This window comes from Mastigoproctus giganteus, chromosome 1, assembly GCF_048544385.1.
Source record: "Mastigoproctus giganteus isolate SK-2022 chromosome 1, ASM4854438v1, whole genome shotgun sequence".
Classification (NCBI taxonomy): domain Eukaryota; kingdom Metazoa; phylum Arthropoda; class Arachnida; order Uropygi; family Thelyphonidae; genus Mastigoproctus; species Mastigoproctus giganteus.
In genome coordinates, this window is record NC_143575.1 from 30,950,567 (window position 1) to 31,504,365 (window position 553,799).

At 37.1% G+C, this 553,799-nt stretch overlaps 3 protein-coding genes across 6 annotated transcripts; 1 reads left to right on the forward strand and 2 right to left on the reverse strand.

Annotated features, from left to right (window-relative positions):
* Positions 1–7,500: 7,500 nt before the first annotated feature.
* O-fut2 (O-fucosyltransferase 2) lies at positions 7,501–56,674 on the reverse strand. The gene is made up of 7 exons (XM_090379414.1): positions 56,570–56,674; positions 53,435–53,688; positions 51,165–51,417; positions 48,512–48,578; positions 45,959–46,268; positions 34,298–34,421; positions 7,501–8,008 (listed from the first exon to the last, which is right to left on the reverse strand). Exons 2-7 carry the CDS (start codon positions 53,628–53,630, stop codon positions 7,852–7,854), a joined length of 1,107 nt encoding a protein of 368 aa, XP_090235540.1. The 5' UTR covers positions 53,631–53,688; positions 56,570–56,674; the 3' UTR covers positions 7,501–7,851.
* A 44,886-nt stretch (positions 56,675–101,560) lies between these two features.
* Bap60 (Brahma-associated protein 60) lies at positions 101,561–267,030 on the reverse strand. Of its 4 annotated transcripts, none has more exons than XM_090372224.1 (14): positions 266,813–267,030; positions 266,562–266,674; positions 239,454–239,760; positions 214,090–214,346; positions 209,866–210,106; positions 199,789–199,914; positions 192,067–192,183; positions 191,830–191,931; positions 175,650–175,811; positions 151,303–151,400; positions 136,189–136,243; positions 131,430–131,519; positions 110,766–110,888; positions 101,561–101,881 (listed from the first exon to the last, which is right to left on the reverse strand). In XM_090372224.1, the coding sequence occupies exons 3-14, from the start codon at positions 239,751–239,753 to the stop codon at positions 101,726–101,728; spliced, it is 1,827 nt and encodes a 608-aa protein (XP_090228350.1). In that variant the 5' UTR covers positions 239,754–239,760; positions 266,562–266,674; positions 266,813–267,030; the 3' UTR covers positions 101,561–101,725. The 4 variants fall into 4 exon arrangements, with proteins under 4 accessions (XP_090228350.1, XP_090228357.1, XP_090228364.1 ...); XM_090372231.1 differs by having other exon boundaries at positions 266,556–266,674; XM_090372238.1 differs by lacking the exon at positions 266,562–266,674 and having other exon boundaries at positions 131,439–131,519.
* A 71-nt stretch (positions 267,031–267,101) lies between these two features.
* Cdk5 (Cyclin-dependent kinase 5) lies at positions 267,102–433,701 on the forward strand. The gene is made up of 11 exons (XM_090379424.1): positions 267,102–267,253; positions 294,060–294,148; positions 305,247–305,314; positions 307,865–307,982; positions 310,730–310,825; positions 329,604–329,678; positions 377,777–377,873; positions 392,125–392,194; positions 416,646–416,706; positions 433,234–433,314; positions 433,423–433,701. The coding sequence occupies exons 1-11, from the start codon at positions 267,217–267,219 to the stop codon at positions 433,519–433,521; spliced, it is 891 nt and encodes a 296-aa protein (XP_090235550.1). The 5' UTR covers positions 267,102–267,216; the 3' UTR covers positions 433,522–433,701.
* The last annotated feature ends 120,098 nt before the right edge of the window (positions 433,702–553,799 follow it).

A 553,799-nucleotide genomic window follows, 5' to 3' on the forward strand; every position in this document is an offset into this window, starting at 1 on the left:
CACATGGTATCGTCACCGTCCTTCCCCCACCAGGTGGAAAAGGCCCGGGTTCGAATCCCGTCGATGACGCGAGAAACTTTAGTGGGCCTTTTTCACTCCGTGGCTGAGTTAGTCTGTCTCAGGCGTAGATATCAAGGTTTCTCCCCCCCCCCAGAAACTGGGTTTTTTTTCGTCCAGCAAACAGGCAAATCGACCAGAGAACACACGCAATTTACGGACAATATAAATATGGATTGATGTAATCATTTACAGGGCATCATAATTTGTTTTAATTATGATGCCCTGTAAAACATCTATTACTCACCTGCATTGTGAGTAATAGATGTTTTTTTGGTTTTCCTCTTGAGTTGTTTGTAAGTACCAAACTTAGGATAATGTATTATTTGTTTGTGTTAATCGTTGATTTGTTGGGCGGTATGGTGAAACTGGACGATTTAAGCATGGAAGGATGCATGCTATATGTTTGTGTTCTCTTTTAGGTGTATGTATGTTGGTTAACCTACTTGAGAGGGTTAATTAAAGTGTATTCTCTAAAAATGACGGAGTTTACATCCTAAAACTGATTTCGTCATTATTGCTTTGCTGTAGAATCAGCATTAGTAGAGGCATATGATGCAAGAAAGCAAGCTTATGCAGCATCAGCCAAAAAAAAAAAAAAAAAAAAAACCCTTCCCCTTCACCCCTCCGTTCGTTCGAAATACCTGTCCAGCTGAGCCTTAAATTTATTTAGGGCTCAGCTGTAAATTTATTTATTTATTTATTTATCAGTAAATTTATTTATTTACTTATTATTTATAAAACTTCCACAACAAGGGATGGAAGTCTGTTCCACCAACCAACTACCCGCTGGCTAAAGGCAAATTTCCGCACATCTATCCTACATCTGTCTTTCCTCAATTTGAATTTATGCCCTCTCAGGTGATTATTCTGAGCAAGAGGCAGTATCCCACCAACATTGAGCATGCTCAAACCATTCAAGGCTTTGTACACCTCTATCAGATCACCTCGCCGGTGCCTAGTCTCCAGACACTGTAATTTGCAAAACTTAAGCCTTTCTTCGTAAGAGCAACCCTTCGTTCCGTTCACTAACCTTGTTGCCCTTCTCTGTACTCGTTCCAGCAGCTCTACATCCTTCTTGAAATGAGGCCTCCAGACCTGTATACAGTACTCAAGGTGCGACCTGACCATTGCCTTATACAAGGGAATAATCACCTCCCTATCCTTGCTAGAAAAATTCCTGTATATCATTGATAAGACACCATGAGCTACTCTTGCAGCCTGCCTGCACTGCTCAGAGAACTTCACATCTGCCTGCACAATTACCCCCAGGTCCTTTTCATTCTCTACCACTGTCAGTGTGTCAGAATGTTGGACTTTTTTTTACTGTCTTATTAAGAGTGTTCTAATTGATGGCTTGTGTCATATGATTATTTCTTCGCATAAGTACAGGAGTGAAAGCACTCTTCCTGCAAGGGTTAAATTAAATTAATCTCCAAAAATGATTGTAGTTTTGATAACCAAATTTTGTATTTACTTTATTATGTGAATAGTGATTTGTCTATACATCTCTAGTTGAGAGAAATGTTAAATTGTTGGCTTTGTAAATAATGTGTATATTAGTTTTACTTTTGATCGGGTTGTATGGCCTTACCGAACTGCATAAGCTTTGTCCACTAGTGTATTATATTCTTTACTCTTTAAATTTTTGCTTGCATCCCCTTGCTTTTCTTCTCTTTCCGATCCATTCCCTTACCCCTATTTCTCATGCTATGTTCCTTACTTTTCATTTTTCCTTATTAACAAGTTTTCTTATTATCCCACTAAGAGTCTTTACCTGTCGGTGGTCCCTGGACCTACTCCACGTGGCATGGGATGGGAGTCAAGGGGCAGCAGACCAGGTTTTCATTGCCCTCTGGCTGCAAAGTTGCCAGGTGCAGGCATTCAACTCAACACACACATAACCTTAAACATACCAACACTTATTCATACTTACTGGCTTTGGCATGTTTGCTTTTCAGATGCTGCTGTGGCACATAGGGGAAACCCTGGAGACCGCCTCAAAAAACAAGAATACTTTCAGTCCAATTAACCTCAAACCACTGTAGAGCTCGTCCAAAGTGGTGCCATGAAGGTATGACTTCGAGCCTTGATAAATGGGGGTACAGCTCTATACTCTGAGCCAAGTTTTAGTCTACAAACAGATCTAGATGTTATTTCATCTGGAGACAATGAGAAATGTGGTACCCTCCCTCCAACATCAGAGAAAGGGTCACTTACGGTGTTGTTCTCGTGTGAGGTGGAACAATGATCAATGGCCACACCCCCCTCTTGAGATCCTCGACCCCGATGTGCAACTTTTTAAAGGTGCGGTTGGCCAAGATTTTCTTTTCATGCACAACCAGAGGTGCCTGGGTCAAAAATTCTTACCGGGGGAAATTTGTAGTGGCCTCATACTTAGTGTTTATGGCCAAAACCGGGATCTATTTATTTCCGGCCCACTGGGGTTTCCCCCAGTAAGGCTTATGGTCAGTCCGCCTCTGACAACAATGCACTGTACGTAGAGCTCAAGTGGTGGAGGAATATATTGAAACTGAGGATATCAAACGACTGCCGTGGCCAACAGGGTTATCAGACTTAAATTCGATCGAACATGTGTGGGATGCTCTTGGGCGTAGCATTGCCCACTTTCCAAAAGCATAACAGCTGCAGTGCGATGGGATGTGGCATTATCATCCATAAACACGAACTCGGGGACAATGGGACCTCGGAACAGGCACACATGGGAAAGAATTACCTCAGTACAGTAGCGTGCACCGGTTACATTACTGCCTTCCAGTATCTGGAGTTGTGTATGTCCATCCAAGATAACGCCTCCGCAGACGAGAATACCTCAACCACTATATCGATCCCTTTCAGTGATGTTTGCGGGGATGATACCGTGTGCCAACTTATCGCCAGATTAGCTGAAGTCCAGAATCGCTGCTGAGACTGAATCTACTCTCATCAGTAGTAAAGATTTTGTGGTTGTAGCCTTTAGAAATAGTGTTGGTCCTTAAGTTTTGCACACCAGTGTAGCTCTCTGCTGCTGAGAAAATAAAATTAACTTAGATTTATGCAAATTTTCTGCTCTCTTAGATGTCTTATTTTTTTAGTTTGGAATTAAAACTTTAGTGCAATTCAGTTTTTGTTTTTTTGCAGAGTACAAATAAAAATTTGTAATTTCATTAAGGTTTGTCTTATTTATTTGTTGGTACTTTGTCATGTATTTCCTCTTGCAGTGCCATGTTATCCTCTGCCAGCAGATTTTGGAACTAATTTTTTTTTCATGGAATCCTTCTCCCCATGCCTTGAATAGTTTACTTACTAATTTTTGTCGCATTTATGGCCAACCTGTATATACAGCTGTCCCATTTTCCTACATTTCCTTTACTTTTTACTTTCCTATTTTATTTCTTTTGAACGGTTGTTATAGTAGGGTTTTAAGAGCATCAGCAACTAAGGCCGTAGTATATTTTCAGTAAATTGCATGTGTTCTGAGGTCGATTTTGTTTCGCTGGAGGAAAAACTTGCTACCAGGAGAAAAAACCATTCTATCCCCCCCCCCCGAAACCCACTAACTCAACCACGCTTTTGCTGTTTGAACAAGCAGCAAAACAATAGGTCTCTATTGTATTTCTGTTTTCGTGCTCCAGTTATCTCCTTTGTATTTTTTGTTTCATGTAACAGTGACTTCTTTTATTACTTTTTTTTTGTTCCTGTTGAGTCAACCATAATCACACACTTGCTGATTGTATTCTCCTATATTTTCCTTTTGGCCTTAACCTCATTTTATAAACATTTAATTCTTTGTTTTATCATTATTTCCTGGCATGAGTTTTGTGTCAGAAACAGACCTTAATATCGTTGCCTTTTCATGGAATTTTGGTAGTTGACCCTTGATAACGTCACTGATTGTGCATTATATGACAACTGCTTATCTATTTTATAGTTTATTGAGTCTATAAATTTAAAACTGTGTCTCAGGTATGCGACAGTACATAACTGTCGCATACCTGAAAATAGTGCAGTGTTATTATCATTCGTGCATATTTCTTAATTTGACCTGGTACTTTAATATATATTTCAGCTAAAATCATGCCTCACACATATTAGCTTCAGTATCTATTAGAGCCTGGATGAAACATTTTAAGGAGCTTCTGACAGAGGACAGGAAGAAATACAAAGAGGGAGACACAGGCGATGATCTGTGGCAGAAGAAGCTAGTAGATCCTATATTAGAAGATAAGGTCACAGAATGGAAAGGTAGCTGCCCATGGAATGATGGAAGTATGAAGGTGTCGAACTGATAAGGCTAAAAACAAGGATATTAAATCAGGTTTTAGAAGATGCATATTCTGATGATTGGTCCATATCATATGTAACTCCTGTTGCTACTTACAGTTAAATTTGTTAGTTTGAGTGAACGGAATGTTCACTAAAGCATTTTAGGAAAAATTTTGTTAGGAAATATTAGTACCTAATCAATTCAAAAAAATTTTAAAAAATGAACCACATTATTTAATTGTTCAAAAATGATTTCTCTTAATTTTTCATGCAAACTCTGCATGTTTCAGGAATTAGGTAAAAAAACAAGTGACCAACAGTTCCTATTGTGAATTTTAAACCTTCATAAGATCGTCCTGTGCTAAAAATCTTAAAATGGTTATCACACATTCGTTTGGGTTAATAGCTTCACGTATATTAGTGCATCAATGACAAACTGGTTAATGAGTGGTTTCAATTCAAAGAGTATTTAAGATTTGTCACTGCACAAGAAATCTTGAAGTGCCCTGAAATTTTACAGCTCATGAATGAAAGAAACTGGATAGGGGTTTCTCAAATTTGACAACAATCCTAAAAATTTACATTACTAATGAGTTGTGAAGTTACTTTTCTTTTATATTAAAAGGGTAATGCAACCAAAAAATGAAGGAAAGTATTATAGAGGTGTGTCAGGCAGTTAATTAATTAAAATATGCTATTTTTCTGGATTTTGTGGTATTTGTCAGCTTGATTAAATTTGTAATTTTTTGTGATTTATTTTCTCATTCTAAATATAAATATTCATGTTTGTACCTATTTTTTTTATTTGTAATTTTGTATTATTTTTCTTAAAAAGGGTCCCTAAAATTATATAAGCTTCAGGCCCTATAGAACCTGGATGTACATAACTGTAGCCTTCACACCACTGATGAAATGTATGTGAAGCCTTTCAGCAAAACCCAGACAGGTTCCTTCCACAAGTAGCTGTGAGTATGAACATGCCTCAAAAACAGTGATGGCTTTTAATGCAAAGTGGAAATGGTAAGTGTGGTAATGGTAATATGTCTTGTTGAAAGTGACAGCACCACTTTTCATTTGATCAAGGAAGTCATCAACCATAACATTTCACTGTGTGGCACTGAGTCCTCACTAAGTCATAAAAATGTTTATTTTGGGACACCTGTAGTATACACATTTAGCTGACTGTGGTTAGAGCCCATGTAATCGTTAAATATGGCAATGATTATGTTCTTGTCAAGATGATTAGTTGTAAGTTCCATGTCATGCCAGAGTATAAAGAGAACTTTTATTATATTTTTTTTTAATAGTGACACAGAATTTAACTGATGGTTTTAAACAATATCATATACAGGATGATTCAAAAAGAAGTAAACACTTTTAGAAGTTAATGAAATGCAAATCATGTACATGGCAGCGAATTCTCAAATCTTAAAAAAAAATCCCTGCTGGAAATTTATTGCTTTCATCTGATCTACCAGAAATAACAAGTTGTTAGAATAGTTTCTCTACTGCAAAAAAGCATTTTGTGCCATCCACTCGGGCAAAGATAAATTCAGTGACTAATGTACAATATGACTTTCATACATGGTACAAAAATGATCCATCACAATATAAATCAATTTACAATTGATGTAAGTAGTTTGAAAACAAAAACTGCCTCTGCAACAGTAAGAATCTGTAGCCTCCACACCACTGATGAAGTGTACGTGAAGCCTTTCAGCAAAACCCACGCAAGTAACTGTGAGATTGCTAACGTGCCTCAAAAACAGCAATGGCTTTCAATACAAAGTGGAAATGGTAAGTGTGGTAATGGTAATATGTCTTGTTTTCAGTGACAGCACCACTTTTCATTTGAGCAAAGCAGTCATCAACCATAACATTTTGCTGTGTGGCACTAAGTCCTCACTAAGTCATCAAAATGTTTATTTTGGTACCCCAAATTAAATGTTTTGTGCATGTCTTTTTGCTGGAAAAGGCAATCAATAATGGGCTTATTTATCTGGTCATATAGAATAATGATGATTTCATCTTCCAGCAGGATTGTACTTCACACACACGTGGATGTGCGAGAATTTAATAGCATACATCAGCAATGATGGAACAAAATACTGAAAAAGATATAGAGCTCTCCCCCCTCCTCCCAACGTCACCACATCTAACAGCATATGGCTTCTATTTGTTGGGCTATGTAAGAGATGCCATGCCTGTGCCATCATTGCTAACAGACATTCCTGATATGAAATACAAGACCACTGAAGCAGTAGCATCAATTACCACATACCTACTGCTTAAGGTCTGAAAAAAAATGGACTATTGAATCAACACCTGCTGTGACTCATACTAAGTGACTGTTGGATCCATGGGAAACTTTTATGATTTTCTATCTGTGAATGACCCAACAAAAATATATTGCCAATTTTGATTGCTGATTTTTTAGCCATGTTAGCATATATGCTTAGCTTGCCTATTGTCTGCACAATATCTGTCAATCCATATTATTAATAGTAGTAGCCATATGAGCAAGGAAGCCGAGGCTTTTGCTGCACTAGCCAAAAAAAAAAAAAAAGAAATTCTGAATTACCCTGTATGTGTGTGTGTGTGTGTGAGAGAGAGAGAGAGAGAACAAGTCAGAAACAGAAGGGAATCACCAAGAAAGAGAAAGAAAAATGTTGATATCCAGCTCAGGACCCTGGGTGTGCCAAGCCCATACTCATTGGATGTGAGCCCCTTGGGTTATATGTATGTATGTGATAACTTGACTGCTAGTGAATGAATTTTCATAAAATTTTATATTTGACTCTTATAGAAAGGTTATTGAGTCATCCTAAAATAAAATTGAACCAACAGAAATGCAAAAATTATTATTTCTTGTCTGTCCAACCATAATAACTCAACTCCCAGGAGGTGAATTTTGTTGAAATTTTATATTTGGCACTTTTAGAATGATTTGTCACGCTCCACCAAAAAAAAAATAATATTCAGCAATTATTTATATATATATTTTTTACATATATCACATAGACTATCCATATTCAGTATATGTCTATTGCCATGCATTTGGAGGAATGAATGGGCAATACAGCAGACATGCAAAAATATCCTTGGTTCAGGAATAAAAGTTATTACTATTTGCTAATGTGCCTGAAATGTACTGCACTGCATACATTAGCTAACTTATTTGAAATCGTGTACTCCTTTTTGAATTACTTGCATGTTAATTTGTTGTAAGCAAACTACCCAGGTCATACTGTACAAAAAAATGACAGGAATGAGAAAGGGCATTTTCAAGCAAAACATTGCTTCACTACGTATTGGCTGACATGTTGAGTTGATCCTTAAATTATCATATCAGGAAAATGTCATTAACAGACATTTTTAGCAGGGTTACTTTTTATGCATGTGGCTTCCTCTTAGTTAGACTTAACACCAACAGATTTCTGGTTATAGGAATACCTAAACTTTGGAATTTATACAAGGGTTCCCACAATATCAGCAGAACTGAAAGCAAGTTTAATTGAAACATATCCTTCAGTCATATACAATAGTCCAACGAGCTGGTTGCTTGCAAGAAGTTTGATTTTCTCCACATAATCTATTAAATGTTGTTGATGGGTCAAAGCCAAGGATCTCTCTTTCCTCATGAATCCGAAAAGAAAAGGTTGATTCAAAGGTTCCAATAAAGTACCTAAAAAAATTACATAAATATTAGTTTCATATTTTTGTTCTGCTTATAACAAATATTAATATTTTAAGTATTTGAAATACCGTTTTGAAACTAAACTTAAGGAAACTATATAAGAATATACAAGCAACTGTTTTATTTTTTTTTTATTTTCCACAAATATAACAAAATCGTGCTTTTACTGAAATCATTGGAACATGCAAATGCTGATAATGCATATCTAATGTAAGTGTTATTAAACCCATACTTGATATGGTAGATGAATCCACCTTTGTTGTGGGGAATCAGACTTGCCTAACTGATTTAACTCTTTCATGAGCACATAGGTAGATCTATATGTCACAAAGGAGGTTAGGCATGCAAAGGCAGATTATGAAAAATCTTTGGCAAAGGATGCAAAAAACAGCAAAGAGTTCTTTACTTAAGTAAACTCTAGAAGGAAGGGAATGAATCAGATTGGTCCATTTAATATCAATGGTACGACTGTTGATGATTCTCCTCAGGTAGCTGACAAACTGAATTAGTATTTTGCATCTACATTCACACGAAAGGTAGAGTTTGATAAACTTCTGGCATTCCCCTACCTGAATGCCAGAAGTTTGATAAACTTCTGGCATTCAGGTAGGGGAATGCCAGAAGTTTATCAAACTCTGGCAGGGAGCTAAATGATTTTGTAATAACTGAGAGCAAAGTGGAGGAGAAATTGTTGAAGTTAAATGTAAGAAAGGCACCTGGGGTGGATGGGATCTATCCAGTTATATTAAAGGAGGTGGCAAAGGAAGTTAGCAAACCCTTAGCCATAATTATGAGAGCTTCCTTGGACTCTGGTTTGTTTGTTTGGGGATTTATTGGGCGCATTGGCAACTATGACCATAGTGCGCCATACATATGGTAACTATGCATGCCATTTCTTCTCAAATAGAAAAAATGGAAAAAAGGAACCAGAAAGTAAATTTTTTTAGCTAACTAAAGGAGGTGATATACTTTAATCATCTTGAGAAAGTTATAAATGCTTGAGACATTTGTTTCATTGTTTAAAAGTGAGGTAAGTGTAGGATTTTTTGTTGTGGCTGAAGTGCAAAGATTCTGGCGTTCTCTTGTATATTTTGTGCATTCAACCAGAATGTGTTTCACTGAGAGCATTGTATTACAGTGATGACATTGAGGGGGTATCTCTCCTCTTAAAAGATAACTATGAGTGATATTTGTGCGACCTATTCGCAAACAAGCCAATATTACCTCCTGAGGTCCGATTGAACTAAAGCTGGAAGGCCATCGCTCAAGGTTTGGCTTGATACTTCGAAGTTTATTATTAGGTTGATTTTCCCATGATAACTGCCATTGGCACATGCATTTTTCCTGGATTATTGGTCGATAGTCTTGATGAGGCACTTTCCACTTGTTCTCAGGTGGTAGGTGAGCTAATTTGGCAGCATTGTCCGCTAGTTCATTTCCAGGAATTGCCATATTTCCTGGGACCCAGGAAATATGGCAATTCCTGCAGAAGTGTATGTTTTTCCCAAGTTCTGATAAGGTATGTAAAGAGCTGACTATTCTTTTCACGACTGGGTGGGTGATGTTCATGGTGTTTTTTAGTGCTTGAAGTGCACTTAAAGAATCTGTGAAAATTATGCTGTTGTTAAATATCAGAAGACTCAATATGATTCAGTGCAACCTGAATTGCTATTAGTTCGGCGGAAAATATACTGAATTCACGTGATAACTGATAAGCTAATGTGATGTTTGGAAAAACTGTGGCGATTCCAACGTGGACATCATTCTTTGATCCATCAGTATGTACTAAGTGTAAAGTGTAAAGTGTGTTTAGGGTTTAACGGCACCAGGGGTTACCCCCATCTCCGTGTAGTCTACATTGTCACGTGTTACAGAACACTGTAAAGGCCAGAGATTTAAAAGTGTATGGATATTGTTGGATGTAGTGTCGTGTACCGTTGTTCATCTGGCTATTTAGCCGCTGGACCCCTACTGAGGCCCAACGTTGCCCACACTTAGCCCCGTGGAGGCAAGCCAGGTACACCAGTATTTTTAAATAAGTACTCTGGCAGGTCCTGCCACCTAATTTCCTGGGATTTCAGTGGCTAGGACAAAAAAAAAAAAAAAAAAAGGTGGGGGGTGCGCTAGAGGTTGGGTCAGGCCAAGGAGTTTTAAGTTATACAGTGTGGAATTTAGAATTTTGGGTGTAGGGCTAGGTTAATTTTGACATGGGATGAACGCTAGTTGGAAAGCTAGAGGGGGAGGGGAGACTAAAGGCTGGGGGGTGAGAGACAGAAGTATAGGGTCGATAGAGTAGATGACCCCAAAATCAGTGAGGCAGGCCCATGCCACACCAGAAGGAAAGAGGGGGTGGCGGGGAGGAGACAAGGGGACCTTCACCTCCTCCCGGCCAGGACAGGGGAGAAACAGGGCCGTGCAAGGGAGCACGGGTTCAGGATCGCCACGTGGCATTGGCAGCAATGCTGCGTGAAGTCATAGTTGGCAGAGTCCAGTCCGAGAAGGTAAGATTCGAGTAGTGCAGTCCTGGGACAGACAGGTCCCGTCCAGGTGGTGAAGTCATTTCAGTAGTGAGCTGCATGAAGATATATTTGGTAGAGTCAATCAAAGAGGATCAAATCCGAGTAGTGTCAATCCTGGGACAAAGAAGTCCCGTCCAGATAGTGGAGTCATTTCAGTGGTGAGTCAACTTGGTGGGAGGAGAAGCCGGAGCGGCAGTCATGGTAGATGAAGGTGATGTTGAGACTGCATTGTAAAGGCACAATTATTGTGCAGGTTGAAAGGCTTCACGGGGATTGCAGTATGCTGAAGCAAGTAGTGGTCTTTACACATGGTTGATTAGGCCGTTTCATTGTCTGGTTGGGTCTGATTCTGTGGTTGTGGTAGGGTTTTCCGGCTCGTGAAGAGGCTCTGAGCAAAGTTCGAAAAGGCTGTGTAGGTATGGTGGTCTTCCAGGAGATGTTGCTCCTGATCTCTAGGGATGAAATGAATTTGTGTGATGAGAGAAGATCTGAGGTCATCATATAGTAGGCAGTCATGCATCAAGTGATCCCAGGTTTCCTGGGCACCACAGGTGCAAAGGGGGCTGTCGGAAAGTCCAAGAAGGTTCAGTTTACTGCGAAAGGCACCATGCCCTGTTAGGAGGTACGTGGTTAGAAGGCCTGGGGAGAACCAGGATGGTGATTTGGGATATACTTTGCATATGTCTGGTATAAATTTGCGGGTGATGGCCCCTTTGGTGGATTCAGACCATCTGGCTTGCCAGGTCTGTTGTAAGTAGGTTAGGAGTCTGCTTTTTTCGCTGGAATAGGTGTTAGCAGGATCCGTGGTAAAATCAATAAAGGTGGTAGACTTTCCTCTGCTGAGCTGATACAGCATCCCCACATGGGCCACCTCAAGGTCTAGGGGCAGTACACCGGCGAGGACCTGTAGGGCGTGCATGCTGGAGGTGCAACATGCTCTGGTTATTGTAAGGAGAATTGGCCGTTGAATGATGTTCAGCTTTCTTCGTCCTACCACAGTGAGGCTTTGTTGAACCATATGCCAGAACCGTAGGTGATAGCTGGTATGAATATGGCTTTATACAGTAAAGCTAGAGTGCGTTTTTTGAGCCCCCAATCTCGGCGGGTCACCCTGGCAATCAGTGCAATGTAATTTCTAATTTTCTTCTGTAGATAGTTGAGATGTGGGAGAAATGTTAGTTTGCTGTCGATGATAATTCCAAGGAGTTTCAGCTGAGTAACAAGCTTGATGGTTGTGCCATGTATCTTGATTTGAGGCGGCCTCCGCGGATCAAGATAGCCCTTCAGGAGAATGGATTGGGTTTTTGTGGATGAGATGGTCAGATGGTTTTTCCGGACCCACGATTGCAGGGTGGTAAGGGCTCTGTTCGCAGATATTTCAAGTTGAGCCCTGGAGTCCCCTGCCAGGATCAGGGAGAGATCATCAGCATATGCCAAGGTCTGGACATCGTCTAAGTCAGTACTGAGAAGCTCGTCGAGTACAGAGTTCCAGAAAAGGGGGCCCAGGACAGAGCCCTGAGGGCAACCTCGGTGGACACGACGATTCACACTGGAGAAGGGAGCCTGAACCACAATGCTCCTGTCACTGAGATAGCTGGCAATGCAGTTGTAGAGATTTCCTGGGAGCTCAGCGCGTCTCAGCCGTCTGAGGATGCTAGGCCACCATAAGGTGTCGAATGCCCCAGCAAAGTCGATCGAGATGACAAGGAGGTACTTCTGGGTGCAGTTCCTGGCAGCATTTGTAATGGTCTCCAGCGCATCGACCGTAGACATGCCCGGTTTGAATCCAAATTGATTTCGTGCTGGTAGCTGTGCAGTACTGTAGTGGTTTTCCAGTCTCCGTCTAAGGAGCTGCTCAAAAACCTTACTCAGCACAGAAAGGAGAGCAATAGGCCTGTACGAGTCAGGGCGATCATGCGGTTTAGTTGGATTTTTGAGTATGAGCCGAATGGACGCAGTTTTCCAATCAGTTGGGAACCATCCCTTTAGCAGGCAATGGTTGAAGAGGTTCAGCAGGGTTTCTGGAGCGAATTCAGCAACTTTTTTAATTATTTCGGGCTCAAGCATGTCCAGGCCTGGTGACTTGTTATTTCTAAGTCTCCCAACGGCCATAGAGAGATCCTCGACGTTGAAAGGCTCTTCCACGAGTGTTGAGTTATAGTTGTTATTGTCGAGGCAAAGCTGCTGTTGTTCTGGTGAATCAGTATGTACTATGGAAAAGCTGGGAAACTGGTCCACTACTGCATGGTATAGTTGCAAGAAGTTTTCTCCATGCAATGTAGATTTATTCCATTCATGCAGATGTAAGTCACATGAGGGTGGAATGATATTCCAAGGAGCAAGAGAAGATGGGAGGCTATGTGCCACATTGTCTAAGGTTAAATTTAGTTCTTCTAAGAGCTGCTTTATTCTCATACCCAAAGGACGATTAGCATTAGGGCGGTTTTGGTATAACCTGCTGTGCTGTGATGTGAAAAGTATCTGCCAGTTTGGGTGTTCTGGCATAGATCTAATTTTATAAGCATAACGTAGTATCAGTTGTTGTCGCCTGATCGAGAGAGGAGGTTCGTGTGCTTCAGCATATAAGCTATGTATTGGAGACGTGCGATATGCTCCTAAAGCAACACGTATTCCACTATGATGGATAGGGTCAAGCCAGCGAAGGGCACTAGGTCTTGCTGAACTATAGACTGGTGCTCCGTAGTCAAGTTTCGATCTTATTAATGCTCTATTTAACCGTAATAAAGTAAGGCGATCAGCTCCACAATTAGTTGCAGAGAGAACCCGGATGATATTTAGTTTTTGTTGACATGATGTTCTTAGTCTTTTGATATGCTCAACGAAAGTGAGTTTATGGTCTAAAGTGATTCCTAAGAACCGTATGCTGGGATGAACTGCTATTGGTTGGCGATTCAGTTGTAGCTCCGGATTGGGATGGAGTTTGCGTTGGCGGAAAAAATGAATGCAAAATGTTTTTTCCGAACAAAGTTGAAATCCATTAGTCTGAGCCCATGAACAGATCTTAGTTATTGCCCCTTGCAACTGTCTCTCAATAGTATTCATGTTTTTTGCATGACACCAAATACTAAGGTCGTCTACAAACAGTGCTTTATCAATAGTGTTTGGAATTTGTCCGGCAATGGTGTTTATTGCAATTATAAAAAGTGAAGCACTGAGTACAGAGCCTTGAGGAACTCCTTCTTCTTGTGAAAATACTTGGGACAGCGAGGTTTTAAATCGAACCTGAAATGTACGCTTGCATAGGAAATTCTGTATGAAAATCGGGAGGTGACCCCGAAGTCCATGGCGATGTAATTCATGGAGTATTCCATACTTCCACGTGGAATCATAGAACTTACTGATATCAAAGCAGGCTAACACATGATGTTCCGATCCGAGGAATGCATTCCAAATGGAATTCTCTAGTCTGACTAGTATATCTAGTGTAGATCTGTTTGTCGAACACCGAATTGTGCAGAATGTAGCAGATTGAAATTTTCAAGGTATCGGATCAGTCGGCGGTTCACCATCTTTTCGAGAATTTTGCAAATGCAACTGGTCAAGGCGATTGGTCTATGAGTGGGATTTGTAGGGTCTTTACCTGGTTTAGGGAAGGCAAGGACCGTAGCATGATGCCATTGATTAAGGAATTTATCTTCCAGGAAGAGTCTATTGAATAGATGAAGAAGTGACTGTAATGATTCAGTACTTAGTTTCTGTATCATGGAATAATGAATATTATCTGGTCCTACAGCACTGGTCTAGATGTTGACAAGGCTCTATGTAATTCGTGGATGGTAAAAGGTAAGTTGTATTGTTCATCTCCTTTTGAAGAGAAGTTTAACTTTTGTTTTTCTAAACTTGTTTTTAATCTTCTGAAGGTCAGTGTATAACTTTCTATTGCTGATGTTTTTGCAAAGGTTTCACCTAGCATACTGGCAATTCCAGCAGGATCATTTACATTCTGCCCTCTCCATTCCATGATGGGTAGAGGTATCATTTTATATTTGCCACTCAATTTTCTGATCGCTTTCCAAATTTTATGTGTAGGAGTTGCTTGATTGATAGTTGAAGTGAAGCGGATCCAAGCAGCCTTTTTATTGCAGCATCTAACATATCTTGCTCTCGCTCTAGCGCGCTTATATTGAATGAGATTGGTTGTAGTTGGACTCCGGAAATCAGTGGCCACAGGCATGCCTATGCCTGCGGCCACTGTTAAGCTGTAAGCTTTTATTCTGTGTATCTCCCCAAGCTAGCAGTTTTCTGACCCACATAACACTGCCTCAATAGCATCAGCAAATATTCTTGCACCCTTTCTATTTAAGTGTATCCCATCCCTGTAGAAACAGTCTCTCCTGTCAACAAGCACAGACCAGGCTGAAAAAACTTTACTCCTTGAGTCTTGCACAATCTCTCCAGGGCCGAATTGATCGACAAGGCTCTCATCAAATACTCCCTCCTATCATGTCTGGGTAGAATTGCAGACACTTTCACATTCAACCCTAACTTGTGACTTTTTTTCAACATTGACCTGTATTTGTTGAGTAAATCTGCAGATCTCTTACTCAATGTTCATTAGTTTCAAAAATATCGCCTTTTGTGCCCCTAAAAGATAATATCTTTTAAGGGTATATCTGCTCTACAATGTCATCAACTTATGCCCCTGGCAGATATACCCTGATCCTGTTCCACCTATCCTTCTTGCATAGTATATTCCCCAATAATTATATAGGCGCCTCTGTAGCCAGGTGGGCAGGAGCAGCAGGACCAGGTGCGTAACACACGCTTCTTGATTTAGACCGGGTTTCGAGCCCATGACCACCAAATACGGAGGATGCGGAAAGGTCAGGGAATGACCACCACATATCCCCGGCACAATATGGCCTTAGCTGCTAATGCTCCTAAAAACCAAATAACAAACAAACAAACAATAATTATATAGTAATATAATTATATTACTATTATATTAAAATATTATTAGTGTTAAATTATATTAGTATTGGTGCTAGTTAGTATTAGTACCAATAGTACCATGCACTGGTTGAAGAAGATGGGGGTGGGAGAAGGGATACCAGAAACTTTGCTCTGGAGACTAAACATGGGTTTTACCACTTCAAGCCTCCAATAAGTTTCAATTTGTTGTACTGCACTGGTTGATTAGAGTCATCTAGCACTGGCAGTCTCAGGATTTCTTGGGATAGGTGTAGGGGATAAAAATGTTCCAAGCAAGGAATCATTAAGCTCTAATTATCATGCAGCAGTAAAAAAAATCCACATTATTTTGATCATAAGGGGAAATAGGAGCTAAAGAGGCTATATCCCATTAGCTCCTATCTGGAAGTGCCACTGTATTCAAGTACATTTCAAATAATGTGTTTGTTTATACACAAATAATGTCTGCTTACTTGAAAATTTTCCACACATGCTACCAACTGTTATCAGTGTTTTGAACTAATACAATTAATAGACAATTTTAATAGATGGCAGCACAAAAATAATTTTGAAAATCAGAGGAGGAAAAAGAAAATATCTCATCTGTCAACTCTTTCTCTTTTTTTTGTTTTTTATGATTTTGGCTTAAAAAAAGTCAAAATTGAAGAAATTCAGCAAAATTCCAATCTAGAAGTTCATGAAATTGAATTGAATGCTGTAAAAACAAAACAGATGTAAAGCATATTATTGCTTCAAATAAAAATGACACGTTTATGTTTTTAGGATTTTTATTTATTATTATTTTTTTAATTTTAATTTGAGTAACAGTATCAGTATCAGAATAAAAATAGTATTACTATTTTTATTCTAACACTGGTCAATCCTGTCAAAATCAAGTTAATTAACAACTTGGAACCATGGTAGTAAGTGGACATATCACGGTGCCTGGCTATTCTTTCACTGATGCCTGATAGGTCAGGGATTCTGGTAGGAAGAGTTGGTTGAGGATTAGTTGCTTTGAGGGTTATTAAACTTCTGGAGAGTGTTGGTTTTGATAGTGACACTAGAGGGTTAGCCATCCTTGGCAGCTGTTTTTCTGATATTATTCAGTTCCTGCTGTTTGTTGTTTGTTTATTTGGTTTTTAGGAGCATTAGCAACTAAGGCCATATTGCTCCGGGATATGCGGTGGTCATTCCCTGACCTTTCCGCATCCTCCGTATTTGGTGGTGACGGGCTCGAACACCGGTCTAATCAAGAAGCGTGTGCTACGCACTGCTGCTCCTTCCCACCTGGCTACGGAGGCGCCTAGTTCCTGCTGTAGTTAGTATCCTTGACATATCCTAAGAGCTGAAAGGCTGCATAATTTCAAGAGTGATTTTGCATGAATGGGGAAGTCAGAATATGCAATTCAAAATGATATCCATTTCTGTGGAACTTATCAAGACAGCTCTATGAAAATAGTTCGATGATTTTCTGAGCTCATTAATGAGCTCAGAAAATCATCGAAAGATAGAATACATATTGGTAACTTACTTTTCAGGATCTGAAAAAGTCAGTTAGCATTAGTAGATGCATACAATGCAAGAAAGCAAGCTTATACAGCATCAGACAAAAAGAAAAAAAACTTCCCATTTCACCCATCCATTTGCTCCTCAAGTTTGTCCACTTCTTCCTTGAATTTATTTAAGCTATCAACTTCCACAATGATGGAAGTTTGTTCCAGCAATCAACTACCCACTGGCTAAAGGTAAATTTCCGCATATCTATTCAACAATTGTCTTTCCTCAATTTCAGTTTATGCCCCCTCAGATTTTGTAATCTGAGCAAGAGGAAGAATCCCATCAGCATTGAGCCTGGGCAATCTATTCAAGGCCTATATACCTCAATCAGATGTCTAGTCTCCAGATATAACAAATAGCAAATATAATAGCAAAGAGTTCTTTACATATGTAAACTCTAGAAGGAAGGGGATGAATCAGATTGGTCCACTTATTATTGATGGTTTGACTGTTGATGATCCTGCTCATGTAGCTGACAAATTGAATGAGTATTTTACATCTATATTCACACATGAAGAAATCTGTAGGGAAGTAGAGGCCAGACATTTATCAAACTCTGGCAAGGAGCTAAATGATTTTGTAATAACTGAGAGCAAAGTGGAAGAGAAATTGTTGAAGTTAAACATAAGAAAGGCACCCGGGGTGGAAGGAATCTATCTAGTTATATTAAAAGAGGTGGAAAAGGAAGCAAACCAACCCTTAGCCATCATTATGAGCGCATCCTTGGACTCAGGGGAGATCCCCCACAGACTGGAGATATGCCAATGCATCTCCAATTCACAAAGGGGATCAAAGGGTGACAAGAATAATTACAGACCTGTTAAATTAACTTCTGTTCCGGTGAAATTAATGGAGACACTGGTTAAAGAAGCATTGCAGGATCATCTATACAAGACTGTAGTTATTCATCAGACACAGTATGTGTATGTTAAGGGGAAGTCTTTTCTGACCAATTTAATTGAATACTATGATGTGATGATCACAAAGGAACTGGATGCAAAAAATAGTTTTCATATCATATACTTGGATTTTAGGAAAGCTTTTGGTATTGTTGCTCATGGAAGATTGCTGTATAAATTGGAGCAGTATGGCATTAAGGACAAATTTCTGCTATGGATAAAGGGATGGTTGAGTGGGAGAAGACAGAGAGTGGTAATCAATGGACACTGCTCTTTGTGGACTAATGTTATTAGTGGAGTCCCCCAGGGTTCAGTGTTGGGCCTATTGTTGTTTTCTGTATTTATTAATGATATTGATGAAGGTATATCAGGCATAACATCCAAGTTTGCAGACGATACAAAGGTTGGCAGGGTTGTTACAGACACTAATGACAGTACGTTACTTCAATAGGATCATAAAAAAGTTGAGCAGATGGGCTGAGAGGTGGCAACTAAAGTTTGTCAATATGCAGTACTTTACATTTACAAATGTAAAGTACTGCATATTGGTAGCAGTAACCTCAGAGTAACGTATCAACTGTGTGGTTCTACACTCAGGATAGTGGAAAATGAAAAAGACCTGGGGGTAACTGTGCAGTTGGATATGAAGTTCTCTGAGCACTGCAGACAGGCGGCCAAGACAGCACATGGGGTTTTATCAATGATATATAGGAATTTTGCTAGCAGGGATAAGGAGGTGATTATCCCTTTGTATAAGGCAATGGTCAAGCCACACCTTGAATACTCTATACAAGTCTGGAAGCCTCATTTTAGGAAGATGTAGAGCTGCTGGAATGAGTACAGAGAAGGGTAAAGATTGGTGAATGGAACAAAGGAACTCTTACAAGAAAGGCTTAAGTCCTGCAAATTGCAGTGTCTGGAGACTAGACACCTGTGAGGTGATCTGACTGAAGTGTATAAGGCCTTGAATTGTTTGAGCAAACTCAATACTGATGAGATTCTTTCTCTTGTTCCAGATCAATCGCGTGAAGGGAAATTTCAAACTGATTCAAACTGAGGAAAGACAGTGACAGTTGTAGAACAGATGTGCGGAAATTTGCCTTTAGCCAGCGGATGGTTGATTGCTGGAACAAACTTCCATCCATAGTTGTGGAGGCTGACAGCTTAAATAAATTCAAGGCAGAACTAGACAAGCATTTGGAGTAAATGGATGGGTGAAATGGGAAGGTTTTTTTTTTTTTTTTTTTTGGCTAATGCAGTATAAGCTTCCTTTCTTGTATGGATAAAGGCTTGTATCACATGCCTCTACTAATGCTAATGTCATATAATGGAGGATTTTAACTTCCCAGATATTGACTGAAATTTGTGGGCTGGTCATTCACACATTAGATTACTGGATGACTTTTCTAAAGCAAAGCATCATGCCAGAGAGACAAAAGAGAAAGCAATCCTCTTTTCCATAATAATATATCTGCAGGTAAAAGACCCACTGGTAGGCAGTGATCAGAGTGTACAATTATGGAATTTAATTAAAGACAACTACAATCAAGGGTAAAGAGAAGGATTTTTGCTTTTGTAAAGGTGACTACAGTGGTCACTCTCAGACAGTTTTTAAATTCTATAGAGGGACCATTTTTAAATTTAAATTTAAATTGAAAATTTAAATTCTTAATTCTGGGACCAACTGACCAGCAAATTCTAAATGGGAAGTGTTCAAGGAAATATTCAGAGAAACTACTAGGCTTTTCATACCAACTAAGAAATACCATTCAAAGCTTAGAACTAAATGGATGTCAGATGAACTAATGAGACTCATTGTGGAGAAGAAAAATTTCATGGAATGCATATCAGGTGGTTCTGTATCAGGTGATACAGAAGCCTATGGCAGATGTAAAACTAGTCTGCAATCAAGTCACAAAAGCTCAGACATATTATTAGAAATATTATTATATATTTCTAATAATAATTTCTAATATTTCTAATAAATATATTATTAGGCAAGCTCAGACATATTATTAGAAATATTTGGCAAGAAATGAAAAGCAAAATAGCAAAGAGTTTTTTTCTTATGTAAACAGCTAGAAGGGGATGAATGACGTTGGTCCACCTGATATCGATGGTTCCATTGTTGATGATCCTGCTCAGGTCACTGACAAATTAAATAAGTATTTTGCATTTATATTCACAAAAGAGGAATTCTTTATGGAAGTGGATGCTAGAAGTTTATCAAACTCTAAGAGGGATGTAAATGATTTTTTAATAACTGAGAGAAAAGAGAAACCAGTGAAGTTAAACATAAAAGGGCACTTGGGATGGACAGGATCTAGCTAATTATATTAAGAGAGGCAGCAAGGGACATTAGCAAATCCTTAGCCATAATTATGAGAGCATCTTTGGATTCAGTGAGAGTCACTGCAGACTGAGGATGTGTGAATGTATCCTTCACAAAGGGGAATCAAAGAATGACAAGTAATTACAGAGCTGTTAGCTTAACTTCCGTTCCAGGGAAAATAATGGAGTCGCTGGTGTAAAAAGTAATGCAGAATCATCTAGACAGGATTGTAGTTATGGTTCTGACACAGCATGGGTTTGTTAAGGGGAAATCTTGTTTGACCAGTTACTATGATGTAGCCACAAAGGAACTGGATGAAAAAAATAATTTTCATATCGTATATAGTGGAGCCCCAAAATTCGATGATAATTTGTTCCACAAAACACATTGTATGTTGATGAAAATAAGTTGAAAGTAATAATAAGTTGAAACTAATAATACATTTATTTCCTGTAAATTGTTCCCCAACAACACATAAAATAGGTACTTCTTACATGTTATACTTCATTTTACATTAAAAATTAGTGTTTATAAAGACTTTGGATCTTCTTTTATCTAAAGTTTATTGTTGGTGTTACTTTTCTAGATCTGTGCCCATTTATCATAGCACGCTTTGCATAGGGCAGACTTATAGTCAGTATAAGGAACCTGAGGATGTTGTGAGAGAGCAGGTTGAGAACGTTTAGTGGCAAAGTCAGCACTTTCATTTCCTGGAATTCCAGAATAGCCAGGGATCCAACAAAAACTGACTGACTGATTGGACACACTGCAGCACAATAGCTGAGAATGAATGTGCTTCAATGTAGGATGAGAAGAGGAGAAATTCTTCATTATGGCAGAGACAGCACTGAGGGAGTCTGCGTAAATTATGGCAGATGAGATGAAAAGCTCAATAATCTTACTAAGTACTTACTTAATGGCATATAATTCAGCTGTGAAGATGCTGCAAGCTAGCAGTAGTGTGGCTGAAATTGTACAAAAAGGAAAAACTGCTGCAGCATCTACCATACTGTCAGTTTTGGAACCACCTGTATAAATTTTACAGGCATGGTTGTTCGTTTAACCACAGGGGCTCACATCTGGTGAGTATGGGCTTGGCACACCCAGGGTCCTGAGCTGGATACCATCATTCTTCTCTTTCTTGGTGATTCCTTTCTACTTCTGATTCTCTCTCTCTCTCTCTCTCAGGAATTTTTTTTTTTGCTGGTGCAGCATAAGCTTGTTTGTTATTTGGTTTTTAGGAGCATTAGTAACTAAGGCCATATTGCTCTGGGATATGCAGTGGTCATTCCCTAACCTTTCCGCATCCTCTGTATTTGGTGGTGACGGGATTGAACCCCGGTCTAATCAAGGAGTGTGTTCTACACACTGCTGCTCCTTCCCATCTGGCTATGGAGGCACCTGCAGAATAAGCCTCAGGCTTCCTTGCACCATATAGCTAATAATAATAGTAGCATGAGCTGAATGTAACTGTCTGATATTGCAGGGAGGTATAATATTTTTTCACCCACTGGAGAAAGTGTATATCTTGAGAGACAGACACATATGTCCAAGGTGGAACAGGTGCAGTTGTGTTTTGAAAAATTTCATTTAAATTGCATTCCAACTCTGAATAAGCTCTTTGATCCTGAACGAGCAGGTCTATTTTCATATGGCTTGTTCTCATAGAAGGATTCCCACAAGTATTATAAAGATACTCCCAATTTGGGTGAGATAGTACTCCCCCTTCAGGTAAATACTTCTTGTGAATCATACTCTGTGTGTCGAAAAACATGATCAGCATTATCTTGATCCTGAACTTCTGTAAACAAAACTTTTTGAGCCTTGGTAATGATTTCAAAATCCATTGTATGCCCTGAAGCTTCACCTCTGGGTCATATTGAAACACCCAACACTCATCTCAAGTGACAATACAGTTAAGGAATTCTTGACAAGTCTGGATGATGTCTTTGCAGTTGACATTCTTCATTGCTTCTGCTCATCCATGACTCTGTGCAGCACAAATTTTGCACAGACTTTCCTTTTCCCTAGATCTTCATGCAGAATTTGACGAATCATCTTCTTATTACTATCCAACTCATCAACCATCATTCTGAGGGTTAAATGACAATCTCTTCCCTCAATTTCCGGAACTTTTTTAGCACAGATATTAAACATCTTTGAACTACTTACCATTCAAACAATGCTAGTACAACTTAACATGGCACCTCCATAGCCAGGTGGGCAGGAGCAGCAGTGCATAGCACGCACTTCTTGATTAGACTGGGGTTCGAGCCCGTGACCACCAAATATGGAGGATGCAGAAAGTTTAGGGAATGACCACCGCATATCCTAGGAGCAATATGGCCTTAGTTGCTAATGCTCCTAAAAAAAAAACATTTCATCACCAGAAACAGTTTTTAACATTTCATATGCTTCTGTTGCAGATTTTACCAGTTTAAAGTGAAATTTGATATTCATTTATTGCTTCATTGAAAAATCATGACATGGAAATTTAACACTACAAACTAAACTGGTTGTTACTTTCAACCTATCAGCCTACTGGACAATCCTATTCCATGATCCGTTGGAGACATTTGAACTACAACATACCACTTCCATTTATTTTCAAACTCATCAAACATGACCGCAACAGCACCAGTCAGGGAACTTTATTGCTACACCTTGTATATGTGCTTATATTCCGCAGAGCTCACAAGCGATGTCCTTTAGCTCCAATGAAGGTATCTTCACTTTCTATTCTCTTCTGATTGATGGATGATAGTGCCACAGTCTGTATACATTTATTAGTATCATGAATGATATTCCAAAAGCTATTTACCACTCTGTGAATAAACAGCACAGATATTAAACTACAATTTTCTACTAAGCAGTTATTAGCCTGAAATCAGTGGTGGCTCGTGACTTTGATGTATGGGGGTGCTGCTTCTTAAAGTTACATTAAATTGCCTTGGTTATAAGACATGTAGACATAGATAGTAATAATAATAAGCAAGTTAAAAATACTACAATACATTAACTGGACACTTACCATTAACAGACTTGGGTAATCTTGAAATTTTATTTAAAAATAAAATCCATTCTTTCGTTTTTATTTGTTGAAAATAGATCAATAACTTTTTCATTCAAGTTTGGTTCACTTTTCTCTATTGAAAGCATTGCTTGAGTATTTAGCCTTTCCTGATTCATAGTGCTCCTTAAAAAACACTTTTATTCTTTTTTAATGCAGAATGGCAGAATTTGGGCTCTGAAATAGTCATCGGAATGGTCAAAAAGTTTGGTCAAAATGGTAAAATTTTTATGAGTTTTGTAAGTTCACCAAGAATTTGGCTAGATTATTTTCTGAGATAAATTTCAGCAATTCAATTAATTTGCAATAATTGTGTAGATCATGTTTGCTATAGAAAATTTGCAATCCCATCAGAAGTTTTTCTCTTTCAATCATGGGATATGCCTCAGTAGCCTCCCTTACCTCTGCCATGGGCATTTTTGTATACAAAAAATAACAAAGTTCTCCTTGTTAAGCAATTTATCAGCAATTAATTGCTTTGTAAAAGAATATCTCTCACCTATGTGAACACTTACATAGTTGCATACTTCCTTCGTTTCAATCATGAGTGTTTTTGAAGGATTTTCACAGTACTTTGAATTCCTGATTTTTAGAATGGCGTTCTTAAAGTTTTCTATATATTCATGTATTTTAAATGCATAAATTTCTTGAGATTACATTTGATTATAAATAACTTTCACATGAGGCATTATCTGATGGAAAAGTTCTAACCAGAACCTGAATTTTTCATTACTCAAGGTGTGCAAAATTCCAGTTGCTTCTGAAATCTCTTACCTGCATTTGCTGTCGCTTGTATTTCTTCCATGCACTTTTTTTAAGGATTCAAAAATTTTCATAAATGCTGTTCATGGCACGTATATTGAAGTTACATCTTGTAGAGGAAAGATGGGGAACACGGCTGTCCATATACTTGCTGAGAACAGAAAGACCACTGTGGTGATCTCGAGAAAAATGTTGGTATCAACATGAGGTTCGAAAAGGATATTCTTGAATCTTGGGTAGTACTTGCTGCATTTCTCATCATCAGATTCAGCTGGTGTGCATAGCAGTGAATAAAATGTGCATTATTGCACACTTCTTTTATTTTAGCCCGAACTCCCCCTTTCTTGCCTTTTATCACACTTGCACCATCAAATATCTGAGCAACCAGTTTTTGAGTATTTCCTTCGAGGATTATGTCAAACTGATCTAGAATGCACTTCAATATTCCATCTGCCGTTTGGTTTTCCAGAGTGAGAAAACCCCAAAAACACTCGAAAATGTCTCCATTCAGTTCATATCTCAAAACAATTACCATTTGTGTATGTTCTGAAACATCTGTTATGTCATCAGTCATGACAGCTACGAATGAAGCTTCTTTAATTTCTCTTTTTATTTCATCCCGGCATATTTACAGCAAACAGTCAAGAATATCAGTGGCTCACATCTGGTGAGTATGGGCTTGGCACACTGAGGGTCCTGAGCTGGATATCATCATTCTTCTCTTTCTTGGTGATTTCCTTCTACTTCTCTCTCTCTCTCTCGGGGTAATTCAAAAATATTTTTTTTTTTGGCTGGTGCAGCATAAGCTTCAGGCTTCCTTGCACTATGGCTAATAATAATAATGATAATATCATTCTAAATAGTTTTTGAAATGCCTTTAAATGCTGCATTACTTTCTAAATGGTTCTTTAAATTGGAATCAAATTTAGAGGCAAAATTTATTAATCCTCTGAATACTCCTGGATTTTCAGAATCATTTTTTTCGTCATGACCACATAAAGGAATTTCAAACTGTCCACAAAATTTAATGCAGTCTATTATTTTAGATAATACCTCATAATTCTTGGTAACTTTTCAGTTATGCTTGCAGATCGAAAGTCTGTAGGCCCCACTGTTCTTTAATATTTACACTTCCTAAAAGCGATAGTGAAATCACATTATGAATATGTTTCTTTGAACTCTTGTTTTCCAGTTTTTTCTTTCATTTTGTTTGTAAAGCCACTTTTTGTCCACGTTAAGTCACCTCCGAACAGTAAACATGGAAAACAAAACAATGCATTTCTAACTTCTTCACAACCATAAAGCCAACTTTTCCTTTGGTACCATTCAGTATTAAAACTGCGAATATATTTCTTATTATTACTTATTCCCAGCTGACATATTTGAATCTCTGGAGTGGGGTGGCCTTCTTTTTTAATTTCACTTTTCTCTTGGAGAGATAATTGTGAAAAACTAAGTTGCTGAAGTTTATTCATTGTCATGCAACTTACTTCATGGGAAGCATGGAGGCCATGATCGAATCAAATTTCACAAAACCATCTGTGGTAGAAATAATGTGTTACTTACACATCTCCTCATATAACATAACTTCAACTTAGCAAGTTCAAGCTCAATTCGCAATTAAGCTGTAATCACATAATTACACTGTTGAATGTTCAGTATTGACTTAACACTGACATAATTTACTTAATGGGAATTTGGGTGAATCCTGTGAATAACAAAAAGACACCGACATTGTGGTGACACACCCTTCACAGTCAACGATCAAATCGGCACTGCTTGCTCTGCAGTTCCTTTGATTCATTTTGTCACCTGTTTAATACTTGTATTAAATAAAGCAATTCTTTTTTATTTTTATTTTTTATTTTTTTTTGATTATTGGAAATAGAGGATGAGTATACTATATGCAGGACCTGTTAATAAAAATATTCATTGCATTGTTCTTCACAAAATTTCATATAACCCCATTGACTGTATATTTAGATTTAAAAAGCTGGGGTGCTGCATTCCACAGTACCTACCAACAAGCCACCCCTGCCTGAAATGTTAAGAGAATCTATTCAAGTTAAAACTTGATCCTAATTATGAAACTGAACTTGTGATTTGTAAATATTATCACATTCTCATACAGTGTACACATGGTTTGTGCAAATTTCATAGTTATATAAACCAATCTCATACACAAAAGCTTCAAATAACATAATAATATAAAATTACAATTTTTTAAAATATCTATTATTTGCATCTACTGTACTATTACCATCTACAGTAAAAGAGCTAGTATCTGGCAAGTACGGGTGTGGGAATACCAAATGCATGAAATATTCTTGACACAAGTCTGACATTCACAATGCACTGTAGAAATCTTTGAATCAAACTTTTTAAATAAAACTATTATATATTTCATTTGTGAAATGTTTCACTACTTTGACTAAACTGGTTGCTTGCCAGTTCAGAGTTGTAAAATCATTTAGTGTGTCCAGTGAATGTTTAATGTCAGCCTAATTATTTACGTAAAAATGAGATTAAAGAATTGAGTTCTCCATTGCTAATTATTAATGAGCTGATAATCTTTTCCTCAAAGAGCACCAGATAGTAACCCACGACTTTATTCTACCATACAATAAATTAATTATTGTCACTTAAAAGTACAGCACAGAAAGAAAGAAAACTTCTTTGCTAAAATGAAATTGCCAAGTTTCACATCATCATTTGTGGAAACTAAAAAACTGCATAGGTTCTACATGCCTTTATGTTAGAAACTTTTTAACCATACCATTTTAACCCCAAACATCATAGCAGCCAAGAAATAAGCAGTAAGTTTTCATTATGAAAGAATATTACAAAAATGAAAATTATGTGGTTAAGGTACAGAGAAAGTTCTGTATGGAGTTTGGTTTTTGTAATACACCAAGAAAAAATGCTGTATGAAATTTAGTTACAAACAGTTTAAAGAAATAGGTTGCCTTCTGATTAACAGAAAGAACATGCTGTATGCCCATCCACACTTGGCATCCTGGATAAAGCCAAATAAATATAAGTGAGAAGACTTAAGAAATGCTTGTTCTGTTCTGTCTCTCACACAACATGAACAGAAACCACAGCATAATAAGAAAAACTTATCATTATGACTTACCAGCATAACCTTATAAGACAGAGTTATTTTATAAGGTGTTAACTGTGCTGTTAACTGAAATTGGGAAAATTAGAAGGTCAGTGTTTGGTATTAGTAGTTGCTAATGATGCAAGAAAGCAAGCTGATAAAGCATCAGCCAAAACAAAAACCTCTTATTTCACCTATCCATCTCGTCCAATAGTTTGTCTACTTCTTCCTTAAATTTATTCAAGCTATCCACTTCCACAACAACGGAATCAAGCTTGTTCTAGCAATCAACCATCTGTTGGCTGAAGACAAACTTATGCATATCTATTCTACAACCATCCTTCCTCAATTTGAATTTATGTTCCCTCATGTGCATAGTCTGAGCAAGAGGAAGAATCCCATCAGCACTGAGTCTGCTCAAGCCATTCAAAGCCTTAAACACCTCAATCAGATTGCCTCACAGGTACCTAGTCTCCAGATATGGCAATTTGCAGAACTTAAGTCTTTCTTGGTAAGCACACCCCTTTGTTCTTCTCATTAATCTTGTTGCCCTTCTCTGTATTTACTCTAGCAACTCTACATCCTAAAATGAGGCATCCAGACTTCTATGTAGTACTCAAGATGTGGCTTAGCCATTGCCTTATACAATGGAATAATCACCTCTTAACCCCACTAGCAAAATTTCTGTATATCATTGACAAATCCCATGAGCTATCCTGGCAGACTCTCTGAACTGCTCAGAGAACATAAAATCTGGCTACATGATTACCCCAGGTGCTTTTCATTTTCATTTTCCACCTGAGTGGAAACTCAACTTTAATAACAAGCTTTCTAACATTCTTGGGAATAGGTACATATTTTAAATGCATTGTGGTTCTCTGATAAAGTTCATTTTCATTTAGATAGTTATGTGGAACAAACAAAATGCTCATTACTGGGATTCAGAAAATCTTCCTATCATTATCAAAATATCATTATCCCTTGCTCAATGAGTGACAGTGTGGTGTGACCTTTCTAGTATTGGCATTTTTGTACCTGTGTTCATGAAGATATAAGTGACTTCTGACATTTTCTTCAATGTTATGCAGAACAGCTTTATTTTTTTTCCTCATGAGGCATGAAGTATATGCCACAGAAATATAGTTCAAACAAGATGGCACAATACAACCTCATACGGTGGACGATGTTAGAATTTTTGAAGAAAACATTTGAGTCACTCTGTTGTCCAATTTAAACAACATGAATTATTTTCTAAGTGGACATCTCAAAAGTAAGGTGAAGTATTCAGAACTAATTCCTGCAGAGTTGGTGATTTGTAAAAGGCAGTAGATTTAGAAGTATTTTCAATCGCCACAGAAACTTTGAAAGCTGATGGCAAAATTCCATTATTCAGCTGCCACACATTATTTCACACAGAAAATATTATAATGAACACATTTTCTTTTGAAAATTGTGATCATTAAAAAAATAATTAATTGTCCAGCAGGTTTCCCACATTATCCTACAATTGAAAAATTAAAATATCTATTAAAAGTATGTGAGCGTGAATTTTATTACTCCTCCAGTATATTATGTTTTGGATAACAAGACTGCTGTTACTATAGACATTATCTGCCGTGTGTGTGTGTGTGTGTGTGTGTGTGTGTGTGTGTGTGTGTGTGTGTGTGTGTGTGTGTGTGTGTGTGTGTGTTTTCTGATGCATCTGCTAAAGGGTTAGCAAGGTATTGTCATTGTTTTTATTTATGCCTGGAATAACTCATATGGGAAAATCTTACTCCCTCCACTTAACAGCTTTTTTTTTTTTTTTCCAGGCTGTGCAAGTAAAAGCCTGTGGCTTCCTTGCACTATATGGCTATTACTATTACCATTCAGGTCTGGAGATTGGCTAACCATAACCCAAAATGCAAAGGGCTATAAGAATTCGTTCATTCTTTGATGGGATTTAAACCCAAACATCTCCAAATGAGTGACAATTGGTGAAACCAGTATCCTATCATGGAGAACAAACAAGATATGTGATGATTTTTAGACACCTGAGCATAAGTGCTAAATTGGACCAACAGAAATCTGGTGGATTATTAATCCTTTTTTTTTTTTTTTCATCCTCACATAACTCAATTCCCAGTGGAATGGATTTTTATGAAATGTTATATTTGGTGACTAGTGGAATAGCAGTACAGATCTTTCCTTTTAGAAAGATTTGTAGAGCCACCTCACATTTCATTGGACCAACAGAAATCTGACAATTTATTTATTTATTTTCTGTCCATCTGCACCTAATAACTGCATCAACTAGACTCCCAGATGATGGATTTTTGTAAAATTTTATATTTTGCTCTGTTAGAGCAATTTGTCGTGCCCTCTCAAATTTCAATAAAATTGAACCAATACAAATTTGTCAATTATTATTATTATTTTTTTTTTTTTCATACATATCACATAGGCTAGACATACATATATTGTAGCTGTAGCTAAAGCACTAAATATTGTTTGTTACCATGTGCTGGTTAGAAGAATGAATGGGTGATGTAAAGAAACAAAATTTTCTCAGTTTGTACATAAAAAGCATTACTTTTTGTTCTGTTTTTTTTTTTTTTTGTTGTAACTCATGAATTGTTACTATTTCCTAATGTGCTGAAATGTAATGCACTCCATACATTAAAAACATGTTTTTCATTAGCAATTGAAATGTTTGGATAAATAAAAAAAAAACATCACCTATACATATATACTTTATGTTTTGTTTTCTCATGATCAAAATAAAAATTGCATCTGATAAAGGTTGCAAACTGACAAAAAAAAAAAAAACCATCAAAAAGATAGAATTTTTATTGATTATTTATGAATATTCGTGTGACCCTTAATCTAGTCGTAGCGCATTCTAGAAGTTTCCTCTTAGATATGAATGAAGAATGAAGTATTTTATCTTACACTCTTGCAGTATACTGTAAATTTTCAACACATTATTGAACTAAATGCAGGGAATTTTGCATTAAGTTAAATTTCGATGATAATAAGCAAAACAGTTAAAAAATATAAAAAAATTGTCATTTGATCATAAAAAATTTACCATATGGGTAAGCCCAGCATGGATGAATCAATACTCACTGCTCGCATCATCAAATCCTGGATAAACCAGAATGAAGTATTCCAAATATTTGCTGACGCTATCAGCAAATATTTGGAATAATTTGGAATATATACAAGTATTTGCTGATGCTATCGAGGCAGTGCTAGGTGGGTCAGAAAACTCTTAGCTTAGGGGTATACACGGACTAATCACTTTCAGCTCTGCCCCTGGCAGAGCTGAAAGTGATTCTTGCACTACTTCTATTGGAATGAGCAGCAGCCCGGAAAACAAGATGCAGGGGATTTCAAATACTGTTGGGAATCATTGCGGTACAAGTAAACACATGGGTTGTGTTAGGGTAGTTAAGATGAGGAACAGGCATATGTATACTTGCACGTACACCAATGCTAGGAGTTTGGTAAATAAATTTGATGAATTTGAGGTGTTGGTCAACACACCAAAGGCAGATATTGTTGGGATATCAGAGCCGTGGTGCCACACAGATATAAGGAATGCAGAAATGGAATTTGGGGAGTACAACGTGTACAGGAAGGATAGACAGGATAGGAAAGGAGGAGAGGTTATGCTATTAGTTAAGAAACACATAAAATCCAAGGAAGTGAAGCCAGTCGACATCGGTGGATAGTGCAGTGTCGAGTCAGTTTGGTGTGACATAAGCATTGGGAGATCAAAATTGAGAGTAGGAGTGTGTTATAGGCCTAATGACTCTGATGAATATAGTAAACAACTGTACAAAGAAATAGAGTGGGACAGTAAATCAGAGTGAATTTTAATCGGGGATTTTAATTTCCCAGATATTGACCGGAATTTGTGGGTTGGTTACTTACACACTAGCAAGGCTTTTGTGGATTTATTGGATGATTGTTTTCTACAGCAGCGTGTTCGGGAGGCAGAGTAATACTCTTTATCTGATTATCAGTAGTAATTCTTCATGCATTAAGAATCTGCAGATAAAGGAATTTCTAGGTGGCAGTGATCACAGTGTGCTGAAGTGGGATTTATTCAAAGAGCTAACTAACATCAGGGGTAAAGGGAAGGGTTTTTGCTTTCATAAAGGTGACTACAGTGGTCTCAGAGATTTTTTAAGTTCTGTACAGTGGGACCAACTGATGATGTTACCAACAGCAAATTCAAAATGGGAAGCATTCAAAGACTTGTTTTGGAAGTTCCTAGGCTTTTTCATACCAACTAAAAAATATTGTTCAAGGTTTAGGCCTAAATGCAGGTCAGATGAACTAATCAGACATGTGGCGGAGAAGAAAAATGCACAGGATACAAAAAAATTAATGGGTGACACGAAAGCCTAAGACAGATGTAAGCTAGTCAAGTCCCAAAGACAGTTAGGCAGGCAAAGGCAGATTACGAGAAATCTTTGGCAAAGGATGCAAAGAAAAACAGCAAAGAGTTCTTTACTTATGTAAACTCTAGAAGGAAAAGGGATGAATCAGATTGGTAAAATGGATATCGATGATTCAACTGTTGATGATCCTGCTCAGGTAGCTAACAAAGTAAATGAGTATTTGGCATCTACATTCACACATAAGGAGTTATTCGGGGTGGGAATGCCAGAGGTGAATTAAACCATTGCCACGAGCTAGATGATTTTGTAATAACTGAGAGCAAAGTGGATGAGAAATTGTTGAAAATAAACATAAGAAAGGCTCCTGGGGTGGATGGGATCTATCCAGTTATATTAAAGGAGGCAGCAAAGGAAGTAAGCAAACCCATAGTCATAATTATGAGAGCTTCCTTGGACTCAGGGGAGGTACCCATGGACTGGAGAAGCGCAAATGTGACCCCAATTCACAAAGGAGGATCAAAGGGCGACACAAGTAATTACAGACCTGTTAGTTTAACTTCTGTTCCAGGGGAAATTAAATGAGGCACTGGTTAAAGAAGCACTGCAGGATCATCTAAACAAGACTTCAGTTATAGCTCGGACACAGCATGGTTTTGTTAAGGGGAAGTCTTGCCTGACCAATTTGATTGAATACTATGATGTGGTCACAAAAGGAGGTGGATGCAGGGAATAACTTTGATATCATATATTTGGATGTTAGAAAGGCTTTTGATACTGCTGCACATGGAAGACTGCTGCACAAATTTGAGCAGTGGGCATTGGAGGCAAATTGCTGCTATGGATAAAGGGATGGTTGAGTGGAGAAGACAGAGAGTGGTAATGAATGGACACTGCTCTTCATGGACTAATGTTATTAGTGGGGTCCCTCAGGGATCAGTGTTGGGTCCATTGTTGTTTTCTGTATTTATTAATGATATTGATGATGGTATATCATCAAAAGGCTTAATGTCCAAGTTTGCAAAAGATACAAAGGTTGGCAGGGTTGTTAATGACAGTACACTGCCGCAACAGGATCTAGAAAAGTTCAGCAAATGGGCTGAGAGGTGGCAACTGAAGTTTAACATTGACTAATGTAAACTACTGCATATGGAAAGCAGTAACCCCAGAGTAACGTATTGACTGTGTGGTACTACACTGACGGTGGTAGAGAATGAAAAGGACCTGGGGGGGGGAGAATTGTGCAGGCAGATATGAAGTTTTCTGAGCAGTGCAGAAGAGTAGCTCATGGTGTCTTGTCAATGATATACAGGAATTTTTCTAGCAGGGAAAAGGAGATGATTATCCCCTTGTATAAGGCAATGGTCAGGCCACACCTTGAGTACTGTATACAGGTCTGGAGGCCTCATTTTAGGAAGAATGTAGAGCTGCTGGAGCGAGGGCAGAGAAGGGCAACAAGATTAGTGAATGGAACAAAGGGTTGCTCTTACTAAGAAAAGCTTAAGTTTTGCAAATTACAGTGTCTGGAGACTAGGCACCCTGTGAGCTGATCTGATTGAGGTGTATAAAGTCTTGAATTGTTTGTGCATGCTCAATGCTGATGGGATCCTTCCTGTTGCTCAGAATAATCGCCTGAGAGGGCATAAATTCAAATTGAGGAAAGACAGTTGTAGGATAGATTGTGTGGAAATTTGCCTTTAGCCAGTGTGTGGTTGATTGCTGGAACAAACTTCTATCTGTCATTGTAGAAGATGATAGCTTAAATAGATTCAAGGCAGAACTAGACAAACATCTGGAGCAAGTGGATGGGTGAAATTGGAAGATTTTTTTTTTTTTTTTTTTTGGCTGATGCTTAAGTTTTGCTGATGTATATAAATAGAATAAATATTCAGTTTCTCAAAAATTCAACTACATGTTTTACTCAACATTTTATGATGGGTTATACACTAGTTATTTGGAATTTTATCAGTTGCACAAGATTTCTGGGTTGTGGTAGACCAGATAAATGGGCTCTTACTGTATTTAATTATTGGATTATCTATACTACATCTAAAATTTCAATGAAATTTAATAATGCATTTTCAGTATCAATGCGGACCTATCAACTCTTAGAAAATGAAAACAAAATCAATTTTAACACAATCCAGCTTTCAGTAAGAAGAAACCGATTATTTATTAGTTATTTAATGAGATGTGTCAGACACACTTGGAGAAAATGATACTCCCAAAAAAGAAACCAATTCTCAGGCAAGCTTCACATATTTCAAAATTTTTCCAAAAGCAAATAATTTTGAGAAATAACAATTTACAATTTCCTTCATGATAAACATGAGTAGAGCCACATTGTGACTAACAGTGGATTTTGAAGTTCACATCAATAAATAAAATATAACGTAAACATGTATATGAAAAATGTAAAAGAAAGAAAAAAACAATAACACAGACCTTACTAAAATCAAGATGAAAAGAAAACTTTCCACAAAAGACATGTAAATATTAGAAATATTCCAGCAAAACAAGACAGGGTCTGCCAAAGTATTTAATAAAATAAAAATATTACATAAAATATCAATCTTTGAGGGCTTGTTTAAAAATGGAATTTGCTAGGATGACTGTTAAAAATAATTAACAAATAAATAAATTTTACCTCTAATCTATTTATTTTACAGGAATAGGAGGAAACAGAAAAAAAAAAAAAAAAACTCTTACTACCTTGCATGTGCACAAATCCATTGATCTATGATAGCAATGCTGCCATCTTTGTACTCAAGCTTAGCATTTGATGGTAGTACAAATCTTACAGCTTGTGGAAGATAGTTCTTTAGATCTTGAAATTCTAAAAAAAAAAATTTTTAATTTATTTATTGTAATTTTCCATTGAAACGTTTTATAACAATAGTTTTTTAAATATTTTAATAAATTATTCCTCAACAATCAGCATCAAGATATACAGTAGACCCTCGCTAATCAGAATTAACTGTGGGGGAGAAGTCATCCGAATTAAGCAATAATCTGGATTAGGGAAGCAAAAGATTGCCCTAAAAGACAAAAAAACTTAGAACACAAATAAATAGAAAATTTATTGATATAAGGTAGTGCTGATGAAAATAAATTAAAAAAAAAATATCACTGTAGTTCCTTTATTTAAAAACTATAAAAAGATAATATATTTATCCATCAATAGAAGACTCAGAAGTTGTACAGCAGACTCTCGATTAACTGGGACACATCAAGACTCCCAAAGTTAAAAAAATATATATATCCACTGGAAATCATAAAATTCAAGTAATAAATAGAAAGGTATAAACAGATGTTTTGCAAGTCATAAATAAGCAACAAGAAGTGGCATTATAAGTCATGATTGCAGATTAATGTATTATCCTGCAATCCCTGCTGTCTTCACACTAGCTGCTCAAAAAAACAATGGAAAGAGAACAAATGTTAAGTTTGTTTTAGTACGTCATGTGGATCATGCTCCATCGCACCGCAAAAAACAAAAAAAAGATTGTTTTGTTATTTATGTCAGGAGTGTTGAATTTTTTTTTTTTTTTATAGTAAATATATTAGAAATTGTGAAAATGATGGGTAAACACAAAAGAGTTGTGCTTCAACTGAACAAAAATTTGAAATTATTCAAAAGTTTAAAAATGATGCATCTGTTAAATCTTTAATGAACTATTATAATGTTGGTAACTAAACCATAAGTGACATTGTAAAAAATAAAAGGAAGCTATTAGATTTTGCGGGCACAACTGATAGCATTGAAGGCATGACTATCAGGAAAATTATGAAACCGTCTGCATGGGAGGACCTCAACAAGCCAATGGTGTTGTGGTTTAGCCAAAAATTACATAAAACCATAATATATAAAATATGTTAACTTATTTACACATATACATATAAAGAAGTATGCAAATGAAGCAATATAATTACACCCACCCAAATCAGAGTCAACAACAGTACTGAACAACATGCAAGACAATGATGTATGTTCCGTCTCTCTGTGCAGAGTGACTCATCTGTCTTCCTAAATCCCATGTGTCTTTTAAAGTACAGTACTCAACTGTGAAAGACTTTTTCGTATTTTGATCTAGAAATTATCCAACATCCAGATTAATTGTAATTGGATTAGTGAGGGTTTACTTATTCTGATTCTTCCCAACTTTTATTGAATTTTTAACCAGCACAGATAAATCAGCCCCCACCCCTCTCTCTCTCTCTCTCTCTCTACTGAAATGGAGGATATAAACACTAAACTTTTATGCTATTAATCTTTTCGTCACAAAAAAAATGAATAGCTTCTATGATAGGATTTAAACTCTAAAATTTCCAAATGGGAGCAAAGTGACTAAAACAATATACTGACATGGAAAGAGCTATTCATAACATTGATAAAATTGAGAATTAATGTATTTCTGATCTGCAGAAAAAAAGAAAAAACTTGTAAAATTGACATGATGAAAACATCATATCAATCATGCTCTGTTCTGTTTTGCTATAAGCACAGCAAAAATGCTTGTGTAACTGCAACAATTTTTGAGGAATGGTTTCACAAAGAACTTGTTCCTGCAGTTAAAAAAATATATAATGTCAAAAAAAGCTTGAACCATAAGCCATTCTTCTGCTTGATAATTACCCTGTACATTCTTCTTCAGATTCATTCATTAGCAAAGTGAAGAAGGTCTACATCCTTTATTTACCACAGAATACTACACTAAAAATCCAGCCAATGGGGCAGGGTATCATTTCAATCTTCAAAATGAATTAGAGGAAAGTTTTAGTTCAAAAATATTGCTAATGATGCTATGCCACTGATTGAAAGCTTAAGGAACAAAGCTTGAAAGATACGTTTCTTGTTGCAACAACGTGGGAAGCTGTCACACCAGCATTCACATTCACTGAAAAGTGCTGGTTAAAGGACTTGCTGAAGTGTTCTCTAGTTCCAAACTGAATCCATGAAGACACTGGTGATACATGTAGTGATGATGACAAGGAATAGGAATTTCAAGGATTTATGCAGAAGCAGAAAAGGCTGAAAAGCTTTTTGAAGAAAGGCTTCCCACACAAGGTGATTTTATTGACTTGGCAAATACTGATTATGTATGTTCAACCACGTGAGTGTAGCAAATATAACTGCTGGACAGTTAGGATGCAGTCCAAGAAGAAGATGCCAACGGCGATGAAGAACTCATCCCACCACCACCAATCATATTGGAAGCCATAGCTGACCTGGAAAGTGTATTATGCTGGCACAAAATAACAGACATCAAACCTGTCTGTTTGATGCAGCTACAAAGATTGATAAGTTTTACTCAAGCCAAAAGGAATTGCAGTATGAAGCAAATAATACTGCAAAAGCTTTTTTTTTTTTCTATAAAATTAGACAGTGCAGAGTAAATTTTTGCCATAAATTTCAACAATAGCAAAAATAATTCAGATAAACCAGTTATTTTCATGTTCTAGCATGTGGCTTTTCACTTCCAGTGTTTTGTAAATAGTGGAATGGTCTATAGCATACGTTCTTGGCTGATAATTGTAATACATGTAACGAAGTGTATATGGGCCTATGGCCCTGGTGGCACATTGAACTGGCGCCTCCGTAGCCAGGTGGGAAGGAGCAGCAGCAGCAGTGCGTAGCACACGCTTCTTGATTAGACCGGGGTTCGAACCCGTCACCACCAAATACGGAAAGGTCAGGGAATGACTACCGCATATCCCGGAGCAATATGGCCTTAGTTGCTAATGCTCCTAAAAACCAAATAACAAACAAACAAGCACATTGAACTCAGTTTATATGGCGCCTCTGTAGCCAGGTGGGCAGGAGCAGTAGTGCGTGACACACGCTTCTTGATTAGACCGGGGTTCGAGCCCGTGACCACCAAATACGGAGGATGCAGAATAACCACTGCATATCCCCGAAGCAATATGGCCTTAGTTGCTAATGCTCCTAAAAACCAAATAATAACAATAACAACTCAGTTTATAACATGTACTTGTATGGCAGCAGAGTTAAACTGACGTTCCAGGTGTTGCCCTACATAAGACACTATACATGTCTACATGTACTTGCATGGCAACAATAAAATTTTAAAAACATATGGCTTCTGTAAAATCCATTATAACATCAATCCAGATATATTGCAGTCTGATGTAATGGACTCCAAACACTAGGTAGTACTGAAATAAACACTAAATTTCTTGTCTTTTATATCAATACTGTTCATTGGTAGCTATGCTATATTAGCATTAGCATTAGTAGAGGCATTTGATGCAAGAAAGCAAGCTTATGCAGCATCAGTCAAAAAAAAAAAAAAAAAAAAAAACACTTCCACTTACCCCTCTGTTCGTTCGAAATACCTGTCCAGCTGAGCCTTAAACTTATTTAGGCTATCAACTTCCACGACAGGGGATGGAAGTCTGTTCCACCAACCAACCACCCACTGGCTAAAGGCAAATTTCCGCACGTCTATCCTACATCTGTCTTTCCTCAATTTGAATTTATGCCCTCTCAGGTGATTATTCTGAGCAAGAGGAAGAATCCCATCAGCATTGAGCATGCTCAAACCATTCAAGGCTTTATACACCTCTATCAGATCACCTCGCTGGTGCCTAGTCTCCAGACACTGTAATTTGCTAAACTTAAGCCTTTCTTCGTATGAGCACCCCTTTGTTCCATTCACTAATCTTGTTGCCCTTCTCTGTACTCGTTCCAGCAGCTCTACATCCTTCTTGAAATGAGGCCTCCAGACCTGTATACAGTCTCTAGGTGTGGCCTGACCATTGCCTTATACAAGGGAATAATCACTTCCTTATCCCTGCTAGAAAAATTCCTATATATCATTGACAATACACCATGAGCTACTCTTGCAGCCCATCTGCACTGCTCAGAGAACTTCATATCTGCCTGCACAACAAACCCCAGGTTCCTTTCATTCTCTACCACTGTCAGTGTAGTACCACAGAGTTGATATGTTGCTCTGAAGTTGCTGTTTCCCATATGTTGTTGTTGTTGATATGGGGGTTTGATGGCGCATAAGCTACTTTGGCTATAATAAGCCTATTCATTTATAATAATAAAAAATGAAAAAGTTTCATAAATTCAGAATTGATTAAAAAGTCCAGTTTGCTTTAAGAAGTTGAAAAATTCGGAAATATCTGCGTCATCTCCAATGAGATTCTCTAAAGTTACTGGTCTACGAAGATTAACCAGTGATAGCAGGGTTGAAGTTCTGTCTTGTTCATAGTAAGGGCAGTCAATGAGAATGTGTTTAATACTCAGATTTATATTACAAAGTGGACACTGTGGCGGGTCATTCCCTGTGAGTAAATAAAGGTGGGTCAGGTAAGTATGTCCTATTCTTACACTTGAAAGGACTACCTCTTCTCGTCTTGATGTGCGGACACTGGAGCGCCAAATTTTTGGATCATGTTTAAATTGAAATAGTTTATTATTAATTTGAGAGTGCCATATTGCTGTCCATTTTGACAGGCATGCAGCCTGAATGGTTAATGCATAGTCTGATGACGGAACAGGGATATCAGTTAAGTCGAAGCTAGTTGGATTTTTTGCAGCTTTATCAGCCAGTTCATTGGCCAAAATGCCAGAATGAGCTGGAATCCAGCAGAGGGTGACCAGTTGATGGTGTTCTTCAATTTTTAGTAATATGCTTTTTATTTCGTCTAGAACAGGGTGTACTTTATCTAAGGGGTTACATAAAGCCAAGATTGAGCTGAGGGAATCAGTATAAATAACAGATTTTAAAGCGCAGTCAGAAGAGAGATTCTGTAAAGCTAGTTTGATTGCATATAATTCAGCTGAGAAGATACTGAATTCAGATGGCAAGGATGCTGAAATAACGGTATTTGGAAACACTGCAGCTGCTCCAATGTTTGAATTAGATTTAGAGCCGTCTGTATAAATTGGAGAAAAGTCAAGATATCTTTGAGTGTGAGCTTCATGAAGTTGTTTGATATTTGATGTTTGTAAAATGTTCTTTCCCCATTGAGACAGGTAAGTGTCACAGGTCGGTATAGGAGGTGGAACCCATGGTGGTTGAGTACAAGTTGTTACCTGTTGTACGGAAAGGATGGAAACATTCCAAATTTGCATCAGTTCAAGAAGGCGAAGACCAGCTGGCTTTACTATGCTTGGTTTATTTCTGAAAAGGTTTTCTAATGGTGGATTGAACAGGTATGACTGAGTCGGATGCATGGCACAGCTTTGTATCTTGGCAGCATACTTCAATAACAGTGTTTTCCTACGTAAAGTTAGTGGGGGGGTTCATGGGCATCAATGTAGAGACTATGTGCTGGTGATGTTCTGAAAGCACCGAGTGAAAGTCTCAAGGCACTGTGTTGAATTGGATCAAGCCAGCGCAATGCACTCAATCTGGCTGAATCATAATGGGAGCTCCATAATCAAGATGGGATCTGATTAGTGCCCGATATAGCCGAAGCAGAGATGTATGATCTGCGCCCCATGTTTGGGAGGATAAAGCTCTGAGCATTATTAACTTTTTTAGACGAAGTACGTACATTTTTTATGTGGTCTATAAAATTTAACTTATTATCAAGTGTTAATCCTAGAAATCTGATGCTATTAGTGACCGGGATGGAGACATTATAAATTTGAAGTTCAGGATCCGGATGAAGTTTGCGCTGTCTACAAAAATGGATGGCAACTGTTTTCTGCTGCGAGAGTTGATAGCCTTGAGGCTGGCCCACTGTTGTATTTTATTAAGTGATATCTGGAGCTGCCGTTCAATAGACCTCATGTTTTGGGAATGGCAGGAGATGGAAAGATCATCTGCATAAAGGTAGGTCTCAACTGTATTTGGAAGCTGATTGGTGATGGAATATATTCTAAGAGCAAACAAAGTGGCACTCAGTACTGATCCCTGTGGTACTCCTTCTTCCTGTATAAACGTTTTGGAGAGGGCATGTTGGTACTGAACTTGAAACGATCTAGTACGTAGGAAGTTCTGAACAAATATAGGAAGGTTGCCTCGCAGACCAAGAGAGTAAAGATCACTTAGTATGCCATGCCGCCAGGTAGTGTCAAAAGCCTTCTTGATATCTATTGAAACCATTACAAGATGTTCACGTTTAACAAAGGCATTTCGAATGGCGAATTCAGCCTTGACCATAAGATCTAAGCACGACCTATTTTTACGAAAGCCATATTGGCTATGGCTCATTAGATGTTGTGACTCAATGATCCATACGAGTCTTCTGTGGACAATTTTTTCAAGGATTTTGCTCAGGCAGCTTGAGAGAGAGAGAGAGAGATCGGTCTATAGCTATAGGGGTTAGTTGGATCTTTCCCAGGTTTTAGGAATGCCAAAACAGTAGAGTGATGCCAAGAAGTTGGAAAAACGTTTTCTAAAAATATACAATTGTAAAAAACCAGAAGCAAGCTTAAAGTTTTGTCATTGAGATGTTGAAGCATGACATAATAAATGCCATCTGGCCCGGCAGCACCATTGTGGGCTGTTCTAATGGCATGCAGAAGTTCAGAGTGTTGCAGAGGTTTGTTATATGGCAGAGTACGTGTGGTTTGAAATTTTATGGCATGCTTTCCTCTAGTGTTTTTAATTCGTTGGAATGATGTAGAATATGCTGATGCCGCTGATATTTCAGCAAAAGTATTGCCCAAAGCATTAGCAATATCTAAGGAACTGGATAGATCTTGCCCTTTCCAGGAGAGGATTGGAGAAGGTATAGTAGGAAACTTACCAGATAACTGTCTAATTTTTTTCCATATAGTTTTCGGATCAGTGTTTCTGTAAAGGTCGATGCAAAATGGGTCCAGGATTCTTTCTTGGCTTGCCTTTGTACAAATCGTGCTTTTGCTCTTAGCTTCTTATAATTAATGAGATTGTTTGTGGTTGGACATTGCCAAAATAAATTCCAGGCTTTGATTTTTGTTTCTTTGCTTTTGTGCATTCGTCATTCCACCAGTAATTATAATGCTTGCGACCAGGGGGATTTGATAATGGTATTGTGTCCTTGGCCACTTTTAGGAGATGTGATGTGATGTAATCTGTTACATTGTCAATATTCTGGAGCTGGATTTTTTCCTTGTCAAGAGAGATTGATGATCGATTTGCCCAGTTTGCACGAACAAATTTCCATTTCCTGCAGAGTTTGTTTGAAGGAGACTGTAATATTAAAAAATTACATATGATTGGAAGGTGGTCACTGCCCATAGGATCATTTAAAACATACCACTCTATGGTTGGGAGGAGTATTGGAGAACAAATTGAGAGATCTATTGCTGAGGTGTGTCCAGTTGGGAGTTGTGTGTGACTGTGCACACCAGTATTGAGTAAGGTGAGGTTTTGTGACTCTAGAAAGCTTTCAATGAGTCGACCACGTGTGTCTAGTTTAGGACCGCCCCATAAGGGGTGGTGTCCATTAAAATCCCCTAATATACAGAGAGGTGGAGGTATCTGTATGAGGAGATCTTCAAGATCTTTTAAACAGTAAGTATGGTTTGGTGGTAGGTATAGTGAGACAAGTGTTATTGAAATATGGAGAGTTATATGAACAGCAACAGCTTCTATTTCAGTTTGAAGTGGAATATGTTTAGTTGGGATCTTTGAATTTATTAGGATTGCTACACCACCATGGGCAGCACTTGCTGTATTACGATCTCTTCGATAAAGACAATAGTTCTTTATTGAAGGAGAAATTTGCGAGATTAGGTAAGTTTCCTGAAGACAAAGGGCAACTGGAGAATATCGGTTAATTAGATCACAGATATCATCTGTGTTGCAACGAAAGCCTCTGCAATTCCATTGTAAAATACAAGGCATTATTTGTGTTTAATTGATGGAGATGTATCTGACTGCTTTTTGAAGGTTACTGGCTTATGACGTTCTAATTTAGATTTATCTTTTTTGGAGAAAACTGGCCGACCTGTGTCCATTTCTTCTTCTGCATGGATTTCTAGAAGGGGATCTTCCTGTATGGATGTGCCATCTGTGTCCATGGTTGTATCTTGAAAATTTTTCACTACATTTGTGTTTAAACTATGAGATATGGTATCTATGACTGGAGCAGGAGTTGCCACTGGTATTGTCAGGGGAGTATTATTTGCCTGGTCAGAGAACTTCGATTGTTGCTTAGAAAGAACATTTCTAGCCCAGTCAGAAATTGATTTGTTAGTGGGAACTGTTACATCAGTTTGAGTGGAGACTGTCTGAAATTTTTTTACAGCATTGGCATAGGTCATATTTTTGGTTATAGTAGGAGCGACTAATTTTCTCGCTTCTGGGTAACTTACTTTGTTCTCAACCTTGTATTTTACTATTTTTTTCTCGGTTTTCCACTTTTCACATGTCTTCGAATATGCAGGATGGTCACCTTTGCAATTTGGGCAGGTCATTTTTGTAGCTGTACAGTTACTTTGTATGTGATCTGAGGATCCACAATTAGGGCAGACAGGAACTCCTCTGCATACAGTTTGTGAGTGGCCATACTTTTGGCATTTGTAACACCTTAAAGGGTTTGGAATGTAAGGTCGGATGCGGAAAAGTAAATAACCTGCTTTTACAGAGGAGGGTAAGTTGGGTGTATTGAAGGTGAAAATAATATTTCTTGTAGGTGTCAGTTGATTATCTTTTTTAGTCATTATTCTTTTTGCTTCAATTACATTCTGTCCCTGTAGTTCTTGGGTTATTTCTTCATCGGTGACATTCAGTAAGTCCCAACTGGATATCACGCCCTTAGATGAATTTAGGGTTGTGTGTGGAGATATTTTAACTGGAATGCCAGCAAAGCTTGTAAGTTGTAACAGCTTCTCGGAATGTCTGTGGTTGGTGGTTTCTACTAGTAAGTCTCCTGATTGCAGTCTCTTCACCATCTTGGGAGATCCTGCAATACCCTCCAGATGTTTTTGTATGACGAACAGAGACAATTTATTCATGGGCTGACTAGTAAGGGAGTGGATGATTAAGAACGATGGGCAAGGTTGCGCCATCCGATCAGTCTTTTGTCTCTTTGAATTATCGTTCTCAATATCCTTATGGTCTGTGTTATCCATGATTGCTCCTTTTAGCCCTTGGCAAGTGGACTTACTTGCCAAGATTTCCGGCCCCGCCACGGGGAGGCAGGAGCAGTGCCGCTAGGAGGCCAAGCGGTTAAAGTGTTAGTTGATTAGTGACCTAGAAAAATGAATAAAAAGAAAGGTGGCTTTTCTTTCTCTGTTCTAACTTGTGGCTTTTCAAGTGTAGAACGGTTTTAAAAAAATAAGGCTTTAGATAAATGTATAAACTTAAAAATAACTTTAATCGCCTTTGAAGAGCACTTTATAATCTCACAAATATCGCTTGGCCTCGAAATACGCTTGGCATCTGAGGCCTTCCCATATGTAGTACTTTACATTTGTCAATGTTAAACTTCATTTGCCACCTCTCAGCACATCTGCAAAACCTTTCCAGATCCTGGTGCAGCAGCATAGTGTCAGTAGTATCCTTGACAACCCTGCCAACCTTCGTATTGTCTGCAAACTTGGACATTAAGCTTGATATACCATCATCAATATCATTTATAAATACAGAAAACAATAATGGACCCAACACTGAACCCTGAGGGACTCCACTGATAACATTAGCCACGATGAGCAGTGTCCATTGATTACCACTCTCTGTCTTCTTCCTCTCAACCACCCCTTTATCCATAGCAGCAATTTGCCTCCAATGCCACACTGCTCCAATCTGTGCAGCAGTCTTCCATGTGCAACAGTATCAAAAGCCTTTCTAAGATCCAAGTATATAATATCAAAGTTATTCCCTGCATCCAGTTCTTTTGTGACTGCATCATAGTATCCAATCAAATTGGTCAGGCAAGACTTCCCCTTAACAAAACCATGCTGTGTCCGAGATATAACTGAAATCATGTCTAGTTGATCCTGCAGTGCTTCTTTAACCAGTGCCTCCATTAATTTTCCTGGAACAGAAGTTAAACTCACAGGTCTATAATTACTTGTGTCAGCCTTTGATTCTCCTTTGTGAATTGGGGTCACATTTGCACATCTCCAGTCTGTGGGTACCTCCCCTGAGTCCAAGGAAGCTCTCATAATTATGGCTAAGGATTTGCTTACTTCCTTTGCTGCCTCCTTTAATATAACTGGATAGATCCCATACACCCCTAGAGATATACAGTAAGATATACATATCTTACTGTATATGTCTTGTATTTTCTAAGGTTTTTTTCCCCACCACCTTCTTTAATCATTCAAATTCCAACCTATCTTATCTTCTACTTTCTTTATTGCTTCACTTCTTGTAGGCATCCTATATAATGTACACCTCAACCTCTCATTTTCACATTTACTGTAATTTCTACTTCTCAACTTATATATGTACATACTCAAATGAATGCAATATCTATCGGAATAAATTCATTCAATGCCTACTTCATTCAGCCTACTCTTTCATATTTAATTAAGTCAAGAAGCTGCTATGTCACCTTATTTGATGGTTTTCTATAAAAATACAATATGCTTTTTTGGAAGCATGTAACAATAGAGATTTACTAAAGTGATAACTTCAGAGGACTTATATAGTAAAAAGTTCTTAGTTTTTAATTTCAAAGCTTAAACTAGCATTTTGGTTTGACAAACAGCATAGAACATAAGTTGTTAGGTATTTATGTATAACAGCTGACCTGTTTCATTCTTCTACTTTCTAGGCCTGTGAAAAATGTTCTGCAACTTAGTTCCACAAAATATCTCAATGTCATTTTAAATAAAACTTAAATCACCAGTCACACAGTCAGATAATTCAAACAATTATCAAGAGGGTCTAGAGATATGATAATCTATTGTTGCACTGCTGAAGCACAGGGTTACAGAGGAAGGGATCCAGTTTGTTTAGAAAAGAAAAGGATATTAAAAAGAAATTTCATAAACTATTTTAATATATTCCAGTTGTCAGATTTTATTATTAGTGTTTTTGTAATAATAAAATTAACAATGAATTCAGTTAAAACTAGCTCAATGAGCTTAGTTAAAGCTTGCCATGCTTGTTAACAATTAATTAACAAATTAATTAAGTAAATGAATAGGCAAACTTGCAATAAATTATTTAAGTAAGAAAATAACAGGATAGATTTTTACAAAATAGACTGTTAACATATTAAAGGGTGAAAAACAAAATGGAATATATCCTACTAGTGCTGCAGAGATAATTTACATTACTGCTGCAATAATGAGAACAGAACTGTCGTAATTTACATAGCAATTAATAAAATAGAACCAATAAAAGAATGAAAGTAAGGTAAATTATAAATACAATGAATGGGCTGTATTTGCAGTTCTTAAAGTCTATGGGATTTCAAAATGCCAACCACAGATATACTTCAACTTACCATGACTGGGAGCATCTGTTGCCACAAATATTTTATTAACTCCAATCAGAGGTTTCATTTTTTCTAATATTTGAGATGCAGCATGCTTTAGACTTGGTACATCTTTTGATCTAGCCCGAAGAAAATCTTTCCTTCTAAGATGAACTGCCATGTACGGGCCACCTTTTGCAAATCTTAGTTTTGGCTGCATTTTTCTCCAGTCTTCTGAAATCTCTGTATTATCAAACTCATCAGTTGAATTCAACTCTTTATGGCGGAAATCATCACCAAGTTCACGAAGGTGAAAAGCAAACCTCATGCTCCTACGTACCTAAATAACAATGCACATATTACTTGTTCAGTGATTTAAATATTTAAAAAAAAATTTAATATGTGAAAAAAGCTTTTAAAATTAATTTCCTCCTATTAAAAAAAAAAACAACTGAATAAAAAAATTCTTTGAACTGCTTGAAAAATGTGAGCTTTTTATGATCCAAATTTAATATTTATTATTTTCAATGAAGAGACACAGGCACCTGACTTTCTTTTTAACACAACCTGTGCACATAATATAGCAAAAGTGAATGGTCTTATAAGTATACTGTATCAATCTACTATACCTTTCAATGCCAGGATAACCAGGCATATCAAGAAAGAGACAAATGTAACTATATGTTGTGTATGTTCATGTCTGATTTTCCTGTTGTGTGGGCTGAAAAATCTAGTATAACTCAGAGGAAAACCCCTATTTGCTTTACCTGAGACCAGCTAACTACAGCCCCAATTAAAAAGGCTTTTAATGTCTCCAATGGGATTTCAACTAAGTTAAATAAGTGAGTGACAAGTGATGCAACTGCTATATTGTTATATAAAAAAAAGGTAAAGTGCAGCCATTATCAACCCACTGCAGGATGGAAGCCTCCTCAACAATTCATGCTGAGGGAAATGGACCATAATCTGCCACGCTGGTCCAGTGCGGGTTGGCAGATCGACCGTATTCAGCAGTCAGGGGCTTGAACCCCGGTCTACTCAAAGAGCGTGTGCTACTGCACTCCCGCTCCTGACCCTGAGGCTACGGAGGCTGTTATATTGTTATAGAGGACAATAACTACACAGCTGCATAGTTTTATTAGTAAAATTAAATAAAATTAAATTAAACCAAACATGGAATTTTTCATCTACAAACCTCGAATATATATTCATGATGTTCTTCAACTTAAGTGTTTGAGCCATCAACACTTAAGCATTAATACACAACAGACATAAATGGTTCACAGAGCTGCAACTGTAGGGCAGTACGGAGAACATGACAAGAACTAGTTCATTTGGTAAATTCAAGATTCCAGACCCTTACATTGATACAAAGTTCAGCTTTTTACTGTTAATTTTCTTTGATATTAAAATGTATCAGCAAAAGTACTGATTCCTAGCAAAGTATCAATATCAAAGTATATCTTACTATTGCTTCCATTCTAACTACCAATCCTCAAAACGGCACAATAGCAAGCCTTTCATTACTATTTTATTGCTATTAGTAAAGTTGATATCTTGGACCTTTATTTTCATACGGAATTTGACTTTTGTTATTTTTACTTGATATTAAAATGTATCATTCTGGCAGGAGTTTGAAAAATATTCTAAAAGCACAACAGTGAACTTTCCCCTACCTCTTACAATTCAAGGCTAGAGTCTGAGAATTGTTGTGAGTTGTAAATGAAATTTATAAATGCCACTCAATAAATTTTTTTCCCTTATAATTCTCAGAAAAAGTACTAACTTCATGTTAGCTAAAAACAGGAGGCACCCAGTTAACAGTTACATCACACAACTAAATCAATGGCAAAGTTTTCTGTTAGGTGAAAGGGCCACTATTGATACTCTTGCTACTATTATAGAATGGAAGATTCTCAGCTATTAATCATGATTACTGAAAGCCAATAAAAACTAACATTAACTATGTCACATGACTAATCACATTAGAGCTATGAAAAAGTTTTGCCATAGTGATAACGGGTGGCCTATGATATTCTTGCTCTCATTTCTTACTTTCCCTAACCATATATATCTTAACGAAATTGTTACACCTAGTTAGAAAATGGGTATAAGTTAATAAAATAAAATTTTTATATCTAATTTGCAGTTAAAACAAGAAAATATCTACAGAAGACAGTTTGTCAGTTTAGTCTTGAGACATTTTTTATGACTGTGTAAGAGCAGGATTACAAGTAGTTTACTTCAAACTCTAGTATTAGCTCTATTAACTGTCTTGTGCATACATTCACATAATGAACATTTGACATTATATACGAAATATATAATGTGAAATGTTCAAATGAATAACCAAGTGTCAGTGACCATAGTTTGATGTGCCTGCAGTTGCACTACTGGTGGAGCTGGCCATACGAAAATGCTGGCAGGCATATAATGTGCTATGCATTGTATCTCAGCAGAGTCCTCTAAAATTTCTCTACATGATATAACATTCTAGTTTATTTTCTAAATATTACTAAACACAGTGTAATTTTTAAAAAAGTCAGTTATAAATCTGATTAATAATTGAGGAATTTTACTTACTCTCCAATAATCTGATCCACCAAACATATCATGAAGAATTACTTCAGCTCTGTCTATTAAGAAAGACCTATCCATATAAATAATCTCATGAATTAGGATCAAATAATATTTTTTCATACTATTCCTATTAAAAATTTTACTAAAGTATATCAATTTTCAAATTAATATGAAATTTCAAATGTATATTGTATTTCTAGATACCTGAAAATTTAAATGATAATTAGAATTTAGTATAAATAAATAAATTTTCTGTTTATACTCCGGCACGACAACCAAGTCAGTAGAGTTTACAATAAATCGTCAATACAAATATTTATCCGTATTTAGTAGTCACAGGCTTGAACCCTGTTCCACTCAAGGAACGCGTGCTATGCACTCTCGCTCCTGACCACTAGGCTACGTCAGGCCTATATATGTAAACTAATTACTGAAATCTTTTAAGAATCATTATGAAATATTTTAATTCATTTTCAACATGAAATATGAATTTTACTGAACAGCAGAATTACTATTTCTGAAGAATTCAATATTTCAGTTAAACATAACAGTATGGCTGGTATTTTAAAATACAAGGAGGAGAAAAAATTATCAGAAGCATCTAGCTTTTACATAGCACTGATTACATGTGGTAATAATGTGGTAATCATTGCTTACATGTAAAAATTTAGTAGACTTTATATACTTAGTTCAACAGGGACAAAGAGGTGATTACCCAATTGTATAAGGCAATGGTTGGGCCATATCTAGAATACTGTATATATATTTGGAAATTTAAGGAAGGATATAGATCTGTTGGAGAGGATGCAGAGAAGAACAACAAGATTAGTTAGGGGCACAAAAGAATATTCTTACCAAAAAAGACTGCGGTTTTAAAAATTGCAGTTTCTGGAAACTAGGCATATGTGGAATGACATAATTAAAGTGTATAAGGCTTTAAAAGGTTTAAGTAAATTAAATGTTGATGAAATCTTTCCTCTTTCTTAGAGGGTACACAAGGGAACATAAATTTAAACTGAAAAGGATGGTTGCAAAATAGATGTCCGGAAATTTGCATTCATCCAAAGAGTAATTAATTGTTGGAACGAACTTCCATCTAGTGTTGTGGAAGTGGGTGGTTTGAATAAATTTAAAGAAAGTCTTGTCAAATTATTGGCAGATATGGACAAATTAAGTCGGTATTTTTTTTTTTTTTTTTTTGGCTGGTCCTATATACTGTATGCTTTGCTTCCTTGTAGCTGTGGTCAATACTAATACTAATAACTGATTCTACATCATTAACAATAAATGCTCTGTATGTGTTCTACAGAAACTGACAGATAAAAAAAAATTATTACTTTATCACTAATTTCCAATTTTTTAAATATCTATTTTTATTTTGTATTCAATAATTTGATTAGTATTTTGACAAATTCAGCTTGCTTGGATTATAAACATATTTATAGAAGATATGTAAGAAACAGTTTGTCAGTTTGGTCTTTTGGCATTTTTTGTGATCATGTAACAACATGATTACAAGTGGTTTACTTGTAATCATGTATCACCTCTATTAACTGTTTTGAACATATACTCATATAACAGACATTTTACATGTGTGTGGTCTGTAGAGTATGCACATACATATACAATTTTCATGTGTGGGGTCCTTGAAGTATGAACATATATGAAGTGTGATCAAAAATTTGGGGCTTGATTTTGTATCTTAAAGTATGGTAATACTAGTCAATGAGTGGAAGCATTGAAATTTGTCTGCAAACAATTAGAAAGGAGTTCAATGAAACAACAAATCATGTCTTACCTTCTTTCAAATTAAGGAAAAATTTAAATGTGGAAAATACATAGTAAATAGTTTCTATAGGAGTGCATTGCCTATAACTGAATTTGTTGGTAGAAAAGTTATTATGCAGCCCTTTCTAATTTTATCACTTGGTTGTTGTACTTATCAACATCCACTGCAGCTGATCAGCTGTGACAAGTTGAAAATTCTAATTTATGTGATGCACAATTTTTATGAAAGAGGGGTTTTCTGTTCCAATGGAACAATTCACCAAGTCACATCCTAAGCTAGTCAAGTATTGTTAACCTGAATTGGGTTGTTGAATCAGATTATATCATATGAAATCTACAAACAGTAATTAGTTATGATCCCAGAAGGTAGTGTGGTGGTCATGAATCACTCTAAAAGCTACATATAGAAAAGTGGTGGAGGATATATTCTGCTTCCCTCACTGAGGAAGCAAGACCTGTTATTAAAATTATAATGAATGTACTTTTTTTCAATGAGCCACAGCATCCAAATAATATTTTTAGGAAAGATTATTTATAAAAAGTAAAATGGGAATTATTATTTTATTCAATATATCTCATAGATATAATGTCACAAAAGAGTATATAAAAATAACTTAATTTCTAATTAATGGATAAGAACAATTAGATCAGTAAGAAGCTGCCAGAAGAGGGAACATGGACTAAGTGAAGCAAAACTATCACAAGTAAAATATTATACATAATTATAAGCAAAACAAAAAATTTTCAGAAAAACAGATAAATAAAATAACAATTACGTAAGTCAATTGAATGAATGTAAATCTATCTAAATTACAGACTTCTTCAGCTACATGCTAAAGTTAGAAAATTTTATAAATGTGCCTCATACCTTGACTTTGTTCTTGTCATAAAAAAAGATTTTAATGTGCTGGAGTAACCTTGAATGGATAAACACTGAAATAACAATGCATAAATGCCAGTGTATCCCCAGAACCATCCAACATAATTTCCTTTTTTATCCATTCTGTAATATGGATTTTCAACACACTCTTGAATATCCATTTTTTCCTCCCATTTGCCTTGTTTCCATCCATCAGCATAGTGTTGCAAATAATAAATCTCTTCTATTTCAGGTCCATTCTCTATAAAATTGTTTCAATAAAAAAATAACAAAATTAAACAAAAATCAATTTATGAAATCTACTAAACAATTTATTATATCCATTGAAAAAAATAAAACATATACAGGATATATCACAAAAGACAATGTTTGAAATTAAAAATCTGCTGAAATTTCTCTTTCTGTCACATGTAAATATTTTGAAAAGTATATAACTGTGATCTTTTTAAAATAAATAGCATTCTTCCTGAATGAAGAATGCAAGTAAATATTTTTCACTATAGGTGCCAATCTACATCAATAATATTTATTTTAATACACTAGAAGTGTAAGGTATATATGTTCTAAAAAAAGGATGGACGCTACATTAAAAATTTTGATGTTTAAGAATCAACAGTGAATGCACATAGAAAAAAAAAAAAAAAAAAAGTGAGTTAACTGAGCACAAAACCACACCTTGTATTGAATTGCACAAGGTGCAATTCAATGCAAGGTCACCGAAACCAGGCAGTCAATTCTCATTCAACTGTAAAACAAAGTGCCAAATTAACAGAATACGGAAATGTGGTTTGACAAGTAGCCTACAACTTGTCACTGTTTATTTTGAGAGAAATTCAGCAATGTTCATATTCTCCTCCTTTTTCAAAGAGAATTAATTTTTAATGGAAAAATGGTAGGTATAAATAAGAGAAAAAATTATCCATATCAAATCTTGAGCAAGTTATTTGTTTTCAGGAATGGATCCAACATTATTCCTTATTCAGTTAGTGAAATGGACTAACCACAACCTTCCCACACTACTCTTCACCCATTTAACCAACTCAAAAATGCCAATTCAATTAATTAAATAGAAAGGGTGAAAGAATATTTGCTGATGTTATCGAGGCAGTGTTAGGTGGGTCGGAAAACTGCTACCTTGGGGGGATACAAGCAAGGACTAATAGATTAACAGTAGCCACTGGCAGAGGTGAAAGTGATTCTTGCACTGCTTCTATTGGAATGAGCAGCAGCCTGGAAAACAAGATGCAGAGTATTTCAGAGACTGTTGGGAGTCATTGCGGTACAAGTAAACACATGGGTTGTGTTAGGGTAGCTAAGAATAGGAACAGGTGCATGTATACTTGCAGGCGTCTCCATAGCCAGGTGGGAAGAAGCAGCAGTGCGTAGCACACGCTTCTTAATTAGACTGGGGTTCGAGCCCGTCACCACCAAATACAGAGGATGCAGAAAGGTCAGGGAATGACCACTGCATATCCCCGGAGCAATATGGCCTTAGTTGCTAATGCTCCTAAAACCAAAAATAACAACATGTATACTTGCATGTACACCAATGCTAGGAGTTTGGTAAATAAATTTGATGAATTTCAGGTATTGCTCAGAACATCAGAATGCAGAACTGGAATTTGGGGAGTACAATGTGTACAGGAAAGATAGACAAGATAGGAATGGAGGAGGGGTTATACTATTAGTAAAGAAACACATAAAATCCAAGGAGGTGAAGCCAGTCGACATTGCTGGACAGTGCAGTGTCGAATCAGTTTGGTGTGACATAAGCATTGAGAGATCAAAATTGAGAGTAGGAGTGTGTTATAGGCTTAATGACTCTGATGAGTATAATAAGGAACTGTACAGGGAAATAGAGTGGGCAGTAAATCAGAGAGTCCTATAATGGGGGATTTTAATTTCCAGATTTTAAAATATTACCTTCTTGATAAATCTTGGTAAAGTCTTAACAATGCAGAAACATAAATCATATCTTTCTGCATATTGTTACCCTGAAGCCAATAACTCAGGACTACTAACAGGTTGATAATTTTTTTACTTTTGTAATAAATGCGATTTCAAATTTACCAGATTTCAGACTTTACACATCAAGAAGAAAAAAATTTATTATTCTTATAATGAATAATAACTAACTCATATCTTGAAGCATAAAAGAATTAATACACAGAAATCCATAAATCGAAGACACATATATACATGACAGATATCGGTTATGTACTAATAACAAAAAAGAAGTAAATAAAACATCTTCCTACCTTGTAAATATTCTGAAAATTCCATAACAGGCACAAATTTTTTCATGCTGTTAAGATCAAAGAAAGCACCCCAAGGAATCTTCAACTGTTCCTGGTTTTGCCAATGATACAATGGCCCCCAAGGTGGCAAAACAAGTATCCAATCTTCTTGTGGCCTTTCCTGACGGAGTTTCATTACTGTGATGGCTATTCTCATATAAACATCCCTCCTCAAATTAAACCCTTCTCCAGGATTTATGTTATACAGTAAGTATCTATTCAAATTAAAAATAAGCAAATCCACTTGAAAAAAATTTTGGCTAAATAAATGATAATTTTAATATTAGGAAACTTTACAATGCTCTTCTTGAAGGCTGATATATAGGTTTTGAATACAATACAAATGCAAAATTATAGATTCCAAAAACATTTAGTTAGTAAAATAACAAATATCCCAACTATTATTAAATTAATTAATAGACATGTTCCTTCCTTTTAATATCACTTTTATATATTCATTTACAGTCTTTACTTAAAAAAATAGAGGAACAAATTAATATTGCAATTATTGTATTAATTATTTCTGTTAAGAAAGCATATAACTTAATACTGTCAATATTAACCTATTGCTCCTTAAACTTTAAAACTTATAGGAAAATAACAAATATTCAGAATTATGTAATTAAAAAGTATTAATGATGGATCAGTATTTAAAAAATGGCAGAACGATGTGAAAAGTATATGTGGAATCTAGTGTAAAAAAAGAAAAGCCTCTCTAATTTCACATTATATGAACTCCTACTGTACAAAACATACTTATTTAGGGTGGTACTACTATACTTATCAAATAATTCCCAAAAAAAATTCATATATTTCAATATTCTAATCAAGTGCAGTATACCGTAATATTCTGTAAATTTAATTTTTCTATTGTAACTATGGTTCGAACTGGAGACATCAAAGATACCATGACTTAATGGCTTGACTGCATGGAATTCTTTTGTAAGTTAGGGTCTCATTGCCAGTAATGACTGTGGAGCACAAACATCTTTGGCAATTAATACTTCCACAGGAGATTGATTCCCTTGTGTGTGTGTTAGATGCAGAGAGGGTAAGGAAATTAACTGCAGATTTGGCATTTTGATATGGATGAGATTGAAAGTCTGAGAAAAAAGTGTTGATGTCCTGGTAGGAATTAAATCAAGGAACCCTTCAGGCACCTGGAGATGTGCCACAATACTAAAGCCTACTCTCATGTATCAGGCTGCAAAAAGGGATCAAGGGGACACGAGGCACTAATCCCGCAGGAGATAGTAATTCGGGAAAATTTAATTGTTAGAGAAACAGGGAACGTATTCTGTAACAAGGATAATCTGCCACAGGTAAAATTTAATGGTTTTATAGAAGAATTATACTCCTTTTGAGCAAAAGGATGATAACTGTTCTATACTGATATTGTTTCAGACACAAAGGGCAATGATGTAGTTGTTTTATAGTTTGAGGCACACTGGCACCTTAGACCATATTGTGCTGTACTGTATATATCATTCTGTAAACTGTGTTCTGTGGTGGATTTGCCTGTTTGCTGGACAAAAATCCCAAGTTTCCAGGAGAAAAAAAACCATGCAACTCTCATCTATGACCAAATAACTAAGCCATACTGTGAAAAAAATACATAAAAATTCCTTACATCATTAACATGATTCAAACCTGGAGCTGTTCTACCTGAACAGCTCCAGGTGAGGAGAGTATGGTGATTATATGCACTCTGCTATCTGGTAGCAGAAAGCTGATAGTACACCTATCCAGTTAACTGAAAGCAGCAGATAAGGAGGTCAATTTTATCAAAAGATTATTTGATAAAACTAATGATAATAAATATAAGCTATCCGAGTTTTATTGATGCTAATGCACCAATAAAACCCAACAACAACAACCAATATTGATGTGCGATGTTAAAAAAAAGTCAAAATTTTAGGACTCAATGCGAAGTCTCTGGACTATTTCCCAGGCACAAGAGAAGAGAATTTACAAAGTTGTGCCTTGGGAATTGGATTCTAGCCTGGAAGGATGATACAAGTTCATTGGGTAGAATTTTCCTTGGAATGGCCTGAGAATTTTTCTAAGGCCAGGCCCAAGTTCTGGGGAAGATTTTATCAGGTAAAATTTAATAGTTTTATAGAACAATTATACTCCTTTTGAGCAAAAGGATGATAACTATTCTATACTGATATAAGTGAAGAAACTATAAGCTGATAGTACACCTATCCAGTTAACTGAAAGCAGCAGATAAGGAGGTCAATTTTATCAAAAGATTATTTGATAAAACTGAATTTATTTATCAATACATATTGTTTGTTTATAACAAATTACATTTATTTTGTGTAGCCGCACAGTTTCACCATCTACTTTGGCAATGGTGTAACTGAAATCGGTCACACTGTAGGTAGTACCTGAAATTATTAATTAAAGAATTTAATTAATATTGTTTGTTTATAACAAATTACATTTATTTTGTGTAGCCGCACAGTTTCACCATCTACTTTGGCAATGGTGTAACTGAAATCGGTCACACTGTAGGTAGTACCTGAAATTATTAATTAAAGAATTTAATTAATATTGTTTGTTTATAACAAATTACATTACGTTTGTTTTCATATTGTTTGTTTATAACAAATTACATTTATTTTTTGTAGCCGCAGTTTCACCGTCTACTTTGGCAACAGTGTAACTGAAATTGGTCACACTGTAGATAGTGCCTGAAATTATTAATTAAAGAATTCTTTAACTCTTAAGCCTTCCAATCCCAATTAAACGAAATTATTTGATATGAAGAAATGATAAACAGTGGTGTACAACACATGAAAAATCATTCTTGATAAGACAAAGTTGCTCAGAGAGTCAATCGGGTTTCTACTTCATGAATATTCGTAAACAAAAAAAAATAATAATAAATAAATAAATAATAAAAAAAATAAAGCTTTGGGTGCTCATTTTATTCTGTAGGGGTACTGAATAACAATAATTAAAAGTGATTCGTGAAAATTAAATTAAATTAAATATAATTTAACTAATACATAATCTCAAGTAATGTTACGCAATCGATATCTTCTAAAGGTAATACCAGATATAATAAATGGGAAAATATTTCCGTACTTCCGACTGCTGACATGATCAGGGGGATTATTTCCTATATATGGGGTTGCTGAGCAATCTTTTGAATTAAAATTGTGAAGATTGTCATAAATATCACACGTTGATTCAGACTGTAACCCAAAGGTAGGCAGGTCAGTTATTATAAACAATAATACACATGATACTTTTCTACATATAAACAGTCGTAAAATTTTTATAACATTAATTAAAAAGAGCATCTCATTTCCAACTAAAGCTGCCACGAATTTTAATACAGTATATTATCGTAAGCATTTCAGTAAATATGGCCCACTCTAAGTTCACTGACGTAATAGTGGAGGTGTTTAAAAAAATGTAAGAAAATTATTTAAAAAAATAAAAAAAACAATTCCGAATTACATCGATTATGAAACTATCGCAAAATAAAGCGAGTCACAACGGACTACACATCTCATTACTCTGTGTTCACAGACGTTGTGGTACAGTACTTTTCAATAAAAAAAAAAAAAAAAATTCAAACTATAATATTAGGGCCAACCATTATTTCTAATATATACACTTATATGTATTTTGTCTGTAAATTGCGTGTGTTCTCTGGTCTATTTCCAGTTTTGCTGGGGTAAAACCCCCAGTTTCTGGGAGAAAAAAAAACCTTGCTATCTACACTTAGTCCGACTAAGATACTTCACCTTCGTCGCAAATGCACGTTAGTAGCCAATGAAAATCGAGAATTATTCAATCGAGAATTATTCAAATTATTCAATCGAGAATTATTCAAATTATTCAATCGAGAATTATTCAAATTATTCAATTGGTGGTGGTATCCGCCGAGACTAAGTAACATTAGTCTTCTCCACTGGTGAAGTGTTACTTGTTCAAAGCAGTGCAATACCTCGGCCACTCATTGTGAAGGTATTCTCAATATGAGATATAATTAAACGATGCGTTATTATTATTTATTATTATTATTATTATTATTAGCCATATAGTGCAAGGAAGCCTGAGGCTTATGCTGCACCAGCCAAAAAAAAAATTTCTGAATTACCCTGAGAGAGAGAGAGAGAGAGAATAAGAGTCAGAAATAGAAAGGAAGGGAATCACCAAGAAAGAGAAGAATGATGATATCCAGCTCAGGACCCTGGGTGTGCCAAGCCCATACTCAACAGATGTGAGCCCCTGGGGATCATACTATCTGGGTAGTAGAAAAGATGTAAGTACAGTAGCCATGCATAAACCAACACTTTCATACTCTTAGACATTTAGTCAAGAAATATTTCTAGATTATTGAAATGTTACTTTTGAATAAGTTGTGTACTTTTGAATTCCAAAATGTTTTTTTTTTTTTTTTTTAAAGATATTAAAACCATTTTGTTTGGAATTCAAAAGTAGATCACCAAGGGTCTCAAGACTACCACTCAGGATTTCCAAGAGGTATAAACTAAAGGTTATAATGATATATATGCACCAACGTCTAGCCGTGATGATGAAGAGTTTGAAAAAATGTTCACCAAAATTAAGAGACTTCTATATAAATAAAAAAACTCACTACACCATCACTATGGGGTGCTTCAATGCTAGGGTGGGAAAGAGACAGAACAGCACAAAAATGGAAACTATAGCAAATTTTAGAATTGGTGAAAGAGGTTAAAGACTTGTGGAATTTGCAGAATCTCGAGCAATGTTGGTAATTAACACTTTTTTCAAGAAAAGACGGACAGAAGGTGGACATGGAAAAGCAAGACAAAATGGATTAACAACTAATGAGATTGACTTCATCCTCACTAATAGAAGATGCATTGTGAATGAAGTTACCGTCCTAAACACAGTAAATGTTGGAAGTCATCACAGAATGATAAGATGCACACTTGATATAAATTTAAGGAAAGAAAGGAAAAAACTGACACGAGTAAATAATAGGAAGTTCTTTCAGATAACAGAAGAAGAGAAAAAGCAGAATGTACTGGAACTAAGGAACAAGTTTGAGCTTCTGCAGACCTTTCAAGACGAAACAATTTTTTTTCTGAAAGTGATAAAGCCCAAGAACCCTATAAATAAAAAGAAATTCAAAGAAGAAAAAATTAGTCAAGAAACACTTGTATTGATGAACCGAAGACGACAAATGAAGAGCAAGATAAATACCGACAAGGACAAAATTGAGTACACTGAGTTGTGTAAAGCCATTAGAAAGAGACTCAGAGAGGACATAAGAAGATTTAACACAAAGAAAGCGAACAAGCATTAAGGGAAAACAGAGTACTTATTGCTGATGATTGCAGTAATCAGCAATAATACAGAAAGATAAATGATACCGTAACTGAAGAATTAGTAGAGGCATTTGATGCAAGAAAGCAAGCTTATGCAGCATCAGCAAAGAAAAAAACAATCCCACTTCACCCCTCCGTTCGTTCCAAGTACCTGTCCAGCTCATCCTTAAATTTATTTAGACTATTAACTTCCACAACAAAGGATGGAAGTCTGTTCCACCAACTAACCACCCGCTGGCTAAAAGCAAATTTCCGCACATTTATCCTATATTTGTCTTTTCTCAAATTAAATTTATGCCCTCTCAAATGATTATTCTGAGCAAGAGGAAGAATTCCATCAGCATTTAGCATGCTCAAACCATTCAACGCTCTATACACCTCAATCAGATCACCTCACAGGTGCCTAGTCTCCAGACACTTTAATTTGCAAATTTAAGCCTTTCTTCGTAAGAGCAACTCTTTGTTCCATTCACTAATCTTGTTGCCCTTCTCTGTACTCGTTCCAACAGCTCTACATCCTTCTTAAAATGTGGCCTCCAAACCTGTATACAGTACTCAAGGTGTGGCCTCACCATTGCCTTATAAGGGGATAATCACCTTCTTATCCCTGCTAGAAAAATTCCTGTATATCATTGACAAGATACTATGAGCTACTCTTGCAGACCATCTGCACTGCACAGAAAACTTCATATCTGCCTGCACAATTACCCCCAAGTCCTTTTCGTTCTCTACCACTGTCAGTGTAGTACCACAGAGTTGATACGTCACTCTAGGGTTGCTGCTTCCCATATGTAGTACTTTACATTTGTCAATGTTAAACTTCATTTGCCACCTCTTAGCCCATCTGCTCAACTTTTCTAGATCCTGTTGCAGCAGCGTACTGTCATTAGTGCCCTTAACAACCCTGCCAAAGATCGTATCGTCTGCAAACTTGGACATTAAGCTTGATATACCATCATCAATATCATTTATAAATACAGAAAACAATAATAGACCCAATACTGAACCTTGAGGGACTCCACTAATAACATTAGTCCACGATAAGCAGTATCCATTGATTACCACCCTCTGTCTTCTCCCACTCAAACATCGCTTTATCCATAGCAGCAATTTGCTTCCAATGCCACACTGCTCCAATTTGTGCAGCAGTCTTCCATGGGCAACAGTATCAAAAACCTTTCTAAGATCCAAATACATGATAACAAAGTTATTCCCTGCCTCCAGTTCCTTTGTGACCACATCATAGTATCCAATCAAATTGGTCAGGCAAGACTTTCCCTTAACAAAACCATGCTCTGTGCGAGCTATAACTGAAGTTTTGTATAGATGATCCTGCAGTGCTTCTTTAACCAGGGCCTACATTAATTTTCCTGGAACAGAAGTTAAACTAACAGGTCTATAATTACTTGTGTTGCCCTTTGATCCTCCTTTGTGAATTGGAGTCCCATTTGCACATCTCCAGTCCATGGGTACCTCCAGTCCAAAGAAGCTCTGATAATTATGTCTAAGGGTTTGCTTACTTCCTTTTCTGCCTCCTTTAATATAACTGGATAGATCCCGTCCACCCCGGGTGCCCTTTTTACGTTTATCTTCAACAATTTCTCCTCCACTTTCCTCCCAATTATTAAAAAATGATCCAGCTCATTGCCAGAGTTTAACTCACCTCTGGCATTCCCCTCCCTTAATAACTCCTCATGGGTGAATGTAGATGCAAAATATTATTTAGTTTGTTAGCCAACTGAGCAGGATCACAACGGTTGAACCATCAATATCGAGTGTACAGAGAATAGTGGTTGCGTACTTATAAACAGCAGAAAAGGCATATTTCAAATACCAGACGAATACTATAAAGAATGGTTGATTGGGAGAAGACAGTGGGTGGTAATCAATCGGTGCTGCTCTTTGTGGATTAAGGTTATTAGTGGAGACCCACAAAGTTTTCGGTGTTGGGTCGACTGCTGTTTTGTATATTTATCATTGATATTGATGAAGGTATATCAAGCTTAGTGTCGAAGTTTGCAGATGGTACAAAGGTTGGCAGGGTTGTTAATGGCAATAATGGCAGTGTGCTACTGCAGTAGGATCTAGAAAATTTGGGCAGATGGGCTGAGAAGTGGCAACTGAAGTTTAACATTGACAAATGCAAAGTACTGCATATGGGTAGAAGTAACTCCAGAGAAACGTACCAACTGTGTGGTATTACTTTAAAGTGTTAGAAAAAGAAAAAGACCTGGGAGTAATTGTGCAGTCAGATATGAAGATTTTTGAGCAATGCAGATAAGATGCCAGGGCAGGTCATGGGGTTTTATAAATGATATACAGGAATTTTGCTAACAGGGAAAAGGAGGTGATTGTCCCTCTGTATAAGGCAATGGTCAGGCCACGCCTTGAGTACTGCATACAGGTCTGGATGCCTGATTTTAGGAAGGATGTAGATTTGCTTGAGAGTGTACAGAGAAGGGCAATAAGATTGGCAAGGGGAATGAAGGGATCCTCTTACCAAGAGAGGCTTAAGTTCTGCAAATTGTACCGGCTGGAGACTAGACATCTGCTAGGTGATCTGAATGAGGTGTATAACCAGTGGTGAGCTCTAGTGGGCTCGCGGGAACCTATTGTTATTTTATTTTTTTTAAGTTTGCAAGCCCATTGTTGAGACGATCATTTATTTTAGAAATGAAATCCTGGATGCAATTATTGAGTATCCAGAGCCGATACTACGGTGGGACGAGCGGGGCCCATTCCCAGCATTTTAATGGCGCAATCGATCGGTTATGTATTTTAAAATTGCTTCGTTTTTGATTTAATTACAGTCGGATCTCTGTTTAACAACTTCTTTATAACGAACTTTTTTAAAATTCCCCTTGATGATTACATTTAAAATACAGTAGTTTCCGTAGAACGAAAATAATTTCAATGTAACGAACAGATTAGGAGAGACAACTTTGTATGTATTGTTCTCACCTCTTTCCATTAGGTAATTAGAAAGCGCGAATTAAGGGTGAAAGGATTACCGTTCCACAACGTTAGTGGTGTTTGTAAAACTTATGCAGCCACATTCCGAGAAGTCGCGCTCGTCAATCTGCTTTCCATAGCCAGTCAGAGAATTAAGAAGATTCCAGACACGGATAATAGCCTCTGGTCAACCTGTGTTGTGGTTCCCCTTTACACCAATAAACGGGCGTTTCAGTAAATGTCTCCCTCTGTGTTTACATGGTCACAGTAGCTGAATATCTGAGTGATTCCGATATTTAGCCCAGTATTCAAAGAACTAATGACAGTAGCAACGTAGGGGGGGGGGGATTTAGGCAACTAAGATATTATATAAACTTTACGAAAATGAAATGTTGGCAGATTTTGAAATTTCGTCGAAGCTTTCACTATGTAGAAAATGTTCTAAAGTATAATGGCATAGGGGAAATAATTAAAAAAAAAATATATATATATCCATTATATCACCAATCTCAAAAATCCAGCGCGAATTAAAGATGATTGCTAAAGCACTTGATGTGGAAACTACAAAGATCGGTCGTGTGTTCGAGCTACGAGGAACAACTTGTAGCTTGCGGATGGTACTTGAGGGTTAAGGGAATTATCCCGCTTTGTGCAAACATTTTGAATCAGAAATTAAATATTCGTGATTTTTAAATCAACTTTTAAATCTGGAATTTCAAAAAATCACTAATGATCGACATCCTGCAGGAGCTCTATTACATTTCAGAAGCTTTACAAAATCACTATGGTAAAAGCAGATAAATTAATTATTCGAGCTATCAATGCTATCGCTAATTTGAAAAATTCTGAAGGAAATTATAAAACTATAATTGAGAGCATTAGCATTAGCATTAGTTAGCATTAGTAGAGGCATTTGATGCAAGAAAGCAAGCTTATGCACCATCAGCCAAAAAAAAAAAAAAAAAAAAAAAAAACCCACTTCCACTTCACCCCTCTGTTCGTTCAAAATACCTGTCCAGCTGAGCCTTAAACTTATTTAGGCTATCAACCTCCACCACAAGGGATGGCAGTCTGTTCCACCAACCAACCACCCGCTGGCTAATGGCAAATTTCCGCACGTCTATCCTACATCTGTCTTGTCTCTATTTGAATTTATGCCCTCTCAGGTGATTATTCTGAGCTAGAGGAAGTATCCCATCAGCATTGAGCATGCTCAAACCATTCAAGGCTTTATACACCTCTATCAGATCACCTCGCCGGTGCCTAGTCTCCAGATACTGTAATTTGCAAAATTTAAGCCTTTCTTCGTAAGAGCACCCCTTTGTTCCATTCACTAATCTTGTTGCCCTTCTCTGTACTCGTTCCATCAGCTCTACATCCTTCTTGAAATGAGGCCTCCAGACCTGTATACAGTACTCTAGGTGTGGCCTAACCATTGCCTTATATAAGGGGATAATCACCTCCTTATCCCTGCTGGAAAAATTCCTGTATATCATTGACAATACTCCATGAGCTACTCTTGCAGCCCGTCTGCACTGCTCAGAGAACTTCATATCTACCTGCACAACCACCCCCAAGTCCCTTTCATTCTCTACCACTCTCAGTGTAGTACCACAGAGTTGATACGTTGCTCTGGGGTTGCTGTTTCCCATGTGTAGTACTTTACATTTGTCAATGTTAACTTCATTTGCCACCTCTAGCCCATCTGCTCAACCTTTCCAGAACCTGTTGCAGCAGCATAGTGTCAGTAGTGTCCTTGACAACTCTGCCAACCTTTGTATCGTCTGCAAACTTGGACATTAAGCTTGATATACCATCATCAATATCATTTATAAATACAGAAAACAATAATGGACCCAACACTGAGCCCTGAGGGACTCCACTAATAACATTAGTCCACGATGAGCAGTGTCCATTGATTACCACTCTCTGTCTTCTCCCCCTCAACCACCCCTTTATCCATAGCAGCAACTTGCCTCCAATGTCACACTGCTCCAATTTGTGTAGCAGTCTTCCATGTGCAACAGTACCAAAAGCCTTTCTAAGATCCAAGTATATAATATCAAAGTTATTCCCTGCATTCAGTTCTTTTGTGACTGCATCGTAGTACCCAATCAAATTGGTCAGGCAAGACTTCCCCTTAACAAAACCATGCTGTGTCCGAGCTATAACTGAAGTCTTGTCTAAATGATCCTGCAGTGCTTCTTTAACCAGTGCCTCCATTAATTTTCCTGGAACAGAAGTTAAGCTCACAGGTCTATAATTACTTGTGTCAGCCTTTGATCCTCCTTTGTGAATTGGGGTCACATTTGCACATTTCCAGTCTATGGGTACCTCCCCTGAGTCCAAGGAAGCTCTCATAATTATGGCTAAGGGTTTGCTTACTTCCTTTGCTGCCTCCTTTAATATAACTGGAAAGATCCCATCCACCCCGGGTGCCTTTCTTGTGTTTATCTTCAACAGTTTCTCCTCCACTTTACTCCCAGTTATTTCAAGATTCTGTAGCTTACTGCTAGAGTTGAATACACCTCTGGCATTCCTCTCGCTGAATAACTCCTCATGTGTGAATGTCGATGCAAAATATTCATTTAGTTTGTTAGCTACCTGAGCAGGATCATCAACAGTTGACCCATCAATATCAAGTGGACCAATCTGATTCATCCCCTTCCTTCTAGAGTTTACATAAGTAAAGAACTCTTTGCTGTTTTTCTTTGCATTCCTTGCCAAGGATTTCTCGTAATCTGCCTTCGCCTGCCTAACCTCCTTTGTAACTTGGTTGCATATCAACTTGTATCTATCATAGGCTTCTGTGTCATGTGTTAATTTGTAAGTATCCCATGCATTTTTCTTCTCTGCCATATGCCTCATTAGTTCATCTGACATCCATTTTGGCCTAAATCTTGAACAGTATTTCTTAGTTGGTATGTAAAGCCTAGTAGCTTCCAAGATAAGTTCTTTGAATGCTTCCCATTTGAATTTGCTGTTGGTAACATCATCAGTTGGTCCCACTGTATAGAAATTAAATACTGTCTCAGTCCATTGTAGTCGCCTTTTCGGAAGCAATAACCCTTCCCTTTACCCCTAATGGTAGTTACCTCTTTGAGTAAATCCCACTTCAGCACACTGTGATCACTGCCACCTAGTGGTTCATTTATCTGCAGATTCTTAATGCATGAAGAATCACTGCTGATAATCAAATCAAGAGTATTACTCCCTCTAGTTGCCTCCCGAACATGCTGATATAGAAAACAATCATCCAATAAATCCACAAAAGCCCTGCTACTGTGTGAGTGACCAGCCCCCAAATTCCAGTCAATATCTGGGAAATTAAAATCTCCCATTATAAGACTCTCTGATTTACTGGCCCACTCTATTTCCCTGTACAGTTTCTTATTATACTCATCAGAGTCATTAGGCCTATAACACACTCCTACTCTCAATTTTGATCTCCCAATGCTTATGTCACACCAAATTGCATAACCACTCCTCCCTTCCTATCCTGTCTATCCTTTCTGTAGACGTTGTACTCCCCAAATTGCAGTTCTGCATCCCTTATATCTGTGTGACACCACGTCTCTGATATCCCAACAATATCTGCCTTTGATGTTTTAAGCAATACCTCAAATTCATCAAATTTATTTACTAAACTCCTAGCATTGGTGTACACGCAAGTATACCTGCACCTGTTTCTATTCTTAGCTACCCTAACATAACCCATGTGTTTACTTGTACCGCAATGGCTCCCAGCAGTCTCTGAAATATCATGCATCTTGTTTTTCAGGCTTCTGCTCATTCTAATAGAAGCAGTGCAAGAATCTCTTTCACCTCTGCCAGTGGCTACTGTCAATCTATTGGTCTTTGTCTACCCCCAAGCTAGCAGTTTTCCGACCCACCTAACACTGCCTCGATAGCATCAGCAAATATTCTTGCACCCTTTCTATTTAAGTGTATCCCATCCCTGTAGAAGCAATCTCTCCTGTTAACAAGTACAGTCCAGGCTGAAAAAAATTCTACCCCTTGAGCCTTGCACAATCTTTCCAGGGCCGAAAGAATTTGAAGGAATCAAAATCGAAAGTAAGAGCAGTAAAATTACCTTGTGACAGGTTATTAAATGCATCGTTTTATCCGTAAAGGATAAGTTATTAATGCAACAGGGTAATTTTAAATTAAATAAAGAAAATAATGATACCATTATTTTCGTTGAATAATGATTCAACGAAATTTTAAACATATTCTACTGGAAATCGTGGTATTTGAAAGAACTTTCGTCTGGTGGCAAGACTGAAACCCGAATAAGAAATTTGTTTTCTGATAAAATATGAAATAACAATTAATGATTTTAGAGATTTTGCCGAAGACAGTTTATCTTTAAAATCGAGTGAAATTCCCTTTACAATTAAGAAAGCCATAAATATCTTTGAAAACATTGCGATTAGCAGTGCGGTGTGAAAAATGTTTTCACTTTTCAGCCCTTTCACTTACTTTCAAGAAGTAATTTCGCCTAATAGTGCCTGATATTTTTTTTTCACGGTCTGTACAATGAACATAGCGTCCCTTGGCTAAGCTTTTACTTTCGAATTCAAACACCCCAGGAGTACGGTCGCCGTAATGCTACACTCGTGACGTCACCTGTTCTTCGGTGTAACTCCGTGCATGGTACAGTATCTATTTAATTCTTCCCCCCCATAGTTGACTCGTGAGAATAACACATTCTTAGGGAGCGCAGTTGAGGGGAAGTGGAAAGGATATATTTGAAAGGGGACACAGACACACAGACAGTTATCTTTGAGCAAGACATGACTGAGGAAAGAGTAATGATAGTTTTGGCCGATTTTTGTCATTGTGTAAAGAAGAGCTAAATTAATGATTACGAGGGAAAAGATGAGAAAAGAGCTATATTGATGTCTGGAACAGATTTCCCCCTTACCGACGCGGTCCAGAATATTTTCGGGTAAGTCAACCCCTAATGTAAATAACAAACGGTATTAAATCACTCAAAGCCGAACTTACTACCTGCATACGTTTTAATGCATTGATAAGACATCTTTTCTCACATAAATATATATAAATATACCCTGACAATTGTATTATTTCCTTAGAACTCAGTTTAATTGATAATGCAACTTACTAATTTAATTGTCGAATATTAATTACACTATTAAGTTAATATAATTCCCTGTCCTAGTATTTGAGCAAGGTTATGTTATGACAAACGCAAAGAATTTTGTATTTGATAGAGAATTAGTGTAAAAGTCACATGAAGAACATTACAAAATTATAATATTGCTAAAACAAGATACTGCTTGTATCCAGTTAGTTTGCTTAACAATTACATACCAATTAATCTATCTTATGTACCAATTATATTGTACTTATTTGTATACATATATGTTAAATAAACCTTTTTGTTTGTTATAATTATGTCGTGATCATTCTTCTTAAATACATGCAAATCACTAACAATCATTTTTAAGAATCATTAATTGCGGCATTTCGGGTCAGCCCTTAGTTAAGAGGTGTCCCGGGATGAAAAACACAACGCGTCTAGATGTTGCCATTTGCTCTTTACTTCTCAGAGTAAATGTAGAACACTAGATATATTTGTCCTAACTTAAACTGCTAGATAGATCATTTAAAACTCAGGGTTTCTGGATTCACATGCTATTGTGGTCTTGCTGTAGCGAGGATTCACGAGTACATTGATTGGCAAGAGCATAATATAACGGAAAAGCCTGTGGAACACTGGTTGCTAATCGTGACCAGGATAAAATGTGCTTTTGCGGGATGAAAAACCTCTTTTTTTTTATATGAAAGCTTGTGACTTATGAGGATTACTGTAAACTGAAGAGCAAAGCACAACAAGAGTAACTAGTGAATAGAAGACAAATAAAGGGATTAATGTGGTAATAGAATAAAAGGGAAACGTCTAACACTAGTGATTTTGTGTGTATACAGAGAATGGTTAGAGGCATTTTCATTAATTTTCTTTTTCTTTTACAGCAATACAAATAACACAGTCCTCAGGTACATACATAGTAGTAACACATAGCAACTAGAAGCATCTAGAAGTAGTTAATTGATTAGTCAAAACAAATAATGATTATAAATTAAATAAAAAAAAAACTCTAGTTGCTATATGTGTTAGAAACTCATTTTGTTTTTTTAGCATTGCTCTGTACTAACAGTTCTATTTCAGCTATGTAAAGGTAAGTACACTGTTTTGGAGGGACCTTTCCACTCCAAATTTTACTCAAATATTAATAGTCATCTAATTTAACTTAAATACTTATAAATCCAATATGGAAGAACAAATTCCACAAACTTCAACCGACCTTTCTGCTGCATTGTTTGATACGCAACAAAACACAATCCCCTCCTGATTCAGGCAGGCCGCATGTGGCTAATATTGCAGGTTACCTAAGTTTGGTGCCTACCTTTTTTGGTACGGATGAAGGCCCATCTGTCCAATATTTTTTTGAAACTTTAGAAAGCGTAGGGAAATTAGCGGCTTGGCAGAGCTCAGAAATGATCGCCATTTCAAGATCTAAATTTCGTTCTTTAGCAGCTGAATTTCTAGCACAATCCACTGAATTGCGTAAGGAAGAAAATTATAACGCGTTCAAAAATGCTTTCTTAGCTCACTTTGAAAAAACGGAACCCATAGTCACTTGCTTAAGTGAATTCGCTAACACTGTGCAAAAACCTGACGAAAATGTCGCCAGCTTTGGAGCCCGAATTCAAAACCTGGCAAGAAAGGCGTTTAAGATACAAAATGAAACCCCCGAAGCAAATTCGATTTTAGATCAGGCAATGTTAGCCCAGTTTCTTAGGGGTGTTTCAAATAAAATTAAAAGGATAGTCTTGTCACCAAACCCCCTCACTTTCCATCAAGCAATTGTTATTTCGAAACGAGAGGAGACAAATGAACTTCTTACAGAAACAAAACACAGACCAATTAATACCATGTATTGTCAATCTAATAATGAAGCAGTCGGTAGCCAGCAGGAAAATTATTTCGAAAAACTTATTAAACCTTTACAATATGAAATACTGGAATTAAAACAATCACTTAAAGCATTAGTTGTAAGTAACGCGACTTGTAATAATTTACAAACGCCAGTTAACGAAATGAAACGTCAAAATTATGATACTGCAGCTTATCCATTTTTTCCTTCCTACAATAACAGAGCGCCCAGTTTTACGTATTCGCAGTCTGAAGAGCGAAGAGACGCTATGCCCTCAGGCGTCAGTAGCAATGAACTCGCCCGAAGTGAGAGACGCGATTTTATTCCGTGCTATGCTGGGAAGCATGTATACTGTAACCCTACGTACGAAGCAAGACAGTCGGGAGGACGCTATGAGCTTGGCGGTCGCTATGCACAAGTCGCGGAGCGCGCGAGTACACTGCGTTACCAAAATATCGGACGCCTTATGTTAATACACAAAGTGGTAATTTTAATGGAAATGGAGTTAGAAATGCAAACAAAATGTATTATAATAATCGAAATAGGGCAGATATGAACTCTTACACAGGGGCAACAAAAGATATACCTAGAAATGAGTTTAATCAGGGACAAACTCACCCTAAAGCGATTTTTGGTAGGCAAATTAACCAGGTAGATAATGTAAGTTACAGACAAGGTAGAGATAGGTATTTCTGACGTAAACGGATGTCTGAAGGAAATAGAAGGGACTATCAGCGTCATAGAAATGTGTTACCAGGTCAAAAATATGATAGAGGAGCTAAATCGTATGCCAACCACAAAAATGTGCAACATGGAGTTTATATTTTAGATAACGATTCTCAATTGCCGTTGATCATGGGATCAGTTCAAAATGTTCCAGCTAAATTTTTAGTTGATACAGGAGCAAGTGTCTCCCTTTTAAGTACTGATCTATATAATAAAATCAAACATGATAAATCTCTAAATCCAAGAACTCCAAACTTGACGGTAACGGGTGTTTCAGGTTATGTAGTACCCATCCATACTGAAATTACAGTAAACATTAAACTGGATAATGCATGTTTTCAAGATAATGTTTTGGTAGCTAATGGAAATTTCACCGGACAATATAACGTTATATTAGGATTGAATGTTTTGAGACGTTTTTCGTTCATAATTGACTTAGGTAAAAAAATGGTTCGCTCAATCCCATTGAATCTTTGTTTAAGAGAAGTAGGTGTTAGGGAACGAATTATGAGTTCTAAACCCGTGGTAGCTAAGCTCACATGCAAACATGTGCTACCAGGATATTCCGAAAGGGTAGTGACAGCATATTGTAACCAGCTTGCTGTCTCCACAGAACAACTTGTGTTAACAGAGCCTAATTATAACCTTGGTCATGAAGACTTAGCTGTCCGTTGTTCAGTGGACAAAGTACAGGCCGATGGATTAATGTCAGTCCTGGTGGCAAATTTGTCAACTGAGCCTTTATATCTTCCAAAGGGGATGGGTATTGCTAGTTTGGAAAGGGTTGAAATTAATCCAGTTACTTTTGCAGGTAAGGAAGTAGAAGAAAATAAGACATCTCCTGTGACTTTAAAAGATTTTAATCTTGATCATTTGACTGGTGATCAGAAACGTAAACTATCAGACTTGTTGTATGAATATAGAGACATTTTTGCCAAGTCTCCAGCTCAGCTAGGAAATTCAAAGGTATATAAACATAGAATTAAATTGACGGACAGTATACCGGTGAAGCAGTCAGCTTATAGAGTTCCTTTCTTGTTGAAAGATGAAGTTCGGAGGCAGGTGAATGAACTTTTGGAATCCAACATCATACAACCAAGCCATTCCCCATATGCAGCACCAATTGTTTTGGTGCGCAAAAAGGACCAATCATATAGGCTTTGTATTAATTTTCGGAGATTGAATGCGAAAACGGTTTCAGATGCATATCCTGTCCCAGATTTAAATGAAATTCTTCAACTTTTAGGGAAAGCGCGCTACTTCTCTTCGCTCGATTTACAAAGTGGTTTCCACCAAATTGAGGTGCACCCAGCCGATCGTCACAAAACCGCCTTCACCACTGGGGAATCTTTGTACGAATTTTTGCGCATGCCGTTTGGGCTCCGTAACGGAGTCGCATTGTTTGTGAGAACTATGTCATTGGTGCTTTCTGGCCTGGAAAATCAATCGATATTCGCTTACCTCGATGGCGTAATCATAGTTTCAGAAACCTGGGATTCACAGATTGCCAAGTTGCGGATGGTCTTCCAACGTCTGAGAGACTATGACCTAAAATTGAAGCCTAAAAAGTGTGAATTTGGTAAACAACAAATTTGTTACCTTGGCCACCTGGTGAGCAGCGAGGGCATTCGTCCCGATCCCGAAAACTTGGCCGCAGTTCGAGACTGTAAACCGCCCAGAACGATCAAACAAGTCCGATCGTTTCTTGGAATGGCAGGATTCTACAGAAAATTCATTCCAAATTTTGCTGAGATAGCGAGGCCCCTTACTTCGCTAACAAAAAAGGAAACACCTTTTGTTTGGGACTGTTCCACGCAGCAAGCTTTCGATCAATTGAAAACTGCCTTGACAACTGAACCTCTGTTGGTTTTTCCTGACTTCACAAGATCATTTGTCTTATCAACCGATTCCTCAGCATACTGTGTAGGGGCCTGTCTGGAGCTTCAGATGGATGAAGATACAAGACAGCCAGTTGCATATGCTTCTAGGCTATTAAAGAAGTCAGAATTGAATTACAGTACGACAGAGAAAGAAGCTTTGGCTATTGTTTTCGCGGTAACAAAGTTCAGACCTTTTTTAGTGTCCAATCATTTCACCCTGATAACAGATCACCAACCCTTGAGTTATTTGCTCAATTTGAAGAATCCTTCCCCCGGCTTAGCAAGATGGAGCATGCTTTTACAAGAATACGACTTCCAAATTCAGTACCGTCCTGGTAAAGTACATTCAAATGCAGATTTTCTTTCAAGGCCAGTGTTAGAAGAGGATGAAAAGAAAAAAAGGCCAAGGAAGCCTAAAACAACTGAGTTAGTAGCTCCCATATCAGCTGATTTTACCATGGAGTCATTGGTGATGCCCCAGCAACAAACCAGAATTTTAATCAAAACCCTGCAACGAGAAGATCCGGTTTTGCAAAACTTAATAGAACAATTGGAAGGAATACCCCAGGCATCAGCAAAAATCCCAGATTCCTTCTATTTATCTAAAGAGGGAATACTATATCACTACACTTTATCTGACCCTGGAGCGACAAGAGAAGAGCCAACAGAACAATTAGTGGTCCCCATTGGCCTAAAGACAGAGGTATTGAAAGCATCCCACGAGAACGCTCTTTCTGGCGGCCATCTTGGGCTACAGAAGACGTTGGAGAAACTCAAAAAGAATTTTTTTTGGATTGGGATGTTTTCAGAAGTAAAGCATTATATTGAGTCATGTCCATCATGTTTGGAACGTAGAGGTTACAATCCTAAAGCTAAAGCAGCTCTGATGAGAGGTCCCAGTGAAAATTCACCTTGGGTGCGAGTATCATTAGATATCCTAGGACCTCTTCCTATGTCCTTGAGAGGACACAAATATTTATTGTTAGCAGTGGATAATTTCACGCGTTATGTCGAAGCAGTTCCACTCCAAACTCAGAAGGCAGATGAAGTAGCCACAGCATTTATAAACAATGTGATTGCGAGACATGGAATTCCTAAATACATACTCACCGATCAAGGTACAAATTTCATGTCCTCATTGTTGCGACAAGTGTGTGAGAAGTTGAACATTCATAAACTTCATACATCTAGCTTTCACGCTCAAGCTAACGCAAAAGTTGAATGCTTAAATCGCACTTTAGCTAACATTTTATCACATGTCGTAAATCAGACCCAGTCAGATTGGGATGAGATGGTTCCATTGGCTGTGGTTGTATATCATGCTGCAACTCACAGTTCTACTCAAGAAACACCCAACTTTTTAATCTATGGCAGAGATTTAGTGTTACCTTCAGATTTATGGCATGCAAAATTAAGGCCAAGTTACGCATCCTTAGAGAACTATTCAGAAGAAATGTGTGCACGACTCCGTAGAGCTTATGAAATGGTCTCTGAACATTTGGAGGAAGCAGTGCAGAAGCAAGAACAACGTAGAGCAGCAGTGGCTGTGGATAAGAATATTCGAGTAGGAAGTCTTGTTTACCTTTTCACTCCTAAGGTGAAAGTGGGTCGAACCAAGAAACTGGCTCGATTGAGTACAGGACCTTACCGTGTGATCAATCAGACCTCTCCAGTCAATTTTGAAATACAGAATTTATACGTCCCAAAGGACAGACAGTTAGTGCATGTTGACAGATTGACAAAGGTAGTAAATAGAAAAGTGTTTCCTGAACTTAGAGTAGAAGAGTCAGAAGAATCAGAGGATGGTGAAATACAAGAGCAATCTGGTACAGAGACAGTGCCAAAAGAAACATGGATCTTTGATGACCCCATAATAGAAGAATGTGATTTAATCCCACCCATAGACCCCCAACCTGTGTATTTGCAGCCAACCAGAACTGCACCTATTCCAGAACCTTTGACGACATCTTAAAATGAGAACCAAAATAGGCCATCAGTGATAAAACAGTCTGAAGAGGCAGTTGAATCTACCCATAGGCCAGCACAGACACATGACTATAATTTGCGCAGTCGTAGTCGTGTAACTCACACACCATATGTGGTAACCCTTAATCCACCTTCACAAAACGAAGTGAGAATTCCAGAATCAGCTTCTGACAGTAGAGCAGGAACAGAACATGGAAGCTCCTCTCATGAAACAGAGATGCAGAGAGGCGAACCTTCTGATCAAAATACAGAAGAACATGGAAGTGCAGATCAAGCTGATCAACCCAGTGGATTAGATAGGACTATTCAGTGGATGTTGGGAAGTCCACTTACCGCGAGGTTAAATACACCAAATAATGACAAAGGCTTTGATTTGGCAGGTCTTATCAGAGATGCATGGAGAGATTAAAAGTAAAAAGAAGCAAAATTGAAATTAGTGAGAAAGAGAAAACAGTATGAGGAAAAGTTATTATTATGTTTCCTCCGTCTTTAAAGAAAAGAGTCAGTTCTTGGAAAGGGAAAGTTATACAAGAATGATGATTCCAGTATCATGCTAAATTGATGCATAGTGTCATGAGATGAATATTGCATTCGGTTGAAGATGATTTGATTATAAGCTAAGAAATACATTGAATGAAGCTTCTGATTAATTAGAGTATCAGACCCATGAAATTTTTTACTTATAAAGGGAACAGAAAGGTTAGTTCTCATCAGACACAAGCATTGTGTTTATCAGCAGTTTTGTTATGGATGATGCAGGAGCACAGAGGATTAAGGATACAGGAAGGGAATGTGGAAAGAGAATCAGGATTTCAAATAAAAACAAGAGTTAATTTCAGGTGTTGTTTAAATAAAAAAAAAGGGGAAGATAAGTACTAGAAATCTTATTCAAATTTGACCATTGAGGAAAGTATTTTCTTATGGAACCTATATTATCACCCTCTTCCCACAAAATATGTTGCAATTACATAGGCCAATGTAGAGAGGAAGGTTACAGTGGATACTAGGGCCTTATGGGCATGCCCTCTAGTTTCCTTTTGTTTTCTCTCTCTCTCTCATTGCCTGACTGAAATTTCACTACAAGAAAAAAGATTCTGAAAAAAAAAAATATGAATATGTCTATATATACATTTAGGCTTTTTCTTTTGAAGATCGGATGAAATAAGTGACCTGAGGACGGCTGGTTCCGCCCAGTCACTGCTTGTTTTGTCGTTCCTCCGAAGAGAAGGGTAGAGTGAAATAAATAGTAACACCTGTGTTACTAGATGAAGATAAGAGAATCTTTCCTTGTACCATTTAGGAAAAGAATACTCAGCCTCATCCTGAGTTAAAGTTTTGAACCAATATAAATCAGAGTAGCAGTTCCATAAATGATTATTTTTCTGAAAGGGAGTATATCCACTAATTACAGTTATCACGTATGACATTAGAAAGGTTAATGATATCGTATTAATGTAAAGAGAGTTTGGATGGTATGCATATTTAGACAATATTTACTTCACAATAAAAAGGGAACAGAAAGCAAACTGTTGAAATATCGCTCTTGTGCTCTTGCCTTTGATAATCCAAATAGCTGATAATTAAAATAGTGCACTGATTGAGAAGGTCAGAGCTCATTTTCAAGTTTAGAGATTGGTTACCAATTCCTTTTATGGGAATCTTGTTAATCTGTCATGAGTGACTTGTGTGTTTCTGTTTTGAAAATAAAGAGAAAAATCCATTTTTTGAAAAGAAATGAAAGGAAATAAGGAGGTGACAGTTTTGGAATGTGATCAAGTACAAGAAAAGTGAGTGGAAAGTGTATAGATGAAGGGTAAACGGCATGAGACCTCACCCCTCTCGATGAATAAAGATTGTGAACATGACATTTGAACGTGTTGAACAAAAAAAAAAGGGGAAGAAAGAAAGAGAAATGAGATCCACTTAACATTTTACCCTCTTCTTGCTCAGTTGCTTCGAGGAGATTTTTCAGGATGTCTTAGTTCTTTATGTGCACAACAAATGACTTTCCTCTGAAGGCATGCAAAAAGTTCTATTATTCAGAACTGTAGTGAACATTTAGTCTTTCTCATGCTCTGACATGGTGTTCCAGTTAATAGTGAAGGACTATCTCTATGAAATCACTCAAGGAATATTAGGCTGTCTTCACAGCCGACAAGTGTACTTAGTGGCCTTAAACTTTAAGGATTTGTGGACCCAAGAACACTCTCTATGTCTGGAGAGTTAGTGAGATATTCCCCACAGATGATGGTTGCACCATCAGAAGGTGCTGAACAGTTAAACTATGTAATTGGTCAGTTGATAACTGCCTAAATTTTTACAGTTCAATTTGTAGTCTTATAACATTGCAAGTATAAGTTGGTACTTGCAGCCATATTTATTCAATGTATTCTTTGATTTTTTGTTCTTTTTGCAAATAGTATATAGAATTTGCAATTATATTTGAGAACTTATATTATTATGTAGTCATTAATGTTTAATGCTTACTATGTTTTCCTTTTTAAAAAAAAAAAATAATAAATAAGATAGAATAAGAAAAAAATGTTCACCTGTTAGAAGAATATTTTTTTTTGCTGTTTGCTTGATATATTTTTTAAATACATTTTTTATAAAAGGATGTCATATGTATTGAATATTTGTGTTGTCTCAGTTGTTAATTGTCATAATGAATAGTATATCTAGTGTCATATTATACTAATTATGTTAAAAGGAATAGATACTGATTCTTTGATCTTTTTTTTGTTGCATGTAATACTATTGTGTTGAGCAATGGTGATATAAAGGAAATGTGACCAAAGAATTCTTTGAGAAGAAGTTCCAGTATTTTTCCCTGACCAACAATGAACAATCCTATCAGTATTCCAGTGCTTCAATTGTCCTGCATAGAGAACATCCAGTGCAATGATATTTAAACAATATGTTAAAAGCAAAAAAAAGAGAAATAATTGAATAAAATAAACATTGCTATAATATAAACATTGCATATATGATAAACACCTCTTGTGAAAATTTACTTGCTAATGTGTGATTTTGTTTAAGGTCTGTGGAGACCAAGTTGTTGGCCCAACTAAGGTAGGATTGTTGGATGTGAAAATTTACATAAAATTATCGTTGTTTGTTATTAGAGGACTCAGAAGATTTTGAAAAATTGTATGTAGACACATTATTTCTTTTGTTTGGGGTACCATTTATCATAGTGGAGAACAATCCGAATTCTGTAAGAGGAAAGATGTCTGCCACTTCATTTTTTTTTCACACCGGTAGAATTCATGTTACACGTTTTTTTTTTTTTTAAAAAAAAAAAAGGAAACTTGAGAAATTTTGAGCTTGTGAAATTCTCGGCGCTCAGAATTTCTTGCCCGTAGGGGGAAGGTGTGTGAAAAATGTTTTCACTTTTCAGCCCTTTCGCTTACTTTCAAGAAGTAATTTCGCCTAATAGTGCCTGATATTTTTTTTTCACGGTCTGTACAACGAACATAGCATCCCTTGACAGAGCTAAGCTTTTACTTTCGAATTCAAACACCCCAGGAGTACGGTCGCCGTAATGCTACACTCGTGACGTCACCTGTTCTTCGGTGTAACTCCGTGCATGGTACAGTATCCATTTAATTCTTCCCCCCCCATAGTTGACTCGTGAGAATAACACATTCTTAGGGAGCGCAGTTGAGGGGAAGTGGAAAGGATATATTTGAAAGGGGACACAGACACACAGACAGTTATCTTTGAGCAAGACATGACTGAGGAAAGAGTAATGATAGTTTTGGCCGATTTTTGTCATTGTGTAAAGAAGAGCTAAATTAATGATTACGAGGGAAAAGATGAGAAAAGAGCTATATTGATGTCTGGAACAGATTTCCCCCTTACCGACGTGGTCCAGAATATTTTCGGGTAAGTCAACCCCTAATGTAAATAACAAACGGTATTAAATCACTCAAAGCCGAACTTACTACCTGCATACGTTTTAATGCATTGATAAGACATCTTTTCTCACATAAATATATATAAATATACCCCGACAATTGTATTATTTCCTTAGAACTCAGTTTAATTGATAATGCAACTTACTAATTTAATTGTCGAATATTAATTACACTATTAAGTTAATATAATTCCCTGTCCTAGTATTTGAGCAAGGTTATGTTATGACAAACGCAAAGAATTTTGTATTTGATAGAGAATTAGTGTAAAAGTCACATGAAGAACATTACAAAATTATAATATTGCTAAAACAAGATACTGCTTGTATCCAGTTAGTTTGCTTAACAATTACATACCAATTAATCTATCTTATGTACCAATTATATTGTACTTATTTGTATACATATATGTTAAATAAACCTTTTTGTTTGTTATAATTATGTCGTGATCATTCTTCTTAAATACATGCAAATCACTAACAATCATTTTTAAGAATCATTAATTGCGGCATTTCGGGTCAGCCCTTAGTTAAGAGGTGTCCCGGGATGAAAAACACAACGCGTCTAGATGTTGCCATTTGCTCTTTACTTCTCAGAGTAAATGTAGAACACTAGATATATTTGTCCTAACTTAAACTGCTAGATAGATCATTTAAAACTCAGGGTTTCTGGATTCACATGCTATTGTGGTCTTGCTGTAGCGAGGATTCACGAGTACATTGATTGGCAAGAGCATAATATAACGGAAAGGCCTGTGGAACAGCTGAAGCTGAGCGAGCTTTCAGGGTAATGAATAATATCATGTGAATGAATGAATGAATAATGTTGACACGTTGCAGATTATGATGATCATACATCTAAATGGAAAACCATTGGTTCAATTTGATAGAATCGTTATGTCAAATCATTCCTCCGTAATAATAGGTCAGCTATTGAGCAAAGAAGAAGATCGAAAACAAATTAAAGCAGTAAATTGCATATGGCAATTTTTAGAATAAAATTTTCTTGAATATTTGTGCAATATTTTTTTAATGTAATCTGTGATTTTTGTGTACCTTTTCTAGAACAGTTTGTTTTTTTATGTAATATTTGTTTTTATATTCTGGAATGTTTTGTGATAATTGGTTATTTGTAAAATGGGAAATATTTTTGTTATTTTTTATTCTCAATATTAAAATTTTTTCATGAAAGAAAATGTATCCATTATATTTCCCTAGTTGTAAAAAAAAGAATAAAAAAGTCGCGCGTCTGCCGGGCACGCCCAGTAGATGGTTTTATGTGAAACATCATTTGTGGATGTGACGTCAAAATTGTGACCTCATACTATTCAAAAATTCCAAAAAGTTAGAACTTGAGATATCGTACTGGTCAAGAGAAATTCGTCACGCACTCTAATCTAATCATTCTACTAGTGAGTGTTCCACACAGACTAGTGATCTCAGTGTGGGAGGCACCTCTGGCAAATGCCGTCGGTGACGTCACTTCCATGACCGATCAGATTTACTAGGTAGGTACCCTCCCCAAAGGATATTTCAAAAATCGGCAGAAGTGCGAGTCCATTATTAAAATATTCAGACCTCACCACTGTGTATAACGCCTTGAATGGGTTGAGCACGCTGAATTCTGATGGGATTCTTCCACTTCTTCAGATTACAAAGCTAAGGGGGCATAAATTCAAATTGAGGAAAGACAGGTGTAGAATAGATGTGCCGAAATTTGCCTTTAGCCAACAGGTGGTTAATTGCTGGAACAAACTTCCATCAGTCTATGTGGAAGTTGATAGGTTTAATAAATTTAATGAGGAACTGGACAAATATTCAGAGGGAATTGTTTTATAATTTTTTTTTTTTAGCTGATGCTGCATAAGCTCATACACTTGATTTCTTGCATCACACGCCACTACTAGAAGAAACAAGGTAATGATGCTAGCACTAAGCAAGGTGGATGACAAATTAGCAACACACACGACATTCCCGACATCCTACCTAATGAGGTAGAACATGCATTGAAGAAAATAAAGAATCAAAAAGCCCCAGGTGAAGATGAAGTTAAACCAAACTATTATTTTTAGGCCATCCGAATAATTAAATTCAGCTTCCGTGCTCTGTGTCTTATGTCTGTTAATTGCGTGTGTTCTAAGGTCGATTTGTCTGTTTTGATGGATGAAGAACCCCAGTTTATGGAAAGAAAACCTTGCTATCTACGCCTGAGACCGACTAACTCAGCCACATAGTGAAAAAAAAGCTGAAAAAAGCCCATTAAAGTTCCTCGCGTCATCGACGGGATTCAAACACGGACCTTTTCCACCCGGTGTGGGGAGGACGGTAATGCTACTGTGCTACCCATGTAGGCTGAAGATGAAGAAGTTACTCTGAAGGAGTTGTTAAAATTAAGAGGAAGGAGCTGTAAGGAGTTGTTAAAACTCCTCCAAGAAAGAGAAGAATGAAAATATCCCACCTGGCCAGATTGTAAAGATCACCATGACGTCCTATTATTTCTCTTAGGTATCATCATTCTTCTCTTTCTTGGTGATTCCCTTTTCACTCTCTCTCTCTCTCTCTCTTAGGGTAACTTGGCAGAACTTTTTTTTTTTTTTTGGCTGGTGCAGCATAAGCCTCATGCTTCCTTGTACCATATAGCTAATAATAATAATAATTAGCTGTCAAGTCATCAGCTGTTATAATGATAAATGGCTGGAAGTCAAGAGAAGAATAAATTTTGGATGACTAGCATTCAGGAAATTTAGTCACATAATGAGGAGCAACATTCCAATTTATCTGAAATGTAAAATAATGAACCAATGTATACTCCCCACCATGACTTATGGAAGCGAAACTTGGGCACTCAGCAAAAGAATGGAAAAGATGCGGAAAACAACCCAGTGAAGAATGGAACAATTTATATATCATATTTGGACTGTTGGATAAAAAGAGAAACACTTGGATTAGGCAGCAAACACAAGAAAAGGACATTCTTATCAATATGAAAGAACTGAAATGGACTTCGGAAGGTCACATAGCTCGAAGACATGATGACAGATAGACTAAGAAAATAACAGAATGGTACCCAAACAGAGCTAAAAGAAAATGTTCCACAGGCTTTTCCGTTATATTATGCGCTTGCCTATCAATGTACTCGTGAACCACTCGCTACAGCAAGACCGCACAATATTATGTGATTCCAGAAGTCCTGGTTTTAAGTGATCTCTCTAGCAGTTTAAGTTAGGACAAATATATCTAGTGTTCTACATTTACTCTGAGAAGTAAAGAGCAAATGGCAACATCTAGACGCGTTGTGTTTTTCATCCCGGGACACCTCTTAGCAAAGGGCTGACCCGAAATGCCGCAATTAATGATTCTTAACAAAATGATAGTTAGTGATTTGCATGTATTTAAAAAGAATGATCACGACATAAATATTAACCAACAAAAAGGGTTTATTTAACATATATGTATACAAATGAGTACAATATAATTGGTACATAAGTTAGATTAATTGGTATGTAATTGTTAAGTAAACTAACTGGATACAAGCAGTATCTTGTTTTAGCAATATTATAATTTTGTAATGTTCTTCATATGACTTTTACACTAATTCTCTGTCAAGTACAAAATTCTTTGTGTTTGTCATAACATAACCTTGCTCAAATACTAGGACAGGGAATTATATTAACTTAATAGTGTAATTAATATTTGACAATTAAATTAATAAGTGGCACTATCAATTAAACTGAGTTCTAAGAAAATAATACAATTGTCGGGGTATATTTATATATATTTATGTGAGGAAAGGTGTCTTATAAATGCATCAAAACGTATGCAGGTAATAGGTTCGGCTTTGGGGTGATTTAATACAGTTTGTTATTAAACAATAAGGGTTGTCTTACCCGAAAATATTCTGCAACGCCTCGGGGGGGGGGGAAATCTGTTCCAGACATCAATATAGTTCTTTTCTCATCTTTTCCCTCGTAATCATTAATTTACCTCTTCTTTACACATAATGACAAAAAATCGGCCAAAACTATCACTACTTTTTCCTTCAGTCCGTCTCGCGCAAAGTTAACTCTGTGTGTTCCCTCTCAAATATATCCTCCGCTTCCCCTCAACTGCGCTCCCCAAGAATTGTCTTATTCTCACGAGTCAACTATGTGGGGGGGAAGAATTAAATGGATACTGTACCATGCACGGAGTTACACCGGAGAACAGGTGACGTCACGAGTGTAGCATTACGGCGAGCGCACCCCTGGGGTGTTTGAAATCGAAAGTAAAAGCTTAGCTCTGTCTAGTGACGCTATGTTCGTTGTACAGACCGTGAAAAAAAAAATATCAGGCACTATTAGGCAAAATTACTTCTAGAAAGTAAGCGAAAGGGCTGAAAAGTGAAAATATTTTTCACAAAAACCTGTAAGACAACAACGGAGATTGACAGATGAAATTCAAGGGTTTGTGGCTAGTAAATGGATCGCCATTGCACAAAACAGAAGGAACTGAAAGTTGTTGGAGAGGCCTTCATCCTGCAGTGGATTGAAAACGGCTGCTTTCTGACTGCAATAGCCGGAAGAACAAGGTTGTTTTCAATCTGGCTAGGGCCAGCTTTTCCATTATTCGAAGTTTTTAGTGCCTAATGAAAATCAGAAATCCGAAAACTTATAATAAAGATAGAATTCAACGATTTTATTCCAATTATAAATATCCACCACAAACAATTTCTTAATTACAAATTTCTAAGATAAATCCATTCTTTGGCTTTTTCTGTTAACAAAATAATTAACAACTTCCACAAAGTGTTGCCAGATAAGTTAGTGCTGGAATAAGTGTTGTATAAATAACTTAAAAGACAAATTTACAGAAAGGCTTTTGCATTTCTTAAAAAAAAATAATAAAAAAAAAAAAAAAAATATATATATAAAATGCAAGAGCATTTCAATATGTTTGATATTTCACAATGAGGGTTCGGAATTAAGAGTACTTGGGGCATAAAGGTTAATAAGGTAAGCAGCATCCATTATTAATCCATTGCAGGATGGAAGCCTCCTCAAACAATTCACATTGAGGGAAATGGACTATAATCTGCCATGCTGGTCCAGTGCGGGTTCGCAGATCGACCATATTTAGCAATCAGGGGCTTGAACCCCACGTCTACTCAAAGAGAGTGTACTACTGCACTCCAGCTCCTGACAATTCAGCTGTCTGCGTGGTAGCACAGTGGTACTGTCTGTAGGCAGGTTCGGGGGTTTCAGGATGCTTATTTATTTATTTTCGTCTCATTAATCATTACGCTGAGGTGGCATGATTAAAAGAGGGAAAATGAACCTGTCACAGGGGAGCAGTGGTTGTTAACTCGCAAAGAAGTTTAGGACAGATTCGCTTCCTATCGGAATAGGGTGTGCCTGTTCTTTGCAGAGTCGACCTATAGTGTGCATTGTGTATTTTTACCTTATTATGTCCGTCAGCAGTTTGTTCTAACGTTCATTAAAATAAGGCCCATATTAACCCAGGTAATTCCAAGGTCTAGGAACATAGACAATGAACCATAGTTATGGTTCAAAAACTATGAACCATAACTTGGGAAGAGAAACTTACCAAACAGACGAAATGGCAATCTGAAGTCGTTATACTCTCTTCTTGTAGTAGTAGTAGTAGTGGCACGTGATGCAAGAAAGCAAGTGTAGGAGCTTATGCAGCATCAGCCAAAAAAAAAAAAAAATCACACCATTCCCTCCAAATGCCTGTCCAGTTCCTCCTTAAATTTATTCAACCTATCAACCTCTACAACGACAGATGGAAGTCTGTTCCAGCAATTAACCACCCGCTGGCTAAAGGCAAATTTCCGCACATCTATTCTACATCTGTCCTTTCTTAATTTGAACTTATGTCCCTGTAGGTTGGTAATCTGAACAAGTGGAAGGATCACATCAGAATTCAGCGTGCTCAACCCATTCAAGGCCTTATAGACCTCAATCAGATCACCGCGCAGGTGCCTAGTCTCCAGCCACTGCAATTTGCAGAACTTAAGCCTCTCTTGGTAAGAGAATCCCTTCATTCCCCTCACCAATCGTGTTGCTCTTCTCTGTACACGCTCAAGCAAATCTACATCCTTCCTAAAATGAGGCCTCCAGACCTGTACGCAGTACTCAAGGCGTGGCCTGACCATTGTCTTATACAGAGGGACAATCACCTCCTTTTCCCTGCTAGCAAAATTCCTATATATCATTGACAAAACCCCATGACCCGCCCTAGCAGCCTGTCTGCACTGCTCAGAAAACTTCATATCTGACTGCACAATTACTCCCAGGTCTTTTTCATTTTCTACCACCTTAAGTGTAGTACCACACAGTTGCTACGTTTCTCTGGGGTTACTTCTACCCATATGCAGTACTTTGCATTTGTCAAGGTTGAACTTCAGTTGCCACTTCTTAGCCCATCTGCCCAAATTATCTAGATCCTGTTGCAGTAGCACACTGCCATTACTGTCATTAACAACCCTGCCAACCTTTGTGTCATCTGCAAATTTCGACATTAAGCCTGATATACCTTCATCAATATCATTGATAAATACACAAAACAACAGTGGACCCAACACCGAACCCTGTGGGACTCCACTAATAACATTAGTCCACGAAGAGCAGCACCCATTGATTACCACCCTCTGTCTTCTCCCACTTAACCATCCTTTTATCCATTGTAGCAACTTACCCTTAATACCATTCTGCTCCAATTTGTACAGTAGTCTTCCATGCGCAACAGCGTCAAAAGCTTTCCTGAAATCCAAGTATATGATATCAAAATTATTTTTTGCATCCAGTTCCTTTGTGACCACATCATAATAACCAATCAAATTTGTCAGACAAGAGTTTCCCCTAACAAACCCATGCTGTGTTTGAATTATTGCTGCAGTCTTGTCTAGATGATCCTGCAATGCATCTTTAACCAGCGACTCCATTATTTTACCCGGAACAGAGGTTAAACTAACTGGTCTGTAATTACTCGTGTCGCCCTTCGATCCACCTTTGTGAATTGGGGACACATTTGCACATCTCCAGTCCGTGGGAACCTCCCCTGAGTCCAAGGATGCTCTCATAATTATGGCTAAGGGTTTGCTTAGTTGCTTTGCCGCCTCCTTTAAAATAACTGGATAGATCCCATCCACCCCAGGTGCCTTTCTTATGTTTAACTTCAACAATTTCTCCTCCACTTTGCTCTCAGTTATTACAAAATCATTAAGCACACTGCTACAATTTGATAACCTTCTTCCATTTTCAAATTGTAATAATTCCTCACGTGTGAATGTAGATGCAAAATACTCATTCAGTTTGTTTTCTATCTGAGCAGGATCATCAACAGTCGAACCATCGATGTCAAGTGGACCAATCAGATTCATCCCCTTCCTTTTAGAGTTTATATAAATATAGAAATCCTTGCTGTTTTTCTTAGCATCTTTTGCCAAAGATTTCTCGTAATCCGCCTTCTTCTGCCGAACCTCCTTTGTGACCTGATTACAGACTAGCTTATATCTGCCACAGGCTTCTGCGTCACCTGATAATTTATATGCATCCCATGCATTTTTCTTCTCTGTCACGAGTCTCATTAGTTCATTTGATAACCATTTAGGCCTAAACCTATTCAAGGTTCAGTGATAACTTAGAAGGCTTTAAGCGCAAACTAGACGCCTTTTTAATATTCTATGTGATAGAGTGATATAACAATTTATTTGAGTGATCTTCAATCTTATCTTTCAATCTTAAGGTTTAAATTAACAATTCAAGTTGTGTTTTGCTCTAAATAAGAAGACAGAAACAATAGCTGTAACTATAAACGTAACATGTTTAATAGATAAAGAAAGTAGATACATATGTCTGATAAGGCAATGCTTCGTAACTGATACAAAACTATCATTAAAAAACAACATTACAGCAAAAGATTTTATCAGTGTGGACCTCTAGACAACTAGTATAGAATTAATTCTATTTACTTCCATTTGTTTGACTTTGTTCCACTTTGAATCAATGAGGGTCGCTAATTACCCTTTTGATCAAAAGAAGAAGAGATAGTTGATTCCTTATTATTACTCTTATAAATTCAAATACTAAATCGCTTTTAAAAAACGGTAATGTAGCCCAAAATGTTTGGAGAACTCAAGAATAGAGTCAGTGAACAAGTAAATGCAGCTTTGTCTTTAAGTTTCATTCGTTAAAATTTTTGATATACTGTTAGTTTCATCTTTTAAGTTTCGTTTGTTGAGCTCTATAATATACTTTTAGATATAGAGTTTCATCCTATAAGTTTCGTTTGTTAAGATTGTTAAGATGTTTAATATCCTTTTAGGCAGGCCGAAAGAAAGGGGTATCGGTATATAAGCTCAGAGCAGTGATGAACCATAACTAAACACTTGGGATGAGAAACTTACCAAACAGACGAAATGTCGATCTGAAGTCGTTATACTCTCTTCTTGTATTCAAGGTTCGGTGATAACTTAGAAGGCTTTAAGCGCAAACTAGACACATATTTAAAGATTCATATTACGGGTAACCCTTATATAATAATTTGATTTTTTTTTTTTGACCATTTGGCGACAGAGGCTGTTTTTAGGACATACGAACGCCTAACAGTGGATGATTGTTTTCTGCAGCAGCATGTTCGAGAGGCAACCAGAGAAAGTAACACTCTTGATCTGGTTATCAGCAGCGATCATTCGTGTATTAAGAATTTGCAGATAAAGGAACCACTAGGTGGCAGTGATCACAGTGTGCTGAAGTGGGATTTACTCAAAGAGGTAACTACCGTCAGGGGTAAAGGAAAGGGTTTTTGCTTCCGTAAAGGGGAGTACAGTGGTCTCAGACAGTTTTTAAATTCTGTACAGTGGGATCAACTGACGATGTTACCAACAGTAAATTCTAAGTGGGAAGCATTCAAGGAATTAATCGTGGAAGCTACTAGACTTTATATACCGATTAAGAAATATCGTTCAAGGTTTAGGCCTAAATGGTTATCAAATGAACTAATGAGACTCGTGACAGAGAAGAAAAATGCATGGGATGCATATAAATTATCAGGTGACGCAGAAGCCTGTGGCAGATATAAGCTAGTCTGTAATCAGGTCACAAAGGAGGTTCGGCAGGCGAAGGCGGATTACGAGAAATCTTTGGCAAAGGATGCTAAGAAAAACAGCAAGGATTTCTTTACTTATATAAACTCTAAAAGGAAGGGCATGAATATGATTGGTCCACTTGACATCGATGGTTCGACTGTTGATGATCCTGCTCAGATAGCAAACAAATTGAATGAGTATTTTGCATCTACATTCACACGTGAGGAATTATTACAGTTTGAAAATGGAAGAAGGTTATCAAATTGTAGCAGTGTGCTTAATGATTTTGTAATAACTGAGAGCAAAGTGGAGGAGAAATTGTTGAAGTTAAACATAAGAAAGGCACCTGGGGTGGATGGGATCTATCCAGTTATTTTAAAGGAGGCGGCAAAGCAACTAAGCAAACCCTTAGCCATAATTATGAGAGCATCCTTGGACTCAGGGGAGGTTCCCACGGACTGGAGATGTGCAAATGTGTCCCCAATTCACAAAGGTGGATCGAAGGGTGACACGAGTAATTACAGACCAGTTAGTTTAACTTCTGTTCCGGGTAAAATAATGGAGTCACTGGTTAAAGATGCATTGCAGGATCATCTAGACAAGACTGCAGCAATAATTCAAACACAGCATGGGTTTGTTAAGGGAAAGTCTTGTCTGACAAATTTGATTGGTTATTATGATGTGGTCACAAAGGAACTGGATGCGAAAAATAATTTTGATATCATATACTTGGATTTCAGGAAAGCTTTTGACACTGTTGCGCATGGAAGACTACTGTACAAATTGGAGCAGAATGGTATTAAGGGTAAGTTGCTACAATGGATAAAAGGATGGTTAAGTGGGAGAAGACAGAGGGTGGTAATCAATGGGTGCTGCTCTTCATGGACTAATGTTATTAGTGGAGTCCCACAGGGTTCGGTGTTGGGTCCACTGTTGTTTTGTGTATTTATCAATGATATTGATGAAGGTATATCAGGCTTAATGTCGAAGTTTGCAGATGACACAAAGGTTGGCAGGGTTGTTAATGACAGTAATGGCAGTGTGCTACTGCAACAGGATCTAGATAATTTGGGCAGATGGGCTAAGAAGTGGCAACTGAAGTTCAACCTTGACAAATGCAAAGTACTGCATATGGGTAGAAGTAACCCCAGAGAAACGTACCAACTGTGTGGTACTACACTTAAGGTGGTAGAAAATGAAAAAGACCTGGGAGTAATTGTGCAGTCAGATATGAAGTTTTCTGAGCAATGCAGACAGGCTGCTAGGGCAGGTCATGGGGTTTTGTCAATGATATATAGGAATTTTGCTAGCAGGGAAAAGGAGGTGATTGTCCCTCTGTATAAGGCAATGGTCAGGCCACGCCTTGAGTACTGCGTACAGGTCTGGAGGCCTCATTTTAGGAAGGATGTAGATTTGCTTGAGCGTGTACAGAGAAGAGCAACACGATTGGTGAGGGGAATGAAGGGATTCTCTTACCAAGAGAGGCTTAAGTTCTGCAAATTGCAGTGGCTGGAGACTAGGCACCTGCGCGGTGATCTGATTGAGGTCTATAAGGCCTTGAATGGGTTGAGCACGCTGAATTCTGATGGGATCCTTCCACTTGTTCACATTACGAACCTACGGGGACATAAGTTCAAATTAAGAAAGGACAGATGTAGAATAGATGTGCGGAAATTTGCCTTTAGCCAGCGGGTGGTTAATTGCTGGAACAAACTTCCATCTGTCGTTGTGGAAGTTGATAGGTTAAATAAATTTAAGGAGGAACTGGACAGGCATTTGGAGGGAATGGCGTGATGATTTTTTTTTTTTTTTTTTTTTTTTTTTTTGGCTGATGCTGCATAAGCTGCTACACTTGCTTTCTTGCATCATGTGCCACTACTACTACTACTACTACTACTACTACTACGTCCCTGCACCTGACTATTTGTACATACTGTTAAATGAGCTAAAATTGCATTTAGGAAGTGTTTTTTTTGTTTTTTTTTTAATTTCTTTCCTTTTTTTATTTTGCTACCTCCAAATTTATTGTGACATAATTATATTTCTTCCTGGAAATTTTAGGAAAGAAACTATTATTCTTATGAAAGATGAAATTACGAACAGTCAAATATACTACTGCCACAAACATTTGTGTGTGTGTGCGTGTGTGTATAATTATTAATACTATTTATTTACTGTATTATATACTGAGTGATCACTAAATTATGACTACCTAGCTAACACGGTGTTGGACCACCCTTCGCACAGATTGCAGAAGAAGACATTCATGCAGCCATGTTTCTTGCAAGGCTTTCCACCATGTCCTAATAGGTGGCGTTTGCGTGTCCCTACAACTCACTTCCCATTTAAAAACAACCCATATTCAGTTGGTTGAGGTCAGACGAATTTGGAGGCCAATCAAGACTTCTTGGTTGGCTTCCAATATCTTCACTGTGTTCCATGAACCACTGTTCACAGTGCGGGCCCGATGACACAGCAAATCTTGGAAAATGCCGTTTCTGTCTGGGGGGAAAAATGCATCATGGCAAGGTACACAAAGCTCCTACAAGCTGCCAGTCGTATTGTCATATTAGGCCACCCGAAGATTAATTCATTTGCAGTGCTGCATGTATTATGTTGTGTGTCCGGTTCATTTGCCTCTTTTGTTGGACGAAAAACCGGAGTTTCTGGAAGGGGAACTTGCTATCTACACCTGAGACCGATTAGCATAGCAACTGAGAAAAAAAAAGCCCATAAAAATTCCTCGAGCCATTGACGGGATTCAAACATGGATCTTTACGACCTGGTATGGGAAGGATGGTGACGATACCACTGTGCTACCCGTACACCTCACCAGTGAAACATTGGTCCATACATACCACTGGTACTAGTTCTTGCCAGCAAAACATGTCCCATATTAAGCAACCTCCAGACTTTCGTGGATAGTAGGCACCTTGCACGATGGTTCCATGGACTTGTGTTGCTCGCACCACAAAACGAAAATGTCTGTCTGCGTGTTGCACCAGTTATTTGGATTTATCTGACCGTGACACTCTCATTTCCGGTCATCCAGCATCCAACCAGTTTGTTGATGACACTACTGTATTTCCGTTGATGATGATCAGCGGTGAGAAAGAGGGTGTCTCTTGAGTTGCCTGCTGCGAAATTCCCTAGGTCTGAGTGTGTAGTGTATCATCCTTTGGGAAATTGTTCTTACATTCCCCATATTTTATTACGATATCAACTGTTGCACAGTGATATCGTCACCGTCTGTTGACGTCTTCCATTGTTGTTGTCTAGAAGGTGATAGCTTAATTAGATTCAAGGCAGAACTAGAGAAACATTTGGAGCAAGTGGATGGGGTGAAATTAGAAGATTTGTTGGTTTTTTTTCTGGCTGATGATATATAAGCCTCCTTTCTTGCATCATTTGCCTTTACTAATGCTAGGTCCCAACGTCGCTAGTTGAACACACTCCAGACCATTACGGACCATCCACTTGCCTGAACAGTTCCTTGTTGAGAGACACGTGCATAGCTTTGTGAGGTTTCCACCAGATACGCACCCTCCCGTCCGCTCGAAATAACTGGATACTGGTCTCATCGGATCAGGAGACCCATCTCAAATCATCCAAGGTCCAGTGCCGGTGTTCTTTTGCCCAGTTGAGGCATAGTCCTGTGTCGTGGTGTTAGCAATGGGACTATGGTGGGCAGCTGCCATAACCTATTGTGGCTAATGATTGCTTGATGATCTTGATCAACGGTGGGCAAATGCGGCTCTCAGAGCCGCATGCGGCTCTTCATTGAGTTAAGTGCGGCTCCCATTGAAAATTTAAATCCGTTTTTTTTATTTATTATTATTTCAGAACTTTTCTCAATGAATCTTGTTAAATTAACTAAGTAACTAATATTTTGTTATACGGATTTTATGTTATGTTTATTTTTTTTTATGTCTAGATATTTTGCTATTTTTATTTTGATTATAAATAAATCTGCACTCATTTACACTGCTGGCACCATCAGCGGACTTGTGCAACACTACACCAGGAGTGGGTAGAAAATGTGACCAAACCTCCCATAAGAGTTTCAATTTCAAACTTTGGAATTCAATTTATTTAAATTTTTTGATAACATGACCTCAGAAAATATCAAAAAACGAAAATACGAACAAGAAAATAGAAACTTTCAAGCAGAATGGGTAGAAAATTTTGCTTTTATTGACAATAATGGAAAGTCATTGTGTCTTATTTGTAAAGTTACAATTGCAAACTACAAAGTAAGTAATTTACGTCGACATTACGAAGGAAGTCATCCCCACTTTTCAACTCAATATCCACTCAATTCAAAATTGCGAACAGAGAAACTTACGTCCTTGCAATCTGGTCTTCATAAGCAACAAGGACTCTTGTCTTCTTTTAGTCGCGAAGATGACAGAGCAAACGAAGCTAGTTTTTTGATAGCTTGGAATATTGCTCGTGCCAAACGTCTATATGGAGAAGGAGAATTTATTGAAAGAAACTTGGAAGAAGTGGTTAAAGTTTTGGATCCAGATAATACAAAACTGCATAAATTGATCGCACAGGTTCCTATGTCACGCCGTACAACTGAGCGTTGTATTGGTGCAATTAATAAAAATGTTGAAAATAGTTTGATGTGTGATTTGAAAAATTGTACAGCATTTAGTTTAGCTCTCGACGAGTCTACAGACATTCAGGACGTTCCACAATTGGCCGTTTTTGTCTGCTATGTATCTGCAGACGTAAATGTCAGACCTAGTAGCTCTTATCGAAACAAATCGTGGTATAGATGTTAGAAATGCGCTTGATGAAGTGATGAACAGGTTTGAATTGCCTCGTGATAAACTTGTAAGCGTTGCGACTGACGGAGCGCCTGCAATGATAGGGTAAAACCAAGGTCTCATTGGTCTTTTAAACAACGATCCTAAAATTCCACGTTTCTTACCTCTTCACTGCATAATTCACCGCGAGCATCTCATAGCAAAGTACTTCAAATACGGAATTGTGTTGAACATTGTTTTGCAAATTGTGAATTTAGTTAGAAAAAATGCCAAAACACATTGTCAATTTAAGAACTTTTTAGAAGAGTTGCAAGTGAATGACGAAACAGATGAATTGCCCAATGATTTATCCCTATGGTGTGTTGTAAGATGGCTGTCAACTTACAATGTTTTGGGCCGTTTTGTGGAACTCCTAAATCCCATCATAACATTTACAAAAAAAAAAAAAAAATACTCAGAATTAGAAAATGAAACTTGGCTTTCTGACTTAATGTTCCTTACTGACATTATAGAATATTTGCAAACACTTAATTTGGCTTTACAAGGAAAGGAAAAAATTATTATTGATTTGTCACAAACTGTATTTAGTTTTGAAGCTAAACTTCGCTTTTTGTGTACGATCTTAAGAACAAAATATTTAATCATTTTCCACAAGTAAAAGCAAATATAATTAATATCAAAGAAGAAAAGTTAGACGAATACAAAGAAAAATTGGAAGAATTGCAAGCAGATTTCAAACATAGGTTTGAAGATTTGAAATCACATTTGCATATTTTGTGAACCCATTTATTTGTGATATTATTGAAGATGGATTTCCAATTTCTGAAATAATACTTGTTGAAAAAGTGGCTGGGGAATTGGAGTTATTAGAGATGAAAGAGGATCAGGCATTGCAAATGCAGCACAAATCTACTTCTGTAATTGAATTTTGGAAACTCTTGCCAGAATCAAAATATCCACATTTAAAGAAAACTGCAGCGGTCTAATTTCAATTTTTGGTACAACATATTGCTGTGAATCTTTGTATTCCACAATGAAGTTCGTGAAGTCGAAATATCGTTCACAGTTGACCAATCATCATCTCACTGAATTGTTGCGAACAGCTTTAACAAATTTTATGCCAAATGTCGGCGCCTCCGTAGCCAGGTGGGCAGGAGCAGCAGTGCGTAGTACACGCTTCTTGATTAGACTGGGGTTCGAGCCCATCACCACCAAATACTGAGGATGCGGAAAGGTCAGGGAATAACCACCGCAAATCTCCGGAGCAATATGGCCTTAGTTGCTAATGCTCCTAAATAATAACAACAACAACGCCAAATTTCAAAAATTTGACCAAAGGTCTTTGTTAAATGTTATACTTTTAATTAATGCATTTTTATTATTAAAATTTTGAAATAATTATTTTGTATTTTATTTCTCTTAATTATATTTTCTTATATATGTATACACTTAAGACGTGTATAATATGTAATCATATTAATTAAATTAAATTAAATTTGTGTATTTAATACTATGTAACTATGGTGTGGCTCTTTATAATATATGAAAAACCGGAATGCGGCTCTCATTGACCTCATGCGTGCCCACCCCTGATCTTGATGGACACGTTGCTGGCACCTTCCTCATTGAAGTAGGCAGTGATTTGTGCCAGTTGGCAGAAAAATGCAAGACAGACATTAACGGCCACATTTATCCAACACCTTTCTCTGCCCACAGCACTGTCCACGATGGGATGTTATTCCAGAAGTGGCGTAATCTCGATACACTCTTGATAGTCGAATGGGGATAGTGTAATTTCTGTACTACCTCCACGATACTGATCCATGTGTAATGCATCCACTATCATCTCTTTTAGTCGGTTAACTCACTTATATCCATACTGACTTTGAATTAGTCTACACGAATGCAGTGCACCTATATACCTGTCAAGTGGTAGGTTTGTCCACTAGCGAGAGGGGTGACAGCGTTGCGTTGTCCAGGAACCCCACGAATTGTTCATTCAGTGCATTCTGTTTGCATTTCACAGTTTCAGCTTGTTCTTTTGTAAAAAAAAAAAAAAAAAAGGGTCAATCTGTGTGCCAGTGAAGTTGCGGGGAAGGCAACTCAACGATTCTCGTTTTGATCTAAAGTTCACTGATATGAATAGGTTTTGATTTTTTTTTTTTTTTTGATTTGGTAGTTGTTGGCGCATCGGCTTCTGTGGCCATATTGCACCTCCCAAGGTTTTTGCAGTACTTTGATCCAAGCCCGAGGCGGGAATCGAACCCGCGACCTTTGGGTTGCCGGGCAGGTACTTTACCCACTCGGCTAGCCCGGTCGGCATGAATAGGTACAGGATGGGTAAATTCCATGGCGTGGAATGAGCTTTTCAAAAGTTGGTCCTGCCGGAGGTTCAAAATTTTCAACAAAGGTTATGCAATTGAAATTAATGGTGTATGTGAAATGAGAGCATGCAATTGGCGGTATGTTAACGATTTTGCAGAGGCTCAGAATTAGGAGTGTGCTTGCGAATACGAAACAAATGGTGTTCACAAACCCCTGGATATAATTGTTTAGATTTTGTATGTCCTCGGTAGGCTTCATTTGTGTTAGCATTAGCATTAGTAGTGGCATACGATGCAAGAAAGCAAGCTTATGCAGCACGACAAGCCCCCTCCTCCCATTTCACCCCACCATTCGTTCCAAATGCTTATCCATCTCAGCCTTAAATTTATTTAGGCTATCAACTTCCACAACAAAAGATGGGTCTGTTCCACCAATCAACCACCCGCTGGCTAAAAGCAAATTTCCACATATCTATTCTACAACTGTCTTTTCTCGATTTGAATCTATGCCCCCTCAAGTTCTTAATCTGAGCAAGAGGAAGAATCCCGTCAGCATTCAGCTTGCTCAACCAATCCAAGGCCTTATACACCTCAATCAGATTCCCTTGCAGATGACTACTCTCCAGGCATTGAAAGTTGCAGAATTTAAGCCTTCCTTGGCCAGATGCATCTTTTTGTTCCTCTCACCAATCTGGTTGCCATTCTTTGTACTCGATCTAGCAACCCTATATCTTTCCTAAAATAAGAGCTCCAGACCTGTACACAGTCTTCTTCCACTGAACAATCTCTTCATCCACAGCAGTAACTTCTCCCTAATTCTACACTACTCTAATTTGCACTGAAGTCTTATGTGCTTCAGTTTCAGAAGTTTTACCAATATCTAAATATATGTCAAAATTATTCTTTGCATCTAGTTCCTTTGTTACTGCATCATAGCAGCTAATCAGATTGGTCAGACAGGACCCCACCTCCAATAAAGCTATGACATGGTTCCCACTCCTGTCCTTCTTCCACCACTGTAAAAGTAGTACACTATATTTTCTTGGAACAGAAGTCTAGCCTCTCTATGTATCTGTAATTTCTCATGTCACTCTTTGTTCCCCTACTGTGAATAGGACACATTTTCACACCTCCAATCTTTAGGAAATTCCCCTGAATCGAAGGATGCTCTCATAATCATGGCCAAAGATTTGCTTGTTTTTGCTATATCTTTTAACAGAAATGGATAGAACCCTTAAGCACCTTATTTCACTTTTAGCTTCAACAATCTCTTCCACTTTCCTTTCAGTTATAACAAAATCATTTAACTCCTAGTTATAACTTGGCATACTTCTAGAGTTCCCATTCCTAAATTTTACATGTGAAATGTAAATGCAAAATATTTAGTTTTTCACAAAAACTAAATATTATAAAATATTTTGTGTTTGTGTGTATAAACACACACAAAATGCATGCATGCAAGCAAACATGCAATGAAAATTAATCTTTTTAATCCTTTGTGCTTAGCGTTTAGTGAATTAGGCATCTGGACAGTGGTGTAGCTACCGTATAGCAAAAGTGGGTAAAGCCTAGGGCCCTACTTCACCAGGGTCCATAAACAGATGCAAGTAGGGGCCACCCCTACTACGCTAGGGCCTATAGACAGACACACCATGTAATGAAAATAGAAAATATTTTTCTCACTGAGCTCTTCAACAATGTGACACATCTAGAATAAGGAAGGAATTCTTATATCTTATCGCCAAAACATAACCCAGGCGTTGGCAGTCTTTATTTTGCTTTTACAAATGCAACTTTGTATAGCGATCAGACACCTGTTTGGTTACTGTATGTGTATGCATCATGTCATATGGTGTTTGGGATTCCCCAACTTGACAGGACAGGGGGGATAGCCCCATATATACAAACATTTAGCCATATATGGTGGTTAAAAGTTGTTAATTGATTAATTTCAATTCGTTTGTTCAAGTTCAAGTCATTATCAAAACAGCAATTGACATACAAAAATGTATTTGTTTATTATTGCTATTTGTATTTAAATAAATTAATAAAATTTTTACTTAAAAATGAATGAAAAAAAGGGAGAGTGGAGCCCAAGAAGAAAGCAAAAGAACAAGCAGTCAATAAATTACCTAAATTAGATCATTTCTTTACAAAACACAGTAATGAATTATGTCTGGAAGGTAAAGAAAAGACCAGCATTGAATCAGAAAATGTTGAAATGAATGATCCTGTGGTAAATATATCTGTGGATAATTTAAATAAAGCAAGGTCATCAAACAAAAACAATTCAACAATCACAGATATGCCTTCGTTGGAAATTAGTGTTGAACACATTGCACCATTTATTCCTTCAAGCAATCTTGGAGAATACGTAGACATTAACATTTCCGATGAAATAAAAAGAAACATGAGTTTGTCACTTCAAAGACCTAAAGGACCATTTCCAAGGGATCCTGAACAAAGTAGAAGTTTCAGTAACACATACTACTATTCTACTTTAATGTATGGTCCAGTTCTTCGTTTGTGGCTATGCTATGCACAAATTTTAGATGCTGTATATTGCCAACCATGCTGGCTATTTTCAATTAAAAGTCAGTGGCATTCCAGACTACAAGACTGGAAAAATCTATCTTTTCGGTTAAAAACTCAGTGTTTCTAAACATCATATCGAGGCATGTGCCATACATGAAATGTGGCAAAAGAACGCAATGATTGCTAAAGATCTTTAGGAACAAGTAAGATACAGATAATCATTTTGGAAAATGGTACTAGAACAGTTATTTTGGATAACGTTGTTGGCTAAAAATTCTTTAGCATTTCACGGTCATCGGGAAGGATTTTCGGAAGATTACAATGTCAATTTTTTTATCACAAGTCCATTTACTTTCCTACTATGATGATGTAATGAAACAAATTATTAATAATCCATCTGGTTCAGTAATTTATTTAAGCCCCACTATCCAAAATGAGTTAACAGGCCATTTAGGTACCAAATTAACAAAAGAATTAACACTCAAAATTAATTCAGCACCATTCTATTCAATAATTTTAGATACTATTCAAGATCTCACAAAAAAAGATCAATTAAGTGTTATTGTATGACACGTTCATGTAATTCACAACGAAAATGAAAAATCCAAAGATTTTGAAATTTGTGAAACGTTTTTAGGATTCTATGACATGAATGATCATTCGGCAGAAATGATGACCTATAATATAATGAAAATATTACAAAAATTAATATTCCCATTGAAAAATGTGAGGCTAATGCCATGAGTGGGATTTATAATGGTGTGCAGTCATGCATTAAAAGGATCCAATGAAATGCAGAGTACATTCATTGTGCAAGTCACAATTTAAATTTAGTTATCAATGATAGCTTAAATTGTTGTGTTGTAATAATGTTTCATCATTTTTCAACATTCTTCAAAATTTGTATAATATTTTTGGAAATAGTACAAAAAGATGGAATCTTTTTTCTAAATTTATTGGGGAATCTGAAGTTACATTAAAAAAACTAAACCTTACTCGCTGGTCTGGTAGATTACAGTCAATAACAGCTGTGAAAGTTCGTTTTGCAGATATTATAAAAACTGAAAGAAATTAATCTAAAATCAACTAAAATAGCAGACTGAGACGAAGCGCTTAGAATAATGAAGCAAATGATGACATTTGAATTTATATTCATTTGTATATATTTGAATAACATGGTGTGAAATTAATTATGCTTCAAAAACTCCACAGAAGCATGATACAGACCTTGATGAATGTACTTCTGTATTGGATAGGGTCAGTAAAAATTTACAAAACATTTGAAATTCATATAAACAAATTAAATACAAATCTCAGCAAACTGCCAAGGAAATTTGAAGACAAACGACAATGTAGAACTAAAAAGACAGTACAGATGAATTAGCTTCAGATTTTTTGTTTGATAATAGAGGTCAGTTTTTTTTTAAATCAGTGTTTTTTACTATGCTTTAGACAAAATTATAATACAAATTAAAAATCGTTTCGAAAGTATGAAGTTAGTAAAAAATTATTTTGCAACACAAGAACTGAAAAAAATAATTGAGTGTGAAAATCTCATAAAAAAGTATTCATCTGTATTCTCTCTGCAACTGCCGATTCAATATTGTAATTTGATCACACTTATTAAACAAGATTTATCAGCAGACATGTCTATCAGACAATTTTTTTTATTTGTTAATTTGAAAATAGTGCCCTAGAAAGTGACTTTTCAGAAATTTTTACTTCATGTTATTTTTTACCCTGCCCGTGTCAGCTGCTTCTGCCGAAAAATCATTTAGTAAATTATGAATAATAAAAGAATATAAAAGAAATGCTACTGGTCAGAGTACACTGAGCAACTTTCAGTGTTGGTTACTGAGCATAAATATGCCAGTAAAATGGATTTAAAAGATATTATTAATGATTTCGCAAATGTAAGAGCACAAAAAGTAACATTTTAGCTTTTTTTTTTTTTTGTAAATTTATTAGTTACAGTATAATTTTTTGTTTGTCAAATTGTATTTAATAAGTATCATATTGTAATGTTAATTTTCATGTTTTTGATGTTTGTAAAATTATAAAGAAATCGTAAATAAAATACATATTTATGTTATTAAAATGATTTAACATTTTTTTTATATTATACCTAATCAAAATTTATTTTAATAAAAATAAGGGGCCCAAAAAACTTAGCTACGCCACTGCCCCTGGATTAATATTACTTGTATCCAATATGGTTTTAAATAGGTTTTTTTTTTAAAAATGGCCTTACTAAGCTTTTCACATCATTTATTCTACTAAAGCTGCATTCCCTACTCGAAACCTTCTGTCTTGCCTTATTTTTTTTTCAAAAATAAAAAACTCTGTTTTCATAACTTTTAACCTTTCTTGGCATAAGCATATCATTACTTGTCTTTCGAGCTGCTACTGACTGTAAAAATCTCAAATTGCTTTGCTATGGAATATTATGTCCACATTTGGAGTAGCACTTCTAAAGTTTCCTTTAATCTACAAAGCTCTACCCAAAAGAGAACAGCCAGATTAAGTAATGACATGTCTTTTGAACCATCTTCACTCTGTATCAGACAAACATTCAGATTCTGCTATGTCTTTTCCAATATTCCACATGACTCCACAGGTACCATTTTTTTGAATTGGTATCTGTAATTACCTCCAAATAAATCTGCACACATGCCTCAATTAGTCAACACCCATTTACCTTTTCAATTCTAAACTCTTGAACTAATTTTTCCTTTACCTTCCTTCATATGTACATCTGGAAAATTACAATTTACAGAAATTCAAGTCCAACATAACAAGCATCTTATCTTTTAAACTTTTAACCATCATCAGGCATTTTCAATCCACTGCAGGATGAAGGCCTTTCCAGCAACTATCAAATTCCTCCTGTTTTTATTATACATAGTACTAAGTACCACAAGAGGTTCATTATAAAATGCAACCTGCACTTTACCAACCTTTAAAATTTTATCTGCCAGATAAAACTGCTTAACTGATAGTCTTCCCTCACTCAATGGAATGTTCATAGCCTGAATTCTGATGGACCTTGAGAAGAAAACCTTTATCAGATACCCACTGATTTTGATGAAAGGTTAATTCCTTGTTTCAAATGTAGCAGCATGGTTCTTTCAGTCAAGCAATGTGTTTGTAATTAAGCATTATTTATCAAACAAATCATTCACTGCATGTCAAGAAGCTTTCCAAGTAGCATCTCTTCTGGATGCTACTTGGAAAGCTGTGAGACTATCACTGTCATTGGTTTAAAAATTTTGTGCATGGAAACCTTGGAGTGCTAGGTACCTTAATCTCGGTGAACCTCAGTTCCCTTTCAGTGACTATGTGAACAGTTAGAATAAATGAAACTCCAGTATTGACAACCTACATTCTATTCATGAAAGTCCAATGCACTTACCAAAAATTGTGGTGCAGGTGTGTGATACCATGTCAAAGAATTGCCTGTCCATTACTATTGAAAGCTACAATTAATGTGGAATTTTATCAGAATGTCATAATGCAATTTACTGCTTTAGTGGAGAAGGATGAATGAGAATCAATGTTTCAGCAAGATGCAGTCCCCCTCCCATCATATTGGCTGCACAGATGTGACATTTTTGCATTTTTTGGAGAATGAATAAATTCAGCAGAATGCTTTCCTCAAAGATTTTCAAATCTTATTTTCTGAAGTTTTTATTTGTGGGTATATTTAACATAAACATAACATTATACTAACATATAGGTTAATGCAAAAGCATCATTTTAACACAGCCATCTACCAAAGTAGTTAAATTAATTAATTAAATTGGCATAGTTTTGGTTATATCTCACATTGTGAATGCTTTCACAAGCTGCCATGGTATTGTACTACCTCCAATAAGTAACACTTCACCAGTGGAGAAGACTACTGTTACTTATTCTCATCGGATACCACCACCCAGACGGCAATGTTTCAAAGCTTGTTGAATTCTCCTCGGTGGGTGGGCAGGTACTCTGGTGTTGCAATAGTGAGAACCCAATTATGAAGTATAACTTCACAATATGAGAAATGCCTGATGGTGTGCAGTGATATAGACTATAAAATATTTAAGGGCAAAGGCCTTATGCTATGAGGTAGAATGACTAACATATAGGTTAGTACAAAAGCCTCTGGTAGACGGCTACGTTAAAATGATGGTTTTGCACTTTTGATCCATCCAAGATAACGCCTCCCTCCCCAGATGAGAACATCTCGACCTCCATATTGATCCTTTTGAGTGATGTTTGTGGGGTGATACCATGTGCCAACCTCTCGCCAGATTAGCTGACATCCAGAATTGCTGCTGAGACTGAATCTACTCTCATCAGTAAAGAGTACCTTAAGTAGATTTTGTGGTTGTAGCCATTAGAAATAGTTTTGGTTGGTCCTTAAGTTTTGCACACCAGTATATTTCGTAGTCCATAACATTATACATATTTCTGGTCATTTTACAGAATTCTGTATCATCACAGTTTACCAAGGTAGAGTTGAACTAATGTTCTAGAGCTGCTCTACATAAGATATTATACATGTCCACATGTGGGGATATCTGAAAGGACAAGTGAATAAAAATAACCCTGTCATTTTATAGGAATTAAGAATAACCACAAAAAAATGCATTTCTTTTGCTGGTCAAATTAAACTGATTCTTGTATAAAAAAGTGGCGGATGTTTTCAAAATTTAGTAAAAACATTTCTGTAAGTACATACGTGTCTTTTACAACTTTTTTATGTCTAAAATAAATTTCTTGTAAAAAAAGGGTAGATTTTATTATCAACACCTTGTAATATCTTTCATGTTTGGAGTCATCATATAAAAAAAAAATCTTATATACTGCATCAATTGCTATTTAACTAAGTACACTAATATTGTTTTTGCTGCACTCAAGTGTTGTTGCAAATTGTTTTTGTCATATATTTGTTAACAAAATGAAGCAGCCAAATTACATACATTGAATCATGTTGTCCTTCTATGTCTCAAAGAAATTCAATTGATTCTCTCCATTTTTTACTTTCCATAGTTTAAGAATGGCAAGAAAGTTTTAATTCTTTAAATAAGAAGGAATTTGACATTTGTATAAACATAGTGAACGTCGCACATTCCAATAAACAGGATGCCTCCACTCTCCTTCAAGTCCAGGTAAATCTCCAGCAAATTGGATATATCCCCCATGTTGCTGCATCTGAAACAATCAAAGGTGCCGTCAGAGCTCTCCATTTCATTTAGGAAAAATATATGGCCAATCATAAGAAGTCTCATGGCACAGCAAATATAAAGCTGAGGTTTATCATCCAATTTTTTTGTTTGCAGAGCTTCAGTTTGGATACCACGTTACAGTAACAATACCAAGTATATGTGCTACGTGTTTCACTTGGAATGCATTTTTAATCCACTTAATTTTTTGTTAGTGCTACTTTCTCCATTTAATTTAAAGCATGGCATCTGAACTGTCCTCTAATAAATTTTTTCTTAGTCTAAGAACACAGTGTTTTTCTATTCAGATCATTGTTACACATTAGCACTATGTCCTTTAACAATCATATCAGCATTGTGGAATAATTTTACACACATTATTTGAGGAATAATATAATATTAAAACAGTTTTATTGTTCTTTAATAATTCATGTGGAAATGATTCTTTTTATGTGAATGAACAAGCTTACAACACTGACAATGATGCTGACCAGAGGTTTCACAAGTGAAAAACAATCAGTACAAAACATTTATTTTACACACATTTTCTGGGCATGATTCAAGTGTTACGTATTCCTAGTGCTTGTTCTAGTTCTGCTCTCCTCTGCTGGACTTTACCATAGAAATAGCGACACACAGCTTCTTGAGCCCAAGGCTGGTAATAAAAATCGGAACGTCTTTCTTCTTCAGGATTGCCAACAACATCTGTCATGGTCTAAAAAAAAGGGACAATATGAAATATATTGATTCTGAACATTATAATGTTTTAAGACCAGACTCAAGCAAAACTTTTATATATACACATATATAATATATATTGTTCTGTCAATGAAAAAAAAAACAGTATTTGATATCAGAACAAATATCAGCAAAATGACATAAGGAAATTTTTTTTATTTTTTTTAATAAAAATAATAAGAGTAAAAGAAATGGCAATTGGCCATTATCCTCCCACTAGTGTAAGCTGCAAGTAAATCTAACCTAACCAGTGAATATTTATGCATGCTTATATTTATATTTAAACATAAATATACACTGGTGGGAGTATAATATACAAGCACCTGCCAATATAATTGTTATCTATACATCCCCTATGTCTAGCCATTTTTTAAAATTTACATCAGCTCTCCTGTTCTATTACATTGTCACAATTTGTTCAAATAGTTAATTACTGTATAGTTAAAGATAAATTAAATACAAGTCATGAAAGCACGTCTAAGGTCCTACATGCTACAAAATACTTGGATTATGGTTGGAACATATGCAGTGATTGTGAAGGGGGGGGTTTCACAAAATACTGTTCTGTTTTGTGTTTGTGGGACAGCCATGCGACAGATAAACATTATGTTGTGCAACATTGAATAGGACAAGCAAGATGAGTTCATACCAGGACAATGTAATGTAAAATGTATTCCTTTAGTGCAATCAAACAAGGTTCTTCTTTCACCCCTGCTCATCAAACTTGGATTGATGAAAAATTTTGTGAAAGGACTAGATAGAGAAGGTAATGGATTTGCAAACCTGAGAAGTGAGTTTCCTGATTTAATTTATGCCAAAATTAAGGAATTTTCGTAGGACCCCAAATTTAGGAAACTCCTGAAAGACTAAGTTTGAAACCCAGTTAAAGGACGTTGAATTGGCAGCTTGGTGATAATTTAAGGCAGTAGTACATGGTTTTTGGGTAATAGGAACGAAGAAAACTATGAAATGTTGGTGTCTAATTTACTTGAATGCTAAATAAACATGGACTGTCGTATGTCATTGAAAATTAATTTTCTTCATTCCCATCTCGAATTTTTACATGCTGGGAGATTTGAGTGATGAATAAGGGAAGCAGTTTCATTAAGATATTTCCACGATAGAAAAGTGGTACCAAGGTCACTGAGATCCTGTAATTAGCATTAGTTGTAGCATATGTTGCAAGAAAGCAAGCTTATATATACACAGCATCAGCCACAAAAAAAAATAAATAAATAAATAAACTTCCCATTTCACTCATCCAGTCACTCCAAATGTTTGTCTAGTTCAGAGTTAAATTTATTTAAGCTATCAACTTCCACAACAACAGATGAAAGTATGTTCCAGCAATCAACTACCCGCTAGCTAAAGGCAAACTTCCACACATCTATTCTACAACTGTCTTTCCTCAATTTGAATCTATGCCCCCTCAGCTGCAATTTCTGAGGAAGAATCCCATCAGCATTGAGCTTGCTCAAACCATTGAAGGCCTTATACATCCTAATCAGATCACGTTGCAGGTGCCTAGTCTCCAGATGCTGCAACTTGCAGGACTTAAGCCTTTCTTGATAAGAGCACTCCTTTGTTCTTCTCACCAATCTTGTTGCCCTTCTCTGTACTTGTTCTAGAAACTCTACATCCTTCCTAAAATGAGGCCTCCACACCTGTATACACTACTCAAGGTGTGACCTGACCATTGCCTTATATTGTACAAATGGATAATCACCTCCTTGTCTCTGCTGGCAAAATTCCTATATATCATTGACAAAACTCCATGACTTGCTCTGGCAGCCCATCTGCATTGCTTAGAGAACTTCATACCTGCCTGCATAATTACCCCTAGGTCTACTTCATTCACAACTGTGTGGTACCTCCCTGAGTGTGGTACCACACAGTTGGCACATTTCTCTTGGGTTACTACTACTATCACCCATATGGATTACTATGCATTTATCAATATTAAACTTCAGTTGCCAGTTCTCAGCCCATCTGCCCAAATTTCCTAGATCCTGTTGCAGTAGCATACTGTCTTTACTGTCATTACCAACCCTGCCAACTTTTGTATCATCTGCAAACTTGGACATAAAGCCTGGTACCTTCATCGATATCATTGATAATTACACAAAACAACAATGGGCCCAGCAACGAACCCTGGGGCACTCCACTAATTACATTAGTCCACGCAGAGCAGTGTCCATTTATTACCACTCTCTGCCATCTCCCACTCAACTATCCATTTATCTATTGCAGCAACTTGCCCTTAATGCCATACCGCTCTAATCTGTAAAGCAGTCTTCATGTGCAACAGTATCAAAAGCTTTCCTGAAATTCAAGTATATGATATCAAAATTATTTTTTACATCCAGTTCCTTTGTATCCACATCGTAGAATCCAATCAAATTGGTCAGACAAGACTTCCCCTTAACAAACCGATGTTGTGTCTGAACTATTATTGCAGTCTTGTCTAAGTGATCCTGTATCACTTCTTTAAAAAAAAAAACTCCATTATTTTCCCCGGAACAGAAGTTAAACTAATAGGTCTATAATTATTTGTGTCACCCTTTGAATCCTCTTTGTGAACTGGGGATACATTTGCACATCCCCAGTCCATGGGGACCTCCCCTGAATCAAAGGATGCTCTCATAACTATGGTTAAGGGTTTGCTTACTTCCCTCGCTGCCTCCTTCAATATAACTGGATAGATTCCATCCACCCCAGGTGGCTTTTTTTATGTTTAAATTCTACCATTTCTCCTCCACTTTGCTCTCAGTTATTACAAAATAATTTAGGTCCCTGTTAAAGTTTGATAAACTTCTGGCCTCCTCTTCACTACAGATTTCTTCATGTGTGAATGCAGATGCAAAATACTCATTCAGTTTGTCAGTTACCTCAGTGGGATGATCAACAGTCGAACCATCAATATCAAGTGAACCAATCTGATTCATTCCCTTCCTTCTAGAGTTTACATAAGAAGTCTGTTGTTTTTCAATGAATCCTTTGCCAAAGATTTCTCGTAATCAGCTTTCGCTTGCCTAACTTGATAATTTATATGCACCCCATGCATTTTTCTTCTCTGCCGCGAGCCTCATTAGTTTATCTCACATCCATTTAGGTCTAAATCTTGAACAGTATTTCTTAGTTGGTATGAAAAGCTTAATAGCTTCCAAGATTAATTTTTTGAAGGCTTCCAATTTAGAATTCTCCGTTTTTAACATCATCACTTGATCCCACTGTACAGAATTTAAAAACTGTCTGAGACCCGCTGTAGTCACCTTTACGAAAACAAAACCCTTCCCTTTATCCTTGATGGTAGTTACATCTTTAAGTAAATCCCACTTTAAGTAAATCAGCAGACTGTGATCACTGTCACCTAGTGGGTCCTTTATCTGCAAATTCCTAATGCATGAATCATCACTGCTGATAATCAGATCAAGAGTATTACTCCCTCTGGTTGTCCCTTGAACATGTTGCTGTAGAAAATAATTCTCCAATAAATTCAGAAAAGTCTTGCTAGAATGCGAGTGACCAACCACAAGTTCCAGTCAATATCTGAAAAGTTAAAATCTCCCATTACAAAATACATTCTGATTTAGTAATGATGAGGGATTACTGCTGGTTCCTTGTGAGGGAGAGTAAGCAGGAATACAAGAGAAAATTCCTTAGCAGCACACATTTTTAAGGATAATTACAGGTAAGCTGATTATATATTACTAATCTGATGATATATTGAGAAAAATTATCATAAATCATAGTGAAATTTTTTGCTATGATTTATGATAATTTTTCTGAAGTTGAATGAGTTATAGAGAACATAAAATATTTTTTTACACTTGTATTACAAACTTGAATTATATATATATATATATCCCTTTATTTTAACATTAAGTGTTGGTATATCTTTTGATTTAGATGTGATAGACTTTTTATGGTAATTTTTGGAATCAGTGCATTTATTTCTTCCAGAATCGCATTTTCATTGTGGAGATATGACAAAAAAATTTTTTTTGTTGGATAGTGTTATAGATTCAATTTTCTCAGCTACAGAAGTCAAATATATAGGTCTGTACTTATATATATTTCATCCATAAGGGTAACTTGTAAGTTGGAGAGAAATTTGCTATTGCTCTCGGAACTTTGCTTGAATCAAGGGATGCTTTAATTTTTACAGATAGAGGTTTGTCAACGTGTTCTTCTAATTTTTTGCAATATAACTTGATAAATGTCATTGACAGCTCATGCCTTGTTTGGTTTTATATATGATAATTCTTTTTTTTTTCTAGTCCCACTTAAGTGATCACAAAATTCTGTTCCAAATAGCTGTTGGCTGGATCAATATCCTCTTAAATGCATGTGCTAATGCTTTCCTAATTAGCATTAGCATTATTACTAGCATTAGTAGAGGCATTTGATGCAAGAAAGCAAACTTATGCAGCATCAGCCAAAAAAAAAAAAAAAAAAACCCCACTTCCACGTCACCCCTCTGTTCGTTCAAAATACCTGTCCAGCTGAGCCTTAAACTTATTTAGGCTATCAACCTCCACGACAAGGGATAGAAGTCTGTTCCACCAACCAACCACCCGCTGGCTAAAGGCAAATTTCCGCACGTCTATCCTACATCTGTCTTTCCTCAATTTGAATTTATGCCCTCTCAGGTGATTATTCTGAGCAAGAGGAAGAATCCCATCAGCATTGAGCATGCTCAAACCATTCAAGGCTTTATACACCTCTATCAGATCACCTCGCTGGTGCCTAGTCTCCAGACACTGTAATTTGCAAAACTTTAGCCTTTCTTCGTAAGAGCACCCCTTTGTTCCATTCACTAATCTTGTTGCCCTTCTCTGTACTCGTTCCAGCAGCTCTACATCCTTCTTGAAATGAGGCCTCCAGACCTGTATACAGTACTCTAGGTGTGGCCTGACCATTGCCTTATACAAGGGAATAATTACCTCCTTATCCCTGCTGGAAAAATTCCTGTATATCATTGACAATACTCCATGAGCTACTCTTGCAGCCCATCTGCACTGCTCAGAGAACTTCATATCTGCCTGCACAACCATCCCCAAGTCCCTTTCATTCTCTACCACTGTCAGCGTAGTACCACAGAGTTGATACGTTGCTCTGGGGTTACTGTTTCCCATGTGTAGTAATTAATGCCTGCTAAACAAGACCAAAAGTATTAGGACACCCATCCACAATGTTGTGTATTATGCACACATGCAAATCAACTCAGATATACCAATATAAATCCTGTGGGTCTTTCTGTGTATTAGCAGCATGTTAGAAGTCAGTATATGTCGGAGATTAGAACCTACACATTTTCAATATGGGATGGTGTTTTGATGTTAATCAGCAACCTGTGTACATAACTGTGACTTGTCTGGACCCCCGAAAATCCACTGTGTCCGATGTTATTCAAAAATGAAAAAATGCAGATGACACCTCAATGAATAAAAGGTCTGGATTGCCTCACATTCTCATATAATGTTTCCAATGAACCATAAAGAGAGCAGTTTGTGCGGCATGCATGTTGTCTGTTGAAAACATCATATAACAGGTTGAAGAGGACATTCCTAAGTATATCTGCTAATCAAAGGGAGCTGCACAGCCTTAAGTTCAATGGTAGGGCAGTCGTGCATAAGCCCAACATCACAGTTAATAATGCAAAATGGAATTTGGAACTGAATCATTCCTAATGTTTCTGGTCTCTAGAACAGTGGTATTAGGTGCACTAAGGAAGGACAAATCTCACTGCACAATGTTGTTCTGATGGACATACCTAGGTGTAAAGATCACCTGGATTGTGGATTTCTGTTGGATTGTGTTGTCTTGACCATTAATTTTGGTGGCGGCAATCTGATGGGTATGGGGCTGTTTCAGCTGATTCTGTCCATTGGTGGCAGTGCCATTGGACAGAATCAGCTGAAAACCACAAAAGTCTGTGAACTTTCTGGACAATTAAATGCTGTCTACACTGTGGCATTGCTAGAAACAGACCCTGCAGTATATTGATATGACTACACTCCACATCACGTGAACAAAGTTTGTGAATGATGTTGAAAACTTAAAACTGGCTGGGTCAGACCTCAGCCCCACTTGTAAGTAAAACTACAGAACCAGATCAGGCTGAGGCCAAAACAGCCTTCCAAACTGGTTGTGGCAGCTACTTAGGAGGAACTGGAAGTAAATTCCAGCCAATACCTATTGGAAGCTGGTAGAAAAGATGCTCAGGAGAGCTGAGACAGACTGTTGTACATGTCAAAGGTGGGCATACTATGTAATTTGGTTTTGAATTAATGCAATTACTTGTGCATGCCAAAATACTTTGTGTTATATTATGATGCAAGGAAGCAAGCTTATACAGCATCAGCCAAAAAAAAAAAAAAAAAAAAGTGTGTACCATGTATACATGAAAGATTTTTTATCCTTGGCTTGGACAAGGTTCAAGGAGTTTAGTATGAAAAGAATCCGAACACGTTTAACATTTTAAACCATTTTTTTTTTTTTTTTTTTTTTCCCAACAGTTTCATGAATTTGAGGTTGCAATACATGTTCAATTGGTAGTTTACTTACAATGGATTTGTGATAGCTAAAATATGATATATATACTTGAGATTGTAAATGTCTTTGAATCACAGAATCAATTATAGTTCCATGACTGGTCAATAGAGATCTAGAAGTATTTAACATTAGTCCAAATTTATTTGCTAAGAAATTAGTCAAAAGTTTGGATTGAGTGTCTGCAAAATTAATGTTGAAATCTCCACTAAGTATCATTGGTATTTGGTCACATTTTTTGTGAGAAAATTGTTGTAGCAGTGCAGCTCCTTCAATCATGTAAGGAAATAAAATGAAATGGATGATGTGTTAGATCTTTTGGTTAGGTGAAATATAAATGACTACCAACATATCATTTGACCATCAGGAAGAAGGTATTCAGCTGCACAAATGTCCCGAACAGGTCTAACACTCATGGATTTGCCAACAGTTTGTCAATAAATCATTTCCATATGAGAAGTAATAACACGAGTACAATTTTCTCTCTTATGATAAACTGCTACACTGCCAGCTTGTTGATCTTCTCGTTTGAATTGAACAACACAATCAAAGTTAGGTATGCTTACTACTTCTTTGTTATTTAGCCACATTTCAGAAAGTATAAGTAAATTTAATTGTTGTGTGACTGCATCAGTGAGATCGTCACTGTAAGCACATAAACTTTGACAATTTAAGGTTAGAATGGAAAGATCTTGTCATTTACTGATGAACTCATATAAAGTATCTTGCATGGTAAATAGAGGATTACTCGACAACCTGGTCATTTCAGCTTGAAGTGCAAAAGTGGATGTAGCATTTCTCAGTCCATGATAAAATTTCTTTTCTCCATTTGCAGCAATAATGTAAAGATCACTGATATCGGTAACACGAGATAATGCAACATAATCTAGTTGTTGTTCATGATATTTCTCGTATTCATAATCTACAGAATCGAAATTACCTCCGTGAGATTTAAGGATGGTAATAGCACAAGCTGATATTAGTGGAAAATTATTTTGTTTAGCCAAGATCATTCTGTTGTTATTCAACAAAACACTCGTACTTCTCCTTGTGATCGGTACGGCTTCTAAATCAATTTCTCTAGCCATAGCAAACCAATGAGCCTTCGTTCTAGCAAGTTGACCCACAGCAGGTGATCCTGGAAATTTCAAACAAAAACGTTTAATACAATTAGTCTCTTCGTCATATTCAATGCATGACAATTTTCCTAAAGTTCTGTTAGCAAGACCATCAGACACGTCAATATTAGTGGTTATCAAGTATGGTTTGCCAATAAGTAAAGGAAGTTCATATGGTAATCCACCGGTGTCTGATACTGCTATTTTATGAAGTTTTTGTCGCACGAGCTTCACATTCTGCATCTCTTTACCCGACAAATGTCTTGAACAATCAACATAACAGTATCCAGAGACGTATTTAACACAGAATTATTATAATTGTTCACAGATTTATTTTTCAAATATAAACAAACACCATCAGAACACAAATTGTCTGCTTCTTCTTTGCTCTTAAACCTAGAGTCGATAAGTTCCTGTTCATTATCAGTTAACTGAACACATTTCCGATTTTAGTCAACACTCTTGAGAATTATGAATTTGACTGTCTCATCACTTAATTTGAACCTATGCCCCATCATGTTCTTAATCACAGCAAGTGGAAGCATCCCATCAGCATTGAGCCTGCTCAAACCATTCAAAGCCTTGTACACCTCAATCAGATCACCTCGCAGGTTCCAATATCACTTCACTGAGTTTGTAATATTGTAACTCACGCCAAAGATTGCGGCCTGCAAGGTGTTGCTTAATGTTGGTTACTTTTGATTGTACTTTTATTCTTTTGGCATAACATTAGTTGTGAACAATTGTGAAACAAAGCCAGTCACACTTTTTTATATTTTCCCATTTGTAACTTTTTTTAATATTTTTCCTCTTTGTAAGCCTTCACTTGTCAGATGTGCTTGGTGCACGTGTAGAATAACACAATGATAGGCAGTAAGATTAATGTATATCTACAATTTCAGTTTATGCAGGGCAAGTATTCTTTGAATCATCCTTAAAATTCACCCACAAATATATTTGTAAGTCAATTATATGTCACATGGATTTGTCACATTATATGTCACGTGGTTGACATAATAACACAATGTGGTTTGTATTCATAATTTTAATCCACCACTATATATAAGGTGCTTTTCAGCAATAAAAGCTGAATGCTTACACTTAAATATTAATTGGTTTTCATTAATACACATTATGGCAATTATTTATCAAATGTATCATCAATAATTTAAACAGTATATAACCTACCTTCAGATCTCTCATTTGTGATATCAACCACTTGTTAATAAACTGCTGAGGATCTTTGGCAAAACTAAGAAAGAATTCTCTGTTTGTTTTGAGCTGATTTATAGTTTCTACTGTTTCATGTATCTGAAATGGAACAACTTCTATAAGTATAACTTAAAACTATTTATAATTTGTAAGTTATAATATTATTAAGAAATCATAACACCATTTATTAATAGTTCAGGAGAATAATATTTTAGGAAATATTCAAATTTTGAAGAATATTTACAGAATAATATTATTATTACAGTTGTTGTTATATTACTTCTCCCTGATACAGGGTTCCACTTCATGACAGGTACTGGTACCAAGTGCAGTGGTTATTATTGCTGGTCGAAGAACTCTCTGACTATCCTACACGTGTTCAGGGTTGAGACTTTCTAGAGTTCCTTGTACGTATTCTCTGGAAGACCTATTGCTGCTAGGCTGTTCAGTAGGGTTTTTGACACCATGCTGGTGGTTGACACAATGATTGGGATGGCTTTTACTTGTTGCATATGCCACATCTTTTTGATCTCCTGTCGTAGGTCTGAGTGCTTCCCGATCTTTTTCTAGAGGATGCCAGTGTTGGGCACTACTATGTCAATTAACAGGTAGCCTTTTCCTTCAACAAGGGTTATGTCCGGTTTGTTGTGTGGGATCGTCTTGTCTGTTATTACAGCACAGTCCCACTACAGCTTGTGGTTTGAGCTTCTAGTATGGCCTGTGGTTTGTATTTGTAATGCAGTACACTTTCTTTGATCAACTGGTATTTCCTTGATGTATTATCGCGGTGTATTACTTCTGTTGTATTATCCTGGCTACCTGGTCTGTGCCTACAAATGTACTCTGCTTGAGTGATCACCTTACATCCTGCGGTGATGTGTTGGATCGTTTCTGAGGACAGATGGCATATGACATCAAGAATACTGTGGGTGACCGCTCAGGTGTGAACCAATGTAAGCAGGAGTCAAGGTGTAGTGCCCACACCACATGGAGGATTGCCGCCCCTCTGTGTTACCAGGCAATACTAGGTGGTAGATGACTCTCATCAACTGGTGCAATACCACCACTTTGCTTATTGGAGGCTTGAAATGGTGGAACCCATGTTTAGTCTCCAGAGCTAAGTTCTGGTCAACCCTTCCCCATCTCTTCCATCATGCAGTATGACTGATGACTTTCGAGGTTATGATAGACATCATGGAGTGATACAATCTTCCTTACATTTTGAGGGTACAGCTCTAAAACGGTGTTTGCAGGCCGGCTGCTAGTTAGTACACTGGACCGAACCTATTGGTAACTCATTAGGAGGCTTCTGGATCAGCTAGTGTATAATCTTGCTACTGTCTTGCTACCTCTACTCTGCCAGATAGTGACTGGAGGGAGTCTGAGCAGTGTGCATACGAGGGGGGGGGGAATTGACGAGGCCTCGTTATGTCAAGGGTCTGGGTATATTCTTACCATGTGTATGCCATACCCAAAAATTTCATTACTTCATATAGCATGTCCCCCCACTTTTTCTTACTATCGAATACACCATGAATTGTCAAACTAATCGAGTAGGCTTATCTGCGAAAAGATCTAAACCTCCCAGACATTTCCTAGTTCATTTCACAAATATACATGGTCTCAATTATGTCCATTTCCACTTGCAGTCTGCCAAACCCCATCTACTTTTTCGGACAGAATCTCAGTTATTCGTTGATTCAACTTATGATGATGATTTCTTACGCCTGATTGTATGATTCCTTTCGCCTCAAAGGTGGTACTTGTGCATACGTCCATTCCAATATTCCCTATCAGACACTTGGTAATTTGGAATCTCCTCTTTTCGATCTTCTCTGGCTTAAAATTTCCCTACCTCATTCTGACAAATTCATCTGCTGTCTCTACCGTTCTCCTAACTCCACTAATCACTTGGACTCTTTGACTTCCTCTCTTTGCAACTTGACTTTTTCCAGTCCAACTTTCCTAACAGTGAGGTAATTTTCCTTGGTGATTTTAATGTTCACAACTTCAGCTGGCTTCCGTTTTCTAGTCACACTGACCCCGTCGGTCGAAATGCTAAGGCTTTTGCAATTACTAATGGCCTTGCACAGATTGTTCATTTACCTACAAGAATACTGGACGATCCTAACCATACACACTTGATCTTTTTCTCACAAAAAACCCTTCTAAGTACACGGTTCAAGTGAGTAGTCCTCTAGGCACCTCAGATCACAACTTGGTGACTCTCTTCTCTAATGGAGCCTTTATCTCATGGCAATTCCCAACCTCATGTTGTTTGGAATTACAAGAATGCAAAATGGGATGACCAGCGATATTTCTTTTCCTTGGTCGGATTACTGTTTCAAAATTTCTGATGTCAACGTTTGCTCAGATTTTGTCAGTGAAATTATTCTTGTAGGAATGGAATCCTTTATCCCACACTCCACTTTAAAATCTCGTCCTTTATCTAAACCTTGTTTTTTAAATAAATGTGATAAGGCGGTTCAAGAAAAGAATGTTGCTGTTATTTGGTTTTTAGGAGCATTAGCAACTAAGGCCATATTGCTCCAGGATATGCGGTGGTCATTCCCTGACCTTTCCGCATCCTCCGTATTTAGTGGTCACAGGCTTGAACCCCGGTCTAATCAAGAAGCGTGTGCTACGGACTGCTGCTACTGCCCATCTGGCTACGGAGGTGCCAAGAATGTTGCATATCGTAATTGGCTTGTTTCCAATTCTTCAGTTTCTGCCTACACCAAAGTTCGCAACAATTGTAAAGCAGTTATCAATCAGTATAAACTAGATTTTGAACAGGCTAAGAGTAGTAAACTTGCTTCTTGTCCTAATGGTAGTCGAGCATTCCGGTCTCTTGCCAAAGCTATCAGCCGCAAATTTTGTCCATCTCTGCTCCCACTTCTGTCAAAACCAGATGGTTCTGTTGTCACTTCAGAGAAGGATAAAGCTGACATGCTAGCATCCCATTTTTCTTCCAACTCATGTATTAATGATCTTGGTAAAACACCTCCCAGCATTCCCAAATCCATTCAATGCCTCCTGTGATCTTCCGTCAAAAGGATGTCAGAAGGATTTTGATGAATCTTGCTGCTAAGAAAGCTCCAAGTCCTGATGGTATTTCTCCACTTGTTCTCAAAACCTGTGCTCCTGAACTTACTCCTATTCTTTGCCGCCTTTTTTCACTTTCTTATTCCAAAGATGTTTTTCCTTTCCCCCACTCTTTTCCTCTTGTATATTAATGACCTTCTTCAACTGACTGGAAATACTATCCATAGTTTTGCCGATGATTGCACATTGCATTCCACTTTCCATTTTGAGAAACGTTGCCCTGCTCAATCAGCTTTAACTTCTCGAATATCCACTAGCAATTCCTTAAATGCCGATCTCCAGGTAATTCTCCAGTGGGGCAAAGACAACTTAGTTGATTTCAATCCTTGTAAAACTCAGTTTTGTCTTATATCTCGCAAAAATGATTCTTCTGCTCCTATGCTTATCTTTGGTGGCACTCCGATTTCTAGGCAAGTTGATATATCTCTTTTGGGGATTACCCTGACTTCCAATCTCTCTTGGTACAAGCACATTACAAATATTGTTTCCTCTGCATCTAAAAAACTTGGTTTTCTCTTTCGCTCGCGGCGTTACTTTTCTTCCAAACAGCTGTTCACTCTGTACAAATTGCAAATCACCCTACTATGGAATATTGTTCCCACATCAGGGGCAGTGCTCCCAAAATCTCTCTCACTTCTAGATTCCATTCAGAAGAGGACAGTCAGGTTAATTAATGACTTATCTCTAACAGTCTCTCTCCACTCGTTGTCTCATAGACGTACTGTTTCTGCTGCATGCCTTTTCTAAAGATATTTCCATAGGCACTGTTCTTCTGAACTGGCTTCTATAATTCCTGCTCTCTCTTTCAAAACAGTCCGAACACATGCCGCCACCAGCTAACATCCATTTACTGTCCAACTTCAAACTCATAGAACCAACTGTTCGTCTTCCTCGTTTATTCATTCAACTGCTGTTTCCTGGAACAACCTTTCTTCATACGTATTTCCTGAAAATTAGTCTATAGAAGTTCAAGTCTAATGCCAACAAATATCTTCTCTCATCTTCTCAACCTCCAATTCAAGTACGGTACTAAGTACTATAGGTTCTAATACCTCTCATGTTTGGGGTTTTCATAAAAAAAAAATTGACACTGAGCGCCTTGGTGATGTATTTTCTGAATGAAGCCAGAAAGATGGGCAAGGAGCTTGGAGTGTCATATTTTTTTTCCAGCTTGTGAGCCATGACCTCCATCAAGACCACCACACAGATAAAATAGCTTCCAAAGCATTGCTCACAAGCGGGATGCTCTTCCCCGATACTGAAGAATTCATGCTTGCCATCCAAGACCACATAGTAATGAATGGTGAACATGAATCCTTCAGTATCAGGGAAAAGTGTTTCGCTTGTGAGCCATGCTTTGGAAGCCATTTTTATTTATGTTGTCTTGATGGAGGTCATTGTAGTGTGTACTGTGGAGTGACTTCACTCATCTTTTAGCTTTGTTTGTTCCATCTGGGCGGGAGGGCACTCCTTGCTTAGGCTGAATGGGCTATACCGCTTGTCTGTCTTCCATGTGGACTGGTAGAGTACTGGTCTGTTTATCTGGAAGTAATCCTTCAGGTTAGTTATTGTCACTGTCTTCTGTTGCTCAATGAGGTCTATCCCTTCACCTTTCCAAGCTATTGTCAGTCTCTCCAGGGCTGACTTTGGGTGGTGTTGGCAGCTCTTGATCATCAATGTCCTTGTCTTTTTCATGATGTCCTCCAGCTTGGTATTAGTCCAATCTATGATCCCGAAGGAGTATGTAAGCACTGGGGGTGCATATGTATTTATGGCCTTAATTGTGTTTCTCCATTCAGCATTGCTTTGAACCGGCCTCCAAGTCTGATGATATTTTTTTGGCAGGCAAGTCTTGATCTCCTTCTGCTCTAACTGCTGAGTCTGCATCATCTCCAGGTATCTGTAGGTTTCTCCCCCTGAATCTTTCGATCTCTTGACTAGTCTGCAGCTGGTAGTGCACCCCTTGACGCAATCTGTGGGTCTTGCATTTGTCTGGACCAAACTCCATCCTGCTATCACTGCTGAATTCTTCAGTGATTCAGAGTATTTGCTGGAGTTGCTTCTCCGTTGCCACATAGAGCTTGACGTCATCCATGTATATCTGGTGGGAGAGGGTATACAGGTTTTTCCTTCCTTCTTTGAGGTTACATCCATATTTGCTGTTGTTGAGCATGGTGGATAGTGGGTTGAGTGCTAGAGGAATCTTTCAGGGAGTGCTAGGGCATCTCCCTGAAAGATTCCTCTCCTGATGGGGATTGGTCTGGTTGTGATGTTCTCAATTTTGATGGTGGTACTCCATTTCATCTTGGCTGCTTCTAGGAATTTTGTCACTGTCAGATTGACTTTGTAGATTTTCAGTGTCACCATTAGCCATCTATGAGGTACGGATTCGAAGGCCTTGTGGTAATTGATGTCAGCTGTGTACAGGTTGCAGCGTGTTTTTTGTAGGCTTGCTCTATAACTGTGGCATCAATGGTTAATTGCTCCTTACATCCTTTGCTTATCCATTTGCATCCTTTCTACTGTTAAGCCATGATGTTCTGGCTCTCCAAGTGGTCTGATATCTTCTTGGTTATCGCAGCTGGTCAGGATCTTGTATATCATTGGGAAAGAGGTGATCAGTCTGTATTTCACTGCATTTCTTGTATCTTGCTCTTTATCCTTCAGATATGTGATTCCTCGACAAAAAGACTCTGGGTGAACTCTCTGTTAGGTGCTTGTGTGTGCAAGTGAGCTGCTCTGCCAGTAGCTGTGGACATTATCTATTCCTTGGGTTTGTCAGTTGTGGAACTTCCTGATTGACTGTTGTACTTCTCGCTCCCAAATCTCCCATTCTTTCATCTCTTGTATGTCTTTGGTTTCCTTCCATTCTAATTCTATTCAAGGGGCTTGGCTGTTATGTCTTACTTCACTGCTCCATATGTTGCCCCAGAGCTCCTCGATTGTCTTCTGCTCAGGTAGTCCATTTCAACATTTCCCATCTTGTCCAATACTCCTGTAGAAGGCTCTTTGGTTTTCAGTAAAGATTCAGTTGTTTAATTTCCTCTGGGACTCTCTTTGTATCAGCATAGTCTCTTGCTGAGTAGCGAGGAAATTCTGCTTCAGTGTGTCTAAGTATTCTCCTATTGTCTGATTTTTGATGTCATGTTTGAAGAAGAAGAAGAACTCTTTATTGCATACAAAATGCACATGCTGTACACAATACCCTTCACGGCTACAAGCCAGGGGTTAAAAATAAATTTTCTGTTTCTACTCCGGGATGACCAAACGGTCAGAGGAGTTCACAAGATAGACAGAATACAAGAAACATGTTTGCTATGGATGTTGTCTCTCTTGAGGATGCTCTTCACTTTTCCAATAAATTTCTTACTCCTATTACCCTGTTGGTACTGGGTCAATTGACCTATCGTAACTCTTGATTCTTCTATCATCTGCTGAAGTCTTCTTTTCCAAGCTGGCAGTTCCTTGTTTTTTTGTTTCTTCTGCTGCTGGCCTCTTGTTTCTCTTCCATTAATTCTAGTAGCTGCTGTGGCAGCACAGTATAAGGCTGTGTGGATGGCCTCAAGTGATCTAAGGAGCACTATAGCCCCGGCATCCCTAAACCCCCATAGTGCGTGCGTGCACGCACACACACACTCAAGTGATCCACTGTTGTTGAGGTAATGTTATATTATTTGCTGATTGAGGTTGTCTTTGATTCTCCACAGGATTCTACTGGGTCTCTGCTTCATTATCAAGTGGATATTTGTGGTGTCCATTCCCTCTAATTCGGTTAGTGCCTTCTTCCACTCATCTTCTATTCTGGATATCATGACCTCGTCTCTTTCCATTTCAGCTGCTCTGGGTGGTATTTCTTCTTGCTCTTCTTCCTCTGGTTCCATGTAGTCCATATTCTTCATTAATAGTGACATGAGTAATTACAGTCCTGTTAGCTTAATGGCTGTTCCTGGGAAAATAATGGAGTCACTGGTTAAAGAAGTAATTCAAAAAAATCTAGACAGACATGCAAGTATACTGCAGTCACAGCATGGATTTTTAAAGGGGGAGAATCCTGACTCACCAATCTGAAGGGATACTATGATGCAGCGACCAAGCAACTGGATACAAAAAATAATTTTGTATTTTCGGGTACGCCTTTGATACTGCTGCACATAAGAGACTGCTGTACAAACTGTAGCAATGTGGCACCAAGGCCAAATTGCTGCTATGGATAAAGAGATGGTTGAGTGGGAGAAGACAGAGTGGTAATCAATGGACGCTGCTCTTTGCAGACTAATGTTATTAGTGGAGTTCCCTAGGGTTCAGTGCTGGGCCCATTGTTGTTTTCAATATTTTTTTAATGATACTGATAAAGGGATATATCAGGATTAATGTCTAAGTTTGCAGACAATATAAAGGTTATCAGGGTGGTTAATGAGAGTAATCAGGTGAGTTACTGCAACAAGATTAGGAAAATTAGGTTGATGCGCTGAGAAATGGCAGTTGAAGTTTAATATTGACAAATACAAGGTAGTGCAAATGGGTAACAGTAATCCCAGATTAACATAAAACTGTATGATATTACACTCAGGGTAGCAGAACGTAAAAGAGATCCAGGGGTAATTGTCCAGTCAGATATGAAGTTCTCTGAGCAGTGCAGACAGTCTGCCAGGACAGCTCATTGGGTCTTGGCAATGATATAAAGAAACATTGCTAGCAGAGATAAGGAGAGGATTACCCCCTTTGTACAAGGCCATGGTTAAGCCATATCTTGAGTACTGTATGCAACATCATGGCAACTCGTGAAGGTATTCACAATATGAGATATACATAATGATGCCAATTTTATAACTATTTAGTAGTTAGCTGAGAAAAGAGCTGATGCTTTTGCACTAACTTGTAAGTGTGTTTAAGTCCTTGTGAATGGACTGAGTAAGCTTAATGTTGATGGCATTCTTCCTCTTGCTGAGACTACACACGAGGGTTTTTTGTTGTTTGGTTTTTAGGAGCATTAGCAACTAAGGCCATATTGCTCTGAGGATATGCAGTGATCATTCCCTGACCTTTCCGCATCCTCCGTATTTGGTCGTCACAGGCTCGAACCCCAGTCTAATCAAGAAGCGTGTGCTACGCACTAACGCTCCTGCCCACCTGGCTACAGAGACACCACACATGAGGGAGTATATTTTCAAGATGAGGAAGGATGATTTCAGAATAGCTATGCGGAAGTTTGCCTTCAGTCAGTGGGTGATTGATTGTTGGAACAAATGTCCATTTGCTGTTATGAAAGTCGATGGCTTGAATTCAAGGAAGAAGTAGACAAATTCTTGGAGAGCATGGATGGGTTAGTAGTGTTTTTTTTTTTTTTAGTACTAATATGAATATGGCTGAAGCAGAATTATAAAAATTAGGCAGATCAGTCGAGAAGTGGCAGTTGAGGCTTAACATTGATAAATGCAAGCTACTGCATATGGCTAGCAGTAATTCCAGAATACCATACTATTTAGGTGTACCACACTACAGGTGATGAATGAAAGAGACTTACAGCCTAACATGAATTTCTCAGGGCAGTGCAGAGAAGCTGCTAGGATAGCTCATGAGAGTCTATCAGTGATACAGGAATTTTGCCAGCAGGAAAAAGAAGGTTATTATCCTACTATATAAGGCAACAGTTAGGCCACATCTTGACTTTAGATGCTTTAGAGTTTTAATGAACAATGGATTTGCTTCTTTTGATGTTATTAGATTGGCAAAAAAAAAAAAAAATAAAAAGAAATTAGTAATTTTAGGTCAACATGTGGATAAAAATGTCATTTCTAAAATAAATGTAAGTCAAGCCTGTTGCTGTCTACACAGCAACCTACAGATAGCAATACCAACATATAACACAGGAAAAATAGCATTAATTGTCAAATTATTTCAACTCTTGTGTTGAATTTAAAAAAAAAACTCTGCTTTTTTACTAAATTTCTACTTTTTGCCAACATAGCCCAATACTAGGAGATATATTGACATGTAACTTTTGATACACATTCAATCAAAAGTTTTTCTTCCACACACCATTTGACTAATGGCTTAGACTCAACTTATTTATTTACCACACACAAGGAAGCATAATTATCATAAATTATGATAAATTCGTGTGCAAAGAAGTTGCTAACTGAGGTCATTCACTATCTGATGAGGTTCAAACCCAAGCCTATTGCTGTCTCAGGAACAATACATTCATTAATTAGAAAAAATGAATAGATTGGTTTTACAGGGCAAAAGATCTAAAAAATGACTGGAGTTATAATGGGTATTTTATGCACTTACTTAACAATTAATAATAATGATAATAAATAAAGGAAAGCAAGTGCAGGCTTTATAAGGAATCCGATGAAATGGTTGAATATATATATGTGGCTGAAAAAAAGATCGCACAGTTGAATTATTTAGAAGCACAACAGAGTGTCACCCTGATACATTGAAACAATTGTAAAAACTGGTGGGATCACAATCCAGAAATATCTGTGGAGGCCAAAGTGCTATGGGATTTTCAAATACAAACATCTTCCCCGTAATACACCAAACTCGAAAGTGGTTGAAAAGAAGTGGCATAGATAATTGATATTGCAATACCCAGAGACAGCAGAGCCAAAGAGAAACAGCTGGAAAAGATAACAAAATATAAAGACCTGCAGATCAAAATGGAACAACCCTGGGAAAGAAAAATAACAGTAGTGCCCACAGTTATTGACATCCTTGAGGCTATTCCAAAAGACCTATACCTAGACACAGATAAAATTTCAATCCACCAATGGAAAAAAGGAACAGCACATATTTTAAGACAATACTTGGAATAGGACATATTTTAAGACAATACTTTTGATTATCTTAGACCAGGAGTGGGCAACTTAGACTCTGGTCTACGCCGAGTGGGCAGGAGCGGGAGTGCAGTAGCACACGCTCTTTGAGTAGACCGGGGTTCAAGCCCCTGACTGCTGAATACGGTCGATCTGCCAACCCGCACTGGACCCGCGTGGCAGATTATGGTCCATTTCCCTCAGCATGAATTGTTGAGGAGGCTTCCACCCTGCAGTGGGTTGATAATGGCTGCACTTTACTTTACTTTACTACAGCCCAACTCTGGCCCATGAATATGCGTAATCCAGCCTGCAGTCATTTTCAAAAAAAAAAATATATATATTTTTGATTTAATGGAATTTCTGACATAAAATTTCAAAAAAACTCTTTGCATTGCTATGACAAATATTGATTTACTGATAAAAATAAACAGCATCAACCCTCTCATTAATTATAAAAATAAATTATTGCAATTTTTGTTACTGGACTTTTATTTTTGTAATTTTATCTTGAATTTGTATTTTGTTTTTCTTATTAATAAAATTTATATGTATGTGTATGTATAAATATTACAATAAATAACATAAAACTGTTTATGACAATTTTTTCATTATACATAATTTTAATAATCTTAAAATGATGTATCCTAAAATGAGATATCGATTCACTGATAAAAATAAACAGTATCAAATCTCTCATTAAATATTATAAATTATGGAAAGGACAGAATTCATGGGATATCTGGTTCCTGGGCAATGCAATGCTGTCACCCCTCTTGCAAGTGGACAAACCCACCACTTGGCAGGTATATAGGTACACTGCATTCACGTAGACAGTAATTCAATGTCAGTATGGATAAATGTCATGAGTTAACTGACTTTGAAAGAGGGATGATAGTTGATGCCCAATGTATGGGTCACTCTATTGAAGAAGTGGTACAGAAATTGCACCATCCCCATTCAACAGTATCAAGAGTGTATCAGAAATATGCCATTTCTGGAATAACGTCTCATTGTGGACAGCACTGTGGGCAGAGAAAGCTGATGGATGAACGTGGTTGTTCTCACACTTCTCACATTTTTCAGCTAACTGGAGAGCGATAGTGGCACAAATCACTGCCTACTTCAACAAGGGAGGTGCCAAAAATGTCTCCACCAAAACCATCAAGCGATCATTAGCCACAATAGATTACGGGAGCAGCCGACCCACCAAAGTCCCATTGTAACACCACAACACAGGACTCTGCACCTCAACTGAGCGAAAGAACATTGGCACTGGACTTTGGATGATTGGAGACAGGTCTCCTGGTCCGATGAGTCCCGTTTCCAGTCATGATTTCTGTCCACTCAGTGTATTTGAGGACGGGGGTGTGTATCTGGCAGAAACCACATGAAGCTATGCACCAGTCATGTCAACAAGAATGGTAATGGTCTGGGGCGTGTTCAACTGGCACATGTTGGGACCTCTGGTACGTCTAGATGTATCTCTGAACGGTCCAAGTTATGTGTCCCTCCTTGCAGACCATTTGCATCCCATCATGCACCCACAGGGCAATGGATTCTTCCAGCAGGACAATGTGCCTCCCTACAGAGCCGTGATGACTAGAACATGGTTCGAAGAGCATTCCACAGATTTTACCACCATGGAATGGCTTCCCCGTTCACTGGACATGAACCCAGTGGAGCACCTTCTGGAACAGACTTCCATCTGGTGTTGTGGAAGTTGATAGCTTAAATAAATTTAAGGCTGAACTAGACAAACATTTGGAGTGACCAGATGGGTGAAATGGGAAGGGTTTTTTTTTTTTTTTTTTGTTGATGCTGTATAAGCATCAGCCAAATCTGAATATTGTTGAAAGTGAATATAGGAGCAGTAATCTTTTTTTGCAAAAAATAAGACAGGATTGAGTTTTGGAAGCACTGAAGTTTACTAAATTTCTTATGATCATACATCTAAGATTTTAATAATATACTTTTTTAATATTTTCAACTTTAATTTGAAGTAACCAAAAGAGGTATATTTATTAATAATTGATGAGTGATTCATTTTGGCAATTGGTTAAAATGTTGCTCTTAATCACTGAAATACACCTGTGCTTTCACGTGCATATTATAAGCAGTACAAGTTAAGTCGCATTTTGTCACTAGAACAGCAGTCTCATCAAATTTCAGTTAAAAGAGAAAGTAAAACCAGATGAAATTCTCTGCAAGTTTAGCATACAATATGGGTAAAAGATCTTGTTGCATGCAAGTGTACATGATTGGTGAAATAAGTTTACCAAGGGTAGAGAAGATGTTTCTAATCTACAGCATGCTCATGTGCAGCCGTCACAGATGTAAATATTTATTTCATTGAGGATATAATTTTAGAAAGGCAAAAACAGTGAGGTCAATATTCATGGATACATCGTCCAAGAAAGTGTCACATAGTGGGTCACAGAGATATGTTTGACTGGAAGGTGCAGTTTCTGTCAAAAAGCTGAAGCAGTCTGAACTTGAGGGAACTGCATTTCTTCAGTGAATAATGATTTGTGATGAGACACAAACATATTGCTTCATTCCAGAATCAAAAGAGATCCAGTATGGAATATGGTGCCACAACGGGTTCATCATCAACATTCAAGATACAGCCCTCAGAAGGGAAGATTCTTGTCAATAACTTGCTTTTCAGTAATGTGAATGCAGCAGTTTTCAAGAAATGGCATGGGATTAAAGAGAATAAATTTGCTGTGTGTCCACAATCAGAAAATTTGAACAACGATGACTGACATCAGCAAATTTGGACTGGGAAATAAAGAACTAGTCTCCTTACAAGATTTAGCCCCCAGCAATTATCATTTGTTTGAGCCAATGAAGGGTACCTGGGAGAGCAGAAATTCAAGACAGATAATGAACCTAGGCATGTTGTCCTGAATTAACCATGTAGTCAATGTACTTGTTGAAATGCTGCTGGCAAAAATGTGTCAGCATAGAAAGATAATGAAGTAGAAGGCTACATAACACAGTTTTGTTAAGGAAAAATGATATTTAAGTAACCTTGTTAGTTTTTTTGACACTTTATCTGGATTTTAGCAGAGCATTTGGTTCAGTCCCTCAAGAGAGTCTATGTATAAGTTGGAACATGTTAGAATCATGGTAAAATTCTAAGATCCAGGGTGGATTGCAGTGTGGCTGCAGGGCAAGAAGCAGAGGGTTGTAATTAAAAGTCATGCTTTAGATTAATCTAACATTAAAAGTGAGCCCCCAACGATGGATTTCTGAGACAGCTGTTATTTCTGATTTTCATAAATGATACTGACAAAGGGATAGGGAGCATGATATGATATCAAAATTTGCATATGTTAGGACAATTGGAAGAATGGCTAATGATCAGTGCCAAGCAGTGATCCTTCAGGATGACTTAGATAAGCTTCATAGATGGTCAGAAAAGGGCACTATGTTTTAATGCAGAAAACAGACAGGTCTTACATCTGGGCAATAAGCAACTCCAAAATAACTTATACACTTGGTGGGGCTGAATTAAAAATGCTAGGGGAAGAAAGAAATTTGAGAATTATGACATGAAAATGACTCATCTCTAACAGTCTCTCCACCCTCTGTCTCACAGACGTACTGTTTCTGCTGCATGCCTTTTCTACAGATACTTCCATGGGCACTGTTCTTCTGAATTGGCTTCTATAATTCCCGCTCTCTCTTTCAAAACAGTCCAAACGCGTGCAGCACCAGCCAACATCCATTTACTGTCCAACTTCAAACTCGCAGAACCAACTTTTCATCTTCCTCGTTTATTCATTCAACTGCCGTTTTCTGGAACAACTTTCCTTCATACATATTTCCTGAAAATTACAGTGTACAGAAGTTCAAGTCTAATGTAAACAAATATCTTCTTTTGTCTTAACCTCCAACCCAAGCACGGTATTAAGTACTATAGGTTCTAATACCTCTCGTGTTTGGGGTTTTCATAAAAAAAAAAAAAAAAAAAAAGAGGTTTCCTAAGCAGTGTACACATTGTAGCAAAGAAGGTCCATGGTGTCCTATTGATGATTATCAAACATTTACTTGTAGGGATAGGGAAGTCATAATCCCACCACATGAGGCAATTGTAAGACTGAACTTGGAATCTTGTCCAAATATGGAGACTGCACAAAAAAAAAAAAAAAAGTGTCCAAAGACAGGCAACTCACTTAGCAAGATCTTCAAAAGGGCACCAGTATATTATAGGAAATTATGAGGTATACACAGGTACTGGTATATATAAAAACTGAATATGCAAGGCTACTCAATTTGTCAACCAGGCAGTTTACAAGGTACCTGACTGAGACGTCTCTCAGACAGGATAGTAAAATGGATGGGGGCGAAATTTTCACTGTTATAAATGATTCCAGAATGAGGGGAAACAAATTTACATTACAGGGAAAGAGATTTAGAGTGGATTCTAAGAAGTTAGTTAGTTAGTTAGTTAGTTGAGTTTTATTGGCGCATCAGCAACTTAGGCTATAATGCGCCAAAACTTTGTCAACAAAAGTAGTAAAACATTCAGTGACCTAATGAATTAGGTCACTAAGTCAGAGTATAAAAACAATTGTAAACTGTAAAAGACAAATATCTGTAAACGAGTAACAATAGGAAACCTTAAAATAATAAGATTTTTTTTTTTTTTTTTTTTAAATACGAGTAAAAAGGTTTACTGTTTTTAGGAAACTAAAAATAGCAGACACATGGTCATTGTCGGATAAAATCTGACTGAGTGTATATGGCTCAGTCAGATGGTTAAAAGCGGTATAACGAGCATTTCTAAAATTGGTACAGTCACATAAAATATGTTTGATGGATAAAATGGTGTCACACTGCTCGCACATAGGAGGGTCATCAGCCCTCAGCAAAAAGGAGTGTGTTAGATGACAGTGTCCTATGCGGAGCCGAGCAAGAACAACTTCCTCTTTGCGATCCCTGCGTAAGCTGGACCGCCATGGATGGATCATAGGCTTAATTCGACATAGTTTGTTTGTAGTAATCAGTCGATGCCACGAATCTTGCCACTGAGATTGTAGGTTACTACGGATCACTTGCCTGTAGTCTGTATAGGGGACTAACAGGTCAAGATTATCCGTCAGGGCTGCCGATTTGGCTGCAGTGTCAGCCAAATCATTTCCTCTAATCCCGATGTGACTGGGAATCCAGCAGAATCGGATATCGAATCCACTTACAAAGAGGCTGTATATTATCTGCTGGATTCGGGACAGGGTTGGATGATTAGTGTGTGACATCGCTGATAAAGCCTGTAGTGCACTCATTGAGTCGGCATATATAATACTCCGTTGGTAACGGTGTTTTCTTATGTGATCTAGAGCTAACTCTATGGCATGCAGCTCTGCAGTGTAAATGCTGCAGTCAACGGGTATCTGCTCTGATATGGTGTTATTTGGAAAGACAGCAGCAGATCCCACATACGATTCTGACTTCGAGCCGTCTGTGTAAACTGGCAAGAAGTCAGAATGTTCTGCACGGTGTTGTGAATAGAGCTGAAGGTAGACAGAGGCTGGAGTATTAGACTTCGTCGCAAGTTTGAGCGAGAAGTCACATGCTGGTGTTTGTGCATGCCAGGGTGGAAGGGGCTCCTTTGGTGATCGAGCGACCTTGTCTACCGAGATGTTAAGCTCATTGAGTAGCTCTTGAACACGAATGCCGAATGGGCGATTGGCGGTCCGCCGTGTGTTATAAAGATTTTCCCATCGTGGCTCGAAAACGGATGTCCACGTGGGATGGTCCGGCAGGGACTTCAGCTTGAAGGCATATTGTAGAGACAACTGCATTCGTCGAAGCGACAACGATGGTTCATTTGCTTCGACATACAGACTTTGGACAGGTGATGTTCGGAATGCACCAGTAGCGATTCGAATGGCTTGGTGATGGATGGGGTCAAGCCAACGAACGGCGCTATTTCTGGCAGATGCATACACCTGAGACCCATAATCTAATTTTGAGCGTACAAGTGCACGGTACAGACGTAGTAGAGTGCATCGGTCTGCACCCCAGGAGGTAGAAGAGAGAGAGCGGAGGATGTTAAGCCCTCTCGTACACTTCGTACGTAGCTGACGAATGTGTTGAACAAATGTCAACTTTTTGTCAAAAATGAGTCCCAGGAATTTTGCCTCTGATACGACTGGGATGGTGCTTTGTCCAAGTCGTAATTCAGGCTCAGGGTGGAGGTTACGTTTGCGACAAAAATGGACGCAAACGGTCTTCTCCGGTGAGAACCTGAAACCACTGGCCGTGGCCCAGATGTTAACACGGTCAATAGCTTGTTGCAGTTGTCTCTCAATAACCCTCATATTGCATGATTGAGAGAATATGCTGAAGTCATCGACATAGAGTGCACTGTTTACAGTTGGAGGAAGTTGTTCTGAAATAGAATTTATTTTAATGGCAAAAAGCGTAACACTTAAGACAGATCCTTGTGGTACCCCCTCCTCTTGGCAAAAAGGCCGCGAAAGGGAGGATCCTACACGAACTTGGAAATAACGGTAGGATAAAAAATTTTTAATAAAAATGGGAAGGTGGCCTCTCAGACCGAGATTGTATAGGTCTCTTAAAATACCAAATCTCCAAGTTGTGTCGTACGCTTTTTCCATGTCAAAGAACACCGACACCAAATGTTCTCTTTTTAGGAAAGCATCTCGGATAGATGTTTCCAGTCTAACTAAGTGGTCCAATGTGGACCTATTTCTTCGGAAGCCGCACTGAAAGCGGGAGAGAAGGTCATTCGACTCTAAGTACCATAAGAGCCGAGCATTGACCATTCTCTCCAATATTTTGCACAGACAGCTGGTCAGAGCAATAGGACGATAGTTTTTTGGATATTTAGGATCCTTTCCTGGCTTAGCAAAAGCAAGAATAGTTGCCTTGCGCCAGGTTTCCGGAAAGTGCTCCTCGAGGAAGATTCTGTTGTACAGGAGGAGCAGACGGTCCATGGATTCTGGTGAAAGATGTTTGATCATTTCATAATGGATGTTGTCTGGTCCAACAGCGGTAGCCTTTGTACGGGCGAGTGCTGTTTTCAGCTCATGGATATTAAATGGCCCATTGTATGGGTGGGATCCCTTCGATGTGAATTTAAGGGCCTGTTTTTCAGCATTGCGCTTTAGGACCAGAAACTCTGGGGAGTAAGATGATGTTGCGGAGATTTTAGAAAAAGTTTCCCCAAGAGCATTCGCTATTGCAGTAAAGTCTGCAATAGTACATCCATTATATTCAAGGACCGATGAGGGGTGCGCTGTGTATTTTCCCTTCATTTTCCGGATTTTATCCCAGACTACCTTAGAGTTGGTAGACTGGTTAATAGATGATGTAAAACGGATCCACGATTCCTTTTGACTCTGACGACGGATGTAGCGTGCTTTGGCTCGTGCACGTTTAAAGGCTATAAGGTTGGTCGTGGTAGGATATCGGCGGAATATCCCCCACGCTTTGTTTTGAGCCTTTTTGGCTGCTGTGCATTGTGAATTCCACCAGGGTTTGGGAAATGGTGGAAACCGGGCAGATGTTTTTGGAACAGTATTCGCAGCTGCTTGGACAATATTTTCTGTGATGTACTTAACTGCATCATTGATAGGCTCTTGACCGACTGTACGAAGATTAAAATTTGCCTGATGTTGGAAGGCAGTCCAGTCAGCCTGATCAAACTTCCACCGTGGTAACCTGAAGGGAAGACATGGTCTCCCACCGTGTAACAAGGTTATCACAGGGAAGTGATCACTTCCGTATGGATTCTCCTCCACTTCCCAAGTGAGTGAAGGGAGCAGAGAAGGGGAGCAGATAGAGAGATCAATGGCAGAAAAGGTACGGGTAGGCATGTGGAAAAAGGTGTTTGTTCCAGTATTTAGAAGGGAAAGGTCATTGTCATTGAGCATACGCTCTATGAATCGTCCCCTTCCATTGATGTTAGCACTACCCCACAGGGTGTTATGTCCATTAAAATCCCCAAGAAGTAAGAAAGGGGGAGGCAGCTGCGTTAGAAGATCATCAAGGTCTGCCTGGGAGATGTCAGTCCCAGGTGGCAAATAAATAGAGCATACAGTTAATAAGAATCCCACTGAAAGGCGAATTGCAACAGCCTCTATGCTGGTTGTAATTAGCAAGGGCTGCACTGGGGTATGGTTACCCACAAGGATAGCCACTCCCCCATGCACAGAGCCATCCGCAATTCTGTCCTTACGATAAATTGTGGTGTTATGCATCGTGGGATCATCATTTGCCTTTAGATATGTCTCCTGCAAGCAAAAGCAAACTGGCTCGTGCTTTTGCAGGAGGGCCTTGATGTCATCAATATTTCGCCGGAATCCACGACAATTCCATTGTAGGAATTTAGCCATTATTTTGGCTTGGTGGGTCCATCAGGCGGCTTCCGAGGTGCTGAGGGCTTACTTTTATCAGTCTTGGATTTATCTTTTTTGGGGAAGAATGGACGCTGTCCCGTGTCCATTTCCTCCTCCGCAAAGAGTTCCAAGACTGAATCTTCGGGTACCTCCTTCTGCTCGACATCCATCTTTTCTTGGATACTAGGAGGGACTTCCCCTTTCGTATTCTTTTCTTTCATAATTACCTTTGGAACTTGTGGAGCATTAGGAGGTACCGATATAGGAGTGGCAGCTGATTGGTCCTTTTGTGCAGGTTTTTGAGAGCTTAAGAGATACCGCGCGATGGGAGTGAAAGACTCCTTTGGAGGAATGGTCATGTCCGTCTGAGTTCCGACGGAACATCTCCCTGCTACCTTCTGGGCGTAGGTAGGTTTGTTGATATTCAGGGGTTTGACCGATTTCCTTGCCTCCTGGTATGATATGTTAAGCTCTGCCTTCAGCCGTTGAATCTCTTTTTCTTCTTTCCACCTCTGGCATGCTCGTGAGTAGGCCGGGTGTTCGCCCTCACAATTAATACAGGTGGGTTTTGCGGCTGAACATGCTGATGTTTCGTGGTCCTTTGCACCGCATCGAGCGCATGCAAGGACTCCACGGCAGGCCATTTGGGAATGTCCATACTTTTGGCATTTAAAACACCGTAAAGGATTTGGTATGTATGGACGCACTGAACAGTTGATATATCCAGCTTTAATCTCATCAGGAGGTTTAGGAGTGTTAAAAGTCAGGATAACGCTCCTGGTTTTAACAATTTTTCCATCCCTTCGCGCAGTGATTCTCTTGACGGCAATGACTCCCTGTGGTTTTAATTCGGAGCAGATTTCCTCCTCGTATACGTCGAGAAGGTCCCACTCCGAAATGACACCTCTAGATGAATTGAGTGTTCTGTGTGGTGTCACTGTTATAGGGATTCCTCCGATTGATGTTGTTCGGAGTAGGTGTTCTGATTGCCTGTCATTTTTAGTTTCAATTAAGAGGTCTCCAGAACGGAGCCTCTTAACTGACTTAGGTGAACCTGCTAACCCATCCAACCCTTTTTGGATAAAGAAGGGTGACATTTTTCCAATCGGTTTTTCACTTGTTGAGTGCATGATTAAGAACCGAGGGATTGGCCCTGATGTTACTTCGGTTCGCTGCCTCTTTTTAGCAATACTGCTCTCTGTATCTGTGTCAATGTTTTCTGATAGGGACCGGGTTGGGGCCCCTGAAGGAGTATGTTTATCAGGATTCATAGAGATTTATAAATTTTTCAGTGCCCGGGCTCCCCACCCACCACGGAGCCCAAAGGGACGCCCACTACCCGGCATGCAATAAATGCGCTCGGGAGTGGGACGCCAGGGCTACCCAGACACTATACCCGCACCGCCGCCAGCCTGAATCCTGTCCCTCGGACCATGAGGGTAGGGGCGTGGCATTGACACGGTTGACCCTCGCAGGCGAACCTACTAGCCGATTGATCCTAGCCGGGCCTTCCAGGACCACCCGTCTTGTCGAAGCAGGGGCCAAAGTGGTTTATTGAAGCTGGGCCCCTCAACCACCAGGATCCCCCTTTCCGAGTTTCCACGGGTCGCAGCGCACGGCAAACACGCCGGATTCCATTGATGTAAGCCCGGAACCTAGGCTGTGGGCGTTGGATCCCAGTGACGCTAGTCTGGAAGTCCAGCAGCGTCACTGGGAGGTCCCCTCACCACGTACAGGTGCCCACGTCGAGGGGGGATTCTAAGAACTTTTCTTTTAGCAAGTGAGATGTTCATTACTGGAATAAGTTAGCTCCATAGGCATTGAGACTGACAGGTTGGGAATGTTCCAAGGTCAGCTGAACAGATATTACCTGTGTGAGGAGGGAAACACACAGATTGCTTATTTTCTTTTCTTTATATATTTATTTTTTTAATATTTATTTCATATACTTTTAGGTAGTGTATCAAAAGCCTGTGACATTCCTGCACTACATGGAAAAGACCATGTTGAAAAAACAACATTTGGCAATTTTGGTATGTGTTTTTTGTATATATAAAAAAAAAAAAAAAAAAAAATTCAAGTCAAATTTCAACCACTCTTGTATGTAAATGGATGTTATTTGGCATAAAAAAATAAATAAGATTAATCAATACTCTGCTATAAATCAACATGCTTGCAAAGGTATCCTTAAATTGTAATTATGAATTTCAACATAAACTAAGCTACAGATATCCTTTTCTTTGAAAGAACTGAGTAACAATATTCTTACTCTGATAAATATTTTTTATATTTCAGTTAAATAAACTTAATTAGGTAAAAATCAATAACAGACATACGCGATATACCTTATTGTCCAATGCCTGAATTTCCTGTTGACTTGCAGTTGAAAGGAGGAAATTATTCATTTGGCTTTTAAGAGGATCATCCTTAAAAATAAGAATTAGTTATGGTTATGTCATTGATGATTCTATGTTACAGCTTGAATGGAAATAAAAAATTGACCATATACATAAAATCTGACATTTACAAAAGTTTTTTCTTTTTTTACTTCATCTGGTGATTAGAAACACTGTCATCATTTTAACTTCATAACAGGTAGTAGAAGAATATTAGATCTAGTTACTTTATCAATGGTTGGACTGGATAAAACAGAGATATAGTTTTATGTAACAAAAATATATAACATAATTAGCCAAAAGCCTCTTGAAAAAATTGATCATCAAATAAAAAAAGCCACACTTCAAAAATTAGTCTGTTAGAACTGTTAGATGCTAATAGGTGAATTAGCATTCAAAGATTAAATTAAAAGAGAAAAAGAAAATCATTAGCATCAGCACCTAAGACCATATTTCTCCATGTATATTGTCCATAAATTGCGTGTGTTCTGTGGTCGATTTTCTGTTTGCTGGATGAAAAAACCCAAGCTTCCAGGAGGAAAAAAACCACGCTAACCTCACATAACTCAGCCACATTGTGAAAAGGGCCCATAAAAATTCCTTGTGTCATGGACGGGACTTGAACTCAGGTCTTTTCACACCTGGTGTGGAGAGGACAGCGACCCTACCAACTGTGCTACCCACAATGGCATAAGAGGGAGGAAGACAATGTCCATAACAAGGCAAGTACACTTGCTTGCTTACCTATTCAAGTTACTTAAACAGAAAAATGCCATATTCTTCAGAATCATGTATCATATCCCCTTTATCACAAGGCACTCTATATCACAGTCAACGCTCACCTGAATTTGATGTGACACAAGGAAAAACTGGTCATTCAAGCAGTTTTGGTAAGAATCATTATCCTCCCTCTTTGACCTTCCCTATCTCTTCTGTAAAGAACATATTCAATATAAAGAAATTTTTCAATCCATATTCCTATGTCTCAGTTAGCCCTGTTGCATCATCATTTGTTGACCTGATCAAAAGTTAAAATTTTTAAAATTTATTTAAAATACTGAAAATGAAATTGAGTTCTCCTCTTCATCAGAAATGGGGAAATTTTCCCAATTAGTTGGTTGTTGTTGTTGTTTGGTTTTTAGGAGCATTAGCAACTAAGGCCATATTGCTCCGAGGATATGCGGTGGTCATTCCCTGACCTTTTCGCATCCTCCGTATTTGGTGGTCACGGGCTCGAACCCCGGTCTAATCAAGAAGCGTGTGCTATGCACTGCTGCTCCTGCCCACCTGGCTACGGAGGTGCCCCAATTAGTTGGTGGTACCTTTCTTATGCATAGCTGAATGTCCAATCACTGCAACATTTGGACATTCTATTTTTGCTGCTCCTTGAAAAACATAAAATTTGTGTAATTCTTGTTAGTTGGTTCACACTCTAGCATGCTGTCCTTTCCTCTCATTCATTTAATGAAGTTTATATAGCTCTATATATAACATAATATGCAGTGTTCAAATTTTGTCTTGATCTTCTAAGTGGCATCTAAAATAGAGTTAATATGCATGTTTAATTATTTTAATTATAGACCAATGTTGTGATTTTGATGTATCCATCCAAATATGACAAAAATGTGGTTAATTCACACAGAAATGGTGAAGTTTCTTCATGTGGATTGCCAGAAAGTCACTTTATACAAAGAAAACAAGATAATGTAATGGACAACTGGGTACAATTGTACACATATAACAATAGATGACTAACACGAGTGAACCTGTCATAAAATATTCTCATATATGATTCATGATTTTGAGTCATTCCCTCTACTCCTCTGTTTCATCTGCTTTCAAGTATGCAATGCTTATTTTCTAATATTGTTATTGAAAATCAGTAATGCCTTTATTATAGTTTTTTTTCTTTTTTTTAACTGTAACGTTTCACGTCCAGATTTGGAATTAACCTAACAGAATTAATTTAAGAAGTCAGTATCCTTTTATATTACTGAAACTACATCAATGATTGTTTATTTACCATTATTTTTAATTTGTTCAATTCAAAATGATAGCTACTTCCATTCTCAAAATCCTCTATTAGTATTAGTAGAGGTATACAATGCAAAAAAACAAGCTTATGCAACATCGGCCAAATCCCCCCCATTTCACCCCTCCATTCGTTCCAAATGCCTGTCCAGCTCAGTCTTAAATTTATTTAGGCTACCAACTTCCACAACAGATGGAAGTCCGTTCCACCAATCAACTACCAGCTGGCTAAAGGCAAATTTCCACACATCTATTCTACAACTGTCTTTCCTCAATTTGAAACTGTGCCCCCTCAGGTTCTTAATCTGAGCAAGAGGAAGAATTCCATCAGCATTCAGCTTGCTCAACCCATTCAAGGCCTTATACACCTCAATCAGATCACCTCGCAAGTGTCTACTCTCCAGGTGTTGCAATTTGCAGAACTTAAGCCTTTCTTGGTAAGAGCACCCATTTGTTCCCCTCACCAATCTTGTTGCCCTTCTTTGTACTCGTTCTAGCAACTCTACATCCTTCCTAAAATGAGGCCTCCAGACCTGTACACAGTACTGTTTGGCCTGACCATTGCCTTGTATAACGGGATAATCACCTCCCTGTCCCTGCTAGCAAAATTCCTATATATCATTGACAAGACTCCATGCCCTGCCCTGGCAGCCCATCTTGCACTGCTCAGTGAGCTTCATATTTGACTGCACAATTACCCCCCAATCTTTTTCACCTTCCACTTCCCTGAGCGTAGTACCACACAGTTGGTATGTTTCCCTTTGGTTATTGCTACCCATATGCAGTACTTTGCATTTGTCAATGTTAAACTCCAGTTGCCACTTCTCAGCCCATTTGCCCAACTTATCTAGATCCAGTTGGAGTAGCATACTGTCTTTACTATATACTGTTGTATCTTCAACTACCTGTTTAAGTTCCTTTTTTTAAATAATATTAAAGTCAGTTATATATATATATATATATATATAATCTTTATTGTATACAAACGTGGTATATACAATAGACCTGCTTTGCTTGTTTCTATTATGCCCCCTCTATAAAGTTGTGACTACTGTTATGCTTCAATATACTATGTGTTTGTAATGTGCATGGCTCGCACAAAATTCTAGCAGACTTTATCTATCTCATTGTCATGTTTACCTTTCTCCACAAATCTTCTCAAAATATCCGATCTTGCTATATCATTGAATATCACTAATCAATGATATTCTTTTTTTGTCATTGGTTTCTACTGCTCTTTCTAAGATATTAAAGAATTTATTTTATCCTTTTTTTTGGGCCTTCTATTTCATCTTCCTTTTGAGCTTTTAATCTCTTCTATTTCATTCGTTTTTTGAGTCTTCAAGTTATGTGATAAAATTAGTCTGTTTATACAGATAAACTCCATCACATAAAATAACACCATAAATTTTGCCTATCTGAAAAAACTTCCCAGCCAATTAAACTTTCTTGCAAACTAATTCTAAAAGCAATTGTGATATCCTCCATGCACAGTATCTTACTTCCAAAATAAATTAATTTATAATTATCATTTAGCTGCAGCTCACCTATATTCATCCTCTTCGTTTCTGTGATAACTATTATTCTGACATCATACTAATCTAGTGCTTCTGCTACTTCCACTCCTTTGCTGTTTAAGCTTCTAATATTGATCGTACATATTTTGAAGGTTATTTCAGAAGCATATTTAGTACTGTATATATATATGTGAAGCATATATATATACAAGGTCCAGTGTGGGACCTTGTTGAGCCAGATGACACCCCTGGCAGTAAGTCACGATTGATTTGTCCTAGCAGAGTCATAAGCTTTCAGCTTATAAATGATTCGGTTTTGTTCTCTTTAGTCCCATACTGACAGCCCATCTGTCTGTCTGTTTGTTTAGTAGTCATATAGCTAGCCCCCCTAATAACATGTTACATCGACAGAAGGTCAACCCTCAGTGAGAAAGTTGAACTTATTGTTAATGACAGTAAAAGTAAATTTCACATCCATATAACATATAAAATAGTCAAAGAAATTCTTTTAGTAATATAAACTATGAAATAATGTTATATTTATTACAAAAGCTTGACTATCTATAATTGACCATCTAACAAACACTAGATGAAAAAAATTTAGAAAAATTTATGAACTTATTACATATACCGTCACAGTAAGTTTTACATATTACTATAATAAGAGTATTTTTTGGCACTGTCAATGTTAGGTAAGTTATTACCACTCACTATTTATATTTTCTCACCACACTGTTTTTATTAACCAGTAACACTGCTCTATATTTTGAATAACTTGTTATCAGAGGAATGCCATTAAACTTTCATCAAAATTTACCCATTAGTACCAAGTACCACAGTTGCAAATGAGGAAGAATATTTGCTTACTAAAATCACTATATCAATCCTTTCACAACTATTTGTTGTTGTTGTTGTTTAATGGCACAAGGGCTGCTAAGGCCATATTGTGCCTGATTCTATTTAATACTACAGTTGAACAACTATTTGTTATATGTTAGATAGTTGTGAAGCATCATATCAAATATTATTTCAAAATCCACTGTATTCTGATTACTGAAGTCCTAAATAAATAAAGAATGAGATATACTTTTTTCAAATTTTTATCTTAAATATAAAGTATAAGCATTAAAATTTAACATCATGAACCTTACCACCTCCACATCAATATCATAACATGCAGTCTTCTTGGTATCGGGGCCCTCAACACTAAAAAAAATAACAATAATAAATAAAACAGGAATAACAAAGTAAGAATAAAAATAAAGTGAAAACCATATGGTATATAAAAAGCATAAAGTAAATAGAAGTTCAATATTGAAAAGGTACTGATATCATCCCACGTACTAGAACAGGGGTCGGCAAGCTGTGGCTCATGAGCTGCATGCAGCTCTTTAACTTTTAGCCCACGTGGTGCACAATTTGAAATGGAGTTAGAGGACTTAAACATCAAGAACATGTGGAGTGCAAGACTAAATTGCCTTAAGACTAAAATTGAAGATATGGAAAGGCAAAAGGCTGCCCTTGCAATTCTACACAAATGGACAGTGATAGACGAGTTGAAAAAGCAAGACCAAATTGTGTTCAATGCATGGAGTAGCTTACGGAACACATATATAAATTTGAAAATATTTGCATTTGGATTCTCAGTTTTTGGTTCAATGTATTTCTACAGAAGCATGCAAAAGTTTGATGAAATTTACCGGTAAAAGTACTTTGCTGCAACGGCATTTGTATTGTTGCTCGCTCGGTAACCAGATGGTGGGTGTTATCAGTCTGGAGTAGAAGTTGAATCCCATGGGAGATTGAAACCCTCCCGAAGCGCGCGCGTGTGTGGAAGGGGGTAACCTGCCCTTTTTCTTTAGAACTGCTAATTGAATCACGAAGAGTCATATTGGAAGTTCTCGCGAAAAAAATGTTTGTAACATAGTTTCACCGGTAAACGTTTTCTAAGTTTGTCGTGCTTCTCGTGTGGGCTTCCTTTTCCTTTGCCTTTTTTTCTTAATAAACAATTTATCCACTAGTCCACCAGTGATTCTAAAGAAAAAAGATCAAGTTACCCGCTCCACTTCGGGAGGGTTTCAATCTCCCATGGGATTCAATTTATATTTCTGACCGATAACACCCACTGTATGTTTACTGAGTGAGCATTTGTATTGTTGCTCGCTCTGTATGTTTACTGAGTGAGCAACAAAACAAATGCTGTTACAGCAAAGTACTTTTACCGGTAAACTTTTGCGTGCTTCTCGTGCAGGCTTTCCTTACCTTCGCCCATGAACTATATTAAAAATAAATCAAGGAACCATCTGAACAATGTTAGTCTCTCAGCATGTTTAAAGAGGATTGTTGTTGTTGGTTTAGGGATTTATTAGGCGCATTGTCAACTATGGCCATAGTGCGCCAATTTAAAGAGGGAAAATTATGGCATACTCGCCTGATGTTGAGACTCACTCAAGAAGTTCAGCAGCAAAAGTCACATTAATACATATCTAATTGTATGTTTGTTACATTTTTTCAGTATTAATAAATATTTCAAAATGAATTTTTTTTGTAATAGAACACCTCCCCACTCTATTCCATTTCTTAACCCCCCCCCACACCATGAGCTGAGGTGTAGCACTTCGGATTCTCTTTTTCCCCCCCAATTAGATCAAAAATGGATCTTCACTCAAAAAAGGTTGCCAACCCCGGTACTAAAGGAACACAGTTTAACTGTACTCACTAATTTTTAAGGTAGCACTAGATGTGCATTGATTCCTTTTTTGAATCCCTGTTGTTTACTAGCACCTGTTGTTTTAAATGTTTTATATTTATATGCAGCTGAAATGCAGTCTTTGGTATTTTATGGATTGATACATACTTTATGTCAAAAAAGTACCTTCTTTTCTTAAGTTTATATGGCCTGATGAATAAAAAGATACCATTGGAAATGTGTTTACTGGGATTAGAATTAATATTTAATGTGTATGGACCTTGTGCAATTAAAATGCTTTCCAATACGACGCACTGATAGTGATAACATCTTTTTAATACTGAAAATCATATATTTACGTTCAGCACATTATTCTGACTTTTCTTTTGAGGAAGAGAATGGAATTACAGTAATTATACTTATAGCATTAGTAGAGGCACATGATGCAAGAAAGCAAGCTTATACAGCACCAGCCAAAAAAGAAAAAAAAAAACCCTTCCCATTTCACTGATCCATTCATTCCAAATGTTTGTCTAGTTCTGCCTTGAATTTATTTAAGCAATCAACTTCCACAACAACAGATGGAAGTTTGTTCCAGCAATCAACTACCCGCTGGCTAAAGGCAAACTTCAGCACTTCTATTCTACAACTGTCTTTCCTCAATTTGAATCTATGCTATATCAGGTTTGTAATCTGAGCAAGAGAAAGAATTCCCTTTCTCTTGCTCAGTTCTGCAATTTGCAGAACTTAAGCCTTTCTTCACAAGAGCACCCCTTTGTTCACCTCACCAATCTTGTTGCCCTTCTCTGTACACGCTCAAGCAACTCTAAAACCTTCCTAAAATGAGGCCTCCAGATGTGTACACAGTACTCAAGGCATGGCCTGACCATTGCCTTATACAAAGGGATAATCATCTCGTTTTCCCTACTAGCAAAATTCCTGTATATCAGTGACAATAGCACTGATGATGGTGCATCCAGGCACCATCACTTCCCAGGTAAACAATGCACATGTACCCGGCCATCCACATGGTGCAACAGGAAACGTGATTCATCGGACCAAACGACCTCCTTCCAATCACTCAAGGTCCAGTTTTGATGCTTGCATGCCCATTGTAGGTGCTGTTGCTGGTGAACCGTGGTTAGCATGGGCACTTGGAGCGACCTGTGGCTATGCAGCCCCAATTTCAGCAGGGTTCGATGTACTGTGTGTTGTGATACATTACTCCCACCACCAGCATTCCAATTACCGGCTAGTTGCGCCACAGTTGCCGTTCTGTTGCCACGTACCATCTGGGAGAGCCTTCGCTCACCTCGAGCACTGATGAGCCGTGGTCATCCAACACCTCGCTGGCGATTTGTGGGTTTCCCTCCTAGGACCACTTTCAGTAGGTACTAACCACAGCTGACTGTGAGCATCTCACCAGCTGTGCCATTTCGGATATGCTCTGACCCAGTCATCTGGCCATTACAATTTGGCCTTTGTCAACTCATTTCAGTCCGCTGCCTTTCCCATCTGAAGAACAAGAGTAACACTGATTAGAGGAGCTCAGTTTCAGGTGTTTTTTTATATTGTGTCCCGACTCATGCATGCATCGTAGTTCACCTGCAGTTGCTTCGATTTGCATAACAACTCGCTGGTCATAATGTTTTGACTCATTGATGTATAATCCCTCCTATCATGTCTGGACAGAAATGCAGACACATAGACATTGTGACCTGACTCGTGGCATTTCTTTAGCATGGTCCTATATTTGTGTAACAAATCGTCAGATCGTGTATGCTAATTACGATTATATATGATCGCAATTGTAGTTAGCAAAGCATAATTATTAAGGAACTGGAATAAACAAGCTGTAAACGCATCTGATGAAAATGCAAACACATGATGAGAAAATGTTTAGTAAACTTTCTTTGTGGTAGATAGTACAACATGCAGTCAAAAATATCATTAGTCCACAAATGAATAATAATACTCTCTTTACCTCCCACCCACCTTAAATTTCTGACTGTTGGTGACATCATTAATGGTTGCTCCCGGCAGACTTACCCTGATTCTAGTCTATTGTTATTACAAAAAATATTCCCCATTTCCCTGACAATGGAGTCTCCCAGTAGAACAAAGTCTTTCTGAACCAGAGCAGTTTACATCTGGTTATTCTGCTCTGGTGCCCCAAATCAGGAGTGCATCACTTGGTAGGTTACTAGAATCTTGAATCCCTGACAAGCTCTTAGTTACATTATTCTCTATTTTGAAGAAATACTACAATATTATCAACTATGAAGTGAGATCAAAAAGTTCAGGGACTACTTTGTATCTTGAAACTGTGGCGTTGTAGTGAATTGCAGCCTGTCACAACACATTCAATGACTCATCTAGACATAGTAATGCATGAATTACTGGTTTATCTGCAGTCTGTCTGAATTAGTGCACAATGAACAGGTGTTTTGTTGCATTTTATGATGAGTGATTCTACTATCAAATTTTGTTTAAAATTAGGGAACAGTGCAACAGAAGCCCATAAACTGTTAAAAACAGCTTTCAGAGAAGATTCCATATGTTGTTTGAAGACTAAGGGGAAAGGCAAAGTTTAAAGAGGACTGCTTGTCTGTTGAAGATGCTCCTCACTCTGAACATCCATCAACTTCAAAAACCAATGATTCAGTTGTCTGTGTTCATGATCTAATCAGGAGTCATTGATTGAACAAATCAATCAATTTTAACACAAGATTTGGAGAGTGTGACAGTCAAGTTTGTGCCTTGCATCCTCACTGAAGATCACAGAGAGCAGCAAATCTTCACATGTCTGGATCTTTGTCAATGTTCTGCTGCTGCAGACCTATGCTGAGTTTCTTCCATCAAACCTGGCAACAAAGACTCAGTTCTCTCAATGGCAAAATAATCTTGATCAAATGTGAAGATCAATGCATACCTCACTTTTTGACTTGCAGGGTATTGTTAAATTATGAGTTGTCCAGCATGAAGAAATACTACAAAACAGTTCTATACTGACTGATTCTGTTTGGAGAAAATGGTCAGAAAAATGAGTTTCAGGGAATTGTACTTGCATCGTGATGATGCCCCTGAACACTCTGCACTTTCCATTTATGGGTTTCTTATTAAGCACTCCATCACTGTGGTAGCCCATCAGCAGAGCCGGCCCGAACAAAAGCGGTGCACAGTGCAAAGTTGACTTGCCGGGCCTTGATACAAATTTAGTACAACAAAATAATTTATTGCATTTTGATATTTATTACATTGCACAAATTGGTTTAGTAAGGATTACATGAAAATGATAAATAATTAAATTATTTTAATAAAATTAACATTTCAATCACAAAAAAATCTTTAATAAATCAAATAAGGTCACAATATGTGATTTTTGTTTCATTTTCTTACATGTTTTATAGTTGATAATAGCATCAACGCAAATTCGTTGATAATAGCATCATAATTTAGTTTTTTGGCTATTTCGGATTCGATAGATAAAATGGCTAAGGAGGTAAATCGTTCTTGACTAATGCTAGATCTCAAGTAATTTTTTATTATTTTCAATCTTGAGAAAAATCTTTCTGCAGATGCGACGGTAATTGGTAAGGTTAATATAATTTTCAGAACAGTAACAAAATTTGGATACAATTCAAATATATTATTTTTCAGTAAATATTGTAATATTTGTAATACAGTGGATTCCGGTTATTTGGGCCACCGGTTAATCAGGGCAGCCATTTATTTGGGGCAAATCTTAAAAAACAGAAACCAATCAAGAAAATAGCCAAGGTTTACTTTGCTTAATTGGGACAGCATGCCGTTTAATCGGGGCAGGAAACCGCAACACTGGAGATTACCCTACGATTGTCTCCGATGGTACTACGTGGTTCGGTTGAAATTCTGGAGGTCACAACCATAAAACAATAGAAACAATTAGCAGTCACCTGTTTATTGGGCTTTTCCGTTAGTGAAATCTAACATAAACAGACAGTAAACTCGATCTTACTGAATTTGCGATAATACCGACAGCTGGAATTCCGTGGGTTATTATGGTGAAATGCGTTTACACTTCCATGAAATCTTCAATCATATAAAAAAATTAATTTTCAGATCTCTTCATTCATATTTTTAAAACTTTGTAAATCGTTACTCCGTTCTCGGTGCTTCCGTAGCCAAGTAGTCAGGAGCGGGAGTGCAGTAGCACACGCTCTTTGAGTAGACAGGGGTTCAAGCCCCTGACTGCTGAATACGGTTGATCTGCCAACCTGCACTGGATCAGCGTGGCAGATTATGGTCCATTTCCCTCAGCATGAATTGTTGAGGAGGCATCCATCCTGCAGTGGGTTGATAATGGCTGCACTTTACCTTTTTTTACTCCGTTCTCTCTTGCGCATACGTGTTACTTGCAATTTTTGTGTGCCGTGTTCTTTGTTATTGACTGCTTATCTATTTACTGTTTTAAATTTTAACCCCCACCCACAAATGTCAGTGAACAGAAATGTGAACTAGTTCGTATGTACTTATTACAGTACGTATTAATTATTCCGATTTTCACGTATCATTTAAATTTTTAATTGGTAAGGTAATAAAGGGTAAATTTGTGCTTAATATATCTTTGCTTTTATAGCCTGTGGATAATATTCTTCCTAAGGTAGCTAATTAGAATTTTCGCTAATTAGAATCGTTGTTTAATAGAATTAAAATTCAATTCACAAATGTGATCACAATGACTGTCGCTTACTGCACATCATATAGTGAACAGTACTTTAGTATGCTACCTATGAAATCACGTTACGATGGTGATTCCATCGTAACATGATCTGATTGCACAGTGAACCAATTGTAAAGGGGGGGGGGGTACGTTGTATTTTTAACTATTCATGTGAAACTTCGGATAATTGGGGCAGCCGTTTAATCGGGCCAAAATACACTAGTCCAATGTGTCCCAAATAACCGGAATGGACTGTATTGTATTCCTGGAAGGCAAAACTCGACGACAAACTTTGATTTCATTAAATAAATCAATGCAATCAATATCGTCTTGCAAGGTCGCATTTAAGTCTTTGCAACATTTTGCAACATTTAAGAAGATCGTTTTCAGTCAGTTTTTGAATATTATCTGAATTATATAAAAAACCATATGATGTCTCATGTTCGTGATAAATTTCGAATCTTTTCCTAAAAGAAATAATTGCACTATCGATTATGACTAGAAAATATTGAATTCTGAAATATTCTTTGCCTGATGAAATAGGCTGATCGGTTCCTTCATAAAGGAATTTCTTTGTTTTTCGTCCAGTTCTTTGATTCTTAAATTCAGATGTTACTTATAATTCTTCAGCTATTTCCTTTGCAGTTATTAAAGAAGATTTGAATTCCGATTCACGATACTGTTCAAAAAAATTTAAAAGGCCTTTTAAATGTGAATTTGCAGTACCGATATCCATATTTGAATTTTGAAATATCTTGCTCACAATATTTACATCATTCAGTATGTCATACCAAATGACCAAACTTAATAAAAATTCAAATGAAGTAAGTTTATTTTCGACATTAAAATCATTGATAAATACCAAAAACAACAATGGGCCCAACACTGAACTCTGGGGAACTCCACTAATAATACCCTTTGATCCCCCCCCCCCTTTGTGTATTGGGGACACATTTGCACATCTCCAGTCCATGGGGACCTCCCCTGAGTCCAAGGAAGCTTTCATAATTATGGCTAAGGGTTTACTAACTCCCTTTGCTGCCTCCTTTAATACAACTGGATAGATCCCATCCACCCCAGGTGCTTTCCTTATGTTTAACTTCAAAAATTTCTCCTTCACTTTGCTCTCAGTTATTACAAAATCACTTAGCTTCCTGTTAGAGTTTAATAAAAATCTGGCCGTCTCCCCCTTGAATAACTATTCATGTGTGAATGTAGGTGCAAAATACTCATTTAGCAGCTATCTGAGAATGATCACCTACAGTCAAACCATTGATATAACATAACATAATTAATTATAATTAATTAATAAATTAATAGAATCATGACTCAGACCAGAGCAGCAAAGCAAAAGGCTCAAGCTAATGGAAGTGCTGTGGCTCAGAGCAGAACTGAGGGGGGCAGTTGTCCTCTGACTCACAGCCTTATAAAATGCACTGTTTGCTTGATGTTTGCAGAGCAATCGGGTACGGGACATGATACTGCCAGGATGTCTTTGTGTGTGTGCGCGATGCAAGGAGTGTATCGATATCAGGCAACAACTCGGCGTTCTTGTGGGCCTATATGAGAGCTTGAAGGACAGGGTGGATGCCCTCGAAGAAACTAAATTGAGGGGCCCATCAAGCTCTCAGCTGCCCACATCAACGCCAGAGCTTGCACTTGGGCATCGCGTGACACAGAGACAACCCCCAATGCAGAATGCGCGGGTCCCGAAGGAACTAGTAGTTGTTGGTGACTTTATTGTCAGGGAAACAGGGAACATGCTTTGTAAAAAAGATAGGTGGAACAGGACCAGGGTATGTCTGCCAGGGGCAAAGGTTGATGACGTTGTAGAGCGAATATCATCTTTTAAGGGCACAAAAGGTGATATAGTTGTACACGTTGGCACTAATAATATTAAGAGTAGGAGACCGGCAGAATTACTTAACAAGTACAGGTCACTGTTGAACAAAAGCCGAGAATTAGGGTTGAATTTGAAATTGTCTGCAATTCTGCCCAGACACGATAGGAGGGAGTATATGATGAGAGCCTTGTCGATCAATTCGGCCCTGGAAAGATTGTGCAAGGCTCAAGGGGTAGAATTTTTTTCAGCCTGGACTGTACTTGTTAACAGGAGAGATTGCTTCTACAGGGATGGGATACACTTAAATAGAAAGGGTGCAAGAATATTTGCTGATGCTATCAAGGCAGTGTTAGGTGGGTCGGAAAACTGCTAGCTTGGGGGGAGACAAAGACCAATAGATTGACAGTAGCCACTGGCAGAGGTGAAAGAGATTCTTGCACTGCTTCTATTAGAATGAGCAGAAGCCTGAAAAACAAGATGCATGGTATTTCAGAGACTGCTGGGAGCCATTGCGGTACAAGTAAACACATGGGTTGTGTTAGGGTAGCTAAGAATAGAAACAGGTGCAGGTATACTTGCATGTATACCAATGCTAGGAGTTTAGTAAATAAATTTGATGAATTTGAGGTATTGCTCAAAACATCAAAGGCAGATATTGTTGGGATATCAGAGACGTGGTGTCACACAGATATAAGGGATGCAGAACTGCAATTTGGGGAGTACAACGTCTACAGAAAGGATAGACAGGATAGGAAGGGGGGAGGGGTTATGCAATTAGTTAAGAAACACATAAAAACCAAGGAAGTGAAGCCAGTCGAAATCGCCGGACAGTGCAGTGTTGAGTCAGTTTGGTGTGACATAAGCATTGGGAGATCAAAATTGAGAGTAGGAGTGTGCTATAGGCCTAATGACTCTGATGAGTATAATAAGGAACTGTACACGGAAATAGAGTGGGCCAGTAAATCAGAGAGTCTTATAATGGGAGATTTTAATTTCCCAGATATTGACTGGAATTTGGGGGCTGGTTAATCACACACTAGCAGGGCTTTTGTGGATTTATTGGATGATTGTTTTCTACATCAGCATGTTCGGGAGGCAACTAGAGGGAGTAATTCTCTTGATTTGATTATCAGCAGTTATTCTTCATGCATTAAGAATCTGCAGATAAATGAACCACTAGGTGGCAGTGATCACAGGGTGCTGAAGTGGGATTTACTCAAAGAGGTAACTACCATTAGGGGTAAAGGGAAGGGTTATTGCTTCCGTAAAGGCGACTACGATGGACTGAGACAGTATTTAAATTCTATACAGTGGGACCAACTGATGATGTTACCAACAGCAAATTCAAAATGGGAAGCATTCAAAGAACTTATCTTGGAAGCTACTAGGCTTTACATACCAACTAAGAAATATTGTTCAAGGTTTAGGACAAAATGGATGTCAGATGAACTAATGAGGCATATGGCAGAGAAGAAAAATGCATGGGATACTTACAAATTAACACATGACACAGAAGCCTATGATAGATACAAGTTGATATGCAACCAAGTTACAAAGGATGTTAGGCAGGCGAAGGCAGATTACGAGAAATCCTTGGCAAGGGATGCAAAGAAAAACAGCAAAGAGTTCTTTACTTATGTAAATTCTAGAAGGAAGGGGATGAATCAGATTGGTCCACTTGATATTGATGGGTCAACTGTTGATGATCCTGCTCAGGTAGCTAACAAACTAAATGAATATTTTGCATCGACATTCACACATGAGGAGTTATTCAGCAAGGGGAATGCCAGAGGTGTATTCAACTCTAGCAATAAGCTACAGAATCTTGAAATAACTGGGAGTAAAGTGGAGAAGAAACTGTTGAAGATAAACACAAGAAAGGCACCCGGGGTGGATGGGATCTATCCATTTATATTAAAGGAGGCAGCAAAGGAAGTAAGCAAACCCTTAGCCATAATTATGAGAGCTTCCTTTGACTCAGGGGAGGTACCCATAGACTGGAAATGTGCAAATGTGACCCCAATTCACAAAGGAGGATCAAAGGCTGACACAGAAGCCTGTGTCAGCTAATTATAGTAATTATAGACCTGTGAGCTTAACTTCTGTTCCAGGAAAATTAATGGAGGCACTGGTTAAAGAAGCACTGCAGGATCATTTAGACAAGACTTCAGTTATAGCTCAGACACAGCATGGTTTTGTTAAGGGGAAGTCTTGCCTGACCAACTTGATTGGATACTATGATGCAGTCACAAAAGAACTGGATGCAGGGAATAACTTTGATATTATATACTTGGATCTTAGAAAGGCTTTTGATACGGTTGCACATGGAAGACTGCTACACAAATTGGAGCAGTGTGACAATGGAGGCAAATTGCTGCTATGGATAAAGGGGTGGTTGAGGGGGAGAAGACAGAGAGTGGTAATCAATGGACACTGCTCATCGTGGACTAATGTTATTAGTGGAGTCCCTCAGGGCTCAGTGTTGGGTCCATTATTGTTTTCTGTATTTATAAATGATATTGATGATGGTATATCAAGCTTAATGTCCAAGTTTGCAGATGATACAAAGGTTGGCAGGGTTGTCAAGGACACTACTGACACTATGCTGCTGCAACAGGATCTGGAAAGGTTGAGCAGATGGGCTGAGAGGTGGCAAATGAAGTTTAACATTGAAAAATTTAAAATACTACACATGGGAAACAGCAACCCCAAAGCAACGTATCAACTCTGTGGTACTACACTGACAGTGGTAGAGAATGAAAGGGACTTGGGGGTGGTTGTGCAGGCAGATATGAAGTTCTCTGAGCAGTGCAGACAAGCTGCAAGAATAGCTCATGGAGTATTGTCAATGATATACAGGAATTTTTCCAGCAGGGATAAGGAGTTGATTATTCCCTTGTATAAGGCAATGGTCAGGCCACACCTAGAGTACTGTATACAGGTCTGGAGGCCTCATTTCAAGAAGGATGTAGAGCTGCTGGAACGAGTACAGAGAAGGGCAACAAGATTAGTGAATGGAACAAAGGGGTGCTCTTACGAAGAAAGGCTTAAGTTTTGCAAATTACAGTGTCTGGAGACTAGGCACCAGTGAGGTGATCTGACAGAGGTGTATAAAGCCTTGAATGGTTTAAGCATGCTCAATGCTGATGGGATTCTTCCTCTAGCTCAGAAAAATCACCTGAGAGGGCATAAATTCAAATTGAGGAAAGACAGATGTAGGATAGACGTGCGGAAATTTGCCTTTAGCCAGCGGGTGGTTGGTTGGTGGAACAGACTTCCATCCCTTGTGGTGGAGGTTGTTAGCCTAAATAAGTTTGAGGCTCAGCTGGACAGGTATTTTGAACGAACAGAGGGGTGAAGTGGAAGTGGGGTTTTTTTTTTTTTTTTTTTTTTGGCTGATGCTGCATAAGCTTGCTTTCTTGCATCAAATGCCTCTACTAATGCTAATGCTAATGCTAATATCAAGTGGACCAACCTGATTCATTCACTTCCTTTTAGAGTTTATATAAATAAAGAAGTCTTTGCTGTTTTTCTTTGCATTCTTTGCCAAAGACTTCTCGTAATCTGCCTTCGCTACTTAACCTCCTTTGTGACTTGATTACAGATTAGCTTATATCTGCCATAGGCATCTGTGTCACCTGATAATTTATATGTATCCCATGCATTTTTATTCTCTGCCACGAGCCACATTAATTCATCTGATAGCCGTTTAGGTCTAAACCTTGAACAGTATTTCTTAGGTGGTATGAAAAGCCTAGTATCCTCCACGATTAAGTCTCTGAAGGCTTCCCATTTAGAATTCACCACTGGTAACATCATCAGTTGATCCCACTGTATAGAATTTAAAAAATCTCTGAGACCACTGTAGTCACCTTTACGAAAGCAAAAACCCTTCCCCTTACCCCTGATGGTAGTTACATCTTTAAATAAATCTCACATCAGTAAACTGTGATCACTGCCACCTAGTGGCTCCTATATCTGCAGATTCTTAATGCATTTAGAATCACTGCTGATAATCAGATCAGGAGTATCACTCACTCTGGTTGCCTCACGAACATGTTGCTGTAGAAAACAGTCATCCAATAAATCCACAAAAGTCTTGCTAGTGTGCGAGTGACCAACCCACAACTGCCAGTCAATATCTGGAAAGTTCAATTCCCTCATTATAAGATATTCTGATTTACTGGGGCACTATTTCTCTGCACAATTGTTCATTATACTCATCAGATTTATTAGACCTATAACACACATCTACTCTCATTTTTCCTTTCCCAGTGCTTATGTCACACCACCTGACTCAACATTGCTGGTTGGCTGGTTGGTTGGTTGGTTATTTGGTTTTTAGGAGCATTAGCAACTAAGGCCATATTGCTCCGGGATATGCAGTGGTCATTCCCTGACCTGTCCGCATCCTCCGTATTTGGTGGTGATGAGCTTGAACCCCGGTCTAATCAAGAAGCGTGTGCTACGCACTGCTGCTCCTTCCCACCTGGCTACGGAGGCGCCTCTCAACATTGCATTGTCCATCAATGTCAACTGGATGCTCTTCCTTAGATTTTATGTGTTTCTTGACTAACAGCATAACCCATCCTCCTTTCCTGTCCTGTCTATCATTTCTGTATACATTGTACGCCCCAAATTCCAATTCTGCACTACTTATACTGTGTGGCACATCTCTGATATCCCAACAAAATGATGATGATGAAAGATAAGAAGAAAATTATATTAGCCAAAAGGTCAAGTCCAAATTTCTTTCATTCTAAAGGTTGGATTTATAAGTAAAAGTCTAAATAAAGTTTCAGAGCTAGCATCCTGTAAATTAAGTTGGAGAAAAACTGGTAAGCAATGAAAATACAAAAGTGCCAATGGCAGAGGGCCTTTTCAATAAGTTTAACATAATAAATAGAATTTCTTTTACAAGCTCAATATTATCACTGAAACAGTGTGGCACCTCAAAAATGAGAAGGAAGCATGTGATAATTACCTTTTATTTCCAAGTACGTACTGAGATATTTAATCAACACCAGAAATGTTACACAAAATACTAAGCAAAAGAAAATAAATATAATAAAATAGAATCACATGCCCATAGCACTAGTAAATGACCAGTGAAGAACAATGGACAAGGCTGCACTTCTGCATGCAGGCCACCTATAGTCAAGGTATGACAGCCCACTGATGCAGTCAGTAAGCGATGACAGAAAAATAGTATATCAAGTTTATTACCATTTGGTATAAACTTTTGTAGAGATTTAGAAAGGAAGAGAAAAAGAATTTTTTCCTCTATGAAAGTGCAATTTTGCTAACTGCAATTATTGCAGTTGCAATAATTGTAGTTAGCAAGGCACAATTATTAAGGAACTGGAATTAACAAGCTGTAAATGCATCTGATGAATATGCAAACCCATGATGAGAGAATGTTTAGTAAACTTTCTTCATGGTAGATAGTACAACGTGCAGTATATCAACTTTATATATAGGCACCTCCATAGTCAGGTGGGAAGGAGCAGCAGTGCATAGCACACGTTTCTTGATTAGACCGGGGTTCGAGCCCGTCACCACCAAATACTGAGGATGCGGAAAGGTCAGGGAATGACCACCACATATCCCGGAGCAATATGGCCTTAGTTGCTAATGTTCCTAAAAACCAAATAACAAACAAACAAACAAACATATCAAGTATAAAATTTCAGAGTTGGCATGCCAGCCTTAACTGTGCTTTTGGATTAAGAGGATGCAGCACAATGGAGGTGTATGTATGGGTCATTTTCCATTCACATTTATATATCATCACATTTTCCAGAACTAGAAGCTTGATTACCAATGAATCTCCAATATCTCCCATGCACAATCACAGATAACTTTTATTTTCACAGCAAACCACAATATGTTTTGTAAAAATAAGTTACAATTTAATATACTTTCATCATTTTTATTGGAAAAAACTGAAAAATCAAAAAGAATATTAAATAATTACTGAAAAGGGAGAATTAATATTAATCAATTACTGTAAAGGCGGAATTTATTTCTCGATTGTGTTATGTAGAGCTGGCTGGATAACAGGATAAATGGATCATTATTCATATGAAGGAAGTTATTTATTTATTTATTTATTTTATTTTATTTTTTTGGTTTTTAGGAGCATTAGCAACTAAGGCCATATTGCTCCGGGAATATGCGGCGGTCATTCTCTGACCTTTCCGCATCCTTTGTATTTGGTGGGTACGGGCTCGAACCCCGGTCTAATCAAGAAGCGTGTGCTACGCACTGCTGCTCCTGCCCACCTGGCTACAGAGGCGCCATATGAAGGAAGTAATTAACTTCCTTCATATGGCGTGATTAACTGCTGCATGTAAATTATGGAATTCAGAGATAATTTCTGACAAAACATGGAATACCTGTACTTTCATAGCCTCTTTCTGACTTCCATTCTGCAATTTATATTTTCCTCTTCTCTAAAATGAAATTATCTTGATGGGAGAATTTTAAAATTTACAGGCATTCTGTAAGACTTTTAATTATAGTTAGTACAATGAAGCCCAAAGCTGAGTTAGTTTTTTGATTGTACTATGTGTTTAACCACTTCCCATGAAAAGGTTTTGCTTATGAGCTTCAGTTCTGAAGAGTTGCCTGCAGCATATGTTCTCACTACAACTGCAGGAAAAATAAAATAACTAGTGCAATTATCCAGAATTAACTTGGAATATTTATTTCTAAATATTGTATACATAAAAAACAGTTTGAGTAAAGAAATGATGAACTAGATTTCAACATATCTTTTTTATATATATTTAGTATATATTTATTGATAATTATATTTGCCTACTTTTAAAGCAAGACAGAATATGGAAAACAGAAATTTATGTCAAATATGACAAAAGTCAATGCAGTGAACAGAAACCACAAAAAAAAAAAAAAAAAAAAACCAAGACAAAACAAAAACACACTCAAGAAAATAATTGTGATAAATACTTTCAAGCTATTAATAAGAGAAATATACAATGACAATTAATCTATATATATATACTCACCTAATAACATGATTAATAACAATAGGATCAGCTGGGTGTAATAGTTGATGTAACCTTTGAGGTATTTCAGCAAATTTCATTCGTGCACACTGGAATATCTAAATAAATACACAAAACACAAATGCACACATATCATAAGAGAAAGAATGGTGTTGTACAAGTTTTGAAAAATTATATTTACAGTTAATTTACTACGCAGTTCTCTTATAGCTTATCTTAAGTTGTCAAGCACACAATGTATTTTCTTGCATTAGGAAAAAGAAATAATTATAGTGATGATTAAAATTAGAGCATTACTAAAATTTCTTGATTTGATATTTTGCTTAATTAAACAGGCAACACTCAGTGTATTAAACTAGTGTGTCACCTTACTTAATGCCTCTACTCTGCAAGCTGTGACTGGAAGGAGTCTGAGTAGTGTGTATGCACAGGGTATTTACAAGGTCAAATTCCTGTCAAGGAACACAGTATATTCTTGCTGTACAGCCACTCCCCAGCTCATGCAATACTCGACTTACAGAAATTTAACTTCATATAAGTTTTTGCCGGAGAGTGCAAATTTAAAAAAATCACGGAAATGTATTTTTCAAGCTGTAGGAATAAATGGAGGTATCGTGAAAATATCGTAATGTGAAAAAAAGCCGTGAATTAGGGTTGAATTTGAAAGTGTCTGCAATTCTGCCCAGACATGATAGGAGGGAGTATATGATGAGAGCCTTGTCGATCAATTTGGCCCTGGAAAGATTGTGCAAGGCTCAAGGGGTAGAATTTTTTTCAGCCTGGACTGTACTTGTTAACAGGAGAGACTGCTTCTACAGGGATGGGATACACTTAAATAGAAAGGGTGTAAGAATATTTGCTGATGCTATCGAGGCAGTGTTAGGTGGGTTGGAAAACTGCTGGCTTGGGGGAGGAGACAAAGACTAATAGATTAACAGTAGCCACTGGCAGATGTGAAAGAGATTCTTGCACTGCTTCTATTGGAATGAGCAGAAGCCTGAAAAACAAGTTGCAGGATATTTCAGAGACTGCTGGGAGTCATTGCGGTACAAGTAAACACATGGGTTGTGTTAGGGTAGCTAAGAATAGAAACAGGTGCATGTATACTTGCATGTACACCAATGCTAGGAGTTTAGTAAATAAATTTGATGAATTTGAGGTATTGCTCAAAACATCAAAGGCAGATATTGTTGGGATATCAGAGACGTGGTGTCACACAGATATAAGGAATGCAGAACTGGAATTTGGGGAGTACAGCGTCTACAGAAAGGATAGACAGGATAGGAAGGGAGGAGGGTTATGCTATTAGTTAAGAAACACATAAAATCCAAGGAAGTGAAGCCAGTCGACATCGCTGGACAGTGCAGTGTCGAGTCAGTTTGTGGTGACATAAGCATTGGGAGATCAAAATTGAGAGTAGGAGTGTGCTATAGGCCTAATGACGCTGATGAGTATAATAAGAAACTGCACAGGGAAATAGTGGGCCAGTAAATCAGAGAGTCTTATAATGGGGGATTTTAATTTCCCAGATATTGACTGGAATTTGGGGGCTGGTCACTCACACACTAGCAAGGCTTTTGTGGATTTATTGGATGATTGTTTTCTACATCAGCATGTTCGGGATGCAACTAGAGGGAGTAATACTCTTGATTTGATTATCAGCAGTGATTCTTCATGCATTAAGAATCTGCAGATAAATGAACCACTAGGGGGCAGTGATCACAGTGTGCTGAAGTGGGATTTACTCAAAGAGGTAACTACCATTAGGGGTAAAGGGAAGGGTTATTGCTTTCGTAAAGGCAACTACGATGGACTGAGACAGTATTTAAATTCTATAGAGTGGGACCAACTGATGATGTTACCAACAGCAAATTCAAAATGTGAAGCATTCAAAGAACTTATCTTGGAAGCTACTAGGCTTTACATACCAACTAAGAAATATTGTTCAAGGTTTAGGCCTAAATGGATGTCAGATGAACTAATGAGACATATGGCAGAGAAGAAAAATGCATGGGATACATACAAATTAACACGTGACACAGAAGCCTATGATAGATACAAGTTGATCTGTAACCAAGTTACAAAGGAGGTTAGGCAGGCGAAGGCAGATTACGAGAGATCCTTGGCAAGGGATGCGAAGAAAAACAGCAAAGAGTTCTTTACTTATGTAAACTCTAGAAGGAAGGGGATGAATCAGATTGGTCCACTTGATATCGATGGGTCAACTGTTGATGATCCTGCTCAGGTAGCTAACAAACTAAATGAATATTTATTTTGCATTGACATTCACACATGAGGAGTTATTCAGCGAGGGGAACGCCAGAGGTGTATTCAATTCTGGCAGTAAGCAAGAGAATCTTGTAATAACTAAGTGTAAAGGGGAGGAGAAATTGTTGAAGATAAACATAAGAAAGGCACCTGGGGTGGATGGGATCTATCCAGTTATATAAAAGGAGGCAGCAAAGGAAGTAAGCAAACCCTTAGCTATAATTATGAGAGCTTCCTTGGACTCAGGGGAGGTACCCACAGACTGGAGATGTGCAAATGTGACACCAATTCACAAAGGAGGATCAAAGGCTGACACAAGTAATTATAGACATGTGAGTTTAACTTCTGTTCCAGGAAAATTAATGGAGGCATTAGTTAAAGAAGCACTGCAGGATCATGTAGACAAGACTTCAGTTATAGCTCGGACACTGCATGGTTTTGTTAAGGGGAAGTCTTGCCTGACCAATTTGATTGGATAGTATGATGCAGTCACAAAAGAACAGGATGCTGGAAATAACTTGATATTATATACTTGGATCTTAGAAAGGCTTTTGATACTGTTGCACATGGAAGACTGCTGCACAAATTGGAGCAGTGTGGCATTGGAGGCAAATTGCTGCTATGGATAAAGGGGTGGTTGAGGGGGAGAAGACAGAGAGTGGTAATCAATGGACACTGTTCATCGTGGACTAATGTTATTAGTGGAGTCCCCCCAGGGTTCAGTGTTGGGTCCATTCTTGTTTTCTGTATTTATAAATGATATTGATGAGGGTATATCAAGCTTAATGTCCAAGTTTGCAGACGATACGAAGGTTGGCACGGTCGTCAAAGACACTACTGACACTATGCTGCTGCAACAGGATCTGGAAAGGTTGAGCACAGATGGGCTGAGAGGTGGCAAATGAAGTTTAACATTGACAAATGTAAAGTTCTACATATGGGAAACAGCAACCCCAGAGCAACGTATCAACTCTGTGGTACTACACTGACAGTGGTAGAGAATGAAAGGAATCTGAGGGTGATTGTGCAGGCAGATATGAAGTTCTCTGAGCAGTGCAGATGGGCTGCAAGAGTAGCTCATGGTGTATTGTCAATGATATACAGGAATTTTTCTAGCAGGGATAAGGAGGTGATTATTCCCTTATATGAGGCAATGGTCAGGCCACACCTAGAGTACTGTATACAGGTCTGGAGGCCTCATTTCAAGAAGGATGTAGAGCTGCTGGAACGAGTACAGAGAAGGGCAACAAGATTAGTGAATGGAACAAAGGGGTGCTCTTACGAAGAAAAGCTTAAGTTTTGCAAATTACAGTATCTGGAGACTAGGCACCAGCGAGGTGATCTGATAGAGGTGTATAAAGCCTTGAATAGTTTGAGCATGCTCAACGCTGATGGGATTCTTCCTCTTGCTCAGAATAATCACCTGAGAGGGCATAAATTCAAATTGAGGAAAAACAGATGTAGGATAGGCGTGCGGAAATTTGCCTTTAGCCAGCGGGTGGTTGGTTGGTGAAACAGACTTCCATCACTTGTCGTGGAAGTTGATAGCCTAAATAAGTTTAAGGCTCAGCTGGACAGGTATTTCGAACAGAGGGGTGAAGTGGAAGTGGTTTTTTTTTTTGGCTGATGCTGCATAAGCTTGCTTTCTTGCATCAAATGCCTCTACTAATGCTAATACATTAGTAGAGGTTGATATTTTCGCTATATAACTAAGTATTTCTCTGTCTAAAAGGTCATTTTTATAATGAAAATTGAACTACACTTTCATCGTTATCATACGTTTGTTTATGTTTATAAGAATCAATTTTGAACACCTTTGTGATATTTTTCTAAACCACATTTCTGGAGGTTACTACGAAAAACAATAAAAACAATTTGCACTTTTCAGTTTATTGGGCTTTTCTGTTAGTGCAATCTATTAGTTTTAGAAGGGTAGTAAATGCAATCTTATTGCATTTGCAATAATACCGATAACTGGAATTCTGTGGGTTTTTACGTTACGGTATTATGGTGAAATGAGTTCCCCTTCACTGAAATCTTCAATCATATAAAAAAACAAATTTTCAGAATCTTCTCTTCATTCCTATTTACTTATTACAATGGTGAAGGAAAAGTGACCAATGGAAAGTGCAAGTGCTGGGAAACAAAACAAAATTGATTTAGAAATGAAGATGAAAATGATTAAGAAGTACGAAGTAGGACAAAGTTTGTCATCTATTGCATGGAATTAGGTCTCGCTGCTTCAACAGTGAATGCTATTTTAAGAGACAGTGTGCGTATATAAGAATATGTTAAAGGACCAATGCATTTAAGATTAACATGATCACAAAACAGTGTTCAGGTGCTATATTAAAGATGGAAAGCTATTAATAATATGGATGGAAAATGAGATTCAGAAGTGAGTGCCCCTGAGTCCAATGGCCATTCAAGCAAAAGCAAGAAGTATTTATGAAGATATTAAGGATAAGTCAAGTTCGTGGCAAGCAACGGGTGGTTTAATAGGTTCAAGTATTGCGCTGGTTTCCAAAACATTAAAGTATGTGGTGAAGTCACCAGTGCAGATTCTGCACCTGTAGAGAAATTTTGGGATGTGTTGGAAAAAACCCTTCTAAATCTTCACACAGCCCTCAACTTCGGCAGCACCATGCTTATCTGCTGGAGAGTTAATTCTGGCAACGATTCTTGAAAGATAAAACTTGCTGAATTAGGCCTGTCTCCTCTCTCTTTTTGTAATTTTATAATTTTGAAATTTCTGTAAGTTTGTACACTTTTGTAATTTTCCTGTGCATGAGATAAAAAAATTGAATACATAATTCTATTTACATGTTCATCGAACATTTTTTGCTTCAATCAAATTTGCAAGTGCTGCATAAGCATTTAGGGAAATCCCGACTTAGTTTAGTAGAGTAGAGTAGAGTTTCGCGGATTGCAACCTTTACATAAGTTAGGGAGTGGCTGTATATATGCCATATTTAAAAATTTCATTAATCCATATAACATTATATAGATTAGCATTAGCATTAGTAGAGGCATTTGATGCAAGAAATGCAAGCTTATGCAGCATCAGCCAAAAAAAAAATAAATAAATAAAAAAAAAAATAAATAAATAAAAAAAAATAACCACTTCCACTTCACCCCTCTGTTCGTTCGAAATACCTGTCCAGCTGAGCCTTAAACTTATTTAGGCTATCAACTTCCACGACAAGGGATGGAAGTCTATTCCACCAACCAACCACTCGCTGGCTAAAGGCAAATTTCCTCACGTCTATCCTTCATCTGTCTTTTCTCAATTTGAATTTATGCCCTCTCAGGTGATTATTCTGAGCAAGAGGAAGAATCCCATCAGCATTGAGCATACTCAAACCATTCAGGGCTTTATACACCTGTATCCTATCACCTCGCCGGTGCCTAGTCTCCAGATACTGTAATTTGCAAAACTTAAGCCTTTCTTCGTAAGAGCACCCCTTTGTTCCATTCACTAATCTTGTTGCCCTTCTCTGTACTCGTTCCAGCATCTCTACATCCTTCTTGAAATGAGGCCTCCAGACCTGTATACAGTACTCTAGGTGTGGTCTGACCATTGCCTTATACAAGGGAATAATCACCTCCTTATCCCTGCTAGAAAAATTCCTATATATCATCGACAATACACCATGAGCGCTACTCTTGCAGCCCGTCTGCACTGTCAGAAAACTTCATATCTGCCTGCACAACCACCCCCAGATCCCTTTCATTCTCTACCACTGTCAGTGTAGTACCACTGAGTTGATACGTTGCTTTGGGGTTGCTGTTTCCCATATATAGTACTTTACATTTGTCAATGTTAAACTTCATTTGCCACCTCTCGGCCCATCTGCTCAACCTTTCCAGATCCTGTTGCAGCAGCGTAGTGTCAGTAGTGTCTTTGACGACCCTGCCAACCTTCGTATCGTCTGCAAACTTGGACATTAAGCTTGATATACCATCATCAATATCATTTATAAATACAGAAAACAATAATGGACCCAATACTGAACCCTGAGGGACTCCACTAATAACATTAGTCCACGATTAGCAGTGTCCATTGATTACCACTCTCTGTCTTCTCTCCCTCAACCACCCCTTTATCCATAGCAGCAGTCTTCCATGTGCAACAGTATCAAAAGCCTTTCTAAGATCCAAGTATATAATATCAAAGTTATTCCCTGCATCCAGTTCTTTTGTGACTGCATCATAGTATCCAATGAAATTGGTCAGGCAAGACTTCCCCTTAACAAAACCATGCGGTGTCCGAGCTATGACTGAAGTCTTGTCTAGATGATCCTGCAGTGCTTCTTTAACTAGTGCCTCCATTAATTTTCCAGGAACAGAAGTTAAACTGACAGGTCTATAATTACTTGTGTCGCCCTTTGATCCTCCTTTGTGAATTGGGGTCACATTTGCACATATCTAGTCCATGGGTACTTCCCCTGAGTCCAAGGAAGCTCTCATAATTATGGCTAAGGGTTTGCTTACTTCCTTTGCTGCCTCCTTTAATATAACTGGATAGATCCCATCCACCCCAGGTGCCTTTCTTGTATTTATCTTCAACAATTTCTCCTCCACTTTACTCTCAGTTATTACAAGATTCTCTAGCTTACTGCCAGAGTTGAATACACCTCTGGCATTCCCCTCGCTGAATAACTCCTCATGTGTGAATGTCGATGCAAAATATTCATTCAGTTTGTTAGCTACCTGGGCAGGATCATCAACAGTTGACCCATCGATATCAAGTGGACCAATCTGATTCATCCCCTTCCTTCTAGAGTTTACATAAGTAAAGAACTCTTTGCTGTTTTTTTTTTGCATCCCTTGCCAAAGATTTCTCGTAGTCTGCCTTTGCCTGCCTAACCTCCTTTGTAACTTGGTTACAGATCAACTTGTATCTATCATAGGCTTCTGTGTCACATGTTAATTTGTATGTATCCCATGCATTTTTCTCCTCTGCCATATGTCTCATTAGTTCATCTGACATCCACTTAGGCCTAAACCTTGAACAATATTTCTTAGTTGGTATGTAAAGCCTAGTAGCTTCTAAGATAAGTTCTTTGAATGCTTCCCATTTTGAATTTGCTGTTGGTAACATCATCAGTTGGTCCCACTGTATAGAATTTAAATAATGTCTCAGTCCATCGTAGTTGCCTTTACAAAAGCAATAACTCTTCCCTTTACCCCTAATGGTAGTTACCTCTTTGAGTAAATCCCACTTCAGCACACTGTGATCACTGCCACCTAGCGGTTCATTTACCTGCAGATTCTTAATGCATGAAGAATCACTGCTGATAATCAAATCAAGAGTATTATCCCTCTAGTTGTCTCCTGAACATGCTGATGTAGAAAACAATCATCCAATAAATCCACAAAAGCATTGCTAGTGTGTGAGTGACCAGCCCCCAAATTCCAGTCAATATCTGGGAAATTAAAATCCCCCCATTATAAGACTCTCCGATTTACTGGCCCAGTCTATTTCCCCCGTACAGTTTCTTATTATACTCATCAGAGTCATTAGGTCTATAGCACACTCCTACTCTCAATTTTGATCTCCCAATGCTTATGTCACACCAAACTGACTCGACACTGCACTGTCCAGCAATGTCGACTGGCTTCACTTCCTTGGATTTTATGTATTTCTTAACTAATGGCATAACCCCTCCTCCCTTCCTATCCTGTCTATCCTTTCTGTAGACGTTGTACTCCCCAAATTCCAGTTCTGCATTCCTTATATCTGTGTGACACCACGTCTCTGATATCCCAACAATATCTGCCTTTGATGTTTTGAGCAATACCTCAAATTCATCAAATTTATTTACTAAACTCCTAGCATTGGTGTACACGCAAGTATACATGCACCTGTTCTTTTTCTTAGCTACCCTAACACAACCTGTGTGTTTATTTGTACCCCAATGATTCCCAGCAGTCTCTGAAATATCCTGCATCTTATTTTCCAGGCTGCGGCTCATTCCAATAGAAGCAGTGCAAGAATCACTTTCACCTCTGCCAGTGGTGGAGTCTATTAATCCTTGTATCCCCCCGATCTAGCAGTTTTCTGACCCACCTAACACTGCCTCGATAGCATCAGCAAACATTCTTGCACCCTTTCTATTTAAGTGTATCCAATCCCTGTAGAAGCAGTCTCTCCTGTTAACAAGTACAGACTAGTCTGAAAAAAATTCTACCCCTTGAGCCTTGCACAATCCTTCCAGGGCCGAATTGATCGACAGGGCTCTCATCATATACTCCCTCCTATCGTGTCTGGGCAGAATTGCAGACACTTTGAAATTCAACCCTAATTCACGGCTTTTTTTCAACAGTGACCTGTACTTCTTAAGTAATTCTGCCGGTCTCCTTCTCTTAATATCATTAGTGCCAACGTGTACAACTATATCACCTTTTGTGCCCTTAAAAGATGATATCCGCTCTACAACATCATCAACCTTTGCCCCTAGCAGACATACCCTGGTCCTGCTCCACCTATCCTTTTTACAAAGCATGTTTCCCGTTTCCCTGACAATAGACAACAACTACTAGTTCCTTTGGGACCAGCGCATTCTGCCTTGGGGGCTGCCGCTGTGTTGCGTGATGACCAAGTGCAAGCTCTGACATTGGTGTGGGCAGCTGAGAGCTTGATGGGCCCTCACTTTTAATCCTTCGAGGGCATCCACCCTGTCCTTCAAGCTCTCATATAGGCCCATAACAATGCTGAGTTGTTGCCTGATTTCCTTACACTCCTTGTATCGCGTACACACAAAGACATCCCCCATGGCAGTATCATGTCCCGTACCTGACTTCTCCACAAACATCAAGCAAGTAGTGCATTTTAATAGGCTGTGATTCAGAGGGCAACTGCCTCCCTCAGTTCTCCCCTGAGCCACAGCACTCCCATTAGCTTGAGCCTTTTCTTTGCTGCTCTGGTCAGAGTCATGATTTCAATTTAATTTCAATAAAATTTCAATTTCAGTACAAAATTAAAACCCTAAACTTATATCTCAATACAGTTATAACGCTATATTTATGTTTCAGTATTGAGTGTTATCTACGAAATCCCTTTATATAACTTCCGTATCAAGTTAAGTATTAATTATTTATTTTTTACTAATTATTTATGTTACGTAACCCAAGTCGTTATATGTATAGTTCAAAGTACAATTTAATTGACAATGAAGTTCAACAAGATTAATTATCTGATTAATTGACAATATTATGTACTATACTATACTATATTAAGCTTATGCTATCTATTTCGAGATATTTTGTATCGCGTAACAATGGCGGCTATTTACGAATGGTAAACACGTGGATTTGATACACTTTCCGATACTAAGTAAAAATGAAATGAAATTCCCCCCATCCCCAACTTTTGCCTCTTATTTCATCTATATCACTTTATCATGAATAGTCAAAATAATGGAGTAAATTTATCTGTGAAAAAGATCAAAATCTCACAAAAACTTTCTAAGCCATTTCACAAATATGCAATGTCTCAGTTGTATCAATGACATCAATCTATGATTTGCCAAATTCCACATACTTTTTCTGACAAAACTTTGAGTACTAGTTTCTTCAGCTACCACTGATCTCACCCATCTCAATTATTCTCTCTATGATTCCTTATGCTTTAAATGTGGGACTTGTGCATATGTTCACACTGATATTTGATGTCAGAGAACTTCCTATTCTCCTTTTTTTGATATCTCTGGCATAAAATCTCTTTATCCCATTCTGTCAAATTAATTTGTTGCTTCTATCCCAGATGGAGTTGTTTAACGAAAGTCAAAAATTCCGGTGAACTTTTTGACTGACTTTCTTTAATTCACCTCTCTTAAATTTACCTCTCACAATTTGTTCACTTATCTACTAGAATAACATACAATCCTAACTATCTGCCTAACTCTGTTGATCTTATCCTCACCAACAATCCTTCAAAATACCCAAAATAACCGTTAGTTGTCCTCTGAATACCTCAGAACCCAACTCAGTGATGGTCTCTTCTAAAATGGAGCCACGGTTATTCTCAGCCTTATTTTGTCTGGTATTATAAGAGTGAGAAATGCGATGATCCATAAAATTTTTATTCCTCATTTCTTTGGTTGAGGCTACTGTTTTACATCTTCTGATCATAATATTTGCTCAGACTGTTTCACTGAAATTATTCTTGTAGGGATAAAATCCTTCATCTCTCATTCCATCCTAAACAAAACTCATTCTTTGTCTAATCTAATGGGTCCCTAACTTTTGTCACTTAAGTCGCATTTGGAATTAAAAGACAATACATTCATGGAACATTTAAAGAGTGGTTGTCAATCCTCCTTTTCAATTACTTTCCCATTACACTTAGCTCAACTCTTTCCAAAGTAATGGAGTAATCTATTAACTATCAACTCACAAATCCTTGAAACTTTTTGTCCAATAAACAGTACATCAGTACCAATCCACCAGTGATATTTTTGGGTTTTTCTTACTCATGTCTGAATGAATTTGATGGAAAAGTTCAGAGAAATTTAAGCAGTTGCTCTCAACGTTTCTAAAGCCTTTGATTATGCATAGCAAAAAGGTCTTTAAAACAAGCTTCTATCTAATGGTCTATTTTATATTTTTTTGTAAATGGGCAGCCAGTTTTCTTCTTTATTCTTTCTGTGGATGGCAGTTAATAGAGGTCATCTAAATTTTAAATTAATGCTGGTATTCTAAAGTTGTTCTTTCACCCACTCTTTTCCATCTGTATATTAATGATCATCTTCCACTGACTGAAAATCCTACCCATATTTTGATGATAGTACATACACTACATTCCACCTAACACTGGGAGAAACCCTGCTCTGCACAAACCACTACAACTTCTCAAATACCTACCACTAGTTTCTTAAATGCTAAATTCAGGTAATAATATAATGGGTCCATTAGATTATTACCTGGATATACTCAGTGGAGAGAAATTTGGTTAATTCCAATTCTTCAGAAACTCAGTCCTGTCTTATTCTTGCAAAAAAATTCGGCTGCTCTCACAACGTTATCTTTGACAACTCAAATTTCTAGACACTATCATTTAACTTTACTGGAAATAGCCCCTACATCTATCCTTTCTTAGTGTAAGCACCATTACAAATATTGCATCCTCTGCATTGAAAAAAAATTAGGCTCTCACTTTTTCTCTAAGTGTTACCATTTTTTTTTATAAGCAGCTACTGACTATATTAATCATAACCATAAATCTTCTCTAGCATGAAATACTATTCCCACATTTAGGGTGGAATCCTCAAGAAAGTTTCTTTAAACTCCTAAATTCTAATCTAAAGAGGGCAATCATGTTAATTAATGACTGATTACTTACAATATCTCTCCCCTATACACCGATGAGCCAAAACATTATGATCAGAGAGTTGTTATGCAAATTCAAGCAACTGCAGGCGAACTATGGTGCATTTGCAGGTCGGGACACAGTATAAAAACCACCTGATACTGAGCTACATTAATCAGTGTTACTCTTATTTTTCAGAGAGGAAAGGCAGCAGACTTGAGCGAGTTTGACAAAGGCCAAATTGTAATGGCCAGATGACTGGGTCAGAGCATATCTGAAACGGTACGGCTGGTGGGGTGCTCATGGTCAGCCGTGGTTAGTACCACCTACTGAAATTGGCCCTAGGAGGGAAAACCCACGAATTGCCAGCGAGGTGTTGGATGACCACGGCTCATCAATGCTCGAGGTGAGCGAAGGATCTCCCAGATGATATGTGGCAACAGAACGGCAGCTGTGGCGCAACTAGCCGGTAATTGGAATGCTGGTGACGGGAGTAATGTATCACAATACACAGTACATAGAACCCTGCTGAAATTGGGGCTGCATATCCACAGGTCGCACTGAGTGCCCAAGCTAACCATGGTTCACTGGCAACAGCGCTACAATGGAGAAGCGAGCATCGAAACTGGACCTTGAGTGATTGGAAGGAGGTCGTCTGGTCCAATGAATCACATTTCCTGTTGCACCATGTGGATGGCTGGGTACGCATGCATCATTTACCTGGGGAAGTGATGGCACCCGAATGCACCGTGCGATGAAAACAAGCCGGTGGCAGCGGTGTCATGCGTTGGGTGATGTTCTGCTGGAATACCCTGGGTCCAGTCATCCATGTGCCAGGCACTCTGATGTCTACCTCCTACCTAAACATCATTGCTGACCAGGTACACCCTTTCGTGGCAAGTCTTCTCCTCTGGCGGTGCCATCTTTCAGCAGGATAATGTGCCATGCCACACCTCCCGGATTGTTTGCGGAACATGAGGAGAAATTCCAGGTATGGCCCTGGCCTCCAAATTCCCCAGACATCAATCCAATCAAGCATACGTAGTTTGTGTTGGATAGCAACTCTGATCTGCAGCATCTCAACCATGGACCTTATAGGATTTAAAGGATCTACTGGTTATGTGTATTTTTTTTATGTAAACCCCAAAAACGAGAGGTATTAGAACCTATAGTACTTAGTACCGTGCTTGGGTTGGAGGTTGAGAAGGCGAAAGAAGACATTTGTTAACACTGCACTTGAACTTCTGTAGCCTGTAATTTTCAGGAAATATGTATGAAGGAAGGTTGCTCCAGAAAACAGCAGTTGAATGAATAAACGAGGAAGATGAAAAGTTGATTCTGCGAGTTTGAAGTTGGACAGTATATGGATGTTGGCAGCACGTGTTAGGACTGTTTTGAAAGAGAGAGATTGGGAATTATAGAAGCCAATTCAGAAGAACAGTGCCCATTGAAATATCTGTAGAAGAGGCATGCAGCAGAAACAATACGTCTATGGAACAGTGAGTGGAGAGACTCTGTTAGAGGTGAATCATTAATTATAACCTAACTACCCTCTTCTGAACGGAATCAAGAAGCCTGAGAAAGGTTTTGGGGGCATCACCCCAGTTGTGGGAACAATATTCCATGATAGGGTGGATTTGCGATTTGTACAGAGTGAACAGCTGTTCAGCTGTTTGGAAGAAAAGTAATGCTGAGAGCAAAAGAGAAAACCAAGTTTTTTAGATGCAGAGGAAGCAATATTTGTAATGTGCTTGTGTCGAGAAGGATTAGAAGTCAGAGTAATCCCCAAAAGAGAGGTATCATTTTGCCTAGAAATCGGAGTGCCACCAAAGATAAGCATAGGAGCAGAAGAATCCTTTTTGTAAGATTAAAAGACTGAGTTTTAGAAGGATTGAAATCAACTCAGTTGTCTTTGCCCCACTGGAGAATTACCTGGAGATCGGCATAACCTCAGGAATTGGTAGCAGATGTTCGAGAAGTTGATTTAGCAGGGCAAGGTTTTTCAAAATGGAAAGTCGAATGCAATGTGCTATCATCAGCAAAACTATGGATAGGATTTCCGGTCAATAGAAGAAGGTCATTAATATACAAGAGGAAAAGAGTGGGGGAAAGAACTGAACCTTGGCGGACACCAGCATTAGTGGAGTAGTTAGAAGACAGCGAGCAGTCTACCATCACCCTCAGTGAGCGATCAGAGAGAAAACTGGATAAACAATTACAAAAAACAGTTGGCAAACCATAAGATAGAAGCTTGTTTAGAAGACCTTTATGCCAAACACGATCGAAAGCCTTTGAGATGTCAAGAGCAACTACTTGTGTTTCACCGAACCTTTCCATTGAATTAGTCCATAAATGGGTAACATAAGCCAGAATATCACCAGTGGATCGACACTGACGGAATCCATACTGGCGATCATTGATCAGACAGAAGGTTTCTAGGTAGTTTAAGAGTTGGCAGTTAATTGATTTCTCCATTACTTTAGAAAGAGCAGAAATAATTGCAATGGGACGATAATTGGGTGGGAGGGATTTGTCACCCTTTTTAGAAACTGGCTGGATATGAGCATATTTATACGCAGAAGGAAAAACACCTTTGGAATAAGAAAGTGAAAAAAGGCGGCAAAGAATAGGAGTAAGTTCAGGAGCACAGGTTTTGAGAACAAGTGGAGATATACCATCGGGACATGGAGCTTTCTTAGCATCATGATTCGTCAAAATCCATCTGACATCCTTTTGATGGAAGACCACAGGAGGCATTGAATGGAGCGTGTTGGGAATAGTGGGAGGGGTTTTACCAAGATCATTAATACATGAGTTGGAAGAAAAATGGGATGCTAGCAGGTCAACTTTATCCTTGGCTGAAGTGACAACAGAACCATCTGGTTTGGACAGAGCTAGGAGCAGAGGTGGGCAAAAGTTGCAGCCAATAGTTTTGGCAAGAGACCAAAATTCTCGGCTACCATTAGGGCAAGAAGCAAGTTTTCTACTCTTAGCATGTTTAAACTGTAGTTTGGACTGATTAATAACTGCTTCACAATTGTTGCGAGCTTTGGTGTAGGCATAAAATGAAACTGAAGGATTAGAAACAAGCCAATTACGATATGCAACGTTCTTTTCTTGAACAGCCTTAGCACATTTATTGAAAACCAAGGTTTAGATAAAGGACGAGATTTTAAAGTGGAGTGTGGGATAAAGGATTCCATTCCTGCCAGAATAATTTCACTGACGTGATCTGAGCAAACGTTGACATCAGAAGTTTTGAAACAGTAATCCAACCAAGGAATAGAAGAAAAGAAATCTTGCGGGTCATCCCATTTTGCATTCTTGTAATGCCAAACAATACGAGGTTGGGAATAGCCATGAGATAAAGGCTACATTGGAGAAGAGACATTAACCAAGTTGTGATCTGAGGTGCCTAAAGGATCTCTCACTTCGACCGTGTACTTAGAAGGGTTGTGAGAAAAAAAAAAGATCAAGCATGATAGCTGTATGGTTAGGATTGTCCGGCATTCTTGTAGGTAAATGAACAATCTGCGCAAGGGCATTAATGATTGCAAAACCTCAGCATCTCAACCAGCTGGATCGGTGTGACTAGAAAATGGAAGCCAGCTGGAGTTGTGAACATTAAAATCACCAAGGAAATTTACTTCACTGTTAGGAAAGATGGACTGGAGAAAGTCAAGTTGCAAAGAGAGGAAGTAAAACAGCTCCAAGTGATTAGTGGAGTTGGGAGAATGGTAGAGACAACAGATGAATTTGACACAATGAGGTAGAGAGACTTTAAGCCAGAAAAGATCGAAAAAAGGTTATTCCAAATTACCAAAGTCTCTGACAGGGAATATCGGAACGGACATATGCACAAGTACCCCTTTGAGGCGAAAGGAATCATACAGCAAATAATTGACTGAGATGAGCAGTAGTTGAATCAACCGATAACTGAGATTCTGTCAGAAAAAGTACATGGGGTTTGACAGACTGCAAGTGGAAATGGACATCGTTGAGATTAGAATTGAGACCATATATTTGTGAAATGAATTAGGGAGTGTTTGGGAGGTTTAGATCTTTTCACAGATAAGCTTACTCTATTAGTTTGACAATTCATAGTGTATTCAAAAGTAAGAAAAAGTGGGTGGGACATGCTGTATGAAGTAATGAAATTTTTGGATATGGCATACGCATGGTAAGAATATATCTAGATCCTTGACATAATGTGGCTTCGACAATGCCCCCCCACATACACACTACTCGGACTCCCTTCAGTCACTATCTGGCAGAGTAGTGGTATGGGAAAATTAGCTGATATGGGAGCCCTCTAGAGAGTTACCAATAGGTTCGGTCCGGTGTACTAACTAGTGGCCGGCCTGCGAAAACCGTTTTAGAGCTGTACCCTCAAAATGTAAGGGAGATTGGATCTCGTCACGATGTTCATCATAACCTCAAAAGGCATCAATTGTACTGCATGATGGAAGAGATGGGGAAGGGTTGACCTGAACTTAGCTCTGGAGACTAAACATGGGTTTCACCACTTCAAGCCTCCAATAAGCAGAGTGGTGGTATTGCACCGGTTGATGAGAGTCATCTATCATCTAGTACTGCCTGGTAACCCAGCGGGGCAGCATTCTGCCATGTGGTGTGGGCACCACACCTCGACCCCTGGTTACATTGGTTCACACCTGGGTGGTCACCCACCGTGTGCTTAAGCATGGAGGTTATACCTAGGATTACTAACTGTCCCACCATCGTGAAGGCGCAAGCAGAGAATTTGGCTATCACAGACCGTCCGGACTTCGCCGAAATTGGGTCCACTTGACTCGAGTGTCATCCGAATATCAGTTCCATCAGCGTTTTAGACTCCCAGGTAGCAAGTACAGCTTGTCTGGTCTATCTGAGAGAAAATGTCTGTGACAACCTCAAGGACCTAACGCTACGTGTTGGTAACAGATACCACAAGACACATTTAGATATCGTGTAGTTTTCATACCTCGCCGGGTATGAGCTGTTTTGGCTGCACATGGAGGACCAACATCATATTAGGTGGGTGGTCATAATGTTTTGGCTCATTGGTCTATATAGAAATATAGTCTCAACTATATGTAGAAATATATAGTGGAGTTTTCCCTACAGAAAAAGCACTTCCATGGGCACTGTTCTTATGAATTTTCATGCATCTGCAATTGCATCTCTCTCTCTCTTCAACAAAAAATCTTAACACATGCCTCAACTAGTCAACATCCAATCACGATTTAACTACAAACTGTCCATACTACTTGAACCATCGTAAAAAAAAAAAAAAAAAAAAATATATATATATATATATATAATAATAAAAAATAAGCTCTTTAGTGCATGGCTCTATATTGCATAAGGTAGTCAAAATCATTACGTCTCAGTCATGTACCCAAATAGTAATAATTTATGGTTTACACGCACGCAAGCACACGTGTTCAAAGAAAGTGTATCACCTAGGAATTTCTCATTTCTAACCCCTTTTCGTGATGGTATGTTACATTAATAACCTAGCATCACAAATAGAAATATAAACAAAAGATATTTATTAATAGTTAAGGCAAAGCTATGTAATATTTGACAAGTGTTCTCAAAATATTCCAAAATGAGAATTTGTAACTGTTATACAACAGTTTTGGTGAGCACGACAATTATGGCTGAAATATTATCCAAAGCCCTTAACTTGCTTCGTTTTATCATTTTAAATGGAAAACAAAATGAAAAGTTCAACAGGTGCAAACTAATATTTAGTTGAACCGCCTCTGGCCCTGATGACAGCAGCACACCATTGAGGCATTGACAAGATCAATTTCTGAAGATAATTAACTGATAGTTCATAGTTCAACACATGAATTGTGGCTTCCTGAAGCACACGAAGGGTCTTTGGTTGCTTTGGTAACTGCAGATTCCACACGATGCCAACAGTTCTCTATAGGATTCAGGTCTGGGCTCTTTCCTGGCCAGCTAAGAGTTGTAATGGACTGTTCTTCAAACCATTTTTTCATCTGTAACAAATGTAAACACATTACTGTCGAACCTCTAATGCAGAAATGAAGCTAAAGTAACTACTCAAGTGCCTACTTACACTTTTCGCCCAATGACAAGGAGCAGAGTCGTCCTGAAAGATGCAGTTACTTGGCAGGTGAAATGGAGTGTAATGGTTGGCAGCAAATTGCTTTCCAATATAGCCAGGTATCCATTGGCATTTACGGAATCTTTTTTGAACTGCAGGTGACCTACTCCGCAATACGAAATGCACCCCCATATCGTTTGGCTGGTAGACAATTTTAGTGTAGATTCCATACAGTCTGGATAGTATTCTTCACCATGTCTACAGCGAATTGTTTGTCTTCCATCAGAGCCATGCAGGTTGAATTTCTTCTCATCCAAGAAAATAACTGACTTCCACTGCTCGGGGGTTCATTTTACATGCTCCTTACACCAAATTAATTGGGCCTCTTTCATTTTTTGTGTGAGGAGGGGCTTCTTCTTAGGACAATGGGTTACAAGTCCATTTTTGAAGAGGCATCTTCTGACTGTTACTACACTTGCTACCAATCCTGTATGTTCTTCCCATTCTGTTTTCAGCTCAGATGAAGAAGCGTTACAGTTTTTAAGGCATAAGCATTTCAAAATGCAGTCCTGTTTTGGCGTAGAGACTTGTTTGCATCCTGTTCCTTTTTTTCTATCAACAGAACCAGTATTCTTGAGTTTGGAAAGAAATCTACTCAGTAGACTGATTACAAGACACTCTATAAGCAATACGATGGGAAGAACATCCTTCCTCACGTAAAGTAACAATAGCATTCTTTCTTTGTAGCGTCAACTGCACATAACTCGCCATCTTGACACAAGCAAGGAATGACTGCAACTCTTGCAGAGTGTGCTTATATAGCTGAAAGTAACAGCTGATATAATATTACGTCATCACCTATGCGATATTATGTCAATCTTATCTGATGCAATCTATAAGAAATATTGCCATATACTTATGTTATTAGGACGACAATTACAATTTTAAGGGGTGATGTACTTTATTCGAACACCAGTGTATATATATATATAAAAACATGAGCACCCACACACTGGCAAAAAACTATGCACTGAGGACATTTAATTTTTGTGCATCCACCACATTCGTCCCTACAACCAGCACACAGCCAAAAAACATAATATCCAGTGGTTCAGCTACGATACACAGAAATGATAGCCATGGATAGCCTATGCGATACGTATGAAAAAAATAATAATTGCCAGATCTATTGGTTCAATTTTTAATGGAATTTGGGAAGGTTCTAAAAGGGCAAAATATAAAATTTCATGATTCTCATGAAATTGAATTATTACATGTGAGTGGATAAAGAAATAATAATAATTAACAGATTTTTATTGGTCTCATTTATAATGAAATTTGGGATGGCTCAACAAATCTTTTTAAAAGGGGCAAAAAAAATTTCACAAAAATCTATCCATTAGGAGCCTAGTTATTACATGTGGACAGATGTACGTGGCAAAGACAGCAGATGTATTTTTTCCAAATATTGTGGGGATAAAAAAAAAAAAGAAAAGAAAAGTAAACTGCATCCATTATCAACCCATTGCAGGATGGAAGCCTCCTCAACGACCATGTTGAGGGAAATGGACCATAATCTGCCACGCTGGTCCAGTGTGGGTTGGCAGATCAACTGTTTAGCAGTCAGAGGCTTGAACCTCGGTCTACTTAAAGAGCATGTGCTACTGCACTCCCACTCCTAACCACTTGTCTAAGGAGGCCTTTTTTGTGGGGATATTCTAGCTAAAAAAAATGGGCCTTGGGTGCTAGAGAAGCATACCATAAAAAGGTTTTTGTGACAACTAAAGAAGTACTGGACAAATAATAACTTTAATATACAAATAAAAATAAAATATGTTAAGTTGAAGCACCATAAAAATTATAGGATTTAAATAATAAAAAAAAAAAAAAGTAAAACTTCTAAAATATAAATAATAAAAGCACTAAATAACTATTCAGTCTATTCATATTATATTACTAATCTAAGGCTACTTATAATTAGGATTGTAGAAAACAAAAAGATAAATAAGATACCATTGTAATTATTATAATTTTTTTTGTAAGACAGAATTCCCACAAAAAAAATGAACTCAGGCTATCTTAAATTCAGAGCTCTCATAGACACATGCTTAATGATCAGCCAGAAAAGACATAAAACAAAAAAAGTGCATTTAGGATTTCTTGATCTTGAAAAAGAATGTGACAAAACATACAGTGGAGCTTGGATAATTAAAAGTTGCTTAATTCAAAATATTAGTTATTTCTAATTATTCTTCTGCCCCTTGAACCTCCTATTTCACATAACGAAAGAAATTTATCATTAATTTGAAGTTTGTGCTTACCCTGTTGAAGTCGGTCATGTGGTTTTTACATGAGAAATTTGCTTTGCTGTTCTTCTTAATTGCCTAATTATGAATTTTTCTTTAGAACAAACATGAGTCAACTTGGGAGAATACTGTTATCTTGGGAGAATACTGTTACTATGATTGCCAATGTCCTCTATGCTTTAGTGATCGTCATAACAGTATTCTCGGGAGTTGAATGCGCTACTGGTAAACATGTTTAAATGTGGTACATATACAAGCCTAAAAAAAAAAAGTAGAAGTGAATAAGAAGAAAAGAAATGAACACAAAGTCTGACATCGCTAAAGAATATGGAATTCTGCAGAACACACTGTCCACTTATCTGAAAAACCAAGAGAAGATAGTAATGGAATTGTGGAATTCACAGAATGGAAAAGACTCAGAGGGCCAATTTTCCACAATTAAAGTGGGTGAAGAAGGCTGGTATCTATTTAATATTGGTCGTCTATCACCCAAGAAATGTCAGCAATTAGCAGCCAAATGTTTATTTTTTATCAGCACCATAAACAATAGTTTGGAAGCCACTTTACAATATAAACAGCTATTTTTAGATTAATTACCATTCTATACTCAAGAAGGTGAAGAAACAAAGACAGGTCAAATGTTCACTTGTACAAGGTGAACAGTTACAATAAAATGGCTTTTTTTTTTTTTTTTTTTTTTTTTTGTGCTTTTCTGAAGTTTTTTAAGATTACATTCATGAAATTCTTATTATGCAAGGTTTAAGCTAAGATAAATTGACATGCTTAGTAAAATGGAAGGAGGAGCACTGGAAAATTCGAAGTGATTTTTATGCCCATTCAACTTCCAGGTACGGCGGAGCTTGGATAATTCCAAGCTCAACTGTACCTAGAAACCTACTTGTTCAAATTTTAGTAAAACATATCAACATGAGAAATCTTTTAAGAAGAATGAAAAGTTTATTAAAAAATGTTCATTTAAATTTTAAAAAAAAATGGCAAATGTGCAGTGAGGACTAAAGGAAGAAAATGTTTTTGTAGGTCTAGGAAGAGCATTTAATAAAGGTAGAAGATTAGATATAAATATCAAATCTACCAGTTTTTTAACTACACTTTTTGCTTTACAGACTACAGTACAAGTAAAGCAGGAACTATAGGAAGCCACTTAAAAAAATTTATTTGGAGCAAAGGAAAAATTAGCCAAAGCCAAAATTAGCCGTGCAGCTCAGAGCTAGATAAGAAATAAAGTTCATCTTCTTTGTTCCATTTTGTAAAAGTATTTTTATGTAATTAATCTTTGATAGCAATCTACTATGAGAAACTTGACAGCCTTTCCCAACAACTACTTTTTGGGACACTTAACCATAACATTTTTTTGTGTTTAGAATTCTATATTTTTTTGTGCTTCTTTAGAGTGGCATCTTTTTTCTTTAGTTTCTATTTCCGCACTATAAATATATGAAGGCTGTTCAATAAAGGATGATAATTTTTTTTTCACAACATACCGTCATTAATCATCTATATTTCGATGGTCCTTTTCAAAGTAGTCCTTATTTGATAAAATACGTTTCTGCCATTCTTCAAAAAGACTGGAAGCCATTTTTTGATATGGGTTTGAGAATTGCCTCTTATGTCTTTATAACTTCTTCTGACAACTGGACACATTTTTCTCGCAACTTCCTTTTTTAATTTTGTAAATTAAAAAACCACAGGGTGCAAGGTCAGTGCTATAGGGCAGATGAGGAACATATTTAGACATTAATGCTGGCTCAGCTGATGACAGTATGAGTAATGTGCAGCATCCACCCTCCTGTGTACAGTTGTGGTCATTTGTGACAAATGTGGTTCTGCAAAGTGTGCAGCACTGTTCTGTAGTAAGTCCCATAATAGTTGTATGAGTGGCACAACATGCTGGTAAACCATTCCTTGAATGCTAAAAAAAAGAGATCACCATAATCTTTCCTGCAGAAGCTCACAAGTTTTTTTTTTTTTTTTTTTTATGTTAGTAATGACATAGACTTTCAAACTGAGCTTTGCTGCTTACTCACTGGGTCGAAATGCCAAAGCATGTGGGAGGGGGGTAATGAAGTGGGTGGAAGAAAGTCGAGGATAGCCAAAAAAACGAATAAGAAACAGACATCAAAGAGTTCTAACAGTCAGCTTCAACTATCAGTGAATTATGAGGGCTGTTCAATAAAGAATGATCATAATTTTTCAAGAACAACCATACTGCTTGCTATTCCTAGCTGACTGCAGAATTTAAGACCAAACCAAGTTGCATCACATAGCAGCTGCACAGCTGATTCGTGTGCACAGTGTGACCCTGGCGGTCAGTCAAGTTTATGCCTATTCAGTTTTGCCTATAAAACAACGGATATGACACGCAAGGAACCATATGCTGCTCTCAAATTTTAGTTCCGTCTAAAAAAAATATCAGCTGAAGAGCACGAAATGTTACAAGAGGCTTATGGTGAATCTACGTTTCCATATAGAATAGCTTGGAATGTTTAAAGCTTAGAATGTTTAAAGATGGAAGTGATTGAATCACAAAAATCAGCAATCCTGGAGCTCCTACCACTGCTGGTCACCACAGAAACCATAAACTCTGACCTTGCAATCATGAGAGAAGATCATTGTATAACAGAAAGGCAACTGGCAGAGATGCTGGACACTGAGAACATCAGTATGAAGCATAGACAGTATTCTCCATGACCATTTGCACATGGCATGTGTTGCGCATGCTGGGTTCCAAGACAACTCACACCTGAGCAACAGCGAGTTCACATGGAGGTTAGCCAGGAGCTGCAACAGATGGTTGCTGAAGATGGTGAGGTTCTGCACAAGGCGATAACGGCAGATGAGACACAGTTTCATCATTTCAACCTGGAGAATAAGAAACAAAGCTCTGTTTGAAAGTCTATGTCATCACAAAAACCGAAAAAAGCAAAAGTTGTGGCTTCGGTAGGAAAGGTTATGGTCTCTCTTTTTTTACATTCAATAAATGGTTTACCAGCACATTGTGCGATGTCAGTTGTGGCCAAACGACCACAACTGCACGCAGGTGGGTGGATGCTGCATCACAACAATGTGAGATCCTACATTGCTCATACTGTCGTTGAGTATTTAGTCAGTATTAATGTCAAATGTGTTCTACATCTGCCTTGCAGCCCTGACTTTGCACCCAGCGATTTTTTTATTTTAAAAGTTAAAGAAGGAGCTGCAAGGAAAATGTTTCCAGTTGTAAAGATGTCAGAGGCAATTCTCAAGAGCATGTCAAAAAATGGCAGAAGCGTTGGAGTAACTGCATTTCATCAAATAGGGACTACTCTGAAAGGGACCATCAAAATATAGATGATTAAAAAAGGTATGTCATGAAAAAAAAAAATATATCATTCTTTAAGGGCTGTTCAAACAGACCTCATAGTTTTAAACTGTGGAATTGTACAGCAGCAAGGCTATGAGCACGTATTCTTGGTTTAACATAAAAGCAAACCACTGAACAAAGCAACAGATTTATAGCCTTGTTCTGATGCAAGTTCTATATTTTAAATGAAATTCATTAAAACTGAAGTTGCCAAACTAACAGCTACAACTCTTGTATCTGTTTCTTACTGAGTTATTTTTGTCTCTATTCAATGAAGATGGGAAAAATCATATGAAAAATAAATTTTGGAAACATTTATCTAACATGCTTTATGGATTTTATACATACATAACACTACCTTTCTTCCTTCACAGATTTTCTGTAGTCTATTTGCCAGCAATTCTTTCAGCTTTCTGATAAATTGAAAGAATTGCATTCAGCTTCTTTGCTATAATCACTCTTCAAAACTGCTCTCATCATGTGATGTGTGAATCATTTTTCTCTTACTTCTTTAAATGTTATATATTTATTTTTATCATCATAAAAGTATGTAGGGAATAGTTTAATTGTCATATATGCAGGGTATATGCCATATACCCTCTGGATTTTTTAGGTGAATAGGGTACACCTTCTGGTTTTTGAAAGACTTGAAAAAAACAAATATTAAAATATTTACTGAAAATTAAAAAATAAATTTATTAGCATTTGATTCTTAGGCAATACTTACAGTTTTATTATTTTTAATATATATACAAAAGTAAGTAAATATACTGTGTGTGCACACACACGCACGCACGCATGCACGTGCAGGGGTATACTCTGGAATTTGATCAATATGTATACTCTCTTTGCTTTTCGTAACATTCATACAGTATACCTTCTGCTAATTCTATGACTACAGCACTGCATATATGGATTTAATTTAAAAAAAAATTGTTTTTGATTTTACTGTTATTTTAAGTTTATACTTATTGAAGTAACAAGTTAATGCAGTTTAATAATACAATATATACAACTTACCTGTTCCAGATATTTATCACAATTAATGTACTCTCTTTCATGAGCATCCTGTAGCTTATGAGTCTTGATATACTGCCAAAGTGCACCGATAATCATTGGGCGAGTCTGTGTATGAATACCAAGTAAACGAGCTAATCTAGGATCAAGTTTGAACTGTAAAGGCTGAAAAACAAATCAATAGAAATTTTGGTATGAATATTTATAAAATTAAAATTATCATTTGCCAATTAAGAATAATTAACTAAGCCTGTTAATTATCCTTATATAATTACGTTATAAATTATTACATATGATTTTTTAAATAAAATGTTAGTTGCAACAAGTAAAAAAAAAAAAATTTTAAATAGAGTTAATTTACCATCCGGAGTGAAAAGCACACCAGATAATCCCAAAATAAGATTATTTTTAACCCCAACTTTCGGAAACTTCTAATATACTATGTGTGAATCTATATATTAATGTCTATATTGATGTATATATACAAAGGGTACTAGGAAAGTTTTGCAATATGACGCAACAATGAATCACAGGAAGCTACTTGTTGCTGCATGTTGAGACATGTTCATACGTGCATAGTAGCCGCAGCGCCAAGTCGATGGGCTCAGTTATTCATTAGTAGTGAGAGTGTAAAGTGCTTGCGATGGCATCGTGGTCACGAAATGAGATAAGGACAGTTTTGCGGTATAATTTCGTGCGTGGTTTAACCATAGACCAGTGCTTAGAAGAAATGACTCTTGCACTAGATGATGATTGTCAACATCGTACAACGATATTCAGGTGGTATAGAGAATTCCAAAGGGGAAATTTCACTCTGGAGGATTCCGAGAGGCCGGGAAGGCCACGAACTTCAGTTACGGAGGAAAACGTTACTGCTGTGAGGAAAATGCTTGATGAAAACAGGCGAGTGACCTACCAACAGATAGAGGATACTTTGGGCCTAAATGCACCAGCAATTCGTTCGATTCTGCAAGATCATTTGCACGTGAAGAAACTTTGTTCTCTCTGGGTGCCGCATCAACTGACTGAAGAGCAGATGACACGACGTGTGACTTGGTGCCGGGAGATGTTAAAAAAGTTTGATAAGGGACAATCTCGGTATGTGAACAACATCGTGACAGGTGACGAGACTTGACTGTACTATTACGATCTGCCGACCAAGGCTCAAAACAAAGTTTGGGTCTTTGATGATGACGACACACCCGTAATTGTCAGAAAATCCCGATCTGTAAAGAAGAAAATGATAGCTGTATTTTTCAAATCGAGTGGAATTGTGGAATGTGTCGTTTTGGACACGCAGAAGACAGTCACAGCTAAGTGGTATACTGAACAATGCCTGCCTAAAGTCATTGGATCTATGAAGAACCTGCGGCCAAAGTCAAGAATGGACACCTGGTACCTCCATCACGATAATGCTGCAGCTCACCGCACCAAAGCTTGCACCGAATATTTGACCACGACAGGACTGAAACTTCTCGAGCACCCTCCCTACAGTCCAGACCTTGCTCCCTGCGACTTTGCACTGTTCCTGCATGTGAAAATGAAGCTAAAAGGGAGGCGGTTTTCCAGTGATGAGGACCTTCTACGGGCTTGGGACAATGAGTGTGCTTTACTCCCTAGTGAAACTTGGCAAAACTGGTTTAAAGATTGGTTTCGGAGGATGGAGAGGTGTATTGAATGTAGAGGAAATTACTTTGAAAAAATTAAATAAACAAAGCTGTATTGCAAAACTTTCCTAGTACCCTTTGTATATATATTAATGAATATATATATTAGTGTCTTGTAACTCTCATTGGTAGTTTGGTATAACCAATTTTGTTGAAGAAGGTCCTATATTAAAGCATTCATCTTATAAGATGACCTACTAAGGTATAGAAATGTTTAACAGGAGTTGAGTAATATATATATATATACATGAGCAATAGAGAGTAATAACCAGTCTAGAATGATTTCTGGAGTGCCTAAGTAGCCAATGTGGTGTATGTTATTTTTTTCAATATATTTCCAACTGCAAATGTTGAATATTTTAAAATATTTTTTGAGAAAACAAATATTGAAAGTGACCATAATTAATGTTAAAATTTAACCATTTTTAAATACAGTGGACCTCTGCTTTATGATATTAATCCATTTCAGAGACACCATCGTAACGTGAAAATATCGTAATGTGAACCCAATAACACATTGTTTTTTGTTAGTTCATTCCAAGACCTCTGAATTTGAAATTTTTGCTATATAAAAGAGAGAAATTTTTGCCATATCAAATTTATCTCTCTAAAAGAGAGATAAATAGCTTCCATTATTTAAATAATAGAAATTGTACGTACTGATTGAAAAATTGATTAAAGCAAAACATGTGGCAAACACTTTTACAAATGCTGCTATTGGCTAAGAGGAAGGACCATGTGGTCCAGTCAGAGATAATCATAAGTCCATCATAAAGTGAAATGAATAGGTGGTTAACATGACCACTGGTTAGTAGAATCAGCTGCTTTATACAATCAAATTTCAATAAACCAATTCAAATCATTAAAATGCACTGCACTTTCATTGTTATATGTTTGATTATAAGAATCAATTTTAAAACAGTGGCATTTATGGAGGTCATTACCATAAAACAATAAAAACAATTTGCAGTTTCCAGAATATTGCACTTTTCTGTTAGTGCAATCAATTATGAATGGGTAGTAAACTCGATCTTATAGCATTTGTGATAATACTGATAGCTGGAATTCTGTGGGTTTTTACAGTATTATGGTGAATTGTTTCCCCTTCCATGAAATCTTTAATCATATAAAAAACATAAATTTTCAGAATCTTCTCTCATTCCTATTTTTTAAACTTCATAAACTTGTTGCTCAGTATTTCACTTGCACCTATCATGTTGCAATTTATGCATGCCATGTTTTGTTATTGATTGCTTATCTTTTTTATCGTTTTATATTTTACAGACCCCCCCCCCCCAAATGTCAGTGAACAGAAATATCAATTAGTCAGTACATACATATTACAGTATTAAGCTATGCATGTAAGTGTAAATTTATTTTTATTTTACTAACCTGTGGAAAATATCCTTCCAATTTTCACGTATCATTTAATTTTGTTAATTGGTAAGGTAATAATGAGTAAATTTGTGCTTCATATCTTTACTTTTATAGCCTGTGGATAATATTTCTCCTATTTTTGTTTATTGGAAGCACCATTTAATAGAATTAAAATTTAATTTACAAACGTGATAATAATGACTGGTGCTTACTACATGTATTGTGAATGGTATTTTATTTTATTTATTTTTTTGTCAGTTGTTGGCGCATCTGCTTCTGTGGTCATAATGCACCTCCCAAAGTTTTTGCATTTTACTCTGATCCAAGCCCGAGGGAGGATTCGAACCCCCGACCTTTGGGTTGCCAGGCAGGCACTTTACCCACCTGGTTAGCCCTGTCAGCAGTATTTTATTACGGAGAGTCCATCATAAAGTGATTTCATCGTACAGTGAACCAAACGTAAAGTGAGGGTCCACTGTATATCTTTAATAGAAGCTGAATAATAATGCTATGGCAATACGTGTGGGATGGTTTAAATTAAACTTTTCTTTCGAAGGTCTAATATTAAAAATGGCTAATCACACAAACTGAAATTTAGAATGGACAATAGTCAACGAATGTAGAAAGGAATGGTGGTAGTTTACAGAACTAACTGTTTTTCATGAAAAAACAATTAGTTCTGTAAACTGCCACCAAGGAGTTATACATTTTATTCATATTGCAAACAGCATCCACATCAGACTTTTTACATTCATAAAACTGTTCAATTATATATGATTTGGATTAATATCAACAATAAGCTGAACCATACACCCACATTGCTAAATGTTTCTCATATCAATTACTTCAGAACATATCTAACATGACTTGTTATACTGTCCTTAATGTTTACCAGGGTTTCTTTGTTGTCCTGTCCTTATATACTTTGTTCTTCCAATAATCCGACATTCAAAAATTCTACTGACTGAGGTCAGGTGAGCAAGGTGACTAAGTACTTGGAAACATGGGAAATTAGGCAGTGTTTGGGAACTATGTCACTAGGGGAACAATATGAAGTAATGCTCCATTCTGCACGAAAACCTCTTGCTTGAAGGTCAGGACAAAACACTAGATGAGTTTGTGATACCATGCACCAATAACAATATGTTACTGAATCGTATGGTTGAACCTCTTCAAGAATTTTATAATCTACTTGTGCCATTGTAAAATAACAAAACAATATCTGTCTTTCAGTTGGAACAGCATTCCAGAGCATTTCTCCACATTAATAATAATAATCAAAAATATATCAGAAGGAGCCAATGCTTCTAATATTTAAACAAAACTGATCTTCAATTGAATGAAATGGCCTTCTAAAAAAATCACAGTACCTACCTAAAAGTGCACCTTCAGGGGTGAATGGGTTCAACTTGGCATATTTCATTTTTTTTATCTCCCACTTCATCTTATTTAATGCATTAAATCAATTGGAATTGGAAGTGAGTTTTTCTAAATATTAGTGGCTGTTTAAGATATATTAATAAAGTCACAAAATTTAAGGCAATTATCCAGAAAATCCCACACACTTAATAATGAATAATTAATGCATGTCACAATAGAAATAGAATAAGAAAATTATACATGTAATTATGAAATGAAAGAAATTGTATATTAAAATTATTTGCATTATTACATTTTAATGCTAATCTCATGTTCTAAAATTACTTAATGTTTTCATTTTGTTCAATTACAAGATATTACTCATAAAAATGTTTGCATTCTAGGACCTTTTTCATTTGGTGGGGGAAGAGGGTGAAAATATATATAGCATTAATTCAAGTAAAATGGTTAATGATTAATTAATGCCATTTACAAAAACAAACACTGAGGGATATAACTATTGACAAGAGTAATGGGAAAGGATTTTGCTTTTATAAAGGCAACTATGTGGTGTTAGACAGTTTTTAAATTCCTTTCAGTGGGATCAACTTAACTGATGATGTTACCAATCGAGGATATATAATACTAAACTTAAGTCAGTAGAGAACAAAAAATATCTGAGTAATTGTGCAAGCAGTCATGAAGTTCTCTGAGCAGTGCAGATGGGCTGCTAGGACACCTCATGGAGTTTTGTCAACGATAAATAGGAATTTTGTTAGCAAGTTAAGGAGGCAATTATTTGGCTCTATAAGGCACAATAGTTAAGCCACATTCCTTGAGTACTGCATACAGGTCTGGAAGCTTCATTTTAGGAAGAATGTGGATTGCTTGGAAGAGGTGCAGAGAAGAGAAATCACATTAGACAAGAACACAAAGGGTACTCTTACCACAAGACACTGGTTCTACAAATTGCAGCTCTTGGATACCACACATTTGTGAGGAGACTTGATTGAGATGTTTAAGACTTTAAATAGATTGAGTAAACTTAATGATGATGGTATTCTAACTCTTTCTCAGGCAATGTAAATGTAAATTGAAAAAGGATGGCTACAGAACAGATGGGCAAACATTTGCTTTCAGCCAGAGAGTAAATGATTGGTGGAACAAACTGATATCAGGTGTTGTGGAAGTGAAGAGCTTGAATAAATTTATAGAAGAATTAGACACATTATTAGATGGGGTGGACAAATCAGGTGGGTAGTTTGCTTTTTGGCTGATGAGTATAAGCTTGCTTCCTTGTATCATATGCTAGTATTACTACTAACAATAAAATAATAATAAATCCTGTATTCAGAAAAGATTTTAACTGACAGCAGCATTAGAACTGGTAACAGATAATGAGACGGCCTCAGCATTCAGTGGAATTGACAATTAAATAACTAATCAGATAGTGGTGATAATTAACGATGCAACATCACGCAAAGATATTAGTATTAGTAACGGCCGCATGGTACAAGAAAGCCTATGGCTTATGCTGCACCAGCCAAAAAAAAAAAAAAAAAATCCGAACAAAATGATAAAAACAAAAAAAAAATAAATAAATAAAATAAATAACTAAATAAATATAATAAATAACTAAATAATAATAATTAATAAATAAAAAAAAAAATAAAATAAAATAAAAAAATAAATAAAAAGGAAATTAAACCTATCATCCTATGCGCTTTCCTTACCCAAAAGTACTATCCAGATGACCTTTGAATTTCCCCAAACTGTCAGCCTCTACCACCCATGAAGGCAACTTATTCCAGTAATTTTTAACTCGCTGGCTAAAATAGAACTTGCTGCAGTCCAATCTAAACATTTCCCCCCGTAACTTGAATTTATGTCCCCTTGTTCTAGCATCATTTATAATCTTGAAAATTTTGTCCTCATTCATTTTACTGATGCCTCTCAAAGCCTTAAACACCTCAATCAAATCTCCTCTAAAGTGTCTAGTTTCCAAACTCTGCAACCCACATATTCGAAGTCTTTCTTCATAAGGATGCCCTTTTGCCGATCTCACCAGGCGAGTTACCCTTCTTTGCACCCTTTCAAGAAGCTCGATGTCTTTCTTTAGGTGTGGTCTCCATACTTGAACACAGTATTCCAAGTGTGGTCTAACATAAGCCTTATATAATGGGATTATCACGTCCCTATCTCTACTTGCAAAAGTTCGATAGATCATCGATAGGACACCATGGGCCTTCCTTGCAACCTGTTTACAATGCTCAGAGAATTTCATGTCTGACTGTATCGTAACACCCAAGTCCCTTTCCTCCAGTACTGGGTTTAGTTGAACTCCACCAAGTGAATAAGTTTTTTTGGGATTACTGTTTCCCAGGTGTAATACCTTACACTTTGTGGATTAAAGCATAGCTGCCATTTTTCTGACCATTCCTGAAGTCTATCTAGGTCTCTCTGAAGAAGCTCAGCTTGACAGTGATCATTAACTACTCTACCAATTTTAACATCATCTGCAAATTTAGACATCACGCCCTCTATCCCTTCATCAATGTCGTTTATGAAAATTAAAAACAACAGTGGTCCTAATACTGATCCTTGTGGAACCCCACTTCTTACATCAACCCAATCTGAGGAACAGCCATTTATCACAACTCTCTGCCTCCTGCCCTGAAGCCATCCTTCTATCCATCTAAGGATTTTCCTAGTGATTCCAACCTGTTCCAGCTTATAAAGCAACCGCTCATGTGGGACTGAGTCAAAAGCTTTGCTGAAATCTAAATAAACAATGTCGAAATTATTCCCTAAATCCAGCTCGTGAGTGACCCTTTCGAAATAGCGAACCAGATTTGTTAAACATGATTTTCCCTTTACAAAACCATGCTGAGTATCCTTGAGAATTTCAATTCGATCCAAATGATCCTGAATTCCACCCTTGATCATTGCCTCCATGATTTTCCCTACTACTGAAGTCAGACTGACAGGTCGATAATTTCCAACTTCACTTTTAGAGCCACCCTTATGTATGGGAGATACATTTGCACTTTTCCAATCCAAGGGAATCTCCCCAGAGTCTAGTGATGCTCGCATAATTAGCCTCAATGGTTCAATGCACTCGCTTGCCGCCTCCCTTAAGATTATGGGGTATATTCCATCAACTCCAGGAGCCTTACTGGTCTGTAGGCTCGAAAGTTTTTTCATTAAATAATCTTGCGAAATTTCAATATCATTAATTACATATTTTTTAACTTCGCTCCCACAGTTTCCCTTTCCCACAAAAGGCTTTTCATTTGTAAATATCGATGCAAAATAACTGTTGAGTTCATCTGCAACGGCAGCTGGTGTATTTATTACTATCCCCTTTCCCTTACGTAAAGGTCCGATCTGGTTTGTCCTGCTCTTCTTGGCATTTATATATGTGAAGAATTCTTTATCTCCCCTCTTTGCTCTGTTTGCTAGTGATTTCTCATAAACTGCCTTTGCCTGTCGAACCTTTTCTGTGGCTCTATTACACATCACCTTGTAGCTGTTATAGGCTTCAGTACTTTTTATTGCTCTGTAACCTTTCCATGCCACCTTTTTCTGCTCAAGTAATGCGGCAACTTCACTATTCATCCAACTTGGAACCCTTCTCTTGGAGTATTTTTTTAATGGTATATACGCATTCAAGGCATCTGTGATTAATGTTTTAAAAGCGTACCACAGTTCAATTGTATTCATTCTCTGCGCAATATCTACCCAGTTAATAGAGGCCATGTAGTACCTTAAGGCATCGTAATTTCCTTTTCTGAAATTAAAACCCATTCCTTTGCCTTTTACTGCTGCTACCTCTCTCGTCATCATCCACCATAGAACTCCGTGATCACTTCCTGCTACTGGTTCCTCTACTGTCAGCCCTGTTATGTCATCTGATTCATGTGTGATGATGAGGTCTAGGATATTCTTTTCTCTAGTACTTTCCCTGACATGTTGATACAAATAACAGTCATCTAGTTGATTTAAAAATTTTGTTCCCCATGTCGAGTTTCCTTCCCATTTACTCCAATCAATTAGAGGCAAATTGAAATCACCCATAATAAGACATTGACGCTTACTTGCCCATTCCATTTGCATGTAAGGCTTTTGTCATAATCTTCACAATCACCTGGTCTGTAGATTACTCCTACTCGCATTATGCCTTTGTTTCCAACTATCTCACACCATACAGACGCTATACTAGCATGTGAAATGTCTGAATCCGGGAAAGCTATCGTCGCACTCAGGCTGCTTCTGATAAGAAGCATTACCCCACCACCCCTTCTATCTAACCTATCCTTCCTAAATACATTATAAAGCCGTACTGAAACTCATCATCCCCAATTTCCGGGTGGCACCACGTCTCTGTAAGCCCTATTATGTCCGCGTTACTTGTTTTAACCAGCAATTCGAATTCACTCATTTTATTGACGACACTTCTAACGTTACTGTATAAACAATTAAGATTTACTGTTCTTGTATATTTAACAACCCTAACACAACCCTTGAAGTTTTTTAGGCTCTCTTCCCTGATATTAGCTACCCGCTCACGTGAAACGTCTTTGCCCCCAGAACATCTAGATAATACGTCCAGTTGGGGTAACAGATAAGAACTCTTAAGGTATGTGCAAGAGTTACATTGACCAATATTATCAGATAAATGCGTGTCAGTATTATCCACATCCCCCCTAACTAGCAGTTTCCCTGAACCTTTAAGGTATCCTCAATAATACTGGCAAAAACTTTTGCACCACCTTTGTTTAAGTGTATCCCGTCTCTACAAAACAAATTCCTTCTACCTACAAGTGTGGGCCATGCTGATAGAAATTTACCCCCTAAAGCCTTGCAGATTCCTTCAAGTCTTGAGTTAATCCACAAGGCTCTTAACATATAATCCCTCCTATCGTGTCTGGGCAGAATTGCAGACACATAGACATTATGGCCTAGCTGGCGACATTTCCTCAGCATGGTCCTGTATTTTTCCAAGAAATCGTCAGATCGTGTACATTTAATATCATTTGTCCCCACATGAATAATAATATTTTCTTTACCCCCTTTAAAATCTGACAATCTGTTGGTGACATCATCAATAGTTGCTCCCGGCAGACATACCCTGGTTCTGCTCCACCTATCTTTATTACAAAAAATATTCCCCGTTTCCCTGACAATGGAGTCTCCTAATAAAACAATGTCCTTTTTAACCAGAGTAGTTTGCACTTGGTTTTTCTGTTTTGAGGCTCGAATCGGGTGTGCATCACTTGGTAGATTGCTGGAGTTTTGAGTCCCTGACGAGCTCCCAGATGCATTATTTTCGAGGGCAAGCATTCGTTTTTTCAGGGACTCAAATTGTTCCATCAGTGCACCAAATTGTAATTTAAGATCGGTGCACTCCTTACGTCGATCACAAAGAAAAGAATCCCCAGGTGAGGTAGGATTAGTCACCAGGTCGACCTTGGAAAACATTCCACAGGTTCCACAACGGATTAAATCATGACTCACCCGTAAATCGCCATCTGCTATTTCCGTGTGAGTCACGATACCCTGTGACGTGTTTAAGGCAGATCTCATAACTACCATTATAAAATTAAATAATCAACAGAATTAAATATTATCAATTAAATATTATCAACAGAACTGCACAGAGGATGCTCCATTCGTAGTATAGAATGAACAATTGCTAAGAACTTCAGATATTTTATTGTAATACAAAGTTCTTTTGACCTTGTATCAAACAGAACTTTGTATCAGCAATATCTTCTATTGGAATAATAGCTGTAATATCATCCATATGAAGAGTTGTAAACTGCTTCTAAATTTTCTCCATATCTGGCACAGAAGAATTTTTTATTTCAGGGAATTAGGACACCAGATGCATTTGAAGAAACTAATAGTCACATAAAATAAATCAATTCTCAGATAAACTGCATGTTCCTAATATCTTTCCAAAGAATAAATAACTGGAAGAATTAACCTAAAATCTATTTAAAAATATTTTTCAATCATTTTAAAAAGAAACCCACAAGTTGGAAATAAATGGTTATTTTTCTATATTTTAATCATTTACCTAAATATATATATACAGTAAAATTATGCCTATATTTGAAAAACAGCATAAATGACTGAAATTTAGAAAAAAGTTAGCAGGTATATAACGCTAAGGAAAGAAGTGGAAGGAAGGGTGAGGAGGCAGCTATTAACAGACAAGGGCAAAGAGGATTTTCAGACACTTGGAGACATCTGCTCCATTCTGGAGTGCACAGAACACTGATCTCTCCCTTTCCTTCCCCCACCTCTTGGAACTTTGACACCCTAAATGTTGAATTAAAAATGCATGAAACGTTAGCACTACCTTAATTATTTTTTTGTAATTTGGGGGAGGACAAAAAAAAAAAAAAAAACTGTGTACCCTGTATGCATGAAAGATGTTTACATCTTTGATGACACCTACTAAATTTCGAACAGCTAGAACTGAAATCATGAACGATATAATTTATGCTCATTCCCGCTACCTACTCTAGCGAATCAATATTAGTGATAAATAGGATACACACGCTTACTGCTTACTCTACTGAATCAATGTTTGGAAGAGCTTAGGCCAATAGCCTAATTACTCATTTGATTGTAGCCATTTGTTGAATAGTATGATTGCAACAATACAAGTATTTGTATTGTTACAATCATATATCAAGTTGGATCACGTTACTCAGTCATGCTTTGTCACAAATTAAACATGCAGCGTTATGAGATGTGCAAGAAACAACAGTATCCATGCATAATACGCTATGAAAACTATGACTAGAATCAGGATCTCAATGAGTACAAGCACAGGATGGTAATGTTGCACATTCCATTTTGCAATGAGGAAACAGAGATACTGTCAGAGATGAAATATGTCAAGATCTATGACGACAATGAAGAGCTCATACTAGATCGTAAATTGCATGAATTGGACATTCGCAAAACAATTGAAATATGTACGACGATGTGTCAAGACAACGATGACCCTGACGAAGCATGCGGTAATGACCTGCATAGCCTTGTAACACGACTGTGAGAAGAAGACCCTTTTACACTCATCCAAACAGTGAGATGAATGAGAATCTAAAGCTTGCCATGCTCAACCGACTCAGCACAACTGCAAAGAAATATGAAACCTTGATGACAAACAAGAACTTCTGCAACTTAATGAGAATGCCCAATGACAAGCAAAAGATTCTACTCATACATGTAATTTGGAGTCTGCTATCTCCCAATCCCGAACCAATTCAAATATTCTTGACCGGCCCAGTTGGTTGCGGAAAAACATTTATGATTTGCCTCTTGATGGAAATATACAATCGCTTCAGTAATACAGACGGGTACTGAAATGCCTATATTAGATGCATTTCAACTGGTATGGCTGAAGTGCATGTAATGTAATGCTTGGATGTTCTCAGAGGTGGTTCATGCCAGGTATGAGCACATCCAAGATCACTGCTCTGAAGATATCCATTTCTCTGGTTAGCCCAAAGCCACCTAAGTGGTATGCCCTGAATCATAAACATTTTTCTGTAACCAGCTGGTTTATGCCAGCTCTGAGCACATCCAAGATCACCTCACACAATCCTTTGCACGATATCCTCTCCCAACTCAGTTCATTTTGCCTTTCCCACGTTTTTTCTGCAACCAGTTGGTTCATGCCAGCTCTGAGCACATCCACGATCACTTCCCATGACCCTTTGCTTTAAATACTTTACTTTACTTTAAATTTTGCAAGATATCCATTTCTCCGGTTACCAAAAGGTTTCTGCCATGGGTGGCAATGGTTAGCCTAAAGCCACCGTTTATGATTCTTTAAACGTTTATGATTCTTTGCGCAATCTTTCAGACTCCGTTTTTGTTTATGAAACAGAAATAACAAGTGACGTTATTTCTGTGTGGCAAAATTGTGATAAATTGATTTTACTACTGTCCAAAAATTTAGTAGGTTCCACCAAAGATGTTTACACATAAGAAAAAAAAAGCATTTTCCACTCAGAATAAACTGTCAATCAGACATGCTACTTTCTTGTTCTAAGACTGAGCAAAAGGTGTCGTAGAAAAGGCACAAAAAATTGTGGCCAGACAAGTGGGCACTGCATCATAAAGTGCTGGATTGCAATTGGTAAGGCAGTTTCAGATTGAAAAATAGATCCTTCAGATTGAACATCCTCACTATAGTCAGTTCTGCTATAATGTACATTTTCCCAACGCGAATTTGCTCTAAAGCGATTGATATATTAGGGCACAATGCAACTATAATGCGATTTTTGCATTGGCTCATGCGTGATTTCATCTGCGAGTAACACCAAGTGAACGTAAAACCCAGCACCAAGCTGAAAGTAGCGACCTGCGCAGCAATACTTACAAGTTTCGCAGCTTAAAAAATGTCAAACGTCAAATGTGTGAGAGCTATATTTACCATTTAATGAAATTGTATTCGTTGGAGACACTGTTATCAAACTTATCATTCGCCGTATTCACAAGATTTTCTGTTAGAACAGAAATTTCGTGAGGGAAGGATAGTGCAAGCAGAGAAGCACATTACTGGAGGTTGCTACCATAAAACAATAAATACAATTTGCAGTTCCCAGTTGATTAGACTTTTCTGTTAGCACAGTCTAATTATAAACATGTGACAAACTTGGTCTTATTGCATTTGCAATAATACTGATAGCTGGAATTCTGTGGGTTTTACATAATGGTGAGATATGTTTCCCCTTCCTCTTCAATCAAATACAAAACATAAATTTTCAGAATCTTCTCTTTTGTGCGTGCCGTTTTCACCGTTATTGATTGCTCAACTTTTTCACTGTTTTTAAAACAGTAAAATTTAATTTTATAATCAGGAAAAAAACAAAAAAAAAAAAAAAAAAAGAAGAAAATGTCAGTGAACAGAAATATCAATCAAATAAAATTCATCTTCTCAATCTCCATCTTCTCACGGTAAAGTGCTATATTTACTGTAATATTTATTTATTTATTTACTGTTTTTTTTTTTTACTGTTTTACTTACCAGCCTGAACAATTTTTTTTTTTTTTTGATTGCTCTGCTCCTATCCCTATTTTTCCCATAAGTCCTGTTGTTTTTAATGCACGAAATACCATAATGTGGAAATTTTTAGGAACACATGTATCACATTATAGCAGAAGTGACTGTACTTCCTTGAATTCATTTCACCTGACTCTTATCTATTCCAAGTATCAAAATACTGCTGAATGGGCTACATTTTGGGTGTCTGGAAGAAGTCCAGCAGCATATGTTGATGACACTGAAGTCAATATCTGTAAAAAATTTGCAGAAATGTTTCCAAGAATGATAAGAGAATGGCTTCATCTCATGTAGAGCCATTGTCTTCTTTTTAATTTGTTATTTTCTGCTTTCTTTTAAAGTTTATAATGTGACATTTTATTACTGCACAGTAATCTGACCACCAAATACGGAGTATGGGGAAGGTCAGGGAATGACCACTGCATATCTCCGGAGCAATATGGCCTTAGTTGCTAATGCTCCTAAAAAAACCAAATAACTCACAGTAATCTGCTAAGAAAGCAGTAAGTACATATAGTAGTTCCTTATGTAGAAGGTCATGAAACCAAACCTAGAGGGGGAAGATGTGACACTGCTCACATTGATGCTATGAGGATGCTGAAAAGCAATTACAGTGGGGCAACAACATCTGATGGTAATTTGTTCCACAAAGCCCATTGTAAGTTGAATTACAGGAAATACATTTATTTCCTTTAATTCATTCCCCAACAACACATGAAATAGGTATTTCTTACATGTTATACTTCATTTTTACATTAAAAATTTTGTTTTATAAAGATTATTTATTAAATAGTCATAAAACATCTTAAAATAAAAAACACAAATGATAAATTAGCATTTACCTTAGACTTGAAGTGCAGAGCTGATGAAATAAATGGTGGAGTAGTGGTGGTGGGACTATATCAAGCATCAGGTATCTTTCCAGTCTTTTGTTGCTACTGACAAAGAAACTGTCCAAAGTGGACTGTTTTTTTTATGACTTTTTTGTAGCTTCCTGAAGGAAAAAATGACTGTGTTCCATTTTGCACATCATGAGTTCAGTGTTTTCTATGTCGTGGTGTTCTTTTTACCACTTCCCTTAAATGCTCCCAACAATAAATGACAGTCTTCAACTCTTCAGCTGACACTTTTTGGGTGTATTTTTCTTCCTCTTCCTCTCCAGTGTCAATCTCCGTAATTTTCTACAACTTGTAGCTCCTCTGTTGTTAGCTCACGCCCATGAGCATCAATAAGGTCCTCCACATCCTCTTCGCTAACCTCCAGACCCATTAATTTACCAAGAGTGACAATATCATTTGTCAAAGCACCATCATCTTCAAATCTGTCAATGTTATGGATAATTAAAGGCCAGATGTTTTTCAAGGCTGAATTTAAGCACCTGGTAGAAACATCATTCCAAGAACTTAGAATCAGCTTCACACAATCCAGCAGGTTGAACTTCAAACTCCAAAAATCTTTGAGGGTGATAGCATTTTCACCAGCGGTTGCTGCAAAGCAACCTGAGAACATTTTTGTGGTGTAGATTTTCTTGAAGTTTGCAATCACTTGCTGGTCATTAGTTGAAGAGGAGTGGTGTTGGGTGGCAAAAATTTGACTTGAACAAAGTCAAATTGTGCCTCAAGGGATTGAAGAAGGTTGGGATATATGACCTGGCACATTATCCAGCAGGAGCAGTGCCTTCACAGGAAGCTTATTTTTCTCAAGATAACTCTTCACTGAAGGACAGAAAACTTCAAGCTCCTATTCATTGAAGACATATCCTGTAACCCAGGCCTTCTTGTTACTGCACCAAAACACTCCCAATGTGCCTTTGTCAAATACTCTGGGGGTGTTAGAGTGATACACAATCAAAGGCTTCAGCTTAAAATCTCAAGAAGCATTGGCATCCAACAGGAGAGTGAGCCTATCTTTCATAGGCTTATGCCCAGGTAAACTAGCCTCATCCTTAGCGATGTACATTCTTGCTTCCAGAAGAAGCCGGTTTCGTCAATGTAAAAAACCTGATGGGGAAGATAAACCTTCTGATCAACAAACTCTTGGAATTCAATTTTAAAGGTCTCAGCTGCTTTTTTATCAGCACTGGATGCCTCCCCATGCCTTTCAACATGTTTGATATTCTCCCTTTTTTTGAAGCACTCGAACCAGCCTCTGCTGGCTTTAAAGTCTTAAAAGCACACAGTACTGTCGCTGGTTGATGAAGCTTCAAGTTTCAGATCATCATAGATTTGAAACAATCACAAGTGATGTTCCATGCATCTGAAAATTTCCACCCAGTGAGGCTCACTGTATCTGGCCAGCTCAATTTTAAGGTACTTAAAAGTTACTGCTGGACCTTTTCAGCCATACCTCACATTGTGCCCAGAAGGTAATCATGGTTCCAGCAGGGTCAACCAGATAATTTTTGTGTGGAAAAAGTACACAATACTGAAGCAGATTACTATCACACATATATGGAAAAGATAATAATTAATCATAAACAGAATCAACATGGATTACACAAAAAAATCAAAAAATTACATATAAGAATGACAGAATTAGTTATTTCTCTTGCACATTTCAATCTTGCTGCAAGGCTGTTCATGGAGCTGTCTACCTATGTCTTACTGTTTTGAGATAAATGATCTGTTCTATTACCATTATTAGGATTATAAAATTTATTAAAAAAAAAAAAAAATACATTGCAATTTCATACCTGATAATCCAACAGCAACAAAATAGTGCATCGCACATTTTTATCACCCGGTCTTTTAACTTGAAATCCATCAGTTTCTGTAGTTGTTGGTGTACGATGCCACTGTAAGACACATTAGTGACAAATTGATAATAACTAATTAATATAACTGTGGAAAGATTGTTTATTTTATATGAAAATAGTGCAAAAGAGGTTATTAAGATATAAACATCAGAAATACTTTCAAGCAGTCAATACCTCAACAAGATGATTATCTGGGCCATACAGATCCTTATCTAATTCAATAACAAGACTCTTGAAGAATGACGAAAATTTCCTCTTCACTTTATTTTGGTCTGATTTTGGAGCATTAGGCTAGTAAATTGCATAATAATAATACAAAAATCACTAGGAAAAAATATTACAATTTTAACTATTTTGAATATAAATAAATCAAAGCTAAAATAAATATTATAATGACTATCTCAGATTTTAATTATTTATTTAGTGAATTACAATTCAGCAATAATTACTTATTATAAAATCATAGCAAGTGATTAGAATTTCTTGTCAGAGAAGAACAAATTAGAATACAGTAACATTGAAACTAAGCAACAATTATATGACAGTGATTTAAATGAAAATAAGATTGATTATATCTAAATTTAAATTAATCACTGCTGTGGATGCAAATTTAAGGATTGGTATTAAGCTTCTACCAAAAACAGAGCATATCAGCTATCCTATACATGCATGTGCATTTGTGTGTGTGTGGGGGGGGGGTGTCAACATGTAACAACATAATAGCATTCACAGTGACAGGTGGATGTAAGCTAATACAATGCAGTGTTACTGTATATTTCAGTGTATAAGTTCACATTTATTTTTTGCCTCAAAAATTTGTGCTTAATTATATATTTTTCATATAAGTCAATGCATTTTTTGGCAGTCATCTTTCATATTTCACATAGTGGGGTTTACAGTAAAATCTGCATTAAGAGCCACTGTCTACTTTTTAATTCAATCATTTCTACTTTTAAAAGTTTATATTGTGAAATTTATCACACTGCACAGTAAACTGTTAGAAAGCAGTAAGCGTATATAGTGCTTCCTTAAACAGAAGGTCATTCAAGCAAAACCTACAGCTATAGGGCAGGACATGACATTGCCTTTATGGATAATATACATTCAGTGATGACTGAATTGTGACCACCTAACTAATACCATGTAGGAGCCACTGTTTTCATGGATAACAGCTGCTGTTTGCCTAGGCAATGACTCCACTAGATGTCTGAGGATGATCTGCAGCCATGCTGCCTGCAAGGCTTCCCACAGTGTCAGAACAGTGACGGATGCGTGTCCATACACCTCACTTCTGTTCCAAAACATCTCACAGGTATTCAACTGGATTCAGATCAGGAAAATTTAGAGGCCAATCAAGGTGGGTGATATTTTCATTGTGTTCTTCGAATCATTCATGCACAGTGCAGTCTCAATGACACGGAGCATTATTGTTTTAGAAGATCCTGTTTCTGTCTGGGAAAAAATGCAACATGGAAGAATGCACATGGTCTCCTAAGAGCTGCCAGTGTACTTCTCCCTATTGTGGCCTATGATTCTGTTTGTATGCCTGAACTAGACTGTGGGCCACAGTCTAGTTCAGGCATACAAACAGAATCACTGTTATCAAGAAATTGAATCAGATCCAGTGTCTTTTCCTACTTTGACCAGAGCATGTTATACAACCTCACCCTCAGCACTGCAGGTGGCATCCCACTTGATTTATATCTTCCAGAGCCTTTTTCATTATGTCAAGAAAAACAAACAATTCCTACGAATTGCTACAAGAGACTAGGACATCAAGTTGGAGAGGTAGAGGTTCTGTGAGGAACTACAAGCTTTGGCAAACCAGATGGGTCAAGGAATCCAAAGGAATGATTACCAAGAAATATTTTCCAGATGTCAGACATCTTTCTAAAGGCACCCTGACCTCGTTCACACCCAACCACGAAACTACATACCTTATCACTAGCCTTGGATCTATCAATGCCAAACTCAAGGAACTAGGCCTGACTAACGACAACAAATGCCCACATGGGGAAACTGAGGACTAGACTTATCTCATATACAACTGTTCAATATATCTAAACCTACGTCAACAGCTGTTCATATCCAGCAATCTCCCATCAACAGAACCCACTTGTCTCTTGGTAAGCAGTAAAGAATCCTTTACTGCCCTTCTGAATAAACTGCCAGTTTATTCCAGCGATGCAGACATCTTGCAGTTGCAGCTCCATCTCCTCCTCAAACCTGGATGGATCACTCATAAATGAAATCTAGGAACCACTTATGCATTAATAACACCACGACCTCCTGCTGATGCTGTACTTACAGCATGGTATTCCAGTTTGACTGATTTTCATTCTTCTGCTAACCCCTCATTTAGGGTTTGGGTAGTACAGGAGAGGGTCATTTTGGCAACTCCCATTTCTTCCTTGCTGTCTGCTTTACTTGGCTATATATCCTTACCCCTTCTCTTCTCTGCTATATATCCGTTCTCTAGGGAGCCTCACTAGTGGCTTCCTTGCAACTGCTCACCTAGCAGATTTTCTTGTCTAAAGTCCACCCCTGTCTTCCTCTATTACCCCAACTCTCCTACTTACCATTACTACACTTATTGGGCCCCCATCCTTGCTCCGCAGGAGTTGGGAGCCCCAACAGGCATCTCTCTACTGTCCTGGTCTGGCTCCTTGTGTTGTGGATGGATGCGAAGGCTCTATCTATGGTGAGAGGGTCTTCCAGTAACTAAGTGGCCAGATGAACAACACCCCAAAACTTAACATAGTGGTTTTCAATTGCGGTGCCGCAACAATATTCCAGGGGTGCCATTATTAAAAAAAAAAAGTTCGAAAACCACTGACTTAACCTCACAAAACCCAACACAGCTCTCACTTGCTTTGAAGAGTCTTGCATCTTCACAGTGCCACTAAGAGCAGTTTTGTGAGGAACTACTGGCACTGCTTAACAAACACACTTATGTCCAGACCTCACCAGTGACATGGTCTATATACAACAGAAGTCTTAGTTCTTGCCAGAAAAACATGCCCCATATTAAGCAACCACTGTACCCTGCTTGAACAGTGGATGATGGGTCCATGGACTTGTGTTGCTTGCACCACAAAAGAGTCATCTGTCTGTGTGTTTTACCAGGTATTTTGATTCATCCAACTAGCACACCTGTTTCCAGTCTTCCACTATCCAACCAGCATGTTGTTGACACCACAGCATTAGTAGAGGCTCATGATACAAGAAAGCAAGCTTATACAGCATCAGCCAAAAAAAAAAAAACTTTCCCATTTCACTGTTCCATTCATTCCAAATGTTTGTCTAGTTCTGCCTTGAATTTATTTCAGCTATCAACTTCCATAACAACAGATGGAAGTTGGTTCCAACAATCAACTACTCACTGGCTAAAGGCAAACTTCCGCACATCTATTCTACAACTGTCTTTCCTCAGTTTGAATCTATGCCCCATCAGGTTTGTAATCTGAGCAAGAGGAATAATCCCCTCAGCATTAAGCCTGCTCAATTCATTCAAGCCTCCTACACCTCAATCAGATCACCTCGCAGGTGCCTAGTCTCCAGAAGCTACAATTTGCAGAACTTAAGCCTTTCTTCATAGGAGCACCCCTTTGTTCCCTTCATCAGTCTTGTTGCCCTTCTCTGTACTCGTTCTATCAACTCTACATCCTTCCTAAAATGAGACTTCCAGACCTGTACGCAGTACTCAAGGTGTGGCCTGACCATTGCCTTATACAAGGGGATAATCACCTCCTTATCCCTGCTTGCAAAATTGCTGTATATCATTGACAAAACCCCATGAAACCACCAATGATGATTGGCAGTGTACATCAACCAAAATCACATAACATCTCTATCTAAATAATGGTAGAGATTTTTCTGAAATATAAAATATCAGTTACTGGTAAAAAGAATAATTTTCATTTTCATTTGACTCATGTTTGCATTACCAAGGTATCATATATAATCATCTGGAAAGGTCCATGCAGAATCAAATTTCTTATCCTAAGCATTAGAATAAATTTTGAAATTAACACTAATGTTTAGGGCTATCCAACGTGTAATTCTAATTCTTAAATTTATCCACTGAATAACTTTGTTTTCTTTAGATTTTGTGGTAAAGTATACTCTTTATCACCTTCAATGTTTATTTGATTCTAATCAAAACTTGAATGTTATGAACTCTCAAGGACAATAACATAAACTTATATCATTATTTTGTAAAATTTGTTGTGTTGAACACTTGTTCTTGTCTTGGACTGATTAGACATTAATTGTTGGACTGGACATTATTAACTTTAATGTTTTTTTTAATATGAAATTTCTTTTGTATAATTCTTTCTTTTGCATAATTCTGTATATTTCTGTATGTTTTGTATCTGTAGAATTTCTTTTATTTACAAACAGCTGAGTGGTGCTCTTGCTTAATTATTTCAAGTTATCTACCTCTAAATAGGTTCCATGTTTTTAAATAATAAAAAAAAAATCTAACTGTAATCAAAATTTCCTTTAAATTGAAATCCTAATTTAACCTGAAATCATTTCTTTCATGTTTTCTTTTTTTTTTCTACCTACAGGCATGTCCTGTATCACTACAGAGAAACACAGTGGAGATTGAACTCATGTTCCAGGTGACGCCATTCATCAGACACATATACTATACTATGCTATCCAATGAATAATGGTGTTGAGGGGTTGCAAAGTTTCTACTTCAATACTGCATATGACATCTCTGATACAGTCTGTAGACAGAAGCATGTGGTTTGTGGCTTTGCTATTCGGCAGGCGCCTCCGTAGCCAAGGTCGGAAGGAGCAGCAGCAGTGCGTAGCACACGCTTCTTGAGTTGCTAATGTTATTAAAAAACAAACAACAACAACAACAACATTGCTATTCGACAATATAATTATCTGAAATTAAGTTTCCAAGACCCTGTTTTCTGGATTGCAAGTACTCATAATTTATTTTTTGATAATACTTCACCCATCATGGGTCAGGAAATCAATTATTCACTGAATAAAATAAAATAAATTTTCTGTTTATATCTCAAGTCCAGAGGATACTGAATTATGTTCAAGAATGATTTTATAGACTTCTTTTCTTAAACTTCCTTCAATTCTGACAATGTCCAGAAAAACAGAAGCAATCCCATATCATGACAGAACCATTGAGGCACTAAACAATGTGGCACCATCTTTTCTTCACTTGATCATCTCTCACAAACTCTCCACCTGGATCCAAAAATTTCATATTTGGATTGATCTGCCCACAGTACGCTTTTCCACTCTTCAATTGTCCAATGTTGAGTGCTTATCCCAAGCCACTGTTTCTTTCAATTTTCCGATTTTAATAAGGGTTTTCAGAATGCTGCATTATCACAAAGTCCTGTTGTTTAAGATGAAGTTTTACAGTGGATGTAGATATCGGAGCTTCCCTGTTCCTATTGAACTCAGCTCAGATTTCAATTCAGTAATCCGTCGACTGCATTTAGAAGTCAGTGTTATGGTCTTATCTTATGCTTCCATTGTTATTCAATGGAAGCATAAGCCACGCTCCATTCAATGCCTCCTGTGATCTTCCGTCAAAAGGATGTCAGAAGGATTTTGACGAATTTTGATGCTAAGAAAGCTCCAGGTCCTGATGGTATTTCTCCACTTGTTCTCGAAACCTGTACTCCTGAATCTACTCCTGTTCTTTGCTGCCTTTTTTCACTTTCTTATTCCAAAGGTGTTTTTCCTTCTGCTTGGAAATTTGCTCATATACAGTCAGTTCCTAAAAAGGGGGACAAGTCCCTCCCATCCAATTATCGTCCCATTGCAATTACTTCTACTCTTTCTAAAGTAATGGAGACATCAATTAACCGCCAACTCTTAAACTACCTAGAAACCTCCCGTCTGATTAACGATCACCAGTATGGATTCCGTCAGTGTCGATCCACTGGTGATATTCTGGCTTATGTTACCCATTTATGGACTAATTCAATGGAAAAGTTTGGTGAAACCCAAGCAGTTGCTCTTGACATCTCAAAGGCTTTCGATCGTGTTTGGCATAAAGGTCTTCTAAACAAGCTTCTATCTTATGGTTTGCCAACTGTTTTTTGTAATTGTTTATCCAGTTTTCTCTCTGATCGCTCACTGAGGGTGATGGTAGACTGCTCGCTGTCTTCTAACTACTCCACTAATGCTGGTGTCCGCCAAGGTTCAGTTCTTTCCCCCACTCTTTTCCTCTTGTATATTAATGACCTTCTTCTATTGACCGGAAATCCTATCCATAGTTTTGCTGATGATAGCACATTGCATTCGACTTTCCATTTTGAAAAACCTTGCCCTGCTAAATCAACTTCTCGAACATCTGCTACCAATTCCTGAAATGCCGATCTCCAGGTAATTCTCCAGTGAGGCAAAGACAACTTAGTTGATTTCGATCCTTCTAAAATCCAGTCTTGTCTTATATCTCGCAAAGAGGATTCTTCTGCTCCTATGCTTATCTTTGGTGACACTCCGATTTCTAGGCAAAATGATATCTCTCTTTTGGGGATTACCCTGACTTCTAATCTCTCTTGGCACAAGCACATTACAAATATTGCTTCCTCTGCATCTAAAAAAACTTGGTTTTTTCTTTCGCTCTCGGTGTTACTTTTCTTCCAAACAGCTGTTCATTCTGTACAAATTGCAAATCACCCTACCATGGAATATTGTTCCACATCTGGGGCAGTGCCCCCAAAACCTTTCTCAGGCTTCTAAATTCTATTCAGAAGAGGGCAATTAGAAATTAATGACTGATTTCTAACTAAGTCTCTCCACTCGTTGTCTCATAGACGTACTGTTTTTGCTGCATGCCTTTTCTACAGATACTTCCATGGGCACTGTTCTTCTGAATTGGCTTCTATAATTCCCACTCTCTCTCTTTCAAAACAGTCAGAACACGTGCTACCACCAGCCAACATCCATTTACTGTCCAACTTCAAACTCACAGAACCAACTTCTCATCTTCTTTGTTTATTCATTCTACTGCCATTTTCTGGAACAACCTTCCTTCATAAGTATTTCCTGAGAATTACAGTCTACAGAAGTTCAAGTCTAGTGTCAACAAATATCTTCTTTCGTCTTCTCAACCTCCAACCCAAGCACAATACTAAGTATTATAGGTTCTAATACCTCTCGTGTTTGGGGTTTTCATAAAAAAAAAAAAAAAAATGGTAGTTTGTACTCCTTTAAATGAAACACCTAGTTTTTTGGCAATACTTCTTATGGAATAACTTTCTTTAATCAGAGTTATAACGGCACTTCTTTTTTCAAGACTCAGTTCTGTATTTCTTGCTATGTTTATCACGAACCACAAAACTTACACCAAACACTCTGAATGATGGGCGTTTGATTTTATAAGTTTCTGCTCTTACTCCTCAATTTATATTATTGCAAAAAAACTCTAGAATCATCTACAATTTCTATAATATTCTAGAATCATCTACAACATTCCCCCACATTCAGGAATCTTCTACAATGTTCTACCACATTCAGGGTCTTCTGCACCTTTCTGGAGTATTCTCAAATTTCTAGAAATTTCTTAAATATTATTTAGGTTTTTTGATTTTTATATATAATAGAAAATATTTTAATAAAATTTGGTAAACGAGTTTGTCCTATTTTAATAAAAACTTTGAATATTAGAAAAAAAAAGAAATGTGATTCCAAACTTTTAGGTGGGAATGTAAATGATAAACAGGTCAGAAATATAATATATTTTTATTTTTAATTTGTGTTGATCATATTGATCTAGATTACTTAAATATAATTTAGTTATCATCCTGATTCAGTGGAAGCATGATATTTTATTCAATTTAATTAAAATGAAAGATAAAATTTATGAAAAAATTATATAAAAAAAAAAGTCAGGCTTACATCATCCAGAAGTCTACCTTCCACTCGAAGTTCCCAAGATGGTACTGTAGGTTCATCTGTTCCATCACCTTCAGGTTTTCCAGGATAAAACGTGTTTGAAATAAATATCCGAAGTTTTCTTTTTTGCTGAATGATAGATAAAAAGGCAAGACAATAAAAAAAAAATTACGAAAATACAAACTGCTTAAGAAAATGAAATCAAAAAGTACTTCTAGAGTCACTAATTAATCATTATATAACCATTATAATATGTTATCATGTTACCAGACTTCTAAGACCATTAATTTCCTTATATACCTGCCAATCGATCAAATATAAAGGTATATTTGATGAGTTCAGACAAAAGTCTGGGCACACAGCATGAGTCCAGCCTATAAGTTCTGGCCAATGAGTCTGGACTCATAGGCTGATCTCCATATTTTTTCTGTTCCAAATGAATGATAGGAACTTGCACATACATATGAATTATGGTATATAATTCTTGGGTGCATCCATAATTTTGACAGAATCATTCTATATTCACAATACTTGCGGTTGCAAGTAAGACACCACGGATTTGAGAAAACCCAAAGAAAAGAATCCAATGACACCTTTTTATGCAAGTAGAAACATAAGAATGGTTGAAAATTATCCAACAGTCAGTAGGAACACTGAAACACACACATTACCAGCAACTGTATCATACATGAAAGATTCCAAAATATTCTGGAATTTGATGGTGCAGCATTACTTTGTAATGGATGGTTTCATTGTATGTCACCTTTGAGTAATTCCCATTTAATGATGCATAATTTTGCAAGTAAAACCACTGCTATTGGAAGCTATGCATGCCCTTTTCCTGTAACCCTCCCTCAGAGAATGCTCCACATGCTCTGCAGAAACAACTGCATCCCTCCAGGTAATGCTTCATTCTGAGGAATGAAGTACAGTGAAACTTCTCCTAACGGACACCTCTTGTTAACGGACATCTCTCTACAACGGACATTTTCAAATTCCCCAACAATAAAATTTCTTGGAAAACCGTAAGTGGTGAAGGTGGATCTGTTGATACTGGGGTTGTAACAGAGTGGACCGTCAAATTGGAAGATTTATGTCATGATTTTGAAGCTAAGGATATTTACAACTGTGACGAAACAGGGTTGTTTTTTAAAGCTCTTCCTGAAAAAACAATGAGTCTAAAAAACGAAAAGTGCCAGGGCGGAAAAATTTCTAAGGAACGCTTTACTGTACTATTGTGTACAAATATATGCTGGGAGACTTTGAACAACCTCTTGTTATAGGAAACCCACAAAATCCTCGTTGTTTCAAGGGCATAAAGTTGAATCTTTTGGATGTTGACTGGAAGTCTAATAAAAAAGCGTGGATGACACGAGATATCATGAGCGAATGGATAAGTCACTTCAACCAAAACATGATTCGTCAAAAGAGAAAAATTATTCTTTTCATGGATAATGCTGCATCTCACCCGCACATTGAATTGTCCGACATTCAAATCGTTTTTCTGCCACCAAACACATCTGCAGAGTGTCAGCCCTTGGATCAAGGGATAATAAAAAAAATTAAACTTCACTACAGAAAACGTGTTTTAAGACATCTCATTGCAAACATGAACGATGTAACATGTGCGAGTGACCTTGCAAAGAAACTCAGATCAGCATCCTAGATGCGATTCAATGGATTTCCTCTTCAGTAAACGCAATTAGAAAACAAACTGTCGTGAATTGTTTTGTAAAGTCTGGCTTCTCAAACGCAAAAATTGAAGCTGTGAACAGCAATGTGGAGCACCAAGAAGAACAAGAACTTGAACATCTATTGATAATGTACGATACTTCCGCTACAAGTGACCCTGGCTACAAAGATATAGACTCAAACCTCACTACAGAAGATGGTGCTCTAGATATCAACGACATTATCATCGATATTTTTCAAGAAGTTCCTCATGAGGATGAAGAAATGGAAGGAGGTCATTCTGTCGAAGAACATATTAACGACGAACCACCGATGAAAATAGAAGAAGCGCTCATACAAATCAATCGTTTAAAAATGTTTTTTGCCGCTGAAGAAGATACTGAAGGACTTTCGATGGTTTCTTCACTCCAAACAAATGTTGAAAACAAAATTATCAGCCGGAAGAAGGTGCAGAAGAAAATAAATAAGTGATTACTGTATGCATTTTTCTTAAGATAAAGTCATAATATGCATAGCACAATTGTATGTATATTATTTACAAAAATATTGTGCAAAATCTGTATATAATTTAATTTAATTTTACATTAAACGTTTAACGATTTTTCTTTCTTTTTTTTTTTTTTTCTCCCTCAGACTTCTTGTTAGCGGACACTTCTCTCTAACGGACACATTTTCGTTCCCCATGGCTGTCCGTTAAAGGGAAGTTTCACTGTAATTGGTCAAGAATGGAGCTGACAAGTAAAGGTGGCATAGAAAAATGAGGATGTGATGTTATGTCAGAAACTCACTGACCATAAGGACTGATGCACTAGGGATCCAACAAACCTTGCACACCTACCTTAACACACAAATTGTGCACATGCCAAAACCATTTTCATTGATCATGTATATCTGCACATGTTCCTGTATATGCATACAGTGAAAGCATGCAGAGGCACTGCATTTTCTGACATAATGCATCATGATTTCTTTGAAATAATGAAGGTTGGCTACATCACAGTATTTCAAAATAAAGTGTATATTTTATAACAGAAGAGGAGAAAAAGCAGTATGTAGAAACTTAAGAACAAGTTTGATCTTCTGCAGACTGCTCAGGACCAAGATATCAACGACGAATATTACAACTTTCTGAAAGTAATAAAGCCCAAGAAACCTATAGATAAAAAGAAATCCAAAGAAGAAAAAATTAGTCAAGAAACACTTGTCATGATGAACCGAAGGCAACAAATGAAGAGCAAGATAAACACTGACAAGGAGAAAATTGAGTATACTGAGTTATGCAAAGCCATTAGAAAGAGATTCAGAGAGGACATAAGAAGATTTAACACAAGAAAAGTAGAACAAGCATTAGTGGAAAATAAAGGACTTAAATCAGCAGCCATGAGCAGTAATGCAGAAAGACAAATGATACTAAAACTGAAGAATGGCAATGGTGTACTTATAAATAGCAGAGAAGTCATAATTCAAATAGCAGAATACTACTATAGACAATTATACAAGGAGCGAGGGAATGATGCCAGCAGTGGGGAAGATGGATCGCAAATTAGTGACACATATGACATAACGATATTCCTCCTGATGAGGTAGAACATGCGTTGAAGAAAATGAAGAATCAGAAAGAACCAAGGAAAGATGAAGTTACTGTAGAGTTGTTAAAATTGGGAGGAAGAGACATGACACAAAAACTACAAAGGCTCTTCACAAAAAGCATTAGAAAAGGTGTGACACCTAAGTAGTGGAATAATGCAATCATAGTTTTGCTGCAAAAGAAAGGAAATAAATCAGAAATTGGAAATTATAGACCAATCCCAAAAGTTGTTCACAAAGGTCATTACTAACAGATTAGAAAGAATACTTGATGAGAATCAAACGAAAGGGCAAGCTGGCTTTACGACAGGATTCTCAACTATGGATCACCTTCACATAATATCACAGCTAATGGAGAAAGCAAATGAATATAAAACACCATTATGCCTGGCATTTGTGGATTATGAAAAGGCATTTGACTCCATACAGCATAAGGCAATGTTTTGAGCATTGGAAAGACAAGGCATAGATACTCCATATATTATGATTTTGAAGAAAATATATCAGAACGCTACCACCTTTATTAGACTAGACAAAGCCAGTAGTAAATTTAAAATTGAGAAAAGAGTTCGACAAGGAGACACAATATCTCCAAAGTTGTTTACTGTTGCCCTTGAGGAAGCTTTCAGAAGATTAGACTGGTCGCAGAAAGGAGTCAATGTGAATTATGGAGAGTACCTAAACCATTTACGATTTGCAGAAGACATTGTGGTCATAAGCCATGATCCCAAAGAATTAGAGGAAAATCTTAATCAGTTATGCACAGTTAGTAAGGATTTTGGACTAAAGAGGAATATGGCTAAAACAAAAGTAATGATGAACAAGTATGCCACAGAAAGGGACATAATGATTGAAGAAACAGTAATTGAAAAGGTGGAGTCATATACTTATCTGGGACAAGTCATTAGCTGTAATAATGAGAAATGGCTGTAAGTCAAGAGAAGAAGAAATTTCAGATGGATAGCATTCAGGAAATATAGTCACATACTGAGTAGCAATATCCCAGTTTGTCTGAAATGTAAAACAATGAACCAATGTATACTCCCCACCATGACTTATGGAAGTGAAACTTGGGCACTCACCAAAAGAATGGAGAGAAGCTGAGAACTACACAGCGAAGAATGGAACGAATTATATTGGGAATCAGACTGTTAGATAAGAAGAGAAACACATGGATTAGGCAGCAAACTCAAGTAAAGGACATTCTTATCAAAACTAAAGAACTAAAATTTGTCTTGGGTAGGACCCATAGCTCGAAGACATGATGACAGATGAACTAAGAAAATAACAGATGGTACCCAAGAGGAGCTAGAAGAAAACCTGGAAGTTAACGACGGAGATGGACAAATGAAATTCATGAGTTTGTGAGTAGTAAATGGATGGCCATTGCACAAAACAGAAGGAACTGGAAAGTTGCTGGAGAGGGCTTCATCCTGCAGTGGATTGAAAATGGCTGATGATGATTGGAGATGAGAGGGTTTTTACAAAAAGAGCCAGAGAACATTGCTATAATAAGTACAAATTATATAACTGGTCTTTAGAATGGCAATCAAGCTTTCATGTTAGTAAATGCAAAGTTCTACAAGGTTTAAATGTGAAGAAAGTAATCCCAAGTTAAGTTATCATATAAGAGGTGCCATACTCAAAACTGATAAAGATGAAAGGGACCTGAAGGTTATAAGAATAAGGCATGGAATACTGTCAATGATATATATGAATTCTGTGCGGGGGGGAGGGGGGGGGGAGAATTATTATTATCTTTTCTCCTTGTGGGATTTTTTCTACTCTGAGACAAGGTACTGGTCAAGGGGTGGTTGATTGTGTCCGGTTACTATTATTGTTATTCTGCTGGTTGATGAACTCTCTGACTATCCTACAGGTGTTCAAGGACTGCGGTTTTTTGGAGTTCCATGTAAGTGTTCTCTGGAGGTTTATGCTACTAGGTTCTTATGGAGGCTCTTCAGCACCATGCCAGTGGTTGACGCAGTGATTGGGATGATCATTACTTGTTCCATATTTCTTTGACTTCCTTTCTTAAGTTTATGTACTTTCTAATCTTTTCCTCACAGGTTTTCCAGAGGTTGCTGCCATGCAACCTGATGTATGAGGGTGAGCTCTAACATTAGGGTAGGAGGCTCAATGCTTAATGAGTCCCTTGATTTAATTCTTTCAAGAAGAATGATCCTTTATTTCAAGCACTGAAATTCAACCAGAAAACTGCTAAACTTCCACTTAATTTCCCTACTCTCTCTGCACGCAGCAAACACATAAAAGGCATCTCTTGGGGGCATTATGCCCAACTACAATCACTCACTCACTCACACACACACACACACACACACACACACACACACACACACACACACACACACACACACACACACACACACACACACACACACACACACACACACACACCTTGATTTGTAGCACCACTACCATTGGCAATTTCCCTATCTCAGTTAAAAAAAAATTGAATTAGTCCAGCAATGTTTTGTAATAAGCTAATACAACAGTAATAACACTATACTATTCTCAGCTACTATAACAATATATATACACTAAAAATGCTATAATATTAATTATAAGCTCATAGAACCTTTCAAAAAAAAAAAAAAAAATTTAAGAATTATACTTATTCTCTGGTCCTGGTTATAAACTTCTGCTACAACAACACTGTGATTTTTATGATGGCAACGGACAACTTTCTTTTATGTTTAACTTTCTAAATATTTAGACAAATATAAAAATAAACAAATCCCCATAATTAAGGAAATTACGTAGTTAATAAAATTCTCAAAGAAACCCATATGTTGGGATATAGATCTTCCGGCTTCATTTTCTTAGTAAAATTTAAAATGTTGAGCAGAGTTGGATTATCCAGGTTCTTTACAAACTTCTGGATACTTAAGTTCGTCACATAGAGGAGCCCCTTCAATACCAGATTCCACACCAAGAGTTAAGGTCAGTTGGAGATCAGAACAGTGCTTTGCAAGCCCCTCTCTCTTTGGTAGTTTTTTTAATTTTGTAGAGGAAACCCCATGTTTCTGCATGCCAATTTAGTTGCTCAAATCTCTCTTTAAGTGACATGGCTACGTCAAGCAATGGATTGTAAAACTATTTCAAATTTTTTTCTTGGCTGTTGCAATGGGCTCATCTTTACTCATAATCGAAATTTCGTTTTATATCTCTTATCCTTTTCACTGTTTGAAATTCAGGTTCAACTTCGAGTAGGTTAGCAAGTTCACTGGCACTTGAAATAGCTCTCTCCAAACCGTTCTTTGTATTCTTCCAAAAATTTGCTACAATGTCTTATTAATTCCATGGTCTTACACACATCGATACTCTGATTCTGCATAGATTTACTGACAACATTAATTGGAAGAGTACGTCGTACCAAATGACCAATGAAACCAGAAAACTGAAATCTTTTAGTTGACGAGATAAAGTAGTAGCTTCATGCGCAATTTCAGGATTGTGTTTTTTCCTCTTTCTCAGCAAGAATGATGAGCACATCACGAATGTCAGCAATCTGATATCGAACAGCTTCCACACCGGCAATTTTTGCCTCCCATTGCATGTATGTCGATAAGTTGTTCAAGGTGAAAAATTTTGTGGTCAATTAAAATCTGCCAGAAATTAACATGGAGGCAGCAAACAGAGAATATATTCTTCCTAAAACTCCAAATAAAATGACAGATTTGACAGAAGATTTTGCTGCATCGCACAACACAAGGTTCAGGTTGTGGCATCCACAGGGCATAAAACATCCCAAAGGGTTATGATCCAAGATTCTCTTTTGAACACCACTATTTTTGCCTTTCAAGTTGGCGTCACTATCATAACCCTAACCGTGACAATGTTTTAACTCGATTTTATTTTTTCCCAAAAATTTCATTATAATATCCGATAGTCCTTTACCAGTGGAGTCAACAATTGGAGCAAATCCCAAGAATCGTTCACAGACACCAGCTTTAGCATTATCATTTGTTAAATTAACAAATCGTATTGTCAAAGACAATTGTTCAACATGACTGAGATCTGGAGTACAGTCGGCTATTATAGAAAAATATTTTGCATTTTGTATGCTTAAAATTATTCTGGCATTAACTTCTTCTGCCATTAATTGAATAAGTTCATTTAAAATATTCTTCCGACAGTAATTGAACCACTAATTCATTTTTCAAAATATGGCCGTGTTCCTGCATAACAGGATCAAATTTTGCCAATAACTGAATAAGACTTAAGTATTTTCTGTTGTTTTTCATATACATTTTATCAGATGAACCCCGAAATGCTATGTTATTTTCTGCAAGATACAGAAAACTGTTCATCAATCTAGTCGACACATTTTTCCAATGCGCTGATTCTTTTTGAATCAACAGTTGTTCTTCTGTCAATCGTTCTTCCCGATTTAAGTCTTGATTCAGTTTCTATCCAGGACTGATAAAATTTCATGTGATTTGCACTACTTTCATGTGATTTAAGGACTGAAGATAAATGACCCCAATAATTGAATCAACACTTTGCTAACCGCGAGCTCGAGCCTTGATCAGTAGCAGAAACAGAATATGCAATCCTCAGTTTCCAAATGCATCAACCACCTACATGGTACAAATTTGCTATTTGCAAGCGTACGAAAATAATGATAATTTGAGAAATGACAACCGTCTACGCTGTGAGGATATCGTGTGAGCTGGACTTGTTTTGGATCTTGAAGAACCAAGTGATCTATAATTTTATTATTAAGAATTTTAGGCCATAAAGCTGTGTTTGATAGATTCGTGAAATGTGTTTCGGAAGTTTCGAAACCATCAACAACTTCTGAAAAATCAGATCGCAAATCCAGTTCATCTATCTCTAGAAGATCGGCAGTATTGGCATCTGAGTCGAATAATGAAGTTACCATCATCGATGTTGCAGGCTTCTCTTGGTTAGAATTTCCATTCTCAATAGCTTTAGTAGTTGATGTAAAATATTCTTGTAGGTTCACAAATTTCTTTCTACCTTCCTGAAATTCAGAATCCTTCTCGGCCTAAATTCTGCGCCCGATGATTTCTTTTTAACACCATTTGACATTTTTAGGGTAAATTTAAACCTGCAAAAGAAATATTAATATTTAATACTCTTATTTAATAATGTTTAATATATTATACACATAAACACGCAGACTGACTCTATCTGTAATATATATATTCTATATATAAACTGTGAAGTGCCATTAGTTTGCATTGTCCTTTTCGGCCGTGCCCATCTGGAAGCCGTTCTGAGCTGTGGCCCATACGGCCCTGTGGGGAAACACCAGTGGCCCATTTATTCATTCAAATGCATGATAACTGAAATCCAAACTCTTCCGAATTGCTTGAATTGGAACATAAGATTGACTTTATATCACAACTTTAGGAAGATCGCAATTTGAGATTTACAGTAAATCAGTGAATTTGCAGGGCATTTTGCACCCCCTAAATTTTGGTTCCCCGTGTGGCCACATCGCTCGATAGCCCTTGAAGGTGACCCTGCTTCTCCATACTAGCAAAGGTCCTATAAATCATTGACAGGACTTTTGCTAGCATGGAGAACAATATGATTAACAAACTGCTAACCTCCATTTCCAACTTCATATCAACAAACTTTGACAACTTTCCTTGGACACCCTCATCAATATCATTTATGAAAATCAGAAATAGGAGGTAACCCAACACCAAGCCCTGAGGGACCCCATGTGTTACACCAATCCACCCTGAAGGGTGGCCATTTACGATAACCTGATGTCTCCTATCTTTTAGCCAACCTGTAAACCAGCACAGAATCTTATCAGTAATTCTAACTTCATCCAGTTTATATAACAGCCTTCCATGGGAGATAGTATAAAAAGCTTTACTAAAGTCTAGGTATATAATGTCCAAATTGTTACCTGCATCAAAATTACTACACCGCAATAATTTACTAGACTGGTCAGGAATGACCTCTTAACAAACCCATGCTGGTAACTATTCAAGACACCATTCTTGTCAAGCTGATCATGAATCACAACCTTAACCACAGAGTTCATGATCTTCTCAACCACAGAAGTCAAACTCACTGGCCTCTAATTACTACACTCCTTCTCAGCACCACCTTTATGGATTAGGGAGACAGTAGAACTCCTCCGGTCCAAAGGGATCATTCCAGAGTGTAATGATGCTCTTATTAATATTTCCAACAGTTTGATACACTCACTTGCAACCTTTTTAAGTAAAACTGAATAAATACTATCATCCCTTGGAGCCTTGTCCTTCATTAACCTTAATAGCAGCTTTTCTAACAATCACTTCTCTGAGATCACTATACGACTTTATTTTATAGAAATCTTACTCCTTAATATTCTCCAAAGATTCAAGCTTGCTTTTGACTTTAAAGTTATGCACAGTTAAAAATATTTCACAGAACATAACTCTCTGTATACAATTCTTTTAATCTACTGGCAACAAAGTCTTTTAATCATGTAGAGCCAAGCAGAGTATAGTTGTACTCCATTATATTTTCACTACTACTATTACTAAAAATGGACTTTATACAACAATGGTTTTAAGAGTTAGGGAAATATTTACTCCTAAAGTGGGATCACTTCTTTCTTTATTCCTGAAGTATAATGTAGCTTTATTTATAATAATTAGTAGACGTATGTCTGTTCTGTTATACAGCTATATTCTCCCCATCTCTTCTAGCACTTGGAGGAGATTTAAATTAAATTGAATGCTTTAAATTTACTGAGATTAATTAGAGTGTGAAAATAACTTTCACAGAAAGATATTAATTTACCTTCATTGGTCTCTTTAGAGCTTCTTGAATATCCAGTCGTTTTCTCATAATAGTGAAATCCAATTTTCTTTCAAATGCCAATAAATCCATATAGGCTTGTGATTCAGGTACAAGATCTCTAACTTTCTGAGGTAAAATTTTATCAGCCAGTTTCTTTTTCTTCTTGCTACTACTGCTTCCACCTCCAACAGAAGCCGGTGTAGTGCTGTTCACTTGTGGACCACCAGATGGTGCACCAGTACTGAAAAATAAAGATTAAGAAAATGAAATAAAAAATTCATTAAACATTATGTCCATTTTACATTACTTAAAATTTAGGCCTAAATGGATGTCAGATGAACGAATTAGACATGTGACAGAGAAAAAAAAAATGCATGGGATACATATAAATTGACATGTGACACAGAAGCCTATGATAGATATAAGCTGGTCTGTAACCAAGTTACAAAGGAGGTTAGGCAGGCGAAGGCAGATTACGAGAACTCTTTGGCAAAGGATACAAAGAAAAACAGCAAACAGTTCTTTATTATGTAAACTCTAGAAGGAAGGGGGCGAATCAGATTGGTCCACTTGATGTCGATGGTTGAATTGTTGATGATCCTGCTCAGGTAGCTAACAAACTAAATGAATATTTTGCATCAACATTCACACATGAGGAGTTATTCAGGGAGGGGAATGCCAGAGGTGTATTCAAATCTGGCAGTAAGCTAGATAATCTTGTAATAACTGTGACAAAAGTGGAGGAGAAATTGTTGAAGATAAATACAAGAAAGGCACCTGTGGTGGAATCTATCCAGTTATATTAAAGGAGGTGGCAAAGGAAGTAAGAAGTAAGCAAACCCTTAGCCATAATTATGAGAGCTTCCTCTGGACTCAGGGGAAGTACCCATGGACTGGAGATGTGCAAATGTGACCCCAACCACATTCAGGTAATTACAGACCTGTTAGTTTAACTTCTGAACCAGGGAAATTAATGGAGGCACTGGTTAAAGAAGCATTGCAGGATCATCTAGACAAGACTTCAGTTATAGCTCGGACACAGCATGGGTTTGTTAAGGAGAAGTCTTGTCTGACTAATTTGATTGGATACTATGATGTAGTCACAAAGGAACTGGATGCAAAGAATAACTTTGATATCATATATTTGGATCTTAGAAAAGCCTTTGATACTGTTACACATGGAAGACTGCTGTACAAATTGGAGCAGTGTAGAATTGGAGGCAAATTGCTGCTATGGATAAAGGGATGGTTGAGTGGGAGAAGACAGAGAGTGGTAATCAATGGACACTACTCTTCGTGGACTAATGTTATTAGTGGAGTCCCACAGGGTCCAGTGTTGTTTTCTGTATTTATAAATGATACTGATGATGGTATATCAGGCTTAATATTCAAGTTTGCAGACGATACGAAGGTTGGCAGGTTGTTAATGACACTAATGACAGTACACTGCTGCAACAGGATCTAGAAAAGTTGAGCAGATGGGCTGAGAGGTGGCAAATGAAGTTTAACATTGACAAATGTAAAGTACTACATATGGGAAGCAGTAATCCCAGAGTAAAGTATCAACTCTGTGGTACCACACTGACAGTGGTAGAGAATGAAAAGGACCTGGGGGTAATTGTGCAGGCAGATATGAAGTTTTCTGAGCAGTGCAGACTGTCTGCAAGAGTAGCTCATGGTGTCTTGTCAATGATATATATAGGAATTTTTCTAGCAGGACTAAGTTGGTGATTATCCTCTTGTATAAGGCAGTGGTCAGGCCACACCTTGAGTACTGTATACAGGTCTGGAGGCCTCATTTTAAGAAGGATGTAGAGCTGTTGAAACAAGTACAGAGAAGGGCAACAAGATTAGTGAATGGAACAAAGGGTTGCTCTTACGAAGAAAGGCTTAAGTTTTGCAAATTACAGTGTCTGGAGAATAGGCACCTGCGAGGTGATCTGATTGAGGTGTATAAAGCCTTGAATGGTTTGAGCATGCTCAAACCATTCAAGGCTTTATTCAAACCTCTTGCTCAGAATAATCGCCTGAGAGGGCATGAATTCAAATTGAGGAAAGAAGGTTGTAGGATAGATGTGCGGAAGTTTGCCTTTAGCCAGCAGGTGGTTGATTGGTGGAATAAATTTCCATCTGTCATTGTAGAAGTTGATAGCTTAAATAGATTCAAGGCAGAACTTGACAAACATTTGGAGTGAGTGGATGGGTGAAATAAGGGTTTTTTTTTTTTTTTTTTGCTGATGCTATATATTGCTTTCTTGCATCATGTGCCTTTGCTAATGCTAAAATTAGCCACAGAGTTGACTCCCTTAATCAGTACACATCTATTAATTTAACTGCTCAATGATAGACCCAAATTTCCTTCACAATATTTCATCAATTTATTCATCAGAAATTAAAGATGTCCGACCATTCAAATAAGTAGTCTCCCAAGTAATTTAACATATTTTAAACAATCAAAATAAAAACCAAGTTAATTTTTTGTTGCAATTAATGAAATAAGTCATTATACTTTGCTTTGAACTAATTTACACTCAAAAAACAAAATAATTCAATAAAATAAAAAGTTGGGATTAGAACCCTTGGTATCTAATATGTACAAAAAAGATTTATATAATGACACAGTTAAGACAAACATCATCACAAGCATTATCTTAGTATGCATATTATATTACTATATCTTTAGCCAGTCCCTAGCAATGCCAAATACTCACAAACATATTAGGGTAATTCTGATCCAAATCAAGGTATGGTTCTTGAATTTTTTTTTGAGAAACTAAAGAAAAAGTCTATTTTTTGAAATATATTCTGTGCTAGTAGTGTTTTTTTTTTTTTTTTTTAATTTGAGATTTTCCTCTGTGGCAGTTAGTTGGCAGGATATACTGTCACTTGTTTGGAAAGATTTGGATTTGATTCCCATATGTGACCGGAGGCATTTTTTAGGCCTCTTCAGTCAAGGCTGTATTAGCCAGTCTCGGGTGAATGGAGCAGTGTTTTTCTTGTGAGTTATTCCAGATACAGTAGACTTTCGAAATAACAGCACCTTCGGAGATTCAAGGTGCTATTATTTCGATTTTTCCATTATCTAGAAAGTTTTATATTTAATGTAGAAATAATGAGGCCAAATAAGAAATAGAGATTAAGAATGCAATTTTATTAACTGCACATAAAAAAACATAAACATGTTGATGATCCAATGTTATATTCTGCCATTAATACACTTCTGCTTACACCTCGTTCTATTTTCTTTATTATATCAAGTTTAGTCTGTGCACAGTGGTATCATCACTGTAATCCCCACACCAGGTGGAAATGGTCGTGTTCGAATCCCATTGATGACGCAAGGAACTTTTATAGGCTTTTTTCACACCATGGCTGAGCTAGTGGGTCTCAAGTGTAGATAGCAAAGTTTTTTTCCACAGAAACTGGGGTTTTTCGTTTAGGAAACAGGCAAATCAAGCAGAGAACATATGAAATTTACACACACAATACACATGGGTATATGAATTAACATTCCGGGTGATCCTAATGGAATAGTTTGGATTATATCGAGTTTTTCACTATGCTTTAATATTGTTTTTCTTTTTTTTTCTTCTCTGTATGAGGTTTATTAACTTTAGGAGCCATAGTGAGGGGTTTTTGATTTAAAATAAATGTAAAACAGCGGTATAATATGTGATATCAGTACAGAATTCACTTTGAAAATGGCAAAAGTAAACAAATGCAAAAATCACGTGACTTGCCGTTTTCTTTTTTCAGCACTGGAAGACATCTGCACTGTATGTAAACATCCGATCTCAGTGTGCCATTTCAACAGTCTACTGTATTTTTGCTTACACAATATGCAAATTGGCCAATGCACACACACACACGGCCCATATTACAATTAGTACTCACAAAACATGGGTGGGTGGGAGATGACTAAGAAACAAAGTGAAATTGCTTTCCTACCCAAAGCTGAGGCTGTCATATCATATCATGAGATCAGAATCTGCTCTTTTTCTTTCTTTTTTTTTTACTCCAATTTAAACTAAGAAGTATCATGCTAAGGCATTTAGTAATATTTCCAAAAAATATATTTTCCTTAAATTTCAGAAACAGATATTATTTTATTTCTTATTAAATAAATTATAAAGCATTATTGAAAATGTTTTATAAAATTAGCAAGTTCTATAAAAATTAGACATAGGAAATGGAAAAAACCAGAAAGTTAAAATATAATGGTACCTTTTTGATGGTGGTGGACCTTGTGAGCGCCCATCAGCAGTTCGATCAGCTGCCGGCCTTTTTCGAGCAGTATCCATTCCCATAGATCCCATGGGGCCCTGAGGTTGAATACGACCAGGAGGATATGTATTTGGTGGTGGTGGCATACCCTGTCCTACTCTATTGTGCATTCCTTGTGGTGGAGGTGGTGGTGGTGGGGGAGGAGGTGGAGTGCTTTGCATAGGAGCTGGAGGATATGTTGTGCGTTGTGGTGATGGCTGCAAAAATACTGTGTTACAATAGAACTATGGTACTTTGAGTAACTTTGTTACTTATACATGAACTTATATATATATTTACAGGATGGTCTAAACAGTCATGCTCCATAAGGGATTTCACCGATGGGTTATATTTTAATTATTTTTTGGTGCATGATAGCTGCACAATGAAATAAGGGCAAAAAGGGAGATCTAGTTTTATCATGTAAGTCAAGTGACAATAAACAATCTCCAACTTCCAGAGTGAGTCCCAAATGGCAGAACACTGCAGGATAACAGGATAAGAAACAAAATAGAAAATAAAATTGAAATATATTACCAAGTTTATGACCAATGAGTCAAACATTTATTGTGATATGTCAATGATGTGATACTCTTAGGCTACCTTACATATGAATGTAGAATGTGCATATTGTTGTGTACGAGGTGTGGCTGTTAAATAACAAGATTGTGCATGAAGCCACTGCACATCAAGCAGCACATGTGAAACAAAGGCACAGCAGCTGACTTTGATCCTTCCCCAGGACTTGCAGTTGACTGGCAAGTCTTTTTTGCCTTTAGCCAGCAGGTGGTTGACTGCTGGAACAAACTTCCATCTGTCGTTGTGGAAGTTGACAGCCTAAATAAATTCAAGGCAGAACTGGCAGAACTAAACAAACATTTTCAATGAATAGATGAGTTTGTTTTTTTTTTTTTTGGCTGATGCTCTATAAGCTTGCTTTCTTGCATCATATGCCTCTACTTTTTGCTTACACAATATGCAAATTGGCCAATGCACACACACACACGGCCCATATTACAATTAGTACTCACAAAACATGGGTGGGTGGGAGATGACTAAGAAACAAAGTGAAATTGCTTTCCTACCCAAAGCTGAGGTCACTAAGTCACATTTCAATATGCTCATTCACTTTGCAGTAAGACAGATTTTCATTACCTAGTGTTTTTGCAGTGTGCCGGAAAAATGACAGACAGACAAAAGAACTGAACAATAAATCAAACTTGCATTTTTAACAAAACTAAAATAATGCCAACTGAAAGTTATGAGTTCTTACATCAAGTTTATGAAGAAAATACTATGTCAAGAGCTCACATAATGGCATAAAATATTTTTAGAAGAAAGAGAGAATGTGGAAGATGAGCAATGACCATACCATCCTGTATCCATGAAAACTGATGAAAATGTGGACCAGGTAAGGACATTGATTAGAAGTGATCATCATTTAAGCATTAGAATGGTTGCATCAGAACTCAATATGGACAAAAAACAGTTAAGCAAATTTTAACTGAAAATTTTTAGGGAGAGAAAAATGTGCCAAGATGGTGAAAAATTTTTGAATGAAGATCAGATCAAAGAATGAAAAGACTCCAAGTTTTTGAAGATGTTTTGAAAAAAATTCAAGATCCAGACTTTCTGAGTAATTACTTTTTAGAATTACTTGCGATGAAAGTTGGCTGTTCCAGTATGACCAGAGACTAAAATACAGCCAATGCAACAGAAGACAAAACTATCTTCCAGAATAAAAAAAGCAAAGAATATCAAAATCAAAACCTTGCTTCTTGTTTTCTTCAATATTAAAGGAATTATTATGGCTGAACCATCATCATCATCAGCCATTTTCAATCCACTGCAGGATGAAGCCCTCTCCAGCAACTTTCCATTTCCTTCTGTTTTGTGCAATGGCCATCCATTTACTATCCACAAACTCATGAATTTCATCTATCCATCTCCGCTGTTTTCTTCCAGCTTTTCTTCTCGCTCCTCTTGGGTACCATTCTGTTATTTTCTTAGTCCATCTGTCATCATGTCTTCGAGCTATGTGTCCTGCCCAAGACCATTTTAGTTCTTTAGTTTTGATAAGAATGTCCTTTACTTGAGTTTGCTGCCTAATCCATGTGTTTCTCCTATTATCCAACAATCTGATTGCTAATATAATTTGTCCCATTCTTCGCTGTGTAGTTTTCAGCTTCTCTTCCATTCTTTTGGTGAATGCCCAAGTTTCATTTCCATAAGTCATGGCAGGGAGTATACAATGGTTCATTTTTTTACATTTCAGACAAACTGGGATATTGCTCCTCAGCATGTAACTATATTTCCTGAATACTATCCATCTGAAATTTATTCTTCTCTTGACTTTCAGCCATTTATCATTATAACAGCTAATGACTTGACAGCTAATGATAAGTATATGAATCCACATTTTCAATTACTGCTCCTTCAATGATTATATCCCTTTCTGTGGCATAGTTGTTCATCGTTACTTTTGTTTTAGCCATATTCATTTTTAGTCCAAAATCCTTACTAACTCTGCATAACTGATTAGGATTTTCCTATTATTCTTTGGGATCGTGGCTTATGATCACAGTGTAAATGGTAAATGTTGTTGTTGTTTGGTTTTTAGGAGCATTAGCAACTAAGGCCATATTGCTCCGGGATATGCGGTAGTCATTCCCTGACCTTTCCGCATCCTCCATATTTGGTGGTGACGGGCTCGAACCCCGGTCTAATCAAGAAGCATGTGCTACGCACTGCTGCTGCTCCTTCCCACCTGGCTACGGAGGGCGCCCTAATGGTAAATGGTTTAGGTATTCTTCATTCACATTAACTCCTTTCTGCAACTGGTCCAATCTTCTGAAAGCTTCTTCAAGGGCAGCAGTAAACAACTTCGGAGATATTGTGTCTCCTTTCTCAATTTTAAATTTGCTACTATCTTTGTCAAGGCGGCATTCTCATATATTTTCTTCAAAATCATAATGTATGGGGTGTCTATGCCTTGTCTTTCCAGTGCCCAAAACACTGCCTTATGTTGTATGGAGTCAAATGCCTTTTCATAATCTACAAATGCTAGGCATAATGGTGTTTTATATTCATTTGCTTTCTCGATTAGCTGTGATATTATGTGAAGGTGATCCATAATGGAGAATCTTGTCCTAAAGACAGCTTGCTCTTTCAGTTGATTCTTGTCAAGTATTCTTTCTAATCTGTTAGTAATGACCCTTGTAAACAACTTGTAGATGTGGGACAACAGGCTAATTGGTCTATAATTTCTAATTTCTGATTTAACTTCCTTTCTTATGCAGCAAAATTATGATTGCATTATTCCACACCTTAGGTGTCACACCTTTACTAATGTATTTTATGAAGAGTCTTTCCAGTTTCTGTGTCATGTTTCTTCCTCCCAATTTTAACAACTCTAGAGTAACCTCATCTTCACCCAGGGCTTTTTGATTCTTCATTTTCTTCAATGCATGTTCTACCTCATCAGAAAGGATATCGGGAATGCCATATATGTTGCTAATTTGTGACCCTCTTCCCCACTGCTTGCATCATTTCCTCGCTCCTTATATAATTCTTTATAGTAGTCTTCTACTATTTGAATTATGCTCTCTCTGCTATTTATAAGTACTTCATCACTATTCTTCAGTTTCACTATCATTTGTCTTTCTTTATTACTGCTCATGACTGCTGTCCTTTGTTTCCCTCAATGCTTATTCTACTTTTCTTATGTTAAATCTTTTCATGTCCTTTCCGAGTCTCTTTACATAACTCAGTATATTCAATTTTGTTGTCATCAGTGTTTATCTTGCTCTTCATTTATAGTCTTCGTTTCATTATGACAAGTGTTTCTTGACTAATTTTTTCTTATTTGGATTTCTTTTTACCTATAGGTTTCTCGGGCTTTATCACTTTCAAAAAATTGTTGTATTCCTCGTCGATACCTTGGTCCTGAAAGGTCTTTAGAAACTGAAACTTGTTCTGAAGTTTCAGTACATACTGCTTTTTCTCGTCTTCTGTTATCTCAAAAACCTTTGTATTATTTATTTGAGTCAGTTTTTTCCTTTCTTTTCTTACATCTGTATCAAGTTTGCATCTTATCATTCTGTGATCACTTCCAAGGTGGCTGAATATGTCCAACCAAATCAGACTGTCAATCAAACATACTACACTGACGTTCTGACAAGGCTGCTTGAAAAACTTCAAAGGAAGAGACCTGAATTGTGGAAGGATGGTTGGGTGCTCATGTCAGGCCAATGCTCCAGCACACAACGTGATATATGTTCATTAGTTTCTGACCAAAAAATAAATCAGTGTGACCATGCACCCTATTTGCCAGATCTAGTTACTTTTTTTCTCTTCCCTAACCGGAAAAGTGTCCTTAACTGAAGAGATTCAGAAAAATACAACCTAAGTATTAAAAGAGCTTACATAAGATAATTCCAGAAATGTTTCTGTACTTGGAAGAAACATATGGAACTGCATGTGCAAGCCCAAGGCAATTATTTTGAAGGGGATAACTTGTAAGGTATGAATTAATTCATTATATTTATTTTATTGCAACAGTCTCGTTGTTTAACAGCCACTCCTTGTATATGCAGTATATCTAACAGAAAAAGAATTTCTAAAGTTTTCATTAAATTTAAGAAATTTTTTCCAGTATAGGTAACTAGAAAATAAAATAATTTTATAGATTTTTAAGAACTTTTTTTTTTTTTTGATAAACTGCTACTCAAATAAAGCAAGTAAACTGGTCTTTAAGCGACAAGTATATTGCCAACTTTTACAGGCCAATAGTGTTAATCCTATATGAAAACAATAGTAAATGGTGACCCTTAAAAAAAAGATATACCAATATAAAATTTAAAAAAATTCATAAATTATATTAACCTGCATAAATGTTGCTGATAATGAGATCTTGAATTTTTTTCAAGAGGAAAATATGTAAAAATATTTAATATATTTTTTTAGTAATACTAACACCAGTGTGGTATGCACACACTAGTATAGTCTGCAAGCTCTCTAACACCACTGGTATGGTTCATAAGCACATCCAGGATTTTGATGCCTGTGAAACAGAGTAATTCGCAGATTTTATAAATGATGAGAGAATATGTAATTATTACAGAATGCAAGTATTACAGTACTTTTTATATGTAGTATTACATTACAGTAAAAATCTATTATATATTTTCAAAATTGCTCTTCAGTGTATGTTTGTTCACAATACTGGCCTCGAGTTTTGAATCCAGAAATGAAATAAAAATCATATCATTTGAAAAGTCTCAATCAGGAATTGAGTTTATGATATTAAATAGAATTTAATATCATAAAACAATGAATGAAAGCATTAAGTAACTGATGCTTTTGTGCAAATGATATTATAAACAATGATAAACCAGTAGTATGATGGATAAAAGAGTTTGTGTTTTTCCTACTTCAGGTATATACAATCAAATAGATGTATGCATTTTTTTAAACTTTCTAACTATTTCATGATTCTTTTGACAAAAAAACTGAATGAAATGATATAAATAACAGATATACAAGGGGTTTCCGAAAAGTAAGGTAACACATTTTTTTTCTTAATAACGGTGAAAGGGAATGAGATCAAACGCGGTGGACATATAGAACTGTTAATAACTTTCAAAAAGACTGCCAGTGTAGTGTTGCGATACTGTCGCCTCACAGCTGTTGTTGTTGTTTGGTTTTTAGGAGCATTAGCAACTAAGGCCATATTGCTCCGGGGATGAGCGGTGGTCATTCTCTAACCTTTCCACATTCTCCGTATTTGGTGGTCACGGGCTCGAACCCCGGTCTAATCAAGAAGCATGTGCTACGCACTGCTGCTCCTGCCCACCTGGCTACGGAGGCGCCTTCGCCTCACAGCAGATTCCAGTTGCAAAATAGTGGCTACCGTGCAAGAAGGTCCAAAACAGGTGTCTGTGAAGTTATTTGCTTTTTGAAAGCAAAAGAATCTTCATCAAGTGACATTCACCATGAACTGGTTGCTGTGTATGGTGAAAAGGTGATGACAAAGAAGCAGGTATGTTTTTGGTGCAATGAATTTAAAGCAGGCCGTGTTGACATTGAAGATCGACATTGAATGGGCAAGCCTTCATCAAGCAAGACATTTTGTGCATTAAGGGCATCGTTCTTGAAAACAGGTGAGTGAAACTGTGTGAAATTGCACAAATAGTGAACGTAAGTAAGTCGACTGTTCATGAAATTGTTCACAATGTCCTTGGCTTTCGAAAGGTATGCTGCCGCTGGGTGCCCCGACAATTGTCAGAGGAGGACAAAGCAAAATTCATGGGGATGTGTCTATTTTCTCTGCATAGAACCTGTTGCGATACAGCAACAAAGGGGAAGATTTCCTCACTCGCACAGTCACAGCAGATGAAATGTGGGTTCATCACTTTACCCCAGAGAGGAAGCAAGACTCCATGATCTGGAAACATCCACAATCTCCTGTGCGCAAAAAATTCAAAACTGTTCCCAGTGTCCAAAAAGTCATGGCCACAGTGTTCTGGGATCGCCAAGGTGTTCTGTTGGTGGATTTCTTGCCAAAGGGAGGAACAATCAGTGCACAGCTTTACTGTGCAACATTGGAAAAATGAAAGCCAACATTAATTGCAAGTGACCAGGACTCCTGACAAACGGCATGATTTTGTTGAATGTCAATGCAACTCCAACACACTGCCCACACCACTTGTGAGTGGTTGCGCCATAATCGTTGGGACACCTGAAAGGTGTTTTTCACCATTCAGGAAAGCATTTCACCACAGATGAGGAAGTTCATCAGGCGGTGCGATGTTGGTTACTGCGTATGGGCACAGACTTCTTCAGTACTGGTATTGTTAAACTGATCCATCGTTGGGTGGATCAGTTTATCAATACCAGTACTGATAGGTGGTGGATCGATAAAACTGGAGACTTTGTGGAGAAGTAGGGCATGTTCACTTATTTCTTGGTGTGTAATTTCAACTTCGTATTATTAAACATCATCGAGAAAAAAAAAATGTGTTACCTTACTTTTTGGAAACCCATCGTAAATAAAATAGCATGTCACTGAGATTGAAATTTACTGATTAAGTTCCAATTTAATCACTCAACATTAAGCTGGAACTTTATTTTTGGACTTTATAACAACCTCCATGGCATAACTGTAATCAATTTAGATCCCAAATATCACAGACTATTTGATCACAGAATGAAAAATTTATATATCCTATGGATTCCAGTACAACAGGCCCATTTATCCTTATCCTCAGAATGAAAAATACTTACAAATAATGTAAAATGACTAATCTGAATATGCAATATAGAAGTACAGTCAGTCCTCATATAGCATGATAGTTGTGTGCCTAGAAACCCTCGTGCAATGCAAAATCTTGCAATATAGATAGCAGGCCCTATGGGAAAAATAGGGTTAAGTGCAGACCACCCAAGATTGAACACACGTTTGTAACCAAATCATTACCAAACAATAAATAATCGTAATAAAATATGTATTTTATTATGACTATTACATAATAAAATATTGCTAATGCTTTTGCTTCTATTAAGCAAACTTGTTCTTTGTTTGATTTTCTAACCAAACAGATGACAGCCATTCCATCTCTTCCAATTCTTGTGTCTGTTGTTTGGTTTTTAGGAGCATTAACAACTAAGGCCATATTTCTCCGGGAATATGCGGTGGTCATTCCATGACCTTTCCGCATCCTTCGTATTTGGCGGTGACGGGCTCAAACAACGGTCTAATCAAGAAGCGTGTGCTACGCACTGTTGCTCCTTCCCACCTGGCTACGGAGGTGCCCCTTGTGTCTTGATCTAATGGATTTTATTACACTTTGAGTTGTTCCTATGAAAGTTGTTTTTATTTTCTTTGCATTCTTTCTAATCAGCATGTTCAGGAGGCAACTAGAGGGAGTAATACTCTTGATTTGATTATCAGCAGTGATTCTTCATGCATTAAGAATCTGCAGATAAATGAACCACTAGGTGGCAGTGATCACAGTGTGCTGAAGTGGGATTTACTCAAAGAGGTAACTACCATTAGGGGTAAAGGGAAGGGTTATTGCTTCCGTAAAGGCAACTACGATGGACTGAGACAGTATTTAAATTCTATACAGTGGGACCAACTGATGATGTTACCAACAGCAAATTCAAAATGGGAAGCATTCAAAGAACGTATCTTGGAAGCTACTAGGCTTTACATACCAACTAAGAAATATTGTTCAAGGTTTAGGCCAAAATGGATGTCAGATGAACTAATGAGGCATATGGCAGAGAAGAAAAATGCATGGGATACTTACAAATTAACACATGACACAGAAGCCTATGATAGATACAAGTTGATATGCAACCAAGTTACAAAGGAGGTTAGGCAGGCGAAGGCAGATTACAAGAAATCCTTGGCAAGGGATGCAAAGAAAAACAGCAAAGAGTTCTTTACTTATGTAAACTCTAGAAGGAAGGGGATGAATCAGATTGGTCCACTTGATATTGATGGGTCAACTGTTGATGATCCTGCTCAGGTAGCTAACAAACTAAATGAATATTTTGCATCGACATTCACACATGAGGAGTTATTCAGCAAGGGGAATGCCAGAGGTGTATTCAACTCTAGCAGTAAGCTACAGAATCTTGAAATAACCGGGAGTAAAGTGGAGGAGAAACTGTTGAAGATAAACACAAGAAAGGCACCCGGGGTGGATGGGATCTATCCAGTTATATTAAAGGAGGCAGCAAAGGAAGTAAGCAAACCCTTAGCCATAATTATGAGAGCTTCCTTGGACTCAGGGGAGGTAGCCATAGACTGGAAATGTGCAAATGTGACCCCAATTCACAAAGGAGGATCAAAGGCTGACACAAGTAACTATAGACCTGTGAGCTTAACTTCTGTTCCAGGAAAATTAATGGAGGCACTGGTTAAAGAAGCACTGCAGGATCATTCAGACAAGACTTCAGTTATAGCTCAGACACAGCATGGTTTTGTTAAGGGGAAGTCTTGCCTGACCAACTTGATTGGATACTATGATGCAGTCACAAAAGAACTGGATGCAGTGAATAACTTTGATATTATATACTTGGATCTTAGAAAGGCTTTTGATACTGTTGCACATGGAAGACTGCTACACAAATTGGAGCAGTGTGACATTGGAGGCAAATTGCTGCTATGGATAAAGGGGTGGTTGAGTGGGAGAAGACAGAGAGTGGTGATCAATGGACACTGCTCGTCGTGGACTAATGTTATTAGTGGAGTCCCTCAGGGCTCAGTGTTGGGTCCATTATTGTTTTCTGTATTTATAAATGATATTGATGATGGTATATCAAGCTTAATGTCCACGTTTGCAGATGATACAAAGGTTGGCAGGGTTGTCAAGGACACTACTGACACTACACTGCTGCAACAGGATCTGGAAAGGTTGAGCAGATGGGCTGAGAGGTGGCAAATGAAGTTTAACATTGACAAATGTAAAGTACTACACATGGGAAACAGCAACCCCAGAGCAATGTATCAACTCTGTGGTACTACACTGACAGTGGTAGAGAATGAAAGGGACTTGGGGGTGATTGTGCAGGCAGATATGAAGTTCTCTGAGCAGTGCAGACGGGCTGCAAGAGTAGCTCATGGAGTATTGTCAATGATATACAGGAATTTTTCCAGCAGGGATAAGGAGGTGATTATTCCATTGTACAAGGCAATGGTCAGGCCACACCTAGAGTACTGTATACAGGTCTGGAGGCCTCATTTCAAGAAGGATGTAGAGCTGCTGGAACGAGTACAGAGAAGGGCAACAAGATTAGTGAATGGAACAAAGGGGTGCTCTTACGAAGAAAGGCTTAAGTTTTGCAAATTACAGTGTCTGGAGACTAGGCACCAGCGAGGTGATCTGATAGAGGTGTATAAAGCCTTGAATGGTTTAAGCATGCTCAATGCTGATGGGATTCTTCCTCTAGCTCAGAAAAATCACCTGAGAGGGCATAAATTCAAATTGAGGAAAGACAGATGTAGGATAGACGTGCGGAAATTTGCCTTTAGCCAGCGGGTGGTTGGTTGGTGGAACAGACTGCCATCCCTTGTGGTGGAGGTTGATAGCCTAAATAAGTTTAAGGCTCAGCTGGACAGGTATTTTGAACGAACAGAGGGGTGAAGTGGAAGTGGGTTTTTTTTTTTTTTTTTGGCTCATGCTGCATAAGCTTGCTTTCTTGCATCAAATGCCTCTACTAATGCTAATGCTAATTCTCAGCATTGCGTCATTTAGGCCTGTAGCACATATTCTTTCATTTCGCTCAAAGTGTTTCACAATTTCATATTTTTTCTCTAACAGAGGCAGGCTGGCCATAAGCCTTACCAGGGAAACCTCAGTGTGTTGGAGGAGAGAAGTGTGATTTTGGCCATAAACGCTAGTATGAGGCCGTTACAAATTTTCCCGGGTAAGAATTTATGACCCAGTCTGCCTCTGTCTATCGATATTGCTTTCCTTTTTCTCTCTGAACCTGTAGTGTCTTCACCAGGATGCTTCCTTTTCACACCTTTTAAGTATTTTACTCATTTTTAAGGAATAAAGCACAATTACAAAAAGTTGCACGCGTGTAGCAACTGAATAAACAACACAATAGTGTGTCTCTGCCATAAAGGCAGAGACACTATTAACACCTCACTAGCTCACATTTTACTAAAGCACATTTCTGGGGGTTACTACCATAAAACAATAAAAACAATTTCCAGTTGCATTTCTGCTAGTAGAATCTGTTATAAACTTGTAGCAAACTCGATCTGTTTGTTTGTTGTTTTTGTTATTTGGTTTTTAGGAGCATTAGCAATAATGCCATATTGCTCCGGGGATATGCGGTGGTCATTCACTGACCTTTCCGCATCCTCCGTATTTGGTGGTCATGGGCTCGAACCCCGGTCTAATCAAGAACCATGTGGTATGCACTGCTGCTCCTGCCCACCTGGCTACGGAGGTGCCAAACTAGATCTAACTGCATTTTCGAAAATACCGATAGCTGCAATTGTGTGGGTTTTTACGTTATTATGGTGAAATGTGTATCCACTTCACTGATATAAAAAATATAAATACATTTTCAGAATCTTCTCTCCATTGCTATCGTGTTGTGTTCAGTTGGAGTGATTCCGCGTTCAACTGCCATTCCTTGTAAACACAAAGGCGAATTGTGCATAAGCAAGTTCGGTTTGTGTTATACATGATATCGTTCCCTATTTATAAATCATGTATGATCGAATTCATGTAGTGTAAACACGTGTTATACGAGGACTGACTGTATACTAAATGTGTAATCATAGTAACCTACTAACTCAACATTTATCACATGCATCTCAAATATTTTGTATATTAACTTTTCAAAAACATTTATTGTCAAATTAAATCCACAAGGCAGTACTTTAAATCTTACCAGTAGGTACGCTGGATTGGGTCAATGCCTATATTAGTATCATATCAAGATAAAAACAAAGCGCGGAACACTTCGTGCACTTTGGATTGTGCTTTGATAGTTAAGGTTTCATTCTGAATTGTGGTAGTGGCCTGGCCGCCAAGGTTCCCAGATTTAGGAGTTTGTACTATATTTACTGTCTAAAATTTCAGGGTTATAATGATATGTAGTGCACTGCATGATAAATAACAGAAAAGCATTTTCTATGCTAGAGAAAGCCAACAAAATGGATGACAATCAAAATGTACATCCATTTCAAGTTCTGAAATGGATGTAGATACACTGCTAATTAACACCGAAAAAATACTTTAATTATGATTATTATTTGTGGCCTCGCAAATTTTCATGCCTTTGACCCAAGAAAAGTTCCCACCAACAATGATGGCAAACTAACAAGAAAAAGAAATATCATAGTAGCAACACTAATTTTACAAAACAAAATTTTACTGTATATTTATGTACAATATAGGTGAAATGTATACATGTTGAAAGAATATCATTCTCATTCATTTTGCTTTCAAAATGAAACATTATGTAAAGTTAAGCAAAAGTTTGTAAGATTGAGCTGTGAGATCATAAACTGAATTTGTGGCGTCAAATTTCTTGTCCATAACCGCATCATTACTATAATCTGTAAAAAAGTATATATACTGCTATTGGGAAGAATTTCTGTTAATAGTAACAGAAATTTGTAAGGGAGTAGTTAACTTCTCACAAAATCATCATCATCAGCCATTTTCAATCAACTGCAGGATGAAGGCCTCTCCAGCAACTTTCCAGTTCCTTCTGTTTTGAGCACTGGCCATCCATTTACTACCCAAAAACTCATGAATTTCATCTATCCATCTCCGCCTTTGATTTCCAGGTTTTCTTCTAGCTCCTCTTGGTACCATTCTGTTATTTTCTTAGTCCATCAGTCATCATGTCTTTGAGCTATGTGTCCTGCCCAAGACCATTTTAGTTCTTTAGTTTTGATAAGAATGTCCTTTACTTGAATTTGTTGCCTAATCCATGTGTTTCTCTTCTTATCTAACAGTCTGATTCCCAATATAATTCGTTCCATTCTTCGCTGTGTAGTCCTCAGCTTCTCTTCCATTCTTTTGGTGAGTGCCCAAGTTTCACTTCCATAAGTCATGGTGGGGAGTATACATTGGTTCATTGTTTTACATTTCAGACAAACTGGGATATTGTTCTTCAGTATGTGACTATATTTCCTGAATGCTATCCATCCAAAATTTATTCTTCTCTTGACTTCCAGCCATTTATCATTATTACAGCTAATAACTTGTCCCAGATAAGTATATGACTCCACCTTTTGAATTACTGCTCCTTCAATCATTATTTCCCTTTCTGTGGCATACTTGTTCATCATTACTTTTGTTTTAGCCATATTCATCTTTAGTCCAAAATCCTTACTAACTGTGCATAACTGATTAAGATTTTCCTCTAATTCTTTGGGATCGTGGCTTATGACCACAATGTCATCTGCAAATCGTAAATGGTTTAGGTACTCTCCATTCACATTGACTCCTTTCTGCGACCAGTCTAATCTTCTGAAAGCTTCCTCAAGGGCAGCAGTAAACAGCTTCAGAGATATTGTGTCTCCTTGTCGAACTCCTTTCTCGATTTTAAATTTGCTACTGTCTTTGTCTAGTCTAATAAAGGAGGTAGCACTCTCATATATTTTCTTCAAAATCATAATATCTCACAAAAATCATACTTCTCACAAAAACAGTACCCCAAATCTTTAAACATTAAGCAACCATTGCACAATGTAAAAACTTTTAGTTGTAAGAACAAAAGTTTTAGTAGTACTATATGAAATCTAAGTATAATTCCAGCATAATTCAGAAATAACAATTTTTGCAACATAATAAGACGATTACATGGCTTAAGAGATTTAGGGTTAAAGCCTCAACTTACATAAATATCAATAAAAGTAATGGTTAGTGCATGAGCATTGTGTTTGTGTGTAGTGAATTACCAAATTATCATATCTCATATTGTTAATACCTTCACAACGAGTTGCCTGATATTGCACTACCACGAATAAGTAATGCTTCACCAATGGAGAAGACTATTGTTACTTATTCTCAGTGGATACTACCCAGGTTTTAAGACCGACAAGAAGTCAAACAGCCTTGAAACGGCTGTCTGGGTGGTGGTATCCACTGAGAATTAGTAACAATAGCCTTTCCGCTGGTGAAGCGTTACTTATTTGAGGTAGTGCAATATAAGGCAACTCATTGTGAAGGTATTCACAATATGAGATATTGTGAATTTTCAGTAATTCATTACATACAAATACGATGCTAATGCACTAACTGTTACATTTAGATATATGGATAACATAAATTAATTTCACGTCAGAAATTTAATGGCAACTAAATCTATACTGCAAATCACTTATTTGTACATCACAAACTAAAGTACATGAAAAATAATACATTTTTCAAATGATTGTTTACCCTTTTTTACTGTATTAGGCTAATAGTTTCAGTTTATACAAATTAAACAACTTTGAATAGTGTTTAATTTTGAATTTAGTTTTCATGGTTATTGGACTTCTGCTGCATTTATAATTTTAATTTTAATGATTTTATGAAATCAAAAACACTGTTCAGTGCATTTTACAGTGGTGTGCAAAATTTAAAGACCAGTCAGGTTTTCGTCTATAGCTTCTCATAGAAGCTACAGGTGAAAACCTGAATGGTCCTTAAATTTTTCCATATCAGGTCCGGATATGGAAAAAGCATACCATGAGGTACAGAAATGATGAAGGAAACAACACCGACACAACAATGGAAACAAAACATTACAGAGAGACTTTATTGAAAAATGGCAACATAGCACTGGCTGCCATGATACAGATGCATCACTGCCAAAGATGGAAAAAAGGCAAGAGGTGGTCCTCAGTAGGAGATATGGCCACCCCTAATATCGATGGCTTTGCACCGCCTGTTCATACTTAGAACAATGTTTTTTTGATAAGTTCTTGTGGTAACATTGCCCATTCCTCTGTCAGCACCATCTTCAGCTGGTGAACAATTTCTGGTGGGTGTGGACGTGCTGCTAGGCATCTCCCCACAGGCAGGCCAATCCATAAGAACAATGTCCTCACTTTCCAAAAGCATATCAACAGCTGCAGTGTGATGGGATGTGGCGTTATCATCCATAAACATGAACTCGGGGCCAATGGCACCTCGGAACAGACGCACACAGAGAAGGATTACCTCAGTATAGTAGCGTGCATTGGTTACAGTACTGCCATCCATTATCTGGAGTTGTGTGCATCCATCCAAGATAACACCTCCCCAGACGAGAACACCTCGACCGCCACATCGATCCCTTTCAGTGATGTTTGTGGGGTGATACCGTGTGCCACCTCTCGCCAGATTAGCTGATGTCCAGAATCGCTGCTGAGACTGAATCTACTCTCATCAGTAAAAAGCACCTTAAGTAAAGATTTTGTGGTTGTAACTTTTAGAAATAGTGTTGGTCCTTAAGTTTTGCACACAGTGTATAATACTGCATTTTTGATTTTCATAAAATCATTAAAATTAAAACTGTAAAGTGCAGAAGTCCACTAAATATGCATCAAACAGAAGTGTTGTAACACAGATTATCATTTATTCTGCATTACTGGATGTTTACCTATAAATACTTAAAAGTACTGATGTAATCCAAATTTTTTGGCATGTCGATATGCTATTTTATTTTATATTTTTTTTATATAGTATTAGTAATGGCAAATGATGCAAGAAAGCAAGCTTATACAGTATTCACCAGAAAAAAAAAAAAAAAAAAAAACACATTCCCATCTCACCTATCAATCCCCTCCAACAGTTCGTGTAGTTGTTCCTTTAATTTATTCACGCTTTCAACTTCCACAACATCAGATGGAAGTTTGTTCCAATGATCAACCGCCTGTTCACTAAAGATAAAATTCTGCGCACACCTATTCAGCAACCATTTCCTTCCTCAATTTGAATCTATGCCTCCTCATGTGCATAGTCTAAGCAGGAAAAAGAATCCCATCAGCACTGAGCTTGCTCAATTCATTCAAAGCCTTAAACACACCAATCAGATCACTTCACAGGTGCCTAGTGTCAGACCTGCAATTTTGCAGAAATGAAGATTTTCTGGGTAAGAGCAGCCCTTACCTTTCACCAATCTTATTGCCTTCTCTGTACTCAATCTAGCAGCTCTACATCCTTCATAAAATGAGGCTTCCAGACCTGTATGCAGTATTCAAGATGTGGCCTGACCATTGCCTTGGACAATTAAATGATCACCTCCTTAAGCAAAATTCCTGTATATCATTGACAAAACTCTGTGTCTTGGCAGGCTGTCTGCACTGTTCAGAGAATTTCATATCTGACTGCCCAATTACTCCCAAGTCTTTTTCATTTTCCACTACCCTGAGTATAGTGCCATATAGTTGGTACATCTGGGATTACTGCTACCCATGTGCAGCACTTTGCATTTGTGAATGTTAAACTTCGATTGCCATTTCTTAGCCCAACTGCTTAATTTTTCTAGAACTTGTTGCAATAGCTTATCGTCATTAACCACCCTGCAGATGATACAAAAGTATCATCTGCAGGGTGGTTAATGACAGTGATGATGTATCATCTGCAAACTTAGACATTAAGCCTGATACAACTTTATCACAGCAGAAGTCACAGTAGAACAAACATTAAACTCAACTGTGATAACAATGATTTTTTGGCAACTGCATCCAGTACCTTTTCCCAACAGAAAACTCTGCCATAGTTTCAAAAGCAGTGTGGAAAATTCATATACAATTCACAATGACTGGAAAATTGATGCTTTTAAATTAATTTACACAATTAACTTATATGCCTTTAAACTTATATATTAAATTATTAACAGCATATTGAAAAATTACAAGCAATGATAAATTACAGAGTTCCCCCAACATGCAAACACTCAACTTATAAATATTGTAAATATGAACAAAGCTCCATAATACAGTACAGTGCTGTCATCACAGATGAACGATCCATAAATGTTTATACTTTTCTTAGTAAAATCAAAACTGTAAATCAAGTTTCTGTATATCAGTGTTTATTACGAACAAGAGAAATTAATGCTTGATATTAGGTTAATGCTTCCTACAAGAACTGCAGGATTGAGAGACTCTTTTCAGTTCCTCATCATTAATCATTTGTGAGTTGCTAATTTTTCTCACAAACAACAAAAGACAATTCTATCACTTTGCAAAAAACTTTCCCATGTTATGAATTAATTGCAGAATGAAAATATGCCTGAATTCTAAAATAACCATATACCACACATTGAAGGTTCAAGTGCATTTAAGTACTTTTATTGCTGTTAAGTGAAATCTCTATCCTGCACATTAGCACTGGAGGAACGACAGAACTAACTATAAGGGCTGGGTCACCTGCTGAGATGGCAGATTACTGGATCTTTCAGAACATTGAATGCTAGAATATTGGATTTTTATTGTGTGTGTGTGTGTGTGTGTGTGTGTGTGTGTGTGTGTGTGTGTGTGTGTGTGTGTGTGTGTGTGTGTGTGTGTGTGTGTACTTTATCTACTTTACAAACCACACATTATTTATATCCTTTTGCTTCCTTTACTGCTGCACTGCGCCTCCGTAGCCAGGTGGGAAGGAGCAGCAGTGCGTAGCACACGCTTCTTGATTAGACCGGGGTTCGAGACCGTCACCACCAAATACGGAGGAAGTGGAAAGGTCAGGGAATGACCACCGCATATCCCGGAAAAAAAAACAAAAACCAAATAACTGCTGCACTGCGTGTTTTGGAGCATTAGACATTATTATATATTATAATGAACACACACACACACACACACACACACACACACAGGTGAATAAAAAGTTGTCTTATTTCCATTGTAAGATCTATTTATATAATTCTATGCTGTTATTTAGTATGATCAATTATTTACATTTTTATGGTATTTAGGAACATAAATGAGATTTCAAATGCCTTTAACTGGTATTTTATTTTATTTAAAAATATCTGTCAAAGTACATGTAACAGACAGATTTAAAAGTGCTGGCAACCTATGTTTACTGGATACATAACCTTAGATTTTATGCTCTTATAGGAAGCATATAAAATCTCAAGCAGTGCATCCAGATGACACAGACGGTCAATGCAATGTTTGACTCAGCTTGGTATAACAAAGGCACTGTGAAAATAAAAATTATGTGTGATAAGTTTAATAACTGTGATGAATATAATGAACAACTGTACAGACAAATAGAGTGGATCAGTAAATAAGAATGTCTTATAATGGAGAAGTTTAACTTTCCACATACTGACTGGAACTTCATGGGTTGGTCACTCACACAATAGCAAGATATTTGTGGATTTACTGAATTACTGTTTTCTACCCGAGCGTGTTAGAGAAGCCAAGAGAAAGCAACACTCTTGAGTGGATTATCAATCAGCAGCAATTCTTCATGCATTAAGAATCTGTAGAAAAACCAGCAGATAGCAGTGATCACAGTGTAATGACATGGGATTTACTTAAAGATGTAACCCAAAAATGATAAAGAGAAGGGTGTTTCCTTTTATAAAGGTGACTACAGTGGTCTCAGATAGTTGAGTAGGACCAACTGATGATGTTACCAACAGCAAATTCTAAATGGGAAGCATTCAGGGAAGTAATTGTAAAAGCTATTGGGCTTTTCATACTAAGAAATACTGTTCAAAGCTTAGACCTAAATGGATGTCAGATGAACTAATGAGACTTGTGGCAGAGGAAAAAAAAAAAATACATGGGATGCATATATATTATCAAGTGACACAGAAGCCTATGAGAGATATAAAGTATCTCTGCAATCAAGTCACAAGGTTGGGCAAGCTAAGGCAGACTGAGAAGTCCTGGGCAAAGGACGTAAAGAAAAATAGCAAAGCAACAAGACAGTTCCCAGATTCTGATCAAGTTCAGGCAAATTGTGAGTCCTTGTAGTGTGAGATTACTAGTAAAGGAAAGATAATAGTGGAGGTGTATAAAAGGACATGCAATTCTGAAGAGTATGATAAAAATCTTTTAAGCAACTTGAGTGGACAGGCGGGTGCAAGTGCATCATTAGTGACTTTTTTTCTCTTGCAGATCAGACATACACATGCAGTACATACAAAAGTAGTAGTTTCTTGAATCATCTTGATGACTGGTATTTATTTCAATGAGCCACAGAAAGCACAAGAAAATCAAATATTCTTGATCTAGTTCTCACCAAGGATCCAAGCAGAATCAAAAATATAACAGTTCAGGAATTGACGGCAGGGAGTGATCAGAACATCACGAAATGGGTAATATCTGAGGAAATTTCGGTGGTCAAAGGAAAGGTTGGGGTTTTAATTACAGGAAGGGGGACTAAGATTCAGGTATTCCTTGAGCTCTATTAGCTGTAGTTACTAATATATGCTATTTAATACTAATGTCTTATAAGAAGTATATAAGGGATTTATCCTGGCGGCCACAAACACCATTTCAGATAAGAAGTATGGCAAAAGAAAGATGTTAAATGGATGACAAGAGAACTGAAATACTTAACAAAAAAAAAAAAAAAAAAAAGGGAGAGTTATGGGATCTCTTTAGATTTTGGAGTGATTCCTCTGGATTGTAGAAGTCCAACATATCGCCAATACATAAAGGTGGTTATAAGAGTGAAGTCAGTAATTACACACCAGTTAGTCTGACTTCAGTGGTAGGGAAAATCTTCGAGGCAATGATTAAGTGCAATCCAGAAACCTTTAGAAAGAAATGGCATTCTGAAGGACATACAATATGGTTTTATTAAAGGAAAATTGTGTTTCACTAACCTAGTATGCTATTTCGACAGTTACTCATGAGCTGGATGTAAGGAACAATTTTGACATAGTTTATTTAGATTTTAGCAAAGAATTTTGTTTTAATAAGTCCCTCATGATAGGTTAATGTATAAGCTGGAACATGTTGAGATTACTGGAAAGATTCTAAGCTGGATTGGAGGGTGGTTTCAGGAAAAAAGAAAGAGGGTTGTGATCAATGGATATTCTTCGGATTGGTGTAAGGTTAGAAGTGGAGTCCCCCAAGGTTTGGTTCTTGGGCCACTGTTGTTTCTGATTTTTATAAATGACACTGACAAAGGAATAAAAGGCTTGATATCAAAATTTGCAGACAACATAAAGTTTGGGATAGTCGTTTATGACCAGTGCTCCTTCGGAGTGACTTAAAGAGGCCTCAAGAATGGCCAGAAAAGTGACAGCTATGTTTTAATGCAACAAAATGCAAGGTCTTACACTTGAGAAATAGCAACCTCATAATAAATTATACACTTGGTGGGGTTGAATTAAAAGTAGAGGAAAAAAGGGATGTGGGAGTTATGATATAGCAAATATAAAGTTTTCTGGACAGTGTAAGCACGCAGCCAGGAAAGCACATGGTGTCTGGCCAGTTGATCCATGCACTAGTTAAAAGAATTTTCAGCTCCAAGAAACAGATAAGTTTTTGAAGAATTTTGTCATTTTATTGGCCTAATTTTCATATTAAATCATACTCTTATAAGTAGCTTTATAGTCCTAGTCACGCTTGTTATTTTATTTTTTAATTTAGCTAGGGATTTTATAGATTACTATTTAATATATGTAGAACCTTTGTATCATCCGAATCATGCTGACATTATTATAGTTATAGAGTGAATGGTAGAGGAATTCATTCAAATTTTTAATTATGGTAAATAAGTAGCTCTAAAGTTCAAATCACTTAGGCTGGTGCTAGTTGGATAATTTTGTTATATATTATAATTAACATATAACTTTCAAGTGTAACGGCATAGCCTAATACATATAACCCAAACTTGGTAGCATGGTAGTATTATTGCTACATAATTAGTGTACTGATAAGTGTTATTACTGCATTAGATATATTTGTTTAGTGTAGTATTTATAATTATATTGACTTTGAACAAAAATCATGCCTCAGACCAGAGCAACAAAGTAAAGCAAAGGGCTCAAGCTAGTGGGAGTGCTGTGGATCTGAAGAAAAATGAGGGGGCCAGTTTTCCTACAAATCACAGCCTTATGAGATATATGGCTTGTTTGACATTTACAGAGCTATCAGGAACAAGGCACCAACTCAGCACTGTTATGGATCTTTATGAGAGCTTAAAGAACAAGGTGGATGTCCTTGAAGGAATTAAAATGGGGGGGACACCCATCAAGTTCTCAGCTACACACATCAATGCCAGAGCTTGCACTTGATCATCAGACAACACAGCAGCAACTCCCAAGGCAGAATGCACTGGTCCCACAGGAGCTAGTTGTTGCTGGTGACTCTATTGTCAGGGAAACGGGAAATATACTGTGCAAAAAGGATAGTTGGAATAGTACCAAGGTATGTCTGCCTCGGCCAAAAGTTGATGTTGTACAGCAGATATCATCTTCCTAGTCACTTCCCAGCTGTCTTCTTCCTCATTTTCATCAATATTTGCATTTTTTAAAATATTAACTCTAATACTAATTTGATAGTATAAACAAGAGCTATGGTACTCAATACGTTCTACGTTGATTTCAATCTTTGTAGAAGAATAAGAGAAATTTACCTCAGTGTGTTACATAGAAAACTTAAGTATGACACTCTGCAGAAATTAAAATGAGTATAACATTAAGGCAAAATGATTACAGTAAAAAAATAACTTGAAAACAATTAAAAAATAATTAAAAATTAATTTAAAAAGTTTAACGTAAATTTTGAAAAACAATTTTCCTTCTTTAATTACCCTTTTAATTATTTTTAAAAATTTTAATTGTGTTCAATTGATTTTTTAATTGTTTTCAAGTTAATTTTTTACTGTAATAATTTTGTGTTATTGTTATATTCATTTTAATTTCTGGAGAGTGTCATACGGAAGTGTTCTATGTATCATATTGAGGTCAATTTCTTTTATTCTTCTACTAACTCTAATACTGTAATGTCAAAATTAAAATTATCTTCAACTGTTAAATTCTTCATCAGTTTCCACAAAAGCTTCATTCTCTCTCATAACTCTCGTCATCCTGAATAAATCATGGGTTTTTTTTAAGCAATTAGGCCTGATGTAGCCAAGTGGTCAGAAGCGGGTGTGCAGTAGCACGCACTCTTTGTGTGGACTGGGATTCAAGCAAAGTGACTGCTAAATACAATTAATAACCAGTGACTGTTAAATACAATTAATGTTTGTATTGACTGATTTATTGTAAACTCCACTGACCTGGTGGTCGTGCTGGAGTATAAACAAAAAATTCTATTTACAGTTGCATAATCTCAAACTTTTTTTAACATACGAACTGCATCAAGTAAATTAATTTGCTTAGTAATTTCTCCGCTGCTTTTATTTCCTTCTTTGTGAATCACGCATATAATCATTTCTCTGGGCGCCTCCGTAGCCAGGTGGGAAGGAGCAGCAGTGCGTAGCACATGCTTCTTGATTAGACCGGGGTTCGAGCCCGTCACCACCAAATACGGAATATGCGGAAAGGTCAAGGAATGACCACCGCATATCCCGGAGCAATATGGCCTTAGTTGCTAATGCTCCTAAAAACCAAATAACAAACATAATCATTTCTACTTATATCTTTTCTGTAAAGGATTTTTAATTTTTAAACTTCAACCTTGATCCAAGAGTTGAAGGAAGTGTTGTATTTAGAAAAAAATAAATCAAATTTATATTGTTTGTGGATACTTTTTATGTGCTATGCAATTATCCAAAAGCAAAGTAATTTTTTTCTTCTTTGAAAACAACTTCTTATTCCATTTTACTAAAAATTCTGAAAATATTTTGTTACTCATTCAGCCATTTCTGTTGCTCATGTGTCAGTATTAGTAATGGCTGCATGGTGCAAGATAGCCTATGGCTTATGCTGCACCAGACAAAAAAAAAAAAAAAAAAAAAAACGAAAACAACAATAATGAAAAAAAAAAAAAAAATAAATAAATAATAATAATAATTAATAAAAGAAAAGGAAATTAAACTTATCATCCTATGCGCTTCCCTCACCCGAAGGTAACTAAAAATTCAGAAAATAATTTGTTACTCATTCAGCCATTTCTGTTGCTCATGTATTTTAGAGGTAATTAGTATTAGTAATGGCCACATGGTGCAAAAAAGCCTATGGCTTATGCTGCACCAGCCAAAAAAAAAAAAAAAAACTGAATAAAACAATAATGAAAAAAAAAATAAAATAAAAATAAATAAATAATAATAATTAATAAAAGAAAAGGAAATTAAACCTATCATCCTATGCACTTCCCTCACCCGAAGGTACAATCCAGATGACCTTTGAATTTCCCCAAACTGTCTGCCTCTACCATCCATGTAGGCAACTTATTCCAGTAATTTATAACTCGCTGGCTAAAATAAAACTTCCTGCAGTCCAATCTAAATATTTCCCCCCCGTAACTTGAATTTATGTCCCCTTGTTCTAGCATCATTTATAATCTTGAAAATTTCGTCCTCATTCATTTTACTGATGCCTCTCAGAGCCTTAAACACCTCAATCAAATCTCTTCTAAGGTGTCTAGTTTCCAAACTCTGCAACCCACATATTCGAAGTTTTTCTTCATAAAGACACCCTTTTGCCAATCTCACCAGGCGAGTTACCCGTCTTTGCACCCTTTCAAGAAGCTCGATGTCTTTCTTTAGGTGCAGTCTCCATACTTGAACACAGTATTCCAAGTGTGGTCTAACAAAAGCCTTATATAATGGAATTATCACGTCCCTATCTCTACTTGCAAAAGTAGAGATACTTTTCCTTGCAACCTTCCTTGCAACCTGTTTACAATGCTCAGAGAATTTCATGTCTGACCGTATCGTAACACCCAAGTCCCTTTCCTCCAGTACTGGGTTTAGTTGAACTCCACCAAGTGAATAAGTTATTTTGGGAACACTTTGTTGGATTAAAGCATAGCTGCCATTTTTCTGACCATTCCTGAAGTCTATCTAGGTCTCTCTGAAGAAGATCAGCTTGACAGTGATCATTAACTACTCTACCAATTTTAACATCATCTGAAAATTTAGACATCACGCCCTCCATCCCTTCATCGATGTCGTTTATGAAAATTAAAAACAACAGTGGTCCCAATACTGATCCTTGGGGAACCCCACTTCTTACATCAACCCAATCTCAGGAATAGCCATTTATCACAACCCTCTGCCCTGAAGCCATCCTGCTATCCATCTAAGAATTTTTTCAGTGATTCCAACCTGTTCCAGCTTATAAAGCAACCGCTCATGTGGGAGTGAGTCAACAGCTTTGCTGAAATCTAAATAAACAATATCGAAATTATTCCCTAAATCCAGCTCGTGAGTGACCCTTTCAAAATAGCGAACCAGATTTGTTAAACATGATTTCCCTTTACAAAACCATGCTGAGTATCCTTGAGAATTTCAATTCGATCCAAATGATCCTGAATTCCACCCTTGATCATTGCCTCCATGATTTTCCCTACCACTGAAGTCAGACTGACAGGTCGATAATTTCCCACTTCACTCTTAGAGCCACCCTTATGTATGGGAGATGCACTGGCACTTTTCCAATCCAAGGGAATCTCCCCAGAGTCTAGTGATGCTCGCATAATTAGCCTCAATGGTTCAATGCACTCACTTGCCACCTCCCTTAAGATTATAGGGTATATTTCATCAACACCAGGAGCCTTACTGGCCTATAGGCTTGAAATTTTTTTCATTAAATAATCTTGCGAAATAATGACACACCTCAAACAATATGGAGTTTTTAATTTTCCTATAACCAGCAGCTTTTTTTGTTTTTTTTATCAGTATCTGCCATATTGCATGTAACCAGAACTGTTACCTGATCACTTAGTCCCTCTCCAATTATTTATTTTTAAAATTTTAGTTATTTTTGAAAAATCTGCACAGACCACTTTTTCCTGGCATTTTCTTTTTCTACTGCAATTTTGATTAGAGGAACTATAAGTGGATCACTTATTGTGCTATTTTTAGGATCTTGCATAGAGTAGTTTTATGATATGCCAACAAACTCCATGGAGGCTTCATAGATGAGATAATTCTTTTTCTTTTTTTTTTTTAAATTTCACAGCCACACTTAAATCCTTTCATTGGTTTTGCTTCTTACATTTAAAACTTTTTTGATTTTAAAGTTTCTACATAAAATATATACAGTACATTTAAACGAATTTTAAATATCAAATATCTATTTTAATGTTTTAAGCGACACAACTTACAACACCCACTGAATAATAAAGAATTAATCAAAAATTAGAAAATGCAATTTTTGAAATGAGCACTATCAACAGTAATCTAAAATTAACCCATTACTGTACAATACAGTCAAGTCCAGTCCATTTATCACACAACCACTTCTCATAGATGTGCAGTAAATATTTGTTTGATATTCTCTACAACAAGATTACACACAGTGCAATAATTCGTGTGTATCAGATCACTTGATTGTTGGAAGTGTTTGTGTGCTTTTTGTTTATGTGTACTGTTGCCATTCAGTGAACAGAAGGTAGTCCAATAAAATTAAAAAGAAGAAAAAAAAAAAAAAAAAATCCTGAATCATATCACCCCATCATCTTTTTGATCCAACAAACTGAAATCATGATTACGATAAGGGAAGGATTTTCGGTCAATAAAACAGCTGATTCAATTAACTAATGATTTTTATAAGTGGAACCCTCCGTATATAAAATTAGAACTGGGACATCTTTTTGGACATACCCTGTATATACATAGTTTTTTGGTGCAGTCCAATGTGCTGTGGGGAAGTGTACCATCCAAAATGTAAAAGTAAATATAATTATATTCTCTGAGCAGTGATTAAAGAACATCAGTTCACACCTGATATCCTGGAGTTGGAGTACCGTACTGTCTAGCGGCTGGTGAAGGAACATGCTGCATCTGCATTGGCCTATCAGGAGGCCTCATACCAGGACCAGGAGGTGGAGGAGCTGGTCCTAAGGGCGGTACAGAAGCAGGAGGAGGAACTTGGGAACCAGTGGGTGTAGGAGGTGGGGCAGGACCAGGTGGAGGAACTGGAACAGGCTGAGGTGGTCCAGATGCTGTTACAGGGGAAGGAGCTCCTGGAGCTGCAGAAGGTGGAGGTGGTACAGGATAAACTCTGTTCATGTTGTTAGCCATCTAAAAGCTGTACAAATAAATGCATTACAATAAATCATGATTATATAAAGATCCATGAAAAAATATTATTGCTGGCAGGAATAATAAGTAGTCAGCAAAAAGAATGATTAATATGAATATAATGTAAGAATTAGTTGGCCTCTTATGCATTTCTGATATAGTGCAATAAATTAGGAAAATAAGGAAATAATATAAATTATTTGAGAATCTGTTACAATTTACTGATTTTGTACAATGAATTACAGAAAAGGACGAAACAAAATTCCCATTCGTTTAGGAATATGCACTTCTGCATAATTACAGACAAATAATAGTTGATAACTTAAAAAAACCCCAGCTATCTACTGGACATGGAAATTCATCAAATTTCATTCAATAAAACCAAAATTTAACTTCTGATATTCAACATGAATATAGACAGACATGAATATAAAAAAAAAAAAAAAGGCAGCACAGGATAGTTTGCCCAACTTGGTATCTGTAATAAGTACTTGGTATTATAAAAAATAAAGAAAAAGAAAAACAAAAAATAAGCACAATATATTTTTGTACAATTTCAGCTAAGCTAACAATGGAAGACTGAAGATTGCTACTACTGAAAGATTGCTTACCTGGAAAGTACACAAAAAAAAAAAAAAAAATTCACAATATCCAGTGATGTAACTGGGCCCACCTGTGCTGAGTTAACTCAGCTGGGTGGAAATATGATTAGGAATTCCGATGTTCAATGGTGTGGTTGGTGGGGATAATCAAGGTAAGTTTTGTTAAAATAAAAAGAATATGCTTAATTCAAGGTGAATTGTTTTCAAATGAACTATAATAGTTTTTTCTGCCTTGCCATACACTATTTATAAACTACTGGATATAAATTAAATTATAACTATTTTATTAGTTATAAATTACTGGAATAAGTTACTTACATGGGTGATAGTGGCTGACAGTTTGGGGAAATTCAAAGGTCAGCTGGATAATTACCTACAGGAGGAGGGGAAACACTTGGGTTGTCCATTTCCTTTTCTCTTATTTATTAATTAAGAGTATTATTATTTTATTTTATTTTTTTGTTATTTATTATTATTTTATTTTTTCGTTATTTATTATTATTTTATTTTATTTTTTCATTATTTATTATTATTTTATTTTTATTTTTTTAATTTAATTTTTTTTTAGCTGGTGCAGCATAAGCCACAGACTTCCTTGCACCATGTGGGTAATACTAATACTAATTTCATTAATGAAATAAGGCTGTTTGGGTAGTTCTATTTTCAGGTGTACCATTAACAGCAAAATTGTGTGAGAGAGAAAATAGCTGAATGGTTCATATTTAAATCTGCAATTGCTTTCATTACCTTTTGGTCCAAAACTTATAAAGAGTATTATCTATTTACAATATACTGTAATCAGACTTTGTTTTGTTACAAATAGATAATTTACAGTTAATGCAAAAAAAAAAAAAAAAGGCAGCCGGATAGTTTGCCTAACTTGGTATCTGTGATAAGTACTTGGTATTATAAAAAGTCACACACAACAGGACTAACAAGAAATAGTAAGTTATAAATCTTAATTAAAATTTGGATACAACTGTGCAACTGACAATTAGAAGTTAAAACATTGAAAACTCAGAAAACAGACAAATAATAATAATTACAAAAATACCTTACTACATACTGCTTGCTTTGGTTTTATGCTCATATATTATGATTCTACATTTAAATTTGCTTGTTCGCATCATGTATAGGCTTATGGTAGTGTCCTACATGATTTCTCAATCCAGTCCAGTCCACCGCCCCAAACCCAATATGTGGGGGTACTTGCAAGACAATGATCTGCAATGATTTTAGTCCAGTCACCATGTTCAAGAAAAATTTTTTGTTACAGATTGTTTTTCCACTTTTCAATTTATAATGTATAATACATTTACAGACTTCTTTCCAAGATGTCAACAGTTTTAATTAATAGCATTAGCATTAGTAGAGCCATACGATGCAAGAAAACAAACTTATATGGCATCAGCCAAAAAAAAAAAAAAAACCCTTCCCATTTTATCTATTCATTCACTCCAAAAGTTTGTCCAGTTCTTCCTTGAATTTATTTAAGCTATCAACTTCCACAATGACAGATTGAAGTTTCTTCCAGCAATCAACCACCCGTTGCCTAAACGCAAATTTCCACACATCTATTCAGCAACTGTCTTTGCTCAATTTGAATTTATGGCCCCTCAAGTGCGTAATCTGAGCAAGAGGAAGAATCCCATCAGCACTGATCCAAACCGATCGCTTTCCTTTTCTTGGTAGATTTACTAGTAGTGCTGTCACTTATTCTTTTAGTCGGCACCATGATAACAGTCAAAATGAAATTTTCTGTAAACAATTTCACAGGGTTAAGGCGGAAACACTATTATCACCTCACGAGAGCTCACATTCTCACATTTTACTAAAGCATATTTCTGGAGGTCACTACCATAAAACAATAAAGACAAATGGGTAATAAACTCGATCTTATTGTATTTGCGATAATACCGATAGCTGGAATTCTGTGGATTTTTATATTATTATGGTGAAGTGTGTGCCCCCTTCACTGAAATCTACAGTAATAAAAAAAAAATAAATAAATTTTCAGAATCTTCTCTTTATTCCTATTTTTAAGCTTGTTACTCCTTATCTCACTTGTGCAATTTGTGTGTGCCGTGTTCATCGTTATTGACTGCTTATTATTTTTTTTTTACTGTTTTCCATTTTACAATCCTAAAAAAAAAAAAAAAAAAAAAAAAAAAATTGAGTGAAAAAAATTTCCTAAGTCCAAACTTACGTAAAAAAAAAAAAATTTGAGTGAAAAAAATTTCTTAAGTCATAACTTACGTAACTGGGACTTACTGTAATCACCTCCTTATCTCTACTAGCAAAATTCACTGACAAGATCCCATGAGCAGCTCTGACAGCCTGTCTGTACTGCTCAGAAAACTTCACATCTGACTACACAATTACCCATAGGTTTTTTTCATTCTCCACTATCCTGAGTGTAGTACTGCACAGTTGGTGTGTTACTCTGGGGTTACTGCTACCCATATGCAGTACTTTGCATTTGTCAATGTTAAACTTCAGTTGCCACCTCTCAGCCCATCTGCCCAACTTTTCTAGATCCTGTTGCAGTAGTGTACTGTCATTACTTTCATTAACAACACTACCAACCATTGTATTGTATGCAAACTTGGATATTACACCTGATATACCTTCATTAATATCATTAATAAATAAATATAGAAAACAACAATTAGCCCAACAACAAACCCTGGGAGACTGCACTAATAACGTTAGTCCACAAAGACAGTGTCAATTAATTATCAATAGCAGCAAATTGCCCATAATGTCATACTGCTTCAATCTATACAGCAGTATAGATGTCCAACAGTATCAAAAGCTTTCCTGAAATCCAAGTATATGATATCAAAATTATTTTTTGCATCCAGTTCCTTTGTGATCACACTGTAGTATCAAATCAAATTGGTCAGACAAGACTTCCCCTTAACAAACCCATGCTGTGACTGACCTATAACTGCAGCCTTGTCTAGATGATCCCGCAATCTTTCTTTAACCAGTGATTCTATTATTTTCTCCGGAACAGAAGTTAAACTAACAGGTCTGTAATTACTCTTGTCACCCTTTGATCTCCATTTGTGAACTGGGGATACATCTGCACAACTCCAGTCTGTGGAGACCTCCCCTGAATCCAAGGATGCTCTCATAATTATGGCTAAGGGTTTGCTTACTTCCTTTGCTGCCTCCTATAATTTAACTGGATAGATTCCATCCACCCCAGGTGCCTTTCTTATATTTAAATTCCACAATTTTTCCTCCACTTTGCTCTCAGTTATTACAAAAGCATTTAGAGTTATTATTACAAAATCTGTTAGAGTTTGATAAACTTCTGGCCTACACTTCCTTACAGATTTTTTCATGTGTGAATGTAGATACAAAATAATCATTCAGTTTGTCAGCTACTTCAGCAGGACCATCACTATCAAGTGGACCAATCTGATTCATTCTTTCCTACTAGAGCAGTGGTTGATATCGACCCCCAGGGGTCAATATAACATTGTTTGGGGTCGATAGAAAAATATAAGACATCATTGTACAGGTAATATTTAATTTGGTTAACTTGGATTGCCTCCATCCTGAATGACAATTCAAAATTTTTAAAAATAGGACTTTAAGTTACTTTTGGATGAATATAAATGTTGCAGAAAAATATCCAAAACTTTCTGAAGTGGTATTCCCCTTTTTGCTTGCATTTCCAAGCTCGTACATGGTTGAAACTGGTTTCAGCCATGTTAATTCCATTTTAACAAAATAAAGAAATAAGCTAGATATAGAATTCTGTGGTGATTTAAGGCTGAAACTTACTAATTTTGAACCCAACATTGCTAATCTGGTCAAGAGTCACAAAGCACACCCTTCACATTGACAACGTTAGTAAATTGTATACTAAGTTAATAAAAGTCTTATTTTCATATATATAAGGAAGATTGTATTATTGTTATTTCACTATCTAAATTAAATTTTATATTTTATAAATTATTTATCCCTCCTATCATATATGTAATGTTAAGAAGTACGTCAAAAACAAAAACGTATCCCTTTGACGTTAAGCCAATATAATAATATATACTATATTATACATACAATAAACACTAACTATAAAATAAACAATCTAAAAACTCACACAAGCATCTTTTTTGCTTGTCCTATTATAATTACGTAATAGTAAAATAGAGGGGGTCGATAAAAAGTCAAGAAACTCTTGAAGGGGTCGACGATCAAAGAAGTTTGGCGACCCCTGTTCTAGAGTTTACATAAATAAAGAAATCTTTGCTGTTTTTCTTTGCAACCTTTGCCAAAGATTTCTCGTAATCTGCCTTCGCTTTCCTAACCTCCTTTGTGATTTGATTACAGACTGGCTTATATCTACCATAGGCTTCTGTGTCGCCTGATAATTTATACGCATCACATGCATTTTTGTTCTCTGCCATAAGTTTCATTAGTTCATCTGACATCCATTTAGGCCTAAATCTCAAACAGTGTTACTTAGTTGGTATGAAATGGCTAGTAGCTTCCAAGATTAATTCCTTGAATGCTTCCCATTTGGAATTTGCCATTGGTAACATCATCAGTTGGTCCCACTGTATAGAATTTGAAAACTATCTAAGACCACTGTAGTCACCTTATGGAAGCAAAAACCCTTCCCTTTACTCCTGATGGTAGTTACATCTTTAAGTTTGTTTGTTATTTGGTTTTTAGGAGCATTAGCAACTAAGGCCATATTTCTCTGGGATATGCGGTGGTCATTCCCTGACTTTTCCCATCCTCCATATTTGGTGGTGACGGGCTCGAACTCCAGTCTAATCAAGAAGCGTATGCTACGCACTGCTGCTCCTTCCCACCTGGCTACAGAGGCGCCTACATCTTTAAGTAACTCACACATCAGTACACTGTGATCATTGACACATAGTGGTTCCTTTATCTGCTGATTCTTGATGCATGAAAAATCACTGCTGATAAGCAGATCAATAGTATTACTCTCCCTGGTTTGTTTGTTATTTGGTTTTTAGGGGCATTAGCAACTAAGGCCACATTGCTCCGGGATATGTGGTGGTCAATCCTTGACCTTTCCGCATCCTCCGTATTTGGTGGTGACGGGTTCGAACCCTGGTCTAATCAAGAAGCATGTACTACGCACTGCTGCTCCTTCCCACCTGGCTACGGAGGCGCCTCTCTCCCTGGTTGCCTCTCGAACATGCTGCTGCAGAAAACTTATCATCAATCAATAAATCCACAAAAGTCTTGCTAGTGTGCAAGTGACCAATGCACAAGTTCCAGTCAATATCTGGGAATTAAAATCCCCCATTATAAGACATTCTGATTTACCAGCCCACTATTTCTGTGCACAATTGTTTGTTGTATTCATTAGAGTGAATACAACAAACAATTGTTGTATTCATTACAGTGATTAGGCCTATAACACTCCTGCTCTCATTTTTGCTTTCCCAGAACTTATGTCACATCAGACTGACTCAACATTGCACTGTCCAACTATGTCAACTGGATGCACTTCCTTAGATTTTATTTCTTAACTAACAGTATATCCCCTCCTCCCTTCCTACCCTTTCTGCACACATTTTACTCCCCAAATTCCAATTCTGCATTCCTTATATCTGTGTGACACCAAGTTTCTGATATCCCAACATTATCTGCCTTTGATGTTTTGATCAGCATCTCAAAATTCATCAAATTTATTTACTATAGTCCTAGTATTGGTGTACATGCAAGTATACATGCATCTATATTCTTACTCTTAGTTACCCTAACTTAGCCTACGTATTCACTTGTTCCATGATGACTCCCAGTAGTTTTTAAATCCCCAGCACCTTGCTTTCCAGGCAATGCTCATTCCAATAGAAGCAGTGCAAGAATCACTTTCACCTCTGCCTGCAGCTACTGTTAATCTATTAATCTGTGAGTATCTTTGATGTTGAAAAGAATGAATCATGGCTCATTATATGAAATATCAGAGTCCTAGAAAGTGAAACAAAAGCATTTCATTTTCTTTCAAGATAAATTGCAGATTTTGAAATTCTTTGAGACTGGAGAAGGCCATGATGAAATAGGTCTTGTTCTTTCCTCAGCTCCATCGATTGTGAGACTTAACAAATTGTCAAAAAGAAATCAAGATGTGCATAGATGGTTCTAATCCTTTAATTTCAACTATGTTAGGAAAGCATAATCAAAGCAAAACAATTTTACTGAAATTAGCACTTAAAAAATATCTGAATTATCATCATCCAATTCTGTTACACTCAATGGGTCTACAGGTCACTATGTCAGTACAACTATACAATCTTTTTAGTTCATTAACCTTCCATTCACTATATTTCTACATTCTTTCTTATCGGATCTCTAAGCTTAGTCAAAGTAAGCACTCTTCTCTCTCTTAATGCTTACTTCGCAATATTAATCCACATTTTAAGTTTTGTCTATCTCTTTGACTATCAACATTCATCTTTGCTTCAAATATCTGTTTAGTTGATCTTTCTTCTCCCATCTTTTCTACATACCAATACCATCTTAAGTTTGTTTCACTTTCCTTTTTAGTTCCATGTTTTTGCTACCCCAAGATTCCTATTTCTTCATTTGTAATATGGTCTTGTTATTTGTTCCATCTGTTAGTTTAATTTATTTTTCTTAAACACTCTCATTATTGAAGATTATATCTGATTGGTGGTTCATTTATTTTTTACTATATTTTTACAACTTTTTCTTTTTTTTTACAACTTTCTGCTCCAATGGTTAAAATAAGTTTAAAAACTGTATTATTAAACATTTAATTTTTTTGTCCCTCAATGAATCTGTTTATGTGGCTTTCTACACTTCCTGCTTTATTTATTCCATTGTTTATTTTCATGTCTATTCTTCCATTAATCGAAGACTGTTCCTAGATACACAAAATTACTAACTTCCAGTTTTGCTTATTAGGCATGTTTGCATATGAAAAAAATGTCTATTGTCTTAACCATTTCTGTCTGTCTGCATATTTCAGAAATACAGCAATTATTCTTTATTTTTTCATACATTTCACTAAAGACCATCCATTATACAGTATAGTATTTAATAAAAAGACATGATCCATTTATTATGTAAGGTAGCTGAAGCACTGGATATTATGCTCATTGGAGGAATGAATAGGCAATAAGATAGATGCATAGAAAAGAAATATTCTCAAGTTTGTGCATACAAGGTTGTTTTTTTTTTTATGAGCTTGTTCATTTTATTATCAGTTTATTAAATATATAATTCAAGGATTATCTCAAAAATGTTGACTGCACACTATGATCCGATGTACATGCTTTTTTTTTTTTTTTTTTTAAATTATTAAATCACAAAAGATCCATGAAGAAATAAGTATTTAAAAACATTAAATGCTGAGCAAAATACTATGCAAGATATGTACAGTGAAAAGAAATCTTTATATATTATTAGTTAATCAATTAGTAATTAATTGATAAGAAAATTTGTTATGTACTTTTCACTTCTATTAATCAAAGAAAAAATCTGATTAATTCAATAATAAAAATTAAGAATGAAATAATGTTTAAGACTAAAAATCTAACATGCCTCAACTATATAGACAAATAGAGTGGGAAAATAAATCAGAATGTCTTATAATGGAGAATTTAACCTTTCCAGATACTGACTAAAATTTGGGAGCTGGTCACTCTCAGAATAGAAACATTTTTACTGGATGACTGTTTTCTACACCAGCATGTCAGAGAGCAACATTCTTGATCTGATTATCAGGAAGGCGACTCATCATGATTTAAGATTATCCATATAAAGGAACTACTAGGTGGCAGTGATCAGAATATAATATTGTTGGGGGATACAAAGTAAAGTAAAAAGTTAACTGCAGCCATTATCAACCCACTGCAGGATGAAAGCCTCCTCAACAATTTGCGTTGAGGGAAATGGACCATAATCTGCCACGCTGGTCCAGGGCGAGTTGACAGATCAACCATATTTAGCAGTCAGGAGCAGGAGTGCAGTAGCACACGCTCTTTGAGTAGACCGGGGTTCAAGCCTCTGACTGCTAAATACGGTCACTCTTCCAACCCGCACTGGACCAGCGTGGCAGATTATGGTCCATTTCCCTCAGCATGAATTGTTGAGGAGGCTTCCATCCTGCAGTGGATTGATAAGGGTTGCAGTTTTTATACTCAAAGAGCATGTGCTACTGCACTCCCACTCATGACCACTTGGCTATGGAGGACTTATACCAAGATATAACTCTATCAAGGGTAAGGGATTTTGCTTTTGTAAAGGCAACTACAGTGGTCTCAGACTGTTTATAAATTCCTTTCAGTAGGATCAAACTGATAATGTTACCAACTGCAAATACTAAATGGGAAGCATTCAGGGAAGTAATCATAGATGCTACTAAGCTTTTTATATACCAACTAAAAGATAGTTTGAGGTCTAGATCTATATGGATGTCAGATGAACTGATGACACTAGTGCCAAAAGAAGAAAAATGATGTGATTATAAATTAATAGGGGACATGGAATCCTAAAGCAAGCACAAACTAGTCTGCTGTTGTAATTATTGGGATTAACAACACAAGGGCTATTGAGGCCAAATTGTGTCTGCTCACAGTTTATTTACAGGCAACAGAACTAGTCTGCAATCAGGGCACTAAGGGTGTGTTAGGCAACCTAAGACATTTTATAAGAAGTCCTTCACTAAGAATGCAAAGAAAAATAGCAAAGAATTCTCTGCTTATGCTAACACTAGAAGGAAAGGAATGAACAACATAGGCTTACTAGATATAAATGGCATGACTACTGATAATCCTGTTAGGGTTGCTAACAAATAAACATTTTGCATCAACATTCACATGTGAAGAAATTTTTAGGGTTGGGAACATCAGAAATACACCAAGTTATAAGTGGAAGCTAAATGATTTTGTTATAACTAGAAAAAAAGTAGAAGAAAAACTGCTGAAGCTAAAAGTAAATAAGGAAAGTGCATCTGAGATCTATCTAGTTATATTAAAAGAAGCAGCAAAAGAGGTAATTATGAGCGCATCCTTGGATTCAAGGGCATGACATGAGCAATTACAGCTCTTCAAACTTAGCTTCTGTTCTAGGGGTTAAAAGGTATTGTAGGACCATTTTAAACCCACAGCATGGATTTGTTAAAGTGGGATTCTGTCTGACTAATCTGATTAGCAATTATGATGGAGTAACAAAGGAACTGTATGCAAATAATTTGACATCATATACTTAGATTTCAGTAAAACTTTTGACACTGTTCCACATGAAAGACTGCTACATAAATTAAAGCAGTGTGGCTTTAAAAGAAAGTTAATGCTATGATTAAAGGGATGGTTGAATGTTAGAAGACTAGAGTGCGGTTATATATTTTTTATGAGAACCCCCAGGCATAAGAGTTATTAGAGTCTATAGTACTTAGTACCATGCATGGGTTGAGAAGATAAAAGAAGATACCTGTTGACATTAAACTTAAATATCTGCAGATTAAAATTTTCAGGAAATACTTATGAATGGAGGTTGTTCCAGAAAATGGAAGTTGATTGAATAAATGAGGAAGAAGAAAAGCTGATTCTGTGAGTTTGAAGTTGAGCAGTAAATGGATGTTGACCGGTTGCAGTATGTGTTCAGACTGGGAATTACAGAAGCCAATTCAGAAGAACAGTGCCCATGGAAGTATCTACAGAAAAGGCATGCAACAGAAACAGAACAGCTATGAGACAGAGTGGAGAGACTTTGTTAGAAACGAGTCATTAATTAACCTAAATGCCCTCTTTTGAATGGAATCTAGAAGCCTAAAAGAGGCTTTGGGGGGGGGGGGGAACTGCCCCATATGTGGGAAAAATATTCCATGGTAGGACAGATTTGCAATTTGTACAGCGTGAACAGCTGTTTGGCAGAAATATAATGATGAGAGCAAAAGAAAACTAGTTTTTTAGATGCATAAGAAGGAATATTTGTAATTGTGCTTATACCAAGAGATCAGAGTGTGATTGAAGAAGCAATTTGTATTGTGCTTATACCAAGAGAGATTAAAAGTCAGGATAATCCCTAATAGAGATATATGATCTTGCCTAGAAATCGGAGTTTGACTGAAGATAAGCACAGGAGCTGAAAAATTCTTTTTGCGAGATAAGGCAGGAATGAGTTTTCTTAGAATTAAGATTGTTCAAAATCCTTCTGACATCCTTTTGATAGAAGACTACAGGAGGCATTGAGTGCAGTGTATTGAGAATGGTAGGAGGTGGTCTAGCATGATCATCAATACATGAGTCAGAAGAAAAGTAGGATGCTAGCAGGTTAGCTTTATCTTTGGCTGAAGTGGCAATAGAACTATCTGGTTTTGAGAGATGGACAAAAGTTGCAGCCAACAGCTACCATTTGGACAAGGAGCAAGTTTTCTACTCTTAGCCTATTCGAAATCTAGTTTGCACTGATTAATAACTGCTTTACAAATAATGCAAGTTTATGTTGCAAGCAAACTCGGAAAATTGCAATCTCCGTTAAACCTTGAGATTTAGATACAAGCCAACTGCGATATGTAACATTCTTATCTTGAATAGCCTTAGCACATTTATTGGAAAACCAAGGTTTAGATAAAGGATGAGATTTTAAGGTGGAATGAAGATTTCATCCCTACAAGAATAATTTCACGGATGCGATCCAAGCAAACATTAACAGCAGAAGATTTGAGACAGTAATCTGATCAAGGAAAGGAAATCTCACAGATCATGCCATTTGGCATTCTTGTAATGTGGTACCACACTGACAGTGATAGAGAATGAAAAGGACCTGGGGGTAATTGTGCAGGCAGATATGAAGTTTTCTGAGCGGTGTAGACGGTCTGCAAGAGTAGCTCATGCTGTCTTGTCAATGAGATACAGGAATTTTTCTAGCAGGGATAAGGAGGTGATTATCCCCTTGTATAAGGCAATGGTCAGGTCACATCTTGAGTACTGTGTACAGGTCTGGAGGCCTCATTTTAAGAAGGATGTAGAGCTGTTGGAACGAGTACAGAGAAGAGCAACAAGATTAGTGAATGGAACAAAGGGCTGCTCTTACGAAGAAAGGCTTAAGTTTTGAAAATTAGTGTCTGGAGACTAGGCACCTGCGAGGTAATCTGATTGAGGTGTATAAAGCCTTGAATGGTTTGAGCATGCTCAATGCGGTTGGGATTCTTTCTCTTGCTCAGAATAATCGTCTGAGAAGGCATAAATTTAAATTGAGGAAAGAAGGTTGTAGGATAGATGTGCGGAAGTTTTCCTTTAGCCAGCGGGTGGTTGATTGATGGAACAAACTTCCATCTGTCGTTGTAGAAGTTGATAGCTTAAATAGATTCAAGGCAGAACTTGACAAACATTTGGAGCGAGTGGATGGGTGAAATAAGGGGGTTTTTTTGTTTTGTTTTTTTGGCTGATGCTATATAAGCTTGCTTTCTTGTATCATTTGCCTTTGCTAATGCTAATGCCACACAAGAAGTTGAGAATGGCCAATAGAGGAAAGCCTCCATTTGAGAAGAGACCATCACAAAGTTGTGATCTGAGGTACCTAGAGGACTAATCACCTCAACCATGTACTTAGAAGGGCTGTTTGTGAGAAAAATATCAAGTGTGTTGTCTGGTATTCTGGTAGGCATACGAACAATCTGTGCGAGGTCATTAGTAATTGCAAAACCTCAGCATTTCAACAGTTAGGTGTGTGTGACTAGAAAACGGAAGCCAGCTGGAGTTGTGAACATTGAAATCACCACTTAGTGGAAATGGATTTCACTGAAATGAATGAGGAAATGTTTTTGGGAGGTTAAGATTTTTTTGCAGATAAGTCTGTTCTATTAGTTTGATAATTCACGATGTATTCAGTAGTAAAAAAAGGTGGGAAGGACATGTATGAAGTAATAAAATTTTTGTATATGCCATTATACACTACTCAGACTTCCTCCAGTAACTATCTGCCAGAGTAAAGGCAGCGAGATTATACACTACTCAGACTTCCTCCAGTAACTATCTGCCAGAGTAAAGGCAGCGAGATTATACACTAGATGATCTGGAAGTCTCCAATAGGTTTGTTCCCAATGGACTATTGGCTGTCTTGCCTTTGGACAGTTTTAGAGCTGTATTGTCGAAATGCAAAGAAGATCAGACCTTGTCGTGATGTCCATTATAACCTCGAAAGACATCTATGGTACTGCATGATGGAAAAGAAGGGGTTGGTATTTCACCAGTTGATGAGAGTCATCTACCACCTAGTATTGATTGGTAACACAGAAGGGTGGAATTCTATGCAGTGTGCCATATCTCAACGCTTGCATATGTTGATTTGTACCTGGGTGGTCACCACAAGTGTATACTAGGCACTGTAATTTAGGACTTGCACATGGGGTTACTAACAGTCCCACCATTGTGAAGGCGCAAACAGACAATTTGGCTTTTCAGCAAAGTCTGGTCGCAGACTGACCGGACTTTGCTGAAATTAAGTCCACTTGACTTGAGTGCCACCTGAATATCAGTTCCATCTGTGTTTTTGACTCCCAAGTAGCAAGCCCAGCTTTATATACCTGAGAGAATGTCTGGTGACAGCCATAAGGTTATAAATGGATACTGCTCTTCTTGGACTAATATTATTAGCAGAGTTCCTCAGGTTTCAGTGCTGGGTAACCCACTGTTTACAGCAGCGTTTCCCAAACTTTTTTTAGTCACGGAACACTTTTCATCTCACAATATATTGTGAGATGAAAAGTTTAGCTTATATATTTATGGAACACAAGTTTAGCTGGAGCCAAAGAACTGTTTGCTAATATTTTATTACATATGACGTACTGTGCATCAGGAGCATCTTTATTTCCAACACATGTAAAGCTGAAATTCAAACAACTGCCATCATACTTTTTTTTTGGTCATTTATTAGTTGGTTCTTGTTTTTTTACTTTGGATTTTTGAGGAGCAAAAGGCTGCGATTGTTCAACCTCACGTTGAAGTGTGATAATATTGTGTTCGTTTTCATCGAGCACTACTAGACGTATTTGCTTCTCGCTTTAAAGTTCCTTTTTTCAATCACAAATCCATGGTCATTTATTTTAATAATAATATTTCGAAATACTGATAATTATCAAAAAAATATTTATACAAGGAAGTGAGTTTAGTTATGCTTACTAGTTTTCCTCACTATTACAGAACTAATCTCGCAATTGGGGAGACAGTCCGCACTGCACAGCATGCAAGAACATGTCAGCGGAATGTTACTTTGTGTCATCTACCCGAACGATGCATGATATCGGTTCACTTTCTCTCTCCCTCAACCCATGTACTCTCTGTTAAATCGCATACGAATGGCATATTAGATCACTACATTCCTACTTTTTCGTAGATGTCATTACCTCTATGCATACTTCTGTATGCAAAGCCCACCAAAATATAGTGATCCGCAGTCTATTTGATTATTAGTCAATGGCAGTACAGTATATCAACCGAAAAAAAATAATGTTAAAAATTAGAATGATACAAAAGTGGTGTACGCTACAAATATTCAAAATTATTTATTTTATTTTATTATTTTTTTAATTATTAATTACAATTCTTCACGGAACACAATTTTGGAAACACTGGTTTAGAGTATATATTAATGTTATTAGTAAAGGTGCATACAGCTTGTTGTCCAAGTTTGCAGATGATACAAAAGTTGGCAGAATGGTTATGACAGGATTCAGTTTACTTAAGTCTTGCTACAGAAGTATACTGAGTTTGCCTGTGGACATCGTCGTGAGACACCGTGCACGAGAGGGGATCCGCTTGATTGTATATGGTGGAGGGATATCGATCGGGATCACTGCAGTTTTGGAGATTTTCTATATATTCGAGGATGATTTTCATATTGTAACAGTAGTTACTGATGAGAGATCTTAAATTAAACAAGGTAAGAGTGTTTTTAGTGATTTTTGGATTTCTGCGTTCAAGTACAATATGATCACTACAGCGATAACAAGGTTATTGTAACCAATAATGTTTTTAAAACCATTCATAGGTCTAAAATTTTTGGATATTTTTACTTAAGAATAGTTATAATAATGTTTTTTTTAGTGGGAAAACTACTGGTGAAACATCACTTAAAAACTATCTAAGAATAATGCATTGTTGGACTCAGTAAAACATCCGCAACATAGATATTATAAAGAAAGTGATGAAAAAACTTAAATATGTCTGAAAAAGCATCTAAAGAAATAAATGTATGATAAGAATATGGTAGACCTCCCTGAGTTTGAGGTTAACAGGATACTCAGGGAGTATTCTGTTAATGAAGAACTCCTAATAAAGAATATACAGAGGATTTGGAAAGCGGTCCCACAGAGAGGATTTGGAAAGCGGAAGTAAAACTTGTTTTACTTCCTTAAAGAGTACATGCACAAAAACAGAATTACATCTGACTGCAGACTGTCAACTGCTAGTCAATCCTAGAAGAGAGGCTTATAGAACTCAACGTGGAAAAAGTCTTAAAATCTAAACTAGAGACAGTAACAAAAGAAAAAGAGAACTACATAACTATGAATACATTAATTTATGTTCAGGTAACAAAGGCAAATAATAAGACAAACTACACAATCTAAACAAATCTCTACTAAACAAACCACCACCACCAAAGAAACAAATATAATCATCCTAAAAGCAAAGACTGGTTCCTCACTCACTAAAAAGTAGTGAGGCTATGAAAGAGAGACTGTGTTAACAAAGTTAAAGCCACATCTAAAAGTCAGAGTTAACAACATGAGAAAGACTAGAAACAATGGAGTCCTGATTGAGAAGGATATGGAAAAAATTCAAACTAATCCAAAAGTTAAAAAATTTAGGACTGGAGCCAGAAAAGCCAAAAGGACGAAATCAAAACATAATTATATTTGATGTGGTACAGTCAACTCCAGAAAGGGAATTAATGACTGACATTTATTACAAAAAATTTCAAGACCATATGACCATTAATGAACTAGCACAAGAATTTCAATTAAAGAGTAGAAACCAAAAGCAGGAAAAATGGACAACTTAACATTACTGCTGAAATCTCACCCAGGATTTGGAACATATTGAAAGGACAGCAGAGGATCTAAGCTGGCCAGATCAGTCATAGATTCAGGGAACACTTCTCAGTACAAAAATGTTTTAACTGCCATAAATATGGCCATACTGTTAGAGACTTCAGCCAGAAAACATGTCTGTGGCCACAGTGCAATCGCTGGCCATGAATATAAAAATTGTAAGATACCAAAAACCAACAGCCTAAGTGTGCTACATGCAAATCAGCCAGGATGTCTGAATTTCATCATAGCATCAAGAATGCCAAATGCCCCTGTTATCTAAAAATGGTGAAATTAATGCAATCAAGAACAAATTATGGGTCAAATTAATAACATGGAAGTAATCATGGCTCTACATTTCGTCCAATTGAATGCTCAGAGAGCACACACACACACATTGTTGATCAGATTAGACTCAAACTGGAAGAAAGAAATATAGATATCTTGGTACTCCAAGAACCCTACACTTATATGGGTAGAGTTCAAGGATACCCAAGGAGCTATAAAATCATAGAACACACCACAGGTGTCCCTTCAGCAGAAATAGTTGTTAAAAATACTGACCTGATGTTACAAAGGTTACCTTCATACAGCAATATCACTGTTACCAAATGCTAACATAATAGTCTGTGCTGATGTCAAATGCCAGTCAGCCCTGTGGCATAGGTGTGCCGAAGACAGAGCAGGCACCCACAAGGGACAAACTCTGATAGAATTTATTGCAACATCCCCTCTGCAGGTATTAAATCAACCAACCACATAATTTGCCTACCTACAGTAGTACAATGTGGGAGAGTAACAGGACATTCATGTGTTGTTGTGGCAGACCCCAGGTTTCCCCATTAGCCACTATTGTAATTCTTGTGTTGATGCTTATGCCAAAACTGGCCATTTTTATGTAGTGTGCTGGGTGTGTAAGTGTTACGATGTGTTTTGTTGTCGGCTGGTACCCGGCTCTAAGCAGGTAGGAAGCGGCAATGCCTGGTCACCATGTCTCATCTCTGCTATGAGGAGGCAGTCAAGAACTAATATTAGCTTATGCTAGGTCAACTCAGGGCAAAGACCGTGGAAAACCCAATTAGAGACATAAGAAAAGAAAGAAGAAGTATGGGAACTGGAAGGGGAAGGAAAAGATAGAAAAGGGGGGAAATCAGCAGAGGGATCTGCCTTGGAATTTGAAAATAATGGAAATAAAGAAAGAAGAGAAATGGAACTCACTTCTCCAACTATGGATTAACCTCTAGCAAATCACAACCCAGACTCTGGGATTAACATCAATCTGCAATCACTAGATACAAAGATATTTACAAGCTTAGGGCTCCTGAATTGTAAGAAAACCAAAAACCAGACGGGAGCAGTTGCTGCAGAGCAAAAATCCCTCGTTATATTTACATATATACAAAACCGACAGTCCAGGAGTGTTTTTGGTACACAGTTCCAAATAAAGTCAAATCCAGGTAACAGTTTACTCAAGGAAGTCCAGGAGTAGAACCAGAAACTTTAAATTCAGGGAATGAAACTTTATCACAATAGAGTTCTGTCAGAGGTTAATAAAAACACAAAAAGTTCAGCCACTTGGGCGATTCCATGAAGAGAATTCAGTTATCATCATGTTAACACAACACAAAGTACAGTCATAAATGGAGTTATAACCTAAATTAGGTTCAGTCACAAGTCAGAAAGTATAATTCAGATTGATATCATACAAAAGAATTCTAGTTCCTGAGATTAAGATGGAATTTGAGCTCTGAGATCATCTATTCTCTTGAATTCTTTTGTAACATAAATGTTTAATGCGTTAAAAGATGTCTGGGTCTGAATGAGAGCTGGCCTGTTATTCGGGTCCAAATCAGGAACAACATGATGAAGATCCACATGAAAATCTTGGTAGTAATGACACCCAAATAGAATATGATTGACGGTCTCTTCACAGTGGCACTTCCGTAGCCAGGTGGGCAGCAACAGCAGTGCATAGTCACACGCTTCTTGATTAGACCAGGGTTCGAGCCCGTGACCACCAAATACAGAGGATGCGGAAATGTCAGGGAATGACCACCGCATATCCCCGGAGCAATATGACCTTAGTTGCTAATGCTCCTAAAAACCAAATAACAAACAAACAACTCTTCACAGCCACATAAGCACAATGTTGTTGGGGATAAACCTAGTTTATGAAGCTTGGAGCTAATGTTTCCATGGCCCGCGAGTATAAAAGTCCCATACAAGCCAGGTGGAAAACAAAGCAATTCTTTCTTTCTTATCTCCTTGACAACAGGCATAAAATCCCTCGTTCCACTATCTAATTCAGACACTGACCAGTTGCCACTTCTCTTGTGGGAGAGTCACAGTGAAAATTTGCCTTAATTTAACTAACTATCCCCTCTCAGAGTATTATAGACTTCAGTTGGGCCTCCCCCTCTGAGATGCATGGATGTCAAGTTCTGTAGCATACATATCTAGTGTCTTTCCTGATATGGGTACCCTTTTGCAGATCTTTGTTCACCTTTAGACCCTCGCAAGAAGCTCAATGGTTTTTTTAGGTAAGGTCTCCATACTTCGACACAGTATTTCAATTGCAGTCTTATAACTGCCTTATATCTCTAAAGATAAGTAAATGCTTGATAAATCATTAATATGATAAGCCATGGGCCTTCTATGTCACTGTCTACACTGTATGGAGAACGTTGTTATTTCTCAAGTGTAAGCTCTTGCATTTTGCTGCATTGAAATAGCTGCCACTTTTATGACTATTCTTGAAGTCTATTACATAATCTTGAAGGAGCACTGCTTAGTGATCATTGAACTACTGTCCCAATCATCACATCATTTGCAAATTTTGACATCACACTTTTATTCTGTCAATGTAATTTATGAAAATCAGAAATAATGGTCCCAAAACTGATCCCTGGGAGACCCCACTTTTAATGCTAGACCAATCTGAAGAGTAAGAGTGACCGTTAATCATAACCTTCTGCCTCTGCCCTACAGCCACCCTGATAGCTATCTTAGAACCTTACCCATGATCCCAACACATTCCAGTTTATATAGTAACCTCTCATGAGAGACTGAGTTAAAGGCTTTGCTAAAATCCAAATAAAAAATGTTGAAATTAATTCCTCCATCCAGCTCATGAGTAACTATGCCAAAATAAATAATCAGGTTATCGAAACATGATTTTCCCTTATCTAAACTGTGTTGCGTATCCTTTAGATTCCCTATCTACGTGTCACTATATTGCACTGTTTTTATCACTGTGCCACGATGTTTTTACCACGATGATTTTCTCTACCATTAAAGTCAGTCTGAGTTGTACTTGCCTACTTCACTCTTTGAATTGCCACTATATAATGGTGATACATTAGCACTTCTAGAATCCAAAGGAATCTCTCCAGAGTCCAATAATGTCCTCATAATTAATCTTAATGGTTCAATACATTTTCTCACCACCTACTTCAAAATTACAGGGTATAAGAGCCTCATTTGCATTTAGGCTCAAAAGTTTTTCTAGTAAACAATCATGTGTAATTTCAATATCACTAATTTCATATTGCTCAGCCTCTCTATTAAGGGTCTTTTGTTTGCAGAGATCAATGCAAAGTACCTGCTTAATTCATCAGCAGGTTTACCTAAAATTTTTCCATACACATTATGCAAAAGCCCAGTCTGATTTGTTTTCTTCTTTGTATTCATATACATGAAAAACTGTTTGTCCCATTCACTGCACTCTTAACCAAAGGGTGAGATGAGGATGAAGTTTGGCAAAGGCTGAGTATAATTTCGCCTTTTTGCCAAACTAACCTTTTCTGTGGCACTATTACAGATCACCTTGTGACTATTATAGGCATCAGTACTTTTCATCAATGGGTTGAATGCCTTGAATGGGTTGAGCATGCTGAATTCTGATGGGATCCTTCCACTTGTTCAGATTACGAACCTAAGGGGGCATAAATTCAAATTAAGAAAAGACAGATGTAGATTAGATGTGCGGAAATTAGCCAGCGGGTGGTTAATTGCTGGAACAAACTTCCATCTGTCGTTGTGGAAGTTGATAGGTTGAATAAATTTAAGGAGGAACTGGACAGGCATTTGGAGGGAATGGTGTGATTTTTTTTTTTGGCTGATGCTGCATAAGCTCATACACTTGCTTTCTTGCATCAAATGCCACTGCTACTACTACTACTATCACACTAACTTTCCCATATCATTTTTTTTTTTTTCTACATTATTAGACTAGCCAGCTCTGTATTCATCCATCTTATGCTATATTCTCTATATATAATGATATACATACATTTATTGCTTCTGTGACTATTGCTTTAAACATATTCCATATTCTAATGTATTCATCTTTCCTCTGCTATCTGCCCAGCTGACAGGGACCACGTGGTAACTTAATCAGTCATAGTTCCCTTTTCTAAATTTAAAACCCGTGTCTTTACCTTTAATAATTACAAACTCTTTCTTCATCTTCCAACTAATAATTGTGTGATCATTTCCTGCTAAGGCTTCCAAATTGATTAGTCACATTCAGTTTCTCATTGTATTAAACTTTAACTCATTGAAACTAAATTTCAGAAATTCAAATGTTCTTAAATTTGGTTTGGTTTTTTTTAGGAGCATTAGCAACTAAGGCCATATTGCTCTGGGGATATGCGGTAGTTATTCCTTGACCTTTCCACATCCTCCATATTTGGTGGTCATGGGCTCGAACCCCGGTCTAATCAAGAAGTGTGTGCTACGCACTGCTGCTCCTGCCCACGGAGGTGCCTCAAGTGTATAGGCACCAGTCTTATACACACCAACATCACTTTGTAAATGATCACATTATCCCACCACCTCTGACATTCGTGTCTAAGTATATGGCTACACAACATAAGGCAAAGGATTCATCATTTGAGAAAGTTCTGATAAGCTTGGTTTCAGTTCCAACAACCTGATCATAAGATCTGTTGTAAGATCACAATGAGCATTAAATGTGGCACTGTCAGATTAGAGTTAGAACAATTAACTTTCTCTTTGGAGATTTTCTGTAGTGGTATTAAATAATACATAGCAGGTGAAAGTATTTTATTTTTGTTATTTCATTAATTTTTATATATTATTTATTTTAAAATTTTCATACAAGCCTATTACATTATTACTGATTACTTGTATATCAAATATGTAACAATTTCTTTTACCATTTCTTTCAAAATTCTTAAACAGAAATTCTTAAAATGCCTATACTTTATACCAGGGTGAGCATAAACTGGACAGTGCTGGGTTAAAATTTTTAACTGAGGGCACCAGCACATATATTTTGTTCAACATAAGTAAATCTAGCCCTGGGACAGTTTTCCAGGCAATAAATCTAATATCAATATAAACTATATTATGACAGACTCCATCAGCATATATAATAAATTTATATTACCCTAAAATCATCTTTTAAAACAATTAATAAAAATAACCTGTGGCTGTTTACAGACATCTTTCAGTTAACATACTCAATATAAACAATTAAAATAATTGGAATTACACACAATGGACACAGCTCATGCTGTCCCCAGAAGACATGTTTAAAAAAATTTTTTTAAAATTACATTTGCAAGTGAAAAACAGATACCACTTTTCAAGGGGATTGTACTGCATTTCACGGATCCCACAGAATATAAATGGGCAGCATAGTTTTCTTATTAGACAATTTTTCCATATAGAAGTGTCAATCAATCTGTCATCAGTACAATTATGGATTATATTGTAGTATAAAAATTAATATTCTAAAACTTACTCTGCCCAAGACCAGATTCAGTCAAATCCTTTGAATATGCCTAAAGTTAGCTTCACTTTATACTTTCTTGACAACTATAGATACACTTGTATGGTCTCTGTCCCTTTGCCACTAATGCCCAATAATCAATATGCTGCTGTAATTTTATTTTAAACAGATAGTTGATGGAAAAATTTTACATTACTTCTTGAAGTAACGTAAAATTTTTAGTAATGTAAAAATGTAAAAGTAATGTAATGAATGTAATAAAAGAAGTAATGTAAAACAAGAAGTTCATAACATCAAGTCTGGAATTATGTAAACTGAATGTATTTTATAACTTTTCTTTAATATTCTTTTTGTTTCACATATGTAATAATAATAATCATGCCATTAAGTTACAAAAAACAGACATCCTATTACATGGATGTGAAGGATGGACACAGAGGGAATTAGCAGCAGAATTCAATAACAACCAAAAACACAACTCATATCCATCACTTCTAATAATTATTGTAATCCTCCTTAAATTTATTCAAAGTACAAGATATAGCATGTCCACTGCTTTATACAATGAGATAATCAAATCCTTACCACTGCAGGAAAAATTCCTGTATATGAATTTCTCTGAGAGGTGCAGAGAGCCTGTCTGCACCTCTCAGAGAACTTCATATCTGACTGGACAATTACCCCTGGTTGTTTTTACACTCCACTACCCTGATTGTGGTACTACATGGTGTAATATCTGGGATTACTGCTCCCCATAGAAAGTAACTTCCATTTCTCAATTTAAACTTCAGTTGCAACCTATCAATCTAACTTTTCTAGTGATTGTTGCAGTAGCTTACCCCGATACTGTGATTAACCAACATTCATATCACCTGCAAACTTACACATTAAGCCTGATATACCTTTGTCAATATTATTAATAAATACAGTAGAGAAAACAACAATGGGCCCAGCACTAAACCCTGGGGGACTCTGCAAATAACATCTGTCAAGAAGAGTAGTGCCCATTGATAACCACTCTCTCTTCTCAAATTCAACCAGTTTGAGAAGAGAGAGAGACTTGCTCTTCATGCCACATTTGTATAACAGTCTTTAATGTGCAACAGCACCAGAAGCTTTTCTGAAATATAAGTATATGATGTAAAAATTATTTTTACATCCAGTTCTTTGTTACTGGATGCAAAAATATAGTATCCAATTGTATCGATCACATAAGATTGTTCCTTAATAAATCCAAGTTGTAACTGCAATCCTGTCTAGATGGTCCTGCATTACTTTCGTTGGAACAGAAGCCAAGCTGACAGGTCTGTAATTACTCATTTCATCCTTTGATGCTCCCTTTGTAAATTGGGCATACATTCACACATCTTCAATCCACAGAGACCGCCCCTGAATGTAAGGATTTTTCATTAAATTGAAAGCATTACATTAAGAACAGCAGTAAAAGAGATAAGCAGACCTTTAGCCATAATTATAAGAGCATCCTTGGATTCAGTGGGAATCTATATAAATTGGATATATGCAAATGTTAGTCCTATTCACAAAAAGAGTTGAAAGGGCAAAGTGAGTAATACAGACCTGTAAGCTTGACTTTGTGCTGAAGAAAATAAGTTCAGTAGTTAGAGAAGAAATGCATAATCACATTGATGGAATACAATTATAGAGCAATCATACCACAGAATTTTGAAAGAAATTTCTTCCTTGATCAATCTGATTAGCTACTATGACATAGTCACAAAGGAAATGGATGCAAAAAATAATTCTGATATAATGTATTTAGATTTCAATAATATATTATCGAAATCTAAATATATGTAATTTACAAAACTGAAGCCTTTCTGGATAAGAGACCTCCCCTGAATGTAAAAAATTTACATTAAATTGAAAGCATTACATTAAAAACAGCAGTAAAAGAGATAAGCAGACCTTTAGCCATAATTATAAGAGCATTCAGTGGGAGTCTTTATATATTGATTGTACACTAATTCACACTTACTGTAGGCTTCTGTGTTTCCAGATAATTCTTAAACATCTTACACATTTCTATTCTTCTATGCCACTAGTTTCATTAGTTCATCTAATTCCAATTAAGTCTAAACCTTGAATAGTATCTCTCAGGCACTTGTGGGTAGCACAGTTGGTAGGATTGCCATCCTTTCTAAACCGAGTAGAAAATACCCGAGTTTGAGTCCCATCAATGACAGAAGGAATTTTTATGGGCTTTTTCACGTGTCGCTGAGTTAGTCAACCTCAAGTGAGAGTAGCATGGTTTTATCTCTCAGAATTTTATCTCTCCTATTCACAAAAGGGGTTGAAAGGGCAAATTGAGTAATATAGACCTGTAAGGTGGACTTCTGTACCAAAGAAAATAAGTTCAGCAGTTACAGAATGAATGCATAATCACTTTGATGGAATACAATTATAGAGCAATTGCAGCACAGAATTTTGAAAGAAATTTCTTCCTTGACCAATCTGATTAGCTACTATGACATAGTCACAAAGGAAATGGATGCAAAAATAATTCTGATATAATATATTTAGATTTCAATAAAGCTTTTGACACTAAAGCCTAGAGTAAAAATTGGATCAGTGTGGCATTAGGAAGAAAGTCAGAAAGAATATTAAAAGTTTGCCATTTCAACCATCTCTCTGTTCATAGTGATGGTTGAAATGACAAAAGGCAGAGCAGCTATGAATAGCCACTGCTCTTCCTGAACTGATTTTGTTAGTGCAGTCACTAAGGTTCAGTGTTGAGTTCTGTACTGTGTTTAATGTTTTTTTTTTTTTTTGTTTAATGTTTTTATTGTAACAATATTGATGAAGACATATCAAAGTTAATGTCTAAGTTTGTTTATGATACAGAGGTGAATGCAATGATTAATGACAGTAATGAAGGCATGCTACTCCAAGAAGAGTGGGAAAGACTCAGTGGATAAGCTAAAAATTAGCAAGTGTGGTTTAATATTGATAATTGCAAGGTGCTATATTTATAACTTTGTTTGTTTTAGAGTTTTATGGTGCATTAGCATATTTAGATAGCAATAATCCAGAATAACATATTGACTGAAGGTAGTGGAGGATGAAAAACTATGAGTAACTGTACAATTTAACATGAATTTCTCTGAGTAATGCACACAGGTCCCTAGGATAGCTCATTTTGAGTTCTGCCAGTGATATATAGGAATTTTACTGGCAAAGTACAAAGAGAATTTTACCTGCAAAGTACTATATGGTGCATATATTAATTGGCCAGATTCCATCAGTCCCAGGTGCTAGATTTATTTTTAGCTTCAACAATTTATTTTCCAATTTCCTCTCAGTTATCACTAAGTCATTAAACTCTCAGTTAGAATTAGGTACACTTTTGGTATCTCCATCCCTAAAGACTGTTTGTGAATGAAGATGCAAAATATTTATTCAATTTGTTGTGAATAAAGATGCAAATATTTATTCAATTTGTTGGCAACCTGTACAGGATCATTAACAGTTATGCCATTCATGTTTAGTGGACTAATTTTTCATCCCTTTTCTTCTAGTGTTAATATAACTATAAGCAAAGAATTCTTTGCTACTTTTCTTTGCATTCTCAGCCAAAGACTTCTTGTAATCTGCTTTGGCAAACCTGATCATCCTCCTCAGTAATTTGATTGTACACTAATTCACACTTACTGTAGGCTTCTGTGTTTCCAGATAATTCTTAAACATCTTGCACATTTCTATTCTTCTATGCCACTAGTTTCATTAGTTCATCTAATTCCATTAAGTCTAAATCTTGAACAGTATCTCTCAGGCACTCATGGGTAGCACAGTTGGTAGAATCGCCATCCTTTCTAAACCGGGTAGAAAAGACCCGAGTTTGAGTCCCATCAATAACAGAAGGAATTTTTATGGGCTTTTTCACACGTCGCTGAGTTAGTCAACCTCAGGTGAGGGTAGCATGGTTTTATCTCCCAGAACTCGGGGATTTTTTGTCCAGTAAACAGAAAATTTACCTCAGAACACAAGCAATTTACAGACAATATACACAAAACAATATGGCTTTAGTCACTGATGCTCCTAAAACCCTACTACAACATACAACAGTATCCCTCAGTTGGTATGGAAGTCTTAGTAACCTCTACAATTACTTCCCTGAACACTTCCCATTTAGCATCTGCAGTTGTTAACATCAGTTTATTCCACTGAAAACAATTTAAAAACTGTAAAATTCCTTCCCTTTATACTTGACAGTTATGTCTAAATAAATCCCACATCAATACACTATGATCACTTTCAACCAATGGTCGCTTTATCTGAATGTTCTTAATGCATGATGAAATCTATGCTGGTAATGAGATCAAGAGTATTGCTTTCTCTTGTTGCCTTTCTATTATGCTGGTATAGAAACAGTCATCCATTAATGCCAAATATTGTCTGCTACTGAGTGAATGACCAACCCATTCTATATCTGAAAAGTCAAAATTCTTATGATAAATCATTGATTTACTGGCCCGTTCTATTTAAACATTGTTCGTTGATTTTACTTTACTTTAAAAGCACCATAACTATAACTTGAACGTGCTTGGTTGATAATGAGTTAATGCCTCAATCTGATGGCTGTGAGGCAAACTCGAGTGGTTATGCAAGATGACACACCATTGCAGCATGCATTTTCTATTCAACAGTGGCTGGATGAAAGTTTCTCTTAATGGATCAGCCAAAGAGAAGTACGGGAATAGGCTTCAATTTGCCCAATCTGAAATGCATGAGTTTGGTATATGGGGAATAAAGCCAAAAATATTTTTCCGTAACAACTACAAATTTGCAACATCTTACAAATAGAGTCATACAGGAAGCTGCACTTATCAATGCTGACACTGGAAATTTTTCAGAGTAACATGCTATATCATTTACAAAAATTATTTGAAATTGATGATGACCATTATGAACTGATACTATAACTGTTTAAAAATAAAATGTTTACATTTATTACAAATTTTATGGACAATGTATATGAAATCCATAACATAAACATGTATAGCAGTTTATTAGTTAAATGATGTTCTTAGTATCTTGAAACAATCTTTACACTGGCAACAAGAAAAAGAAATCATGTTCATGCATTTTGAGGTATGTATGATCAGCATATCACTAATAATATTTGAATGTGCGATAAAAATATTAACTATTATTAGATTTCTAGTTTTTTGAGTCCGTGGATAACCCAAATAAGAGAAGTTATATACGATGGGCAGTTGGTCTAACGAGCCCGTCGATAATCGTATGGCAAGCCCAGTGCTAACTGACTGGGAGTACAACCGATACTATTAAGATTTATTATCCATATATTCTAATTATTGGACTATAGGTCATATATGAAGTTTATAAACCAAAAAATAAACTTTTACCATTACCGGCACACAGCTGTCAGAATTGGGGGCTACGTAGACCTACTGGAAAAATTCCTGTGGATGTAGTTCAAGAGATATTTTTAAGTTTTTGGCAAGCAATTTTCCAGCTGTAAAAACTGTAAAACAAAAAATACTTAATTATCCGAATAAATCCTCCGTGGTTCGATTATAATAAAACATGTATATTCCTTTTTTTTTTTTTTTTTTTTTTTAATCGTACACCAGATTACGGTTGAATTCACATTAACACTTACATGTGTTCTAACCAAAACATGGTTGTTTCCACTGGGATGAAAAAATAACTGTCTGTCTTTAATAATTACTAGGCCACACAAATATGAAATAAAACCTTGATTTTTATTACATTTTCCGATTTCAAACCATTATCCAAGATTCTTCTAGTTCTTCAAATTAATAAAAGTAAAACAGATAAGTTCAAACAACACCATTACCAAGCGTTACGTTTACCAGTACATGTACTATATCTTCCACAGAGTAGTCCTGCTACTACAGCGCCTCCTCTAGTAAGACAAAGTGGTTAATTTCTGGTAGAACATCACCTCTGGATAATAGTCTGCAATTATTATACTGTATTTGAGTTTCAGAGAGGTGTTTCTTACCTGGAATTCCCGATTGGATCTAGCAAGATTGATGTATAATGCAGAAGTATGAAAAGTTGGAAAAAATTGGTGAAGGTAATATTATACCAACTTTCGGTGATTCGATTAAACTTGGGGGGAAAAAAAAATCATGCTGATTTATACTGATTATGTGGTATCAAACAGAATATTGTAAATATATTTTTATTTAAAGAAAAAAGTTGCTAAAATATATATATAATAAAATGAACTAAAGTTACGTTTTGTAGCTCTTTATTTCAAGCCTTTCAGTATTTTCCGATTATATTATGTTATAAGCGAAACATTCTCCGATGCATAAGAAGAAAATTATTTTTTTGGCCGAGGCCTCAAAAAAAAGTTATGATTATTTGCTAGGTAGGAAGTTAATACAGTACACCAGTCGGGTAGGGGTCAATCATTAATTTGCGGGCCGAGCTAGAAACTCGCATTCGAGCACTCTTCGAAGGCTGTTTATTGTTTTTGCCTCCAAAGTGACATATTTTTGTTTGCCCTGATAACTCCTCCATTTAGTTGCGTATAGTTGGGCCCTGTAGGCAGTAACATATTATTGGTAAAATGATGTGGGGAAGTCAGAATATTCATCATGAAACTTGTCTCCCCTTCAAAGCATGATGTGACCCATGCAGTCAAGCCATATTAATTATTTTATATATTTATTTGCTTAATACATAAAATAAAAAAAATCGAACCTCACGGCCTCCCAGGTTAAATAAACCTTATTTCAACAGCTAACTATAAAAGTACTGTACTAAATTAAATCAAACGTTTGGTCAGGAATCTAAAGTGTAACTACCAATAATATTTGCTAATGTAATAGGAAAAGGAAAACATGACTGAGCATAAAAAAAAAAAAAAAAAAAAATATAGCCCAGAATTACCTTCAATTATTTATTTACCTCTATTAACATTAGTTTTATCAAAACAAAATTTTAATAAGTTGCTACAATGTAGTGTTTATACCAAAAACCTCTTTCCTTTAGTTATATAATTATTTGAAAGCTACAGATTATATGAAGGTTGAAACATTGATATCATCATCATCAGCCATTTTCAATCCACTGCAGGATGAAGGCCTCTCCAGCAACTTTCCAGTCCCTTCTGTTTTGTGCAATGGCCATCCATTTACTACCCACAAACTCATGAATTTCATCTGTCCATCTCTGTTGTTGACTTCCAGGTTTTCTTCTAGCTCCTCTTGGGTACCATTCTGTTATTTTCTTAGTTCATCTGTCATCCTGTCTTCGAGCTATGTATCCTACCTAAGACCATTTTAGTTCTTTAGTTTTGATAAGAATGTCCTTAACTTGAGTTTGCTGCCTAATCCATGTGTTTCTCTTCTTATCTAACAGTCTGATTCCCAATATATTCATTCCATTCTTTGCTGTGTAGTTCTCAGCTTCTCTTCCATTCTTTTGGTGTGTCATTTCACTTCCATAAGTCATGGTGGGGGGTATACATTGGTTCATTATTTTACATTTCAGACAAATTGGGATATTGCTCCTCAGTATGTCACTATATTTGCTGAATGCTATCCATCCAAAATTTATTCTTCTCCATCCAAAATTTATTCTTCTCTTGACTTCCAGCCATTTATTATTATCACAGCTAATGATAAGTATATGAATCCACATTTTCAATTACTGCTCCTTCAATGATTATATCCCTTTCTGTGGCATAGTTGTTCATCGTTACTTTTGTTTTAGCCATATTCATCTTTAGTCCAAAATCCTTACTAACTCTGTATAACTGATTAAGATCTTCCTCTAATTCTTTGGGATCATGGCTTATGATCACAGCGTCATCTGCAAATGGTAAATGGTTTAGGTATTCTCCATTCACATTGAGTCCATTCTGCGACTAGTCCAATCTTCTGAAAGCTTCTTCAAGGGCAGCAGTAAAACAACTTCAAAGATATTGTGTCTCTTTTCTCAATTTTAAATTTGCTACTCTCTTTGTCAAGTCAAAGGAGGCAGCATTCTGATATATTTTCTTCAAAATTGTAATGTATGGGGTGTCTACGCCTTGCCTTTCCAATGCCCAAAACACTACCTTATGTTGTATGGAGTCAAATGCCTTTTCATAATCTACAAATGTCACAGATAATGGTGTTTTATATTCATTTGCTTTCTCTGTTATCTGTGATATTACGTGAAGGTGATGTATAATGGAGAATCCTGTCCTAAAGCCAGCTTGCTCTTTTGGTTGATTCTCATCAAGTATTCTTTCTAATCTGTTAGTAATGACCCTTGTGAACAACTTGTAGATGTGGGATAACAAGCTAATTGGTCTATAATTTCCAGTTTCTGATTTATTTCCTTTCTTATGCAGCAAAACTATGATTGCATTATTCCACTCCTTAGGCATCACACCTTTTCTAATGCATTTTGTGAAGTTTTTGTGTCATGTCTCTTCCTCCCAATTTTAACAACAGCAAAGTAACCTCATCTTCCCCTATGGCTTTCTGATTCTTCGTTTTCTTCAACGTATGTCCTACCTCATCGGGAAGGATATTGGGTATGTTGTGTGTGTTACTAATTTGCGATCCATCTTCCCATTGCTGTCATCATTCCCTCGCCCTTTGTATAATTCTCTAGTATTCTTCTGCTATTTGAATTATGCCTTCTCTACTATTTATAAGTACACCATCGCTACTCTTCAGTTTCAGTATCATTTGTCTTTCTGCATTGCTGCTCATGGCTGCTGATTTAAATCCTTTGTTTTCCCTTAATGCTTGTTCTACCTTTCTTGTGTTAAATCTTATATCCTCTCTGAGTCTCTTTCTAATGGCTTTGCATAACTCAGTTTGCCCCTTGTCAGTGTTTATCTTGCTCTTCATTTGTTGTCTTCGGTTCATCATGACAAGTGTTTCTTGACTAATTTTTTCTTCTTTGGATTTCTTTTTACCTATAGGTTTCCTGGGCTTTCTCACTTTCAGAAAGTTGTAATATTCCTCATCGATATCTTGGTCCTGAGAAGTCTGCAGAAGCTTAAACTTGTTCTTAAGTTCCAGTACATATTGCTTTTTCTCCTCTTCTGTTATCTCAGAGACCTTCGTATTATTTACTCGAGTCAGTTTTTTCCTTTCTTTTCCTACATCTATATCAATTGATATCAATGACATTGATATCAATTTGTCTTATTTCATCTTAAATTTAATCACACTACCCACTTCTAAAACACCAGATGAATGTTTGTTCCAGCAATAAACTACTTCTTTGTTGAAAGCAAATTTCTGCACATCTGTTTTGCAGTCATCCTTCCTCAATTTAAATTTATGCTCGCTAACATTTATATGTATTGTATGAGCAAGAGTAAGTATACCATCAACATTAAGCTTACAGAATCCATTCAAAGTCTTAAAACACCTCAACCATCTTTCCTTGCAGGGATCTAGTTTCCACACATTGCATACAATTTGTAGAACTGAAGTCTTTCTTGGTAAGAATATCCTTTTTGTTCCCCTCACTAATTTTGTTGCTCTTTTCTTCACCTGTTCCAGCAGACACATATCCTTTCTAAAATGAGGCTTCTAAGACCTATATACAGTACTCAAGATATGGCTTTACCATTGCCTTCAACAGTGGAATTGCTGCCTCCTTATTTCTGCAGGCAAAATTCATTTGCCTAATTGATAAAATTCCATGAGCTGTCCCAGCAAGTCTGTCTGTATTGCTTAGAGAACTTTGCATCTGACTGCTTATTTAAACCCAGGTCTTTTTCAATGTCCACTACTCTGAGTGCGGTGCCACACAATTGGCATGTTATTCTATGATTATTGCTGCTCGTATATAGTACCCTGCATTTATCATTGATAAACTTCAATTGTAACTTCTCAGCCTACCTGCCTAATTTTTCTAGGCCTTGTTGCAGTAGCATGCCCTGATTACTATCATTAACCACCTTGTCAACTTTGGTATCATCTACAACCTTAGCATTAAGCATGATATGCCATCATCAGTATCATTAATAAATATCAAAAAAAAACAATGGGCTCAGCACTGAACCTTTGAGGACTCCATTAATAACATTAATCCAAAAGGAGCAGTGCCCATTGATAACCACTCTTCATCTTCTCAACTAACCCTTTATCCATAGCAGTAGCTTGTCCCATATGCCACACTGCTCTAATTTGTACAGCAGTCTTTTATGTGGAACAGTATCAAAAGCTTTTCTGAAATCTAAACATATGATGTCAGAATTATTTTTGTATTCAGTTCCTTTGTTACTGCTTCATAGTATCCAATCAGATTGGTCTGACCAATCAACTGCAATCCTGTCTAGATGGTCGCACATTACTTTTTTAACCTGTGACCCCATTACAGTGGAACCACACTTTACGATTGGATCACTATACATTGGACACTCCATAATAAAATAGCATTCACTGTAGGATATCTGGTAAACGCCAGTCATTGATATCACATTTGCAAATTGAATTTTAATTCTGTTAAACAGTGATTCTAATAATGAAAATTGGAGGAATATTATGCACAGTCTATAAAAGTAAAGATCACAAATTTACACTTTATTACATTACCAATTAGCAAAATTAAATATTTTCCACAGGTTAGGGAAAAAAATAAATTTCCACGGGTTAGGGAAAAAAATAAATTTCCACTTACATACATAGCTTAATTAATACGTACTGTAATATTTACATATTAATTAGTTGCTCCAATAAATAAGTGCTCCAATTTGTTGCACTATTTCTATTTAATTGTATCCCAGCCCTGTAAGAACAGTCTTTTTTTTTTTAACAGTTTAGTATTAGTAGTGGAAATAATTCAAGAAGTATCAACCAAAAAAAAAAACCTTCCTGTTTTATTTATTCATCCCCTCGAATAGTTTGTGTAGTTCTTTGAATTTATCGAAGTTATCCGCTTCCACAACAATAGATGGAAGTTTGTTCTAACAATCAATCACCCCACTGGCTGAAGGCAAAATTCCACATATCTATCCTGCAATGCAATCCTAATTTATGCCCCCTGTGTGTAGTCGGAGCAAGAGGAAGAATCCCTTCAGCATTGAGCTTGCTCAATCCATTCAAAACCTAAAACACCAAAATCAGAACATCATGCAGGTGCCTAGATGCTGTAATTTGCAAAACTGAAGCCTTTCTGGATAAGAGCAGCTCTAAAATGAGGCCCCCAAACGTGTATATAATACTTAAGATATGGCCTGAGCATTGCCTTATACAATGGGATAATCACCTCTGTTCTAGCAAATTCCTGTACATCATTGGCAAAACCTCATGAGCTGTCCTGGCAGTCTGCCTGTACTGTCATAAAATTTCATATCTGAGTGCACAATTATCCCCAGGTCCTTTTCATTTTCCACTACCCTGAGTGTAGTACCACATAGTATGTTACTGTGGGATTACTGCTACTCATATGCAGTACTTAATCTCAGGGGCTTGGATCTGGTGAGTATGGGCTTGGCACACCCAGGGTGTGTGTGTGTGTGTGTGTGTGTGTGTCTCTCTCTCTCTCTCTCTCTCTCAGGGTAACTCAGAAATTTAATTTTTTTTAATCATCCTGACAAACTTTGTATTATCCTCAAACTCAGACATTAAGCCTAATATACCTTCATCAAAGTCATTAATAAATATAGAAAACAACGAGCCAGAACCGAACCTTAACATTAGTCCATGAAAAGCAGTGTCCATTGATAACCACTCTGTCTTCTCCCACTCAACCATCCCTTTATACATAGCACCAACTTGCCCTTAATGCCACAGTGCTCCAATTTGTACAGCTTTCTTTTATGTGCAACAGTGTCAAAAGGTTTCCAGAAATCCAAGTATATAATATCAAATTTTTTTCCATCCAGTTCCTTTGTGGCTGCATCATATTATCCAATCAAATTGGTCAGATAAGATTTCCCCTTAACAAACCCCATGCTGTGACTGAAGTATAACTGCACTTCTGCCTAGATTGTCCTGCATTACTTCATTAACCAGTGACTATTATTTTTCCTTGGACAGATGTTAGCTAACTGGACTGTAGTAGTAGTAGTGGCATGTGATGCAAGAAAGCAAGTATATGAGCTTATGCAGCATCAGCCAAAAAATTACTCTATCACCCTTTGATAGAGTAATTTTATGTGCAACTCTATCACCCTTTTGTGACTTGGGGATATATTTGCACTTTTCCAGTCCATAGGGACCTCTCCTGAATCGAAGGATGCTCTCATAATTATGGCTGAGAGTTTGCTTATCCCATTTGCTGCTTCTCTTATAATAATTGTGTAATTATATTTGCTCCAGATGCCTTTTTTATGTCAACAGTTTCTCCTCCTCTTTCCTTTCAGTTATCACAAAGTCATTTAACTCCGTGTTAGAGTTTGATAAACTTCTGGCATCTCCTACCCTAAAGAATTCCTCATGTGTAAATGTAGATGCAAAATACATATTCAATTTGTCTTCGACCTGAGCAGAGTCATCAACAGTTAACCCATAAAAATTGTGCACCAATGTGATTTACCCCCTTCTTCCTTCTACTGTTAATATAAGCATAGAAGTGTTTGCTCTTTTTCTTTGTATTCTTTGCCAGAAATTTCTCATAATCTGCCTTAGATTGCCTAACCCCCATTGTGACTTCATTACAGACTAATTATATTTACCGTAGGCTTCTGTGTCACCTGATAATTTATATGCATCCCATACACTTTTCTCTGCCACATGTCTCAATAGTTCATTTGACATCCATTTAGGTCTAAGCCTTGAACAGTATTTCTTTGTTGGTATGTAAAGCCTAGTAGCATCTTTGATTACTTCCCTGAACACTTCCCATTTAGAATTTTCTGTTGGTAACATCAGCAAATATTCTTGCACCCTTTCTATTTAAGTGTATCCCATCCCTGTAGAAGCAGTCTCTCTTGTTAACAAGGAGAGACCAGGCTGAAAAAAAATTCTTACCCTAAACATCATTATATTTGTTTAATGTAATGTCAATCAATTCGGCCCTGAACCAGGGCCGAATTGATTGACAAGGCTCTGATCATATACTCCCTCATATACGTCATATACTCTCATCATATAAATGGGAGTGTTTTTTTTTGGCTGATGCTGCATAAGCTTGCTTTCTTGCATCATATGCCTCTACAAATGCCAATTGCAGACACTTTCAAATTCACTTCTAACTTCAACTTTTTGCCAACATTTACTTGTACTTGTTAAGTAAGTCCTCAGATCCCATATTCTGAATGTCATTAGTGCCAACATGTACAACAATATCACTTTGCCCTTAAAAAATGATATTTGCTGTACAGCATCATCTACTTTTGCCCCTGGCAGACATAATCTGGTCCTATCAGTGGAGTTCCTCAGGGTTCAGTCTTGGGTCTATTATTGTTTTCTGTATTTATAAATAATATTGATGATGGTATATCAAGCTTAATGTCCAAGTTTGCAGACAATACAAAAGTTGGCAGGGTTGTTAAGGACAGTACTGACACTATGCTGCCAAAACAGGATCTGGAAGGTTGAGCAGATGGGCTGAGAGGTGACAAATGAAGTTTAACATTGACAAATGTAAAGTAGTACATATGGGAAACAGCAACCCCAGAGCAACGTATCAACTCTGTGGTACTACACTGACAGTGGCAGAGAATGAAAAGGACCTGGGGGTAATTGTGCAGGCAGATATGAAGTTCTCTGAGCAGTGCAGATGGGCTGCAAGAGTAGCTCATGGTGTCTTATCAATGATATACAGGAATTTTTCTAGCAGGGATAAGGAGGTGATTATTCCCTTGTATAAGGCAATGGTCAGGCCACACCTTGAGTACTGTATACAGGTCTGGAGACCCCATTTCAAGAAGGATGTAGAGCTGCTGGAACGAGTACAGAGAAGGGCAACAAGGTTAGTGAATGGAACAAAGGGTTGCTCTTACAAAGAAAGGCTTAAGTTTTGCAGATTACAGTGTCTGGAGACTAGGCACCAGCGAGGTGATCTGATAGAGGTGTATAAAGCCTGGAATGGTTTGAGCATGCTCAATGCTGATGGGATTCTGCCTCTTGCTCAGAATAATCACCTGAGAGGGCATAAATTCAAACTGAGGAAAAACAGATGTAGGATAAATGTCCAGAAATTTGCCTTTAGCCAGCGGGTAGTTGGTTGGTGGAACAGACTTCCATTCCTTGTTGTGGACGTTGATAGCCTAAATAAATTTAAGGCTCAGCTGGACAGATATTTCGAATGAACGGAGGGGTGAAGTGGAAGTTTTTTTTTTTTTTCTTGAGCTTGCTTTATTGAAACATATGCCTCTACTAATGCTATTCCACCTATCCTACTTGCACAACATATTTCCTGTTTTCCTGACAATAACCAGCTCCTGTGGTGCCAGTGCATTCTGCCTTGAAGATTGTTACCCTATTGTCTTATGCACAAGAGTGAGCTCTAGCATTGTTTGGCAGCTGAGAGCTTGATGGGCCCCACATTTTAATTCTTCCAAGGGCATATACTCTACTCTTCAAACTCTCTAAAACATCCATCACAACACTGAGTTGGCACCTAATTTCTTCAAACTCGCTGCATCCAGCATACACAGAGACATTATCCTTGACTGGATCATGTCCTATTCCAGAAAGGTACTGCAAATATTTTACAAGTTGCAGATTTTTTAGACTATGATGCATTGGAGAATCGCCCTTCTCCCTTTAGTTCTCCCCTGAACCACAGCGTTCCCGCTATTTCATTCGAGGACTGAACACAGGACCTTCCAATCAAGTGAAATCACATACTGAGCAGTCCCCCAAGGGGCATCCTTTCTATCCTATGTTTTGCTGCTGCTTTGGACCTCTTTCTTTCATCGCATCCTGATTGCAGCATTTGTGCAGATGATATAAAACTTCATCTTGTCCAAAACTGTGACAAATCTGATGCTATCAATGCCCATGCCAGTGCCCTAATAGAAGAACTTGACCTTTATCTTGGGAATATTGATCTGTCTATAAACTTGACCAAGTTAACATAAATATCTTTTACCAACTTGAAAAATAAGATGAACATAGACATATACATCAGTGGTATTAGGGTTCAGGAGGTCTTGCATCACATCCAGGGCTTACACGGGAAGAAGGCCTGACCTTTCAACAGCACTTCTCCAGCACTAAGGCAAAAACTCTGTCGGCAATGTGGGCAATAAGACCAGAAATTACTGGAATAAACAACTACAAACTTACCACACACTCTATACAAACGTGTCTTGTTCCAATTCCCCTGTATGCCTCAATGATCAGGTCCTCTGCTTCCCTCACTAACATTAAAAAAATTCACGGGTATTGAGCACTGAATTTTAAGATGGTTTGTATCATGTTAATGGCCACTCTTTCACCATTTTGAGATCTATAAAATATGCAAACCTTGGTTGCACCTTTTGGAACCAGTTGCTTTGTCCGAAAATCTACACAAAACCTCTGTCAGCTCCTCACCGATTGTCTTGATGCCCCAAATGTCCACAATCTTGTTCTGGGCCCTAGGCTGTCCCATGTCCTTTGCAATGACATATGGATTCCCCTAAGAATTTCATTACAGAATTTAACTATGCCCATGCTTAGAAGATTTTTTGACGGCTAACATCCTCCAAAGATGCAACACCCTGAAGATTGATACCCATAAGTTCTGTGATGATAAAGGCCACTCACAACATACAGGACATGTACCAACACATACAGCTATAGCAGTTTCCTGATTATCCCCTTGAGGTTGGAATCTCTGTCAACCCTACTTTGCTCCTCTGCTGAGGAGAATTAATTTGTTTTAAATTATTTGTTTGTATGTATATGTATATTATTATTATATTATGTATATGTATGTTAGTTGTATATATTATGTTACATATCTATTTATATTTCTCTACCTTTTGCTTGTGTCACTGTACGTATAAGTTCTTTATTTGCTCGTATTAATGTTATTCGTTGTATTATTTGATAGAAACTAACGTTTATGTATGCGTGATTTATGTACAATTTATTATTATTATCATTAGCCATATGGTGTAAGGAACCTGAGGCTTTTGCTGCACCAGCCAAAAAAAAAAAAAAAAAAAAAAAAAACACCCTTCTAAGTTACCCTAAGAGAGAGAGAGAGAGAGAGAGAGAGAGAGAGAGAGAGAGAGAGAGAGTTTACTGTCTAAATTAATGTACAAATGTATATAGGCACCCTCCTAGTTGAAGGCTGTTTAGGCGTGAAACATATGGAATAAATTGATTAATAATAAGCGAGGAGTCCCTTCCCTCTCAGACGGCACAAATGAATCTGTGAAGATGTGCATGGAAGACTCTCCACGGCAGACACTACGATGACCTCCATCAAGATCACAGAGATAAAATGGATTCCGATGCATGGCTCACAAGCAGGACACTCTTCCCCAAGACTGAAGGATTCATGTTCGCCATCCAAGACCAGGTAATCTACACCAGGAACTATAGAAAATACATCGCTAAGTACCCCGGCATATCAGATGACACGTCAACAATGTGTCATGCCTAAACAATCCAACACATCACTTGTCAAGTTGTTCTGCCAGCTCTGTCTGTTGGGAAAAATTCTTTTATTTATTGCAATACTGTACATTATTTTTATAAATGGAAAATTTCAGAAAAAAATAAATTTAAAGTAAGTAAAGAAATACAGTATGAATTCTCAAATCTGACAGCCACCATGGAGCTAAACTTATGCAATATTTCAGTTTGAAACCATAGCACAATATGATACTTTGTTTTTACTGTGATATTGCTTACTTTCTTGCATCATATGCCTCTACTAATGCTAATGCTAATATTATCATTAATATTCATATTTATAGTGGCAAATGATGCCTGAAGCAAGCTTATACGGCATCAATCAAAAAAAAAAAAAAAAAAAGCTGCCCACCTCATCTGTCAATCCATTCTAATTTCTCCAATGGTTCCTTACATTCAATCAAACTATCCACTTCTGCAAATCCAGATGGAAGTTTGTTCCAAAAGTGAATTAATCCCTGATATAGTGTACTTCACATTTATCTTTACTGACGAAAGACCCTTTATGCTAAGGAAAAGCTGTGCAAGATAGGCTGAATCATATGAAATTAGTGGTTTCGAAATTACAGATGACAGTTTCTTAGAAAAACTTTCAAGTGTAAAGACAAGTAAGGCTCTTGGAGTTGATGGCATTAACCTATGATTTTGAGGAAGGTGATCACAGGGTGTATTGAACCATTCACGTTAATTACGAGAGCATTTTTTGACTCAGGAGAAGTTCCTTTGGATTAGAGATGTCATCATATCACTAATGCATAAAAGCAGGTTTAAGAGTGAAGTTAGTAACTACAGATCAGTTAGCCTTACTTCAGAGATAGGTAAAATCTTCAAGGAAATGATTGAGTACAATTCCAGGAACATTTAGAAGAAAATGGCATTCTGAAGACACAACATAGTTTTGTTAAGGAGAAATCATGTTTATCTAACCTAGTAAGTTGTTTTGTTACAGTTACTCATGACTGGATATAGGGAACAATTTTGATATAGTTTATTTGGATTTCAGCAAAGCATTTTACTCAATCCGTTATGAGAGGTTCCTATATAAGCTGGAACATATTGAGATTACTGAAAAGGTTCTAAGATGGATTGTAAGGTGGCTGCAGGGAAGAAGGCAGAGAGGATTGTGATCAGTGGATATTTTTCAGATTCGTGTAACATCAGAAATGAAGTCCCCAAGGATCGGTTCTTGGGCCACTGCTGTTTCTGATTTTCATAAATGGCATCGACAAAAGAGTAAAGTGCATAATGTCAAAATTTGCAGACAATGTAAGGATTGGGAAAGACATTAATGATCAGTGACAGGCAGTGATCCTTCAGCTTGACTTGAAAACCGGCTTCAAGAAAGGTCAGAAATGTTGCAGCTGTGTTTTAATGCAGCAAAATGCAAGGTCTTACATGTGGGCAATAGCAACCCCAAAATAAATTATATACTTGGTGGCATTGAATTAAAACAGTAGAGGAAGAAAGGGAACTGGGAGTTGCAATACAGACGGATGTGAAGGTTTCCGTGCAAAGTAAACAGGCAGCCAGGAAAGGCCATGGTGTCCTATCAATGATTTATTGAACATTATCCTGTTGAGATAGGGAGGGCATAATTCCACAGTATAAGGAAATTGTAAGACTGCTTTTGGAATACTATGTCCACGTATGGACCTAGTATTCCAAAGGCTAGATTGTAGGACGTTTTCTTTTAGCCAGAAAGTTGTTGATTACTGGAACAAGTTGTTGAGGCTGACAGTTTGAAGAAATTCAAGGATCAACTGGATAGTTATGTACCTAGGCACCTGTGCAGTGATCTGATTGAGGTGTATAAGGCCTTGAATGGATTGAGCACGCTGAATTCTGATGGGATCCTTCCACTTGTTCAGATTACGAACCTAAGGGGGCATAAATTCAAATTAAGAAAAGACAGATGTAGAATAGATGTGCGGAAATTTGCCTTTAGCCAGCGGGTGGTTAATTGCTGGAACAAACTTCCATCTGTCATTGTGGAAGTTGATAGGTTAAATAAATTTAAGGAGGAACTGGACAGGCATTTGGAGGGAATGGTGTGTTTTTTTTTTGGCTGATGCTGCATAAGCTCATACACTGCTTTCTTGCATCACATGCCACTACTACTACAACTACTTTCATGAATAAAGAGAGAGGATTTTGCTTTTGCGAAGGTAGTCTTAGATGTTTTTAAATGGTCTCTAGATTCTTTTCAGTGAGACCAACTGATGTTGTTAACAAATGCAAATAATAACTGGAAAGCATTCAGTGAAGTACTAAGCTCTTTGGTAAGTGCTAACTAACAGAAATTGTTGAAAGTTTAGTCCTAAATGGATGTTATATGATCTGATAAGACTAAATGGGTGAGATGGTTATAAATTATTAGGGGACACAGAAACTTACATTAGGTACAAATTAGTCTACTATCAGTTTAGGTGGTGTAGGGTCAGGCATGCTAAGGCAAATTACAATGTCTTTTTCTAAGAATTCTTTGCTTACATTAACACTAGAAGGAAAGGTATAAGCCACGTTGGTCCACTGAATATTAATGGCATAACTATTGATGGTTCTGTATAAGTTGCTGACAAATTGAATAAATGTTTTGCATCTATATTCACACATAAAGACATTTTTAGAAATGAGGATTAGCAGACATCTAAAAATGATTGGGATTTAAATGAGTTTATAATAGTATAAACTGAAAGGAAGGTGAATGAGAAATTGCAGCTAAAAATGAATGAAACGCCTGTGTGATGAAATCGATTCAATTATATTAAAGGCAACAGCAAAAGAAGTGGTAAAATTTTTAACTATAATAATGAGAGCATCCTTAAATTCAGGGAAATTCCTTGCAGACTAAAGATGTGCAAATAAAGGAATTAAAGGGAAAAGTGAGTAACTTTAGACCTGCAAACTCAGCTTCTGTGTAGGGAAAATAATGCCATCAGAGTTAAAGAAGTAAAACAGGATCATTTTGACAAGAATGCAGTTATATGGCAAACACAGTATTGAATTTTTAATGGGAGATCTTATGTGACGGATCTGATTAGCTATTGTGAGGTGGTCACAAAGGAACTATATTCAAAATATAATTTTGATGCCACATAGTTCAATTTCGGTAAAGCATTTAATACTGTTCCATGTGAACAACTGCTGCGTGAATTGGAGAAGGGTGACATTGAGGGAAAGTTACTGCTGTGGATAAAAGGATGCTTGAGTGGTAGGAAACAAATGTTAAGAGAGTGGTTTTTATGGGTGGTGCTTTTCATGAACTAATATTATGAGTAGAATCCTGCAGGTTTGGTATTGGGCTCCCATACTGTTTTAAATATTTATTTCTAGTATTGTTGAAGGCATATAAAGTTGGCAAGATGGTTAATGACATTAATCAAGGTATGTTACTCCAATAAGACCTGGATAAATTTAAGGAGATCAGCTGAGAAGTGGGAATTTAGGTTTAATATTGATAAGTGCTAGATACTGCATTTGGGTAGTGGACAATGAAAAAGACCTAGGGTTAACTGTACAGTCTAATATGAAGTTCTCTGTGCTGCTGGAACAACTCATGGGGGGTCTTGTCAATGATACACAGGAATTTTGCTAGTTAGCAGGGACAAAAAATTGGTTATTTCATTATATAAGTCAGTGGTTAGGCTGCATCTTGAGTAATGCACATAGATTTGGATGCCTCATATTAGGGAGAATGTGGATCTGTTGAAATGGGTGCAGAGATCACCAAGATTTGTCAGTGGCACAAAAAGGTACTTTTACTAAGAAAGATTTCTTTTGTGAATTGCCTTGTCTCTAAACTAGGCATCCGTGAAGAGGTCTAATTGAAGTGTTTACTAATGTTGATGGATTTCTGGCTAAGGTAAGGTGTAACGATGTAACGATTAGTCTTTTCTCATTATTAAAATCAGATTATTGGAGTTCATGAGTGTTTTTGCTATTAAAAAAACCATATTACTGATTTATTTGTATGTTTTCTAACTTATCCTTTAAGGTTAGGTTTCCTAACCTAACCTAACCTTAAATGATAGGTTAGGAAAAGGTTTCTTTATTTTTCATTACATTTCATAACCTGACCTTAAATGTTAAGTTAGGAAATAATAAGAAAAGATTTCCTTATCTAAATTTAAAGGGTAGGTTAGGAAATAATAGGAAAAGAAAGAAAGATTCTTTGTATACAGGGTGTCTCAAAAATACACAGCATAACTTCAGGAATGAGTTCCTCATATGTAGACAATAAAAATATTTTATATCAACATAATTCCAGAAATGCTTGGTTCCCGAGTTAACCGGAATGTCTTATCTCCCGCAGATGATTTCCTTTATCACAAGGTACTGACAGAATCTGGTGGTTTCCCATTCCGACCATGTACTCAAATCAGGAGCAAGCAGATATGCACTTTATGTCCGGTTTGGCAGATGGCAATGCTCTGGAGGCTCGTCGTTTGTACCACGAAAGGTTCCCAGAGCGAAGATGTCCAGACAGGAAAATGTTTAAAGGTATCCATCACCGCCTTTGTGAAAATGGGACGTTTACACATCATGCTGCCGACAGAGGATGACCACGATCTACAACTTCTGAAGCAGAGGAGGAGATTTTGGATGTTGTGCATGCCACTCCTGGAATCAGCACACACAGAATAGCAATGCAACTGGCTGTTCAACGTTCAGCTATTTGGAAAATGTTGCGAGAACACCAACTGTATCCTTACCATCTGCAACGGGTACAGGCCTTGTCACCAGCAGATTACCCTGCATGAGTAATGTTCTGCCAGTGGTTCTTGCAGCAGTGTGGTACAACTCCTCACTTTCTTGCCTTAGTGATATTCACAGATGAAGTATCTGTGAAAATCACCAAAACTTTCACAATCAGCATTTTTGGGCTGAGGAAAACCCACATGCAATTCTTCCCTCACATCACCAACAGCGGTTCAGCCTCAACATCTAGGTGGGTGGTTTTGGTGATAAGTTATTTGGGTCCCATGTACTTCCAAACAAACTCACAGGACAGGTGTACAGAAACTTTCTGGAAAACAACATGCCTGATTTCTTGGACAACATGCCACTGATCATTCATCAACAAGCACACTTCATGCACGATGGCACTCCCGCATGCCAACCGGGCTAGCCAGGTGGGTAAAGTGCCTGCCTGGCAACCCAAAAGTCATGGGTTCGAATCCCGCCTCGGGCTTGGATCAAAGTACTGCAAAAACCTTGGGAGGTGCATTACAGCCACAGAAGCCGATGCACCAACAACTACCAAAAAAAAAAAAAAAAAAAGCACTCCCTCACATTTCAGCCACCTAGCCCGCAATTACCTGAATCAAAGGTTTCCTGGTCGGTGGATAGGTAGAGGTGGACCAACTGCCTGGCCTCCATGCTCAGCTGATTTAAACCCACTAGATTTCTTCTTGTGGGGCCATTTAAAGTCATTGGTGTATTCGACTCCGGTAGCTGATGTGGAAACTCTGCAATCGAATTGTGGCAGGTTGTGAGACAATACGAAACATGCCGGGAATTTTGCATCGTCTTCGCGAGTCCATGAGACTTTGATGTGAGGCCTGTATTCAGGCAGAAAGTGAACATTTTGAACAGTTACTATAAGGTGATGTGAACAGTTGTGTCATAGACAGACCTTCAAAACTCGGAAACCAAGCATTTCCGGAACTGTTATAAAATATTTTTATTGTCTTTTGTGTATTTTTGAGACACCCTGTGTGTGTGTGTGTGTGTGTGTGTGTGTGTGTGTGTGTGTGTGTGTGTGTGTGTGTGTGTGTGTGTGTGTGTGTGTGTGTGTGTGTGTGTGTATATATACATGTCTCATAACATCAGTCAATCACTTAACGCTATGATGTTATCGTCTGTCATGCTTACATGTCAATCGATACATCCTTCTTGACTTCTACTGCTACTACCGATAACACGCACCATCTGTTTACCAAGAATGAAGGGAGAAATTGCAGTAGCGGCAAACTAGTTTGTCTGGTAAGTTTTCCGGGGTTCTTGTGTTGGTTTTCTTTACCTTAACCAATTGGTGTTTATCAGGTAACACACACAAGGGTACATTAATTTAAATTGATAAAAGGATGGTTGCAAGGTAGATGTGTGGGAATTTTCTTTCACCCAGAGAGTAATTGGTTGTTGTCAAAAATCTTCCACCTAGTATTGTTGAAGTGGGTAGTTTGTATAATTAAAGGAGTGGACAGATTATTAGAAGGGATTAACTAATGAAATGGGTGGTATTTTTTATTCTGCCACTACAAATAGTAATAACAATACATTTTTGGCTAAACCAGATCTCAAACAAATAGTAATAACAATACATTTTTGGCTAAACCAGGTCTCAAACCACAACTCAAAGAAACTAGCAAAGACCTTGCTAGAAAAGTATTATGCTTATTACAATAATCATTGTAAATATTTAATATTCATTTCATTTTAATATCTAATTAATCTGAGACTCACAAAACAGGTGAATCAACCTCAAATATCATGAATATTGACACATTCATGGTGGATAGCCAAGTCCAATCACAGCTTTCTGCAGATTATCCAAAATTAATTATGTGAACATTGCAATATAGTAGTTAAACAGAGAGGAAGGAATTGAAAAATTGTTATAGGTATTAAAGAAATATACAACCGAAGTCATTTGTCATTAGCAGATGCATGAAAACTGCCCACTGCTGTTTTTAAGTGCCTTACAAACTTTCCACAACATTTTGTATCTTCTTAATGACTCAGTAGCAGAAAGTCTGTAAGAATAAGTGCCTACGGAAGAAAATATGAATATACAAAGGCTGATTGGAAGTCATTGGTAAGTCAGATGAACTCCAGCAGCCAAAGTGCTTTCCTAAAATTATAAAGAAATATATAACCACTTGATGGGCAAATTGAACTCTTTTAAGTTCTATTTCTTAAGGTTTAATGAGGTGTGAATGAAATAAACCTTTATATATATATATATATATGTATATGTTTGAATAATGACATGAAAATAGATAAGAAAATAAAGCAAATGCATAAAATAAATATAAATATAAAGCTATCATTAGAGTAAAATACACATCCTCCACATGATGCCCATTACATAACCGATATTAAATATAAAATTAAAATCAAAATTAAAAAATATGCCAGTAGTGTAGCAAAACTGTAGAGCGAAAATTTAACATAAAAATAAAACAACAGGGAGGGGAAAGAAAAGGTAAGACAGAAACTGTAGTCGAAAGCTACCAAATAATTTAGAATTCAATTAAAATCCAATTCAAAGTAATTTCATATTTAAAATTTAAAATATAAAGCCAATTCTATAGAAATTTAGTGGTACCCAGTAAGGTGCCAGTTCTGAGAAACGTGAAATATCACCAAAAGAGGCTAAACAAACTACTAAAATAAAACCAAGTAACAAAATAATAAACTGACCATTATGCCCCATATCGACAGGGGACCACGAGGCCAATAATGGTCATGGAATCGCATTTCAGTCGTTATACAAATCATTGCAAAGGAGAACTGATCGAAGGATCCAACCACCCCTCCAATCGAACCACCAGTGCAGAGGATTTGAATAGCAGTGGCCCTTATGCAGTGAAAAATAAACTATAGAACAGACTAGCACTCCAGAGCAGAGCCACACCACCGACATAATGCAAGCTTAACCAGCTTATATAAGCAGAAAAATGAAAAGATATAGATAGTGGTATAGGTGCAGCTTTAACACGTCAAACCCACTACTACCATCTAATTTACATGTGTTTGAATAATGACATGAAGATAGATAAGAAAACATATAAAATAAATATTTAAATCCTCTGCACTGGTGGTTCGATCGGAGGATGGAGGGGTGGTTGGGTTCTTCGATTGGTTCGCCTTTGCGACGATTTGTCTAGCAATTGAAATGCGATTCCATGATCATTATTGGCCTCATGGTCCTCTGTCGATATGGGGCATAATGTTCAGTCTATTACTTTGTTTTATTTTAGTAGTTTGTACCGCTAAATTTCTATATATATGGCTTTATCTTGTTAAAATACTGTTATGCAGTACTGATGTAATCACCAATTGGGCTTCACTAAAAGATGACACAAAAGTGACCCTAGCTGCTCTTGGTCAAGACCGGAAGTTCTATAAGCCTAGCATAATCTATTAACATACATTTTTATTATCTTATATACTAATCCAGTATGAGATTTTCATTAACAAAACTGGTATAGACAGATATACATGCATAAACTAGGTTATGTGCTTCCCATGTATTAGGCTATGGGAAGCACTTGACCTAGTCTACTCATGAAAAATAACCAGATTTAAATTCAGTGAAAATCAATACTTAGTTGATTAATTTTTATCATTACATATATTATCATTAGTTATTGCATTACTATTTTACAATATTTTTGTTAATCTATATAATATTGGTGTGAATACACCATGGATCACTCTTAAACGAAAAACTACGTTTGTAGTGTAAAAGGGCATAATTTTATCTGTATCTCATATTGTGCTCCTCCTTCACAATGAGTTGCCAAGTATTGCACTACCTCAAAGAAGTAACGCTTTACTAAAAGAGAAGACTATTGTTACTTATTCTCAGTGGCACACTACCCAGACGGCACCATTTCAAGGCTTGTTTGTATATGTGTGGGATAATAACTCTACTATCCACTTGTCTCTATTAGACTTAAAAAAGCAAAAAGTAGAGGGAAAGTTATAGTAGGAGTGGAAGAAGAAAAGAAACGGTGTAGAGGAATGAAAGGGACAGTAACTCCTACAACTCACACCACTCAAAAACTCATAAATTCCTTGAATAGGCAACGCTTCCCCAGTAGAGAAAACTGTTATTACCTATTCTAAACTCAGTGAATATCAGGCTCCCCTCCTGGTGACTGTTTCAAGGACCATTCTCAGGGTAACTCGGAATTTTTTTTTTTGGCCAGTGCAGCATAAGCCTCAGGCTTCCTTGCGTCATATAGCTAATAATAATAAAAACTTCGCATCTGACCGTATTGTAACTCTCGAGTCTCTTTCTTCCACTACGGACTTTAGTTCAACTCCACCATGTGTAACTCCACCCAATATTTCAGACATTAACCTTGTTCTTATTTTTAGGTGTAGAATATGTTCCTACATTTAGTCTGTGAAATTGTGAAACACCCTGTGTAACACACTGGTCACTGCCACCTAGTGCTTCCTTTACTTAAAGATATTTACACCTAATTCTGTTTTTACACGATAGATACGTTCCTGAAAAATACGTGTAAAAAAAATTCGTGTAAAAAAAGACATTGTATTTATGGAAGAAAAGGCGATTGGTTCCGGATATAAATAATCAGTAAAAATAATTAAAAAAAAACACATAAAAATATTCGTTTTAAGCTTATTATTTTATTTCAACAAAATACACATGTAATAATATGTAATGAAAATGTATTAAAGTAAATTTGTATGCATATGAAATGAAAAAAATTCTTCATGAAAAAAAAAAAAATCTGAAGATTTTATTCATTTTCACTTTCTGATAATAAACAGCGCATACGTTTGCGTACGACTGGAATATCACCAGAAATGTTGTGGACATGGTCTTCTTCCTCTGTTATGAAATTCTTTCTGTGATCTCTTGAGCAAAATCAGCACGAGTCTCCTCTGGTGCTGATGTTTCACCGGTTTTTACGAACGAATTCAGTTATTAATCGTTGTGTTCGTGTTTTGGTTAGGCCGTTATATAATTCTCTGTAAGAGGCTATCAACAACTTCAGTTCACGTTGAAACTTCCCAGCGCGTTCTTCATTAGGGTCATGTTTGACAAAATGATTACCTAATTTTCTGGCCAGTTCCAGACCTTCTTTTATTAAATCTGCATTTAGAACAGGATCATTTTCTTCATTATCACTACGTTCTGTGGGATAAGGAGTCCCAAGGACAACCTCTAATATTTCATCTTCGCTTAGGGCTTTGTCGGTTAACAATTCATCAATATCTTCAAACGATAGATCATCGAATCCTTCTCCACCAATTTTGTGTGCCATTGTAATGATGTTGGGAAATTCGGTCGTATTAGGGATGATGGGATCTTTGCTTTTTACACATTGTGGCCAAACCGCTTTCCAACACGCATTTAAAGTTGCTGGTTTTAATTCAGTTAACGCTAATCCAACTTGATTGATACAATCCATAATTGAGAATTTCTTCCACACATTAATGACTGTTAGTGTTTCATCATTCAGTTTGTTCAGAACGTGTTGGAATGTTCGTTTTACGTAGTATGTTTTAATTGTCGCAATTATACCTTGGTCTAGCGGTTGTATCAAAGATGTAGTATTAGGTGGCAGAAATAAAATTTGTACGTTTGGGTGTTCCAAGACAGGATGGCCGGGTGCATTGTCAAGAAATCAGAAGAACTTTAAATTCGAGACCTTTCAAATTCATATAACATCTGACTTCTGGGGCGAAACATTTGTTGAACCATTCTGTAAAGATAGCAGTGGTCACCCAGGCCTTCTTGTTTGACATCCAGTGAACAGGCAGTTTATTAATATCTACACCTTTCATTGAATGGGTTTAGGGCTCGATTTACCAGCAGCGGTTTCAACATACGATCTCCTGAAGCGTTGGAGGAAAATAACAAGGTCACACGATCCTTAGCTACCTTAAAACCACCAGCAGTTTTCTGCGATTTCGCTACATACGTTCTGTTCGGCATTCGTTTCCAGAAGAAACCAGTTTCATCTGCATTCCACACTTGATCAGGAGTGTATCCTCCATCTTCAATAATTTTTGCAAGTTCCTGCGGGAATACTTTAGTGGCCGATTCATCTGCAGATGCAGTTTCACCTTTAATTTTTATATTAGGAAGAGCATTCCTTTTAAGAAATCCTATCATCCAACCTGTACTCGCAGAAAATTCATACTTTCTGTTTAACTGAGATGAAGTGCTTGGCTTCTTTTCTTTAATCTGTCTGTAAATTCTTAGTGCTGTTTGCTTGATGGCATTTCCATCTACTGGTACTCTTTTTTGTGACTGATCTTCTATCCATATTACCAGAGCCTTTTCCATTTTTTCCTTGACAATATCTCTAGTATATGATGATGATGAATTAACACTTACTTTTGTTCCAGAACATACCGACTTCCTAATTGCAGCTTCATTTTTCTTAATAGTTCTTACGGTAGCTTCATGTACACCAAAATGCTTTCCTACAGACGTAGCCCCTTGTCCAGTTGCAAGACGATCTAAAATTTGAATTTTAAGTTCCAAAGAACTCGCTTTCCTTTTCATTTTGGTAATAGGCGAATTATTCGACATTATATAAGGGCTACCGAAAAATATCTCAATTATAATTAATAAAAAAAGTATGAAAAATTTGTAAACTTACAATTTATTGACTATCGGCAAAATTAATAAATTTATATGTGCACAAATTTCACTAAAGATTCTTTCACTTTGAAATAGAGCTTACTACTAAATGTCTTCCGAAGATACAATGCATGAATACCGTAGATGTGCACCAAATTCAATAAAAACGTTGATGATTCATAGATACCTAGACGTACACATTGGTAAACAAAAGCACGCGTTTCAAAACGCACACACTAGCTATCACACTAATAAATAGCTAATAATCACACTAATCTATTGGTGCGTGCAATATAGAAATGATACTAATATGCCACAAATAAAAAAAAAAATTCTTAGAATTTAGGCAAAAAAAATTCATAGAAATCGTGTTAAATCAAAATGACTCGCGTAAAAAGAGAATGAAATATTTATTTTGAATTCGTGTTAAATCAAAATGACTCGCGTAAAAAGAGAATGAAATATTTATTTTGAATTCGTGTTAAATCAAATTCGTGTAAAAAAAGTTCGTGCAAAAACAGAATTAGGTGTAATTTAACCTAGTCGCTGCTGCTAATCACATCAAGTATTGCTTTCTCTTGTTGCCATCTAGTAAGTCCAGAAGTGTTTTGCCACAAGTTCCAGTCAGTATTTAGATGTCAGACAGAGAAATGCCTACTGATTAAAAAAGTTTCTAAGTTTGAAACTGTTATTAACAAAAGAAATGTTATGCTGAATTAATCACTTTCAGAAGCCATGAGGAATCTGGTTGTTCACTTGATATACAGGGTATTTCATAACTTGTAGGCCCTCCACATTTTTTATTTTTATATGAATTATCTGTTGTTGTGTAGTGGGCATCATGTGGAGGATGTGCATTTTGCTGCCTCTAATGATAGCTTAATATTTATTTCTTTTCTTATTTCATGTTATTGCATTCTAACTTTTTAAGCCATTATTCAAATATATATATATACATATATATATACCCACCGGGTGGTTATAAAATAAGTTTCCCTATTCAGGAGATCCTTGTGTCAAAATGGTTAGAGTTAGATTTGTGAAAATTGGTGGGTGTATCATTTAGGGTATGGGGAAGCGATTTGTAGAAGAAAAAAAAAAATATATATTATTATTAGCCATATGGTGCAAGGCAGCCTGAGACTTATGCTGCACCAGAAAAAAAAAAAAAATTCTGAGTTACCCTGAGAGAGAGAGAGAGAGAGAGTCAGTCAGTCAGTCAGAAGTAGAAGGGAATCGCCAAGAAAATGAAGAATGATGATATCCAGTTGAGGACCCTGGGTGTGCCAAGCCCATACTCATCAGATGTGAGCCCCTGGGGTTGGTTATCTGTTAGATAAAAGCAGAAAGGCCAGTGCCATCATCAATAACCATATGGCTCTAACAAAAAAGGAACGTGCTCTTTTAGTAAAACTGTTCTACCAGAATAATAGTAACGGTAATGCAGTACTAAGTGAATATCGGAAACTTAAAGGTTTGCACAAAGGACCTTTGATGTTAGTGGGGCTTCGAAAACTAATAAAGAAATTGGAAGTGACCAGGGAGTTAGGTGTAATTCCAGGCAGGAGACGACCATGTATCAGTATGGAAGTAGTGGATGAAGTGGCAGTTGCAATGGCCTCCAGGTCAGAATGTGAAACACTACCAGTCAGTAGTACCAGAGGAGTGTCAAGAGACTTGAATCTTCCTTGGTCTACTGTACATAAAGAGCTTCGAATAATTTTATGCTGGTTCCCATACAAGATTTACATAGTGCAAGAACTAAAGTCTTGTGATCAGCAACAACGAATAGACTTTGTTCTATGATTTCTGGCTCATATAGAACTTGATGATACATGGGCTCAAATGATCTTGTGGTCTGTTGAGGCACGTTTCAATCTTCATAGGGCTGTAAATGCACAAAATTGCTGAATATTGGGAACCTCTTGTCCATCTGCTGTGCATGAAAGACCACTACAAAGTCCATACGTTACAGTATGGTGTGGATTCGTAGCAGAGTTTATAATCAGACCATTTTTCTCTGAAGAGTTTACACTTCATGACCCCGTAAGGTATACGGTAACTAGTGCATAATACTGTGCTCTTCTAAGAGATCACATTATTCCCACTCAGCAAGAAAGGCAATGCTTGGAGACAAGTGTTCATGCAAGATGGTGCCCCTCCCCGTGTTGGAGTCAACAAGTGAAGGAACTGCTCCATTCAACATTCAGAAAGATCGCATCATTTCTATAGACTTTCTGCAGTTGTGGCCAGCCCGATCACCAGATCTCAATCACTGTAATTTCTGGCTGTGGGGAATACCTGAAAGACAGAGTTTACCATGGCAGCATACAGATGCTTGTTGATTTCAAAGCAAGCATTAAACAACATGTAGCCAATATCCCCAATGAGATGCTATGTGAAACTGTGCAGCACCATTTTCAGAATGTCATCTCAAGTGAAGGAAAGCACATAGAACAATATCTGTAGATTTCTGTTCTGATATTAAAATCTAATTCTAAATTAAGTATTCCATCTCATGTTTACGGTGCCAATTTCTCCCCTGACAGCGGAAATTTGAACTCATTTTTTTTCTTCTACAAATCACTCCCCCATACCCTAAATGAGTCCCACTGATTTTCACAGTGCTATCTCTAACCGTTTTTTTTCCTGAATAGGGAAACTTATTTTATAACCATCAGTGTGTGTGTGTATATATATATATATATATATACATACATACATACATACATACAGGGTGTCTCAAAAATATTGGTACAAATGTTTAGGGGAGGTAGGTAACATCTAAAGGAATGTGAATCGCATAGGCACGCATAACTGGAAATATCACCGTAAATCGGTAGACGGCGCGGTAGTCGCCACACAAAGAGCATGCATCGATATACAAACTGTGAGCTAGCAGACATGCACCTAGTGTATGTATTAGCACAGAGCAATGGACGAGCCGCTCAACAAATTTAGGGAGAACGCTTCCCAGACAGACATGTACCGGTCCACCATTTGTTTGCGCTTGTGCATCAAAATTTGTGCGATTATGGGTCATTTAGAGGTAACAGGAGTAGTGCGGCAAGACCACGTTCAATGCGAATTCCCGCCATGTGTTGAATGCCGTCCAGAATAATCCTGCTACCAGCACACGTACCGTTGCCTCTGCCTTATGAGTGTCTCATTGCAGTGTACAGCATGTCTGGCGCGATGATTCCTTACACCCCTTTCATCTCCAAAGGGTTCAGTTACTGCTTCCCCCCCAAAATCATCCTGACATGTGGCTTTTGCGCAGTGGTTTCTCCAACAAAGTGTTCAAGACTTGAATTTTCCAGCCCGTGTTTTGTTCACGGATGAGGCTTATTTCACTCGGGAAGGCTTATTCAATCAGCACAATGCTCATGTATGGGCTCACAACAACCCACACCGTGTGCACCCCCATGCGGCACAACATCGCTTTGCAATAAATGTGTGGGCAGGTATGGTCGGTGACTGCTTAGTCTGCTCATATCTGTTACCATCCCGCATGAACTCCGCTAAATATCGGATATTTCTTGAACAAGTTCTACCAGGGTTACTTGATGATGTTCCAGCAAATGTGAGACGCAACATTTGGTTTCAACATGACGGGGCGCCTGTCCATTATGGAAGGTGTGTTCGTGGCCATTTGAACAGGTGTTCTGGGCGTCGATGGATTGGCCGTGGTGGACCCATTGCCTGGCCCCCACACTCACCTGATTTATCGAGCCTTGATTTCTTTCTGTGGGAGCCCCTCAAATCTATCGTGTATGAATCACCTGTGGAGACGGAAATGGATCTCGTGGCAAGACTCGTCTGTGCTGCTGCTACTGTCAAAGAAACTCCAGCTGTGTTCAACCATGTCTGCCAATCCATGCTGCGTCAGTGTCATGCATGCATCGCATCTCATGGTAGAACTTTCGAGAATCTGTTGTAACATCGTGAAATGCATCCATCTTGTACTCCATTGTTAATATTATGTCAAATAAATGTTTTCCACTAATTACTGTCTTGTGTCATTTCTGCTTGTGCCTCTGCTACTACTTTCCCGTGACGTTTTCGGTTATGGGTTCCTATGCGATTCATATTCCTTTAGATATTACCTACCTCCCCTAAACGTTTGTTCCAATATTTTTGAGATACCCTGTATATATATATATATATATATATATATGTTATTTATAGAAATTGAGTTTTCATTGGTAAAAAGTAATCAAATTAATTAAATAATAAAAGAAGCAGACAGATATCTAGTAAAAAATTTATTTTATACTATTGAGCACTCTATGGATTAAAATTCATAACCATTCAGAATCCTACATTTTTTTATGAATTTTTTTAGTTTTCAGGGCCTGATTTGAACCTGAAAGTATGGCCCACATATTATGAAACACCCTATATTAGACTGCCGAACCTATAGTACATGTGACTTACTAGCACTTCATAGCCCAGCGATGGCAAACCAGTGGTGTGCCTGCTACAAGTGGCATGCATATGAAAAATATACTGCCATGTGGCAACTCATAAATAGTTCATACTATAAAAAAAGTATTTTTGTTTGGAGATAAATTTGTTTTTTGTGTGTCATCCACATTTAGCAGCAAACCATAAGTATAAATATGTATGAAATCATGCTACAACAAAGTCTTCATTAGGAACATTTTGCCCCAGAAATCTGTTATTACTTTTTTATAATATTATTAGACTGTCCAATATTTTTAGTCAGTATTTTTGCACTATGGCAAGTGAAAATAGTTATATTTTTCATTCAGCTTATTTTTGGCATTCAGGCCAGAAAAGATTTGCATCTCTTTCAAAACATTAGTTGCCTTTGCCATAATATAAATAATCCAACCCTTCCCAAATTATTATTTCAGTATTATCAGCACTCATTTATTCCAGTTTGTTGAAATCTTTTATATATTTGGTACTTAATTAAAAAGAGAAGAAAATTTGGCTAAATGATTGTTTTTGATTAGGTACTTATGGAACAGTATTTAAAGCTAAAAATAGAGAAACACAAGAGATAGTGGCACTCAAGAGAGTGAGATTGGATGATGATGATGAGGTATGTGATTTAACATGTTGCATGGTGGTTTATTTTTAATAAGTGTATATTAGTAGTTAAATTTTGATTTTTAATGAAAATATCTCTTTTTTTAAAAAATTTTTTATTGGTATTCCATATCTTGTTTCGTAAGGTATGGTTGGTTGGGGATTTATTTAGTGCATCAGCATCTATGGCCATAATGCGCCATGTAAGTTATGAATTGTGTGATAATTATGTTAATAAAATCTTGTGCTTAGCAAATTCTGCTGAAGAGCATTTTCAGGAATACTGGGATGTAAAACTGCTAACATTTATTATAGTAAAAGCTACACAGCCTATGAATTAAATTAGTAAATTGAAGACGACCTTTGATATCCCTAATAACAGGGTGTTCGTTTTAAAGGTAGGCTCACATTATTTGTATTAAGTCCAGTGGTGGGATTCAGCCTGTTCGGCAGAACCGATACCTAATTTTTTGTTGAGTTCGGCGAACCGGTTGTTAAAATGGCACTTTTGATCAGGGTTCTCTCCAAGGTGGGCACCTGGTATTCTATCGTATTTAATCTGCATAGCCTATGCCATTTATTAATTCAGCAAGAAATTTTCGTTTAGTATCGATAAAATTAAGAAAATGTATGTTCTGACTGATGTTTATCAATGGTATAAACATAGTGCTTTGTTTATAAAAGTTTATGATATGACCACACGTGGACAGAACCGGTAAAAATATTCAAATATATAGGCACATATCTGCTCCTGCTCTATAATATATTAAAATAAAACATTTTTAAAATTTTTTTTCAGTAGCCCTTAAAAGGATGAAAAGGCAGCAGAGTTTGACAGATTTTTTCAATAAGAAACCAAAATCAGAATTTGTTGTATTAGAATTGGCCTTGGATTCAGTTACATCACCAACAATTTTCGTTGAACTAATTAAATTGGAAAAACAAGGTGCAGAGACAATATGTTCTTCAGTTATGGAAAGTTTAAATAATGTTGGGCTTACTAAGAACTACCTAGAAAAAAATTTAATAGGATTTTGCTCCAATGGTGCCAGCTTTATTCTTTGGAGAAAATGTGGAGTGAGCACTAGGATTGCAAAAGTTTCCAAACATAATAATATGGCACTGTTTAAATCATTGCCTCCATCTTGTTTTAGATTGATTCGATAAAGGAAATAAAGCAAGTAAATCATTTTAAAATATTTATTGATAGGATATACACTATTTTTCATCAATCCAATAACAACCAAATTGAACTTTCCAAAATATCCGAACAACTTGGAATTGAAATTATAAAGATTGGTAGAGTCTTGGGACCAAGATGGGCTGCCTGTAGCTTAAGGTCAACCCTAGCTGTGTGGCACACTTATCCAGCGCTACATCACTATTTTTATTCAAATGAAAAGTACTTAGGTATGGCTGCCCGTCTTGAAAATATATATTTTATAACTGATTTGGCATTGATGCTTGATATTTTAAATGAAATTTCTCTTCTTTCAAATGCACTGCAAGCAAGAAATATAGACATAATAAAGGTTGAAAAACTCGTGATAAGATCTATTAAAGCATTTCAAATGCTTGGAAAGGAAAAGGGTCCATACGAAAAAAAAGTTGATGAATTAATTACTTCAGAAACCTTCAAAAATATAAAATTTGTAGAAAATCGATTTGTTGGGCTTCCTCGGGAAAGACTTTTAGCAAACATCGTAACAAATTTGAAAAAAAAAGACTAATGGATTGTGAACATTTAAAAGCAAGTTGTAGCCAATTTCAAGATAGGAATAAATTACAATTTCTCAATTTTTTGGAGCCAGATTACTGGAATATTGAAGAAGTACTAGTTCCATGGAAAACAGCTGAAGAACAATTGCTCGTATTTAATGACATTTTTAATTACCAAATTGATATTAATGATTATCGAGATTTCGTGGAAAACGTTTTAAAAAATTCCCAGAATTATGCAATTCCTGAAAGTGTTCAAAGATCTAAAAATATTGTCAGAACAATTGCTGTAAGTTTAGCAGAAGCGGAAAGGGGTTTTTCAAAGATGAACATAATATGTTCAGAGAAGAGAAGTTGCCTAACTGTTTCTAATATATCAAACACAATGACTATTAGACTAATCGGCCTACCTCTAAAGGAATGGGTCCTACTCCTACAGTGAAAAGATAGTTAAGGATAAATCACTCAGCCGATGATGCTCGGATAAAAGCAAAGAAAATTGCAAGTGAGGATGCCAATCAAGAAGCAATATGGAAATATCTTAAATAACAGTTTTATTGTTTTTTGTCAGGTATTATTTAATATTTTTTCATTAATACTTTAAAAAAACTATCTTATAACATAATCTAGTTTTGTGGACCTCTTTTATTGTTCTTATTTAAGTATTAAGTGCATGAAATAAACTACCTTTCGGTATATAGTTTTTTTATACTTAGAACGGAAAAACTCCAGAACACGGTGCCCCTTTGAAAATCACGTCGAGAAGAAGAGGGGGAAAGCAGTGATGTACGGTTCGTAACTCTGCCCGCTCACTGCATTCCCCCTCTTCTTCTCGACAACTGCATGTGGCGAATGTCATGCGACATAACAGTATGGCGGAACTGAAAAACAATGAAATTAACGGCAATACAACAATTTTTTCGGAGCAGCAACCAAAATAATTATACGTAAAAATAACACACTAATTTCTTTTTCAAAATGAAAAAAAATAATGAGACGCAGTAAACGGCCAATTTTCGGCAAATAACTCCCGAAGTCCCGTAAAAAGGTAACCTAAAAACCTAACCAATTTTCATTAAACACAAATGAAAGACAATTAAAAACATAACTCTCATTATACATTTTTTTTCGTCCAACGACTGGTTTTTGCTTGAATCCTTCCCGAAGTCGCGTAAAAACCTAACCTAAAAACATAACCATTTTTCACTAAACACAAATGAAAGACAATTAAAAACGTAACTCCCATTATATATATTTTTTTTTCATCCAGCGACTGGTTTTTGCTTGAATCCTTCGCCTAAAAACATAACCTTTTTTTTGCTAAACAGAAATGAAAGTCAATTAACACGTGCAGCAAACAATAAAATTGCTCTTTGCATAAGTACAAAACGGCAACATAGAATTTTTTTTTTGAAAAGAACGCAATGGACACAATACTAGGTTAATGATACGTGAAAACAACACAGAAATACAAATCAAACTCACCTCATCAGTGGAACAGGATAACGATACAAACTCAGGACCACGAGGCAATTAGCAGCTGAGCACCGTACACAGTAGAACCAGCATTCAAAAGAAAGAATATGTAACTAATTTCGCATTTAGCACTCCAGTGACGTGTCACGTGATGTCCACTTGAAACGAAGAGGGGATGCAGTCAGTAGGCAGGGTCACAACCTGTCAATCAATGCTTTCCCCCGTTCTGACAGCCAATTACAAGGGGGCACCGTATATTGGAGTAAGGCCCTTAGAATGGTCATTAGGGCAGCGAACCGGTTGTTAAATTATTTGAATCCCACCACTGATTAAGTCCAACACTACCAGGTAATGATCTTTGGTGTAAATGTGTGTGAGACTTTAGCGGAGGATGTTATGTTGCTGGAAGAAGTGACACTTTTGCATTTCATGTGTTCAGTTTATCACAATTCATGTTTGAAGTCACATGTGTCATTACTGGTGAATAAATGCCATACTGTGTACCATCAAGAAGCATGTTTTTTTATTGGTATCTTACTTGGAAGCAGCCTTAGAGTGAATTTCAACAAAAATTTATTGAAAAATTCCCTAGCCATTCATGCAAAGCTGCAATTTTCAAGATAACAAAGAGGTTTAATGAATATGGATCAGCTGGTAATAAGAAATGTGAAAGATGAAGTGTTCTCATACATGTCACTTGTCACATGGACAGACAGTTTAGTGATCTCCAAACAAACCTCTATGGAAACTCAGCATTCAGAGGAAGAGATCACTGGGTTCAGCTCATTTTGCTGTAAGAAAACACCTGAAACTGTTTCCATACCAAATTCAAAGTATGCATGAGCCTCAGTTTCGGGATAATGTTAAAAGATTACGGTACTGTTGCTAGTTTAAAAGTTTACTTCACTGTGAAGGTGTTAAAATTGTGGAACAAAATTATTTCACTGACAATGCATGGTTTTACATTAGTGACTATGTAAACAGTCAAAACTTGAAAATATGGAATACTAAATACATATATTTTTTTTGAAAACCTCCTTACATGCCCAAAAAAATCAGTGTTTTGTGTAGGATATCTTGAAGGAGGATAGTTGGTCCTTGAGGTTGTCACAGACATTCTCTCAGATATGCCAGATAAGCTGTACTTACTACCTGTACTGTAGCTAGAAAATACTACAAAAAGTCAAAACAATGTATAGGGAAATAAAATTAAAACACTATGTTTATTTTGGAAGTAAAATTTTAATTCTAACATTCTAAAATGTTATTTTTCTGTTAATTAAGTAATAAAAATTACTAAGTTAACATAAATAAAAGAATCGTCGAAAAATAAAATTGTAACTCATGTGAAAAGTGCCACCCAGGGAGGACCGCCCCCTCTGCCCTCCCCTAGCTAGGCTATTGCTTGCTACTGGAAGTCTAAAACGCTGATGGAACTGATATTCGGGTGACATTCAAGTCAAATCCTCTGCTTGCACCTTCACCGATGGTGGGACTGTTAGTAATCCTCACCAAGCCCATACTCACCAGATGTGAGCCCCTGGATATTTCTAGAGGAAAGTGAAAGAATTTGGCTGCAACAGGATGGGGCAACCTGCCATGCCATACACTCAACTACTGAAATGTTGCTAGAGTTTATTGGAGATTGAACCGCTTTGGCCACCTGTCTCCTGATTTAACAACCACAGACTTCTTTTTATGGGAATTATTAGCATTAGTAGAGGCATTTGATGCAAGAAAGCAAGCATATGCAGCATCAGCCAAAAAAAAAAAAAAAACCACTTCCACTTCACCCCTCTGTTCGTTCAAAATACCTGTCCAGCTAAGCCTTAAACTTATTTAGGCTATCAACCTCCACCACAAGGGATGGGAGTCTGTTCCACCAACCAACCACCCGCTGGCTAAAGGCAAATTTCCGCACGTCAATCCTACATCTGTCTTTCCTCAATTTGAATTTATGCCCTCTTAGGTGATTTTTCTGAGCTAGAGGAAGAATCCCATCAGCATTGAGCATGCTTAAACCATTCAAGGCTTTATACACCTCTATCAGATCACCTCGCTGGTGCCTAGTCTCCAGACACTGTAATTTGCAAAACTTAAGCCTTTCTTCGTAAGAGCACCCCTTTATTCCATTCACTAATCTTGTTGCCCTTCTCTGTACTTGTTCCAGCAGCTCTACATCCTTCTTGAAATGAGGCCTCCAGACCTGTATACAGTACTCTAGGTGTGGCCTGACCATTGCCTTATACAATGGAATAATCACCTCCTTATCCCTGCTGGAAAAATTCCTGAATATCATTGACAATACTCCATGAGCTACTCTTGCAGCCCATCTGCACTGCTCAGAGAACTTCATATCTGCCTGCACAAACATCCCCAAGTCCCTTTCATTCTCTACCACTGTCAGTGTAGTACCACAGAGTTGATACGTTGCTCTGCGGTTGCTGTTTCCCATGTGTAGTACTTTACATTTGTCAATGTTAAACTTCATTTGCCACCTCTCAGCCCATCTGCTCAACCTTTCCAGATCCTGTTGCAGCAGCATAGTGTCAGTAGTGTCCTTGACAACCCTGCCAACCTTTGTATCGTCTGCAAACTTGGACATTAAGCTTGATATACCATCATCAATATCATTTATAAATACAGAAAACAATAATGGACCCAACACTGAGCCCTGAGGGACTCCACTAATAACATTAGTCCACGATGAGCAGTGTCCATTGATTACCACTCTCTGTCTTCTCCCCCTCAACCACCCCTTTATCCATAGCAGCAATTTGCCTCCAATGTCACACTGCTCCAATTTGTGTATCAGTCTTCCATGTGCAACAGTATCAAAAGCCTTTCTAAGATCCAAGTATATAATATCAAAGTTATTCCCTGCATCCAGTTCTTTTGTGACTGCATCATAGTATCCAAACAAGTTGGTCAGGCAAGACTTCCCCTTAACAAAACCATGCTGTGTCTGAGCTATAACTGAAGTCTTGTCTAAATGATCCTGCAGTGCTTCTTTAACCAGTGCCTCCATTAATTTTCCTGGAACAGAAGTTAAGCTCACAGGTCTATAATTACTTGTGTCAGCCTTTGATCCTCCTTTGTGAATTGGGGTCACATTTGCACATTTCCAGTCTATGGGTACCTCCCCTGAGTCCAAGGAAGCTCTCATAATTATGGCTAAGGGTTTGCTTACTTCCTTTGCTGCCTCCTTTAATATAACTGGATAGATCCCATCCACCCCGGGTGCCTTTCTTGTGTTTATCTTCAACAGTTTCTCCTCCACTTTACTCCCAGTTATTTCAAGATTCTGTAGCTTACTGCTAGAGTTGAATACACCTCTGGCATTCCCCTTGCTGAATAACTCCTCATGTGTGAATGTTGATGCAAAATATTCATTTAGTTTGTTAGCTACCTGAGCAGGATCATCAACAGTTGACCCATCAATATCAAGTGGACCAATCTGATTCATCCCCTTCCTTCTAGAGTTTACATAAGTAAAGAACTCTTTGCTGTTTTTCTTTGCATCCCTTGCCAAGGATTTCTTGTAATCTGCCTTCGCCTGCCTAACCTCCTTTGTAACTTGGTTGCATATCAACTTGTATCTATCATAGGCTTCTGTGTCATGTGTTAATTTGTAAGTATCCCATGCATTTTTCTTCTCTGCCATATGCCTCATTAGTTCATCTGACATCCATTTTGGCCTAAATCTTGAACAGTATTTCTTAGTTGGTATGTAAAGCCTAGTAGCTTCCAAGATAAGTTCTTTGAATCCTTCCCATTTTGAATTTGCTGTTGGTAACATCATCAGTTGGTCCCATTGTATAGAATTTAAATACTGTCTCAGTCCATCGTAGTCGCCTTTACGGAAGCGATAACCCTTCCCTTTACCCCTAATGGTAGTTACCTCTTTACCCCTAATGGTAGTTACCCCTCCTTTGTGAATTGGGGTCACATTTGCACATTTCCAGTCTATGGGTACCTCCCCTGAGTCCAAGGAAGCTCTCATAATTATGGCTAAGGGTTTGCTTACTTCCTTTGCTGCCTCCTTTAATATAACTGGATAGATCCCATCCACCCCGGGTGCCTTTCTTGTGTTTATCTTCAACAGTTTCTCCTCCACTTTACTCCCAGTTATTTCAAGATTCTGTAGCTTACTGCTAGAGTTGAATACACCTCTGGCATTCCCCTTTCTGAATAACTCCTCATGTGTGAATGTCGATGCAAAATATTCATTTAGTTTGTTAGCTACCTGAGCAGGATCATCAACAGTTGACCCATCAATATCAAGTGGACCAATCTGATTCATCCCCTTCCTTCTAGAGTTTACATAAGTAAAGAACTCTTTGCTGTTTTTCTTTGCATCCCTTGCCAAGGATTTCTTGTAATCTGCCTTCGCCTGCCTAACCTCCTTTGTAACTTGGTTGCATATCAACTTGTATCTATCATAGGCTTCTGTGTCATGTGTTAATTTGTAAGTATCCCATGCATTTTTCTTCTCTGCCATATGCCTCATTAGTTCATCTGACATCCATTTTGGCCTAAATCTTGAACAGTATTTCTTAGTTGGTATGTAAAGCCTAGTAGCTTCCAAGATAAGTTCTTTGAATGCTTCCCATTTTGAATTTGCTGTTGGTAACATCATCAGTTGGTCCCATTGTATAGAATTTAAATACTGTCTCAGTCCATCGTAGTCGCCTTTACGGAAGCAATAACCCTTCCCTTTACCCCTAATGGTAGTTACCTCTTTGAGTAAATCCCACTTCAGCACACTGTGATCACTGCCACCTAGTGGTTCATTTATCTGCAGATTCTTAATGCATGAAGAATCACTGCTGATAATCAAATCAAGAGTATTCCTCCCTCTAGTTGCCTCCCAAACATGCTGATGTAGAAAACAATCATCCAATAAATCCACAAAAGCCCTGCTAGTGTGTGAGTAACCAGCCCCCAAATTCCAGTCAATATCTGGGAAATTAAAATCTCCCATTATAAGACTCTCTGATTTACTGGCCCACTCTATTTCCCTGTACAGTTCCTTATTATACTCATCAGAGTCATTAGGCCTATAGCACACTCCTACTCTCAATTTTGATCTCCCAATGCTTATGTCACACCAAACTCACTCAACACTGCACTGTCCAGCGATGTCGACTGGCTTCACTTCCTTGGTTTTTAGGAAGTGAAGCCAGTCGACATCGCTGGACAGTGCAGTGTTGAGTCAGTTTGGTGTGACATAAGCAGGAAAGCTTACAAGAGCAATTTACAAAGCAAAGAATTGACACAATCTGACACAATCTGTTTGTTGAATCCCTTGCAACATGATAAAAAGAGTGAATTTGTATACTTTTAACAAAGCAGAACACTTAACAGCATTGTTTATAAACTATTTTGTGTTAATTATTCTGATAATAAATTATGTTTTCTTTTGATTGCTTTTGGATTTACTTTTAAAATTATTAGTTTCAATGATTAAGGAAGTTCATTTCATCATGAGTATTAAGACTGTGTTATAACTTTTAGTAGTCAAAATTCTGTGGCCTTTCTACCAAATACATTATACAGTTCTAGATCATAAGTATAGCATAGCTTAATTTTCAGCACTCACCTCATAATAATCTGCTTGGTTTGATGAAACTTATAACAGGTACATCGTAATCATAAAATTTTGGAAGTTTGAATTCCGATAAGTGGCTGTTTGTAACTTTAGTGTAATTATGAATTTAAAAATTTTAAAATATTACTAAATTATGAGTATAAAATGTGTTAAAATTTTCCTAAGAAAGGAATGTGCACATTCCATTCTATAATTGTCTTATTAAATTCAAGTATTAAAAATTAAAACGGGATAGAAGCTAATAGTTGCATATGAGTGACTTTCGAAAATGTCCTTTAGTGGTTTTATTTTATTTTTTAACACGTTTTATACTCATAATTTAGTAATTTTTTAAAATTTTTAAATTTATAATTACACTAAGTTACGAACAGCGACTTATTGGAATTTCAACTTCCAACATTTTATAATTACCATGTACCTGTTATAAGTTTCATCAAACCAAGCGGATTATTATGAGGTGAGCGCTGAAAATTAAGCTATACTATACTTATGATCTAGTCATTATATCATAGCACATAAAGAATCCTTAATATATGATTAGTCATTACACAGTTCTTAATTTACCTGGATATAATTCTGTAGTGATTTCAAGTGTGCAAGGTTTCAAATCTAAAAAAGCTAAAAATTTATTTTTTTTAATTAAAAAATAAAAATTAGTTTTTTTTTTATTTAACTGTTCCATTGCTCACACCCTAAATTGAAAAAGGTGCTAGTGTGTGATGTCTGTGAGACACCTTTTTTCTTATTGTTATAAAAATATAAATTTTTAGCTTTTTTAGACTTGAAAACAGTGTTCTATTAATTATACTTTGCTAAACTCATTTCCAAAATTTTGAATAAAATAAACGAGAGAAACCGATAATAATAATGGGCATAGCTACATAGCTATGCCCAACACTAGTAAAATCCCGAAAACCTATGGGGAAAAGATCAGAAAGTACACCGACATAAGACAGGAAGTGAAAGAAATGTGGCATATGGAACAAATAATGGCCATCGAAATCAATGTCAACCACTGGCATGGTGCCAAAAAGCCTCCATAAGAGCCTAGCAACAATAGGCCTCACAGTGAACACTTACATGGAACTCCAGAAAGCAACAGTCCTGAACACGTCAGGGAGTTCCTCGACCAATAATAGTAACCAGACATAACAACCATCCCACACACCTGGTACCAGTACCCATTGTGGAATAGGAAAAACCCATTAGGAGAAGAAAATATAATAATAATAAAAATTATTATTTTTATTATTATTGTTATAATTTGTTCTTGGGGAATGAGACCCCTACAAGTTTTACTGGGACCGCACCATTAAAACAGACAAGGTGATTTGGAAAAAATCAGGAAGTCCAGAGAGATGTGGCATATGGAACAAGTAATGACCATCCTGATTACTGTGTCAACCACCAGCCTGGTGCCAATGATCCTTCATAAGAATCTAGCAGCAATACACCTCTCAGAGAATACCTCCAAGGAATTCCAGAAAGCTGTGATCATAAACACCTCTAGGATAGTCAGAGTTCCTTGATCAATAATAGTAACTGGACTTAACAACCACCCCATTACCTGGTACCAGTACCCTTCACAGGATGGAAAAAAACCCATAAGAAGAAGAAAGAGATAATAATTTATTAGATATATTAGAATTTTCAGTCATTCATCTCCCGAATTGGAACAAAGATGCTGATGTGCTGTCTGGATGAAAAAAGTGAACATGTATATTTTTGTCAACTATCTGCATTTAGTTTCTGTGAAACATTGAATCAAAGCTCTACATCAAGAGTAGACAGCTCTTGCTGGCATCTTATATAGATACCATTGTGAGTATGGGAGTTGACTATACAAAATGTAGACGCTGTCACTCACCTAATGCAAAACAAAAATTTGATTTTTTACAATCACAGTATATTGAAATGAAAACAGAAAATACTGTATAATCATTTAGAAAAATATTGATGGACAAAAGATACATGGGTGGATTTGATTTTATTTTCAAATTTAATAAAAATAACAGAAAAAATTTTTTAAAAAAATTATATTGGTCAGACACCATGTAAGCACTGGAGGGTTAAAAGCAAAGATTGTTCAAAGTTAGGTCATTAATTTTTTATCATTTATAAATAGCGAAATAAACATTGAGGTTTGTATTGGTGACTTAACTTACACAGCAGTTATCTCTTGTAATTTATATTATCAAATGTAAGAAGTTGTTATTTGCATTGACATATTAATTTTTGTTGATATACCATTTCCTCAACAAGTTTAGTGTCATATTAATATCTTAATTTTTTTTCTTCTTTTTAGGGTGTTCCAAGTTCAGCCCTTAGGGAAATTTGTCTCCTTAAAGAATTGAAACATAAAAATATTGTAAGGTAAGAGCATTTTACACATGCTTTGCATTTTTATTTGCATATTTAACCCTTTGAGGTACTAGTCTTTCTGTTTTTTTTTTATTCCTTAATATCTCAGAACTGTGTTTTGATCTAGAGTGAAGTGCCCATAATTACTGAGACCTTCAGCATCTTTCAACAAACAATTAAACTAACACTTGGAAAGGTTGAGTTATCAAGAAATATTATGAAAAAGATTTTAGAGCATTGTTACATCTTATCTATTAGCTTAAGACTAAAAGTTACACTTAAAGGCTGTTATTATGGCAAAATATCCTGAAGGTATTCCTCAATCCTAACACTCACTGTCCAGACAGAGTTTTTTCCTCCTCATCTTGTTTTTTGAAATGTCTTGGAAAAAAAGTTTTTGTTACTAAAATTGTATAAACTTTCCTGTAGGAAATTGGTGATGCTTCATTGCATCTCAACTAATTAGATTGGAGGTGTAAAGAGTATATAGCCACCAGCTGTTAGGTTTAGATAAATATTGAATTACATCAAACAAAAATTGTTGGAGCAGTGTGGCATTAAGGGCAACTTACTGCTAAAGTAATGATTGAGTAGGAGAAGACAGAGTAGTTATCAATGGGCACTGCCCTTTGTGGACTAATCTTATTAGTTGAGTTCTACAGAATTCAATATTTGGCCCATTATTGTTTTCTATATTTATTAATGCCTAAGTTTTCAGATGATATGAAGGTTGGCAGGATAGTTAATGACAGTAATGAAGGTATGTTGGTGCAACTAGATGTAGAAAAATTTGGCAGATGGGTTGAGAAATGCCAATTGAAGTTTAACATTGACAAATGCTAGGTACTGCATATCGGTAGCAGTAATCCTAGAGTAACATACCAGTGTGGTACTACACTCAGGTTAGTGGAAAATGGAAGTGGACTTGGTGGTAATTGTGGTCAGATATGAAGTCCAGACAGTCTGACAGGACAGCTCATGAGCTTTTGTCAATGATATACAGATACACATATAAAGATACACATAAATATCAAATCAGTGACATGAACAATATTGTTTATTTAATCAAATGCCAACAAAACTGCAATGCATGCTACATTGGTAGCACCACCTCTAAATACGGCTCCACAACAACATCTAATACATGAGCGTATTATCATTACAATAGCTTTAGAACAGGACAATCAAACACAGAACTCACACTACATGTATAATTTATGTAGTGTGAGAATTTTTGAATGGCTTTGTATTTCTTAGTAGATAAAACCTAAATCTTAAATTTTTGTAAACATAAACAATATTGCATGTTCCTATTTAGTATTAGTAGGGGCAAATGAAGCAAGCAGGTAAGCTTATACAGCATCAGCCAAAACAAAATTATTGCACCTCATTTTTCCATTCCTGCTAATAATTTGTCTAATCCTTCCTTAAATTTATTTAAACAGCTGACTTCTACAACATCGGATGGAAGTTTGCTCCTGCAATCAATTACTCTCTGGCTGAAAGCAAATTTTCCACATCTATCCTGCAGCTATCCTTTTTCAGTTTATGTTCCCTTATATATGTGTCTGAGAAAGAGTAAGGATGCATTCAGCATTTAATTTACTGAATTCAGTTAAAGCCTTAAACACTTCAAACAGGTTTCCTCACAGATGCCTAGTTTCTGTGTGGTGCAATTTTCAGAACTGAAGTCTTTCATGGCAAGAATACCCTTTTATGTTCTTGACTAATCTTGCTGCTCTTCTCTACACCTGTTCCAATAGTCCCACATCCTAAAGTAAGGCTTCCAGACCTGTATGTGGTACTCAAAATGTGTTCTAGCTATGCTTTATATAATGGCATAATCACCTTCTTGTCCCTGCTAACAAAATTCATAATTCCTGTATATCATTACAGAACCCCATGGCCAAATGTTGTAATTCTAGAGGGTGGTCCATAAGTAAGGAAACATGTTTGACTACATGTAACAGTACTATTTTAAATATATATATTTTAATTAATGCTAGCACAGTAGAAAGGGCATCAGAACTTCAGCAGCAGTTGTGAAGTCCAATAGGAAATAGTTTACACTTATAATTATTTGGGAAGTAATTTATTTTGGTAGTTGAAAATTATTGGCTTAATTTGATGCATAGTTTTGTTATTTTACTAACCACCATATGCACATTAATTTTTATAATTTGATTCGATATGATCTTTATTTCCTTCTGTCATAAACTTCTGTAACAACCAACTGGTCGATAGATTGATTCACAAATGTTGGTTTTGCTGCACTTCCATAGTCTTTGCTCATAATATTTACTATTCTACGCTTACCTACAGTTATAAAATGCATTATTATAGTGGTTATAATTATTAAAGATAATTTATATTGAGATGTATTAAATTAGCCATTGAGATGTATTACAGTATTTTTTTACATGCATTTAGCCAAATCATTAGCTCCATTACTTTGGTTTTTAATTCACTCCGCATTTTTTCTGACTGTGCAATGAAAATAATTATTAATAATTAAAATGTGTAGTGTATCAAATGATTAATGAAGTTATAATTTCATTATAGATTACATGATGTATTACATAGTGAAAAAAAACTGACTCTTGTATTTGAACACTGTGATCAAGATTTGAAGAAATACTTTGACAGTTTAAATGGAGAAATTGATCCCGATGTAGTAAAGGTATAATTACTTTTAATTTTTTTCTCTAAGTTAAAATCAAATAGCAGCATTTGTTATATTATCAGCTATTTTCTGCTACATGTGAAATTACAGACATTGATTTCACATTACCATCTGCAATTTCCATTATAGAATAGTTTATAAACTGAGTAATAAATTATAACAAAAGAAGGTTTAGCTGTAATATGGGTAACAGTTCTATAGATTTATTATTTTTAAAATAACTATAAAAGTAGAATTGTTCATAATAACTACAGTTAAATATTAATATCGTTGATTGATTTATTTGAGAATGATAAAGCTTTTCATTTAATAAATATATATCTGCATTAGTAAGTCTGCATTAGTAATGAAGTATAACAGAGTCACTAAGTCTGATACAAAATAAATTTATTTCCAATAGAACATTTACGGGTGAAATTAAGCCTGAAAAAAAATTGTAGAAATTTGCAAGAGGTAAATCAAGAGAGTTCCATTTATAAAACATCATTACCATTTTAGACCTTAGTGGCTATAATCCATTTGAAATTTTGTATGAAAATTATATGCAGTTGTATAAGAAACAGTTATTTAAAAAATATATAAGAAATTGAATAAAACAGCATCAATATACTTTCACCTTCTTATGCATTTTTTCAGGTAATTGTTTCTTATGTGATATTTATGCAAGCTGTCATTTATACTGTTATTTATGTAGCCATGTATTAGTGTTTCATGCTAGTCAGAACAAGGCTTAGCCTTACAGCTTGTGGGGGGCCCTCAGTTCTTTACACTGAACGGCAGTTCCCCCACTGATGTCAAAATTTTTTGTCAAAACCATTTTAATACCATCCTCACTATTATTTGCTATGGAGGACTATTTTGTTCACATTTTTTTTCCTTTTTCCAAAAATTTTGTTTAAAATGAATGAATATACTGAATTTTTAGAAATTTTAGAAGTAGCCAAAGGCCATGGTAGAATAATGAATTACTAATTCCAAAAATTATTAAGTAATAACATAAAAACTTGATGATAAGAAAATCTGCACAGCTGATATTCTGATGTAACAACTTAAACTATATTTCTGTTATTATATTTGTCATGCTCTAAATAACTTTTTCCTGCAGATGCAGAGGAATTTTTAAAAATCATGCAATGGTCTGGGGTAGCCCTGTAATACCACCATGTTTCATCTGTATTAAAAATGTCTTTAGGATTATAAGTGATTAACACAATTTGCTAAGAGGTTTTCAGCCAGTTGTCAGCTGCAGAACTATTGAATCCTGTTTTTCTCTGTGAAGTTTTTTGAAACCAATATCATGCCTCTCCTTCCATCTTGTCCGCCATCCGTCAGTCACCTTAAACTCTTTGTGTATTTTTTCAGCAAATTATTAGCTTTTTGAAGAAGAATGCTAAGATTGATTGGTGCATTAAATGAGCTGGCCTGTTTGAACCAAATGAACAGAGCTTCATCTACTGCTTGACATTTCCCTTCATGCTTTCTTTTCTGGTTTCACTAATCACATTAGTGTTTAATATGTGATGTGATTTTAATAATTTTGATTAAGATGGTTGAGGCACTCCTAATTTTACTGCTGCTTCCCTTTGAGACATATTGCTTAAGTTTAATTTGTCATATGTTTCTGTAATTCATAACTTATCTTTTACACTCACATTCACTCTCTTGTTTTGTTCACTGACATTTTTTTTGGGTAGCAAAATTTTTTTTTTTTATGAAAACCCCAAACACGAAAGGTATCAAAACCTATAGTACTTAGTACCGTGCATGGGTTGAAGGAGAAGTATGGGGGGATGCCAGAAACTTTGCTCTAGAGACTAAACATGGGTTTCACCACTTCAAGCCTCCAATAAGCAAAGTGGTGGTATTTCACCGGTTGATGAAAGTCATCTACCACCTACTATTTTAAAACAGTAAAAAAAAAAAAAAAGCGTCAATCAATAACAAAGCACATGACATGCACAAATTGGAACTAAAATGACATGTGCAAGTGAGATACAGAATAAAAAGTTTAAATATAGAAATGAAGAGCAGATTCTGAAAATTTATTTGTTTTTTTATATGATTGAAGATTTCAGTGAAAAGGAAACACGTTTCACCATAATAACATGAAAACACAGAATTCCAGCTATTGGTATTATCACAAATGCAATAAGATTAAGTTTACTACTCGTTTATAACAGATTGTACAAAAACAAAGCCAAATAAACCAAAAATCGAAAATCGTTTTTATTGTTTTATGGTTATCACCTCCAGAAATGTGCTTTAGAAAAATATCACAGAGGTGTTCAAAATTGACTCTTATAACTGAAGATGTGATTCTAATAAACAATGAAAGAGTAGTGCATTTTACTGATTTGAATCGATTCTTTGAAATTTGATTCTATGAAGCAGCTGATTCTAATAACCAGCGATCACTATAAATAGCACTTGCTGTATATGCTTTTGGTCAGAAACAGACTTCTTTCCTTGCAATTTTGGTGGTTGACTCTTGGTAATGACAACAGGGTTATGCATTATGTGACAATATTGTTATCTATTTTTATTCATATATTTTATCTGTAATTTTTTTTTTTATATACCATGATTTCTTTCTTTCATTTACTCTTTTCCATATATTTCTCTACTCTTTTTCTATATCTCTTTGCTCTACTTATACTCTGAACTTATATAAATTGAAAATCCATTCTCAGTTTATCCTTTTAGTTCTTTAGATTTGAAAATAAATGAATATTCTCCTTTTTCAGTCCTTCATGTACCAGCTGCTTAGAGGGTTAGCATTTTGTCATAGCCATAATGTTCTGCATCGCGACCTGAAACCACAGAACCTTCTAATTAATAAGGTAAGTTCCGAAATGCTTTGTAGTTAATCTTCTGAGAATTTTTAATATTTCCTGTGGTCATTCAATTCATGCAGTCTACTCTTATAAGGGAAGTACAAATCATGGTATCTCCAGGTTGTTTTAAACTTTTGAGGATAAAGTATTTCTTTAATGAAACAAAATGATGAGCAATGTGACCTCATGTTCAGAAAACTGAGAAATTCAGGAGAGAAAGATTGCTTTACTGCTTATTAATATTTGTAATTCAGTTCTCAGTGTATAAGAGTTAAAGTGAAAGTTTATGTTTAGAGGTTGCAGATTCAGTCCCCACCTATGCTAAATATATATTTCTTCTAATTTTCTACACTTTTACATGTTTTCTACACATTTTTTTCTTTCCTTTGTATTATATCTATACTAATTTGTCATAACACAAAAGAATTGTGAACTATGTATTTTTAATTACTCAAAACTACAAATTCTGCTCCCAACCTCTATGGCACTATCCGTCCATGCTCTTAAATAACTATAACACCAATTGAAAACAAATACCAGGCCCTCTGGTCCCCCCCCCCATACACACATGCCGTGGCACATCTTGCAGTATTGTAGTTTTGCCACTGCATTTAATTTTAATTACTTATCAAAGGAATAAAATAGATAACCCATCAAGCACCCAGCTGCCTATCACAATGCTGGAGTTCACTCTCTTGCATCAGTCAACATGGCAGGATCAACAAAGGCAGAAGGTGTTGGTCCCACAGGAGGTACCTATTGTTGGTGACCATATTGTCAGAGAAATAGGATATATATTTTGCAAAAAGGACAGATGAAATAGGACCAAGGTGTGTTTGCTAGGAGCAAAAGTTAAGGCCACTTTATTAGGTACACCTACATAGTAGAGGGTTGAGCCTCCTTTAGCCTTCGAAACAGGCTGAATTCATCTAGGCATGGAATGAACAAGATGCTGAAAACATTGTGCAGAAATGGAGTACCATGCAGACATGAGTGTGTCACGTAGTTCCTTGAGATTCGACGGAGGTGTAGGCCTGCAGCGAACAGTCCTTTCCAGCTCATCCCAAAGATGTTCGATATGATTGAGATCTGTGGACTAAGCGGGCCATTGTCATGTTCCTGGAACCATTCCATAGTGTGCACCAGTGCATAATCCTGCTGGAAGTAACCATCTGACTGAGGATAAACTGTCAACATGAACAGATGCACTTGGTCAGCAACAATGTTTAGGTACGTGGCATTCAGATGTGAATCTATAGGTATCAATGGACCCGTGTGCCAAGAAAACATTCCCCACACCATAACACTGCCCCCCCACCATCTTGCACAGTAGTCGTCAGACATGACGGGTCCATGGATTCATGTTGTTTTCACCAAATTCTGAGCCTTCCATCCTCAGGACCCCTCAGACCAAGCAACTGTTTTCCAATCCTTGATAGCATTAGCATTAGTAGAGGCATTTGATACAAGAAAGCAAGCTTATGCAGCATCAGCCAAAAAAAAAAAAAAAAAAAAACCACTTCCACTTCACCCCTCTGTTCGTTCAAAATACCTGTCCAGCTGAGCCTTAAACTTATTTAGGCTATCAACTTCCACGAATTCTGATGGGATCCTCCCACTTGTTCAGAATACGAACCTACGGGGACATAAGTTCAAATTAAGAAAGGATAGATGTAGAATAGATGTGCGGAAATTTGCCTTTAGCCAGCGGGTGGTTAATTGCTGGAACAAACTTCCATCTGTCGTTGTGGAAGTTGATAGGTTAAATAAATTTAAGGAGGAACTGGACAGGCATTTGGAGGGTACAGTGTGATTTTTTTTTTTTTTTGGCTGATGCTGCATAAGCTCCTACACTTGCTTTCTTGCATCAAGTGCTACTACTACTACTACTACGACAAGGGATGGAAGTCTGTTCCACCAACCAACCACCCGCTGGCTAAAGGCAAATTTCCGCACGTCTATCCTACATCTGTCTTTCCTCAATTTGAATTTATGCCCTCTCAGGTGATTATTCTGAGCGAGAGGAAGAATCCTATCAGCATTGAGCATGCTCAAACCATTCAAGGCTTTATACACCTCTATCAGATCACATCGCTGGTGCCTAGTCTCCAGACACTGTAATTTGCAAAACTTAAGCCTTTCTTCATAAGAGCACCCCTTTGTTCCATTCACTAATCTTGTTGCCCTTCTCTGTACTCGTTCCAGCAGTTCTACATCCTTCTTGAAATGAGGCCTCCAGACCTGTATACAGTACTCTAGGTGTGGCCTGACCATTGCCTTATACAAGGGAATAATCACCTCCTTATCCCTGCTAGAAAAATTCCTATATATCATTGACAATACACCATGAGCTACTCTTGCAGCCCATCTGCACTGCTCAGAGAACTTCATATTTACCTGCACAACCACCCCCAAGTCCCTTTCATTCTCTACCACTGTCAGTGTAGTACCACAGAGTTGATACGTTGCTCTGGGGTTGCTGTTTCCCATGTGTAGTACTTTACATTTGTCAATGTTAAACTTCATTTGCCACCTCTCAGCCCATCTGCTCAACCTTTCCAGATTCTGTTGCAGCAGCATAGTGTCAGTAGTGTCCTTGACAACCCTGCCTACCTTTGTATCGTTTGCAAACTTCGACATTAAGCTTGATATACCCTCATCAATATCATTTATGAATACAGAAAACAATAATGGACCCAACACTGAGCCCTGTGGAACTCCACTAATAACATTAGTCCACGACGAGCAGTGTCCATTGATCACCACTCTCTGTCTTCTCCCCCTCAGCCACCCCTTTATCCACAGCAGCAATTTGCCTCCAATGCCACACTGCTCCAATTTGTGCAGCAGTCTTCCATGTGCAACAGTATCAAAAGCCTTTCTAAGATCCAAGTATATAATATCAAAGTTATTCCCTGCATCCAGTTCCTTTGTGACTGCATCATAGTATCTAATCAAATTGGTCAGGCAAGACTTACCCTTAACAAAACCATGCTGTGTCCGAGCTATAGCTGAATTCTTGTCTAAATGATCCTGCAGTGCTTCTTTAACCAGTGCCTCCATTAATTTTCCTGGAACAGAAGTTAAACTCACAGGTCTGTAATTACTTGTGTCAGCCTTTGATCCTCCTTTGTGAATTGGGGTGACATTTGCACATCTCCAGTCTGTGGGTACCTCCCCTGAGTCCAAGGAAGCTCTCATAATTATGGTTAAGGGTTTGCTTACTTCCTTTGCTGCCTCCTTTAATATAACTGGATAGATTCCATCCACCCCGTGTGCCTTTCTTGTGTTTATCTTCAACAATTTCTCTTCCACTTTTACTCTCAGTTATTACAAGATTCTCTAGCTTACTGCTAGAGTTGAATACACCTCTGGCTTTCCCCTCGCTAAATAACTCCTCATGGGTGAATGTCGATGCAAAATATTCATTTAGTTTGTTAGCTACCTGAGCAGGATCATCAACAGTTGACCCATCGATATCAAGTGGACCAATCTGATTCATCCCCTTCCTTCTAGAGTTTACATAAGTAAAGAACTCTTTGCTGTTTTTCTTTGCATCCCTAGCCAAAGATTTCTCGTAATCTGCCTTCGCCTGCCTAACCTCCTTTGTAACTTGGTTACAGATCAACTTGTATCTATCATAGGCTTCTGTGTCATGTATTAATTTGTATGTATCCCATGCATGTTTCTTCTCTGCCATATGCCTCATCAGTTCATCTGACATCCATTTAGGCCTAAACCTTGAACAATATTTCTTAGTTGGTATGTATAGCCTAGTAGCTTCCAAGATAAGTTCTTTGAATGCTTCCCATTTTGCATTTGCTGTTGGTAACATCATCAGTTGGTCCTACTGTATAGAATTTAAATACTGTCTCAGTCCATCGTAGTCGCCTTTACGAAAGCAATAACCCTTCCCTTTACCCCTAATGGTAGTTACCTCTTTGAGTAAATCCCACTTCAGCACACTGTGATCACTGCCACCTAGTGGTTCATTTATCTGCAGATTCTTAATGCATGAAGAATCACTGCTGGTAATCAAATCAAGAGTATTCTTCCCTCTAGTTGCCTCCTGAACATGCTGATGTAGAAAACAATCATCCAATAAATCCACTAAAGCCTTGCTAGTGTGTGAGTGACCAGCCCCCAAATTCCGGTCAATATCTGGGAAATTAAAATCTCCCATTATAAGACTCTCTGATTTACTGGCCCACTCTATTTCCCTGTACAGTATCTTATTATACTCATCAGAGTCATTAGGTCTATAGCACACTCCTACTCTCAATTTTGATCTCCCAGTGCTTATGTCACACCAAACTGACTCGACACTGCACTGTCCATCGATGTTGACTGGCTTCACTTCCTTGGATTTTATGTGATTCTTAACTAATAGCATAACCCCTCCTCCCTTCCTATCCAGTCTATCCTTTCTGTAGACATTGTACTCCCCAAATTCCAGTTCTGCATTCCTTATATCTGTGTGACACCACGTCTCTGATATCCCAACAATATCTGCCTTTGATGTTTTGAGCAATACCTCAAATTTATCAAATTTATTTACTAAACTCCTAGCATTGGTGTACACGCAAGTATACATGCACCTATTTCTTTTCTTAGCTACCCTAACACAACCCATGTGTTTACTTGTACCGCAATGACTCCCGGCAGTCTCTGAAATATCCTGCATATTGTTTTTCAGGCTTCTGCTCATTCCAATAGAAGCAGTGCAAGAATCTCTTTCATCTCTGCCAGTGGCTACTGTTAATCTATTCGTCTTTGTCTCCCCCCCCAAGCTAGCAGTTTTCCGACCCACCTAACACTGCCTCGATAGCATCAGCAAATATTCTTGCACCCCTTCTATTTAAGTGTATCCCATCCCTGTAGAAGCAATCTCTCCTGTTAACAAGTACAGTCCAGGCTGAAAAAAATTCTACCCCTTGAGCCTTGCACAATCTTTCCAGGGCCGAATTGATCGACAAGGCTCTCATCATATACTCCCTCCTATTGTGTCTGGGCAGAATTGCAGACACTTTCAAATTCAACCCTATTTCATGGCTTTTTTTCAACAGTGACCTGTGCTTGTTAAGCAATTCGGCTGTACAATGTGTACAACTATATCACCTTTTGTGCCCTTAAAAGATGATATCTGCTCTACAACGTCATCAACCTTTGCCCCTGGCAGACATACCCTGGTCTTGTTCCACCTATCCTTTTTACAAAGCATGTTCCCCGTTTCCCTGACAATAGACACCAACAACTACTAGTTCCTTTGGGACCAGCGCATTCTGCCTTGGGGGTTGCCGCTGTGTTGTGCAACGACCAAGTGCAAGCTCTGGCGTTGATGTGGGCAGCTGAGAGCTTGATGGGCCCCTCAATTTAGTTTCTTCGAGGGCATCCACCCTGTCCTTCAAGCTCTCATATAGGCCCATAAGAACGCTGAGTTGTTGCCTGATTTCGATACACTCCTTGCATCGCGCGCGCACACACACACACACACACACACACACACACACACACACACACACACACACACACACACACACAAGACATCCCTCATGGCAATATCATGTCCCGTACCTGAATGCTCCACAAACATCATGCAAGCTGTGCATTTTACAAGGCTGTGATTCAGAAGGCAACTGCGCCCCCTCAGTTCTCCTCTGAGCCACAGCACTTCCATTAGCTTGAGCCTTTTGTTTTGCTGCTCTGGTCTGAGTTATGTTTCTTTTAATTTAAATAAAATTTCAATTTCAGTTTATAACCCTAAATTATCTCCCAACACAATTATAATGGGATATATATTTTTTAGTGTCAAGTATTAATTATCTCCGAGTTCCCTTTATATAACTTCCGTATCAGTTATGTATTAATTAATTATGTTACGTTTTTGTAATCTAAGTCGGTATATGTATTTAGTTAAAAGTACAATTTAAATGCCAACGAAGTTCAAGAAGTTTAATAGATTTTACCGATCACTGAAAATGTTATAACCTATACTATACTAACGCTATCTAGGTTCGATATATGATGATCGTATGACAAAGACAAAGGCGGGAAGTTACGAACGGTAATCTATGGACACTTAAGTATTAATTAACTTTCAAATCTCGCTGTCTCAATTCAGAATAAACTAACAATCCTTACTAGGTCTATAAGCTACTTACAAAAAATAATTTGATGTAAAAAATATTCAATAAGCGGCTAAATATGGCTAAAAAAAACTTCTCGTTCAGCGAAGTTGCGACTTGTAACACGTGTATACTCTTACCGATACTTTTATGCAATTGCAAGGCCGAGTAAAGAATAAATACACCAAATTAATCAGAAAATCACAAAATAATGCTATACTGCTAAATTTCAATCAAAAGTTTTAGAAAAACAATAATTTCAAATCAATAAATAAGAAAAATCCACTTAGCGGCTTTGAACACGTCTGGCCCCTACTAGCCTCATCAGCAGACTGGAATAGTCCAGTGCTGGTGCTGCTGTGCCCACAGGAGGCATGCTCTTTTGTTCTTCATTGATAACAAAGGTACGTGATGTGGCCGTTGGCTGTTGTAGCCCATTCGCAACAAAGTGGGACTAGTCGTCCATTCCAATATTTTGTTCTGCGCACCAAGGTTGTATTCTTACGTGATGTGTGACATTGTGGCCCATCCGTTTGCTTGCACAATTCTAGTCATCCTCCTCTTACATCTCTCATCAACAAGCGATTTTCTTCCACAGGAGTGCCGTTGAGAGGATGTTTTCTGTTCGTTGCACCATTCTCGATACACCCTTGAAACTGTGGTGTGTGAAAAGTTCAGAACTGCCGTTTCAGAGATGCTTTGTGCAGCACGTCTTGCACCTACTACCATGCCACATTCAAAGTCCGTTAGATCACTCCTTTTCCCCATTCTTGCTACGGTTTGTACGCTTAACTGATACTAGAAAGGTTGTTCTGCTGCATCTATATATCCACAACTGTCATGTGTCTTGCAACATTGTGGGACAAACCATTTGTGTGCACAGCAGGGGTGTACCTAATAAAGTTGCAGCACAGTGTATCTTTTAAGGGCATAAGAGGTGATATTGTTATGCACATTGGTGCTAATGATATTAAGCATAGGCGATTTGAGAGTTTACATAACAGGTATGAGGCAATTTTGAAAAAAAGCCTTGAGTTAAGGCTAAATGTGAAAATGTTAAGAATTTTGCTTAGGCTTAATCGAAAGGGGATAGTATGTGATGAGAACCTCTTCAGCTAGCTCATTCTTAGAGAGATTGTGTAACGTTCATAGGGTAGAATTTTTCTTAGCATATCCAGCACTTGTTAATTGGAGGAAATGTGTTTACAGGGAAGGAATAGACCTAAAAAGGAGGAGGATGCAAGAATATTTGCTGATGCTGTCAAGGCAGTGTTAGAAAGGGTAATTGATTGAGAGGAATATGCAGATTACAGTTTAATTGCAACCCATAAGCAAAAATGAAATTGATTCTTGCAGTGCTTCTAATTGGACATGTAGTAGCCTTTCCAGGATACCACATGTCCAGTGTAGGAAGGGAATCGCAAGACCTACTGTGGGGGGGGGGAGTCATGGGGAAAGCAAATAAATCAGTCAATCAATATGGGCTAAGTTAAGATTGCTAAGAGCAAAAGAGGAATACATCTACTTCATTTAACAATATGGATGTGTTCCACAGTTATCAGAGGCAAAAATAACATAAGAATAGGGATATGTTCTTATATGTAAAAGTAAACATGTTTCAAGAAAATCTTTTTATTCTAAATAATTAATAATACATGTATGCACTTTAGAATTAAACAAAAAGAACACTTAACACAAACAGAATTCAAAATAATATTCTTTGTTTTCTTGAAGGTTTTCTTAAAAATGAATCTAGCTTCAGTTGCTTTGTGTTCTTTAATTTCTCATGTAACATTTCACTATAACAATTAAATACACATTTCTCTTCACTGTGCAACTTTGTGCAAAGCCAAATTGTTCTTAGCTAGAACTTGTAATAGATAATTTATCTCATTTAGGCATTCAGATAACATTTGTTTGTTAATGATCTCTCTGGAGTAATTTCTTTGACATTTTTTTTTGTAGAATTCATGGTTTCTTTTACCACTCATTGCTCTGTGAACTTTTGTAGTTCTTCATTTGTTAGAGATTTGCCATTGTTATCCAACAAATTTTGAATGTCATCTATATTGACTTCTTGGAAGTTAACTTCCTGTGCCTTTTGCGTGATGTCTTCTTTAATGGTAGAAATATTAAATTCTAACCTGTCGTGTTCTTTGACTACTTCAGACTATGCTTTCTTCCAAACAGCATTAAGACAATTGCCTGTTACTTCTTCCCAGGTTTCAGTAATATAACTTATTCTTTCATTATGTAATAATTCTTCCATAATTCTTATATTGACTGTTGTTGATTATGATTAGTTTCAGTTAATTGGCTAAAATTGTATTGTAGATTAGTAGGCCTTAAATGTGGCTATAATGCTTTGGTCCATTGGCTGTATAAGCAATATGTTTGGTTTGTGGAAGAAATATCGCTTCTACAGGAATTCAGGCTTGAAGTAAATTATGTTAAGGGAACTCTTCAGTGCGCAAGGAATCTCAGAAAGGATAAATGAGCAGTGGTTTAAGTTTCATATCTCCTGTTGCATTTCCACATATGAGGAGGATCAAACAATCTTTAGCTGCTTAAAAGCCTGAAGCTCTTCTCTTCTTTCATCTTGGGAAATAAAAGTTTTAAAAGGCGGTTGCCTTTTAAAACTTTTATTTTAAAACTTATGAAACTAATTTTTTTCTTCATTATAAATGAAACAACCTTGTTTCATCCGTATTGAATCGTATTGAATAGCAAATTCAGAGGGTACTGCTGTGTTGTACTATGGCTTTTAGCTGTGTGGTAAATTCAGCTGCAGTCCAAATATCACCCATTTGCTGCTTCACCTGTAATGGAAACACCATGAATTTGGTATGTTTTTTAAATTTTCAGAACCATCCACAGGATTCTGTGAATTTCTCAGTAGTTACTTTGTCTTGGTTTCTTAGATAATTGAATAAATTTAATGTTTTGTGCCGTATTGCCACCTGACTGACTGACATAGGACCCTGCACCATGTCATCCACCCAAGCACAACATTTTCTCCATCTTCTATATAACACTATTTCAGGTGCTTGTTAATTTCCTTGCACAATATTCATACAATTTTTCATGTAAGCTTCAATTTTATATGATTGCTTTTGAATTGTTTTCAAAGTTGATTGCACCAATCAAAAATATTGTGCCACTTCGCTTTTCTTATTACCAGCTTCTGCTTATTTTAATGTCAGTTTTAGTTTCGAAACTTATTGCTTTTTGTTTTTGTGACATTGCTGAGTAAGATAATTTAAAATATTTTATTTAAACTCTATAAAAGGCTTCGAACTCTGAAGACACTTTGACCACTGACAGAATAAGAATTTGAAGTGCATCACATCGAATAGGGCACAAGCACAGCAATAAGTGTCATGTGCACATATTGATGGAGAAAGGTACACAGGTGGTTTTCATTTTGATTTTTGATTTTGATTTAATAAAGCATTTTAGTTGGTCTTGCAGAAGAGAGTGCTATATAAGTTGGCACATTATACAAACATAGTTAAGAGCCTTAGATGAATTATGGGCTTCCCTGGGGATCAGTGCTTGAACCGCTACTATACTGATTTTCTTAAATGACATTGATGGAGGGATATACGGGGTAGTTGTCAAAATTTGTAGATAATTTGCAGATTTGGGAGAGTGGTTAATGACTAGTATCAAGCTGTACTTCTTCAGGATGGTTTAAATAGGTTTCTGGGATGGTCGTGTAATTGGCAACTATGTTTTAATGATGAAACATTAAAGTGTTATTTACACTTAGGAAATAATAATCCCAAAATTACTTATACACTGGGAGAGGTTAAGTTAAAAGTTGTAGAGAGTGAAGGGGATTTAAAATGTTACAATATAGGCAGATAGAAAATTCTTTGTGTAATGCAGCTCAGTGGCAAGGAGGGCCCTTAGTATCCTGTTCAGTTTTATTGAATAGTTATTTGTAGAGACAGAGGTTATGATTACTCTGTATAAGACAACTATGAGACTGCATGTCCACGTATGGAGGCCACAACTGAAAAAAAAAAAAAAAAGTTCTTGAAATGGTTTAAAGATGGGCACTACACATGATAAAATTGGCAAAAGAATGCCCATATGAAGCTAGACTTCAAATTATGTGGGCTATAGAACTTGGTAACTAAGTACTTTAGGAGGGATCTGATTAAGATTTATATATCGTTGAGAGGAGACCAGAAAAATGAATTAAGGAGAAATATTCTTGATAAAGCTTCTCACTCCTTTCACTGTAAGGCTAATAATAATCTCATGGGAAAGCTTGTTATGAAGTTATTGATTGGAAAGACTTAATTAGTACACTGATATTTCTTTGGATTTTGATGCTAATATTATATTAATACCATTAATGTGAAAAGCTGTTTTGATTCTTGTACATATATGGGAGAAGGAAATCCAGGATGCCTTTGCTTAATGTTGATTGTGCATTCCTAGAAAACAATACTAACCAAAACATCATTAACTGGAAAAGGTTTTCCCATAGACACACAGTGCCATAAATTGGAGTTTTTTTCTTGAACAACTGATTGAAACATATTTTATGGACAAATAAGTTTGAAAATTCTTTCAAATGAAGATTGCTATAAAAAGGAAAAGGTTTTAAACATCAAAAAACAGAGGGATCTTTTGCATGTTACCAATCATAACTAAAAAAATCACATTGACTACATTTAATTAGTAGATTAACAATCACATAGCACAATAATTATGTTTAATATAATTGTAATTGTATAATTGTAATAAGGAGTTTTTTAATTTCATGATTTTTAGAAAATACTCACTGTATTGCACTGTATGTTTTACATACCTTTCATCAGTTAAAATGTTTTAGCATTAGAACAAATTTGGCTTGCATTTATACCAGTTTTATTAAAGCTTTTATAGAAAGAGAAATTTCACTTGTGTGGGAACCTGGCATTGGATTAATTCATTCAGTGTTAAGAATGGTTACATTTATATTGTTATTTGGTTCTTTTTAAAGGTTTCATTTACATATGTAGGACTATACTGGCGGATTCCATTAATGTTATTAGTGGAGTCCCCCAGTGTTCAGTGTTGGTTCCATTGTTGTTCTCTGTATTTATTAATGATATTGATGATGGTATATCTGGCTCAATGTCCAAGTTTGCAGACGATACGAAGGTCGGCAGGGTTGTTAAATGACACTAATGACAGTACGCTGCTGCAACAGGATCTAGAAAAGTTGAGCAGATGGGCTGAGAGGTGGCAAATGAAGTTTAACTTAGACAAATGTAAAGTACTGCATATAGGAAGCAGTAACCCCAAAGTAACGTATCAGCTGTGTGCTACTACACTGACAGTGGTAGAGAATGAAAAGGACCTGGGGGTAATTGTGCAGGCAGATATGAAGTTTTCTGAATAGTGCAGACCGTCTGCAAGAGTAGCTCATGGTGTCTTGTCAATGATATACAGGAATTTTTCTAGCAGGGATAAGGAGGTGATTATACCATTGTATAAGGCAATGGTCAGGCCACACCTTGAGTATTGTATACAGGTCTGGAAGCCTCATTTTAAGAAGAATGTAAAGCTGTTGGGACGGGTACAGAGAAGGGCACCGAGATTAATGAATGGAACAAAGGGTTACTCTTACAAAGAAAGGCTTAAATTTTGCAAATTACAGTGTCTGGAGACTAGGCACCTGTGAGGTGATCTGATTGAAGTGTATAAAGTCTTGAATGGTTTGAGCATGCTCAATGCTGATTGGATTCTTCCTCTTGCTCAAAATAATCACCTGAGAGGGTATAAATTCAAATTGAGGAAAGACAATTGTAGGATAGATGTGCAGAACTTTGCCTTTAGCTAGCAGGTGGTTGATTGCTGGAACAGACTTCCATCTGCCATTGTTGAAGTTGATAGCTTAAATAGATTCAAGGCAGAACTAGACAAAATGCTAAAATGCTAATATATATACACTAGTGTGCAAAATATAAGGACCAGTCAGGTTTTTATCTGTAGCTTCTCATAGGTGAAAACCTATGAGATGGTTTTCACCTGTAGCTTCTCATAGGCCTGGATATGGGAAAAGCATATCAAAGGAACCTCGTGAGATACAGAAATGATAAGGGAAACAACACCGACACAACAACGGAAACAAAACGGTACAGAGGGACTTTATTGAAAAATGGCAACATAACACTGGCTGCCACGATACAGATGCATCACTGCCAAAGATGGAACAAATGGAACAGGTGGTCCTCAGTAGGAGATATGACCACCCCTAATGTCGATACAGGCTTTGCACTGCCTGTCCATACTTAGAACAATGTTGTTGATAAATTCTTGCAGTGACATCTTCAGCTGGTGAACATTTTCTGGTGGTGTGGACGTGCCACTAGGCATCTCCACTGAGCATCCCATATGAACAATGTCCTCACTTTCCAAAAGCCTATCAACGGCTGCAATGCAATTGTGTGTGGCGTTATTATCCATTAACACGAACTCGGGAACAATGACACCTTGGAACAGACACACATGGGGAAGGATTACCTCAGTACAGTAGTGTGCACAGGCGCATTATAGCCAAAGTAGCTTATGCGCCATCAAACCTCCATATCAACAACAACAAAGTAGTGTGCACCGGTTACAGTACCGCCTTCCAGTATCTGGAGTTGTGTATATCCATCCAAGATAACGCCTGCCCAGATGAGAACACCTTGACTGCCATATCAATCCCTTTCAGTGATGTTTGCGGGTTGATACTGTGTACCAACCTCTCTCCAGATTAGCTGACGTCCAGAATTGCTGCTGAGACTGAATCTACTCTCATCAGTAAAAAGTATCTTAAGCAAAGATTTTGTGGTTGTAACCTTTAGAAATAGTGTTGGTCCTTAAGTTTTACACACCAGTGTATATATATATATTTTTTTTTTTTTTGTTGTTGTTTTGTTTTCTTTTAAAGCAGTAGTTTTAATTAATTAAAATAAGGCACAACTCTTCATTTAATGTTCCTTTGTATCATGTATTCACAATATTCCCCTGAAAAATGTTAAATGAGGAGAGTTCACTTTATTAACATTTATTCGTTAATATATATTATTCTTGGGAGTCCGAGATGGAAATTTACTTATATTTAGCCATCCTTATATCATTAGATTTAGCATACTTTTGAAACAGTTGGTATGCCATTTGGGTCCTGGTTGTAATTCATGAATATAACTACAAAATATCACTAGGTGAGATTTCATGAATATGTTTTGAATATATGTTGTTATTATTAATGTTGTTATATGTTATACATGTTATTATTATTAATAGGAAGATTATCCACAATACTATTAGCATTCTGAAATTTTTATTGGGCCATTTTTGTAAGAAGTCCAACAAAATTTTTAGTACAGTAGGGCCTCGCTTTTCTGCGTTCCGCTTCTCAGCATTCTGCTAATATGGTGGTTTCAAGGTTTTCAGATATATCCATGTGCATTATGTTTTGCACTTGTTCCCGCTTTTTCAGCATGATGCACTCAGCAGCTGAGTTCGAGAAGGGCATCGGGCACCATTTTATTGTTGGTGATTCAGTCTGTTTACAGCATATGATAGTGTAAACATGTTATTAGGCTTTTATATGCATTCGCAAGTGAAAAAAGGCCATGTTCCATTTTTATGTGATTTTCGCTTTTTGGTGGGGGTCTGGAATCTAACCCGTTGTATGAGTGGTGGGCCCTACTGTATTACCTTTCAGAATTTTATAATTTTTTGAGTTTCCTTTGCTTAAGAGATCATACTACTGAATCATATTCCACACACAGTATACTTTTTTTAATAAGCTATCCTGTTCGTAATCTGTGAAATGATATAATATATTTTGATGGATAAAGCGATACAAATATGTTTTTATATTCCAATATGGAGCAGAAGAGTTCGCAAGTTCATCATCACTACTTTATTTCAGCTGATATATATTAGTGCAATAGTCAACAATGGACTGTGCATTTTTTTTGTGGCAGTGTACAGATTGAGTTCTGCAATGTGTGTACTTAAATCCACATACAGTTTGTTACCGCAGTAAATCCGACTACAAATGTAGAAAGTTATAATTGTGTGGGTTTATGATATTGCAATGTTTACATTGCTTGATCTTCTCTTTTAATGATGAGATTTTAAAAAATTAATTTTATAATCCAATTTTTGCTTAGTGGTGTTTATGCTGTGTACCAGCTAAAATACTTGAAAACTTACATGCATGTACCAGTGCACTCCTATCTCCATTGGCAATCCAAATGCTTGATTACATTTTGCCACAGAATTCAAACAAATCTGCCAATGCCAATTGAAAGAGTTATTTTTCTGAAAAGAACTGTTCCCCTTTAGTGGTAGTGTTTTTTTACAGATCCCAGTTTTATGGGATCTGTAAAAAACCCAGTTTTGTGGGTCTAAAACATTGCTAATGTCTTAAAACAATAAAATTCAAAGAAATCACAAACAAGGTGACTTTTCCAGGGTAGACGTCCTCTGTATGACTTTTTTTTTTTTTCTATTTTTATTATAAAATTTTGCAAACCTTCTCCATCTCTTCCATCATGCAGTGTGACTGATGTCTTTTGAGGTTATGATGGATATCATGGCGAGATACAAACTTCCTTACATTTTGAGAGTACAACTCTAAAACTGTGTTCGCAAGCCAGCAGCTAGTTAGTACACCGGACCGAACCTATTGGTAACTCTCTAGGAGGCTTCCGGATCAGCTCTGCCAGATAGCGACTAGAGGGAGTTTGAGTAGTGTGTATTCTGGGGGCATTGTCGAGGCCACGTTATGTCAAGGATCTGAGTATATTCTTACCACATGTATGCCATATCCAAAAATTTCATTACTTCATACAGTGGCGCCTCCGTAGCCAGGTGGGCAAGAGCGGCAGTGCGTAGCACACGCTTCTTGATTAGACCGGGGTTCGAGCCCGTGACCACCAAATACGGAGGATGCGGAAAGGTCAGGGAATGACCACCGCATATCCCCGGAGCAATATGGCCTTAGTTGCTAATGCTCCTAAAAACTAAATAACAAACTTCATACAGCATGTCCCCCCCCCCCACTTTTCTTACTATTGAATACACCATGAATTGTCAAACTAATAGAGTAAGTTTATTTGTAAAAAGGTGTAAACCCACCCAAACACTCCCTAGTCAATTTCCACCTGCAGTCTGCCAAACCCCATGTACTTTTTCTGAGAGAATCTCAGTTATCGGGCACCTCCGTAGCCAGGTAGGCAGGAGCAGCAGTGTCGTGGCACATGCTTCTTGATTAGACCGGGGTTCGAGCCCATGAGCCACCAAATACAAAGGATACAGAAAGGTCAGGGAATGACCACCGCATATCCCTGGAGCAATATGGCCTTAGTTGCTAATGCTCCCAAAAATCAAATAACTTTCTCAGGCACCTCTGTAGCCAGGTGGGAAGGAGCAGCAGTGCGTAGCACACGCTTCTTGATTAGACCGGGGTTCGAGCCCGTCACCACCAAATACGGAAGATGCGGAAAGGTCAGGGAATGACCACCGCATATCCCGGAGCAATATGGCCTTAGTTGCTAATGCTCCTAAAAACCAAATAACAACAACAAACAACTTTCTCATTTATCGGTTGATTCAACCACTGCTCATCTCAGTTGCCCAAATTATTCGCTGTATGATTCCTTTCATCTCAAAGGTGATACTTGTGCATCTGTCCGTTCTGATATTCTGTCAGAGACTTGGTTATTTGGAATATCCTCTTTTCGACTTTCTCTGGCTTAAAATATCTCTACCTCATTCTGTCAAATTCATCTGTTCTCTCTATCGTTCTCCTAACTTCACTAATTACCTGGAGCTCTTTGACTTTCTCCAGTCCAACTTTCCTAACAGTGAGGTAATTTTCCTTAGTGATTTTAATGTTCATAACTCAACTCTGTGTGACTAGATAATGGGATTCCATTCTCTAGTCACACAGACCCAGCTGGTCGAGATGCTGAGGCTTTTGCAATTACTAATGACCTCGCATAGATTGTTACCCGGTCGAGTGAGTGGTCCTTTAGGCACCTCAGATCACAACTTGATGATTGTCTCTTCTCCAATGGAGCCTTTATCTAATGGCTATTCCCAACTTTGTGTTGTTTAGCATTACAAGAATGCAAAATGGGATGACCTGCAAGATTTCTTTTCTTCTTTTCCTTGGTCAGATTACTGTTCAAAAAAACTTTTGATGTCAATGTTTGCTGAGATCATGTTAGTGAAATTATTCTTGTAGGAATGGAATCCTTCATTCCACACTCTACTTTAAAATCTCGTCCTTTATCTAAACCTTGGTTTTCCAATAAATGTGCTAAGGCCATTCAAGATAAGAATGTTGCATATCTTAATTGGCTTGTTTCCAATTCTTCAGTTTCATTTTCTGCCTACATCAAAGCTCACAACAATTATAAAGCAGTTATTAATCAGTCCAAACTAGAATTTTGAACAGGCTAAGAGTATAAAACTTGCTCTTGCCCTAATGGTGGTCAAGCATTCTGGTCCCTTGCCAAAGCTATTGGCCGCAACTTTTGCCCATCTCTGCTCTCACCTCTGTCAAAACCAGATGGTTCTATTGTCACTTCAGCCAAGGATAAAGCTGACCTTCTGGCGTCCCATTTTTTTTCCAACTCATATATTAATGATCTTGGTAAAACACCTCCCAACATGCTCCATTCAATGCCTCCTATGGTTTTCCATCAGAAGGATGTTAATAAGATTTTAACGAATCTTAATGCTAAGAAAGCTCCAGGTCATGATGGTATTTCTTCACTTGTTATCAAAACCTGTGCTTCTGAACTTTCTCATGTTTTTTCCGCCTTTTTTCACTTTCTTATTCCAAAGATGTTTTTCCTTCTGCTTGGAAATTTTCTCATATCCAGCCAGTTCCTAAAAAGAGTGACAAATCCCTCCCATCCAATTATCATCCCATTATTATTACTTCTACTCTTTCTAAAGTAATGGAGAAATCAATTAACTGCCAGCTCTTAAACTGCCTAGAATCCTTTCGTCTGATCAATGATTGCCTGTATGGATTCTTTCAGTGTCGATCCACTAGTGATATTCTGGCTCATTTATGGACAAATTCAATGGAAAAGTTCAGTGAAACACAAGCAGTTGCTCTTGCCATCTCAAGGGCCTTCGATTGTGCTTGGCATAAAGGTCTTCTAAACAAGCTTCCATCTTATGGTTTTCCAACTGTTTTTGTAATTGTTTATCCAGTTTTCTCTCTGACCACTCACTGAGAGTGATGGTAGATGGCTCTGTCTTCTAACTTCTCCACTGATGCTGGCGTCCCCCAAGGTTCAGTTCTTTCCCCCCACTCTTTACCTCTTGCATATTAATGACCTTCTTCCGTTGACCGGAAATCTTATCCATAGTTTTGCCAACGATAGCACATTGCATTCCACTTTCCAATTTGAGAAAACCTGCCCTGCTCAATGAGCTTCAACTTCCCGAATGTCCACTACCAAATCCTTAAATGCCGATCTCCAGGTAATTCTCAGTGGGGCAAAGAAAACTTAGTTGATTTCAATCCTTCTAAAACTCAGTTCTGTGTTATTTCTTGCAAAAAGGATTCTTCAGCTCCTATGCTTATCTTTAGTGACACTCTGATTTCTAGGCAAGATGATATATCTCTTTTGGGGATTACCCTGACTTCTAATCTCTCTCTCTTGGCACAAGCACATTACAAATATTGCTTCCTTTGCTTCTAAAAAACTTGGTTTTCTCTTTCGTTCTCGGTGATAATTTTCTTCCAAACAGCTGTTTACTCTGTACAAATTGCAAATCCTCCCTACCATGGAATATTGTTCCCACATCTTGGGCGGTGCCCCCAAAACCTCTCTCTCTCTCAGGCTTCTAGATTCCATTCAGAAGAGGGCAGTTAGGTTAATTAATGACTCATCTCGAACAGAGCCTCTCCACTTGCTGTCTCATAGACATACTGTTTCTGCTGCATACCTTTTCAACAGATACATGGCGCCTCCATAGCCAGATGGGCAGGAGCAGCAGTGCGTAGCACACATATCTTGATTAGACTGGGATTCGAGCCCGTGATCACCAAATATGGAGGATGCGGAAAGGTCAGGTAATGACCACCACATATCCCCGGAGCAATATGGCCTTAGTTGCTAATGCTCCTAAAAACCAAATAACAACAACAACTACAGATACTTCCAAGGGCACTATTCTTCTGAATTGGCTTCTATAATTACCGCTCTCTCTTTCAAAACTTCCGAACAGGTGCTATTACCAGCCAGTATCCATTTACCGTCCAACTTCAAACTCACAGAACCCACTTTTCTTCTTCCTCCTTTATTTATTCAACTTCTGTTTCTTGGAACAACCTTCCTTCATATGTATTTGCTGAAAATTGCTGTCTACAGATGTTCAAGTCTAATGTCAACAAATATCTTCTTTTGTCTTCTCACCCGCCAACCCAAGCATGGTACTAAGTACTATAGGTTCTAATACCTCTCGTTTTTGGGGTTTTCATAAAAAAAAAAATTATATATATAAAAGAATGAATTTTGTTGAACTGGAGTTAACAAATTTTCAGATAATTGAAAACAATACGAGAACATTATGGTGTATAAATTTAGCTTATGTTAATTATATTGAGTAAATTAATATTTATTCTGCAGAATGGAGAATTAAAGCTTGCAGACTTTGGCCTCGCAAGAGCCTTTGGCATTCCAGTACGTTGCTATTCTGCTGAGGTAAGATTAAATTTATTTTATTATATTAATATCATTGTCTGAAATTTTGTTGTTTGCTGGAAATGCAGGTTAACCATTATTTTAACTGCAGACATTGCTTAATTTTGTTAACAAAACAAAAGCTCTCTCTCTCCTCCCTTGATATCTTGCCATTATATAACTCTAGTAATGGTAGAGAAACCCGTCATGCATAACAGTGAGAACTACTATCAATGGATAAATTCAGTGATCAGTCTGACTTCAGTGGTAGGAAAAATGATGAAGGCAGTGACTAAGAATGCAATGTGCAACAGATTTTATCTGTATAGGAATTATTTTTCCAAGAGAACATAGTGTTGGCTTATAAAGAAATCCCATTTAACGACCTGATAACTGTTATGAGTGTCACTTGTGAATAAGTTAGTATAAGTATTAGCAATGGCCACATGGTGCAATGAAGCCTATGGCTAGTACTACACCAGCCAAAAAAAAAAAAAAATTTAATTAAAAAAAATAATAAGAAGAAATTAAAAAAAAATAATAATTAATAAGAGAAAAGGAAATGGACAGCCTATGCATTTCCCTCTTCCTTTAGGTAATTATCCAGCTGACTTTGAATTTCCAGACTGTCAGCCTCTACCACCCATGTAGGTAACTTATTCTAGTAATTTATAACTCGGTGGCTAAAATAAAACTTCCTACAATCCGGTCTAAACAACTCCCCCTGTAACTTGAAATTATGGCCCCTAGTTCTAGAATCATTTACAACCATGAAAACTTCATCCCTATTCATCTTGCTTATACCTCTCAGAGCCTTAAATACCTCAATCAAGTCTCTTCTAAGGTGCCTAGTTTCCAAGCTCTGCAACCCACATATTCAATGTCTCTTCTCATATGGATGCCCTTTTGCTGATCTCACGGCGAGTTACCTGTCTTTGGACCCTTTCAAGAAGAACAATGTCTTTCTTTAGGTGCAGTCTCTGTACTTGAATGCAGTATTCCAAGTGAGGTCTAACAGTAGCCTTATATAATGGGATTGTGATGTCTTTATCTCTACTAGCAATTTTTCGATGAGTTGCAGAAAATGACTTTGACATTGTTTATTTGAGCTTTAGTAAAACATTTGACTTGATCCTACATGAGAAATTGCTGTATAAGCTAGAACCTATTCGAATCACAGGTAGGTTCCTTAGATTACTGTGTAGCTACACAACAGGAGGCAAAGGGTTGTGATTAATGGTCTCTTCAGAACGGACTACAGCTAGAAATGGGATCCCTTGGGGATTAGTGCTTAGATTATTCTTGTTTCTGATGAAGGAATACATGGTATGATGTAAAATTTCCAGGTGATATAAAGATTGGATAGTGATTGATGACCAGTGCCAAGCAACCTTCCATCAGGATGACTTGAATAATCTTCAGAATGGTCAAATAAGTGGCAACTGTGATTTAATGTTACAAAGTGCAAGGTACCAGGGAAATAACACTTGGTTATTTCCCAAGTTTTAACTCTTTTGAAGTTATTTTCCCAATTACACTTGGGAAATAAACTCAGATAGCAGTAATTTGTGTGGTTGAATTAAAAACAGTAGAGGATGAAAGGGATGTTTGAACTTAACATCCCTTTAACATCCCATCCTATAATTGAACTTAACGGAATTCTGTGTTCGATATTATCTTCAATAAAATTATTTAGAAGTCTCTCCATTTCATTCATAATAGCCTACCTAGCCCTAGTCAGTTTAGTTGCCTGCAGTGGAACAGCTGTCTTTCTGGCTGCTAAAGTTAATTCTTTATTTTTTATAATTGTTTGTGTAGTTGAAACTGCCAATCCTAAATTATTGCACACATCCACTTGTCGTTGAGGCGCCTCCATAGCCAGGTGGGAAGGAGCAGCAGTGCATAACATACACTTCTTGATTAGACCAGGGTTCGAGCCCGTCACCACCAAATACGGAGGATGCGGAAAGGTCAGGGAATGACCACCGCATATCCCGGAGCAATATGGCCTTAGTTGCTAATGCTCCTAAAAACCAAATAACAAACAAACAAACAACAAACTTGTCGTTGACCAGAATCAATTCATTCCAAAACATCTAATTTAATTTTCAAACTCAATCTTTTTTTACTTTTGTAGTCTTTGTTCCACATCCAGACGTTGCTTTTTCATTCTTATGCACCATTATTAACTCTTCGAAAATGTTACTGCGTTGCATTAATTATGATACTGTACAAAGTTCGAGTCAAATGATGATCTCGGAACTACATAACAAGTCACTGGACTGCAATTAAATGTAACGTGGGAGAAAATTTCACTGAACATAGGAAATTTTCTCGTCAGTGGGGGAAACATTTTAATGCTGTTTTGCTATTCATTCTCATGCGTCAGATGAAAAGGATGGATGTATCAGACTACATCATATAAAATGCTTTTGTTAAACATGCTAAAAATTTAATCTGTACGCTGATAAAGGAGCATTATAGTGAGTTGTGACACCATTATAGTGAGATACAGGTTATAATATAAGAACAGCATTATAGCTAACCACGTTATAACAAGAGCCTACTGTATAGGAAATTGGCTGTGTGCAGTGCACACAGGCAGTAAGGATGGCTCACAGTGCTTCATTAATGATTTATCAAACAGTTCCTTGTATAGATATAATTCCACTGCATTATGACAGTTGTAAGACTTCACTTCAGACTGTCTCGGCGCCTCCATAGCCAGGTGGGCAGGAGCAGCACATGCTTCTTGATTAGACCGGGGTTCGAGCCCGTGCCCACCAAATATGGAGGATGCGGAAAGGTCAGGGAATGACCACCGCATATCCCCGGAGCAATATGGCCTTAGTTGCTAATGCCCCAAAAAAAAAACAAATAAGAACAACAGACTGTCTCGACATGGAGGCCACACCTAAAAAAAAAAAAAAAAGACATCGATTTAAGGTATTATATGACTTTAGAATGGCAAGTACAAATTGAAACTAATAGCGGAGAATTATAGGATGGAATGTAGGAAATTTTTTGTTAGTCAGTGAATTGTTAATCACTAAAATAATTTGATGCATTTTGAGACCTGTAGCTCGGAGAAATTCAAAGGTCTGCTAGATTGGTATTTGTGGGAAGAGAGAAAAACTTTTCTTTTTTTTTTTTTTTTTTTTGCTGGTGCAGCAGAAGCCTCTGGCTTCCTTGCACCATCAACTATTAGTTAATACTAACCCACAATACTGTTATTTTCGAATTGTGGGTTGTAGGAATTTTTCTGTTTGTGCTTAACTCTTTAATACAGGACATGGCATTTTTTATAATGTCATGGATTGTGCAAATTAATTGCTCCATTGTAATTAACATTAAAGGGCTGACATAATGCATTCTTAGAATATTGGTAATCAAAGATGGAAAAAATTGCTAATTTATCATTTTTCTTTTAGTTTAAATAACATTGATATAACTTTCATATACTTGACCAGAAAAAATTTAAATCAGAAATATTCATTTGTAGTTGGGGGCTCCCTTATGTTTGGGGGTGACACACACACACACACACACACACACACACACACATATATATATATATATATATACAGGGTGATTCACTACCAGTGCGACAAACTTGCAGGAGGTGTAGGGGGCACAAAGACGAATCGGAATCACATAGCATTGCAGGGTCTGAAATGCCTTCATCATGCAGTAGAGGACGTTGAACGGGAAGTCGCGTGAACAGCGATCCCGCTGGAAGTCAGCATTTGCGAACCGGTTCCCGAGGCAGTAGGATGGACGAGTATTCAAATGTTGAACTGGCCGACATGCACTTCGTGTATGGAGCTGCGGACAGTAACAGGTGCGCCGCTCTGCGCTTGTACCAGGAACGTTTCCCGCACAGGCATGCTCCTCATCATACGATTTTCGCACGTGTGCACAGAAGGCTACGTGAGACTGGTTGTTTCACGAGAGGTACCATGAATCAAGAGTGAACGACAAGGACGCCAGACAATGAGGAGAATGTCCTACGTCTTGCAGAAGGCAGTCCGAGTATGAGTACTCGAGCGATAGGCCAATGATTGGGTATTTCCCAATCCACTGTATGCAGGATACTGTCAACAAACCAAATGAGTTTATACCATCTGCAACGCATCCAATCATTGGCGTAGCCAGGTGGGAAGGAGCAGTGGTGCGTAGCACAGCCCGTCACCACCAAATACGGAGGAAGCGGAAAGGTCAGGGAATGACCACCGCATATCCCGGAGCAATATGGCCTTAGTTGCTAATGCTCCTAAAAACCAAATAACCAACCAACAAATAACCATCCAATCATTGGAACCTCCGGATTATCCACTCCGGAGGACTTCTGCTACTTGGTTTCTTCAACAGAAACGGTTCGCAAATGCTGACTTCCAGCGGGATCGCTGTCTCACTGCGACCTCCCGTTGAACGTCCTCTACCGCATGGTGAAGGCATTTCGGACCCTGCAATGCTATGTGATTCCGATTCGTCTTGTGCCCCCTACACCTCCTGCATGTTTGTCGCACTGGTAGTGAATCACCCTGTATGTATGTGTGTGTATATATATATATATATATATATATATATATATATAGAGAGAGAGAGAGAGAGAGAGAGAGAGAGAGAGAGAGAGAGAGAATGTCCCACCATTCTTCACGATGGTGGGACTGTTAGTAATCCTGGGTATAATCTCCATGCACAAGCACACTATGGGTGACCACCCACATCACATGGAGGAATGCCGCCCCTCGGTGTTACCAGGCAATACTAGGTGGTGTATGACTCTCATCAACCAGTGCAAGACCTCCACTTTGCTTATTGAAGGCTTGAAGTGGTGGAACCCATGTTTAGTCTCCAGAGCTAAGTTCCGGTCAACCTTTCCCATCTCTTCCATCATGCAGTATGACTGATGAGCTTTTGAGGTGGCGCCTCCATTGCCAGGTGGGGAAGGAGTAGCAGTGCGTAGCACACACTTCTTGATTATACCGGGCTTCAAGCCCGTCACCACCAAATACGGAGGATGCGGAAAGGTCAAAGGAAAGACCACCGCATATTCCCGGAGTAATATGGCCTTAGTTGCTATATGCTCCTAAAAAAAAAAACCAAAAACCAAAAACTTTTGAGGTTATGATGAACACCAAGGCAAGATCCAATCTTCCTTACATTTCAAGGGTACAGCTCTAAAACGGTGTTCGCAGGCCGGCCGCTAGTTAGTACACTGGACCGAAACCTATTGGTAACTCATTAGGAGGCTTCTGGATCAGCTAATGTATAATCTTGCTACCATCTTGCTGCCTCTACTCTGCCAGATAGTAACTAGAAGGAGTCCAAGTAGTGTGTATGCGCGGGGGGGGGGCTCATTGTTGAGACCCCGTTATGTCAAGGATCTGGGTATATTCTTACCATGTGTATGCATATCCAAAAATTTCATTACTTCATTGGTTGTCCTCCCCCACTTTTTTTTACTATTGAATACACCATGAATTGTCAAACTAATATAGTAAGCTTATTTATTAAAAAGATCTAAACCTCCCAAACACTTCCTAGTTCATTTCACAAATATACGTGGTCTCAGTTCTGAGTCTGCCAAACCCAATGTACTTTTTCTGACAGAATCTCAGTTATCGGTTGATTCAACTGCTGCTCATCTCAGTTGCCCAAGTTATTCACTGTATGATTCCTTTCCCCTCAAAGGTGGTACTTGTGCATATGTCTGTTCCAATATTTCCTATTGGAGACTTGGTAATTTGGAATCTCCAATTTTTGATCTTCTCTGGCTTAAAATCTCTCTACCTCACTGTGTCAAATTCATATGTTGTCTCTACCATTCTCCCAACTCCACTAATCATTTGGAGCTCTTTGCAACTTGACTTTCTCCAGTCCAACTTTCCTAACAGTGAGGTAATTTTCCTTGGTGATTTTAATGTTCACAACTCGAGCTGGCTTCCATTTTCTAGTCACACCGACCCAGCTGGTTGAGATGCTGAGGCTTTTGCAATTACTAATGACCTTGCATAGATTGTTCATTTACATACAAGAATACCAGACAATCCTAACCATACAACCAACATGCTTAATCTTTTTTCTCACAAACAACCCTTCTAAGTACATGGTTGAAGTGAGTGGTCCTTTAGGCACCTCAGATCACAATTTGGTGATTGTGTCTTCTCCAATGGAGCCTTTATCTCATGGCTATTCCCAACCTCGTGTTGTTTGGCATTACAAGAATGCATAATGGGATGACCTGCAAGATTTCTTTTCTTCTTTTCCTTGGTTGGATTACTATTTCAAAACTTCTGATGTCAACATTTGCTCAGATCATGTCAGTGAAATTATTCTTGTAGGAATGGAATCCTTTATTCCACACTCCACTTTAAAATCTCGTCCTAATCTAAACCTTGGTTTTCCAATAAATGTGCTAAGGCTGAAGAACGTTGCATATCGTAATTGGCTTGTTTCCAATTCTTCAGTTTCATTTTCTGCCTACACCAAAGCTCACAACAATTGTAAAACAGTTATTAATCACTAGATTTTGAACAGGCTAAGAGTAGAAAACTTGCTTCTTGCCCTAATGATAGTCAAGCATTCTGGTCCCTTGCCAAAGCTATTGGCCGCAACTTTTGCCCATCTCTGCTCTCACCTCTGTCAAAACCAGATGGTTTTGTTGTCACTTCAGTCAAGGATAAAGCTTACCTGCTAGCATCCATTTTCCTTCCAACTCATGTATTAATGATCTTGGTAAAACACCTCCCACCATTCCCAACATGCTCCATTCAGTTCCTCCTGTGGTTTTCCATCAAAAGGATGTCAGAAGGATTTTTATGAATCTTGATCCTAGGAAGCTCCAGGTCCTGATAGTATTTCTCCACTTGTTATGAAAACCTGTGCTCCTGAACTTACTCCTGTTCTTTGCCGCCTTTTTTCACTTTCTTATTCCAAAGGTGTTTTTCCTTTTGCTTGGAAATTTGCTCATATCCAGCCAGTTCCTAAAAAGGGTGACAAATCCCTCCCATCCAATTATCGTCCCGTTGCAATTACTTCTACTCTTTCTAAAGTAATGGAGAAATCAATTAATCGCCAACTCTTAAACTATCTAGAAATCTTCCGTCTGATCAACGATCGCCAGTATGGATTCTGTCAATGTCAATCCACTGGTGATATTCTGGCTTATGTTATGCATTTATGGAAAAGTTCGGTGAAACACAAGCAGTTGCTCTTGACATCTCAAAGGCTATTGATCGCATTTTGTATAAAAGTCTTCTAAACAAGCTTCCATCTTATGGTTTTACCAACTGTTTTTTGTAATTGGTTATCCAGTTTTCTCTCTGATTGCTCACTGAGGGTGATGGTAGATGGCTCTCTGCCTTCTAACGTCTTCACTAATGCTGGTGTCCCCCAAGGTTCAGTTCATTCCCCCACTCTTTTCCTCTTGTATATCAATGACCTTCTTCCATTGACTGAAAATCCTATCCATAGTTTTGCTGATGATAGCACATTGCATTCAACTTTCCATTTTGAGAAACCTTGTCCAGCTCAATCAGCTTCAAGTTCTCGAAAATCTGCTGCCAATTCCTTAAATGCCGATCTTCAGGTAATTCTCCAGTGGGGCAAAGACAACTTAGTTGATTTCAACCCTTCTAAAACTCAATCTTGTCTTATATCTCGCAAAAAGGATTCTTCTGCTCCTATGCTTATCTTTGGTGACATTCCGATTTCTAGGCAAAATGATATATCTCTTTTGGGGATTACCATAACTTCTAATCTCTCTTGGCACAAGCACTTTACAAATATTGCTTCCTCTGCATCTAAAAAACTTGGTTTTCTCTCTCACTCTCGGCATTACTTTTCTTCCAAACAGCTGTTCACTCTGTACAAATCACAAATCTGCCCTACCATGGAATATTGTTCCCACATCTGGGGTGGTGCCCCGAAAACCTCTCTCAGGCTTATAGATTCCATTCAGAAGAGGGCAGTTAGGTTAATTAATGACTCATCTCTAACAGATCCTCTCCACTTGCTGTCTCATAGACGAACTCTTTCTGCTACATGCCTTTTCTACACATACTTCCATGGGCACTGTTCTTCTGAATTGGCTTCTATTATTTTCTCTCTCTCTCTCTCTCTTTCTCTCTCTCTCTCTCTCTCTCTCTCTCTCACTCTCAAAACAGTCCGAACATGTGCTGCCACTAGCCAAAATCCATTTACTGTCCAACTTCAAACTCACAGAACCAACTTTTCATCTTCCTCATTTATTCATTCGACTACCGTTTTCTGGAACAACCTTCCTTCATACGTATTTCTTGAAAATTGCAGTCTACAGAAGTTGAAGTCTAATGTCAACAAATATCTTCTTTTGTCTTCTTAACCTCCAACCCAAGCATGGTACTAAGTACTATAGGTTCTAATACCTCTTGTGTTTGGAGTTTTCAAAAAAAAAAAAATAAAATAAATAAATAAAAAAAAAATATATATATTAAATAAAAAAAAAATATATATATATATATATATATATGTTGTGTGGTTTGTAAAATAAATAAAGTGTCTGTGAAAATGGAAATGAAAAGTACACACGGTGCCTGAACTAAGTTAAGGGTTAATCGAAAGTGGAAGTGAAGTAGTGGTTAAACAGGTGAAAGAATTTGAAAAACCTAGTACAAAAATGAACTGGGACTGAGGAAGCAAACAAAAAAAAAAAAAAAAAAAAAAAAAAAATTATACAAAAATAAAAATGAAAAATAATAAATAAATAAGTAAATAACACTGTATTCAGATATTGGAGAGCAATTTTGTCTGTAGTATCAGAAAAAGAGAGGAAGCAAATATGTGACCTTTATCGTAATACTAGTAGACAAGCTAGTCCCTATGCAGTGGCGCCTCTGTAGCCAGGTGGGCAGGAGCAGCAGTGCATAGCACATACTTCTTGATTAGACGGGTTTGAGCCTGTGACCACCAAATACGGAGGATGCAGAAAGGTCAGGGAATTACCACCCCATATCCTCGGAGCAATATGGCCTTCGTTGCTAATGCTCCTAAAAAACAAATAACAATGACGACCACCCCACGCAGTGTAAAAATAAAGTTAATAGCGTAAATTTAAATAAATACAAATTTACAAAATTGTAATGTGAAATATAATACAAATGTATGTGAAGTGCGGAAGGGGTGAAAGGTAATTAAATTAACATGGTTGAAAATTCAAATATAAAGCAGAAAAATTTGATCGAAAAAGTGTGGACAAGCAAATGGTATAGGGCAGTGTTTCTCAATCTTTTTACTCTCGTGGCACATTTTCCAAAGAAGAAAAATTTCGCGGCACACCTACGTAGTCATAGAAGAAGAAATTTCTAAATTTCACGGCATTTGGAGGGAATGGTGTGGATTTTTTTTTTTTTTTTTTTGGCTGATGCTGTATAAGCTCATACATATGCTTTCCTTACATCACATGCCGCCACTACTACTACTACTACTGCAAAGTCTGACAACTAGATATCTAAGGAAATTACCTGATTGAGATTTCTGCCCATTAGTTAGTAATAGTAATAGAGGCATGTGATGCAAGAAAGCAACTGTATGAGCTTATGTGACATCAGCCAAAAAAAAAAAAAAAAAAAATTTCACACAACCATTCCCTCTAAATGCTTGTCCAGTTCCTCCTTGAATTTATTCAACCTATCAACTTCCACAACGACAGATTGAAGTTTCTTCCAGCAATTAACCACCCGCTGGCTAAAGCAAATTTCTGCACATATATTCTACAACTGTCTTTCCTCAATTTGAATTTATGCCCCCTTAGGTTCGTAATCTGTGCAAGTGGAAGAATCCCGTCAGAATTCAGCGTGCTCAACCCACTCAAGGCCTTATACACCTCAATCAGATCACCTCGCAGGTGCCTAGTCTCCAGCTGCTACAATTTGCAGAATTTAAGCCTCTCCTGGTAAGAGGATCCCTTCATTCCCCTCACCAATCTTGTTGCCCTTCTCTGTACACGCTCAAGCAAATCTACATCCTTCCTAAAATGAGGTTTCCAGACCTGTACACGGTACTCAAGGCATGGCCTGACCATTGCCTTATACAAAGGGATAATCACCTACTTTTCCCTGCTAGCAAAATTCCTGTATATCATTGATAGAACCCCATGACCTGCTCTTGTAGCCTATCTGCATTGCTCAGAAAACTTCATATCTTACTCCACAATTATTACTCCCAGGTCTTTTTCATTTTCTACCACCCTAAGTGTAGTACCGCACAGTTGGTACGTTCCTCTGGGGTTACTTTTACCCATATGCAGTACTTTGCATTTGTCAATGTTAAACTTCAATTGCCACTTGTCAGCCCATCTGCCCAAATTTTCTAGATCCTGTTGCAGTAGCACACTGCCATTACTGTCATTAACAACCCTGCCAACTTCGACACTAAGCCTGATATACCTTCATCAATATCATTGATAAATATACAAAACAACAGTGGACCCAACACCGAACCCTTTGGAACTCCACTAATAACATTAGTCCATGAAGATCTGAGGTGTATAAGGTGCTGAAGGGATTGAATAAAATGAAAGAAGGTCTATTTTCCTTCTTAGATGATACAAGAACTTGTGGTGGGGGGGGGTTAATATGAAATTTCAGGAAATAACAGAAAAATGGATCAAATGAATTTCACCTGTGGACAATGGGTCATTGAACAATGGAATAAGTTGCTTCCTAAAGTGGCAAAGACAGCGAGTCTAAGTTTTAAGCATAATTGGATGGCTTCCTCCTTGTGGGAATAGGAACAGTGTGTGTGTGTGTGAATATATATATTAAATGTAATTTAAGATCAAAGTTCACTTTTGTTGAATGAAAAATAAAAATAAAAAACAAATATGAATAAGCAACGTATGACAAATGTACCAAAATGTGCAAAGCAGCAGTAAAGGATGCAAAACTATATAAACATGTAAGAATAGATAAGCCTGATAAAGTTTGCATAGATGGAGGTGAAAATTACATAAAGTGCCAAGGACTAGAAGGGTAAGGATAGTAGAAAAAAGAAGTAATGTAGATTTGAAAAAGGCGAAAGAATGTTAATATCCCAAAAGTTATGATGAATTAAGAAAATTAATTCCAAAAAAATTAATACTATCCGTACCCTTCAAATCCTTGGCACTTTGTATAATTTTCACCTCCATCTATGCAAACTTTAAGAGACTATCTATTCTTACATGTTTATTCATATATATATATATATATATATATATATTTTTTTTTTTTTTTTTAACTTATGGAGAAAAGTTTACTCCCTTGTATCTTTAGCCATACTAATAATTCAGCAGTTTGATTGGAGTCAGTAAAATTGCTGAAAGTCATGATGCTGACAGCCAAAATGTCAATGGTTGAAATGGCAAATGGATCAAAATACTAACACATTAGATCGCTGATTGTCTTAAAATGCTGACACCTCAGAACACCAAAATGTTCAAAATACTGATATTGTCAAAACATCATCATCATCAGCCATTTTCGATCCACTGCAGGATGAAGGCCTCTCCAGCAACTTTCCAGTTCCTTCTGTTTTGAGCACTGGCCATCCATTTACTACTCAAAAACTCATGAATTTCATCTATCCATCTCCGCCTTTGTCTTCCAGGTTTTCTTCTAGCTCCTCTTGGGTACCATTCTGTTATTTTCTTAGTCCATCTGTCATCATGTCTTCGAGCTATGTGTCCTGCCCAAGACCATTTTAGTTCTTTAGTTTTGATAAGAATGTCCTTTACTTGAGTTTGCTGCCTAATCCATGTGTTTCTCTTCTTATCTAACAGTCTGATTCCCAATATAATTCGTTCCATTCTTTGCTGTGTAGTTCTTAGCTTCTCTTCCATTCTTTTGGTGAGTGCCCAAGTTTCACTTCCATAAGTCATGGTGGGAGTATACATTGGTTCATTATTTTACGTTTCAGACAAACTGGGATATTGCTCTTCAGTATGTGACTATATTTCCTGAATGCTATCCATCCAAAATTTATTCTTCTCTTGACTTCCAGCCATTTATCATTATTACAGCTAATAACTTGTCCCAGATATGGGACAAGTTATTAGCTGTATAAGTATATGACTCCACCTTTTCAATTACTGCTCCTTCAATCATTATTTCCCTTTCCGTGGCATACTTGTTCATCATTACTTTTGTTTTAGCCATATTCATCTTTAGTCCAAAATCCTTACTAACTGTGCATAACTGATTAAGATTTTCCTCTAATTCTTTGGGATCGTGGCTTATGATCACAATGTCATCTGCAAATCGTAAATGGTTTAGGTACTCTCCGTTCACATTGACTCCTTTCTGCGACCAGTCTAATCTTCTGAAAGCTTCCTCAAGGGCAGCAGTAAACAGCTTCGGAGATATTGTGTCTCCTTGTCGAACTCCTTTCTCGATTTTAAATTTGCTACTGTCTTTGTCTAGTCTAATAAAGGATGTAGCACTCTCATATATTTTCTTCAAAATCATAATATATGGAGTATCTATGCCTTGTCTTTCCAGTGCCCAAAACATTGCCTTATGCCGTATGGAGTCAAATGCCTTTTCATAATCCACAAATGCCAGGCATAATGGTGTTTTATATTCATTTGCTTTCTCCATTAGCTGTGATATTACGTGAAGGTGATCCATAGTTGAGAATCCTGTCCTAAAGCCAGCTTGCTCTTTCGGTTGATTCTCATCAAGTATTCTTTCTAATCTGTTAGTAATGACCCTTGTGAACAACTTGTAGATATGGGATAACAAGCTAATTGGTCTATAATTTCCAATTTCTGATTTATCTCCTTTCTTATGCAGCAAAACTATGATTGCATTATTCCACTGCTTAGGCATCACACCTTTTCTAATGCACTTTGTGAAGAGCCTTGCCAGTTTTTGTGTTATGTCTCTTCCTCCCAATTTTAACAACTCTACAGTAACTTCATCTTCCCCCGGGGCTTTCCGATTCTTCATTTTCTTCAATGCATGTTCTACCTCATCAGGAAGAATATCGGGTATGTCGTATGTGTTGCTACTTTGCAATCCATGTTCCCCACTGCTGGTATCATTCCCTCGCTCCTTGTATAATTCTCTATAGTAGTCTTCTGCTATTTGAATTATGCCTTCTCTGCTGTTTATAGGTACACCATCGCTGTTCTTCAGTTTCAGTATCATTTGTCTTTCTGTATTACTGCTCATGGCTGCTGATTTAAATCCTTTGTTTTCCCTTAATGCTTGTTCTACTTTTCTTGTGTTAAATTTTCTTATGTTCTCTCTGAGTCTCTTTCTAATGGCTTTGCATAACTCAGTATACTCAATTTTCTCCCTGTCAGTGTTTTTCTTGCTCTTCATTTGTCATCTTTGGTTCATCATGACAAGTGTTTCTTGACTAATTTTTTCTTCTTTGGATTTCTGTTTCCCTATAGGTTTCTTGGGCTTTATCACTTTCAGAAAGTTGTAATATTCCTCGTCGATATCTTGGTCCTGAGCAGTCTGCAGAAGCTCAAACTTGTTCTTAAGTTCCAGTACATACTGCTTTTTCTCCTCCTCTGTTATTTCAAAGACCTTTGTATTATTTACTTGAGTCAGTTTTTTCCTTTCCTTTCCTACATCTATATCAAGTGTACATCTTACCATTCTGTGATCACTTCCAACATTTACCTTATTCAGGACGGTAACATAATTCACAATATATCTTCTGTTAGTGAGGATGAAGTCGATTTCAGTAGTTGTTAATCCATTTGGACTCTTCCATGTCCACTTTCTGTTCACTCTTTTCTTGAAAAAAGTGTTCATTACTGACAGTCCTTGAGATTCTGCAAATTCCACAAGTCTTTCACCTCTTTTATTTCTTTCACCAATTCCAAAATTTCCTATAGTTCCTCTTTCTGCGCTGTTTTGCCTTTTTCCAACCTTAGCATTGAAGTCCCCCATAATAATAGTGTAGTGGGTTTTCTGTTCATCTAGAAGACTCTCAATTTCGGTGTACATTTCTTCACCCTCTTCATCATCATGGCTCGATATTGGTGCATAAATCATTATAATCTTTAGCTTGTACCTCTTAGAAATCTTGAGTATTAGTCTTGACACCCTTGGTGATGTACTTTTGAATTCCAAAATGTTGTTTTTAAAATCTTTATGGACCAGAAACCCAGCTCCACCTTCACTCCTTTCACTGTTTACATTGGTGCACAGCAGATTTCCACTTGATAAACTTATAAGTTATTCATTTCTTCTTCTTGTTTCAGCCAAACCGATGATATTCCAATTCACATTTTCTAATTCCTTTTCCAGCTCTAATATCCTGTCTTCACCGATGAGTGATCGTACGTTATAACAGGCCAAGTTCAATTTCCGTGCATGGCAGCCTGGTCGTACCCAGAGATTCTTAGCACCCTCTGCTTCCACTCTAATCCTCTCGCTGCCGTAAGAGGGAGAGTGAAAGCTGCTGGGGACTGAGGGCCATTTGTATTGTTGTGCTCTCATTGCTGGAGGGTTTGGTCTTTTCCTCTTCACGCTGACCAGGCGTCTTGAAGAGAACCACTCTACATGTTGCCACCTAAGTGACGTAACAGGGCTTACCATCGAGAAGGTGTGCATGAGTGGATTTTAGGGAGGCAGGCCAACCGGACTTCTCCTAAATCTTCTGTAATAGAGAGATATTGGATCCATCAGTGTTTTAGGCTGAGTGTCTGATAACACACAGGATACCTGTTCCCCTCTAAGCCCCTCAAAACAGTAAGACCTAAAATGCCAATTGTATCTAAATGCTGACATTTCAAATGGTCAACAAGTCAGAATGCCACATGGAATTCTAACTGACTAACAATTTAAAATGTCAACTGTGATTGGTCCACAGTGATCTTTTAGTTTCTTTCAACTTAAGGATAGTCTAGTCTAGTGACCTGTAGTCCAGGTGGTTCAATGCAGCCCTGAGCTCAGAGGGGTGGGCCCCCAAAAAAAGAAAGAAATGAGAAAGTTACATAAAAAACTTGTACCAGGCTAGTGATGATATGCTACTGGATAAATCCTTTACAGAAATCCAGAGAATCCCCTCACCATCTTCTGCAGAAAGGCATGCTGTGACTGGGAAACATATTAAAGACATGGATATATAATTAACTTAATATTATAAATAAATAAATAATCTTTATTGATACAGTTGGTGTACACATCAACTGTACCAATCACAGCAAGCAGCCAGGAGTTCTTTATATGTACTTCTTTATGAGATCTGTGAAAGAACACACAAATGCTTTTATTATATTTGTATGACACAGTTGTCTTCTATGCAGGACAAATATAAATACCTCTCGAAGGCATTAAAATAGTTTTCTAAAAGATCTTTAATAATTCTTTTAGTAATTAGTGTTGTAGTATTGGGAGTGGGGGGGGGGTGTAAAGTGACTAGGAATGAGCAGAATGGGAAATAAAATTGATCAGAAAAGATTTTGTGATTTCAGTCATAAAATCTTTAATGATTGCAATCATAAAAGTTCAATGTCAAGTTGTTGAATTGTCTGATTTGGGATGAACCTGACAATGAAATGCAGTTTGATTATATTGCAGCTGAAAGGAGATTGGGGAGAGGGATCTCACAAATGCAATTTGTGTAGGAGCTATAATGATGTCAGTGAAGTTTGCTATTTACTGTTATACTGGCGGTTTCTCTTGTAATTTTCAATCACAACATCATGAGCAGTTATATGTGATATTAATAACTGTTTAATTCTTTTGGGGATAAAGCTTAGCTTTTAGGATTTTAAAATAATTTTAAAATCTCTCTCTCCCTGATAAATTAAAAAAATAAATAAAAATTTTAAAAAATTAGACGAGAGACAGATTAATAGATTCAAAAATTAGAAAAGAACAAAACTTGATTTATTCCACTAAAACTAGGGTAGAAAATACAATAAATTATTTTGGTTCCCATATTTTATTTTGAAAGCTTCGATTTGTCACCTTATGATGGCTCATCAAATTCAGTAGTTTTTTTTAGTAGTTTATGTGGTATTGGTTACAAACAGGTGAGCATTTTTTCTGTTGATGCTAGCAGGGATTCAAAATTCCATGTCCAGCCTTGTCCACTTCCATGTCCACTTGAACATCATTGTTTAGCTAGTTCTGTTTATACAGCAGCACAACTTTATAAGTTGGAAGAGTTGATAATTAGCCTTTTTGATAAGAATATAATCATAAACATATTTAGTGATCATGTTGGCTTGAGTATACTAATGCACTCTCATACTGACCACTCAGTTGTATAAGCCATCCTTCAGGGAAGCTATGACAGAATAGTGGCTATTAGGGCTTACAATACCGGTCAAAATCTTAATATTGATATTTTTAATTTATGAAACTGGGATACCAGTATTCCAAAAACAAGCGTTTTTCTCAATAAATTTTGACAATTAGATGCAATAAATTAAGGAAAAAACAAGTACTATAATTACTTGAATTCATGTTTTAAATAAACTTTTATTGCAATAATAAATATTCTGAAAAAAATCATTAAAATATAGTTATTCTAAAAATAAAAAAAATACATATTGCTACTGCAAAGTTTAGTTATGTTTAAGCATCCACACTATCTGTCCAAATAAAGTGAGCTCTTAAGAAATATAAGCAATCAATAGTATGATCATTTAAAATGGATCTAATTTTGGTATATACAGTATTTGATTAGCGTCAGAAAATGCCCTTTTGGATTCTATTCTGGTACTATTGTACTGAGATAATCGTAGACGATCTCAGTTCATATTTTCTAGACTTTCAACTTTTTTAGCAAAAATAGTTAAAAGTATTTCATTAATTTCCGACTCAAGTTCAACTTTTAAAATCTCATTGGAGTCAGGCAATTTCTTATTTTGGAAAGAATTTACGGAACACTGATGTTCTGTTCCATGTTGATCTTCCATGGTTGAATTATGTTCATCATTAATTTCTGGAGGGGAAAGATGTTTTGTTAAAAGCAAAGTACAATTTTCACTATAGTATCTTTACTGAGTCTGGGAGAGAGCAAAGAGTGGGGATAATGAAAAAAGAAGAGACAAAGAGTGCAGTTAAGGAATTCTTCACATATATAAATGCAAAGAATAGAAGGACAAATCAGATTGGTCCCTTATGTAATGGACGTGGGATAGTATTAGATAACATAGCTGAAGTTGCAGATGAATTCAACAGTTACTTTGCATCGATATTTACATTAAAAAAACCCTTTGTGTCAATGAGATATTATAGAAGTGAAGTTGAAAAAAAAATGTAATTAATGATGTTGAAATTTCAAATGATTATTTAATTAGAACTTTCACGCCTACAGGCGAGTAATGCTCCTGTGGTTGATGGCATATACCCTATAATCTTAAAGGAGGCGGCAAGTGAGTGCATTGAACCATTAAGGCTAGTTATTGGAACATAAAGGCCTTTCTAGGAGTGTAACAGGAAATTATCGACCGGCCAGTCTAACTTCAGTAGTAGGGAAAATCATGGAGGCAATGATCAAGGGTGGAATTCAGGATCATTTGTAAAGGGAAAATCATGTTTAACAAATCTGGTTAGCCATTTTGACAGGTCACTCGTGAGTTGGATTTAGGGAATAATTTTGACACGGTTTATTTGGATTTCAGCAAAGCATTTGACTCAGTCCCACATGACTGGTTACTTTATAAGTTGGAGCAGACTGGAATCATAGAGAAAATCCTTAGATGGATAGCACAATGGCTTGAGGGCACCAGGCAGAAGGTTGTGATAAATGGTTAGCCCTCAGATTGGGTTAATGTAAGAAGTGGGGTTTCCTAAAGATCAGTATTGGAACCACTGTTGTTTTTGATTATCTTAAATGACATCTATGAAAGAATGGAGGGCGTGAGGTGTAAACTTGCCAATGATGTAAAGATCAGTAGAGCAGTTAATGATCGCCGCCCAGCAGAGCTTCTTCAGAGTGACCTAGATAGACTTCTGGGATGGTTAGAAAAGTGGCAGCTATGCTTTAATTCAACAAAATGCAAGGTCTTACACCTGGGGAACAGCAACCCCAAAATAAGTGGCATCTCTGTAGCCAGGTGGGCAGGAGCAGCAGTGCATAGCACACGCTTCTTGATTAGACCGGAGTTCAAGCCCGTGACCACCAAATACGGAGGACGTGGTAAGGTCAGGGAATGACCACCGCATATCCCCTGAGCAATATGGCCTTAGTTGCTAATGCTCCTTAAAAAAAGCTAAAAACCAAAATAACATACACTTGGTGGGGGTCGAACTAAAGTCAGTAGTGGAGGAACAGGACTTAGGAGTTACGATATGGTCAGACATGAAGTTGTCCGAGAATTGTGGACAGGTTGCAATGTTGCATGGTGTTCTATTGATGATTTATAGAACATTTGCTAGTAGAGATAACGACGTCATAATCACATAAAGGTGATTTTATAACCTTTATATGATTAAATTATAACTAATTTTTTTTAAAAAATTAGTACCGAAAAACCGGTATTGTAAGCCCTAGTGGCTATGCCAAATTCCACCCTTTTGAAACGATTGTGATATAAGAAACTCATTGAAACCTTTTTAAGTAATGCTGAGTTAATTTATTTGAGGGTAGGATTTTCTCCCCATCTTGCAAACAGATAAAACCTGCCTGCAGAACAAGTGAAATCTAAAGATATGAAATACTGATGCCCCGCATCCTGAGCTACCTTTACAATAATAATCGAAAACAGCTGCTGTTACTACAAACATAGTTCTTTTAAGAAACTGAATTTAATTCTTGGAATACTATATTGCACTGGCTGTGCAATATAAAATTCTATATTAATGTGCAATTCGCATTAGCATTAGTAGAGGCATATGATACAAGAAAGCAAGCTTATGCAGCATCAGCTTCCACTTCACCCCTCCGTCCATTCGAAATACCTGTCCAGCTGAGCCTTAAATTTATTTAGGCTATCAACTTCCACAACAAGGGATGGAAGTCTGTTCCACCAACCAACTACCCGCTGGCTAAAGGCAAATTTCCGCACGTCTATCCTACATCTGTCTTTCCTCAATTTGAATTTTTGCCCTCTCAGGTGATTATTCTGAGCAAGAGGCAGAATCCCATGAGCATTGAGCATGCTCAAACCATTCAAGGCTTTATACACCTCTATCAGATCACCTTGCCAGTGCCTAGTCTCCAGACACTGTAATTTGCAAAACTTAAGCCTTTCTTCGTTAGAGCAACCCTTTGTTCCATTCACTTATCTTGTTGCCCTTCTCTGTACTCGTTCCAGCAACTCTACATCCTTCTTGAAATCAGGCCTCCAGTACCACTGTATACAGTACTCAAGGTGTGACTTGACCATTGCCTTATACAAGGGAATAATCACCTCCTTATCCCTGCTAGAAAAATTCCTGTATATCATTGATAAGACACCCTGAGCTACTCTTACGCCCGTCTGCACTGCTCAGAGATCATATCTGCCTGCACAATTACCCCCAGTACATATGGGAAACAGCAACCCCGTTGCTCTGGGGTTGCTGTTTCCCATAGATACTACTTTACATTTGTCTATGTTAAACTTCACTTGCCACCTCTCAGCCCATCTGCTCAACCTTTCCAGATCCTGTTGCAGCAGCAGCATAGCATCAGTAGTGTCCTTAACAACTCTGCCAACCTTTGTATCGTCTGCAAACTTGGACAGTAAGCTTGATATACCATCAATATTATTTATAAATACAGAAAACAATAATGGACCCAACACTGAACCCTGAGGGACTCCACTGATAACATTAGTCCACTATGAGCAGTGTCCGTTAATTACCACTCTCTGTCTTCCCCCCCTCAACCACCCCTTTATCCATAACAGCAATTTGCCTCCAATGCCACACTGCTCCAATTTGTGCAGCAGTCTTCCATGTGCAACAGTATCAAAAGCCTTTCTAAGATCCAAGTATATAATATCAAAGTTATTCCCTGCATCCAGTTCTTTTGTGACCGCATCATAGTATCCAATCAAATTGGTCAGGCAAGACTTCCCCTTAACAAAACCATGCTGTGTCTGAGCTATAACTGAAGTCTTGTCTAGATGATCCTGCAGGTGCTTCTTTAACCAGTGCCTCAATTAATTTTCTTGGAGCAGAAATTAAACTCACAGGTCTATAATTACTTGTGTCAGCCTTTGATCCTCCTTTGTGAATTGGGGTCACATTTGCACATCTCCAGTCTATGGATACCTCCCCTGAGTCCAAGGAAGCTCTCATAATTATGGCTAAGGGTTTGCTTACTTCCTTTGCTGCCTCTTTTAATATAACTGGATAGAACCCATCCACCCCAAGTGCCTTTCTTGTGTTTATCTTCAACAATTTCTCCTCTACTTTACTCTCAGTTATTACAAGATTATCTAGCTTATTGCCAGAGTTGAATACACCTCTGGCATTCCCCTCGCCGAATAACTCCTCATGTGTGAATGTCGATGCAAAATATTCATTTAGTTTGTTAGCTACCTGAGCAGGATCATCAACAGTTGAACCATATATATTAAGTGGACCAATCTGATTCATCCCCTTCCTTCTAGAGTTTACATAAGTAAAGAACTCTTTGCTGTTTTTCTTTGCATCCCTTGCCAAAGATTTCTCGTAATCTGCCTTCGCCTGCCTAACCTCCTTTGTAACTTGGTTACAGATCAACTTATATCTATCATAGGATTCTGTGTCATGTGTTAATTTATATGTATCCCATGCATTTTTCTTCTCTTCCATATGTCTCATTAGTTCATCTGACATCCATTTAGGCCTAAACCTTGAACAATATTTCTTAGTTGGTATGTAAAGCCTAGTAGCTTCCAAGATAAGTTTTTTGAATGCTTCCCATTTTGAATTTGCTGTTGGTAACATCATCAGTTGTTCCCACTGTATAGAATTTAAATACTGTCTCAGACCATCGTAGTCACCTTTACGAAAGCAATAATCCTTCCCTTTACCCCTGATGGTAGTTACCTCTTTGAGTAAATCCCACTTCAGCACACTGTGATCACTGCCACCTAGTGGTTCCTCTATCTGCAGATTCTTTGGCATACTCCTAGATATATATATAATATATATATACACACACACATACTGTATTTATTGTATATTTATTGCATGTATGTATATATACATGCAATATATACTCCGATGAGCCAAAACATTATGACCAGCAAGTCATTATGCAAATCGAAGCAGCTGCAGGTGAACTATAGTGCATGCATGGGTCGGGACACGGTATAAAAAAACACCTGTTACCGAGTTCCGTTAATCAGTGTTACTCTTGTTCTTCAGATGGGAAAGGCAGCGGACTTAAGTGAGTTTGACAAAGACCAAATTGTAGTGGCCAGATGACTGGGTCAGAGCATATCTGAAACGGCACGGCTTGTGGGGGGTGCTCACATTCAGCCATGGTTAGTACCTACCGAAAGTGATCCGAGGAGGGAAGACCCACGAACCGCCAGCGAGATGTTGGAAGACCACAGCTCATCGATGCTCGAGATGAGTGAAAGCTCTCCTGTCATCAGCATTCAAATTACTTGCTGGTAATTGGAATGCTGATGACGGAGTAATGTGTCACAACACACAGTACATTGAACCCTGCTGAAAATGGGGCTGCATAGCCGCAGGCTGCTCCGAGTGCACATGCTAACCACGGTTCACCAGCGACAGCGCCTACAATGGGCACGCGAGCATCGAAACTGAACCTTGAGTGATTGGAAGAAGGTCGTCTGGTCTGATGAATCACATTTCCTGTAGTACCATGTGGATGGCTGGGTACATGTGCATTGTTTACCTGGGGAAGTGATGACACTTGGATGCATCATGGGTTGAAAACAAGCTGGTGTCATGCTTTGAGCGATGTTCTGCTGGGTACATATCCTTCTGGGTCCAGTCATCCATGTGCCGGGCACTCTAACATCTACCACCTACCTAAACATCATTGCTAATCAGGTACACCCTTTCGTGGCAACAGTCTTCCCCTTTGGTTGTGCTGTCTTTCAGCAGGATAATGCTCCATGCCACACTGCCTGGATTGTTCAAGACTGGGTCGCGGAACATGAGGAAGACTTCCAGGTATTGCTCTGATCTCCAAGTACCCCAGACATCAATCCCATTGAGCATATATGGTTTGTGTTGGAACAGTAGCTCTGATCTGCGGTGTCCCAACCACAGACCTTACAGGAGTTTAAAGATCTACTGGTTACGTTTTGGTACCAGATACCACAAGACACATTTATTAGTAGGTGGTCATAATATTAAGTAGGTGGTCATAATGTTTTGGCTCATTGGTGTATATACATACAGCAATACCTCACTTAGCACGGCTTCAAACACACGGGTTTCACTATAACAGTTTTCAATTAAGTTTAAGTGTACATATTAAAACTCATTCGTACCGTGAAATATATGCATATATGCTGTGTTTTCGTAGCCTAGGTATGCATACATATATGCTGTGGCGCTAACTTTATTGTCTCACTTGCACATGTGCCAGTAGCTCCCCTCGGGCAGTCAGTGGTAAAGTACAACAGTGTTCAGTATTCTTAATTCCATCTTGACAAGACAACGTGATAGCTTTTCAAACTTTTCATTTCACAATTTATTTTTTATCATTTTAAATACGATTGAAAATATATTTGCATCTTGGCTACAAATCACTGCCAACAACATGCATTCTGTTTGACAGCATGTCTTGTCCCATTTGGCAAATGATTTCATTTTGACCAGCAAGTCATTATGCAAATCGAAGCAGCTGCAGGTGAACTACAGTGCACGCATGCATCACCTGATACTAAATGCATGCATGCATTTAGTATCAGGTGTTTTTTACACCTGATACTAAATGCTAACTTAGACATTAAACATGATTTCTTTCTTGATGATGTTTAAGCAAAAATAAAATTCCTCAAAATTTCAAGTAATAAAATAATAATTTCAGCACTTTCTATTTCTCACCTTACCCACACTTGGCCTGCCTTGTGTACTCCCTGTGATGTATGTGCCTGGCTGCCTCCTCCTCCCGAAGTTTGTAGGATAGATGTGTGGAAGTTTGCCTTTAGCGAGCGGGTAGTTGATTGGTGGAACAGACTTCCCTCTTTTGTTGTGGAAGTTGATAGCCTAAATAAATTTAAGGCTGAGCTGGACAGATATTTGGAATGAACAAAGGGGTGAAATCGGAGGCTTTTTTTTTTTTTTTTTTTTTTTTTTTTTTGCTGATGCTGTATAAGCACGAATGATATTAAGAGTAGTAGACCGGCGGAATTACTTAGCAAGTACAGGTCACTGCTGAAAAAAAGCCGTGAATTAGGGTTGAACTTGAAAGTGTCTGCAATTCTGCCCAGACACGATAGGAGGGAGTATATGATGAGAGCCTTGTCGATCAATTCGGCCCTGGAGGGATTGTGCAAGGCTCAAGGGGTAGAATTTTTTTCAGCCTGGACTGTACTTGTTAACAGGAGAGATTGCTTCTACAGGGATGGGATACACTTAAATAGAAAGGGTGCAAGAATTTTTGCTGATGCTGTCGAGGCAGTGTTAGGTGGGTCGGAAAACTACTAGTTGGGGGGGATACAAGGACTAATAGATTAACAGTAGCCACTGGCAGAGGTGGAAGTGATTCTTGCACTGCTTCTATTGATATGAGCAGAAGTCTGAAAAACAAGATGCAGGATATTTCAGAGACTGCTGGTAGTCATTGCGGTACAAGTAAACACATTGGTTGCGTTAGGGTAGCTAAGAATAGAAACAGGTGCATGTATACCTGCGTGTACACCAATGCTAGGAGTTTGGTAAATAAATTTGATGAATTTGAGGTATTGCTCAAAACATCAAAGGCAGATATTGTTGGGATATCAGAGACGTGGTGTCACACAGATATAAGTAATGCGGAACTGGAATTTGGGGAATACAATGTGTATAGAAAGGATAGACAGGACAGGAGGGGAGGAGGGGTTATGCTATTAATTAAGAAACACATAAAGTCCAAGGAAGTGAAGCCAGTTGACATCGATGGACAGGGCAGTGCCGAATCAGTTTGGTGTGACATAAGCATAGGGAAATCAAAATTGAGAGTAGGAGTGTGCTATAGGCCTAATGACTCTGATGAGTATAATAAGATATTGTACAGGGAAATAGAGTGGGCCAGTAAATCAGAGAGTCTTATAATGGGGGATTTTAATTTCCCAGATATTGACTGGAATTTGTGGGTTGGTCACTCGCACACTAGCAAGGCTTTTGTGGATTTATTGGATGATTGTTTTCTACATCAGCATGTTCGTGAGGCAACAAGAGGGAGCAATACTCTTGATCTGATTATCAGTAGTGACTCTTCGTGCATTAAGAACCTGCAGATAAATGAACCACTAGGTGGCAGTGATCACAGTGTGTTGAAGTGGGATTTACTCAAGGAGGTAACTACCATCAGAGGTAAAGGGAAGGGTTTTTGTTTTCGTAAAGGCGACTATGATGGTCTGAGACAGTATTTAAATTCTGTACAGTGGGACCAACTGATGATGTTACCAACAGCAAACTCAAAATGGGAAGCATTCAAGGAACTAATCTTGGAGGCTACCAGGCTTTACATACCAACTAAGAAATATTGTTCAAGGTTTAGGCCTAAATGGTTGTCAGATGAACTAATGAGACATGTGGCAGAGAAGAAAAATGCATAGGATACATATAAATTAATGGGTGACATGGAAGCCTATGATAGATATAAGTTGGTCTGTAACCAAGTCACAAAGGAGATTAGGCAGGCAAAGGCAGACTACGAAAAATCCTTGGCAAAGGATGCAAAGAAAAACAGAAAAGAGTTCTTTACATACTTGAACTCGAGAAGGAAAGGGATGAATCAGATTGGTCCACTGGATATTGATGGTTCAACAGTTGAGGATCCTGCTCAGGTGGCTAACAATCTAAACGAGTATTTTGCATCTACATTCACGCATGAGGAGTTATTCAGGAAGGAGAATGATGTAGGTAAAGTAAACATTGGCAGTGAGCTGGATGATTTTGTAATAACTGAGAGGAAAGTGGAGGAGAGATTGTTGAGGATAAACATAAAAAAGGCACCTGGGGTGGATGGGATCTATCCAGTTATATTAAAGGAGGCAGCAAAGGAAGTATGCAAACCCCTAGCCATAATTATGAGAGCTTCTTTGGACTCAGGGGAGGTACCCATAGACTGGAGATGTGCAAATGTAACCCCAATTCACAAAGATGGATCAAAGGCTGACACAAGTAATTATAGACCTGTTAGTTTAACTTCTGTTCCAGGTAAATTAATGGAGGCACTGGTTAAAGAAGCACTGCAGGATCATCTAGACAAGAATTCAGTTATAGCTCAGACGCAGCATGGTTTTGTTAAGGGCAGGTCTTGCCTGACCAATTTGATTGGATACTATGATGTAGTCACAAAAGAACTGGATGCAGGGAATAACTTTGATATTATATATTTGGATCTTAGAAAGGCTTTTGATACTGTTGCACATGGAAGACTGCTGCACAAATTGGAGCAGTGTGGCATTGGAGGCAAATTGCTACTATGGATAAGGGGATGGTTGAGTGGCAGAAGACAGAGAGTGGTAATCAATGGACACTGCTCAACGTGGACTAATGTTATTAGTGGAGTTCCTCAAGGTTCAGTGTTGGGTCCGTTGTTGTTTTCGGTGTTTATGAATGATATTGATGATGGGATATCAAGTTTAATGTCCAAGTTTGCAGATGATACAAAGGTTGGCAGGGTCGTTAAGGACACTACTGACGCTATGCTGCTGCAACAGGATCTGGAAAGGTTGAACAGATGGGCTGAGAGGTGGCAAATGAAGTTTAACATTGACAAATGTAAAGTACTACATATGGGAAACAGTAACCCCAGAGCAACGTATCAACTCTGCGGTACTGCACTGACAGTGGTGGAGAATGAAAAGGACCTGGGGGTAATTGTGCAGGGAGATATGAAGTTCTCTGAGCAGTGCAGACGAGCTGCAAGAGTAGCTCATGGTGTCTTGTCAATGATATACAGGAATTTTTCTAGCAGGGATAAGGAGGTGATTATTCCCTTGTATAAGGCAATGGTTAGGCCACATCTTGAGTACTGTATACAGGTCTGGAGGCCTCATTTCAAGAAGGATGTAGAGCTGCTGGAATGGGTACAGAGAAGGGCAACAAGATTAGTAAATGGAACAAAGGGTTGCTCTTACGAAGAAAGGCTTAAGTTTTGCAAATTACAGAGTCTGGAGACTAGGCACCGGCGAGGTGATCTGATAGAGGTGTATAAGGCCTTGAATGGTTTGAGCATGCTCAATGCCAATGGGATTCTTCATCTTTCTCAGAATAATCACCTCAGAGGGCATAAATTCAAATTGAGGAAGGACGGATGTCGGATAGATGTGCGGAAATTTGCCTTTGGCCAGCGGGTGGTTGGTTGGTGGAACCGACTTCCATCACTTGTTGTTGAAGTTGATAGCCTAAACAAATTTAAAGCTCAACTGGACAGGTATTTCGAACGAACGGAGGGGTGAAATGGGAGTGGGTTTTTTTTTTTTTTTGGCTGATGCTGAATAAGCTTGCTTTCTTGCATCGTATGCCTCTACTAATGCTAATGCTAATGCTAAAGCTTGCTTTCTTGCATAGTATGCCTCTACTAATGCTAAAGCTGCAACTCTTCTTGAAATTTACGAGCAAACTGCATATGAAGAAGAGGGAAAACGATTCTGAAGTGGATAACACTGAAGCAGCACCAGAAGAATTTTCAGCAGAAGAATTGGAGAAATTTTTTAAGGGGGTTTACCATTCATAACCTGCAAAGTGATTATGAATGGAGATCTGAATGTTGAACTTAGCATCAAGATACGGCAAATTTTACAAGATAGGATTTGATGTACAAAGACTTGTATGCTGAGAAAAAGAAGAGACAGTATCACCAGACTTCATTATTGAAATACCTAAATAAATAAAGCTTTTTAACCTTTTCATTAATAAAAATTTTGGCAATATTTTTTATTTTAAATCCTTTTAATTGGCTATCAAGTGTAAATTGTTTATAGAAAGTGTCCTCTTGCCCAGATCTAAATAAGATATATTCGAGATCTGATTATAAACAAGAAAAGGCAAGAATTAAAAATGAACTGATGGCTGTGTATGGCAACAGAGGTGGGACACAAGTGAAAAAGGCCGTGTCATCTATATATATCTACCAAGAGTTGACATATTAAGTGTGCTGGCAAATCCTTGGCAGCAATTTGGACTACATGCCACTTTCCTTATCACTGGACATGGATTGGCAAAAAGACTCCATGAGTTGGGCCTTGTGGAAAATGATTTATGTTCTTGTGGGTTACAAGAAACTAGTGTCCATATTATGCTCCATTGTAATCAATATGTTGATCTAAGGCATGAACTGGAGATAAGTCTAAATAGACTTGAACAACAAGATCTATGGATCATGTTCATGGATAGGGCTCTCCTATGGTACTTCATTAAGTTTGTGAGTTTAGTTTTTAAATGGAGAGCAAAACTAGATAGTTGTTCCCGCCTCCTCGTGGCTGGGGACTGTAACACAGCCAATTAGGATATATGAGACAATGATAGTTAATATTATATCCTTCTTGGCTGTGGCTAAGAGGATTAGTACTCTCCCAAGATGTGTGTTGTTTGAATTTTAAATAGTATTTTATTATTACTATATTAACATTTTTAGAACAGCTCAAGATAATAACACTAAAGTAGCATAATCCACATATAAGCCTAGGCTTAGGAGGTGGACTTGCTGAAGGTGAGTTGAATGAATGAATGTCATTAGAAAGAAAAATCTTATCAAAAAATATTAGAAACAAAAATCAGTTATATGGCTTGCTTTTTAATTATGAAGTAAATTCTTTTATGCATTATTTAAAATTTGAGAAAAGCAGGTAAGTTGCTTTTTTAGTTTTTTGTATTAGGATGAAATCAAGGTTATTGGCTGCCCAGATTTAATGAAGAGAGGGCAGTTTCTTAAAGCTTAGTAAGTCTCAGCACATTTTAATTTTGAAATGCTAGGTTACATTTATGTTATACATGTCCTTCAACTTTAAAACCAAGATGTTTCATTCCAGTAAAATTTCAGGTGACAGTGAAGAACAGGAACTAATTTATCAGCTGTTTTTATACCTTTGGATATTACATTTTAAGAGGAAATTGAGGAAAGGCTATTATTGAAATGGATATTACCAACCCAAATTTAATTTTAAAAAAGTAAATAAATAACAAATAACTCCAATTTTTTGTTTCTCTGAAAGATGTATTATTATAAGGGCACATTAAAGTAAATTGGACTGATAACCAAAACATTCTCTGCTTTACTTGATGAAACAAGCAATTTTAATGGATTATATTCTCTCTCAACTTAGTGTTATATGACATCATGTATACTCTTGCCATATACAGAAATAAAGAGGAATTTACCTCAATGCTTTTTTTGTAGAATGCTTCACTACAGTACTCTCCCAAATTCAATTAGATGTAAAATTATCACTCAATGGCTTCCTTCCCTCACAGACATATGAATGGTCCAACGTATCCGCGATTGATAGTCAAGATCTCCCAACCCAACCACCAACACATCAAACCACCACCACATAACCCTGAGAGTTAGAAGACATCTTGTCTAATATTAAAATTAATGAAATGATTGCACCATATAAAAGTTAAAATTTTAAATTAGCTAAAATAATTTAACCCAATTTTGAATAACATCTCTTCCTAAAGCGGACTGGGGCTTTTCGAGCGTGACAAAGACAAAGACAGACCAACAAAAAGCCCCAGTCTGCTTTAGGAAGAGAAGTTATTCAAAATTGGGTTAAATTATTTTAGCCAATTTAAAATTTTAACTTTTATACGCCCCTGATCATTTCATTGATTTTAATGATTTCAATATTAGACAAGATGTCTTCTGACTCTCAGGTTTATGTGTCGGTGGTTTGATGTGTTGGTGGGCGGGTTGGAAGATCTTGACTATCGATCGCAGATGTTGTTGTTGTTATTTGGTTTTTAGGAGCATTAGCAACTAAGGCCATATTGCTCTGGGGATATGCGGTGGTCATTCTCTGACCTTTCCGCATCCTCTGTATTTGGTGGTCACGGGCTCAAACCCCGGTCTAATCAAGAAGCGTGTGCTACTGCTCCTGCCCACCTGGCTACGGAGGCACCCCAGATCGCAGATGTCGGACCATTCATATGTCTGTGAGGGAGAAAACCATTGAGTGATAATTTTATGTCTGATTGAATTTGGGAGGGAGAGTATTGTAGTGAAGCATTCTACAAAAAAGCATTGAGGTAAATTCCTCTTTATTTCTGTATATTAATATAAATGTAGGACTCATTGAGCATTAAGCTCTGTTTTATTTATACTCAAGCCATTAAAACACGCTTCAATTTAAAGATAACATAAAAGCCATTGGATATTGAGGAGAAAATACTCAGTAATTTCCAGTTTATTTTCTTGTTTATATCACTGTTTGCATAGATCAATACATTCTTTCTGATAGACTAAAAATTAGAGTTGATATTATTATTAGAATCTAATTTTTAATGACAGACTAAAAATTAGAGCAAATTAAAAATTGAACTAAAAATTATAGTTTTCAGTTGCTGTTGCAATGTGGAGTATTGTAAAGATGGTGTTGGGAAAATAATTTAATTCTGAAAGTTCTTGGATTAACAGTTATGGTCATATATATTATAATATACATCTACAAAGGTAATAGGTATAAATCATGACCTTTGTTATCTGTTTAATTGCAAAACTCTTTTAGGGGTGGCAAATATAGAGGCTTAATTTTTGTAGCTGTTGACACTTATGTATTATAGTTAAAATTTTTACAAGTTATAAGGGTGGCTGAAAAATTTTTACATGCTATTCAAACAGAACAAAATAGCTTTTAATTTAATTTAGTTCATTAATTTATATATTGATATATATATTTATTTATTTTCAGAGTGAACTAATTGTTAGTGTTCTAAAACTATTATTCATTTTAGTTTAAACAATTGGAAGGATTCCATTATTGCCTTTCAGTGGTTAATTTAAAAATATAAATTCATTAAGTAGGTTTTTAAATTATAATAATGAAACTAGTAATTATTCTTTTAAACAGGTGAGAGATAGAACAAAACATTCCAATTTACAATACTATTATAATCATCTAAACAGAAAGTTGTTACTTTCAAAATGTCATTTGAATTAAGTGCCATTTAACTTTTGAGCAAGTAAGTTGCTATATTTAATAGGATTTTGCAAACCTCAGAGCTTTTTATTTTTTTTTTTTCATTTAACATTTTTTATACCTGTTATTTGTAATATAAACACTGGCCAAAAAATTTAAAACCTTTATTCAGCATCGAATCGGGCTGCCTTTGTTTCGAATAACAGAGTATGCAGCGTGGCATGACTCTGTAAGGTGTTTTAGTGCATTTTGGTCTAATTGTAACCATTCTTCCAGCAAAATATCGTGCAGCTGTGACAGAGTTGAAGAAAGAGGACATTGTTGCTAAATATCTGTCTTCAGCATATCCCCCACATTCTTAATAGGATTGAGATCAAGTGAATGTAGGGACCAGAGAAGTTGGTGGAACTCCATGTTGTATTCTCTGAACCATTCTTGCACTTCTTGCAATGTGCTGTTGCATTGTCATTCATGAAATGGCTGACAGGGTGCTGTAGATCTGATACAAAATTCAGGTACTCCCTGGATGACATTAGACCTACTACCATTATTGATGGACCCAGTCCGTGTCAACAAAACATTTCCCATACCATGATACTGCCCCCATATACTTGGGTTGTCTTAACAAGGCAAGCAGGGTCCATTGCTTTGTGAGGTTCTCGCCACACTCTCTGCCTACCATCAGTGCAAAACAAAGTGTATTGTGATTCGTCTGATTGTAACCCCAGGGGCTCAACATCTGGTGAGTATGGGCTTGGCACACCCAGGGTCCTGAGCTGGATATCACCATGCTTCTCTTTCTTGGTGATTTCCTTGTACTTCTGACTCTTGTTCATCTTTTCTCTCTCTCTCTCTCTCTCTGAGGGTAATTCAGAATTTTTTTTTTGCATAAACCTCAGGCTTCCTTGCACCGTATAGCTAATAATAATAATATGATTTTCTTCCATTGTTCCACCATCTGATCACAATGTTCTTGCCACTACTGCAAGCAAATTTTTTGTTTTTCCTTGAAACAGGTGGCTTCTGAATAGCCAGGTGACTGCCAATACCCAATTTCTTCAATTCCCTGTGCATGAAATAGTGCAGTTCTGGGCTTGGTTGAATTCAGATGTTATTTGCTACACATGGCCTATTTTTCTGTTTAGTCCTCCATAGAGTACGATGGCTTTGCTCTTAAAGTATTGTTTTTCTGTCACATTTACACCTTTGAGATATGAAAGAACTGCTTGCTTTCCACTCATTAAAAACATTTAAGATGGATACTTTTGAGAAAACCAGTTATGTCTTTAGTTTCTTGAATCATGGCTTCTGTTATACGCCCATGATAAGACCTTTTTCAAAGTCTGATAAATCATATGCTTTCCCCATTCTGGCTTCAGATTACTGCAGTCTTTATCATCAACAAGCTGACTTGCCATCACCCCCCCCTCCCACATCACAATTTGCTTTGCATCTATTTGCATTTATTCGCATTTATTTACATTTCTTCTATCTGTGACTGTCTTAATACAAAGGTTCATATTTTTTTGGCTAGTGTATGTAGTGTAAAAATAAATCAAGTAAGCAAGCTTATACAGCATCAGCCATTTAAAAAATAAAAAAAAACACGTTTGCATTCATCCCTTCAAATAATTTATTCAGTCCTTTTTTTAGGTTATTCAAAATACATATTTCTGCAACACAATAAAGTTTATTTCCAACAATCAATTACTCTCTGGCTGAAGGCAAATTTATACACATCTGTCCATCTCTCCTGCAACCATCCTTTTCCAGATTAAATTTATGTTCCCCTTCTGTATCATCTGAGAATGAGTAAGGATATGATCGGCATTTAGTTTATTTCAACTCATTTTAAGTCTTCAGGTCTTCGATTGGGTCTTCTCCCAGGTGCCAAGATTTCAGATGCCTCAATTTACACAATCCAAGTTTTTCTTGGTAAGAATAACTTTTGTGCCCCTGACTAATACTTTTGCTCTTCTCTGTATCCTTTTCAACAGAACTACATCTCTCTCCTAAAATGAGATTTTGAAACCTATATGCATTTTTTTGTCCTAACTATTGCTTTATACAGTTGTGGAGTTTACAATTATCCTTTGGTCTTTTTCATTCTCAGGTACCTTTGAGTTTGGTACTACCCAAATGGTTTTTTTTTTTTTTTTTGATTACTGTTTCCCAAATTTAGTATTCTGCATTTATCATTGTTAAATCTCACTTGCCAATTTTCAGCCCTTTTATCTAGTTTATACAGATATTGTTCAGTTACTGTCATTAACTATCCTGCCCACCTTTGTGTATCATCAGAAAACTTAGAGATTAAACTCAATATGCCTACAGTATTTCAGTATATATTGTTGCAAGCAATATTTCAATAAATACTGAAAACAGTAAGAGACTCTACACTAAATTCAAAGGACCTCACTAATAAATAACATTGAACAGCAGTGGCCATTAATAACCAGTGTATTCTGCTAAGTTGTCCTAGTGCCATCCTGCTCTAATTTGTATGACAGTCATTTGTGTGGAACAGTATGAAAAGCTTTACTGAAATCTAAGTGTGTGATGTCAAATTATTTTTTCTTCTAGTTCTTTTGGAACTATCTTATAGTAGTTAATCAGATTGGTCAGAAAATACCTCCCCTTAATAAATTCATCCTGTGATTGCTGTATAACTGCATTTCTGTTAAGGTGATCTTGTAATCTTTTTTCTAACCATTGCTTCCATTATTATTCCTTGCATGAAAACCATACTTACTCGGTCGTAATTATGCCTTTTGAATCCTCCTTTATAAATGGGAGGGATATTGCACATCTCCTGAATGAAGGCTGCTGTCATTATTATAGGTGAAGATTTCTTTTAATATCATTGGATAGATTCCTTCATTCCCATATAATTTTGCACTTTTAGTTGCAGCAATTTCTCTTCCACCTTCCTTTAAATTATTATAAAAACATTTAATTTCTAATCAGTAAATAAATATAAGTGAATAAATATTTTGTCTAAACAGACAAAATATTTATTCACTTTCTCAGCAACACATTTGTACACAATCATCAATAGTTTTGCCATCAGCCACTGCTAGTGCACAATAACTGTACCTCTTGCTTAGATTATGCACCTGAGAGGGCATAAATTCAAATTGAGGAAAGACAGTTGTAAAATAGATGTGCAGAAATTTGCCAGCGGGCAGTAGATTGGCCGAATAAACTTCCATCTGTTATTGTGGAAGTTGATAGCTTGAATGTACAAACTTTTGGAGCGAATGGATGGGTGAAATGGGGAGTTTTTTTTTTGTTTTTTTTTTCTGTCTGATACTGTATAAGCTTGCTTTCTTGCATCATATGCCTCTACTAATGCTAATTCTAGCTCCACTAAAGACAGTCTACTATTGTATACAGTGAGTGATCAAAGATGAAGCTGGCTACTCAGTTTCAAAAAAATGGAGGGCAAATGAAAAGATAATATTTACTTAGAACACCTTTATGCGTACCATAATTAAACATCATATATATGTCAGAGCAACTGCAGAAGTTCAATTTCTCTCCAAATTTTTTCATGAAATTGCTTAAATGATCGTAACAATACCCAGTGGTCACTCAGAATTTCCTCTTCATGTTTCAAAGCATTTAAACAAGCAAACCATCATCACCAACAGCATGTCCTCTGTGACAGTGTGGACAGTGTGGTGGTTTTGTTGCTTATCACTCATTTGATGAGGCTGGGTTCAAATCCCATTAGAAGCCTCTAGGAATTCTTAAAGGGCCTCTTCATTTGAGACCATAGTTAGTTGATCCCAGGTGGAGGATAACTAATCTTCCCCTCATACAGTCTTCCCCTCTGAGGTATACTTAGTTTTTAGCTTTGCATAATAGCATACAAATTGTCCCACAAATACCTTTATGTTCACCATGACTAAAAATCTTGTATATGTCAGAGCAACTGCACAAGTTCAATTTTTCTAAATTTTTTCAGGAAATTGCTTACTTTTACAGACCAGACTTAAAATACACTTGTTCAATATGATTTAGAATGCTGGTGCACCATAAAATCAAGAGCCACTGGCAGTACATGTAATGGCCATGGTGAATTTAGTTGCATATAATGAACTAGTTATTAATCTAACCTTATCTAAAAAATTAGTTATCTAATCGATTTAAATGCAGGGTTTGTGAGCTTCAATCTGAAGTTTTGACAAACCCAGCCATGTAATCCTGTTGTAATATTCAGTGCCATCACATTTTCATTCGGGGAGTTATTGCTCTTCTGCACTTGTCTTAACACATTTTTACATCAATGCAGCTTAGTAATTCTGTCATAGATAACCATCCACCATTGATCACTGAGGAAAGATGGCGACTCTTTCCACTTGTGAGAGACCTGAGCAGCTTCTCATCAGCTGTGAGCATTTAGTAGCAAACTTTGCTGTCTGAAAAGAGGATATTGCAGTACTTTTTATCTTCGTACTGATTAAGCAGTTGTTCACCTTACACTTCCATATTTCCCTTTAGATATATTTAGCATGTGGAGTACTTGGGAAATCCCATTATCCCACAAAAATAATTTTATGATTATATATCCTTTCTCTATTAGTTTGGCACCTTGTGCTCTTTACATTTCTATCTGTCAGCTTTTTTCTCTCGCTTAATTATTATAACTTTGCTTATATATATATATATATATATATATATACATACAGCCAGGCCTCGCATAATGCGAGTTCAATTAACGCGATTTTCAGTTAACGCTATTTGAAAAATTATACCACTTTTCACTTTGCACAATGCAAATTTCCAGTTAATGCGATATTTTTTTTTTTTTTTTTTATGCGATAGTTGAAAAATATTTGAATCGCGCGTTTGCTTGCTGCCCGCCTCGGTGTTTTCCATCAACCATCGGAAGAAGACGCGTTACGTGTTTGTCTCCTGCTGATAAAGTCAATGCACACTTGCATAAAAATTCAAATTTTTAAATGAGCCAGATGAAAATGTTACCACGAAGGAGATAACGGTAAAAGAATTAGATGAAATCTTTCGTATCTCAGAGAACCTCAAACAAAAGGTTTGAGGTTCTCTGCGATATTTATTTCGCCAGGGCCCAGAGAAGATTGTTGTCGGCTATCGGAAATTGATTGATGAAAAGAGAAAGTCAACACTGTTCAAATATTTCTGCAACAGTCATTTCTTCATTGTGTATTTTATGTCAGAGGTTCCCAAACTTTTTCGGTTCACAGCCCCCTTAGTGTCTCAGTAATTTTTTCAAGGCGCACCCAGACCAAAAGAAATACCTAATAGTTCCGTTTAGTAGTTAGGTCCAAACAACTTAATAAAAAATGCTGAAACTGTGAACTACCTCGAGCTAGTAGTTTGCGTGGTGTCCGACAGATGTCGAGTATCACTGTTTCCCTCAAAAATTTAAAATATTCCACGGCGCACAGTTTGGGAACCACTGTTTTATGCAATAAATATTTAATTCCATAATTATTTTCATTATCTTTTACTAATATCTTTATTATCTTTTACTAATACCTTTTAAATAACTTTTTCATTTAAAAGGTATTTTGAAAAATCTTTATGGACATTCCAGAAGGTCAAGGACCAATTATAACTTTTTCCTATTTATTATTATATTCGATTAACGCATTTCTGTTTTGCACAATGCACTCGTGGGCCGAATTAACCGTGTTAATCGAGGCTAGCCTGTACACACACACACACACACACACACACACACACACACACACACACACACACACACACACACTGTGCTGCCACTTTATTAGGTACACCTATCTAGTAGTGTGTTGATCCACTTTTAGCCTTCAAAACAGCATGAATTCGTCTAGGCATAGATTGAACAAGATGCTGAAAACATTGTGCAGGAATGGAGTACCATGCGGACATGAGTGTGTCACGCAGTTCCTTGAGATTCAACAGAGGTGTAGGCCTGCAGCAAACAGCCCTTTCCAGCTCATCCAAAAGATGTTCAATAGGATTGAGATCTGTGGACTGAGTGGGCCACTGCAGCAAAGAAAAGTCATTGTCATGTTCCTGGAACCATTCCATAGTGATGGCGGTGCTTCCATAGCCAAGTGGGCAGGAGCAGCAGTGCGTAGCACACGCTTCTTGATTAGACCGGGGTTCAAGCCCGTGCCCACCAATCCTCGGAAAGGTCAGGGAATCACTACCGCATATCACCGGAGCAATATGGTCTTAGTTGCTAATGCTCCTAAAAACCAAATAACAATAACAACATCCATAGTGATTCGGGCTTTGTGCACCGACACATTATCCTGCTGGAAATAACCATCTGACTGAGGATAAACTGTCAACATGAACGGATACACTTGGTCAGCAACGATGTTTAGGTATGATGTGGCATTCAGACATGCATCTATGGGTATCAATGGACCCAACATGTGCCAAGAAAACATTCCCCACACTATAACACTGCCCCTGCCACCTTGCACAGTAGTCGTCAGACATGACAGGTCCATGGGTTCTCGTTGTTTTAGCCAAATTCTGTCTTCCATCAACATTGATGTACCAGGAACTTTGACTCCTCAGACCAAACAACTGTTTTCCAATCCTCGATAGTCCAGTGCTGGTGTTGCTGTGCCAACAGGGAGTGTGCTCTCTTGTTCTTCATTGATAACAAACATACGCGATGTGGCCGTCAGCTGTTGTAGTCCATTCACGACAAAGTGCGACTAGTGGTCCGTTGCAATATTTCGTTCTGCACACCAAGGTTGTATTCTGACGTGATGTGCGACATTGTGGCCCATCTGTTTGCTGGCGCAATTCTAGCCATCCTCCTCTGACCTCTCTCATCAACAAGCGATTTCCTTCCAAAGGAGTGCTGTTGAGAGGATGTTTTCTGTTCGTTGCACCATTCTCGATACACCCTTGATAGTGCGGGAAAAGTTCAGGAGAACTGCCATTTCAGAGATGCTTTGTCTAGCATGGCTTGCACCTACTGCCATGCCACGTTCGAAGTCCATTAAATCACGCCTTTTCCCCCATTCTTGCTACAGTTTGTACGCTTAACTGATATTAGAAAGGTTATTCTGCTGCATTTATATCCACAACTGTGGGCATGTGACTTGCAACGTTGTGGGTTTTTGGGTTTTGGTTTTAGTTTTATTGGCGCATTAGCAACATTGTGGGACAAACCATTTGTGTGCACAGCAGGGGTACCTAATAAAGTGGTAACACAGTGTATATATACAGGGTTGCTAAATTTAAAGTATCCCTATGTAGAGAGCTCTGGAGCGAGTTCTAAGGCTCATAATGAAGAGAAATGTGGACAACAGGTACAATAAAGAATGCACTCGCCACTTAGTGAAAAAAAAATTAGTTACAAAATTTATCTCTGTATGGCACGTAACTATCTTAGTTACGATTATCCAAATAACTTACATTATTTGCATAATTGTAAGTTATTGCGACAGTGCCACTACTCAGCTCTACTGTACTGTATAAAAGCAAAGCAATCTCTTCAAAATCATACAGCAGATGTTTGCCTGCACTACAGCAGCAATGCCAACAACATTGCAGGAAAAGGTACTATTAGTGAAGCTGTACTATCAGAACAGTAAAAATGCAGCTGCGGCTATCAGAGAATTCCGGCATCAGAAGTGCATAAGGCGTGGACCTATGACTGTTTGTGCTGTCCACAAAATGTGATTGCAAAATTTGAAGCGATAGGACATCTTGGAGTCCAACCAGGTAGAGGTCGAAAATGAGTGGACTCCTCTTGTGTTGAAGATGTGGCTATCACTTTCGTGGATTTATCAAGTCAATCTCCATGTGGTAGTGCAAGTGTGCCAGCTATTTCTCGTGAAGTGGACATGCCATATTCCATAGTAATGCGTCAGGTGTTGCGGTACTATCCTTACAAGATACACATGCTACAGCAGCTAAAGCATGGTGATGCAGATATTCATTTCACATACTCACTTCAGTTTCTGGCACGAATGTCAGTGGATATCACTTGGCCATGGAACATCCTTTGGAGTGATGAAGCCCACTTCTGCTTAAATGGACAAGCGAATACGGACAACTGTCACATTTGGGCAACAGAAAGCCCTCGAGTTATCCAAGAGGTCCCATTGCATTCTCCAAAAGTGACAGTGTGGTGTGGATTCACAGCCACATTCATGATTGGGCCATATTTTTTTGAACAGGTAACACTGAGTGAACTCGGCACCTGTTCCACGACTGGACAGCGATATTATGAAATGTTGGCAAATTTCACAATACCAGAGCTGCAACAACGTGTTTGCCTTCAGGATACCATATTCATGCAAGGCGGTGCGCCACCCCCACATCCACCGTTGTGGATGTGGGGGTGGCGCTAAGGCAACACTAAGGCAACACTTTACAGACGAACAGGTCATCAGCCGTTGTTTCCAGAAATCTTGGCCATCCCGATCACCGGATCTCACCCCATGTGACTTCTGGTTCTGATACACCTGGTTTTTTGAAGAACCAGGTGTATCAGGAAGGATGTCAAACTCTGGCAGATATTCCAGTTGACATGTTACATTCTGCTGTAGAAAATGCTGTTCTTCGAATGGAAACTGTTATTGACCAAAATGGAGGACACATTGAACAATTGTAGCACTGTTCAAATGATTTGTATTGCCACAGTGCCGTATAGTGACAAATTTTGTAACTAATTTTTTTTCCCAATAAATGGCGAGTGCATTCTTTATTGTACCTGTTATCCAAATTTCTCTTCAGTTCGAGCCTTAGAACTCTCTCCAGAGCCCTCTACATAGGGATACTTAAATTTTAACAACCCTGTATATATAGTGATATATTGCAAGAGTGTAGAAGAAAGCTGATAATATTGAATTTACGGTACATGTAAGTTAAAAAGAGATGAGGTAACACTACTATAAAGAACAAGCAGAAAACGAAATGAGGTAAAATATTATAAAATATAAAATAAAATGAGATAAGATAACATTGCCGTATTACTAACAATTTCAGAATCTTCTTCAGAGGTCATCCACCAAAATTATGAGAAAATAGGGCAATATGTAGGCCTCTGTTTGCAAGCATACAGACCATGTCAGATACAGAGGCCTACATATTGCCCTCTTTCTCATAATTTCAGTGGATGACCTCTGATGAAGACACTGAAATTGTGAGTAATACGGCAATGTGTTATCTTATCTCATTTTATTTTATATTTTATATTATTTTACCTCATTTCATTTCCTGCTTGTTCTTTATTATAGTGTTACCTCATCTCTTTTTAACTTCTCATGTGTACCGTAAATTTTAATAATACCAGCTTTCTCCTACACTCTTTCAATATATCACTATTGATACATTGTTTGTGGAGTTTGTTTGCCTAAGCAGTGTCTCTGGTCCATAATACGTAACATTTCACTTTCTCTTTTTCTCTTCAATACTTATCCATTATTTATTATATATATATATATATATATATATATATATATATGCATAATTCTCTAACTCAGATGGAGGGTAATACTTATTCACTATGGAGGGTAATACTTATTCACTGCCCTCTGTAATATACTATTATTTACTCTCTTGTACATGTAATTTTTGTTCGGTATATGTAGTATTTGAAATACAGGAATATTCCACCCATTTATTGTGTACAATGGTATTCCAACTACATTAGAAATAATGGGAAGGAGAGTTACTCTCAGTCTATCTTTATGATAAAAATTATATATCCAACTTCTCTTTGAAAGAAAAGTTTGATATGTAATGTCATAGGCTTTGAAAAGTTCACCTTTTTTTTTTTTTTTTTTTTTATGCCTACCTTTCTAGTATATTGGCTTGAAAAAAAACTGAATCATTCAACAGTTTCATCTCTCCTGCACCTCTGAGCTAATTGGGTTATAAAAGTAATTTCCACGAATAAATATCCCAGTACAGTAATACCCCGAAGTTACGCGATAGGTGGGTCCGACGAAAATCGCGTAAGTCGAATTCGCGTAAGTCGGGGTACAACTTTGCATATAAATACATATAAATTTTGCTCAATTGGGACCAAGTACTAACAAAAACACTAGTTTAGAAGAAAAATATTAATAAAATTGCAGTTCTGTATACATATTAATACAAAATATGTATTAAAAAAACAAATGACTTACGTTAAAAAGTTATTTCGATGTCGATGGCTTCATAAAATCTAACAAATTCGTCTGAAGACACAGCGCCTTCTTTTTTTCACGCAGAATTTCTTCGTAGCAAGCTAATAATTTTTTTTATTCCTTGCTTTGTAGCTATAACGCGTTCTTCGTTGGAGTCTATGTTTTCTAAAATTTTTAAGCCCTTTACAATTGAGCCCTTTTCAATTTTCAACCTGTCAAGTTTGCAATTGTCATGTGCTTTTCGCCGTTGCTTCATTTAGGCCTGTAGCACGTGCAATATCACATGGTCTTTCATTTCGCTCAAAGCGTTTCACAATTTCATATTTTTTCTCTATCGACAGAGGCGGACTGGCCATAAGCCTTACCGGGGCCAGTGTGATTTTGGCCATAAACCATAGTATGAGGCCACTACAAATTTTTCCGGGTAAGAATTTTTGACCCAGTCCGCCTCTGTTTATCGATAATTGCTTTTCTTTTTCTCTCTGAATCTGCAGTGTCTTCACCAGGACGCTTCCTTTTCACACCTTTTAATTAAGTATTTTACTAATTTTTAGGGAATAAAGCACAATTACAAAACGAGGAGGCATGCTTGATACGCATAAACAAAGCTGCGCGCATGTAGCAACTGAATAAACAACACCATAAAGGCAGAGATACACTATTAACACCCCACATTTCTAGGGGTTACTACCATAAAACAATAAAAATCCAGTTGCGTTTCTGCTAGTGAAATCTGTTATAAACTGGTAGTAAACTCGATCTAATTGCATTTGCGATTATACCGATAGCTGGAATTGTGTTGGTTTTTACGTTATTATGGTGAAATGTGTTTTTCCCTTCACTGATATAAAAAACATAAAATCAGCAAAGTTGAATTTTGTTCATCTTTCGCTCTCATTCTCCGCCGTCGCACCGTATATCGATAACATATGAAAAACGATCTTGAAGATAGTGGGCGGCAGCGTTGCCAAACGAAAAAATCAAGAACGGCGTAACTCCGAGTTCGCGTAAGTCGGGGTAGCGTAAGTCGGGGTATTACTGTACTGGGAGTTGATTGCCATGAGTTTAATCATTCAAGTTCCATTGCCAGATATATAAAAAAAACTTGTTCATCCAAATATTGCTTATAGCAAGAATATCCCATGCATAATCAGCTCACTTGAATATCATATGAACTATAATTTGGTTTTGGGGAGAACATTTTTTGCAAACAACTAGGACCTGATTTGCTATTTTTGCAAATTCACTGAGGGAAGTATTAGCATTAGCAGAGGCATATGATGTAAGAGAGCAAGCTTATACAGCATCAGCCAAAAAAAATCCCATTTCACACATCTATTTGCTCTAAAACTTTGTCCAGTTCTTCCTTGAATTTATTTAAGCTATCAACTTCTTCAACGACAGATGAAAGTTTGTTCCAGCAATCAACTACCCATGGCTAAAGGCATCTATTCTCTGACTGTCTTTTCTCAGTTTGAATTTATGCACCCTCAGGTTTGAAATCTGAGCAAGAGGAAAAATCCCATCAGCATTGAGCCTGCTCAAAACATTCAAGGCCTTATACACCTCAATCACATCACCTCGCAGGTGCCTAGTTTCCAGGTGCTGCAATTTGCAGAACTTAAGCCGTTCTTGATAAGAGGATCCCATCGTTCCCCCCACCAATCTTGTTGCTCTTCTCTGTATTCGTTCTAGTAACTCTCCATTCTTCTTAAAATGAGGCCTCCAGACCTATAAACAGTACTCAAAGCGCAGCCTGACCATTGCGTTATACAAAGGGATAATCACCTCCTTATCCCTACCAGCAAAATTCCTGTATATCATTGACAAGACCCCCATGATCTGCTCTGGCAGCCTGTCTGCACTGTTCAGAAAACTTCATATCTGACTGCACACTTACTCCCATATCGTTTTCATTCTTTACCACCCTGAGTGTAGTATCACACAGTTGGTACATTTCTCTGGGGTTACTTCTACCCATATCCATTACTTTGCATTTGTCAATGTTAAACTTCAGCTGCCACCTCTCAGCCCACCTGCCCAGCTTTTCTAGATCCTGTTGCAGCAGCATACTGTCTTTGCTGTACGACCCTGCCAACCTTTGTATCATCTGCAAACTTGGACATTAAGCCTGATATACCTTCATCAATATCATTGATAAATAAACAAAACAACAATTGGCCCAACACTGAACCCTTGGGATCTCCACCAATAACATAATAACATTAGTCCATGAAGAGCAGTGTCCATTAATTGCCACTCTCTGTCATCTCCCACTCAACTGCCCCTTCATCCATTGTGGCAACTTGCCCTTAGTGCCAAGTATATGGAATCCAGGTATATCAAAATTATTTTTTGCATCCAGTTCCTTTGTGACCACATCATAATATCCAATCAAATTGGTCAGACAAGACTTCCCCTTAACAAACCTATTCTGTGTCTGAATTATTACTACAGTCTTGTCTAGATGATCTTGCAATGCCTCCTTAACCAGTGACTCCATTATTTTCCATGGAACATAAGTTACACCAACAGGTCTGTAATTACTTGTGTCACCCTTTGTGAATTGGGATACATTTGCACATTTCCAGTCCATAGAGACCTCCCCCAAGTCCAAGGATGCTCTCATGATTATGACTGTTTGCTTACTTCCTTTGCTGTCTCCTTTAATATAACTGGATAGATCCCATCCAACCCAGGTGCATGGCACCTCCGTAGCCAGGTGGGAAGGAGCAGCAGTGCGTAGGACACGTTTCTTGATTAGACCGGGGTTCGAGCCCATCACCACCAAATACGGAGGATGTGGAAAGGTCAGGGAATGACCACCGCATATCCCGGAGCAATATGGCCTTAGTTGCTAATGCTCCTAAAAACCAAAAACAAACAAACAAACCCAGGTGCTTTTCTTATGTTTAACTTCAACGATTTTTCCTCCACTTTGCTCTCAGTTATTACAAAATCATTAAGGTTCCTGTTAGAGTTTAATTAGCTTCTATTCTCCACTTCCCTACAGAATTCCTCATGTGTAAATGCAAAATACACTGTTGAAGATGCAATGTATTCATCATTATTGCTCATTAATATAGGCTATATATACTTTGAGCAAATATGTGAGACTATTCACAAAGAGACATAATGAACAACAGTAAAAACACAAACATACTAATCGAAAATTGCAGTGGCTCAAAGAAACAGTGCTGATCATAAACAGGTTGGAGGATGGCTTATACCAGCATTCACTTTTACCACTATGACAGATGTACCACTATGACACAACCAGTTACAAATACACAAAATCATTTATCAAAAATGGTGTATAAAATAAAAGCAGGTAACACTTCCTGTAACTGTGTAATTTTTTTTTCACATTATTGTAATAAAATCTTTAATATCCCATAAAATCCCATGTAATTTAATATCCCATGTAAACTAAAAAGTTTACATCTGTGATGATTGCATTTAAATTTCATCATATATTGGGTAATCAGAATAAAAATGGCATGAATTTTTCATTTTTTTGTGTGTGATGACAAAAACTTATAGCACTTAAAACAGTACTTCAGAAAATACTATACCACCTGGAACCTGGAATTTTCTGTGCTCAGTGAAGTGGATTTGCATTTTGAGGTGACATATTTATTATTTTATACTGTTTAGAATGGTTTATACTAATTACTCTACTAAAATTAAGTATATATTATATACATAATTAAATCTATATATATAAATTTTTATATTAAACATGTATGTTCAGTTATAAGATTGTGAAAACTGTCTGGGATTCTGTAGAGTTATATAGAATTAGTAGTTTATAAATAAATAAAGTAAAATAAAACAGTAAACAGAAAAAAATAATTACTGTTTTAATTATTTTTCTATTAATTCATTAATTAAAAATTGGCAAGTTTATATCTTGCTGCAATTTCCACATGCACTGCAATATGCACATTTATTTAATACTGCAGGATGATTCAAAAAATGATATACAAACTTGTATATTCAAAGTTTTATTTCAGTTATTATTATAAATGATAGAGTCAACAATAAAGGTTGAAAATATCCTTCCAAATGCAACCATGAAATCTTTTATTATTATAAATGATAGAGGCAACAATAAATGTTGAAAATATCCTTCCAAATGCAACCATGAAATCTTTTTACCATGCTTGGTAAGACTTGATATAGTTTTTGAAACAATTCACTGGAGCTGAGAAATCAGGTGCAAAAGTGCATAAATACTTGTGCTTCGAGTGATCATGTTTCAAGCTCATGTGACTACTCGTGTGTGACTACTTCGTATGGTGCTAATTCTTGTATTCTTTCTGTCTTGTGAACTCCTCTGACCATGTGATCATCCTGGAGTATAAACAGAAAATTTATTTATTTCTCTTTGATATTTCTGATTTATTATTGACTTTTAATTCCTGGAATATGTAGGGGCCATTAATGTACATCACTCCTCTTATGTAATGCTAAAGATAACAGTGAGGATTATGGCAGCAACAAATTTTTGGAAATATGGCATCTGCGAAAACAAAATGCAGCATTCATAAACAAAACATAAGGGTGAGTGACCAAAGGCATAATATAATAACAAAATCAAAGCTTGCTAGAAAATAGTAGTACTAGTAGCAAATGATGCAAGTAAGCAAGCTTAAATAGCATCAGTCAAAAAAAAAATGCACGCTTCACTCATCCATACCCTCCAGGAATATGTCTAGTTCTTCCTTGAATTTATTCAAACCATCCACTTCCACAACAACAGATGGAAGTCTATTCCAACAATCAATCCCCAGCTGAAGGCAAACGTCTGCACATATATCCTGCAACCATCCTTCCTCGACTTAAATTCATGCCTCCTCATGTGTATAGTCTCAGCAAGAAGAAAAAGAATGCCATTCACATTCAGCGTACTCAGTCCATTTAAAGCCTTAAACACCTCAATCAGATCTCCCTGCTGGTGCCTAGTCTTCAGATGCTGCAGTTTGCAGAACTGAAACCTTTCTTGGTAGAGCACCACCCTTTTTTTCCCCTTCGCCACCCTGGTTGCCCTTTTTTGCACCCGTTCCAGCAGATCTACATCCTTCTTAAAGTGAGGCCTCCAGACCTGTATACAGCACTCAAGATGTGGCCTAACCATGGCCTTCTACAAAGAGATGATCACCTTATTTCTGCTAGCAAAGTTTCTGTATATTATTATTATTATTATTATTATTATTACTAGCCATATAGTGCAAGGAAGCCTGAGGCTTATGCTGCACCAGCTAAAAAAAAATTTCTGAGTTACCCTGAGAGAGAGAGAGAGAGAGAGAGAGTCAGAAGTAGAAGGGAATCACCAAGAAAGAGAATCATTGAGAAAACCACTTGAACCAAGATATCATGGAATGAGCAATGCCACTGTTGCAACCAGAATTGAATTTTATCAAGTTGACAGTGATAAATTAATATTTCGAATTTTGAATCGCCATGTATCAACTATCTAGCCTGCAGTATCCCAGTTGATTGATATGTATGATCTGGTGATGTATGTTTGGGCTTTACTCGAGAATGACAATTTATGCTGGCAGCAGTTTTTCAATGTATGTTCTGTTGGTCTCTAGGAAGGTTTTACATCTCATTCTAATTCCATACCCTCAATTACTAGCTAGAGAAATATATATTAAATGAAGTTGTGCTATGTTTTGGATGTTTAAGGATCACTTGCGAAGGAAAATACCAGATAGACATCATATTTTCAGCATATGTTTAGTCCTTTCTCCCCTTCCCTCATCCCACTTCATTTTGAAACATTGCTAGAAATTTGGAATAGCAAATAATCCTTTTCAAAATTTCAGTATTTATTTAAAATATTCTGAGGAACCTTTGTACCAGATTTCATTTTGATATTTCCCATCTTCCCCTTAAGAAGTACTGCTACACAAATTCCACCTTATTACTACCCATCATGTAACTTCACTAGGTTAAGTTGTGATAAATACTAGTTGAGAGCATTATAGAAGTTTTTAATACCTGGGGTATGTTACTTTGTAATCAAACATGCCTGGAATGTAATGCAATGCATATATTACTTAACATGTTCTTTTACATTGATTATTTGAGAATGTGGATTAGTCAGGATAGTGATCTTTCATCATGTTATTTGAAATTGAAGAATGAAAGAATTTGATGTTACTGTTAACATAATATGCAGATTGAGAACTTCATCTCTCTGGTTTGTGTACTAGGTTGCTTAATTTAAATAAGCATTTGTTGTCCAAGTAGGTAGAAAAGCAATTAAAAAGAATAAATCTTTGCCATAGGCTTGAAAGGCTGACTTCTGTGATGCAAAGACTTTTTTTTTTTAACTGAAATATTTATAAATTATAAAAAAAATTTATTAAAATTGAATGTATGTTTATTTATAATATTAAAATCTCAACTTTTAGGGTCCAACCTTTACATGAGTCAGAGATAAGTTTTACACAAGTCTTTTTATGCCACAAGTTAGGGAATGAGATTTATGCTGCCCAAGTATTATGCAGGTCTATATGGTAAGTCCTTGTTGACATCTTTATTTTTAGATTTATGTTTTTGTAGGTGTACTTGAATATTAGTTAATATATTACAAATGGAAAATATATATATATATATTTTTTTTTGTTCTGTTTGAATTTGTGTTATGAGCATACTTAGATAGGTGTCATTCTTATAAATTGTGAAATTCAGTTTATTAGGTAGAAATTTGGGCCTATGATTTAATGTTGCTTTCTGCAATACCAGGCAAAATTAAAATGTTAAGTTCTTGTTTGTTAATTAAAATGTTAATATACACTTAAAAATATGGGATAGGTTCAGAGAAATTTTCAGCCTCATGAACTGCTGCATTTACAGTAGATTACATAAATATTGAAATTTGCCACCCCTGTGAAGTGTTTTGTTTTAACTGTTTAATGCTGATTACTATTGTAGAGTTTTGTCCATATAAATATATATATTTATTTACTTACACAGATGTGTTCCGTATATATTCATTGAGGGTGTGAATGATGGGATGCACTCAAAATAACATTGTTCTTGAAGAAAAGTCTCTTTAAAAATAAACAACTAAAAAAATGAAAGAAAACAGTTTAATTTGATATGCCAATTAATTTTAATTGTAACATTATTTGTGGCTGTGGAAGGAAAATTTGTCAGGCATTGTATTTTATTTTTGCTTCATTTGAATAGTATATTATTCTACATGCTGTAGTTCATCAATATATAACAATTTTGTTACATAATGATTATCATATTACAAAGGAGTCCTCAGCTAATGTGATTGAGACATCCAATTATGTGTTTATGGAAATTTCAGTTTTTTTTTGTTGTTGTTCTTGCAAAAATTGATAATTTCATTCCATAGATGGATACTCATTTTTAATGAATTCCATACTGGAGCTTATGATGATTTATAATGGTTAAATGGATAGGTGGTGCATTTTATTTTAGAGAGGTTTGTAAGCGAACGTAGTAACAGTTTATTAATTGTACTTTTCGGTCTTTCCATCTTCTGTGTATATTACAAAAGTTTGAAATAATTCTGTACATTATGAGATAAATTTTTGTAGAAAGTAGCTTTTGATATTAGTTTGTTTCCTTTTTCCTTCAATTTTATTGATTTAATTTTGCCTGTCAGCTCCTTCCTCAGGCAACCTGCTCTGCTGGTTTCCGTTTAACATTTTCAGGTTGCTAAATTAGACCTTAAATTTTGTTTGTTTTCATTCTTAGCAGATCATGCTATAAGCTTGTTTAATCCCCCCCGCCTTTAGGTTGTCACCTTGTGGTACCGGCCACCTGACGTTCTGTTTGGCGCAAAGCTATACACTACCTCCATTGATATGTGGTCTGCAGGATGCATATTTGCAGGTATGCCAAAGAGTATAATATGACATTGGTTAAGTATAGTTAGCATTTATTTTAAAATAAGAGATTTTAAAGAAATTTTTGGTTTAATATTGCATATATTAAAATAAATTTATCATAAATGTAGTACTTTAACATTGCAAGTATGCTGTAACAAATGTAAAAACCAAAAAGAAGTCTAAAACAAGAGAGTTGGATATGCAATACATTTATATGCCTGCCAAGTCTTCCAATTTAGTCTGAAGTTTTCCAATAACTGGGTTTGTCATCCAGTTTTTAGTCAAGTTTGTTATTTTTCAAATATGCAAACGCAACTTTTTTTCTTTTCTTTTTTTTTTTTTTTTTTGTTACAGACCTACAGAATTTAATGTTACCTGAATCTGTCACATAGTCACTGGTGTGTGCATACAGTATTAGGTGAAATCTATATATGGTAGACTATACTGTACACTTTAATAGATGTGTTTACATATTTGCTTCTTTCAATAAAGATTTAACTTTTAATATATATTTTTTTTTATTTGTTTGTTTTTTTTTTGGTTTTTTTTTTGTAAGAGTATTAATGGTGCATTTAACTGGAACGGGTGTGGAGAAGGGCTTGTTTTGTTTGTTTGTTTGTTATTTGGTTTTTAGGAGCATTAGCAACTAAGGCCATATTGCTCCGGGATATGCGGTGGTCATTCCCTGACCTTTCCGTATCCTCCGTATTTGGTGGTGATGGGCTCGAACCCCGGTCTAACCAAGAAGCGTGTGCTACACACTGCTGCTCCTTCCCACCTGGCTACAGAGGCGCCTGTGGAGAAGGGCAACCAGACTGGTGAAGGGAACAAAGGGGTGCTTTACCTAGAAAGGCTTGAATTCTGCAAATTGTAGCATCTGGAGACTAGGCATCTGCAAGGAGATCTGATTGAGGTGTTTAAAGCCTTGAATGGGTTGAGTAAGCTGAATGTTAATGGCATTCTTCCACTTGCTGAGACTACATACATATAGGGGAAAATTCAAGTTGAAAGATGGTTGTAGGATAGATGTGTGGAAGTTTGCCTTCAGCCAGCGGGTGGTTGATTGTTGGGATAGGCTTCCATCTGTTGTGTTGTGGTAGTGGATGGGTTGAATAAATTCAAAGAACTAGACAAATTCTTGGACGGCACAGATTGGTGAACTGTATAGTTTTTTTTTTTTTTTTTTTTGACTAATGCTATACAGGGTGTCTCAAAAATATTGGTACAAACATTTAGGGGAGGTAGGTAACATCTAAAGGAATGTGAATCGCATAGGAACCCATAACCGGAAATGTCAACCTTAATTCGGTAGCCGGCACTGTTCATCAGTTTGCGAGAGTGAAAATTTCTGGTTTACTCATTCAAGCAGTAGTCGCTGCACGAAGAGCATGCATCGATATACGAACTGTGAGCTGGCAGACATGTACCTAGTGTATGGATTAGCAGAGGGCAATGGACGAGTTGCTCAACGAATTTATGGAGAACGCTTCCCAGACAGACATGTACCGGACCACCGTTTGTTTGTGCATGTGCATCAAAATTTGTGTGCTTATGGGTCATTTAGAGGTAACAGGAGTAGTGTGGGCAGACCACGTTCGACGCGAACTCCCACCATGGAAGAAAGTGTGTTGAATGCCGTCCAGAATAATCCTACTACCAGCACACATGCCGTTGCCTCTGCCTTAGGAGTGTCTCGTTGTCGTGCCAGATACAGCAGATTGTCAGATACAGCATATCTGGCACGACAATTCCTTACACCCCTTTCATCTCCAAAGGGTTCAGTTACTGCTCCCCCAAGATCATCCTGCATGTGTGGCTTTTGCACATTGGTTTCTCCAAGAAAATGTTCAAGACTTGAATTTTCCAGCGTATGTTTTGTTCACGGATGAGGCTTATTTCACTCGGGAAGGCTTATTCAATCAGTATAATGCTCATGTGTGTGGGCTTATGACAACCCACACGGTGTGCGCCCCCATGCGGCACAACATCGCTTCGCAATAAATGTGCGGGCAGGTATGGTCGGTGACTGCTTAGTCAGCCCATACCTGTTACCATCCTGCATGAACTCCGCTAAATATCGGATCTTTCTTGAACAAGTTCTACCAGGGTTACTTGAAGTTGTTGCAGCAAATGTGAGACGCAACATTTGGTTTCAACATGACGGGGTGCCTGCCCATTATGGAAGGTGTGTTCGTGACCATTTGAACAGGCGTTTTGTGCATCGATGGATTGGCCATGGTGGACCCATTGCCTGGCCCCCACGCTCACCTGATTTATCGAGCCTTGATTTCTTTCTGTGGGTGCCCTCAAATCTATCGTGTATGAATTGCCTGTGGAGACGGAAATGGATCTCATGGCGAGACTTGTCTGCGCTGCTGCTACTGTCAAAGAAACTCCAGGTGTGTTTGACCGTGTCCACCAATCCATGCTGCGTCGGTGTCATGCATGCATCGCGTCTCATGGTGGAACCTTCGAGCATCTGTTGTAATATCATGAAATGCATCATCTCATACTACATTGTTAATATTATGTCAAATAAATGCTTGCCACTAATTACTGTCTTCTGTAATTTCTGGTTCTTGTGCCTCTGCTACTACTTTCCCGTGACGTTTCCGGTTATGGGTTCCTATGCGATTCACATTCCTTTAGATGTTACCTACCTCCCCTAAACGTTTGTACCAATATTTTTGAAACACCCTGTATAAGCTTGCTTTCTTGCATCATTTGCCATTATTGCTACTACCACCACTAATCACTACTATGGGCTCACTTCGAATGAAGAAATTCAGAGAAACGGTTTTGGCAAGAACAATTATGTCTACTGTTTTCTGGGACAGAAGAGCTGATTTTTTGGTAGAATTTATATTGCAAGGAAGAATGAATACTGCAAGACTTTACAGAAATGATGGCAAGTCATTCTCTGAGGGCATTTATTTATTGCTTGATAAGGAACTTTGCCAGCAGGGAAAGGAGGTGGTTATTCATTGTATAAGACAGTGGGTAAGCTACATCTTGAGTACTACATGCAAGTCTGGAAGCCCCATTTTCAGAAAGAAGTAGATCTCTTGGTATGGCTACAGAGAAGAGCAAGCAGATTAGTCAAGAACTCAAAGGAGTACTCTTACCACAAAAGACTTTGGTCCTGCAAATTTCAGTGAGTGGAAACTAGTCACTTGCAGGGAGACCTGATTGAAGTATTTAAGCTTTAAATGGATTTAGTAAATTTAATGATAATGATGGTTTTCTAACACGTTCTCGGACAATGCAGACAAGGGGACATAAACTTAAATCAAAAAAGGATGGCTGTAGAATAGATGTCTGAAAATTGCTTTCAGCCAGAAAGTAATTGACTATTGGAACCAGCTATCATCTGGTGTTGTGGAACTGAGTAGTTTGAATAAATTTAAGGAAAAATTAGGCATATTATTTAAAGGGATGGACAGATGAGGTGGGATAAATTTTTTTTCAACTGATGCTATATAAGCTTGCTTCCTTGCGTCTTTTGCTAGTATTACTACTACTAATTATTAATAATGCAAGACTTCATTTTGTTTTTCACATGGAAGAACTGTTGACACAGTTTAGCTGGGAAATATTTAACCGCTTGCAATATAGCCTAGTGATTACCATCTTTTTTTTTTTTCTTTTTTTTCTTTTTTTTTTCCTCTCATTTGAAGGAGTGTATGGCCAGGAAAAAAAAATTTATGATGACAAAGAAGCAAAAATTGAAGTTAAAAATTGCTTGAAAGTTGAAGTGATAGACTTTTATGAAGGGAATACAAAAATTGGTACCTAGGTATGATATGACAAATATTTAACATAGAAATATAGTGAAATATGTAACCCGAATAACTTTTGAATAAAATTTGTTTCCTGATATTTGTGTAGTTTGCAGGTGGTTTGCTTTCTGAACTCTGAACCTTACTTTCTGAACATGCCTCATATATAAGTGATTTATTTTTTATAAGAGAATTTGTTTGTGAATGATTAGATTACTTTGAATTTGTTGAGCAGTGTGATTGTGCTCTGGTAACTGATTTGCATAAATTGGTATGGTGTGGCATAGTCAACTTCATCCAGATCATGGAACCTGAAGATTTGTATTAATTAACAAATACTATGTACAGAATGAATGAATGAATGAAAAAAAACAGACAATCAGTTTCATAGCATTCCTGCTAAAAAGCTGGATCTCTATTAAAGTCTTTCATTTCTAAAAGTTGGCAGGCGTGCATTTATTAATCTGTCAGTCACCAACACACCCATGCTGTTTCACACTGAAATAGTAAGCTGTCCACTGCACAGAACAGCATACTGTCTCGGCTGTGGTGAGCCTGATTACATCTGCCCTAAACAATTCCTAGTTGTGACCGACAAACTAAGCACCTTACTAGAACTTTTTTCAGACCAATGAATTTCTAAGAAACATATTACTGAACTAATGATATTCTATTCTATAATAATAATAATATTCTGAAATAAAATATTATTATCCATTTTCAGACAGTGGAGCTTTGATATTCTGTCTGTAGCTAGAGAAATTTTCAGTAACATCACAACTGAGTTGCTTTTGAGAGTAGTAATATAATTATTTTTTACAGAATTATGTGATATTTTATTTTATCAAATTTGAAAAATCCCAATGTTTCATATATTTAGACATCCCTCTCAGTATACTGAATTATTTTTGAAATAGTAATTTGTTTGAAATGATTACTTCAAGTTATCCTAGCATTATTGCATGTGCCTATAATTAACGATGTGTATGTATGGAAAAAGATCTATTCTTGTGGCAGAGTCCTCCATATTGGAATAGTGGTTTCACCACCTCTCTTTCATTTAGAGAGGTCTGGACTCAAATCCCATAAGCAACTGGAGGAATTCTTATTCCTTTTCAGCTGAGGCCACAGTTAACTAATTTGGGCCAGAGAGAATAGAGTTCAGTATATAGTGGATTGTGAACTGTTGTGCTATGACTAAAGTAGTTGATGCATCAAGGAACTGCCAAAACAATAAACTAACAAACTCTTTGGCAGGATTCCACTGTCTCTTTGCTTTTACCTTTCCTTGAACAAAAACTGCTTAGTTAAAATATGTTTTAACTTTCTTAACTTATACCTTGGTTGAATTTCAAATAGTTTCCAGTTATTACATTCTTCCATGAATAAATATTTTTTCACGTTAGGGTAACTAGGAATAGGAATAGGAGCATGTATACCAATGCTAGAAGTATAGTAAATAAATTTGATGAATTTGAAGTATTGGTCAAGACATCAAAGGCGGATATTGTTGGGATAGCAGACACGTGGTGTCACACAGATATAAGGATGCAGAACTGGAATTTGGGGAGTACCATGTGTACAGAAAGGATAGACAGGATAGAAAGGGAGGTGGTGTTATGCTGTTAATTAAGAAAAACATAAAATCAAAAGAAGTGCACCTAGTTGATATAGATGAACAGTGCACTGTTGAGTCAGTTTGGTGTGACCATAAGCACTGCGAAGCAAAAATAAGAGTAGGAGTGTGTTAATGACTCGAATGAGTACAATGAACAATTATACAGAGAAATAGAGTAGGCCAGTAAATCAGAATGTCGTATAATGGGGGATTTTAACTTCCCAGATATTGACTGGAACTTGTGGATTGGTCACTCACACATTAGTCAGACTTTTGTGGATTTATTGGATGATTGTTTTCTGCAGCAGCATGTTTGAGAGGCAACCAGAGAGAGTAATACTCTTGATCTGGTTATTAGCAGTGATCATTCGTGTATTAAGAATTTGCAGATAAAGGAACCACTAGGTGGCAGTAATCACAGTGTACTGATGTGGGATTTACTTAAAGATATAATTACCATCAGGGGTAAAGGAAAGGGTTTTTGCTTCCGTAAAGGTGAGTACAGTGGTCTCAGAAAGTTTTTAAATTCTGTACAGTGGGATAAACTGACGATGTTACCAACAGTAAATTCTAAGTGGGAAGCATTCAAGGAATTAATCGTGGGTGCTACTAAAAGTTTCATACCTATTAAGAAATATTGTTCAAGGTTTAGGCCTAAATGGTTATCAAATGAACTAATGAGACTTGTAACAGAGAAGAAAAATGCATGGGATGCATATAAATTATCAAGCAACTCAGAAGCCTATGGCAGATATAAGCTAGTCTGTAATCAGGTCACAAAGGAGGTTAGGCAGGCGAAGGCAGATTACGAGAAATTCTTGGCGAAAGATGCTAAGAAAAACAGCAAGGATCTCTTTACTTATATAAACTCTAAAAGGAAGGGGATGAATCTGATTGGTCCATTTGATATCGATGGATCGACTGTTGTTGATCCTGCCCAGATAGCAAACAAACTGAATGAGTATTTTGCATCTACATTACACACGAGGAGTTATTAAGGTTTGGAAATGGCAGAAGATTATCAAATTGTAGCAGGATACTTAATGATTTTGTAATAACAGAGAGCAAAGTGGAGGAGAAATTGTTGAAGTTAAACGTAAGAAATGCACCTGGGGTGGATGGGATCTATCCAGTTATATTAAAGGAGGCGGCAAAGCAACTAAGCAAACCCATGGCCATAATTATGAGCGCATCCTTGAACTCCGGGGAGGTTCCCACGGACTGGAGATGTGCAAATGTATCCCCAATTCACAAAGTGGGATCGAAGGGTGACACGAGTAATTACAGACCAGTTAGTTTAACTTCTGTTCCGGGTAAAATAATGGAGTCACTGGTTAAAGATGCATTGCAGGATCATCTAGACAAGACTGCTGCAGTAATTCAGACACAGCATGGGTTTGTTAAGGGAAAGTCTTGTCTGACAAATTTGATAGGATATTATGATGTGGTTACAAAGGAACTGGATGCAAAAAATAATTTTGATACCATTTATTTGGATTTCAGGAAAGCTTTTGACACTGTTGCGAATGAAAGACTATTGTACAAATTGGAGCAGAGTGGTATTAAGGGTAAGTTGCTACAATGGATAAAAGGATGGTTAAGTGGGAGAAGACAGAGGGTGGTAATCAATGGGTGCTGCTCTTCGTGGACTAATGTTATTAGTGGAGTCCCAGAGGGTTCAGTGTTGGGTCCACTGTTGTTTTGTATATTTATCAATGATATTGATGAAGGTATATCAGGCTTAATGTCGAAGTTTGCAGATGACACAAAGGTTGGCAGGGTTGTTAATGACAGTAATGGCAGTGTGCTACTGCAACAGGATCTAGATAATTTGGGCAGATGGGCTAAGAAGTCGCAGCTGAAGTTTAACCTTGACAAATGCAAAGTACTGCATATGGGTAGAATTAACCCCAGAGAAACGTACCAACTGTGTGGTACTACACTTAAGATGGTAGAAAATGAAAAAGACCTGGGAGTAATTGTGCAGGCAGATATGAAGTTTTCTGAGGAACTGGACAGGCATTTGGAGGGAATGGTGTGATTTTTTTTTTTTTTTTTTTTTTTGGCTGATGCTGCATAAGCTCATACACATGCTTTCTTGCATCACGTGTCGCCACTACTGCTACTACTACGTGTCCATTTCTTTAAAAATCTGAACATGTGATTTTTGAGTATAACAGCACATGAGGTTAATGGCTGTTTTTTTAAATGGATGGCCCATAGCTGCTTCATTTTATAAATGTGTGGGAAGTAATTCAGGAAGCACAGCAGAACCTATAGGATACAATTGCAGTAGAATTCCAGTTATCCGAAATGTCAATTATCCAAATTTTTTTTCACTTTTATTTCCTTTCAAAGAAATTGGCACATTTAATATTTAGCTGTAAGCAATAAAATTGTCACATGAATACCATAAAATATGATTTCACTTGTATAAAGTATGGATGAAGCAAAGGAGAGTAAATTTGATCCAATCATTTCTGTGTAATACCAACAATGTTAATATGATGCATAAATACTTCATTGTAAAAAAAAAAAAAAAACTGCAAATTAACCATTTCCAACTTTTTTTTTTTTTTTTTTTGTAGTCATATTTGAACCCCTTAGGGGTTTGGTTTTTTTTTTTTTTTTTTTTATACTTGTTATTATACAGGAAACCTGCCAAACTCTTTGGCAGAAATTAGAAGGTGATTATCCCTTTGTATACAGCAATTAGAATTCTAGCAAGGATTAGAAGGCGATTATCCCTTTGTATACAGCAATGGTCAGGCCACACCTTGAGTTCTGCATTACGTGTCTGGAGTCCTCATTTTAGGAAGGATGTAGAGCTGCTGGAACGAGTACAGAGAAGGACGAGATTGGTGAGGGAAACAAAGGGGGTGCTCTTACCAAGAAAGGTTTAAGTTCTGCAAATTGCAGCATCTGGAGACTAGGCATCTGCGAGGTGATCTGATTGAGGTGTGTAAAGTTTTGAATGGTTTGAGCAAGCTCAATGTTGATGGAATTCTTCCTCTTGCTTAGATTATGCACTTGAGGTGGCATAAATTCAATTTGAGGAAAGACAGTTGTCGAATAGATATGCTGCCTTTAGCCAGCAAGTGGTTGATTGCTGGAACAAACTTCCATCTGTAGTGTAAGTTGATAGCTTAAATAAATTCAAGGAAGAACTGGACAAACTTTTTGAGTGAATGGGAAGTGGTGTTTTTTTTTTGCTGATGCTGTATAAGCTTGCATTCTTGCATTGTATACCACTACTAATGCTATTAAATTGTTATTTGTATAGTCCCTTGATTTGGCTCAGCATAAACTGGGGTTTACCCTTACAATTTGAATGCTGTGCTAAATTCTTTGGACAATTTAATAGCAATGCACAAAATTAGATACAGAACATGAACTGCATGTCAGTTACAGGCTGTTTTTGTAATAATCCAGGTTATCACTTTTTCATGGGTGATGAAACAAAAAAATACAACCTCATAATCTGAAATAAACAAGGGGGGGGGGAGTTCTATCATTAATATATCAGAAACTGGCAACTGTGTATCAGTGATTTATTTGAAGCAATGATAGTCAAAACAGTACAATTTGAGAGATACTCTTTCTATTTATTTATTGTGTTATTTAGTTATTTTTAATCTGTTTATTTTCAGAAATGAATAGTTGCTATAGTGATGTATACTCATGCATTTCTTTATATGTAAATATCAGACCAAGATGTATTTCTGTATTTTCTTGTTTAAATAAAATAAATAAAAAAAATTCTTAATCTATCACGCAGCCTAGATTAACGAGAATTTTTAAAAAAAGAAGAAAAAAAAAGTACAGTGCTGTATTGCAACAAGATCTAATGCAGTACGGGTAACCCTCGTATAACATGGTTATTGGGTTCAGTAAAATATCATGTGCGAAACCATGTTATATGGGACTACGAAAAGTACAAAATGGGGGGGGGGGGGTTACATTCCAAAGGCTGACAAAAATACGCTATTTCGCCATGTTAACAAAAATACACCATTTTAGATTTCTTGTATCTTCTGCTCTCTTTAAAAAATCAGTAATCTGGGTTTGTTTGCTTTTGCTTGATAAATCTTTGTGAATTTCATCATGTGGAACTAAGCATTTTTGAAGCTCCCTTTTAAACTTTGGGCTCCTTTCATTCAAGAATCTGCATTCAAAAAATAAGATTCTAATTGTGTGGCTAGCTTAGCTTAACTGTAAAATTTGGAAGTTTAGAATTTTCATCTGCAATATCATCATCTGAATTGATTTGATTTTATGCCATTTGCTTTTATTTTATTTTATTTGATGCCATTTGCACCAGATCCACTACACCAGCTTCTTTTTCTACCAGTAATTCTTGAACGTCTTCAATAATTCTGTCTTTTTTTTGTTTTTTTAGGAGCATCGGCGACTAAGGCCGTGTTAATCTGTGTATATTGTCTTATAAATTGAGTGTGCCCTGAGGTCAATTTTCTGTTTTGCTGGACGAAAAAACCGAGTTTCCGGGAGAAAAAACCATGCTGCCCGAGCCAGACTAACTCAGCCATGTGAAGAGGACCCATAAAAATTCCTCCCTTCATCGACGGGATTTGAACTCTGCTCTTTTCTAGCCGGTGTGGGGAGGAGGGCGATTCTATGAACTTTGCTACCCACGAGTGCTTCAGTAGTCATATCATCAAAACTTTCCCCTCCTACTGACGTAGCAAGGCACTGATTCCATTTTCTTCCCATTCAATCATATTTCCAGAATGATCTGACTGTGGCCATACATTTTTCCACACACATTTAATGTTGACGGTTTTACTTCTTTGAGCAATAAAGCCATGATTCTGATACAGTCCACAATTGAGAAATGTTTCCATGCCTCAATTACTTCAATAGATTCAGAATCAATTTTTTCCAAAATCCATTGTAACAATTTTCTGATGGAATGAGTTTTAAAGGTAGATAATGCCTTGATCTAATGGCTGAATGAAAGAAGTTGTATTAACCCAGTACAACTGTGGCCGTAGGAACATAATTTCAATGTTTGGATGACTTAAATCTTTTGGATGGCCTGGTGTGCTGCTATCCAATAATAATAAAACTTTGAAATCTAGATTTTTCCACAAGTTCAACAAGTACAAGTTCAATAGCACAGAACGTAACACGGGAATTTCCCAACAAAAAAAAAATACACAGATTTCTCAATATATATATATATTTTTTTTTTGACTAATGAGTCAACAGCAGGGATTCAAAAAGAGTGGAAACATTGAAAAATTACATCCAACATAATAGCCAGGTTTTCCCCGCACAAAAGCTCAAAAATGCCCCGTTATGTGAGGTTTACTGAAATTTTCTATGTTAGAGTGAAATTGCATAAGTACCATTTTGTACGAGGATTGCCGCAGTTTATCAATTGTATTAGAGCGAAACTGTGTTGTAGAAGTACCATGTTACACAGGGGTTGCCTGTACTTTACATTTGTCAATGGCAATTGAGGTTTAACATTGACAAATGCAAAGTACTGCATATGGGTAGTAATCCCAGACTAATGTACCTGCTGTTTGGTACTACACTCGTGGTAATGGAAAATGAAGACGTGCAGTCACATATGAAGTTCTCTGAGCAATGTAGACATGCTGCCAGGACATCACATGGGTTTTGTCTATGATATACAGGAATTTTGTTAGCAGGGATAAGTAGGAGATTATTCCATTGTATAAGGCAATTGTCAGGCCACATCTTGAGTACTGCATACAGGTCTGGAGGTCTCATCTTACGAAGGATGTAGAGCTGCTGGAGCAGGTACAGAGAAGGGCAACAAGATTGGGGAGGGGAACAAAATATGCTCCTACCAATTTCTCTTCTTTTTAACATGGTCAACGCAGTCAATTGATGCCTTAGATGCAACAGCACTTATTCCTTCTTCCAGAAGTGTGTTTTAATGTCAAAAATTTTCCAGGTGGTTTTATTGGATTCAGTTTGCAATAAGGCAAATGAAAAGAGCAAAATAGCATTATTAGGTCTTAAATATAGGTCCAAATACTTACTGGATTTGTCTTTAACGTAAGTACAGTCTGTCATTTATAAACTTTATGTGAAATAATTTTTGTTATATAATGAGAGACAGACTGGGTCAGAAATTCTTACCTGGGGAAACAAATAGAAGCTACTGGAGGTCAGAGTGTAATACTGAAAAATCACACCAGCCTCCATCGGCCTCCCAGGTTTCCCAGTAAATCTTATGGCTAATCTGCTGTTTGTTTGTTATTTGGTTTTTAGGAGCATTAGCAACTAAGGCCATATTGCTCCGGGGATATGCGGTGGTCATTCCCTGACCTTTCCGCATCCTCTGTATTTGGTGGGCACGGGCTCGAACCCCGGTCTAAGCAAGAAGCGTGTGCCGCGCACTGCTGCTCCTGCCCACCTGGCTACGGAGGTGCCAGCCAGTCTGCCTCTGTATATAATTGAATAACTGTTCATAAGTTTAAGTACTGTGTGATAAACCAAAGTCACGAATTTTGAAAAATATATGCTATTTCATCTTCGTTATGGGTGTTTGTGTTCTTGTGAGGATCATTGGAAGTGTCTAGCTTGCCATAAAAGGAATGAATAAACTGTTATATAACATAATGACCTCCAAGGGCTGTACTCTGGATAGAATGTTCTCTCATCTTTTCTATACCATCTCTTCTGACTGGTTCCTCTAACCACTCTTTTACGGCATGAATAGGCCGACCGGGCTAGCCGAGTGGGTAAAGTACCTGCCCGGCAACCCAAAGGTCGCGGGTTCGATTCCCGCCTCGGGCTTGGATCAAAGTACTACAAAAACCTTGGGAGGTGCAATATGGCCACAGACGCCGATGCGCCAACAACTACCAAATCAATCAATCAATCAATCAATCACGGCATGAATAATATTATTATTTGTCCCAAGGTAAATTTAAATTATTTTTTCAATGTAGGAAATGGCTAATAACCTGGAGAGTAAGGAAAGTGTGACATAAGTTCATATTGTTGCTTCTCTTCATGGTTACCTGAGCATCATTACTTGGAACAAGTCAGTGTCTTTGCTACGTATTATAACCCAATCCAATGGTCTTTCAAATTCAAGTCATGAACAACATCAGTGGTTTTTTTTTTTTTTTTTCCCAGTTAACACGGTCACAGATCTTCCAGAATTGGTTCATCTTTGATGACTCTTGTAACCCAGTTCTTGATATTACTTATGATGGCTAATTATTGTGTAATGTCCAGTATTGCTAATGCGAAGCTAATTATGCTGATAGTAAATTTTTTTTTTTTTTTTTTTTTTTCTTGTTAGTTGTTGGCGCATCAGCTTCTATGGTCATAATGCACCTCCCAAAGTTTTTGCATTTTACTGTGATCCAAGCCCGAGGCGGGATTCGAACCTGCGACCTTTAGGTTGCCAGGCAGGCACTTTACCCATCTGGCTTTACCCAGTTGGTGATAGTAAACTGATTATACCATTAGTATGCTACCTGTGTCATCATAGAAGTGTCATCTGTATGTGATGACATTATAAGTCTACCTGATTATGTTATTTACTTATTAATAAATAACATTCAAGTTTCTAAATAATATAATCATGGTTGTGTTATTATTATCATTATGATAAAAATTTTGTTCGGATTCTAAATTGATATTAATTGTTCTGTGTATAAATATATTTTGCTTACATTCAGTTATTAGTAATTTGACTTGTAATATTTAATTGTGATATCTCACTGTATTGGAATGGAATACTCAGATATATATTATACTCTTTTCTGGTCTGTACTCTCATGGGAAGATTCCAAACAAATTACAATTTCATATCTCCCACCCTTCTGATGTAGTTTTACGTTTTCTGAAAAGTTAATGTGGCTTCTAGTTTTTGATAAGTTTACTTTTCTTCTGATTTTTAGTCAAGTTTGTGTTATTTTTCAAATATTCAACTAATATTTCTTTAGCCTAAATATAGAAACCATGTGCCAGTATAAGTATGCAGTTTACAACATTAGGTGAAAAAATATGTATGGACTTCATATATCATAATCTTTGACAGGTATTTTTACATATTTAATTTTTATTATAAAAATTTATCTTTTAATTTCAGTGCTTGTTTTTTGTAATTACCATTAACAACTCAGTGGAGTTTAACACACTACCGTTACTGATTATTGTATAGGTTATTTGATATTCTCTGTTGTGGCTTATCGTTGTGTTTGTTATTAAAAGAGTGTCGGGTTAGTTTAAATATGTATGTCTTTGTTTTTTTAAGAGAATTTGTGAAGGAAGATTAGGTCTTTGAATTTGTTGAGCAATGTGACTGTGCTGTTTTAATCAGTTCATGTAAATTAGCAGGATGTGCTGTAGTCAACTTTGTGTAGTTCATGGAACATCTGTTAAAAGATTTTGGAATAACCAGTACTATATTACATAATTGAACAGACCAAAAAAATATATAAATAAATAAATGTAATAGAGAACTTTAAAATACAGTTTATTGCATTTCATGATTACATGCATAATTAAGCTTAAGTGTTTATTGACATACATTACTTAGTTACTGTTAATTCGGAAAATAAATCTGAGAACATTGTTAGAACAGCAGGAAACATGAGTTTCTGACCATATTGGCTAAAATAAGAAGCAACATTATGGAAAGAATGGAAAACTTTTTGCTATCTGGATTTAGGGTATGTTCGTTAGTATAAGCCAGATCTCTGGTAAAGATCTTTCATTTTTCAATTTCTAAAAGTTGGAAAGTATGCAATTTAAATTTCTTTATGATTAGCTTATCTCATAATATAACTAGTTTTGGAAGAATAAACTAATATCATTTTTATTATTTTTTCATATATATACAGAATTGGCAAATGCGGGCCGTCCGCTGTTTCCTGGAAGTGATGTCGATGATCAGTTAAAAAGAATATTTAAATATCCTTTATCTGTTTTATAAAAATGCATGTGCATGCATTTTATTTTAAATAAATTCTTAATGCATGTCTCAAACATGTAAAAACCTGGAAACAAAATTGAAGATTTTGCTGTTTATGATATACCATGTCATAACAGTAATTTTTATTTCATTTCTCATTTTCATTTCCCAAAACTCAGTCCAGATCAGATCATATCATATCATATTAGAATACAAATATCTCTCTCTCTCTCTCTCTCTCTCTCTCTCTCTCTCTCTCTCACACTCTCGAATTATAAAATGTTATTTCATTGTTATGTATGTAGGATGTCATTTTGCTAATTTGTCACCACTTATCAATTACAGGCACACCACATGATAGATAAGTGGTATTGAGGTTCCAATGAAATTTATGAGAAATCTGTCTAAAATTTTGAAATACACAAAGAAAACTGATTTAACAGTAATACAACCCAATGTGAGATCATTTTGATTTGTGTATTTATTGAGAATTTCTCAGAATTTTGTATAAATTTCATTGTAACCTTAATGTTATTTTCAATTATTTAAATATTTTCAAGAATAATTTATAAAATCTAAAAATACTTTCAGAGGTTTTAATACACATCTTACTATTATTAATGAAATTAATATACATTTTCTAATGAAAATTATATGTGAATATGAAAACTATACCCTGCTTAATTATGATATCTAAATGTCCTGCAATGGTAAATAATTTTTGTGCTAGAAAAGAAAAAAGCATAACTCAATTGGAGCAAAAAGTGAACATTATTCCTAGATTTGAAGCTGGTAGACATTGCATGAGATTTATCCATGTCACCAACTTTAGTGAAATCTGCTTGTAATGAAGGCAGCAGTATTTATAAGTGCTGCACAAAATATTACTTCTACAGCTGCACCAAAGCAGCAAGAATAAGAAGCAAAGTTATGGAAAGAATGGAAAACTTTTTGCTGTCTGGATTTAGGATATGTTCGTTAGTATAAGGATAATTATGGACAAGGCACTGAGTTTACATATGTTTGTAAAGCAAGAATTTGGCAAAAGTGTAACTGAAGAAGCTTTTAATGATAGTCAATGATTTCTTTAAATGCAATTTCCTGTTACAAAGAGAAAAAAAAATGAATAAAAAAACTGAAAATAAGTTCTTTCTTTAAGAAAAAGGAGGCTGCAGTATTTGAGTCCTTTTAGAAATAAATTGGTGACTTTTTTGTTTGTTTATAGCATACATTACATGAAGTGTATATAAGAAAAAAAAACAGTTGGTAACTGGAAAGCATAAATTATATGAATAAAAAGGTGATTCAGCCGCCAACTGTTTTTCTTTTTAGTATCACAAAAGTAACTTGTGATAAATGTGATCTCAAAGGACAACCGTGTGTTTTACACATAAATAAAAAAAAAAATAATAAAATATATATATATATATATATATTTTTTTTTAATCTTAGGAACATCTTTTGTGCAATACATTTTTTTTTGTTTTTATGAAAACTCCAAACATGAGAGGTACAGTGGATTCTGGTTATTTGGGCCACCAGTGAAACAGGGCAGCCGTTTATTTGGGACAAATCTTAAAAACCAGAACCCAGTCGAGAAAATAGCCAGGGTTTACTTCGCTTAATTGGAACAAAATGCCGTTTAATCGGGGCAGGTCACTGCAGCATTGGAGATTACCCTACGATTGTCTCCAACTCAGATCAGATCATATCATATCATATTAGAATACAAATATCTCTCTCTCTCTCTCGAATTATAAAATGCTATTTCATTGTTATGTATGCAGGATGTCATTTTGCTAATTTATCATTCACAACCATAAAACAATAAAAACAATTAGCAGTCACCTGTTTATTGGGCTTTTCTGTTAGTGCAATCTATCATAAACGGATAGTAAACTCTATCTTATTGAATTTGCAATAATACTGACAGCTGGAATTCTGTGGGTTATTATGGTAAAATGTGTTTACACTTCCATGGAATCTTCAATCATATAAAAAAATTTTTTTTTTCAGAATCTCTTCATTCCTATTTTTAAAGCTTTGTAACTTGTTACTCCGTTCCCACTTGTGCATATTGTGTTACTTGCAATTTGTGTGTGCCGTGTTTTTTGTTATTGATTGCTTATATTTTTACTGTTTTAAATTTTAACCCCCACCCACAAATGTCAGTGAACAGAAATGTGCCGACCTGGCTAGCTGGGTGGGTAAAGTGCCTGCCTGGCAACCCAAAGGTCGCGGGTTCAAATCCCGCCTCGGGCTTGGAACAAACTACTGCAAAAATCTTGGGGAGGTGCATTATGGCCACAGAAGCCGATGCGCCAACAACTACCAAAAAAAAAAAAAAAAAGAACAGAAATATCAACTAGTTTAGTTAGTATGTACATATTACAGTACTTATTAATTATTCCGATTATCACGTATATTCTTCCAAATTTCACGTATCATTTAATTTTTTAATTGGTAAGGTAATAAAGGGTAAATTAGTGCTTAATATATCATTAATTTTATAGCCTGTGGATAATATTCCTCCTATTTTTGCTAATTAGAATCGCTGTTTAATAGAATTAAAATTCAGTTCACAAACGTGATCACAATGACCGGGGCTTACTGCACATCGTATAGTGAACGGTACTTTACTATGGTAAGTTCGTCGTAACGTGACTTGATTGTACAGTGAACTAATCGTAAAGGGGTGTACATTGTATTTTTAACTATTTATGTTAAACTTCAGATAATTGAGGCAGCCGCTTAATCGGGCCAAAATGCACTAGTCCCGATGTGTCCCAAATAACCGGAATTGACTGTATTAGAATCTGTAGTGCTTAGTACCGTTGAGAAGATGAAAGAAGATACTTGTTGACATTTGACTTGAACTTTTGTAGATTGTAATTTTCATGAAATACTTATAAAAGAAGGTTGTAACAGAAAACAGAAGTTGAATGAATAAATGAGGAAGAAGAAAAGTTTATTCTGTGAGTTAGAAGTTGGACAATAAAAGGATGTTGACTGGTTGCAGCATGTGTTCAAACTACTTTGGAAGAGAGAGCAGGAATTATAGAAGCCAAATCAGAACAGTGACATGGAAGTATCTACAGAAAAGGCATGCAGCAGAAACAGAATGTCTATGAGACAGAAAGTGCAGAGACTTTGTTAGAGATGAGCCATTAATTAACCTAACTGCCCTCTTTTGAATGGAATCTAGAAATCTGAGAAAGGTTTTGGGGTCACCACCCCAGATGTGGGAACAATATTCCATGGTAGGGCAGATTTGCGGTATTTACAGAGTGAACAGCTGTTTGGAAGAAAAGTAATGCCAAGAGTGAAAGAGAAAACCCAGTTTCTTAGATGCAGAGGAAGTATTTGTAATGTTCTTATACAAATAGAGATTAGAAGTTAGGGTAATCCTCAAAAGAGATATATCATCTTGCCTAGATATCGGAATGTCACCAAAGGTAAGCATAGGAGCAGAAGAATCCTTTTTGCAAGACATAAGACCGGACTGAATTTTAGAAGGATTGAAATCAACTAAGCTGTCTTTGCCCCACTGGAGAATTACCTGGAGATCGGTATTTAAGGAATTGGTAGCAGATATTCGAGAAGTTGAAGCTTTTTTGTGCAGGACAAGGTTTCTTCAACTGGAAGGTAGAATGCAATGTGCTATCATCAGCAAACTATGGATAGGATTTCTGGTCAATGGAAGGTCATTAATATACAAAAGGAAAAGAGTGGGAGAAAGAAATGCACTTTGGGGTACACCAGCATTGGTAGAGAAATTAGAAGTGAGAGAGAAAACTTGATACCTAATTACTAAAAACAGTTGCCACACCATAGGATGGAAGCTTATTTAGAAGACCTTTATGAGAAACACAATCAAAATCCTTTGAAATGCCAAGAGCAACTACTTGAATTTCACCAAATTTTTCCATTGAATTTGTCCTTAGATGGTAACGTAATCAAGAATATCACCCGTGAGTCGACACTGATGGAATCCATACTGGTAAACGTTGATCAGGTGGAAGGTTTCTCGATAGTTTAAGGTTTGGCGGTTAATTGCTTTTTCTATTACTTTATAAAGAGTAGAAGTAAGTGCAATGAGATGATAATTTGTTTTGAGGGATTTGTCACTCTTTTTAGGAACTGGCTGGATATGAACAAATTTCCAAGCAGAAGGGGAAACAACTTTGGAATAAGAACATGAAAAAAAAGGCAACACAGAACAAGAGGAAGTTCAGGAACACAGGTTTTAAGAACAAGTGGAGAAATACTTCTTAGCATTATCATTCAGAATCCTTCTGATATTCTTTTTAAGACTATAGGAGGGATTGAATGGAGTGTACTGGGAATAGTGTCTTGTTCTTGTTCTTTGTTATTTGGTTTTTAGGAGTATTAGCAACTGAGGCCATATTGCTCCAGGATATGCGGTGGTTATTCCCTGGCCTTTCCGCATCCTCCGTATTTGGTGGTCATGGGCTTGAACCTCGGTCTAATCAAGAAGCGTGTGCTATACACTGCTGCTGCTGCCCACCCGGCTACGGAGGCGCCATCCTTGGAATGGTAGGAGAGAGTTTACCATGATTAACGACACACAAGTTGGAAGAAAAATAAGTTGCTATCAGGTCAGCTTTATCTTTAGCTGAGGTAACAATAGAACCATCTGGTTTTGACAGAGGTGAGAAAAGAAATGGTCAAAAGTTGCGGCCAATAGGCCAGAATCTCGACTACCACTTAGACAAGAAGCAAGTTTTCTACTTCCTTAGCCTGTTCAACCTCTAGTCTTTGGACTGATTAATAACTGCTTTACAATTGTTGTAAGCTTCAGTGTAGACATAAAGTGAGCCTGTAGATTTGTATACAAGACAGCTATGTTTACAACATTCTTCTCTTGAACAGCCGTAGCAAATTTATTGGTAAACTAAGGTTTTATTAAAGGATAAAATTTTAAGGTGGAGTGTGGAATAAAGGATTTCATTCCTACAAGAATAATTTTGCAGATATGATCTGAGCAAACATTGACATCAGAAAATTAAACAGTAATCCAATCAAGGAAAAGAAGAAAAGAAATCTCACAGATCATGCCATTTTGCATACTTGTAAGGTCAAACAACACAGGGTTGAAAATGATCACGTGAAAAAGGGTCCATTGGAGAAGAGACTATCACCAGTTGTGAGCTCAGGTGCCTAGAGGACCACTCACCTTGACTGTATAATTAGATGGGTTGTTTATAAGAAAAATAACATGGTTGTTGGCTGCGTGGTTAGAATTGTCTGGTAGGTAAATGAACAATCTGTGTGAGGTAATTAGTAATTGCAAAAGCTCAGCATCTCGACCAGCTGGGTCCTTGTGACTAGAAAATGGAAAACAGCCTGAGTTGTGAACATTAACCTCACCAAAAAATTACCTCATTCTTAGGAAAGTTGGACTAGAGAAAATCAAGTTTTAAAAATAGCATTAGCAAGGGCACATGATGCAAAAAAGCAAGCTTATATAGCATCAGCCAAAAAAAAAAAAAAAACCTTATTTCACCCATCCCCTCGCTCCAAATGTTTGTTAAGTTCTGCCTTGAATCTATTTAAGCTATCAACTTCTACAATGACAGATGGAAGTTTGTTCCAGCAATCGACCACCCGCTGGCTAAAGGCAAACTTCCGCACATCTATCCTACAACCGTCTTTCCTCAGTTTGAATTTATGCTCTCTCAAGTGATTATTCTGAGCAAGAGGAAACATTCCACCAGAATTGAGCATGCTCAAACCATTCAAGGGTTTATACACTTCAGTCAGATTACCTCACAGGTGCCTAGCCTCCAGACACTGCAATTTGCGAAACCTAAGCCTTCCTTCATAAGAACAACCCTTTCTTCCATTCACTAATCTTGTTGCCCTTCTCTGTACTTGTTCCAACAGCTCTGCATCCATCTTAAAATGAGGCTTCCAGACCTGTATACAGTACTCAACGTGTGGCCTGACCATTGCCTTATACAAAGGGATCATCACCTCCTTATCCCTGCTAAAAAAATTCCTGTATATCACTGACAAGACACTATGAGCTACCCTTGCAGACCGTCTGCACTGCTCACAAAACTTCATATCTGCCTGCACAATTACCCATAGTTCCTTTTCTTTACATTTGTCAATATTAAACTTCATTTGCCACCTCTCAGCCCATCTGCTCAACTTTTCTAAATCCTGTTGCAGCCGTGTACTGTCATTAGTGTCATTACCAACCCTGCCAACCTTCATATCGTCTGCAGACTTGGACATTAAGCTTGATATACCATCATCAGTATCATTTATAAATACAGAAAACAACAATGGACCCAACACTGAACACTGAGGGACTCCACTAATAACATTAGTCCACGATGAGCAGTGTCCATTGATTACCACATTGCCGAATGGGCTAGCCAGGTGGGTAAAGTGCCTGCCTTGCAATCCAAAGGTTGCGGGTTCGAACCCAGCCTTGGGCTTGGATCAGAGTATACTGCAAAAAAAATTTGGGAGGTGCATTATAGCCACAGAAGCCAATGCACCAACAACTAACAATAAAAAAAAAAAAAAATTGATTACCACTCTGTCTTCTCCCACTCAACCATCCCTTTATCCATAGCAGCAATTTGCCTCCAATACCACACTGCTCCAATTTTTGCAGCATTCTTCCATGTGCAACAGCACCAAAAGCCTTTCTAAGATCCAAATATATGATATCAAAGTTATCCTTTGCATTCACTTCCTTTGTGACTACATCATAGTATCCAATCAAATTAGTCAGACAAGACTTCCCCTTAACAAACCCATGCTGTGTCCAAGTTAAAACTGAAGTCTTGTCTAGATGATCCTGCAATGCTTCTTTAACCAGTGTCTCCATTAATTTCTCTGGAACAGAAGTTAAACCAACAGGTCTGTAATTACCTGCATCTCCCTTTCATCCTCCTTTGTGGATTGGGGTCACATTTGCACGTCTCCAATCCTCTCCTGAGTCCAGGGAAGCTCTCATAATTATGGCTAAGGGTTTGCTTACTTCCTTTGCCGCCTCCTTTAATATAACTGGATAGATTCCATCCATCCCAGGTGCCTTTCTTATGTTTATCTTCAACAATTTCTCCTCCACTTTACTCTCAGTTATTACAAGGTTATCTAGCTTACTGCCAGAGTTGAATACACCTCTGGCATTTCCCTCCCTGAATAACTCATGTATGAATGTTGATGTGAAATATTCATTTAGTTTGTTTGCTACCTGGCAGGATAATCAGCAGTTGAACCATCGATATCAAGTGGACCAATCTGATTCAGCCCTTCGTTCTAGAGTTGACATAAGTAAAGAACTCTTTGCATCCTTTGCCAAAGATTTCTCATAATCTGCCTTTGCCTGCCTAACCTTCTCCTTAACTTGGTTACAGACCAGCTTATATCTATCATAGGCTTCTGTGTCACAGGTTAATTTTTATGTATCCCATGCATTTTTCTTCTCTGTCACATGTCTAATTAGTTCATCTGACATCCATTTAGGCCTAAATCTTGAACAATATTTCTTTGTTGGTATGAAAAGCCTAGTAGCTTCCAAGATTAATTCTTTGAATGCTTCCCATTTTGAATTTGCTGTTGGTAACATCATCAGTTGGTCCCCCGTATAGAATTTAAATACTGTCTCAGACTACTGTAGTCACCTTTACGAAAGCAAAAACCCTTCCCTTTACCCTTGATGGTAGTTACCTCTTTGAGTAAATCCCACTTCAGCACTCTTAGTTACCCTAACACAGCCCATGTATTTACTTGTTCCACTATGACTCCCAGCAGTCCAGGAAATCCCCATTGCCTTGCTTTCTGGGCTGCTGCTGAATTGAATTTCAATAGAAGTAGTGCAAGAATCACTTTTACCTCTGCCAGCGGCTACTGTTAATCTATTAGTCCATATATCCCCCCCCAATCTAGCAGTTTTCCAACCCATCTAACTCTACCTCAATAACATCAGCAAATATTCTTGCACCCTTTCTATTTAAGTGTATCCCATCCCTGTAGAAGCAGTCTCTCCTGTTAACAAGCACAGATGAGGCTGAGAAAAATTATACCCCCTGAGCCTTGCACAGTCTCTCCAGGGCTGAATTGATCGACAAGGCTCTCATCATATACTCCCTCCTATCATGTCAGGGCAGAATTGTAGACACTTTCAAATTCAACCCTAACCCATGGCTTTTTTTCAGCATTGACTTGTACTTGTCTGCCGGTCTCCTACTCTTAATATCATTAATGCCAACTTGTTCACCAATATCACCCTTTGTGCCCTTAAAAGATGATATCTTCTCTACAACGTCATCAATCTTTGCCTTTGGCAGACATACCCTGGTCCTGTTCCATCTATCCTTTTTGCACAATATGTTCCCCGTTTTCCTGACAATAGAGTCACCTACAACAACTAGTTCCTTTGGGAACAGCGCATTCTGCCTTGGGGTTTGCCGCTGTGTTGCTTGATGTTCAAGTGTAAGCTCTGGCATTGATGTGGGCAGCTGATAGCTTGATGGACCCTCAGTTTAAATCCTTCAAGGGCATTCACCCTGTCCTTAAAGCTCTCATATAAGCCCATAACAATGCTGAGTTGGCACCTGATTTCCTCGCATTCCTTACATTGCGCACATACAAAGACATTCCCCTTGGCAATATAATGTCCCGTTCCTGATTGCTCCACAAACATCAAACAAGCAGTGCAACCGCCGTGCCCCCCCCCCCAGTTCTTTCCGAGCCACAGCACTTCCATTAGTTTGAGCCTTTTGCTTTGCTGCTCTGATCTGAGTCATGATTTCTATTTAAGTTCAATAAAATTCTAATACAAAATATAACCCTAAACTTATATCTCAATGTAGTTATAACATTATGTGTGTGTATATATATATATATATATATATATACACAGTCAATTCCGGTTATTTGGGACACATCGGGACTAGTGCATTTTGGCCCGATTAAGCGGCTGCCCCAATTATCCGAAGTTTCACGTAAATAGTTAAGAATACAATTTATTCCCCCTCCCTTTACAATTAGTTCACTGTACAATCAAATCACGTTACGACGAACTCACCACAGTAAAGTACCGTTCACTATATGATGTGTAGTAAGCGCCGGTCATTGTGATCACGTTTGTGAATTGAATTTTAATTCTATTAAACAGCGATTCTAATTAGCGAAAATAGGAGGAATATTATCCACAGTCTATAAAAGTAAAGATATATTAAGCATAAATTTACTCTTTATTACCTTACTAATTAAAAAATTAAATGATACGTGAAAATCGGAAGAATATACGTGATAATCGGAATAATTAATAAGTACTGTAATATGTACATACTAACTAGTTGACATTTCTGTTCACTGGTATTTGTGGGTGAGGATTAAAATTTAAAACAGTAAAAAGATAAGCAATCAATAACAAAGAACACGTCACACACAAATTGCAAGTAACACAACACGCGCGAGTGAGAACGGAGTAACAAATTACGAAGCTTTAAAAATAGGAATGAAGAGAAGATTCTGAAAATTATTTTTTTTTGTATGATTGAAGATTCCATGGAAGTGTAAACACATTTTACCATAATAACCCACAGAATTCCAGCTGTCGGTATTACCGCAAATTCAATAAGATCGAGTTTACTGTCCGTTTATGATAGATTGCACTAACAGAAAAGCCCAATAAACAGGTGACTGCTAATTGTTTTTATGGTTGTGACCTTCAGAAATCCGACCGAATTACGTGGTACGGTCGGAGACAATCGTAGGGTAATCTCCAGTGCCGGGGTCTCCTGCCCCGATTAAATGGCATTTTGTCCCAAATAAGCGAAGTAAACCCTGGCTATTTTCTCGATTGGTTTTTGTTTTTTAAGATTTGCCCCATATAAACGGCTGCCCCGATTAACCGGTGGCCCAAATAACCGGAATCCACTGTATATATATATATATGTATGTATTTCCGTATCGATTGTTATCTCCGAGTTAAGTTATATTTATGATGTTACGTTTGTAAAAACTAGGTCGCTATATTTATTTAGTTAAAGTACAATTCAATTGACAATGAAATTTAATAAGATTAATAAATTTTACTGATTAATTGATACTACTATACTCGCTATTTAGTTTGGTCACACATATCATATAACAATGGCAGCAAGTTATGAACGGTTAATCTACGGACACGAGGTATTATTTACTTTCCAAATCAGGCGCCTCTGTAGCCAGGTGGGAAGGTTGTTGTTGTTGATTAAGGGTTTAATGACACAAGGGCATCAATGGCCAAGATGTGTCTTTTCCAAGTTTTGATGAAAATCAAACATTTTTTTTTTTTTTTTTTTTTTAGATTTGTTTGTCAAATCTGATTTGCCGAATAAAATTAAGCAACTCATCTATATTCGCAGAATTGTCTAAGATCTGTTGAAGGGTAACTGGATTCTGGTTATTGCATGAACTCTGAAAACAAAGCAATCTGGAATTTCTGAATCGAGGGCATACCAAAAGAATGTGTTTTACGGAAAGCTGAACTTGCCATTGGACACAGAGTGGGGGATTTTTGTTTGCCAATAGATGAAAATGAGTAAGATGAGTATGGCCAATTCTCAGTCTGGCAAGTATTACTTCTTCTCTGCGACTCTCTCTGATGCTGGAATTCCATATTTCTGGATTAGGTTTTATTTCCTGCAGTTTATTGTTGATTTCATTTTTCCATATTTGTGCCCATTCATTTTCACTTTCTCTAATAATGATTGGACTAAAATCAGTGTGTGGAACTATCATTGTTTTATTTGGCAGTTCTGATGCTGACTTAGCTGCAATGTCTGCTTTTTCATTGCCTTCTATTCCGCAGTGTCCTGGGATCCAGCAAACAGTTATTTCAGATTGTTTCTTTTGACAGAGGTTGATTAGAAAGTCAATTTCTTGTAGGAGAGGATGACAAGAATGTCGTTTACCCTGTATGGCTGAAATAGCACTGAGTGAATCCGAATATATTAAGACAGAGAGAGAGAGACGACTGTTGACATATTTCACTTAATGCAAGCTGTATAGCATATAGTTCTGCAGATAGAATGCTGCACTCAACTGGAAGGGATTTTGAAATTACATGCGACGGGAGCACGGCTGCTGCACCTACATGTGATTGGGTCTTAGATCCATCCGTATAGATTATGAGTTTCCCAGTGTGTTGCGAAGTATAGTTGACATGCAACTGTCGGATGTTACATAGTGGAATGGTATTTTTTGGCCACTGAGCGAAATAAAGATCAATGTTTATATGATGTCTATTCCATGGAGGTAACGGCATATTTTCACTTTCCGCAATTTTATTGAGATCGAGTTTCCACTTTTTTATTACCTCTTGAAGACGAATCCCAGCAGGTCTGGGTTCATTAGGCTTGGATTCATAAAGTGTTGGCCATAAAGGTTGGTTGAGGTATACCCAACAGGGGTGAGTTGGAAAGCTTCTTATTTTGGCAGCGTATTGGCAGAGTAGGCGTTGTCTTCTAAGATAAAGTGGAGGGTCGTGTGCTTCTATATACAAGCTTTGTACAGGCGGGGTTCTGTAGGCACCTAGTGCTGATCGAAGGGCACTGTGTTGTATGGTGTTCACAGACCGTAAGATGCTTTTTTTAGCTGATGCATATACTATAGCTCCATAGTCTAATCGTGACCAGATTAGAGCACGATACAAATTCAGCAATGACTGTCTGTCAGCACCCCAAGATGTTGAGGATACTGCACGAAGGATGTTTAGTTTCTGGAGGCACGTAGTTCGTAGATAGGTCACATGTTTACGAAAATTTAATTTGGTGTCTAAATTCAGACCCAATAATCTTATGGAGTCTGTCATCGGTATTTCTCTGCCTTTCAGTTTTAATACAGGTTCTGGATGAAGCGATCGTAATTTACAGAAGTGTATTGCTGCTGTTTTCCCCTCGGTTATTTGATAGCCGTTGCTTTCTGTCCAAGTTTCAATTTTGTTTATTGCTATCTGGTAATTATTGCTATATTGCTATCTAACAATAGTAGCCATGTTCGATGATTGACAGGAAATAGCAAGATCGTCTGCATACATATAAACTTCTACCGTGGATGGGATGTCTCTTATAATGCTACTGGTACGCAATGCAAAGAGTGTGGCACTTAAAATCGATCCCTGAGGTACTCCTTCTTCTTGTGTGTGAATTTTGGACAGCTCATTCTGGAATCTTACTTGAAAGGTCCTGAGGGGTAGAAAATTCTGAATGAATCTAGGCAGGTTACCTCTCAGTCCAAGTTTGTATAAGTCTTGGAGGATTCCATATCTCCAGGTTGTATCGAATGCTTTGGTAATATCGAAAGCTATCATTACCATGTGCTGTTTTTAAGAAAAGCATTTCGAATGTGAGCTTCAACCTTGATGTGGACGTCAGTTGTACACCTGTTACGACGGAAACCAAATTGATGGCATGATATAGCATCTTGATCTTCAACAATCCAGACAAGTCTCTTGTGTACCATCTTTTCTATTATCTTTCCTAAACAGCTGGTCAAAGATATAGGACGATAACTATTGGGAGAGGAAGCATCTTTCCCGGCTTTCGCTATGCCTACCACAACTGACTGATGCCATGTATCAGGGTAAACATTCTCCTCAAAGATTCTATTGTAAAATTTTAGTAGTATAGATTTTGAGTTTGAGTTGAGGTGGCAAAGCATTATATAGAAAATGCCATCTGGTCCAGCAGAACTATTTCTAGAATTCTGGAGAGCTTCGTTGAGTTCATTCATAGTGAACAGAAGGTTATAAGAATGAGGTTGTTTTGTAACAAAGTTAATTTTATATTTTTCCATGGACATTTTTTTGCGTCTAAATGAGTCTTCATAATATTGAGATGATGAAGTGACTGCAAATGTTTTCGCTAAAGCCTCTGCAATATCGGTTGGAGAAGAAATATCTATTCCTTTCCAGGTCAAGATTGGGGCTTTGGTTTGTTGTCACTTTCCACTGAGGATTCGGATCTTTCTCCAAATTATTCTGGGGTCAGTGTTTCTGCAGATGGTAGAACTAAATTGAATCCACGCATCCTGTTTAGCTTTTCTACGAATTCGGCATGCTTCAGCTTTCAGCCGTTTATAGTTTATAAGGTTCTCAATTGTAGCATTTCGGCGAAAAGTGTTCCAAGCTTTGTTTTGTTTCCTTTTGGCAAGATAGCAGTCCCTTGTCCACCAATTATTATACCTTTGTTTCGTAAGGTTAACTTTCGGTATTGCGCTGGTAGCAGCTCCAAGTAGTTGTTCTACTATATGTCTAGTGGCATTATTAATAGATGCAGTAAGAATCAAATGGTTATCAAATTGCACAGTTTTCGAAAACTTTTCCCAGTTAGCTCGGTGAAAATTCCACGTAATTTTTTGGTTAGATGTATAGTTTGTATCCGTCTGTATTTTGCAAATTATAGGAAAGTGATCGCTGTTGTGAAGGTCAGTTAATACTGTCCAATCAAAGCTAGGATAAATGGATGAGGAACATATAGACAGATCCAGAGCAGAGCTAGAACCTGTAGGCAAGTGGATATAAGTATGCACACCGGTATTCAGTAGTGTTAAGTGATGGTTATCAAGTACAGTTTCGATCATCCTCCCTCTACGATCTATATTCGGGGAACCCCACAAAGGATAATGAGCATTTAGATCACCTAGAAAGCATACAGGTTGGGGGAGTTGATTAAGTAAATTGTCAAATTCTGCAATGGAACATGAAGCGTTTGGTGCAATATAAATGGAGATAGAGATTAATTCCATGAGCAATACGAACGGCTACTGCTTCTAGATTAGTGGAAAGCTGAACGATTTTCGATGGTACATTACTACGAACTAATATTGCTACTCCTCCTCTTGCTGGAGACTCAGAACATCTGTTACTTCTATATAGTGTATACCGTGAGAAGTATGGGGTATAATTTGATGATAAATAAGTTTCCTATAGACAAATACATGCATGATCATACTGGTGCATTAAGTACTTTAATTCGTCAAGATTGCTTCTTAGTCCTCTACAATTCCATTGAATAATTTTCTGCATTACTTGGGTTTAGGTTAGGTGGATTGGTCTGATCGTTTGTTTTTCCCTCGATCCTGTTTATATTTCTCTCGTTTTGAAAAGACTGGGCGAGTAATATCCATCTCATCATCAGCATGAAGCATGAGAACAGGATCTTCATTATTTAACTTCTCATCGATTTCCATAGTTCGTTCAGTTGGTTTATTTTGTGCACGATGATAATCTTTCTCCTTCAATAATGTGCCTGAGTTGGGAACGTCTTGTTGTGGCTTGGATGGTTTTGTATTAGTAAAATTTGATGGACTCTTTGTCTTTGTTGCTGTCAGTGTCTCATCATCCGCAAGGATGGATCTAGCCCATTGAATAAGAGATAATTTAGGAGGAATAGTAATATAAGTCTGTGTAGAAAATTCTTTAGTGTTTTTGACTGCATTGGAATATGTTATGGCAGGCATCACATTTAATATCTGTTTACGTGCCTCTTGGTAAGATACATTTTTCTCTACCTTGTACTTCATTATTTTCTTTCCCATTTTCCATAATTCGCAAGTTCTAGAATATGCGGGGTGAGTACTCTGACAATTGGGACACTTTGGCGTTGCTGCTGTGCATTCAGTTTGGGAATGGTCTGATGAGCCACACAGGGGACAGATTGTCTTACCTTGGCATGCTGTTTGAGAATGACCATACTTCTGGCATTTAAAGCATCTAAGTGGATTTGATATATAGGGTCGGATCTTACAGGAAAGGTAGCCAGCTTTTACTGATTCTGGGAGATTCGGACTGCTGAAGGTAAGGATAACATTTCTTGTGGGTGTAAGGACACCATCTTGTTTGGTCATAATTCTCTTAGCACCGACAACACGTTGTGCTTTAAGTTCTTCGGCAATTTCTTCCTCAGAAACATTAAGGAGGTCCCATTCCGAGATGACTCCCTTTGAGGTGTTTAAAGTTCTGTGCGGTGTTACCGAAATGGGAAGGCCTCCGAAGGTCGTTTGCTTCAGGAGGTGTCTAGAATGACTGGGATTGGAAGTCTCTATAAGAAGATCTCCTGAACGAAGGCGTTTGACAATTTTGGGAGTACCTGCTACAGCCTCTATGCTTTTCTGCACAAGAAATGGCGATAAGCTACTAAGAGGTTTCGTTGATAACGAGTGTACAATTAAAAAAGCAGGTAGGTCATGTGAAGAATCATCTTTTTTGATTCTTTTTGCTTGAGATGACTCAAGTTCATGCGAGCACGTAGGCTCTGCAGTCGGTGATATTAATAGATCCATGTTTGCTCCTTTTCGCCCTGAGTATTAGATTAATACTCAGACTACCAGCCCCGCCACGTGGAGGCAGGAGCAGTGCCACCAGTGACCAAGCGATAAGAGATTAGTGGTTAGTGTGTTAGAGAAATTGGTTATATATATATAAATATAAAAGAAAGATGTCTTTCCTTCCTTGATACAAAGCTTAGTTCTTTATTTAGAAAAAGCCAAAATTAAATAATTTTATAAATAAAGAGGGTTTTAACAATCTCTACAATCTGTCGCTTAGAGAAAAAACGCTTTCAAATCACTTTGGAAATATCGCTATGATCACTCGCTTGGCACTCGGGGCCCAGGTGGTAAGGAGCAACAGTGTGTAGCACACGCTTCTTGATTAGACCAGGGTTTGAGCCCTGGTCTAATCAAGAAGACACCATCCTGACCTTTCAGGATGGTGTCTTCTTGACCTTTCCGGATCCTCCGTATACGGAGGATCCGGAAAGGTCAGGGAATGACCACCGCATATCCCAGAGCAATATGGCCTTAGTTGCTAATGCTCCTAAAAACCAAACAAACAACAACAACTTTCCAAATCGCGCTATCTAAATTCAAAATAAACCACAGAGCTTGACTAGGTCTATAAGCTACTTATAGAAAATAATTTAATCTAACAATTAAGTCAATAAAGCTGCTAAGTATAATTAAAAACTTTCGTTCACGGGAGCTGCAAAACCTGTTCAACACGTGGATTTGATACCCTTACCGATACTTATTAATAGCTACAAAATCTCTATCTAAATTCAAATTAAACTAAAGACATATTGTTACTAGGAATATAAAGCAACTCTAAAAAATAAATTAATATGCCAATTTAAGTCAATAAAAATGCAAAACTTCTCTATTTGCTGGAACCCGTAAAAACTTTGCCTGTTCACGTGTGTCATTCTCCCAACCCCACTAATTACAGGAAGTCAAAGACTTCCAAGTAATTAATGGGTTGGGAGAATGATAGAAGCGACAAATGAATTTCACAGATTGTGGTAGAGAGAGAGATTTTATACCAGAGAAGATCAAAAAGAAGAGTTTCCAGATTACAAAGTCTCTGACAGGGAATGTCAGGACAGACATATGCACAAATATTATCTTTGAAGTGAAAGGAATCGTACAGCAAATGTTTCAGCAACTGAGATGAGCAGTGGTTGAATCCACTGATAATTGGGATTCTCTCAGAAAACACATCAGGTTTGTCAGACTGTGAGTGGAAATGGACATCATTGAGATATAAAACTGAGACCACGTATATTTGTGAAATGAACAAAGAAATGTTTGGGAGATATAGATCTTTTCACAGATAAGTCTGTTCTATTAGTTTGACAATTCATGATGAATTCAGTATTAAGAAAATGTGGGAAATGACATGTTGTATGAAGTAATGAAATTTTTCGACATGGTGTACACATGGTAAGAATATACCCAGCTCCTTGACATAATGTGGCCTCAAAAATGCTCCCCCTGCATATACACCACTCAGATTCCCTCCAGTCACTTTCTGGCAGAGTAGAGGCAGCAAGATTATACACTAGACAATCCTGAAGCCTCCTAGAAAGTTATCAGTAGGTTCAGTAAAGTGTACTATCTAACGGCTGGACTGCAAACACCAGTACTGAGCTGTACCCTCAAAATGTAAGGAAGATTGGATCTCTCCATGATGTCCATCAGAGTTTTGCTTACTATAGCTTTCACCAATTTTTGTGCTTTTGAGAATACTTTTGTACAGTGGTAGTGATCTCGCTGTTACTGTTGTTGACTTAATTGTACCTCAAAAACACAAGAGTTTTGAGTATATTACAAATAAAACTAGCTACATTAGGCATATTTTGAATGGGGTGGTTATAATGTATTTTCTGAACTTGATTTAGTTTTCTTTGTTTATAGCAGTTTTCCCACCAAAACTGGGAAATCATGATATTTCAGTTTAAATAGCTGTATGTTGGAATTAGACACATTGAATTCCCCCATCCCCAATATAGAAACAAATGAAAATGGACAAAATGACTGGGCAAGAACAAAATACTGAGGATAAAAGGCAAAAATCTGGAAATAACGATTTAGAATTTAGACAGAGAGATAAACCCTCACTTAGAAATAAGAATTTTAGGTGAAAGGTCTCCCAAAAATTCTGATGAAACTAATAATGATGACTTAGATGCATGTCCTCCAGCCTCTTGAAAGTATGAAAAAGGCCAAAAAAGTGAGGAACCAAGCCAAGAACAAAGAGGATAATGTGAAGGAAAACAGTGAAAAGACTGATAATAAGAGAAAAGAGGAAAAAAGGTTTCAAGCAATAAATGAATTGGCAGATCCAATTAAGCAAATAAAAGAGTTGAAATTGTACTTAAAGGACTTCCTTCATAACCAGACTAACAGAATAACATCTGCAATTAGACTGTGGGTTGTAAACTGTTGGACAGTCTTAGAGCAAAGGGTGATAGAACTCAACGCAGAAAGTAGTGCTGAGATCCAGGATAGACAAAGTAACTGAGGAAAGGAATAACTACAAAGAAATGAACACCGTAAGTTATGCCCAGGATTAAGGAAACCAATTTAGTGATATTGAAAGCAAAACCAGACAGCAACTACAAGACTAGTGAGGCAGTCAATCTGTTGGGACTCAACTGAAATCCCACCTAAAGGACATCAGAATAAGCAGTATGAGGAAAGTGAGAGAAATTGGGGTGCTACTGGAAGTAGAAAACAAAGATTTGAAAAAGGTAGAAACTAACCCCGAAATCTTAAAACTTGGTTTAAAACCAGAGAAACCAAAGGGAAAGAACCCACATATTCTATTATTTGATGTCATACAATATACTTCTGAGAAGGAATTAATGACAGATATATATATATATATATATTATAAAAATTTACAAGAAATAATGGGCATAAAATAATTTGCTGAACAGTTCCAACTCAAAAGAGCCACAAAAAGCAGGAAAAATGGCCAGATAAATATCATAGTGGAGATTTCCCCAAAAATCTGGAGGCATCTACAAGTACAGCAAAAAATCTATGTTGGCTGAACCAGCCATAGATTTAGGGAGCACTTCCTAGTACCAAGATATAATTGTCATAAATTTGGACACACTGCTAGGGATTCCAGTCAGAAAGAACCTGTCTGTGGTCACTGTACAGTGACTGGACATGACTATAAAAACTGTATAAATGAAAATCAGCAGCCAAAATATCCTGCAAGGCAGCACGGCTGACTGACTGTACACAGCATCAGGGATGAAAAATGCCCCTGCTATAAGAAAATGATAAAGCAAATACAATCTAGGATCAACTGTGGGTCAGACTGAAAATAGAAATGTGACTAGGGCTTTAAATCTCATTCAGTTGAATGCTCAAAGAGCAAGAACTATTGTGGATCAGATCAAATTCAAATTGGAAGAAAATAATATAGATATCTTGATACTCCAAGAACCCTACACACACACACACACATATGGGTAGGGTTCAAGGATGTCCAAGAGACTACAAAATAATAGAATACACCCCAGCAGCAATAGTGTTCAGAAATACTGACCTTACAGTCACAAAGGTGGGTGTCACGTCTGCTCCCCAGTGTCAGTGTGTTGCCCATATTGCCAGTGCAGTTGGATAGTTCTATATTATATCTCTTTATGCAAGACCAGGTGAAGCCATAAACCTTACTTTAGATTACTTACAAGCTGTCATAAATTTGTTACCTACTGCAAATATCATAGTGTGCTGATGTCAACTGCCAGTCAGCCTTATGGCATAGCCGTACAGAAGACAGAGCAGGCACACACAATGGGCAGATATTATCAGATTTTATAGCCACCTCACCCTTTCAAGTGATAAATGAACCTAATAACTTACCAACTTTTAGCAAGTACCATATGGAAGAGTGACATTGATGTCACGCATGCCACCAATTCAATAGCCTATAAAATTACAGACTGGTATGTCCAGCCAGCCTGGACCACATCAGATCATAGAACCATCACCTACAAATCAACCCAACACTCCTTGTTGGATATCAAAAGTTATAACCTCAAAAGGGCAAACTGCCAGATTTTGCAGAACATACAACAGGTGAGCTGCAAAAACAGGAAAATGGATGGTCTCGATCAGGCAACTGTAGCCCAGATGAGCAAGCACTGACTATGACAAACATTTTAACAAAAATAGTTGTCTATACCACAGAAAAACCTGTCTATCCCAAGGAAAAAACTGAGGAAGCAGGCAGTCTTCTGGTGATGGTGCCCTGAACTGACTATACTCAGGAGAAGGGTGCACCAGGTGAGGAGAAATTTTCAAAGAACCAGAACATCTTGGACACAAAATGAGGTGGGTGCACTAAGAGATTCTTATAGAACTCTCAGGAATCAGTATACATCCCTCATAAGAGACAAGAAAAAAGAATGCTGGAAACACTTGGTGGGAACTACTGGAAACAATAACCCCTGGAGAGTTGTCTACAGAATAGTGACCAACAAGCTGCCAAGAAGAGATGTCTGGAAACCACTGTCAAACCAGATGGAATCCCAACCCTGTGTTGGGCCGATTCTGTAAATAACATCCTAGACAGTATTATTCAGACTGAAACTGGAGATCATTCCCCCACCCAACTGGACATTACAAAAGAAAACACTGAATATGACAATGCCAATATTGAACCTCTGTTTACGAAATGCACAAGACTTATAAATAGCACTATATAAAACCAAAAACAATAAATGCCCAGGTTTTGACTTCTTAGAGGTTGAGACTATCAAAAAATTAGTGGAAATAGCACCAGACAAATTAATAGCACTATATAATAACTGTATGACAAAAGGTAAATTCCCAAAAACATGGAAAAAAGCTGTATTAAGATTAATTCTCAAAAACCTTGAGGAAAAACCCCTACTTATCCCAAATCATATAGACCAATAGCCCTACTCCCTGTACTAGGGAAAATATACGAAAGACTGATATACGAAGATTAGCTCAGTACTACACAGAAGCAGGTTTACATTCCAATAATCAGTATGGTTTTAAGCAGGGCAGCTCTACAGAGGATACCATGCACCATCTACTGACAACAGTTAAAAACTCAGAGGAAAAGTACATGTTGGCAGTTTCTATAGACTTCGTTGGGCATTTTATTCACTCTGGTGGTATAGTGTCCTTAGAAGACTCTGCCAGACAAATGCCCCACAAAATCTATAAGGTAATAAACAGCTGCCTTACAGACAGAAGTGTCTCAGTACGCACAAGGTTCCAGGAATTGACACGCCCTGTGAATAAAGGCTGCCCGCGGGGTTCAATCCTTGGCCCTTTCTTCTGGAACATTGTTCTGAATGAATTTCTGACCTTGGTTCTGGCCCCGTGGAAAGCCTGGCCTTTGCAATGACATAATTTTCCTTGTAAAAGGTAACACGCAAGTGGTTGTAGAGCAAAGATCAAATGCCACCCTCTTGCAGTTGCAGGATTGGGCACAAATGCACATGCTCAAAATATTGCCTGAAAAAACCAAAAAATACTTCTAAAAGGCAATTTGGATATAAGATGTCCACAAATCAAAATTAACACAGTTACTATAAAAATGGTAAAAGAACTAAAATATCCTGGAGTATTTGATTCAAAATTAACTTTTTATCCCCATTTGACCTACTTGGCAAAGAAAGTGAGAAATTATGCAGGTTTGATTGCCAGGCTCAGTCGAGCAGACTGGGGGATCAAAAGAAAGACCCTGGCAATCATATACCATGCAATGTTCCTACTTGTTATCACCTATGGAGCTGATGCATGGTTCACCTGCTCGGCCATAGTAAGAAATAGGAATAAATTAGAATCGATACAAAGGACAATACTTCTCACTATTACTAGAGCATGTCACAATAAGCCCACCTGTGCTATAGTTGCTGGCCAGAGCTTTCCTGCTTCGTCTGGAAGTAGCCAAAGAGAGTCTTAAAAAGGGCATAACCACAGAATTTCTGGGGTTATCCCTTGATACAGCCAACTTCTTCAATGCTGAAAGAAAAAGAATAGCCACAAAACTCCACAAGCTAAGGAACAAAGTTGGAGCAGGAAACCAGAGGTCTGGTTACCAAACGGTTTCTGCCACAGGTGTCAGTGGTTAGCCCAAAGTCACCTAAGTGGTATGCCCCTGGACTTTTTACAACATTTATATTGATGGGTCACGGCTCCCTAAAGTCGAAAATAACCTTCTTAGGACTGACTGATGACCCAAACTGCACCTGTGGTGAGAGTGAAGACTGGGCACACACACATTCATTATGAATATATAATTTATGACATCCCCAGAACACAGCTAATAGCACAGATTGGCCCCTTCCCAGGGGAGAAGAACATCAGCCTTTACAACCTTCACACAGAAAGCCTTCGAAATGTGCAGAACTATCCAAAGAAGGGCAATTCAGCCCCCAGCAATTAAACAATAATCAATAGTAAAAATTGTCCACGTTTCCCACCATGCCCAGATGACGACTTCTTCTTCTTTTTTGGTCCTTAGCTGGCGGCTGGAGGAGGCAGTTGGCCACGCAACCAGTACGCTGCTGTAGGTGCTGCAGGGTTTCGAACTTGCTCTGTGATGTTCTTCCATGCTTTACGATCCATGGCGTCAGTCCTGGCCTGATTAAGGTCGAGACGTCGGCTCTTCAGGTCATTTTCTACTTGCTTGGCCCGCGTTTTCCTAGGCGCGGTCCGTTGAATGCTCCATTCGGTGGGTCGTTGTCTCCAAAGGAGTGTGGATGGTATTCTATTCGCACCCATTCTACATATGTGACCAAACCATCTAAGCCTTTGCTTCTGGATTTGGTCGGCGATGGTTGGTTGCTGTTGGCATCTGACGCAGATGGTATCATTAGTGATGTGGTCGCAAAGTGAGATGCCCAGGATCTGTGCAGCATTTGGAATACCTCAAGTTTGTTTAAATCTAGCTTGAGACAAATCCATGTTTCCGATCCGTAAAGGAGAATGGGCAGGATCAAAGTCCGGAAGAGTCGGATTTTAGTCTTTGAGGAAATGTTGGTCCTCTTCCACAGACACCATATGAGCGACGCAAACACAGTGGCCGCCTGTCCAATTCTGCTGTGGATCTCCACGGTGGATGCAACTTTCTTCTCCTGGACCAGCGACCCAAGGTATTTAAAGCACTTGCTCGATCTGGACACCTTCGAGATAGATAATGGCTTGCGACCCATCTGTTGTCAGGGCCTTTGTCTTATCAGCATTGATCTTCAACCCATATGGCCGGGCAATGCGGGCAGTGTCGTAGAGGATGTCCGTGGCTTCAGCGTCGTTTCCGGTAAAGATAGCACTATCATTGGCAAACATCAAGTCAGTCACATAGTGATCCTTGCCATATTGTATACCCCGTCTGTTGCTGAATGCTTGCCTCATAATGATGTCGAACACGATGTTAAAAAGCAACGGGGAGGCCACGTCCCCTTGGCGGACTCCAGTTTGGATGGTAAATTCCTCAGATAAATTGTTCTGGATGCGCACCTGGCTGGTTAAACCATTGTATGCAGTTTGGAGGAGTGTGATGACTTTTCGAGGAACATTTTCCACCTCTAGCAATTTCCATAAGGCGGGCCGGTGGACACAGTCGAAAGCAGACTTAAAGTCAATAAAAACAATGACAGTTCACTGTCCACACCAGATCCTCTCCTCCATCAGTTGACGGATGGCGAAGATTTGATCACAGCATCCTCGTGTGTTCTTCTCGACTGGTTTGCTCGCAATATTTTTTGCAGCCTTGACTGAATGATCTTCATAAGGACCTTTCCGATGATGGAAAGGAGACTGATGCCACGGTAGTTCTTGCAGTCCCGATTATCACCCTTCTTGTGGATTGGCACGATAATGGCTTTCCTCCATGTTAGCGGAATTTGTTCAGTGCACCAGATGATTTTGAGGAGTGAGTGTAGTCGGCGAAGCAGTGCATCCCCCCCCCCACCAGCTTTGATTGCTTCTGTGGTGACTTGGTCCACTCCTGGTGCCCTGCCATTCTTTAGGTATTGTATGGCTGCCTTCACTTCTTCTACTGTAGGCTCGACATTGACCATGGGGGGATCGATCAGTGGTGCGGCTGCTGGTGGTCCCTGAGGTGGGTCGTGATTATACAGTGCTTTAAAGAATTCACTCCACCATTGCAGGCATTCGGACGGTGATCGCACGAAGGTCCCATCAGCGTTCTTGATGTTGTCACTAGTCAATTTGGTCTTTCCACTCAGACATCTGAGGGTACGGTAGAGAGTGCGGTACTCGTGCTTGGATGCTACACTTTTTAAGATGATGACTTAAAAACTGTCACAGGATAGTAGCATTCTGTGCTCTGACAGAAACCTGAAATGACAAAACTGGATTGACATGGGTATCTCCCAGGATTTCCCTGCCATGTGTAGGAACCTGGGGCACACCAAATAAGCAACCACGTGGGGGAGAGAGATGTACAGGCAGTAGCCTTGGTTATTATAGTTGACTTCATTGGTGCCAATCGCTTTTCCACTTCTCATATTCTGTCTTTCTCCTTTGTGTTCACCATTGCCACTGACAAATCTGAATTTCGCACGATACTTGTTGATGTTTGGCCATTTACATACATCCTTATTATTTTAATTTTCTGATCCAACTTTCCTTTTCTTGATAGATTTACTAGCACCATTGTCACTTATTCTCTTAGTTGGCACCATGATAACAGTCAAAATGAAATTTTCTGAAAACAACTTCACAGGGTTAAGGCGAAAACTCATTATTATCACCCCACGCAAGCTCACATTTTACTAAAGCACATTTCTGGAGGTCACTGCCATAAGACAATAAAAACAATTTGCACTTTCCGGTTTATTGGGCTTTTCTGTTAGTGCATCTAATTATAAACGAGTAGTAAGCTCAATCTTATTGCATTTGTGAATAATACCGATAGCTGGAATTCTGTGGGTTTTTACATTATTATGGTGAAATGTGGTTCCCCTTCACTGCAATCTTCAGTTGTATAAAAAAATATATAAATAACGTAACGTAAGTCCAAACAACACACAGTGAAACCAGTAACTCTTGATTCATAGAGCTGCCTTCAGAATTATTCTTATATTCATATTTGGTTTCCTTAATTGTGTGAATATTGTTAGGAACACCAACAGAAGAAACTTGGCCAGGAATGACTCAGCTTCCTGATTATAGGGTTTGTTTTTCATTTTATTTATTTTTTTTTTTTTTTTTTTTTTTTTGTATTAACCTGCATGTTATGTTAATGTAAATATGCATTAATAAACCACTTCATTGTAGCTTAATCTTATGTTATCATTCTTTACATTGATGTTTTTGTTATCAAAGACTACTATTCATTTAATGAGGACCTTGTTGAAGAATTTCCAGCAACTGGATTTCAAAAAAGTGTGTGACAGCTTTATTCCAATTACTTTTTTTGTCCCAGGATGGAGAACTACAGGATTGAATCAGTCTGGATTTGGGGAGAGCAGAGACATTTTTTGGCTTTCTTCTCTGTATAGCTTCTCTCTAATTCAGCTATAGAGAGAAGAATTTTGTCGAGCACCCATCACTAGTGATGGTTGCCCGACAAAAATATATGGTTTTCTTCCATCAGATTGGAAGAAAATCGTTCTAGAATCAGGTAGTTTCCCTCCAAGTGGATTACAAATCCCGGATGCATTTGCATCATGCAGTTAATGTGTTAAGTAGGAAGAATTATTTCATATATTGTTTGTTTTCAAAGGGGATAATATAATTTTTAAAGAAATATTTTGTTTACTTGTCAATGAATGATAGGTAAGATTTTCTTGATGTTGCCCCTGGCAATTTTTAGTTTATATTAATCCTTTAACGAGTGAATACATTAATCTACATTTTTTTGTGTATAGGCTCCAGGAAATGCACATGTAGATCTACGCTTTTGAAAGTCATCTGAATTACATTTCAAATACTGTATCTGTTTACATATGATTTTTGTCTTTCACATTGATATCAGGAGATAGCGTGAAAACAGCTTTGAAAATCAGAGGAGTGCATTGCGCTTGTTGGCCATTATTGTTTTATTTTGACTTACAAAACCTGAAATTCTCTAGCATTCGGATCAGATTTCTATAAGTTTGTTTCCTTGCATTATTTGCCACTGTAGATACCAATACTAATAACAGTATTTTGGATGAGGTGAATGCTTGTAATTTCTGTAAATTATGACAGGTCATTTCAAAAATGTGATAAAAAAAAAAAAAAAAAAAACATACTTTTAGTTCTTTATACAAATTGAATTTGCTAACTTCATTGCACTTTTATTTTCAAAAACATAAACTGTTTTAAATACCGAAATATATAAAACTGAAAGAGTTTTGTTCCAGTCTAACAAATATTTTTTTGATTTCAGCCTTTCCAGCCAGGTTAGTTGCCATTCAGCATCCAAGTTTCATATTGTCTGATTACAGTTGATAATCATATTGTCTGATTACAGGAGAATCTGTAATCATTGTGGCTTCTTTTCCTTGGTGCTTTCCTAAATTCTTCTCCTAATTGAGAAATGTTAAATTTTATGAAATGTATTTCCTTTAACTCATCAGCAGGTATATGGGAAAGAATCTACTCCAGTATTTTTGTATCTTTAATTTGAAAAGATTTTTTTTCTCTCGGTGCACTGAGACTGTCTACCCTCTAGAAACCTTTTCAAAATTTGTATTGGTAATAATAAAATATTTTTAATTATAGTGATAGTGCAACAAATGGATTAAAAGTTGTGTTTTTATTTCTTTCTGAGACCTCACCATTATCCTTTATTGGCAGCTTGTGATGTAAGAAACTAACAAAGTGACCCTTGCTTCAATAAACCTTGCTGGTGTGTTTACTGTTGTAAACAAGTTGCTCCAGTTGAATGCATTTTGAACAAATGACAGCGATTGAATTGTCACCCCCAGCACAAAACCCCAAGGGGCTTTCCATGGTTGGGGGTGACAGTTCAATCCAGAGTTTTTGTGCCTGGAGTGTAGCATCTAAATCAGCTAATTGTTCAGAAAAACTTTAATTTGTTATTAACTTGTTTATTCCATTATAATGAATAAATAAGAAGAATCTTCAAGAAGGATATGAAAGTAAAAAAAGGGTCTAATAATGATGTGAAAATTTTGTTTCAGAAAATATTGCAACCATGAACATGATATATATTTTTTTACAATGTTTATATTACTGTTTACCAGGGGAAAAAACATGTTTAATAGGAAATATTCAGGAGCAGCCAAATTATAAGCATTATGTGAAAGATATTTGTTTTGTATGGTTTTATAAAAAAAAATAGCAACTGCTGTTAAGAATATGATATTTTTATCTTTATAGTATAATAGCTAGGAAAATAAAATTCAAGGACAGATATCCAATTACTGCCATGTTATATAGACTTCTAAATTTTGTGATGTAAAAAGCACTATAGTTAAATTTTAAAAAAATATATGTTTTTAAAAAATATATATAAGTTTTCTATTATATTTAGAATGAATATAGTGGTGAATAATAATGAAAAAAATACTAGAGAAATAATGTGTGGTTGCATTAAGAACATTTGAATTTTGCATAGAAAACAGTTGCATGTGTGTGCTTATTATGAAAGTTAAGTTTTTGATATTTGAATATTATTTCTGACCTAAAAAAAAAAAAAAGTCAGCATAAATACATAATTAAAAGAAGATGAATACAGACAGAAATTAAAAACAGTGAATAAAATATTAGGACATCACCCATTACAAATTACATCTCTCAAAAGAATCATCGTGTGAAACTACCAGGCGTAGCAAAATTTCGCTATGAACAGCTGGAGAAATGCTCTAGTAAGTGAAACTTAAACCTGATTGGTTGTTCCTTACACATATTGCTCCTATTTTTAAATTTCAGTTTCTTCTCATTCATGTTAATGGGAACTGAATATGGTATTGAAAGCACTGAAAAGCAAGATGGCTTTTTGAAAAGCCTTCACTTACTGTAACTATTACAAGTGAAAAAATGATGCAAGGAGACAAGTTTATACAGCATCAACAAAAAAAAAAATCCACACTACTCACTTCATTTGTTCAATTCTTCTTTAAATTTGATTGAAATTACCCACTTCCACAATACCTGGAAGTTACATGCCAATAGCTTTTAAATAACAATCCTTTGGAGGGGTTCACCTCTTAATGGGTGATGTCTTAATATTTTATTTTCTGTTTGTAATTTCTTTTTGTAACCAGCTTCTTTTAATTATACATTTATAACAAAGCTGATATATCAGTAAGTTATGAAAACTGAAGCTTCTACTACATATTTTAATTAACACCTATTGATCTTATTAGTGTATCTACACAATTGGACACCAACAAAAAAAAAAAAGTGCCCACTCAGTGTAGACTTAATTATCTGCATTTATCATAATTTTCATACAGGTTTAACAGTAGGAATCTATAAGGAGGCAAGTTTATACAGCATCAGCAAAAAAAACCACACACTGCCAACCCTGCCAACTTTTCTATCATCTGGAGAATATGAGAATTTGTAGATAAAGGAGCCACTGGATGGCAGTGATCACAGTGTATTGATGTGGGATTTACTTAAAGATATTTCTATCATCAGGTGTAAAGGGAAAGGTTTTTGCTTCCATAAAGGTGACCATGGCCACTGCAACCCTATGTGCTGCCAGTAAGCGAAATATCAAATTTGCCACCCCAAAATATTTGGATTAAAAAATAAAATAAGGCGTAAATAATTATTATTAATTTATCAAAAAAGAAAAGAATTACAACATATATCACATATAATATAATGAAACAACAAACAAAAATAACAAAATCATAATGAAATTCTGGAAATAAACTTTAAATTCTAAATCACAGTAATCGTACAATAAAATAAAAGGAAAATTATACAAATTTATGTTCCCTTGCTTTAAGAGATGCAAATTTATTAATTATTTTATTTATGTTTATTTGTTCCAAAAGATCATTTTCTATTGAAATTATTGTCAAATTAGAGAGTCGTTGTTGAGACATTTTTGATTAATTTTGAAAAATCTGAGGCCACTGAAACTGGTAAAGTTAGAAAAATTCTTAATGCAACTGCTACATTTGGACAAGTATCTATAAAATCGTTTTTAAAAATATATTGTAATACTTCAAATGGAGTAATATCGTGTTTAATATAAATCTGAAGTTCTTCAGATAATGCTAAACCATCAATAACAGACTCATTACGAACAATGTCACTTAACTTAATATGTAAATATTTGCAATGATTTAATAAATTGTCATTGGACCATTTTTAAATTCAGAAATATTATAACACATTTTAAATATTTCTACATGTTCTTTCATATTTGTAAACCTTTCATTAACGAGAAAATTGTTGTGTCCATAATTTGAAAGAAAAAAAGAGGATAAGTATACTATATGCAGGACCTGTTAATAAAAATATTCATTGTGTTGCATTGTTCTTCACAAAATTTCATATAACTCTGTTGACTGTATATTCAGATTTAAAAAGCTAGGGGTGCTACAGTTCCGCAGTGCTTACCAACGAGCCACCCCTGGTATAGATACATCATAGACAAATCTTAAAGAAAAATTAGAGTAGTAATGTGAAAGGCATCATTTCATCTGTATCTCATCCTTCACAACGAGTTGTCCATGTATTGCACTACCTCGAATAAGTAATGCTTCAGTAACAGAGAAGATTATTGTTACTTATTCTCGGGGGCGCTTCCGTAGCAAGGTGGGCAGGAGCAGCAATGCGTAGCACATGCTTCTTGATTAGACCAGGGTTCGAGCCCGTGACCACCAAATGCAGAGGATGCGGAAAGGTCAGGGAATGACCACCACATATCCCCGGAGTAATATGCCCTTAGTTACTAATGCTCCTAAAAAAAACAAATAATAATAATATATAATAACTTATTCTCAGTGGGCACCACCACCACAGTAACATTTCAAGCATTGTTGGCCTTTCATCGGTGAAGGATGTGCAAAATATGAGATATAGATGAAATAATACTTTTCACACTACTACCGTAGTTTTTGTTTAAGAGTTGGCTATGGTGTATCTACACCGATATTATATAGTAATGTTTATTATGTACTTGCATATTAAAAAAATGGATGGAGGAACTGAAAAATGAGCAAATTATTTTATTAGATATTTTTTATTATAATATGTTGCACAATGTAAGGTTAAGTAAAGTTTATTGAAGTTACACTATTTTTCAGTTTTACGAATAAAGAATGAATCTAGAATCCGTGTTTTTTTTTTTTTTTTTGCAGTATTTTGTTCAGATAAAATTGTGTCGTAGCATTTAGTTACGTCATTAATTTTGTGCTTAACTTTTGTTGCATGATCGTGAAGATTGTTCTCACAAAAATATTCAAGTGCTTGGTCAATTTTCTCAAGGGAAAGAGCTTTAATTCTTTAATTTTCAAATCCTCATTACTGTGGGCACTCTGATACCGGGGACCCCCTGTATATTATTCTGGCTGAAATCCAGAACATGGGTATCTCCAATGCAAGCATGGCCGAACAACAGACTGATTGTCTGGTGGAGTTCTGTGATTGGCTGATTATTGGGACTGCATGATTTACCTCAATTTGTGTCCTGATTGGATGCAAGTTCGCTTCTGATTTTAGCAGGAAATGCGAAATTATCGTGCTGTTGTTTAATCATCTTTGTGCTGCCCTCGGTTATTGTAGGGTTTTTTTTTTTTTTTTTTTTGCTTTCAAGTTGTTTCTTGACAATTTGATGTTTATTGCAGTAATCGTATGTATGAGTTGTTAGTGCCAGGTTCTCTTTATATTAGCGGGGTGTGGGGGTAGCAGCCCCCACACCCCCGCTAATATATAAGAATACAGTATTGCATCAATACAAAAACACATACATAATGTATATAAATTTACAATATAAACGAAACAAGAATATATATATATATATATATAGATAGATAATTTCAATAATCACGTATCGTATAAGAATTGAATTCTCCGTCTATCGCTTGCAAACCTATTGATGACATTTTCAATAAATTTCTTCTTTACTGCTTCCTCTTCTAGTTTCTTCCTGTGCACACTAATCATACATAACCCTGATAAGCGAGTTTCTGAGATAGTGGACACCTTAACCATGTTTTCACACATCTCAAGGTGCTGAAACGTCTTTCAATGGTACAGGTTGTAACAGATAATATCATACCAATAGTTATTGCCAAATTAATAGAAGGGAAATAGTTGCAATGTTCCGAAACTTCTGGTAAAGTTTGGGGAATATCAGTCGATGAACCAAAAACAGGAACACGTGTTTTATTGCTGCAATAGATGAAACATGTTCTACGGTTACCCCTTCGAGTGCCAAAACCGACCAACCCGTAATAAAATTTTAAGGCAGACAAAGCGTCCCATGGTCAAGGGTATAAGATTACATATCTCAATCACTTTACGATTATAATTTGTGGAATTTTTTACTCGATCCCAGGGAGGGGCAAGTGCTCTGTTTGCCCCCTCTGTGGATGCCCATGTCTCCAGACCTGTATGCAGTACACACCTTGAGTTAGGAAGCCTGACCACTGCTTGATACAAAGGGATAACACTTCATTTTCCCTAATAGCAAAATTCCTGTATGTCATTGACAAGACCCGATGACCTGCTCTGGCAGTCTGTCTGCACTGATCAGAAAACTTCATATCTGACTGCAACCCCCCCCACCCCGGTCCTGTAGGCACCTCAGATCACAGCTTGGTGATGGTCTCTTCTCCAATAGTCTTTCTCTCATGGCCATTCTCAACTTCATGTTGTTTGGCATTACAAGAATAGAAAATGGGATGATCTGCGACATTTCTTCTTTTCCTTAGACAGAGTACTATTTCAAATCTTCTGATGTCATTGTTTGTAGTAGAATATTGAATGTACAATGTTTGTACATTCAACTAAGTCGTAGTTGAATATTCTCGTTTCTTGCCAAAGCTGTTGGCTGCAACTTTTGCACATCTCTATTCCCACCTGTTTCAAAACCAGATAGTTCCATTGCCACTTCAGCCAACCTACTAGCTGACCTACTAGCATCCTACTTTTCTTCTAACTCATGTATTGATGATCTTGGTAAACTACCACCTACCATTCCTAATACACTCCATTCAATGCCTCCTGTAGTCTTCCATTAAAAGGATGTTAGAAAGATTTTTCACAATCTGGATGCTAAGAAAGCTTTAGGTTCTGATGGTATTTCTCCACTTGTTCTCAAAACCTCTATTCTTATACTTCTGTTTTGTGTTGCCTTTTTTTCACTTTCTTATTCCAAAGGTGTTTTCCCTTCTGCTTGGAAATTTGCTCATACCAGCTAGTTCCTAAATTATCGTCTCATTGCACTTCTAGACTTTCTAAAATAATGGAGAAATCAATTAATTGCCAACTCTTAAACTATCTAGAAGCCTTCCATCTGATCAGCAATCACTAGTATAGATATCCCATCAGTGGTCCACTTATGATATTCTGGCTTATGTTACCTATCTGTGGACAAATTCAATGGATAAGTTTGGTGAAACTCAAACAGTTACTCTTGACATTTCAAAGGCTTTTGATTGCATTTGGCATAAAGGCCTTTTAAATAAGCTTCCATCTGATGGATTGCCAACTGTTTTTTGTATTTGGGTATCCCGTTTTCTCTCTGTCCGTGCACTGCGGGTAATGGTAGGTGGCTCTCTGTCTTCTAACTTCTCCACTAATGCTGGTGTTTTTCAAGATTTTGTTCTTTTTCCCACTCTTTTCATCTTATATATTAATGACCTTCTTCCATTGACCAGAAATCCTAACCATAGCTTTTCTGATGATAGCACATTGCATTAAATCTTCCAGTTTGAGAAACCTTGCCCTATACAAACAGCTTTAACTTCTCATTTAGTCACTACATTTATTCATTTAACTTCCATTTTCTCCAAACAACCTTCCTTCGTATGTATTTTCCAAAAATTACAATCTACAGAAATTCAAGATTAATGTCAACAAGTATTTTCTTTCATTTTCTGAACTTTCAGCCATGCACGATACTAAGTACTATAGGTTCTAATACCTCTCATGCTTGGAGTTCTCATAAAAAAAAAAAATATGTGTATCTCCTTAAGCTAAGGTAAAGTAAGCCAACACGAAAACCATGGGAAACATCGGCTAACTTACCCAGAAAATTAGTTTCCCAATACTGCACTCTAGCGCTGCTCGCTCAGTAAACAGATGGTTGATGTTATTGGCCTGGAGCAGAAGTCGAGAACAATATACTGTATTGATTGACAGGTGGGCATGGCAAATGATGAAGTGGTTGGTGGTGGGCATGAGAGACAGCAAGCTACTGTGTAGTCGTTGGTTGGCATTATGATGTGTATTTATGAGTAAAGAATGGTGCATAATTAGTTTTGTAATGAATGGTAAACAGGTAATAGTAGCGATGAATCTTTTAAAGATAGAAGAAATTTGTAAGGAAAATAAAATGTTGCTTGATTTTTTGATGAAAACTAAATTAATAAGAATGAAATTGCCCTGTTTTAAGTGCAATGATTATTTTAAACTAATTGAATCACAAACAGAGTCATGTGGAAAGTTCTGGTATTGTAAAAAATGTTCTGCGCAAGTTTCTTTATTAAAACAGTTTTATGGAAAATACAAATCTTCCATTAAAAATGATAATGTATGTTATATACTTTTGGTCAATGTTCACGCCAGTAACTATGGCAGCATTCCATAGGGAGATTTCAAAAGTAACTGCAATTAAGTTTTATAAGAACCTAAGGGATATTTGTGAATTGCAGTTGTTAAAAAAACCCATTAAGTTGGGTGGATCGGGGGAACTGTAGAAGCAGACGAAACTGAATTGGTAAAACCAAAACATCACAGAGGACGAAATTTAACTGTTAAGAAGAAATGGGTGTTTGGAGTATTTGAAAGAGAATCAAAATTCGGCTTCATGAAATTCATAAAAAACTGGAAAGCAAAAACCGTGTCATGCATTATTAGAAAAGTAGTGAAGAAAAATACTACCATCATAACAGATGAATGGTGTGGATATAAGCGTATTATGGCCTTAGAAAATAAGAATTACAAACATTTGACAGTAAAACACAAGGAACATTTTGTAGATCCACATACAGGAACACATACTAATAACATCGAAGCCCATTGGAAGACTAAAAAGGGTTAATAAAAGACTAAATGGCAGCTGTAAAGATATGTTGGCAAGTCACATGAATATGTGGTGTCAGATTTATGGGAAAAATCATGAAGATACTTTTCAGAATATTATTAATCAAATTGCGAATAGCAATTGAGGTCCAACTTTATTATTATTTTTTTTTTTGGCTGGTGCAGCATAAGCCGTAGGCTTTCTTGCACCATACAGCCATTGCTAATACTAATACTAACCATATGATTTGTGTTCATGAAATATTATTTATTTTTTTTTTTTTCTGAACAAGTTCCATTCCGTTCATTTTTATGTTCTTCATTACGTTTTTTTCTCATTATTAAAAGCAGATTTTTGGAGTTCACGAGTGTTTTTACTATATTATTGATTTAGATTTGGTTACGAAAAAAGGAAATGGTTTCTTTATTTTTCGTTATATTTCATAACCAGACCTTAAATGTTAGGTTAGGAAATAATAGGAAAAGAAAGAAAGAAAAAAAGATTCTTTATATATATATATATATATATTTATATATATATATATATATGTGTGTGTGTGTCACAAATGAAAGTAAAATAAAAATAAAAAAAATAAAAATATATAAATGGAGAAGTTATTAATCACAAAATGCCAAGCCTAGTTGAAGAGAAAAAAAGAGAGAAAGAATGTTAAGAACCTATAAAAAAAAATCATTAAGTAGAATTAAATCTGAATTAATGCTGAATTAATTCAGATTTAATTCAGCATTAATTTAATTCGTTACTTAATTTATTAATCTAAATACACTGTGTTGGGGCTACCTCACTCATGTTTCTGGAGATTAAAAAATTTTAAAAAATAATATATATTTTTTTATTTTTTATTTTAATAGCTTCTCCATCAGCATCAGTTTGCATAGAAACACAGTGTTTGGTACATGATCAGGTGTAGCCCCCTGATGAAATACCTGATCTATGTACCAATTTTTAATTTTTAATTCTTAATATTTTTATAATTTTAAAATTTTTAATTCTTTAATTTTTATTTTTGAATTTTATAATTTTTATCTCTGTTACCCTCCTCTTTTTCTTTCAGCTTTTGTACATATGATTAGCCTGTTAATTCGGCATTAATTCAGATTTAATTCTACTTAATGATTTTTTTTTATAGGTTCTTAACATTCTTTCTCTCTTTTTCTCTTCAACTAGGCTCGGCATTTTGTGATTAATAACTTCTATATCTATATTTTTTTTATTTTTTTATTTTTTTTTTATTTTTTTTATTTTTATTTTATTTTACTTTCATTTGTGACACTTATTTATATACATGTATCCTGTTTGGTGCTTGGCACATTCAAGTACATGTACTGTTTTTCCTATTTTCTTTTTTTTTCTTTTTTTCTTTTTTTTTTTTTCACTTCATTTGTTTTTTTCCACCACCTGGTATACGAGTTTGACCAATACAGGGACCTCAGATGTCAACTATACACCAAGATTCACTCACTTCTTCGAAACCAGGAGGACATCGTTCTACAAGAGGAAGAGACCTACAAAGCATTCACACTTTTTGCACAAAATCTGTTCACAAGACAATGGACCCTACCCTCCCCTTGAATGGAGGTATTCCAAAAGTCCACAAATCACGAGACAACAGCCATCCCTCAATGGCCCAGAGTAATGGAAACACAACTAAGACTCTGACTCAATTTGTTCAAAGACACCATAGAAGACCAGAAGAACCCCATCTTGCCCTGGACTAAAGGACATCCAAGGTTGTCATATGACTCAACATACACTGTTTCTCTCTTGAACGGTGCTTTCTTTCCCTTCCCGTGGGGAGAGGGGGCTTTGCCCTCACTCTTTCCCTTCCCCAAATATCTTCCCTCTGGTGGAGCACGGGCCTGCTCCACTGCAATCGCGGGGCGATCCTCTCTATCGGCCCCATACTTCCTTTTCTTCCCTCCAGTCTTCACACCCCCTTCTACTGTTGACTTTCACAGCATTTTCAGCCCTGCGCGTCCAAATTTAACTACATCAAAATTTCCTGCCCGACCCGTTTAGGCATATAGAAAATATTATTTCAGCGTATAGCCCCTCGCAAGCATCTAAATTATTCTATGTTATTAGTTATTAGCATAATTTAGATGAATAATTATTCTAATTATTCATCTAAATTATGCTAATAACTAACCTCGAACAGCACTTTTTTTTTTTTTAAGGTTCTAGCCACTGAAATCCCAGGAAAGTAGGTGGCAGGACCTGCCAGAGTACTATATAGGTAACACCCGGCCGGCCTCCCCGTGGCGAGGTATGGTAACGTCGGGTCCCATTAGGGGCCCGGCGGCTAACAGACCAGATGAACAAGGGTACAACATGCTAAATACCACATGACCCATATACTTTTAAATCCCTGGCTTGTCCGATACAGTGTACATATGCGGAGATGGGAGAAATCCCAGGAGCCATTAGACCCAAATATACCTATACCTATACCTATTTCATATATATATATATATATATATATGGTATATGACTCTCATCAACCAGTGCAATACCACCACTTTGCTTACTGGAGGCTTGAAATGGTGGAACCCATGTTTAGTCTCCAGAGCTAAGTTCCGGTCAACCCTTCCCCATCTCTTCCATCATGCAGTATGACTGATGACTTTTGAGGTTATGATGAATATCAAGGTGAGAGCCAATCTTCCTTACATTTCGCGGGTTCAGCTCAAAAATGATGTTTGTAGGCGGCTGCTAGTTAGTACACCGGATGGAACCTATTGGTAACTCTTTAGGAGGCTTCCTGATCAGCTAGTGTATAATCTTGCTACCCCCACTCTTCCAGATAGTGACTGGAAGGAGTCCAAATAGTGTGTATGCAGGGGGGGGGGGAAGGCCTTGTCGAGGCCACGTTATGTCAAGGATCTGGGTATATTCTTACCGTGTGTATGCCATATCCAAAAATTTCATTACTTCATACAGTATGTCCCCCCCCCCCCCACTTTTTTCTTATTATTGAATACACCATGAATTGTCAAACTAATAGAGTAAGCTATTCTGTGAAAAGGTCTAAACTTCCCAAACACTTCCTAGTTAATTTCAAAAATACACGTCGTCTCAATTCTAATATCAATGATGCCCATTTCCACTTGCAGTCTGCCAAACCCCGTGTACTTTTTCTGACAGAATCTCAGTTATTGGTTGATTCAATAACTGAGATGCTGTCAGTTATTGGTTGATTCAACTACTGCTCATCTCAGTTGGCCAAATTATTCACTGTATGATTCCTTTTGCCTCAAAGGTGGTACTTGTGCATATGTCCGCTTCAATATTCCCCGTTGGAGACTTGGTAATTTGGAATCTCCTCTTTTCGATCCTCTCTTGCGTAAAATCTCTCTACCTCATTGTGTCAAATTCATCTGTTGTCTCTACCGTCTCCCAACTCCATTAATCACTTGGAGCTCTTTGACTTCCTATCTTTGCAACTTGACTTTCTCCAGTCCAACTTTCCTAACAGTGAGGTAATTTTTCTTGGTGATTTTAATGCTCACAACTCCAGCTAACTTCTGTTTTCTAGTCACACCGACCCAGCAGGTCATGATGCCGAAGCTTTTGCAATTACTAATAACCTTGCACAGATTGTTCATTTACCTACAAGAATACCAGACAATCCTGACCATACAGCCAACACGCTTGATCTTTTTCTCACAAACAGCACTTCTAAGTACATGGTCAAAGTGAGTGGTCCTTTAGACACCTCAGATCACAACTTGGTGATTGTCTCTTCTCCAATGGAGCCTTTATCTCATGGCTATTCCCAACCTCTTGTTGTTTGGCATTACAAGAATGCAAAATGGGGTGACCTGCGAGATTTCTTTTCCTTGGTGGATTACTGTTTCAAAACTTCTGATGTCGATGTTTGCACAGATCATGATAGTGAAATTATTCTTGTAGGAATGGAATTCTTTAATCCACACTCCACTTTAAAATCTCATCCTTTATCTAAACCTTGGTTTTCCAATAAATGTGCTAAAGCTGTTCAAGAGAAGAACGTTGTATATCGTAATTGGCTTGTTTCCAATTCATTCAGTTTCATTTTCTGCTTACACCAAAGCTCACAACAATTGTAAAGCAGTTATTAATCAGTCCAAACTAGATTTTGAACAGGCTAAGAGTAGAAAACTTGCTTCTTGCCCTAATGGTAGCCGAGCATTCTGATCTCTTGCCAAAGCTATTGGTCGCAAATTTTGCCCATCACAGCTCCCACCTCTGTCAAAACCAGATGGTTCTGTTGTCACTTCAGCCAAGGATAAAGCTGACCTGCTAGCATCCCATTTTCCTTCCAACTCATGTATTAATGATCTTAGTAAAACACCTTCCACCATTCCCAGCATGCTCCATTCAATTCCTCCTGTGGTTTTCCATCAAAAGGATGTCAGAAGGATTTTTATGAATCTTGATGCTAAGAAGCTCCAGGTCATGATGGTATTTCTCCACTTGTTATCAAAACCTGTGCTCCTGAATTTACTCCTGTTCTTTGCCGCCTTTTTTCACTTTCTTATTCCAAAGGTGTTTTTCCTTTTGCTTGGAAATTTCCTCATATCCAGCCAGTTCCTAAAAAGAGTGACAAATCCCTCCCATCCAGTTATCATCCTGTTGCAATTACTTCTACTCTTTCTAACGTAATGGAGAAATCAATTAATCGCCAACTCTTAAACTATCTAGAAACCTTCCGTCTGATCAACGATCGCCAGTATGGATTCTGTCAGTGTCGATCCACTGGTGATATTCTGGCTTATGTTACGCATTTATGGACTAATTCAATGGAAAAGTTCGGTGAAACACAAGCAGTTGCTCTTGACATCTCAAAGGCTTTTGATCGTGTTTTGCATAAAAGTCTTCTAAACAAGCCAATTACAACTGTTTTTTGTAATTGGTTATCCAGTTTTCTCTCTGATTGCGCACTGAGGGTGATAGTAGATGGCTCTCTGTCTTCTAACTTCTCCACTAATGCCGGTGTACCCCAAGATTCAGTTCATTCCCCCACTCCTTTCCTCTTGTATATTAATGACCTTCCATTAACTGGAAATCCAATCCATAGTTTTGCCGATGATAGCTCATTGCATTCCACTTTCCATTTTGAGAAACCTTGTCCTGCTCAATCAGCTTCAACTTCTCGAATATCTGCTACCAATTCCTTAAATGCCGATCTCCAGGTAATTTTTCAGTGGAGCAAAGACAACTTAGTTGATTTCAATCCTTCTAAAACTCAGTCCTGTCTTATTTCTCGCAAAAAGGATTCTTCAGCTCATATGCTTATCTTTGGTGACATTCCAATTTATAATCAAAATGATATATCTCTTTTGGGGATTACTCTGGCTTCTGATCTCTCTTGGCACAAGCACATTACAAATATTGCTTTCTCTGCATCTAAAAAAACTTGGTTTTCTCTTTCGATCTCGTTGTTACTTTTCTTCCAAACAGCTGTTCACTCTGTACAAATTGCAAATGTGCCCTACCATGGAATATTGTTTCCACATCTGGGTTGGTGCCCCCAAAACCTCTCTCAGGCTTATAGATTCCATTCAGAAGAGGGCAGTTATGTTAATTAATGACTCCTCTCTAACAGTCTCTCCACTTGCTGTCTCATAGACGTACTGTTTCTGCTGCATGCCTTTTCTATAGATACTTCCATGGGCACTGTTCTTCTGAATTGGCTTCTATTATTTTCTCTCTCTCTCTCTCTCTCTCTCTCTCACTCTCAAAACAGTCCGAACATGTGCTGCCACCAGCCAAAATCCATTTACTGTCCAACTTCAAATCAAATTCACAGAACCAACTTTTCATCTTCCTCATTTATTCATTCAACTGCCGTTTTCTGGAACAACCTTCCTTCATATGTATTTCCTGAAAATTACAGTCTACAGAAGTTCAAGTCTAATATCAACAAATATCTTCTTCTATCTTCTCAACCTGTAACCCAAGCATGGTACTAAGTACTATAGGTTCTAATACCTCTCGTGTTTGGGGTTTTCATAAAAAAATATATATATATATACCCACACGCGCACACACACACACATACACAGCGAATAGCTCTTGAGGTATTGATTGACGTTATGATATCTGTGTATCCGTGCGAGTGTCTTTAAAAATGAAAATACAGTAATAAAAAAATTAATATTTTGTTAATAAACAATTTATGCACTAGTCCACCCATGATTCTAAAGAAGAAAGGTCAGGTTACCCCTCCAGTTCAGGAGGGGTTCAAGCTCCCAATTACTTCTACTCTTTCTAAAGTAATGGAGAAATCAATTAACTGTCAACTCTTACACTACCTAGAAACCTTCAGTCTGATCAACGATCACCATACTGGCGATTGTTGATCAGACTGAAGGTTTCTAGGTAGCAATTCAAGTGGAATAACCTAACCTTTTTTCACCATTATGGAAAGCATTCATTAGGGTATGTGTGATTAGGGCAAGTTACCATTGAAGCAAGTGACCATTAGTGCTTCTGAGATTAGAGCAATGATACTAAACCAATGTTATCATCTGTTGTGTTCACACAACAATCAGTACATCATTTGCCATGCCTACCTGTCAGTCAGTATATTGTTCTCGGCTTATGCTCCAGGCCAATAATACCTACTATCTGTTCACTGAGTGAGCAGCACTAGAGTGCGGTATCGGGAAACTAATTTTCCTCGCCAATCCTTATTTAAATTTAATTCAAATTACCCACTTCCACAACACCTGGAAGTTACATGTTGATAGTTTTAAATGGCAATCCTTTTGAACGGTGCACTTCTTAATTTCTTAAAGAAATTAAAAGAAACTTATAAAAGAAGCATATAAAACTTTTAATTTATTTTTGTAACCAGCTTCTTTTAATTATACATTTATAACAAAGCTGGTATAGGGGTAAGTTATGAAAACTGAAGCTTCTACTGCATACTTTAAATTTATCAATGTTAGTAATTAGAAGCCATTGCTGTTATTGTCTTTATTATGCATCAAAAAGTTAAGGTGCAGAAATCAATCAGTATGAACTCTTGTGTGTGAAGTTTTTTTTTTTTTTAATGGCTACTGATCTTATTAGTGCATCTACACAGTTGGGCACAAGCAAAAAAAAAAAAAAAAGTGTCCACTCACTGTAAACTTAATTATCAGCATTTATCCTATTTTTAAAGAGGTTTTACAATAGGAATCTGTAAAAGTTGACAACAATTGAACCTTGCAACAAATGCTTGAAGATTGTGTTACCTGACACCTCTGTCAAAGAAAAATTGTATGGTTTTAAAAAATTTTATCAGAAGGACATTTTTTGTTTCAGAAATGTCTGTGTTAAAACGGTATAGAATGTAATATTGAAATGGCTATAGTAACAAGTTAATTAAATGGTAACAAAGAACAGTGAACTTGATTTTATAGTGGTTAGAACATGTATGAGTAATTACTAACAAATGATTTGTTGAAGTAAACGTACCACATTTAACTTGTTTTACAATAGGATTTTTTTTTTTCTAATTACTGATAGCATTTTCTGTGATTCCAGCCTTTTCCTTTATATCATCCAACAACAAGTTTTGCACAAGTTGTACCAAAGCTCAATACCAAAGGAAGAGATCTCTTGCAGGTTAGTTAGCCCTTTAGAATGGAATTTTATTTTTAATTATACTGCTAAGTTTTTTGTTCTCCTCTTGGTACACCCAGTATTTTCTGTAATAAATTTCATCTCTTTCAGAAACTTCTTGTATGTAACCCTGCCATGAGAATTTCAGCAGATGAAGCAATGCAACATCCATATTTCAGTGATCTTCCCCCTGCCATTAAAAGCATATAAAACTTTTTTGTACTGTGTCTAAGAATTCAGATCTATTCATACATATCTCAGAAATTTGTAAGTATATTAGTCTGAAATATGTATGAATCCTGTGAATTGATTTGGCCAACATAGTCTAAATGATAGAGATTGTTACTTTTCAGGAACCCTATCCAAAATTGTAATTTTTTTTAATAAAAAAAAAACTTATAAACACACCTATACTGTACTATACTATCCTGTACCATGTAATAAGCCTATTTTTCATTGTATAGTATTTTATAAATTCATCCATTTTTTTTAAAGCAAATCTGACTAGTTTTCATGATTTCATTTTGAACTGTATATTTATAATTTTATCACTTTTATTTCTGTGGATAGAGAGAATCAGTTTTATGGATTTGAACTTAGAGTATTATGCTATTATGATTTCAAAAGTAAAATTGACCTTTGAGAGAAAAATTTTATAACTTCTAGGAAATTGAAAATTAAAGAGAGAGAGAGAGAGTGAAAGAAAGCATTATCATTGCAAAATTTTTGTTTGATCTGAAAAATGAATAACTTGAAATCTTTAAAGAACTAAATATAAACTGAACATATTACAGGATTGCAGGGGGATAAATAAATGCAGAAGTTAGTTGAAATCAAAAATTTAGGACATGTTACTTTGTTTTCTATTTGATCACAAGGAATATTCTGCTCCCTCAAAAAATCAATGCCAAGTGCTCAGTGCTGTCTTGGTCCCATGTCCAGTTTAGAGACATGCTGTTGTCAATGATTCTGCCTAAGTTACTAATATCTTTTTAACTTCTATAGCCTTACCTATCTTTTTAAAGTGTATAGCCTTTATGGATGTGTCACATTTTTAAATATATAACAGATTTGCTTGCTATATATTTAAAAATCTGAAACATCACCAAGATATCTGTTTGATCTAACACCAACTTAGTGCCACGTACTTGGTGCCAATTCTTTTGACAGAACAGAATTCTCCCTGTGATCAAATACCTAATGCAATAAGGCATCTCAAGTTTATTTAATGAACTGAACAGTTAAGAGCACTAAGCATTTTTATTGTAACAATTCGAAAATTGTAGATCTCTTAAAGTACCATTTATAACTGACACAATATAATAGCGTAGCTTAATTTAATTTATTATGTACTCACCTTTTTATAATCTGCATTGATGTTGGAATAAATTGGATGATAATTTTAAATTTAAGTTAGCATGAATAAGTTAGGATTTAAAAACAGAATTAAAATGTGTGCAAGGAAGTAGAAGTGCACGTCTTCGTCCTTGGTTGTCAATGTTGAAATTTGAAATGATTTTAGTTATACGGTTGGAAACAGAAGGCCAATAGCCATAACAAGTGGCTTTCGTTTTACACGTCTTCAGTTAGCAATGGTAGAATGAGAGTAAACGCGTGTATTTAAGAAGACTAGGTTTCCCGTGATGCTCCTGGATACACGTGGGAATCTCGGGTGCATGAGATTCCAGACTGGTGCTATGTTATAGGGTAGTTTGGAATTAAATTCCAAACTACCCTATAACTACCCTAAAAAATTAAATTCTACTTCCTTGCGCACATTTTAATTCTGTTTTTAAATCCTAACTTATTCATGCTAACTTAAATTTAAAATTATCATCCAATTTATTCCAACATCAATGCAGATTATAAAAAGGTGAGTATCATAATAAATTAAATTAAGCTACACTATTATATTGGGGCATTTTTATTGTATAATTGACAAGGAATACAGTATAGTCACAGAAATTCCACTCTACATAAGTTCCTGTTTAGCTTACCATAATTATGTTCTTTGTTTTTCAACAATGTTATATTATTTAACTTCTTTAGTACACACACACACTCACACTCTCTCTCTCTCTCTCTCTCTCTCTCTCTCTCTCTCTCTCTCTCTCTCTCTCTCTCTCTCTCTCTCTCTCTCTCTCTCTCTGTGTGTGTGTGTTTCAAATTGAGTTTATCTGATTTGTACATATCTCTCACACTTGGATTGTCTGTTGTTGTTGTGCTGAAATTCATTAATGATTAAGCTGGATATTCCATTATTTATACTCTGAAAAGTGTTAGTTTCACCATTTCATTTATTTTGCCATGTATTTTTAGAATCTGTTCCATGACCTACATGGTGTCTCCCTCCCTTTCCTCTGTTATTTCTTTGAATTTCACAGCAGGATAATATCATCCTATCTACCTTTTCTTGCTAATTTTCTCTAAATGATTATGCAGTATTTTCTGTATTGCGATTTATTGCTGATCTCAAAAAAGTTAATCTGAGTCTAATAGACAACATTGAGCAGCTGTGCTTCTTTATATGAAATTCTTGGAGTGTAAATAGATGCCAATAAATAGATATATCTTGATGTTTGGGTAGTTGCATGAGTAAGCAAAGGATCCCTCTACAATCGACCAATCATATGTATTCATCTGGAATTTTTCATCCCACAAAGAGGCAGTTCCAGTTTGTGGAATGAAAAACCAGAAAATTAATGAAAATGGAAATATAATAGAAGAACAAGGAAGAAGAAAAAAAAAGAAAAAAAAAAAAAACCATAATCAAGCAAAGCAGAATGGGATAAATTTTGTAAATCATTAATAAAAGACAGTTTCCAGTTCAACAAAAGAAAAAGCTAAAAATTAAATTTCATAATAAAAAGAATGATATTTGATGGCCACAGCATAAGGAGTTGTTTTCCATTTAGAGCTGCAAGTGACAGAGAGTTAATGCTAATCAGATTTGAAAATTAAATTTCCTAATAAAAAGACTGATGCTTGTTAGCCACCGCATAAGCAGTTGTTGTTCCATTTAGAGCTGTAAGTTACAGAGGGTTAAAACTTATTGGAATTGATTTCCTCAGTGTTATTGGTGGCTGCACAGAAAATTATAATAAATATTTCTAAATGAATTTTTCAAAAACTGTAAAAAAATGATATTTTTAATTCTATTATTAATCATTCAATGTTTTTAAATTTAATTTAGCATTTGATCGTATTTGTAAAGTAGAATACATACATTCTAGTAAGTGAAGTAAATGAAATACTTAGTTGTGTATTTTATTAATACAAAAAACATGTAGTAAGAAAATAAAAGAAAACCAATATTTTTACATTGAATTTAAGATCTCTTTAATATATAAATATTTATCATAGGATTTCATTTGACAGTAATGGATCTTGTGCATTACAAAATACATTACATTTGTATGCATTAGGAAAGTAATATATAGTCATAATTGTTAATGGTATGAAAAAATTCACTCTGTAAAAAGTTTGATTTATTATTTATGTTGTTCTGTATATATTTTTTGATAAGTGTGAGATACTGAATGTAATAGAATTTGGTTTATAGAAAAAGAGATTCTGTTTTGAATTCATATTTAAAATATGGACAGTCAAATAATAAATTAATTAACAATAATATCAAACCTTCAGCTACGATACAGAGAGCATCCTTACATTCAGCGGAAGTCCCTACAGATTGAAGATGTACAATGTCTCTTCTGTTCACAAGGGTGGCTTAAAGGGTATTGAGTGAGTAAATGCAGACCTTTAATTTTGACTTCTGTGCAGGAACAGCACTGGGGTCAATGGGGCATGCAAGATTAACTTGATAGGAATGAAGCAATAAGGCAGTCATGGCATGAATTTCTTGAAACGAGATCATGAAGGAACCAGTTGCAAAGAATAATTTTGAAATTGTATACTTAGATTTCAGTAAAGCTTTTATACTGTTCCACATGAATGATGGTTATATAAATTTGAGCAATGTGGCATTAGTTACCATTATGGATAAAGAAATGGTTAAGTGGAAGGACAAAGAGCAGTTACAAAAAGTCACTGCTCTTTGTGGGTTGTTATGACGGGAGATATTACAATATTCAGTGTTGGGGGGGCCCCCTTACTGTTTTTAATATTTAGTAATGATATTTATGTAAGTATTTCAAGGTTTCATGACTGATTTGGTGATGATACAAAGGTGTACTGGATGGCTAATAACATTAATCATGGTATGCTACTTCAAGATCTAGATAGACCCATAAAGAAGATCATAAATAATAAATCTAGGCACATGGGCTGAAGTTTGCAGTGCAAATAACTTTGCTAGCAAGGACAAAGAGATGATTATCTCATTATATAAAGTAATGGTTAGGCCACTTCTGGAATTCTGTATACAAGTTTGGAAACTTCATTTTATTAACAACATAGTTCTTTTGGAAGGGGTGAAGAGAAGAGTGACAAGGTTAGTTTGTGGGGCACAGAAAGATATCCTTACCTCCTGTCATAACATTAATCCACAAAGAGCAGTGACTTTTTGTAACTAAACATTTGCATGGTGACCTTGTGCTGGTAGCATCTTTACTCTTTCTCTTTTCTCTACTTAGTAACTTGGAAATGGGGTCTGAATAAATTTAAAGATGGATAGGACAAATTACTAGAATGAATAGGAAAATTAGTGGGTTAAAATGGGTTTTTTTTTTTTTTTTTTTTTGGCTTATGCTGCATAAGCTTTGCTTCCTTACATCATTTTACCAATATTAATACTAACATAACAAATAAATGCATACTCACTTATCCACATACACCTATGCATTGCAGAGTTGGGGGAAACCCCCAGAACTGCATTACAATTAACACTATGCACATATAGTATTATAATAACTAAAATTTGCAAGGAAGTGGGTGCTTTTTTTTTTTCCCTATCATTTATACCTTTCCTGTCATCAGAAGTACCAATTTAATTCTGCTTTAAACTTAACAAGTTGTCCGCCTCAGCCACTTTGTCAGGCAATTCATTCCAGTAATCAACAACATTCTGCCCAAAAGTAAACATCACATGATGCACACCTTTGTATTCCTAAATTTTGCATTTGTGCCCCTTGGTTCTTTTCTCTGCTGCCAGTGAAAATATACTTCCCTCATTCATTTGACTGATTCTCTTCGGGGCCTTTTATACCTCTCTTAGTCCCCCCCCCCCCCTGCCTGGTTGTAAAAGTTTGCAGTCTGCACTTTTAAGCCATTCTTCATGTGAATGTCAATTTGCACACATTACCAATCTGGTTGCCCTTATCTGAACCTTTTGTAGAAGTTATCTTTTCTTCAAGTCTGGCCTCTAGACCTGAACAAAATGTTCAAAATGTGGTCTGAATATTGCCTTATACAAAGAGAGATGACATGTCATAGATAGGACACCAAGTACCTTCCTGGTTGTGTGTTTACATTGCATGGAGAATTTTATGTCTGGCTAAATCATACACCTAAATCTTTTCATTCCAGACCCCTTTAGCTCTCCTTCCCCTAGCTAGTAAGTAATACCTGGATTTTTGTTTCCTAGGTTAAAAATCTTACATTTAGAAGCATTAAACATATGTGCAACTGATCTGTCATTTTGAAGCAAAATGGTCTGGTCTTTGTTATTAATCACCCTTCCTGCCTTTAAATCATCAAACTTTGACATCTTCCCCTATGCTACCTGATTAATGTCATTAAGGAAGATGAGGAATGGGAGTAGTCCTGATGAAGGACTTCTCTTGCTGCACTCATCCACCCCAACAGGGCCGGATTTTAGGTTGTTATGGCCCCTAAGCTATAACTTTCTGAGGCCCCTCTACTGAGCGAATTTTAGGTTTCACTCATCAAAGGTGCATATAAAATGCTACATAAATAGTAATACAAACATTTTTATTAATTGTTAAAAAAATAATAGAAATTTTTGACACTGGTAATTACATCTATATTATTATTATTATTAGTCATATGGTGCAAGGAAGCCTTGAGGCTTTTGCTGCACCAACCAAAAAAAAAAAAAAAAAAAACATTGAGTTATCCTGAGAGAGAGAGAGAGAGAGAGAGAGAGAGAGAGAGAGAGAGAGAGAGAGAGAGAGAGAGAGAGAGAGAGAGAGAGAGAGAGAGAGATGAGTGTGTGTGTGTGTGTGTGTGTGTGTGTGTGTGTGTGTGTGTGTGTGTGTCGGAAGTAAAAGGGAATCGCCAAAAAAGAGAAAAATGATATCCAGTTAAGGACCCTGGGTGTGCCAAGCCCATACTCACCAGATGTGAGCCCTGGGGGTGTATATCTGTAGTTTGTACTGTAAAAGATGATCACGTTGATGCCGTTGTATCCATTGGTTTAGTAATAGGAGGGCTCATGTTTAAGGCAACAGATGAATCAGTAAATATTTTTTTTATATGTGGTGCTATAACATTCATATTATTGAAGTACATTTTGTTCATTGCAGTTTTGAAGTCCTTACATTCCCTCTGTCTGGAAAACAAAATTTACAAAGCTCACTGAAATGATCAACTATCCCTAATGCACAGCTATGAAAAATGCAATGCTACTTCCTGCCTTTGCACCTTCTGTATCACCAATTTTCTTGAATGGCAATACTCTCTGATGCTGAACACTGAAGGTCTCTTCGGCTTTTCTCGTGCTTTGTTTGTATTACGATGTGTGAAGCCTTTCAATATCACTAAATTTGGCTGTCAGCGTGCATTTACAAAAACATTTTAAATAATCATCTAATTTGAAGAGCTAGTTCTTATATTTAGCTTTGCGCTGTTGATCACAAAAGAGCTGAATATTTTTGCCCGTTTTCACAAAGGGGCAAAATTATTATTATTATTATTAGCCATATGGTGCAAGGAAGCCTGAGACTTATGCTGCACCAGCCAAAAAAAAATTTCTGTACCACCCAGAGAGAGAGAGAGAAGGGAATCACCAAGAAAGGGAAGAATGATGATATCCAGCTCAGGACCCTGGGTGTTCCAAGCCCATACTCACCAGATGTGAGCCCCTGGGGTTGCACACTATAGTTTAATATGAAAATTCACAAGCAAAAAAATAAATAGTTACCTACTCAAAGTAACTGAATAAACACAAACAAAAAAAAAGGAAAAGTTTTTGTTAACACACTGTTAAACCTATTCAGAACAGTGGTTTGATGCAGAAATGATTTAAGTTACTGCATCTATGTTTTGGGCAGGATACTCTAGTAATTTGAAAAGTGAACCAGCATAAAGCAACCCTCTGTACTAGGAAAGTTAGACTGCATAAAGTCTAATTTCAAACAAAGGAAGTTGAAAAGTTCTTAATGATTGGTGGAAATTCATATTATATGATCCAGTGACAAATTTTCAATAAAAAAAAATTACTGACACAAGAGTAATAAAATTACAAATGGCTCTGTCAAATTGTAACAAAATACAAAGAATAAAAAAAATATTTATTAGGTCGCCCCGAATGTTAATTCAACTACCCATTTGCATTGTTTATCTGTAAATTGCGTGTGTTCTATGGTTGATTTGCTTGCTTTGCTGGAAAAAAAATCCTGGTAATCGGGGGGGGGGGGGACCTTGTTATCTATGCCTGAGACCAACTAACTCAGCCCAAAAAAAAAAAGGCCATAAAAGTTTCTCACATCAACATGATTCAAACCCAGCCCTTTTCCACCTGATGTGGGGAGGACAGTGACGATGCCACTGTGCTTACAGAATTACAGAATCGCTACAAAGTTGGCATTGCATTGCACACAATTCAAATCAATGCATACTTCTCTATTCAGAGGCACGTATTCGCTGAACACACACAAAAAAAAAAAAAAAGGTGCAGACAAAAAATATAACTTTTTGAAATTCACATTATATCTTTCTCTAAATCTGTAAAATGATGCTAAAACAAATTTTCAATAAAAAAATTTGCTAAATTTACTGACACCAGAGTAATAAAATTACAAATCATTCTGGCGCCTCCGTAGCCAGGTGGGAAGGAGCAGCAGTGCGTAACACACGCTTCTTGATTAGACCGGGGTTCGAACCCGTCACCACTAAATACGGAGGATGCGGAAAGGTCAGCAAATGACCACCGCATATCCTCGGAGCAATATGGCCTTAGTTGCTAATGCTCCTAAAAACCAAAAAAAAAAAAAATTCTGTCAAATTGTAACAAAATGCAGAGAATATTAAAAAAATTATAAAACTGAATGAATAAATATATAAATTTTAAGCAATGAGTAACGTATATTAGTATTAAAACTGGATAGCGTTTGCAATCGCTAATGTCATGGATCACTCATACTTTGTGAACGGTCCGTCATGTAGACTAATGAAAGCTGAAATAATAAATTTACTTATGTCTTCAGCCTTTCTCTCACAAGTTAGAAAGGAATGGTGGTAATATGTAAATTCTCTTCGTCCTCTGAGAAACTTGTAATCGCTGATGTCATGGAGGGTTTGCAATCGCTGATGTCATGGATCACTCATACTTTGTGAACGGTCTGTCATGTAGACTAATGAAAGCTGAAATAATAAATTTACTTATTATGCACAGCCTTTCTCTCACAAGTTAGAAAGGAATGGTGGTAATGGGTAAATTCTCTTCATCCTCTGAGAAACTTGTAACATCAGTACACTTGAAAATTTAGAATCACAGAATAGTACATGATGCTGAATAACAGCTGGAGAACTTTCTTTCTCTGCCAATAAAGCAAATGAAGATCTCTGTGATTGGCTGAATTTTTTTATTTTGTTTCCCAAGTTATTCCTTCAAGTAACTTAGCAACAAATTTTCATGCCACAAACAAACAACAAATCCATATAAAAGGGTTATAAAATGTATTATTCATAGTTAGCGACCAAGTCCTTTTCCTGTTGGCTGTATAGAAACAAAGCAATACACAATGGTAGAACGTTGTGAAAATGATAAATGAACCTTAAAACCACAAATTTAACGAAACTGCATGTTTGGAATGACTGACATTGACATTTTATTCTGCTCTCTGAACACCAGGATAAATGCTAACTACATGGAGGGTTCCTCCCAATGCATTGTCAATTTTGGTTTCAGAACTTGAACGGTCCATCATGTAAAAGGATCAAAGGATCCACAATTTAGATGTCTCTTTCATTGGCATATAAGTAAGTAAACAATCTTAGATTTGATGCTTACCATTGGGATATTCATAATTTATTGATCATTGTACAAACAACCAAAAGTATATTGCGATAAATATTTTTTACAAGGAAAAGCAAAAAGTGTATAATAATAATTTTCTGTTTTTTTTTTTTTTTTTTTTATGTTCATTAGTTATAAATTATTTTTTGTTATTTTTTCTATACTGATGCTGAGGCCCTAAGCTGTAGCTTGTCTAGCTTATGCGTAAATCTGTTCCTGCACCCTGGGGCATGTCCATTTATGACTACTCTCTGTCTCTTGTCTTTTAGCCATCGCTTGATCCAGCGCTCCAGTTTGACCCAATTTGCGCCAGTTTATATAATAGCCTTTCATGGAGAACCATATTAAAGGTGATATATATACTGTACATACACGGTCGATTTCGGTTATTTGGGGCACATCGGGACATGCATTTTGGCCTGATTAAGCGGCTGCCCCAATTATCTGAAGTTTCACGTAAATAGTTAAAAATACAATGTATCCCCCTCCCTTTACAATTAGTTCACTGTACAATCAAATCACGTTACGACGAACTCACCATAGTAAAGTACCGTTCACTATACGATGTGCAGTAAGCGCCGGTCATTGTGATCACGTTTGTGAATTGAATTTTAATTCTATTAAACCGATTCTAATTAGCGAAAATAGGTGGAATATTATCCACAGGCTATAAAAGTAAAGATATATTAAACACAAATTTACCCTTTATTACCTTACCAATTAAAAAATTAAATGATACGTGAAATTCGGACGAATACGTGATAATCGGAATAATTAATACGTACTGTAATATGTACATACTAACTAAACATTTCTGTTCAATGACATTTGTGGGTGGGGGTTAAAATTTAAAACAGTAAAAAGATAAGCAATCAATAACAAAGAACACGGCACACACAAATTGCAAGTAACATGATACGCGCAAGTGAGAACGGAGTAACAAGTTACGAAGCTTTAAAAATCAGAGTAAGTAACATAAATTACAAAGAAAATAAATAAATGAAAGGAAAAGATGGTCAACAATGTCTAATCTACTTGGAGAAAAACTAATAGACCCTGTAACCATTGAGTCTGGGCAGCGAAATACTTATTTTGCAAATATCATCCCACCTCGTCAGCTAAAAATTATTTTCTAATGTTTAATTACAGCTAAACTTTTGAAAATCATTGCATTACTAGTTTTAGTCTTTCAGCAGTTTTTATTTCTCCAACTCTGAACCAATATGAAAAGTATACACTTTTCTCGGAGGAGATATTAATATTTTTAATTTTAATATTTACTTTATAATTTTTGCTACCTTGCACACATCAAACCATATGCATTAAGAGGTGGGTCTCAATATAAATATGCTTTTGCTAGTAAAAGACATGAGGTAATTAACATGATTATAACAGTTGTATATATCATTTATGCCATTATTAGATAGGACGTGAACTTATTAGTTACAAGTATTATTTGCTTTGGTTATTTAATTATTAGGTTTGGGTGGCTGCAGAATAGAAGTGCAGAATGCATTCAACCAAGAGTAATCGACTTTTGGAATTAGCTTCCAACTGATGTTGTTGGAGGTGGGCAATTTGAATAAATTTAAAGCAGGTTTACTTGAATTATTAGAAATAGGAAAATTATTATTTTATTATTATTTTTATTTTATTATTATTATTATTTTTTTTTTTTGGTGTTGCTTTGCTTCCTTAAATCATGTTTCCAGTACTAAAAAAGAGAAGTATAATATTACTTATAAGTGTGTGGTAGCAACTCAATGCTAGTGTCTAGCTTCCCACTGATGAAGTGCCAACAGCCAGTGAAACAGTTGTTCATATGTGTGTGGGTGATGCTTATTATTAAGTCACATTATACTTTTTCAGGAAAGTAATAGTGCAGCATAGTGAAACTCATTGCAGTAGCCATTTGTAAGATTACATCTTTCCTTTCTTGTGCTACAAAACATGGATACAAATCCTTCTATTAGCTGTACTGTTTTTCCTTTATGTAAAACCCTACTCTACATAAACTACAAAGTTAGTAGGACCCTCCACTGCGATATATATAGATTAAAAAAATAAAAGATTTCTCAAAACATTTTCTTTCACATTTGTTATCAAAATGTACTGGATGACAAAAGAATTATTAAAGTTTATGTAAAGCCTTTGCCAAGAGCCTCATTCTCATTAGTTCACTTGGCATCCATTTAGGTCTAAATCTTGAACAGTATCTAAATCCTGTCATTTACAAATGTGACTAAAAGTTTGGCAGGGTCCAAAAGGTGGGAGTGGGTTATGGCCCTAGGAACTATCTGCAGTGGGTTTATATACAGATAAAGTAGAAGGGAATCACCAAGAAAGAGAAGAATGATGATAAACAGCTCAGGACCCAGGATATCATCATCCTTCTGTTTCTTCTTGATTCCCTTCTACTTCTGACTCTCTCTCTCTCTCTATATATATATATATATATATATGAGTTAAGTTAATAATGGTAAGAGTTTTTTTTTTAAAGGTAAAATATGATATACTAGCTTATCAGGTAAACCATAAACCATGGCGGGTACCAACGTGACCTGGTACTACTTAATATTTATTATAATATTTATATTTATTATAACATTTAATATTTGCTTTGTTATACTTGGATATATATATATATATACATATATATATATATATATATACACACACAGGGTGATTCACTACCAGTGCGACAAACATGCAAGAGATGTAGAGGGCACAAGGTCCGAAATGCCTTTGTCATGCGATAGAGGACGTTGAACGGGAGGTCGCGTGAACAGCGATCCCGCTGGAAGTCAGCATTTGCGAACCGGTTCCCGAGGCAGTAGGATGGACGAGTATTCAAACGTTGAACTGGCCGACATGCACCTCTCGTATGAAGCTGCGGACTGTAACGGGCACGCCGCTCTGCGTTTGTACCAGGAACGTTTCCCGCACAGGCGTGCTCTTTATCATACGATTTTCGCACTTGTGCACAGAAGGTTACGTGAGTGGTTGTTTCACGAGAGATACCATGAATCGAGAGCGAACGACAATGAGGAGAATGTCCTTGCAGAAGGCAATCCGAGTAGGAGTATTCGAGCGATAGGCCAACGATTGGGTATTTCCCAATCCACTGTATGGAGGATACTGTCAACAAACCATCTGCAACGTGTCCAATCATTGGAGCCTGAGGATTATCCACTCCGGAGGACTTTTGCTACTTGGTTTCTTCAACAGAACCGGTTCGCAAATGCTGACTTCCAGCGGGATCGCTGTTCACGCGACCTCCCGTTCAACGTCCTCTACCACATAACGAAGGCATTTCGGACCCTGCAATGCTATGTGATTCCGATTCGTCTTTGTGCCCCCTACACCTCCTGCAAGTTTGTCGCACTGGTAGTGAATCACCATGTATATATATATATATTCAAATTTTTTAAGAAATCGTCTGTATATGCTGCTGCAAGAGCTAATAAAAGCAAATATCAGCATTAAACAGTACTTACTTTCCGAATAATAAAAATTCACATTTTCGACATTTGGACAACAAGCAAAGTTCGTTATGCTCTTCTCTGATGGCGACCAATGTATTTTTTACACTGTGTATCCTAATGTTTTCAATTTATTCTAGCAGCATCGCTGAGAAAAAGTATTATGTTTACCTACTGCATGAATTAAAATAAATCCAAATCTAGGGTTCAACTGTGCTTAAATGGTCCTTGTATTTCTGTGCACTATTCTGCTACATTTAGTTATCTCATTTAACTTTTTTTTCGAGGTATTTGTCTTATCCCTTATATTTGGATGAACTTTTCATCTCTGTATCTGTATAGAGTGAGATTTTTAATTTTTTCAATTTCAAAATCGACACATTCATAAATTTTACATTTCAGTTTTTTTTTTTTTTTTTTTTTTTCTTCATATTTTAGGGTTTTGTTAAGTGAGAATTTTTATCAAAGTTTGTTTGTGACTTTATTCACCTGCATGGTAAAGCACATTTCCAATTTTACAATAATTTCACAAGAATGAAAGGGTGAATACCTTTTTTAAGGACAAAGGTCACCTTGATTTTTTTTTTCCCCGTTGACTTGAATTGAATTTATTTCACAGCCGATATCTCAGTAAGAAAATTTCGTTTTTAAGTATATTAATTTTAATGTTATCAATACGTTTTGTTCATTTTCATGCATATTATAGAGGTTTTTCATACGGATAAAAATAAATAAGTAAAAACAAACTACTGCCATTTTCTTTTTTTAAGAAAGGCTCAGTATTTTTAATTATATTAGTATATAAAAATGTAACATATTTACCATGCAGGAATGATTTTATATTAATCACTCATAACATGACACTTTGCAAAGTTTCATGGGGGTAGTATTGGAGGAACTTGACTTTCTGCACACAGCTTACTAAATCATGTTATGATTGATAAAACCGGAATTCACTTTTCCATTTCCGTTATCAGCCACGATTAATATTTTGCTTTTCATGACAGCAACAGCAGAAAATCCCATTTAACAAAATTATGCTTTCACAAAGTTAAAACTATTATAGCTTTGTCTGACATACCTTGTATATTAATTTTTTTTTACATGTAACCAAAATTTAAGTTTATCTGGATGAAACATCTTTTAAGGAATTATCACAGAATATGGTCCTTGAGGTTGTCACAGACATTCTCTCAGATTTGCCAGACAAGCTGCACTTGCTATCTGGGAGTCTAAAACGCTGATGGAACTGATATTCGGGTGACACTCAAGTCAAGTGGACCCAATTTCGGCGAAGTCCGGACGGTATGTGACAGTCAAATCCTCTGCTTGCACCTTCACGATGGTGGGACTTTTAGTAATCCTGGGTATAACCTCCATGCACAAGTACTGGTGGGTGACTACCCAGGTGTGAACCAACGTAAACAGGGGTCGAGGTGTGGCGCCCACACCACATGGAGGAACGGCGCGCCTCCATGTTACCAGGCAGTACTAGGTGGTAGATGACTTTCATCAACCTGTGAAATACCTCCACTTTGCTTATTGGAGGCTTGAAGTGGTGGAACTCATGTTTAGTCTCAAGAGATAAGTTCCGGCCAACCATTCCCTATCTCTTCAATCATGCAGTATGATTGATGACTTTTGAGGTTATGATGAACATCGTGGCGAGATAGCTCTAAAACGGTGTTCGCAGGCCGGTCGCTAGTTAGTACACCGGACCGAACCTATTGGTAACTCTCTAGGAGGCTTCCGGATCAGCTGGTGTATAATCTTGTTACCTCTACTCTGCCAGATAGTGACTGCAGGGAATCCGAGTAGTGTGTATGCAGGGAGCATTATCGAGGCCACGTTATGTCAAGGATCTGGGTATATTCTTACCACGTGTACGAGATATCCAAAAATTTCATTACTTCATACAGCATGTCCCACCCACTTTTTCTTACTATTGAATACACCATGAATTGTTTGTCAAACTAATAGAGCAAGCTTATCTGCAAAAAGATCTAAACCTCCCAACCACTTCCTAATTAATTTCACAAATATACGTGGTCTCAATTCTAACCTCAACGATGTCCATTTCCACTTGCAGTCTCCAAACCCCATGTACTTTCTCTGACAGAATCTCAGTTATCGGTTGATTCAACTACTGCACATCTCAGATGCCCAAATTATTCGCTGTATGATTCTTTTCGCCTCAAATGTGGTACTTCTGCATACGTCCGCTCTGTTATTCCCCGTCAGAGACTTGGTAATTTGGAATCTCCTCTTTTCGATCTTCTCTGGCTTAAAATCTCTCTCTCTACCTCATTGCGTCAAATTCGTGTGTTGTCTCTGCCGTTCTCCCAATTCCACTAATCAATTGGAGCTCTTTGACTTCCTTTCTTTGCAACTTGACTTTCTCCAGTCCAAATTTCCTAACAGTGAGGTAATTTTCCTTCGTGATTTTAATGTTTACAACTCCAGCTGGGTTCCGTTTTCTCCGACCCAGCTGGTTGAGATACTGAGGCTTTTGCAATTACTAATGACCTAGCACAGATTGTTCATTTACCTACAAGAATACCGGATAATCCTAATCATACAGCCAATAGGCTTGATCTTTTTCTCACAAACAACCCTTCTAAGTACACGGTCGAGGTGATAGGTCCCTTAGGCACTTCAGATCACAACTTGGTGATTGTCTCTTCTCCAATGGAACCTTTATCTCATGGCTGTTCCCAACCTCATGTTGTTTGGCATTACAAGAATGCAAAATGGGATGACCTGTGAGACTTCTTTTCTTCTTTTCCTCGGTCAGATTATTGTTTCCAAACTTCTGATATCAACGTTTGCTCAGATCTTGTCAGTGAAATTATTCTTGCAGGAACGGAATCCTTTATGCCACACACTACTTTAAAATCTCGTCCTTTATCTAAACCTTGGTTTTCCAATAAATGTGCTAAGGCTGTTCAAGAGAAGAACGTCGCATATCGTAATTGGCTTGTTTATAATTCTCCAGTTTCATTTTCTACCTATCTCGCAACAATTGTAGAGCAGTTATCAATCAGACCAAACTAAACTTTAAATAGGCTAAGAGTAGAAAATTTGCTTCTTGCCCTAATGGTAGCCGAGAATTCTGGACTCTTGCCAAAGCTATTAGCCACAACTTCTGCCCATCTCTGCTCCCACCTCTGTCCAAACCAGATGGTTCTGTTGTCACTTCAGTCAAGGATAAAGCTGACCTGCTAGCATCCCATTTTTATTCCAACTGATGTATTAATGAACTTGGTAAAACACCTCCCACCATTCCCAACACGCTCCATTCAATGCCTCCTGTGGTCTTCCGTCAAAAGGATGTCAGAAGGATTTTGACGAATCTTGATGCGAAGAAAGCTCCTGGTCCCGATGGTATTTCTACACTTAAGCTCAAAAACCTGTGCTCCTGAACTTACTCCTATTCTTTGCCGCCTTTTTTCACTTTCTTATTCCAAAGGTGAGTTTTCCTACTGCTTGGAAATTTGCTCATATCCAGCCAGTTCCTGAAAAGGGTGACAAATCCCTCCCATCCAATTATCGTCCCATTGCAATTACTTCTACTCTTTCTAAAGTAATGGAGAAATCCATTAATCGCCAACTCTTAAACTACCTAGAGACCTTCCCTCTGGTCAACGATCGCCATTATGGATTCCGTCAGTGTCGATCCACTGGTGATATTTTTGCTAATGTTACCCATTTATGGACTAATTCAATGGAAAGATTCAGGGAAACACAAGTAGTTGCTTTTAACATCTTAAAGGCTTTCCGTCGTGTTTGGCATAAAGGTCTTCTAAACAAGCTTCCATCTTATGGTTTGCTCACTGTTTTGGTAATTGGTTATCCAGTTTTCTCTCTGATCGTTCACACAGAGGGTGATGTTAGAAGGCTCTCTGTCTTCTAACTTCTCCACTGATGCCGGTGTCCCCCAAGGTTCAGTTCTTTCCCCCATTCTTTTCCTCTTGTATATTAATGACGTTCTTCCATTGACTGGAAATCCTATCCATAGTTTTGCCGATGATAGCACATTGCATTCCACTTTCGATTTGGGAAACATTCTCCTGCTCAATGAGCTTCAATTTCTCGAAACTCTGCTACGAATTCCTTAAATGCCGATCTCCTGGTAATTCTTCAGTGGAGTAAAGACACCTTAGTTGATTTCAACCCTTCTAAAACTCAGTCTTTTCTTATATCTCGCAAAAAGGATTTTTCTGTTTCTATGCTTATCTTTGGTGACACTCCGATTTCTAGGCAAGATGATATATCTCTTTTGCGGATTATTTTGACTTCTAATCTCTCTTGTCACAAGCACATTACAAATATTGCTTCCTCTTCATCTGAAGAACTTGGTTTTCGCTTTCGGCTTCTGCGTTACTTTTTTTCCAAACAGCTGTTCACTCTGTACAAATCGCAAATCCGTCCTACCATGGAATATTGTTCCCACTTCTGGAGAGATGCTCCCAAAACCTCTCTCTCAGACTTTTAAATTCCATTCGGAAGAGGACAATTAGGTTAATTAATGACTCATATCGAACAGAGCCTCTCCACTCTCTGTCTGATAGACGTACTGTTTCTGCTATATGCCTTTTCTACAGATACTTCCATGGGCACTGTTCTGCTGAATTGGCTTCTGTAATTCCTGCTCTCACTCTTTCAAAACAGTCCGAACATGTTTTTCCAACATCCATTTACTGTACAACTTCAAACTCACAGAACCAACTTTTCATCTTCCTTGTTTATTAATTCAACTGCTGTTTTCTAACCTTCCTAATCATATTCATTTCTTGAAAATTACAGTCTACAGAAGTTCAAGTTTAATGTTAACATATATCTTCTTTTGTCTTCTCAACCTCCAACCCAAGCACGGTACTATGTACTATAGGTTCTAATACAGTCGGTCCTCGTATAACACGTGTTTACATTACACGAATTCGATCATACACGATTTATAAATAGGGGAACGTTATGTTATATAGCACGAACCGAATTCGCTTATGCACGATTCGCCTTTGTGTTTACAAGAAATGGCAGTCGAACGCGGAATCACCCCAACTGAACCAACACGATAGGAATGAAGAATATTCTGAAAATGTATTTATGTGTTTTATATCAATGAAGGGGAAACACATTTCACCATAATAACGTAAAAACCAGCACAATTCCAGTTATCGATATAATAGCAAATGCAATTAGATGGAGTTTACTACCAGTTTATAACAGATTTCACTAGCAGAAACGCAACTGTAAATTGTTTTTATTGTTTTATGGTAGTAGGACCAGGGTATGTCTGCCAGGGGCAAAGGTTGATGACGTTGTAGAGCGGATATCATCTTTTAAGGGCACAAAAGGAGATATAGTTGTACACGTTGGCACTAATGATATTAAGAGTAGGAGACCGGCGGAATTACTTAGCAAGTACAGGTCACTGTTGAAAAAAAGCCGTGAATTAGGGTTGAACTTAAAAGTGTCTGCAATTCTGCCCAGAGACGATAGGAGGGAGTATATGATGAGAGCCTTGTCGATCAATTCGGCCCTGGAGGGATTGTGCAAGGCTCAAGGGGTAGAATTTTTTTCAGCCTGGACTGTACTTGTTAACAGGAGAGATTGCTTCTACAGGGATGGGATACACTTAAATAGAAAGGGTGCAAGAATTTTTGCTGATGCTGTCGAGGCAGTGTTAGGTGGGTCGGAAAACTGCTAGTTGGGGGGGATACAAGGACTAATAGATTAACAGTAGCCACTGGCAGAGGTGGAAGTGATTCTTGCACTGCTTCTATTCAAATGAGCAGAAGTCTGAAAAACAAGATGCAGGATATTTCAGAGACTGCTGGTAGTCATTGTGTTACAAGTAAACACATGGGTTGTGTTAGGGTAGCTAAGAATAGAAACAGGTGCATGTATACCTGCGTGTACACCAATGCTAGGAGTTTGGTAAATAAATTTGATGAATTTGAGGTATTGCTCAAAACATCAAAGGCAGATATCGTTGGGATATCAGAGACGTGGTGTCACACAGATATAAGTAATGCAGAACTGGAATTTGGGGAATACAATGTATATAGAAAGGATAGACAGGACAGGAGGGGAGGAGGGGTTATGCTATTAATTAAGAAACACATAAAGTCAAAGGAAGTGAAGCCAGTTGACATCGATGGACAGGGCAGTGTCGAGTCAGTTTGGTGTGACATAAGCATAGGGAAATCAAAATTGAGAGTAGGAGTGTGCTATAGGCCTAATGACTCTGATGAGTATAATAATATATTGTACAGGGAAATAGAGTGGGCCAGTAAATCAGAGAGTCTTATAATGGGGGATTTTAATTTCCCAGATATTGACTGGAATTTGTGGGTTGGTCACTCGCACACTAGCAAGGCTTTTGTGGATTTATTGGATGATTGTTTTCTACATCAGCATGTTCGTGAGGCAACAAGAGGGAGCAATACTCTTGATCTGATTATCATTAGTGATTCTTCATGCATTAAGAACCTGCAGATAAATGAACCACTAGGTGGCAGTGATCACAGTGTGTTGAAGTGGGATTTACTCAAGGAGGTAACTACCATCAGAGGTAAAGGGAAGGGTTTTTGTTTTCGTAAAGGCGACTATGATGGTCTGAGACAGTATTTAAATTCTATACAGTGGGACCAACTGATGATGTTACCAACAGCAAACTCAAAATGGGAAGCATTCAAGAAACTAATCTTGGTTGCTACCAGGCTTTACATACCAACTAAGAAATATTGTTCAAGGTTTAGGCCTAAATGGTTGTCAGATGGACTAATGAGACATGTGGCAGAGAAGAAAATGCATGGGATACATACAAATTAATGGGTGACATGGAAGCCTATGATAGATATAAGTTGGTCTGTAACCAAGTCACAAAGGAGATTAGGCAGGCAAAGGCAGACTACGAAAAATCCTTGGCAAAGGATGCAAAGAAAAACAGAAAGGAGTTCTTTACATACTTGAACTCGAGAAGGAAAGGGATGAATCAGATTGGTCCACTGGATATTGATGGTTCAACAGTTGAGGATCCTGCTCAGGTGGCTAACAATCTAAACGAGTATTTTGCATCTACATTCACGCATGAGGAGTTATTCAGGAAGGAGAATGATGTAGGTAAAGTAAACATTGGCAGTGAGCTGGATGATTTTGTAATAACTGAGAGGAAAGTGGAGGAGAGATTGTTGAGGATAAACATAAAAAAGGCACCTGGGGTGGATGGGATCTATCCAGTTATATTAAAGGAGGCAACAAAGGAAGTATGCAAACCCCTAGCCATAATTATGAGAGCTTCTTTGGACTCAGGGGAGGTACCCATAGACTGGAGCTGTGCAAATGTAACCCCAATTCACAAAGGAGGATCAAAGGCTGACACAAGTAATTATAGACCTGTTAGTTTAACTTCTGTTCCAGGTAAATTAATGGAGGCACTGGTTAAAGAAGCACTGCAGAATCATCCAAACAAGAATTCAGTTATAGCTCAGACGCAGCATGGTTTTGTTAAGGGCAGGTCTTGCCTGACCAATTTGATTGGATACTATGATGTAGTCACAAAAGAACTGGATGCAGGGAATAACTTTGATATTATATATTTGGATCTTAGAAAGGCTTTTGATACTGTTGCACATGGAAGACTGCTGCACAAATTGGAGCAGTGTGGCATTGGTGGCAAATTGCTGCTATGGATAAGGGGATGTTTGAGTGGCAGAAGACAGAGAATGGTAATCAATGGACACTGCTCAACGTGGACTAATGTTATTAGTGGAGTTCCTCAAGGTTCAGTGTTGGGTCCATTGTTGTTTTCGGTGTTTATGAATGATATTGATGATGGGATATCAAGTTTAGTGTCTACGTTTGCAGATGATACAAAGGTTGGCAGGGTCGTTAAGGACACTACTGACGCTATGCTGCTGCAACAGGATCTGGAAAGGTTGAGCAGATGGGCTGAGAGGTGGCAAATGAAGTTTAACATTGACCTGCCACGAGTACTACATATGGGAAACAGTAACCCCAGAGCAACCTATCAACTCTGCGGTACTACACTGACAGTGGTGGAGAATGAAAAGGACCTGGGGGTAATTGTGCAGGCAGATATGAAGTTCTCTGAGCAGTGCAGACGAGCTGCAAGAGTAGCTCATGGTGTCTTGTCAATGATATACAGGAATTTTTCTAGCAGGGATAAGGAGGTGATTATTCCCTTGTACAAGGCAATGGTTAGGCCACATCTTGAGTACTGTATACAGGTCTGGAGGCCTCATATCAAGAAGGATGTAGAGCTGCTGGAACGGGTACAGAGAAGGGCAACAAGATTAGTAAATGGAACAAAGGGTTGCTCTTAGGAAGAAAGGCTTAAGTTTTGCAAATTACAGAGTCTGGAGGCTAGGCACCGGCGTGGTGATCTGATAGAGGTGTATAAGGCTTTGAATGGTTTGAGCATGCTCAATGCCAATGGGATTCTTCATCTTTCTCAGAATAATCACCTCAGAGGGCATAAATTCAAATTGAGGGAGGACGGATATCGGATAGATGTGCGGAAATTTGCCTTTGGCCAGCGGGTGGTTGGTTGGTGGAACCGACTTCCATCACTTGTTGTTGAAGTTGATAGCCTAAACAAATTTAAAGCTCAACTGGACAGGTATTTCGAACGAACGGAGGGGTGAAATGGGAGAGGGTTTTTTTTTTTTTTTTTGGCTGATGCTGAATAAGCTTGCTTTCTTGCATCATATGCCTCTACTAATGCTAATAATGCTAATGCTAATGCTAACCTTCAAAAATGTGCTTTAGTAAAATGCGAGGTGTTAATTGTGTATCTCGGCCTTTACGGTGTTATTTATTCAGTTGCTACACGCGCGCAGCTTTGTTTATGTGTATCAAGCGTGCCTCCTCGTTTTGTAATTATGCTTTATTCCCTAAAAATGAGTAAAATACTTAAAAGGTGTGAAAAGGAAGCGTTCTCTAAGACACTGCAGATTCAGAGAAAAAAAAAAACTGCAATATCGATAAAAAGAGGCGGACTGGATCAAAAATTCTTATCCGGGAAAATTTATAGTGGCCTCATACTACGGTTTATGACCAAAATCACACCGGCCTCCGGCCCACCGTGGTTTCCCCCGTAAGGCTTCTGTCCGCCTCTGTCGATAGAGAAAAAATATGAAATTGTGAAACGCTTTGAGCGAAATGAAAGGCCATGTGATATTGCACGTGCTATAGACCTAAATCAGGCAACGCCGAGAATTACAAAGAATGCAGAGAAAATAAAAACAACTCAGTGTAATTAAAATCCATTAGATTAAGACACAAGAATTGGAAGAGATGGAACGGCTGTTTGGATAGAAAATCAAACAAAAAGGAAGTTTGCTTAAGATAGAAGCAAAAGCATTAGCAATATTTTATTACGACTTACGTATTATAATTTATACTTACGTATTATAAAATACGTAAGTATTTTATTACGACTATTTTATTTAATATAATAAATTTTTTACGAATAAAATACGTATTTTATTCGTAAAAAATACTTTTTTAATATTAAAAAATACTAAAAATACTTTATTATAATATTTTTATTACGTATTATAATCGTTATAAAATACTTAACGTATTTTATAACGATTAAAATTACACGATTATTTATTGTTTGGTAATGTTTTGGTTCCAAATGTGTGTTCAATCTTGGGTGGTCGGCACCTAACCCTACTTTTCCCATAGGGGCTGTTGTTTATATTGCACGATTTTGCATTGCACTAGGGTTTCTAGGAAAACAACTATCGTGCTATACGAGGACAGACTGTACCTCTCGTGTTTGGGGTTTACATACGTATATCTGTGACAATTCCTTAAAAGTTGCCTAAGTTACTCTTTCTAACCAGTTCAAGATCGGTTTCTGTACTGTTCAAATTTTTAAATGCAAAACTTTTCAAAAAAAGCAAAAATAATTTCTGCGAGAGAGAAAGACTGTTATGTATTGAAAGGATAATGATGGGTAAGGAACGTGAAAAAGGTTGACTTTTTCATAGACATCGAAGGATATCACTGAAGTGCTGGTGTCAGCTAATCAGAGACAGGAAGAGACAAATAATATACAACTAAGTTCTGGATGTTACGAACTAGCTATGTAGCAGAGAACATACGATGATTGTGACAGAGGAAAAACATGTAATTTTTATAACTATCTTATGCTGTAGGTCAAAAACCAAGCAAAAAGAACTCAAGTCTGCTATCCGTAGTTCTGTTATGGAAAAATCAGCAGAATTTTCATATATACATTTATGAGTGGAATCATCATCTCATAATTTTATATGGCTTCGAGGTAATATCAGTTTGTATAATCACCGTCCTTCCAAAACCACACCGAGTGAAAAAGACCTGATTTCGAAACCCCTCGATAACACTAGAAACTCTAGTAATAGTAATAGTAATGGAGGCATGTACTGCAAGAAAGCAAGTGTATGAGCGTATGTTGCATCAGCCAAAAAAAAAAAAAAAAAAAAACAATTTCACTTCCATTCCCTCTAAAACATTGTCCAATTTCTCGTTGAATTTATTTAAACTGTCAACTTCCACAACGACAGATGGCAGTTTTTGCAAGCAATTAACCACCCTCTGGCTAAAAGCAAATTTCTGCATATCTATTCTACAACTCTCAATTTGAATTTATGCCCCCCCTACTCAAGTTCGTAATCTGAGCAAGCAGAAGAATCCCATAAGAATTCAGTGTGCTCAACCCATTCAAGGCTTTATACGCCTCAGTCAGATTACCTCGCAGGTGTCTAGTCTTCAGCCGCTGCAATTCGCCGAACTTAAGCATTTCTTGGTAAGAGGACCCCCTTTGTTTCGTCACCAATCTTGTTGCCGTTCTCTGTTCACGCTCAAGCCACACTATATCCTTCCAAATTTGAGGCCTCCACACCTGTACGCAGTGCTCAAGGCGTGGCCTGACCATTGCGTTATACAAAGGGATAATTACCTCCTTTTCCCTATTAGCAAAATTCCTATATATCTTTGAGAATAATCCATGACCTGCTCTGGAAGTCTGTCTGCCAGAGCAGGTCATGGAGTATTGTCAATCATATACAGTTATACTGCACAATTATTCCCACTCCCATGTACTAATGTTATTAGTGGAGGCCCTCAGGGCTCAGTGTTTGGTCCATTATTGTTTTCTGTATTCATAAATGATATTGATGATGGTATATCAAGCTTAATGTCGAAGTTTGCAGACGATGCAAAGGTAGGCAGGGTTGTCAAGGACACTACTGACACTATGCTGCTGCAACAGGATCTGGAAAGGTTGAGCAGATGGGCTGAGAGGTGGCAAATGAAGTTTAACATTGACAAATGCAAAGTACTACACATGGGAAACAGCAACCCTAGAGCAACGTATCAACTCTGTGGCACTATACTGACAGTGGTAGAGAATGAAAGGGACCTGGGGGTGGTTGGGCAGGCAGATATGAAGATCTCTGAGCGGTGCAGACGGGCTGCAAGAGTAGCTCATGGTGTATTGTCGATGATATATAGGAATTTTTCTAGCAGGGATAAGGAGGTGATTATTCCCTTGTATAAGGCAATGGTCAGGCCACACCTAGAGTACTGTATACAGGTCTGGAGGCCTCATTTCAAGAAGGATGTAGAGCTGCTGGAACGAGTACAGAGAAGGGCAAGAAGAAAAGTGAATGGAACAAAGGGGTGCTCTTACGAAGAAAGGCTTAAATTTTGCAAATTACAGTGTCCGGACACTAGGCACCAACGAGGTGATCTGATAGAGGTGTATAAAGCATTGAATGGTTTGAGCATGCTCAATGCTGATGGGATTCCTCGTCTCGTTCAGAATAATCACCTGGGAGGGCATAAATTCAAATTGAGGAAAGACAGATGTAGGATAGATGTGCGGAAATTTGCCTTTAGCCAGCGGGTGGTTGGTTGGTGGAACAGACTTCCATCCCTTGTAGTGGAAGTTGATAGCCTAAATAAGTTTAAGGCTCAGCTGGACAGGTATTTTGAACGAACAGAGGGGTGAAGTGGAAGTGGTTTTTTTTGTTTTTTTTTTGGCTGATGCTGCATAAGCTTGCTTTCTTGCATAAATGCCTCTACTAATGCTAATGCTAATGCTAATGTCTTTTTCATTTTCTACTGTCCTAAGTGTAGTATCACATAGTTTCTCTGGGGTTACGTCTACCCATATGCAGCAATTTTCATTTGGGAATCTTAAACTTCAGTTGCCACTTTTCAGCTCGTCTTCCCAAATTTTCTAGACCCTGCTACAGTAGCAACTGCCATTAACAACCCTGCCAAACCTTGTATCATCTGGAACCTTCGACATTAAGCCTGATATACCTTCACCAATGTCATTGATAAATATGTAAAACAACATTGGGATGAACACCGAAATGTGGGGTACTCCACTAATAACATTATTCCACAAAGAGCAGTGTCCATTATTTCCCACTCTCTGTCCCTTCCACTCAGCCACCCTTTTATCCATTGTAGCAACTTTTTCCTAATACCACACTGCTGCAGTTTGAATACTATGTTGTGCATAATATTCAATGCACAACAATGTCATAAACTTTCTTGAAATCCAAGTATATGACATGAAAATTATTTTTTGCATCCAGTTCCTTTGTAACTACATCGTAGTAGCCAATCAAATTTGTCAGACAACACTCTCCCTTAAGAAACCCATGCCGTGTCATAATTATAACTGCAGTCCTGCGAGATGATTCTGCAATGCATCTTTATCCTGTGACTCCATTATTTTCCCCGGAACGGAAGTTAAACTAACCGGTCTGTAATTACTTGTGTCACCCTTAGATTCCCCTTTGTGAATTGGGGATTCATTTGCAGAACTCCAGTCAGCGGGGACATTCCCTGAGTCTAAGGATACTCTCATAATTATGGCTAACGGTTTGCTTACTTCCTTTGCCGCTGTTTTAATTCAACTGGATATGTGCCAACCACCCAAGGTGCCTTTCTTATGTTTAACTTCAACTTTTCCTCCAGAGCGCTCTTAGTTATTACAAAATCATTAAGCATCCTGTTACAGTTTGATAAACTCCTGGTATTTTCCTCTTTAATAAATCTTCGTGTGAATGTAGATGCAAAATGCTCATTCAGATTATCAGCTATCTGAGCAGGATCGTGAATAGTCGAACCATTGATATTAGCATTAGCAGAGGCATATGATGCAAGAAAGCACTTATGCAGCATCAGCCAGAAAAAAAAAAAAAAAAAAAAACCGTACCACTTCACCCCTCCGTTCGTTCGAAATACCTGTCCTGCTAAGCCTTAAATTTATTTAGGCTATCAACTTCCACAACAAGGGATGAAAGTCTGTTCCACCAACCAACTACCCGCGTATCAAGTGGACCAATGTGATTCATCACCTTCCTTCTAGAGTTTATGTAAGCAAAGCAGTCCTTGCTGTGTCTCTTAGCATCCTTCGCTTGCATAATCTCCTTTGTGACTTGATTATAGACCAGCTTATATCTGCCATAGGCTTTTGTGTCTCTTGATAATTTTTATGCAGCCCATACATTTTTCTTCTCTGCCACGAGTCTTCTTGGTTCGTCTGACATCCATCTAGGCCTAAACGCTTAGTAGCTTCCATGGTTAGTTCCTTGAATTATTCCCAATTAGAATTTGCCGTTGGTTACTTTATCAGTTGGTCTCACTGTTTAGAATGGGCCTTTTTCTCAACGTGGCTGTGTTAGTTGTACTGAGGTAGATGTAGCATTTTTTTTTTTCTCTCCTGGAAACTCGTGTTAATCGTCTTGGAAACCGGCAAATTGACCACAGTCACATGCAGTTTGCAAATTCGCAGATATAATATAAATGCTACAATATGGTCTAAGTTTCTGATGCCCCTTATGTACAACAAACAAACAACAACTAATTTAATGTGAGCTGTAGAATGCACATCTGATTTTATTTTATTAGTAAAATCATAATGAATTAATTCATCGGTAGACTCCAAATACCGGATTATTTCTTTTGTGAGGGCGTTACATGCTAACATGGCGCTATATTTGTTTGCATTCTTTCGGAGAAAAGCAAGTTTTAGTGTAAAATTTTTCGTTTAGAATTTGTGCATAAAAATTTTTGCTGAAATTAATTCTGAGCTTTGTGTTTGTGGATAAGGCTTATATAAAAAAGTAATTGATAAAGGTGCTAATCTTTGAAATGTGAATGAAATTGAACTCTTTAATTAAACGTTACTTAGCTTATGTTATGCTTCTTTTTTAGGGTTATACGGTAAGTTTCTAAATACAAAACGGGTTGGAAACTGCTTAAAAAAATTGATCACGATTTCATAGTATGAAAACTCTTATAAACATAAACTCCAAACCCACGTTAGCTAAATTAATAATTTATCAGGTGTACGCAGATTATAATACTGAACTTTGCAATATCTCACCAGTGTTCGAAATTCCATTAGAGTTTTGCTTTGGAAAACATCGTTAAACATAGTATGCAAAGAATTCGTTGTTATGTTATTTAATTAATGTTTACTTCTTTACAAGCGAGAGAGAAAGACTGTTATGTATTGAAAGGTGGATCTTTGCGACAAGCAATCGGTGGATCTTTGCGACAAGCAATGCTAGACAAATGTAGATCCTCCCATTTATTTCTCTAATTACGGGTGGTTTGCCTTAGAGTGAATGCCGTCTTTCCATTGACTAAACCCGGTAGGTTTGCATTAGAGTACAGGTAGTTCCCGACTTTACGAGTTAATTCACTCCTATCGCGCGCTCGTAAAGCGAAAACTCCTAAAGCGGGAATTTATTTCCCATAGACCTAATGTTAAAAATAGGGTTTCCGTTATCAACAATGAAATTAGTTAGCTAATTAGTTCGTTTAAACGATTGATTTATTCAAAGAAATGAAAACGTTGCCTGTAAAATCAAGCAAATTATAATAATAGAGAAATTGTTTATGACTTACAAATGTTAAAGAATGTTAATTCTTCACTATCATCATCCACTAAATGCAGACTTGTTGCTCATTCGTTATTGGCACGGCACTGGTTTGTTTGTTGCACAAGGAGTCGCCTTCTTCAGAAATGCTTCAAGAGGGAAAAAAAAAAAAAAAATTGTAAACCCGGGAACTCGTAAAGTAGGAACTACCTGTACGTGGAAACACGGGGTTGCCATTTCTAAAGATTTTAAAGATGAAAGTGAATCCTGTCTTTTCGCTGGTTTAAAATCGGGAAACATGTTTTTCCCCTTGGTGCTGGTTTTAGATTGGAGAAACAGGTTTTAACCCCCTGGGGCTGGCTTGAAATTGTTTCCTAACTTTAAACCAGCACTTAGGGCAGAGAAACTCATTTTCCAATTTTAAACCAGTGCGAAGACAGAATTCATGCTGTCTTGGCATCTTTAGAAAAGGGTGCCCCGTGTTTCTGTATGTGCTAACCCAAACCTACCAAGGCACAGTCTAGTGCAGCAGTTCCCAACCGGTGGTTCACGAACACCTAATAAATTAATGCGAACCCCCTGGAACACGTTCGCAAACTCCTAGCAGTTCGTGAAAGTGTTTGGGGGGGGGGGTTCAAATTAAAAATTCTGTAATGGCGTCTGCTTAGATTTACATAATTATATTATTCTAAACTACAAAATATAACTAATAATAAACAGTGAGGTTAAATAAAATTAGCATTAGTAGAGGCATACGATGCAAGAAAGCAATAGGCCTATGCAGCATCAGCCAAAAAAAACCCCTCCCATTTCACCCCTCCATTTGTTCCAAATGCTGGTCGAGCTCATCCTTAAATTTATTTAGACTATTAGCTTCCACAACAAAAGATGGAAGCCTGTTCCACCAATCAACTACCTGCTGGCTAAAGGCAAATTTCCACACCTCTATTCTACAACTATCTTTCCTCAGTTTGAAACTGTGCTCCCTCAGGTTCTTAGTCTGAGCAGGAGGAAGAATCCCATCAGTATTCAGCTTGCTCAACCCATTCAAGGCCTTATACACCTCAGTAAGATCACCTCGCAGGTGCCTACTCTCCAGGTGCTGCAATTTGCACAACTTAAGTTTCTTGGTAAGAGCACCCTTTGTTGCCCTTCTTTGTACTCATTCTAGCAACTCTACATCCATCCTAAAATGAGGCCTCCAGACCTGTACACAGTACTGTAGGTGTGGCCTGACCATTGCCTTGCATAACTTAATAATCACCTCCCTGTCTCTGCTAGCAAAATTCCTATATATCATTGACAAGACTCCGTGACCTGCCCTTGGAGCCCATCTGCACTGCTCAGCAAACTTCATATTTGACTGCACAATTACCCCCAAGTCTTTTTCACTTTCCACTTCCCTGAGTGTAGTACCACACAGTTGGTATGTTTCTCTTTGGTTATTGCTACCCATATGCAGTACTTTGCATTTGTCAGTGTTAAACTTCGTTTGCTGCTTCTCAGCTCATTTTCCCAACTTATCTAGATCCAGTTGGAGTAGCATATACTGTCTTTATTGTCGTTAACAACCCTGCCAACCTTTGTATCATCTGCAAACTTGGATATTAAATCTGATATACCTTCATCAATATCATTGATAAATATGCAAAACAACAATGGGCCCAACACCGAACCCTGGGGAACTCCACTAATAGCATTTGTCCACGAAGAGCAGTGTCCATTGATTACCACTCGACCATCCCTTTATCCATTGTAGCAAATTATCCTTAATGCATACCTCTCCGATTTGTACAGCAGTCTTCCATGTGCCAGGGTTCAAGCCCCTGATTGCTGAATACGGTCTATCTGCCAACCCACACTGGACCAGCGTGGCAGATTATGGTCCATTTCCCTCAGCATGAATTGTTGAGGAGGCTTCCATTCTGCAGTGGGTTGATAATGGCTGCACTTTACCTGTTTTTTTTTTTTTTACCTTCCATGTTCAGCAGTATCAAAAGCTTTCATGAAATCCAAGTATATGATATTGACAAATATAAAGTACTACAAATGGGAAGCAGCAACCCCAGAGTGACATATCAACTCTGTGGTACTGCACTGACAGTGGTAGAGAACAAAAAGGACCTGGAGGTAATTGTGCAGGCAGATATGAAGTTTACTGAGCAGTGCAGATGGTCTGCAAGAGTAGCTCATAGTGTCTTGTCAATGATATACAGGAATTTTTCTAGCAGGGATAAGGAGGTGATTGTCCCCTTATATAAGGTAATGGTCAGGCCACACCTTGAGTACTGTACACAGGTTTGGAGGCCTCATTTTAAGAAGGATGTAGAGCTGCTGGAACAAGTACAGAGAAGGGCAACAAGATTAGTGAATGGAACAAAATGTTGCTCTTATGAAGAAAGGCTTAAATTTTGCAAATTACAGTGTCTAGAGACTAGGCACCTGCGAAGTGATCTGATTGAGGTATATAAAGCCTTGAATAGTTTGAGCATGCTCAATGCTGATGGAATTCTTACTCTTTCTCAGAATAATCATTTGAGAGGGCATAAATTCAAATTGAGGAAAGACAGATGTAGGATAGATGTGCGGTAGTTTGCCTTTAGCCAGTGGTTGGTTGGTGGAACAGACTTCAATCCTTTGTTGTGGAAGTTGATAGCCTAAATAAATTTAAGGCTGAGCTGGACAGGTACTTGGAATGAACGGAGGGCTGAAATGGGAGCGTGTTTTTTTTTTTTTTTTGGCTGATGCTGCATAAGCTTGCTTTCTTGCATCATATGCCTATGCTAATGTTAATATTAAAATTATTTTTGGCATTCAGTTCCTTTGTGACCACATCATAGTTTCGAATCAAACTGGTCAGACAAGACCTTTTAACAAACCCATGCTGTATCTTAACTATTACTGCAGCCTTGTCTAGATGATCCTACAATGCTTCTTTAACCAGTGATTCCATTATTTTCCCTGGAACACAAGTTAAACCAACAGGTCTGTAGTTACTTGTGTCACCTTTTTTGAACCCCCTTTGTGAATTGGTGATGCATTTACACACCTTCAGTCCATGGGCACCTCCCCTGAGTCTAAGGAAGCTCTCATAATTATGGCTAAGGGTTAGCATTAGCATTAGTAGAGGCATATGATGCAAGAAAGCAAGCTTATTCAGCATCAGCCAAAAAAAAAAAAAAAAAACACAACACTCCCATTTCACCCCTCCGTTCGCTCGAAATACCTGTCCAGTTGAGCCTTAAATTTGTTTAGTCTATCAACTTCAACAACAAGTGATGGAAGTCTGTTCCACCAACCAACCACCCGCTGGCCAAAGGCAAATTTCAGCACATCTATCCGACATCCGTCCTTCCTCAATTTGAATTTATGCCCTCTGCCTCCTTTCTTATAACTCCTTTTCTGCCTCCTTTAATATAACTGTATAGATCTCAGTTATATTATATTAATTTTATTAATTCAATATTTATTTAATTAATAAATTTTTATTATTAATAAACTTTTTTATTAATTAAATAAAAAGTAAAAAGAATTATCAAAGAAAGGAACCACATCTCCCACAATGCCTTATAATTAGTTTACTATCTAAAAAAAAATTATTTTCCATACTAAATTTTTGTTTCATTCTCAAGGATCATTGTTATGTATAGGTACTTTTTTTTTAGGACCTGTAGTACTTAATACCATGCATAGGTTGAAGATTGAAAAGATGAAAGAAGATACTTGTTGAGAATAGACTTGAACTTCTGTGGATTGTAATTTTCAGGAAATACTTATGAAGGAAGGTTGTTCCAAGAAATGGAAGTAGAATGAATAAATGAGGAAGAAGAAAAGTTGGTTCTGTGAGTTTTATCTTGGACAGTAAAAGGATGTTAACTGGTTGCAGCACGTGTTTGGACTGCTTTGAAAGAGAAAGCGGGAATTATAGAAGCCAATTCAGAAGAACAGTGCCCATGTAAGTACCTATAGAAAAATCATGCAGCATAAACAGAAATTGTATGAGACATAGTGGAGAGAGAGAGAGAGAGAGACTGTTAGAGATGGGTCATTAATTAACCTAACTGCCCTCTTTTGAATGGAATCTAGAAGCAGAGAGAGGTTTTGGGGGCCCGCCCCAGATGTGGAACAATATTTCTTGGTACGGGGGATTTGTGATTTCTACAGAGTCAACAACCGGAAGAAAAGTAACCCTGAGTGCAAACGAGAAAACCCCGTTTATTAGATGCAGAGGAAGCAATATTTGTAATGTGCTTTATGCCGAGAGAGGTTAGAAGTCAGGGTAATCTCCAAGATCTTGCCTAGAAATAAGAGCGTCATCAAAGATAAGCATAGGAGTAGAAGAATCCTTTTTCGTGAGATATAAGACATCACTGAGTTTTAGAAGGATTGAAACTAAGTTATCTTTGTCCCACTGGAGACCAGCATTAAGGATTTGTCAGTGAATACTTGAGAAGTTGAAGCCATCTGAGCAGGGCAAGGTTTCTTAAACTGGAAAGTGGAATGCAATGTGCTATCGTCCGCAAAACTATGGATAGGATTTCCAGTCAGTGGAAGAAGGTCATTAATATACAAGAGGAAAAGAGTGGGAGAAAGAACTAAACCTTGGGGAACACCAGCATTAGTGGAGAAGTTAGAAGATAGAGAGCTGTCTACCATCATCCAATGAGCTGTCAGAGAGAAAACTGGATACCCAGTTACAAAGAACAGCTGGTAAACCATAGGATGGCAGCTTATTTAGAAGACCTTTATGCCAAACTCGATCAAACGCCTTTGAAATGTCGAGAGTAATGACTTGAGTTTCACCAAACTTTTGCATTGAATTTGTCCATAGATGGGTAACGTAAACCAGAATATCACTAGTGGAATGACACTGGCAGAATCCATACTGGCAATCGTTGATCAGATGAAATATTTCCAGATAGTTTGGCGGTTAATTGATTTCTCCATTACTTTGGAAAGAGTAGAAGTAATCACATAGGGTGATAATTGGATGGAAGGGATTTGTCGCCAGGTTTTAGGAACTGGCTGAATATGAGCAAATTTCGCAGAAGGAAAAACAGCTTTGGAATAAGAAAGTGAAAAAAGATGACACAAAACAAGAAGTAAGTTCAGGGGCACAGTTTTTGAGAACAAGTGGAGAAATACCATCAGAACCTGGAGCTTTCTTAGCATCAGAGTCATCAAAATTCTTCTGACATCCTTTTGATGGAAGACCACAGGAGGCATTGAATGGAATGTACTGGGAATGGTTTGAGGTGATTTACCGAGATCATCAGTACATGAGTTGGAAGAAAAAAAGAATGCTAGTAGGTCAGCTTGAGCTTTTTGCTGATGTGACAACAGAACCATCTGGTTTTGTCAGAGATGGGAGCAGAGTTGGGCAAAAAATTCAGCCAAAGCTTTGGCAAGAGACCAGAATGCTCAGCTACCATTTGGAGAAGAAGCAAGTTTTCTACTCGTAGCCTGTGGCACCTCCGTGGGCAGGAGCAGCAGTGTGTAGCACATTCTTGATTAGACTGGGGTTCAAGCCCGTGACCACCAAATACAGAGGATGCGGAAAGGTGAGGTAATGACCACCGTATATCTTGGGAGCAATATGGCCTTAGTTGCTAATGCTTCTAAAAAAAAAAAAAAATCTTAGCCTGTTTGAAATATAATTTGGACTGATTAGTAACTACTTTACAAAGTATAAGTAATATTTAATACAAATTATTATTATTATGCAATGTCACTTATAAAAATGCAGTACTGGAATATATTTTATAATAAAAATTCAGAAATATTATACTATTTCAGAGAATATAGGCTTAGTGAAAGGTGTGTGCGAGTCAAAAAAAGGTTGGAAACCTCTGGTCTAGTGTATAGAAAAGGGTACCCGTATTCTGTGTCTTGATTGCTGGTCACCATGATCTGTGGGAAAGCACTGACATGACGGCATAGATGTTATATTACCAGCTTACAGAGGCAAGGTGCCGTCTAGTCTGTTCTCTCAGCATACATCACATGTGATGAGATGGGATGAGCTGTGCTTGCCAGAGCAATAAGTATGAGGAGTTATACTTATCTGTCATTGGTTGTCGCAAGGATCCACAGAAGGGGTATCTGCTTGTTAAGATTAATCTGTTGTTTACAAAGTATAAGTATATACTTTGTGGGTAATTGTGGGGGTAATTGTGCAGTAGATATGAAGTTCTCTGAGCAGTGCAGATGGGCTGCCAGAGCAGGTCATGGAGTTTTGTCTCGATATATATCAGTGCATTATATATATATATATATATATAATGAGTAGTGCATTTGCCCACTTAGGAATGTAAGGCAATCCCTCATATTAGCATTTCTAATATGAGGGATTGCCTTACATTATCAACTATGTTAGCATTTCTGTTAACATAGTTGATAATAGCCTTTTCGGAATTAAGAGATTAATAGTTGTTGAAATGGTAGTTGCAACCTCTTATGCAAAGTGGCTCAGGAGTTGAGCATCTTGTGCTTAAAAAATATGGAAAACTATTTATTGTGAAGTTATATAGCTACATTTGTCCCATCTTAGATAATTTCCATTTTAGCGGGGCAAGACTGTTTTATCAATAGATGCGACAGCTGTCTCTTAAGCTTTTAGTGTATGGTGTGTGTGTGTGTGTGTACAGATCTGAAGAATGAAATTTTTTTTAAGAAAAAGTTAAAAAAATAAATAAATAAAACGACTTCTACATATATGATTTTGCCAAAGCAAAATCTAGCTGGAATAGATTTGTGGTGCCTTCATGGTTAGCACAGTGCTTATGATCTCATCCTTTCAACCTGTATGCAAAAGGCTTCAGTTCTAAGCTGTTTCAAGTTGAGTTGTCTGTATTTGGAGTGATTCCAGATTTTAGAATTCTCTTGAAGAGTAAGAAGAGTGTCTGTGATGAAGACAATCTGTCTTGATAATGGAGACGGGAAGGCCATCTTGCCATATTGTCGACATTGGGAACCTTGACCATCCTGTCTGTTTGGATACTTTTTTTATGAGATATTCTCTAACTTAGACCACAAAACAAGCACAGACACAATCCTTCTGAAACCAGTAATCATCTTCAGTGCCATGAGTTGCAATTTAGAGGATTTAGAGGCAGCATAATGGAAGAAAGCAAAGCTTGTACAGCATCAGTTAATGAAAAGAAAACATTTTATATCCTGGTTCCTTCTAATAATTTGTCCAGACTTTCCTTAAATTATTCAGACTACTTACTTCTGCAACAAAAAGGCACCTGGAGCAGATGGAATCTATCCAGTTATATTGAAGGAGGAAGCAAAGGAAGTAAGCAAACCCTTAGCCATAATTATGAGAGCATCATTAGATTCAGGGGAGGTCCCCATGGACTGGAATTGTGCTTATGTATCCCCAATTCACAAAGGGGTTCAAAAGGTGACTCAAATAATTATAGACCTGTTAGTTTAACTTCTGTTCCGGGTAAAATAATGGAATCACTGGTTAAAGAAGTGATGCAGGATCACCTGCAGTAATAGTTCAAACACAGATGGGTTTGTTAATGGTAAGTTTTGTCTGACCAGTTTGATTGGATACTACGACGTGGTCACAAAGGAACTGAATACAAAAAATCTTGATATCATATATTTGGATTTCAGGAAAGCTTTTGATACTATTGCACATGTAAGACTACTGTACAAATTGGAGCAGTATGGCATTAAGGGCAAGTTGCTGCAATGAATAAAGGGATGGTTGAGTGGGAGATGGCAGAGAGTGGTAATAAATGGACACTGCACTATGTGGACTACTCTTATTAGTGGAGTCACCCAGGGTTCAGTGCTGGGCCCATTGTTGTTTTGTTTATTTATTAACGATATTGAGGACGGTATATCACACAATGTTCAAGATTGCAGATGATACAAAGGTTGGCAGGGTTGTTAATGATACTAAAGACAGTATGTTTCTGAAACAGGATCTAGAAAAGTTAGGTAGATGGGCTGAGAAGTGGCAACTAAAGTTTAATATCAGTGCAAATATCAGACAAATGCAAAGTACTGCATATGGGTAGCAATAACCCAAGAGAAATGTACCAAATGTGTGGGTACCACACTCAGCGAGGTGGAGAATGAAAAAGACCTGGGGGTAATTGTGCAGCAGATATGAAGTTCTCTGAGCAGTGCAGATGGGCTGCCAGAGCAGGTCATGGAGTTTTGTCTCGATATATAGGAATTTTGTTAGCAGAGACAAGAAAGTGATTATACCTTTGTATAAAGCAGTAGTCAGGCCACACCTTGAGTTCTGTGTAGACTCAAGAACTCAAGACTCCAGACTCAAGGCCACACCTTGAGTCTGGAGGCCTCATTTTAGGAATGTAGAGTTGCTGGATCAAGTACAAAGATGGGCAACAAGAGTAGTTAGAGGAATAAAGGGGGTCACTTAACAGGAGAGGCTTAAATTCTGTAAGTAGCAGCATCTGGAGACTAGGTTCCTGCAAGGTGATCTGATTGAGGTGTACAAAGGCTTGAATGGTTTGAGCAGGCTCAATGTTGATGTTGTACTTCCACTTGTTGAGATTAAGAACCTGAGGTTGATAGATTCAAATTGAGGAAAGACAGTTGTAGAAATAGCCAGCAGGTAGGTGATTTGTGGAACAGATTTCCATCTGTTGTTGTGGAAGTTGATAGCTTAAATAAATTTAAGGCTGAACTAGACAAACATTTGAGTGACCGGAAGGGTGAAATGGGAATGTGTTTTTTTTTTTTTTTTTTTTTTTTTTTTGGCTGATGCTCTATAAGCGTGCTTTCTTGCATCAATTTCCTCATCTAATGCTAATTTAAGTGAAAGTTTATTCCAATAATGGATTACTCTGGCTGAATGAGAATTTCTGCTCAAGAAATATTGTTCAAGGTTTAGGCCTAAATGGTTGTCAGATGAACTAATGAGGCATATGGCAGAGAAGAAAAATGCATGGGATACATACAAATTAACACGTGACACGGATGCCTATGATAGATACAAGTTGATCTGTAACCAAGTTACAAAGGAGGTTAGGCAGGCGAAGGCAGATTACGAGAGATCCTTGGCAAGGGATGCGAAGAAAAACAGCAAAGAGTTCTTTACTTATGTAAACTCTAGAAGGAAGGGGATGAATCAGATTGGTCCACTTGAGATCGATGGGTCAACTGTTGATGACCCTGCTCGGGTAGCTAACAAACTAAATGAATATTTTGCATCGACATTCACACATGAGGAGTTATTCAGCGAGGGGAATGCCAGAGGTGTATTCAACTCTAGCAGTAAGCTAGAGAATCTTGTAATAACTGAGAGCAAAGTGGAGGAGAAATTGTTGAAGATAAACACAAGAAAGGCACCTGGGGTGGATGGGATCTATCCAGTTATATTAAAGGAGGCAGCAAAGGAGGTAAGCAAACCCTTAGCCATAATTATGAGAGCTTCCTTGGACTCAGGGGAGGTACCCATTGACTGGAGATGTGCAAATGTGACCCCAATTCACAAAGGGGGATCAAAGGCTGACACAAGTAATTATAGACCTGTGAGTTTAACTTCTGTTCCCGGAAAATTAATGGAGGCACTGGTGAAAGAAGCACTGCAGGATCATCTAGACAAGACTTCAGTTATAGCTAGGACACAGCATGGTTTTGTTAAGGGGAAGTCTTGCCTGACCAATTTGATTGGATACTATGATGCAGTCACAAAAGAACTGGATGCAGGGAATAACTTTGATATTATATACTTGGATCTTAGAAAGGCTTTTGATACTGTTGCACATGGAAGACTGCTGCACAAATTGGAGCAGTGTGGCATTGGAGGCAAGTTGCTGCTATGGATAAAGGGGTGGTTGAGGGGGAGAAGACAGAGAGTGGTAATCAATGGACACTGCTCATCGTGGACTAATGTTATTAGTGGAGTCCCTCAGGGTTCAGTATTGGGGCCTTTATTGTTTTCTGTATTTATAAATGATATTGATGATGGTATATCAGGCTTAATGTCCAAGTTTGCAGACGATACGAAGGTTGGCAGGGTTGTCAAGGACACTACTGACACTATGCTGCTGCAACAGGATTTGGAAAGGTTGAGCAGATGGGCTTCGAGGTGGCAAATGAAGTTTAACATTGACAAATGTAAAGTACTACATATGGGAAACAGCAACCCCAGAGCAACGTATCAACTCTGTGGTACTACACTGACAGTGGTAGAGAATGAAAGGGACCTGGGGGTGGTGGTGCAGGCAGATATGAAGTTCTCTGAGCAGTGCAGACGAGCTGCAAGAGTAGCTCATGGTGTATTGTCAATGATATATAGGAATTTTTCTAGCAGGGATAAGGAGGTGATTATTCCCTTGTATAAGGCAATGGTCAGGCCACACCTAGAGTACTGTATACAGGCCTGGAGGCCTCATTTCAGGAAGGATGTAGAGCTGCTGGAACGAGTACAGAGAAGGGCAACTAGATTGGTGAATGGGACAAAGGGGTTCTCTTATGAAGAAAGGCTTAAGTTTTGCAAATTACAGTGTCTGGAAACTAGGCACCAGCGGGGTGATCTGATAGAGGTGTACAAAGCCTTGAATGGTTTGAGCATGCTCAATGCTGATGGGATTCTTCCTCTAGCTCAGAAAAATCACCTGAGAGGGCATAAATTCAAATTGAGGAAAGACAGATGTAGGATAGATGTGCGGAAATTTGCCTTTAGCCAGCGGGTGGTTGGTGGGTGGAACAGACTTCCATCCCTTGTCGTGGAAGTTGATAGCCTAAATAAGTTTAAGGCTCAGCTGGACAGGTATTTCGAACGAACAGAGGGGTGAAGTGGAAGTGGTTATTTTTATTTATTTATGTTACTTTTTTTTTTTTTTTTTTTTTTTTTTTGGCTGATGCTGCATAAGCTTGCTTTCTTGCATCAAATGCCTCTACTAATGCTAATGCTAATGCTATTCTGGAACATTTTTTTTTCAATTTATGTTCCCTTGTGTGTTTCATCTGAGAAAGGGCAAAGAAGACAACAGCATTTAGTTTGCTTTAAATGTAATAAACTTCAGTTAGGTCAACATTCAGATGGCCCAGTTTCTAAGGATGGCAATTTACTAAATACCTGTCTATCCATGTGCAAAAATCCTTTTTCTACCTCCAACTCATCTCTTTGTTCTTCACCCCTTCACTGATTTATTTATTTAACCCCTGACTCCATTATTTTCCCTGGAACAGAAATGAAGATTACATGTTTGCAATTACTTACTTTTCCTTCTAATTCCCCCCCCCCCCTTTTTTTGTGAATAGAAGTGACATTTGCACACTTCCAAGCTATAGATCTATAGGTACCTCCCACAAATATAGGATGTTCTCATTATGATGGCTAATGGTTTAACTGCTTTTTTGGCTTCTTTTAATTATAATTGGATGGATTCTATCAACTCCAGGTACTTTCTATAATTACAAATGATTAATTCATTTGTAATTCAATTTAACCCTGTCTGTAAAAGCTTTGTCAACCATATCTACAGTATTAGTAGACTCAATTGATAAATGATATAAAAGCAAGCTTATGTAACATCAGTCAAAAAAAAAAAAAATTCCTATTTCAACTAACCATCACCTCCAGTAGTTTGTGTAGTTCTTCTTTGAATTTATTCAAGCTTTTTACTTCAAAACAACACATGGAAGTTTGTTCCAGCAATCGGCCACCTGCTGGTGGTCACTGTTCTGCAACCATCCTTTTTTAATTTGAATTTGTCCCTTCACGTGTGTGTAGTCTGAGCAAGAGGAAGGAATCCCATAGAGCTTCCTCAGTCCATTCAAAGCCTTAAACATCTTAATGAGGTTACCTTGTGGGTGCCTAGTCTTCAGATGCAGCACTTTGCAGAACTTTCTTGGCAAGAAAGGATTCAGTTCCCTTCACCAACCTTATTGCCCTTCTCTGTACTCGTTCCAGCAGCTCTATATATCTTTCCTGAAATAAGGGCTCCAGAACTGTATGAGGTATCCAAGGTGCAGCCTGACCATTGCCTTATACAAAGGGACTATCACCTCCTTATATCTGCTAGCAAAATTCCTGTATCTCTTTGATAAATCACGATTAGTTGTCCTTGCAGTCAGTGTGCACTGCTCTGAGAATTTCATATCTGACTGCACAGTTATCCTCATGTCTTTCATTTTCCACTACCTCAGTGTAGGACCACACAGTTGATACGTTACTCTGGGGTTACTGCTACCCGTATGCAGTACTTTTCACTTATCAATGTTAAACTTCAATTGCCATTTTTCAGCCCATCTGCTTAGCTTTTCTAGATCCTGTTGCAGTAGCATACTGTCATTAACCACCCTGCCAACCTTTTTATCATCTGCAAACTTGGACATTAAGACTGATATGCCTTCATCAATATCATGGATAAATATAAAACAGAACAATGGACCCAACACCGAACTGTGGGAGACTCCACAAAGAGCAATGTTCACTGATTACCATTCTCTGTCTTTTTAGCATTAGCATTAGTAGAGGCATTTGATGCAAGAAAGCAAGCTTATACAGCATCAGCCAAAAAAAAAAAAAAAAAAAACCCTCTTCCACTTCACCCCTCTGTTCGTTCAAAATACCTGTCCAGCTGAGCCTTAAACTTATTTAGGCTATCAACTTCCACGACAAGGGATGGAAGTCTGTTCCACCAACCAACCACCCGCTGGCTAAAGGCAAATTTCCGCACGTCTATCCTACATCTGTCTTTCCTCAATTTGAATTTATGCCCTCTCAGGTGATTATTCTGAGCGAGAGGAAGAATCCCATCAGCATTGAGTGCACAAACCATTCAAGGCTTTATACACCTCTATCAGATCACCTCGCTGGTGCCTGGTCTCCAGACACTGTAATTTGCAAAACTTAAGCCTTTCTTCATAAGAGCACCCCTTTGTTCCATTCACTAATCTTGTTGCCCTTCTCTGTACTCGTTCCAGCAGCTCTACATCCTTCTTGAAATGAGGCCTCCAGACCTGTACACAGTACCTAGGTGTGGCCTGAACATTGCCTTATACAAGGGAATAATCACCTCCTTATCCCTGCTATAAAAATTAGCATTAGCATTAGTAGAGGCATTTGATGCAAGAAAGCAAGCTTATGCAGCATCAGCCAAAAAAAAAAAAACCCACTTCCACTTCACCCCTCTGTTCGTTCAAAATACCTGTCCAGCTGAGCCTTAAACTTATTTAGGCTATCAACCTCCACCACAAGGGATGGCAGTCTGTTCCACCAACCAACCACCCGCTGGCTAAAGGCAAATTTCCGCACGTCTATCCTACATCTGTCTTTCCTCAATTTGAATTTATGCCCTCTCAGGTGATTTTTCTGAGCTAGAGGAAGAATCCCATCAGCATTGAGCATGCTTAAACCATTCAAGGCTTTATACACCTCTATCAGATCACCTCGCTGGTGCCTAGTCTCCAGACACTGTAATTTGCAAAACTTAAGCCTTTCTTCCTAAGAGCAACCCTTTGTTCCATTTACTAATCTTGTTGCCCTTCTCTGTACCCGTTCCAGCAGCTCTACATCCTTCTTGAAATGAGGCCTCCAGACCTGTATACAGTACTCTAGGTGTGGCCTGACCATTGCCTTATACAATGGAATAATCACCTCCTTATCCCTGCTGGAAAAATTCCTGTATGTCATTGACAATACTCCATGAGCTACTCTTGCAGCCCGTCTGCACTGTTCAGAGAACTTCATATCTGCCTGCACAATCACCCCCAAGTCCCTTTCATTCTCTACCACTGTCAGTGTAGTACCACAGAGTTGATACGTTGCTCTGGGGTTGCTTTTTCCCATGTGTAGTACTTTACATTTGTCAATGTTAAACTTCATTTGCCACCTCTCAGCCCATCTGCTCAACCTTTCCAGATCCTGTTGCAGCAGCATAGTGTCAGTAGTGTCCTTGACAACCCTGCCAACCTTTGTATCATCTGCAAACTTGGACATTAAGCTTGATATACCATCATCAATATCATTTATAAATACAGAAAACAATAATGGACCCAACACTGAGCCCTGAGGGACTCCACTAAAAACATTAGTCCACGATGAGCAGTGTCCATTGATTACCACTCTCTGTCTTCTCCCCCTCAACCACCCCTTTATCCATAGCAGCAATTTGCCTCCAATGTCACACTGCTCCAATTTGTGTAGCAGTCTTCCATGTGCAACAGTATCAAAAGCCTTTCTAAGATCCAAGTATATAATATCAAAGTTATTCCCTGCATCCAGTTCTTTTGTGACTGCATCATAGTATCCAATCAAGTTGGTCAGGCAAGACTTCCCCTTAACAAAACCATGCTGTGTCTGAGCTATAACTAAAGTCTTGTCTAAATGATCCTGCAGTGCTTCTTTAACCAGTGCCTCCATTAATTTTCCTGGAACAGAAGTTAAGCTCACAGGTCTATAATTACTTGTGTCAGCCTTTGAACCTCCTTTGTGAATTGGGGTCACATTTGCACATTTCCAGTCTATGGGTACCTCCCCTGAGTCCAAGGAAGCTCTCATAATTATGGCTAAGGGTTTGCTTACTTCCTTTGCTGCCTCCTTTAATATAACTGGATAGATCCCATCCACCCCGGGTGCCTTTCTTGTGTTTATCTTCAACAGTTTCTCCTCCACTTTACTCCCAGTTATTTCAAGATTCTGTAGCTTACTGCTAGAGTTGAATACACCTTTGGCATTCCCCTTGCTGAATAACTCCTCATGTGTGAATGTCGATGCAAAATATTCATTTAGTTTGTTAGCTACCTGAGCAGGATCATCAACAGTTGACCCATCAATATCAAGTGGACCAATCTGATTCATCCCCTTCCTTCTAGAGTTTACATAAGTAAAGAACTCTTTGCTGTTTTTCTTTGCATCCCTTGCCAAGGATTTCTCGTAATCTGCCTTCGCCAGCCTAACCTCCTTTGTAACTTGGTTGCATATCAACTTGTATCTATCATAGGCTTCTGTGTCATGTGTTAATTTGTAAGTATCCCATGCATTTTTCTTCTCTGCCATATGCCTCATTAGTTCATCTGACATCCATTTTGGCCTAAACCTTGAACAATATTTCTTAGTTGGTATGTAAAGCCTAGTAGCTTCCAAGATAAGTTCTTTGAATGCCTGTTCAAAATACCTGTCCAGCTGAGCCTTAAACTTATTTAGGCTATCAACTTCCACGACAAGGGATGGAAGTCTGTTCCACCAACCAACCACCCGCTGGCTAAAGGCAAATTTCCGCACGTCTATCCTACATCTGTCTTTCCTCAATTTGAATTTATGTCCTCCAGGTGATTATTCTGAGCGAGAGGAAGAATCCCATCAGCATTGAGTGCTCAAACCATTCAAGGCTTTATACACCTCTATCAGATCACCTCGCTGGTGCCTAGTCTCCAGACACTGTAATTTGCAAAACCTAAGCCTTTCTTCGTAAGAGCACCCCTTTGTTCCATTCACTAATCTTGTTGCCCTTCTCTGTACTCGTTCCAGCAGCTCTACATCCTTCTTGAAATGAGGCCTCCAGACCTGTATACAGTACTCTAGGTGTGGCCTGACCATTGCCTTATACAAGGGAATAATCACCTCCTTATCCCTGCTAGAAAAATTCCTATATATCATTGACAATACACCATGAGCAAACTCTTGCAGCCCGTCTGCACTGCTCAGAGAACTTCATATTTGCCTGCACAACCACCCCCAGGTCCCTTTCATTCTCTACCACTGTCAGTGTAGTACCACAGAGTTGATACGTTGCTCTGGGGTTGCTGTTTCCCATGTGTAGTACTTTACATTTGTCAGTGTTAAACTTCATTTGCCACCTCTCAGCCCATCTGCTCAACCTTTCCAGATCCTGTTGCAGCAGCATAGTGTCAGTAATGTCCTTGACAACCCTGCCTACCTTTGTATCGTCTGCAAACTTCGACATTAAGCATATTTATACCCTCATCAATATCATTTATGAATACAGAAAACAATAATGGACCCAACACTGAGCCCTGAGGGACTCCACTAATAACATTAGTCCACGACGAGCAGTGTCCATTGATTACCACTCTCTGTCTTCTCCCCCTCACCACCCCTTTATCCACAGCAGCAATTTGCCTCCAATGCCACACGGCTCCAATTTGTGCAGCAGTCTTCCATGTGCAACATTATCAAAAGCCTTTCTAAGATCATCCAAGTATATAATATCAAAGTTATTCCCTGCATCCAGTTCCTTTGTGACTGCATCATAGTATCCAATCAAATTGGTCAGGCAAGACTTCCCCTTAACAAAACCATGCTGTGTTCGAGCTATAGCTGAAGTCTTGTCTAAATGATCCTGCAGTGCTTCTTTAACTAGTGCCTCCATTAATTTTCCTGGAACAGAAGTTAAACTCACAGGTCTATAATTACTTGTGTCAGCCATTGATCCTCCTTTGTGAATTGGGGTGACATTTGCACATCTCCAGTCTGTGGGTACCTCCCCTGAGTCCAAGGAAGCTCTCATAATTATGACTAAGGGTTTGCTTACTTCCTTTGCTGCCTCCTTTAATATAACTGGATAGATCCCATCCACCCAGGTGCCTTTCTTGTGTTTATCTTCAACAATATCTCCTCCACTTTAGTCTCAGTTATTATAAGATTCTCTAGCTTACTGCTAGAGTTGAATACACCTCTGGCTTTCCCCTCGCTAAATAACTCCTCATGTGTGAATGTCGATGCAAAATATTCATTTAGCTTGTTAGCTACCTGAGCAGGATCATCAACAGTTGACCCATCGATATCAAGTGGACCAATCTGATTCATCCCCTTCCTTCTAGAGTTTACATAAGTAAAGAACTCTTTGCTGTTTTTCTTTGCCTCCCTTGCCAAAGATTTCTCGTAATCTGCCTTTGCCTGCCTAACCTCCTTTGTAACTTGGTTACAGATCAACTTGTATCTGTCATAGGCTTCTGTGTCATGTGTTAATTTGTATGTATCCCATGCATGCTTCTCTGCCATATGCCTCATCAGTTCATCTGACATCCATTTAGGCCTAAACCTTGAACAATATTTCTTAGTTGGTATGTAAAGCCTAGTAGCTTCCAAGATAAGTTCTTTGAATGCTTCCCATTTTGCATTTGCTGTTGGTAACATCATCAGTTGGTCCCACTGTATAGAATTTAAATACTGTCTTAGTCCATCGTAGTCGCCTTTACGAAAGCAATAACCCTTCCCTTTACCCCTAATGGTAGTTACCTCTTTGAGTAAATCCCACTTCAGCACACTGTGATCACTGCCACCTAGTGGTTCATTTATCTGCAGATTCTTAATGCATGAAGAATCACTGCTGATAATCAAATCAAGAGTATTCCTTCCTCTAGTTGCCTCCTGAACATGCTGATGTAGAAAACAATCATCCAATAAATCCACAAAAGCCTTGCTTGTGTGTGAGTGACCAGCCCCCAAATTCCAGTCAATATCTGGGAAATTAAAATCTCCCATTATAAAACTGTCTGATTTACTGGCCCACTCTATTTCCCTGTACAGTATCTTATTATACTCATCAGAGTCGTTAGGCCTATAGCACACTCCTACTCTCAATTTTGATCTCCCAATGCTTATGTCACACCAAACTGACTCGACATTGCACTGTCCAGCGATGTCCACTGGCTTCACTTCCTTGGATTTTATGTATTTCTTAACTAATAGCATAACCCCTCCTCCCTTCCTATCCTGTCTATCCTTTCTGTAGACATTGTACTCCCCAAATTCCAGTTCTGCATTCCTTATATCTGTGTGACACCACGTCTCTGATATCCCAACAATATCTGCCTTTGATGTTTTGAGCAATACCTCAAATTCATCAAATTTATTTACTAATCTCCTAGCATTGGTGTACACGCAAGTATACATGCACCTATTTCTATTCTTAGCTACCCTAACACAACCCATGTGTTTACTTGTACCGTAATGACTCCCGGCAGTCTCTGAAATATCCTGCATCTTGTTTTTCAGGCTTCTGCTCATTCTAATAGAAGCAGTGCAAGAATCTCTTTCACCTCTGCCACTGGCTACTGTCAATCTATTGGTCTTTGTCTCCCCCCAAGCTAGCAGTTTTCCGACCCACCTAATACTGCCTCGATAGCATCAGCAAATATTCTTGCACCCTTTCTATTTAAGTGTATCCCATCCCTGTAGAAGCAATCTCTCCTGTTAACAAGTACAGTCCAGGCTGAAAAAAAGTATTTTCCCATTCAACCATCCCTTTATCCATAGCAGCAACTTGCCCTTAAAGCCACTGATATCCAAAGTATATGAAATTCTAACAGGTAGCTTAATCAGTTTATGATATTAAGAGTAGGAGACTGGAATTATTTAACAAGTAGAGATCAATGTTGAAAAAAAGCCGTGAGTTAGGGTTGAATTTGAAAGTGTCTGCAATTCTGCCCAGCCACCATAGGAGGGAGTATATGATGAGAGCCTTCTCAATCATTTCGGCCCTGGAGAGATTGTGCAAGACTCAAGGGGCAGAATTTTTCTCAACTATCGGTGCTTGCTAACAGGAGAGACTGCTTCAACAGGGATGGGATACACTTAAATAGAAAGGGTGCAAGAATATTTGCTGATGCTATTGAGGCAGTGTTAGGTGGGTTGGAAAACTGCTAGCTTGGGGGATAACAAGGACTAATAGATTAATAGTAGCTGCTGGCAGAGGTGAAAGTGATTCTTGCACCGCTTCTATTGGAATGAGCAGCAGCCTGGAAAACAAGGTGCAGGGGATTTCAGACTGCTGGGAGTCATTGTGGAACAAGTAAATAAATGGGCAGTGTTAAGGTAGCTAAGAATAGTAACAGGCGAATGTATACTTGCGTGTACTCCAATGCTAGGAATTTGGTAAATAAATTTGATGAATTTGAGGTGTTGGTCAAAGCATCACAGGCAGATATTGTTGGGATATCAGAGATATGGTGTCACACAGATATAAGGAATGCAGAAATGGAATTTGGGGAGTACAATGGGTACAAAGTATCAAAGTATTTTTTTGTAGTTTACTGGCGGTTTCCAGGGTGTCCCCTATGTCCGCCGTTCGTTAAGCTTAATTGTGTGCCAGCAGAATCGTTTTTTTAGTTCATCTAATTAAAATTTAAGTTTAAAGTTAAGTTTAAAGTTGAAGTTTAGATCAAATCGTTTGAATGTGTTTTAGTTAATTTAAGTTAATGTTTAGTGTTTAGTTTTAGGTTAGGGTTAAGTTAAGTTTGAGTAAAGTTTAAGTTCTGTTGTGTGTTTAAGTTGAGTGTTAGTTAATTTAGTGGGCAAGTTTGGGTTTGAGTTAAGTAATTATGAAGCTGGTTTTGACATTAGTGTAGGTTCGGTTTAGGTTTAAATTTAAGTTATAGATGAGTTTAAGTTTAGGTTGTAGTTTAGGTTTAAGTTTAAGCTTAGATTTGAGTTACTGTTTAATTAAAGTTATAAGTTTAATTTATGGTTGATGTTTCCTAATTTAATTTAGTTTTAAGTTAAGCTGAAGTTAAGTCGGGTTTGAGGTAGAGTTAGGTTTAATTTAATTTTAGTTTAAGTTTAGGTTGAATGTAAGATTTAAGATTTGAGTGTGATTTATAATTATAGTAAGTATTTAGTGAGTGATAAGTACGCGAGCCTTTACGGAATTTAAGTTATCTATCGCGGTTACTATTTATAATTGTCATTAGTGTGTGTAATGTGTTGTGTATGTTGTTTGTGGCTGGCATCTGGCATTTAGCAGCAGGGGGCCGCGGAGAACTAGTCCCGACCCCCCGCTCCCGTACCGCGCCACGAGGAGGCAGCCAGATTCTCTTTTTTTTTTTTTTTTTTTTTTTTTTTTCCTCCTTTCTCCCTTCCTTTAACATGGTTATAAGCTTAGTATTACGTGGTAAGCCATCCCACACTTGCAGGGCCCAATCCTGACCTAGTGTGAGGGATATCTAGGTATGTCACTTAGTCATTACGTGTTTATGGACCGTCCAAATGTAGTAGATCCCACACTTGCAGGGCCCAATCCTGACCTAGTGAGGAAGATACTAGTGTTGACACATGATTTGGACTGTTCAATTGTGATGGATCCACTCTCGCAGGGCTCAATCCTGACCTAGTGCGGTGCCTCATGGTGAGTGAAAGTCTGTATTTACATGGTTTAATATCCATTTTGGCAAAGGCCCTGGCATTTTCGAGCCCATGCTGGTCTGGTGAGTTGATGGTAGTTTAGGGCACATATTGAAGACACATATTGATGACACTTAAGCGTGAGTATTGCCCAGAGTGGCATGTCCATTTGTGGTGGACCAAGTACAATGGGTACAGGAAGGATAGAGAGGATAGGAAGGGAGGCTGGTTTATGCTATTAGTTAAGAAACAAAATTCAAGTCAATAAAGCCAGTCGACATGGCTGGACAGTGCAATGTTGAGTCAGTTTGCTGTGACGTAAGCACCGGGAAAGCAAAATTGAGAGTAGGAGTGTGTTATAGGCCTAATGACTCTGATAGTATAAGAAACTGTACAGAGAAATATAGAGTGGGCCAGTAAATAAGAGTGTCTTATAATGGGGGATTTAAATTTCCTAAATATTGACTAGCATTTGTGGGTTGGTCACTCGCACACAAGCAAGGCTTTTGTGGATTTATTGGATAATTGTTTTCTATAGCAGCATGTTAAGGATGCAACTAGAGAGTCTTGATCTGATTATCAGTAACGATTCTTCATGCATTAAGAATCTGCAGATAAAGGAACCACTATGTGGCAGTGATCACAGTGTGCTGAAGTGGGATTTACTCAAAGAGATAACTACCATCAGGGGTAAAGGAAAGGGTTTTTGCTTTCGTAAAGGCAACTACAGTGGTCTGAGACTATTTAAATTCTATATGGTGGGACCAACTGATGACGTTACCCAGTGTTGAGCTGTGAATATTTTAACAATGGGCTTGCAGTTTTGCTGACTTTTTGATGTGAAACATACTTGGAGATTCCTGCCGTGGATGACGTCATCTGCGGCAGGGTTCCGCCAGAGGTGCTTCCCACTAATATTGTGATTAGAACGTGTGACGCATTTTTCGTGACTGATATGAAGATACCTGGATACGATAGTATCTTGAGTTCTAACATTTTAGAATTTTTTAATAGTATAACGTCACAATCATACTTCCTGAAGTATGACTGCAACAATACAAATATTTGTCAACAATTTATTTTTTTCGTCTCGCATTTTCATAACATTCAATTGTTAGGTGCCCCGAACAGCTGCATATGTCGTTTCAACTACAAGGTCGGTACTTAAATCGACGCTGTTTTCTAGATATTTAGATACGTTGTTGCAGGTACACATCAATTACTTTAGTTATCATAAATCCATTGTATTTTGTCATCCAGAAATTATAAAAATTTGTGAATGTTCAATAAAATATTTACAATACAAAAGCTCTATTTCGTAATCAATATCCAAATCAAAATACCTAAAAGAAACGCGAAGGATTCACATAAAACCATCTAACGCTCGTGCTCGGTACACACGCCACTTTTTTTATTCGTCTTTTTTTTTTTTTTTTTTTTTAAACAACTAGGGAAATATAATGGATAGATTTTTTTTTTTTTTTTTTTTCATGATAAAATTTTAATATTGCGAATAAAAAATAACACACAATATTTTCTACATCACAAAACATTCTACAATATAAAAACAAATATTACATAAAAAACAAACTCTTCTAGAAAAGGTATACAATAATCACAGATTACATAAAAAAATTATTATACAAACATTTAAGAAAAAATTATTCTAAAAATTGGCATATACAATTTAATTCTTGATTAATATTTGTTGTCGATCTTCTGCTTTGCTCAATAGCTGAGCCAAGATTACAGAGGAATGAATGATTTGATATAACGATCCGGATCAAATTGAAGCAGTGCTTTTCCATTGCTTGTATGGTCAACATAATCTGCAATGTGTTTTATTGTCAACATTATTCATTCATTTATACAAAATTATTCATTACGCTGAAAGTGCTGTTAATCGCAATGGTTTCAAAGATGTTTCTGGCTTTTATAATTGAAGAGGGAATTTCGCTCGATTTTAAAGTTATTATTATTAGCTATATGGTGCAAGGAAGCCTGAGGCTTATGCTGCACCAGCCAAAAAAAAAAAAAAAAAAAAAAAAATACCCAAGTTACTCTAAGAGAGAGAGAGTCAAAAGTAAAAGGGAATCACCAAGAAAGAGAAGAATGATGATATCCAGCTCAGGACCCTGAGTGTGCCAAGCCCATACTCACCAGATGTGAGTCCCTGGGGCTAAACTGTCTTCGAAAAAATCATTAATTTTTATTTCATATTTTATCAGAAAACTTAAATTCATTCGTTTTTCACCGTCTTGCCACGGAGACGAAAGTTATTTCATATTCCATGATTCCAGGTATTATATGTTTAAAATTTCTTTCAATTCTTCATCGTCAATAGTATAATTATTTTCTTTATTTAATTTAAAATTACTCTGTTGAATTGATAACTTATCCTTAATAACATGTCACGAGGTAATTTTTTAAATGTGTTCTTACTTTCCATTCCTTAAAATTCTTTCAACTTCAACATAATGTGTTCTTACTTTCCATTCCTTTAAATTCTTTCAACTTCAACATGTTCTTAACTTTAGCTTCATAATTTTTTAGAGTTTTTAAAATTAGCGATATCATTGATAGTTAGAATAATTAATTTATCTGCTTTTACCATAGTGATTCTGTAAAGCTTCTGAAAGGTAAAAGAGCTCTTGCAGGATGTCGATCATTAGTGCTAAATCATTAAGAAATTCCAGATTAAAAAGTCAGTTTAATAATTCAGAATATTTAATTAACTTTCTGATTCAAAATGTTTGCTCAAAGCAGGATAATTCCACCAACCCTCATTTGCCTTCTGTAAGCTACAAGCTGCCCATTGTGGCCCGAAAACACGACCGGTCTTTATAGTTTCCTCATCAAGTTCTTTAGCAATCATCCTTAACTCACGCTGGTTTTTTGGAGATTGGTGATACAGTTTTTTTTTTTTTTTAATTATTGCCTGCATGCCATTATATTTTAGAACATTTTCTTCACAGTGAAAGCCTCGACGCGGTTTCCAAATCTGCCAACATTTCATCTTCGGAAAGTTTACTTAATATCTTAGTTGCTTCATCCCCGCCCGACGTTGCTACTGTCACTAGTTCTTTGAATACTGTGCAAAATATCAGAATCACTCAGATATTCAGCTACTGTGACCATGTAAACATAGACAGAGATTACTGAAATGCATGGATCACTCACTTCTCGGAAAAACATATGACTTCTTGTTGGAGTAAAGTGGAACCACAACACAGGTTGACCAGAGGCTGTTATTGTGTCAGGAATCTTCTTAATCCTCTGACTGGCTATTGAATGCATATTAACTAGCGCGACTTCTTGGAAGGTGGCTGTATAGGTTTTACGGACACCAGTAACGTTGTGGGACGGTAATCCCTTTCACTCTTATTCGCACTTTCTAATTACCTAAAGGCCAGGAGTGAGGACAATGCGCAGAAAGTTGTATATCGTAATCCGTTTGTTCTATAGAAATTGGTTTAAACGTTTCCATAGAAACCAAGGGGAATTCAAAAAAAATTCCTGTGAAGAAGTTCGTTAAACAGGGGTCCGACTGTAATTAACTCAAAAATTAAGCAATTTTAAAATCCATAAATGGTTGATTGTGTCATTAAAATGCTCGGGATAGGGCCCCACTCACCCCACCGTAGTTCCGGCTCTAGATACTCAATAATTAAATTCAGGATTTCATTTGTAAAATAAATAATTGCTTCAACATTGGGCTCACAAATTTTCAAAATAAAATAACAATGGTCTCTTGTGAGCCCACTATAGCTCACCACTGATGTTACCAACAGCATATTTAAAATGGGAACCATTCAAAGAATTAATCTGGAAGCTACTAGGCTTTTTATACCAACTAAGAAACATTATTTGAGGTTTAGGCTAAATGGATGTCAGATGAACTAATGAGACATGTGGCAGAGAATAAAAATGCATGGGATACATATAAATTAACAGGTGACACGGAAGCCTATGATAGATATAAGTTGGTTTGTAACCAAGTCAAAAAGGAAGTTAGGCAGTCAAAGGCAGATTACAAGATATCTTTGGCAAAGGATGCAAAGATAAACAGCAAAGTGTTCTTTAGCTTATTATTAGCTATATGATGCAAGGAAGCCTTAGGCTTATGCTGCACCAGCCAAAAAAAAATTTCTGAATTACCCAGAGAGAGAGAGAGACTGAAAGTATGTTGGAACAAACTTCTGCCCACCTCTACAAGTTGTTTGTTGTTCAGAAACCAACAGGCAGTGGGTAGTTTGACAGAATTACATATTCCTGAAGGTAAATTTCTGCACACCTATCCTTCCTCAATTTGAATTTATGCCCACTCAGGTGATTAATCTAAGCAAGAGAAAGGATTTCATCACCACTGAGTTTAAAAATCCATTCAAAGCCTTTAAACACCTTAATTCAGATATCCTCATGGGTGTCTAGTCCCCCAACAATGAAATTTGCAGACTTAAAGCCTTTCCTAGTAAGAGCACCCTTTCGTTTCCCTCACTAATCTCTTTGTTCTCTGTACCCATTCCAATAAATACACATCCTTCCTAAAATGAGGCTTCTAGACCTGTATTCAGTACTCAAGATGTGGCCTAACCTCTACAAGTTGTAAGTTTGTTTGAACAAACTTACAAATTGTAGTTGTGGGTAGTTTGAATAAACCCAAGGAAGAATGAGACAAACAATTGGGGAGGAGGATGGACAGGTAATGTGGGAATTTTTTTTTTTTTTTTTTGTTTTTTTTCCAAGATTTTATGTTCCTCGTTCTAAACATTTACATTGATATTTATTTGGGCTACCTCTAGCTTTGAATCTTGAGTAACTATATGGATATTGGTAATTGAAATTGTTGTTCATATGCAGCCACAAAAAATGCACAACACATTTACTGTTGCACTAGCTCATTCGTGTTGCAGTTAACACAATTGCAACAATGTTGTTTTATAAATCTTGTTTTTTTTTTTTTTTTTCATTTTGATACAAGTCACTTTTGTGTACATTAAAAAAGAAAAATAGTTTGCTCACTGCTATTCACTTCTATGCACTTTATATTTTTTATACCTAAAGATAAATACAGACCACAGTAATAAAAAGATATTTAATTAACTACCGGTACTTATTTATTTATTAATTTAATTAATTACAATATATTAATTAAGTACAAGGCCATGTACTTAATTAATGAAAATTATTATTAGTAGTGTATGTTGAGTACTGCATTCAGTTCTAGAGGCCTCATTTTTGGGAAGGATGTAGATCTGCTGGAATGAGTGCAGAGAAGGCCAATCAAATTGGTGAAGGGAACAAAAGGGTACTCTTACTAAGAAAGGCTTCAGTTCTGCAAATTGCAGCATCTGGAGACTAGGTATTTGTAGGAAGATTTGATTGAGGTGTATAAAGACTTGAATGGAGTGAATAAGCTAAATGTTCATGTCATTTTCTGTCTTGCTGAAACTACATACATGAGGGGGGGGGAACAAATTCAAGTTGAAGATGGATGGTTGCAGCTTAGATGTTTGGACGTTTGCCTTCAGCCTGCAAGTGGTTGATTGTTGGAACAGGCTTCTATCTGTTGTGTAAGTGCGTGGTTTGAATAAATTTAAAAGGGCTAGTCAAATTCTTGGATGGTATGGATGGGCAAAGTGTCTAGTTTTTTTTTTGACTGATGATGTATGTTTTTGCCACCACTACTACTGTAATATATAGTTGAACTTGGTTATAACGAGCACGAATATAACGAGATCACAGCTATAACGAGTGAAAAGCCATAATGATTTTAATTTACTCGTATTCCCAAACAATCGCCTACTGTTATAACGAGTGTATTATACGGATATATCAAACAAATTTTGGTAACTATGAAAACATTATTAATTGCTCAGGTAGTCGAAAAAACCCAATTCTTGGAATAGATGAAAATGGAAAGGGTGGCTTAGCTTTATGACCACCTGCATCAGATTAGCGGCCGATTTATGACCTTGTCCTTTTGGGGAAGGGGATTATACAATAGTGCATTGGCATTCCTTTTGTCGCATTACTCTGTTTACAGATTGTCTTGTATTGTCTCGTATTCACTGAACCATAAATTTATTTTGAAACTTAAGAATTTTGTAAACAGGACTTCTAAGGACTTTGTATGCAGATCACTTTATCATTTTAAAGTAAAATCAGTTAGAAATGAACCCTTCGGAAACATGCTTACTAACAAAAGAAAGTGTCTCTCGATTCGCAAAAAAGTCAAAATTATTTGTGAGTTAGAACATGGTGCAAAAAATGTTGAAGTGTGTAAAAAGTTTTTTGTCCTCTTCAAGTGTATCATTGTGGAAGAACAAAGATGTTTACATTACATTGGGAAAAAAAAAAAAAAAAAAAAAAAATAGAAAGTGCGAGGTTACAAACGTTGATGAAGCATTGCTTCAATGGTTCATCCCACAAAGAAGTGCTGGATTTTCAACAGACGGTCCAATCTTGAAGGCTCAGGCGAAAAAATTTGCTAAACAATTTTGACGCTATGATTTTTGTGTGTAACAGCGGTTGGCTGGATCGATTTAAAAATTGACATAACATCGTTTATGCAAAAATTAGTGGTGAAACTTGGTCTGCAGATCCAATAATGGCAAATGAATGGATTGACCGTGTTTGGGCAGAAATCAGGAGAGGTTTCAATGACGAAAACAGCTACAGCAGTTGTACTACTGCAATAGGTTCTAGAAAATTTAGGCAGATGGGCTGAGAAGTGCCGACTGAAGTTTAACATTGACAAATTCAAAGTACTGCGTATGGGCAGAAGTAACCCCAGAGGAATTTATCAACTGTGTGGTATTACACTTAGGGTGGTAGAAAATGAAAAAGACCTGAGAGTGATTGTGCAGTCAGATATGAAGTTTTCTGAGGAATGCAGACAGGCGGCAAGAGCAGGTCATGGGGTATTGTGAATGATATACAGGAATTTTTCTGGCAGGGAAAAGGAGGTGGTTATCCCTTTGTATAAGACATTGGTCAGGCCTTGAGTACTGCGTACAGGTCTGGAGGCCTCATTTTAGGAAGGATGTAGAGTTGCTTGAGCATGTACAGAGAAGGGCAACAAGATTGGTGAGGGAACAAAGGGGTTCTCTTACCAAGAAACGCTTAAGTTCTGCAAATTGCAGCGGCTGGAGACTAGGCATCTGCGAGTTAATCTGATTGAGGTGTATATTCAAGAGTTGAGACAACGGTCTCAACCCTTGAATGGGTTGAGACCGTTGAATTCTGATGGGATTCTTCCACTTGCTCAGATTATGAACCTAAGGGGGCATAAATTCAAATTGAGGAAAGACAGTTGTAGAATAGATGTGTGGAAATTTACCTTTAGTCAGTGGGTGGTTAATTGCTGGAACAAACTTCCACCTGTTGTTGAGGAAGTTGATAGCTTAAATAAATTCAAGTAGAAACTGGACAAATTTTAGAGGGAATGGTTGTGTGAAAAATTTTTTTTTTTTTTTTTTGGGTGATGCTATATAAGCTCATACGCTTGCTCTCTTGCATCACATGCCTCTATTACTACTACTATGCAGACAAAACAGGACTGTTTTATAATTTGCCACCTGACAATACATTTAAATTCAAAGGGGAAAAAAATCTAAGGCTCGCTTGATGGTGCTCGTATGTGTAAATATGCCAGGAACTGATAAAAAAAAAAAAAATTTTGTTATCGGAAAACCTTTAAAACCTTGGTGTTTCAAAAAAGTAAGGAAACTTCCTGTGGCAAACAAGAAAGCTTGGATGACTTCAGATATTTTTCAGGAATACGTAAATGATTGGAATAAGGAGCTATTTGAAAAGAAGAAAATATTTTATTCTTAGTTGATAACTGTCCTGCACATCCCCCAGATTCAAAATTTGCCCAACATTAAGCTAGTGTTTTTGCCTCCCAATGCGACATCAATTTTGCAACCAATGGACATAGGTGTAATCAAGAGTTTGAAAGGATTTTATAAAAGATTTCTAGTTCTACATCTGATCAGTCAAAAAGAACAGAAACTTACCGAGTCTCTATCGATATTGGATGCTATAAATTTATTGAATGATGCTTGGAACAATCTTACTTCGACAACCATATTGAATTGCTTCAAGAAATCGAAATTAAATTCGAATGAAATTTCAACTGTAGATGAAGAAGATGGAAACAAAGAAAACAAATTGCGTTTGTCCGAGTGGGTGCTACGTGACAACATTTTAATACAGATAACATCGATGAATTTGTATGAGTCAATGACAACTTATTAACTAGTGGTCTTCCTACAGAGAGTGACATTGTAGATGCTGTGCTCAACAAAAACAATAACGACGATGGTAAAGACGATGATTGTGATGATGATGATGATAATTGAAAATGAATGAAAATCAGTGCCGACAATCTCACAAGTTCAAGGTGCAATGGACACATTAGTCAATTTTTTTGAAGGAACTGAGGCAAATAATGAGACTTTAAATGCATTGAGTATTTTAAGGGGAAACTTAAGAAATATCAAAGTGAAATCTTTAAAACAATCATCAATTATAAGATTCATAAATAAAGACTAATTGAAATCGTGTTTATTATTAAATAGTATTGTTTGTAATTACAGAGAAATAAATTGTGTTTAGTGTTAAGTGTATCGTTTTAAAATTACAGACAAATTGTGTTTAATATTAAGTGTATTGTAGTTTATACAAGCATATTAATACAAATAATATGAAGGTATATACAGTACTTATATTATTTTTTTCTCTTTAATATTTCTTTTGTTTTTTTGAATCTGTCTTTTTACCAAGTTATTGAGAATTTAAAAGAAATTCTCAATTAGATTTAACTCATCACTGATATAAAGTGTTCATTGTTTAACTGCCCCAGGGGTTTCCCCATCTCTGCTATCACTGATATAGCCTGTAATGATTATAACATAGGAATTTTGTCGGGCCCTTGATGTTCGTTATAACCAAGTTCGACTGTATATATATTCTTACACACCAGAATATTATATATTCTGATGTGTAAGTTGGCATCTGTTTTATTGCATTGAAAATTTATTATCATGTATTTGCTGTATAAGTTTATTCTTTTTTTTATCTTTTGCATCTCAGAGTAGTGTAATACAGTAAAGTCTGTATTAGAACCACTATATACTTTTTAATTCAATTATTTCTGTGCTTTCTTTCAAACGTTTATATTGTCTCTATATTACTCTATAAAATATCTGAAAAGAAAGCATTAAGCGTATGCAGAAGATCATGAAACCAAAGGGCATGAATGATGATGTGATATGACTTTTACTGATGTTATATGTGTACATTAAAGGCTTTAATTATGTAAAGAAGACATTACTTGTTGCCTGTTTGGTACTATGCTGCAAATTTGTTTCTTGATAAACCATGCTTCAATATGATAACATATTTGCTATAAGAAATAGTCTGAAAAGTTTACTTTTCAAGAGCCACAAAAAATTAAACCTGAAATAGCTAGTGATGAATTCAGTGAATTGCTTTGAACTGATGAAAAAGATGAGCAAATTCTTGTGTTATCAAAGTTGAAGAATGTTTTATATTTGTATAAAAATATATATTAGTAGTAGTAGTGGCATATGATGCAAGAAAGCAAGCTTATAAAGCATCAGCCAAAAAAAAAATTTTAAAAAAAGAAAGAAAAACCTCCCAGACCACCAGTCTATCCCCCTCCAATAATATGTCTGGTTCTTCCTTGAATTTATTCAGACTACTCTATAACAACAGATGGAAGTTTTTTCTTACAATCACCCACCCGTGGGCTGAAATCAAACCTTCTTACATCTATTCTGCAACAATCCTTCCTCAATTTGAATTTATGCCCCTCATGTGTAGTGTGAGCAAGAGGAAGAATGCCATCAGCATTGTGCTCTCTCCATCCATTCAAAGCCTTAAACACCTTAATCAGATCATCTCACAGGTGCCTAGTCTCCAGATGCTGCAATTTACAGAATTGTAGCATTTCTTGGTAAGACCACCCTTCCATTCCATTCACCAATCTCATTGCAAATCTCTGTACCTGTTCCAGCAGATCTCCATCCTTCTTAAAATGAGACCTCCAGGCAGCACTCATGATGCAACCTAACCATTGCCTTGTACAATGGGATAATCACTTCCTTATCCCTGCTAGCAAAGTACCTGTATATCATTGACACGCCAGGAGCTGTCCTGGCAGTCTGTTTGCATTGCTCAGAGAACTTCATATCTGACAACACAAATACCCCCATTTTTTTTTCATTTTCCACTCCCCTGAGTGCAGCACCACATAGTTGGTTTGTTAATCTGGGCTTACTGTTACCCATATGTGGTATCTTGCTCTCTCAATGTCCAACCTCAACTGTCATTTCTAAGCCCATCTGCCTAGTCTTTTTAGATCATGTTGTAGTATCTCACCCTGATTGCTGTCAATCTTTGTATCATTTGCTGACTTAGACATCAAGCCTGATGTACCTTTATCAGTATTGTTAATAAATATAGAAAACAACAGTGCACCCAGCACTGAACTCTGGGGAACTGCATTAATAATATTAATCCATGAAGAGCAGTGTCCATTAATAACCTCTGTCTTCTTCCACTCAGCCATCTCTTTATCCAAAGCGGTATCTTATCCTTAATGCCACACTTTCAAATTGTACAGCAGTCTTTTATGTGGAACAGTATCAAAAGATTTTCTGGAATAAAAGTATATGATGTCAATTTTTGCATTCATTTCCTTTGTTACTGTATCATAGTATCCAATCAGATTGGTCAGACAAGATCGCCCCTTAACAAATCCATGCTGTGACTGCAGTATAATTGCAATCCTGGACCAGCGTGGCAGATTATGGTCCATTTCCCTCAGCATGAATTGTTGAGGAGGCTTCCATCCTGCAGTGGGTTGATAATGGCTGCACTTTACTTTTACTTTTTTTACTAGATGACCCTACATTGCTTCTTTAACCAGAGACTCCATTATTTTCTTTGGAACAGAAGTTAAGTTTACAGATCTGTAATAACTCATGTTACCTTTTGTGATCCCCCTTTGTGAATTGGGGATACATTTACACATCTCCAGTCCATAGGGATCTCCCCTGAATTCAAAGGTGCCTTGCATTCCACTATTTAAAGAACTCCTCATGCATGAATGTCAATGCAAAATACGCATTGTTTGTCAGCAATCTGAGCAGGATGGTTAAAAGTTAAACCATCAACATCAATTGGACCCATCCTTGCACTCTTAATATAATTAAAGTCGTCTTTGCTGCTTTTCTTGCATTTTTTTGCCAGAGATTTCCCATAATCTGCGTTAGCTGGTCTTAACCCCCTTTGTGACTTGATTGCAGACTAGTTTATATCTACCATAGAATTCTGTATCACCTGATAATTTATATGCATCCCATGTGTTTTTCTTCTCTGCCACGTCTCATCAGTTCATTTGACATCCATTTTATGTCTGAGCCTGAAATGGTATTTCTTACTTGGTGTGAAAAGCCTAGTAGTTTCTACGATTACTCTTCTGATTGCTTCCCATTTAGAATTTTCTGTCAGTAACATCATCAGATGGTTTCACTGTATAGAATTTAAAAACTGCCTGAGACCATTGTAGTCATCCTTACGAAAGCAAAAACCCTTCCCTTTTGTCACTCAACCTTTATCCATGACAATAGTTGTTTTTAGGTAAATCCCAAGTTTTAATACATAAAAAATATATTGTTATTAATTCATGTCTTTCTAACTTTAAGTATATGCCTTTAATTCGTGTTTAGAAATCTGACCAAATCTAAGAAGGGAGACATTTGTACCATCCAGTTAACATCTAGTTGGCAGTATTTACATCCCTTCTGTATTTGAGAAAATCCATAATCCACCCTTTCACCGAGTTTAAACTGAGTAATGATCACAGATATTGATTTCACCAACATCGATTCATAGGGATTAATATTAGCTGAAACTCATTTTTAGTTATTTTGTTAATTTCATAAATCTAAAAAATTATCTATAAATGTGATTTAGTTAAAAAATATAATGAAATGATGCATAATAAACCTTAACAGAATGGAACATATATGACTGAATTTAAGTGATGATAATAAAATAATTAATATCGCATTATTTTATTTATTTTTTTCAGATTTATATATACGTTTACAACCGCTGTGAAAGGATATGCAGTTCATCTAAAAATTATGTACAGAAAAGTTTCTGTAGTGTTTTCCATGACATACCTTGAATGGAGAGACTTTTGGGCAAATTTTCTCTGAATATGTTGCAAAACTTTAGTGGATTAAAATGACATCTTTAAAGGGCAGAAATCAACAAGAAAATATTGCAAATTTAAGGAGGTCCTCTCTTCCTGTGCTAAATGTTTTTCCAGCATCCAGCCAAAGAAATGTCACATCAGATGAGTGCTATACATTGGATGTGCCTTACACTGGAAAGCAGCACCTGCCCAGTGCACAGCTGAGTGATGGTAAAAGTATTTATTCCCAAATGAAAGATGGTACTGGTGATAAGGGTGAAGAAAAACTACCTTTCCTAAACAGCTCAACTTGTGAAAAATGCAAAGCAAAATCAGATATCCAGTATATTCCTAAAAATAGTATAGATAAAGATGTTCAACAGCAGAACTGTATTTCAAAGTCTCCACAATGTGATTTATTACATAATAATTCAGGGGACATTGATTTAAATAAGGAATCACATAATAATTATGTGCATAGTATTTCTGAAGGCATTCCAGAATCATCGTCTGCAGAAGTATATGATAATATACCTGTCCTCTGCTCTAGCAATATAGAAAATTCTACCTCTAATATTGGTGACACACTGCCCTGTAGTAATGCCCCAGAAAATGAACCAGAAATTCCATTAAAAGATAATGTGTATAGCAGGTAGGAAATTTTAAGTTCTTTCTTATTTTAGTATTAATCAATTTTTTTTCTTTTAAAAAATAAAAACTAATATTTCTCATTACAATAAAAATTGAAAGTTTATGTAATATTACTGAATCCATTCAATCTAACTCTTAAACACCAGTGTTTTGACTAGTGTTTCAGTTAGAAAAGGCCCCAGGTGCCAAGCATATTTCAAGGCCAAGCTATATTCTTGCGATTCATAAAGTGCTCTTGATAAGTGATTGAAATTATATTTTACGTTCAGATTTCTTTAAACAGATTTACTTTAAAAACAGTTCTATACTTGAAAAGTAACAAGTAAAACACAGGAAGGAAATACACCTTTCTTTACATTTTCCTCTATTTATATTTTTACTAATTAACTAACACTTCAACCGCTTAGCCTCCGAGCGGCACTGCTCCTGCCTCCTCGTGGCGGGGCCGGTAACCCGGGGGAAAAGTTATCCTCAAGGGCGAAAAGGAGTAACGATGGATATAAATGACTATCCACCACTAGAGCCTTCAAATTCAAGGCAAGACAAACCAAATGATGACGACCTAAACCAACCAAAAAGGCTCCGAAGAGAAGTGCAGAGCAATGAGATGCCAAACTTCCTTGTAATACATTCGCTCTCCAACCAGCCTGTCTGCAAATTATCACCATTTGTCATCCAAAGATTTTTGGAATCCATTGCTGGTACACCGAAAATGGTTAAACGACTGCAATCCGGAGACCTCCTAATCGAAACAGCCTCCTCAAAACATTCAGAGTGGCTGCTTAAAACAACAACTTTTGCTGGGCTACCTGTATCTATCACTCCCCATAATACGTTAAACTCGTGAAAAGGTGTCATCACAGAGTGGGACCTGATTACAGTATCTGAAGAGGAATTAGTACAGGAACTGGGCAATCAAAAAGTAATTAGTGCAAAATGTGTAAAGACCAAAAAAGATGGAAATCTTGTTCCAACCCGATCCATAATTTTAACATTCAGCACCCCAGATTTGCCATCCTCAGTAAAAGCTGGCTATTTAAACTACTGAATACGGCCTTACATACCTAAAGTTGAGACTCGGACAGTCCCGCGTGACAAAGAAAAACTAAAAACTACTAAACACAACAATAAACCTGAATCATCCACTGGTAGTATGGAAGTAGATGTAAACCCAGATCATGAAGAACCATTACTAGAACTTCACGCAAGCGATACTGTGGATACCGGACGCCCTACCTTCCCGAAAGGAGACCGAAAAAAATCCTCCTCAAACAAAAAACAGTCAGATGAATCATTCTCAACTAAACCAAAATGAACCACAGCATCTTACAATGGAATTGCAGAGGCTTTCGTTCCAACACAGACGATATTCAATACCTAATTAACCAATATTCTCCAGTTGCCTTTTGTTTACAGGAAACTTACCTAACCACACAAATTTCTCCTTCGATAAAGAACTATTGCATTTATCGAAGAGATCGAAATACCACTAGCGCTGCCCATGGTGGTGTGGCAATCCTAGTAAATTCAAAGATCCCAACCAAACATATCCCACTCCAAACTAAAATAGAAGCTGTTGCTGTTCGTATAATTCTCCATAGTGCAATAACATTAGTCTCAATATACCTACCACCAAACTGTACTAACTCTTTAAAAGATCTTGAAGACCTCTTTATACAGATACCTCCACCTCTCTGTATATTAGGAGACTTTAACGGGCACCACCCATTATGGGGCTCTCCTAAATTGGATAGACGAGGCCGACTAATTGAAAGTTTTTTGGATGCACTAAATCTCACTATACTCAATACAGGTGCACCGACACACGTACAGCTTCCAACAGGACACACCTCAGCAATAGATCTCTCAATTTGTTCACCAGTACTAGTCCCAGCCATAGAGTGGTATGTAATAAACGATCCCACGGGCAGCGACTACTTCCCAATAGTATGCAACTTTCTGATAGCAAAGACTCCTTCAATTCAACCCCGCAGAAAGTGGAAATTTGTCCGAGCAGACTGGACAAAATTTCAATTATCAATTGACCTTGATGAGGAAAAAATCCACCTCCAGCACATTGATGACGTGACAGATTACATCACGTCGCATCTTCTAAATATGGCTAAAGACACAATACCACTATCAAATCCGCCGGGCCGAAAGCATTATAATTACTGGTGGAATGACAAATGCACCACAGCAAAGAGAGCAAAAAATAAAGCCTGGAATTTGTTTTGGAAATGTCCGAGCACAGTCAATCTCACTAATTATAAGAAATTAAGGGCAAAAGCACGCTTCATACAAAAGCAAGCAAAGAAAGAATCCTGGACCCGTTTTGCATCCAGTTTTCACAGAAATACTGATCCCAAAATAATATGGAAAAAAATTAGACAGCTGTCTGGTAAGTTTCGTACCATACCTTCTCCAATCCTCTCCTGGAATGAGAAAAATCTTTCTAATCCTGTAGATATAGCTAATGCTTTAGGCAATACTTTTGCAGAAATCTCAACAACGTTAGCCTATACTACCTCATTCCAAAGAATTAAAAGCATGCTATTCATTTTCAAACTGCCAGTCTTCTCCCATATAACAAACCTCTGCAATATTCTGAACTTTTACATGTCATTAGAACAGCTCGCAATGGTGCTGCTGGGTCAGATGGGATTTATTATGTCAAGATACATCTTGATGACAAAGCTTTGCGCTTGCTGCTGATTTTCTACAATCGCATATTTTTAGAAAATGTTTTTCCAGCATCTTTGGCATCACTCTGCAATTTTGGCATTCCTGAAGCCTGGAAAAGATCCATCCGACCCAAATAGCTATAGACCCATATCTCTCTCAAGCTGCCTCAGTAAAATCCTTGAGAAAATTATCCACAGAAGACTCGTCTGGATCATTGAGTCGGAACATCTAATGAGCCATAGTCAATATGGCTTTCGTCAAAACAGGTCATGCTTAGATCTTATGGTCAAGGCCGAATTTGCCATCCGTAATGCTTTTGTCAAACATGAACATCTAGTAATGTTTTCAATAGACATAGAGAAGGCTTTTGATACCACCTGGTGGTATGGTATACTTAGTGATCTTTACCTTCTCGGACTACGAGGCAATCTTCCTATATTCGTTCAGAACTTTCTACATACTAGATCATTTCAAGTTCGATATCAACATGCCCTTTCCCCAACTTTCATCCAGGAAGAAGGTGTTCCACAGGGATCAGTACTGAGTGCCACTCTTTTTGCTCTGAGAATAGATTCTATCACTAAGCAGCTTCCAAATACAGTTGAGACTTACCTTTATGCAGATGACCTTTCCATCTCCTGTCATTCTCAAAACATGAGGTCTATTGAAAGACAGCTTCAGAATATCACTTAATAAAATTCAACAATGGGCGAGCCTCAACGGCTATCGGCTCTTGCAGCAGAAAACAGTTGCTATCCATTTCTGGTAGACAATGCAAACTTCATCCAGATCCTGAACTTCAAATTTCTAATGTCTTTGTCCCGGTCACTAGCAACATCCGATTTCTAGGATTAACCCTTGACAATAAAATAATTTCCTAGATCATATTAAAAATGTACGGACTTCATGTCTAAAAAAGTTAAACATACTCAGAGCTTTATCTGCCCAAACATGGGGTGCAGATCGTACCTCCCTTCTTCGGTTATACAGGGCATTAATCAGATCCCGTCTCGATTATGGTGCTCCAATCTATGATTCTGCCAGAAAGAGTGCATTACGCTGGCTTGATCCCAGTCAGCACAGTGCTTTGAGAATTGCAATTGGTGCATTCAGAACGTCGCCAGCACATAATCTCTACATTGATGCTCATGAACCCCCACTAACTTTACGCAGGAAAACACTGTTACTGAAATATGCTGTCAAGATACAAAGTTGTGCCTCTCATCCCGTTCAGTCATACCTTTTTAACCCACCGTTAGAAATCCTATACAGAAACAAGCCTAGCATAGTAAAACCAGCTGGTCTTCGCCTTCTTGAACTGGTGCAAGTTTGGAATATTTCCATCCATTCTGTAAAGCAAGTAGCAACTTATACTCAACCTCCATGGACTCCTCCTCCTCTTCCAATCTGTGACACTTACCTCTGTCAATGGAGAAAGAATTCTTTGCAAGCATCAAATATCAACCAAATTCATGCAGTTCACACTCAAAGATATTCTGATTTCTCCCCAATTTATACAGATGGCTCTAAATCTAATTCAAATGTTGGAGCAGCTGCAGTGTTTCCAAATACAATTGTATCAGCTTCCTTCCATCAGAATTTAGTATATTTTCTGCTGAATTATACACAATAAAACTAGCTTTAGAAAATCTGTATTCTAACTGTTCCTTAAAATCTGTTATTTATACTGATTCGCTCAGCTCAATCATGTCGTTATGTAATTCCTCAGATAAAGTTCACTCTATTCTAGATGAAATCAGAAGCTTATTACTGCAAATTAAAGAACCCAATCAACAGGTCACTTTTTGCTGGATTCCAGCACATTCTGGTATTTTAGGCAATGAACTGGCCGATAAAGCTGCAAAAAATCCAACTACCTTAGATTTAACCAACATCCCTGTTCCAGCATCAGATTATGCACTAACCATTCATGCTGCTTGCCTATCACAATGGACAGCACTGTGGCACTCTCAGACTAATAATAAACTCTTTCAGTTTAAACAAGACCCGAAAATTTGGCTCTCCAGTGTCCATACATCGAGACGAGAAGTAGTAGTCCTCTCAAGGGCAAGAATAGGACATACTCATCTGACCCACCTTCATTTACTGACAGGAGATGATCCACCACAATGTACACATTGTTCTAACAATTTGACTGTAAAACATATTCTATTCTTATTATCTGCTCCTATTATAAACAAGCCAGAACTTCATCCTTGATCTCACTGGTTAATCTTCATAAACCAATAACTCTTGAAAACCTGATTGGTGATAAGGCAAATATTTCTGAATTTTTTGACTTTCTCAGGCAAACTGGGCTTTTTAATTATTTCTGATTTCAGATTTTCTTCTGATTTATGGAAAACTCATGTTTTAATATAATAAGTGAATAGGCACATTATAGCCTTAGCAGCTTATGTGCCATTAAGCCTCCATAATAACAATGACAATCAGTTAGAAAAAGTCAGAAGTAATCAGATTTATTATTTTCCAGTTTCATTCTAAATTTGGTATTGCTTTCCTCTTTTTTCCTTGCACACCCTGAATGGATGTGCAAGAAAAGAAGGAAGAAATGAACAAAACGAATTTTCTGTTTGTACTCCAGAATGAGCAGAGGAGGGTGCAAGGTAGAAGGATACAGGGCCATTACTGTATATAGTAATCACATTGTCTCAAACTGCAGTCAACTCAAATGCATGTACTGCTGTACCCCTGCATTAACCACTGTAATGTCAAGACTGTATTTAATTGTAATTATGCCACTGCAATCACTGGTGGTTGTAGTTAGTTGCTTGGTTACATTATCTGGATACAGCATTATAATTTATAGTTTGTTTATAAACCCTGAATGCAGTTTTTGACAATGTCACTGTTTGTCTTGTATACTTTAATGACACTGTAATCAGTTAAATTAATCTAGACTACACTAAAATTAAAATAGTACTTTAATATAGCTGCATAATTTAAAAACTCTAAAACTACATTAAAAGTGATAAAATAAAACAGTGACATTTAATTCTGAAGCCTTAAAAGCCTAAGCTTTCTTCATCATCAGATAAAGATTGTATTGCAGCAGACAAAATACCTCACAGAAGCATGTGGCATGTATGTTGCAATGGCAATACATGACTCACTTCAATCCTGCTGTACCACTGGAATTGTGTCTACATTTAAATGGCAGTTACCCAAGAAATAGATTCAAAAGCAAGATGTATATCTGTCCTAGATCAAAATATCCTCAGAATACCCAGTAGCTTTCCTCCCATCCATGCACGCAATGGCAGAACAATCAAAATGGGTCTCTTTAATGGCTAACGTATAGGTTAGTGCGGTGCGAATGCATCAGTTTTATTCGTAGCCATCTACCAAAGTAGTTAAATTGGCATCGTTTTAATTATATCTCATATTGTGAATACCTCCATTGGTAACACTTCACCAATGGAGAAGACTATTGTTACTTATTCTCGGTGGATGTCACCACCACCAAGAATAAGTACCCGATATCCTACCTCATAAGGAAGGATATCGGGTATGTTGTATGTGTCGCAAATTTGTGATATTGGCCTCTCACCCACCTGCCCACCCACTGAAGAGAAGCCAGTAAGCCTCGAAGCAGTGTCGTGTGGGTGGTGGTATCTACTGAGAATAAGTAACATTAATCTTCTCCATTGGTGAAGCGTTACTTATTCGAGATAGTGCAATATTATTGTAGCTTGTTGTGAAGGTATTCACAATATGAGATATAATTAAAACGATGCCAATTTAATTATTTTGATAGATGTGACTACGAATAAAAGCGATGTATTTGCACTAACCTATACATTAATCATATCATACTACCACGTAGCTTGAGGCTCTCTTGTCCTTGCCCTTAAATGCTTTTTAGACTCTTTAATGGCATCATTATATTCCTTCCTCTCGTTAATATGATGATGTTCTGTCTCTCTGACATACCATACTTTGTACTGTGGACATTGGACCCTATCTATATGAGGTGGGGCTATTAAATAAGGAGGCTGTTGCAATAAATACCTTACAAGTTATCCTCTTCAAATTAATTGCTTGGACTTGCATACACTGTTCCATATGTTTCTTCTAATCACAGAACATTTTTGGAAGTCATCTTCTGTAAGCTCTTTTAACACTTTGGTCTTTCTTTTTCTGAATGTCTTCAGTGGACTGCAAATGTGATCCATCTTCCCCAGCAGTGGGGAAGATTGATCACAAATTTGTGACATATACAAATGATATCCTTCCTTATGGGGTAGAACATGCATTGAAGCAAATGAAGAATCAAAAACCCCAGATGAAGATGAAGTTACTGTAGAGTTGTTAAAATTGGGAGGAAGAGACATGACACAAAAACTGGCAAGACTTTTCACAAAATGCATTAGGAAAGGTGTGACTCCTAAGGAGTGGAATAATGCAATCATAATTTTTCTGCATAATAAAGGAGACAAATCAGAAATTGGAAATTATTGACCAATTAGCTTGTTGTCCCACATCTACAAGTTATTTACAAGGGTCATCACTAACAGATTAGAAAGAATACTTGATGAGAATCAACCAAAGGAGCAAGCTGGCTTTAGGACAGGATTCTGAACTATGGATCACCTTTACTAATGGAGAAAGAGAAAGAAAATGAATATAAAACACCATTATGCTTGGCATTTGTGGATTATGAAAAGGCATTTGACTCCATAAAGCCTAAGGCAATGTTTTGGCTACTGGAAAGATGCCCCATATATTGATTTTGAAGAAAATATATGAGAATGCTACCTCCTTTATTAGACTAGACAAAGACAGTAGCAAATTTAAAATGAAAAAGGAGATATTGTATCTCCTAAGTTGTGTACTGCTGCCCTTGAGGAAGCTTTCAAAAGATTGGACTGATCGCAGAAAGGAGTCAGTGTAAGTGGAGAGTACCTAAAGAATTTATCATTTGCAGATGACATTGTGATCATAAGCCACGATCTCTAAGAATTAGAGGAAAACCTTAATCAGTTATGCAGAGTTAGTAAAGGATTTCAGACCAAAGATGAATATGGCTAAAACAAATGTAATGATGAACAAGTAAGCCACGGAAAGGGATATAATGATTGAAGGAGCAGTAATTGAAAAGGTGGAGTCATATACTTATCTGGGACAAGTTATTAGCTGTAATAATAAAAAATGGCTGGAAGTCAAGAGAAGAATAAATTTTGCATGGATAGCATTCAGGAAATATAGTCACATACCGAAGAGCAATATTCCAGTTTGTCTGAAACAAAATAATGAACCAATGTATACTCCCCACCATGACTTATTGAAGTGAAAATTGAGCACTCACCAAAAGAATGGAAGAGAAGCTGAAAACTACACAGCGAATAATGGAACGATTTATATTAGGAATCAGACTGTTGGATAAGAAGAGAAACACGTGGATTAGGCAGCAAGCACAAGTAAAGGACATTCTTATCAAAACTAAAGAATGGAAATGGAATTGGGAAGGACACAGCTCGAAGACATGATGACAGATGGACTAAAAAATAACAGAATGGTATCCAAGAGGAGCTAAAAGAAACCTGGAAGACAACAACAGAGATGGACAGATGAAATTCAAGAGTTTGTGGGTAATAAATGATGGCCATCACACAAAACAAAAGGAACTGGAAAGTTGCTGGAGAGACCCTCATCCTGCAGTGGATTGAAAATGGCTGATGATGGAGTAAGAGGGAATATTCTGAAACCATTAGTAAGTTATTTGAACCACTGCAAGATTTCTGTTAATATTAATAATCAGAACAGTAATAAAATAGGTATTAAAAGAGATCTTCCACAAGGAATGCTTTCAGGCCCATATTATTTAATATTTTTATGAATGATATATTTAGTGTTGTTCAAAGAGTCTTTATTGAAGTTTACGCTGATGATATAATTTTGTGTACAATTGAGAGAGACTTGAATAGAATGAATTCAGATTTGCAATGTGACCTTATTCAAATACAAAAATGGATTCATAATGATCAGTTATCAATAAGCTTTTCTAAAACTAAATTATTACTTATAAATGCCACATATCAACTACCTGGTATCACGTCTTATATCAAGTTACATTCACTTTGTTGCTTACATAAGAATTATTTTGAATCATGTTCTTGCCAGCTTATTGAAATTGTCTCTCAGTATAAATATCTTGGATTATGGGTTGATCATTCTCTCAACTGGAATACACATTAATTATTTGATTCGTAAGATAAAATTTTCTCTATACAGTTGTGCCCCCGTATCCGCTGATTCGGTTAACCACGGAAAAAAAACTGAAAAAACTTAACACGTACTAGTACTACATGCGTGTCCAATACAATGCTTCCCTTTATTTTTTACAATGTAGATTTTAAATCGAATAGCTTCCCTTTATTTTTTACAATGTATATTTTAAATGGAATTGCTTCCCTTTATTTTTTACAATGCATATTTTAAATGGAATTGCTTCCCTTTATTTTTTACAATGTAGATTTTAAATTGAATAGCTTCCCTTTTTTTACAATGTAGATTTTAAATCGAATATCTTCCCTTTATTTTTTACAATGTAGAGTTTAAATCGAATAGCTTCCCTTTATTTTTTACAATGTAGATTTTAAATCGAATAGCTTCCCGTTATTTTTTACAATGTCGTGTATGGTTTGGTCACCCATCATTTGCCCATCATTTTCACGATTTCTAAAAGGGAAAAAAAAAAAAAAAAAAAAAAAAACCCAGTAGTTACTATTAAAAAAAAAAATCCGACCTCCCTGACATAAATAACAAAACAAAATTTGTGTCCTTTTGCGGTGCGACAGAACACAACAATCGACGTGGCGCACTAGGAGCAGCAGTGCGTAGCACACGCTTCTTGATTAGACCGGGGTTCGAGCCCGTCACCACCAAATACGGAGGATGCGGAAAGGTCAGGGAATGCCCACCGCATATCCCGGAGCAATATGGCCTTAGTTGCTAATGCTCCTAAAAACCAAATAACAACAACAACGTGCCGCACTAAATCAAACTAAACATTTGATCTTTGTTTGTTTCTTCTTATTTTTTTTTATTTTATTTTATTTTTTGTTTTGGGCGGTAGGTGTGAAGACAGCGGGGGGTTGCAAGATAATAGGTACGCTAATCTCCCAATGACGACTTATAAGGATCGTTCTTGTCGCTTATTTGCAACTTGCAAATTATTTGTTTATACCTATTCTAGTTCTTGAATTTTATGATTTTTGGTGGTTTTTTTATTTTTATTATTATTTTTTTTAATTTGGAGTCTTGAAGTGTCCTGGTAAATCGAGAGTCAGCTGTACTTTATTATTACCATATTTAATGTTGGTAATGTCTTACTGTGTGTTTAATTTATCAATTAAACTATTATACAATGTACAAGATATGTATGTACAAGAAAATCACGTTATATAGGGGGTCAGCAGGTGTTTGCTTATATCTGCAGTTTCAGCCATCCATGGTGGGTCTTGGAACATACCCCCCACGGATACGGGGGTCTTACTGTATTATTTTTATCATATTAGACATAAATTTACTTTAGCAACAAGAGTATCTATATATTTTGCATTGGCATGATTCAGTTTTAAATTATGCACTAAATATTTGGGCAAGAGCCAATTTTTCTCAGTTACTTATGATGAATAAAATTATACAAAAGATACTAAAACTAGTTATTGGAAGTGAATATTTGGAATGACGTTAACAAAAGGAAAGGTGTTTTATTACAATATAAGATACTGTTTCCGACTCAGAAATTATTAGTTAATTTGATTTTAAAAACCTTAATGCAATAAAGAGTGCTAAAAATTCCTCAGAAGCAACAAATTACAGTTTACGTCACAAGGGCTTACGTCACAACATCCTAAACCATTTAAATAAATATGGAAAAAACATCCTTATTACATTATAAATAATTAATTGTCAATGTTAAATTTTAAGATCAGGCAATCACTGACATAGATGAAATTTTACTTACGAAGGTTTTTAATATTCAATGAGTTACCGTTAGAATTTTAATTGTTACTTGATCTCTTTCTTGGTTTCGTGGAATTCAGTAATTTTTTACCTTTTTGACCCTTCCTTCCTTTTTTTTTTTTTTCAGGAAGTGGGATTGAGAACTATATAATCAAATTTGTTTGAGCAATTATATAACAACTTGTTGATAAGGATTCTACAATCCTTAACAAGTTTCTGATGTAATGTACTTGAAGACTAATAAATATTGTATTGTATTATTATCATATCTTATTATTATATATTATTGGAATAAGTTGCCTCCATGGGTGGTTAAGTCTGACAGCTTGACGAAATTCACATCTCAGCAGGATAGATTCCTGTGTGAAGAGGGAGTCAAAATAAATGTTTTTTATTATTTATCTATTAGTATTTTTATTTTTGAACTTTTCTTATTAATTATTATTATTATTTTATTTTTATTACTTTTATTTTATTACTTTAATTAATTATTATTACTAATAATATATTTTTACAATGTTGGGGTACATTTAAATAGAAAGAGTGCAAGAATATTTGCTGATGCTATCAAGATAGTTAGTTGGGTTGGAAAACTGCTAGCCCTTGTAGGGGGATGGTAGTAGTAGTAGTGGCATGTGATGCAAGAAATCAAGTGTATGAGTTTATGCAGCATCAGCCAAAAAAAAAAAAAAAAAAAAAATCGCCATTCCCTCCAAATGCCTGTCCACTTCCTCCTTAAATTTATTTAACTTATCAACTTCCACGTCAGATGGAAGTTTGTTCCAGCAATTAACTACCCGCTGGCAAAAGGCAAATTTCTGCACATCTATTCTACATCTGTCTTTTAATTTGAATTTATGCCCCCTTAGGTTCGTAATCTGAACAAGTGGAAGGATCCCATCAGAATTCAGCGTGCTCAACCCATTCGAGGCCTTATACACTTCAATCAGATCACGGCGCAGTGGCTGGAGACTATCCAGCCACTGCAATTTGCAGAACTTAAGCCTCTCTTGGTAAGAGGATCCCTTCAATCCCCTCACCAATCTTGTTGCCCTTCTCTGTACACACTCAAGAAAATCTACATCCTTCCTAAAATTAGGCCTCCAGACCTGTACACGGTAGTCAAGGCATGGCCTGATCATTGCCTTATACAGAGGGACAATCACCTCCTTTTCCCTGCTAGTAAAATTCCTATATATCATTGACAAAACCCCATGACCTGCCCTGGCAGCCTGTCTGCATTGCTCAGAAAACTTCATATCTGACTGCACAATTACTCCCAGGTCTTTTCCATTTTCTACCGCCTTAAGTGTAGTACCACACAGTTGGTACGTTTCTCTGGGGTTACTTCTACCCATATGCAGTACTTTGCATTTGTCAAGGTTAAACTTCAGTTGCCACTTCCTAGCCCATTTGCCCAATTTATCTAGATCCTGTTGCAGTAGCACACTGCCATTACTGTCATTAACAACCCTGCCAACCTTTGTATCATCTGAAAACTTCGACATTAAGCCTGATATACCTTCATCAATATCATTGATAAATACACAAAACAACAGTGGACCCAACACCGAACCCTGTGGGACTCCACTAATAACATTAGTCCACGAAGAGCAGCACCCATTAATTACCACCCTCTGTCTTCTCCCACTCAACCATCCTTTTATCCATTGTAACAACTTACCCTTAATACCATTCTGCTCCAATTTGTACAATAGCCTTCCACGCGCAACAGTGTCAAAAGCTTTCCTGAAATCCAAATATATAATATCAAAATTATTTTTTGCATCCAGTTCCTTTGTAACCCCATCATAATATCCTATCAAATTTGTCAGACAAGACTTTCCCTTAACAAACCCATGCTGTGTCTGAATTATTGCTGCTGTCTTGTGTAGATGATCCTGCAATATATCTTTAAACAGACTCCATTATTTTACCTGGAACAGAAGTTAAACTAACTGGTCTGTAATTACTCGTGTCACCCTTCGATCCCCCTTTGTGAATTGGGGCTACATTTGCACATCTCCAGTCCGTGGAAACCTCCCCTGAGTCCAAGAATGCTCTCATAATTATGGCTAAGGGTTTGCTTAGTTGCTTTGGCTGCCTCCTTTTATATAACTGGATAGATCTCATCCACCCCAGATGCCTTTCTTATGTTTAACTTCAACAATTTCTCCTCCTTAAAATCATTAAGCACCCTGCTACAATTTGATAACCTTCTGCCATTTTCAAACCTTAATAACTCCTCATGTGTGAATGTAGATGCAAAATACTCATTCAGTTTGTTTGCTATCTGACAGGATCATCAACAGTCAAACCATTGATATCAAGTGGACCAATCTGGGAAGTTAAAATCGCCCATTATAAGACATTCTGATTTACTAGCCCGCTCTATTTCTCTGTACAATTGTTCATTGTACTCATTCGAGTCATTAGGCCTATAACACATTCCTACCCTTATTTTCTGCTTCACAGTGCTTATGTCACACCAAACTGACTCAACAGTGCACTGTTCATCTATATCAACTGGATGCACTTCTTTTGATTTTGTTTTTCTTAATTAACAGCATAACACCTCCCTTCCTATCCTGTCTATCCTTTATGTGCACATTGTACTCCCAAAATTCCTGTTCTGCCTTCCATATATCTGTGTGACACTACGTCTCTGCTATCTCAACAATATCCGCCTTTGATGTCTTGACCAACACTTCAAATTCATCAAATTTATTTACTATACTTCTAGCATTGGTATACATGCAAGTATACATGTACCTATTCTTATTATCACCTTCACCTCTGCCTGCAGCTACTTTTAACCTTTTAGTCTGTGAATCCCCTCCAAGCTAGCAGTTTTCTGACCCACCTAACACTGCCTTGATAGCATCAGCAAATATTCTTGCACCCAGACTAAACAGTTAGCAGCTGTGGGCAGAGGTGTAAGTGATTCTTGTACTGCTTATGTTGGAACATGCAGTAGCCTAGAAAGCAAGGTGTTGGAGGTTATAAGGCCTGCTGGGAGCCCTCATGGAACAAGCAAATACATGAGCTTTTTGGGGTTACTAAGAGTAAAAACAGGTAAGCTTATGTATACTAGTGTACACTAATGCTAGCAGCATAGTAAATAAATTTGATGAATTTGAAGAACTGTTTAATTCATAAAACGTTGACATTGTAGAGATATCAGAGGCATGATATCACTCAGACATAAGACATACAGAATTTGAATATGGAGAGTACAGTGTAAACAAAGTATAGACAGGACAGGAGGGAGCAAGAGTTATGCTCTTAGTTAAGAAGCATGTCAAATCTAAGGCAGTGCATTGAGTTGACAGATAACCACTGCATTGTTCAGGTAGTTTGCTGTGCACTGGGAAAACAAAAATGAGAGTAGAAGTATGTTACAAGCCTGATTGATTGTGATGAGTGTAATCAACAGTTATACAGACAAGTAATGTCCCACTAGCTTGGAATGTCTTACAATGGGGGACTTTAAATTTCCAGATATTGAATGAAAATGGTGGGTGGGTTACTTGTGCAGTAGCAGAAATTTTCTGGATTTATTGGATGACTGTTTTCTACAGCAGCAGCATGTTAGATTTGTTAAGGAGTGAACTTGTCTGGCCTTTGGGTACTATGATGCAGTAACAAAGGAACTGGATGTGAAAAATAATTTTGACATTATATATTTGGATTCCAGAAAGCTTTCAGTACTGCTGAACATAAAAAAAAAATTGCTTTCTGTACAAATTGGAGCAAGTTACAACTGTGGATAAAGGGATGAGTGAGTGGGAGATGATAGAGTGGTTATCAATGGGCTCTGCTTGAAAATAATATACACTCGCCAAAAAAATTTGAGCCTTTATTAAATATCGAATCAAGGTGTCTTTGTTTCGCATAACATCAAGTCAAGTGCGTGGTGTGGCATGGTTCTATAAGGTGTTTTAGTACATTTTGGTCTAATTGTAGCCATTCTTCCAGCAAAATATCAAGTAGCTATGACAGATTTGAAGGAAGAGGACTTTGTTGCCGAATAGCTCTCTCCAACATATCCCAAACATTCTCAACAGGATTGAGATCAGGTGAATGTTGGAGTCAGGGAAGGTGGCGTAACTCTGTGTCGTGTTCTCTGAACTATTGCATGATTCTGGCATGATGTGCTGTTGCATTGCCATTCATAAAGTGGCCATCTTTTTGGATAAAAGTGTACATTGCAGTGTGCAGTAGATCTGATGTAAAATTCAGGTACTTCCTGGATGACATTCGCTCTTCCACCAGTGCCATTGGACCCAGTCCATGCCAGCGAAACATTCCCCATATCATGATACCAGATGCTTGGATTGTCTTAACAAGGCAAGTAGGGTCCATTGCTTCATGAGATTCTCTGCCTGCCCTCAATGCAAAACAAAGTGTATTGTGATTTGTCTGACCGCATGACTTTCTTCCATCGTTCCACTGTCCAATCACAATGTTCTTGGCTCTATTGAAAGTGGATTTTTTTGTTTTTCTCTGAGATAAGTGGCTTCTGAATAGCCAGTCATCTGAATACTCAATTTCTTCAGTTCTTTGTGTATGAAATAGGGCATTTCTGGGCTGGTTGAATTCAGATGTTATTTGCTGCACTCTGTATTTTTTTGTTACAAAATACAAAACAACTTATATTTTCCAACTAAAAATTTTCTCGATTCCTTTAGGTATATTTTAGTGAGTAAACATCCTAGTCAATTTGCCGTGTATCTGCCAATGACAGATTTAAGCTGAGCTTTCAATCTGATTTATTAATTTTGTTAACCCTGCTGTGGTGGCACTGGACCTGTGAGGTTCTTCTTGAAAATAATGTTCCTGCACTAACTATTTGTAAAATTTGTTAAAAGATTAAAATCTGGGCATCCACATTCTGGAATTTAAGAAGTGCTGCAATTTGCAGCACTTTTTTCTACCTTTTTAAATATAAACAAATTTATACTTTATGGTTTTTTTAATTGATTTTTATGGTTTTTGCAATGTAAGAATCTGTCAAAATCTTCCCCATTAAAATATACATTGTACTGTGTTGCAGTAACATAATTTATAAATTTAATCAACAATTTAATGTTACAATAAACTCCAATTTTGGAACACTGTGGTCCCTTCATCTGTGGGAATTGGATAGATATATAATTATGAAATGACATCCTAAGACGCCTATGGTTTAGAATAAATATATCATGCAGCTTTCCCATCATGATACATATGTAATATTTTATATTTATGTATATAATATTTATTCAGACTGTAGGCATCTTAAGATGTAATTTTATAATTGTATATCTATTGCAATTCCTATACATGAAGGAACCACAATGTTCCAAAATGTTTGAGTGTATTGTAATGTTCATTTATTAATTAATTAAATTTCTGAGTTATGTTATTATATATTCAAATTATTTATACCTATGCAATGCAGTGTATATTTTAATCAATTAGTCATTCCTGCATACATAACTGTTCTTCAGCTATCCCATATGAAAATGTTTTGTTTCTTAATGAAGGTTACATGCTTTTAGACTGACTGTAGATATTTATCCTCTTCCACCAGTTCCTTAAATATCTACACTCTTACATGAGTTGCTTTTCAACAATTCCATTATTGTTTTCACATGATAAACAAGAAAACATGGGAGGCAATATTCACCAATATTCAATCAAGACATTATTATTATTATTATGTCTAAGGTGGCACCTAGACTTCCGTCTATCTCCACCTGATTAAGTTGACTTTGTGCAGAACCTCTGCAAAATAGACCTGTATGGAAGGTCTCTTCGCCATCAGGGAGAAGCTGTCACCTGCACAGCCGCTACCCGTTGGCGAATAGACCCTAATGGCCGCCCATATTCACTTGGTGCTGGGCCTGGTCTTCTATTTTAAGTGCCTCATGCACAAAAATCTCGCACCCACCGGAAGTAGTGCTATACCGGTGGGTGCCAGCAATCCTGCTCCCAGGCTACCCACACCTGAGAGCCAGCAAAAAAAAAAAAAAAGAAAAATAAATAAATAAAATACATATATATACACACACACATAATATAAACAAACTAAAAGGGAAAAAAAAACAAAAAAAAAAAACACACAAATAATCAAAATGTATATAAAAAAGTAAAAAAAAGTAAAGTGCAGCCATTATCAACCCACTGCAGGGTGGAAGCCTCCTCAACAATTCATGCTGAGGGAAATGGACCATAATCTGTCACGCTGGTCCAGTGCGGGTTGGCAGATCGACCGTATTCAGCAGTCAGGGGCTTGAACCCCGGTCTACTCAAAGAGCGTGTGCTACTGCACTCCCGCTCCTGCCCACTCGGCTACGGATAGAGAACCTAAAATGTATACAACCAAATCTTAATTAGTAATCATTAGATTATTCCAATGTCTTCTCCGTTGAAAAACAGTTACACAGAACTCTTGCAGTGCTTGAAATTTATCCTGATTAGCAATAAGGTCACTTTCACAGCCTCTAACTAAATTACCAATCTTCACTTTTAGCCTTTCTCTATGTTCAACATACAAACTACAATCATATAATAAATGACTCCAAGTCTCAGGTTGACCGCAAGTGCATAAAGGAGAGCTGACTAGACCAAAGTAATGCAGTTTAAAATTCAATGAGCCATGGCCAGTTAAAATAAACGATGTTACCATAGAAGGAAAAAAACCATTTGTTATTACTATCATAAGTAAATTTAACTGTTGGAATAAACAATCTAGTCCCCTCCCCAGTTGCACTAAGATCCCATCTCTGTTGCCACATACCAATCAACTGTGTTAGAACATTTTTGTTAGTTTTAGCTATCTCTATAGTGACATCAGATGTGATATTCATGAAAGAAACCACAATGCCTTTTTTTAAGTAATAACAAAGGGCCCGACACACAATGTACAAGTCTAGAGGCAAATGCCCGGCCAAAACCTGCATAGCATTCATTGAGACTGTTCTGCACAAATTAGAAATAACATAAAGCATTGAGCGCTGAATCGATAACAATTTCTGTTTAAATTTAACGTTAGTAACTCTGAAGTACCACACTGATGCTCCGTACGCAACTATGGGTAAGAAGACTGCCTTGTAGTATAAATTTAAAACTTTCCTTTTCAACCCCCAATCTGACCGTGTTAATCGAATTATTGCTGCACTAAATTTTTTAATTTTTTCGTGTAAGTAATTTAAATGTGGGAAAAACGATAATCTATCATCAATTCTTATACCTAGATATTTCACCTCAGATACTAGGGGAATCTGCCTCCCCTTAATTAAAGCTTTTGGCGGTCGCGCATAATTTAGTTTCCCCTTAAGAAGCATCATAACACTTTTAGTTGTAGATATCAATAGTTTGTGCAGATCAGCCCACGACACTAGACTTTCTAATACCTGGGCCACTCTTATTTCAAGCACAGCCCTGGATTTACCAGTAATACATAAAACCAAATCATCTGCATAAGCAATCTTATGCAGATTTTCAATTGATTGTTCTAGCCATAAATTAAGTACTAAGTTCCAAAAAAGTGGGCCCAATACAGACCCCTGAGGACACCCTCTCGAAAGATTCCTATTAAACTGTAGATGCTTAGCTTTCATTATAATTTTCCTACAATACAAATAACTCTGAATCGTCCTATACAATAAGTCTGGACATTGCATACCTCTTAATGCAGACAGAATACTCTCATGCCACACCATGTCAAAAGCTCCAGTAAAATCTATAAAGATGGCTAACACATTCTTATCCTCTGCCTGGTTGGTGAAATTCATGAGATCATTAATGGCATCCTCTGTAGAATGCCCTCTCTTGAAACCATACTGATAAGGCAGGGTCAAACCATTTTTATCCATGACTTGGTTCAATCTTAAAAATAACAATCTTTCAAAAACTTTGCCAAGATTGGCCAATAACGAAATTGGTCTATACCCTCTTGGGTCATTTGGTTTTTTACCCGGCTTAACTAACAGCTTGATCAAACCAACTTTCCAGATCCCAGGAAAGGTACCTTGAAGTAAGCATTTATTATACAAGTTTAACAAGATGTTAGGATAAAGCTCAATCATTTTAAGAACAGCGATATTCTCTACTAAATCGATTCCTGGGGCTTTGGAAATGTTAATTTTCTTAGAAACGGCTCTCAATTCCTCTATAGTAAATAAGCTAATATCAACAGACCGAAGGTATGTTACATTAGAGTCCTTGATGCCTTCTTGCTCTGTTGTCTCCCCCCCTTCTTCCTCATGAGGAAACAACTCCGATGTTATTGCCTGCACTGTTGTAATCCAATCAGTTGTTTCCACTCCATTGACGATTACAGTATTCATTATCTCTCCAGGTCTTACTTTATTCATACTTAGTTTATAAATTAATCCCCAAGGATCTGTATTGCCCACACTAGTAACTAGATTTCTCCAAGCCTTTAATTTACTCTCATAAATAGCCCTATAATAAATTTTCTTTTTATTCCTATAACATGCATGATAAAATTGAGCCTCATTCAGCCCCCACCGCCTATACCTCTGATATGCCTTCCTACATAAAAATACTTCTTTCCTTAACCTGGATAATTCCGCATTCCACCAATTAACAACTCGCCTCTTAACTCGTTGTCTTCTTGAGGCACAACTGAGGGCTCCAAGCAATGAAGACTGAACGAAAGCAGCATACTCACAAGCATTTAAAAAATTCAAATTAACCATATTGTCTCCCGAAAAATCTGAAGCCACTGACCGTGCAAAACTAGACCAGTTAATCTTCTTATAAGTAAATCTAGTTAATTCAAAATTATCAAAATCTAAAGAAGTATTTAAATCAGCCAAATTAATATGAAAAACCAAAGATCTATGATCACTATTCGTATAGTCCGTTTTCACAAGCCAATGACAGATTCGTCTGGATAACCCCTGAGTAACTATAGTCAAATCAATATTCGACCTGCCATGAACATTATTAAAAGTATAAGGCTGACCTGATATATTGACTACACACAAATTATTCATTAAAATAATTCAATCAAGACAGAGAGCCAGCAACCTGTGTAATCGTTTTGCCAATTTGTCCCACTGTGATGTGCGAAATTTGAAATGTGTCCAAATTTCACACATCGCAGCATGCCAAATTTGAAGTAAATTTTAAAATGGGAGTGAATAGTATCTAATATATATACAGTAAACCCCCGCTATTCGCGGGGGTTACGTTCCTGAGAAATGTCGCGAATACTGAGTTTTGGCTCCCATAGTAATCAAGTGGTTCCGTTCCAAAGTATGAAATATATAAGAAAAACTAGTCTAAAATTTTGTCTATGTATGTATTATATATACCTTCATAATATGACTATGTACATCGACAGTATATAGTGAAATGCAAGCAGATGGCATCGAAATGAAAATAAGAAACAATTTAATATTAAATGTAATATTTATTAGAAATTTCAAACAAATCTTTCAATCCAGCGCCTTTGCTAGCTAAAAAACTTATCCTGCCAGTGTTATCACCAGTTTTGCTAAAAAGTGTTGATAAAAAGGAGTTTTGCCTTTTCACGAATGATGAGTGAACTTAACGGAATTTTATTTTGAGTTCGCTCTTCTATCCACAGATTTAAAGCTTTTTCCATTTTTATAATTTAACATCACGAGTTACAGAGCAAATTTTTGAAGCAATTAGTGCGTTTTCACGGACACTATGGCGGATTTTTTATTCCGATTTCTTGATTGATCGCACCGTTGACTCATTGATTTTATAATGTTTTGCTACTGAGGAGATACTTTCACCATTAGAAATTTTATCTAATAAATCAATTTTATTCGCTAATGTCATCACATTTCTCTTGTTTTTCGTAGCCATATTTTTGTAGGGGTTAGAAAGAACTTGTCCACAATAAAGTCACTTTCTTCCGTTAACACACTCGAAAAAGTTTGTTTTACACTGCAAAACGGTAGATTTATCATTTTTTAAGCATATCAATTTATAAATTGATATATTTATTCAATTTATAAGCATATAAATTAAAAACAAACGACGAAACCTTCCATGACAAGCGCATAACACGTACTGAACAAGGATTAGCGAGAAACATACGCGCTCGCGATTTTGTCACCTCTCTCCCCCACCCACTGAGCGCTGTTTTGACCGAGAAAGATAATTTTAGCCATGCCCATGTTTTTTTATGGCTGAAAACATTCACGGCGCTTTAAAGTTCACATTTTTTTAGGTTTCATTTTGTATTAAATCGGCGATCGCGAATACGCGAAACCGCGAATAGCGGGGGTTTACTGTATACATATATTTATATATTTTTTAGGTAGAGATTCAGAAACGGGTACCCCTTTCAAAATGGCGGCGAGGAGAGGAGGGGAAAAGCAATGATTGGCGGGTTGTGACTCTGCCCACTCACTGTGTTCCCCCTCCTCTCCTCGCCCGATGGATTTCAAGTGACACGCGGACGGCACTTGGCACAGCAACAAAAATGTCGGCAGAAAACAAACGGTAAATCCAAAATCCAAGTAAAAATGCACGTTTTTTCGCGATAATAAAATGTCACGTGATATTTTAATGAGGTAAATCCAAGTAAAAATGCACGTTTTTTTCGCGATAATAAAATGTCGTGATATTTTAATGAGGTAAATCCAAGTAAAAATGCACGTTTTTTCGCAATAATAAAATGTCACGTGATATTTTAATGAGTCGGATATAGCTGAAAAGGGGACAAGGAAATTTCGCGAAAGAAAAGGAACCGCAAATCAACAAAATATTAAAAAAAAACAAAAAGTTACACTAAATGCAATCACTTGATTCTTAGGAGGATATAAAAATGCACGTTTTTCTATGCTAATTCTAAGAAAAACTATCAGATTGAACTGGCACAAAGAAAAACCACTCACCTCATCGGTCGGGTGTCCTCCTTCAATCCTCGGTTTCTGGCTTATATACAGTACTCACTGCTTTTAAAAATTCCAGCGCCAGATTGCTGCTGCTGAAATTTTTCCTTCGCCACATCTACTCTGCGAGGTAGGAGTCGAACTGATCATTGACTTTGCTAAATGACAGTTGCCGTTTAATGGCACTCCATGTTCCCTCGATTTTGTTTGTGTTTGCACCTGTTTCCGGGTCGGTGAAATGAATTGAGTGGTTTACAGTCAGATGTTTAAACCCTTCGTCTCCCAGACAATCATACGACTTCCAACAGTCCGATACTATGGTGGTACCGGGCCAAATGGAAGTCTTAATGATGTCTAGGAGAACGTCTTTACTCCTATTTTCCACGACCCGGAAAAAACACTTTCCTGTATCCCGCTCAACCCCCCCAAACACCCATTGCCCATTCACTCTTTTTCCTCTATTATACTTCCTTTTACCGAACTTGCTCTCATCTATCTCAACAATGACATTCACTCCTCCTATCATACCAATTTCCCTCTGGCACACTTCCACACACACTTCTCTGCAAAAACTCCAGTCACTCACGGTCGCGGACCCGACACCAGGCTCTTTCATAATATAATCGACGGGCACCTTCGCAACCCAATAATAGGTTAGAAAGAGCACGTCGATTATACTGAGCTTGCTGAAGGAGAACCACGACCCCTTTCACACAGATCTTTTACAATAATGAGGATTGGCCCCTTTCGCTCGGCAGACCCACTCAAAACCATCCGAACGAACCTTCCGCTTGGCCAATCTCATTTTCCTTTCACACCGAAAACATTTGTACTCACACGCAATCAAATTTTTTTTCTGGCACCATTCAATTACACTCTTGCATCCTTCATTTTTCAAACACCCTAACATTTGCCCAGTGATTTGTTTCATTTTCTCTAGGGTTGAACGGAGAGAAACAAAGAAAAAAACAACAAAAAAACAAACCTGTGACAAAGGAGATTACACAGCAGCAACAGGACACCCGCACAAATGAAATACAGACTAAAAATGACCACCAGAGCCTGGAAATGGCACAGTAGTAATCAGCCATTCACATTGTGATTGGCTGATTACTATTGATTGATTACTGTTGATTGGCTGATTACTATTGATTGGCTGATTACAGTTCTTTTTTTTTTTAAAATTGCCATTCTTTTTCTTTATTAATTTTTATTATTTTTTTACTTTTTTTTTCTGGCGGCTACCGCCCCCAGACCCCCATCTATGTGGGGGCTCCAGCCCCCACACCCCCAGAATTATTCAGCTGACATACCTCACAACCACGTGATATCAAAACACCACAAGGTAACGGCCACCACGGCCATTCTTTTTCTTTATTAATTCCCACGTATATTTGCTCCTGAAACAAATATGTGATGAACAATAAAAATACACGAGGACGGTTTCATATCGTCGCGTGTTTCCAGTGCCGTTAGTTACGTGGCACGGAGAACAATACCAATAAACAAAAGACATACCTCGCAACCACGTGATATCAAAACACCACAAGTAACAAGTGCGGCTATTGATTGCGGCCATTCTTTTTCTTTATTAATTTTTAATAATTTTTAAAATTTTTTTTTTCTGGGGGCTACTGCCCCCAGACCCCCGTCTATGTGAGGGGTTGGAACAATAAACAATACCAATAATCAATAGAAGTAACTCGCAACCACGTGTAATCAAAACACGTGTTTCCTAGTGTTTCCATTACCGTAATCAAAACACGTGTTTCCTCGTGTTTCCATTACCGTTAGTTACGTGGCACGGGTGGCACGCAGTGCGTGTTCTCCTGTGCCGGCTGCATCCGTCTCTGAATGAGATCACGTGACGATAGGCGGAGTCAACACCCGTCAATCACGGCTGTATCGCCGCCATTTTGAAAGGGGTACCCGTTTCTGAATCTCTGCCATTTTTTAAATTGTTAAAACTATTTATGTACATTATAAGCTGAAATGTATTCACACTGGAAATTTTATATGCTTAATGGATATTCAAACTGGAAAATGAAAGAGACTAATAGTTTCATGTTTATATTTTTTAATTTTGGCAGAATTAATTTATTTTTAAAATAAAAGGATTAAAAACAAAAAAAATTACATAATGACATTGCAACTCATTAAGAAGGGATGAAATAAACTTCTTTATGAAGTATGTGGATGTATATATGCATACACCATTATCAAAAGTATTTTGATCACAATAATTTGTAAGTATTGACTGTTAATGATGTAGAGGCCACTATAATAATATACAGGTATATACTGAGATTAGTATTAGTAAGTACCACATGGTGCAAGGAAGCCTATGGCTTATGCTGCACCAGCAAAAAAAAAATAAAATAAATAAAATAACAAAAAATACATAAAATAAAATAAGGATAAAAACAAATTAATAAGAGAAAAGGAAATGGACTACCTATTTCCCTCCTCCCTTAGGTAATGATCCAGCTGGCCTTTGAATTTCCCCAGACTGTCAGCCTCTACCACGCATGTAGATAACTTATTCCAGTAATTTATAACTTGCTGGCTAAAATAAAACTTCCTGCAAACCAGTCTAAACAACTCCCCCTGTAACTTGAAATTATGACTCCAAGTTCTAAATTAATCATTTATAACTGTGATTTTGCTTATGCTTCTCATAGTCTTAAACACCTCAATCAAGTCTCCCCTAAGGTTCCTAGTTCCCAAGCTCTGCAACTCACATATTCAAAGTCTTTCTTCATGTGGATGCCCTTTTTGCCGATCTCACCATGGCGAGTTACCCATCTTTGGACCCTTTCAAGAACAACAATGTCTTTCTTTAGGTGTGGTCTCTGTACTTGAACACAGTATTCCAACTGTGGTCTAACAATAGCCTTATATAATGAGATTATGACGTCCTTATCTCTACTAGCGATTGTTCGATAAATCATCGATAGGTCACCATGGGGCCCTCCTTGCAACCAGTCTACAATGCTCGGAGAACTTCATATCTGACCGTATTGTAATACCCAAGTCCCTTTCCACCACTACTGGCTTTAGTTGTTATTGTTGTTGTTATTTGGTTTTTTAGGAGCATTAGCAACTAAGGCCATATTGCTCCGGGAATATGCGGTGGTCATTCCCTGACCTTTCCGCATCCTCCGTATTTGGTGGTGACAGGCTCGAACCCCCATTCTAATCAAGAAGCGTGTGCAATGCACTGCTGCTCCTTCCCACCTGGCTATGGAGGCGCCACTGTGTATAAGTTATTTTGGGGTTACAGTTCCCCATGTGCAATACCTTACACTTTCTGAAGAAGCTCTGCTTAGCGGCAATCATTAACTACTCTACCAATCTTTACATCATCTGCAAATTGAGACATCCCGCCCTCTATCCCTTCATCAATGTCATTTATGAAAATTAAAAACAACAGTGGTCCTAATACTGATCCTTGGGGAACACCACTTCTTACATCAACCCAATCTGAGGAATAACCATTTATCACAACCCTCTGCCTCCTACCCTGAAGCCACCCTGCTATCCATCTAAGGATTTTCCATGTGATTCTAACCTGTTCCAGCTTATAAAGTAACCATTTATATGGGACTGAGTCAAATGCTTTGCTGAAATCCAAATAAACAATGTCGAAATTATTCCCTAAGTCCAGCTCTTGAGTGACCCTGGCAAAATAGCTAACCGGATTTGTTAAACATGATTTTCCCTTTACAAAACCATGCTGAGTAGCCTTCAGAATTCCATTTCTATCTCAGTGAACCTGAATTCCATCCTTGATTATAGTCTTCATGATTTTCACTACTACTGAAGTTAGACTAACTGGCTGGTAATTTCTCACTTCACTCTTAGAACCGCCCTTATGCATTGGTGGAGATACATTGGCACTTTTCCAGTCCAACGAAATCACTCCAGAGTCCAGTGATGCTCTCATAATCAGCCTCAATGGTTCAGTGCACTCACTTGCTGCCTCCCTCAAGATTATAGGATAAATGCTATCAACCCCAGGAGCCTTGCTGGCCTGTAGGCTTGAAAGTTTTTTCATTAAATAAACATGTGAAATTTCAACGTCATTAATTACATTTTTTTCAACTTCATTCCCAGAATTTCTCATTGATGTGAAGGATTCTACTTCTGTAAATATTGATGTAAAGTAACTGTTGAGTTCATCTGCAACCCCAGCTGGGGTATCTAATACTATCCCATGTCCATTACATAAGGGTCTGATCTGGTTTGCCCTTCTCTTCTTTGCATTTATATATGTGAGTATATAAATGCAAAGAAGAGAAGAACAAACCCCTCTTTGCCAGTGATTTCTCATAATCTGCCTTTGCCAGCCTAACCCTTTCAGTGCCATTATTACAGATCAATTTGTAGCTGTTATAGGCTTTAGTACTTTTTATTGCTCTGTAACTTTCCTGCTCAAGTAATTTTGCAACTTCATTATTCATCCAACTTGGAATCCTCCTCCTCGTGGAGTATTTTTTTTAATGGTATATAAGCATTCAAGAGGGGAACAGGTATCCTGTGTGTCATCAGACACTCAGCCTAAAACACTGATGGATCCAATATCTCTCTATTACAGAAGATTTAGGAGAAGTCTGGTTGGCCTGCCTCCCTAAAATCCACTCATGCACACCTTCTCGATGGTAAGCCCTGTTATGTCACTTAGGTGGCAACGAATGTGTAGAGTGGTTCTCTTCAAGGCGCCTGGTCAGCATGAAGAGGAAAAGACCAAACCCTCCAGCATATGACAGCACAACAATACAGATGGCCCTCAGTCCCCAGCAGCTTTCACTCTCCCTCTTAAGGCAGCGAGAGGATCAGAGTGGAAGCAGAGGGTGCTAAGAATCTCTGGGTACGACCAGGCTGCCATGCACGGAAACTGAACTTGGTCTGTTATAACGTACGATCACTCATCGGTGAAGACAGGATATTAGAACTGGAAAAGGAATTAGAAAATATGAATTGGAATATCATCGGTTTGGCTGAAACAAGAAGAAGAAATGAATCATTTATAAGTTTATCAAGTGGAAATCTGCTGTACACCAATGGAAACAGTGAAAGGAGTGAAGGTGGAGTTGGGTTTCTGGTCCATAAAGATTTTAAAAACAACATTTTGGAATTCAAAAGTACATCACCAAGGGTGTCAAGACTAATACTCAAGATTTCTAAGAGGTACAAGCTAAAGATTATAATGATTTATGCACCAACATCGAGCCATGATGATGAAGAGGTTGAAGAAATGTACACCGAAATTGAGAGTCTTCTAGATGAGCAGAAAACCCACTACACTATTATTATGGAGGATTTCAATGCTAAGGTTGGAAAAAGGCAAAACAGCGCAGAAAGAGGAACTATAGGAAATTTTGGAATTGGTGAAAGAAATAAAAGAGGTGAAAGACTTGTGGAATTTGCAGAATCTCAAGGACTGTCAGTAATGAACACTTTTTTCAAGAAAAGGGTGAACAGAAAGTGGACATGGAAGAGTCCAAATGGATTAACAACTAATGAAATTGACTTCATCCTCACTAACAGAAGATATATTGTGAATGATGTTACCGTCCTGAATAAGGTAAATGTTGGAAGTGATCACAGAATGGTAAGATGTACACTTGATATAGATGTAGGAAAGGAAAGGAAAAAACTGACTTGAGTAAATAATACAAAGGTCTTTGAGATAACAGAGGAGGAGAAAAAGCAATATGTACTGGAACTTAAGAACAAGTTTGAGCTTCTGCGGACTGCTCAAGACCAAGATATCGACGAGGAATATTACAACTTTCTGAAAGTGATAAAGCCCAAGAAACCTATAGGGAAAAAGAAATCCAAAGAAGAAAAAATTAGTCAAGAAACACTTGTCATGATGAACCGAAGACGACAAATGAAGAGCAAGAAAAACACTGACAGGGAGAAAATTGAGTATACTGAGTTATGCAAAGCCATTAGAAAGAGACTCAGAGAGGACATAAGAAGATTTAACACAAGAAAAGTAGAACAAGCATTAAGGGAAAACAAAGGATTTAAATCAGCAGCCATGATCAGTAATACAGAAAGACAAATGATACTGAAACTGAAGAATAGCGATGGTGTACTTATAAACAGCAGAGAAGGCATAATTCAAATGACAGAAGACTACTATAGAGAATTATACAAGGAGCGAGGGAATGATACCAGCAATGGGGAAGATGGATTGCAAAGTAGCAACACATACGACATACCCGATATTCTTCCTGATGAGGTAGAACATGCATTAAAGAAAATGAAGAATCGGAAAGCCCCGGGGGAAGATGAAGTTACTGTAGAGTTGTTAAAATTGGGAGGAAGAGACGTAACACAAAAACTGGCAAGGCTCTTCACAAAGTGCATTAGAAAAGGTGTGACGCCTGAGCAGTGGAATAATGCAATCATAGTTTTGCTGCATAAGAAAGGAGATAAATCAGAAATTGGAAATTATAGACCAATTAGCTTGTTATCCCACATCTACAAGTTGTTCACAAGGGTCATTACTAACAGATTAGAAAGAATACTTGATGAGAATCAACCGAAAGAGCAAGCTGGCTTTAGGACAGGATTCTCAACTATGGATCACTTTTACGTAATATCACAGCTAATGGAGAAAGCAAATGAATATAAAACACCATTATGCCTGGCATTTGTGGATTATGAAAAGGCATTTGACTCCATACAGCATAAGGCAATGTTTCGGGCACTGGAAAGACAGGGCATAGATACCCCATATATTATGATTTTGAAGAAAATATATGAGAGTGCTACCTCCTTTATTAGACTAGACAAAGACAGTAGGAAATTTAAAATCGAGAAAGGAGTTTGACAAGGAGACACAATATCTCCGAAGCTGTTTACTGCTGCCCTTGAGGAAGCTTTCAGAAGATTAGACTGGTCGCAGAAAGGAGTCAACGTGAACGGAGAGTACCTAAACCATTTACGATTTGCAGATGACATTGTGGTCATAAGCCACAATCCCAAAGAATTAGAGGAAAATCTTAATCAGTTATGCACAGTTAGTAAGGATTTTGGACTAAAGATGAATATGGCTAAAACAAAAGTAATGATGAACAAGTATGCCACGGAAAGGGAAATAATGATTGAAGGAGCAGTAATTGAAAAGGTGGAGTCATATACTTATCTGGGACAAGTTATTAGCTGTAATAATGATAAATGGCTGGAAGTCAAGAGAAGAATAAATTTTGGATGGATAGCATTCAGGAAATATAGTCACATACTGAAGAGCAATATCCCAGTTTGTCCGAAACGTAAAATAATGAATCAATGTATACTCCCCACCATGACTTATGGAAGTGAAACTTGGGCACTCACCAAAAGAATGGAAGAGAAGCTGAGAACTACACAGCGAAGAATGGAACGAATTATACTGGGAATCAGACTGTTAGATAAGAAGAGAAACACATGGATTAGGCCACAAACTCAAGTAAAGGACATTCTTATCAAAACTAAAGAACTAAAATGGTCTTGGGCAGGACACATAGCTCGAAGACATGATGACAGATGGACTAAGAAAATAACAGAATGGTACCCAAGAGGAGCTAGAAGAAAACCTGGAAGACAAAGGCGGAAATGGATAGATGAAATTCATGAGTTTTTGAGTAGTAAATGGATGGCCAGTGCTCAAAACAGAAGGAACTGGAAAGTTGCTGGAGAGGCCTTCATCCTGCAGTGGATTGAAAATGGCTGATGATGATGAAGCATTCAAGGCTTCTGTGATTAATGTATTAAAGGTATACCATAATTCAATTTTATTCTCTCTCTCTCTGTGAGATATCTACCCAGTTAATAGAGGCCATGTAGCACCTTAGGGCATCGTAATTTTCTTTCCTGAAATTATAACCCATTCCTTTGCCTTTAACTACTGCTACCTCTCTCTCTTCATTGTCCACCATAGAACTCCGTGATCACTTCCTGCTACTGGTTCCTGTACTGTTAGCCCCATTATGTCATCTGATTAATGGGTGATGATGAGGTCTAGAGTATTCTTTTCCCTAGTACTTTCCCTGACATATTTATCCAAAAAACAATCATCTAGTTGATTTAAAAATTTTGTCCTATGTGGGGTTTCCTTCCTATTTGCCCCAATCAATTAGAGGCAAATTGAAATCACCCATAATAAGACATTCGCGCTTACTTGCCCATGCCATTTGCATGTAGAGGCTCTCATCATAATCTTCACAATTACCTAGCCTGTAGATTATTCCCACTCTCATTATATCTTTGTTTTCAAGTATTTTACACCATGCAGATTCTATACTTACATGCGAAACATCTGAATACGGGAAAGCATTTGTCGCACTCAGGCTACTTTTGATAAGAAGCATGACCCCACCGTCCCTTCTGTCTTCCCTGTCCTTCCTAAATACATTATACATATCGTACTGAAACTCATGATCCCTTATCTCCAGGTGGCACCACATTTCTGTAAGCCCTATTTTGTTAGCGTTACTTGTCCTAACCAGCAGTTTGAATTTACTCATTTTATTGACGACACTCCTGACATTACTGTATAGACAATTAAGACAGTGTTCTTGTATAGTTAACTACCCTGACACACCCCTTAAAGTTATTTAAGCTCGCATTTCCTACCCGCTCATTTGAAATGCTTTTGCCCTCGGAACATCTTACTACTATGTTCCGTTGCAGTAACAAACAAATACTCTTGAGGTATGTGCAGGAGTTAATTTCACCAATACTATCAGATAAACACATATCTATATTACCCTTGTCCTCCCCAAACTAGCAGTTTCCCTGAACCTTTAGGGTATCCCCAATAATACTGGCAAAAACTTTTGCACCACCTTTGTTTAAATGTATCCCGTTTACAAAACAGTATCCTGAAAAAGGCCTCTGAGGTTGGGCAAATTCATATTTTGGCAATAAATCAGCACATATACCAACCATAAGAATAAGTATTTCACTGTAACTAAAATATTTACAAATTAAAATAAAATAAATATTTACAAAAACTGCTATTGTATTAAATTAAATTATGTACATGTGAAAAACATATTAAAACTGTGATAAAATCCTTGCGATAAAATATACTAAAATAAACCGGATTAAAAGTGATAAAAACGATAAAATCTCTGGAGCTTTCAGAAGCATCGGCTTCCTTCCTTCCTCAGCAGTAACAAAACTTCCTGCAGCACGTCCATATATAACAGGCTCACGGTACTTATACACGTAGTGCAGTCGGCACATGGTCTGAACTGGAAGCGGAAACAGCTCGGGAACGTGTCAAGCAAAACCGTTCATCTGTACTTAGGATGATAGTTTCAAACAGAGGATGCATACGCATACCTCTGTCCCTATTCATAATATTGTGGTCGGTGAACAGATTCGTAGGCTCTCGAGCCATTTACGGTTCCAGAACCCATGCGCTCGATCCACAATAACCGCATACTCTGGGGAGATTTGATGCTGCTTCTCCCAAAAATGTTCAGCCACAGCAGACTTATTGTAATCAGTGGTTTTTATAGCATTTGCATGTTCCCCCAGACGATCCTTGAGCCGTCATTTTGTCTCGCCCACATAACATTCCCCACAATCTGGGCATTTTATCCTGTATACTACTCCACTACTCAGGTCCTTTGCTATTGGGTCTTTTACCTGAGACAACACTGTGTGCAACTTCCGCCCGGGAAGCTGCACACAGTGTGTTTTATAACCCCGCAAAACTCTAGCAAGATGATCAGTAAGGCCCGGATAGTAAGGAATGTATGCGGTAGCCACAGGAACAAATGGTTCCTGATGGTTGGACTATTCCTCTACTAAACCTGTCCATGATCCTCTGGGGGTATGCCCCCTGAGGATCGTAGCGACATTTCTTCAGCATGGTCCTATATGTCTAACAAATCTAACAAATCATCAGATCTAACAAATCTAACAAATCATCTAACAAATCTAACAAATCTTGTCTAACAAATCATCAGATCATGTATGCTTAATGTCATTAGTCAAACATGAATAATAATATTCTCTTTCTCCCCCCTTATTTATATACATTATAAGCTGAAATGTATTCACACTGGAAATTTCATATGCATATTGGATATTCAAACTGGAAAATGAAAGACTAATAGTTTCATGTTTATATTTTTTAATTTTGGCAGAATTAATTTATTTTTAAAATAAAAGGATTTAAAAAAAAATTACATAATGACATTGCAACCCATTAAGAAGAGATGAAATAAACTTTATAAAGCATGTGCATGTATATATGCATACACCATTCTCAAAAGTATTTTGATCACAATAATTTGTAAGTATTGACTGTTAATGATGTAGAGGCCACTATAGTAATATACAGGTATATACTGAGATAACAGTGAAATAACTTCACAAGCTACAACAAAAGTTCCCTGAATGAGGAGTGCTAAATATTTGTATTGAAACTCACCAACAATTGGTGGAAAGTTTGTGATATACATGTTTAACTAAATATTCTTAATATTAATATTATAAAGTGATTATTCAGTAATTTAAGACCTTCAGTTTATATCTTTAGCTATTATGTAATATTTTCAGCTCTTTGTGCCTTCCACAAGAAAGTAACATGGATTTGGATTATTGCCATGGTAAGTATATTTTTATTATTTATATGAGAATATGTTATTTAAACTACTGGCTGTTGCAATCAGGGCATCCACATTCCGGAAAATTGTAAAAAGGAAGTTATTGGATTAGTGACCATAAATAACTCAGGTAACATGACAAAACTTAATTTTTAGGTTTTAGTATTAAAATTGGCTGAAAAGAGAATTTAAGACTCCTTTTCTTCCAAGAGCTATTTGGCTGTTACAAATATTTACAAGTTGAAGTATGATTGAAATATTCCCATAGGGTGAACAGAAATTATGTATACACACTTTAACAATCCATAATTTGTGAATCTGTTAATAAATTGAAATAATTTTTTAGTTAGCAGTTGAATTACATGTTTTACTTCTGTTTAAAATAAAAAAAAACTCACTTAAGATGTTCAAAATGTCCTTCTCTGACAAGAATACATAAGCAGAATCTTTTTTCAACACTCCTACATACAACAATGCACAAGTCAGTTGAAATTCTGCATGTTTCCTGCTCTATTGCTCTCCACTGATCCTGTTTTAAATTTTGAGCATACACCTTGTCTTTCAGGTATCTCTGTGTGAAAAAAATCTAAGGGATTGGTGTCTGCAGGGTATTCTAAAGCACTCTGCCCCTTTCCCTGCAACCTATCCATTGTTCGTGAAATTCCCTGCCCTGTTGAAAAACACTGTATTTGAAAGTATGCTTCTTGTATTGTATGCTGCATCATTCCTTAACATTTCATTGAATCTGTAAGGTCTGACAAGCCTGTAAAATGTCATTCCCATCCCCACAGTTATTCCTCTCAGGTTACCATCTTCTTTTTGCAAAGTGAGGTGAGGATTTTCACTTGCCCAGTAAACACAGTTGTGACAATTCAAATGTCCATTTAGTTTGAATGTGGTTTTATCTGACCAATTGCATTCTCAAGAGTGCAGATTTCAACATTTTTGTGACAGTACCACTGAAAATTGTGTTCGTTGATCTGGATCATCTTCCTCTATTGCATGCAGTAATTGAGGTAAAAAAGGGCTTCAAATTTATGTCCTTTAAGATTCATATAACACTTTATTGACTCATTGTTTTCACATAAACCTGTCTTCTTCACTTTTGGTGAACTTTCAAATGCATTCATGACAGTCAAAGTTTTTGATACTTCTTGATGTCCCTTTTCTTGCACTGCTTGTCTTATTGATATTGTGTACAGTTCCATGTTTCTCAGTTTTATCATAGATTTATTTGTTAGATGAATAGGCATCTTTGTTCCATATTGTCTCTCCCTACAACATGAATCTCTTCAGCATTTTCAAATTTCTAGTGCCATTTAAGAGTCACCTTTCTCTCATCAAAACTTAAATGCCTGTTTCTCCATTTTTTTTTCAGCCAGTCTGTAAAAAGAAATAATACATTTAGGTCATCTAATTCACAAATTATGGATTGTTAAAGTGTGTATATGTAATTTTGACTCTCCCTGTTTATATATATATATATATATATATACATGTGTATAATTTAATGATGAAAAAAATGTGGAGAAAGTAAAATAGAGGAGTGAATAGAAGAGTGAAATAGAAGAAAGAAGCATATCAAGGAACTATTTTCTTCCTATACAGATAGTTCTCGACTTTACGAGTTAATTTGTTCCAAGTGCGCACTCGTAAAGTGAAAACTCATAAAGCGAGAATTTATATCCCATAGACATACAGTTAAAAATAGGGGTTATGTTCTCAACAATGAAATTAGTTTATGTTTAAACAATGATTGATTTATCGAAAGAAATGAAAACGTAGCCTGGTAAAATCAAGTAAATTATAATAATAGAGAAATTATTTACGACTTACAAATGTCAAAGAATGCTTATTCTCCATCATCGACTAAATGCACACTCATTGATAACTCATTATTGGCTCGGCACTCAGTTTGTTGCGCAAGGAATCGTCTTCTTCAGAAATGCTTCAAGAGGAGCTGCTTGTTTCCAAGATAATCTTCTCTTTTCTGTATAAATTTAAATAGCATGCATAAGCATTTTTTAACAGAATGCACAAATTGCAAATAACACGATTTGCACGGAGTAACAAGTTTAGGAAGCTTAAAACAAAAAAGGAATGAAGAGAAGATTCTGAAAATTTATTTATGTTTTTCATACGATTGAAGATTTCATTAAAAGGGAAACACATTTCACCATAATAAAGTAAAAAAAACCACACAATTCTAGCTATCGATAGTTTACTACCCGTTTATAGTCGCTTGCAGTAACAGAAAAGCCCAATAAACCAGAAAGTGCAAATTGTTTTTATTGTTTTATGGTCGTGACCTCCAAAAATGTGCTTTAGAAAAATATCACAAAGGCGTTTAAAATTGATTCTTATAACGGAACATATGATAACGATGAAAGTTTAGTGCATTTTAATTATTTGAATTGGTAACTAATACAATTTACAAACCACGCTCACGACCTTTTATATGGTCTTAAGGACTCATGACCTTAAAAATGACATTTTAGAGAGATAAATAGCTTAGTTATACAGCGAAAATTTCAACTTCCAAAATCTTGAAACGAATTACCAAAAAACAATGTGTTATTGGGTTCACATTACGATATTTTAACGATACAATGGACACTTTTCTTGAACTGATTAATATCATAAAACGTGGTACACTGCATTGTGTAGCTATACATGTGATTTGGAATGCAGTATTTATGAATGATGAACATTAATTGCAAAAAAGAATGATGAACATTAATTGCAAAAAAGAATGATGAACATTATTTGCAAAAAGTAGTAACTGAATAAAGCAACATGAGAAAGTGCTGAAAGCTTTGTTAAGGCAAAAAGTTAATACAGGCAGTTCTTGCTTTACAAGTTCCAGGGGGGGGGGGACTCGTAAACCCCGGAACTTGTAAACCAAGAACTGCCTGTATTAACTCTTTTTACCTTAACAAAGTTTTCAGCACTTTCTCATGTTGTTTTGTTCAGTTACTACTTTCTTATTTATGCCAAGTAGTATTTATCACGAAGTTATCTTCTCCATTTTTTTTTTTTTTTTTTTTTTTGTTCTCTCTATTTGAGGTTACTAGTCTGCACTGTTTTATATATATATATATATATATATATATTATTATTTTATCTTTCTATTGTGGTTTATTGTGTTTATTTTCTTAATTACGGGTGTTTTCTACTCATAGGTATTATGGTTAATACATTACTGGTCTTTAAGCTAGCCTAAACTCGGTTATCTTAAATGCCCAGGGCCTATTCATTTATTATTTTTCAACTTGTTACGTATTGCTAAAGAAATTGTCATATTAATTATAGATGAAAAACTGTAGCAATACTACTTTATGACAAAATGATAAAATATTAAACATTTTTATACATTTATTGTATTACATCTTTATACATATTTGTATTACATCACATGGTCGTCAATCCCCTACTTCATCGGGGGCTTTGAGCGGATTGACGGTCCATTCGATGTAATGCATTACTTACTTACCCGTTTCTGTTTGTATCTATCACAGCTTTGCTATTTTATCCGATACTGAATTCTAAGTTTCTTTTAAATTCCCATTTTTGTCCCTTTCCCATTGCTATTAGTTAAATAGGTATTATTTATTATAAATTTATTATGAACCGAATTAATATCCCATAATTTCTACAGCAACTGTGATAGAATACACAAAGCCCAACGGGTGAGTTTTTTAAAAAATTACAATAACTTTACTTACTTGATGTGTATAAGTGGAGGTCGTAGTGTCGAATTAGGAAAGTTTCCCATCCTACTTGATGTGTTTCGGTGGAGGTCGTCGAGTCGAAAAAGGAATGTTTCGCACCCTTAACTTGTTTTATAGATGGCTATTTTTATGGCTTTGTCGCTTTAGCGTTTCCCTGTGTTCCGATGGTGTTTTGGCGGAAGTCCCCGAACTTCAGGCCAAGGTCTATTATGGTGGTTTTGTGGCAGGTTAAATGAATTTATTTAGTTGTGTATTTACAATATTTTTACATTTATTTTATGTCTCACCTCGGACAGTGCCGGTACCGCTTTTCCAAGGCGTAACAGCACTTGTTTGTCCAGAGGCAAAACTATATACATATATACAGCCTCTTACTATGGGAGAGGGGGGGGGTTTAATTTTGGCAATAGGTTGTAGTGCAGTCAGGCGACGAGCCTCGCCTGAGTGCAATAAACCTAGTAAATAAGGGGATACTCTTCTGAGTAATTACTATTATATTTTTAGTTGGCTTTTGATAAAAGTATATGGGTCTACATTGGGATGGTGTTTTCTAATATTTGCGTATATGGCAGTTCTTACGTGATATCTACTGTATTGTTTGGGAATTTTGTTTCTATCCAGCGTTATAATGAGTTTTTTAATGGCTATATTTCCACTATTTATATTGTTGCATATTTGTAATAGTCTGTTTGTCTGATTTCTTATGGTATTACCATGTATATGCTTTGCTATGTTACTTTCCCAGTGTGTGAGTTTTATTGTTTCGAAATTAAAATGATCTCTTTTATCATGGTGATGTGTATATATTTTGTCTGGGTGGATGGTAATTTCGCTGTCTAAGTAGACAGCTTTTAAGTTGTTATCCGGATTTGTACATTCTATTTTAAGGTCTGCTGGGTAATAATTCTTTGCAATATTTATAAAGTTGTCATGGTTGAATACTATTACGTCATCAATGTATCTGTAGAATTTTAAACTGTCCGTAATGTTACTTTCATAATGGTGTAAGTAGAGGTTAGCCATTGCACAAGAACTGCTGGATCCCATAGCTATACCCCTGCTTTGTAAATACACTTTGCCTCCCATTAGAATGTAGTTTCCTTTGACGCTGATTTTTGTAAGGTCATTCCAGTATTGTTTTTTGCATTGTAGTATGTTGTGATATTTTTGGTAATATATCTGTAGTACTTCTATTAGGTTGTCATGCGATATGCTTGTAAAGAGGTTTTTAAAGTCGTATGTGTTTATACATTTAATATTATTGTTTTGTTTTTTTAAATAATCCAAATATTCTTTGTTGTTGTTGATAATTCTGGTGTTTTTAATTTCTTTGTTGATGTTTTTTAACTTGTCTTCCATGATTTTACTGGTATATTTGATATAGCTGTTTTTACCTGAAGTAATGAATCTTTTTCCCGTAGGAATCTTGTGATATTTTGGAATCCAATATATGTAGGGGTATTGCATTCTGTCTATTTTAATTTTAAGCTTTTTATGCATGGCCAATACTTTTTTGCTGATGCTGTTTGGATTGGAGTCTATGTACTTGTATGTTTCATTGTCATGCAATTCCTCTTTGATGGCTTCTATGTAGAATTTTTTGCAAATGATACTGAAATTATTGCTTGCTTTGTCGGTTCTAGTAATAACAAATTTGTTTTGTATTTCTTTGATTTTATTGTTGATATTTTTTAATTTTAAGTGATTGTTTTTTATATGATGTTTTTGCTTTGTTATGTTTTCCTTGAATTGGTCTAGTATGTTTTCAGTATTGGCGTTTATCCAACATTGGAATGATTCTATGGGTTCATTGTTTTTGTATGCGGCTTTGAATGCAAATTGTAACAGATCTGTGTATATTGATTTTTTAATATTTTCCAACCTAATTGGGGTGTTGGGTCTGAATTTTGTACCCTTTTTCATTGTTTCTCTTAGTGTTTTGTCTTCGATAATATTGAGGTCTCCTGTTACTATATGATTGTAATGTGTATTAATGAATTTTTTATATCTACTTTCCTGGCAGTGACAAGGTTGTTCTCCTTCATTCATATTATTAATGGTGTTTTTGTAATTGCAGATGGTTAGTCCAATTGGCTTGGTGTATCTGTATCTAATATTTATTTGTGTGTTTTTGATGGGTAGGTAACATTTGTTATTATCTATGATATTACTTATATTAACTGTGTCGTATAAACGGTTTTGGTATTTGATTATGCAGTACTCTTTTTTAGTGCTTTCGTTGAAATTTATGCCTATTCTGAATCTAAATATATCTTCAAGTATATTGTTGAGGTGTATATTCTGTGTCTTTTTCTTTTGGTATATTTTGTTAAGTGCTTTAAGTTTGCTTATTTTAATAGAGAAAAGTATGTTGTGTATATTTTTGATGTTTATGGGGTTTGTATCCCATTCTGTTAATAGTTTTTCGAAGTCATTTATATTTATTGGTATTTTGTTGTTGTTTTTGTTGTATACCTGTAATTTTCCGTTTTTAATCCCGTTATATTGCCAGTTTTTGCTGATCTGGAAGATTTTGTAAGTACATGTTTCTGGGCTGGTGAATGCGAAGTTCCTTCCATTGAACCGATTGTTTAATCCATAGGGATATAGGGATTTGTATAAAAGAATGAACATATCTTCCATGATTTCTCTTTGTGTGTTGTTATCGATAATGGTTAGAATGGCAATGGATACGTTGGCGAAGTCATGCATTTTGAAATGTCTGTATTCGATTTCGTTATTGTATTTGTCTGACCTGTTTTGAGCGTCTGTTGCAGTGTTTTCATCATATCTGTTTATTTGTGATCTGTGAAGGTTCATACGAAGGTGGAGCTCTGTACTTGTTTGACCGATGTATTGTATCCCACATATCTCGCATGTAATTAGGTAGATTACATTTTTGGTGTGACAGAATGTTGGTGCTTCTTCAGAATTTAGATGGTGTCTGTGCATGTAGGGACAGGTTTTACAGAGTTTGCTGTTGCATTTTTTGAAATTGAGTTGTTTCATGTGTAGCCCGATATTTTCATTGTTTAGACGTTTATGGTTATATGCTTCTTTACTCCCATGTGGTGTGACAGCATTGTATGCTAAGCGACCATTGCTATGAAGAGACGGATCCCGTGTGGTCATATACGGTCCCGGGGTGCAATTTATGCTGTGATACCCGTACAGCATGTTATTCTTATTTGTATTAGTTTCCATGTAGTTATTTACTGTGCATTTTGTGATTAATGCATTTTGTAATTAATTTAAGGCCCTTTTTTTGTGTATGTCCCTTAATACCCCTGGGTAGGAATTTTTATAGGCTATTATAATAGTTTATTTAATTTAACCCAGGGGTATTAAGGGACATACACAAAAAAAGGGCCTTAAATTAATTACAAAATGCATTAATCACAAAATGCACAGTAAATAACTACATGGAAACTAATACAAATAAGAATAACATGCTGTACGGGTATCACAGCATAAATTGCACCCCGGGACCGTATATGACCACACGGGATCCGTCTCTTCATAGCAATGGTCGCTTAGCATACAATGCTGTCACACCACATGGGAGTAAAGAAGCATATAACCATAAACGTCTAAACAATGAAAATATCGGGCTACACATGAAACAACTCAATTTCAAAAAATGCAACAGCAAACTCTGTAAAACCTGTCCCTACATGCACAGACACCATCTAAATTCTGAAGAAGCACCAACATTCTGTCACACCAAAAATGTAATCTACCTAATTACATGCGAGATATGTGGGATACAATACATCGGTCAAACAAGTACAGAGCTCCACCTTCGTATGAACCTTCACAGATCACAAATAAACAGATATGATGAAAACACTGCAACAGACGCTCAAAACAGGTCAGACAAATACAATAACGAAATCGAATACAGACATTTCAAAATGCATGACTTCGCCAACGTATCCATTGCCATTCTAACCATTATCGATAACAACACACAAAGAGAAATCATGGAAGATATGTTCATTCTTTTATACAAATCCCTATATCCCTATGGATTAAACAATCGGTTCAATGGAAGGAACTTCGCATTCACCAGCCCAGAAACATGTACTTACAAAATCTTCCAGATCAGCAAAAACTGGCAATATAACGGGATTAAAAACGGAAAATTACAGGTATACAACAAAAACAACAACAAAATACCAATAAATATAAATGACTTCGAAAAACTATTAACAGAATGGGATACAAACCCCATAAACATCAAAAATATACACAACATACTTTTCTCTATTAAAATAAGCAAACTTAAAGCACTTAACAAAATATACCAAAAGAAAAAGACACAGAATATACACCTCAACAATATACTTGAAGATATATTTAGATTCAGAATAGGCATAAATTTCAACGAAAGCACTAAAAAAGAGTACTGCATAATCAAATACCAAAACCGTTTATACGACACAGTTAATATAAGTAATATCATAGATAATAACAAATGTTACCTACCCATCAAAAACACACAAATAAATATTAGATACAGATACACCAAGCCAATTGGACTAACCATCTGCAATTACAAAAACACCATTAATAATATGAATGAAGGAGAACAACCTTGTCACTGCCAGGAAAGTAGATATAAAAAATTCATTAATACACATTACAATCATATAGTAACAGGAGACCTCAATATTATCGAAGACAAAACACTAAGAGAAACAATGAAAAAGGGTACAAAATTCAGACCCAACACCCCAATTAGGTTGGAAAATATTAAAAAATCAATATACACAGATCTGTTACAATTTGCATTCAAAGCCGCATACAAAAACAATGAACCCATAGAATCATTCCAATGTTGGATAAACGCCAATACTGAAAACATACTAGACCAATTCAAGGAAAACATAACAAAGCAAAAACATCATATAAAAAACAATCACTTAAAATTAAAAAATATCAACAATAAAATCAAAGAAATACAAAACAAATTTGTTATTACTAGAACCGACAAAGCAAGCAATAATTTCAGTATCATTTGCAAAAAATTCTACATAGAAGCCATCAAAGAGGAATTGCATGACAATGAAACATACAAGTACATAGACTCCAATCCAAACAGCATCAGCAAAAAAGTATTGGCCATGCATAAAAAGCTTAAAATTAAAATAGACAGAATGCAATACCCCTACATATATTGGATTCCAAAATATCACAAGATTCCTACGGGAAAAAGATTCATTACTTCAGGTAAAAACAGCTATATCAAATATACCAGTAAAATCATGGAAGACAAGTTAAAAAACATCAACAAAGAAATTAAAAACACCAGAATTATCAACAACAACAAAGAATATTTGGATTATTTAAAAAAACAAAACAATAATATTAAATGTATAAACACATACGACTTTAAAAACCTCTTTACAAGCATATCGCATGACAACCTAATAGAAGTACTACAGATATATTACCAAAAATATCACAACATACTACAATGCAAAAAACAATACTGGAATGACCTTACAAAAATCAGCGTCAAAGGAAACTACATTCTAATGGGAGGCAAAGTGTATTTACAAAGCAGGGGTATAGCTATGGGATCCAGCAGTTCTTGTGCAATGGCTAACCTCTACTTACACCATTATGAAAGTAACATTACGGACAGTTTAAAATTCTACAGATACATTGATGACGTAATAGTATTCAACCATGACAACTTTATAAATATTGCAAAGAATTATTACCCAGCAGACCTTAAAATAGAATGTACAAATCCGGATAACAACTTAAAAGCTGTCTACTTAGACAGCGAAATTACCATCCACCCAGACAAAATATATACACATCACCATGATAAAAGAGATCATTTTAATTTCGAAACAATAAAACTCACACACTGGGAAAGTAACATAGCAAAGCATATACATGGTAATACCATAAGAAATCAGACAAACAGACTATTACAAATATGCAACAATATAAATAGTGGAAATATAGCCATTAAAAAACTCATTATAACGCTGGATAGAAACAAAATTCCCAAACAATACAGTAGATATCACGTAAGAACTGCCATATACGCAAATATTAGAAAACACCATCCCAATGTAGACCCATATACTTTTATCAAAAGCCAACTAAAAATATAATAGTAATTACTCAGAAGAGTATCCCCTTATTTACTAGGTTTATTGCACTCAGGCGAGGCTCGTCGCCTGACTGCACTACAACCTATTGCCAAAATTAAACCCCCCCCCTCTCCCATAGTAAGAGGCTGTATATATGTATATAGTTTTGCCTCTGGACAAACAAGTGCTGTTACGCCTTGGAAAAGCGGGTACCGGCACTGTCCGAGGTGAGACATAAAATAAATGTAAAAATATTGTAAATACACAACTAAATAAATTCATTTAACCTGCCACAAAACCACATAATAGACCTTGGCCTGAAGTTCGGGGACTTCCGCCAAAACACCATCGGAACACAGGGAAACGCTAAAGCGACAAAGCCATAAAAATAGCCATCTATAAAACAAGTTAAGGGTGCGAAACATTCCTTTTTCGACTCGACGACCTCCATCGAAACACATCAAGTAGGATGGGAAACTTTCCTAATTCGACACTACGACCTCCACTTATACACATCAAGTAAGTAAAGTTATTGTAATTTTTTAAAAAACTCACCCGTTGGGCTTTGTGTATTCTATCACAGTTGCTGTAGAAATTATGGGATATTAATTCGGTTCATAATAAATTTATAATAAATAATACCTATTTAACTAATAGCAATGGGAAAGGGACAAAAATGGGAATTTAAAAGAAACTTAGAATTCAGTATCGGATAAAATAGCAAAGCTGTGATAGATACAAACAGAAACGGGTAAGTAAGTAATGCATTACATCGAATGGACCGTCAATCCGCTCAAAGCCCCCGATGAAGTAGGGGATTGACGACCATGTGATGTAATACAAATATGTATAAAGATGTAATACAATAAATGTATAAAAATGTTTAATATTTTATCATTTTGTCATAAAGTAGTATTGCTACAGTTTTTCATCTATAATTAATATGACAATTTCTTTAGCAATACGTAACAAGTTGAAAAATAATAAATGAATAGGCCCTGGGCATTTAAGATAACCGAGTTTAGGCTAGCTTAAAGACCAGTAATGTATTAACCATAATACCTATGAGTAGAAAACACCCGTAATTAAGAAAATAAACACAATAAACCACAATAGAAAGATAAAATAATAATATGTACTCTGTTCGTACCCGGGCATTGCTAAAACAGCTACTGGGACAACAGAAAAATCTAGAAATAATTTAAGGAAAACCACTATAAAAGTATATTAAAAGTTAAATACAACATAAATTATCATATTACTAAAGAATAATATATATATATATATATATATATATATATATATATATATGAAGTCACTTTTAGTTTTTGAGGCGCCTCCGTAGCCAGGTGGGAAGGAGCAGCAGTGCGTAGCACACGCTTCTTGATTAGACCGGGGTTCAAGCCCGTCACCACCAAATACGGAGGATGCGGAAAGGTCAGGGAATGACCACCGCATATCCCGGAGCAATATGGCCTTAGTTGCTAATGCTCCTAAAAAAAAAAACTAAACAAAACAAACAAACTTTTAGTTTTGATTTCTCTTTATCGCTTGTACCATGTGCATTTGCAGAGGTTCTTTTCAGTTCTATATATGTTTTAATGAAATAAATAGCATCCACATCGCTTTTACTTTTTCTCTCTATGCTATCTTTGCCTCATTTTTATTCATTTCTTTACACCTCCTTTACCACACATTATTTTCCTTTCCCAGTACCATTTGTCTACACCTCCTTCTGTTTCTCCTTGTGTATCTAATTCTTTACTAGATTTGATAATAGAGAGCTATTAAGTGCTCGATAATTCCTATATTCTATTATATTATGAAACAACAGGGATTACCTTTATTTTATATATAGGAAACTTCTTTTCCAACCAACTCTCTTGGTCCAACGTGCTAATAATTCTTTGGGAAGGCGATATCAATTTTACAAAACATGTGGGACATCTTCCCCACTGTCAGAACCGTAGTGTTCAGACCCCTTGGTCTCAACCTTGAACACTCGAGACTTTTGTCTTCAAACACCATACCTCTGGCAGCAAGGAAACCATTACATGGATTAATTTTGAAGGTCTAAACTGCTTTATAAATATGGACCGATTATTTTCTTCGGTCCAGTAACTTGACATTAGAGTTAAATTTATGGGTCTAAAAAAGTTTAATGGATATGGGGGGGGGGATTATTCTCTACATTCCTTAAGTCGGACTAGAACTTTTCTGGGCATCATGTTCACAGGAATAGAGCAACTCATATTCCGAAACTTTTGTCTTATGTTGTAGTGTTTGTTCTTCATGCATGCGTATAAGTGACCAATCGTCAGACAATAGGAATGGTCTACGGATATTGATTGAAGTTTCATGTAGTTTCATCTCTAAGGTTTCCGCAATAAGTAGTTTGTGGTAGTTGTGTTGAATATTTATAATTTTTGTTTCATTAAAGCCGAATGAATGTCGTTCAAACACCACAATGTCGTCCAATGACCTAGTATACAGTATCCCTTGAAAAAATTGCGACGCTGTTTATGTAGGATTCCGTAGGCCTCCGTAGCCTAGTGGTCAGGAGCGGGAGTGCAGTGGCACACGCTCTTTGAGTAGACCGGGGTTCAAGCCCCTGACTGCTGAATACGGTCGATCTGCCAACCCGCACTGGACCAGCGTGGCAGATTATGGTCCATTTCCCTCAGCATGAATTGTTGAGGAGGCTTCCATCCTGCAGTGGGTTGATAATGGCTGCAATTTACTTTTTTACTTTTTTTATGTAGGATTTACCATGGGAGTGGCACAGCTTCGAGCAAAACAACACCAAGCTTCGATGCGGGCGGGTCGTTCAAATGCATCGGAACTTTCGTTCCACGCAATAAATGAACAACATTTTTAGTGGTTTGGACCTTCAAAATTTTATTTTATTTCAATCCATGTAATGGTTTCCTTGCTGCCAGAGGTAGAGGTATGGTGTTTGAAGACAGAAGTCTTGAGTGCTCAAGGTTGAGACCGAGGAGTCTGAACACTACGGTTCTGACGGTTCGAAAATTGATATCACCTTCCCAAAGAATTATTAGTGCATTGGACCAGGAGAGTCGGTTGGAAAAGAAGCTTCCTATATCTAAAATAAAGGTAATCCCTGTTGTTTCATAACTAATTCTTTACATACAATATTAGTTCTAATTCACCAACCGGTCCTTCCTTCAGACACTACTTTTCTATACACATTGATTTATTTCAATTTTATTATATTGTTAATTTAATTACTTTAATTTTGTTGTGAACTCTGTTGGAACTACCCTTCCTATTTTTACAGAAGAATTTTCTGTTTTTACCCTATTAAAAAAAATTTTTTTTCCCTTTTAGTATTTTTTTCTTCTATAGCTATACGTAGGCACAGAAACATGATTTGTTGATACATAATCAGGTATAGTCTCCCAAAGAAGTACCTGCATTATGTATCAATCAAGGCAGATTTTAATACTTTATTTAATGTCCTTTCTTTCCCATATTTTTAAATAACATAAATTTTTTCAACTTCTTTATTCGATGCTTTCTATTTCTTTGCAATCATTTATTTTAATCATTTATTTTTCCTTTATAGCTTCATTCTTTCTAATTGGCTCTCTAATTAAGCCTTTAATTTCTTATACAGTAGCGCATCGGTATCTGGAATAATTTGTCGCCTGCGGCACTTACAGGCGTATCTCATTATTAGCAACTTTTCGGGAGAGCAAAAAAACCAATTTATTTGCCCAATTGTTGCACATTTTACTACATGCACCGGTAATGGAGCCATGAATACTAATAAATCACATAAAGAACTATTCCTAAAGGTTGAGGGACTAATAAGAGCCCAAAAAATATTAATTTATTTAAGGCTTACTGAAAAAAAATTATTCATTGTCAGATATGCCTCTTTGTGAGGCCCCAATTTCGGAGTTTTGGGTGTGAATATATAGTTACGCCTAATCGTTTCTAATGAAGAAAGCAACTTATAAACTAAACTAGCAACCACCCCGCGACTTTGCCCACCTGTTTTTTTCTTGTTACATAGTTTCTTGATTACGTGGCATGATGTTAAGTGGGTCTCGCTAAGGTATCCTGCATCGAAAGTCGTATTGAAATTGGTTTAAGAAGAAATTGAAATTCAAAAATTACAGACTGCCGGCTCGCTACAGTTTTATTATTAGTATAGATATAGATAATAATAACTTAAAAAAAAAACAAAGCAAAATCAAACTTTATTTAATGCAGTACTACTAAAAAGACAGGCTTACAATATTTACACCGAATCATTTCAAATGAAGTAACAATATTAAATCGAGAATGAGACTTAGATGAAAATATTTTTCCATGAAGCTTATTCACGAGGCAGTCTTTCATAAAACTCCTTATATTCCTGGAGCCTTAAAATAGGAGTTTGACCAGAGCAAAGACTTAGTAAATCTTGATACTTAGGTTTGGAAATTTTAATTCGACTTTGGATTAATGGAGATACATCTTCTTTTAAGAATTTTGTTTCGGTTCTTTTTAAGGTAATGGACCTGTATGATGCATCTCTGTAAATCATTTTAAAATAAATTGTACTTGGGTTTTGTTTTTGTGGACAGCCTCTTCTGTCCAGTATAGAGATGTATCGGTTTCATTATCCTTTCGAAGTGAAAGTACTTTTATCTTCCGAGAAAACTCTTAAAGTCTTTAAAACCTTGGTATTCTAACAGCCGGATATTGAGGATTTGAAGGTCTTGCCATTTTCATGATAGGGTATAGCTGCGTAGGAAGAAACACATCACCAGCCTTTTTTAGAGCATAGGCAATAGCACTGTGCTGAGTTGCCTTCATTTTGTCCATGGTTGGGAGCAAAGAAATTTAATATGTCTCATAAATTTGAGGAGTCATTAATGAAATGAAATGTAACAGGGCAGAAGCAACTATGGAATTTTTATTTTGCCCTGCACATCCATTGGCATAAAGGTTAGCTGTGTCAGCTCCCGCTTCATTACATTCTTTTAAGGGGCACCTCCGTAGCCAGGTGGGAAGGAGCAGCAGTGCGTAGCACACGCTTCTTGATTAGACCAGGGTTCGAGCCCGTCACCACCAAATACGGAGGATGCGGAAAGGTCAGGGAATGACCACCGCATATCCCGCAGCAATATGGCCTTAGTTGCTAATGCTCCTAAAATCCCAACAACATTCTTTTAAATATATTGTGAGAGCTGTAGCAGTCTCTGATGATCCATGTTTGCTCTCTGTTTCGGGCCATGTAAAGCAATAACAGTCACGGGAAGCAATATTATAAATAATAAGGTTGTATACTGAGAGCCGTCTTTTGTAAAATATTGCTTCTTCTTTGGAAATAGGCAGAAATATTACTTGCTGTAAGTCAAATGAAGCACAAATTTGAGTATTATCATCTAAAGCTATTTTCTTGTTTTCCTCTTTAAATTTTCGAACTGTTTCTTTTTCAGCAATATGACTCCTATTTCTTTCTTAAGCGATCTTTTGTTTCTGTGGAACCATCTCTGAAGATAGTACAAAGGCTGCATTAAACCTTTTTTTGGACGATGAAATGAGAGATTCATAGATTTAAACACTGATTTGTAAAGTGTTAAGCTTGGTGCATTGTTAGGCGAAACATTAAGCTCTTTAATTAATATGCGGTGCATCTTTTTTATTGACAAATCCAGGTGTAAATATTCTCTTGTTGTATTAGCCCTGCAATAATGGATTCGACTTTGGGAAATCGTCGAATGTGATTTTCTACAATCTGGCGTAATTCTGTGTTTCTGTCTTTCAACTTTTGTCTTTGGCCGCCTCGCTCTTCTTTTTTAAGTGTATCTGATGAGTCAAGTTTTTTTAGTGCTGTCCGCATGGTTTTCTCAGAAATTGCAAGAGTATTTAAAAAAACTTCCTGCATACATTGCATTGCTTCCCATCGATAGTCAAATGGAATTTTAGTGATGTTTAAGCCTGGAGGGTCTATTATGTACTGTTCTTTGCTTTGGATTTGTTTCAGTTATATGTCTAATTATAAATTCTCGTTGTAATTGAATATCTCCCATCTTATAAAACTGAGAATGTATGGCTGTTCTATTTGAATACGTGAAACAATAACATTCTCGATTAATTTTTTTGCAGAAATCAACATTGCAATACGGCCAACTTATTTTGTGGGCACCACCTTTTTTGTAGATGGCAATACATACTCTTGGCCAGTATTTCGTAATAACTTAGAATTAATTTTTTTCTTCTTCAAAAACGTAAATTCTTGTGCTGAGCCTTCAACTGATACTCTGCATATTGTTCCTGAACAATTTGACTCGTCTGCATTCCTGATTTTCCATGCATTGAACATGAAGAAATGTCCTCCTCGAAATGATCCGAACAAAGTAGTATAAAGCATTTAAAACAGGAACTAAATACTTCCTTCTGGCAGCAAGTCACTTCCCATGATTGGGAAATGTAGGGATCGTGGTCAGGATTTTCTAGGTCCTGTGGAATTCCTAGGTTCAGTGGAATTTGTGGAGTGTAGTCAGGATCCTCTGGGTCTGAAAGGTCTATGTCTTTATATATTTGCCGTTAACTGATGTCGGAAGGACAATAAGTTCATTCATCCTCATCCTAAAGAGGGTTATTCATCTCAGGTATGACAGGGTCCGATGTAACTTCATGTTCATAGTTCACATTGTCTTCAGTACCGAGAGTGGAACATTTTTAATGCAGCAGGTAACTTCACATGCTTGGGAAAAATATGGATTGTAGGTGGGTTCCTCTAGGTCCTGTGGTATTTCTGGGTTCAGTGGAATTTCTGGATCCTAATTAGGATTCTCTGGGTCTGCATTCATCTCAGGTACGACAGGGTCTGTGGATGGATCTTCATGTTCACTTTACAGCTTTCCTTCAGTACAGAGAGTGGAATATTTTCTTCAGAGGAGCTTGAGCTATTAGATCGCCTGTGTTTTATAGACAAGAATTCCAAAACACCAGTACTATTTTCAGTTATTGTAACAGTCCCATAATACCACTCAGATTTATAGAGCATCTTCACTTTCTTCCCAAGAGTAATTTCTTCATCTTTATTAACAGGCTCCAGCTCCACAGTGCTGACACAGTTTTCTGGGTTATCCTCCCAAGTTACAATGACATCCATTCTGAAATGAAATCATTGGTGTAGGTAGGTACCTACCTAAACTACCAAACAAAAATGCAGTCTAAAATAATGTCCCGCCTAAAAGTGATGAAACTTGTAGGATTGATAACACTCGTGAATACAAATACTTTTTTTTATCTGACTTGGAAATTCGCAAAAAAAAAAAATTTCAACTCATACTAAGTTAGTTAGCAAAATGGATATTTGGTATGGGAAGTTGAAATTTTTTTTTTGCAAATTTCCAAAAGTCGTAGATAAAAAAAGTGTTTGTATTGATGAGTATTATCGATTTTACAAGTTTGATCACGTTTTGGTGGGACATCCTGTATAAATAACTAGATTCCACAGCCTAGAACCTTTTTATTTTTTTTGAGGAATAAAAGCAGCCTATATGTTAATCTGGGACCTGAACTACACCTGTGCCAGTTTTCATTTAAATCTGTTGATCCATTATGGCGTGATTGAGTAATAAACAAACAGACTTTTTCATTTATAATATTAGTAAGGAAAGAGAAAGCTTGTATGTTCATTGTGCTGTCTACCCCCTGTACCACCCCTCTTCTATCTAAAAATACCAAAGCTCAGCCCTTTAAATGAAATTCAGAGCAATAGAAACAAAAATAATTAATTATTTATTGTAAAAGTGAGGTTATATAAGATAAATAATATCGTTTTGCCAGTATTCCTCCATTAAAACAGTAGAAAATGATTATGTTACTTACATGAACACACAGCATACACAGACAGTTCAGTTTAACAAGTAAAACAGCCAGCACTCATCGTAAACACCTTGACATCACTTTACATGCAATCAGTTTTGACAGGCGTAACAGACACAACAAACAGGCGTTTGGTGAGTTAGGGCAGTTTGTACCGCCAACTTTTAAGCAATACCAATGGCACCAAAAAGCATAAATTAAAATGCACTTTCTTGTTATGACTATTTTTATGATTTCTTGAGATAGGCCCGAAGCATATTCAGGTTATAAAAGAAGTTAGAGATATGCCACTTTGTGCCGACATTGAATATGTAGTGGGAACGAGAGTAGCCTTCTGCAGGCGAAGTTTTTACGGCTCAGGAAAATAGAGAAGTTTTTTTCTGTTTTATTAGCTTAAATTGGCATATTAACTTATTTTTTAGAGTAGCTTTATATTCCTAGTTACGAAACTTAGTTTAAATTTTAACTTAGATAGAGATTTTGTAGGTTATTACTTAGTATCAGTAAGGGTATCCAATCCACGTGTTTTACAAATTTTGCAGAGCCGGCGAGCGGGAAGTTTTTTAGCTCTATTTAGCCACTTTATTAACTAATTTTTATATTAAATTATTTTCTGTAAGTAGCTTATAGACCTAGTCAAGATCCTTGGTTTATTCTGAATTGAGACAGTGAGATTTTGGAAGTTAATTAATACTTAAGTGTCCGTAGGTTTGCCGTTCGTAACCTGCAGCCATTGTTATACGATAAAACGTTATATCCTAAACTAGATAGCATTAGCTTAGTATAGTATATAATATTATCAATTAATCAGTAAAATTTATTAATCTTGTTGAACTTCATTGTCAGTTAAATTGTACTTTTTAAATAAATACATATAATGACTTAGATTTTACAAATGTAGCATAATTAATTAATACATAACTTGATACGGAAGTTATATAAAGAAACTCGAAGATAATACTTGATACTAAAAAAATATATATAGATATATAGTATTACAACTGTGTTGGGTTACAAGTTTAGGGTTATAATTTTGTACTGTAATTCAAATTTTATTGAAATTGAATCGAAATAATGATTCAGAGCAACAAAGCAAAAGACTCGAGCTAAATGGAGTGTTGTGGCTCAGGAGAGAACAGAGGGGGCAGTTGCCCTCTGAATCACAGCCTTTTTTTAAAATGCACTGCTTGCTTGATGTTTTTGGAGCAATCAGGTACGGGACATGATATAGCCAAGTGGGATGTCTTTGTGTGTGTGTGATGTAAGGAGCGTGAGGAAATGAGGCGACAACTCAGCGTTATTTTGGGCCTATATGAGAGCTTGAAGGACAGGGTGAATGCCCTCGAAGGATCTAAATTGAGGGGCCCATCAAGCTCTCAGCTGCCCACATCAACGCCAGAGCTTGCACTTGATCATCAGCCGACCGGGCTAGCCGGGTGGGTAAAGTACCTGCCTGGCAACCCAAAGGTCGCGGGTTCGAATCCCGCCTCGGGCTTGAATCAAAGTACTGCAAAAACCTTGGGAGGTGCATTATGACCACAGAAGCCAATGCGCCAACAACTACCAAAAAAAAAAAAAAAAAAAAACTTTATCATCACACAACACAGCAGCAACCCACAAGGCAGAATGCTCTGGTCCCACAGGAACTAGTAGTTGTTGGTGACTCTGTTGTCAGGGAAACAGGGAACGTTTTGAAAAAAGGATAGTTGGAACAGAACCAGGGTATGTCTGCAAGGTGCAAAGGTTGATGAAGTTGTAGAGCGGATATCATCTTTTAAGGACACAAAAGGTGATATTGTTGTACACGTTGGCACTAATGATATTAAGAGAAGGAGACCGGCTGAGTTACTTAACAAGTACAGGTCACTGTTGAAAAAAAAGCCGTGAATTATGGTTGAATTTGAAAATGTGCAATTCTGCCCAGACACTATAGGAGGGAGTATATGATGAGAGTCTTGTCGATCAATTAGGCACTGGAAAGGTTGTGCAAGGCTCAAGGGGTAGAATTCTTTTCAGTCTGGTCTGTACTTGTTAACAGGAGAGACTGTTTCTACTGGGATGGGATACACTTAAATAGAAAGGGTGCAAGAATATTTGCTGATGCTATCGAGGCAGTGTTAAGAGGGTCGGAAAACTGCTAGCTTGGGGGGGGGGGGATACAAGGATTAATGGATTAACAGTAGCCACTGTCAGAGGTGAAAGTGATTCTTGCATTGCTTCTATTGGAATGAGCAGCAGCCTGGAAAACCAGATGCAGGATATTTCAGACTGCCGAAATATCCTGCATGACACTGCTGGGAGTCATTGCAGTACAAGTAAACACATGGTTGTGTTAGGGTAGCTAAGAATAGGAACATGTGCATATATACTAGCGTGTACACCAATGCTAGGAGTTTGGTAAATAAATTTGATGAATTTGAGGTATTGCTCAAAACATCAAAGGCAGATATTGTTGGGATATCAGAGACGTGGTGTCACACAGATATAAGGAATGCAGAACTGGAATTTGAGGAGTAGAATGTGTACAGAAAGGATAGACAGAACAGGAAGGGAGGAGGGGTTATGCTATTAGTTAAGAAACACATAAGGAAGTGAAGCCAGTTGACATCGCTGGACAGTGTAGTGTTGAGTCAGTTTGATGTGACAAGCATTGAGAGATCAAAATTGAGAGTAGGAGTGTGCTATAGGCCTAATGACTCGATGAGTATAATTATAAACTGTACAGGGAAATAGAGTGGGCCAGTAAATCAGAGAGTCTTATAATGGGGGATTTTAATTTCGCAGATATTGACTGGAATTTGTGGGTTGGTCACGCACACGCTAGCAAGGCTTTTGTGGATTTATTGGATGATTGTTTTCTACATCAGCATGTTCAGGAGGCAACTAGAGGGAGTAATACTCTTGATCGGATTATCAGTAGTGATTCTTCATGCATTAAGAATCTGCAGATAAAGGAACCACTAGGTGGCAGTGATCACGGTGTGCTGAAGTGGGATTTACTCAAAGAGGTAACTACCATCAGGAGTAAAGGGAAGGGTTTTTGCTTTCATAAAGGTGACTATGATGGTCTGAGACAGTATTTAAATTCTATACAGTGGAACCAACTGATGATGTTACCAACAGCAAATTCAAAATGGGAAGCATTCAAAGAACTTATCTTGGAAGCTGCTAGGCTTTACATACCAACTAAGAAATATTGTTCAAGGTTTAGTCCTAAATGGATGTCGGATGAACTAATTAGACATATGGCAGAGAAGAAAAATGCCTGAAAAATTAATGGGAAAAGTTAATGCAAGCCTATGATAGATATAAGCTGGTCTGTAACCAAGTCACAAAGGAGATTAGGCAGGCAAAGGCAGATTATGAGAAATCCTTGGCAAAGGATGCAAAGAAAAACAGAAAATAGTTCTTTACCTATGTAAACTCTAGAAGGAAAGGGATAAATCAGATTGGTCCACTGGATATTGATGGTTAAACTGTTGATGATCCTGCTCAGGCAGCTAACAAACTGAGTATTTTGCATCTACATTCACCAATGAGGAGTTATTCAGGGAGAGGAATGCCAGAGGTGAGTTAAAATCTGGCAGTGAGCTAGATGATTTTGTAATAACTGAGAGGAATGTGGAGGAGAAATTGTTGAGGATAAACATAAATAAGGTTACAGACGGGATCTATCCAGTTATATTAAAGGAGGCAGCAAAGGAAGTAAGGAAACCCTTTGCCATAATTATGAGAGCTTCTTTGGACTCAGGGGAGGTACCCATAGACTGGGGATGTGCAAATGTGACCCCAATTCACAAAGGAGGATCAAAGGACGACACAAGTAATTATAGACCTGTTAGTTTCACTTCTGTTCCAGGAAAATTAGTGGCGACACTGGTTAAAGAAGCACTGCAGGATCATCTAGACAAGACTCCAGTTATAGCTCGGACACAGCATGGTTTTGTTAAGGGAAAGTCTTGCTTGACCAATTCGATTGGATACTATGATGTGGTCACAAAGGAACTGGATACAGGGAATAACTTTGATATCATATATTTGGATCTTAGAAAAGCTTTTGATACTGTTGCACATGGAAGAGAATGCTGAACAAATTCGAGCATTGTGGCATTGGAGGCAAATTGCTACTATGGATAAAGGGATGGTTGAATGGAAGAAGACAGACTGGTAATCGATGGACACTGCTCATCATGGACTAATGTTATTAGTGGAGTTCCTCAGGGTTCAATGTTGGGTCCATTTTGTATTCTGTATTTATAAATAATATTCATGATGGTATATCAAGTTTAATGTCCAAGTTTGCAGACGATACAAAGGTTGGCAGGGTTGTTAAGGATACTACTGACGCTATGCTGCTACAACAGGATCTGGAAAGGTTGAGCAGATTGGCTGAGAGGTGGCAAATGAAGTTTAACATTTACAAATGTAAAATACTACATATGGGAAACAGTAACCCCAGAGCAACGTATCAACTCTGTGGTAATACACCGACAGTGGTAGGGAATGAAAAGGACCTGGAGGTAATTGTGCAGGCAGATATGAAGTTCTCTGAGTAGTGCAGATGGGCTGCAAGAGTAGCTCATGGTGTCTTGTCAATGATATACAGGAATTTTTCTAGCAGGGATAAGGAGGTGATTATTCCCTTGTATAAGGCAATGGTCAGGCCACACCTTGAGTACTGTATACAGGTCTGGAAGCCTCATTTCAAGAAGGATGTAGAGTTGCTGGAACGAGTACAGAGAAGGGCAACAATATTAGTGAATGGAACCAAGGTTGCTCTTACGAAGAAAGGCTTAAGTTTTGCAAATTACAGTGTCTGGAGACTAGGCACTGGCGAGGTGATCTGATAGAGGCGTATAAAGCCTTGAATGGTTTGAGCATGCTCAGTGCCGATGAGATCCTTCCTTCTTCTTGCTCAGAATAATCACCTGAGACGGCATAAATTCAAATTGAGGATTGACAGATGTAGGATAGATGTGCAGAAGTTTGCCTTTAGCCAGTGGGTAGTTGGTTGGTGGAACTACCTGCTGGCTAAAGGCAAGTTGGTTGGTTCCATCCCTTGTTGTGGAAGTTGATAGCCTAAATAAATTTTAGTCTGAGCTGGACAGGTATTTCGAACGAACGGAGAGGTGAAATTAGAGTGGTTTTTTTTTTTTTTTTTTTTTCTTTGTTGGTTGATGCTGCATAAGCTTGCATTTTTGCACCATATGCCTATGCTATGCTAATCCTACTGGTTTTGGCCCCTTCTGCTTTTTACACTTGCATCTGTCAGCTCTTGCTTAAATTATAGCCTTGCTTATATATATATATATATTTATTTATTTGTATGAGAGAGGAGAGAATTATAGATATAAAAAAAGGAAAATATTACTTTTCAAAGCTAATGCATCGTCCTGTCCAAAGAATCTTGTATTAAACATTCAATTGGCATTTATGCTGGTTAATACTTAGCCCTAAAATCTTTAGGGCAAGATTCTAAAGCCCTAAAATCTTTAGGCAAGGTATTTAAACTACAATATAGGAAACAGATTTTGAAAACATTAGTGGCAAAAATGTACTTGTGGAAAATTTAGAGTAACTAATAAAGCAAATTAATCTCTCTGATGTTGTTGTTGTTGGCAAACAGTTTCAAAAATGTTCTGAAAAGGGTGGAATTAATAGGAAAATGTGGAAAATGGTGTACAATAGATAATTTCTTCAAACGGAATTAGTGCAGCTAGTAGTAGTGGAAATTTTCAAGTAAATTTAACTTTTGAGAATGATATACCAACATGTGATGATCTTGAAAAATGAAACTTTTCAACCACCGAGATATGGAATCAGAGAGTAGCTGACAAGAGGACAAATGTAGTAGTAATGAGGCAAGGAGTATAACAATAATAACACTGAAGGGAAAGTAACAATTGTTGATGGATTAAAGGCTTTATCAATGGAATTAGGAAATGAAGCATTGTAAAATTTATAATTTCATGTAGAAGTTAATTTGGAAAAAGAAATGAAGGCAAAAAGTGCTTAAACAAAACAGTGACTTTAAAAGATTATTTTTTATGAAAATCTTTTAGTTAATCCATTCACATTTTTAATGTTAAGTGCATTAAAAAGTTAATTGGTCATAAAAAACAGCAGTTGTTCACAATATTTAATTAACTTCCTATTTCATATAATATTTAAAAAATAAACATTTCTGTGCATTAAAAAAAAAAAGAAAGAAAAAGTAAACTGCAGCCATTATCAGTCCACTGCAGGATGGAAGTCTCCTTAACAATTCATGTTGAGGGAATTGGACCATAATCTGCCATGCTAGTCCTGTGCAGGTTTGGCAAATCGACCATATTTAACAGTCAGGGGCACGAATCCCAGTCTGCTCAAAGAATGTGTGCTTCTGCTCTTGACAACTTGGCTATGGAGGCTGACTATTGTACATAACTTAAATCTCCATAGTAAAGCAATTACCTGAAGAAATATAATATAGCGATACAACCTCCCTAAGTCTCCCACCTTCCCGAACAATCTGTTTTTTCAGAAAATCAGGTGGTCATTTTAGGGAGTCTCTCTCTCTCTCTCGCCCCCTCCCCAAACAGGTTCTTTTCTTAATAAAATTCAATAAATCTCTTGAGCTTTCTGGTGAAGAAAAAATTGGCAATGTGGCCCTTTCAGTATAATAAATTGCATATTACTGTATTTTAGCATCTCTAGTCCACACAGTCCTCTATGCAAAAGCTGGTGAATTGTCTATCTTTTCATAGACAGAATTTTGAATTAAAGTATTATATATATATATATATATATAGTCTTTACCAGGTCATCTTACTTGGTCTGCTGTCATACTACAAAGGAAAAAAAATTATATAATGTTCATTCGAATTCAAGCATCACTTACTAACTTGAATCTAAAAAGAAATAGAAGAGCATATATATCAAAGTATTCTTTAGTACCATGGAATGATAATGTTCCACTTTGTGATTTTGTTTTTCATTACTGGTTGAAAAAAAATACCTCTTCACTGTTGATTTGCAACCTATCATTAGTATCAGCAGTAGTTTTCCCAAAAATAACTATAACCTGTGAGATAGCTGCTGAGTATGTCATACAGCTGGCCTGTTTACAGTAGAATTGTCATAAAATAATCTCCTATCAAAACAGTATCAAAATTATGTAGTACACAAACCCCTTTATATTACAAGTACTAATAAATACTGAAATTTCCGCTCACTTTGCCCTACATAAATTCAGTAAATTCTGCGCTCTCTAACTGAAACAAAATATGATATCCACTTTTGCTGGATCACTGGTCATACCAAAATCAAGAGAAACGAATTTGCAAATGAAGCAGTAGAAATGGCTACTTTCATTAATGATCAGGAATGTTTATTCTGTATCCCAACTGGAGTAAAATAATCCTTGACATGTGACTTTGGGCAACAATTATGGCAAGAATGAGAAAACAAATGTAGTTAGTACTCCTTGCCTTGGTGTACTAAACTGCAAGAAAAACACGAAGAAGTTACTTTATCTTAACTCTGAACACATCATTCATTTAACATTTTTAATGTGAAAACATCTTTGGCGGCATCTACTAAATTTCGCACTGTAGCAAAACCAATTTGTCTCTATTTTGCGACGTGGAATTGACGCCATTTGACATAATTTTGGTTAGTAACCTTATTTATTTGGTAACCTTAACGGATATGACATCATTTCCATTACGGTTACTATGCTTCCATTTCTTTTAGGTATTTTGATTTATATATCTTGGTTACGAAATAAGAGGTTTTGTATTGTAAATATTTTATTCATCATTCACAAATTTCCATAATTTCAGATGGAAGACAAGATACAATGGATTTATGATAACTGAAGTGAGAGACTGCAGCGTATCTAAAAACTTCTTAAAAACAGCGTCGACTGATGTACCCGATCTTGTAGTGGAAATTGAGGGATTAGTATTTATTGGGAGATAGAACGTTTCTTGCCGGAAAGTAATTAACGGTTTACTGTTTTCCAATCCAAAGTTAATGGTATGGGTATTTTATGTAAATCTTTCTTTAACAGTGCTGCACCTTGAATCAAGTATGGGAGCAAAGTGAAATGAATGAAGTCAATTATATCCTGTAAATCACTGTTAGGAGAAATATAGACAACCATTGTAAGGATCACTTGGCCGTTGGGTAACAAGCAGTCCACTGTACATATATCAACGGGCCAAACACTGACTTTGTGACTCCGTTCATGACTTTGGTTCTGGATTTGTTCGATTTTTAAAATGGTTCTGATTTTTGTCAAAGATGTTTTCACATTAAACATCTTTTGTGCATACAGAGTACACACATAGTTTTTTTACTTATATGTAGAGAACCATCACAATGGAATAGCTGCAATACAATTCAGACAGTTCAGTAATATATTGAATTGTTGATCTTGTCCTTCATCATAATGTCCTATCTTTGCTGCACACACAGCATAACATATGACAAATTTTACAAAACCACAATAACATTTACTAAAATTATATAGAATTAGCATTTCTATATTATTTCTATAGAATTGCCTTTAAGTCTAAAAAAATATATATACAAGTAAACCTTACTAATTCAGATTCTGTTTTATTCAGACTGCCTGTTTTTTTTTTTTTATGTATTTTGTTTATGCAGAACAGATTTTTTTCTGAATAAGAAAATTTCTAAATGGCTGTATTGTGTTTTTTGATGATTGTGACAGTAAGTAGGACAGACTGCTTTCGACTGTGTCCACCGGCCTGCCTTATGGAAACTACTAGAGGTTGAACATGTACCTCGAAAAGTCATCACACTCCTCCAAACTGCATACAACGGTTTAACCAGCCAGGTGCGCATCCAGAATGATTTATCTGAGGAATTTACCATCCAAACTGGAGTCCGCCAAGGGGATGTAGCCTCCCCGTTGCTTTTCAACATCGTGGTCGATGCCATTATGAGGCAAGCATTCAGAAACAGACAGGGCATACAATATGACAAGGACCACTATGTGACTGACCTGATGTTTGCTGATGATAGTGCTATCCTTGCCAGTAACGACGCTGAAGCCACGGACATCCTCTACGACATTGCCCGCATTGCCCGGCCATACGGTTTGAAGATCAATGCTGGTAAGACAAAGGCCCTGACAACAGATGGGTCGCAAGCCACCATCTATCTCGAAGGCGTCCAGATCGAGCAAGTGCAGGACTTTAAATACCTTGGGTCGCTGGTCCAGGAGAAGAAAGTTGCATCCACCATGGAAATCCACAGCAGAATTGGACAGGCAGCCACTGCATTCGCCTCGCTCAAATGGTGTCTGTGGAAGAGGACCAACATTTCCACAAAGACTAAAATCCGACTCTTCCGGACTTTGATTCTGCCCATTCTTCTTTACGGATCGGAAACATGGATTTGTCTCAAGTTAGATTTGAACAAACTTGAGGTATTCCAAATGCGATGCCTGTGGCAGATCCTGGGCATCTCTCTTCGCGACCGCATCACTAATGATACCATCCGCGCCAGATGCCAACAGCAACCAACCATTGCCGACCAAATCCAGAAGCGAAGGCTTAGATGGTTTGGCCACGTATGTAGAATGGGCACGAACAGAATACCATCCAGACTCCTTTGGAGACAACGACCCATCCAATGGAGCATCCAATGGACCGCGCCTAGGAAAACGTGGGCCAAGCAAGTGGAAAATGACTTGAAGAGCCGACGTCTCGACCTTAACCAGGCCAGGACTGACGCCATTGATCGTAAGGTATGGAAGAACATCACAGAGCAAGTCCGAAACCCTGCGGCACCTACAGCAGCATACTGGTTGCGTGGCCAACCGCCTCCCCCAGCTGCCAGCTAAGGACCAAAGAAGAAGTAGGACAGAAGAGGAGAAAAAATGATGTTAAATTTGCAACTGGGCTACAGCTTGAAATGAAGTAGAATACAATAGGAAAGTGCATGGAAAAAAAGCTATTATGTTGTTGTTCTTATTAATTTAGACCAATCAAAAATGCAAATGTCATTGTGTAACACAACAATTGTTAAAAAGGATATTAATTGGAAAG

Excerpts from the sequence above, each read along its gene's own strand:
- O-fut2 (XM_090379414.1), bottom strand. The coding sequence starts at position 53,630 with ATGAGAATAGCCATCACAGTAATGAAACTCCGTCAGGAAAGGCCACAA. Across the intron at positions 48,579-51,164 it reads ATGACAAGAACAAAGTCAAG|GTCTTTCTTAATAGACAGAG; the intron begins GTATGAGGCACA and ends TTATATGGATAG. Across the intron at positions 8,009-34,297 it reads TGGATTTGTGCACATGCAAG|GTACTTTATTGGAACCTTTG; the intron begins GTAGTAAGAGTT and ends TAATTTTTTTAG.
- Bap60 (XM_090372219.1), bottom strand. The coding sequence starts at position 239,753 with ATGGCTAACAACATGAACAGAGTTTATCCTGTACCACCTCCACCTTCT. Across the intron at positions 175,812-191,829 it reads TGTTGCTGTTGGATTATCAG|CCTTTACAGTTCAAACTTGA; the intron begins GTATGAAATTGC and ends TTTGTTTTTCAG. Across the intron at positions 131,520-136,188 it reads ATGATATTGATGTGGAGGTG|GATGATCCTCTTAAAAGCCA; the intron begins GTAAGGTTCATG and ends CTTATTTTTAAG.
- Cdk5 (XM_090379424.1), top strand. The coding sequence starts at position 267,217 with ATGCAGAAGTATGAAAAGTTGGAAAAAATTGGTGAAG. Across the intron at positions 267,254-294,059 it reads GTTGGAAAAAATTGGTGAAG|GTACTTATGGAACAGTATTT; the intron begins GTAATATTATAC and ends GTTTTTGATTAG. Across the intron at positions 433,315-433,422 it reads AAGGAAGAGATCTCTTGCAG|AAACTTCTTGTATGTAACCC; the intron begins GTTAGTTAGCCC and ends CATCTCTTTCAG.